At 46.9% G+C, this 487,587-nt stretch overlaps 1 protein-coding gene across 2 annotated transcripts; it reads left to right on the forward strand.

Annotated features, from left to right (window-relative positions):
• The first annotated feature begins 191,435 nt into the window (after positions 1 to 191,435).
• RABAC1 (Rab acceptor 1) lies at positions 191,436 to 465,124 on the forward strand. 2 transcript variants are annotated; one of them, XM_069640925.1, is made up of 6 exons: positions 191,436 to 191,612; positions 304,536 to 304,713; positions 307,343 to 307,555; positions 342,812 to 342,909; positions 424,749 to 424,850; positions 461,671 to 465,124. In XM_069640925.1, exons 2-6 carry the CDS (start codon positions 304,646 to 304,648, stop codon positions 461,757 to 461,759), a joined length of 570 nt encoding a protein of 189 aa, XP_069497026.1. In that variant the 5' UTR covers positions 191,436 to 191,612; positions 304,536 to 304,645; the 3' UTR covers positions 461,760 to 465,124. The 2 variants fall into 2 exon arrangements, with proteins under 2 accessions (XP_069497026.1, XP_069497027.1); XM_069640926.1 differs by lacking the exon at positions 191,436 to 191,612 and adding an exon at positions 192,094 to 192,272.
• Positions 465,125 to 487,587: the final 22,463 nt, after the last annotated feature.

Genomic DNA, 487,587 nt, shown 5'->3' on the forward strand with positions numbered 1-487,587 from the left:
GCCTGCAGATTCCGAATTTGGGGATCCTTCCCCCTCACAGAATCCGACTCCTGCCACGCCACCCCCTACTTCAGCTGTCCCTGTGGTTATTCCAACACCATTTTCTCTTGCAGCCCCCGAAAGATATCGGGGAGACCCCAGAAAGTATCGCACTTTTCTAAACCAATGTAAACTCCACTTTTTGTGCCGACCTCAGGCATTCCCTGACTCAGTAACTAAGGCTACATTTTTGCTTTCCCACTTATCAGGTGTGGCAGCCACTTGGGCTAACCCTCTGTTAGAGAGTCGTCACCCTGCCCTTTATGATTTCGATCTATTAGTCAGTGAAATGGCCAAGGTTTTCGATACTAAGTACAAGGCGCAGTCTCGAGATATGGAATTGTTGGACCTCACCCAGGGCCGACAGTCGCTCATAGAATACATTACTTGGTTTAACCAGCTCTCCGCTGAAACCTCCTGGCCCGAAAACAAAAAGGCAGTTGTGTTTTATCGGGGTCTGTGTAACTCCATGAAAGATGCATTGTCGGTTGTACCGTCTCTCCCATCAGTCTATGCTGACCTGGTTGAGTTGGTCTTATGGTTGGACGCGAGACGGACCGAAAGCAGGGCGGAAGCAGGTCTGTCACACCTTCCACCTACACCCACATCTGATCCTACTTGTGAACCCATGCAGATAGGTGGGATACACAGTCCCATTACCCAGGCTGAACGAGAACGTAAGAGAACAGACAATGCCTGTCTCTACTGCGGTCTCAACGGTCATTTCGTTAAGGAGTGTCCCCGCCGCCCAAAAAATAAGACTCCGGGTTTTCAGAAGACTCACCCTTGAGATCAGGGGTTGGGGCGAGTCCTTCACAAAACCCCTCGGACCTTGCCTTTGGTCCTGTCCGACCCATGATGGTCCAGGCCTCATTGAATCCTACCACAGGCAACACGCATCCAGTGCACATAGTGATCGATTCAGGGGCTACAGGATGCTTCATAGACATTGCACTAGCCAACTCGCTAAATCTACCATTAATAGCCAAAAGACATCCAGAGCCAGTTCAGGCAGTTGATGGGACATCTCTCGCTTCAGGTCCTGCCGTGACCACTCCTACCAAATGCATTTGGTAGGAGTGGTCATGGCAGGAACCCCCTCCATGTATCATGACTTTCAAGCTGTGTTCGACAAGGGTTCCGCGGAAGGCCTTCCTCCACATAGACCATACGACTGCTCCATTGATCTGATCCCAGAGGCTCCGGTTCCAAAAGGCAGGATTTACTCTTTAACACAGGCAGAAGAACAAGCCCTACAGGAATATATTCAACAGGCTTTACGCTTGGGCCACATCCACCCTTCGACTTCGCCAGCAGCGAGTCCGATCTTCTTCGTCCCGAAGAAGGAGGGGGATCTCCGTCCATGTGTGGACTACAGGCGGTTGAACTCCATCACTGTAAAAAAACATTATCCCATCCCTCTCATTTCTACGTTGTTAGATAAACTCACTCATGCTTCTGTTTACACTAAACTGGACCTTCGGGGGGCTTACAACCTGATTCGCATGCGTAGTGGGGATGAGTGAAAAACGGCCTTTTGCTCTCGACAGGGATTCTTTGAATATACAGTGATGCCATTTGGCCTCTGCAACGCCCCAGCCACATTTCAACATTTCATGTACGACATTTTCAGTGACATCTTGAACGTCTACGTAGTGGTCTACTTAGACGACATATTAATCTTTTCTTCTTCCCTGGAGGAACATATTATACATGTCAGGGAAGTGCTGTCCCGACTTCAAAAAAATGCGTTGTTTGCCAAACCTGAAAAATGTCTTTTCCACACCAGTCAGGTCGAGTTCTTGGGGTTTCATATATCACCTCGGGGTCTGTCCATGAATAAATCCAAAGTCCGAGCGATCAGTGATTGGCCGGTTCCAGCGAACTTGAAACAATTGCAAACATTTTTGGGTTCGCCAATTTTTACTGGCGATTCATTGCTGGTTTCTCTTCTATTGTTGCCCCTCTCACTGCTCTGACTAGTCCTCTAGTCCCTTATTCCTGGTCCGCAGAACAACAAACTGCTTTCGATTCCCTTAAGGCAATGTTCACTACAGCACCAGTACTTCAACATCCTGATCCAGAGCTCCCTTTTGTCTTGAAAGCAGATGCTTCTTCATACGCATTGGGTGCTGTACTCTCACAACCTTCTCCTACTACAGACTGACTACACCCCGTGGCATACCATTCACGGAAGTTCACTTCAACCGAACTGCACTATACAGTCACAGAGAAGGAGCTTTTAGCCATCAAAGATGCTTTACAGATCTGGAGACACCACCTTCTGGTCACGAAACATCAAACTGTGGTGTTCTCGGATCACAAAAACCTACAAGATCTTGCCTCCCCCAAATGCACGAACAGTCGTCAAGTGCGTTGGCATCTCTTCTTTGCTGCATTTGATTTTGTGATTAAACATAGACCTGGAGTGGTTCACGGCAAGGCAGATGCCCTGTCTCGCTCCCCGGGGTGGAGGCCCTCCCGTCTTTTCCTGATACCCTACTCGGAAAGGGGCATGTTGTTTGTCCTGTACACCATCGCGTTCCATGTTGTCCGACATACGTCAATGGGCCTCTCAATATCCGCACTCGGTAACAGACTGGGATCCGGTTATGCAAGACGGGCTACCTTTCGTACAAGGGAAGCTCTACTTACCCACGACTGAGACACGAAATCAGGCACTAGACTGGTCCCATGATGCTGCCATTAATGGTCATCCTGGACAACAACGTACCCTAGATCTCCTCAAACGTTGGTGCTGGTGGCCAACCATGAAACGCGATGTTGAGAACTATGTCAACACCTGTTCTGTTTGTACCCAGGGTAAATCACGTAGGGGTCGGCCTCTAGGTCTTCTTCAACCTCTTCCTATTCCCCCAAGACCATGGCATACTGTCTCAATGGATCTGATCACCGACCTACCCCGTACTCAGGGTTATGACACCATCTGGGTGGTGGTTGACTCTTATACGAAGATGGCACGATTTATACCATGTAAAGGGATACCCTCGGCTCCAATGTTGGCCAAGCTATTCTTTACGTCCGTGTTCTGCCTTTTTGGGTTGCCCTATGTCTTAGTATCCGATCGTGGTACACAATTCACGTCCCGATTCTGGCGGTCCCTCACCAAACTGCTCGGCATCAATGCTCGATTTTCCTCCGCCTATCACCCAGAGAGTGATGGACAGACAGAAAGGGTTAACCAGGCATTAGAACAGTATCTATGCTGTCTGTCCCTCCAATTCCAGAACACCTGGCTCAATCTGTTGTATCTTGCTGAATTTGCATACAATCACCTCCACTGGTTTTTCTCCCTTCTTCGTCCTCTATGGTCAACATCCCCGTACCCTTCCTTTTCCGGACTTTTCTTCCTCCAACACACCTGAGGCCACGGCTTGTGCCCGTGATTTGGTTTCGATCCATGCCCAGATGTTAGTCCATCTGGGCGAGGCACAGTCGTCCATGAAAGCAGCGGCTGACAGGAAAAGGGTGGATGCCCCTAGCTATCGGGTGGGGGATCGGGTTTGGCTTTCCTCTCGCCATTTGCATATCCCTGGTTGTCGCAAGTTGCTCCCTCGTTTTGTGGGTCCTTATCGGGTTTCCAAGTTCCAGAACCCGGTGGCCCTACGCCTGGCAGTTCCCTCCTCCTGGCGGATCCACCCTGTCTTCCATACTTCATTGGTCAAGCCTTGTTTAGGTCCTACCCGACTGGTTGCTCCTCCCGCTTCTGTGTCTGTCTCCTCTCCTGATGTGTTTGAGGTACGCGCTATACTGGGTTCCCGTGTTTTCAGGGGTGGCCTGCAATACCTGGTGGACTGGGTGGGTTACAGTCCTGAGGACCGCTCTTGGGTTCCCTCCTGGGATGTCCACGCCCCTTGATTACTGGCCTGTTTTCACCGTGACCATCCTTCATGCCCACGGGGTCGTGGGCCTTTGGGGAGGGGCTCTGTCATGTCCTCTGTCATGTCCAATCGCTCACCTGCTACTGTTCCCAGTTCCCACATGCACTCCCGACGGCAGCGACAGCAGCAGCGGCACAGCCGCAGAGGTCTCCTGGCTGGTGGACCAATGTCCTTACGCCCCTTTCCACGCTGGCGGTTGCCATGCCGACTCCTTCACGCTCCGTGGCGAAACAAGGGCGTAGGGAAACCCACGCATCACATGCCCGGAAGCCGCCCGAAAACATCAACACCAATCCCTGTCTGCGTTGCGTTCCACGTGACACGTAGCTGCGGTCGCGTGACCGCGTCACATGACCATGCTCGTATTGAAAAAGGGTGAGCAAACGTGGAAACATTGCTTCACACCTTCTTCACGGAGAACTGCTTGGCGTTTGGATTACTCTTGTTATTTACCTATTACCTTGATCTTGGAACGTTTGCTTGGACTGTCTTTTGGATTTACCTACCTGGATTTTGGCATGCTCTCTGATCATCTGTACTTTTGACCACTGGTTTGGATATTGGACTTGGTACTTGGATTTCCTTGTCTACACTTCTGTCTTTTGGCTCCTGACCTTGGATTGTGTTTTTTGGATTGATCACGGATTACGTTCTTGTTCCATACCTAACTCAGGTGTCTCCCAGAGTGCCATAAGAACACCTCAGCCTGCTGCTGCTGTCGGCATACTACCTGCCTACGCCTACAACCTCCCAACTGCCCACTTTAGGTAAGCCATTGTTACATTGTCACTACTGTCCTTCCTATTGTTGTCAATTATCATTGCTTAAACATTGCCTTACAGTGGTCAGGGGGTTCTTCCGGCGTTCCCGGTTCCAGGCTAACGACACTCTACACCTGTGGCCTCAAAGATTACTCGAGTAGTGTTTTTACTCTTACTCGTGCGGTACTTGGGGACGGAGGTATTATTTATCTACACGACCATCAAGTCAGAACACATTCCCCGGTTCCTGTCTGTGAGCGGCGAGAACCCAGGGGCCTGGAGTGACGGACCGAAGCTCAAGCAGGAAAAACAGGTATGTTTAAAAAAAAAAAAATGTGTATGTGTATTTTGCATGTGTGAGGTCCGTGTCAGTTGTATCTATGTGGTCTGGGTCAGTGAGTGGTGTGTGAATGAGTATAAATGTGAGTGTGTGTGTTTGAATGTACTGGTTGGGTGCATGTGTGGAGAATGCAGTGAGGGTGGATATGGGAGAAGGTTTATGGGTGAGTGAATGGTGGGTGAATGAGCAGGGATGTGATAGTGTGTGTTTGAATGTTCTGGGTGGGCGGGTGCATCCCTGTGTGGAGAATGCAGCGTGAATGGATGTGAGAGAAGGTGTATGGGTCAGTTAGTGGTGGGTGAATGAGTAGGAATGAGATAGTGTGAGTTTGAATGTTCTCGCTGGTCAAGTTGTTTAGGAGGTGCCTGGCTCACAGTGGGGCCCCCAAATGTTGTGCTATTTCGCTGGGCCATACTGGACTGTATCACCATTCCCACTCAATAATTGCTCTTACCCTCCCAAAACATCCCCCTGGGATCTCTGAGTCTAGCTCTGAACTTTCTGAGTAGACTTCTGAAATGATCAGATTAATTGAAGCTGAAACAAAGCTAAACAAGCTCCTTTTGTAACAAAACAGTCTTAACCAAATATGCCTTCAGCTACTTGATTGATAAGGACGTGTGCCTTTGCATTGGTGCCTTTCGGAAATCCTGACTTGGCCAATACTTGTTTTATTTACAAGTCATTGACTCTGGACACTTTTTTTCAGAATTCAGCTTTCAGGTAGTTTTTGAAGGAACACCCAACTAGTTAAAATGTACTTCTTTGTTTTATGTTGCTTCGTGTCTTCACATATCTCCACATAGAATTGCCATTCACACAGAACCAAGAGCTACTCGCTGGCAATAAATGGCAGACATGTCCATAGTCATTATTTTTTCTCCATTTCTCTTCTGTTCCGTGGCACACTGCACTACTCCTGCTAGACTGGCACATAATTCCACATTACAACACTGCAGTTTCTTATCAATTTAAAGGTGTTCGTTTTCCACAGAGCACATTTTTCTCTCCATCATTCATGCATATTTAAGGGGTAGCGTCTAAGGCGCTGGATTAAGGGTGCAGTCTCTTTGGAGGCGTTGGTTCGAATTCCGCTAATGCCAACTGTTTTTCATTTGATATTGCTCTACATTTTTTTTTCTTTTATAAAGTTTTACTATTACACTGTGTCTCGTGTGATGGGTAATGTAGGAGTTTGCCTTGTGGAAAGCCCTGATTACGTATGGTAATCTTCATTACTCCCAGTCCTACCTTCCTCTTTACGTATTGAAAGATGTCCAATCTTTATGACAGCCATTTTACCTGCATCCATGTATTCCCTTTAAGTCAAACGCAAAGCCTCCTCAGGCATGGCCCATTAACACCAGGGCCTTAAAAGACCATCACACTACGCACACTTCCGCTAAATAACCAAGCTATCTGTCTGAAGCGGCTCCAATGCCTTTCATTGGGGTGGGTGGGCGGACATCTTAAATGTGATGAGGAAGAGTAGGACTCGGAGAAAGGAAGATTAGCATACATAACCAGAGCGTTTCCAGCTCGTCCAGCTTCCTCGTCATATTCATCACTTATATAAAGAAATCACCAAATCCCAGTGATATTGAGAGGAATTGCAAGGTGGGGCTTACGGGTCTATAGCCCCTGGTCTTTTGTTTGTAGCCCTGGATAGAATCTCTGGGGCTACAACCAAAAGGCTAGCTAACCCCGACTCGAGTCCTGACATTACAGTAGCGCCGGATCTTTTCCAGACCTAGCAAGACCCCTGGCCCCAACAACATTGAAGCATATTTCAGTGAAACATATGTGTGGCAGGCACATGCAGGGCATAGCTGCAGAAAAAAATAACACCTCACATTCATCACAAAACAGAAACGAAAGTCTAAGGGAGCCGAGTCGTTGATCTGAAAACATTTGCCAATGGATCCTCATGATCAAGTTCCTGGGCTGCCAAACCCCTGGTGAACCCAACGATCCCTGAAGGACAGGGGGACCCGAGTAAGCCTCCCCAAAGGCCAACCTTGCCCAGAACACGTCAAGGGGGCTCACAAAACAAACTTTGGTAAATCACATATGGTGTCAGGTAGACAGCCCGCATCCCAGTACTGCATTACTACCCGTTTGTGGTACTCAGTCCATTAACCTTGGAAGAATAAAGTAACAAATGAGTTCTATCTGTGGCCACGCAGCTTGACTAAATGTCATCATTCGATTCCTAAAAAGGGTAGATTGGGATTCAGCTATCCATTCTGCCATACAACTATACCCACAGATACCAGCAAAGAATCAGGGAAACAGAACTTTGCCACTCTATCAATGCCCTGATCATCTCACCCATGTGATCCCAAGTACATAGTAATCCAAGGAGGGTAAAAAGGAAAAAAGGGGGGCTGACAAACACAAGATATGAAGGCATGACCCGCACAGGGACTTCTGAAAAATATGAGGCGGGGAGGAAAGGGGAGAAAATCATGCTCATGCCACAAAGATGAGACGAAGATGCAACCCCCAGGAGAAACATCACTATGCTGGGAAACCCATACCGAGGACTTCCTCCGACATGACCAATGGTGCGAACTGGTGAGCTCTGAGCAACAACACTATATCCCAAGGATGCAGAAATGGCCGAAAGGCGGGGATTCACCGACTACATATTGTGCAAGCTGTTACTTGCATGAGTAGCCCACTTGGAAAACTTCCCCCCAGGCTCATTGGAAGCTACTCAATACGCTGCCTCGAAGCAAAAACTGCAGAGTCACATTGTACTGCCAAGGATGGGATCAGCACTGAACCAAGATTGGAAGATCGGTCAGTGCATCGTGTAACACTTGAAACAAGCTGGGAGTTAACACTATTTCTGATCCTGCCACCAAAAACCCCATACTTGAACCACCAAGAGGAGGCATGGAATGAACTCAGATTCAAGGGGAGAGAGATTCCGTATGCAGGGAGGAAAAGGGAGGAGCAACCTTCTATGAAACCTCAGGAAACTGGTCCTCCCGAGCTCAACTCAGATGATCATGATGAAGATGGCTCCTTCCAAACCATGCCCACCTGATCGGGAAAAGGAAATCGAATAACTTCAAGTTAACTGGCGATACGGCACCTAATCATCCCAGTGAGCTAATCAAGAATCCTGATGCAGCAAACCTGTGCAGCAAGGATAAAACCTTCAAGTTGTATGCCACTGGCCAGGCACAAAGGTTATTTGTACTCTGAACTCTCCACATGCACACAGCACACCAGTCTACACCTACCAAGTGGAAATGCCCACCTGCCAATGGCTAGTGGCCAGTACCACTTTTGTAGACTGTTGTAGAGACCCACCGTTCGAAATCCCTAAAACAGGAACCCTGGTGGGAAACAACCAATTTGCTTAAAGGAAGGCTCCTGCATTGGCAATGCCATCGACTCCTCCACCTGGATGCCGTGTAGCGAGAGAAAGTGAACCAGTACTACATCAGGCAGTCCAATAATAGAGACCTGGAGTCCCCCTGCCATCCCCTTGGTCACAAATGTGAAGAATAGACAACTGACTAGTATTTACCATAAGATGGGAAGGAGGTATGAGATGGGATGGTGCAAGTTCCAACCCGCTTGATGTCCCCAAGCACCCCAACCTCGGGCATCTCTAGGGGCCAGAAGATAGCCATTTCCAAACAAGAAAATGGCCAGCCTTCTTCACAAAACCATCAAGATGGAGGGCTAGTTGTTTGGATAGTGACCAAGGTCTGGAGAAACAGGAGCATGCAGAGAAGATGGGCAGGGCAGTTAAACAGTGGGAGGAGCCTTGGCCAGAGGAACAACTCCTCCTACAGATGGCACTAAAGCAGGAATCTCATCAGAGAGGTACCACAACACCATCAACTAGGATGAAGGTTCAATGATGGATGAATGACATTTCCATCCATTCAATAGAAGCCCGAACAGTTGTAGGAAGTATTCCATAATGATGGCATAGTGATCGTACTGTGGAGGAAAAGGGAACATACCAGCCAGTTGTCCACCCAGGAATAAGCCAACTTGCCACTGACATGGGCACAGGCCATTATCCGTGTCATGGTCTCCCCTTGGAAATGACTGCAGAGACAAAGGAAGGAATCTGGAAGAGAAACCTGCTCCCCTGAAGGCGCATGATAGGCTCAGTTTTTCCACTTAGAGAATGTTGAACCATTCTGTAAATCTCGAGACAAGTGAAGACTCTTTTGCTCATGAGCACACATCTCTGCTGCAAGGTGACTATGTTGCAGAGTTCAAAAGATCACAACTAGTCATAGTCTACTCTATTCAAGAGTCATTTAATAAGACTCTCAGAGAAGAGAATCCAAAAAAGATTGTTATCAGCCCTGCACTGAAGGGAATCCCAATGATAGGACACCTCCCTGACACTGATGAAAACCACGAGGTGAGAACTAGGGGGAGTGGAAGGTAAAGGCCCCTTTTTGTAGATACCACATGGAGGGGCATGGAGCCTGAAGACCATCAACCCTTGAGCTAAGTGTCAATGACGTGGCTGTCAACGTACAAAACAAGTCCAGTCATCCACTACAGTCTTATCTGTGATAATTCCTTAGAATTGGGCATGTGGCATCTCTTACAGCACAACTATCACTGGACAAGACATCCAAAAGACTGCACCTCAGCCTGTGTACCTTGTTCATGAGGCCCAGCCCAGCCGCGTGCCTCAAACAGCACATTCCAGGAATACAGCCTGGCTCTCAAAGTCAGGCCCACACATGCAGCCTTACAGGCCATTCCCGTGACCTCATGAAAATGTGGCAGCACACACATCATCTCCAAGGGTGTGCATCAGCTGGGTCCTCAGTGGTGCTGCCCCTGTTGATCACACTACCTTCCGAGAGGAGCAGAGGCATCTTCTGGCGGATGGCAATGGAGGATAAGTGCGCTGGTCTCAGGCAGCGAGACCTGAGCATCAGCATCTGCCCCATGTGTGAGGTGTGGCTGGGTAAGGGTGGTCAGTGCATGCACCCTTTATTGGTTTTGCCAAACAGGAACTGTTGCTGTCGTCAAACTGACTCTCGATGGTCTGCGTGACCCGAGCATGGGAGCATGACCTGATGCATGCAGGGAGGGTGGCCAATGGCGGCCCCACCACAGTGCATGACCCCTGTATTGGGCCTGCCAGACAGGAACCGCTGCACAACATGGTGGTAATGCTGGCATCACAGACACTTCTGAAAGGAAGCTGTAGCCAGGTACAGCACCATTTCAAGGAAAAATTGAGGGAAATAAAGACAAAACCGGTCCCAGCTAGCAGTCCTGTTATCTAAAGGACAGACAAAAAAACACAGGACGTGGGAAGGCTTCTTAAGGGCCCGGGAGCAGCCTGTGTTTTGAATTAAAGGGAAAGTACCGCAGTGATACAGGGTAAATGCCTGTTGTAAGGACTGAACATCCTACACTAAGTAATGAATGTGTCAGAGAGGGAGGAAGGAGGGTAATTGTATGATAATGTGCTCTTGTAATTCCATTATGCTGCCATAAGGGGCAGACACAGTTTCCTATAGGTATAACTTGAACTACACCTCAGTGTCACAGTTCCTTTTCTTTTCTGTATTTATTTCTATGTGCTGCTGTCTTAGTGTATATTTTTAAAACAGTCCTGACTATACGTCTATGAACACAGGGATGAGATTGTACACGGTAGACAAAAGAGACTATTCAATTTGCAAACGCCACATGGCTGTAAGCAGCAGCGAGCACTCACTCTCATCCATTCTCCCTTCAATGTGTCATCAAGGGTGTTTAACATGCATTAACAAAGACATGATGTTGACTCTTGTATAGTAAACTGTTTCTCTGGATTCATTACACAGGGTTAGGGAGTGCAGATGGAAGGAACGCAGTGAGAAGAGGCAGATGGCAAGGGTAGTGCAATCAAAAATGTGGAGCCAAGAGCAAAGAAAGGGTTAAGGCCTAAACATTGAGGGTACATAGTGTGATTTATCAAATAGAGTCATCACGAATCCCCCGGCGGTAACCTCCTCCCATGTGGTTAGGGGATGGCAGCCGCTACCTGATCCTGACCCTGGGGGCGGCTATATGAGGGAGCATCACATGGGAGGAGACAACCACTGAGGAGATGTCATGTCTTCATTGGATGAGAATTGGTATCCCCGTTTGCCCATGGAAAAGACCCCTTGATACCCAATACCTAATGGTCTTTTGCCATGCATCTGTTCCCCCATTTAGGAAAAATAGAGAAACCTTTTCCCAACAGCCTTTTGGTCGAACTCCCATCCCTGGTTTAAAAACTAAAAGCTCCAAGAACACCTTTTTCAGTTCTAATTCCCCTTCATATAGAACAGATCTTTCATATGGAACCATTGAGAGGATTCTCCAAGTACTATGCATCAATTGACATTGATGGAGTCCAATTCCCACAACCACTTAGGTACTGGGATGAGGGGGATGAAGGGAATGATGCAGAGCATAAGAGGCCTCATGCTCAATGAGCATACTAATTGCTTTGAGAAAGCGCCTGTGTTCGTGACCTTTAAAGATGGAAACCCAACTATGAGAGGCTGCTCAGGGAAAGATGTTGCATCTCCTTCGAAGGTGGGTGGAAGCTGGAGACACAAGCATGTGTGCTGGAGCCAAGGGGTCCAAGTAAAGAGGGAAAGTATTGTTGCGCATCCAGGCAGTGCCTCAGAGACCAGGAACTACAAGACAATTCCTGGACATTCGTCAGCTGTAGAAATCAATGTTACCCTCACCGGGACCTGAAGGCAAGCAGACGTGCAGGAGCCGAGCCGTGTAAGAAGCCGGAGAGACGTCAAAGCAGTCAGAAGTGGAAGGCAGGCGGCAAAGCGCAAACGGGACCAAAGACACCACACAGAGCCAGTGAGTCACCCCAAATGAAGGGAGGATCCCGGAGAATTTCGGCAACCGTGCCAAACAAAGTCTGAACATTGTAAAGCCGCCGAGACAGAAACGATAATAAGATTGTTTGTGAGTCAAAAAGGCAGGGTACAAATACGACCCCTACCAGTATATGACTACATGGAATGGCGATATGGGGAAAACTGAAAGTGCACATTGAAACAACTAGATATATCGAACCGAAGAAGAGATAACAAATTTGGATGTAAAGAAAAACTGTTACGCATATATGGAAGTAAGAAGTCCTGGCAGGTGGGTATACCAGGCAGTTGGAAGTGCAAAAGAAGTCCTGACAGGGGAGTATGCCAGGCAACTGTAAACCAACAAGAAGTGCCAAGAAAGGCCATGTTACATTAAACAAAGAAGGAACTTTTTAGAAGAAAATTACAAGCTTAAGCAGCTTTGTACCGAATAGGGTTGTTGTGGGCCAAGAAAGACACAAAGGACTGTTAGATCAAGAAACATTGCCGTATCATTGAAGAATCCAGGGGAAGGGAGCCACCCTCTGGAACCAAGGTTCTGAGACACCCTTTACATGAATTAATTTCAGCGCGAGAAGACGCTCTATGAACAAGAGGAAATGTGCACCGCATGATACCACCATAGGTAGAGTGACTAGATGTATGACTTGGTGATTGGTTCCAGGTCTATTTGAAGCTATTCATTACCGCTACAGCATTGAAAATGGCTTCAGACACTCATCAATGCTCGGCAGGGAAGTTATCCATACGCCTGAGCATTTAGGATTGGGGCCACTATTTTTGGACTTCCTCTAAGATATAAGTTGGAGAAGATGTCTCCTACTCCTTGTCCCCCGAAGTGAGACATAACCTGTACTCAGCTTCTGGCCTGAAGAAGGTTGGGATAAGAAAGGGCCAAAGTTTGGAGCCCACAAAGCCAACTGAAACACGTGTTGACCAAACATCATCTATTGTTTTACGGATTGACACACCATTATAAGAAAGGGGTGTACAAACATGCTGTGAATAATATTTGTTACTAGGCTTCACATGTGGAAACCTTTTTGAATCTGGAGAAATATGAATGGAGTTTGAATGATTGATTGTGTGTGTGCGAAGGAGAGAATTCAACAGGAGGTGTATTTTATTATAACAATGAATATATCGGAAATGGAGGTTGTTTTGATATCATAAATATATAGTTTTGTATTTGAACTAAATTGAAACTGTTTCATGTAAACATTTACGAGTGTTTTGCCATTCCTAACATGTTTGATGTCATCTTTCATGTCCTGGGTGTTAGTGTTAGCAGTGCAGGCTGGTGGTGCTAGTTAAGGTTGCTTAGCTTACCATAACTGGTGAATTTCTGGGGTTTTCTGTTTTACTTGTAACCATAACGTCCCTTTAACAATGTTTTTTCAGTGAATTTCATGGGTTTTTACCAGTGCACGCTAATTTTCTACAACTTACTAATATCATACTTACCCCATTAAAGCAACATTCTTGTCCAATTTACAAAGTTTCACCTTAAAACTGCAATTTCCCACCTTCTAGCCTCATTTTGAACACTTCTATACACTGTTTGAAATTTTTTTCACTGTTTTTGTGTTTGGTGACATTCACGAACGTCTGACGTCATCGCAGACTTTCTGGACAGTGTCATGTGACCGTGCGCGCGGTATGATGACATGTTTGTGAACGCGTCCGCACTTCCGAGTACAGGTTCACGAACAGTTCGGAACTGCATTTTCTGCTCAGAACAGTTCGGAACTGCATTTTCTGCTCATCTAGGAAGCTCAAATGTACCCTTTCACATCTCCTACACATATTTTTACTCATTATCCATTAACAATCTAGCACACAGCACACATTTGGAAGAATATTAGCAAAACTGCGGTTTATCTTTAAAATGGCATCATCTATTGCCATCCCTCCTCCCCAAGAGCCACCACCACCACCAGCTAGAGGACCTACACAACAAAAGAAGCGCAGTACTTCAAAAGTACTTCAAAAGACAGTGAAGAGGACCAAGAAGATTAGAGGGAGTGCCTACCTCTAGCACCCAGAGAGAATCATGGGTGTGGCAGTTCTATACTACTGTTGGGAATGTACCAAAGGCTAAAGCTACCAAAGTGAAATGCACTGAGTGCAACGTTGTACTCAGTCGCGGACTACCTGGACAGTACTCCTAAGGGACCACCTCCATGCACCGCCACATCAAATGCAACCACCGCAATGCTCACAGAAAGGTTGTTCCTTTCTTAGGAAGCTGTGTGCTGTCTTGCTCCACCTCATTTTCCTCAACCAATACTGTAACCACACAGCCTACTTCTGTGGGATACAAAATCCCACCAGCTAACTTACAGGCGATAAAAGAGGCTGTTGATCCATATCTTTCGCAGGCAATAGTACTCTGTATATACTGCAACACACCACTCTGCAGGGTGGAGCAGAGTGGAGCAATTTTGAAGTGATTTTGAAGCTGTAATCAAGGAGCATGAGAAACACTGCCCTCTTCCTTAGATGCAACACACGCGCAACATCTTCCCCTGACCACCTGGCCCTCCATATTTGTGGTTGGTGCCATTTCCATCATTTCCCTCCCCACCTTACTTGCTGACCTCTCCTGCAAAAAAAAAATAAAAAAAAAAACAATCAGAAAACACCAAAAAAGGTCGCTTTAGGAACCACCTTTCACGGTTAAAAAATAGAACTAAAAAATAATCTTATAGACTACATCTACTTTACATTTCTCAGTAAAGTAGTTGGACTCAAGATTCTCCAACATTTCCATTAGCATTTTGTGTTGTGCTAATGGCAATAATGGACAATTGTATAAAAATATAAATGAACAGAAACAATATTCTGTCCCAAATACTTTTCTCTAGCATACAATAAAGACCATAATCCATGGCCCTTTATGACTATCCGCGGTCTCCACAGTCCACTTTCCAGGTCGCGGATCAATAGTGCACACCATCGCACAGGGCAGACCTTCTACCCTTTTTAATGTTATATTTGTAACACTCCCTCAATGCCTGCTTTCAAACAGTCAAACATCCATCCACCAATCAAAAACTGTACATATAACCCTATGACCATATTAAGTTTCCACACACAAACTGCCACTAACAATCTCCTACAAATCTTTTGCATCTGCATTTCCCATACTTATACAAAGAAATTGTACACAGTGCTCCTAGAAATGCACATATGCATTGTGCAGTGAGAGAAGTGCACAAATAGAAGGGGCAGTATGGATGGGCAAGTTCTCATGAGAACCAAGGAGGGATATGCAAAGGGATGCCAAGGTGGGACGCCACTCGCCAACTACTGGAGCAGAGGAGTCCCAAGGGTGGTATGCATCTTAACCGTAACATCCCTTTAACAATGTTTTTTTCTGTCAATTGAATAGGTTTTTATAAGTGAAAATTGGTCACAGTGTTATATCACTGTATATAAGTTATTAATAATTCCTCTTTTCATATATATTAAATAACTATAAACCTCCTTTAAGAAACATTTTTTGCAACGTTCTCAGCAGCCCATGCTGGGGATGTAAATCATTGTTCAATTGCCTATGGCATAAGGCTCAACCATGACCCCAGCCCAACCAATCCACCCCTATTATTCATTGCACCTACCCTGCATCACAGCTCAGTGTCCACTATACCCATATAATGTAACCAATTGCCAGTGTTCATGGCCAGTCTCCAAATCCATGGAGATTAAATCGAGTGTGCCTTCTGATGTGGTGCCACTAAGAGTCCTGAAGGAGATTTCCCCTTAACTCTTGGGGGTGATTACTGAGGCTATTAACACCTCTTGCCAAACAGACTTTATTCCTCTGGAGTTAAAGGCTGCCACAGTAATTCCACTCTTGAAAAAGAGACCTCTACCTGCAGCGCCTACAGCACTTCACAGCCCTGGTGGTGACTGGATTACCTTATGGTGCCCATGTCTGCCTGGTTCTGCATCATTTGCACTGATTGCCGGTGGCCCAGCGCATTCATTTTAAAGCACTCTGTATTGTGCACCGTGCTCTGCATGGACAGGGGACGGAATATATGCGTACAAAATCTTCCTGTTACCTTCCTAGGCATTGCTTAAGATCTGAGTCGGCTGGCTTGCTGTGTGGTCCATCTTTCCGCCGTGTTCGGCTTGGTGGTCGTAACTTTTCTATTGCAGCAGCACATCTGTGGAACAAGCTGCCCGCTGAACTGAAAACTATCCATAATCATTTGGCGTTTAGGAAGGCTCTAAAAACACACCTCTTTTAATTATGATGGCTGCCGGGCTGAAGGGGTGTGCTTGGGGTCTCTTTCTCCTCTCCAGTGCCATGATGCCTTTCAGCGAATGTGCACTATATAAGTAACCTTAACATAACATAAGATGGGTCATGGACTTTGACCATGCCGCATTCCCCAATAAGCACAGAGTACACATTGCGTTTGCCTAGGGCCAGGCCCACTACCCAGACACCCTATGTATATCACTTGTTTTTCTACTTACATTCTTACACTTTGGAAAAATAAAATAAGACATATTTCCAAAAACATGCTTTCAGGTCATTGCTAATTCTTGTTGCGCAAGCTTGTTGTAATCTAGTCTACCACTGCAGGCTGTAACCGCAAGCAGAATTTTTTTCCCATTCAAACCTACCGCTTCGGCCATGCTGCATGCCCCAATAGGCAAATTACAGTACACATTTCTCCTTGCTGACAGCCAGGCCCATTGCCCAGACACCAATGTTATATCACTGTGTTGTGTACTTACATTTTCACACTTTAAAAAAAAAAACAGGACATATTTGCAAAAACATGCTTTCAAGGTCTTGCTGACCCTCCTCATGCATATTTGCTGCAATTCCATCCAGCACTACAACCTGTACCCTCAAGCAGATTTTTTTTCCCCATTCAAACCTATCCCAATTTTGAAAAACTATACCACATAGCTGGTCCCTGGCAGCCATGCCCACGTTAGCACCATTGCTGGACCCTCTTGGTCATGGACAATAGCCAGATTTTCCGGGTCATGGCATTAGGCTATGACCCGGACAATCTGGCCACTGCCCATGGCCACAGGCTATACCTCAGTCACCAAAGGTATATCACTATTTTTTGCACCTACGTTAAGACACTTTTCAAATATTAAAACACAAACACATTTGCAAAACCATGCTTTCAGGTCCTTGCCAATGCTCCTTACACAGGTTTGCTGCAAATCTGCCCATGTTTTATTTTTTCAAAAGCATCAAAATGTACATATATAAAATAGTCATATAACTTAGCCCCCACTTGACAAAATCAATTCAGACGTTGCACAAACATTCATGGTTGGGTCTATAATCTTTATGAAAACTTTTGTCCACATTTGTCAAACGGCAACAAAGTTGAAGCCTTTAAAATATTTTGGGACTCCCCCCTCTAATTTTGTTCCCTCTTGACAAAACAGCACCACTCTTTGCAGAACCTTTCAGAGTCATGTCTAGAATGAAATTCTGAAATTTTGTGCAGTTTCATTGAAGGCACCAAAGTTTAAGCCATCCAAAATCGCTTTTCACCAACCCAGTAATGAAAAAATAGGCATAGATGTCCCTGAACATCTCAGATGTTTGCGAACATTGCAGGACTGCCCTGGGCATCTCGACTGTTCGCATACATTAGAGTTGAAAAATAACCTGTTTTGTGGGCTTTTAAAGTCCCTATCCATCCAAACCTAATCACCCCTTACCTCTCCAGAGATTGTTTCATTAGTTTGACAAGTGCAATGTTGTGGTTTTTAATATGTTTTTACCGCAATGTTCGCAGGCAACAGATGCTGTCCGTGAATCCAACATGGCTGGCATTTCCAAAAATCTGACGCACCTCATGCTTTTCACCATCCAATCAGTGTGCAGGTCTGATATTCGCAGACATGAAGTCGTCATTTGGGCCAATCGGAAGCCTGTCCGCGGACAAAACAGTGAAGTAGGTCCGCAGACCTAACTCAGATATCACATACCTACTAACTAATGGATGGATTTACCCCAAATTTAAAAAAGCATGCTTTTGGGGCCAAGCCACCTCTCCTGCCACAACTTTGGTGAAAATCCATCCAGCGGTTTGGGCTGTAGGAGTGAGCAAGTTTTTTTTTTTTTCATTGCGTCTATGGGAAAAAATCACAAATTTTGGGACCCCCCATAACACTGCCCCCTGCACGAAACCTCACTGAACTTTGCAGAATCAATATGACAGGGCCGTATACTTCTTTTGCAAAGTTTTGTGAGGATTCGTCCGGGGGTGGATAGGGGTAGTTATAAGCTGCCCTAAAATTGCTCTTCCTATGGGTCGAGCAACTTAACCAAAACTACTTAACCAAAACTACAGGGCCGCTACTGCAGGCCCCAGGACAGCACAGACATTTTTTGCATCCTTAATGCTAACCAGTGTGCAAGCACGAGCCAATGCCAAATGGCTCCAAATTGTACACTGGGAATTGATCCAGTTGGCAAACATCACCAAACAAGGGTTCAATGTCATAAGGGTGGAGCTGCGTGCCCTGAGACTGAGGACGATGCAGAACAGGTATGTCCTGGACATGCTGATGGCGATGGAGGGTGTTGTGTGCGAAAAGATCTGGAGTTCATGTTGCACATTCGCACTCTCTGAAGATGCTGAAAATGGGACGAAGTAACATGTCATAGCTGCAGTGCATGATCTAGTGGCAAAAATGAAGAAAGAAGCTTGCGTACAAGAGGAAGATTGGTTTTTGCTTGTTTTTATCTGGGCTAACCCCTTATAACACTTATGTTTATCCAGCTGTGCAAATGCGGACATCTCTTATGTTTCAGTGTGAATATTTTTGTTTCAGTCAGTTGTTTAGCTCCATTCTGAAATAAAGATCTAGATCAATGAAAAAAGGCCATTTTTAAATGGTTGATGGCAACGTATAATAGCGTGGTGCAATATTCAGTGCACTTACCAGACACTTACCAGGCCATCTTAGAAGGAAATCTGTCCACCCTGTCCCCACCAACTGGTCGACCTCAAATAGCAGGCCAAAGTCTTCCTCAACAGACAGAAACCAAACCCACCAACACCCCACCCACCTCGTCCAAGCCCGCCATACCTGACTTCTCCTTCAGAGACGTCACTGTATCAGAAGTCATCAACCTACTGAAAAATCTCAAACCTTCCCCATGTAAAGGTGATATTTGCCCACCAAAACTCGTCAAAGACTGTGCAGACAGTTTTGCGCCGCTCTTTACGGCATTCATCAATGTGTCCTTTAAAACCGGCATCATCCCAGCTGACCTCAAAGAGGCCTGGGTCCGGCCTCTCCTAAAAAAAACTACTCTCGACCCCTTACAACCAAACAACTACAGACCAATAACCACAGTGCCATTCCTCCTGAAATTACTGGACAAAGCAGCACATTGCCAAATCCAACAATTCCTGGAAACCCACTCCATCCTCGGGACTAGGCAATCATGCTTCCGAAAAGGACATGGCACAGAAACAGCCCTGGTGGATCTGAAGAGTCAGATCACCCAAATTATGGACACAGGCAAGCCTGCTCTTCTGCTCCTTCTAGATCTCTCAGCTGCTTTCGATCTGGTTGATCACAAGACTCTCATTTCACACCTCACACACTCAGCCAACTTCTCTAAAGAGTCAGCTATCTGGATCACCTCCTTCCTAGAGGGAAGAGCCATGAAAGTCTTCTCAGATATCGCCAACTCCACCCCTACGACAATCCACTGTGGGGTCTCTCAAGGATCATGCACTGCACCCACACTCTATGACTTATTCACCAAGCCCCTCTTTGACAAACTCGACTCTTATGGCATCACATGCACGCACTATGCAGATGACACACAAGTACTTCTACCTCTATCAGGATCATACAACGAAGACGCTACGGCTCTCCACACAATCTACTCCACTATCAAGGCATGGATGGCAGTTAATGGCCTCTGCCTCAATGGAGACAAGACTGAAATCATGATATTAGGTCAACAGAACACCCTAGACAAACTTGACAAACTGTACGCTAACTTCTCCATTGACAACTCCATCATCCCCGTATCCACTACCGTAAAGACTCTGGGAGTATACCTTGACTCCTCACTATCTATGACTAGACAAGTCAGCGCAATCACTTCCTCATCTGCGCACACCAACAAACTCATAAACGCCATCAAGCCCTACCTCTCCAAACCCAACTGCCTCTCTATAGCGAGAGCAACCATTGGAGCCAAATTGGACTACTGTAATGCACTCCTAGCAGGCACATCAGCCAAAAACCAGACTAACATGGGATATCATCACCAGAAACAAGGCACAGAAATCAAGCCAGCGGATATAAACAAGTCCCATGTTAGACTTTTTAGATTTATGAATATCATTTGGGTTTATGGGTTATGGGTTTATGCTGCCACTATCAGGATCTAATCCATCTTCGAATTCATTTCGAAACCATCCTGACTATATTCGGTTGACTAGGATTTTTTCCACCGAGGGATTCCCTTCTCTCGAGTGGATTTTATCCTTCGACATTGACTTGGACTTATTTTGGACGATGGTGATTATTACCCAGCTTGTAATTGGGCAGCAAGTTCCCAGCAGCTCTATTGTGATATTAGCATTTTTCTTCACATTTTACACTTTATTTATGTTGTATAACTGTATGTCATATATTTATACTTACTCTTATATGAGCTCTGATCTATTTAATAATCATTTTAATGTTTCTAATTAAATAAAGAAAAATAAATACATTTTTCAAAAAAAACTTGTCTATGTATTACGTGTAGTGATCTGAGGGGTTGATTGAGGGACCGCCCCGAATACTGGTGGGATTGTGTTGCTTATAGGGGACTTGTTTATATCCGCTGGCTTGATTTCTGTGCCTTGTTTCTGGTTGTTTCCCCTCTTGCCAGCGATGTAGGGGGTACCCATCTATTGTATTGCTGACTTTCACTGGATTCACGTTAGGCGCTATTGGCAGCACCTGGAAAGAACGGAAAGTGACTTAAGCAGACATCCTATCATTAAAAAAAAAATATCAGGAGCTAATTAATACCCAGCACTCGGCAAATTCGACCCCTGCATGTCCCCCATAATGCCATTGTCTATGTCAATCTGAACACCTTCTCTTAGCTATATATATAACAAAGTTGTGTTTGTTTGTGGGTTTATATGTGGTGTTCTTAGGGACGCAACTCCTCATGAATGGTGAGGTCTGTTGTCATGAATTTTGAATTAAATATTCTTTATTCCATTGCTGAATTAATGCAACTATTACTGGCTCAAAAGGTCATCTCTTTTCCAAGATAATTAATCTTTCTGGTTTTTCGGCATTACGTTTTGTGGTGTTACACCGCCATCTACAGGTCATTTGTAGAAAGTAGTCATCATCACGCATCAAAGCTGAAACATGATTAACCTGATTAATTCTGATCACAAACTTTTGTAAAGGACAGGTACTTCACCCTTATGACATCAAATGGAATTTTGCTGCAATTTGAAGATCACATCATGCCACCCGAATCAGAACAAACATCGAAAGCTGAAACCTGATCAACATTCTGAAGAAGGAAGATCTCAAGACCATGAAGCTTATGGAATTCAACATGCTTTGAGACAGAAAATGAAAGTGCTGAAGAACCTGAAGCAAGACTTACTAGTCAGAGAATTTGTGCTGCTAAAAAACAAAGTAACAAAACTGCTGAAGAAGCTGAAACACGACTTGCTGTTAAGAGAATTAGTGATGCTGAACAACAAAAAAATGAAACTGCTGAAGAAACTCAAGTGAGACATACTGATCTGAGAATTTGTGCTGCAAAAAACTAAGCAATGATACTGCTGACTTACCGATCAGAGATTTAAAAATCTGAGAATTGGAATCCCGATCGAAGACAGCAGTTCACCGAGTAATATCTAAGTACTCATGGTCTTTGCAATGGGAACCTGTAGAGTCAAGCAGGTCATGACTTCCAACTTTCGCTCAATTTCAAGGGTTTTGTTGCGTTAAATCTGTGCATTAACTAAGGCTAATTCAGTGAATTTGAAGGGTTATGTGTTTGGGAGAATTTAAATTTCTTGCAACAATTCCCCTCAACCTGAGAGACACCCCAGTACTTTTGCTGGACTTCTGGTTTTTTTTTACTTACTCTCCTGAGTGAGTGGAGCATTCTTTAGCTCTGAGATGGGACCCTATGTTTTCTGCTTCTACATTCTTTTTACTTTTAATGGAGTCATGCTTTCCTCCATGTATTTCACTACAGGCATATTTAATGAATTATTGCAGCATCCAGCACTCTATGTGAGGTGTTGCTGGGGAGTCGTTTGGGCCCCCTTCTTATCCTTTATAACATTTTCCGTAGAACTACGGTTCAAGTATAGTAAGGTATTTGCATCTTACTTACCTTTCTTTTTATGGGTTCAGCATCCCCCCCACCTTAAGTGGAGTGCTGAGGGGCTACCTAATACCCATGTTCCCACTGCTCCTGTAACTTGTATAGTTACAGTGACAGACAAACCCAAATGGCTGGTGGCAGTGGATACCTTTTTACCATTTTTGCGTTAGTTACTTGCAGACTGTTTCCACAGCTGCCGTACAGCACACATGGGTGATCATTTTCCCAAAATGGCCCCAGTCTTCTTTTATCGCCATTTTCATTTTGCATATCCTTTGTTGGCCCCTCTTCAACCATTATAGGTTGGGGTGGGTTCTCTTTGAGTTTAGCCTTTGGCAGGCTCCCTTTGTGATCTGCCTAGGCTCCAGTGTGTCTGATGAGGGAGGAAGTGAGGGAAGAGACGAAACTTCTCTGGCCTTTGTTTTAGGGCATGCCTGGCTGGAACCAGTTTGAAATGGGCGTCTGGCTGTCCTGTAAGGACAGCCACCCCAGGTGATTGACAGGTCCATAGGACTGAATGAATGGGTTCCTGCATAAAAGGTGAGGCTTGTGGGAACGAAGGCTTAGTGACCACTAGGACTGAAGCTCCAAAGAAGACGACCAAAGACACCTGCAGCACCGCTATTAAGCACAGAAGCACCACTGAAGCACCGATGTTGCTCTGACCCTGTTTTTTAATCTATAGGGAAGCTCTGCCAAGGACAATTTCCTCCTCTGGGCTGGTAAGCATAACCAGACTCAAGACACTGTTCACTTCTCTGTGTGGACCTCCAGAGGCACAAATCCTCTCCTAGGAGTCTCCTCACCAGAGTGCAGGACCAGGAAACCAAGACAATTCTAACCGGTAGTGATCATTAGCTACTGGTGCTGAGAAAAAGGTGGCAAAACAACAAACCGACGTGGGAGTACAAATATTTCTGTGCTGCGAGTCCCTCTCTCGACTAGTGCTGCAAGAGCCCATTCAGGGTCCCCCCTTTCGTCACCACAACCAAGGTCTAGGAGACTGGGTTTGCAGCCGTGCATCTAGTAGGTGTCCAGCTTCATCAGTGTCTTCACCCTCAAGATACTGTGGCACCTGAAGCTGTATGTGTCACTCCTTTGCTTTGGAGCACTTTTTTGATGTTGCTAGTTGGCATATTTCTTTGAGTTTATAACTGCCTAAAATAAATCACCTTTTTTTGATATAACCTCAACTTTATAAGTGTTTCCTTGGACTCATGAATGTTCTGATTTCATTGTACTGATTTTGCAGCTCACATTCCTCCCCAAAGCCAAGCCTGGCTGCTCTGCCATTCTACCAACTCTGGGCAGTACAGGCCTATATTAGAAGTTGGGGCCTTGACACCATGGGATAAGTCTGGTAGAGTTCAATACCAATTGGAATGGAAAGAAATGTACCTAACATTTTGCTATACCATAGTTTTTGCTATAGCATATTTTTTTTACATGCCTCCACCCCCAATCATTTGTGATGTCATCTTTGATGTCCTGGGTGTTAGTCTTAGCAGTGTACGGTGGTGGCGCGAGTTATGGTTGCTTAGCTTACCATAACTGGCAAATTTCAAGGGTTTTTCGGTTTTACTTGGAACCATAACGTCCCTTTAACAAAGTTTTTTCACTGAATTTCATAGGTTTTTAGTAGCACAACTTAACCATAACATCCCTTTAACAAAGTTTTTTCACTGAATTTCATAGGTTTTTAGTAGCAAAGCTTAAAAATAGTAACTTTGACTTTATGTACATGTAATATGGAACATACTGAACCACTTCTACTGAATGTAATGTCCGCGAACATTTTTGATGTCCGCGGACATATTCGGACAACAGTACCACTACCTAAAAAGTATGGAGGGGGGTATGTTTAATTGTTATATTACAACATGATAACATTTAAAAAATTCACAAAGTAGTACACATACATATTATATGTAGTAATACATAAGAAATGTAACCCATATATGTACCGCACTAACCATTCATTTAAATACAATATATTCTAAACTGGAATATACCAAGAGAAGATAAATAGGCTTCCAACATAATTACCTCACAGACACTCCACAACTAAGACCAAGACCAGACCTACAGAGTACTCAGAACATATCTTACCTGAAATAGTAAGTGTACATCATTTTACTCATATCTCTATAAACTTTCTGTATTAGATTAAAAAAAAAATATTATATATATTTTTTTTTCTAACAGAAATGTATAGTACTCTGGAATCGCTACAGGAGCACTTCCCACATGACGAAATGTCAGAAAATAGTGAAGCTAATGGTTCACAATTTACAATATAAACCATTTAATTGTTATTATTTTATATATATTTAACATATATATTTCTTTTTGTACAGAGCATCCCAAAATAGAAAATATGTCTGAAGAAACTGTTATGGAAAACACGCTTGACAGCTTAAAAGTAAAAATTGATTTATTATTGAGCAATTTTAATAATTTGAAAACTTTTGTTGAGGATCATTTTAAAACAAAAACCTCATACCATTGTCCCACATGTACTTGTCCCCCCTCACCATATCCCAGTCAATTATCCCCAAACCCTCTCCATAATCTAAAACGTTTTGATGAGACTTCCATCCCTTCTTCACCTTATACCAATCATGTTGAAACCCCTAATTCTCCTGTTTTTGTTTCTGTTTCTGCCTCACCTTCTCTGTCATAAATTATTAATATATGTGAAATAAAGTTACATGTTTATATTGTGTTGTAATTACTTCCCATTTTTTTTTTAAAAAACAATGTAGATGTCCGCGGACAGCGCGGGTGTTCTGAAATGTTCGTAAATAAATGAAAATGGAGGTGTCCTGAAGAACACTATACCTGTCCGTATTGTTCGCTAGCAAGTTGAAACTGTTCTAAGAACCCAATTGGTGTCCTGAAATGTTCGTAAAGAGGTGTCCTAAAGAACACTATACCTGTCCGTACTGTTCGCTAGCAAGTTGAAACTGTTCTAAGAACACAAGCGGTGTCCTGAAATGTTCGTAATTAAATGAAAATGGAGGTGTCCTAAAGAACACTATACCTGTCCATACTGTTTGCCAGCAAGTTCAAACTGTTCTAAGAACCCAATTGGTGTCCTGAAATGTTCGTAACTAAAGGAAAATGGAGGTGTCCCAAAGAACACTATACCTGTATGTAATGTTCGCTAGCAAGTTAAACTGTTCTAAGAACACAATTGATGTCCTGAAAAGTTCGTAATCAAATGAAAATGGAAGTGTCCTAAAGAACACTATATCTGTTCGTAGTGTTCGCTAGCAAATTTAAACTGTTCTAGAACACATGCGATGTCCAGAAATGCCCGTTTGATGTGTGACACACTTTTAATCAATTCAGGACCCGAACACTGTCCGTAGAACATCAACGTGCATGCGCAAACCAATGTCTGTGCATTTGGTGTCCTGCGGACAGGAGCTTCCTTCGCGGACATGTTCGCGAAGGGATCATGTGACCGCGCCCATGCTGATCGCGTGTTTTGAATGCGGACACTGTTTGTGTCCCCGAACAATTTAAAAGTACATTTTCGAGTAATCCACAATATTTTTCCATAAAAACTCATCATGGCACAAGTCCCACATAGTAATCCTGAGTTTCTACATATCATTTGAAACTTTTTGAACCCTTTTTTGTGTTTGATATGTCCGCGGAGAGCGCGCATGTCCGCGAACCGCGCACAAGCACCCCTATAAAAGACTACGCCCTCGAGCTTATTCTCATTGTGTTTCTGGCTATTCTTCAGAGCACAGCTATTTCTCCAGCAACTTGCTGATTACACCATCGAGATGGCATCCCTGGCTGCAGAACTGCCACATGATGCTGCACCTGCTTCAGCACCACCCCCACCCCCTCCACCACCACCACCTTCCCAAGGGCCTGAAGAGGGGAACAGGAGTGAGGATGCAGAGGAGGAAGATGAGGATGACGAGAATGAGGTAGAGGAAATCCCTACTACCCGCACTAGACGTGAGTCTTGGGTGTGGCGGTTATTTTCCATTTATGGGAATGGTCCTAAGGCTTGTGCGAACCGTGTTATCTGCAATGAGTGCAAAATGATACTCAGTCGCGGGAAGCACAGTTCGTACAGCTTTGGGTCCACGACCATGAAGCGACACCTGAGGTCATTTCACTCTGGGGCTATTCGCAAGGTTGTACCTTGCGAAGAACGTAGTAGGTTGATTTCCTCTACGTCATCCTCCGTTTCTGATCCTGTCACCACAAGGACCACCTCTGTGGGACAGCGTCTTCCTCAAGCTGCCTCACAGGCCATACAGAATACTGATGACCCTTACCTTTCAAGGGTCACAGTTGTATGTATGTACTGTGACACAGTACTCTGCAGGGGGGAGCGACTTCGGAGTGCTTTTGAGACTATCATCTCAGAGCACGAGAAGACCTGCTCACTACCCAAATAAAACCCACTCTACATCTTCCTCTCTCAGCTCGCCCTTTCTTATCCCTGTGGTTGGTGCCCCCCCCTTTACCCTCCTTTCCCCTCCTCTCCTAGTGTGTCGTGTCTAAAAAAAACAAAAAAAAATACAAAATTACAAAAATGAAAAAAAAATAAGGCTCTTTTCAGAGCCGCCTTTCACAGTTAAAAAATAGAGTGAAGATAAATAAAGCAGGGCCCTTTGTATTTCTTAAAAGTCCACGGACAGTTCGCGAACATTAAAAAAATTGGGGTGCTACCCTATTGTAACCATTGCATTTTTCTCTGGGAGGAAGTGGTGGCTCTGAAAAGAGCCTTTGGGAGGTGTTTGTATGTCAAAAATTATAAATACTTAACACCAACTTCAAAATGGATACTGTATTTCTAAAAAAGGTCGCAATGCATTTTGTACATTTCTCAGAAAAATCTGATTGCCAGCATAAGTAAGATGGACTCCATCTCTGCGAAAAATGTATGTACTACGAAACATAATATTTTCATTGTGAAAAGAGGACATGCCAAAATCTCTTAGAAATGCACAAACAGCCTTATTAATATTGTGCCTTGCTTTTTCTATTTGTGGACCAAATGAAGAAGAACGAAGCCACATTTGTCTCTGCGCAATCCGTGAAAATATTACTTGAGAATTAGGAAACATGTCCATGACTTTCCCAAGTCCTTCTTTCATAGCAAATTGCAAAGAAATTCCCGACACATGCCCTAAACTGTTCCCTCCACAATGAATTACAATTATGTCTGGATGTTGCTTTGTTTCCAAAGTAGCACAGAGAGGTACCAAGATCTACAGCTACTCCAGAGCTTTCTGCATGCACCTTCAACCAATGTATCCACGAATCTCCCAAAATCCAAACAATCTGTTTTCTGAAACACACAGCCATAGCTATCTGTTGTTCTCTCAGCAAAAAGAGTATCTGAGAAACTCTCTCCTGGCACAACACACCCACTAAACTTTCCTGACCAATCCCTTTCAGTGCTCATTCTCATTTGCATGACTTCTGAACCCAAAAATCCCCAGATGTAACTCCCGATGTCCGCGAACTACCGCCATGTCCGCGGACATATCGTAACATGAACCGCCCTTCTACCATTTCCACTTCACTATTTGTGCCATTCCCTCATTGGATGTAGCTAAGAAATCACATGACCATGCACCAATCACATTCAAGACCTCTACATCTCACTGCATCATCATAGATCAGCACTGCAAATGTACTGTGAATCTCTCTGAGTACAAGTGTCATATCATTGGCAAGCACTATCTACAAGAAATACTGTACAAGTCTCCAAGATTTCTACTTGCAGCTCCATGCATATCCATATGCATGAACACAAACTACAGGTATGCAACAAGTTACTTACCTGTAACTGTTGTTCTCCAGCATGGGTCTGGCATGGATTCACATGCTCATGAATATTCCCCGTCGTCAGGCCGGGAATCCTCGGTATAGAAAAAAAATCAGTATCAGTTTCGTTTCTGATCTGTCTATCTTAGTAGTAACCAATCACTGGTCTCTGGGTCATACTGCCCCCAGCCAATGACTGCCCTCTCCCTAAGCCCCGCCCCTGGCAGCCATCCTCAGATTTGGTAGCACGTAAAGTGGCAGTATGACCAAGTGAAGAGCCGCAGAGGGGTAGGCGGGAGGGTTCACATGTGAATCCATGCCAGACCCATGCTGGAGAACAACAGTTACAGGTAAGTAACTTGTTCCTTCTCCAGCATGGGGTCTGGCATGGATTCACCTGCTCATGAATAAGAGAATACATAGCAGTACACACATGCACAACCACGGGAGGTGGCAACAGGCTCAACATTAAGCAATACAACAACTCAACATTAAGCAATTCTTACCTCCTCACCAGGATCACCTTAGGCGAACAGGTTGCGCAGCACTGCTTGGCCGACCCTGGACTTCGACGCAGTAGAATCTTGTGAAGGTGTGTGTCGACCTCCACAACTGTTGTGACGTCTTTCGAAAACTCTTTGTGCTGTCCACGTAGAACTTCAGCGCTCTAGCTACATCCAGCAAGTCCTCTCAGCCGGCGACGAAGGCGACGGAAGAAAACTGGCAACCCCAAGGGCTCGTTGAGGTGGAAGTCCGACGGTACCTTGGCATAAAGGATGGGTGTGTCCTCAGCACCACCCTCGTGTCATGAAAAGTCAAGTATGGAGGCTTGCAAGATAGGGCCTGGATCTCTCCCACTCGTCGTGCGGAGGTGATCGCCACGAGGAAAGCTGTCTTCCACGACAGGCACTTCAAAGGTGCCGAATGCATAGGCTCGAATGGGGCCCCCATGAGCTTGGTCAGCACCACATTAAGCTCCCACGCCGGGGCAGGAGCCTTCACCGGCGGGAATGATCAGAATAGTCCCTTCATGAATTCTTTCACCAGGTGATGAGACCACAAGGACGCCCGTCCCGTCGTCCTGGTATATCGGGAGATTGCAGCCAGATGTATTTTGATGGAGGCGTGAGCCAGTCCAGCTTTGGCCAGCGACAGTAGGTACGGCAGTACTTGAGGGGACGTAATCCGCAGAGGGTTGATCTTCCGTGCACAGCACCAGACAGTGAACCTCTTCCATTTATGTCCGTAGCACTTGAGAGTTGAGGACGCCCTGGCCTTTGCAAGAACCTCTCTGCAGTCGGCCGGGATGTCGTACCCTCCAAACTCTAGTGCTGCAGGAGCCAGGCCTGCAAGTTCAGCGACTCCGGGTTGTGGTGAAGAATGGTGCCTCCTTCTCTGGAGAGAAGGTCTGCGTCCGTCGGCAGCTTGACTGGTGGGGACGTTGACAAGTCCAGAAGGTCCGGGAACCAGATCTGCCTCGGCCACGCCGGTGCGACTAAGATCATCCTGCACCGGGACCTCTTGAGCTGGTTGATGAGCCGGAGCAGCAACGGCAGCGGAGGGAACGCATAAAGAAATAGGCCGTCCCAGGGGAACGAGAAAGCATCGCCCATGCTCCTCGGCTGCTGGTGAACCTACGGCACTTGGAATTCATCGCCGTCGCAAAGAGATCGATTTTGGATTCGCCCCATCGTCGGAAGAGTCGATCCACTTGATCCTGGCATAGTTCCCACTCGTGGCACGAGCGCAGCTCCCTGCTGAGTGAGTCGGCGATCGTGTTTTTTATTCCTGCCAGATGAAGAGGCACCAGAAACATCCGTTGGGCGACGGCCCAATGCCACAGATCCTGGGCTTCCTTGGATAGGGCCGGGGACCTGGTTCCGCCCTGCCTCCGGATGTAGAACATCGTGGTGGTGTTGTCGGTGAAGATCCTCACCACCTTGCCCTTGAGGGACGGAAGAAAGGACCTGAGGGCCCAGAACACCGCGCGAAGCTCCAAGATGTTGATGTGGAGAGACTTCTCGCGTGAAGATCTCCGGAGTGTGCTCCCCAACCTTCCAGGGAGGCGTCCGTCGTCACCGTCACCTGGTGAGCTGGGGTCTGAAAGTCCGTGCCCGCCGACAGATGGGAGCGGGTACTCCACCACCGGATCGCCTGACAGAACGTCTCGTTGAGAGGGATCCTGTCCTCGAAGCTGCCCGTCGACTGGATCCAGCGGGCGTCGAGGAACTCCTGTAAGGGTCTCATCCGAAGCCTGCAAAGGCGCACCAGATAAATGCAGGAGGACATCATCACGAGGAGGGACTTGATAGATCTTACCCTGGCCATGTCCGTGGCCAGCAGATGCTGCACCTTGCCCAGAATGGTCCTGGTCCTTTCCTCCAACGGTGAGGCCAGCCGCGCCACTGTGTCGAGCTTGGTTCCCAGAAACAGGGCGACTTGCGAGGGAACCAGGTGGGATTTTGGAAAGTTGATGGAGAATCCCAGGTCTGTGAGCAGCTGGACGGTCTTCGCAGTGTGCTCCACGGCAAGCTCCCTTGTCCTTGCCCGGATGAGCCAGTCGTCCAGGTAGGGGTAGACATGGATCCGCTGTAGGCGCAGCCGTGCCGCCACCGGTGCTAGGCACTTAGTGAACACCCTGGGTGCCGACTTCAATCCGAACGGGAGGGCTTTGAACTTGTAGTGCCGCCCTTGGACCATGAACCTGAGGAACTTTCGGTGTCTTTTTAGAATGGGGATGTGGAAGTACGCATCCTCCAAGTCCAACGACGACAGGAAATCGCCCTCCTCCAGCTCTCCCAGCACATGCTGGAGGGTGACCATACGGAACTTCTGTGCCTTGATGTACTTGTTCAGTCGTCGTAGGTCCAGGATGGGGCGCCATCCTCCTGTCTTCTTTTTTACGAGGAAGTACCTTGAGTAAACTCCGGAGCCCCGAAGCCTCTTTGGGACGAGCTCAATGGCACCCTTCTTGAGCATCGCCCTTACTTCCAACAGTAGTTGAGGGACATGATTTTCCTTCCTGGCCACGGGTGGAACGCGAGGGCACTTCTTCTGAAACTCGAGGGCGTGCCCTTGGGCAAGGGTGTCCAGCACCCAACGGTCGGTGGAGATGGACTCCCACACGCTGACGAACCTCGCCAGCCGGCCTCCCACTGGGGTGCTTCGGCGGGGGCCCAACCCCACGGTTGGTTCAATCTTGTTTGGAGGCGGCCTTGCCTCCTTGACCTCCTTGTCGACGATGACGGGAACCACCTGACTTGCCGCGTCCCCTGTAGGCTTCCTGGGACAAAGATCTTGCCGCTTGGTGGTAAGTGGAGGAGCCACTGCCGGATCCCTTGGAGGCACCTTGTCTGCCTCCGGAGCTGCGAAAGTTGTTGTTGGAGCACTCCCAGTGCCCAGGCAGTCTCTGTGTCTGTCTTGATGGCCTGAAGGGACTCATCAACCGCCTTCCCAAGCAAGTTGTTCCCGTCGAAGGGCATGTCCAAAACCTTGGTTTGTACGTCCTGGCGGAAATCCGTGGCCTTGAGCTATCCTCATCGTCTCAAGTAAACGCCACTGCCCAACTGACGGAAACCGGTGGCGGCGATGCCCGTTGCCACCGTGATGGCGTGGTCCGAAGCAATCTCCCTCTCCTGTAGGATTTCAAGGGCCTCAGCCCTTTTGGCGTCCGGAAGGAAGTCTAACAGAGGGGCGATTTTGAACCACAACTCCCTGTCGTAGCGGGCTACGATAGCCAGGGCGTTGGCAGCCTTGATAGTCGTCGCTGCGGATGAGATGATCCGTCGTCCCATCGTGTCCAACTTCCTGCCCTCGCCGTCAGGCGGGGAAGTTGATGTCGAGGCCGATGCCCACCAGCTTTCTTCTTTGCCGCCGCCGAGACGACCGAATCCGGGGTAGGTTGTGCCCGAAGGCACAAGGGGGCAGCATCGGGGACCCGGTACTTCTTCTCGTACCGGTCCCTCTTTGCCGGCGCCGTGGCAGGGTTCTTGAGGAGGGCGAGCCCCTCATCCCAGATGTCATCAAGAAGCGGTACGGCGAGGACCGTCTTCCTTTAAGCCTCACGCCGTTGGTAAAGGAACCCTTCTTTCTTCTTTTCTTCTGGGCAGAGCTGGAAAAGCTTGATTGCCCTGGAAACATGGCATGAAAGGATCCAATCTTGTCGGGCGGGGACGCCCGAGCAGGGGGCGACAGGGGACATGTCCCGTTGTTGCCTCTGTCGTCATCTGTACCTGTCGTAGCCGTGTCCGTGCCTGTATCATCCCCGTGGTTAGTAGACCGGGGGGGAAGGCAGAGCAGGCCGCAGAGGTGGGAGAGGTGGCATAGGATGCGTCCTCCTCCTCTTATGCGGTGGACTCTCCGAAGGTCCTGGCTCCGGTTCCCCCGTCGGGACTGGCTCAGGTACCTCCGTCGGGGGAAGGGGCAACCTTGTCCTTATCTCCGAGCATAAGGACTGAATCGCTGACAAAATGGCCACCGAGGTGTCCTGCGGTGCTGGGAAACGACGGGCGCGAGGGCTCTTGAGGAGCCTTGTCGGCGACACCGTCGCTCTCGTCGTCGCCCTCGTCGGGATCCCTCCCGATGGGCTGGGCCTCTTCCACGCCTTCGATGAGCTCTTCTTCAGAGGTCGTGTCCGTATCCACGATGGCCACCAGCCTCTCCCCCACCTTTTCCAACAAGGACTTCGTGGGGTCTTCTCAATGGGCCTGAAAGACGACTCCCTCCGCGGGGGAAGGGAGACTCTGGGTCCTGAGGGCGCCTCCACTGGTGTAGCCTCTACAGGCTGAGCCAGGGCCTCTGCGACATCCTCAATCGAGGTCTTAGCAGGGTGAATTAAGGCCATCGTCACCTTCTGGACGCCTGGGGCCTTCACCTTGGGGGGAGGGTCCGAGCCTCACTCCCCCTCTGCCGGAATCTTCGAGATCGACCGGGGCCTCTCCAGAAGCTTCGCCGGGTTCTCGGACTTCCTCTTACCCGAGCCAGAGCGTTGGCTCGTGGTTGATGGCGCCGGGGAGGATGCACCCTGCCTGGCAGCCAAGGAGCCCGACCGTTTGGCGCTCCCGGTGCCCGCGGACTCGCGGTGCTTAACCTTTTGTTGGGCCCCCGTCACCGGGGCACCCTCACAGGATTTAGAAGACCGCTCGGACTTCTTTTTCTTCTTCTCGCCTGACGGGCTCTTCCCTTCCAGCCAGTTGGCGAGACGGAAGTGGCGATTCTTCATGGTCCGCTCCGACATGTTCCCACAAAACGCACAGTCCTTCTTCTTGTGCGTCTTGTCCTCATGGAGACAGTAGAGGCATAACGAATGCTCGTCCTCCATGAAAACATTCTGAAGCTGGCATCCAGGTCAGGTCCTCAACAGCTTCGCGGGCTTCGAGCTTCCTTTCTCCTGGGCTATGTCTGGGGTAGGCCTCGGAACTTCTGGAATCCTCCAAAAGCGTAACTCGACGAAATCTTCACCCTTGAGGGGCGTAGAAAACTCTGAAACGGATTCCCGTTGATCGGATGTAGAAACGGTGGAGCGTGAGGCTCTATTTAACCGAAAAATGAGAAAAATCTCCTGAAAAAGCGCGAAAACACAGCAAAAGCTCGAGAGCTACAGCACGAGGACTCCCAACACTTGAACGTGCGGTAAAAATCTGAGGATGGCTGCCGGGGGCGGGGCTTAGGGAGAGGGCAGTCATTGGCTGGGGGCAGTATGACCCAGAGACCAGTGATTGGTTACTACTAAGAAAGACAGATCAGAAACGAAACTGATACTGATTTTTTTTCTATTCCGAGGATTCCCAGCCTGACGACGGGGAATATTCATGAGCATGTGAATCCATGCCAGACCCCATGCTGGAGAAGCTTATTTTCTGTACAGTACATGAACACATTTTCAAACTGACTTTTAGCTTGGGTAATCTGTAAAATGAATCTACTGTCTTTTTTCCAATTTCCTAAAATCAACTATCACTTATAAACCTTTATACTATTTACTTTCTTTATACACACACTATCAAATCATGTTAAACTAACATTTTTTAAATGAAATTTATAGACTACATATATTCAAACTAAATTGCATGCATGCACACTCTATGTTCAAATCTCAAGAAATAATACTATACAATTACATTTATTTATTTATTTATTTATTTGATTACTTTAATTGAAGCATGCCATTAAGGCACTATTACCTAGAACAGCTTAGTTACAGAAGTAGTGGTATTCAGTGGTACATTATGAATTTCACAAGACATACTAAAGATATTTTGTTTGTTACAGTTACTAATTGCAATACAATTTGTTCATTAAGAACATATCATATGTATTAAACTGGTGCGACGTATCTTATGTGAATAAGATAGTTTTAATGGTTTTAAGGAAGGCGCTGAGGATTTCAATTAAAAAAATCAATATCTAAATTAAAAACAATGCTATATACAAACAAAATTACTAATTTGTTTCTTTTACAATTGCAGTGAAGACCATTCTCCTTAAAAGAAGAAGCCGAATTTGAAGAACAAAGAAGAACTAAGAATTAAACTGTTCATTTTAGAAAAAAAGTAAGTAGGATATCACCATAATATTTGTATTATTACTCAAACATACTGTAAAGTTAATTCATGCTATTTCTGTGCCTAAAAATAGAGATTGTGCACCATTCTGTCCAAAAATCCCCATGTCTTAAACAGCGATTTACAGCCAGAATGGCGCACAAATTCCTACTTTTGGACACACAAATTACCCAACTCAACCGCTAGAATTTTCATATTATAGAACAAACAACTGTTTTAATTGTATACATTAGATTTACTATTTGTACTTCTCCACACCACTAGCTTATTTTTTTCTGTCATCTGAACCTGAGTTTAGTAACATATTAATTGAGAATACACATCCCTAGTAGTTGTAGTTCCCAATGCACAATCAGACACCATTACATACATCATCTTACTCATACACTCATGCACACAGCACACATACATTGCAGAACACCCCCCAACCCATACCTTCTTTATTTTTTCAACAGACCCTAAAGAATGCCTACCAAAAGTCAAGTCCGTAGAAAGCAACACAGAAGTAGAGCAAATGAAAATAAAAGTGTCCAACATAAGCACCCATCTCTAGCAGAATGTGTAAAATAAAGTTGAAACAAAACAGCCAATACAGTCATTTAGTGAAACACAAGAAGTTTCAAGTACAAAAACTTTGCCTCCTCTATCAAAATGTAGAATAAACCAAAAAACAATTAACAGAAAATCAGCTATCACTACAGATACAACTGGTTTTTTAAATTTTAATATAGTGCAAAGTAAGCATACCAAGAAAAGTATTTTAGCCAAAATGTTCCGTCACAAAGTCCTTCAAAATCTTATAAAAACAGGAGAGAAATCAGGTTCAATGCTTAAAACCTATTGTAGGAAATTTTAGAAGCGTTGATAGATAGTGCAATTTTTCTCAAAAGAAAGTTATTTATTTTAGTGTTAAACAAAATGAAACCACTAACAAAACTAATAACTAAATTACAAAAAAGCCTTGTCAATAAACAAAATGTCAACAGAAAGAACTTCTTAAGTATCTTCAGAGGTGAATGGAGTCACACTAGGGTTATGTCACACTCTTCAGGCACTGCCTGAGCCAGCTGAGCTAGCCACTGTGGTACTGTGATGTCATGCAAGTACCAAGTGGAATGTTGATGTATGAGTGAGAGAAGGCTGTGCTGAGTTTTCTGTTTATGGGTCAGTTGGTCCCTCCCTCCCTGGGTGATGGGTGCCGGTGATTTATCTTAGTATCTATCTTATGTCTTATGTCCTGTAACATGTAACTGAAGAACTGGAAGTAAACTTACTTATAAGCAACCTAATCCAAGTATGGACATTGCTTTACTACAATGGCGACGGGGATCTCTGGAAGAGGAACCCTGGATAAAGGAAAGCTGGAAAGGTGACTGCAGAGACCTGCTGCGGGGGGTGCAGGAACCAACAAGACCAAGGAAAGAAGAAGACATCACCGCCCCCAAGTAAGCATACCCATCACCCAGGGCGGACAAGGGAGGAGAGGGAGGAGGAGGAGGACCATAGCGAGGACCATAGCAGATTGGATCAGCAGCCCGTTGCATTGGGAGTGCTGGTCCCTCAGCCCATTGCATTGGGAGTGAAGGGTCCCAGGGCATGAGAAGTCTAAGGGGTCCTTGCAACAAAGGTGGCCCTATAATGGTCGATTGTGGGACAAAAGAAGAGGTGGTCCATTTAAGAAAAGTGCCTCTGGACTTAGATGAACAGACCAGCAGCCTGTTTTCTACAGGAGTGAAGTGTCTGTAGCCATAAGGAACTTAAAGGGACTGCCGAAGTGATGAAAGGCCCATCAATAAGATGGAAGGGTCCCTTTTAATTTGAAGTGAAGCCTTTCCTTTGTGTGCACGCAGTGAAGGGTCCCATAAACAGAAATGAAGTAAAGGAAGGATAATTGTGTTGAGTCTACTTATTTATGTGTTACTTAGGTAAGCATACATTGAGCAATGAATAATAATGTAACATAGTTCTGAATGTGGATCCAGACCAATCACAATGTTCCTTTCATGTGTTTATTACAGTGTTCCACTGTGAGGCATATGTATTCTCAGAGTGTTATTATTTGTGGAGTTCTTTATGGAGTTCTGTTATCTTCAGTTGGGTTCTGCCTTCATGGGTGGTGCCTGCTGTCGCTTGAACTGGACTTAATTAAACAAGTCTGAACTACCTATACTGCCCCAAGTCACTTTTTAACATTGGCAACGAGTATTCGCTTCATGGACCCCTGGATGCCGGTCTGGAGCTGCTGGCTTCATTTTGCTTTGTGCCGAGTCGCCGGCGTTGTGCCCCTTCCGCCCGCACCAGCGACAGCAGGCGAGGCAGATTGACGGAAGGCGGAGAAGAAATAGCGAACGAGGAGGCGGTCCACCCAGGCAGGTCGGTGTTGTTTGGGAGGAAGGAGAGCCGCGGGGGAGCTGCGCGAGCCGCAGAGGAGCTGCACGAGCACTGCTTTTGCAGAGCAGGCCCCCGCGAGCCGTGGGGGAGCCGCGCATCGCTGTCAGAGCGCAGGCCCCGCCCCTCACTGCCTGCGTGCTAGCGCACGCGGCTCTCAGCTGGCTCTGGCCGCGCGCAGGCACACGCGCGCAGGCATACACTGTGGTGGGCTAGTCAGCTCGAGCCCCGGTCTCCATTGTGACACCAGTTGCCTGGCAACGAGTCGGCTTTATCTTTATGAGCCCCGGTCTCCATTGTGACGTCAGCTGACTGCCAGCAGGACTCCCACGGCTGGGAGAAACAAAAGAATGCTGGAATTGGCAACAACGAAGACATTTTGTGCCAGTAAGGCACATCAACAAAAAAAAAAGGAAAGTAAATAGAGCTCCATTCTTTGGAACTGAGGGGCCTGTACATCAAAGGCAATTGTTCCCACAGTGAACAAATCTGTCAATTGTCTTTACGCATCACAGCATTAGTATTTAAAGTCCTGCCGCTTCACAGCCACCACAGCCATCTGCACACACATAGTTGGTGCTATTCTTTCTTCATCATGGCAGCATCAATTCCTCTACCCATTTCGTTCCTCAACGAACCCAGCCGCCCCCCCCCCTCAGGTGGGACAAGTGGAAGGACACATTTGAAAATTACCTGGTGGCAATGGGCGGAGACAGATTTTCCTCAGCTTGCAAAAAGGCTCTCTTGGTCCACAATTTGGGCCTGGAAGGACGCAGGATCTTCCATGGGCTGGCTGGAGACCAGATTTTGGAGGCTGGTGATTCTGATGAGTATGCATTGGCCCTCAAAAAACTACAGGACCATTTTGAGCCCAGAAAAAATGTCAGCTTTGAAAGGTATACATTTTTCCAGCGAGTACAAGAACAATCAGAGTCAGTTGAATCATATGTCGCATGCTTGAGGTCACTAAGTTACTCCTGTGAATTTGAGCATCTGACTGATTCTCTAATCAGGGATCAGTTACTCAGGTGCACCAATAACGCCAGGATCCAAGAGAAGTTACTGGCCAAAGATATGAAGCTGGATGAGGCACTCGAATTAGCCAGGAGCATCGAACAGACGTCTTTATATGTCAAGGAGCTCAAGGGTGACAAACAAAGTCCGACCACCATGTCGGTCTGTGCAATAGACCAGAAGAAGAGGACAAACACTCCCGTTGGAAAGAAAGGAAATTGGGCTGCGAAGAATGCATGTACCAGATGTGGCAACCCCAGACATGGTGCCAACTTTCCGTCGTGCTCTGCCAGATTTGCCGAATGCTTTAAGTGCAAGAATAGAGGGCACTTTGCAAATGTATGTAAAACTACTTCCATCAATTTTCTCGAACCCAGAGTTGAGAACAGGCCCAGCATTGAAGAATCGGTCAGGAGAAACTACAACATTCAAGAAGTATCGGCCACCCAGGAACCAAGCCCCAAGTTTGTTTTTAAAATTTCAGCTACTTCAAGTGAGGCCAAGGGTCCGGCAGACACCTTTCTGATTGATGGGCACAGTCTAGTCATGAAAGTTGACACTTGCTCTCCTTGGACCATAGTCTCACGGGATACCTTAGTGAACATATTGAAGAAGAGTGAAGCCGTAATCAAACCCACTGATGTTAGAGCCTGTGGATATGGAGAATCCACGATAGAAGTTGTGGGGGAATTCTCCGCATCTGTCCGTTACAAAGGAAAGGAATGCCAGGCTAACATTCTGGTAGCAAACAAGGGAGCCTCTTTATTAGGTTGGGAAGAACAAAAGAACTTGGGTATAAGAATACAGGCAAATGCCCCTCAGCCAGTATCTATTGCTGAAGTGGAAGATGACGTCTGGACTAAAGAGTTTCCGGAGGTGTTTTCTGAGAAATTAGGGAAACTCAGAAATTTCAAACACCATATTAAACTTAAAAATGGTGCGCAACCGGTGATACACAAGGTAAGGCAAGTGCCATTGAAGATGAGAAGTAAGCTTCGTGTTGAATTAAATGACTTGGTGGACAAAGGAGTAATTGAGCCAGTAACAGCAACTGAATGGTTATCGCCTGTTGTACTAGTAGCCAAAGCAAATGGAAATCTGAGACTATGTGTAGACTTGCGCAGCCTCAATCGGAACATTGTTGTGGAGAGACATCCCCTTCCCAACATATCTGAGACTCTTTCCACCCTGGGGGAACCGAAGATGTTTTCCATCATTGACTTGTCAGCAGCATATCATCAAGTTCCGTTGTCCAAGGGTTGTCAGCATTTTACGGCTTTCATCACTCCCGAGGGAGTGTTCAAATACAATCGCATGCCATTTGGATTAGCTTCCGCTGCTTCTGTTTTTCAAAGCGTGATGGAGGAAGTGCTTAGAGGGTTAAGGAAAGTAACGGTATTCCAAGACGACATACTAGTGTTCGCTGAAAATGAAGCAGAACATAATGAGATTTTGAGGGCTGTCTTAGTCAGACTTAAAGAAGCTGGTTTGACTGTACAAAGAAAAAAATGCAAGATTGCTGTTAGAGAAGTAGACTATTTAGGTCATAGAATTTCTGGTGATGGTATTGCTCCGAAAAAGTCTCTTATTGATAGCATCAGCAGTGCTCCCCAGCCACAAGACAAAGATCAGTTACGTTCTTTCATGGGGCTGGCGGAGTACTACCATAAATTTGTAAATGGTTTTGCCACCATCTCCACTCCGTTGAGAGAGTTGTTGAAAAAGAATGTGAAGTTTGTGTGGTTGGGTGACTGCCATGAGGCTTTTAAGAAAATAAAAGAGTGCATAGTGCAAGCACCCTCTTTGGGAGGGTTTGTGTCAGGAAGAAAAACTGTTTTATCGGTTGATGCAAGCAATATGGGTCTAGGTGCAGCTTTGTCTCGGGTGGACTCTGGTAAGACCGAACATATAATTGCTTTTGCCTCTAGGCCATTGAAGGGAGCGGAAGAAAACTACTCTGTGATTGAGAGGGAGGCACTGGCAGTCTCTTGGGCTGTGGCACATTTCAAGTTCTATCTATTGGGTCAAACTTTTACGGTAAAAACTGACCACAAACCTTTAGTCCAACTACTAGGTAGTGTAGAGTGGGCCAAAGGATCACCCAGAATATCTAGATGGACGATTGAACTCCTAGCCTATGATTTCAAGATAGTGTACATAGCTGGTAGGGACAACGTAGTAGCAGACTGTCTGTCTAGGCTATCGGTGGAGGGTAAAGATACAGAGGAAGCATCCTTAGAGCAAGGTTTGAGTATTTCTGAGGTTGAATACAATGCCATAAGTAGAGATGAATGGGAGATTGCTGATGGTGAGGATCTTATATTGAAACAAGTCAAGGTGTGGACCAGGACAGGGTGGCCTCATAAAGATATTGTAGAAAACAATTTGACTGCTTCTATTGCATAAAGGATGAGCTGAGTTTATCAGAAGATGGTCTAAAACTCAGGAAGGGCACTAAAGTGATCCCACCCAGTAATGTTAGATCCAAACTGGTGAGTATAGCTCATCAAGGCCACCTAGGGATGGGAGGAACCAAGAGATACATCAGGGAGTTCTATTGGTGGCCGGCAGTTGACAGTGAAGTAGAGAGGTGTGTGAAGAACTGCAGAGAGTGCGAAAGGAGTGATAAAAGTAAGGTGGTTAGGGAAGCACCCATGAGACCTGTGTGTGTTCCGGGTGAACCCTGGAAAAAGGTGGCTGTGGATCTGATGGGCCCACTACAGAATTTGCGGGAGAATCTCAGGTACTTAATTGTGTTAGTAGATTACCACTCAACGTGGATAGAGTGGAAGGCAATTGGTGAGGCTACCACGGCCCAAATGATATCATTTTTTGAAGAAACATTTTACAGGGAAGGTTTCCCTAAGGAATTAATTTCAGATAATGGTGTTCAATTTTGTTCTGACAAGATGGTGGAGTTTTTCAGAAGATTTGGCATAAGGCATTACAGAACGGCACTCTATCAACCCAGGGCTAATGGGCTGGTAGAGAGGGCAAATAGATGTGTAAAGGGAGGCTTGCAGTTAGCAATGGCGGCAGGTTTGGAGTGGCAGAAAGTGTTGAGAGAGATGGTTTGGAACTACTGTACGACGCCCCACACTGTTACCAAAGTGTCACCTTTTATGTCTCTCAAGGGCAGGCAGCCGGGCACTAAACTCTGTCCAGGGTGGCTTGACTTGGACAAGAGTGTGAATGTTGATAGGAATAAGATTGTGACACTCATTAAAGAGGCCCAAAATGCATACAAGGAAAGGTTTGACATGGAAAAGAAATCCAAGAGTTTGGTATGGAGAGAAGGTGAACTTGTGTATGTAAAAAACCCCAGGTTGTCCCCTAAATGCATCGAGAGCAAATTCATTGGGCCCAAGAAAATAGCGGTAGTAAGAGGAAATGTGGTCATAATGGAAGGTGGGGAATGCTGGTCCATGTCCAAATTGGTAAAATGTAATAACAATGGTCAAGCGGTAGAGGATGAAGAAAATGGTAATGGTAATGACAATGGCAATGACAATGAGTTGGTGTATGAATCCGGAGGAGTTGATAAGAGTGTTCAACAAGAACCAGACGTTAATATCAGTGCAGAAAGGAGGAGAGGTAAACCTCTTTGGTTGCGAGATTATGTATTAGAGTAACTCTGTGTCATTGAAAGGGGGAAGATGTGTTGAGTCTACTTATTTATGTGTTACTTAGGTAAGCATACATTGAGCAATGAATAATAATGTAACATAGTTCTGAATGTGGATCCAGACCAATCACAATGTTCCATTCATGTGTTTATTACAGTGTTCCACTGTGAGGTATATGTATTCTCAGAGTGTTATTATTTGTGGAGTACTTTATGGAGTTCTGTTATCTTCAATTGGGTTCTGCCTTCATGGGTGGTGCCTGCTGTCGCTTGAACTGGACTTAATTAAACAAGTCTGAACTACCTATACTGCCCCGAGTCACTTTTTAACAAATTGCTTCTTTATGTGCTTCATAACGGAAGGACAATGGACGTAATATATATGTGCCAAGTATGTTTCCTGAGACTGTTCAGTGCACGGATGATCAGTGCTTGGGGAGTTTGAGCGGATCTCTTTTCAGTGGTGCGTGAAGAAACAGCGCGTAGAGAAGAAAGCACAGGAGCTCAATGGACCGTTGGTCTACTAGAGAGCACAGGAGGAGCACAGGAGTTTAAATTGGATTTGGATGGAACAGAGACTAGGAAGGGAGAAGCGATTTCGGGAACGCGCTCTAATTTTACTGTGTTGAGGAATGCTGTACTGCTCGGTATGCAGCAAACATCCTCCGCCCGTGAGAGGTACGATGTAGCAGGCGACGTGGCGAAGTACTGTGGGAGTCATCCTTCGCTCATGAGGTTGGGTGAAGGTAACGCCGCTCCGCCTCACTACTGAGGCGCTATGCAGCGGCCAACATGTTGGTAAAATTGTTGTACAATGCTACTTGTATGAGACTGTATAATGCTTAAATGCATGTTGAGATGGAGTTCATTTCGTTTTGCATTTAGGACAAGAACTTAACTAATGCATTGCTGGTTAATGTTTCATTGGTGTTACAACTGTGAGCAATATCGTGAGCTTTAGTGGAAACCGCTGTATGTGAAACACTGGTTTTTGGGTGAGTTAAGTTAAGAACTTAATTAATGCAATGTAGGTTGTTGTTGTACTGAGTATTAGTGTGAGCTTTGGTGAAAACTGTTGTATGAGAAATGCTGGTCTGGTGAGACTGTGTATGGAATGGGTTAAGTCACTGCAGTTAGAATTTAACCATTTCTTTAATATTTGCAGGTTTATGGACTTTTTACACAGTTTACTGAAAGGTGCATAATTAAATGCAATGTGATACCGTGTGGAGCTCTTTGTGTGTGAATGAGCTAGTGTAACTTATTGAGGATTTTTAGGTTCAAAGAGTTTTATAGACTTTTGGACTTTTAGACATTTAGAATGAATGCAGGACATGGACGAGCAAAAGAACTATGTAGGAAATATTTTGCATTTAGGATTAATGCAAAACATGGATAAGCAAAAGAACTATGTCGGAAATGTTTATGTTAAATCACCAAGCCAAAAGAAATGTCATATGTGGTTCATACATTGTACATAAGGTTGGCTGTGAATAAGTAAACCTAATGGATATGTATCTGGTTATGAATGATGTGAGCTTAGTTCATGTTCAAATGACTTTGGGTCATTAATCTGTTTGGTAGGTTAGGAGTTAGGACAGTTAGGATTACCGTCCATCTGTGTTGAGATGGGGTAGCGCTTTTGCTTAAATATGTGTATTAGGTAGCGCCCCATGAGATGGAGGAAGCGCTTTTATTTAAATTGACGGTATTGAGGTAGCTCCTCAATTAGGTGTGAATTGGTTGGCAAGGGACACTTGTTTTAAGATGACTAAGTGTTGCTGGGAGGTAGGATCCATAGTAGTTGTGGATTTTGGTACATTGTATACGGAGGTAGCGCCTTTGTTTACTTAAGCATGGTGAGTAAAGTACTCTTTTGGTTATGGGGACGTGTGAGGTAAATCCTTGGGGTAGCGCCCTTCCAGGTGCAGGAGTGCGTAAGTGGAGAAGTGTACTAAGGTGAGTGGGAGTTGTGGTCGGGTGATTTTAAGAAGATCTTAGGAACAGTAGTAGTGCACTGTTAGGAGAAGTCAACTCTCATCTGAAATGGACCGGTGGTTTTGTTGGATGAAGATGTGGTGGTGGTGGTTATCTTAGAATTAGCTGTTGGACTGGTTGGGGACGCCCTCTGGTGGAAACATTGGCTAAACGGAAATATGTTGTCCAAGATGAAGAGTTGTCTTGTAGTTGTTTTCTTTTTGTGTTATATGTAAATCCAGGCCAAGGTACCCCAAGGTCAGGATTATGGGACTCGTCAGTGCTGCCATTGAGTTGAGCGTTTAGTCCAACCCATTGTTTTGTTGGTGGTCTTGGAGATGCCTGGCCAGTATCTTCGAGTTGCTGTAGGATCTGTTTATCTTGGTGTGGTTGAGTTGGGCTCTTCTGGCCTAGTCCTTTTGATGTATTTGTTTGTATATTCGTGATGTAGGCATAGTGGTGATATTTCAGCAGTGGTTAGCGGTTTTATGAATTCTCTCAAGAGGTATGGTGATTTGGTTGTTTTCCTGGATGTCTAGTATTGCGCCAGGATCACAAGCCATGCTTCAGGGTGGCAGCCTGGAGGCTCGTCTGTGGCAGGGGCGGGCGGAAGGATATATGTTATGTTAGCGAGTGTTTGGTTTGTAGGGTAGCTTTAGCCTGGTGCATAGGCTGGCATGTGTCTAGGGTGAGAGTCTAGAGTTTGTCCGTGGCAGGGATAGACAGAAGGTGATTTGTGTTTGTATTTAGGGTGACCTGTATATGTAGGTGAAGTTTGGAATTGCATAGCTGTGGGATTTCTTGTGAAGCTGTATGGTGGATGGTGATGTGACTTGCCAATATGTAAAGTGCTTATTGTTTGTGTAGATGTTTCGGTAAGGAGGGAGATGTGTTATGTCACACTCTTCAGGCACTGCCTGAGCCAGCTGAGCTAGCCACTGTGGTACTGTGATGTCATGCAAGTACCAAGTGGAATGTTGATGTATGAGTGAGAGAAGGCTGTGCTGAGTGTTCTATTTATGGGTCAGTTGGTCCCTCCCTCCCTGGGTGATGGGTGCCGGTGATCTATCTTAGTATCTATCTTATGTCTTATGTCCTGTAACAGGTAACTGAAGAACTGGAAGTAAACTTACTTATAAACAACCTAATCCAAGTATAGACATTGCTTTACTACAACTACGAGCACAGAACCATACTTTGATGAAGAAGCGTACAAACAAAAGCAAACAAATACAATTGCCATACATAGCAGTGGTCGAGGTTATGAAAAAGTTAATACCATAATGGAACAAGAAGTACTCCTTACAAAAATATGCCCTGAATTACCCCTCCATTCAACTGAATCAGAACGTCTAGTGTACAAATGGCCATGCACGTCATTATGTAATATTCCCAAACAATTTTTCAAGTCTTTACGCCAATTCCTCCATCGATATGTAAAAAAGCAAAGACAAAATCAAACTACTGCAAAATATGGACACCTGTCCAGTGCGCAAATACACAGGACTACAAGGACATTCATTGGCCTGCATTATTGGACCTACTTGTAAAACCACCTTCCATGATATCAAAAGAATATCAACACATCATTCAACTATAAGAAATCTAGTCTATAAACTGTACTATGCTAAAGGTCCTGCTTTAGCACTAGCAAATTTAAATAACATTCTTCTACATGGTACAGCGAAAGACCTACTTCAAGAAATTGACTATATCCAGAAAAAATATTTTGGAAGTGAAAGCCATTTACAGAAAAGCTTTAAACCAAATCAGCAACAATTCTACACATGGCAACCTTTTGCTAAACACATACAAAAAAGAAATACTAAAATTTAAAAGTACATCAGCTGAAGTACCAAACCATGTATGTGTATGTTGCCGCAGAACTTTTTATAAAAGTAACACAAAAACTGTAGACCTATCATATAAAATAGAAGACAATGAAGATTCTAAATGGTTTGAATTAGCTCTCTACCTTGTAGCACAAAACAAATACGAAATAAGTGACCCCTTAATACTTTGCAGTTACTGCACTACAAAAATTGACAACAACCAAACTCCTCCTTCACATGCTATCACAAATAATTTGGAATTATACCTACTACCAAAACCCCTACAACAACTTAATTTATATGAGAGCATCATAATTCAAACAGTACACCCATTTCAAGGAATAATACGCCTTCAACCAAAAACAGCAAAATTACCTCCCTCTGAATTGGTAAAAGGGGCATTTGTGGAAAAGTAGTTTATTTACCATTAGATCTAAAAGAAAATGTGCATACTCTAGGAGTGCAGCGTCCAATGCAGCAATCTTTAATTATCTTAGTAAATGGAGTACCTACAAAAGACAAAAACATATGGCAACAGCTGGTAGATTTACATAAAGTTAGACAAGCCTTACAATATCTTAAAGAGAATAATGAATATTACAAAGAAATTAATATTGAAGAAAACTTGAAAGATACAACTGAAATAATTCAAGAAACACAAGAAGCTGGTCAATTTGAGCTCCTAGATCCTGCTACAATATTAAATACTTTAGACCATTATACACTTCATCCTTTGCACTCTAATGACACCATAGAAGATGCACTGGAAACATACCAAATGCGTCAAACAAAAGGATCACCATTCAGCATATGGGAAAAAAGTATAGAAGCACATGCTTTTCCTCTACTCTTTCCTACTGGCAAATGAGGAAGGTATGATGATAGACCTATTCAAATATCAGCTTCAGAATACCGCTCATTATGGATGTATTCTGAAGATCCCAGATTTAGACAAAATGTGGAATACATATTCCACCTACTCTTTGAAAGTGAACTAGCAACTTTATGTTACGGGGTTGCACACATATTAAAATCAGGATCACACTTTCCAAATATGACAGCTACACAATTATTACAAAAAGTGCAACAAAAGGATGAGGTTTTACAATCAAATATTACAAATCTATTAGCAAATATGCGTGGTACTAAAGAGTACTGGTTTCGACGTCATGGAGATGTACGTTGTATGATCAGAAACCTTGGCCCACCCACTTGGTTTGTTACATTAAGTTGTGCAGAATATGCATGGCAAGATTTACATGATTTCCTACGCATATCAAATAAAAACAAAACAAACATAGATATACTAACACCAGGAGAACTTTGTTCTTTGGATCCTGTTAATGTTTCAAGATATTTTCACCATTGCTTCATTGCTATGCTACATTTTATTTGTAATAGAACTGTTCCTCCCTTTGGAGAAGTGCAATACTTCTTTTGGAGAAAATAATACCAAGCCAGAGGAGCACCACATATTACACAGTACTCTGGTTTGTAATCTACTAAGTATGAGGGTCCAAAAAAAAAATGTTGATTATACAATGTAAAAAGTCATTACAAAATACTAATACTAACATGCTATTTTCATTTATCACAGAAATTAACAAGAAATACATGTACTCCAGTTACTAAACCAAACAGTAAGTATATTATACACTCTATGCCCTGGCCACAACCATCGCAGCATATCACACCCATAGTATCTTATAACTTTGTTCCTTATAAATTTGTTTTTGACCCAAAGTTATAAGCAACTATAAATGTGATATGCTGCGGTGGTTGTGGCCAGGGCATAGAGTGTTGGGTGCATGGCCAAATGGCCATGCACCCAACACTCTATGCCCTGGCCACAACCACCGCAGCATATCACACCCATGGAGTAAAACATTTCAACTATGGCCTATGGAAACTTTTAATGTCCGCGGACATTACCAGTGTTCTTAGAACACTTTCAATTTGCCAGCGAACAATATGGACAGCGTCTTCAGAACACCCCCTACGAACATTTCAGGACAAGGCGAGAGTTCTTAGAACACTTTCAACTTGCCATCGAACAATACGGACAGCGTCTCCAGGACACCCCCTACGAACATTTCAGGACACCGCGAGAGTTCTTAGAACACTTTCAACTCGACAACGAACAATACGGACAGCGTCCTCAGGACACCCCCTATGAACATTTCAGGACAACGCATGTGTTCTTAGAACACACCCCCATTTTGTTTATGTGCGAACATTTCAGGACAACGCAAGAGTTCTTAGAACACTTTCAATTTGACAATGAACAATACGGACAGCATCCTCAGATTACCCCCATTTTGTTTATTTGCAAACATTTCAGGACACCCCAAGTGTTCTTAGAAGACTTTCAAATTGCCATTGAACAATACGGAGAGCGTCTTCAGGACACCCACTGCGAACATTTCAGGACACCACGAGAGTTCTTGGAATACTTTCAACTCGACAACGAACAACACGGACAGCGTCCTCAGGACACCCACTACGAACATTCCAGGACAACGCGTGTGTTCTTAGACCACACCCCCATTTTGTTTATTTGCGAACATTTCAGGACACCGAGACAGTTCTTAGAACACTTTCAACTTGCCATCGAACAATACGAACAGCGTCTTCAGGACACCCCCTACGAACATTTCAGGACAACGCGTGAGTTCTTAGAACAAACCCCCATTTTGTTTATGTGCGAACATTTCAGGACAACGCGAGAGTTCTTAGAACACTTTCAACTTGACAACGAAGAATACGGACAGCGTCTTCAGAACACCCCCTACGAACATTTCAGGACACCGCGAGAGTTCTTAGAACACTTTCAACTTGCCATCGAACAATACGAACAGCATCCTCAAGACACCCCCTATGAACATTTCAGGACAACGCGTGTGTTCTTAGAACACCCCCCGTTTTGTTTATGTGTGAACATTTCAGGACAACGCGAGAGTTCTTAGAACACTTTCAACTTGACAACGAACAATACGGACAGCATCCTCAGAACACCCCCATTTTGTTTATTTGCGAACATTTCAGGACACCCCGAGTGTTCTTAGAACACTTTCAACTTGCCATCGAACAATACGGACAGCGTCTTCAGGACACCCCCTGCGAACATTTCAGGACACCACGAGAGTTCTTAGAACACTTTCAACTCGACAACGAACAATACGGACAGCGTCCTCAGGACACCCCCTACGAACATTTCAACAATGTGTGTGTTCTTATAACACACCCCCATTTTGTTTATTTACGAACATTTCAGGACACCGAGACAGTTCTTAGAACACTTTCAACTTGCCATCGAACAATGCAGACAGTGTCTTCAGGACACCCCCTACAAACATTTCAGGACACCGTGAGAGTTCTTAGAACACTTCAGGACAACGCGTGTGTTCTTAGAACACACCCCCATTTTGTTTATGTGCGAACATTTCAGGACAACGCGAGAGTTCTTAGAACACTTTCAACTTGACAACAAACAATACGGACAGCGTCCTCAGAACACCCCCATTTTGTTTATTTGTGAACATTTCAGGACACCCTGAGTGTTCTTAGAACACTTTCAACTTGGCATCGAACAATACGGACAGCGTCTTGAGGACATCCCCTACGAACATTTCAGGACACCCCGAGTGTTCTTAGAACACATTCAACTTGCCACAGAACAATACGGACAGGGTCCCCAGAACACCCCCATTTTGTTTATTTGCGAACATTTCAGGACACCCCGAGTGTTCTTAGAACACATTCAACTTGCCACAGAACAATACGGACAGCGTCCCCAGAACACCCCCATTTTGTTTATTTGCGAACATTTCAGGACACCGCGAGTGTTCTTAGAACAGTTTCAGCTTGCTTGCGAACAAAACGGACACATATTGAGTCCTCAGAACACCCCCCATTCAGTTTATTTAGAACATTTCAGAACACCTGTGATGTCCGCAGACAAATCAAACACAAAAAGAACGTCTACCACATAAAAAAGCACAACATTTAACCTATCTCATACCCTCCCATCCTCCCCAAACACTTCTACACACCAACACACTCTACTAAATACACATTTTGAACAAACTTTCACCGCAATGTCCGCGCTGTCCGCGGACGTCCGTGAATCCAAGATGGCGGGCGCTACCGAAAATCTGACGCACTTTACGCCTAACACCGCTTAACACCACCGTCCAATCAGCGAACACGCCATATATCCGCGGACATGACGTAAGCCACTCCGCCAATCAGGACACTGTCTGCGGAGCGAACAGGGAAGTGTGTCCGCAGACCGAACACAAATATCACTAATTTATTTTTACCTACTTTTTGGTCATTTTTTAAAAAACTACTCAACGGATTTTCACTAAATTTGCTCCTGGTCCAAATTTGGTGAAAATCCGTCCAGCGGTTTGGGCTGTAGGCGCGAGAAAAAACATTTTCCCATTCAGTCTATGGGAAAAAAATAAATTTTGGGACCCCCCCTATAACTTTTACCCCCCTGGACGAATCCTCACCAAACTTTGTACATAAATTCAGAGTGGGCCATATACTTTTTTTTGCAAAGTTTGGCGTGGATTCGTCCAGGGGGAGCGAAGTTATAAGCTGCCCAAAAAGTGCTCTTCCTATGGAAACACCAACTTAACAATAACTACATGGCCAATACTGTGGCCATGTAATATATATAAATATATATATGTGAATATTAGCAGTAGGATTCCTCCTCTTCCAGAAAACAGCGACACTCGCGCCAGTAATTTTGAAGAAAAGCTGACCCCTTCAGCAACTACATGCTTCCTTTATTGGCTCCATTGTGGACAGCACGAACATACAGAAAAAACATATATATGTTACGAACCAGGCCGCTATTCTTTGCATGATAGATCACAACATCACAAAGAAGACTGCTAAGAATTCTGGGCACACGTCTGTTTAAAGTGCAAAAAAAGGTGCAAAAGCAGCTTTGTTAAGCGGTACTCCCCATCGTGATAAGAGAAATCCACATAGGCAGAGGATAGTTAGAGCACATGCAACAATACAGAGCCACACGTTCTGTCCCAACACGGAAATTCTTCAGGCAATATTTAATTTGAAAAAACTGCTTGTGCTTATTTAAAAGAAAGAACACTCCGTTTCCTGCTACACTGTCACACGAAGTGCACAATGAACAGCAAAAAAGTCAAGCTAAACAAACATGAGCGCCATTTTGGAAATTCAAAATATTATATTCATTTGCACTAGCAATTTAGCTTGTTACTTCCTTTTATATTTTTTTTGGAACACTCCTTTGCATTGCTCCAACGGATGTCATTTGCGAACTGCTTTTGTATTGGATTATTAGGTATGGACCTTTTGCTTCTCTGCCAGTAATAAATCTGTTCCTGATTTCTGAACAAAGACTTTGGTGTCGTCAATTGGTATTTGCATTCTTCGCTGTAGCCTGCCTGTTATTGCTGGGGGAGGGGATGGGGGTTGGGGACCCAGTCCACCTGCATACACAATGCACTCTCACCGGGTCCGTTAATCCCTGGCCCAAAACTGTAGCTCTGCCGGGGGTCTCTCACAATGCCTTCTCCATTTTGGCCTGCCTCCCATGCCAACAAGTCCACTTTGGTTTGTCTTATCAAGTCACATACTGGCAACATTAATGTTGTCCTAGCAATGAAGAGGAGGTCCCTGGAATGTCCCTCATGTCCCCTGTGCAAATATCAGCCCGAATGAGAAATGAAATATGCAACGCACTGTTCGGCCAATCACCAGGTGTGCCAGTGTATCCCGCATATGTCAAGAGCTTTTCCTTTCTTTAGCAAAATGCAGAAGCGTAAGAAAGTCAAACATACGGGGTCCGAGCTTGCAACCACTTTAACGCAACTAACCATAAGGAGCTACGGGTACGTATAAGGAACCTATAGGGCTCTATCACAACTAACCTCTAAGAAGATATAGGGAAACCATAGAATGACTGTAGTAAACACACGTGAAACCACAGGCCTCAAATGCATGGAGATAGAAGTGTCGTCCCTGCAACACGAAGCACAGAGGCGGCATTCGCAGACAAGGACAAGGACGGGTGGAAAATTCCTGATTCCCGAGGCAGTGAGCCACCTGCAAAATACAGAATATAATCCTCATATTTGTAGACAGAAAGGCTCAGTTTTGTGGTCCTCACACACGTGACCCAGCGGAGTCGAACAATGACTATATACTCATGGTGAGAAGAAGAGCTGTTCTCAGCAAAGCAGACAAGATGATGCATGCGTTGTCCACCAAAAACAGCAATCTGCAAGCACTCTCTCAGGCTAGATGATCAGACCAGTGGCAGCAAAGGGGATACATAGTCTCTCATTACCTTGAAAAGGTACGCCGAGCGCTATGAACGAAACAGGGTCCCAGGCCTGGGGGGACACGCTCCAGCCAAGCGAGATGCTCAGATCATGGGGTGGTGTAGAATGTTGCGTGGTCCAATGGTATTTGTGCGACCCTGCAACAAAGTAATAGATAGTTTTGTGGGGAAGTCTCAGGCGAAACCACCTGACATGGGAAGACCAGTGAGGGGTGTATATGGGTTCCATTGGTAGTGAGCCCAAGCTAACCAATAGGGGGTTCTCGTAGGTTTTTGGGGAGGGCGTTAATGTTTGCAACGTCTCCATGATACAAAACTGGTTGACAGGCTCAGAAGCTGAGATTGCTGGAGGTTTGTGGTTTCCTGTATGATCCCCGTCTATTGGAGGAAAAAAGTATAAGTTGCCTCATGGCTGAGTCCTCTGTTATTGCTGGGGGGCGAGAAGGTTTCGGATGGGCACTAGATACTTTGCTAACTTGTGATATTGTTGATGCAAACGCCCTCCGTCCGCTGGCATACCATTACAGTAAATCCCAGGATCTTGTTCCAAAGAAAAAAACTCACTTAGTTCACCCTAATTTGAATTTGGTGTGTTTACCACATCTCCCATAATAGACGCTGCTCCAAGTTACTTGTGGTATGCATGGTAGCAGTAGTATTTAAGATCACAGAAGGTGCGATAGAGGTTGTTTAACTATGCCATTATCTATTAAGGCCGGGCGGATGGCTTTGTTCTTGTTGGCCAGGTGGTGGTTTTTGTGCCTATAACTGTAAAAACTATATGTATAGCAGTAGTTACTATCTTGTGCTGTTTGTCTATAGTAAGCTTGCAAGCAGTCTGCTTTGTAGTTTCGACCCGAGAATAGATTTTTGTGTATGTGTCTCTGCGCAATCTTAGATGAACTTTTTCCTGTGCAGTCATTATCTGTTTTCAGTCATGTAATGCAACCATCCTGCAAATGTACAGCCGTAACAAGGCATTCTTTAGATAAGTCATGTGAGGTGACTTTGCTAGGAAGCTCCACGCCCTTTCAATGATGTCGAATACATCATTAAAAAAAAAATGCATTTATATAGTGCTACGAACCCTCAGGGATCTGAGCGCTGCTTATTGCCCACAGTATGTGGTGCACATTGATAGGCACATTTGATTTATTGTCCCGTCTCAGCATGTTAAGTATACTAGGTATATTATTGAGTGTCACTTCCCACTTGTTCAGAAGTATATTCAATACTGCACCAATGGCAACAATATGACTAGTATTTTACATTTATTAGTCTGCATTCTGTGTTTTCCTTTAAAGGGGTGGGTCTTAATGTTTTAAATGAGTTGTGTGCAATGATCATTTTTATTAAAGTTCCCATTTTTCAGGAACATTGGTTGGGCATTCTTTTATTTTGGTACCACAGCACTACTGTTTTAGCTTTGCACTATGGGCTTTGTAGATCTTGGTTTATAATTGTGAAATCCTAGACTACAAATCCCAGAATGCAAAGTTAAAACCAAAAGTGGACAGCGTATCCTGAATGCAAGCTGCTGATTTTGTAGTAGTGTGGGGCTGGGTATGTGATTTAGCCACTACTCATCTCTGTACTCCTGCAGAGGAGTAGATATTTCATCACACCTCAGAAGATACTGATACAACTATGCAAACTGTTAATGTGGCTGACCCAGGAACATACAGATGAATAGTAAATCCTGGGATGTAGCACCCTGTAGCAATCACTGATTCACCTATAATAGTCTTACTTTCATGAATAAATGTGGTGGTGCACGCCTATTATTTAAAGGAAGATTAAAAGTTGTCTTTTTGCTGGGAAGAAACCTCTGAAAAATCATATATTTTGTTTTAAAGAATATTTTGTCTTACTCACAGTATGCATATTAAACAGATTAGAGTGTTAAAACTATTATTTACAGCACATGATGCGGTTTGCTAGTAAATCATTGAAATACGTATTTATGGTATATTTCTTTTCCCTTCAAAGTCGTTTGGTTTTCATTTCTTTGAAACAATATCCTCTTCTTCCGGTTTGCTAATATCAGAGTCTGCTTTTCAAGATGGCCGATTTATTCGCTTGGGATCCTTCAGTAACAGCCGGGGAACATATGATGTTCTCATTGATGAATCGACCATTGACGTGGAAGGGTTAAGTAAGGTTTTGTTGATGTTTAAGGAACTTTAACTGAGAGGCAGGTTCATGTCTGGAGTCTGGTACAGGTGGTCCTTAGGAAAGAGGAAGACAAAGGGTTGAAGTGATGCAGGGATGACATCGCACGGTTTTGAGGTTTGGATGGGGCCGGTAGGGAAAAAGGGTTAGCATGGGCAAACACAGACGTCTGGGGGTAAAAAGGTATGAGTTGAATGGTGAAAGTATGCAAGAGATATATACAGAAAGGCAAGAAACGTTGAGAGCAGAGTACCAAATGGATTATGTGTTGAACTTGAAAGGTATAAATGGTCCACGGGGAGAAATGGGTTGTCGGAGCGACTTGGTTTTGAGGAGATGGTATATACAAAGGCATTTAGTGGGGAATGGGTGGCAGGACAAATGGTGATGATACAATGTATCCAATACATGCATGTGAACATTTGAAATCACTCACAAGAAATATATTAGAAGGAAAGCAAGAAAATGAAATGTGCCCATGACTTGCATTGGGGAGAGGGGTGCAACATCTGCTGTCAATATGGAGAGTAGTCACTGTTATGTACGCCTTACGTCCCGCAAGCGCACATTCTAATAAAGGGCCAGCCCTGCCGGAAGGCAGGCAGTTCCGGGCACGAGCCACACGAGCGTGTCGTGTCTTGTGTGCAGCTCCTTATGGTGGCCCTGATTCTCTATCTCCCTCCGCCGGCTGCACCGGCAGGGAGGGACTCAACACTGGCGTTGAGAGACGGATCAATTACACGCCATAAGCAATGACTGAGCCCACAAGCCCACGGCAAGGGCTCATTTTTTGAAGACACCAAAAAAAAAAAACTCAACAACAGAGCAGGGCTCTCTGGTTCCTCATTGCCCCATCAACGGAAGGTGACAAAGGTGAGGAGAGACCCATCATTCCTTCACATCGACCGTGGTAACTCCAGCACCAGTGCATCATTGCGACTGGCCTTTCCACGGCCTAGCACACCATCAAGAATCGCAGTGTCGCTGACGCACACAGCACCGTCTCTCCGACCTCATGGTGGGACCACAGCTGTGTTGGGGCCTTTCGACCCCTACACCAACCCATAATCAGTGGGTCCCCGCTGGATGCTGTCGAGCCAGAAGTTTGAGATGTCGATGGACTGCAAGGACATCGCAATGCCCAGGAAGATGAAGTCACACTTTCTACTCAACGTGGGTGAGGCCGTCCTACGCATCTTCAACACGCCGGTCATCGGCGATGGTACAGACATCTACCAACTGACCAAAAGCGCCCTCACAGCACACTTCATGCCACAGTTGAACCTGGACTACGAAAACCTTCAACTTCTATTCCACAGTTCAGATGGAGGAGGAAACACTGGACGCCGACCACACAAGACTCGCACTCTCGAGTGAATTCGACAATGTCAAGAAGGAGATAAGGCACCAGATCATCAACGGGATGCACTCCGAGAAACTGCGCAGGATGGTGTTGGGCGAGAAAGGCATTCCCCTAGCCAGAATCCTCGAATATGGGCATCAAAGAGAGCTGTTGCACACGAGGGCAGCGCACATGGGCACCACATTACAGAAGCTTCAACTGGTGCTAACGGCAGCAGTAATAGCTCAAGTCACCAACCGCCAACCACTGAGGGAGGAATACAATGAAACGAACAATTCACCACAGTGGCAACCGAGGATCCCGAGGCCCACTGAGTGTGGATGGTGCAGATGTACATGTCACGGAAGAAGAAACTGCCCAGGGCAAGGAACCACGTGTGGGGAATGTGGCCGGAAGGATCACTATGCGCCTGTCTGCAGATCGTCGGGGCAGCCGCAATGCCCGCAACCCCAACTGCAACAAGACAAAGGCCTCCCCAAGAAGAAGAAGCAAGCAAACACTCGCCACGTAGAGACTTCTAAGTCGTCGACTGACTAATCTGGTGATGATGATGGCGACCCGGCGACGGATGCCGGAAGTGGAGTGTTAGGCAGAATTCTCATTCTATGGCTAATTTCCCTTAACTAGTGAGTCCCTCAGCAGCATTGCTGGATTTCTGGAGTTTATTTTTTCCACCTGGTAAGAGTGTGATTTTCCCCCATTCTTACCTGTGTTTTGCCATGTGTATTTCAACTGTTTTTGTGATTGTGGACTTTGGAGTACACCACTTCAGTAGCCCCACTCTTTGTGTGTTACACAGCACCTTCACTGCAGTGACACAGGGTTGTCTCTTAGACTTCCCACCAACTCCATTTTCTGGGGCTGACTACTGTCCCCCAGAAAAGGATAAAGTTGCCATTAACTTTACATAGTCACTTTTACCACGGATCCAGTACACCCCATCTTATATGGAGTATTGGAGAGGGTTAATTCTTAGCCCTTTTTATCGATACCTCTTGGAGCATTGTTTCGCTCCCTTAACATTAAGACTTGGCTGGTGGCAGTGGTATCTACCCTAATTTTCCTACCGTGATTATATTACATAACGTGGTACCGTTTTAGGCTATTTTAGCAGCCTTGAACTTTATACCCGCTTGCCCAAATACTTTTTATTTCGGCTCCGGTTGGGTTTAATCACTATTTCTTTTTGTTAATATCCTTCTTGGGTCTTTCTTTGCGCGGCAAACCAGGTTTGCCTCCTTTGTTCGTCGACCTTTGGCGGGCTTCTGACCAGAAGCCCTTCTTTGGCGTCTGGGTGTCTAGGTGGGCTGAATGTGAGGGAGGGGTGTAGCCACCCCCTGCACAGGGTCTCCTTGGAGACCCACGTCACACTTAGTGTTGATTGTCTGAGGTGGTTTTCCAGGCTGGACAACCAGCCCCCGCTGAGTGATTGACAGCCCCGCTGAGTGATTGACAGCCACGCTGTGTGAATGGGGGATTTTGGCATGAAAGGCAGGACTCTTGGGCTAGAAGGCAGAGTCGCCACTGGAACTGCAAGGAACCGAAGAGAAGCAGAGAAGAAGACGGCTGCTGCAACCCCGAGTCCCGGTGAAGCCCTGCTGCAGTCCTGAGCTATCTACCCTTCAACGACAAAAGAAGATCCAGTCCGGAGTCTTCTTCCCTGGAGCCTGGTGGGATCAACCAGCTCACCCTTTCTTCAGACAGAGAATCCTCTCCTGGGTCGAAATCACTGCTGTGCTGTAGTGGTCCGGATAGCCATCAGAAGAGCCCTCTCTTGATTTAAAGGAGCGCACCTTTTATTCATTGTTGTCTTTTTCGCTGATGCTGGCCTCATCCCTGGGTAGTGCCGATCGCTCCAGGCGTCCTCCTTTTTGTCCCCACGACTGAAGCTGCAGGAAACGTGAGTCTGCAGGAACTACCAGGAACAACTGCCGTGGCACCAGCTTTTCTCCAACGGAATAAGGTACTGTGCACATTTGGTCGTTCTCTCCGACTGACCATCCGGAATCGGGGTGAACCTTTTTCCTCCACAAAGATTTGTTCTTTCTTCCTTCCCTCTTATAACTTTTCCTTCCATCTGACAATATCTAAGTACTCTTGGCATCTTGAATCTCGAACTGTTCAACGTGTGATCCTCGGCAACTGAGCATCTGCTCCATTGACACTGGCGCAGGCCTATTGACTTTAATCTGTATCTTTGGATGAGTCCTCCGATTCCCTTGCCTTGACAAAAATATTGCCTGTGATTTTATCCATTTTTCCCTTGTTTGAAATTCTAAAGTACAAAGTATGTTTTAACTTCGTGAGCATTTCTATCCGCGGGTACGCGTTAGTCTCGCAACACCAGTCTGTCAAATCCTAACGTACTTACCTTGAATTTGCTGGAACAAGTGGAATTGGTTGTGTGTAGTGTATTTTACGGGTGGTTTTGAATTTATAGAAGTGAAGTGGTTTGTGAACAGATGGTTTGAAATAAATGTACTTATATTTTTTACCTGAGTCAGTGTGGTCCTTTGTGTAATCCCTACTACTGCTCATTTACTCTTGAGATAAGTCTGGCTGCTCCGCTACTGATACCACTTTAACAGTGTAGTACAGGTTTGTACCAAAGGTGAACTTGTATTACCACTTGTAGTCTTAATTATGTGTAGTGGTCCCTAAGGGCACTGCACAGGATTCTGCCTAACATGGACGAACAAGGAGAAGAAGGAAAGTCTACTTGATCTCATCACTTGAACAGAGGCGCAGAGCTGACGAAAAGACAGAGAAGACACAAATGTCTTGTGTTTATACAGGGCCAGGAGATGCAAATGATGATTGATACTGGAGTATCAGTAAACGTAATGCCGGCAACAATGCTCCAAACGCTGCATCCCCGACCTGGTCTCAGGCCTATGGACACACTATTATTTGCCTACGGATACAAGACCCTACTACCAGTGGAAGGACGTTTCAGAATGACACTAAGCAGGGGTGACAGAGTCCTCCAGTCACAAATATACGTTGTTAATGCAGGTATTGAATGCCTCCTCAGTGGGGATGCAACAGACGACCTATGCTTAATCCACTTCATCTGCAACGTCACAGATTCAACGGACATCTCCAGTCTCCTGGGCAAGTACCCAGGCATCCTCAATGGCATCAGATGCTTAAAAGGAAAGCTCATAAAGCTTCAGCTTGATCAGACAGTACAGTCCCGGGCAGTGCACCACAGAAGGACCCCATTCCACATGAGGGACCTGGTCGAAAAGGAACTATGAGAACTCGAAAAGGCTGGAATCATTGAATAAGTCACATGACCGACGCCTTGGGTGTCGCCCATGGTCGTCACAAAGAAGCAGGGGAAAGTAAGGATTTGTATTAACATGCGCCTACCAAACGCGGCGATCAAAAGTGAACGGCACATCACCCCCACGCAGGATGAAATCATCACAGACCTTATTGAAAATTGACTTAAACGCTGGGTACCACCAGTTAAAACTACATTGCGACTCAAGATACATTACTACTTTCTCCACGCACCTGGGCCTATGCCGGTACAAGCGACAGAGCTTCCGAATCTCAGCAGCAGCAGAGTTCTTCCAGCAGGCCATTCAGGAGGTGAGGTAATACAGGGCATCCCAGGAGTACTGAATGTCAGTGATGACATCCTCATCCACGCCAGCGACAGGGAGGAACACATGCACCACCACAAGATGGTGCTCAGCAGGTTGGAGACCACAGGTTTGACCATCCACTGGGAAAAGTGCAAGTTCCTGAGGAAATAAACATTTTCGGGTACGTGTTCAACAGCCATGGAGCGTCGGCTGACCCACAAAAAGTTGCAGACATAAAGGAGGCCTCGCCCCCGACAACACCCACCAAAACACGCAGATTTTTGGCAATGGTGACATACTGTGGGAGGTTCATCCCCAACCTGGCAACGATGTCTGAGCCGCTACCAGAACTCACCAGGTTGAACACCAAATGGGACTGGAGCCCCGACTGCCAAGAGGCATTTGAGTGGATCAAGACATACCTCTCAGACAAGACAACAATGGCATACTATGACCCGACACTAACGACAGAACTGTATGTCGATGCCAACCCCGTCTCGAACAGGGGAGACGAAGCCTGTCGCTTACGCATCCCGTGCCCTCACGCCGAGTGAACAGCGGTACTTGTACATTGAGAAGGGGGCTATAGCAGTGTTGTGGGGAGGCTGCTATTTCCACATCTACCTATATGGACAAAAATGCAGGGCCTACACAGATCACAAGCCTCTCATCCCGATCTTCACGGGGTCGCCATCAAACCCCCCTGGCCAGAATTGGGAATTGGGAAGTGGCTGCTTCATCTGCAGCAATACGAGTTCGAGTTGGCCTACCAAGCGGGCACAGACAATCCAGCGGACTCCGAGGGTTGCCACCCTAGGAGAAGTAAGTGAGGCGGAGGAGACAGAAGAGCACATATGCCAGATCATCCACACCATGAAATTCAAGGCATTCAGCATCAATGACATTGTGGAAGCCACACACACTGACCAAGAACACTATCATATCGGGCGAGTGGAAATCTTTCCTCCGCAATGTGCACAACCACACACCGGCGGCCAGAGACATCCTCACTGGTATGTTCCCAATACGACAGCATCTGTTGGTCACCAGCAAAGGGTTGATCCTGAGGGGAGCCCGCATCGTGATCCCCAGCAGTACCGATCTCTGAAACCATACAGTCGGCAGAGCGTGGGTCATCCAGATGGGACGCGATCACCATCAACCTTTGCACAGTTCAGGAGGGGACATCTACTGGTGGCCATTGACGACCACTCAAGATACCCGGAGTAGGAGATTGTATCCTCAACAGCAGCAGAAACAGTCATACCCGCACTCGAAAAGATGTTCCCACTCATGGCCTGCCAAGACGAAACAAGAGTGACAACGGACTGCCATTCCAGGGTTCGGAGCTCAAGAAATACTTGGATGACCTGCACATCAAACACCACCACATCACGCCCAGGTGGCCTCAGGCAAATGGGATGTGGAGAGGTTCATGCGGACCATCAACAAGGTGCTATGAATATCCAGGCCCCAGTCCAGCCCCTGGAGAGTAGATCTGTACAGATTCCTATGAAACTATCGAGTGACGCCCCACAGGGCTACCACCGGCAGACCTCATGTACGGGACACTGGAAAACTCGTCAATACCACATCACCCAAGCAGGGGCATAGACACCTACAACAGATATCGTACCCAACGAAGGAGAGCGGCAGCGAATTAACACATGAGTGTCAAGAGGCACGCAAGGAAGTCGAGACACCAGCTCGGAGACCATGTCTTGGTGGTGCAAAACCCCACGAAGACCATGCTTGTACTCGATACGACAACGTACCCTGGACTGTGACCCGGATGGAAGGGACAATGGTGACAGCGGCATGAGGGCACCAGTCGGTCTCCATGAACGCGTTGTGGTTCAAGAGGGTACTGGAGATAGGCAGTCCCGGGCAGAGGCAGAGCTTGCACTGGACAGTTCAAGGCATCATGATGAGTGAGAGGTCACCCCGAGTTATGAGTCCGAAGAACAACCGGAAGAACCTGATGAGGCGTCTCCAGATGATGAAAGTGAGCCAGAAGGGGGAACTGGCCCGGAACAGCCTCTCGGTCGAGGCCTGGCTGTTAATCCCTAAGAACAGCACTGAGGGCTCTGGAGAGGTTAAGAGGCTATGGGGGTCATAACGAGGTTGGAGGTAATGGAAAAACAATGCCGTAAGGGATTACCGGCACTGCATACCGCTCCGGGCTAATCCGACTCAACAACCCGGTATTAGCGCCACCACTGATAGCGTGCTCCCCCGTACTGGCATGCGCGCGGGTACGCGGCACTTGGGCCCGGCAATAGCAGGAAGGCCCTGACAGGAGGACATCACAAGTCAGGCGGACATGCAAATACCGGCATCATGAAGGCAGTAATGAGGGATACCGGGATGCCGGCAATACCGGCATCGCGAACCACCCACAAACAGCAATGTGCTGTGTTCCCAACTGCCACAGGTGCACACAATCAGAACAGGTGGTGGCAATGGAGTCTGGACCAGCACAAAAGGAGCACACCCACACACCAAAACCCTTACCACACCAAAATGATTCCACTTGTAGGAGCAATACTGGGGCTGGAGGGCATGCTTGCATTGCTACACCAGCAACAACAACATGCACCACAGAGGAGATGCAGGAGGAGAAGGAGGATGAGACAAGGCCAGCACGCCCCACCAGTGGAGCCAGTGGTACCACGCAGGCAGCACCCAATCCCTCGCATCAGAGCCAGTCCATTCAACCTAACCCCTGAGCAGATCCACACCCTGTACCGTCTGGACCGGGACACCATCACCACCATTGTGGACCTGATACACGACGACATAGTCAGCCAGATTGAAATATGCACCGCCATCCCACCACTACTGAAGGTAGTGTCTGTGTTCCACTTCCTGGCCACAGGCACTTACCAGCACACAGTGGGACACATGCACGGCATTTCACAACCCTAATTTTCCCACATGTTGATCCAAGTGCTGGCTGCCCTCCTGAAGCATGCAAGGAACTACATATCCCTACCACGGACTGCCCATGACTTATTTGACATGAAAGTTGGCTTCCATGCACTGGCAGGCATGCCAAATTGTATTGGTGCACTTGACTGCACCCATGTGGAGTTGGTAGTTCTACATGCAAGGGAGGTGGTGTACCGCAATCGTAAGCTATATCACTCAATCAATGTACAGATGGTATGTGACTCCAGCAAGATCATCACACATTGTTGTGCCCGATTTCCCGGATCAACTCATGACTCAATGGTCCTGCGGAACTCCACGCTACCACTTTACATTGAGTGACATGCAGGACGACGTGCCTGGCTGCTTGGTAAGTTGCATGACAGGCACATGGCAGTGAAATGTGGGGAGAGATACACACACCATCATGGTGCCATTGTTGTGGTGACTGCACTATGTCCACATCCCACGACACTGTGCTCCAAAGCATTTAAAACTGAACATGACAACCAATCCCCATAGCAACGAAGGGAGCTGCACACCAATCACAGCATGGCAAACTTTCAACCACCCCACATCCCACAACACATGCACCACCCATCATCAGACCTCACCCTCTGTAACACAATCCAGCAACATGCTGTGAGTATACACAATGTAAATGTCTGCATCAAATCACCACACAGGACAAGCCTCCATGAGAGTGCACAAAACAAAACCACCAAAGGAAAAATACAAATACAAATACAAATCCACTGCTTGTCACGGGGTACCACCACAGTAGTGCAGCATGTCACCGTGGGAATAATCAGTGCAGAATGCTAAATAATGCAGAGACTACAGCCAACCCTGCCAGTAAGAAAATCATACAGACCACTACACATCACATTTACAACACAAACACATTGGTATGCATCCACAATGCATGAGCAACATCAAGGCAGTGTACACCGTGTATCATCTTGAAGACGCAATCCACACCATAAGACCATGGCACAGCACACATTGAGGCAAGGTAAATGTGTACATACAACCAGGGACATGTGCATGTGACCAACAAATATCTGCAGGCATGTGTGATAACTACAGCTGTCCATCATGAATTGACTAACACATACCTCGTTTTGCACCCATGCAGGTGATAGTGGTTATCCCTTGAAGATGTGGCTCCTAACCCCTGTCCGGAACCCGCAGAACAGGCACGAATATGACTACAATCGTTCCCATACCTGTACCCGTGTGGTCATCGAGCAGGCCTTTGGCCTGTTGAAGGCACGTTTTCGCTGCCTCAGCCGGTCGGGTGGGGCACTCCTCTACAGGCATGAGAAGGTGGCCAAGATCATCATGGCATGTGTCATGCTGCACAACATGTGTATCCAACAGAACATGCCCCTGCCCCCTAACATTGCACAGCAGCCACCAGGTGATGATGAAGAGGAACAGTAAAATAGAAAAAAGTGCTCATACCCTCCACCTCAAACACACCCTCTCACCCATCCCTCTCCCCCACAACTCCGCCACACACCCTCTCCCCCTCCACCTCCCCCCACAACTCCCCCACACACCCTGTCCCCTTCCACTCCCCCCACAACTCCCCCACACACCCTCCCCCCTGCCCTCCCCCCACAACTCCCCCACACATGGTGTCCAAGCAAATGCTGCAGGTTTCTGCGGAGGAATGTTATGTACGCCTTACGTCCCGCAGGCGCAGTGACGTAAGGCACATTCTAATAAAAGACCCACCCTGCCAGAAGGCCGGCAGTTCCGGGCACGAGCCACACGAGCGTGTCATGTTTAGTGTGCAGTTCCTCATGCAGGCCCTGATTCTCTTTCTCCCTCCGCCAGCTGCAACGGCAGGGCGGTACTCAACAGTCACTTGACTTACTTTAGTAGGATAAACTGAAAAATGATAAATTTTAGAGGGTGTTATGGGAGCAAAGTAAATGACATGGTAAAGAGAGGTAACGTTGGTATGAGGGGTAAATAAAGATGTAGAAATGGGCCAATTACAAAGAAAATTATTGTAACGCGCAAAGGGAATGAGAATTGCCAATCTTTCAGTTTGTGAATGTGGCATTTCCATGTGCTTTGCATTACACTTTTCATTGGGCCTCATTCCGAGGCTGGCGCTATCCATGGAGTAAATAGCACCATGGTAAGCAACCATGGAGCTATTTACTCCATGGAAATCCGGCATGGTGAATGGAGTAATTACCGGTCCATTCCAAGGTTGGAGGGACCGGTAATTCCCCATTCACCATACCGGTTCCCCATCCCCATTCCTGCCCCCATAGGGCTCAATGGGAATGGGGAAGGAGTAAATTACGGCACCGTAAATTACGGTGCCGTAATTTACTCCAAGGTCCCTTTGCGGGTTGGATTTTTAACGCCTGCTAAAAGCAGGCGTTAAATGCCAACCCGCAAAAGGGAACTCGGAATATGGTGGTAAGTGTTAACGGTCACCGTTGCCATTAACGGTCACCGTTAACCCTTACCGCCAGCCTCGGAATGAGGCCCATTGACACTTAAAAGTTGTTAGGGGTGAAGTCCTCTGATGCCAACAGCTTGTCACGGCGTGGTGGATCGCAGTGAGCAGCTGGTTTTCTGGGTGTTTGGGCAGAAGTAGCGGGCAGAGAGACCAGGTTTATTGATCAGGACTGTGAAAGGACTTTGCAGAACAGTAACCATTGTTGATGCGCAGCTGGTGATTTAAGGAGGAGCACTACACAAGGTTCTCTGTTGTCCTTCATCCAACTGTTCTCTGTGTGTGACATTTTCCCTTGGCATTCTGGGATGGGTCAGAGTATATTAAAATGTGTGTCACTCTAGATATGTGACACTTGTCAGGCCTAGTTCCGTAAAGTATTAGAAGGCAAAGGGTGTCTGCTGTACAAAGGGTTAAGGAAGATATGGGGTGAATGGGTCAGGATGTGTAAAGGTTTAAGGCTGAATGTTCTAATATGCTGCACCAAATCGCAATCTTCAAGAGGTGGCTCCTCTCTAGCACCGATGTCCACACAGCCTCCACTCCCCAACTTACCCGACACTGGGTGCTCCGATCCTCAATGTTTCCTCCCCTGGTTGCTTTGTACATCACTTGCTGACAAATTGCCCATCTTCCCTCTCCCCTGTTAACTCATGTCCTTGTTTCTCTGCTCCCGTCAGCATGTTATCCCCCCCTATGATTGTAAAGTGCTCCATTGCTTCTTTAAGCTAGGTCCATGCTGAATAAATAATAGGTTCAGATCGCTTAGGCTTGTCATTGGTTTGATGTACTGTGCCCCAACAGGGGTATCGAGACCTTCATCTGACAGATGAAAGAAAATGAGCATGGGCTAGATAAGGGGACAAGGAAAGTTGTATATGGATGCAACAAACAAAAGGGAGGGATTTAGCGGGTCCTAAGTCAAAAAGGAAGATCTTCCTGGAGTCATCCGGTGACTCTAGGATTAGAGTCGTCCATTGCTGGTTTAGGGAGATCATCCGAAACCATCCTGAAGTAGGTGTATAGGCCGAAATATTTAAATGAGATGACTCCAGAGTTATCACAGAAACTACTCCAGGATGAGTTCTAATTACTTCCAGTGATGATCTTGTATTACTCCAGGATGACCCCATGACAACTTCAGGATGGGTAGGGATTACTCCAGGATAGCCCCCCCATGACAGGATGGGTGGGGATTACTCCAGGGGGACACCATGACAACTTCAGGATGGATGGGGATTACTCCAGGGAGACACCATGACAACTTCAGGATGGGTGGGGGATTACTCCAGGGGGACACTGAGACACCTTCAGGATGGGTGGGGGATTACTCCAGGGGGACACCATGACACCTTTAGGATGGGTGGGGGATTACTCCAGGGGGACACCATGACAACTTCAGGATGGATGGGGGCCCACATGACAACTTCAGGGTGTGTGGGGGACTGCTACAGGATGGTTCCATGACCACTTTAGGATGGGTTTGGAATTGTGAATGATAATTGCAGACAACTTAAGGGGGATCTATTTCATGCTTCCAGAAGATTCAGGTAAAGGGTTTTGATTACCCCCAGGATGTATCCCTTGTGTGTAAGACGGGTGGTATTACTATAGGGTGAATCTAGTTACACTTATGGATAGTGCACTGGAAAACCTCAAGGGATTTGCAGCCGTCACTTGCCATCTTTGCCTTCTATGCTGGAGCACTCAAATGTCATTAACTTGGTTCGTCGATTTAGTATACAAACTACAAATCCACCCGACAACGTCACAAACCAACCTGTAAACTCCCTCATTTCAGTTCTCACCTCTAGCTAACATGGCATCACACCCTATAAACTCCCACAATTACTAATCACTGCACTAAAATACACACTTTCAGTGAACTAAACAGAATCCGTTAAAGGTCTACCTGCATGACAGACTTCCAACAGTCACTTCACTCAATAACACTATAAGCAGCTAACAATTATTTCGACCATTCATCACACCCAAGAAAACATTTGCTGACCCCACCAGAAATCATAGCAAATAGCACAAAACAAGTACCATTTACAAGCTGGCACCAACCTACAAATTCAGCAGATCAACTATATAGTTCTACACACAAGAGCACTTGCATCTTCAGTTTCACACAGCAGTATGTGAGCTACAATTATATTGTCGATTAGTAGCAGGGGCTGATGTAGCAACCAAACTTGGTTGTGGGGATGTTCAATTCCATTGTTTTTAAAGACCATAATCTGAATGAGTGAGCAGGTGTGTGGGAACATGTAGGTGTCACTTCACTGTCTAAACAGGCTGTAACAAGGACACACTGTTGAGAAGACATGGTGATAGAGTCAACCTTGTCAAATTAGATCTTTCCGACAACATTTTTGTAGCCGACAATTGACTGTTACTTGATAGTTCAATATTTTGTAGTTGTTGAGCAGCTACACATTTGGGAAATGCAACATTACACAGAGTCATCTCCAGATTTACTGCTGGGTCTTTCAATTGTTCAGGTGAAGTTACAGAGGCGGGTTCTGAGGGAGGAAGGTAGGAGGAGGAATCAAGAACACTGGCCATCCCTGCAAAAGACTTTGGTTTTCCAGCTTTTGTGACGATAACTGTGAACAGTCATTACTAAGTTTGGGAATAGTCAGTTTCCACCCATCAGCTTTTACAATACAATTCTCCTTGTTTTCTTTTGTTTTTTGAACTGCATCATCTTCTTCTTGTAGTTCACACAACACTCTTAGTTTTCCAGTGCTTACCAGAGTCGACCAGTAGCTGCTTTTTCTCCTCTGCCTTTCTTTTTAATGCCTGAATTAGTCCCTCTGCATCACAATAGGTTTTAATTATTTTGTCAAATGTTTGTGTCTTAATACACGGTTTCTTGGCTGCGGGTATGAAAGAGGCAAGTTAAAACTTCAAAAAGTGACTATCAATACAAAGGACTTTTTTGCTTGAGCTGTGCACTAGGGTAAGTGACTCCCCTTAAAGGGGAAGTTCACTCAAACATTTTATTGGGGTCATTCGAGTTTGGAGGTAAGTAACAGTCCCTACCGGCATGGAGCAAATACTGTGTCCGTGTAGTCAAGAGCCCGCTAATAGGGGAGTATTACGACGTCACGGGCACGAGCTTTGCGCCATGCCGGTAAGGTCATCACCGCCATGCTGTAAAAGGGCCGAAAAAGGCCCTTAGCGGCATCATGCAAAGCGCAGATTGCACTACCGTCATGAACCAATGCGGCATTAGCAGTCACCAAATAAGTAGAACCGGAAGAAGCGTCATCGCACAGGAACGGGAAGGAGCAAGGTGGCCATCTTTAAAAAGACAATCCATTGCCATCCTCAGCAGCCAAGACCTATATGATACTGCTGTTGGTGAAATATCATACTCTACCATACCACAATGCCTAAGGCTGTTAAGAAGGCCGCCTCCCACCAGCGCAAGGAGCGCTTCTATGAAGATGAGCTGGCCATGCTAGCTGAGACCCTGCTAGAACATGCTGACATCGTGTTTGCCCAGAGCATGAAGAGGGAGGACATTATACGCAAGAAGGAGATCTGGGCACTTGTGGCACAGAAAGTAAGCGAGGTCAGTAACACCCCCCGCACTATCAAGAACTGCAGGAAACGGCGGGACGACTTGCGGCTGCGAGTCCGCAACATACTCTCTGCCAACAGGAGCCAAGCAATGTCAACTGGCGGAGGAGCAAGCTCCCCCATAAAGCTGTCCCGGTGGGAGGACATATGTGCTAGCCTGATTGGCATGGAGTCAATCGAAGGTGTTGGAAACATGGAGTGTGGCGCCACGTCATCGGCGGACAGAGGTGAGTGTCCTAAGAAAGCACCGTAATGCAGAGTCTGATGATAGTTCACCAATATGTCTGTCTAAAGAGGCAAGCCATGCCCAATACGCACACATTCCCAGAAATGTTGTGGTACGCAGCACAGACACATGCAGATGCCTTCAGCAAGGCAATGCCATACTGTACACAAACCACACTAAGATGTCAATGTTATGAGTCACTCTGCATGCAGGCCCCAAGAATAATGCATGTCACATACCATACGTCTGCCCCAACATGAGTGACCACTGACCGATGCCTGCATTACCCACCCATGTAGCAAGCACCCTGGTCGTCAAAAGTCAACTGCCTATTACCCTCTAATGTGTAGATGAGCAATTATACAAATGTATGCATGATGCTTCTCAAACCATCACTCATGCCGTCCCTCTCTTCGACCCCCACAGGCTCCGACCATGACAGCGAGGTGCGGGACTCACCCCACAGTCAACCACACCCCGGAAGAGGGCCCAGGATGAGGCCAACAGGCCTTCCACCTTAAAGGGCCAACCCAAGGCCCGCCATGCACCACCACTGATGCCGCCAAGGGCAGTCGAGATGGAAGCTGCAACCCCTGTCCCACTGCCACAGGACACAGCTGATGCTCCACGATCAGCTGAGTCCAGCTCATTCGGGGAGGTGGCAGTCACAGCACCCCTGGCTCAGGAGGAGGGGCAGGAAGTGGTGTGGGTGCCTGTGGAGGATGAATCCTCAGAACAGCCCTCCACACCAAGTCCTGCACCATCCCCCCAGATCACATCTTTGGAGTCAGACCACCTCACCACCCCGGATTAGTCTGGGGGGGAGTATCACCAAAGGGCCATGAGCCCCATAGTGGCGCCCATCCAAGTCCACCATGACACCCAAGCACCCTCCACCTCCACAGGTGTACCGGCAGGGCCGCAGCATCAGGAGGAGCTGACTGCCCTTGTGTGTAAGTTCAAGGATGACAATGCCCAGGCAAGGCAGGAGTGGCGGAAAAACATAGCCTCTCTGGGCAAGACAATTACTGACAACACCACCTCCCTGAGCAAGATTTTTGCAGACAATACTAGCCGACTGTGTGAGGAGGAATCCACCCTGCTGCAGGTCCGCAGCCGCATCCCCGAACGTCCGGCACCCCAGTTTGAGCAGGCGGTCACACCATCGTCATCAAGCTCAACCCAGACCAGCCCAATCTGCAGGTTGTCGCGCACCCTGCGCCAGCCGGACATGCCGCCACCAGGTCCAGGGAGTGGAAAAAAGTAGACTGGCCAGCCTGAAGAAGGCATTTTACACTTGTTGGGACATGTGTAGGGGAGTTGTGGGGGGAGGGGGAGGGTGTGTGGGGGAGTTGTGGGGGGAGGGGGGAGTGTTGTGGAGGATTAGTGCATTTTCGTTTATATTGTATATTTCAATACACCCGTTGTGTTCAAAGCAAAACTTGAGTGGACATTCATCATTGCAAATGTGTCATTTATTCATATACAGTACATAGTGTACATGTACCCCCACACCCAGGTCCCTCTGTCCAACTATCATGTCAACCTCTGCAGCCATATGTGTCAGGAATAATGTGCAATCACTGACTGACGCACAGAACATCCCTCCTGTGCATCGGCACCATGATGATGTGCAGCCACTTTTTCTTCATCCCCTTCTTCATCACCAGGTGGTTGCAGTTCAATGTCAGGGGGCAGGGGGACGTTGCGTCGGATACACATGTTGTGCAGCATGACACATGCCATGATGATCTTGGCCACCTTCTCATGCCTGTAGAGGAGTGCCCCACCCGACGGGCTAAGGCAGCGAAACCATGCCTTCAACTGGCTAAAGGTCTGCTCAATGACCACACAGGTACGGGTGTGGGATCGATAGTAGTCCTTCTCATGCCTGTTCTGTGGGTTCTTGGACAGGGGTGAGGAGCCACAGCATCAAGGGATAGCCACTGTCACCTGCATGGGAGGCAAAAAAAAGGTATATGTCACTCGATTGATGATGGACAGCTGTACTAGTCACATATGCCGGCTGATTATCGTTGGTCACATGCCCATGTCCCTGGTTGTATGCACGCCATTTTTAGACCCTCAATGAGTCCTGTGCCATGGAATAATGGTGTGGGTTGCATCTTCAAGATGATGCACGGTGTGCTCTGCCGTCTTGTGGCTCATGCATTGTGTACGCATACAGCTGTGTCCGTGTGAATTTAGAGATATGTTATGTTCTGTAGGATTTTCTGATTGGGAGCGTTGGCAGTAGGCTCTGCGATGTTAGGCTTTCAGCGCTGATTTTTCACATGATGACATGCAGCATTCCTCTGGTTGTGGCGGCCCTGTGACAGACAGTGGATTCCCTTATTGGTTCAGTCCAATGCTCTCCCATGGATGCTTGTTCTGTGTGGTGATTCGCAGGAGACAGCAACATAGTGCATATACCCTGCATGTTGCTGGATCGTGTTATGGAGGGTGAGGTCCGCTGATGAGTGATGCATGTGTTGTGGGATGTGGGGTGGTTTACTGTTAGTCATGTTGTGATAGGTGTTGACCTTACTTCATTCCTATGGGATTTGGGTGTCATGTTCGGTTTGGGATGCTTTGGGGCACAGTGTTTAGCGATGTGCACATCGTGCTGTCACATGAACATTGAAACCATGGTGGTGTGTGCATCTCTCCACCCATTTCACTGCCATGTGCCTGTCATGCAACTTACCAAGCAGCCAGGCACGTTGTACAGCATGTCGCTCCGAGAAGCGTGGTAGCGTGGAGTTGTGCAGGACCATTAAATCATGAGTTGATCCGGGATATCGGGAACAACAATGTGTGATGATCTTGCTGGCGTCGCATGCCATCTGCACTTTGATGGAATGGTATAGCTTGTGGTTGCGGTACACCACCTCCATGGCATGGGGGACGACCAACTCCACGTGGGAGATTCAAAAATCTCCTGGGGAGTCCGTGGTAGGGATATTTAGTCCCTTGTGTGCTTGAGGAGGGCATCCAGCACTTGCTTCAGGATGCAAGAAAATAAGGGTAGTGATATGACATACATGTGCCCCACTGTGTGCTGGTAGGTGCCTGTGGAAAGGAATTGGAGCACATACACTACCTTCAGTAGAGGGGGGATGGCAGTGCGTATTTCAGTGAGGCTGACAAGGTCGTCGTCTATCATGTCCACGATGGTGGTGATGCTGTCCCGGTCCAGACAGTACAGGGTGTGGTTCCGCTCCAAGGTTAGGTTGAAAGGACTGGCTCTGATGCAGGGGATTGGAGGCTGCCTGCGTGCTTACGCTGGCTGCACTGGTGGGGCATGCTGGGCCTGTTTCAACCTCCTTCTCCTGCTGTGTCTCCTCTGTGGTACCTGCTGTTGGTGTTGCTAGTGTTGCATTGCAAGCATGTCCTCCAGCTCCAGTATCCAGTATTGCTACTACTATTGGAATCATCTTGGTGTGGCAAGGGGTGTGGTGGGTGTGCTCCTTTTGTACAGGCCCAGACTCTATTGCCTCCACCTGTGTTTATTGTGTGCACCTGTGGCAGTTGTAAACACTACACATAGCATTTTGCGGTTGGTTCGCAATGCCGTTATTTACGGCATGCCGGTATCCACTATTTGCGCCTACATGATGCCGGTACTTGCTTGTCCGCCTGACTTGTGATTTACTCCTTTTAGCGGCATGCCGCTATTGGCGGTTTGATGGGCCGCGTGCCCGCGCCCATGCCGCTATTAGAGGCATTGTTATTTATGGTGCCTCTAATAGCGGGTTGGGAGGTTGGAATGGCCCGGAGCGGTAAATGATGCCGGTAATCCTTTACCGGCATCATTCTTCCCTTACCTACAAACTCGGAATAACCCCCATTGTCTCAAAAGATGGGCCCTAATAAAAACTATTTTTAAATAAAGTTCCTTTGTAAACTTTTGCGCAAAGAGGCTCAAAGTCAAAAATGTCAAGCACTAGGAGGTATCCATTCTGTGAAATGAATGAGCCTTCTGTGCTTGTGTTAAACTCTGCTCTCGCAGCAATAATGAAGCAAAAGCCCCATACTGGGAGCTTTTGCTTATTGCAGCCGGAGAGCAGAGATTGCTGTCAGGCTCCTTCCTGCCATGTGCTGCTGGTGAGTGCTCCCTTGTACTGCTTTCCCAGGCTCCCCTGAGCTGGGGGGGCGGCAGGAAACATTAAAAGAATGTACCAGCAATTATAAACACAATGTTGTTATATTTGATTGGCGTGGCTTTCTTTTCAAGTCTTCCGAGCTCCCATGAGCAGGGGGAACGTGGGAGACTTAAAAAGAAAGCTGTGGTTGTATTTATAATTTCAGTGCCTTTTTTGTTTTAAGAAAGTCCAGGCAATTATGAATACTTCGCCAGCAGTGTATTCATAATTGCTGAGACGTTAGTTTTTAGTTTCCCGTGTCCGGCAAATAAGAAAAGAAAGTTGCAGCAATTATGGAAACTCTGGCGGAGACCGGCAAAGTATTTATAATTGCTGTGCCTTTCATTTTACCCCTGTGTTTGGGGAGCACAGAAAACGTAAAATGAAAGTCAAGGCAATTACTGTGGCAGCCTCCGCTCTTCATGTTAAGCTCTGCTCTCTGGCAGAAGTAAGCAAACGCTCTCAGTAGGGGCTTTTGCTTGATTATTACCGCCAGAGCAGAGCTTAACATGAACAGTGGAGGATGCTTCATTTCAGAAATGTCAAAACTTTGAGCCTCATTTGCTCAAAATTTTACATAGGAACTTTCTTTAAAAATATTTTTTATATATTTTTGATTATGGCCCATCTTTTGAGACAATAAAATGTTTGAGTGTATTTCCCCTTTAAGCGCGATCCTATCCACTCCCTTGGTTTCATTTTTGCTTATTCTTTCCTCCCTCCCATGCAGCTACCCACAACTCAGTCTAGCTGCACACATACTCTGACCTGGACAACGGTCCCCAAGGGTGTTCAACCCATCGCACTTTGAGATCATACCAATGGTAAAAGACACTCTACAAATGCCCAATAACATAAGAGAAATCATGTAAACCATCTATACTTTAGAGAATTACTCTAGAGGAAAGAGATGCTGTAAAAGAGTGGTGGGCATTGTGCAGCACTCATCTTTATGTGTGAAAAAAGGGAATGCCTCTGCATAGCAACGTCAGATTGTACCCTCCTCCCCCAAACATTAAATAGATGGACAAAAATAAATTGATTACCTGCTGACTGGAAAAGCATTACTGCTTTGAAATCCTTTTCTTCACCTATTTCTCTTCTACTTTCATCAAGACCCTCTAGCAGCCATTTACAATTAACTTGACCAGGAATTGCCAAAGTCTTAAATTTCCCACCCTTTCAAATAAGCAGAGAACTGCCAGAATCAAAGAAAAGCACATTAAAGAGTGCAGTGACTGAAAATATTGCCTAAAAGAAGAAGGAAAAAAAATGTAGCATGCTCCAAGTATTTGTGAAACGTGTCTGTACCAAAAACCATTAATTTATAGTGAGGCTTGCTATGGATGTTCATGCCTAAAGTGTCCCTATTTGCGAGTGAAGCGTCTCTTGTTAACTTCCTCCAAGACTGTCACCCATTGTGGCTTCAACTAGTTGCATCTGCTTGCTAATAAAATTAGAGGTGGGTGTTCCTGTGAGGCAATACGTTCGTAACAGCAGAGCTCTTGTACCTAAAATGCTGCAGAGTCCTATTGTGTGTGTGTGTGTCCTTTAAATGACAAGCACCAGTTTCAGTTTCTTAAATGTAAATATCAACCTTAGAGAGTCCCAGCTTGCAGAAAACAACATGTACAGGAAATTATAGGGACCGGAGATAGGAGGGTATGGAGGGACAGAACCCATGACCAAAGTGATCTTTACTGGGGGGAACAAAAAGTAAATATTACACCTTAACAGGCAGGTAGGCAGACAGGGCACTATCCTCCAGAAGGGTCACAAACCCCACCCCTCCCCGACCCCCCCATAAGCATCACTACTGTGCCATAAATTACGCACTACAGCTGAACTAGTGCAGCGCTCATGAGCAGTGGAAAAATCCTGCAAAAAAGTAAAAGCTATGGGTACATTTTGCAGAGGCATGGCTCCTCGCACATGCGCCATGGCCTGATAGTAGGGTCTGTTGCACATATCTGAGGAAGGCATGGATCTATTCATGTGGAATATTGTGGGGGCATTAAAGCAGCAACAGCATTAAAGTCAGAGGGGCAGCCAGTAAGAGCATTTATCCCCTACTTGGCAACGGTTTGAAAGAGATCAGACTGATCAGTAGAACGGTCATTGTGTGGAACTAGAAAGAGGAAGGGAAGGAATCGCCTCACCCACAAAAATGGGGCCTCTGATGCTGAACTGCTAGGGTGCCTTAAGGCAGTGGGGGGTGTGAAGCTCTTTAAAACAGGATTATGGTGACTGTTTTTAATAGAAAATATAAACATTTGTGGCGTGGGGGGGCGGAACCTATATTTTTACTCAGGTGGAGTTGGGTGGGCTCAGCATAAAAATTATTGAAGACCACTGTCTTAAGGGAATAAAGTGACCTCCTACTTTCAAATAGCAAAGCAATTACAACACTCCTTTCACACCCAGGTCAGAAAACCCCTGTTACCGTGCCAGTCTTCTGTTGCACAAGGCTGCTGAAAAATCCAGAGCAGCAAGAAATGTTCTCCAACCTCCACAACACCTAACGAGAATGAACTGGACCCCATCATTAGAAACACACAAAAAACAACCATCTTCATAAAAAGCATTCATGTAACGCTCACCTGATTCTAGCAGAGGCGCCGGTCTTGACTGGGCGACTACCGTATCTTCAAAGGTGATGTGTAGCACCCGGTTGGCTCTTTGGGCTGGACCTCTGTGCACTGTATGCCTGACGTGTAGAGTAAGATGTCTGCAGATAGAAAATATGGGGTTAATGAACTGGGGTTATTGGGGTGTCCCTATCTCTTTCCTCTTCTCTTCTCCTGTAGACCCCCAAAGGTTAACGCTCTCACCTTAGGTAAGTGAATGCCGAGCTCTCCATCTGCCTCGGGGCAGGGTGCTGTAACCAGTTTCTTCACTGGATAGGTAGCGCAGGCCTCTTGACTTCAGAGGACTGCTGTCCGTCGTTTACTGCACGAACGGTAAGTTTCGAGTCATTCAAATGTCTTTAAAGTCTTTAGTAATGATGTCTCTTGTTTTGCAGGGTTCCGGCGATGGCGGATGACGGGCTGAAGTGAGTTGAAGATGGAGCCCGTGTGATGAATAGAAGCGCCTGGAAGCACGTAAGTAAGCGCTTGTTGCCTGCTTCACTATGCGCTCTAACTGTCTTTTTATTTTGCAGGTACGAGTTCGGAGCGGCTGCAGGGTGCCGGAATACCCACTGGATTAGATGTGGAAAGGAGTAATGGCACGTGAGTATTAAAGTTCCCCAATGTCTTTAAACGCACCTTGTTTTGTCTTTCAGATGCGGGATGCAGCGCCGAAGGCCTCCGGAGCGTGCGAAGAGTTGGTAAACTTTTGTCTTTCAGATGCCGGAATGCAGTGTGAAGACCTCCGGAGCGCACGAAGAGTAGGTAAGCCTTTGCCTTTCAGATGCCGGAATGCTAACCTGTTCTTTCTTGTCTTTATAGGTGTTGCTGAAGACTGGATTCAGGATGGTAAGCCTTTGCCTTTCAGATGCCGGAATGCTAACCTGTTCTTTCTTGTCTTTATAGGTGTTGCTGAAGACTGGATTCAGGATGGTAAGCCTTTTTCCTTAGGCCCAGGACCGGATGCAGAAGACACGATGAGCGTTCTGCTGCAGAGGTTGCAGAATAACGCAAAGCAAGATTCATCCACCGGGTGTGGTTTAAATAGCCTCCTGTAGTGCTTAGGTGTCTCCTTCCACAGCCACGCCTAAGTAAGAAAAGAGTTCCTGGTAAGAAAAGAGTTCCTGCCTTCCAGAAGAGTTCCAGTGTTCTGAATCTAGGGAGTGGCTCCAGCCCCACCCAACAGGAAAAGTAGTTCCAAACAGAAGAGGATCAGAGGCTCAACTGGCAGGCAAGTAAGCAGCATGGTCTGCTGACGGTAAGTCCACCCAAGCATTATGAGCCCGGCGCTTCCAGCGCTGGGACTGGGCATATTTATGAGCCTGGTGCCACTGGCGCCAGGACTGGGTCCAAAAGGTCCCAATTGGGACTGGTTGGCACTCGGAACCTGGGTTATGGATCTGCTTCCAAGGGAGTTGGGAAAACCCTGACCTTTTGGAAGCAGAGATCATGACAATTCACCCCAGATCATCATAAACAATGATCAAAAAAGATATTTTCAAATTAATGGCAGTGATCACTAGCCCTGGCAAGCATTCAATAAATACGTTCATGAAGTTTACAGGCAAACTATCTTGAATTAACTGCGGAAGTGTAATGGTTGGAAACAACACGCTTTGAAGGGGCAATAAAAACCCTCCGGGAACATCATCAATCTATATAGAGAATGGGACATAAGTATAACTAGAAAATGCAGTAATCTGTGTGAGTCCCTGAAACTTACATTTGTATTTAAATAATGGAGCGATTTACCCAAAGTGTTGAACATAAACTAAACGTTGATGGAGGAGAGCATGAGTCATGGAGGGAATCAGAACATTGTCCCCTGTGCCCAAAGGCTGGCACAACTTAGCACTACTGTGAACTGAAAAGGCAATGGAAAGATCCTGGGGTAAACATGCTCTCTCTGTGTTCTTTATAATTAATAATGTAAAAGCAATACAACAGCTCTGCCTTATGGGTATAGCATCCATAACTTCCAGCAGCGAAAACATAATATTCAAAAGCATTACAATACAAAATGACAGTCTTTGAATGTCAGACAGTTCACTTTTTATGGGGGGCAGCTTTACAGAAACTCTTTAGGGGTGATTTGACCTTGAACTTAACTTGAGAACAGAGTACCTGTCCTTTTCGCATTACACACATCTCAAACAGATGCATATATTGTAAACAATCTTCCCCAGCTTGAAAGAGGTGGAAAATGGAGTGAGGTGCGAGGGAGTCGAGACTCTCCTTTAATGCAAATTTCTTTCAGTTGCTGGACAATTAATGGATGCCACTTAGAGAGTGGCAGTCTGTGTTTGTACTTTATTTAGTTGGCTGGTGTTGAATGAATTGCGAAAGCAATGATCAGGCCGCGAGCAATGTTAAGAGAAAAACAAAGATGGGGGCATCTGTCCACAGTTGGGTATAGAAGCCTTTTTTCTGCCTTCTTAATGAGAGCTTGGGTGGCCAATATCTGCAACCATTCTCTGCGCGCAGAAACACAACAGTAAATCTAATTTGGAGCTTTTGTAAAGTAAAGCCCAAAGCACCCTGTGCCACCAGAAGCAGGAAGGCAGGCATCAAAGAGCGCATTCAACAGGGCATTTCAACCATCCCCTTGGCACCCTGCTTCAGAATTAAGCAATATTGAAGTTGCACACGCTTCCCACGTGCCACACATCAACAATCCTTGCACAAGGGAACTCTATGCCAGCGGGTGTCTGTGCACCGGCATGCAGCTGTCTGGGCAATTTATTGAAAATTACAAGCATAGTGCCACTGTGCCCTTTATATACAATAGACATTCTCACAGGGATTACCCAACACTGCAATGTTCTTAAGGAGAAGACAGTCACACGGGCCCAGCAATATTTGACTCTTTCCTTCACAGTAAAGCACTGGAATGCTTGCTCGTACCCACTGAAAGTGCGCTCATGTATATGAGTTGTATATGCACCGTACCGTACACATAGCAAAGTCGCACACAAGGGCACCGCAAGCACATGGATAATGGACCTCTTTAAAAAGTAAAAAAAACAACTAGGGGTTTTGCAAAGGTTTGCCCAGTACATTAAGCTTCTGCCATTCAAACCCGCATGTGCACTGTCCCCTAGGGACCGGGGAGGGTCCAAGTGCTCTTCCAAACTAGCAATCAACATATATGTTACGGTGCCAGCAAGATTTTTTCACCTTTTTTTATTATAAAAAAACATTTTCTTGATAACAAGATAATCACTCTACAGCAGTGGTCTTCAAACTTATTTGGCCCCGACCCCCCCCCTTAGAAAAATATACCTGGCTTGAGCCCCCCTATACACATGGACTCCAAAAAGTGTATCAGTTGCGAGCGGTTTTCGCACGCTGGTGTAGATTGGTGGCCCAAATGGAGGTGTGGGTACCAAACACAAAATTCTTTCAAAATCATTACTTGCAATAATTCAAATTAGATTAGAAGACAAATATTTGTAAACGCAGCATTCAGATTTTTCTGCTACAATACAGAGGATTTATCTAAAAGTAATGTTGGATATTTATTTCCCACAAAAGAAAATAGCCAATATTGCTGTCTGTTTTGACATGCATCTGATGAAACAATTTGTTTCTTAAGTACAACTTTGAGATTACTATCAATGCAGTCACTTACAAGCTGGACAGTGGCATATTGGAGAACTAGTGTGAAGGGTGGGCCCGTCTTTCAGTGTCCATCCCGTCACTATCGGGTTACATTTTTGCAATAGCCAACCACAGGTTTTCTTCCACCTCCAACTTTGACAGATATTTAGGGCCCAATTCATAGAATTCAGTGCAGAAGCAGCGCAAGCACCGTGCGCAGAGAAGAAGTGTGCGTCACGCGTGCGCCAGCCGTGGTGCAAACCAGCGTATTCATGGATTTCCCACGGCATCAGTAGCCGTGGTGCAATGAAAAGCAAGCAGCGCCAGTAACGCCCCCAACACTGCACCGTGCGCAGGAAAAAGCCAGTGAAATGTCCAATACGACGCAAGGCCCTGCACCATCCGTGGACAAGCACACAGCTCCCCTCCATTGCAATCGCGTGAAAAATCAGAGCGTACCCCGCTCGCACCACCCAAAAACGCGACCATACCCGCAAGCAGCCCACCCGTGACCATACCCCGCAGGCATGCCCCGACTTATGTCCCCCCACCAGTGACGGCAACCTGCAGGCAGGCCCCAACTCATGTCCCCCCACCATTGACGGCAACCTGCAGGCAGGCCCCAACTGATGGAACCCCACCAGTGATGGCAACCTGCAGGCAGGCCCCAACTCATGGAACCCCACCAGTGACGACAACCTGCAGGCAGGCCCTGACTCATGTTCCCACACCCCCCACCAGTGACGGCAACCTGCAGGCAGGCTCCGACTCATGACCCCCCCAACCCCCACATTTGCACACCATGCAATCATGTAGCATATGTCCATCAAAATCCCAACACATGCTGCCCCCACACGGTGCATCTCAACACTCATCCATTGTTCCTGCTCCCCATTACATGGGAATCACAAACTCACACATGCATGCATGTTTGCACACACATGAACAACATTGCTCAACAGCAGGGACAATACAGACAAAGAAGATTGAAACATGTACCAAAACATTGAGAGCAGACACCACTTGTACTCCGACGTATGCAAATGTATTAATGACCCAGAATCAAAATAAACACAAAAATCAAACCAGTGAAAATATGGCCATACAAAATGAAAATGAAATGCAAATCCAGAAAAAAAACTGGTGATGGAAAAATGAAAGAATCCAAATAGTGGTCCATGTCCATTGACGCATATGAAAATGCAAAGAAAAATCTGAATAAAACCATTGCTCCATGGAAAATGATAAATGTGATGTAAAACGACAAGTTCCAAACTATATACAAAGGTCACGGGTCCATGATCCCCAAAAATGCAAGAACATCCTAAAAGTACTATAAAAACTAACTATATACTAGATGCGGAGCAAAGTCCATGAACTCCAAATTAAAACAAAAAAAAAGGAACCCTAACCCTAATGAACTATTTACAAAGGCAGCAGGCTAGTCCTATGACTTACCATTTCCCCCCCCAAGAGTTTCGGCCAGGGCATCATCCAACTCTGCGTCTATTTCCCTGAGGCGGGCCTGTGCTCTCCCCTCGAGGGCCCGCAGGGACTTCCTCGTGCTCCTCTCAAATTCCCTGCGAGTCTCCTCAAGGAAGTCTGCCCGCCTCTCCGCCCGACGCAGGGTGTTCTCTGCCCTGGCCATGGTGAGTCGTGCCCCATATGCTCACTGCCGCTCTGCTCCAATTTGCTGGTCTATTCACTGCAACACGGAAGACATACGGCCCACGTTTCCCTGCCCCTGTGATGTTGAGGGCCCAGAGTCGTGTCGCCTCCTATGTCGAGGCTGCTGCTGCCGCTGATAAGCCCTGTGCCTGTGCCTCCGGGACTGCCTCCGGGATAATGACAACCTCCGGGGCAGTCGTGCACGTGCCCTGCTGCAAGGTGCCTGCACTACCTTCATTGCCACTGGTCCTGTTGCTGGTGTGACCACCTCTGCTGATCCTCCTTCGACTCCCAACTGTGGCAGGGATGTGGCCTCCACCAGACTGGCCGCCGTGGTTGGGACAGGTCCACAGGGGACCCTGGTGGTATCTGGGCTGGAAGACAGCAGGCAGGATGACTGGCGCACAGTGGAGGAAGAGAAGGAGGGGGTCGCATCAGTGGACAGCACACAGAGTAAACTCGCGACAATGAGCTGAGCTAGTCAGTTCATGAGGCGACAGACATCTTCGTGATGATGTGCAAGCCACTGACAGGAAGTCTGCACATCATCCGGAAGGGCGCCCGTAGGCCTCGCAAAACCGGCTAGCATGGGTTCCACCCTGCATTGAATTTCCTCATCCGCAGGTAGTGGAAGATCTGTTTCCGTGGATGCAACCGCTATCTGTGGACGGGTCTGGCCTGAGGCATGCCCGCAGGTGCATGCCCGCAGGTGCATACTGATGCAGGCGCAGTGTCAGGGAGAGGATTAGGCACAGGCCCCTCCACGGTGATCTGAACTGCCTCCTGCCCCTGACCCTGCACTGCACAAGTTGCACCTACCTCATCACCCCCACCAGGCCCCATGTGCTGGTCTGATGTGGCCTCCTCCTCAACCACCACCAACCTGGATGACTCCCCACTGTCTTCCACATCGGATTGCCCCTATGTGGTCTCACATTTCCCTCCTGTTGCCGAGGAGCCCACGACCGACTTCACCCTCTTGGGCCTCCCCCCTAAGCTGCTGCGGTCGTTGTTGGAGACGCGGTACCAATCTCCTCGCTCCCGGAAGATGTTGGTACCTGGGAGGGTTACTGGGCCCTGCATCTGTGCCTGGTGGAGGCACCCCTGCTGCGGTGCTCCACAGCACAATCTCCGCTCTCTTCCTCCATTGCCACTGTGGATAGGGAGACATTGAACACAAGCATCAGTGTACCGAACAAATGTTTGCTTGACACAAAGCAAATGTACATGAGTGGCACTGTAAAACGTCACAACCATCATCACCCTCCCCAACACACAGGTCAGTGCAAGCAATACACATGCACAAACATGCATGCCATGAGCAACAAACATTCACATCCATGTACAAGGCACTGCGGGCACATCAGAAGAGGGGCTGCACCTCACATGCATCATGGTACCTGCACATCACATATACGCACATCACCTGACAGTCATGCATCAGGCCATGTAGACCTCCCGTCACAGTGCACTTGGGGACAACTGGACGGCATGAGTCAATCACGCATTGAGATGCTCATGTGTCATGCATCCATGGGGTTGGCCAGTCACACACTCACTACTCACTACTCACGACACACGCACATGTACACCATGCATGTCCATGATGGTGACATAAGCACCCATGTATCACACTTCTCGCATGCCCCAGCCAGACACAGGGATGCAAACATGTGCACCTCATCACATGCAGGTGTGCATCAAGCCTCGCAACACAGACACCATTGATGTGGGTCACGCTTGAATGGACTCACATGCAGCACCGTCAGGGACATGCACACATACATCTGTACAGGAGGCATGCCAGATATGATGCCAAGGTGCACACTCCAGCCACACGTCAACATACACATGCACTATGGTGGACAAGAACACATGAACACTTACCAGTCGACACCAGATGGAGCACCAAATGTAAGACCTGGGCGTATAGCACTGGCTCGATGCGCTCGAGGACCTGCATCTTATCGTTGGACAACCGGCCCCGGCACCTCGCTCGTTCATCACCAGCCTTGAGGAGGCGCCAGGCCTTGTTGAGGGTCCTGGACCTGAAGTCTTCCCAGCGCTTAGGGACCTGTTGGTAGTCGCAGGGTGCCACCCCCTCAGCGTTTATGGCACCCACGATGTCCGCCCAGATCTTACTCTGTCCTTCCTTGTCGAGTCACGATGGTCCAGGGAAGAGGGCATCATAATGCCCCAGGACTTGCTCCACCAGGATGCCAACTTCTGTGGAAGAGAAGCTGACAGCCCTCTGCCTCTCTGCCCGAGGCAGGTGTGGGTGGGCAGGTGGTTCTGGGTCTGGGCTGTGGAGCAGTGGTATGGCAGTCGGGGGTCTTCTGGATCAGCAGAGGTGGTCACAACAACAGGATCTCTGGCAATGGCTTCAGTGCAGGCACCAAAATGTAGGGTACGTGTGCAGCAGGCACACAGAGTGGGCTGGCAGCAGCAGATGGCTCGTAGGAGGCAGCTCGGGGCGTTTGAGGCAGGTAAATGGCCTTGTGGGCAGGAGCCTGGGTCTTCAGAGTTAGTTCGCGTGGCCAGCCGGAAACAGATTGAGTCCGCACATGCGGAAACAGCGAGTTAGCGTGTAATCAGAGGAAAGGCCCTAAGCGTTTAAGTTATGTGACATGCGTGGGACGTTGGCCGTTGCCGTTCAGTACGGGTTAAAGGTCCGCGTAGGACAACAGTGCACTGTACCTGCTATTTGTGGGGACCAACACATGAGATTCATATTTGTGGGCTCACACACAAATTGTTCACTACTGTGGCAGTGCGTACATCTTGCTTTGGCGGGGGAGTTGCCTATGCGCGTGTGTGTGTGTGTTTTTCTTCATTTTTCCAGGCAGACGGTGAGTCGCACACACATTTTTCCCACTGTGGTTGCCCCTGTGTGTTGCATACCCCATTTTCAAGGTCATAGTAGCCTACGTGTTCCATGCGTATGCATTTTTTGTGTTTCTAAGTGTCACAGCGTACTGCGGGATGTTAATTCCTCGCACGTGGGCTACCGAGGGGTCGCATACATGTTGTTTTGTTTGTTTTTGGGGTGGCCGAGTATTGCATGACCTGTTATTTTTCCCAAGGGGTCACATACAGCCTTTCAGGAGCGTAGCACAGGGGTACGTTTTCCATCACGTACCCTGCCCTCTTCACCCCAATTGCCCAGGACAATTGTTGTGTGCACCTCCTATTGCACTAGTATATCAGTGCCATGACTGGGAGGGCAACAAGTGGTAAGGGAGGCAAAGCTGGGCGACCTCCAAGAGGTGGCCGCGGTGGGAGACGTGGCCAGGGTGGCCAAGGTGGGCGACATGGCCAGGGTGGCCAAGGTGGACAAGGTGGGTGACGTGGACTGCGTGGTCCACGAGGGAAAGGTGCCCAGGCACATGGAGGGACAGCTATGCCCCCCCGTGCAAGCGGGTCAGGGAAATGCAGCTGCTGCTGCCATCCCCAGTGCCCGTGAGTTCTGACAAGCAGTGCCATCTGCTGTCCCAGGCAGCCAGGGTGTGGAAGCTGCAGGGGCAGCTGAGGCTACCACCACCCAGGCTCAGCGTCAGCCAGCCCGGACTGGATTGGTCCCGGACCTGGCACAGGTTGACTCACAGGCCGATTTTTGTGTCGGGAAGGCCAAGGCACGTGTGGTGAAAGTTGCTGTCACCAGGTCACGTGGATCTGGGGCAGCAGTGTCATCTGTTGCCCGAGAAGCCAGGGTGTGGAAGCTGCAGGGGCAGCTGCATTTGACACCACCCCAGCTCTGGGTCACCCAGCCAGGACTGTGTTGGTCCCGGCCCTTGGCACAGAGGCAGGTGCACAGCAGGGTCCTGGCAACAGCACACAGCTGCCAATACCTGCAGTCCGACCTTCGGTCGTCATGTCATTGCCTGCTTCCATTGGCCAGTCCACCTGCGCTTCAGTCCCTACTGACAAGAGCGGCACAAGCCAATCAGGGTCCACACCACCTCCCAAGAGGAAGAAGTGTGCTACAGCGGTACAGGCTGGTACCCCAGATACGGATCAGGACTCCCACACGTCAAGGAAGAGGAGTTTCTGTGACGAGGAACTGGACACACTTGTGGACTACGTGAGGGAGCACGGCCGCAAACATGCTGGTGCGGGCAGGGAGCACACATACACCTGCTCAGCGTAGGGCCCACTGGCAGTGCCTTGTGGATCGTATCAGTGCCTTGGGACATGAGAGGCGCACAGCAGATGATGTCATTAAGCGTTGGAATGACCTCCGACACGGAGCGAAAGACATGCTGGCTTCAATTTTTGCCTCTACTCTGGTGACTGGCAGTGGATCACCACCAGAGGACGATGAACTCACTGCACATGAGGAGATCGCTGGTGATTTCATCGCAGTGGAGCAAGTCCAAGGCGTGGGAGACCTGCCAAATTATGAGGTAATTTCCAGTGAGTGTTGATGCGTGTGTGTCCAGGCCATGTGTATGTTGCTTGGGTGATGTGTTGTGATTGACTGCCAGTTTAGGCTATGTAGTCATGACTGCCATGTGTGACCCATGTGATGTTTGACTGATACGTGCTTGTTGTCATGCAGACTGCATACGAACCATGTGCTGCACACGGAGGCAATCCTCATTACCACACCTGTCCCTCCTTCCATGACAATCTCTGTGCAGCCTCTCTTGGCCCTATTCTTGCTCCATCCTATGGTTGCAGATTGCCTGTGATGATCTTCCACTCAACACTTGCCTTCTCTCGTCACATGACTGACGTCTCTGTCAGGTCACCCTGCTACCTGATCCTCCTCAGAGGCATTCTTCCTCACCTCTCCATCCCCCAGCAGCTCCCTGTCTCCATGGGACTGCTGATTTCTGTAGCGGACTGCTACAACGGGCTGTACCCAAAGTTCTGTGAAAACACACTCTTCCCTCTGCAACTCTGCCAGACTTGCAGAGGGAAGGACTGCGTGGAACGTCCTTTGGCCTTGGTGCAGGGTATCTCACTCTGACTATGGTGATGGCACAGGCTCATAGTGCCTATGAGTGTTCATTCCTGGGCCCTGGCCATTTCAAGCAAGTCCCTATGGGTTCTTGGCAAGCAATTCATTCAACTCCATCTCCTGTATTTGCTTCCTTCTCATGGTATTTGATCGTCCCTGTCCTGCTCACTCAGGGTCAGTTGCTCCTCATAGCCATTAGTTTGGGGTTCTCGTCTCTGTCGAGTGGAAGCCTCCCTCTGGTACGGCCTCCCTGCCTCTATGCAACTGCTGTTGTAGTTTATCCGGGTCTGGGGGCACTTCTGATGCTTCCTCATGTGCTGTGTTTTCTGTCCTACTCTCCCCTGCTATATTCCCAGTTGACTGAGAGAATGCAATTGACACCTGACCACACTGTCTGCTACAACACAGTACTCGGTGCAAGCATTTTGACCCATAAACTGCCTCCAAACCATCCCCCACCGTTGGGAGTGTGGTTTAATGTATCCCTACAACCCACTGCCAACACTTTATACAGGGTGAGTGCACTTGCCATTGCACTGCCATTAGTCCACTACGTTCCCATTACTGCATCTGTGTTCTCAATGATAGTTGAGGCCAGACACATGTAATGCACTGCACCCACACAATTCTGAGCCCTGTTTCTCCCTTCGACATGCCTACTCACTTGTGTGATGTCAAAGCGACCTAGCATTGATGAATCCATGTGCCTTCCTTCACTGTATTTCAACACACTAGCGTTGTTGCAGCCTGTGACACGTGTGTTTTATCGTAGTGATTTCCATGTACTGTCTAATGACATGCATTTTACATGTCTCATGGACAGTAGTATTGAACTTCCATCTGGGGCTGGTTGACATTTCTGGCAAGGCTATGCTATGGGCCATCTTTGTGTTGGCATCTGTCATGTTTGTGGAAGGTCTATGCCAGTCACAAGCTTGTGTGTGATGCAGGTGCTATGCACCATGAAGTACATGTGTTTTGCCATTTGACACGCATCCATGTCTGCTTTCAGGGTCCCCTTCCATTTCATTGGCACTGCATGCATGCCTGAGTTTGTGTCATGTGTGACATGGCTGCTTGATGTGTTGGCTGTCAAAATTGTAATACCTATGTGTGTGGTTTATGCTGTTGACATGTGCGCTCATGTCTTCTTTTCATTTTGTGCAGGTGATGAGGCACTAGAAGCAGTGGAGGAGGAGATGGCGGAGGGGGTGGATGATTCAGAGCCCCAACCAGGCACCAGTGTAGGCCATGGTGTGGTAGCCCATGTAAATTAATTGGTGCTAAAGACCATCCTGGCCAGGGCTGTCTCTGAGTACACCTCTGAGGAACCATATTCCTCTGGTGCGGAACCGGACATTGAAACCTCATTGCTGTCGCAGGTGAGTGATTCTGCTGTGGATGCTGTTCTGTCCGACACACCTGCAGTGGGGGTAGACCCCTCAAGGGGCCAGGCAGTGTTGCAAAGTATGTCTGTGGTGGTTACAGATGCAGGGTCACGCTCCACAGTATTGACTCCTGTTCCTTGGGCAGCTGATCGAGGGAGGAATGCAGTCAGTTTTCCTTTACCCTGGGGATTTCATCATAGAATTCTTCATAGTTTGCACAGTCATGTATCATTAGATTCTTTGTGCTTCCTCGCCTCTTCTCTGACCTTGCCTTCTTCCCTTATCCTTTCATTTCTACGTTCATTTGCCCTTCGAACTTCCTCATCTTCTCGTCTCTTTATTCTTTTTTCATGTGTTCTCTGCTCTTCTTGCAGTTTTTCCAGGTTCTGCCTGTACTGGTTATAGGCTACACTCTGTTTGCGACTGAGCGGCTTTCCTTGCTCTTCGCGATATAGCTGCTCTCGCCTTAGACTATCTTTCCTTCTTATTCTTTCATCCCTTATTTCCCTTTCCTTCTCCTTTCTCTGTGTCTCATCTGACCTCTCTCTCAGTCTCACATCATCACTTCCTTTTACATCGAGTTTCAACAATATCTGTCCTCCCATCCATTCGTCTTTCGCGAATGCTATCTCATCAGTTCTGTCTTCACATCTTTTTCATTTCTTTCCCTCTCTCTCCTTATCGAGAGGTGCACTTGCTTGTGCCTGATCCTTCCTCTCCTCATCGCATCTCTCCTTGTCCCTTGGGACTGCGGAGGTAATATGTTTATCCTGATCCTTCCCCCTATTTTCATCACTACTATACGTAGGTGACTCATATGCGGGGTTGCTGTACCCAGTAGCTGCCTTGAGCTCTCTTAATGGGTAGAGACCTCTATGTTACTTCCCTCGGTTTCTGTTTCAGGCGGGGCAGGTGGCGTGGTAGGCGTCTCACCCCCCTCCGTTCATATATTTAATATAAAGTCTGCGGGTGGCTCTTCATCCTTCGACTGTTCGAACATTTTCCAAAGTTCGAGAACAGCGAGGTATTTCTCTAGTTTCTTGCCTGTTTACGTGGCATGCAAATAAGTCGTCATATGTTGTAAAACGGCTTTAGATAAGGACCTGTTCTGTGGCCACGGCATAAACATTTTGTGGGCGGTTCCCTTAACCCTCTCTGTACTGTATTTCTTAAGCTTGGGTGTATTTTTAGGCAATTGTTTACACAAGTGTGCTAGCGGAGTGATATCTTCCATGCTCAAATCTGTTCTAGCAATACTTTCATGCAATTTCACCACACCCAACAATATGAGCAAGCACCAAATATCGCAAGCTCCAATCCAATCTTTTCCCGCCAAAATTTTATATCACCAATTCATTCAAGAACATCAATTAATGTGCGATTCCCTCTTAACTATAGAATCGCGAAAAACCCCTAATCAATTTCAACCATCAAGGAGACAAATTTCCTTACATGTGACACATCAACAGAACATGTATGATGAACATTAAACAGACTAGACAGACTAGACAGACACCAGCTGGAGACAGATATCTCTGCCTTCTAATCAATACCCCGACAGGGAGTTTAAACGAACTCCTATTATGACGTCTTTATTCGTCATAGTAGCCTAGTCTTTCCCTATTATGTGGGACTATGAGTTCACGTTTATTCTGACTGCTATATTTAAGTGCAGGAACAAGGCGTATCCTCTCTCTCGGGTGTCTTCCCCGGTATCCTCTCTCTTTATCTCGGGTGTCCTCCCCGGTATACTCTCTCTTTATCTCAGGTGTCCTCCCCGGTATACTCTCTTTTTATCTCGGGTGTCCTTCCCATTATACTCTCTTTTTGACTCGGGTGTCCTCCCGGTATACTCTCTTTTTATTCAGTTATTCTCGAGTCATTATTCCCCAATATATATACAGTCTTCTCTACTTCTGACTATTTTGTTTTCTCCACCTCCCTCCATTACCTTTCCCCTTACTTGTTCTATTGCCTAAGGACGTTTGCCAAAGCATCAATTTTCATTTCACTCACCGCTCGCATCGTTCCTCTCTGGATCCTCGGGATCACTGCCTCCTTTACCTCCTTTTTTGGTCTTTCGTCTGATTCACTGCCCGTAGGAATGGAAGGGTTTGTGTTTGTAAAACGGGTGCCTTCAACCCACTGCAGTTTTTTTGGACAGTATTACGCTCTCTATGTCCACGGGAAGCTTCACAGTCTACTCGGCCAAAATGGCGAAGGACTCGCGATATTGCTGAAGACCCAGAGTTACTTCGTGTCGACGGTTAATGGGTGTCTTATCAATAATCAAAATTCAATAGTTTATGGTCAAAACCATCCTTGTCGCTACCAAGTGTACTGGGGGGCGGAGTGACCTCTGAGCAGGCCCATGAGATTCAGAGCTCGCCCTACGGCACCTTAAGTCGAGATAGCTGCACCTTGAGGAGGCTGGGGTGCAGGATTCTCTCACTCCAACACCAATCAATAAGGACAAGTCAATGGTTTGGCAAAGGGAAGACCAGTTAATGACAAGTACAAAAAACAGGGAAACAAATGGAAATCAGAGCTGCGATCGCCTGTCTCGCTTCAACTTCCCAATTCTTCATTCAGACAGTATGCAAATTCTCGTCATCATTGACATATACAACTCATATGCAATCCTATTGGTTGGAAAAGGTAACTTAAGTATAGGTGCTATATCTGTATATGGTAACAGAGTGTGGGGATTGGATAACTATTATCGGGTGGGCATCTAAGCCCATTCCTCTACATCACTCGTGATAGACGTCACTAAAAGTACAACGTCTTATTGGTTCTACTCGCTATAGGACCCTAGATTATTTGGTCCATTGTGATTGAGTCGGTTACACCCCTAGACATAAATCTCCACTTTAATTAGCAGCATAAAGAATGGTCGCCAAGGTGCGGGATGGCCAAGATTCACCCTGCCTCCCTTCCATCAATCACTACCTTCAGGCCTATGTGTCAATTAGTTAGCTGAGAGAGGCCTCGGACTGTAACTTCTTATCTGGAAAAGTTATGGCATACTCTAGGTTTGGATGACATCAGATGTGGGCACCTCTCCACGCCAGGCTGGTCACGTGTCAGTTCACCGTGAATTGGCTTCAATTTCCCTCTATTTGTGTGTTAAAACCTTTGTTCAGCCTCGCCACCTGCCTCATCTCGACCTTCACGGGGCAGGCTCTTAAGTTTTGATTCTTGAGAGCTGCTGCTCTCCTCCCTTCCTTGGGTTGACCTCGAATTCCTAGACATGAGCTGCTTCTTGCTGAGTTTCGATTCCGAAACTTCTGTCTGACTTTGAGCTAACTTATGAATCCTGACCTTTCCTTCCTCTATCATCCTAGGTTTAATTCTGCTTTTTTTTCGCACTTGTATAATGTGCTGCTTGAGGTAGATATATAGTTGGCGCTTGCCGCTCTATCCTCCTACTAAGCATTGCAAGCAGTATCGTTGCCTTAGCTTCTTGCGTTCCAAGCCTATTTATAGGCATTTCGCCACGAACATACTTCCATTCTGCTTAAATGGTTACGTTTCTTCATAGTTCAGCTTCGTTTCTTCTTTTATGTTCATTACATCCTTATTCGCAACATTTTGTCTTTGTTTATCACCTTTTTGGTTGTTGTTTCTTTCATCTGTGAGTCTGTCCGGACCATTGTGACGTCAGTATTCGCCTCCAATAAGAGACCTTTGGGTCTCTTCCGGGACAGTTTTTAAGTAGTCTTCATTTTGTGTCAGCTGCTGGTATGTTTGTCTTAATGGGTACCTTGCCGCCCATGGTTGTCTGGTTATTGGCGCTTCAATAGGTATACAAGTCCTTCTGATGGGCACTGGACAGAGCCCATCTGTGGCTCTCTATTGGTTTATTTGCTCCTTATACATCACATATTTTGGCGAGTATGCTTCTGGCATCTCAAAATGGGTGGCTGGAGTGCAGGCCAAATTTGGGACCTCCACTACACCACAAACCACACACTGCGGCTTAACTTCTCTAGCAACTGCAATCCATGTGAACCCAAAGTCCAAATAAGAGACGACATATTTCCATGTTTTTGCATTTCTTTTGTCTGTTTCCAACTCTCCTTCTGCTTTTCGTTTGAGATTCCTACCATCTTTGGGCATTAGGAAACTATCCGGTCCTATGCGATATTCCTGCGCTTTAAAGCCTGAAAATAATTTTTTCAGCTGTTTTTGTGTTGGCTTTAAAGATGCGGAAATATCACATATCTCCTACCCCACCCTCTCCCGCTAATTCACTTGTTAATCGGGGGATGGGTTTAACCCGCGAACCTCAATTACCCCACCCATCACCCCCTTCCCGCATCAACACACGCATCCTCCCCACACATGCCCACAAAGACACATACACTCACACATACAATCCAAAACTCACCTCTGCCTCCTGTGACAACTCTGCTGGGTCTCACAGAGCCTGTCAGCCCTTGCACCTGCTTGGTTGCGGCAGGGGTTTCACAAGTATGACAGTTCGATTTAGAAAGGCCGCTCCCCGTGAGCTGTCTTTCTAAAATCGACCCCCGCCCCTCCATCGGAACAATGAAGAAGATCTTTTCACTTAGTACCAATGATCCATCTCAAATAGGAGCCTGAATCTGTGAAAACAATGCAAACCCCCACTTTAGTGTATGTGAAACTATTTCATGTGAATAGCTGGGGGGAAGCTCCTCACAAAAATGGGTGAGAAATACTGGTTGGATAACAAAAATAAAAAAATAAAACAAATACATTGATACAATTCTTAGAAGACTCCCTGTTCAGACCATGAAGTCCTAGCTCAAATTTCTAAGCGTGGTCCTGGATTGGGCCACAGATAGTCAGTGAAACCCACACCTGGATGCACATTGCACTGCGCCGATATAAACCTTCAGCAATTCTACTCAACCAATGGTACATAGGGAAAAGAAAATCCTTACCCGCCTGCGTAACTGGGTCAAGTGCTTCACTGGATTTTTCTTGCTGGGACACAGGTGGTTAGGTTGATACACTGACGCTTGGAGCGATGCTGCGGCAATAAAAACGAACAGTTCGTCAAGGATACATGGGTCTACCCGAGACTTCAAAATTAAGATTAGATGAGCAGGGGCTAAAACCAGCTCTTGGGCGTTAGGTGGCATACATCTTCTTCCTGGTTTATTTGTTTTTTCTTAAACTTTGTATATAGGCTTTATACTGATTTAAAATCTTATGGTTGTAGTAATGTTTATCATCTCACATCCACAGAGCTCCAACTTCCCTTGGGGTCGTGAAGAAGGCAGTGCAAATCAACGTCTGCCGAAACGGCCGACCTACATAAGTGGGGCACCAAATACAGATTTTTGCTTTGGGCATGTATTTGGGACGTAGACCTGGGAAATGTCTAATTTTATTTATCTAAACCATGGGCTACTGGTACATGTGGAGTCTGTTTAGCTCAGCTAGATAGGGCCAGTTATACAGGATAGGGACCGTTCTCTTTTTGAAGTCGATCAGTTTATACCTGTAATTGAACCCGTGTGTGTAACTTTTCACTCCTATTCCTAGTCGTATGTATTAAGAACAAGAACGGGTCTTGTCTTTCTAAAAACATGGTATTTAGACTACATGTTTCATAATTTATGATTTGTACAAATTTGAAACAGATTGAGAACTAAAGGATTTTTGTTCCTGTTTTTGTATGTTTGATTGTAGGACTGGTTAGCCTACCTAATACATAAAATAAGTTTGTTATTTTACATTCAGTTGTATGCCTTCACAGCGATTTGTTCAGTACTACAAATGACTGCTGGACTCAATTATAGGTACAGCTCCTGGGAATCAAAGAATTGAAGTGGTTCATTCAGGGGACCCTCCCCTCTGTGTGTTTACTTGGGTGTTAGGCATCAGCTAGTAAGTAACACTGGGAAACCAGGAGGGAGTACAGAGTGCACTGTAAATGCAACTCCCACATAAAACGTGAACTTTCAGTACTGCCCCAACCTGGATATGTAAGGCATCAGATAAGCAGTATCGCAATCCACAATGCAATAATGATTAATTGCTTTTCATTTTGTAAATCGATTTCAGAGAAGATAAGCAGGCTTTGTTATTTTAGTCACACATCTCGTGGACAACACAAGGATCCTATGCAAAGAGAAAAGCAGAATCTGGGGCTGCAGGCGATCCCAAACGCTGACAGGTGGAAGCTGGGGATAAGACTCTGGGAGTATGGCTGTGTCCTCTGCTCTTTTCTTGCAAGTAAAGCCAGCCCTAACTAAATATTGGGTGGGCTGCTTACAGGAGAGGACTAAATTAATTGTTCCTTCTCTTAACTGTCTTTACTCTCTGCTCCTTGCATTTTTCTCTTTCATTACACTTTGTCATCCTTTCTTGCTTTTCTACCCACTCTGTGCTCGCTTTTTTCTCTCCTATATCCCTACCTCCTACCCCTTTAACTTCCCCTTCTTTCATCTGTTCCTAACTCACACTTTGTTTCCTAAATCAATTGTCTGCTAGTTTGCCCCTCTACATCTCTTCCCTGCCCACCTTTCCTGAGCTCAGAGGGTAGTCTTGGAAGTGATAGGCTCTTATGTGTGCATGTAAAAGGCTACTCCAAATTGCATAGGTATCATCATCACTAGAAGGGATAAGGAAAACAACATGATGGGTAGTATTTGACACTTAAAGAGGATCATGGTAAGTTCCATTACAAAACACTGCTATAATTCAGCCAAGAGACAAATCACTCTGATGTGCAATATAGCAAATTTCACTGTCATTACTACAAATGAAGCCATAACTTGAGTTAGGCCTTTTTGTAAAGTGTACAAATGTCAACTGAAGGTATTGGGTTGTGGGGACTTCGAATTTTGACAGATAGCACAAAGTGAAATAAAACAATTTGCCCAGAATCATACAGTTTAGTAATTTGTGAAGCAGGGATTAGATACATATCTGCAACATAACAATAACCACATATCATTCCACCTCTTGATAGAAATAGGTGTTTGGTTTTCTGGACTAATCTGTGTTGGAGCAATGACTTGAAAATTACAAATAAATCCCAAACAAACCTGACAAATACACAAATGCACATAGAAAAAGTTAAAGACAAAGGGGGTCATTCCGAGTTGTGCGATAGCCATGGTGCTATTAGCACCATGGCTGCCTCCCGTACCGAGTCCGGGTCCGGTCTGGTTGAATGGGGATTTACCGGGTCATTCCAACCCTGGAGGACCCGGTAAATCCCCATTCAACAAACCATTCCCCATTCCCATTTGATCCTCCATAGGGCTCAATGGGAATGGGGAAGGCGTTAATAACGGGCCCGCGAATAGCAGGCCAGTTATTGGCGCCCTGGTCCCATAGCGGGACCAGTAAAGGACGTGTGGTCAGACCACACGTCCTTTACGGTTCCCGCTAAGGGACCTTGGAATTGGGCGGTAAGGGATTTCCGGCACCGGTCTCCTTACCAGTGCCCGTTATCCCTTACCGCCCAACTCAGAATGACCCCCAAAGTGTTGTATCTTTCCTTTCCCATTTTCTGAATGGAAAACTACAGGTTCCAGAATGCAAATAAATATCTGAGTTGTGTAAATGAACATTATGATATGGCATTTATAACGCACCTATACACAAGTGTTTCAAGGCGCGACGAGGCAAGGGAGGGGAAACAGAGGGGGGACAAAGACAACGCTCTTACTAGGCCTAGTGACATTGAGATTGCGCAAGTGCGGGGGAGAGAGGAGGGCAAATTGCCAGGGGAGAATGGACAAGTGCCAAACATGGAATAAAAACAAGAAGTAGTGCGACCAGCAAGTGGCAAGTGCGAGAGTGTCTAATAAGTGCAGGTAAGGGGACTGTAGGATTGCAGATACAGACCAAAGTGCAAGGGTTGCCAGGAGGCAGTGCAGGAGTGCAACTGGGAGGGCATGGACCTGGGCCCGAATTCAGAGGTTAACCAGTGGATCAGTGCAGTATTAAAGACTTAGAACACAACAAAATGTGCTGCATGATAAGGTCACCCTCTTCTAGTCAATGTTTGACACAATCATGCTGCTTATTATTACATATTATGTGAAGGAAATGTAAAGAGAACAATTCAGAAAAAAGGGTTACCCTCAATGGGCTATCCCTAGCAAGGAGTATTCAATTTAAATGCATGACCGATATCTTAGAGGGTGTTTTTGCAAGGCCCGAGTGGGAAGCCCTATTGAATTTGCCACGATAGCAGTGTTCAGTTGCATGCCACATTAAGGTATCCTCTCATCATAGCTCCAGCTCTAGTTTCGAGGCAAGGCTACAGGTGTCCTAGACCATGTACTGTCACAAAGGGGACACACCTATTGTATGGATATAGACATTTGCTACTCATATTTGTTGGATTGCTAACCAAAGCAAAATTCTTTAGAAATTTTGACTAATCAATTTTGAAACACTAATTTATGCCTTGGACATGAGAAAGGAATAGCCTCAAAAATAGGTTTGAAATCCCTGATTGTGACTCCTAACTATACTTTTAAAACTGTCCCACCTCAACCACAGCAAAATACAGTTGTTTTAAAAAAAGGCATCCTTACCTTCTGCAAGTCCTATTATAGATGTCAGGATTTTTAATGGTACCACTGCTGCTGGAGACTTTGCTGTCCTAGACGTGATGATAGAGCCAATTTGAGTTCCTGCAATTGAAAAAGTACAATAAAAAAAAATTATAGGCGTACCAGATTGACCTTACCAATATTTAAGCACTACACTCTGCCAGTCATCGCACATCCTCCCACGCACACAAAAAGGACCTATGGAGCAGAGTCATACCGGGAAATATCCAAAGTTCCCTATAGGCAGTCCACCCCAGCTGGCAGAGAGAACAGGACCTGAAAACATGACTCATACTCGGTCACAGAGACAAAGAAAATATAGAGCGAGCGAGAGAAAGAGCATCAGCTTCTTATATTTTGCCCTTTCTATTCCCTGCTTAGAATAGTTGAGAAATCCAACCTGCTGGCATTCCAATAATTCATCTACATATCTTACATAGAATCTGACACAGTCTTAACCCACAGAGCTAACTTATAGAATTATCGAGTAATAACCATTTAGCTTAGACTGCAGTTCGGTGAAGTAGCAGCAGACAATGCTGCGGCTGCCGTGCCAGACACAAGGGCCTCTGGCTTCTCAGCAACATATGGTTGCCCCATGCAGGTGAAGGCCTTGCACCCACAGCATGAAGATATACATGAATTCCACTTAAATCACTTCTATGGCAGTGGTGCGCCCAAAGTACTGTTGGTAACGCACTGATTTTTAGTACATCAAGGGATGCATAGACTCGCTCTATAGTAGATGGCTACTGGGGTAGCTCAGCAGGTTGACAGACCGAGATGTTATATATGCAAAAGTTGTTAATCAAATACATTTTTGCAATTACTTATAAAAAGGGAGTGCTATAAAATGTGTTTTGCAGGGGGATGGGTTGGGCTGGGCAATGGGTTCGGGTATTTCTGCCTCTGTAGTGAAAATCAAAAGTTGACACCCATGAACTCAGTTTAATTTCCTAATAGCTGCTGTCAGCACAACGGAAGCATTTATTTGGGATTAACCAGTTTGACAAACATAACATCTTTATAAATATAACCTGTGATAAAACACAAAGCAAGGGGCACACAAATTACAGAGTATTGGGGTGGCGCTCCGGAAAAAAAAACATTTCAATGAAAACTAGTGAACGCAAGTTTCAGCAGCGTTTGAGTTTGGAAATTATTTTTTCTCCTATGAACGTGTAAAATGCACATTGGAATAACCATAATGTGTCCAGCATGTAGCATGCCTGCTTTCAACAGTGATTTATCCCTCCCCACCATGCCCCTTTCCACAGTGATGTTCATGGCCCATTGATTCCTGTGGTGTCCCTATCAGGACAGAAGAAAACAAATGGGGATGAGCAAACAGAGCCAGGAAATGTGCGAGTGACGGCTGGGGAAAGGGGCACAGCGAAGATTAGGTCACCAAGCCCCCAGCTTCCATCTGCAAAGCTGGGGGCTTGGTAAAGACTGATCAGGGCTGAGGCAGGCAGTGTCCCGAGATCTAGCCAGACATATGATGCCGGATCTCAGACCCGGCCAGAGCCAGCCCATGGACCAGAGGGGTGACGAGACAGAGTTGGGGGCACAGAGGGAGAGGGGCGCAGGGGGACCGGCTTTGCAGTGATCCGGCCCCTTGCTCGCCTCCTCGCCCCACGCGTCCACCTTCGTGGGTCTACAGGGGGAGGGGAGCAGAGGGACCAGGAAAAGCCTGAAACGCTTGCTTCTCAGCACCCCTCCTCCCCCAGCTCAGCATCCCTTACCGGACAAGAAAATGCTGGCGGCACCAGCGGGAAGCAACAACGCAGCCTGGATGCACAATTCAAATGCAGGAAAGTGCAGCACGCCCAGGCTGCGTTTATTTCCTGTTTCGTGGCCCCATCCTATCACAACGCACTGACTGAGCATGTGCATGGGGCGGGGGGGCAGTGGCTCACCATGCACAGTTAAGTGAGGCAAAACAATATATTGTTTCTCTTTTCTAGCTATCCTGGATCATGCCCTCCCACCCCCCCCCAGGCATGTGGCTGGGGTGCCCCCCAGATTGAAGACCTCTGCCTGCAGTGTGGCTAGTTTTAAGGCGAAATACTCAATTGTTGTGATCTTGCTGGAGTCTGCATTTTCACTGTATACTAGCCTATACATAAACATACGAACATCTAGTTGACATGGGGCTTAATTTCTAACTTGGTGAGTTCATTGCTGTTCAAACAATGAAAGCTGTGTTGCACAGATAAGGGTGGAGAAAGATGGCGTATACACTGTACAGTTTTGTAGAAAGCCCATGTTGCAAGCCTGTGAATACAGTGAAAATCAAATGCCATTTGGATGTAGAAAACATGCAGGTACGCTTTTGCAAACAATAAATTCGTCTTGCTGGCAACCGAATTTGGAAAAAAAACACTTGCCCTGAAATTCCCTCGGTGTGCGCAGCACGGCCATAAATAACTTCTGTTTGGGGGCGGAGGATAAGTAAGCCGGGATGGGGATAATACAAGAAAAGAAGACATACAAAGATCTGCAACCAAAATCAAAATAGGAATAACAAACCCACAGGCACCTAAATATACCTGGCGCTTCGAAACACTTCTGAGATGTATACGCACCTTATAAATACACAGTACAAAATAAAAAGTCCTCCTTTCTCCATGCTTCTCTTCCTAAGCACGTGGATTTCCTATTTAAAAATGTCACGCCGGCATTTCAGAAAGACGTGAAATACGTCTTGACGACTTAAAGGCATTCCAGAAAGTGTCTGCAAACGTTTAAACAAACATACAATGCTATTGGGTTTCATAGGGACTTTAAATATGTGTTTCAATTGATAATGAAAGCAACACAACTCCTCCCTTTACAAAACGGTTGATACTAATTCCCATCTGAGAAACGGACCTTTGGTTGCTAGGGCCATTTCTTAGATGGTAAATAGCCGCTTCATTGTGAGTAGGGTAGTTCCCATGAAAGAATTGGCACTTTTTGCCCCTTGTGGTCAAGTCCTGCATAATAATGGGTTTTAGATTTCTCTCACTGAGAACGCTAGTTCCCATTAGAGAAATGGCCCTTTTTGCTCCTCTAGTGGTCAGGTCCTGCATAATAATGGGTATTAGATTATTCTCACTGAGAAGGCTCGTTCCCATTAGACGAGAAAAACCTTTCTGCTTCTCCAGGTTGGAGGGATGTTTCTCTAATGGGAAATAGATGCTTTAATGTGAGTAGGCTATTTCTTATTAGACAAGAGGACCTTTCTGCCTTTCCAGGTTGGAGGGCCGTTTCTCTAATGGGAAATAGATGCTTCATTGTGAATAGGCTAGTTCCCATTAGACAAGTCTAACCCTTATCTTCCAATCCCTCTCTGATCAGTACCTTTCAGACTGTTCTCCACCTCTTGGTCCTTTCCTCCTTCCTCCTTCTTCAAATTGTGCCTGTTCTTCCAAGTGTCTCTCCCCCCCCTCCTTCCTCTAGTGTTTCCCCTTTTCATGCTGCTCTCCCCTTTTCCTTCGTTACCTTTCTATGGCCATTCCTCTCCCTTCTACCATCCTCCTCCAAGTGTTACCCTCTGTGCACTCCATACATCTTCCTTCTTCCTCTCATACTTTCCTTTGCTCCCAACCAAAATGCTTATTGTTTCGAAACTACCACACTCTGCCTTTGCCCCATCTCTCCTTTATAGTTCTGCCCCTTTGCAACGGACATAATAAGGGTGGCAGTGACTACACCTGTGTCCTTTTGTGGATGGGGCTAAAGGATTTGCCCTGTTGAGTAACAACCACCTTCTTGTTGTATCTAGCCTTTATCCAAGTTATGAGCGGTCACCTTGAAGTTAAGCAGCACTTCGTGGTAGCTTCCTGACTTAGCCATCATGCCTGCTGTAGGCTGCTGCACGTAACTCCTTCGACCATGAACCCAATCCTCTACCAACTGTATTGTATGACACCAAAATAAGTATACAAACAACAAGTACAATACAATGTCCTGGATTACAAACTGGTATGTGGCTAAGGAGAAAGTGTATAGTAGAGAAGCATTCGGCAGGCCCCATATACCACATCCTGGCCAACATCTTTATGCGTCTGGGCCCACAAGGGTCTCCGTAGTCCCAGTCTCCAGTGTTTGGCTAGATAGGTTGTCACAGTTGTCCTTTTTTATGCTTTCACTCTGTTCATTGTTGTAATAATAATTTTGGCATTTATTACCCACGGTGTGTGGTGCTCATTTATCGACCTCGGAAGGATGAAACGCTGAGTTTGGCGCTGCCGGGATTCGAACCTGCGTTCGCAGGCTCTGCACTGATGTCAAAGCGAGTGCTCTACTCGCTGTGCCACTTGACCGGTACTCCGTATTAACATTTTTTCCATGGACTTTCATATTTTTATGTATTCATATTTCATGAAAACATTTATATTGTTGAAGTAGAACCCCATTCTCTTTTTAGCATTCTATTACTTGCATTCTCATTTCATGGTTCTACTTTCATCATATTCAAGAATAATGATATTGAAGCTTTCATGTGGACTGAAGCGTAACATGATACATTATCCATTGGCATAATTATGGATCTAGGTGTTCTAATTGATTGAATCTTAATTGGTCGCATTTCCTCACCCAAATGTTGGTACCTCATTTTTTACCACAGAATGCCAGGGCAGCCAGAGTATTCCCAGCCACAACCCAACCTCCTCCCCACAATCAATATTGCCCGACCACAACCTCTCCATCTACCTACAACAAATGTGAACAGTTGGGGTCGACCAAAGCACATAAACCCATAATTAGTCTTCACTGGTGCTGGTTACATTTTAAAAAAGAATCGACAAACGGTAATGTAACTTTGAAAGAAATAGACAATTAGGTAACGTAACTGTGAAAGAAATAGACAATTAGGTAACGTAACTGTTTTTAATATGACAAGTGCTTACAATAGCTGTAAAGTAACAAACAGGACATATACATGTGTAGACTCAATACATTATAAAATACATTTGGCAATGTCATTTTCAAACACAGGGATCAAATTGGTAGATACAAATATATTGCACCTGCTTTGCCAGGGGGAATTTGAAGAGACAGGAAAATGAAGTCTAGGACTGAAATATTAGCAGAAAAACTGTTTTCAAAACTGCAGATGAAAAGCTGTAGGACTTCATAACGGAAAAAGTTAACTATGTTTTGACAATTGTTGACAATCTTTTGTTGAATTTCCTTTAAGGGATCAACACATATCATGTCTAAATCACACCTTGAGCAAGGTCACGTTGGTGAAGATAAACACCCATTGAAGTACAGTGGTTCAAACACCTTTTGCATGAGCTCGGATACAACTATCTTGAGATTCCACAGGTTGTGCAGGCCTTTCCTTGGCGGGTAGCATCTGTAGACCATTAAAATTTCTAATTATTCGGATTGCTGATGGCAGTTCAAATATTCCCCTTTTGCTGCCACATAGGCTATACACACGACCACTGACAACACTTCCAACTTATTGCATACTTACGGAGATATCATTCAGACTTGCATGCAGTGTTTTTTTTGCACTAAACATCAATGGTACAAATACCTTTATGGAACCTTGTAGAATCCATCCTAGCGGCTTTAATGATCTGAGACACCAAGGTGAATGTAAACTAGGTCCTGGACAGAAATTGTAGGCTTAGGTGCAAGACCATCCCCCTTTCTGTGTGAGAAGACCCACCCTCAGTGGTAAGTGCCACAGGAATTCCGAACTCAGCACCTCCTGGTCAGAGTACCACACCCTCTGGAGCGAGTTCGGTCCAATCAGAATTAGATGGCAGCTCCCGGTGCACTTCAATTTGTGCATGGCCCTCGACACTAGAGGGACAGCTGGAAAGGCATAAAGCAGCCTGGCCATCCAAAGGGAGGAGAAAGGCATCCCTATGAGGTGCCCTTGAGAATAAACGTTTACTATTCCGAGACCTTTCATTGGCTTTTCACGCAACAGACGCATGTGCAAAGCCTCTGAATGAGAGTGTGCCCACGCATCAGGGGCATGCCCGCCCTTAAGAGGTTAAACACCAACTGTGCTGGTTGGTGGACAAAAAACTCCATTGACAATCTGCAAAGTTCTGAACCCATTGGACATGGGGAAGAAAAAGAGAATTAATAGGCAACTTGGTGCAGCTACCAGTTGTAGTTGTTGGGTCTGCCCCAGGTGATGCAGAGAAGGGGGCTGGCAGTTGGGCGGGGCACACAGAGGAGGTGCTGCACAGGCACAGTCAGGGCACGTCCAAGCAGGTTGTACCAGAAGATTCTATGGGTCTGATGTGTTGCAGCAGAATCTGACCCAGTCCCCATTCCGTGAGACATCCCAAGAAATCCCATAAATCAAGACCTAGTGAAAAAAATGAGAATTACATGGGAAGTATAGTATTTCAATGAGTGGGCCACATCTGCCTCTGGAGTCAAAAACTTTGTAAAAAATACCAGTAAATGCACAGAAACACTAATTTGTAGACTTCCGCACCCAAACTTTAAAAATATATCACCGGTTATACCCCTATAAAACCTTGAATCATCCTTTACACATGGTCCTGAATTCAAAGAGCAAGGGACAGCTGATCTTGCATCATCTTGAATTTATCAAGAGCAAGCATTTTTTGAACTTTGAAGATCTACAAACATTCCCTGTAGATGTACCATTCCTTATAGACAGTTATTTTTTTATTTACCGACACATCCAAAAAAGATACCAATTTGTGCACTTGTCGCATTGTATCATGGTCTGTCTAGGTTTGTATGTATGGCAATGGCAGAATGCTGTGATTTGTGTTTTTTTGCTCTTTACTTTTTGTGGGTGTATGCGTTCCTCATGTGGGAACATTGTTATTGCCTATGTTTGAATGCAGTCAATTAGGTGTTTTCGCATTTCTTGCTTGAAATGAATCTTCAATAAATCCACGCCATTTGCAATTGCGACTGCATTGAAAATGGCAAAGAGGCCACAATCATCAACGACATCTTATTTTTGGTTACACAATATACTGGTTTCAAGGATACCATTGTCCCTTTTAATTAATGGACTGGTAAAAAAAAACAGGGTCCAAGCTATGTTGGTTGCTAATTACTAATGGTTTCTCAAAAGATCCTGTAGCGTATTTTGAAGCCATCACCAGTAATGAATTTCCAATTAACCTATGTATCTCACTGTAAATACATGCATTAATAGCTAGGTCCATTGGCAATATAATGGAATCATGCTGAATACCTCAATGTTGGATACATGTACTCATTCCGGCTAATGTTACCAAGTAGTGCTAACCCTTTGAAAATATGATGCAGCTATTGATGTTTTCTTTTTATTATTGTGTACAGCACACATTACAGGCTCATAGGCGCTTTGCAAATTTATCAAGCAACTTATGTTAATTTGTGCATGCAACAGCTATGTGCTAAAATATGAATGTATACATGATATTTCCTTGTGCCACCAATATAAGCAGATCTTTATGTAAACACAGCTCACAATAAGGGTATTACGGACTTCATGGAGCTACAAATCTGTTGATCGGTGCCACATTGCCTTGCCATGGTGTCAACGATTAATGGTCGTATTAAGACAAGTTGGCTCAGACCATGCAAATTTAAGCAAGAGACTACCAGTGTTTGGAGAGCAGAACGCACACATTCACTTATAATACAGGAGCTGCTTTCAAAGAACAGGCATCGACACATGCTCTACATAACATAGGCTCCATTGAACAGAAACTAAAGCGTAGTCAGCAAAGAACAAATGCATAATCTGTTTCTTGGCTCTAAGTAAATGCGATGAAAACAATATGATCATCTCCTCTTTCTAACCACAGAATAGCAGCATCTTGTCTTAAACGGCTAAGTTTCGCACCTAGAAGATCAGATAAGAGGCCAAAGGCAGGAAACACCATACCAAAATGCAAAGTACACGGTTGCATATAAGGCATGAGTTAGTGGCAAAAGACACATGTAGGCACTTGCGGTAGGAAAATATAATGCCTTGAAAATACACGTGGGTTTGGCACCATCATAGTAATAAGCTATGTATGTTCATTAGGCAGAAGCACACAGAAGCATTGTGTGTGAAGCACGCATTCACACACAATGCAAGCGTGGCTTTCAAAAGACCGGAACAGACACTAGCTGTAAACTCACAGACACTTGCTGTTTAGGGTCAGCTAAAGGCGAACAATTTCCCCTTTCCAACAGAAGAAAGCCAATCACAAGTGGCAGCTTCCTGGTTTAGATGAGCTTGTAGCAGAGTCAAGAAATGCTTCTGCACTGCTAAGCAGCCATGGACAGGAAGCATGATACCAGAATACACATATGCAGTCAAAGTGTCCAAAAGCAAATGTCACGCTTAACCTCTTCAGAAATGCCTTCAATATAATGGCATTTTAAAGTAGGCTAGGAGAGAACACCACCCTTTGCTTGTTCGTTAAGCGGAAGCCCATTCATTCTAATGGAAAAAAGCAAGGGTAAATAGCAGCACATGTCGTTTAATTGTATATATAGATTCACCATGTAAGTAACACGAACCAAAGCACAAAAGCAGATTCAGAATCTAGATGTTCTTTCCAGGCCAAGGAAATGACACACATAGTTTATGCAGATTAAGTCATGCTTTCAATATAAAAGCACAACAGACTAACACAGCAGACAGCAGACAACCAGATCCTGGGGGTGGGAATAGCCTTCCATCGCAGGTCCCAGTGGTAACTTCGCATGCTGCCCGGCAAGGCATGACAAACATGAGTTTGGATGTGAAGGTTGAACTGTTTGCATATATATGAGATTGAAGGCGTGTTTTATTATGTCACTCCAATCCTGATTATACCATAGCGTAGCTTAGACAAACACAACATGAACTCCATGGTTGCTCAAGCTGGTATTTTAAAATTATGAATTGTACTTGATCTTTGCTAGCCGTAAATCATGCTTTTAGCTTATGCAATAATGCTCTCTATATATATATGACAGTATGTTTCATTTTTATTGCTGCTATCATAGCGGGTTGAATGATGATCAAAGCTGCTAGGGAACAGAAGTGATATTAAATATATTAGCTTGCTACCTTCAAGTGTCAGCTTCATATTTTTGAGTAATGCTTCATAATAAGGTCTCTGAGACAAAACGAACTACACAACATTTTCTGGCTGTATTTTTGTCAATTATGACAAGGGGTGCAATCACTCAGGGAACTGTCAAAGCGCTAGACCGAACTCCTGAGGCGCCCCTCATCATACACTAAGACTGTTGATTCTGTGCCCACTCCACACAGCCCTACCTAGGGTCGAGGGGAGCATGCAGGGAATCATGCCCTAAGGGGCAGTCAAGTCAGAATGTCACCATCAAGAACAACCAACTTCTCGTTTAGTTCTAGTAGGTATTTTTCTTATCTAAAATATGATTAGTTGTTTTTGCACATGCATTAATTCAGTTCTTCGTGTGCTTCTACATAGTGGAAGGTGCATGCACTGTTCCACATGTAATACTGATTATAAGTATGAGATTGGCATATCCTCCACTTCATCGTTATCATCTGCAAGTATGGAGAAACATTCACTGTCCAAAACAAATAATGGATTCTGGGAAAAAGTTAAAGGAAGTTTTTCCCAACCCCAGCCAAGTATAAGTTTTAAAATGCAGCACATATGCTTACAAGGTAGAAGTCATTTTTGCATGAAGGTGAACTGCCAATTCCAAAATTCACCACATACTGTTTTCCGTTTTCTGATTTGTGGTTTACACAAAGTTCCTTTGTGATTATCCACGTCATTAACATCATCTTTGTCAAGGTTGCTGCTTAATCTCTAGAAGGAACATTCATACTCATCAGGGAGAGTGATTGGGTGCCTAACATCATGTAGACTACTAAGCCCTCCTCTAGTGCAGGTCACTACCAAAGTCATCAAATACACAACGTCTCATTGGTTATACAAACTGTAGGTCTCTTTGGTACGTGGCCCTCTATGATTGGTTGGCACCCTCGTACCCGTCTGTAATATTCCACACACGCTAGCAGCACGCAGGCTGGCACCCAGATGCAGGTGGGCTTGTCTTGATCATAGCTTCCCACCCAATTAGCCTGCCATCTATCGTCACTCTTGCCGTTTGCCAGTCAGTTAGTCTTTGAACATTGGCCTTGGAAATGTCCTTCGTGCTTGAGAATAAAGGGAGTATAGGCATATAGGCATATAGTGTCTATTTTCATCCAACCATGTGACTGAAGGCCATGTCTCAGAGCATTTTGCTGTACTAAATACTATTAAATGATGAACCTCTGACGTCTTCAGTGTTCTTCCATCTCACCTCAAACAGGAGTTTGTTCTTTTCACACGTTTATTTTAACTTCTGTATGAACATCCAGGCTCACGGTGACCTTGACTTCTTCGTGCTGGCCCAGCCAAGCCTTTCAGGCCTCAAGAATACTTTGTCTGCTTGCGTTACTACACGTGTAAAAAGACTTGATATCTTCTTCATTATTTCTACAGCATGAGCATCTTCATCTCGATCCTGAAATGCTGCTCATCCTTAACACCTCCTTCTTTGGTTCTATAGAATGTTTATATTCGGCAGCCTCTTCTCTGTGTGTTTCAGCTCTGCTTTGTATGACATCACCAGTCTTTTTTCTAGCTCGTTTTTCCCACTTGCTCCGGGATTTAATTCAGATGACCATCATACTGTCGCGTGTGTATGTACGGTTTCCTCAATGGGAACCTAGCTTCCAAAATTCTCTTCGGTATAGATATTTTCACTGGAACTGCACACGTCTCGCATTTTAGCTCCCAACATATAGACAGCATGGGGGCGGAGCTTTGGGTGGGGGTACTTGTCTCCACCTCTATACTGCCCCTCTGGGCGATTCATCGACCACTCTCTCATCAATCTTCATATCTAGACATCCTCATCTGAAGAATTGCTTCTTTGGGACCCATATCTTTAGGACTCCTTTCAGATATCCTGCTGATTTCACATGCTCATCAGTACTCCAGGACATAAGGATGCATTGTCCATTAGGACTGCAGTAGATCCATTTCCCCACATACCTCTTGTGGTGTTTCGGGTACAGGAACTTGGTTCCTTCAGGTGCATGGATGCTGGCTTTCACGCAGTCTCTTATCTCTTCATTTGTCAGTTCTTTAGTTCTCCATACTGATTCGACATCAATCAATCTTCATTCCTACAGCTTTATTTGCAGTTTTCTTACATTGTGAGATTATTATCCTGGTCACACAAAATCCAAGCAGTGCCATTACTATCAGGGCTCCAAGGAATTTGAACATGTCCGCCATCTATTGTGGGACCCATGAAACGATTTATTCAAACCAACTCATCAACAATGTCTTCCACTTCGTCTATCATCTGAACATGTAATTTTGTCAGCAACGTTATGGCCTCTGTCAAGGTGCCATTCTTGTCATCATGAAAAAGTATGAATGTGCAACATGATTCTCCAATTTTGGCACAAACACCTCCATCCATAGCTGCGATCATGTCCAGGATGTATCTATTCTGGAGAGTCTTCAGTCGTATAGCTCTTAGCTCCTCCTTGATAGCACTGAATCCCTTATGGTAGTGCTGATCGTCTGCAGAAGTTCCCATCTGGTTATTTGTAAACATTTAGTATTTGCTGCTGTCTGGATCCTATGCATAAAGATTGTTGTGAATATTGATGAAGTCTGACTGAACAATCTAAGTTCATATGGTATAGCATCAAAAGCTTCCATTGACTTGGCTGAGAAATAGTTCTCTCTCTTCATTCGATTCAGTAACTCAGCAGATCTCTTCTTCCTCAGATGTGCAGTCATGTATGTGAAAACAAAAAGAATTTGTCAGAATAATTGGGAATTCCCGAAAACTGGAGCTGTGCAAATTGCCTTTTTTAACTCATCAAACCCTTACTCCATTTCCTCAGTCCATACAGGTTTTTCCTGATTCACCTGTGCTTTTTTCAAAGCCTGTAATAATATGTGTATGAACTATATTACATAATTGAATAATCCTAAAAATTATTGCATTTGCTTTATCGTGTGCGGTTTTGAGGTTTTCAGAATTGCCTCAGCCATTTCAGGTGCGTCTTTCTTTCCTTCATGCGAAATTAACTGTCCTATATATAACACCTCTTTCTGACAATACTGTAATTTCTCTTGGTCCACCTTGTATCCTTTCTCTGCTAAAATGATCTTTAGCTGCACTGAGTCACATATGCATCCTTCCTTTGATTTGCTGAAGACCAAAATATCATCTACATATTGCACTACAATACTCAGCAAATCAAAATTGCTTAAGTCCATCTGTAGGACTCTATTGAAAATCGATGGTGACTCACAATACCCCTGGGGTAGTCTTGTGCTTTTCAACTTTTGACAAAATGTAAATGACTTCAGATCCTGAGAATCCTTATGCAGCGAGATTGAGAAAAACGCATTTTTCAAATCGATCACCGTGAAATAGCACGCCTCGACTGGGATACTACATAGGATCATCGCTGGGTTAGGAACTAGAGGAAACTCTGCCTCTACAATCTGGTTAATAGGTCTCATTTCTTGGATTAAATGCCACGACCCCCCCCTTTAGATTTCTTGATAGGGTACACTGCAGTATTGCATGGTGACTGCGACGTCACTAAAATGCCCTGATGCCATCATGGCGGATATGGTCTTAAAAATACCCTTGTCTGCCTCTCGAGACATGGGGTACTGTCTTGCTCGAGGTAAAATTGCTCCTGGCTTCAATTTAATCTTAACTTCTCCAACCCCGTTCAATAGGCCTACGACATAGGGGCCTGTAGTCCATAAAGAAATTGCCACTTTCACCATATCTTCATCAAAAAATGCGGGACATTGACGCACTATCATCATTTTCTGTGGAACTTCATATCTTTCTGCCCTTATCCAATACGTGATGTTCATTTCGAACACTACCTCATCATCCGATGGGTCATTTCTAATTATGTCTTCATCAGTTACATTAGCCAATCTATTACCCTCTCCAATGGCAATCACTGTACTCCATGATCTGCCATCATCATCAAATCCCATGAGCATGGCCAATTCCCCTTGCACTACAGCTGCTTGTAACGCTAAGGGGAAAAACCTGTCCCCCTCTTCGTCCATGGGAATCTGCACCCTAAAAAGGAATTCATCAGGTATTCTCATAGTCTTACACGCTAAACCAGGCAACCATGTTAATAAAATGCGTACCCCATAATGGAAACCTTCTGGTTCCAACGGCACTCCTCATATGGCTATTTGCCCTGTAAATGTCATGATGAATTTGCCTATGTTTAGATAATGTATTGCTGGCGTTTAACACACTATGCCTTCAACAGTAAAAGAAATTGTCATGTTCAACTTCATCATTAAATATCGTCCCCGTATATTAACTGGTGTCTGACTTGAATACAAAAATGGGACAGACATATCACATTCTCCTATAGAGACTCAATTCCTCTGTAAAAGGAACTCGACTTGTGGCTCCTAAGAAGCCTTGAGCATTCATGGCATTACCTGACATTAAACATTTTCCCTCTCATATACATGAGCGAGTCGCTCCAGTGTCTACTAAAAAAGAAAAGGATTTGACTACTATTGTGAAGTCAACTCTTGGTTCCTCTTGAGGATTAGGTGTCACAGACAGTACTGAACACATCAAGTCACCCAGTGAGCTGTCCTATTGTGGGTACATACTTATCCCTGTACCTGTGAAAGGATTCCCACCCTCATAGTGAGACCCCCTATTCTAGGAGTCAATAGCTGTCCTATGTTTGCGCTCTGCTGTATCTGCATGGGTACATGTTGTGACTGCCCTTGTGGAGGATTCAATGGTGCTTGCTGTGATTGCAAAGCATGTTGCATTCTCTGCGCTTGGGCTTGATACATGGTCTGATCTTGGGCAAACCCGTCCCTACTTTGTGAGCTATATGCAAGTGGATAAGCAGTCCCCCCTCTTGAGAACTTTACATTCTGTACATATCCTTGACTCCCACATGTTCGTGCAATATGCCCGGTCATTCCACATACAGTGTGGGTAGGATGGTGGGGAGTAGGGTAGGGGAGTTCCTCTAATTTGCCCTCCCTGGATGCCCCGATTATCATTCTGCATAGTCTGAAACCCACCTTGGTTATTCTGGGAGTTTCACTGATTATTCTGGAACCTTCCTCTTCCACAGAAATGTCCCCTACCTCATGGTATAAAACCATTGCCTCCTTGATCGAACTGCCATTGGTTATTCACCTGTTACATACTTGCTGTTTGTTGTGATCCTGGCCCTACACTACTAGTTAACATTGCCCCTTCTACAGCATAATTTGATAACTTCTTCTGCACTAACTTAGCCTCTTCAATTTTCCTAGCATCGTCTCTCTTTTGATTTTTCTCCTGCAACAATCGGCAATGATGCGCAATGGTCAGCTGTATTTCTGGCCATGGTTTTGCCTCCATACCCACCAATTTCTTGAGCTGTCTCTGTACCTTGTCTGGTAGTCCCTGACATAATATATGATAGAATACAGGTATAGATTTTCCCCACGGTTCCCGCGTATCCAAGCTCCACTGCTCTTGAAAATTATGAATATAAATAAGAGGTTCTTCCCCTTCATGCATCTTTCATGTCATTATAGCTCCCATATCTGATGTATCGGGATACCGTACTCTAAGTGCTTTCCAGACTGGCGCTCTACAATTATTAAACAGCGCTCCATCATGCGCTGTGTTGTGCAGTGACACCTGCGTATCCTGCTCTCGACCAAATTTCATCAGCCCTCTCCACATGTATAGCTGCTTCCTCCCGTCATTTTCTCGAACTCATAGATCCATTTTCCGGCACCCGATGTCAAACTCAGGAGTTTGCACCTGAAATTGTCTTTATCCATCTGGGGCCACGGGATATATGGTGGTCTGGCCACTCCTTTTAATAACAAAGGAAACTGCGAGATCCCAAAATCGCACTCATCTCCCATCATCTGCCTGTCCATAGCAGAGACAATGGTTCTGCACTGTCTTCTTCATGGTAATGACCTAAATCTGCTCACATAGGGTGGCAAGTCCCGCCTCACACTATGGGACCGCCTGTTAGGTCGGTCTAGCTGCGCCAGGGGCTCTGGCGTCCTCAGTTTAGGTAGGCCTTGATCCGACCATCTCACTTCTTTATCTGCCTGAAAACACCCCACATGCACTAATGCCCTTTTCCCCACAGAAGGTTTCTCTTTCTTTGTCGGACATATCTTGTCCCCAGCTAGTGTGGCTTCCCTCTTTCTCATCTCTGTTTAGGGTCAGCCTGTCCAAAGACAAGGCTTTGTGCTCGAGGATGAACAGACCTCACTGTTTGCCTCGTGACTGAGCACCTTCAAATCGATAGTCTTTCTCTTTATTACTTGATTCACTTTTTGTCCTCATCTCCTGATAAGATTTCTCGATTAAGTCTCCAATAGCTCCTATATCAACATTTTCTTCTAGATCTACTCTAGAGGGTCCGGGCATGGGTTCTCGTTCTGGGAAGAACTCCTCTATGTCCAACCATGCCACTACTGGATTAGGTTCCATTAACTCCTTCTCATGCCATCAATGTCGCATTCTCTTTGCCTTCTCTTTCATTCTATTTCTTCATCAAATTCTCTTAGTTTGTTTGCTTCTTCCCTGATACTTTCCTCTTCCTACCTACTTACTTCTCTTCTCCCATTTGGCCTACTTCTTCATCCCTTCTTTGCATTCTTTTATCTCTTAATTTCTGTTCTTCCTCTTCTCTCCTCTTACTTGTCTCGCTCTTGGATTGCTCTCTGCCTATTGTCATATTTTCTTTGCTCTTCTGCTCTCTCTTGCTTTTTCAACTGCTCATCTAGATGCAGTTGTTCCCGCCTTGGTCTACTCTTTCTCTTGGCTTTGTCTTCCTTCAATCGTTTCTCTCGTTCCGTCTTTTTTATCTTGCTCACCCTGATCTTCCTTTTGCCTTACTTCCTCAATGCTCCTTCCATCAAGTTTGAGCAATATCTGACTGCCCGTCCAATCGTTCTGTATGAGCTCTACCTCTTCAGCTTTGTCTTTTTCTCCTTTCAATCATTTTATTTATCTTTCTGTCTCTAAAGACATACCTAGTTGGTCACTTCTCTCCTTGTCCCGTGGGACTTTGGGGATCAAATCCCTTGTTCTGTACTCTCGTCGCTGTTATGCGCAGGCGACTTATGTATCAGATTGCTATACCCTGTCACTGCCTTAAGTTCTCTTAATAGATATATTCCATCATCCTTTGGACTATCGCCATATACTTCAGGCGCGGTGGGTGGAGCAGAAGGCTCAACACCCCCCAATTTACACTTGTTAAGCATCCAGTCCTCAGGAGGCGGGTCTTCCCTTTCCTCCTGGTACATCTTCCAAAGCTCTTAGCTGGCTAACATCTTTTCTAACTTATTTCCAGTGTATGCAGCGTGCAAATATGTCGTCATATGTTGCAAAACTGCCTTTGACAATGATCCTCCTTGTGGCCATGGCATGAACATTTTATTTACTGTACCCTTAACCCATTCTGCACTATATTGCTTAAACTGGGATGCATGTTTTGGCAACAGTCTGCACAAATGTACAAGCGGAGTAATATCCTCCATCAGGACTTAGTCACACTTGATTTGTCAATACTTACCGTGCTTTACACAGAATGATGCTTTTCAGAAAATAATACAATGAGCCTGTACCAATCGTCACAGCTCCAAACTTCTATGTTTCACTTCACTTTAATCTACCTATTGTATCAACACCATCAGTCGGCTAAATAAATAAATCAAATTTCAGCCTTTTACCACAATCTATAGCTTTTTTCGTTCTTCAATAATTCATCATTTCATTACAACATATACAATATATAAATCAACAGATTGACAGACCCAAAATAAATCTCCGCCAACGCTCCTCGTGGCTACTCTGCCCCTAAATGACTCTGATCAGAGTGTGAATTGTTCTCTTTAACGATCCTTGATCGTTCATATCCCAAGTATGTCTGCTTGGATTGTAGAACAACTTCCAAATGTCCTTTACATAGGATTCCAGGCTTAACATATGGATCGCTCTTCGTCCGTATACCTTAAACTATGACGTCTTCATCTTTAACCAAAATATCCCAACCAACCCTCCTTTTCTCTCTCCCCATTATCACTCTCCCCACTTAGTGCTCATTCATTTGTTTGCCATCTCTCTCAATCTACTCACCATTCGCGTTTTCAACTTTCGACCCTCTGGATCGTCTCCTCCTCAACCAGCCGCTTCAGTCTTCGGTTCACTTAGCTTCCTGTAGAAGTCGGGAGGGGATTCCGTTGAAACGAGGGACCTGTCCCACCTGTCTTTAGTGACTTGCAAGTTCTTTTAAATGGCCGCTATCTACAGGGAGCTTTACGTTCTTCCAGCTAAATGGCAGAGGACACCCGATATTTCTGGGACCCTAAAGCTTACTAGGTTGATGGGTCTTGAACCATCATCTCTGCTACCACATTATCTCATGTACCGAAACAGTAGGCCCTTTAAGACGGGGTAGCAATACTTTGAGATAGATGGGGATGAGAATATACTCAAACATCAATAATCAAACTGACTCAGGAAGTTGGCAAAGTGCGTCTGTTTTATTTTCAATTGTCTAAAACAGGGAGTACAACAAACTTCAACGGACGTGCGCTTGATTTTCTCACTCAGCGAATATTATAAAAAATACAACTTTTATAGTGGAAACTCGTCACCATTGACTTCATCCTATGTGGCAAACTACAAAAAACCTATTGGGGAAGGTGAAAGGTTTAGAGGGAACATCTAGGTATACGTTCCATACTCATCAGGGAGAGTGATTGGGTTTCTAACATCATGTGGACAACTAAGCCCTCCTCTAGTGCAGGTCACTACAAAAGTCATCAAATACACAATGTCCCATTGGTTAAACAAACTATAGGGCTCTTTGGTACGTGACCCACTATCATTAGTTGGCCCCCTCGCACCCCTCTGTAATATTCCACACACGCTAGCAGCATGCAGGCTGGCACCCAGGTGCAGGTGGGCTGGTCTTGACCATAGCTTCCCACCCATTAGCCTGCCATCTATCATCACTGTTGCTGTCTACCAGTCAATTAGCCTTTGAACATTGGCCTTGGAAATGTCATTCGTGCATGAGAATAAAGGGAGTATAGGCATACTCTGCCTCTTTGGTTTTGATGTAGCTTGACTCAGTGTCTATGTTCATCCGACCATGTGACTGGAGACCATGTCTCAGAGCATTTTGCTGTATTAAAAAAGATTCACAGGCCGATTCATGGAATATTTAGCGCGGCGCAAGTGGCCAAAAACGTGCGATTCGCAGTGGAATAGAGAAAATCGCAGTGCAAGTGCGAAAATCGCACGAAAAGCAGCGCACATCGATTCATGGAAGGCCGTGCGCTAAAAAAGTGCGCGGCGCACGTTGGCGCACAGGCCATCTAACGGCGTGCGCCAGGTCACAGCGAAAATCGCACAGGCCACAGCGAAAATCGCACATAGCGCGGCGCACACAACAAAAGTAGGCGGAACACGGGGCGTAACACTCGGAATGGGGAACAACTTGCCAAAATATGGGCGTCACGGGGGAAGTACAGGGTGCAAGTGCATGGAACGCCCATACGTTCGCCTACAACACGTATTCATGGAATCGAATAGGGCAAAAAAGCGCACGGTCAAACCAGCGCACAGGCACAAACACTACCGCCACAAGAAAGCAGGCGGTAGCGTCTCTGCGCCTGTAATAAATGTGCACCAAAAGGTGCGCCAACAAATAGCACCTATATACAGCTATGATGAATGTCCTATACTGTGGCCCTCCAGGACAAATGACGTGCAAAGGGGTACCCACAAACACGGACACCCGCTGACTGAAAAATAACGTGTGCGTGTATTCCGGGGTGCGCGTGAAGTTTCACACGCGATTTGGCAGGGTACGTGGATTTCAGGGGTGCGCAGGAAGTTCCACATGCGATTTGGCCGGGTACGTGCACGGGAATTTCCTCACGCGATTTGGCTGGGTATGTGGATCTCAGGGGTGCGCGGGAAGTTTCACACACGATTTGGCAGGGTACGTGGATTTCAGGGGTGCGCGGGAAGTTCCACACGCGATTTGGCCAGGTACGTGCGCGGGAATTTCCACACGCGATTTGGCTGGGTACGTGGATCTCAGGGTTGCGCGGGAAGTTTCACACGCGATCTGGCAGGGTACGTGGATTTCAGGGGTGCGCGGGAAGTTCCACACGCGATTTGACAGGGTACGTGCGCGGGAATTTCCACACGCGATTTGGCTGGGTACGTGTATTTCAGGGGTACGCGGGAAATTCTACACGCGATTTGGCTGGGTGCTCCCAGGTATTCCCTGTACACCCTCCACAGCCCCTGCAGGCAGCCGACACCACAGGGGACTACCCTGCACACCTGCTCATATCACCCAGCACCCCCACCCCCCAGCACTGTGGGGCACCCTCCACCAGGCCCCCACTCATGTCCCCTATAATCCCCACCCCCCAGCAGTGCAGGGGCAGCCTCCACCAGGCCCCCACTCATGTCTGCCACCCACCCCACCCCCCAGCCACCATGGGCAGCCCCCACCAGGCTCCCACCCATGTCTACCACCACCCCCACCCCCAGCAGTGCAGGGGCACCCTCCACCAGGCCCCCACTCATGTCTACCACCCACCCCACCCCCCAGCCACCATGGGCAGCCCCCACCAGGCTCCCACCCATGTCTACCACCACCCCCACCCCCCAGCAGTGCAGGGGCACCCTCCACCAGGCCGCCACTCATGTCCCCTATCACCCCCACCCCCAGCAGTGCAGGGGCAGCCTCCACCAGGCCCCCACTCATGTCCCCTATTACCCCCACCCCCAGCAGTGCAGGGGCAGCCTCCACCAGGCCCACACTCATGTCTCCCACCACCCCCACCCCCAGCCACCATGGGCAGCCCCCACCAGGCTCCCACCCATGGCTACCACCACCCCCACCCCCCAGCACTGTGGGGCAGCCTCCACCAGGCCTCCACTCATGTCTCCCACCACCCCCACCCCCCAGCCACTGGGGGCACCCTCCACCAGGCCCCCACTCATGTCCCCTATCACCCCCACCCCCAGCAGTGCAGGGACAGCCTCCACCAGGCCCCCACTCATGTCCCCTATCACCCCCACCCCCAGCAGTGCAGGGGCAGCCTCCACCAGGCCCCCACTCATGTCCCCTATCACCCCCACCCCCCAGCAGTGCAGGGGCAGCCCCCACCAGGCCCCCACTCATGTCTCCCACCCACCCCACCCCCCAGCCACCATGGGCAGCACCCACCAGGCTCCCACCCATGTCTACCACCACCCCCACCCCCGAGCAGTGCAGGGGTACCCTCCACCAGGCCCACACTCATGTCTCCCACCACCCCCACCCACCAGCAGTGCAGGGGCAGCAACACCTGGCCCCCACTCATGTCTCCCACCACCCCCACCCCCTCGCAGTGCAGGGGCAGCACCACCAGGCCCCCACTCATGTCCCCTATCACCTCCACCCCCCAGCAGTGCAGGGGCAGCCTCCACCAGGCCCCCACTCATGTCCCCTATCACCCCTACCCCCAGCAGTGCAGGGGCAGCTTCCATCAGGCCCCCACTCATGTCTCCCACCACCCCCACCCCCCAGCCACCATGGGCAGCCCCCACCAGGCTCCCACCCATGTCTACCACCACCCCCACCCCCCAGCACTGTGGGGCAGCCTCCACCAGGCCCCCACTCATGTCTCCCACCACCCCCACCCCCCAGCCACCAGGGGCAGCCTCCACCAGGCCCCCACTCATGTCTCCCACCACCCCCACCCCCCAGCCACCGGGGGCACCCTCCACCAGGCCCACACTCATGTCCCCTATCGCCCCCACCCCCAGCAGTGCAGGGGCAGCCTCCACCAGGCCCCCACTCATGTCCCCTATCACCCCCACCCCCAGGAGTGCAGGGCCAGCCTCCACCAGGCCCCCACTCATGTCCCCTATCACCCCCACCCCCAGCAGTGCAGGGGCAGCCTCCACCAGGCCCCCACTCATGTCTCCCACCCACCCCACCCCCCAGCCACCATGGGCAGCACCCACCAGGCTCCCACCCATGTCTTCCACCATCCCCACCCCCCCGCAGTGCAGGGGCAGCCTCCAGCAGGCCCCCACTCATGTCTCCCACCACCCTGACCCCCCAGCAGTGCAGGGGCAGAACCACCAGGCCCCCATTCATGTCTCCCACCACCCCACCCCCCGCAGTGCAGGGGCAGCACCACCAGGCCCCCACTCATGTCCCCTATCACCCCCACCCCCCAGCAGTGCAGGGGCAGCCTCCACCAGGCCCCCACTCATGTCCCCTATCACCCCCACACCCAGCAGTGCAGGGGCAGCCCCCACCAGGCTCCCACCCATGTCTACCACCACCACCACCCCCCAGCTACCATGGGCAGCCCCCACCAGGCTTCCACCCATGTCTACCACCACCCCCACCCCCCAGCCACTATGGGCAGCCCCCACCAGGCTCCCACCCATGTCTATCACCACCCCCACCCCCCAGCAGTGCAGGGGCAGCCGCCACCAGGCCCCCTCTCATGTCTCCCACCCACCCCACCCCCCAGCCACCATGGGCAGCCCCCACCAGGCTCCCACTCATGTCTACCACCACCCCCACCCCCCAGCAGTGCAGGGGCACCCTCCACCAGGCCCCCACTCATGTCCCCTATTACCCCCACCCCCAGCAGTGCAGGGGCAGCCTCCACCAGGCCCCCACTCATGTCCCCCTGCACCCAGGTCCTCACAATCCCCAATCATGTGCGTTATGGTCAGCCTCCACAGCCAAAAGGCCCTACCAAGTAACCCATTCACCCACATGGAAATGGAAATTACATGTTACACCCCCAATGTTCATAAAGCAAATGAACCCATGTCCGTCACACACAATGGTTGCAATTGAATGGGAAAACACCCAACATGACATGCATGAAACCAATGAGATGATACCACACAGTGAAGTATGAAAACAAAATTGTATTAAAAAAAATAGAATGCAAATGAAATGAAACAAACTACAATGGCAATAAAAAAAAGATAAGCTGCATGTCCGTCAAAAAAATTCAAAACTACAAATCCAAATTCTAAAAAATGTTGTCCAAAGTCACATTAAAAATAAAATCAATCCGAGAGAGAAAAATAAATGCAAAGACCATTGCTCCATGGTGAATAAATAAAAACAAAAAAAATAAAACAATCCAATGAAGAACTATGAACAAAACATCCAACGGTCCATGAGCCCAACTGAACAAAGGAAACCTACAAAAAACCCTAACTAAAATGCAACTATATACAAAAAGTGGAGCAGTGTCTGTCGACTCCAAATCATAAGAAGAAACAAAGGAAACCTAAAACTAAAGAACTATATACAAAGGCGGCGGGCAAGTCCAGCGGCTCACTCCGTGGTGTTCCGGGCCAGGGCATCACCAAACTCCTCTTCGATGTCCCAGAGGCGGTCCTGTTCCATGGCCCCGAGGGTCTGCAGGGACAACGCCATCTGCTCCTCCAACCCCCTGCGGATTGCCTCGAGGCACTCGGCCCGCCTCAGGGCCCTCCGCATGGAGTTCTCCGCCCTGACCATCGTGAGCTGCGCCTCTTCCGCCCGCCGCCGCTCCGCACCTATCTGCTGGCCCAACCGCAGCCACACGGAAGACACTTCCCATCCTGGGTCCTCCTGCCCTCCGGCCGATGCCTGCCCCTCCGATGTTGATGGCACCGAGCCATGATGCCTCCCACGTTGACTCTGCTGCTGCCTCCGACGCAACCGCCTCTGCCAGCACGACGGCATCCAGGCTGATGGAATCCACCGACGCCGTCGTGCACGTGCCCTGCCTGATGATGCCGGCACATCCTCCATCTGCTGGGGTACAGTTGCTGTGGTGTCCACCCCTGCTGGACCTCTGACTCCCAACTGTGGCAGGGATGGGATCCCCACCGAGCTGGCTGCATTGGTCAGGGCAGGTCCACAGGGGGCCCTGGTGGTATCTGGGCCGGAAGACGGCAAGGAGAACGACCGGCGTATAGCCTCCACAGAGGAGGAGAGGGCCGCCAGATTGGCTGACACATGCAGGAAAACCCCGAACATGGAAGATCCCAATTGGGCCACGTCGGCACGGTGCTCTTCGTGATGAAGCGCGTGCTCCTCCCGGGAAGCACGCACGTCATCACGAATTGCACCCGCGCGCATCGCGACCCCAATCAGGACCTTCTCCATACGGCCACGGGTCCCCTCGTCCACAGGTGGAGGGGAATCAGGTGACATGGACATCCCCTCTACCTGCGGACGGGCCTGGGATGGGGCATCCCTGCTGGTGCATGGTGGTGCACTCACAGGGTCAGGGACAGCGACATGCACAGGCCCCTCCACGGTGACCTGTGCTGCCTCCTGCCCCTGCCCCTGGACTGCACCACTTGCATCAGCAGGGATGCCCCCGCCAGGCCCCATGTGTGCCTCAGTGGCGGCCTCCTCCTCCTCTGTGGAAACCACCAACCTGGATGGCTCCTCACCGTCTTCCGCCGTAGCAGGCCCCTGTGGGGGCTCACCCACCCCTTCCGCTGCAGCCGTGCGGGCATCCCCGCCGCCTTGCTCCACAGCGCCGTCTCCGCCCTCTTCTTCACTAGCCGCTGCGTAGAGGGAGACATAGAACACAAGCATCAGGGTACTATACAATGGTCCCCTAGACAGGAAGCAATAGCAGATGAGTACCACTGTCAAAGTACACTTCCATCATGCCCCTCCACAACACATGGGTCAGTCCAGGCAAAACACACACAGTAACAGGCATGGTGCATGCCATGGACATTTCCATACATGTCCAATGGACTCTTGAAACATACAATGATATGGAACTCACATGCATCATGGGTCATGCCTATCACATGCACACACTTCACCTCAGGCACATCCATCTGGCCTCATACACCCCAAACACAGCGGATACAGGGATAACTAGGCTGCATCAGTGAATCTGTGCATTGTCACAGACATGTGTCATGCATCCATGGCATTCACAAGTCACAGACACGCAGGTCAGGCACACAGACATGGCTACCATATGTATACCTGGCATCAGCACCCATCCCTCAACCCACCCATGTCCAGGAACAGAGACTGGCATGCTCTCATGTGTAAAATCTGCATAGGGCTCCCCATGTCGCATTTAAACACATGCAACGACCATGTGGTTCACACATCACTGGTCGCACATGCATTACCATGATGTCCCTGCACACATACATGCGTACATGGCCTATGTCACACATACAGGCAAGTATCAGACAACCAGCACACCGCAACATGCCCTGTCTCACACAGCAATGCTTGGCCACTTACCGCTCAACTCCAGATGGGTCTCCCCCTCAAGGATCTGGGCGTGGAGCGCTTGGCGTACGCGTTCCAGGACCCTCATCTGGATGGAACTCCACGAGGCGCCGGGCCTTCACGAGGGTCCTGGACCTCAAGTCCTCCCAGCGCTTCTTGATCTTCTGGACGTCGTGGGTTGCCACCCCCTCCGCGTTGATGGCAACCACACAGTCGGGCCAGATCCTCTCCCATCCTTCCTTGCTGGCGCGGGACGATCCAAAGAGGGCATCATACTGCCCCAGGACATGCTCCACCAGGACACCAACTTCGGTGGCAGTGAAGCTGGTGCCCCCCTGCCCCTCTGGCCTGGGGTTGCCACTGGTGCCAGATGTCGAAGTGCCCGACATGGCAACCCCAGAGGCAGGAGTGGGTGGGCAACTGGGTCCTGGGGCTGGGCTGTGGAGCGATGTTATCCCAGTCGGGAGTCTTCTGTTCCAGCAGGGGTGGACACAGCAACTGGACCCCTGCAGATGGCTGATGTGCAGGCACCAAATGGCAGGGCACGGTGGCAGCAGGCAGGCAGGCAGCAGCAGTTGGCACGTGGGAGGCTGCTCGGGGCACTGGGGGGCAGTAATTCGGCCTTCTGGGCAGGAGCGTGGTCTTCCATGTGTTTTTGCGTGGCCAGCTTGATACGGAGTGATTTGGCACGTGAAAATCCTGCACGTCAGCGTGAAATTCGAGGAAAGGCCCTTAGCGCGTAAGCGCGTCAGCACGCATACACGATTCTATTGGACCAAAGGCCCTCAGCGCGTAAGCGCGTCTGTGACGTGACCCGCACGGGTGTTTCCCTCATAGCACGTGATGACGGAGCACACGTGGAAAGACTGCACGTCAGAGTGTCATCGCGTGTAATTGGACCAAAGTGTGCGTACACGCGATTGGCCTATGTACGTGTATTTCAGGGGTGCGCGGGCACTTACACACGCAAGTACATCAGCGCACGTGTATTCCGGGGTGCGCGGGAATTTCCACATGCTATTGGCCTGGGTACGTGGATTTCAGGGGTGCGCGGGAAGTTTCACACGCTCGCCTACAACACGCGCAAAGAAACACGTACGCCAGTAGGAAGCAGGCATAGGTCGACCCGCGATGCATAAATTTGCGTGCAAAAAACTAACAAGCTCAGACGCCAGGATGAATATACCGTTCCTAGCAGCAGTGGCCGTGGGCTACCAAAGGAGGAGGAGGAGGATAGTCAGGCCCAGAATTTTCACACCCAGAACCAGCCTTTTTGGGATGCCTGATGACCAGGTGTATGGGAGGTACAGGTTTCCACCACACATAATACTGGACCTGGTGAGTGAGTTGGAGGATGACCTCACATCACCCACCCTGTGCTCCCAAGCACTCAGCCCCCTGGAGAAGGTCCTCAATGTACTGCACTTCTTAGCCACTGGATCATTTCAGCGGACAAGTGCCATAGTGGGTGGGGTGTCACAGGCCACGCAGTCACGCTGCCTACACCAGGTCTTCAACATCATCACTGCACGCCCATCAGTCCGCAGGCACATATACCTGCCCAGAACACCTGCAGAAAGGCATGCTGCCGCCCTGGATTTTTACGGTGTGGCACGATTCCCCAAAGTGCTAGGTGCCATCGAATGCACCCATGTGGCTCTACGTCCCCCCAGGGCATCTGAGCACATCTATAGGAACCGCAAGCACTGGCATTCCATCAACGTGCAGGTAGTATGTAATGCCAAGGGAATCATCACCTCAGTATATGCCAACTATCCCGGATCCACCCATGACAGCTTCATTTACCGAATGTCCACCCTAAACCGGGACCTAGAAGCTGGGCGGCATGGCGATACATGGCTGCTTGGTGAGTATGAATGCCACTGCACATGCATGCATGTCAGATACTGAGCAAGGTCACAACCCCACCAATGTTACCCATCACCACCTCCACAGGGGACAGTGCCTACCCTCTGAGCCCCCACATGATGACGCCAATTCGGAACCCCACCACGCCACCCGAGGTAAGATATAACACAGCCAACATTGCAACCCGGGGCATAGTGGAGCGCACATTCGGAGTGCTTAAGTCACGCTTACGCTCCCTTGACCGTTCTGGCGGGCAGCTGTTATACGCTCCCCCAGTAGTGTGCAGGATCATAGTGGCAGCATGTGTCCTGCACAACGTTGCAACAAGCCGGGGCCTGGGCGTGGACATGGTGGTGCCCCCACATCCCCAACCACATGCCCGCCCGCTGCGCATGGGAGGGGAAAGGGCACGGGGGGAGGCAGCCCGTACACAGCTAGTGGCTAATTACTTCACATAGAAATCACACCCCTGTGGAGTGCACACTGCCCTGGCACATACCATCTGACAATCAATGATGACTCAACCTGACAATGATCCTGAATGTCTGGAGAATCAACCATCAAAACCATATCAGCCTGAGATTATTCACCTGGAAGTGTTACAATGTGTGCATCCCTACCTACACAGACAGCACCAATGCAGTTTCGTGAAAAAACACATTCATGCAGCTAAAATGAATACCCGCTTGCAAAATGCAACATGAGGACAGTGCCATGTCACCCAACCCATCCCCAGCACCGCCACATGACACACCATGCCATGTCATGCTATGTGTGGGTAAACAAAGTAATCCCCACAACATGACACAAGTGTCACAAAGTACAGTGTCCCTTATTGAAACTTGCGACACCTGAAATGCTCACAGTAATGCAGGACCAACAACACACTTGAGCAGGTATTTAACAATAACACTTATCAGCTACTGACCCTCAAAACTACCATTAACATGACATTACGAATGTAAGAAATTGGTAGTATCACCACCTGGAAATGCCTGCACTCCCACCACTTCCAACAGTACAGTGTTGCCGCCATGTAGAGTTGTAGGTGCACTGCTGCCAACATGGACTCCATCTCCAAAGTAGAGGGCCTTGTGTAGACATGAGGAAAGGACCTGCAAATTAGGAGGTAGACATGGATGATGAGTTACACATCAATGCAACATGCAGTGTACAACACAACAGCAATATGCACTAGGAATGTATACACAGTATTGACTAGACTACCCACACATGTAGTGGGAGTCCAATGTCACCATGTACGTCAATGTCACTTGGGCACACCCTTTGCAAGCCCATGGAAACGGGAAGCAGGAGGGGTGTGTGTGACAAAAACCCAAGCATCTGAACCAAATACATGACAAGCCTGCATGTGCCCAGCCACAATGCAGTGTATGCCCACGGGAGCCACACAAGGCAACACACTGTCCCAAAAAAAATTAAAAAAAATTTAAATAAATTAAAAAAAAAATCAAAAATGGCCATTAATGGGCCCGGGGGGGTTGCGGAGGCCACCCAGGAGGTCCGAGGACAGGGTGCACACCAAAACCCACCTGTGTGGATCTTGCGAAAAAAAAACACCTCCATGGGCTCATGGCCCACACGGCTACCCTATTGTGGGAGTATCACTGCTGTCGCTATTCTCACCCTGTGCAGCTGCATCCGGAGGTGGTGGCACTATGGGAGGCAGCCCACGCAAGGCCCTAGTCTGTTCCTCCATGGCTGCAAGCATGCAGGTGTGGTAGGTCTCGTTCTGGAGGATGAGTGTGCGGAGGTCCCCATGCAACAACTCACGGGATGCCCGGACCTCCGCCCTAGTTGCCTGCATCTCAGCTGAGAACGTACGGGTGAGACGCTCCAGCTGCTGTTCTGTCCTTCGGTTTGTTGAAGCCTCAAGCTTAACAAGAGTCGTCCTGAGGTGAAGGAGTTCCAGCCTCAGGGCTTCCCTGTGGCCCTGGGACTCTATGGAGATGGCTTCCTGCAGAGTCGCCAGTGCCGCCCGCCTGTCCCTGTTGGACGCCAACATGTCCTCCCTGTGTGACTGGCAGATGGAGTCGGTTGCCTGCTGTAGTCGCTCCATCAGCCTTTCGGGGGGACAATGGAAGTGGCCACCCTATTCATGGCCTGAGCCATCATCTCTGATGATGCTGCCTGTAGGGTTGCCATACCGTAAATGGATTGCTCCCATGCGGTATTGCCAGGTGGCGTACGGCCACCACGTCGGCGGGCACCACACCTGTCTGGGGCAAGGCGAACTGCGCCTTGCTGTGCCGGCACTGCCTGAGGCTGCAGGACTGCATTCCCCCTCTGATCTGCTGGCCCAGGAACAGGATCAGATGTCGCGGAGTGTGACCCTGCATCCGTAACCACCAAAGGCGTAGCTGCCAACACTGACATCCCCATTGAGGGTTCTAACCCTGGTGCAGGTGGGTCGGACAGAACAGAATCCCTCCCAGGAACACTCACCTGCGATGGCACGTAGGTCTCATCATCCGAATCAACACCTGAGTACAGCTCGGGGGAGGTGCAGCCAGAGACACCCCTTGAGAGCACGACCTGCAGCAGTTGTGGGTTCTCACCCACCACCACACCACGTCCCTCACTGGTGGTCGGTCGGCCCTCAGACCCCTCCTGGGTCTGCACCATCTCCACAACCCCAGCAGTATCAGGTGCGTCTTCCCCTGCAAAGACATAAAAGAAAACAAATGAAAACAGGCATTAGCACCATGGCACACAATGAGGGCTGAGAAGCAACCGAACCAGTACTTGATTGACACATGTCCCACATGACTAAAACCCTCCCATGCATGCACCCTCACTGCGTATGAAGGGGAGGCAAATGGCACACATTGATGACACCAAGATGGAAGATGAACACATTTGCTGCATGCTGCCTAGCAGTGGTATTACACATTGGCCTGTGATTGCCAGGTGAAATACACATGCCATCACACAGATGGCATGTACCATTGCTATTGAGTGAAGATGGAGAGGAGGGCAGCACTTATTCATTCAGTCCAGTTCCCTCATGTAATAGCTTTTCTAATTCAAACAGGTCTGATTTTTCACCTGGAGCTGCCAGTCCAAAATGGTCCGATTGCACAGGGACATGTCTAAACAAATGATATCCAGGTAACAAAGTCACTCCACTTTACCATAGCCATTTCAGACATGTGACTAGAAGACTGAGAAATGCCTAGTAAAAGTGGTGGAATGCAAACAATCTGCCTGAATGAACAGAGAAAAATAAGCAACAATGTTGTGGTAAGGTGACACTTCAAGGGCAACTGGCGTGCTGTTGGGCTAGATGTCTACTGTTGGCAAAAGGGATACTGCTATGGCCAAATGCTGCTGCGCAGAATGTATTGCATGAAGCACATGGGTGACCCAAACAACTCAGGCGCACACACCCTCACCTGGCACACAAACAGAAGCCCTCACACACACACCATGCACATGGATGACACACACATGCATGTGCACTCACCGGACAATGCCTCATAATTAGGCAGATCTCCCACGCCTTGGATCTGTTCCTCTGTGACGTAGGTCCCAGCGACTGATTCATGTGGAGTGAGTTCCATGTCTTCTACTGGAGACCCACCTCCAGTCACTAGAGTTGCGGCATGACTTGAGGCCAGCTTATTCTTTGCCCTGCGCTTTAGGTCATTCCAGTGCTTATAGCAATCATTGGCTGTGCGCCTCAAGATTCCAAGGGCACTTACAATGTCCGCAACGGTCTGCCAGTGTGCCTGGCGTTGTGCAGGTGTGGTCTTGGATCCTGCAACAATGACCATTTCGTTATCATGTGCGGACACATACTCGACAAGTGCATTCAGTTCGGCATCCGTGAAGCTGGGTTTCCTCGACGGGCCGGACTCTGTAGCCGTGTCTGGGGCATCAGCCTGTGCCGGACGAGCACTCTTCCTCTTCCGCTTAGAAGGTGGTGGTGATCCTGAGTGTCCTACGCCGCTCTGGACAGTAGGGGCAGGAGCCCTGGTGGACTCTGTATCAGGAGTGTGGGATTGCACACTCAGCATGGGAGTTGGTGCAGGCATTGGCTCAAGTGTAATGGTGTCAGGGGGAATGTCAGCAGGATGGACTAGGACCGACACTGTCCTGGCTGGGTGTGTGAGAGCTGGGGTGGATGGAGCCGCAGCTGCCCCTGCAGCCTCTCCACCCTGCCTACTTGGGGCAGCAGATGACCTTGCTGCCCCTGATCCACGTGGCCTGATGACATCAACGTGCACCAGCGCACGTGTCATAGGCCTTCTGACCTGGAAGTCAGTCATGGAGTCAGCCAGGTCTGGTGCCACAATGGGCTGGTCCAACAAGGGCTGAGCATGGATGGTGTCAGCCACATCACCCTCAACCAGGGAGGGCGGGGGGCATTATGGGTGCCCTTGACTGGTCCTCCACACATGGGGGGACAGGGTCACCCTGCAAGTAACAACCACGTCCCCTACCGGATCCACCACGGCCACCACTTGTGGCTCGTCCACCTTTGCCACCCTTACGGATTCCTCGCCTCCCAACCATGGCACTGATGTTAATGTGCGTATGGGAGTGGCTGTAAACTATTGTCCTGGGCAATTGGGGGTTAAAGGGGTTGGGCACCAGATGGTAATCGTACCCTAGTGCTCTAGCAAGGCTGAATGTGACCCCTGGGGAAAGATGACGGGTCACGCAACGCACAGGAAGCCCAAATAAGGGAGATAAAGTGCACGCAACCCCTCCTAGACCACGTGTGCGGAAAAAAAAACCTGCACTACGCTGTGGCACCCAGTAACACAAGAATGAACGTATGCGTGTCACACGCAGCCTAGAATGACCTCTGAAGGGGTAGGCTACACACGGGGCAAGCAGAGATGTTAGATACGTGCGTGACTCACCGTCTGCCAGGAAAAAGAGCGTGAAAAAGAAGCGCGTGTGCGCTTTGGCAACACCCCCGCCAAAAGAAGAATTGTACGCTGTCTGAGGAGACAGGACAACAGTAGAAGGGAACGCTGTTTGAGGGAACAGGCCCACGAAAACCATAAAAAGAGAAAAAAGAGAAAAAGCTGTCAGAGGTAACAGGGAGTACGAACTTGAAACGCCGTGAAGTAAATGCGTGTGAAACGACAAGAAGTACAGATTTCACCCACTCGCTCTCCACGAAAAGCACGTACAAGGAAATGGTGTTCTACATGTACCTTTTATGCAGGCCCACACGTCCAGCATCACTTCTGCGTGTACGCGCTAGGGCCATTTCCACCAATTACACGCTTTGTCACTTCCGCATGTACGCGCTAGGGCCATTTCCACCAATTAAACGCTTTGTCACTTCCGTGTGTACGCGCTAGGGCCATTTCCACCAATTGCACGCTTTGTCACTTCCGCGTGTACGTGCTAAGGCCATTTCCACCAATTACACGCTTTGACACTCGGACGTGTCTTTCATTTTTTTAACACGCAACATTTCAAACTTGTGCCATATTCAACGTGCACGTGACTTCATAGACGCGCATACGCTCGTGGCCTTTGGGCCAATGAATGTACAGACGTGTGCTGACGCGCTTACGCGCTAAGGGCCTTTCCTCGATTTACACGCAGACGTGCTGGATTTTCACGTGCAAAATCACTCCGTATCAAGCTGGCCACGCGTTCACACACGGAAGACCACGCTCCTGCCCAGAAGGCCGAATTACTGCCCCCCAGAGCCCTGAGCACGCTCCCACCTGCCATCTGCTGCTGCCTGACTGCCTGCTGCCCACGTGCCCTGCCATTTGCTGCCTGCACATTAGCCAGGGGTGCTGTTGCTGTGACCACCCCTGCTGGAACCGAAGACTCCCGACTGCTTTTCCATCGCCCCACAGCCCAGCCCCAGGACCCAGTTGCCCACCCACTCCTGCCTCTGGGGTTGCCATGTCGGGCACTGCAACATCTGGCACCAGTGGCAACCCACGGCCAAGGAGGCAGAGGGGCACCAGCTTCACTGCCACCGAAGTTGGTGTCCTGGTGGAGCATGTCCTGGGGCAGTATGATGCCCTCTTCGGAAGGTTGCGCGCCGACAAGGAAGGACAGACTCGGATCTGGATGGACATCGTGACTGCCATCAACGCGGAGGAGGTGGCAGTCCGCGACTATGAACGTGTCAGGAAGCGCTGGGAGGACTTCAGGTCCAGAACCCTCAACAAGGCCCGGCGCCTCCTGAAGGCAGCGGATACTAAGGGGCGCCGGGGCCACTTGTCGGAAGATCAGATGAGGGTCCTGGAACGCATATCCCCAGCGCTCCACGTCCAGGTCCTTGAGAGGCAGACCCGTCTGGAGTCGAGCGGTAAGTGTACATGCATACTGATTGTAAACTGTGCGTGTGGTGTGCCAGGAGTGTGCAGGTTGAACATGTATTTTTATGTGGGCAAGTAGGGGGGGGTGTACAGGGCCGTGAGGGTGACACATGCGAGGGGTCTCATGTGTGACACATGGATGGTGCTTGTATGTGTGGGCTTGCAAGGCACAGGATGTGGAGGAATGATTGTCAGGTGTGACATGGATGTAGATCGGAACACTGCGACAGTTGGCGGAGGTGTACACATGCATGCAAGTTTGGTGGTGTGTGTGCATGTGTAGTGTACTCCCTATGTTGCATGTGATGTGTGGATGACCTTTGGCTGCTCATGCTGTTGTATGTGAATGGATGGTGCTGGCTGTTGCAATATGGCTGTGGTATGGCTCATGTGTACAAGTTGAAATGGCATGTGTGTTGGGGATTGTGATGCCATGTCTGAGGTTTACCAATGCCACTCATGTATAACTGTCATGTGTGTATGAGTCCATTGTACAGTGCCCTGATGCCTGTGTTTTCTTTCTCCCTGTCTGCAGCGTCATCTGATGAAGAGGGCGGAGAAGGTGCTGTGGAGTACAGCGGCAGGGGTCGCACCACCAGCCGGAGACGCAAGGCCCGGATCCCCTCCCAGGTTCTGATCTTGTCGGGGAGTGAGGAGTCCGGTGCCGTGTCCCAGGCCGCAGCTGCCGAGGGGAGCTCCAAGAGGCGGAGGTTGGAGTTGGACTCCTCGGCAGCAGAAGGGGCAGCTGGGACCCCACAGGCCCAACGGAGGAAGATGGCACGGAGTCATCCAGGTTGGTGGGGGGTTTGGAGGAGGAGGAGGCCATGCAAGCGACAGAGGCGGGGTCTGGAGGTGGGGATTCCACTGGTGCTAGTGGTGCAGTGCAGGATCAGAGACAGGAGGCAGCACAGGCCGCCGCAGAGGTGCCTGTGTGCAATCCTGTCCCTGCTCCTGTCACTGCATCATCTTGCACCAGCGGGGATGCCTACCTCCAGACCCGTTCTCAGGGAGGGGATTGGCTTACAACACCTGGCCTTCCTCTCCCTGCGGATGTGGCTATCCTGCACCAGGTAGAGCCTGTCCAGGGTGGGGTGGCGTTGTGTCAACGGGCCATGCGAGCTGACCTGCAGTCTTTTCATGATAAGTCTGCACGTCTTCTCGCATGGCTCGTTGACCGCGTTGACCCACTGGGACAGCTCACCAGGGCTGGATTCCTCTGTTTCCTGGACCTTGTTCCGACCCCCTCCTCCACGGAACCCCCTATGCCCCAGTCGTCCTCCATGCCATCTTCCCACCCATGTGTCACCTGGGTGCCCTGTGGAGCTGCCTCCGATTGTGCGGCCAGGCTGGTGGACAACAGAACCCTGCCACAGTCGGGAGTCGGACGTCCAGCAGGGGTGGCCACATCAACGACTGCACCCCAGCTGGAGGAGGATGTGCAGGCACCATCGGACAGGGCACATGGACAGCAGCAGCTGCAGCAGCAGGAGGCTGTAGGTGGGAGCCACGATAGCTCGGGGCTTTCAACATCGGAGGGGCAGGCATCGGCCGGAGGGCAGGAGGACCCTGGACGGGAAGTGTCTTCCGTGTGGCAGCGGTTGGGCCACGCCATAGATGCGGAGCGGCGGCTGGCGGAAGAGGCGCGGCTCACGATGGTCAGGGCGGAGAACTCCATGCGGAGGGCCCTGAGGCGGGCCGAGTGCCTCGAGGCAATCCGCAGGGAGTTGGAGGTGAACATGTCGGCGTCCCTGCGGACCCTCGGGGCAATGGAACAGGACCGCCTCCGGGACATAGACGAGAAGTTCGATGATGCCCTGGCCCGGGACACCAATGAGTGAGCCGCTGGACTGGCCCGCCGCCATTTTATATAGTTATTTAGTGATAGGTTTCCTTTATAGTTTATTTTTATTTGGAGTCGACGGACACTGCTCCACCTTTTGTATATAGTTCCATTTTAGATAGGTTTTTTGGTAGGTTTCATTTCTTCTGTTGGGATGATGGACCCTGAACACTTTGTACATAGTTGGACTTTGCATTTGGATAGTTTTTTTACTATGAATATTTTTTTCCATGGAGCAATGGTTTTCTATTTCTTTTTTCCCTTCATTTCCTTTTTATGGACTTGAACTTTGGATGAAATTTTTTTGGATTATCATTTATTGATTTTAATTTGAAAAGGGACAGCCAGCTTAATTTTGTTATTTTTTTACTTGTGTATTTTGTTTAATTTTGATTGCCATTACTGTTGTTTTTAATACATTATTTTGATTTTTTCATTCTTCAATGTGTGGTTTCATCTCATTGTTTTCATGCATGTCATGATATGGGTTTTCAGGTTCACTTGCAACCATTGTGTGTGTGAGAGACACATGTGTTGATTTACATTGTTTCCATTGGAGTAGTATCATGGGCGCATGTAATACTTGGTTGTGTCTTTGGGCTGTGGTGGCTGGCCATGAGGCCCATGCTTGAGGATTGTCAGGGCCTGTGGGCAGGGGGACATGAGTGGGGGCCTGGTGGAGGCTGCCCCTGCACTGCTGGGGGGTGGGGTGGGTGGTAGACATGAGTGGGGGCCTGGTGGAGGCTGCCCCTGCACTGCTGGGGGTGGGGGTGATAGGGTACATGAGTGGGAGCCTGGTGGGGGCTGCCCATGGTGGCTGGGGGGTGGGGTGGGTGGGAGACATGAGTGGGGGCCTGGTGGAGGCTGCCCGTGGTGGCTGGGGGGTGGGGTGGGTGGGAGACATGGTTGGGAGCCTGGTGGAGGGTGCCCCACAGTGCTGGGGGGTGGGGTGGGTGGGAGACATGAGTGGGGGCCTGGTGGAGGCTGCCCATGGTGGCTGGGGGGTGGGGTGGGTGGTAGACATGAGTGGGGGCCCGGTGGAGGGTGCCCCACACTGCTGGGGGGGCGTGGGGGGTGGTAGACATGAGTGGGAGCCTGGTGGGGGCTGCCCATGGTGGCTGGGGGGTGGAGTGGGTGGGAGACATGAGTGGGGGCCTGGTGGAGGCTGCCCATGGTGGCTGGGGGGTGGGGGTGGTGGGAGACATGGGTGGGGGCCTGGTGGAGGGTGCCCCACACTGCTGGGGGGGGTGGGGGTGGTAGACATGAGTGGGGGCCTGGTGGAGGCTGCCCCTGCACTGCTGGGGGTGGGGGTGATAGGGGACATGAGTGGGAGCATGCTGGGGGCTGCCCATGGTGGCTGGGGGCGGGGTGGGTGGGAGACATGAGTGGGAGCCTGGTGGAGGCTGCCCCTGCACTGCTGGGGGTGGAGGTGATAGGGGACATGAGTGGGAGCCTGGTGGGGGCTGCCCATGGTGGCTGGGGGGTGGGGTGGGTGGGAGACATGAGTGGGAGCCTGGTGGAGGCTGCCCCTGCACTGCTGGGGGGTGGGCGTGGGTGGGAGACATGAGTGGGGGCCTGGTGGGGGCTGCCCATGGTGGCTGGGGGTGGGGGTGGTGGGAGACATGGGTGGGAGCCTGGTGGAGGGTGCCCCACAGTGCTGGGGGGTGGGGTGGGTGGGAGACATGAGTGGGGGCCTGGTGGAGGCTGCCCATGGTGGCTGGGGGGTGGGGGTGGTGGGAGACATGAGTGGGAGCCTGGTGGGGGCTGCCCATGGTGGCTGGGAGGTGGGGGTGGGTGGTAGACATGAGTGGGGGCCTGGTGGAGGCTGCCTCTGCACTGCTGGGGGTGGGGGTGATAGGGGACATGAGTGGGAGCCTGGTGGGGGCTGCCCATGGTGGCTGGGGGTGGGGTGGGTGGGAGACATGAGTGGGGGCCTGGTGGAGGCTGCCCCACAGTGCTGTGGGGTGGGGTGGTGGTAGACATGGGTGGGAGCCTGGTGGGGGCTGCCCATGGTGGCTGGGGGTGATAGGGGACATGAGTGGGGGCCTGGTGGAGGGTGCCCCACACTGCTGGGGGGGTGGGGGGTGGGAGACATGAGCAGGTGTGCAGGGAAGTCCCCTATTTTGTGGGCTGCCTGCAGGGGCCGTGGAGGGTGTACAGGGAACACCTGTGAGGACCCACCCAGCCTAATCGCGTGTGATTATTCCCGCGCACCCCTGTAATACACGTACCCAGCCAAATCGCGTGTGATGATTCCCGCGCACCCTTGTAATACATGTACCCAGCCAAATCGCGTGTGATTATTCCCGCGCACCCCTGTAATACACGTACCCAGCCAAATTGCGTGTGATAATTCCCGCGCACCCCTGTAATACACATACCCAGCCAAATCGCGTGTGATTATTCCCGCGCACCCCTGTAATACAAGTACCCAGCCAAATCGCGTGTGATAATTCCCGCGCACCCCTGTAATACACGTACCCAGCCAAATCGCGTGTGATAATTCCCGCATAGTCCTGTAATACACGTACCCTGGCTAATCGCGTGTGAAACTTCACGCGTACCCCTGTCATACACGTACCCCGCCAAATCGCGTGTGATAATTCCCACGTACCCCTGTAATACACGTACCCTGGCTAATCGTGTGTAAAACGTCACGCGTACCCCTGTCATACACGTACCCTGGCTAATCGCGTGTAAAACTTCCCGCGTACCCCTGTAATACACTTACCCTGGCTAATCGCATGTAAAACTTCCCGCGTACCCCTGATATGAACGTTACCCGCTTTGCGTTCCTTGTTTGGCAGCCCTGTAAACTGGTCCAGGGTTAGCGCAGACCTTTGCGATGATTTAGCGATTTTGATGGCTTTTCCTTGCGCGATGGCGTTCTTGGGGGCGTTACTGGCGCTGCTGCAGGGTCGCTGTGATACTCTGCCCCACGGCTGGTTTGGGAGCCTAAAATCCATGAATACGCTGTGCGTGGAAATTGGTTTTGGCGCACGCACTTGGCGCAGACAATCGCACGCGGACACTCTGCGCCAGCCGCTTGCGACACTTTTCTGTGAAATTCTATGAATTACCCTGTAAATGATGAACCCCTGACGTCTTCAGTGTTCTTCCATCTCACCACAGACAGGAGTTTGTTCTTTTCACACGTTCATTGTAACTTATGTATGAACATCCAGGCTTACTGTGACCTTGACTTCTTAGTGCTGGCCCAGTCAAGCCTTTCCCGGATTCACCTCCATCATTAGCTTATTGTTCCAACTGCGCCACGCTGGAAGAACCAAAAGCCTTTCTGTTCATGGGGTCCAGACTCTGCTAAAGTCTGTTGTGGAATATCATAGTCCATATATATATGTATGCATATATATATCAAGCATATATATATATATATATATACACACACACACACACAAACACACACACCCACATTGGCGCTTAGCCACAATCGATTCACTACGTAGCCAGCCTCAAGAATACTTTGTCTGCTTGCGTTACTGCGTCTGTATACATGTAAAAAGAGTGGACATCTTATTATTTCTACAGCATGAGCATATTCATCTCGATCCCGAAATGCTGCTCATCCTGAACACCTCCTTCTTTGGTTCTATATAATGTTTATATTCGTCAGGCTCTTCTCTGTGTGCATCAGCTCTGCCGTGTATGACGTCACCAGTCTTCTTTTGCGCTCGTTTTTCCCACTTCCTCCGGGATTTCATTCAGAGGACCATCATATTGTCGTGTGTGTATGTATGGTTTCCTCAATGGGAACATAGCATCCGAAATTCTCTTTGGTATAGGTATTTTCACTGGAACTGCACGTGCCTCGCATTCTGGCTCTGAACATATAGGCATCATGGGGGTGGAGCTTTGGGTGGGGGTACTTGGCTCCACCTCTACACAGTGATCGCATTAAGGACCAAGTTACTTACCTGTAACTGTTGCTCTCCAGCATGGGTCTGGCATGGATTCACATGCTCATGAATATTCCCTGTCGTCAGGCTTGGAATCCACGGTAACAGAATTGTCGTAAAGCCCCAGCATGCCAGACCCAAAAAGGGGACAAACTGTGGCCAGTATTGTTATGGGGGCATTTTTATCCAGCAGATGCCCCCTCTGTCCCTCCTGTAGGATCATCATGTGGGGAAGGTGGCATCTGCTTGAAGGAAACCTGCATACAAACAAGCAGAGACTAGAGACTACATTGCCGAGCATCCTGAGCGTCTCCAGCAGTCTCTGCGCTCCCAGAACAAGAGGATCAGGCACACGGGACCTGTAAACTTGCTTGGGAACGCCCTTGCCGACGCCCCAGCATCTGCGCATGCGTGCACATAGTACGTTTGTTCGCGCTCAGATGTTCCTCCGGGCCGACGCATTTCCCAAGGCTCCGGTCGGGGAGAAAACTCTTGCGGGGCTGCTCCTCGCCTAAAGACACCATCCCAGGCCCTGCGATCAAAAAGATAAGTGAAAGTCTGTGTGAAAGCTGATCCGATGCGAGAGAAGCATGCTTATGTTGACAGAGTAAATGCAGCCGGGCCGTGAGATAGCACGGGGGCATTGTTTTGAAAGTGCTCGGGAGCTTAAACTCTCGCACAGAAGCGAATCTACTTAACCCCGTGTGGAAACTAATACCGTGTGGCAGTGGTGATGCACTGCATGCAGGATAGACTAATCCCAGTGTATTAACCCTTCAGAACACGTTACGCTTTGAACGTGTACTAATTATATTTTCTCCTGACAGACACTGTGTGCTTCCCTTTTCCCCCGGTCACTGCTGAAAGCGGATTTGGGCACCCGACTCCGAAGCAACAACCAGAGCTAAGTGTTGCTTGTTTATTTAGCACGCAAGTGCATTTCATGGTGTGGGAACTAGGGGAACTGTTAAAGGGCAAAAGTGTGTGCACAATATCTGGAGATCCAGCTCTACTCTCTTGGGTGTACTTGTTAATATGAGTGTCATTCTGTTGTTTTTGTTTTTGTGAAGGCAGATAGTTGGCAGTCCTGCTCTCATTCACTGCCTTTGTGTGACACCTTGGTAAGGTGTCTACTTGACAAGCGCTCTAGCTCCTGAATCAGTGTCAGTGGGCCAGAGTAATTCAAATAGACTGGAAACAATTCAGTGAATGCTAACTGAGTGGAGTGACTTCCAGGTGGTGCATTCATAGTGCATAAGGGTAATTAATAAATACAGTCGTTCAGTGAAAGCGTAACTGAACAAAGGTTCTGGGGGGTCACTCTCAAAGCAAAGCAAAGGTGTGTTAAGAGGCTCCAAGAACAAAGCAGCAAGAGCCAAGGAGCATGTTTTCCCTGATTTCCCCTTCCCTACCCATAACCGCTTCCTAACCCTCTTTCCGGTCTTCCTTCAACCCTCTACCCATCCAATCCGTGGACCCTAACCCTCTTTCCCCGTGGTGGTTGCAGAGGTCTATGCACTTTTGGTTCCAGACACCAAAACCATTAAGGGCAGGTAGGAGTTTGTGCTGCTTCTGCGCTGGACCAGAGATCTTCATGCCAGTAGCGCGAACCCAGGTATAGCCAAGCGCCCAGGCAGCACTAATTTCAGCCCTCATGGAGGAGATAGCGCAGGCCCTGCATGAGCTAAAAGCGGAGTTAGCTGTGACCCTGCACAATTATGTAACCCTTGCTACCCGAGTGCAGGTGCTTACAGCACAGCGGGCCCCACTGCCTGAGCGGGGTACAGCCGCTCCAACCCTAGTCCAGGTACAAGTTACTACACAACCAACAGTGCACCTAGCCGCGCCTGAGAGGCATGGAGGGGACCCACAAACGTACACCACTTTTATCACACAGTGCCAGCTGCATTTTTTAACCAAGGAAAGTGTCTTTCGATCTGACCAGGCACGGACTGCCTTTGTCATCTCATATCTTACTGGAGAAGTGGCAGCCTGGGCCACCCCGTTAGTTCAAAAGGATGATGTAGTATTATATGATTGGCGTGAGTTCCAAAATGAATTCGGTAATATTTTGTGAAAGATCGTGAGCTACTAATGCTGCGGCAGGGCAGTAAGGATTTAATAACTTACGTAACCTCTTTTAATCATTTGGTGGTAGAAGCAGAATGGCCCATGAGAAAAGTTTGGCCCTGTTCTATCAGTGTCTTAGGGACGAACTCAAGGACCTTATAGTGCAGGTGGACCCACAACCAGAATCCTGCACAGACAGGATTAACTTGGCCCTATGCCTAGACCATCGGCAAGGAGAAAGACGCCAGGATAAGAAAAGGTGGGATGGGAAGCAAATTCCAGCCAGGCTAGACTACCAAAAACCCATTGTGGTGAGATCTGAGAAGACTTCAGAAGTAGAGCCCATGCAAATAGGCACAGTTCGTGGTCCCATCTCCAAAGAAGAACGGGAGAAAAGAAGGCAGGATAAGCTCTGTGTGTATTGTGGTAAATCAGGACATTTCGTAAAGAACATGTGGAACATGTGAAGACGGTGTTACAGCGCTTGAGAGAACATCATTTGTATGCGAAACTTTAAAAAGTGTAGTTTCCACTGCACTACAGTGGAATTCCTGGGTTTTATATTATCTCCAAAAGAAGTGAAAATGGATGAACGGAAGGTCCAGGCTATCTTAGACTGGCCGACTCCTAAGAACATCAAGGAAGTACAATCAGTTTTGGGCTTCGCAAATTTCTACTGGCGTTTCATCTGAGATTTTGCCAGAAAAGTCCTGGCTATTACCAGTTTGTTGTAAAAAGGAGCACCGTTCGTCTGGGATATTGATGCAGAATGAAGTTTCAACCAATTGAAAAAAGCCTTCCCTTCCGCTCCAGTTTTATTGCATCCTGACCCAACACAACCATTTATGGTAGAGAAGGATGCTTCCAGTTATGCGGTAGGCGCTATTCTTTCACAACGAGACCAATCTGGCTGGTTACATCCCGTAGCCTATTATTCGAGAAAATTGAACCCAGTGGAACAGAACTACACAATAGCTGATCGGGAACTCCTAGCTATTAGGGTGGCGTTCACTGAATGGAGACACTATTTAATGGGTGCAAGGCTTACTATTACAGTGCTCACAGACCATCGTAATCTTCAATTTCTGAAATCTGCACGCGCACTCACTCCACGTCAACTAAGATGGGCTATGTACTTTGCGGACTATGATTTCGTAGTCACGTATAGACCTGGATTGGAGAACAAAAAGGCTGACATCCTATCCCGATACCCAGAGCTTCCTTCACCTATGATGTTAGAAGAAACAGCTAAACCCATCATCGCTTCAAAGAAGTTCATTGGGGGAACCACTAATGATCTCTACGAGCAAATAGGTAAGGGGATGTCTGCACAGGAATTACTCCAGTGGGAAGATCCTAAAAAGGAGCGCTATCTGTTGGATGGAATACCCTATCAAGGTAAAGTTGTGTACCTGCCCACTCCTGCTCTCAGAATGCAAGCGCTGAAATGGTGCCATGATTCTCCACTAGCTGGTCATCCGGGGATTAACAAAACACAGGAATTGATTCAGTGTCATTACTGGTGGCCACATCTCCATAAAGAAGTCCAAGCGTATGTACAGCAATGTGAAGTGTGCGCACGAAACAAGACCGACCATTATAAACCCATGGGCTTGCACCAACCTCTACCTATACCAACAGCACCATGGAATACTATGTCCTTGGATTTCATCGTGAAGTTACCCTCTGATCAGGGCTATACTGCAATACTAGTGGTAGTGAATTTGTTTTCCAAACTTGGACATGTCATCCCTTGCAAGGGAGTGCCAACTGCTCATGAACTGGCGGATCTCTTTCTACAACACATAATCCGCTTACATGGAATACCCCGACATATAATTCCCGATCGAGGTGAGCAGTTTACCTCCAGATTTTGGCGTTCATTTTGTGAGAAGTTGGGGATCAAGCTACAGATGTCCAGCAGCTATTACCCAGAATCCGATGGGCAAACGGAATGCCTAAACCAAACGTTGGAACAGTATCTAAGGTGCTACAACCACAGTGCAGAAGGAATTTGGGTAAACACCCTGTGGCTCGCAGAACTAGCCTACAACAATTCTCGACACACCGCCACCGGGTACTCACCGTTTTGCACCACCTATGGTTATAATCCTCAGGTTCAACCTTCACTTACTCAAGTACAGGATCCCTTACCATCAGTGCAGACACGAATGACTGTCTTATTGCAAACATGGGCCAAGACACAACAAAAATTTGTTGCAGCTAAAGACTCAACCAAGCGTTATGCAGATACCAAGCGTCGAGAAAGCCTGCAATATAAGGTGGGGGACAAAGTGTGGCTATCGACTCGGCATCTGAAACTACCGGGGTCACCTGAATTCAAACCCTGCTTCCTTGGCCGTTTCATGTAGCTTGCATAATTAATCCAGTGGCAATGCGCTTACAACTACCAGTGCATATGTAGGTGCACCCAGAGTTTCATGTTGCCTTATAGAAGCCAGCGGCCCCACACACACGTATGGAAAGACCCCCTCTTGTTCTAATAGAAGGGTATCCTGAATTTGAGGTTCAGGCTATTCTCAATTCTCGAAAGAGGGCTGGAGTGTTGTATTATCTAGTTGATTGGGTAGGTTATGGCCCTGAAGAATGCCCCTGGGAACCTGCCAGAAATATACATGCTCCTCGGCTCTTACGTTTATTCCATCGTAATTATCCAGGGAAACCAGGCCCTTCTGTGGGGAGGGGCTGTACTGTATTAAAGCCCCAGCATGCCAGACCAAAAAGGGGACAAACTGTGGCCAGTAGTGTTATGGGGGCATATTTATCCAGCAGATGCCACCTCTGTCCCTCCTGTAGGATCATCAGGTGGGGGAAGTTGGCATCTGATGGAAGGAAACCTGCATACAAGCAAGCAGAGACTCGAGACTACATTGCCCAGAATCCTGAGCATCTCCAGCAGTCTCCACACTCCCAGAACAAGAGGATCAGGCACACAGGGCCTGTAAACTTGCTTGGGAACGCCCTCGCTGACTCCCCAGGATCTGTGCATGCGCGCAAACGGGACGTTTGTTCGCGCTCAGATGTTCCTCCAGGCGGACGCATTTCCCAAGGCTCCGGTCGGGCAGAAAACTCTTGCGAGGCCGCTCCTCGCCTAAAGACACCATCCCAGGCCCCGCGATCAAAAACATAAGTGAAAGTCTGTGTGAAAGCTGATCTGATGCAAGAGAAGCATGCTTATGTTGACAGAGTAAATGCAGCCGGGCCGTGAGATAGCACGGGGGCATTGTTTTGAAAGTGCTCGGGAGCTTAAACTCTTGCACAGAAGCGAATCGAATTAACCGTGTGTGGAAACTAATACCGTGTGCCAGCGGTGATGCACTGCATGCAGGATAGACTAATCCAAGTGTATTAACCCTTCAGAGCATGTTACGCTTTGAAGACGTACTAATTATATTTTCTCCTGACAGACGCGGTGTGCTTCCCTTTTCCCCCGGTCACTACTGAAAGCGGTTTTGGGTACCGGACTCCGAAGCAACAACCAGAGCTAAGAGTTGCTTGTTTATTTAGCACGCAAGTTCATTTCATGGTGTGGGAACTAAGGGACCGGTTAAAGGGCAAAAATGTGTGCACAATAGCTGGGGATCCAGCTCTACTCTCTTGGGTGTACTTGTTAATCTGAGTGTCATTCTGTTGGTTTTTTTTGTGAAGGCAGATAGTTGGCAGTCCTGCTCTCATTCACTGCCTTTGTGTGACACCTTGGTAAGGTGTCTACTTGACAAGCACTGTAGCTCCTGAATCAGTGTCAGTGGGCCAGAGTAATTCAAATAGACTGGAAGCAACTCAGTGAATGCTGAGTGGAGTGACTTCCAGGTGGTGCATTCATAGTGCATAAGTGTAATTAATAAATACAGTCGTTCAGTGAAAGTGTAACTGAACAAAGGTTCTGGGGGGTCACTCTCAAAGCAAAGCAAAGCAAAGGTGTGTTAAGAGGCTCCAAGAACAAAGCAGCAAGAGCCAAGGAGCATGTTTTCCCTGATTTCCCCTTCCCTACCCATAACCGCTTCCTAACCCTCTTTCCGGTCTTCCTTCAAACCTCTACCCATCCAATCCATGGACCCTAACCCTCTTTCCCCGTGGTGGCTGCGGAGGACTGTGCACTTTTGGTTCCAGACACCAAAACCATTAAGGGGAGGTAGGAATTTGTACTGCTTCTGCGCTGGACCAGAGATCTTCACGACAAGAATAAACAGTTTCAATTTCGTTTCCAAACTGTCTTTCTCATATAAACCATCACTGGGTTCTGGGTCATACTGCCCCCAGCCAATGACTGTCCTCTCCCTAAGCCCCTCCTCTGGCAGCCATTTTCAGATTTGGTAGCACGTAAAGTGGCAGTAGGACCAAGAGAAGAGCCGCAGAGGGGAAGGAGGGAGGGTTCGCGTGTGAATCCATGCCAGACCCATGCTGGAGAACAACAGTTACAGGTAAGTAACTTGTTCCTTCTCCAGTATGGGGTCTGACATGGATGCTCATGAATAAGGAATACATAGCAGTACACACATGCACAACCTCGGGAGGTGGCAAGTCTCAACAGGAGCAATTACTCTTACCTCCTCACCAGGATCACCTTCAAGCGAACAGGTCGCGCAGCACTGCTTGGCCGACTCTGGACCCTGTTGACGCAGTAGAATTTCATGAAGGTGTGCGTTGACCTCCACGTAGCAGCCCTGCAAATGTCCAGCAGGGGCACACCAGACAAGAAAGCCGTCGTAGCAGCAATTGCTCTGGTAGAATGGGCTCTCAGACAGCCAGTCAGCGGTCAGTTTGCCAACTGGTGACAATGAGTGATGCAGCCGGAGAGCCACCTGGAAAAGGAAGCCTTTGACAGGGTCTTCCCATGGCTCACAGGACCAAAGTTCACAAAAAGCTGAGAAGTCTTCCGGAAACTATTCTACGTAAAACTTCAGCACTCGCCCCACATCCAGCAAGTGCAAAGTCCTTTCAGCCGGCGACGAAGGCATCGGAAAAAACACGGGTAACACCAAGGGTTTGTTGAGATGAAATTCCGACGGAACCTTGGGCATGAAGGAGGGGTGAGTCCAGAGCACCACCCTCGTCTCATGGAAAGTCAAGTAAGGTTGCTTGCAGGATAAGGGCTGGATCTCACCTACCCTTCTAGCAGAGGTGATGGGCAGGGGGAAAGCTGTCTACCACAACGACAGAAATTTGAGCGGTGCTTCGAATTGGGGCTCCCATGAGCCTAGTCAGCCCACGTTAATCTCCCATGCCAGGGCCGGAGCCTTCACCGGCAGGAACGAGTGGAACATTCCCTTGATGAATTCCTTGACGAGACGGTGTGACCACAGTGAAGACTGTCCCGTAGACCTGGTGTAGCAGGAGATAGCCGCTAGATTCACCTTGATGGAGGCATGGGCCAGCCCCGATTTAGCCAAAGACAGTAAATATGGAAGTACTTGCGGGGCCGTGATCCTCAGATGGTTGATCTTCTGCGACCGGCAACAAGTCGCAAAACCCTTCCATTTGTCTCCGTAGCACTTCAAAGTAGACGATGCCCTGGCCTTGGTGAGAACCTCCCTGCAGTCCACCGGATACTCGCAGCCACCGAACTCTAATGCTGCAGGAGCAAGGCCTTCAGGTTGAGCAACCCTAGGTCGTGGTGCAGAATTGCCCCTCCTTCCTTGGCGAGGAGATGCGCGACCACTGGCAGCTTGACCGGAGGAAATGTGGACATGCTGAGAAGGTCCGGGTACCGGATCTGCCTCGGTCATGCTGGTGCGATGAGCATCACCCTGCTCCAGTACCGTCTGAGTTGACTGATGACTCAAAGTAATAGCGACAACAAGTACACAAAGAGGCCATCCCATGGGAAGGAGAATGTGTCCCCCATGCTCCCCGGCTGGGGAAACCTGCTGGCGAACCTCTGGCACTTGGTGTTCGTCGCCGTCACAAACAGATCGATATGGGGACTGCCCCACTTGAGGAAAAGGCTGTCCACTTGATACTGCCAAAGCTCCCACTCGTGGCAAGAGCGCAGCTCCCTGCTGAGAGAGTCAGTGATTGTGTTGTTTACTCCTGCCAGGTGAAACGGAATGAGGAACATCCCCTGAGCGACGACCCAGTGCCACAAATCCTGCACCTCTTTGGAGAGCGCTGGGGACCTGGTGCCCCCCTGCTTGCAGATCTAAACCATTGTGGTGGTATTGTCCATTAAGTCCATTAAGACCCTCACCACCTTGCTCTGGCGTGAAGATGCCCGGTGTGGGCTCAACAACCTTCCAGGGAAGCCTGACCGTCTTAGTACGGGGGGCTCTGGAAATCCATGCCTCTATTGATGTTAGAGCGCACGCCCCACCACATTATCGCCCGACGGAACTCCTCGTCGAGAGCGATCTTATACTGGAAGTCTTCGGATACCTCAACCCAACAGGCATCGAGGAATTCCTGGAGCGGACGCATCCGCAAACTGCAGAGCCGAATCAGGTATATGCATGATGACATCATGGCGAGTACCGACTTGAGTGTTCTCACTGTGGTGATCTTCAGTGTTAACAGCCACTGCACCTTGCCCAAGATGGCCGCTATCCTCTCCTCCGACAAAGCCGCCAGGCAGTACATTGTATTGAGCCCTGCTCCCAGGAAGAGTGTGTGCTGTGATGGAGTCAAGCAGGACTTTGCATAATTCACTGAGAACCCTAGATCCATCAGAAGACGAACGGTCCTCGCTGTGTGATCGACGGCGATGTCGTTTGACTTGGCCCGGATGAGCCAGTCATCCAGGTAAGGTACACGTGTATCCCCTGTAGTCGCAGATGGGCCGCCAGCAGCACCAGGCACTTGGTGAAGACCCTGGGTGCAGCTTTAGTCCGAAGGGAAGAGCCTTGCACTGGTAATCTCTCCCTTGAACGACGAAGCGCAGGAACTTGCAATGCCTTCTGTGTATGGGGACGTGGAAGTACGCGTAATCCAGATCCAACAATAGAAAATCTCCCTGCTCCAGTTGGTCGAGCATGTGTTGCAGCGTGACCATCCTGAACTTCTGGGACTTTATGTACTTGTTGAGTGGTCATAGGTTGAGAATGGGCCTCCAGCCCATGGTCTTTTTCCTTACGAGAAAGTATCTTGAGTAGACTCTGGAGCCCCGGAGTCGCTGAGGGACCAACTCTATCGCCCCCTTCCGTAACATGGCCCAGACCTCTAGCAGAAGCTCAGTGACGTGTTGTTAATGCCATCCACTGGTGGTATAAGAGGACACTTTGTTGAAATTCCAAGGTGTGTCTGTGGGCGAGAGCGTCCAGCACCCAACGATCGGTGGAAATGGTCTCCCACACGCCGATGAAGTCCGCCAGCCGGCCTCCCACCGGGGTGCATGGGTGGAGGCCGATGCCCTGGCCGGTTCAATCTTGCTTGGAGGTTGACACGCTGCCTGGCATTCTCCGATGACAACGGCGGCCACTTCTGAAGGCTTTGGAGCGACCCCTGTTCGCTTCTTGGGTCGAGGAGTGAGAGGGTTGGCGGTAAGAGGATGAGCCCCCACTGGAACCCTTTGAGGACCTGTTTGACCTCCCTCCTGGGGAACAAAAGGAATGCTGCTGTTGCTGTAGAGTGCCCAGGGCACAGGCCGTCTCTGTGTCTGCCTTGATGGCCTGGAGGGATTCATCGACGACCTTCCCAAACAGGTTGTCTCTGTTGAACGGCATGTCCAGGACCCTCGTCTGAACCTCCTGTCTAAAGTTGGTGGCCTTGAGCCAGCCACGCGGGCGAAGGCAAACTCTGTTACCCATCTAGTGGAAACCCATGTCCGCAATGTCTAGGGCCACTGTGATGGCATGGTCCGACGCCACCTCGCCTTCGTGGAGGATCTCCAACACTTCGACCTGCTTGTCATCAGGGAGGAAGTCCAGGAGGGGAGCCATCTTGAACCAAAGCTCCCGGTTGTATCTGGCCATGATCGCTAAGGTGTTGGCAACCTTGACCGTCGTCACCGCTGAGTAGATGACCTTTCTATCCATGGAATCCAATTTCTTCCCCTCGTTGTCTAGAGGTGAGGATGAAGACGATGCCAAGCTGGACGATTTCTTCCTGGCGGCCGCTGAAACCGAGTCCGGAGACGGTTGAGACCGCAGGCAATTGGGTGCAAAGTCTGGCACCATGCACTTCTTTTCCAGCCGGTCTTGTTTCGCCAGGGCTGAAGAGGGGTTCTTCATAAGTGTCAGCCCCTCATCCCAAATGTCATCCAGGAGCGGGACCAAAAGAATGGTCTTTCTCTTCGCCTCCTGGTGCTGTTGCAAGAGGTCTTCCTTCTTCTTTTCCTCCGGGGTAAATTGGAAAAGCTCTGATGCACAGACAATCATGGAATTGAAAGAACCCACTTCGTCCGGTGTAGAAACTCTCAGTTGTGGGGATGGTTGGGCCTCCCATTCCCGCCATCGTCATCTGTGTCCGTTGTTGCCATGTCCGACTCCCTCCCCCTGCAGGGAGAGGTTAATAACGGCTTAATTGGAAGTGTGGGATGTGTCCTCTTCTTCGCCTGTGGTTCCCCCGGTGTCAACAGGGTGACCGACGGTGGTGCCGCGGGCGGTGCCGCTGGTGGCGCCGGCGGCATCCTCCTCTGTATCTGACACCAACGTGTGGAGGGTCGAAAGGATGTCCACCGACAGGTCTCCAGCAGGCACTTGGGGAGAGGATCGCTGGGCCCAACGCCTCTGTCGTCATCCCGTCGTAGTCCTCATCACCCTCGGCGGGCGTCGCTCTGACATTTCCTGCGTCGCCCCAACATTTACCTCGTCACCGTCACCCTGAATAGTGTGGACGGAGAGGATCTCCTTATCAGAAGAAGAAATGTCCGTTCCTTGGAGTTTTTCACCGCCCCCCCTTCTTTGGGTCTTTAGGGGTTGGTCTCGGGCTGAGGTCCGGCATCCTCTTCTCTGGTCTCTTCTCAACCAGCTTGGTCGACGCCTCCCTTCTGGGAGGAAGGGACACTCTGGCCGTCATTGGGGTACCCTGGCCCGAGTCAGCCCCCATGGCCTTCGAGAGTGAAGCCACCCCCAACTCGATGGAGGACGACTTGGCCTGGTGCACCTGAGCCTTCACAGGAAGGCCGGCCACTTTCTCTTGCTTGGCTTTCTCCTTCAAGGACAGGTCAGACAATTTGTCCTCCTTGGCCTTCGCCTTCGTGGCCGGGCCGGACGCCTTGTCCAGCTTCGCTTTCTCCTTCACAGGCAGATCAGACAACTTGTCCTGATTGGCCATCTCCGGTGTCTACCGCAGCTTCCCCAGGGTTGCTGACTTCCTCTTGTACGAAGAGCTGAAGATCGATGCCAAAGGAGATGATTAATGCGCCCTGACCTTCGCGGGACCTGCAGCAGCGGCAACCCCGATGGAAGCGGACTTGCAGTACTTGGCCTTGTGTTGTGCACCCACCGGTGGAGCACCCTCAAAGTACTTAGAAGCCCGCTCAGGTTGGCTGGATCCAGAAGAGGCATGCCTCTGGGTGCCACCCGGGGTAGAGGCCCTAGTCTTCAGCCAGGCCTCCAGTCGTTGGTGAAGATCCTTCATTGGGCGCTTAGTAAAGCCACAGCAAATCACACAATCTTCTTCTTTATGCATCGGGTGGAGACAATACTGGCACTGAGAATGCTTGGCTCTGTGTACACTTTCCGCAAACCCCAACCGGAGCAAAGCTTGAAGAGGGGAAACACTGTCCTTCTCATCCGACATGATCCACGCGGTGTAGGCCTGAGAACTTCTGGAAGCATCCAAGAAGAGCAATCGAATTCAGCCCTTGAGGGGCACGAAAAGCTCAGAAAAATGGGTCCCCGTTAATCGGTAGGATAATCGATGGAGCACACTGGCTCGATTGACCGAAAATAGAGTTTTCCAATCAAAAAAGCCAAAAAATGCAGAAAAGCTCGACACGGAGACTCTTGAACGTGCGGTAAAAATCTGAAGATGGCTGCCAGAGGGGCTTAGGGAGAGGGCAGTCATTGGCTGGGGGCAGTATGACCCAGAGCCCAGGGATTGGTTTATAGGAGAAAGACAGTTTGGAAACGAAACTGAAACTGTTTTTAAATTTTATAGAGGATTCCCAGCCTGACGACAGGAAATATTCATGAGCATGTGAATCCATGCCAGACCCCATGCTGGAGAAGTTGTGTGAGTATTAGAATAGGTGACCCTTGGGAAGCCCCAGAGGGAGTAAATTATATACAGTCTTGGATTTTAGGCCCTCCCAACGTTTAGAGGTTAGCTTAGACAGGGGTTACCACACTAAAGAATTCCTGCTAACTGTGTGTGTTAGGGACGTCTGTTTTAGGGTGAATGGAGCCCAAGGGAGGTTGAGGGACCAGTCAGAAACGCCCATTGGCCAAGTTCACCAGCAGTCTTGAGAAGTGTGAAAAACCCATTTCAAAGTACTGTCAATAAAACACTGACTATCTATCAGACACTTGAGATTCTTAAGGCTACAGTTGACAATAACAACATCATTACATCAGAACAACTGTTGATTAAATATACTATAGATCTCAAGAATCGCTGTCGGGGAACACATTGGCATTAATGTTACACTTCATTAAAATGAGGATGCTGTATTATTTGTATGTGGAAGAATTGCAATTCTTACTTTTTGTAGGTGTCTGGAAAAAAACTGGAATGAAGAACAGAAATTAATTTAGCTGAGTGTGCAGTTTTTGTAACCATCCAGGTATGTATACTTGAGTCTCATTTTGATGTTCCAAGCCATTGTTTGTGTTAATGCCAATCAGCAAGACACCTGATCTATAGGCATGAGCCCATCGCTTTTGACAAACCACAAGGGAGTGACATGATATTATCGGATGAGACATGGTATTCACCTTTTTCGTTTGAGGATACCCCATCCATTCCCCATGCCTTAATGGCATAAGGTCATACCTTCCCTCACCCGCCTTGGAAGGTTACGGAAAACACTTCCCCATACGCTGTACACAAATCACCAAAACCCGACTTGCCTTTCAAAACTACTTTTCCAGACTTTTCATACAAGTCATTGAGAACGGACTTCCTTTTCCCTAAATGCGAAAGTACTGGGATGAGGAAGATGTGCAGAGTAATAAAGATCAATGAATGCCAAGAGCACAAGCTGCACTCTAGTTGTTGCAGGGAAAGGCAAGTTGCCTGGAGATTTAAACCAGCAGACCAGCTGACATGGAAAGCTGGCTGGAGAACTCTAGTCCTCTCGGTGTCGACCAAGGGACTGTGGGGCTGGTCCGAGGTCCGCGGAGTCAAACGGCTCACTGAAGGAACTGAGTAGGAGCGGACTCTATGGGACGGAACGCTGCAAGTACGCCAGAAGCAGACAAGAAGCTTCAGAGCGTTTGCAGGTGCTGAAAGGCAGCCTTCTCAGCGCCTGAGCACAGAGAAACGCTCAACGGAAGAGCGGGAGTCATGAAGCACTTGGATTAATATCAGGACCACAATAGCAAATTCGTAGTCTGTGCCTTGTCATTTTACCACGGATGGTTGCTGCCTGCAACTTGTGATAAGTCTTGGCTAACATGATCGATTGGTGTCCCCTTACTTTGTGCCAGGTTGCCCGACCTTAAAAAACAAAGAAGGCAACAAGTTACTTACCTGTAACTCCTGTTCTCCAGCATTGGTATCTTACATGCTCATGAATATTCCGTGTCAGGCTAGGAATCCTCGGTAATATTAAAGCAGTTTCGCTTTAAAGTTTAAAGCGGCTTGTCCATTCTACGGCCGATTGCTGTCACTTTGGGCAATAGCCAAAGACATTCGTCCTCCTTAGCTCTTCCCATTGGCCATCTTCATATTTGGAAGTGCACGTAAAGTGGCCGTTGGAACCAAGAAGAGCCATAAAAAGGGGTGGAGGCAGGGTCGCATGTGAATCCATGAAAGATACCAACGCTGGATAGCAAGAGTTACGGGTAAGTAACTAATTCCTACTCCAGCATTGGCTCTTACATGGATTCACTTTTCAGACAAGGGCTCTGCTTGAGCCGTAGACGCTGCCGTCGTAGAATGAGCCTTTGAAGAAGTGGGCGGAACGATCGGTGCACTAGCCACCGGCGAAACCGTCAATTGGGGGTAAGTCGCAGTGTGAGACTTGTGGCCTCTTTTAAGTTTCTTCCACAGGGAAGTGTCCTCATGATATCTCGACCTATTGTAAGAGGGAGTACGTTCAACAGATCTGCAGAGGCATGACTTCGTACTGAGGCTGTATAAGAGGCCCTGGCACCCTCCTAAAGCCAGGTCACCAAAATTCTATGACTATCCCGTCAGGTTTAGGAAGAGTCTGTATAAGTGACAAGCAGTTGTAAGCTTCAAAGTGAAACTGCTTAAATAAAACTGAGGATCCCAGCCTTTTGGAGAATATTCATGAGCATGTGAATCAATGTAAGATCCAATGCTGGAGAAGGTAGTAAACCAAATGAGTTATTAAAAATGATGCTCTACTTGCGGTAAATAAACTTCAAATTCTTTCCTTCCTTCATTGACTTGCTGAGTCACGTGACTGTACCTAAAGGATATCGACCGGTATTAGGATCTCATGATCAATAGATTGTGTGAGAGAAGACAAAGCTTTTATTGGGTTCACCTTCCCTTTGAACGATACTTACCAGCTGGACTGTCAAGCAACAGAGTTCACAGAAAGACCCTCTTCTAAAAGCCATATCTATCGCTTTACAGGGATGGTCGTGATTGTAATGTACTGGGCATTTATTTGTAGAGGTATGGAGTCAGTCTTGCCCTTTCAGGAGGCACTATGAAATTATTTTATCATATTACATCTTATAGAAATATTGTTCAACAACATTTAGAAATGTGTAAAAAAGTCTTTATTAAATATTACCTTAACTTCAGGCATCCACTTGTCTGTGAACCATTGTCTAAACTGATTGAATATCTTCCAGATGGATTCGGGCGAAATTACCGAATCCAAAGTAACAACCCCACCAAAAGACCTAAAAAACATACCATGTCCCCGCAACACCCCACTCACTATACTATATACAGTATAGTATAGGGGACACGAGCATAGTATAAGACACCCCTGCAGCGGACTTGAAAGAAATAAAAAAGGCTTTGGGGTGTGTGCCCCGCAACACCCAGCTAACCATACTATACAGTATAGTGAGCGGGGATCACACCCACATCGGCCCGACAAAAAAAAAAAGAAAGAAAAAAGGACCCTGTGGCGCCGGTTCCCGAACACAGAATTGAAAGGGAATAGGCGTTGCAGGGTCCAGAGAGACAGAAGGCAAGGTAAGTAAGGGTTTGGGGATGGGGGTTTGGGCACATCGGGAATGTTCAGGGGAGAAATGACCGAAGATTATTTTGAGTATATAATCTTCGGTCATTTCTCCCTCGAACCTTTCCGTCGCTGTAAAAATGAAACAGATCCTTCCAGATGTGACTACTTGTAAAATGCTTTATAGCCGTTTTATGATCCTCCATGGTTGCGGCATGTGCTCCATTGTGAAGCATTTTTAAAAGCATGCTTTGGCGGGCAAATATACCATGGTCTTTTTAGTTCACCCACTCCACCCAAGCTTTTTCACGGAAGTCACAAAGTAATATATTTGTTTCTACAATGAAAAAACAAGTACTAGTTGCTCTATTTAACATATGCAAACTAAGCATACTTTTATGCTTATACAGATCATAACGTAGATTCATGGTTTCTTAAACAGAGCAATATAACAGGTGTTTGGCCATCACTGGCTCCTGTGAACTTATCTTAAGTAGAGAATATACCATATTTTATAATTTTAGAAAGACACACGGGGCTGGGAAGTCTTTAGTATTAAATATATGTGGCAATTAAAAGACTGAAATATGAATATGTTAATATTGAATTACTGAAAATGTTGACTAATGTAGCTCAACTTATAACTCCAAGTTTGTTACTTTTATATTGCCTGTCTGTTACAAGTTTATTACTATTACTATTGACTAACTTGGCAATGAATGACTGAAGGTGTGGCCTGGTGAGAGAAAGGGATGCTCACGCCGACCGGCCCTACTCTACATTTCTTAAAGTGACAACTTTCTTTTGGCGCACATGGTTTCTGGTCTATCTGCTGTGCAGACTTAACCAACCAGTTAGGTAGGAGGGCGAGCAGAGCAAAGTAAGGGCTCAATTCATGGAATCCAGCGCAGAAGTATCGCATGCGCCTCGCGCAGAAAGGGACCGTGTGCCACGAATGCGCCAGCCGCAAAACAGCATTTCGCGCACCGTGTATTCATGGATTTCCCGAGCCATAACCAGCCGTGGCGCAGTTAACATCCAGCAGCGACCGTTACGCCCCCAACACTGCCACTTGCACCGGAAAAAGCCATAGAAATCCCCAATACGGAGCAAAGGCCGTGCTATCCCTGGGCCAGAATACAGCCCCCCTACATTGTAATCACATGAAAAACAGCGCATAGCACACTCGCGGCAGCCAAACACATGAAAATCTCCTCACGCTCCCCCTTGAATACGCATACCCCGCTCATGCCAGCCAAAACACAAGAAAATCTCCTCACGCACCCCATTGAATACGCATACCCCGTTCGCGCCAACCAAAACGTGTGAAAATCTCTTTGCGCTCCCCCTTGAATACACGTACCCTGCTCGCACCAGCCAAAACGTGTGAAAATCTCCTCGTGCTCCCCCTTGAATACACGTACTCCGCTCGCACCAGCCAAAACGCGTGAAAAGGGGGTACCGTAACCCCACAAATACATGTACTCCGCTCGCGCAATCCAAATCGCATGAAAAGCGCATTGCGTACCCCTGTGAACTTGCGTACCCCGCTCTCGCCTGCCGAATCGCGTGAAAAAGGCTGCGCATGCTGGCAGCACCTGCAAACACACCCTGCAGGCAGCCCACACCATCACCCATGACCATGCCCGAAGGCAGCCCACACCACAAGGGACCACACCATTACCCGTGACCATGCCTACAGGCAGCCCACACCACAAGGGACCACAACATCACCCGTGACCATGCCCGCAGGCCAGTGCCTTAAGTGTCACTACAAATCGAGCCGGGGCTCATCCAGGGGGCGTGGCCTAATGACGGGGTCCTGCTGGGCCATTAGGCCACGCCCCCTTGACAAGCCCCAGCTCAATGGGCTACTGGCACCCCTGCCAGGCAGCCTTTTGCAGAGATTAGCATCCTCTCACCCTATGGGGGAGAGGATGCTAATCTCTGCATTTATTTTGTATAGGCTTGCCTGGCAGGGGACTGCGCCTCGCCTATTCAGCCTTAATGGTGGTGCTGCCCCTCGCCAGCTGGGGAGGGGCAGCATCACCATTAAGGCTAAAAGGGTGAGGCCACTGGAAGCAGAGGCCTTCTTCCTAAAGACTGAAACTCCCGCGAATCCGCGGGAGATTCAGTATTTAGAAAGCAAGGCCTCTGCTTCCAGCGGCCTCACGTTTTCTCCATAATGGTGGCGCCGGCCCACGAGCATCCCTTGATTAAAGGGATGCCTCGCAGGTGCGGCGCCACCATTACGGCTGAAAGGCCTTTTTTTCTGAAGCCTGAAGCTCTCGCACACGATCGAGAGCTTCAGGCTGTAGAAAAAAATGCCTTTTCGTGTAGTGAACGGGGCTGCCAGGGGAGATTAGTGGGCCCCGGCAGGGCCCCGCCTCAAAACGAAATTTCGGAGCCTGCCGGGGCCCAGCCCCGGCAGGCCCCGGCCCACTTAAAGCCCTGCCGCAGGCAGCCCACACCACAAGGAACCCACCCACCCCCATGACCATGCCTGCAGGCAGCCCACGCCACAAGGGACCACACTATCACCCGTGACCATGCCTGCAGGCAGCCCACACTACAAGGGACCCCCCATCAACTGAGACCATGCCCGCAGGCAGCCCACACCACAAGGGACCCCCAATCACTCATGACCATGCCCGCAGGCAGCCCACACCACAGGGGACCCCATTACCCCGTGACCATGCCTGCATGCAGCCCACCTCACAAGGGACCACACCATTACCCGTGACCATGCCCGCAGGCAGCCCACATGGCACCATACCCCGCAGGCAGGCCCTGACTCATGTCCACCACCAGTGACGGCAACCTGCAGGCAGGCCCTGACTCATGTCCCCCAACCCACCAGTGACGGCAACCTGCAAGCTGGCCCAGACTCATGTCCCCCCCACCCCACCCGTGACGGCAACCTGCATGCAGGCCCCGACTCATGTCCCCCCCGCCCCACCAGTGACAGCAACCTGCATGCAGGCCCCGACTCATGTCCCCCCACCAAACACATTGTCACAACATACAATCATGTAGCAAATGTCCACCCAAATGCCACCACCGCTGCCCCCCCCCCACAGTGCAACTCCACACCCATCCATTAGCACCACTTCCCAGTACAGGCCCCACGGGAGGGTATTCACAAAAGCACACATGCATGCACCCAAAGACATGCCCAACATAGCCACACAGCAGTGACACATGACTGATCCAATGACGATTGACACATGCACCAAACAAATGAGTGCAGACAACACTTACATAGGACTGTATGAAAATGTATTAAAAAAAAGCAAAATACATCAAATGCAAATGAAAATCAAACATGATAATGAAAAAGAAATGAATGGAAATCGAAAAGAAATCCCAAAGGTAGATGAATATTCAAAAAATAGGAAATCCAGAAACTGGTCCTTGTCTAAAGTCATGTTTGCAGTTCCAAACGTAAACCAAAAAAACATCATTACTCCATGGAAAAAAAAAAAATGAAAACAATCCACAGTCCAACTATATACAAGGAAAGGTTGAAGGGTCCATGATCCCAAAAGTCAGATGCATCCTCCATAAAACCCTATAAAAAAACCAACTATATACAAAAAGTGGAGCAATTCCCGTGTCCTCCAAATAATAAAAAAAAAAAAAAACGAAACCTAATCCTAAAGAACTATATACAAGGGCAGGGGGGGGTCTAGCCCTACGACTCACCGTTGTTACCAAGAGTTTTGGCCAGGGCATCCTCGAACTCTGTGTCAATAGCCTGGAGGCGGGACTGTGCTCTCTCCGCAAGGGCTCGCAGGGACGCCGCCATGCTATCCTCCAACTCCCGGCAAGTCTCCTCGAGGAACTCTGCCCACCTCTCTGCCCGCTGCATGGAGTTCTCCGCCATGACCATGGTGAGTCGTGCCCTCTCTGCCCGCCGCCGCTCTGCACCCATTTGCCGGCCCATTCGCTGCCACACGGAAGACACACTTTGTCCTGGGTCCTCCTGCCCGTTGGCCGATGCCTGCCCCCGTGATGTAGTTGGCCCCGAGTCCTGACGCCTCCTACGCCGAGCCTGTTGCTGCCTTGTTGCCAGTTGCCTGTGCCACCATGACTGCCTCCGGGACGATGGAAACCCCCGAGGTCGTCGTGCCTGTGCCCTGTTCGAAGGTGCCTGCACAACATCCATTGCCAGTGGTCCTGTTGCTGTGGTGGCCACCTCTGCTGAAACTCCGACTCCCGACTGTGGCAGGGATGGGATCTCCACCAGACTGGCTGCGGTGGAGGAGACAGGTCCACAGGGGGCCCTGGTGGCATGTGCGCTGGTAGACGGCATGGAGTACGACTGGCGCATAGTGGATGAAGAGGAGGAGGGGGTCACACCAAGGCCCTGCACATGTAGCAAAACCGCGACAATGAGCCATCCTAGCCAATCCACGATGGCACAGACCTGTTCGTAATGACGTGCGTGGTGCTGCCAGGAAGCCCGCACGTCATCACGAATGACACCTGTTTGCGTCGTGACACCAACTAGGATGGGCTCAACCCTGTCACAGATTGCCTCGTCCGCAGGTAGAGGAAGGTCAGTTGACGTGGACTCATCCTCTACCTGCGGACGGGCCTAGACTGAGGCATGTGTGCCGGTGCACAGTGATGCAGTCTCAGTATCAGGGACAGGATTAGGCACAGGCCCCTCCGTGGTGACCTGTGCTGCCTCCTGCCCCTGGACTGCACCAATTGCACTGGTGGCATCCCCTCCTCCAGGCCCCATGTGTGGGTCTGATGCGGCTGCCTCCTCCACCTCAACTACCACCGACCTGGATGCCGCTGCACCGTCTTCCGCACTGGATTGCCCGTGTGGGGGCTCACCTGCCCCTTCCGCTGCAGAGGAGCCCACGTCCAACCTCGCCCTTTTGGGCGTCCCCTCGCCAGCTGCGGCCATAGTCACGGACGCGGCACCAGTCCTCTTGCTCCCGGAAGATGTTGTAGTCTGGGAAGGTGACTGGGCCTTGCGTCTCTGTCGGGTGGAGGCATCCCCGCCGCTTTGCTCCACGGCACCTTCTCCGCCCTCTTCCTCAATCGCCGCTGTAGAAAGGGAGACATTGAACACAAGCATCAGGGTACTGAACAAATGTCTGCTAGACACAAAGCAAATGCACATGAGTTGCACTGTCAAACGTCATAACCATTCTCACCCTCCACAACACACAGGTCAGTGTAAGCAACACACATGCGGAAACAATCATGGCACGTGCAACAGACATTTGCATCCATGTCCAAGGCACTGTGGGAACATCTGAAAGGGGGGGGGCTGAACCTCACATGGATCATGGGGCATGCAGATCACATGCGCACACACCACCGGACAGTCATGCATCTGGCCATGTCTACCTCCTGTCACTGAGCACATGTTGACAACTGTGCCGCATCAGTCAATCAGGCATCGTGATGCTCATGTGTCATGCATCCATGGCGTTTTCCAGTCACACATTCACCACTCAGACACACACACATGTACACCATGCATGTCCTTGAAGGTCACATCAGCATCCATGTCTCACACACCAAACATGGCCAAGTCCAGACACAGGCATGCAAACATGTGTGTGTCGCCACATGCTGGTGCACATCATGCATTGCAACACAGATACCATTGATGTGGAACACGCCTGACTGTACTCAAATGCAGCACTGTCATGTCCCTGCACACAGACATCCATACATGGGGCATGCCAGACATACGTCCAAGGTGCACACTCCAGCCAAACCTCAACATGCACTACACTGGAGAAGAACACATGGACACTTACCACTCGACTCCAGACGGGTCTGCAACTCGAGGGCCTGGTGGTGAAGCGCTGGGTGTATGCGCTCCAGGACCCTCATCTGGTTGTTGCTCAAATGGCCTCGGCCCCCCACTTCATCCTCAGCCTCGACGAGGCGCCTGGCCTTGTTGAGGGTCCTGGACCTTAAATCCCCCCAGCGCTTCAGGACGTGCTTGAAGTCGCGGGGTGCCACCCCTCCACGTTGATGGTACCACAATGTCCTCCCAAATCCTCCTCTGTCCTTCCTTGTCATTGCGCGATGGCGCAATGTTGAGAAGAGGGCATCAATATGCCCGAGGACTTGCTCCACCAGGATGCCAACTTCATTGGCAGTGAAGCTGTTAGCCCTCTGCCTCTCTGGCTAGGGGTTGCCACTGGTCCCAGATGGTGTTTGGTCCGACATGGCAACCCCCCAGGCAGGTGTGGGTGGGCAACTGGGTCCTGGGCTGTGGAGCGATTGTATGGCAGTCACAAGTCTTCTGTTTCAGCCGAGGTGGTCACAGCAACAGGACCTCTGGCAACGGCTTCTGTGCAGACACCAAATTGCAGGGCACATTGGCAAAAGGCACACTGAGCTGGATGGCAGCAGCAGATGGCTCGTAGGAGGCTGCTCGGGGCGTTGGGGGGGCAGGTAAATGGCCTTGTGGGCAGGTGCGTGGTCTTCCGTGTGTTGTCGCGTGGCCAGCTTGATGCAGAGTGACTACGCATGTGAAAAACAGCGCATTAGCGTCTAATTCGAGGAAAGGCAGGTAAGTGACATGACACGAGCGGGCATTGCCTTTGGTACGGGTTAAAGTTCTGCGTCGGACAACAGTTCGCTGTACATGCTTTTCGTGGGGACGGACGAGCGTGTTACTTCTTCTTGTGTGTTCACACGTGATATCTTCACAACAGTTACAGTCCGTACTTCTTGTTTTGGTGGGGAGTTGCACACGCACGTGTGTTTTTCTTTTCCACGCAAGGCAGACAGTGAGTCGTGCACTCTTTTTTCCCACTGTGGTTGCCCCTGTGTGTCACGTACCCCATTTCTGAGGTCATAGTAGCCTGCGTGTTCCATGCGTACGCATCTTTTGTGTTCCTGGGTGCCACGGCATACTGCGGGACGTTTATTCCATGCACGTGGGCTACCGAGAGGTCGCATGCACTTTTTTTCATGTATTTGGGGTGCCTGAGCGTTGTGTGACCCGTCATTTTTCCCCAAGGGTCACAGACAGCCTCACAGGAGCACAGGGGTAATTTGCAATCACATACCCTGCCCCCTACAACCCAATTGCCCAGGACAATTGTTGTGTGCACCTCCCATCCGCACTAGTCCATCTGTGCCTTGGTTGGGAGGCCACCAAGTGGGAAGGGGGGCAAAGCTGGGCGACCTCCCAGAGCTGGCCGTGGTGGGCAAGGTGGCCAGTCTGGCCAGGGAGGTTAAGGTGACCGTGGTGGGGGGACATGGCCAGGCTGCCCAGGGTGGCAGCAGTGGGCAACGTGGCCAGGCCCGTTCAGGAGGGCAGGATGTCCAGGACCATGCTGGGACAGCCATGCCCCCCCCACAAGGTCAGGGAGTTGCAGCTGATGCAGACATCCCCAGCGCCCATCTGACCCGACAGGCAGTGTCATCTACCGTCACTGGGCCCCAGGTTGTGGTGTCAGCCAGCACGGGCTGCATTGACACAGGATGACTCACAGGCAGATTTCAGGGTCGGGAAGGTCAAGGCACATGTGGGCAAGGTTGCTGTGGCCAAGTCCTGTGTCTCTGGGGCAGTAGTGACATCTGCTGCCCCGAGCAGCCAGGTCGTGGAAGCTGCAGGGGCAGTTGCAGCTGACACCACCCCGGCTGTGAGTCAGCCAGCCAGGACTGTGTCGGTCACAGCCCTTGGCACTGAGGCAGTGGTGGTGCTGGGTCCTAGCAACAACACCCAGCAGCAAATGCCTCCAGGCAGGCCTTCTGTCCTCCTGCAATTGCCTGCTCCCATTGGCCCATCCACCTGTGCCACTGCCCCTCCTGACGAGATTGGCAGTAGCCACTCAGGGTCGGCACCACCTGCCAAGAGGAGGAAGCGTGCTACTGTGCAAGAGGCTGGGACCCCAGACACAGCCCAGGCCTCTGGCACGTCAAGGAAGAAGAGTTTCAACCAAGGGGAACTGGATGAACTTGTGGGCTATGTGTCGACACACGACTGCGATATGCTGGTTGGGCCAGGGTGCCAAACTATGCCTGCCCAGCGTAAGGCCCACTGACAGTGCGTCGCGGAAAGTGTCAGTGCATTGGGATTTGAGAGGCGCACAGCTGATGATTGCTAAAACACTGTATGCCAACAACCCAGTGCCAACATTTTGCACATAACTGCACTTGCCCTTACACTGCCATCATGACACGAGATTGACATCACTACGTTTTTTTGTTTGTATTGATAATTGAGGCCGTACACATGTACTGCACTGCACCCATGCACCTCTGAGCCCTTTTTCACCCTTCAACATGCCGATTTACTTGTGTGATGTCAAGATGACCTACCATTGATGTATCCATGTGCCTCCCTTCACCGTATTGCAACACACTGACGTAGTTGCATCCTGTGACGTGTACTTCTTGTCATAGTGATTTTTATGTAGTGTATTTTGACATGCACTTTACATGTGTCATGGACAGTACTATTTGACTTACATCTGGGGGTAGTTGAGATTTCTGCCATGGCTATGCTACGTGCCATCTGTTTGTTGGCATCTGTCATTTTTGTGTAAGGTCCATAACAGGCAGGGGCTTGTGTGTGATACAGGTGCTACGCAACCTGCAGTACATGTGTTGGCTTCACATTTGACACGCGGCCATGTGTGCTTTCATGGTCCCCTTCCATTCTATGGCCACTGCGTGAATGCCGGAATTTGTGTTGTGCGACATGGCTGGTTCATGTGTTGGCTGTCCACATTGTGATGCCTATGTGTGTGATATGTGATGTTGGCATGTGTGTTCATGTGTTATTTTGGTGTTTTGCAGGAGATGTCGCACTGGGAGCAGAGGAGGAGGAGCAGAGGTGGTGGAGGGTTCTGGGCACCATCCGGGCACCAGTGGGGGCCGTGGGGTGGTAGCCCATGAGAATCCATTGGTGCTCCAGGCCATCCTGTCCAGGACTGGCCCTGGGTACACCTCTGAGGACCTCTTTTATTCTGATGCTGATTCGGACATTGATCAGTCTATGCCGTCGCTGGTGACTGATTCTGCAGTGGATGCCGTTCTGTCCAGCACACCTGGAGTGGTGGTAGACCCCTCAAGGGGCCATTCAGTGTTGGTTTGACCGCCTGTGGTGGTTACGGATGCAGGGTCACACGCCACACTAGTTGATCCTGTTCCTGGGGCACCAGATCGACGGAGGAATGCAGTCCTGCAGCCACAGGCAGTGCCAGCACAGCAAGAGCCAGGTATCCTTGGGCCCAACAGGTGTGGTGTCGGGCAACAGGGTGGCAGTGCACCACCCGGCAATACTGTGTGGGAGTATTGCATGTATGCCATTGCACAGCAGCAGGGGGCATCAATTGAGATGATGGCTCAGGGCATGGAACGTGTGGCTGATTCCATTCTCCCCCCTGGAAGGCAGGTGGAGCTCCAGCAACAGGCAACGCGGTCCATGTGCTGCTCACACAGGCAGGACACGGTGGCCTCCAACAGGGCCCTACGGGCTGAACTGGAGGCTCTGCGCACAGCTATTGCTGCCGAGGCAGAGGCCCACAGGGAAGCCCTGAGGATAGATTACACCTCCCTTAGAACTACTCTGGCCACACTTTCGATGGGCCAGGGTACATGGAGGGAACAATGCATGGAGGAGCTTGAACGCACCATCTCGGCTGAACTCCATGCAAGCCATGAGGAGGTCTGTTTGTCACGTGAGGCCTTGCAGGCAGAACTCTGTGCTACACGTGAGACCTTGCAGGAGGAACTCCATGTTTCATGTGAGGTGCTGCATGGGGATCTCTGTGCCCTCACCATGCAGAAACAATCTTACCACACCTGCATGCTTGCTGCCGTGAAGGGGCATGCTGGGGCTATGCGTGGTCAGGCACCCGCACCACGCACACCCCCTGATGTGCAATCAGAGGGTGACAACAACAACAACGTATCTCTCAGGTCTAGCCGTGCAGACCATGAGCCCATGGAGGGTTTTTATTTTCTCAACTTTCACACATGTGGGGGTTGAGGTGCACCCTGCACCTCGCCCCTCCTGGGTGACTTTTTTTTGGTCTATTGTGTATTCATGTGACAGTGTGTTGTTTTGTGGCATCTGAAAGCATTCACTGTGCGTTCCGGCTTGGCCCATGCAGGCTTGTCTCGTGTTGGTGTTTGTGGCTTGGGGTCCGGACACATATGCTACTCCTGCTTCCCCTTTCTATGGGCTTGCAAGGATGGCACCGTGTGACAGTGACTTACACAGAGACATTGGGCTTCCGTCATATCAGTGGCCAGTCTATAGTCCAACCTGTGTTTACACCCCTTGTGGGTATTCATGATGGTTTCTCCAGTGCATGGTTGGCCTGCATTTTGGTGAGTACATTGTTAACTGTGCATATTTCCATGTTGCTTATTCATGTATTGCCTTGCCTGTCTACATTGTTGATGCACTTCATGCAGTATGCGGTAGCCTGCCCCCTTTTGCTGTCAGAGCCACCCTCAAGATGGAAGGGGCCTGTGTGGTGGCACTGAAACGTTGAGACTCTTGTGCTATGGTGATTGGTCACTGTCTGACATTGTCACTGTTAGGTCCTGTGTTCATGATATGTTGTGCTGGTAAATTGATGTTCCTGTGTTGTGTTTGCTTTTGATGGGTCCAGGTATCAGCGAGATTTTTCAGTTCCAGATGAGTCCACAACAGAGTAGTTCACATGGGAAATGTACGCAAAGCTGAAGGTTGTAACATTTCACATGCACTGAATACCCCTGAGAACCCACGGCACAAACGCACACCCACACACCCCCCCATGCCCCTCAACATGCCCCCACACACACACCCTACTTACCTTCTGAGACACGCTGTGTCCCTACAGCGCCAGTTCCCTTTCACTTCTGTGATCATGGACAGGCGCCGCAGGGTCCTTTTGGATTTTTTGGGGCAGCTGCAGGGGTTTCCATCCAGCAAACTCCACTCACTGTGCTGTGTGGTGAGCGGGTTGTTGTGGGGGACATACCTGCTGTCTTCATTTATTGCTTACCTCATGTGCATGCTAACAAAGGTATGTACTTTTGGTGTGCGTACATTTGGTGGCAGGCATTTACGTAATTTTAGTATGTTTTGTGCATTTCTTGACAGTCATTTCATCTTTTTCCATGTCAGGGGGAATTGTCTCTGGCCTGCTTCCATTTGTCAAAGTGCACTTCATGGCAGTTGTGTCATGCTTTGTGAATTTATTTTGGAGTTTTCACATGGCATGGCATGGTGTGTCAGGCTTCTTACATGGGGTTTGGGAGGGTTTAGGTGACATACCAGGATTTTGATATGCTTTTTTGCATCGGGATGGGGTATCTATACCTTGCATGTGTGCCTTCTGGTCACACAGGATTGTGTTATATTAATTGGCTAGGGATGCACACAATGTAGCACTTCTGTGGACACATTCTCAGGGTGGTAAGTTTGAGACAGTTGACTGTCCCTTTGTCATCATCGATTGTCACCTGGAATGTGCCAGGCCTGTGTGCACTCCACAGGGGTGGGAGTTTAGGTGAAACTTTGTGCCACAAGCTGGGTACGGGCTGCCTCGCCACGTGCCCTTTCCCCTCCCATGCGCAGCGACCGTGCGTGTGGTTGGGGATATTGGGGCACCACCATGTCCACTGGTACGCCTCGCCGTGTTGCAACATTGTGCAGGACACTGCTGCCACAATGATCCTGCACATTACTGGGGGTGCATATAGTAGCTGCCCACCAGAGCAGTCAAGTGAGCAGAAACGTGACAAGCACTCCGAAATTGCGCCGCACTATGGCCCTGGTTGCAATATGGGCTGCGTTGTATCTTACCAAGGATGGTGTGGTGGGGTTCCGTATTGGCGTCATCATGTAGGTGCTCAGAGGGTAGGCACTGTCCCCTGCGGAGGTGATAATGGTTGTCATTAGTTGGGTTTGTGTATTTGTTGGTGTGTGACATGCATGCACGTGCACAGGCATTTGTACTCACCAATGAGCCATGTGTTGCCATGCCTCCCAGCTTCCAGGTCCCGGTTTGGGGCGGACATTCTGAATATGATACTGTCATGGGTGGAACCGGGATAGTTTGCATAGACAGAGGTGATGATTCCCTTGGCATCGCATACAACCTGCACATTGATGGAATGTCAGTGCTTGCGGTTCCGATAGATGTGCTCCGTGGCCCTAGGTGACGTAGGGCCACATGGGTGCAATCAATGGCACCAAGCACTTTGGGGAAGTGTGCCACCCTGTAAAAGTCCTGGACCACGGCCTGCCTTTCTGCGGGTGTTCTGGGCATGTATATGTTCCTGCGGACTGAGGGGCGTGCAGTCATGATTGCCAACACCTGGTGGAGGCAGTGTGACTGCGTGGGCTGTGAGACCCCCCACCGCCCTCCTACTATGGCAGTTGTCTTCTGAAAGGACCCAGTGGCCAAAAAAAAAAAACATTGAGCACCTTTTACAAGGGGCTCCGTGCTTGGGAGGACAGGGTGGGTGATGTGAGGTCATCCTCCTAATCAGTGACCAGGTCTAGGATGATATGAGGTGGAAACCTATACCTGCCATAGACCTGGTCATAAGACATCCCAAAAAGGCTAGTCCTGGGAAAAGAAACGCGGGGCCTGGCTATCATCGTCCTCTTGTGGTGTCCCACGATCACTGCTGCGAGAAATGGGACATTCATCGTAGCTGTATACGCTTGTTGTTGTTTGTGCGCACTTTTATGCTGCGCGAGGCTGTTTATGCCTGCTTTCGTCTGGCGTACGCATTTCCAGCTTTGCACGTCTTTTGGCGCGCGCGGGTTGGCCCAGTTTGATTCCATGAATACGTGTTAGCGCGCGTGTGGGCGTTGCTAGGATTTCGCAGCGGTACTGCCCCTGTAACACCCACATTTTTGCCTGTTGTTCCCCATTCCGCGTGTTCCACCCCCTTTTTAGGTGTGTGCCCTGGACGGTGTGCGCCTTTTCTGGGTGTCTCGCGCACAGGTTTAGGGATGTCGCAATGACATGGAAATCAGGCACGTATTCAGCGCAGGTCCCAGGTAAGCCACACGCAATGTGTTCCATGAATAGGGAAACGGGCGCTTGCGTGCGTTTTTCACGCTTGCGCTAGGGATTTCGGCACACATTAATTCCATGAATTACCCCGTAAATATTTACAGTTTGCAAATATGTGTATATATTATTGATGTGTCTGATTAATGGAATTATGTCACTTCTCCCCATAGTCCAACAACATACATAGCCCACTTGCAGTTCCGAATTATTGCTTCTGAAACATGCAATTTCTCAGAATATCAAGGGAGGTAAAGTCATTAGCTAATTTGAAAGTATAAATGTTATGAATATTACAAAAGTAAACAAAAAGGAATAGTTAAATTGATATAACTAAACAAGTTCTTCACACGTAAATACTTATCCACATGTTGAGCACATACTGGAGATTAAAATGTTTCAAAACTCACCTTCAAGTGTATTAGAGATAGCACTTAACTCCTTTCGACAAACGTCAACTAGGAAACATGAGGGTTTCCATTCTTCATTCCACTTACAGAATATTTGTAAGGCTTCGTGATAACAGTTGCCAGTCTCTTGCTGAGTTAAATGCTCCAACAACAGCATAACAAACATGTGAACGCACAAAGATAAAAAAAATAACGGCAGTGCATATCTAGTTGTCCTATACGTGGCATCCAACAAAGTGATCTGGTTACCATACAATGAGTGATCTTTTTTGCCAGTCACTTTGGTAACAAAAAAGAAAATGTACTTTGATCTTCACAATGCTCTGAAGTTGCATTTGGCCGACAATAAATATTGTCTTGTGGACTTTCATGCTGCAATTTATTAACTATGTTTTAGGGAGAATTCCCATTTCTGTGCTAATTCCCTTCAACCTTAGAGACCCCCAGGTCTTTTTCTGGAATTTAGGACTTTTTAATTTTAACCCTGGAGTGAGTGAGCCCTTTTTCTCACTCACTCATGTGTTTTTGATCTGATTTGGATTCATATTTCCTTTGTTTTTGGAGTCTGACAAATGCCATAGGCATCTACGTTTTGTATGGTGACACAGAGAAATCCTTTCTCTCAAGTTTTAAATACCTTTTCTTAACTACAGTTCCCAATAGTAAAGTGAAATTGACTTTACTTACCTTTTCTCTGTGTAGGTCCAACACATACCATCTTTTGTGGAGTGCTGGGTGTTTGTTTAGTAGCCCCTTTTCCTACTTCCTCATGTAACATTTCTTTTGTTACCCTCACAACATCAAATGGCTTGTGGCAGTGGTTTAATGTTCCCACCATTGTGCTTTTCTACCGCAGGCTGAATCCTCAGTGGCAGCATAGCACCCATGAGTGACCATTGTGTCAAAATGTCCCCGGTCTTCTTTTTTCCGCCATTTCTTGTGTGTGAGGTCCTTCTTGGCTGTTACTCTGTGCGCCAAACCAGGTTTAACCCTTTTGTTCGCTCTGCCTTTGGCAGGCTTCAGTACTGAAAACTGCCTCGGGCTCCAGTGTGTCTGGCAGGGCAGGAAGCCAGGGAGGTGCCCGAAACTCCCTGTCCTTAGTCTCCTTGGTAACCTAAATGCACCCAGTCATGATTGGCTGGCTGGCTGGCTGTCCTTGCAGGACAGCCACCCTGCTATGTGAGTGACAGCTAGGCTGGGCAGGAAAGGGAGAAACCTGCATACCACTGAAAGAAGCATCCGACGAAGGAATCGTGAAGAGAAGCTTGCTGCATCCTCCTGGACCGTTGAACTGCCCGTTGAAGTCCTGCTGCTGTGCTGAAACTAGAGAAGCTGAGGAGAGGACAACTTCTTCCCTTGGGTTGGTGGGACCAACTAACCCCAAGATGAACCATGCTCCCAACTGACTGTACTTTTTTGCTGCTGCTGGAACCGAGTGCCAGGGGTCGTGACATCCGCAGTCGAGTGCAACGTCTTTAAGCTGCACTGAAGCTCCAGGAAGATCCAGAGGACCCTCCCGAAGCAGGACGACCCAAGCTCGAGTCCCCTCACCAGAGTGCTGGACTCAAGGAGTGAAGGAAGCCCATCCAGTGTCCAGGATCTGTAGTGGTGCTATTTGCCAGTAGCTGAAACCGCAAAGTGGCACTGAACTGAAAAGAGCCCATAGCTGGCGCCGACCTCCAAACTACTGTGCAGGAGTCCTCCAGACATCCTCTCTCTTGTCCCCACGACTGAGGCCCAGAAACACAGGATATGCAAGTCTGCAACCAGGCTAGAAGCCAGCTGGATCCTCTTCTTCTAATCTAAGGTACTGTTCTAAGGGGTACTTACCTCTTTGTCCATAGCTTTTTTGTCTCAGTTGAGATTTGCAGCAGCTGCCTTTCTAAAGTTATTCTAGCTCTAACTTTTCACAAGTGTAAAAGCTTGTCGCCCAACAGTGATTTTCTACAACAGACTGTCTAACTTTGTGCAAGACTTTTTGCTATCTAAGAAGTACCTCAGCTCCATAGACTTTGTTCCAAATTGGCTTTGGCTGTCCTGGCTCCCTGCAGACTCTTCTGACCCATTGACTGATTCCAACTGTCCCTCATAGGTGATACATTGGTTTTTAACTAATATTGCTGGGAAAGGTTTTATCTAGACTTCTTTGGGAGATTTAAAAATGCTCACATGCTCTGAGAACCTGTTAACCTTTTTCCTTCCCTTAACCTTTCCTTTCCACAACCTCAGAATTCTACCATGTACAAAAGTGATATATAAATACCACTACTGTCCTAGTAATTGAAGTCACCCCAGGGCATAGGAAGTGTGTGTGAAGCATCTCTAAGGAGTATCTACTTGCTTATCTCGATTCTGAGAACGTGTTATGAAGTATATTTTTTATTGTTGCACATTGCCCTTTTTAAAGACTGCTTATTTAAAAAAGGACCATTAAATAAATATATAATTATTTTACTATAAAACCTTCAGTGTAAGTGTTATTTGGATACTTGTATGTGTGGATTTCGATGCTACAGCTCTACAGCTCACATTTACCCCTCTTGGGAAAAGTCTGGCTGCTCAGTCAAACTACCAACTGTAGTACAGACCAATACCAATAGGTGAGTTACCTAATACCAAGAGGACAAGACTGGTGTAGTCTGCCACAGGGTTACTGCATACAATCTTGCCTAACACTATGTCGATCACATTTTCTTGGTCCAACATTGAGCATCGTCCTCGGATCTTGCTTTATACATGGGATTGTGAATATCCTTTCTTGCTGGATAACATCTACGTCTTGATTGTTCTGGGCAGTCCCCACCAGGAAAGATTTCTTGGGTTACATATGCATTCAAGTTTCTCATCATTTCTGCCATTTTTCTAACACCACTCTGTGTTAAAACAATCACTTTCTGTTACTCAAATCAATCACGCATGTTGGCTAACTATTCAACAAAAACGAAACAAATAAAAATATTCAATATTATTTTTTACAAAAGAGCATTCAAATTATATTTACATCACTGAAGTCTAAAAGTTTAATTGCTGGCTTACACTTATCTTTATACTATATTACGTAAAATAGTAGAAACTAAGACCCTTGCTAGAAAAAAATAACATTTCCATGAGTAATTTAATATATTGTCATCAAAGGTGTTCTAAATGTACTGTTTATAGCTGGGCAGGATCGCATTTAAGTACCATCTCCTAATCATAATCACATACTGTCAATACCCAATAGACCCAATAAGAGGAGCCTTCTGCCAAAGGAAGTAAGCAGGCAAAAGAAAATGCAAATTCAAAAAAACGAAGGTGGGGGTGAGGCTTCGTCATGGACAAAGATGGTAGTACCTTCTTGATGCTCCGCTTATCGCCTTTGTTGTCTGGCTGCTTTGCGACATTAGCACTCACCGAGGCAGTACCAGAGCCAGAAGAAAGGTGGGCAAGGCATAACAATAATAACATTTTCAAATTAAAGGCCAGAAATAGAGACAACGTATATATGAAAAATAAAATGTACCTGGTTGTTATTATCCTGCACTATTTGAACCTTACAAACGCTTCTTTAGATTATTCACACCTCGCCACTAATTGCATGGAATTTGTGATCTGATTGCTTAGGAAATGTTGTCATTATGTATGCCTTTCACTTTTCCAGGATCCTCCCGATGTGCCTTGCTCAATTTCATAGATGTATTTTTGTGAATCTAGAAATATACTACTATGGAGACAAAAGAAGATCACACCGGACAAGGAAACATCGTAATAAACAAAGCACAGTTTATTATCATAAACAGTGAAAGTTGGCTTTCACACTAGCAAAAGCATTAGCACTCGCAATGAGAGAGCTCCAGCACACACTACCCCACTCCCTCTGTAAGAGCTCACTCGCTCCCTCCCTCCTCTCTAGCTCACACACACACACACACACTAACACTGGAAAGAATTCCACTGTTATACATAAGTGGCTGTGGCGCACATCACATATTTCATGCGCAGAAAGCAGTCCATGGCAACAGCATTTTGCCTACGTACGTGCATACATTTCAACATAGCCGTGTACTGGAACACATTCTAAGAACAGCACAGCATATTGTGCTAACATTCCTGTCTTTTCACACAAGACATTCTAACTGAAGAACGAAAATATTTGTCAAGGCTATTGTCACGGCGAAGGCAAAGCTGACAGTCTGCCAAGAAACAAATTGTTATGAAAACATTGCTTACACTGTGTTCAGCTGCATGAAAACATTTCCCTTTCCGCATTCAGCAAAAGCCAAATTCATAATAGACAAAATCCAAACACAATAGCGCTTAAAAACACTACAATATGCGCTTTACAAAATAACAAGCTAAATAGTCCTTTCTACATGGCTCTCAGTAAATATCGATCTATGATAGCTCAAACAAACTACAGTGCTAAACATATCCAATATCAATGGCACTCCAGATGATAGCAATTCTTGAAATGACATTCTTTAGAGGTGTGATAGCCTCAAGGTAGCAGGTTATACACAAAGGTAGAACCACCCAGAAATGTACAAATCACCACCCATGCTTGAGGTTGAATCTACACTTAAAAAAGAAGATAAAGTCAAAACACCTGTGTTTGACAAGTTTGATGAAGGGTATTGCTTTGTTTATGACAAAACCAACAACAATACAAATGCAGTAAAAAAGAAATTCATGCCAACCAGGTAATTCTGTATATGAATATAGTTTAAGTAAAATAATTCAATGTTTGACCAACTTTTGTTTTTTTATGACGCCAAACGTAGTACGTCAATATACACATTAAAAGTACCAACCAAGAAGCACTTACCTTGAATTCTTCATATCCAATTATGAGTATTTTAAATCTCAGCGGGACATTCCATTTTTTTAGTGTGCTGTACAAAATGCCTTGTTCTTAAAAAGCTGTGATCATCGTCCTTTAAATAAAAAATTCAGGAAGAAGTTTGTTATTCCTATAAAAAGGTAACATTTACTTTTCAATATTACAATTTCCAATAAATATACAATAAGAGAGCTTTTTGCTTAATCAAAGTGTAGCACTGTAATGAAAATATTAGTAACTGCATAACTGCAAACCAAAAAGAAAAAAACACGAAATTTCACTACAGCAGTGTTACATTGTGGGACCAACAGAAAATTCAGAAGGAGTTACATAAAGGCCTGCGGGGCATGGTTTAAAATTGATGGAAGCTAGTTGGCTGCTGTTTGAAATCTAGAAGAGCCTACGTGGCTTGATACCATTAGGTATCAGAGAAAAGAGAGCAAAGGAACACAAAGGAAGCGTGAAAGAGGGGAGAGAGGGGAGAGAGGAGGACACAATTTAAAAAGGAGTAAACAGAAAGAGACTAGAAAACACACAGAGTTGACAAGAAAGAAGGTAAGTAGAGGAGGCAAGGAACTGCATGGAAGTGGCCATAGAGGAGAGAGAAGAAGGGGGAGCAAGACAGATGGGTAGAACACCTGTAGTGGAAAAAGTGAGAACAGATGGGAAACCAACCTAGGCAGGAAAGTACAGGAGGAAAGGTAGGGGGTGGACCCAGGGTGTTGAGACCATTTCAAAGAAGCATTAAGAAAATGTTGGTGACCGCTTCCACTAAGGCTTGTCAGGGGCAATGCAGCCCGGCAAGGATATGAACAGGTACCATGGGATCTACCCACATTTCCTAGTCAAGACAACCTAATGCATGACAGCGGTCATGCCAAGTAGCAGTAATTTCAGGGGGATCAACATGACACTGTGACAAAGAAAGATCTTAGAGACCAAGAAGTATCCTAGCAACATCCTAACTAAGAAGAAAATATTTAGAAGCACTTTAAAATCAAACCAACTGTTACTGTTTATTCTACACAGAGTGACAAAGCCCTGATCCGGACTAAGGGGCCGAATCAGGATCACGGCCAATGAGAGACAAAAAAGATACCACATGGTCCCTCACTAGTCATTTTACTTGAAAGCTCCTACCACAGATTCTTTACGAGTCCACCTTTTATTTTACTCCCCACAGAGAAATCCCATAGACCATACTGCTTTCCTTGTTCCTGCAGTGATAGAAACCCTTTTTGTGGGTTCTGTTAATCCCTTTGCCATTATGTCATTCATCCTTCCTACAAAAGGGTGCACACAGGTTTAATGGTATTCAATAGCAGGGCATTGGAGCACACATAATTGCTGGATTAGCTTCTATACTTTGGCCATGCTATAATGCCTACTCAAGGCAGGTAGTACAATACACAGGCCAAAAAGACCAGCATTCTAAGAATAGAAATGTATCACCTATAGTAGTTGAAATATTGTAAATCGACTTACTTTTATCAAAGTAATTTCAATGTAGAAAGCAAAGTGTGCAACAACCGAATGTTAGTATAAATTAAAACTAATAATGATGAGGTCTTTGATGAGCACAACACATTGTACATTGTCTGCTAAAGCAGGGATTAAGCTTTCTAGTTGCAAACTATTAGATAGCCATAAAATGTCACTTGCCCCCTCAGTTCCCCACATACAAGCAACACACCATTACTTACTGTTAAATGCAAATTGTAAGGCTTGCCCTAAACACAGGCACTATTCTCCAAAAATGTGGATCATTAGTAAATAGTCATATTACTCAGACGTTTCATTTCTCTGTTGTCTGCATATTTCTTTTTCTTCATCAATACTTTGTCCTCTCCTAAATGGCAATGTAGCCATTTCAGTCCAACAAATGCATATGGAACACCACTGAATAGAATGGTTGCGCCATGCTGAACATTTGTTTTTTCCCAATACATTCTTGTTTTAGGATCCACCTACAAATCTGGATAGAATGTTAAATATTATTATCATGAAAGGCATATGTAACTTTTCTTTCCGTAGCATTCAATAAGTTAACTACGTAAAGTCACAGATGCTGATTCACAAATAACTTATGTAGTAAATGATTTACTCATGGAAAGACTATTCGATTCACAAATAAGTTACCAGAACTAGGTGTTGAGCCAAATGGTCTCCACATGCCATGGGCTCTGGCGCTCTATATGCGATTCTCATCAGCTATGGCGGGAACAGCTGCTGGGCATTGCTGCTATTGGATAGGAGCTTTGGGTATGGGTAAGAGAAGTGCCTTCATTCCTTGGATGTTCGTTGGGCAATATGGGAATGTTGCTGGTAGAGAGGCACGGGGTCCTCGTGGGTTATGCAGCAGTTGAATGCTTCTTTCTCCTCTAATGGAGTTGCTGTGAGCTTCATCTTCCTCCCCATTAGTATTTGGTATTGATCTAGGGCCATCATCCGGTTCACAGCCCACTACAGGGTGCAACGTTTCAAGTTCTAGGCCACTAGACACATGCAAAAGTCCCTCTCCCCCATTTGTGAAAGAAGCGCGGTGAATGATGCGTTGCGAGCTCTTGTGTGACAAAACCTCAGCCATAAAATACACATTCATTTTCATAAAGGCACATGCAATGGTCTTTAGTCCACTAAAGTACCCCACAACCTTTGGATCCTTTCCTGGGCAGTGGAAACCAGGGTAAGGTTGTGGGGAGCTCATTCCCAATGAATGAGAGCAGACGCCCAGCCTTTTCTAGGATGTCACTCGGCCCTGAACGCAGGCAAGAGGGTACAGTGTTCAGACAGAGGTAGACCGTCGTCTCCACAGCGCCTGGCCTGAACAGATTTATAAGAGGCTGCGTATTGGTTTACTCCCGAGCATAGCCCGCGCTCTGCAGTGAGCGTGAGAGAAAGGTGACCGTTAAACATTGACATCCGGGCATAAATGATGCAGTGGACCTGAACAGTAGACTGAGGTATCAGAGGAATACACAGATGTCAGTGACTCTGCTAGGTGATGCAGAGGCCAGGACAATATACCCAGACTGCCATTGTACGTACAAGTGTAATCGATGTATGTTTGTGTACTCCAGCTGTCATTGAGATTTCTTCACGCGCCTAGAGTGTTCCTTCGTGACATAAAGTTCTACACAACCCGGAGAAGTGGGGACCTCACATTGACTTACATATATGCGTCAATCTGTGAAATGTAACTTACTCTGGATTTTTCAAATGTGTAACCTCAAATAGGGGGTGCATTTTCCATCTGAGCATGTTTGTCTCAATGCTCTGCTTTCTAAAACCTTGTATTTAAAAGGGCAATTCTGTAAATAAACATATCCATGTTGCCCCCAAAATATGTTAATGGTAGTGAAACAAGGCAGAGCAGAGACGGCTTTATGGGAGGGCAAAATAGGCACTTGCCCACGGCCCCCACCTTAGAGGGGGGCCCCAAAAAGGCTGCCTGATCTACATTGTTAACCCGTCTTAAAAAGCACACATCAGGATATTTTATGGGGTGCTGCTGAGTCCGTAAACCCATTGCCTTTCTGTTTTGACAAGTACATTCTGCCTTGATCAATTCATCATGTATTGCTTTCTGTGTTCACTGTGGTATACATAGTTTGTGTGTTCCTTACGGCACAACTCTGTAGCATTCTTTCCTTCCTGTGGGAATTATGTTGATCATGTGCAATAGGCAACAGTGAAATGCATATTGATAAATTGAGTGTGACAATGGTTCAGAAGTTAGCTCAGTGTGTGAAGCACCCATTACAGAGATATGTGTTCATATGCAAAATTAGAATATCATATTCGAGCAAGGCTGGCTGAGCCTTTCCTATGTCTGAAGTGTATAAAACTGCATGCATATGTACTTGGTTTTGCAGAACAACATCTGCTGGTATCAGCAATGTAGCTGTACCAGATAGGGAATGCTATAAAATCTAACATGTCATCCGCATGGTGAAGGTCTAGAAATTGGTTTGTTCAGATGAGGTGTTGTAAAACCTAAGCAATCGCCTTCAACAATGGCATCAACTGTTAGTCCAAGAGGTGAATAAATATCCAAATTCAAGACTATGGAACAAAAGCATTCATGCTTGTATCCTGGCTTTTCCAGCAGACGATACAGTGATCCTGGTCAAATCATTTCATACATCTTACATTACTTTGCTGTCTTCTGTGAGGTTTGCCTTCTTACATGATTCTGGCATCGTTTAGCCCATTATTTGATCTTTCTTCTTATGTAGATCATTTGAGTGGAAGGGGTGGTAGACAGAAGAGAGCGGACCAGATGTGGTAGGCCTTAGGCAAGCATATTTCAAGGTCTGCTTTTTTGACACAAAAAAAGGTTTGCTTTTTGGTAAAAGTCAAAGGTTTTTATGCACATTTATAAATGAAAATGTCACAAGCCATTGTTTTGGAAGTATTTAAAGCTTTAAAATACAAAAGACAAACCCAGATTACATTTGTTAAATCACATTGATTGGTATGCTGGAACTTATATACTTCCCTTGATGATGGAGAGAATGAAGCTAGAACCATTCCCATTTTGCATAGAACCCTTCTATAATATTTTGTTAACAATGGTCATGTTTGGTAATGTGATTTGTGTACATTCCAAGTCCATTTTTATAAAATGAGATTGTTTTAGTTAATGGTAAGAACTGGAAAAGAAAGTGCTCAAATGCAGAAATTGCAGTGTTGGCACAAATCCCAGCTTCACCCCTTCAGCCCTTAACCAATGTGTGATCCTGGGCATCTCACTTAATCTTATATTGCCAGTCCCTAAACCTTTCAAAATTTTCAGCCCTTCAGAGTGATTTCCTTCTCATGGTATGATCTTCATAAAAGACTTATTCATTGATTCACTGGCTATAGGGTTGCTTCCACTTTAATAGTGAGCATATTTATATCGCACACCACAGGCATGTGTTCCTTTGATATCTAATGGCAACACTATTTGAAAACCATATCCCACTTCTAATCTCAATCTGTGTGGATAAAGACACCTTTCTGGTAGCTTTTAATCTGCATCCACTATCCATGCTAGGGTATGTGTAGCGTTCTCCTTCCTTCCGATTCGTCTCCTCTGTCCATGCATGAGCACTTTTGCATTCTGTGAGGCAGCTAATGTGAGTTCTCTGTCTATTATGGGTGACATGTACCTTTTACCTATGGTCCTGCTACAGGCTGCACACCTTTCTGGATGTTATTGATAACATCCTGTATGCACTAGAGCAGTAACCTATTCGTAGACTGCTAATGTTGGTCTTCAAATGCTACTTGTTTATCATTCTGATTAGAGCCAGAAAGAAGAAGGCAAGGGGACTTAAAAGGGAGTAAACATGCTTATTATACAACAGACAGCATATCAACCTATAGGTTGTGAGCGCAACGGGTGGGGGTGGGAGTGCGACCATTGTTCTTGATCCCTTAATTCGTTTGGTTTGGTGGAGGTGGGCCCCAAAGATGTCCGTGGCCAGGGCCCCAAAAGTGCTTAAAATGGTCCTGAGGCAGAGAGGTGCGAAAATCACCATGGCATAGGGCAGTGTGTGTATTTATTTTCTTTTCATTGTCCCTCACTCCTGCTACCAGGCCTGTTACCATACAGCCAGCAGAGTAATGTGAGATGCAGGAAATGTTTCCTGGTTCAGTGATTGGCAAGCAGGCTACATTCCCTGCCTCCGATATCAAGCTCTGTTGACAGTCTCAGGAGGCATTATAAAACATGAGTCAGCTAGTTACATTGAAAAATAATTGTGCAGGTCTTACACATAGAGAAATTAAGTATACCTGTGGGGAAGCCTGCCTGTCCTACACTTCACCACTGACCTTCTCTTTGATTACGGCACCTACACATCTCTAGAAAAAATACAAATAAAGAGTTTCTGGGAAACGATTTTATTGTGTCCTTTTGCAGCATGGCTCGTACTTCTTGCAGGAGCTGTCGAATGTGCTGCCCCTGATGAGGAACCGGTGGAGGACGAGGGCACCTCTGTTGGAACTCCAAGGTGTGCCCCCAGCCAGTATGTCCAGCACTCATCTGTCGGTTGTGATCTTTTCCCATGCACTGATGAACCTCGTCAGTGAGCCTCCCACTGGGGTGCATGAGTGGGGGACCGACTTCCTGCCCGGATCAGGTTTGGGCGTCAGCGCTCTTCCTTGCAGACAATGGTGATGCTGACCTACCCTCGCGTAGGCCTGGGAGTGACCCCCCTAGACTTCCTGCGAGGAGGTTGTCTGTAGGGCATGGAGTAACCTTTAGACGATCTGTTCGATCTCCCCCTGGAGGAGCGAAAAGAAGAGGAGCTATATTGCTGTAGTGCACCCAAGGAACTCTGTGTCCATCTTGATGGTCTTCAAGGACTTGTCAACAGCCTTCTCAAACAGGTTCTCTGTCGAAAGGCATGTCCAAAACATTTGCATGCACATCCTGGCGGATGTTTGTGGCCTTAAGCCACCTCAGGTGACGAAGGCATACCCCATTGCTCATTTGCCGGAACCCGGTGTCAGCGATTTCCACCGCCACTGTGATTGCGTGGTCCGACGCCACCCCCCCCCCCTTCCTGGGAAAGAGCTTCTGTCCTCTTGTCGTCGGGGAGGAATTCCAATAAAGATGCCAGCTTGTATCAAAGCTCCAGGTCATAGCGGGACAGGATAGCCAGGGAATTGGTCACCTTGATCGTGGACGTGTATATGAACTTACCCATGGCATCCAGCTTCAACCCCTCGTGGTCCGGATGGACCGCCGACACTAAGGCTGAGCTGGATGTACGCTTTCTTGCCGAGGCCGAGACCACAGAGTTCGGTGATGGCTGCAACCTTAGGCAAACTTAGGCACTTGGGCACGGAGTCCAGGACCCTGTACTTCTTCTCCAACCTGTCACGCTTGGTAGGAGTAGTGCTTGGGTTCTTAATCAGGTCTAAACCGTCCCAATATCGTCCAGAAAAGGTATCAATATAATGGTCTTCCTGCTGGATTCCCTCTGCTGGTAAAGGAAACCCTCCTTGGGGACCAGCTGGAAAACTTCAGAAGCTGTAGCCACTATGGAGTGGAACTAACCAATTTTCATCTGTGTTGGGGGCATTCTCTGCTGAATTTCAATCACCAAGACATGCAGGGTTGACTGAATGTCCAGGGACACGTCCCTTGGCCGAGAGGTGAACGGAGCCTGTGGAGTAGGGCAGAGTAGAAGGTTCTCCCTCCCTACTAGTCGTCGTGGATCATGTGGACGTACGCTTGATCCTCCTCGTCCAAAATGGAATACATTTCCAATGGCTGATCCATCCAGACTTCTATGGGTCCTTTAAGGGCTGCCTCACCCCTCCCTCCTTCCCATTTGACACCCGAGGATCCTGAGCCGGGATTATCACCTGCGCTTGAGCCTATATTGTAGAATTTGCTGCCTTAGCAGCAGCCTCGACGGACGTGTCTCGTCTCGGAGGCAACTTGATCTTCTGAACATTTGGGACCACCCCGGTAGGGTCGGACGCCCCCACCATAGCGGATGTGACAGTGGGTGTCTCTGGAGCGACCGACAGTTTTGGACTGCGCCGTCTTCGTCGATGGGGTAGCCATTGAGGGTTCTTGGCCCTTCTTGCCCACCTCCAGTTTGATATGATATGGCATTTCTAACACGCCTATACACAATGTATCTGCTTCGTTGCTTTTTCTTATGGCGATTGAAGCTTTGTTGGGGTGGATGATTTCCTCTTGGAGGAGGAGCCCGACTCCCGGCGGATCGTGGATTTTGCCAGTGAAGGTGATCAGTGCCTGTCTGACCTGGGACCCGCAACAGCGGCGAACCCGGCGGAAACGGCCCTGCGGTCCTTGGCCTTGTCTTGGACCTCAATGGATAGGGCGTCCTCAAAGGACTTTGTGCTCCTCTTGGAGGGAGACCACTCTCCGGACCGGCCGGTGCCAGATGAGGCATGGCCCCCGGCTGGGGCAGAGGCCTTGCTAGACTCCAGCCATGCTGTTAGTATGCAGTGAATGTCTTTCAATGTCTTCTTGGAGAAACTGCAACAAATCTCACATCTCTCCTCATCGTGGTCTGGGTGCAGACAATAAAAGCATTTCTCGTGTCTGTCCTCCACAAATACGTTTCGTGGGCCGCATGAGATGCCCCACATATAAAACCAATCAGGCATAGTTCAATCCTGAGGTTCCTCTACAAAGCCACATACAAAACAATCTATGAAAGGGGCCAATTCCAGTGTCTTCTACAAAGCCCATTCTAGAACACCTATAGAAATGTCCAATCCTGACCCCACTCTACAAAGCCCCATCCAAAGGCACTATGGCTCAGTCCAATAGTGGTGCCCGCTATACAAAGCAGCAAATTAAACAGTTCAGCAAAGGTCCAAAGGTGATGCCTTCTCTATACGCTCCATCCAAATTCCCTCAAACAAAGTCAAATCCTAATGTCTTATCTGCAAAACACCACTGAAGAGCAAGAACAAGATCCAATTCTGCACCCCCTTACATTGCACCTTCCATAACATTTCTAACACAGTGTTATGTAGACCCCTGCACTACAAGCTCTATGCAGCTCCCCTGGGAGCTATTTAGTTCCTAATTGTAGCCTAGAAGAGCCTGCTTTTTCTTGACACGAACAGTTACCAGAAGCTACGTTTGTCTCTGCAGGCCAGCTGATGCTTAACAAAACACTCTGTGGCGCTCATGTTCAATGAGCATGTAATGTAAATGATTTTTCGCCAATCATTCACGTTACAGCTCATTCTAAACATGTGTATGGCGGAGAGGAGGGGCGGCAGAGACTTGCATTTTTTTTTCTGCCTTCCTTCCCCGCCGCCATACAAATGCTCCAGCATGTGTGCCACGATGCATTTTCATGCTGGTGCAAATGTTGGAAATCGCTATGGGGTTTGTATGCTTTATGCACCAGAATAAAACAGGCAGACACCATAGGGATATATTGTACACGCTGCCTGTCATGCTTGGCAGCCAGCACGTATAATTACACTTAAACCCTGACTGATATGCCTGCATGTCAGGCAGAGTTTAAGTGTAATTGTGAATGCTGCTTGACAAGCGAGCATGGCAAGTGGGGCTCACATTTAAAAGTAAAGTTGCCTCGCATGTGAGCATGCCAGGAAGCGTTTAGTCACTTTGCACAGTGGAGTGCAAATGGAGTCGCCTGCGTGAATGTCGACACTTAACGACTACCTGCCACCAAATTACACTTTCAATGAAATGAGCTGTATGCTTCGGACCATCTATAAGTAAACACATCAACACATCCTTAAAAGCATAAGGGGTCATAAATACTGGACAAAATAATACGTTTACATTTTATGTGGAAGTTACATTTGCGTGATAGCTCCTGGTCAATGCTGCACAGCCAGGAGCCGATTTTAGCTCCTGCTTATATTATCTTAATTTTGATCCCTACAAACACCATGTGACTCCTTTTTAAAAATGTTATTTATCGTGCCATAGCCAACATTTGACTTTAAACACTTACAAACACAATACATACAATGAGAATAAAACACAGACTTTACAAATAACATACATACTCCATTTCCTACATTATTAACCTAACAAATCAACAACAGCAAATCTATAATTAAAAAAAACTGAAACAGGAGAGAAGAAAGAAGAAGCTTCAAAAGGCAACTTATTTCTGGAACACTAAAACTCTTTAGTCTCATCGAGACTACAGTCGGCAGGAATTACTTCATTAGACACACCACTCGAAAAGCAAAAGTAGAAAACACAGGTTCCTCCTACCATAGCTTCAATTAGTCTAAGCTTCCTTCTCTCCATTTTTGTACTCATTCACTGATCAAATTAAGTTCCTGGAGAGCTCTAACAAGTTCCATGGAGAGAGCCGACTCTTGACATGAGGATAATCTGCCCCAGAATTCGTTGGTATTCATGAGGCATGATGGACAAACCTACCAAATCTTCTTGTCCTCATGCTCAAAGTACCTGGGCAATTTGATAGTGGGTGTTTGGAGGTCTGATTATCACTATTATCACACTTGTCACACCTCTGAGGTATTTTCCCTTCACTATCTCCAGTTGCCAGAATCTCTAGAGTCGGGAGTAGATTTAGACGGAATCTTAAAATAGCAAATCCCAGACGCCAATCCGGTGACTTTTTTAGGTATGTAGGGAGCATTGATAGTCGCTTATCAACTCTTGTCAAAGAGGCAGATCTCTTTGGCCTCCTCATACTATCTATGGTATCTATCCAATCACTCTGCTTCATCTTTTCTTTCACCCTATCCGGATTCTCAAGGAGGAGATCAACTTCACAGTCCGCTTTCGTTAATATTTCTAAGCATCTTTGCTGGAATTTGGACAAAAAAATGTTCTACCCACTTGTAGCTCTAATGCTATTTCCTCAAATAGAGAATTCTTGGGAGGATCTAAAACCGCACTATACAAAGACATCCATTTCCATTGCAACCAATGCCTAAGAGAGGCAAGACCTAATTCATAACGAAGAGAGACTATAGGGACAGAGTCTGGTAACCCCAGTGTGTGTTTCCACAACTTGGCTTCATTTGTGTCCCATTCAATCTCCATGGCTAGACCATTATAGTCAAAACCAAAAAGAACTATTGGCACCACCTTCCCTCTATAGAATCTTACTAAAGGGAGTAAGGAACATTTGCAAAATTGAGTTTTAATTTTTTTCATCTGCGCTCCCAACTTTACTATTTTTAAATCAATTGTTTGCAGCAGGTTGAATTTTGTTGGAAAATAGCTGATCGATTCTCCCAAATAGATCAATTCCGAGACTAACTCAATAGGTAATTGGTCCAAGTTCCAGGCATAGTGCTTCACTAACCTCCTGGGTTGTTTAAACCTTATTATCTTGGACTTTGATGGATTAATAGTGAGATTATTTGTTCGGGCATCATTTTCTACTGCAGACAAGAGATGTTGCAGCCTTACTTGAGAGTGATCCAGGACTACAACGTCATCTGCATAAGCTAACCAATTAATTTTTGAGTTTCCAATTACAGGAGATATTGCACCTGTGTCTTTCAACCACCTGACAAGGTCTGCCATAAACAGGATAAACAGAAACGGGGCTAACAGACACCCCTGACAGACCCCTCTCTCTATCCTGATCGGATTTGTCAGTAGGACTGCTCTACTCAGCCTTACCCGCATAGAATTGTTTGAATGCATCTCACTCAGAATTGATAATAAATTGGGGGAATACTCCAACCATCCAGTTTTTTCCATAGGAGGTTCCTATCAACAGTATCAAAAACTTGGGAAAGGTCTAGCCATGCCCCAAAATGGGGAGTTGCCCCTTTTCTGAGAGACAACGCTGTCAAACAACTCAAAACCAGACCATTAAGTGAAGTGGAAATAGACCCGATTGCTGCCTTGGTATGATGCCCACCTCATGTGGGTCCTTTACAAATCCCCACACAGATGCTACACTTTCACGTTTCAACTTGTTAATAACATGGTTAAGTCTGACTCACCTCTCTGCACAAAAACATAAGAAACCCACCCCTTTGTACAGGGGGAATCCACCCCTCTGCACAGGACCAGAACAAATGTATGCAGAATCTTGTCCCTCTGCCCTGGACGAATAACATCCCACCCTTCTGCTGTACAGGACAACTCTCCAAATAAAGTACACTTGACCCCCCAAGCCAAATACACCCCTGTTCAAGACAACACATCCCACACTTTCACAACACTCTGCACGTCACAAATATCTAAATCTGCCACTGCAAAAATAAAATAGCCTTCTCTGCCCCACATTACAAGGGGCAAATGTGCAAGCCCCTTCCCGGGGGAATGCCAAATCGGTATACAGTTCTTTTGCCGCGGGATTTTTCATCGCCATTTTTTTATGGGAAAAAAAATCATCGAGTTTTTTTTTTTTTGCGGTGGGTTTAAAAATGAAATAAATATTTGTGGGTGAAAGGGAATAATAAAAAAATTAAAATAAAGGGGGGTTTAGGGAGGTATCCCCCCAAAAAAACGATGAGTTTTTTTCGATAAAAAAACGGCGATGAAAAGTCCCGCGACGAAAAATCCCGCTGCAAAATAACATAGAACCACCAAATCGTCCCCATGCAGGAGGAAAAAAAATCCCCAAAATAACTGAACTGTTATGCTGGAAATTCGAACCCAAATGTGACTGCATAAAACACATATCCCATCTGCTGCACATAACAAATCCTCCAAACACCCCGGACCCTCCCCCCGTCTCCCTGTCTCCAGCGGGGAGGATAACTAACTATTCGCTGTACTGTTCACTGGAAGTCCCATTGGGGAGGGAGGTATGCGCTGTGCCCAGCCCCACTTCATAAAACATCTCCCCCGGGCAAAATCGCCCATCTGCATGAGAAAACCCCAAAAAAAGAACTGAATCTGCCTCTACTTTAAGTAAATATCACCCCTGAGGCACATTACAAACCTGCAAAATACACCAAAATACCCACTCCCCAATATTGCCTCACCCCTGTGATGCACATTACATATCCCCAAAATTGACTAAATAAAGGGGGTGGGGGAGTGTATCCGCCTATTCTGTACACAGTGCCCATCAGCATCGACATTGTTGAACGTCTGCAGTGCATTGGGTAAGCACGACCCTCCGTGGGCATACTCTCTCTAAGGCACTATTCTTGCCCACTTTCGATTCCGAAGCCTTTGCTGGCCCATTCCACGCCTGACCTGCACCATTCCGATGCGTAGATCACCCTAAAATGGCCGACCTCTGATGTTGTTTACTTTGTTGCTAAGCAACATGCGCGTCTTCTACAGAGCGCATCCGCCGGCAGGCGGAAGCCGGCCCTCTCATGGGAAGGCCTGTGAGAGGTAAGGCCCTGTTTGCCCCTGTTTGCCACAGGGCGCAGAGGGCTCATGGGCTCTACATCTCACCCACCAGTTGTCCCCGGGACGCCGCTACTGCCTCAGCTCCCCCTGTCCTCACAACTCCTACAATCAATTCTGTCGTCTGCGAGCACCTCTCACCACGAACTACCAACCCTGCTTCTCGCTTTCCCAGATAATCCTGACTCATTTGCGTGCGCAGCACACGTCAAGTCCATGGAACTAACGCTAGTCCACCTTCGCTCCAAACTTAGCCTATACTTCACTTCACCACCCTACCTCGCCGCTCCTTCTGCCCCACAAACTGCAAATGACAGCACAAACCTATAATATCTCCATTCAAGGTAGTATTGATGCATATGCTGCCGTTTCTCAAACTGTTTTTGCATAGTTGCGAATATTGCTACCCATACTGCCTTTCATCATCTGAAGTAGTATAAAGTGCTGTAAGTGTCTTATGCACTGCCAATCACTACTTGAACCATTAACATTTTAGCAAATGCTATACATACTGCCAGGCATTAACTGAATTAGCCTAATTGTGACATTTGGGACATTTGTCATACATGCTGCTAGGCCTTAATTCAACCAGTCTAGATGCAACCTTGATTGATCTAATTACCACCCGTCCAGCCTAAATACGAAGTAGATGGCCTTACCCTATGACCTCTGTGATGCATAACTCATAAGGCCACAGGTTCGCACAGCTCAGATTTATCGTTAGTTGATCAACCCTTTCTCTGTGTCACTCACTTTATGTATCTACCTACTTATCTCACCAGTATAATGTTGACATTCCTAACCACCATAATATTTCCCTTCTGCACAATGCCCCACTCTGTGCCTTGCGCAGGAGGACACTTCATCAAAATCAACGAAGGCCTAGCTAGAATGGGATGCCAGCACCACCACCCAGTCCCTTGCCCCACCCCATTCCTTTCTTCCTTTCCCCCATTCCCCACCTACCTGCACACAAAAATGTCATTCTGACCAACGTTTCGAATTCAGTAGTACCAACCACGCCTAGCCTGAGTGATATCTCAGTGGAACACCCCTCTACCATTGAGACCAACAATAAGGCAAAACCCATACGGGGCCTCGCCAGACTTCACAGACTTAGAGCCAGAACCGTACACCAAGCCTCCAAATCTAACACAACCATAGATATTCTCACTAAACAAGACACCACAACTAAAACCACCAATACAAAGACTCCTCCAAGATACCCAAACCTATAATAAAGACTAAAAATACTAGTCACCCACCCAACTCAGATAATACGCCACCTCAAGACCCTACCCTTATGATCAAAGGCGCTCTCATTAATGCACGCTCCCTCGGAGCACACGCCATAGAAATCCACGGTCTCATTGTGGACCAACAACTTGACATGTTGGTAGTCACCGAAACCTGGCTTCACCATGCTGCTGGACCAGTCCTAGCCATTGCCATCCCCCAAGGATACAGCATCTTTAGGACAGATAGGAACTATTCCAAAGGAGGTGGTGTCACCCTTGTAGCCAGAACCACTCTGCAACTCAGAACTTGCCTATTGGAACAAATACAGGGCTACAAACTCCTCTTAGTTAAATTTACCTCAAACCCCAAAACTACCACTAATTTCCTAGTAGTTTACAGATCTCCAAACAAAAACACTCACCCTAATCTGGATATCCCTCTACTGCTTACGCCCATCATTAAGCCAAACACCAAATGCGTTGTCCTAGGAGACATCAACCTAGGTTACAACAATCCCCTTGACCCTGAAGCATCAGCCTTCCACTCAGCCATGCAAGACATGAACTTCATGCAACTGATAAATAAAGCTACCCACTCCAAAGGTAGAACCTTAGATTGGATCCTCACCCTTAATTCTCAAATCACCATAGATTCAATCCCCCCTGTAGACTGGTCAGACCATTGCGTCATCAGTTTAACACTGGAATATAACACCGCTGACTAGACCATCCTTAAACCACCCGTCACCTTTGAAACCAGAAATGTCAAAAAACTCACAGCAGAAAACCTCTCCCCCATCCTGAGCACAGCACTAGCCAACATTATTCCAAACACTAACAATCCTGCTTACCTAGCAGAGTGCTACCAACAAAGCCTCACCCATACTATTGACTCACTCGCCCCCATCACCACTAAATCACGGAAACCAGATAAACGCTCCAGTTTTTGGTTCAATGAAGAACCAGTCTCCCTTAGATGCACAAAAAGATCACTCAAGCACCTCCACAGGAAAAACAACACATCGGAATCGGCAAAGGATTTCAAAGTTGCCAATAAAAGATACAAATCAGCCATAATATCCCACAAAGCTAATGCGTTTAACCTTTGAATCAACAATGCCAACTCTGACAGTAAACAGTTATTCCCCCATCCTCAGAGAGCTAGAGAACACCTGTCAAGCCACAGCACCTAGCAATTGCAGAAAAACATGGTGCACTACAATACAAGATGCCCTAGCCTCTAAAATCTTGTTGCTATAGAAGAAAATTGATAGCAAAAAATACTCCTTACTGAAAAAACACTCCCTACCATGACAGCCAACCTTCCCACTACCCCTCTGTGCATTCCTTTCCACTTCACTCCAGTCTCTAACAAATAAGTCCTAGATACTATAGCCAAACTTAAAGCCTCTAACTGCAAAGAAGACAAATTCCCATCCCACCTTGTCAAACTCTGCGCCCCCACTTTTGCACCCATCATTACCGACTTTGTTAACGCCTCCTTCAACTCTAATACAGTCCCCACCAGCATCAAAAAAGCCTGGCTAACACCCCTATTAAAAAAACAAACCTGTATCCTTCAATCCCCACTAACTACCCACCAATCACCACAGTCCCATTCCTCCTGAAAATAATTGACAAAATAGCATACTCTCAAGTACAAAACCACCTAGAACACTACCAACTACTGGGGGACCGACAGTCAGGATTTCGCCCTAGTCACAGTACGGAAACAGCCCTACTCGACCTGAAGATCCAAATAGATTCCACCAGAGAAGCAGGCAAACTCTGACTACTTATGTTACTAGATCTCTCGGCAGCCTTCGATCTGGTCGATCACGACAAACTCTGTGCCACTGTAGCCAATAAGTTTAACCTGTCCAACAATGCCACTGACTGGATCAAATCCTTCCTGGCAGATAGGACCTCTAGAGTTTCCATCGGCAAAGAATCACCAGACCCCATACCAGTTCCTGTAGGTGTTCTGCAAGGATCCTGTCTATCCCCCACCCTATACAATGCCTACACAAAGCTGCTCTTTGCAGTCCTAGATGCTATGGGTGTCATCTACACTAACTTTGCAGATGACCCCCAGATACTCGTCCCTCTTACAGGTAACCATGAGCAAGATTCATTGCTCATCAACAAAATGTACTCACTAATCCAAAGCTGGACGGCTAACAATAGCCCATGTCTAAATGATGACAAAACAGAGCTTCTCATACTAGGAGCATCATCTAAAATGGACTCCCTACAGCCTGCTTTTACATCCTTCACCATCGACGGCACCACAATCCCAGTGCTCAAACAAGTTAAGACACTTGTTGTTTATTTAGACACCACACTAACAATGTCCAAACAAGTTAACACCCTAGCCTCATCCACATCCTACACTTCCAAACTCATCTCCCTCAGTCGCAAATTTCTCACAGCTGACAGTTGCATTACACTAGCAAGAGCACTTATATTATCCAAGCTCAACTACTGTAACATCCTCTTCCTTGGTACTTCCAAAACTAACATAGCCAAACTCCAACTTATGCAGAACAAAGCCCTTCGGGCTGCATTAGGCATAAACAAATCTGAACACATCTCTAATATTAGGAGAGACAACCATTGGCTCCCCATCAAAGCCATGATACTTTTCAAAACGTTAAGTATCACTCATAAATGCCTTACCAACAAAACCCCCAAATACCTCATCAATACAGTCACAAAAAAAACACACTAGAGTCCTCAGATCCAAAAACAACCTTGAAGTCCCTCGATACCAAAGAGAAAAAACAGGAGGTAGTAGCTTTAAAGTTCTTGCTCCTAGACATTGGAATGCCCTACCCACCAATATTAAGAACAAAATGCCCTACCCGCAATTTAAAAAAATCACTCAAAACATGGTTATTAAACTAATACTAACGTTTAACCAAGACCCACACTACCTAGACTAGATCCACTGAATACTATTGTATATATAATGTATATATTATCATGTCTTTGTTTTTTTACTGTTTCTCTTATATTACTAAGATTGCATTTACCATTGTCTGTAACTACGTCATAATACGTTCGGGTCTGGGCGTATAACAAATGCAATAAATAAATAAGTAAATCTCACCCGGTGCACATTACAAACTCGCAAAACACACATAAATAACTCCTTCCCAATCAGGGGTGTTGCTAGATCTGGAAAAGACCCGGGGCTACGCTAATGTCGGAACTGTCGGGACTGGGAGCTAGATAGCCTTTTTGTTGTAGCTCCTGAGATTCTATCCAGGGCTACAACCAAAAGACCCGGGGCTATAGCCCCCTTAGCCCCCCACCCCTAGCGATGCCTCTGTTCCCAATATTGATCACCCTTTGATGCACATTACATATCCCCAAAATACACTGAAATAACAGGAAAAAACCAAAACAAATAAATCAGCCTGTACCGTAAGTAAATCTCACTGTTAGGAAGAGACCTCTCACTGTTAGGAAGAGACCGACACCGAGGATAAACTAATATGAGAATGTATTAGTTTGATACAGCACAGGCAGCAGACGCACTTCCAGCTTTGAGTGCTGAACGAAAACTGCTGAACAATTCAAAACACGCAATGCATACACATTCTGAGAGAATCCTACGACACAGGAATTCTCAGAATGTGTATGCCTAAATAGAACCTAGCATTGCAGAAAGCTAAAGATAACACAGTTAACCATAATAATAAAACATTCAACCTACCACATCTCCCTCCCTAAATGTTTACTGAGCTATTCAAGATAATAGTCTTTAAGCCGACCAGGCAGTCTCTTTGTTCTTTTAGACATTTCACCACCATTGGATTCATCCTCCACTTGATTACTGCTGCTTGTAAGTGAATTAGATGCAACTCCTTCACCCTCTTGTTCTCTTTGATCCTCGTTATCAGCGTTGTCTCTCAATAAGTTCTCACTATTCACATTTGGTGTGCACTTGACTAACTTAGATTTCGACCAACAATCTCCCCCTTCAAGAATGACCACACTACCTCTAATAGTTACTACTCTCTTGGGACCTATACATTTGCTTTCAGTGCACTTTGCACCAAAGCGTGGATTTTTAATTAACACAGAGTCTCCCACAGTGAACATCACATCTTTGACATTGAAGTCCGAATCAAATCTTTGTTCGTATACATTCTGGGCATCGTGGATCAGATTCATCACTGTCTGTCTATCTACATTCACACACCCCGATGCCTCTAGCCATCCTGGGCATAATCGGGTAGCTGGCTGCCTACCCTTTAAAGAGAGAAAAGGTGATACCTTAGTAACCGAATGTGGAGTGATTTGATAATTCCACACCATTTCTTTCAACACTTCTGACCATTCAAGACCTGAGTTGAGTGCCAGCTGAATGCCCCCTTTAATACATCTATTAGCCCTCTCGACCTACCCATTCGCCCTGGGGTGGTATAGTGCAGTTCTCAAATGTGTGATACCATACCTGACCAAAAATTCTTTCATTTTTTGGGAACAGAACTGCACCCCATTGTCTGTTATAATCTCTGTGGGGAAGCCTTCTCTATGGAACACCTCTTCAAAAAATTAGACCATTTCATTTGTGGTGGCCTCTCTTAGAGCTTTCCACTCAACCCACTTGGTGTGATAGTCCACAAGTACCACCATGAACCTGAAGCCATCGCCCAAGCATTGTATAGGACCAATTATGTCAATGGCTAATTTTTTCCATGGCTCACACGGAACTTGAACGGGGTTAAGAGGCACCTCTCTGACTACTTTTCCTTTGTCCGCTCTTTCACATTCATAACAACCACACACTTTATTTTCCACCATACTGTCCATGCCTGGCCACCAATACGATTTTCTTAGCAATCTTTTGGTACTGTTCATTCCTAGATGACCTTGATGAGATAAGTCTACTAAGCGGGCCCTAATGTTTGAAGGCGGAATAATCTTAGACCCTCTTCTGAGTTTGATACAATCTTCAGACAGATTTAACTCTTGTCTCACCTCATACATGCAATCGAAATTCCTATCTAGGGCATCCCTACTGGGCCATTCATTAATTGTCCACTCTTTCACCCTGGTGATAGATGTGTTGCATGCATCCGCTTCAAGCCATTCTTCCTTTCCCACTGCAACTGTTGACATATCTGAAATAGTCATGTCTTCTTCCATGACCACTTCTGATGTGCCTCCAGTGTTTTCAATTGGCATTCTAGCCAGGCAATCAGCCACCACATTTTCTTTACCTGGAATGTGAACAATTTTAAAATTATAGCCTTGCAATCCCACAATCCATCTAGCAATCCTGGTAGAGCCAATGACCCAGTCACAGCTGCTTCAAGGTTGAACTGGCGGTTTATGATCTGACTTTACCAAAAATTCTTGCCCCCACAGAAAGAACTTAAAATGTGCAATAGGTACACTGCTAATGCTTCTCTTTCTATGACTGAATAATTACGTTCAGCTCCCCTCAGTGGCCTGGAAGCAAAAGCAATCACATGACATTCTTTTCCGGAGTCCACCTGATACAATGAAGCTCCTAACCCAATCAAACTAGCATCCACCATGAGCACAGTTTTCCTACTGCTTACAAAACCACCAAGTGACGGTGCCCCTGAGATTCCTTCCTTAATTGCAGAGAACGCTTCCTGACACTCATGAGACCATTTGAAACCTACTCCCTTTTTCAATAAGAGCCTTAGGGGTGCTGAGATGGTGGCAAATCTTTCTACAAACTTATGGTAGAACTCCGCCATACCCATAAATGATTTGAGTTGATCTTTATCGGTAGGTGGAGGTACCTCACATATATTCTTCACTAGATTGGTTTTAGGTGAAATGCCATGATCTGACACTCTGTGTCCTAGGTATTCGACTTCTCTAAGACCAACGTGACATTTTTCTCTTTGTACTGTAAGCCCTGAAGATTTCAACCTCTGAAGAACATTTCTTAACGCTACATCATGTTCACACTCTGAATTCGCAAAAATCAAAATGTCATCTTGAAACACAGTGACATTCTTAAGATCTTTGAGCACTTCCTCCATGACATGTTGAAACACTGAAGCAGCTGATGCCAGTCCGAAAGGCATGCGCAAATACTTAAAGGTGCCCTCTGGTGTAACAAAAGCAGTAACATGTTGACATTTGTCCGATAGTGGCACTTGGTGATAAGCCGCAGAGAGGAATATTACTGAGAACCAACTAGGTTCCCCAAGCGTAGCCAGTGTCTCAGAGATTATGGGTAGAGGATGCCTTTCGATGAAAATGTTCTTGTTGAGATCCCTGAGGTCAACACATAATCTCAGGCTGCCATTGCTCTTCTTGACCAGGACCACAGGAGAGAGCCATTCAGTTCCCTCGATGCGCTCAATCACTCCCCTTTAAATTAAACTCTGAAGTTCCTCACGGAGCTGTTGGCGAAGGTTAAGTGGAACAGGCCTAACTTTGTGCACAACCGGCTGTGCATTTGGTCTGAGTTTTATGTTGTGCTCAAAGTCATTTAACCTTCCTAGGCTGGAAGTGAAAACCTCAGGAAATTCCTTAGACCACCTGTCCTCAATATCTGCAATAGTTACAGGTTCTGATGCACTTGCTTGTATACGGACAACTAATACTCTCTGCTCCTCCCAACCCAGTAGCGATGCTCCTTTCTTCGCAACCAGAATTTTTGCGTGACATTCTCTTCCTCTGCTCCGTACATCACTGTGCCGCAGAACTCTCCAGTGGGAGCAATGTCGGAGTCCCCATAACTACACCGTTGTACTTCAGCAGGAGACAGGAGGTCAAGAGTCTTACCTAGAATGTTCTTGATGGTGTCCTCTGATATTATGGTCCAAGGGGAACACGAATCCACCTTCATCTCAATGTGACACCCGTCAATCATGAAATTATCAACGGGCCCTTTGGCATCACCGGATACAGCACTAATCTGGAATACATGCCCCACATTCTTCTCCTGGACAGGCGGCTCATCTGGCATCCTTTGCAAGGGCTGTGTGGAAGGCTGGTATTCAGTGTCTTTTTGCTCAACACAGTTCATCGATGAATCTTTACACATATTTGCAAAATTTCCTTTGCGCTTACACCTGTAGCACTCCGCAACTCTTGCGGGACAGGATGGAAAATTTGACGAATGCCTGGAACTTCCACATCTAGAGCACCTCTGACTCCACCACTCCTTCTTGGTATTTGCCCTCCTCTTTGGCATGACCACACACACTCCCTGTGGAACACAGTGTGATGACTGCTTGTCGATCTACATTGACTTCATGTATTGAGAGGTCTGTTCAATACTGCGTGTCAACTCCACTGCTTGTTCCAATGACACATCCTTGGTGAGTAATTTCTCCTGCACCCTGGAACTGTTGGTGCAGCGTACAAGCTGGTCCCTAATGAGAGAGCCAGTGAGGTCTACAAAGTCACAGGTGTGACTTAATGTCCCCAGGGACGCCACATATGATTCCACCGATTCAGCACTGTCCTGTGCCCGTTGAAAGAACGTGTGCCTTTCAAATGTCACGTTCTTCTCGGGTTCAAAATGATCTTCAATCATTTTCAGAGCTATCATATACTCATCAACATCACCTGATCCTTCCTGCACCCCATGTGTGAGGCCGTCGAACACAATGCGCCCCTGCGGTCCCAAGTAGGGATGTAACGGTATAACGGTATACCGTTAAAGATACCGTGAAACACTCAATTGAACAATAATAACCGTCACATTGTTTATACCGGTATACCGTTTATACCGTGAAGTGTGCTTTTCAATCTGATTTGGAAAGGCTGCAGTAAGCAAGTGCTGCACAGTTTTGGTCTTGCACTGTTGGATGTGCCATCTGCCAAGTAGTTTTAGTTGGAGCAGTTTTTAATGCCATTCCATAAACCACACCTGGCTGACACAAAGTCAATATGTTAGCAATAAGAAGAATAAATACAGTGCCAAGAAGGGAAAGGGTTTACTTTGGGTTGGCGGTTTATATATTTATAATGGATAATGTTTGATAAACATATGACAATGGGGGATTTCCCTGGATCTATCATTGAATTTACTTATAATAAGTCACACTGCGAAATTCACTCATCTCTGTGGGTATTCCCTGCTGCCATACCAAAGGGTAACAAGTCCGTGATTACATGAACACCTTTTGGCCCGCACGTAAACTAAAGGCTGTAAAGTTAAGAGAGCGTGCGTGTGCGTGTGTGTATGCGCACAAGCTTATACTACCATCAGCCTCCATTGATCTGTAGCATGCAGGTTATAAAGATGGCAACATGTTCATCTTCACCAGTAGCCAGTGGGGGAGCTAAAAGCCAAAATTACCACTTAAGAAAAGCTATTCAGTTTGCTTTGCCAGTCGCAGCAGAGCCTCCCCCCTCCTCCTCTCCACACGTGTATTTGTGTATGGTGGAAGCAAGGGGTGGCATTTCAGTCGAAAGTATCTTCAAAAGCCCAATTCTGGCCCTGGGTGCCTGGTTTTGTTTGTGATGATAAATCTAACAATTTGTGATCTTTTAGAAAATATTTATTAAGATTGGTTAACTCCACCCGCTATACCGCGATAACCATGATATACCGTCATTTGGCAAGAAGGTTATTGTACCGTCATAAAATTAATACCGTGACACCCATAGTCCCAAGTTGTGTAAAAGAAGCGCCTTTTTCCAGGCAGAACTGTACCTGTCGCCCCCAATGGCAACAATGTAATTTTCGAACATTTTTACCCACCTGTGCCATCTGACTGGGGGCCTACCTTGCTCAGATAGGAACGGTGAAGGCGGAGGAATTGCTGCTGCCATTATGTCAATATTAGAACCGCCCCGTTGGTCCTGCAGTGTTTCACAGAACAATGACAGAATAGGATGAGCAGGAGGTTGTAGTGATGTTCAATCAATGCGAGGCCCTGGAACTCACATGACACCACAGTAAGAGAAAAGGAATTGTGACCTCGCAATAAGCCAAAGCGCAAGGTGACCCCTCCTGGAAAGTCTTGGGTGGAATGTTTAATGTGGGTTCTCAAATTGCATCACAATAGTCATTGAGAGGGTCAAAGCTCCTTCCTGGCTGAGTATGCTGTGTGTGTTGCCAGGCAACTGATGGCAGCTTTTAAAATAGTTACAAAGTTCCTATCAGAGAGGCGGAGCTCGTTTTTGGCAACTTTGAGAAGAGAGAAAGTCCCATAAAAACACGTACGTTTTGCTCGGAAACAAAACGTGTTATTTTAATGAAATACCCACTGACGTGACCTCCCCCCTCCTTTGTGGCGCCGGTAAAGCTGGCTGGCTGGGCCGTGGAGGAGCGGCGCTCTTCACACGCTGCGAAGCGCTGCAGGCTCAGCTTCTCTCACGTCTCTGCAGCGGGCGGTGAAGGAAGCAGGCGCCGCCGCACAGCTGGACACACTCACGGATCGACGTCGTCGCCAGTGTTAGGAAGAGACCGACACCGATAAACTAATATGAGAATTTATTAGTTTGATACAGCACAGGCAGCAGACGCACTTCCAGCTTTGAGTGCTGAACGAAAACTGCCGAACAATTCAAAACATGCAATGCATACACATTCTGAGAGAATCCTACAACACAGGAATTCTCAGAATGCATACATGCCAACCCTCCCGATTTAGGCGGGAGACTCCCAATTTTGAGGTGAAAAATATTGCTATTTTTCACAGTCTCCCACCTAAAATTACTGTAGCCCCAATGCATTCCTATGGGGAAACATGTATCTCCCGATTTCCCTGTGGAAATCTCCCTCCCAGGTGCATCTGAATGTTGGCATGTATGAGAATGTGTATGCCTAAATAGAACGTAGCATTTCAGAAAGCTAAAGATAACACAGTTAACCATAATAATAAAACATTCAAACCTAACACTCACCCCTGATGCACATTACAAACCCCCAAAATACACAGACATATCCCTTTCCCAATATTGCCCATTGCTCTCAACTCACCCGCTTTTGGCGAGTGTCACCCGCCTTGAAAGCAGATGAATCACCCGTCAAGTCCTTCATACGCCCATTCACTTCTATGGGCCTCTCACCTGCCAAAAAGCAAATCGGATGTTTACACCCGCTTTGGTGATGGAAAAGGTTGGGAGCTATGATTGCCGCTCTGCATCAAAGTAACAATCAGCATAAGATAACTTTAATATTCGTCATAAACCAAATTCAAGCACTAAATAACACGTTTTCAAGCACCAAAGAACAATCAACTATACTAAATGTGCTTTGTAATAAAGAATCTCTCCCGCTCTGTCCAGCTCATGCTTGCCTTCCCGCTCAAGCAAAAAAGATGAGGAAGTGAACGTTTGAAGCCCACGTGATGAAGTGGAGGCGGAGCGTTGCTATGGTCCGTTTCTCGGATGGGAAGTAGACACTATTGACGAAGTGAACGTATGAAGCCCACGTGATGCGGAGCAACCCACGTGATGACATGGAGGCGGAGTGTTGCTATGGTCAGTTTCTCGGGTTGGAACTAGACACTACGTTTACAAAACGCTCCTTTTCATTTTTAGGCAGCATCAGGTGAGTGCATGCGAATTTGTTATACATTTCTTCTAGCATCCATTAACTTAGATGGTTCTCACGATGACGTGGCAGTGCTGGCCAATGTGTCGGCTTTCGCCGGATCCGAGATCCGGTATCAGATCTCTGAATCCGGCTTGCCTCTGCCCTGGCCAACAACCCATACAGATTTTTCGGTTCGCCTCTGTCCCTGGGGTGGGGCGAGGGCGCACCGGCACTTTTTTCCACGTCCCTCGGTTCACTGTTGACTGTCTTAGTAAACAGAGGGACGGGGAGAAAAGTTTCCCATCTCCTAACAAAGAATTCCGCAGCGCCCGGCCACACAATACAAGAACAGCAGGGGACACCATTCACAGGAACAAACGCAAACGCCAACTGAGTCCCCTGCCGTTCTTGTATTGTGTGTTGCCGGGCGTCTTGCTCTTCAGCAACAGCAAATAATGGGCGCTTTGTCTCCAGCCCAGGTCACTAGCATGCAAACTTTGCATGCCAGTGAGCAGTAGGAAAAGGGCCCTTTGATGCTTACCTGCGGGGGTGGGGGAGGCGGCGCAATGCTCCCACTGGTACTGTTTGTTGAGGGCCAGAAGGACCGGGAGTTCACATGCCAGTCTTGCTCCTCTGAAAGCCCAGCAGGGCTGGGAAATTAGGTCACCTGTGTTGGTGAGTTAAGTGTTAGTCTGGTGTTTATGAAAGGGAGCACTGCGGAAGGAGGGCATAAAATGTGCTTGTCAAACTTAATCACAAATAAATGCTTCTGTTCTGTTGACCGCAGGTGTTAGGAAATTAAACTGGGTGCCAACTTTTGATTTTCACAGCAGGGGCAGAAATACTCCAGCCCAGCCCTGAATATACGAAAGCGACCATCCCAACCCATGTCCTGGCCAAACACGTTTATAGCAGCAACCCGTTTGTAATATATAACCTCAGCAACGGTCACTCAACCTGCTGAGGTACCCTTCTATTCTACTATAGAGCTGTTTATGGATCCTTTAATGTAATAAAAATCGCTGCATTACCAACAGTAAGTATTTTGGGTGCAGCACTGCCATGGAAGTGCTTTAAATCGGAACTGATGCAGTGTAAAGTATGGCAGATATTGCACCATTTTAAAACTATTATTTGGAACATTTCCTTTTGAGCAGAGTTCAACTGCAGGCTCCACCCCCTCGGAACTGCGCCCCCTCCCCAGCGGGATCCCCCTTCACAATTTTTCCATTTCAATCTCACCCCTTTGTTGTTATATTGGTAAGAGCAGCCCTTTTGCAACCTCTAGAAATGCACGTTTAAGTAAGAGGCTGAAGCTGTAATTCGTTGTATTGCACTCATCACATGTTGAAATTAAAAAGTGTAAGTACTTGACTTTCTAAACATCTGATTTTGAAATTACACGGGGCAGCCTGTTCTAGGTATCGTAGACACAGTAGCTGCTCCGAAAGCTCATTTAGGGTGCAGTTCAGGCTCTCGAATGCTCGCAGAGGCAGTAACTGCTGTGCAGTTGCTACACAGACCGTGGTTTGGTGTAAGTGAATATATATATAATAATACCTGAACCGGCTACGTGTACTGTCTCCAGTTCCAGTGCCTACTCTGAAAGTAATGATTCCCCAGGTGGCTGCAGATCGAGTACTTTCTCTGGGTCCGATGAACCTTCTGTGGATAATAACTGCAGGCACAGTGTCTGTTCTAGGTCTGTGCAGACACAGAAACAACACCCGATGAATATCAGCAGGCGCTACCTTCTCTATCGCTAATGGCAAAGGCCCATCACATCCTCTGGCTGGAGCGAATGAGTGTAGACACAAAACTTGCTCTGGAGCTAATGACTTATGATACAGTTTGTACCTGTTCATCAGCTACATCTGACAATACCTGCCCTGGGGCAAATAATTACAGACACAGTACCGGATCTGGGATACCGATTCCAGACACAGTGCCTGCCCTGGAACTAATGACGTTTGATACATTACCTGCTAATCCATTACATATGACAGAATACCTGAATGATGGCATGCACAGTACGTACTCTAGGGCTAACGATTCCAGTCACAGTGACTGCTATGAAGCTAATGGTATTTAACACAATAACTGCTCATGAGCAAATCTGAGGTTAATGACTGCAGAAACGGTAAAAAAAAAACATGCACCCTTTCCTTCTTGTTGTCCTTTTCCATTCCTAATTTCCCTCTGACACCTCGAACCAGACTCTCTGAAATGAGCGTAAAGAAGTGATCAGTAGGGATAAACCACCGTGCCACGATTTTCAAAACGTGTTTGGTGCAACTGATGGGATGCTCATTCACTTCACTTCACTTGCATCAAAAGGGTGGTGACCTGTGCACAAAGGACATTTAAATGTGTGCATCATAGTTGTGCACATTGAGGTGGTTTTCTCCCACCAAATGCACAACTGCACAAGACAAATTGTGGAAAGGGGGTTCTGGGCATTTTCAAGTAAATCCAGATTTTCAAAAGGGGTGCACTTTTCTAAGCACAGGGGGGGGGTTCATTTCCCTGAGCCTATGTGGAACAGGTGCAGGGGGATGCAAAATGTAAGGGAAGGTCACTTTGAATGCGTTGTGTGAATAAGCGAGTGAATGTTGAGTCAAAGAATGTGGATGTGTTTGTGCTGGGCCGGGGGAGCTGATTTTGGCTGGTGAGGGCATCACAGTGTCAATGGTCGTCTTCTTTTTTTTTTTTTTAAAGGTTTTATTGGTGTTTTCAACAGTAAGAACCCAATGTAACCCCCTCCCCATCTCTTCACAGTCCCAACACATGTAAACAACAACGCACCCAGTCCTGTTCCCCTCCCCCCAGCCCCTCCTTCTGTAGATGGCTCCCAGTCCCACGTTTCTGTGAGTGACCAGCTCTCTTGCTAACCCTTGTATGGGCCCTTGCACTGTTTGAGAACACCCAACCCCCATAGTCGGCACCCTCCCCAAGTGAAGCGAGTATTCACACCAGCCCCAGCAAACTCATTTCCTTAGGCACCATGCGGCACGTGAGTACCGCTGCATGTGATGCAGGACAATGTCCCAGTCTGAGAGAAATCTTTGGTGATCCCCTTGAATCAAATAGGTCACCCACTCAAGTGCCACAAAGTTCCAGATTTTACTAACCCATTCGTGTTCTTTGGGGGCAGCTTTTTGTTTACATTTGTGTGCCACCACAAGCGTTGCCGCCGATATCGGGATGACGTATGTCTTTCTTTGAGCTTTCGAGGGTATGTTTTCAAGAACCTCGCCCATTCCAGGATGACCATCCTATGTTTTCTGGCATCTGACCCCCAATAATACTATTCGTTGCTGCACGGATCAGGTCCCAATAAGGCTGTATGACTAGGCATTCCCACCAGATATTCTTCCACAGTCCCAGTTCCCCACATGCCCTCCAGCAGAGCGCTGATGCAGTTGGGTAGAATTTATGTAGTTTTCCTGGGGTGAGATGCCATTGGACCATTATCTTAACTCACATCTCGTGAATCTGGATGTCCTCCCTGAGCTTGGGGATATATGCCCATAACTGAGTCCAAAGTTCCCTCGCCAGCGGCTGCCCCACTGCAGCTTCCCACTGCTCCATATAGTGCCATGCCTGGCTCCTTGCCCCTTCTGCTATAATCTCATATAACGCTCCTAACAAATGCACTCACCTGATGCTGCCTAAAAATGAAAAGGAGCGTTTTGTAAACGTAGTGTCTAGTTCCAACCCGAGAAACTGACCATAGCAACACTCCGCCTCCATGTCATCACGTGGGTTGCTCCGCATCACGTGGGCTTCATATGTTCACTTCGTCGGTAGTGTCTACTTCCCATCCGAGAAACGGACCATAGCAACGCTCCGCCTCCACTTCATCACTTCATATGTTCATCGTTACGAACCATTCAAAGGGCGTGAGATCCCCGGTGGCCGCTGACCTGATATTGGGTTCGTAAGACAGTGCCTCGGTTGAGAGTAGCGATGGCTCTCGCCCTCCTTTAGCCCAAAGTCCTGCTTGCACTGTGCAAAGGATTTAATGTCCTGACCTGAGAACATGCCACGTAGCTTGCGGCACCCTGCTGTCTCCCACCCGTTGAAGGCACCCCTTTCCATACCCGGTGTGAACTGGGGATTCCTAAACGGCAACTTCGGCTGGGAGGGGAAGGTGGTCCAGTTCACCCTCTGCACCAACTCATCCCATGAGTCCCCCACTATGGCCACTTTCCTGCTACAGTACATGTTTGCAGGTCTATCCCCCTTGGGTTGCCACAACACCTCGTCCAGCGGCGAGCTTACCACTGCTTTGTCCATTCGACACCAGACCTTCCCGCGATCGCCCCTGAACCAATTCCGGATCACTCTGATTTGAGCCGCAAGGAAATGGAGGCAGAAGTTTGGCGCTCACAGTCCTCTCTTGCTTCTGGGAGACATTGTCATCTGCATAGCTACCCTGGCTCTCTTGCGGTTCCAAATAAATAACCCCACATGTTTTTGAAGGGTACTGAAGAAACCATGGGGAACCCCCACTGGCAGGGCTGCGAAATAGTACAGGATTTTTTGCAAAATTACAATTTTAAGGGCATTTATCCTCTATTGATAAAAGCACCCATTCCGCCAGCAGCCGGTGCAGCTTTTTCGCTTAAGGCGGGTAGTTGGTGTTAGGGAGAATTCTCAAAAATGTGCTAATTGTGCTAATTCCCTTCACCTTAGAGTCCCTCAGCAACTTTGTTGGATTTTTTACTTGGAGAGAGTGTGACCCTTTTTTTTCCCCACTCTCTCCATGTATTTTGATGTGTGTTTTACTCGCGTGTTCTTTGATTATGGAGTTTTAGACGGCTCCATAGGCCTAATCTTTTCATGTGTGTCACACCGCACCATCAGTGCAGTGGCACAGGAAAGCCTCCTGTGCCTTATAGGCTCTCCCAAGATTTAAATACCTTCTCTGGGATGAACTACTGTTTCCCAGAGAAAGTAAAGTTAAATTGACTTTACTAGTCTTTTTAAATTCCTAGACCCAGCACACCCTGTCTTACAACAGAGTGCTGGAAGGGATACCTAGTGTCCCCTGAGTCTAGAAACTCATGTAGCAGTCAAATGCCACCCTTTCCCCTTAGAATGGCTGGTGGCAGTTGTATTACCATGATTTTTCCCGACCGCAAACTATTCGTAGCTCCGGCAGCTAAAAACCGCGGGAGCCATGTTTTTCCAGATGGCGTCTGAGCCCCCTTTGTTTAAATAGGTCCCGGTCTTCTTTTTTGCCATTTCTTTTTGGAAAAGTCCTTCTAGAGTTTCTCTGTGCGCCAAACCAGGTTTGCTCCCTTTGTTCCATCACCTTTGGCGGGCTTCAGTCCTGAAGCCCGCCTCTGGCGCCTGAGTGTCTGGGGTGGGCAGGAAGTGAGGGAGATGCCCGATGTGCTTAGTCTCCTAGGTGACCAAAATGCACTCCGGCATGATTGGCTGGCTGACTGTACGGCAAGGCCAGCCACTCTGCTGGGTGAGTGGCAACTAGGCTGGAATAAATGGGAGGAAACTAGATAAAAGGCAAGTCTCAAGGCTTGGAAGAAGGAGTCAACCACTGGAACGAAAGAACCAAAGACGAGCTGAAGGAAGACGACTGCTGCAACTTCTGGACTGTTGGTTTGCCAGGTGAAGCCCTGCTGCAGGTCCAAATTGCTGAAACTCATCTTGACTGAGAAGCCTCTTCAAGCACGACTTATTCCTTTTGAGTTGGTGGGACAAATCAACACGTAAGCCACCTGGATACCATTCTCGGAGCTGGATAGGATTAACCAGGGGGAAGGACACCAGCTTGTGTGCTTGAACAGCTACCAGGAATCAGTTTTGCCAGCTTTTTCGACCAATCCCCGTGCAGTGCAGGAGTCCCCCCGACATCCTCTCTCTTGTCCCCATGATTGAGGCTCAAGCACAGCGAGATCTGCAGGAACAGAAGTCTTCAGCTGCATCTTTTCTTCACTGTAAGGTACTGTGAAAACCAGATCGAGAGAACTTGCCTCTCGCGACAAAAGTGCGCACAACTTTTGCAACTTTCAGGCCTGATCAGCTTTTGCCTCCCCCTCCTATGATTCTTTTGTCCTCAAACTACTTTTGAGAACTTTTACTGAGACTTTAACGTTTGAAAATCTGAACCGTTGTATCCTATCAAAGACTTTTTAGCCCATTGACTTTGGCCTATCCTATTGAATTTCATTGACTCTTCTGGTGAACACAAAGAATCTGCAATGTTTAAGAATACTTGTGATCCTTTCTGTATATATTCGAAATAACCTTTGCCTTTTTGCTCCTCTATCTAAGTAACCTGAATGTCGTTTTGCTCCTACTTCAAAGTAGTGTAAATGCCTCAGAACCTTATTGAGTGCAGTATTGTAGTATATTTAAGTATATTAATTGCCTCCTTCTAGTGAATGTTTGTTTTTTTACCAAGAAACCTTGAGTAAGAGTCTATCTGAATAATTGTGATTGTAGACTTCTGTATAACATCATTTCTGTTTCTTGTGTAATCTGCTTGGATCACATGCTATGCATAGACCGACATCTAGTGGGAGCTGCAGAGTATTAGTTGTTTTTCGAAAATGGATATCGAAATAGGGCATGCCAGTAATACTATCCCTATTGTGACGTCACTTGTACCCATGATCCCTCACGTGTGTAGGTCGTTCGCATTCTTTTTTTTCCTCCATCGTGAGCGGTCGTAAAATATATAAGCGGAGACTTCGGCGTACGCCGTTGAACTATACAAGTGTTAAGATAGTATTTCTTCCTATCCTTATCGACGCAGTGAAGACCTCAAGAAAAACTACGAAGCTGACCGTCGGACAAAGACTTCGACGTCACCACCGGGTCTCTGAAGGCCCTTTCGGCCTTGGCCTTACAGTAGGGAGAGTTGGGGGTGGACAGAACACCATGTATATTCCGACCCTTCCCCCATAGTCGCCCAGCTGCCTGCCAACAATATGGAGAGTACTCTCTTTAGTTCTGCACCTCTTGTAATAAAAAATAATACACATGGGTCGACAAGCATAGGGTCTGTAACCTCTGCTTGCATAGAGATCACGATGAGGCTCATTGTCGGGCCTGTAAATTACTCAAACCCAAGACCCTCAAGGACAGGCGGACTAAGCGTTGGGCCCATCACGCTATGCAGGCCAAGGCCACCATTGACGTTGAAGGGGCGACCAGTGGTGGCAGCGATGCCGTCCTTTCGGAGGGTGATGGGGAACCTCCACGTGCCCCCGACCCTGATAGACAGGTTGGCGGTCCTGTTATGGGGAAGACACCCGACGGCAACGGCACCATACTCCCCCACACTGAACATACACCCGCGGTGATGCGAGTGAAGTCGCATGCCGAGAGTTGGCGGTAAAGGGCAGGTCCGTTGACCCGAAGTCCTCTGAGCACCCCGAACGGCTGCCTCACGACAAGCCCGCTAAATCAAAGGACGCCCGACTCAAATCTACCACACACAGCCTTGCAACGTCCCCGTAGTCGAGACTCGACCTGGTCCTATCCCCGGGTGTAGGGAGTCAGGTTTGCTCCGTTCTGCTGAAAAATAGACCCCCAATTCCCCTCCTCAACCCCTAGCTTGAAAAAATCAACTTCCAAGAGCAGGGATCACAAGGAAAAACATAGGTCCAGTTCCTCTAAGGATAGGGACTCTGATAGGAGGGATAAGGCTAGGGAACAACCCACTATCCCACAGTAACCTGATATCGGGCCTGTGTATACTACTGATGAACCTGACCATACACAGAACCCTGACACTATCAGTTTAGAGGAGGAGGAACATGCCTCCTCTACCCCTACACCTGCCTCTACCTACCCAGGGTTTATCCCCAGTTCAGCCACATGGACTGCACAGGATATTGATAGTCATGAGTCGTATGTCTTGTTTAGCTAGCTTATTTGAAGAACACCCATACACTACCCACTACACAGCCGTCTGGCTCCAATACAACTAATGTAGCCTCTCAGTCCCAGTTAGCGGCTCAACCAGCTAGAAAGATATCTCACCCCCAGTAGAACCATCTGTTGAGCCAGTTCACAAAACTCCTCGCCTCTACGCCTTTACGACCTGGATGCGGGAGTTGATACATGGACAAGGATGAACCTTATTATGACAACGTCGAGGGTTACGAAGCCGGTGTGGGGGATGATCAAGATCAGGAGGACACTGAGTCGGTTGTCTTTGCGATGGACTCTCCAGTCCCTCAAGACCCTCCTTTGACAGACTCCCCTGTGGACAACCAGCCCCTATTCAATGACACACTCAGGGCTGCAGAACATTTTGGGATTGAAACGCAAGAAGTCCAACAGGATAAAGACTTTGCAGAGAACATCTTGGGGGACAAGAGACCTGCGACCTAATTCATCCCCCTACTCAAGTCAGTCCAAAGAAGGATTCAGCCTTCCTTACAGATGCCGAATGAAACCAGGGCAGTAAACACCAGAATTGAGAAACTTTTCTGCCCAGTGCCCTCCGACCCATGATACATAAGGGGCCAGCTTCGGCCAGACTCCCTCGTAGTCACCACTACCTGTAAAAGAGCTGGTACCCCCTTGGCCTCCTCCAAAGGTCCTTCGGACAAGGAGAGCAAAAGACCTTTAGCTATGGGGAGGAAGATGGCTTCATCAGCGGCATACCAAGCGCGGATAGCTAAAATTCCATCCTACTATCCAGCTATGACTGCCCCAAATGGGATAAGGTGACGGCCCTGGCAGAGTCGGCACCAGAACCACTGAAATCCAAACTCTCCCTTCTGGCTGCCGAAGACAGAGCTACAGCTGGTGTTCTTCTAAAGCACAACTTTGACGCGGCGGATAACGCCGGCCACGCTATCGCGGGGGCCACCATCTTGAAACGCCAAGCCTGGCTCAGTCGGGGTTTAAACTGGAGACTCCGTCACCTTACTCAACATGCTCATTGAGCCGGATGTTTTTTGGTAAAGTTGTTGAGGAGGCTCTCAAGTCTGCTAAGGACGAATACAAGATGCTTAAATCCCTTGGCCAGCTGACAAACAAGCAATGTGGCCAGAGAGGTGGCAATCATTTTCGCTGCTCTTGTGGACAAAACACACAAGGAGACACTGGATACAATCGGAAACCAAGGGTCCTCGTGGAATACCAACCAGTAGGCATCCCAGGGCTTTCCCAGAGGTCAATGCAGGGGCCGCATAGGAAGAGGGAGAGGTTCCCCCACCAGAGGTGGAGGGACGCCCTCCAAGCAATGACGTCCTGATACAGGTCCCCTCGCGTGCCTCCCTAGTCAAGGGACAAATATCTTTTTTTTCACCCACGCATGGGAGGATATAACATCGGACAAGTGGGTGCTGTCAACGGTGACAGGAGTTTAATGTATAGAGCTCCAGGGAAGACCACAAACCTCCCACCACGCCAGAAAAAGCCTTCACAGGAAGAACAACTCATCCTGCTGGAGGAAGTAAAGGCTCTTCTCCTCAAGGACGCTGTTGAGCTCGTGCCATACAACAAGTTAAACAAGGGTATTTATTCAATGTACTTCCTTGTTCCAAAGAAAGATCTGACCATGCGCCCGGTGCTAGACCTGAGCCCTGCAAACAAATTTGTAAAGCCACAATAATTTCGCATGACAACGCTACAAGAAGTAATCCCTCTCTTAAAACGGGGGGTGGGGGGTTGCATAGCAACATTGGACATGAAAGATGCTTGTTTTCATATTTCAATGTTCCCAGTGCACAGAAGGTTCTTGCGGTTCAAAGTAGCAGACCAGCACTACCAGTTCAAGGTTCTGCCCTTCGGGATAGCCTTGGCTCCAAGGGTGTTCACCAAGGTACTGGCGGTGGTGGCAGCGCACCTACGCAGGGAGTCAATCCCAGTGTACCCTTACCTGGACGACTGGCTTATCACGAAGAAACCTACCACCTTTGCAAGCTAAACACACAAGGAACAATAGACCTTCTCTTCCAATTGGGCTTCTATATAAACGAGAATAAGTCGAGTCTGGTACCAAACACATCAACAGTTCATAGGAGCTGTATTAGATACAAAGACCGGTTTAGCCTTCCCATCCATAGAAAGAGTACAAAACATGCTTCGGCAAATACCCCAGTATCGAGCCGGTCTATGGATCAGCGTACGCAAAGCAATGCGTCTGCTAAGTATGACAGCATCATGCATTTACCTGGTCCCCCACGCGTGCCTCGGCATGCGACCCATGCAGGAATGGTTGGCGAAACAATGGTCTCAGGCAAGTGGTCAGTGGGACGATCTAGTGGTTGTTTCACCAACTCTGGTTCAGAACTTACGCTGGTGGGCTGGTGGTCAAGGGAAAATCTGTTCAAGGGGCAACCTTTCCACGAGCCGGAAACGCAAGCGGTCGTCACGACAGACGCGTCACTTTCTGGGTGGGGGGGACCTACTACCTTCACCACACAGCACACGGCCTGTGGTCACAAGTGACTGCACAGAAGCACATAAACATACTGGAGTTATTGGCAATCCTCAAGACACTTCAAGCCTTCGAGGAACACCTAACGAACCAGTCGGTGCAAGTTCTAACAGACAGCACCACCATAATGTTCTGTGTCAACAAGCAGGGAGGTACACACTCTCCAAATCTGTCCAAGCTGGCACAGAAAATATGGAAGTGGGCACTCAGACAAGGGATGTCCCTGTCCTCCCAACATGTTCCAGGGGTACTCAACACTCTAGCAGACTCTCTCAGCAGAGATCCGCTGCCAGAAGAACACGAGTGGCAACTGCACGCAGACGTAGTAGACCACATCTTCTCTCTCTGGGGCTACCCATCTCTAGACTTGTTTGCTACAAGAGAAAACAAGCAATACCCAGACTTCGCGTCCAGGTTCCCCCAACCAGAGTCCAAGGGGAACGCCCTATGGATGAACTGGTCAGGGAAATTTGCTTACGCTTTTCCCCAAACTCCATTCATCAGCAGGGTAGTGAACAAGATACACAGGGAACAGATGACACTCATGCTAGTTGCTCCTATGTGAACAAGACAACTGTGGTATCCACATCTGTGCAAACTGGCGATGTATGATCCCATCAAGCTCCCGTACTAAGTCAACCTATTAACTCAGCACAAGGGTTCAACGATACACCCACAACTTCGCTCTTTGAACTTGGCAGCATGGCTCCTGAAGTCCTAGAGTTCGGACACCTTAACCTTCCACAATGGTGTATGGCTATCCTAAAAGAAGCACGGAAGCCAAACCCCAGACGCTGCTATTTTACAAGTGGAAGAGAGTCGTCATTTGGTCATTTGGTGCCAATCTAAGCAGATCAACTCCATAGAGTGTACTCCATCACGCATTCCTACTTACCTGCTCCATCTGTTGGATTCAGGGTTGGTCTTTACTTCTCTTAAAGTCCACCTAGCAGCTTTATCAGCCTACACCACCTCTCAAAGTAAAGTCTCATGGTAGAAAGTGCCAGTCATTAAGGCTTTTATGGAGGGAGTGAAGAGACTACACCCTCCAGTCTCTAATCCCCCGCCTGTTTGGGATCTCATCATACTACTAGCAAAACTCATGGGACCCCTTTGAGCCTTTGCATCAAGCTACTCTTAGACACATTACCTGTAAAACTGTCTTCTTAGTGGTGATTACTTCCATAAGAAGAGTCCGCGAAATCCAAGCCTTGTCAGTGCAGGATCCTTTTCTTTATCATACATAAGGACAGATAGGTTTTACAGACTCACCCTAGGTTTTGACCTAAATTCATTTCTAAGTCTCATGTAAACCAATCAATCGAGCTCCCGTCCTTCTTCCAGAAGCCAACAAGCTCAGCCGAGGTCAAACTCCATAAACTAGATGTGAGGAGGGCGGTTCTCTACTACATAGATAAAACCAAACCGCTTAGGAAGACTAATCAACTGTTCTTCTCCATGGCTACAGGCAAACGGGGAGAGTGTGTTTCCAAAAAAGCCATCTCCAGATGGATAGTCAAATGTATACAATTAATTGTCAGACAAAACACTGCCTGTTACACCAAGAGCCTACTCCACACAAGGTACTGGGGCCTCTTTAGCCTTTATTACAAATATCCCCCTAGACCTCATTTGCAAGGCAACTACATGGAGCTCAGTTCATAACTTCACTCGGCACTACTACATTGACACCCATTCCAAGACAGATGCACAGGTGGGACAAGCGGTTCTAAAACATCTTTTTGCCGCTGCTCCTCCTCACATCCCACCACCTTCTCATAACACTGCTCGCTAATCTGTGCATAGCATGTGATCTAAGCAGATTACACAAGCAACAGAAGGAATACATTACTCACTGCAATCGTATTTCTGGTGCTTGTATCTGCTTAGATTCACATGCACCCACCCTTGCTCCCCTGAGAGAGGGTCCATAGATGTTTCACATGAGTTTTTTTATACATATAATAATCTGCTTGGGATATCTGTACTCGCGCTATTCCTCATGTGACCTCATGTCAGAAAAAATACAATCTGAGGGACCTACACGCATGAGGGATCGGGTACAGGGGACGTCACAATAGGGATGGTATTACTGGCACGCCCTATTTCAACGTCAATTTTTGAAAAAACAACTGTTCTACTCTGCAGCTTCCACTAGATGTTGGCCTGTGCATAGCATGTGAATCTAAGCAGATACAAGCACCAGAAATAGGATTATGGTGAGTAATGTATTCCTTACTGCTCACATTCCCTCTTGAGATAAGCGTGGCTGCTCAGCTCGCTACCAAAACTGTGTGGTACAGACTTATACTAAGGGTTGCTTTTTGCTTGCTTACACCTGTAGACAAAATTGTGTGTAGTGGTCCCAAAGGGCACTGCATACAAATCTTGCCTAACACTGGTAGCAGGCAGTAAGGATAAAGTGTAGTTGTTACATTGAGAGTTCCGCTTTTCTTTTGTTCAGATAGTAACATTCACAAGGATAAACACCACTAGAGAAGTACATTTATCATGCCTGATATGGATAACTACAGACAGGAAGCCCTGGTCATTCTTACAGTAGAGCAACTGAAAGATGTGTAGTGTCTGGTACCTCCCTGTTAAAGGAAAGAAAAATGAATTGATTGAAAGGTTGTTGAATAATCAAAGTCTGGAGAATAGGTCTGTTAACCTACTCCTCCAGCAAATGTGGAAAAATGATGATGATGTAGAGTCTATCTCTAATATTATTGAAGGATCAGATGAGTTAGTGGAAGTTCAGGAAGGGAGCCCCTTGCCTCCTCAACAGGCCCTTATGCCTCAAACCTTAGCCACAGGGACCCTACCAGATCCAGTACTGAGTCCAGAATCTGTCTCTCTTGAACAAATGAGACTTGAGTTAGAATTGAAAAGGCTCCAAATGCAAACTGAAAGTAAACATCAGGAATTCAGACTCCGAGAAATGGAATTGCAGCATGCTCTTGAAATGAAGAAATTGTCTCTTGAAAATGTTTCTATTCTAGAGTCTTCTAAGTCTTCAGTCCTAAGAGACCTTGCATTCCTAAGGAAGCTTGATAATTTGGACTAGTTGGGTGCTTTTGAATATAACTATGGGATTCAGGGTTTCACAGGGAATCAGCTGATTCTTGGCTTTTGTCTAGGCTCCCCCAGGTTGCAACAGATGCTGTAATGGGGATGGTGGAACTTGAAATATTGGAGTATGAGAATGTGAAGCTAGCTTTGATAGTTAGATTTGGGAAAACCTCTTCCCAGTACCTTAAGAGGTTTAGGACCCTCAAAAAACATGATGGTACCCCTTGGGCTACGTGGGAGTGTGTGAATGTTTGAAAAACTTAGATGGTTGGGTAAAAGCTTACAGAGTTAACACTTTTGAAGGAATGAGAAATCTGTTTTTGTTAGAATCAATTTTTGATGCCTGCTCTCCTGAGCTGAGACAGCACTTGGCTGACTCTAAGGAACTTGATCCAAAGAAGTTTGCAAAGGCTGCTGACTTGTGGTTGCCAACAGGGCTACTCACAAGGATTCTGGGGCAACTCAGAAAAAGGATGAGGGGAAGAGGCACAAGAAATCTGACAAAGGAAATTCTAATACCTCCATCCAAAAGAGGGCCACAAACATAAGCATGGTAAGCCACATGGGAAACTGAATCAGGCTAGTCAAACCTCTGGTGCCAAACCAGAGGGAGGTCAGCACAAACCCCATTTGTTAAAACATTTGGAAAATGTTATGCTTGTGGGTCAACTGACCATGTGAAAGGGGATCCCGGATGCAAGGGTAAATCTTTAGGGGTCCACACTGTCTCATTAGCCTTCTCCCCAGAGGAAGAAGTACAAATGGCAAGTGGAAACCTTCAATTATTGGCTGAAGACCCAATTGGAGTGTCTGCCAGCATTTCCTTAGTGTCCCTGGGTCTGTTGGAACAGCAGAATTGAGATGTCTATAATTCAATTCCAGATAAAAATATTACAAGGACAGTGTACTTGTAACTGGTCAGGAGACCCTGCCATTAGACACTGGGGGAGCATTACAGTTGTGGATGAATGTTTTTTTCAAACCTGAGGATGTTGCTAAGGCACCCAAATACCTCACTAAGCTTGCTTGAGGCCCTATCCAAATACTTCCTAGACTACCAGACTACCTAGTATGCTTACTAGACTACCAGTGCAACATGACGACCGTCAGAATACCTGTAAGTGTACAAAGTGAGGTGCCTGGGAGAGTCCTGCTGAGGAATGACTTAAAAACGTGTTGTATCAAGCACTCCCTGTAAAAGGAAAGAGGAGCAGACAAGGAAGGCCATAGAGAGTACCTTAGACTCTCCAGAGGTTGTTATAGAAGAATCTATAACACCCAGTCCACAGGAGTTACTGACTGCCGTTTCCAGGAGGAAAGAGCCAAAGGCGCGCGCATTTGGAGGAAGTGCATTTGTGAAGTGCTGTCGGCTGTGGAGGAGCCCGAATGCCTGTTTTTTCTGTGGACAAGAAACTACAAACTTTGACTTGTAATGAGCCTAAGCCCCGCCCCTTTTTTGCAAAATCATCTTAAACAGCGGGCCGCGCGCATTTGGCACACGCGCATTTGAAGGAAGTGCATTTGTGAAGTGCTGTCGGCCTTGGAGGAGCCAGAATGCCCGTTTTTTCTGTGGACAAGAAACTACAAACTTTGACTACAAGAAACTACAAACTTTGACTACAAACTTTGACTGACACTATTTCTAGTGCCAACTGTTATTTACACCCTCTTATTTTACTTATTTTCACAGTAATGAGCCTGAGCCTAAGCCCCGCCCTTTTTTCCCAAAATCCTCTTAAACAGTGGGCCGCGCACATTTGGATGAAGTGCATTTGTGAAGTGCTGTCGGCTGTCTGCTGGCTGAGGGTCTGAGGGCTGGGGGCCATAGGCAATTATAATTTGTCATTTTCAAGGTAAAAACGTGCATTGAATGGTATATTTGAATATCTGTGGAATTGAATTGTACACTTGTGGAAAAGAAAGAGACATAAATAAACAATTGGTATAAGCTAATACTAAGCTAATATTGTCACAAGATAATACATTGATCACAAAATGGTGATGACGCTGCGCACTGGGATGCCGCCAAAAGAAGTCATTACCATGTGTGTGCTTGATGCCATTTCTACTCCTAAAACGTCCTCCAGAACGATAAATCTTGCACGGGTTAGCAAATCAACATCTAGTATGAGAGCCTGTTCGGCAGTAGCCGATATTAGAAAATACTGTGCTATAGGGAGTAAAAGTGGAAGTAATACAGAGTGTGTTCAATCAGTTGGGCTTGCTGAACTGCCAACGAAACTGGATTCAGCAGACAAAGATACCCAGGAGAGTTGTAAGGAAATCCAATTGCCCCCACCTGACTCGTTAATTGCGGCAGGTTTACTGGATGTAATTGACCAACAAGGAGAGGGGAGGGTGGAAGCCCAAATCAAGGCGACAGAAAGCATGCAGGACTTACAAATCACTGCAGACTTAAGTAAGGATGAAAAAGAACAGGATGTTTCTATTGGTAATATTAATGATGGAAATGAAGTGGTGAGAATGGATGACACACTTAATAGAAATAAAGTTAGCTCACCAGATATAAACCAGTCCTCTGACTTCAAACGGGACTTAAATGACAGTATAGGCAGGCAGGAGCTATACCAGTCATCTATGATGTTTTCTCCAACAAATAATGCCTCCTCTGTCTCCGCCTGTTCCTTTGTTCAGCCAACCCCGCGGCAAAATCACTCTGCCCAAAATGAAAAGATTCAGGCAATACCGGGAAGCTTTGTTATAGGACTTGAAACCTCTTTGCAAACCATGAATACAGCTCTTTTTTCACTTACACGCCTCTATGATACACTTATGAAAAGTAACAACCAACACTCCCTCCTAATTAAATTACTGCAAAAAACTTCAGTAAAAGAGTCTGGTTGTGGCTGCTGCGAGAAGGAAAAGAACATACACAACCATCGAATTATAAGTGTATAATCAAGAACTGAAGATACAAAATTACAGGCTAATGATATACTTTTAATCGATTGTACTCAAGATCAATTGTCTGCATTACAATTGGGGGTAAAAAATAAAAATACAAAGGTAAGAAATTTAACCGAACTAGTGCAGGAAAACAAAATTGATAAACTAATCAATGTGGGCGAGCAGGAAAGCTCTCTGAGAAGTAGTATGGAAGAAAAAACAGAAGAGTGTATAGTTGGGCAATCCTGCTCCAAAAAGAAGAAAGACAAGGCAAAAAACCTGGAAATTCCGGATAAGCAACCCCTAATACAGAAAGAAAATAGCGATGTTCAACCTATTACAGGGGTAGCAGAAAATGAAAATATGCCGATTTACAACATTTTTGACACAAGAAAGAAAGAACCAAATGTGAGTGTCAAAACTACTACAAAAAAAATCTAAGAATGTTCCCACCGTTGCTAACTCTAAAATCACTGGAACAAAGCAATTTATCCGTACCCTAACTTTGCCTAAATCAGCGGCAGCTGTAGCTCGCACGGCTATCGCAAATAAATATCGGAAAGCGATATCCCACAAAGCTAGCCAAGGACGACTGACCCAAAATACGCCCTCAGAATATGAACCTCTAAATAATTTAATTCAAATGGCTGATCAGCAAAAGGAAGCGGAAATTTGCAATGCCACTAAGGAGTTATCATGTAGGGCGAGTAGTAGTGAAGTAAGTGATGTACCAAATAGACCATCGAATCAGGTAAATGATGGCCTGACTAACACTGAGAACCAGCCTATAAGAGAGAAACAGGAAAAGGCTAGCAATGGAGTCGAATGTAATGACTGCAAAACAGCAGCAGGATAAGCTGATACTTATGTCAGAATGGAAATCAGAAATAGAGCAATCCTTAAAAAAAATTATTGCTCAAGTAAATATGAATGAGAATCCAATGGGAACTGACTTGGGTGGGGGAGTTCATACACCTGTGAATAACACAATAAGACACAACCTCAGCCTAAAACACACTATACAACCAAAGCTGGGTATCGAACGCCGGGCAGAGATGTTAATACAAATTGTCTCATGATGCAGTGTCGACCTCCGCCTTGTCAAAGTTTTGGCCTGAATAGGCAATCTGTGTTGAATATATTTGCTGTGGTTCAGGTTCTTGAAGGGATATGTTCATGTGATATAGACCAGATAGAATTCCCTCACCGAAACGATCTGTCCATGATAAAGCTATGGATGAAATCCAGCTTTGTCAAAAATGCAGTATGGGAAGCGCAAGATGATCTCTATGAATTGGGTTTTATTCTGATAAACCCTGCCTTGTGGGAACAACAACCCCCTATCTCCAGAAACCAGTTTGTGCCCAAAGTAAATGTATACCAGAAAGGCCAAAGTTCAAATGGACAAATGATAGAGGAGAGAGAGCTGAGAATGAATAGCAACTAACTAGTCCAAAATCTAAAAACTCTAGCGTTAGCCTCTTGGAATACAAGAGGCTTCAAGCAGCTTACCAAATCTAAAGATAGCCTATTGTTGAATTATGACATTTTGGCTTTCCAGGAAATTTGGCTTGCAAAGGCACCAGTGTGGGATAATCATGTGTTAATCTTGAATCCTGCTATCATGCCAGTCAGAGGTAGACCTAGGGCAGGTTTAATGGTAGCTATAAAAACATCCCCCAATATGCAAATTGAACATTGGTTCTCTCCTAACAGCTTTATACAACTGGTAAGGATCAAATATAAGACTGAAGATATTGGGTTGTTAAACATCTACTGGAATCATTCTGCAATATCCGAATCGGATTTCTTTGAAGCTATGGATGAAACATTAAATCTAACAATCCTAGATACGATTTGTAATCATGTAATAATAACTGGTGATTTGAATTTAACATGCCTAACCCAAATGGGATCAACTCTGACGCTGATAGCTAAAAGATGGAGCTCTTATATGGCGGAACGACTGTTTGTAATGCTAAATGGAGCTAAAAAAGGTGATATGCCATCTAGCAGTACATGGCATAGAGGTTCACAAACGGCAACAATTGATTACACCTTTGTAAACCGAGACCTGTTTAATTATATAACTGAATTTCGAATCATATCCCAGAAAATAAGTGATCACGACATTCAATCCATAAAATGGAACTGGGTAATTGATGACCAATTATATGATTCATCTCTAGCTTGTAACCTAATGACTAATTCAGCTCAAAATAGATTTCATTGGACTCCAGCATCTTTACAACTTTTATGTGAAACATTAGATCGGTCTCCGTATAATAACACAGTTCATGGTCCTAATACTTGTCCGTTTTATGTCGAAGAAATGCAGATCTTCAGGACCAAGACACGATCACTATAGTAGCAAGCCTAGAAATCTGCATTCTTATGACCTTGAGGTAGCTACTCATGAATCTCGATATAGGGCTGATAGAAGAAAAATTATAAAAGAAAATTCTCTTGACTGCTCACGACAACTGAATACACTAAAATGTAAACATAAGAATGGATAAGAGCAAGGAAAGCTCTTATGTATTAACACGATGCAGAGGTTATGTTAAAATATCTACAAGAGAAAAATTCAGCTAAAATATGGTCACTTCTAAAACAAACACAGACAAAAGTTCAAATAGTGAACCAAATGAACCCCATTCCCCAAGAAGTATGGTCTACCTTTTTATAAAACTTTATATGCTGACACTATCACTACTAGGCATCAAGATAATTGTGAACCAAGTAAGACGGAGAATCTTGTCTTTGATATTGAAGACATCTTATTGTTCATTGCAAAATTGTCCACATCTCGTGCTCCGGGCCCAGATGGTCTGTCAAACTTCATGCTAAAAAAAAATCCAACTGCATGGGCATAAATTCTAATAACCATCTTTAGTCAAACTTTTTCAACCCACTCCATTCCTGATTCATGGAGGAAATCCATAACTATTCCTATCCATAAAAAAGGGGATAATCAACAACCCAAGAATTATAGACCTATATCTCTCATGGATATACCGGGTAAAATTTTTGCCCGCTTATTATTGAGAGATATCAATAAATGGTTGAATGGTGCGGGAATTAGAGACCCAAACCCAACTGGCTTTATGCCAGGAATGGGGACAGCCATTGATCTGCACATTTTGGAAGTACTAAAGAAACAAGAGTATCAGAGAGGGCAGGCAACATATATGGCTTTTATTGACTTTCAGGCTACCTTTGACTCAGTATGTAGAAAAAGGCTAATCAACAAGCTCCAGGAAGCAAAGTGTCCGAACTATATTACATACTGGATCAATGAACTACACTCTAAAACTACAGTCCAGATCAGATTAGCCTTAGATGGCACCCTATCAGATGCAATTGAAACATTTCGGGGACTAAAGCAAGGTTGCATCTTGGCAAGCACCTTGTTTAATTTCTTTGTCGGCAGTGCAATATGATTTTTTGAAAATAACATCTGATGCTCCCCGTTTGGGAGGGCATACAGTTCCCCGGCTATTCTATGCTGACGATTTAGTGTTGCTAGCGAAGACGCCAGGGGGCTTGCAAGCACTCTTAGATACCCTGAGCTATTATGTTGATGCAAACGTGCTTACAATTAACCAAGACAAGTGCAAAATCATGATACTTGAGCCAAAAAAAAAAATAATCTCCAAAACCAGAAAGTGGCAAATTCAGAATGTGAATATAGGTGTCATCTCTGAATATAAGTTCTTGGGAGTGACAATTAGCAATAACAGGACAAACCATATTTCTGTGAAGTCGAAACCAAGGTTAACACTGGTATAGCACAGTCTAAGATAATACAAGGCAAATTTGGCAAATTTTCATTACTTCCAGCCATTACATTCTACAAGCAAAAGGTCACACCGATAATAACCTATGGTGCCGAAACAAGAGAGATCGTTCCAGAGAATGTGTGGCTAGAATTTGAGGGTCGTTATTGGAAAAAAAATGTATGGCCTTCCAATGTCTACATCAATGTGCTTAATACGACATGAACTCGGTCTAGTATCATTGTATGCAATTTATACATGGAAGATCTTGATGCTGTATCGTAAATATAACATGGCTACTAGAGAAAATGGAATAATGTATACAATGAGAGGACATATGCTAGAATCAGTTAACCCCAAAATTGAGAAATGGAGAAAGTGGGTAAAAGAATTAATGAATATATCTGGTATTGATCTTGAGTTACTCATTAATAATCCAAAGAGGGCAAAAATGAAACCTGAATTGTTTGATTGGATAAGAACTCGAGAGGCATGCATAAAACTAAGAGTGTTTAAACAACAAGCTGTCGCAGCTAAAAAACTTCATGTAATGGAAAACTACTTAACAAAGTTTCCAGATGCCAAATCCAGGTATACATATGATTACGATTGAATATTTGTCATACGAATCAAGTGCGATTCATGAGAAAGAAAACATCCAATGCCAATTGTAGATTTTGTCTTGCACCAACAGTAATGGAGACACTAAAACACTTATTATCGGAATGTCCCGCCTTATTACAACAAAGATGTAAAATATTCAAACATTTGTTTGAGAGTGGGTTCAGCTTGAGTGAAGATATGTTTTGGAATATCTTGTTTAATAGTCAATCTGCCAAATTGAACATTGCAAGTGTTGTGTTCATTGAATCACTAGCCTTGTCGGATCAAAGTGACACTATTAATCTCAATTCCAAAGCGATACAATTTTAACTTGAACTTTTAAATGATGCAAGTGGTCTAACATTCTGTTCCAATCTGTGGTATTACACAATGAAATGGATTGATGTGGACATGCTTTGTTGTTTTGCTGCTAAATTGCACTTTTTACTATTATCTAATGTTATATGTAGTTTTCTTAATTACGATTGAGTACATCAGATATTTTTGTATATTGTAATCTAATGGTTTAATGTATAATTTTATTATTTTTTTTTATTTTTGAAAGGCTGTATTTTACAGCTAAATCAAAATAAAGAAAAAAAAAAAAGAAACCCAAGATCTCTAGATAAAAACAAGAGAGCACTCCTTTGGAACCAACCAGGATATCCCCGAGAGGACTGTCCAAAGTCACACCAGTGATTATCACACTCGGCCTCAGCTGGTGGAGCAAACAACCAGGTGAGGTTGAATCAGCTGTTGAAGATTCAGAGTTGGAAGAAGACCTCCCCCCACCCCCTGTTGGAGATCTGGATCCTAAAGACCATCCTGAGCTGCAATCTTTACTGGCAGAAGGTGGCCCCTGTAGGGCAGACTTCAGCGGAGGTCAAAAAGTGACCTCCTCTTGAAGGCCTTCACCAACATGCCTCTTCTACAGTGAACCAACTGAGTCTATCCCAGGGGACTACAGAAGACATATGCCTCTAGAGACAACACCAGTTCCTACAGTTAGTCCATGTGAATCCTTTGGGTGGTCACTTGAGCTTCAAGAAGACCAAGGGAAGGCTTTCTCTCTATTTCTACTGGCCTAAGTTGGGCTCTGATGTAGATAAATTCTGTAGGAGCTGTCATACTTGTCAGATATCTGTCAAGAGTGGAGCCAAGAATGTGGCACCTTTTGGTGCCTATCCCAGTGGTCGGAGTCCCTTTTGAGAGGGTAGGAATCTACATTGTTGGTCCATTAGACCCTCCAACCTCTTCAGGCAATCGATTTATATTGGTGGTTGTAGACCATGCTACTAAGTATCCTAAAGCTATACCTATGAGGACTGTTACAGCTCAGGCTGTTGCTAAGGCCCCACTTGGTATTTTTACCAGGGTAGGTTTTCCTAAGGAAGTAGTCTGACAGGGGCTCAAACCTTGTCCCACTACATGCAGGCCTTGTAGAAATACTGTAGAGTGACTTACAAGTTCTCAACTGCCTACCATCTTCAAACAAATGGATTGGTAGAGAGGTTTAACATAACTATGAAGAGCATGCTAGATGCTTTAGAAGAAACCCTTAGAAGAAAGTGGGACCTTCTACTGCCATGCCTTCGATTTGCTTATAGAGAAGTTCCTTAAGAGGGAGTTGGATTTAGTCCCTTTGAGCCTCTCTATGCTCATCCAGTTGGAGGTCCATTGGCCCCAATTAAGGAGGGGTTGGAGAGTGCGCCTTCCCCCAAGCCAGTGAGAGTCACTGACTATGTGTTGCGTCTCCGGAGGAGAATGACACATATGATGACAGAAGCATCTGATAACTTAAAAGCAGGTCAGGCCCTGGTGAAGCGTTGGCATGACCAGAAGGCCAACATGGTTGAATTTATTCAAGACCAGCAAGTTTTGGTTATGGTACCTACAAGGCAGAGGGCCTTACAGGACAAATGGATTGGACCATGCAAGGTTGTGGGAAAACTTGGAGAGGTCAATTATGTGATGGCCTTAGGCAATCCTAAGGAGACTCCCAGTCTTTCACAACAACTGTCTAAAAGCCTATGTCTCAAGACCAGAAGTGGGAGCTTTGCTTCTAGCTTAAGTTCAAGAGGAGGAGAGTGAACCTCTACCCGACCTCCTCAGATGACACACTTTTGATGGGAAAATAGAAGTTAATCTCTCTTCTAATCTGACACTGGACAGCAGGAGGAGTGCAAGTTTCTGTCAAATCAGTTTGCCTCCCTGTTTTCACTCTCACCAGTCTTGACCCCTTGGGGCCAACATGATAATCTCACTGGTGAATATTTACCTGTCAAAAGCAGAGGTTACAGGATGTCAGAACATGTAAGAACCCACATAAAGGAGGTCAACAAGAAGCTTGATCCTGGGGGTAATAGAGCCATCTACCAGTCCATGGTCTAGTCCAGTTGTACTAGTACCAGAAGGCAGGATCCAAGGAGTTGAGATTATGTGGACTATAGAGCTCTTAATGCAGTCACAAAGACTGATGGCCATCCTTAACCCAGGACAGATGAACTGGTTGACAAACTTTGTTCAGCCAAGTACCTCAGTACATTTGATCTCACTTCAGGCTATTGGCAAATAGCACTGACATACCATGCCAAGGAGAAAACTGCATTTTCGACCCTAACAGGCCTCTTCCAGTTTAAGGTAATGGCCTTTGGACTAAAAAAAAATTCACCTGCTACATTCAAAGGATGGTTAATCAAGTTCTGAATGGGATGGAGGACTTCTGCATGTCATACTTGGATGATATTGCAGTGTTCAGCCCTACTTGGAAAGAACATGTTGACTACTTAGATATGTTTTGCAGTCTCTTGAGCAGGCCCATCTGACCATAAAGGCAAGCAAATGTCAAATTGGTCAGAGCAAAGTGGTCTACCATGGACATGAGTTAGGAGGAGGAGAAATAAGGCCATTGCCTAGCAAAGTACAAGCTGTACAAGAATGGGTCACCCCTGCTACTCAAACCCAAGTGAGAGGCTTCCTAGGCCTCACTAGGTATTACAGAAACTTCATAGAAAACCATGGTTCCATAGCCTCTCCCTTGAATGTGGTCTCCTCACCCAAATATCCAAGAAGGTCAGGTGGAATGAGGAGTGCACTCAAGCATTTGAAGGATTAAAGAAAATCCTTTGTCAAACTCCAGTCTTAAGAGCCCCTGACAACAGCCAAACCTTAATTGTACAAACAGATGCTTCCAATACAGCTATAGGTGCAGTTCTGAGTCAGCTGGATGGGAAAGGTAGGGAACACCCAATCTGCTTCATCAGTAGGAAACTGAAGGAACCTGAAACAAGGTGGGCAACAATAGAACATGAATGTTTTGCTATTGTGTAGTCTCTGAAGAAGTTTAGACCATACTTGTATGGATCTACTTTTATGATTCAGACACACCACCAACCCTTGAGATGGTTAATGCAGATGAAGGGGGCGGGGGGAAACCTAAACTGTTAAGATGGTCAATCAGCCTACAGGGGTTTGAAATGAACACAGGGTGTAATCACTAACATGCTGATGCTCTCTCCAGAATGTATGACCGACTGGAGTAAGGCGATTCATCCAGGAGTGGATTAAATCCTCCTGTCCCTTAGTCTGGGGGGGGGGGCGAGTGTTAGGGAGAATTCTTGAAAATGTGCCAATTCCCTTCACCTTAGAGTCCCTCAGCAATTTCGTTGGATTTTTGGGGTTTTCATTTTTTACCTGGAGAGAGTGCGACCCTTTTTTCCCCACTCTTATATTTTGATGTGTGTTTTACTCATGTGTTCTTTGATTATGGAGTTTTAGACGGCTCCATAGGCATCATCTTTTCATGTGTGTCACACAGCACCCTCAGTGCAGTGGCACAGGAAAGCCTTGCAGGCTCTCCCAAGGTTTAAATACCTTCTCTGGGATGAACTACTGTTTCCCAGAGAAAGTAAAGTTAAATTGACTTTACTAGTCTTTTTAATTTCCTAGACCCTGCACACCATGTCTTACAACAGAGTGCTGGAGGGGATACCTACTCTCCCCTGATTCTAGAAACTCAAGTAGCAGTCAAATGCTACCCTTTCCTCTTAGAGTGGCTGGTGGCAGTGGTATTACCATGATTTTTCCCGACCGCAAACTGTTCGTAGCTCTGGTAGCTAAAAACTGCGGGAGCCATGTTTTTCAAGATGGCATCTGAGCCCCCTTTGTTTAAACAGGTCCCGGGCTTCTTTTGTCCCCCATTTCATTTTAGGAAGGTCCTTCTAGACTTTGTCTCTGTGTGCCAAACCAGGTTTGGGCCCTTTGTTCCATCGTCTTTGGCGGGCTTCAGGACTGAAGACCGCCTCTGGCGCCTTCTGGGGTGGGCAGGAAGTGAGGGAGGTGCCCGAAACCCCCTTTCCTTAGTCTCCTAGGAGACGCAAATGCAGTCTGGCGTGATTGGCTGACTGTCCAGCAAGGACAGCCACCCTGCTGGGTGAGTGGCAGCTAGGCTGGAATGAATGGGAGGACACTGGATAAAAGGCAAGTCTCAAGGCTTGGAAGGTAGAGTTGACCACTGGAACGAAAGAACCGAAGACAAGCTGAAGGAAGACGTCTGCTGCAACTCCGGGAACGCTGGTTTGCCCGGTGAAGCCCTGTTGCAGGTCTGAAGCTCTAAAGCTCATCACGACAGAGAAGCTTCTTCAAGGACGACTTCTTCCATTGAGTTGGTAGGACCAATCAACTCGTAAGCCACCTGGATACCATTCTCCGAGCTGGCTAGGATTAACCAGGGGGGGGAAGGACACCAGCTTGTGTTCTTGAACAGCTACCAGGAATCAAAGTTTTGCCAGCTTTTTCGACCTGTCCCCGTGCATTGCAGGAGTCTCCCTACGTCCTCCCTCTTGCCACGACTGAGGCTCACGAACCGCGAGATCTGCAGTAACTGCCAGGAACAGAAGTCTTCAGCTGTGTCTTTTCTTCGCTGTAAGGTACTGTGAAAACCCGATTGAGAGAAGTTACCTCTCACGACAAAAGTGCATACAACTTTCAGGCCTGATCATCTTGTGACCCCTCATATGATTCTTTTGTACTTCTGAGAACTTTTACAGAGACTTTAATGTTTGAAAACCAGAACCGTTGTATCTTATCCAAGACTTTTAGCCCATTGACTCTTGCCTGTCCTATTACATTTCATTGACTCTTCTGGTGAACTCAAAGTATCTGTGCTGTCTAAGAATACTTGTGATTCTTTCTGTATATATTCGAAATAACCTTTGCCTTTTTGCTCCTATATCTAAGTAACCTGAATGCCATTTTGCTCCTACTTCAAAGTAGTGTAAATGCCTCAGAACCTTGAGTACAGTACTGTAGTATATTCATGTATGATATTAATTGCCTCCTTCTAGTGAATGTTTTGGAACTGACTGTAAAATAAATTAAGTGTTAAAACCTTAAGTAAAAGTCTATCTGAATAATTGTGATTTCAGACCTCTGTGTAACATCATTTACTGCTCACATTCCCTCTTGAGATATGCCTGGCTGTTCAGCTCGCTACCAAAACTGTGTGGTACAGACTTGTACTAAGGGTTGGTTTTTGCTTACACCTGTAAACCGAATTGTGTGTAGTGGTCCCAAAGGGTACTGCATACAAATCTTGCCTAACATTTAGCAAGATTTGTATGCAGTACGGTAAAGAGCATCCAGAGAACCAGTAATCTGGACCCCCAAATATCTAATGCCGGTTTCCGCCCATCTATAGGGTATTATACCTTTCCTGAACCTTCTCTGTGGGGGGCGGTCGCGTTTAATAGCTCAGACCTGTGGCATTCATTTTTAACCCTGCCACCTCCCCAAAGAGAAGTTGTTCCTGATCCCTGGAAATTAGATTTCTGGCTCTGTGATCAAGAGGAGCATGTCTTTAGCAAACGCTGCGCCTCTCCATGCTCCTGACCCCTAAAGGGAATCCTCCTAATATCCTGGCAGGCCCTAATGCTGGGCAAGAGCGGCTCCAGGTGGATGGCGTATAAGAGCGGTGAGAGTGAGCAACCCTGCTTAGTGCCTCGTGCGACAGTTATCCCCTGGAAAAATTGCCCGTTGATTGCCAGGCGCAAGGAGGGAGTTGGGTAGTTTGCTCTTACCATTGAAAGGAATTTAGAACCAAATTCCATAACCTCCATGGTATGGAAGAGGAATGGTCATTCGATCCGGTTGAATGCCATCTTGGCATCCAGCGCTAGTCTAAGTTCAGGGGTTCTAGGTTTATTTACTTTTTGAATCACATGACAGACCCGCCAAATGTTATCCGAGGTCTGCCTATGCCTAATAAATCCCGACTGGTCGGGATCAATCAGTTTGGGGAGCAGCTTATCCAGGCATGATATCAGAACCTTGTTGTAGATCTTTGTGTCTAGATTAATAAGGGCAATCGGCCAGTATGAACCACATAGTACCTCTTTACCTGGCTTTGGGAGACGCACAACCTTGGCTTCTTCCATTGTCGGGGTGATGCACCCTGTCCCCCCTCCCCCAAAAGCGTTGAAGAGCTGGGCTAAGTGCAGTATCGGTGCCTCTCTAAAGGTTTTGTAGAAACCCGCTGGAAAGCCGTCCGGGCTCCGGGGCTTTTCCTAATGGCAAGGCAGCTAAAGCCGCCCTTACCTCTTCGGGAGTAATGTCTCCCCTCAAGTTCTTCCCATTCTTGAGGAGTGATCTTACGGAGAGGGCCCCGGGACAGGTATTCTGTTTGGTCTCCCTCCTCAGGGGAATCTGATGTGTACAGGAATTAATAATATTCAGTGAAGACTGAAATGTCAGGTAGAGCAGTGCTTTCTTGCCCCCTGCCTTTTATTTTAAGGATTTTCCTCAATTCTTCTTTTTTTCCTAATCAACCTCGCTAACAAGCGATCCACCGTTATTGGCTTTGACATAATATATTTGTTAGAGGTAGAGCAATGAACGCTCTGCAGCTCTAGTTTGCTAAACATCTAATGGCCCCACGTACTCCCCGCGTTATTTGCCATATTTGTTTGTTTAGCTTCCAATTCCTCCTGTAAGAGACCTAGTTGTTTGTCCCACTGGCACTTAATCACGATGAGCTCCCCCTCCTTAATGTAGCCTTAAACGCGTGCTACACCACCTGGTCGCGTACACCCTCTGTTGCATTACGTGCAAATTAATCCAAGATTGTATTCTTTATGTCCTCACATTGGACTCCATCCTTAAGGATGTGGCTAGGGGACTTCCACCACCTTTGGCATGGTTTGTCCCCCCCCCATATTTAAGGTAATCACTATGGGAGCATGGTCTGAGAGGGTGATCACTTCTAGCTCTATACCTGCGACCCTACCCAATAGTGACCTCGAAATCCAGGAGTAATCTATCCTTGAGGGATCTATGAACGTGGGAATAAAATGTGTAAACCCTGCCCCCCCTCAGTTCCATCCAACCATCTACCAACGCCAATTGGGCCATGTGTTCGTTCAAGCAGGCAGATGGCGCCACCTGATTGTGGAACACACATGCACTCCTGTCTTCTCTTGTGTCCCACGCCAGATTAAAGTCGCCTACCAATATTATCTGCCCATAGGCAAAAGTCTCCAATTTGGTCAGTGTTGCCCGCAAGAACAATCTTGCCTCGTATGAGATACTACCCTCTGTAGCTATGAACCGGAAGCCTGGAATCTCTCGAATAATGATTTTAACAACCATACCCCCCCCCCGTCTACCCCTTGATTTTCACCTTATGCCTGTCGCCCCTGAACCTGTGTCTCTTGGAGGACTACAATTCCCGACTACCCAAGAACTGTTCCACCTTTCTTCTCTTACCCGGGGAATTAAGCTCTCTGACGTTTAGGGAGGTCACCCAAAGCGCTTCCCTCTTTCCCATGTTCGTCTTACCGCGCGGCTCGCACTAATGGTAAGTGGCTGCGTTTGGGATCTCCTCCCCTTCATCCTCCCACCCCTTTTCTCGGTGGGCTCAACCAGCCTCTTGCTCCCCCGACCCATCATCTCTGGAATTGAGCCCTTGTAACAACCCAGAGTAAACCTGTGCGGGTCCCCCTAGAACCATGTAGATATACCAAGACTTCCTGTACCACCCACCTTCCCCGGTACCTTACCCCTAACTACCTCCCCCAGGTGGGCTACAACATTCCTTCCTGTAACCACCCTTTTCCATCAGCGTTTCGTTCCTGTATCGATGGTCGTGTGGGCACCTTCCACTCCTGCACCCTCGTCGAAGGGGGTAAAACCGGACCCCTTAAGCTATTTTCTTTTTTTTTTTTTTTTAGCCCCTTGTTGAAAACTACATCCACTCTCGCATTTACGTCTTCAGCAGTTCGCTCGCGGGTCTTTGTTCTTGGCTTGGCGACCCTTCGTCCTCAATCTTCAGTACCCTTGTACCTTCCTCACAGGTGGTGACCCGATTCTGTTTCCCTTCCCATTCGAACAGTAGTCCAAAGGGAGAGGTCAATTTATAGTGTATGGCCGCTCGCATTATGGCACGCACCACCGGGCCCATCATCTTGCGCTTCACCAGGGTGGTCTCGGCTAGGTCCTGGAATAGCTGAATTTCCAAGCCATTGTAGCTGATTGATCTGGCCCTCCTGACAGCCGCCAGCACCTTCTCCTTCTGCCTATACTTGTGTAAGACCACCACTACATCTCTGGGTCTGGCCCCTGGCTCTCCCCTCTTTGGCTCCACTCTGTGTATGCCATACAGCTCTATCCTCGACCAGTGTTCCACTGCGCCATTGTGCATAGATCCTTGTCTGCCACCGCCTCAGTAAGGCCCTTTTATTCTGAAGTTAGATCTTCTCGAGCGGTTTTCAAGGTCTTTGCTCTGGGTCTGGAGGTTCTGCGTGGCCCTTGATAATTGCTCTACCAGCTGGTTGATCCTCCTTATGTCCTCTGCAACCTCTTGTATGGCTCTCTCTGCTGCATCGCTCCGCTCCTCTAGTTTAGTTATGTCCTCCTTCACCTCTTGCAACAATTGACAGTTCTGCTCGCATCATGCTCAACTGTGATTGGTGTTCGCTATCTTCAGGGACATCATTTAGGGGTCAAGGGGTTGCAACTGCGACCCCTGTGGTCTCCCTTGCTACCCCCAAAAAGTGTTTTTTATTAGTATTTTTGATTTCCTTTTTTTTTTTTTTTACATGCAGCGCCAAGTGCCTCTTTGCTTCTGGAATGGCTGGCTTTCTTGTTCAGACCTCTTAAAACAAACAAAAAAAACCCCAAAAAAACAGGGTATCGACAAGTCTAACACTCATTGGTGACCCTAAATGAGAAAGAATAGGATAACCAAATCTGTCTTTCTGGAATTCCATACAATAATTGCTAGACTCATTAAAGGTTTATTTCAGGCACACTTCAGGGGGAGAATCACTGATTTAGTCTCTTCTTAAACAGCTCAACTCAGCCTTTCATTCTTCTTGGGTCGATAAATGAGTACCAACACAGGTTGGGTGATATTGTATGTGTATTTGTTCTATAAAAAGTGCTTAAGCGTATGTATTATATAATAACACATCATTATCATTTGGTCATGGACGTCTGCTTGCATTCACAGTAATTGGGTAATATGGGCCTATATACACTGATCTTAACGAAACAATACATATGGTGATTCATTCGTGTATGAAATGTATACACACATTACAGTGATATTGTAACTATTTTTCATACCGTACTTAGGAACTACGCGCTATGTGATACCGCTTCCTGTTTTGTCAAGTGGTGAAAGGTCATGTTCCATCACTTCCAGTGATATCACTTTGTCGTGGGGTCAAATGACACTTCCTGTGATGTCATCAGATATCAAGGGTCATATGATGTCACTTCCACCACCCCTGGCATTTTGGTGAAACGAAGCCCCTGGCTATCGTGTCCCCAAAATCCTGAAAGCATTGGCGGAGGATCTCCTGGGTGACCACTTATATCTTTTGCAGTGCTTGCCAGCGTCTCCAAAGTCCCTGATCTGCCCCAGCCGGTACCTCACTGTCTCTGCTCCAGTCTCTGCAGATTGCCCTCCTGTGTTTTCTTCACTGAGTTGGGGGCAGCTTTTTTGTTCTTCCCCTTGTTTTCGGACATGGTGTGTAGGCAGGTCTGATGGGGAGACACCTGTCCCTTCCTCTTCTCCCTTATATCGTGTCTCACCCTTCGTACCTCTTCTGGCCACTTTTACAGGGTGTAGGAACCTCTTTCCTCTGCCGATTTGTGTGTCTGCCCTTGATTGTGCAGGGGGCTGAGGGTTTGAACTTCCCTCTAACTGTGTGCAGGTGAGCCACTGTTTGTCTTCTTCCTCTGGTTTCAAATGACCCTCCTCCTGGCCTTGGTGCCAGGATCACTCTGCCCTGAGCACGACCAAATGGCCTCTCCCTATTCTTACTTGCCCCCTTTGGATGTAGATGTACTCTTTAGCCCTCTATTCGCCCACCGGATTGGCCCGGGAGGCTAGGCCCCCACCTGTCACTGTCTCCTATGCGTGGTGCGCCTCTTGCTCCCTTATCGCCTTTGATGTTCTTCTGGATGGGGATGTGCTGGCTGAGGCACTATACACAGCTCCAAAATTTACTTCAAATGGACCTCCAGCCGCCCCAGCTATACCACCACAGGAGCTCACCTGGTCTTCTCGGCAAAGTACTGGCTTTAAAGTGCTTCCTGGAGCAGAACCATCTCCGGTTCCGGAAGCACCTCAAGACCTTCCTCTTTGCTTCTGCCTTTTCTCTTCATCTCCCCTGCTGATCTCCTGTCTGATACTGCAATGGTCTCCTGGCTACCCTCTGAATTCGGGCCCAGATCCTGCATGCCCAGTTCCACACCCACACTGCTTCCTGGCAACCCCCGCTCTTGGGTCTGTATCTGCAACCCTACAGTCCCTTTACCTGTACTTATTGGATACCTGCTCTCTGCACTTAACCCTTGCACTTGTCACCGGCTGGCCGCACTACTTACGTTTTTTGATCCCTTGTATGGCATTCCTCCTCTGCCCATGGAACTTTTCCCCTCCCCTCTCACCTGCACTTGCGCAATCTCATTGTCACTAGGCCTAGTAAGATCATTATCTTTGTCCTCCCTCTGTTCCCCTCCCATGCCTCGTCGCTCCTTGACACACTTGTGTATAGGTGCGTTATAAATGCCATATTATATCAGTTTGGTCATTGGCCCTCCCACCGCGCTCCCCCCCCCCACTCCTCACCGTCAAACTGCTCAAAGCTTGTGATCGTCCCGTGCTGATCACTGCCTGCTCTGGCCAGCATCTACCTGCCTTCACCCTTTCCTTGGGCCAGGGCGCACGCTGGCTTGTGATGGTTATCCCCAAAAGGGGATTTTGGGGGGTGGGTGGAGAGAGTCAAGCCCCTCAGTGTCTCTGCCTTCCTACCTCTTGACTTTCGCTGTACGGCCCCTCCCGGGCCTCTGTGCCGCTGCGGGTCCACTTCTCCGCTGCACAGCTCTCAGCAGTGGGTTACGGGTATGGCCCCTCAGGATCCTTCTGATCTCACTGAAATGATGCTTCTCCGGCACGGGTGCGGCGCAGGCAATGTCGCAGGCAGCTCCTTTCGGACGGGCTTGCCGATACTATGCCACAAGAATGGATGAGTGTTTTTATTTGAGGACTGTTGCTTTGTACAGTTTGAGTTGTCTTTGGTATTTTATTTTGCCTTCTCTGGTGTATTGCTCTCTCCATTTTGTTCCCATTTTGTGGTTGTTTTTTTCAGTTCTTCTATGAACCGTTTTGCTGTCAGTTTGTCTGGTGCTGCTTTGAATTTTTTAGCTGCTGCTAATTGGTCAAGGGCCTTGGTGATCCAATTGTTCAGTGCGTCTTCTGTTGTATCTTATATTTGTATCGGAGGGATCTCTTTCGATTGGGACGGTTGCATCTAGAAGGTTTGTTAGGGCCTCTAGGTCCAAGTTCTTCCTTATTTCTTTTGTTGCTGGTGTTGAGTATTTCCTTCCCGGCTGGTAGACAGGTTTGGGGTGTGTTGTATAATGGTATCAAGTAGTGGTCATTCCACACCATTGGTGTAGGTGTTGTAAGGAACTCATGGTGGCAACAGTAAAGACAGGCACAAGTGATCACAGTTCAAGGGTGTTTATTAAACTGTATATGCAAGTTGGAAAAAAACATAATCTAAACCTAAATCTAAGATGGAAGCAGGCTATGACCGTCAAATGAAAATAAAGCAGTCCTAGTGGCGCGTCTTGTCGAAAAAAAGGGCCTATACTAAAAACTATTGCCAAACCTTAGAACTAGTTACAAAATGGGTGCAGGATAATGTTCACAAGAAAGAAAGAAAGAAGTATTTACAAATGATAAGTCAGAATGTGGTAACCGGGGTCTCCTTTCCCCACGTTGTGAGCACGGGACAAGGCAGGACTCCTGAGCACAGCACACTCTCGAGCTTTCCCAGCACGAGATGACCGTTCTGTTTTCAGCTATTGGGACCTTGGATGGTTAAATCTTTTTTTCTCTTGAAAAAAGTCTCTTGCCTTTGAGGACCTGATGTATTCAAATAACAAATAAAAAAGTTCCTTTCCGTAGCTATTCGGGTGATGACTTCTCACCCATGGTCCCCCCTCTTGCAGGCTCAGACCCTTCTCGTATGTTTGCTTCCCTCCATCGGGTTTCCTATGGCCTTCACGTGCCGTTGGGTGTTTGCTTTTCACTCCTGGATCCCCCACCTCTGGGCTCAGATCCACAAAAGCTCCTATCGATGACGGGCCCTCCCTGGCTTGGATCTCTTGCTTCTGAGGCCCTGATATGTTCAAAACCTTATACAAAAGTTTTTTCTGATGACACTTGGGTGATGATTCTTCACCCCTGGGTTCCCTTCTTCCGGGCTCAGACCTCTTTCGAAAGTCAGCCTCCCTACGTCGGGTTCACTCTGGCTTATATTCAAAAGATTCTCTGTTGTATTCACGTGTCTGTGGGTGATGGATTTTCACCCTAGGGTCCTCCTCTTCCAAGCTCAGACCCTTCTTGATTGTTTGCCTGCCTCTGGGTCACTATGGCTTTTTCCAAAACAATTTCACCTGTGGCATTCACAAGTTTTAACGTCCCCTTTTAAAATAGTTCACTGTGGACATCCCTCTGTCGGGTTCACTCTTGGCAACCTTTGCTAATCACAGTTCTTTCTCCTCCTTTCACTATTGGGGATTCCTCTCCCTTAGCTTTCGTGTAGGTCAAAGACTTTCGACTGTACAGGGGGTTTTGCTAGAAGCCTGGATTACCACTTTGACCGTATCCTTGCGGCTCACCTAGGGTTTTCTAGTATTGGTAGTTTCAACAAACGTGGGATCAACCAAGTCTCTCGAATGAGCACCCACGTGGTGTCGGACCCTCTGCAGCTGGTTTTCCCTTAATGTTAACAATTCTATGAACTTTCCTTAATTTGCCTTTTTCACTTTCGTTCAACACAGTTCAGTTTCATATCTGCTATCCCCTCGACTCACCGGCTGTGATGAACTGCATAGCTTTTCTTGTCTATGGAGTCAAGGCCGGTACCACGGTGGCAAGCTTCTCTCCCTGTTCTGATTATCAGTGTAGGCGTGCTCTGTATACCGTTGACATCTGCCACAAGCATTGGCTATTTGCAGCCTTTCGATTCCTTTCATGGGAGCTATGCGGATCTTGGTCAGAAAGGGCAAGGTCGCTTTTCTCCTTGTCAACCCTGCAGTTCCCGCTGCCTTTCTCCTCCTCTTAAACTGCCATGCTTGGATATCTGTCTCGGTGTGTGGTCTGCCTTGCTCGCAGTGTGCTCTCGTGCTCCACCCTTTATCCCTGTGGGGAAGGGAAAGGGCTGACAGGTGTGTGTGATTCTGGTGAATTGCCTGACCCTTGTGTTGGGACATGTCAGGTAAACGGCTCTTGTGTTAGTCCGTTGTATGTAAATATTTTTGTGTCGGAAAATGGAGGGTGTAGTGTTTTGGAGTATCCTACGTGGTAGGATGGGGAAAAGGTGTTGGAAGAAGGGCAATACCAGTTGGTGTCCCACTTCACTCCCCGAGGACCACCCCCATCCAGGTGATCCTCCCTCACTGGTCCACCCCCAGACACTGTATCCAATAGCGATGGCAGTGTACTGGCCACCTGGATGACAGACCCCCGGGGACTAGTCAGGGAAGCACCAGGTTTCTCACAGTGGCGTGGAGGCACATAGTTCTTCCCTGCAGAAAATTGCATCCAGGGTGTCTCTGCCGTCAGGGGTGGATCCATTTACTATTTGCTTGAACTGCAAGGTTTTGCGGAGTGTGCAGTGTGACTTTGCTCTGTGCTCATTTTCATTTTTGAATCATAGGTTGAAATCTCCCAGTGTGACTTGGTTTTCGTGGTGGGTTGATATCATGGCAGTCTCATCTGCTAGTGAGGTTGTAAGAAGGTGGTCTGTTGATCAGGAGGAATACTATGTTGGATTGGTTGGTTAGTTCTATCTTGATGAGGAGGGATTCATAGTCTTGCGCGTTGGTTGCGATGATTCGAGATGCTTGGGCGTGTTCTTTGTGTATAATTGCAATTCCGCCTCCCCTTCAGTTTTCTCTGTTGGTGTGTATTTTATAGTTGTCGGGTATTGCTTCGTTCGCAATGGCTTTATAGTTGTCTGATAGCCAGGTTTTTGTAAGGCAGAGCATGTCTTTGCCTCCTTCGTTTAGGTCTTGGATTTCTGTTGAGTGTTTTTGCCATGGATCTAACGTTGATGAGGCTGAAGTGTAGTGTGCTTGATTTCCCTTTCGGGGGGTTGTTAGTATTGGTTGTTCTGACCGCTGTGGTGTTGGTTGGGTTTCCGTTCCAGGTGGGTTTTCCCCGGTGAGTCTGTTGGGTGGGGTGGTCCTTGGTTGGTCCGTCTTTGTCGAGTACACCGATAAGGATTATGGCGGGGTTGGTTTGTTGCGGGTGGTAAATAGGGTAGCTACCCCACTGTTGTTCCAGTCTTGGTGATGTATGGGATGTAGAGTGTGATGGATTCCAGTGTGTTCCTTGTTATATTTATTTATTTGTATCACGCTCATATACAAGTTTTCTGGTTGGGTTATTATTCATGGTGGAGACCGGGTTGGGATGGTTTATTAGTTGTCGTGTTCCGTTTGGTGTCCTGGTTGAGTCTATATTTGTGACGCTTGTTGGCTGTTGGTTTGTTGTTGCTGTGCCGTTTTTGTTTACCCCGTTGTCCAATGTGGACAGGTAGTGAGCAATGTAGTCCGTCTTTGCTCTTTTATTTGTATGTCTCTTTGGGCATCTGTGATGTTTATTTGGTGAGTTTTTGGGTATTGTGGGATCATGCTGGTCCGTGCCTTCCCGAGTGGTTTGAGTTTGCTAATTATTTCTGTTGTCTGATTTGGCTTCTTTTGTCTTTCTTGTGGCGAGGCATGATGTGTGGGTTGTGTTCCTTTTGAGTTTGCACCCTCTTTCAGTTAGTGTTTTTCCTGGTCTTTTGAGTTTAGTCTTTGCTGTTTTTGGTTTGTTGTTTGTATTTGGTAGGCTCTGGGTAATGGAGACCTCAGTTGATGGGCCTTTGTGATTCCGTTTGTTTATTACTTTTCTTTATTGGAACCTAAGTGTTTTTATTTTTTTTGTTTAATCGTGGAGGTCCTTTTCGGTTATGGTTATTGATTGTTGGATTATGCGCAAAGCAAACATGAATACTGTGAGAATGAATACATGTGAATACTGGCATATATTGGTACAGTCAGCATGGAAAGGTATTGATTGTGAGGGTGCTGGGTTCCTGCTGCTGACTGGGATGGCAAAGGATTCTCATCCAGGGGGTGCATGCTATGTTTAGGCCTCTGCCTTCCACTTTAGCCCAAAATACTCTCAAGCTTTTACCCTTGCCACATTGGGAGTCATTCAGCACAAGTGCAACTAAGAAAAAGCGGAATGACAATCTGTATTGGTCCGCATATCACCCTACAAACTCTGATCTGAAATAGTTAGTAAGTCATCCCCAAATCATCAAGAACAAACATGTTTCATGGCCATGCTCTTGAAGTAATCGGCAGGTCATCCCAGAATCATTCCCAAATCATCAGGGACAAACGTGCAATCTCTTGAAGTGATCAGCAAGTCAGCCTAAAAGCGTAAGGACCAAAGAGTTTTCTAAAATGGGGATGATGTTAGTTAGCATAATCCTACTAAACTCATCCCCAACCATTCAGAGACATTTGCTGATGACTAGTTATGTTATTTATACTGCGCACAAGGCAAAGCACGAAGGCATAGGGGCGGCAGTGTGATGACGTCTGATGATGTGGGAATGACTCCTAGTGTAGTTAGATGATCTTCAGATGACCACAGGATGGTCTCTAAAGTCATCCTTTTAGAACAGGGGTATGAATGCTTTGTGATAGCGTTGGTGTTTGCCGGTCCTGTCGGGTCCGCCATAGTTATGCAAAAGAGAGTAAGATGTGATCTGAAGTGTTGTGATAATTGGGTTCTGTTTGCAAGGCAAACTTGGTGAATTGTAATTTAGTACACTATGTAATGTTGGATGTAAAGTGGAGGGGCAGGGGGGTCGGCAGCATGCTCTTGCAATCCTGAATGTTTGATGGCATATTTACCAAATCACTACAAACACTCAGAAAATGTTTTATTTTGGTAGAGTAGCCTAAAATCAGCATTCTATAAATACTTTAAAAAACAGATACACACCTGATAAAATGAATCCCCAATAGTTACAGATCACCAACAGTTCATTATTCCGTGACTTTTCATAAAAACATGACTTGATCTATTCTTAGTATCACTGCACCATTCATGAAGTGCAAAAGGTGCCAGATTGACTATGCTCCGATACTGGTGCTCTTTAGCTTTTGATATTACTCTTCCTCCAAGCCTTTACAAAGGACCTCACGCTGTACTTCACTAAACAGTTTTAATTGTGTCCACGGATCATAGTGTACGTGGGCCAGATAAGAAAATAAAAAAATAAATAAAAACTTTGTAGGGTTTCAATTAAACTATTACAAAACGGATAATAGTCGGTACCTAATTTATACCAACGGTTAGCTGTTGGCGCCAGTGCAAGTATATTTAACCTAATTTTCATGTACAGCGAGCGTGTATATGATGACTTAATGCCAACCAAGGATCCTCCGCTCCAAACACTCTATCAAAGCTTAAACTCCAAAATGAGTGGCTTAGTCAAGAATAGAGACTGCATAAAAGGTCAATGGTGTTGGTAACTAAATGTAAGGGAATGGAGTGGTCAAACTAAAATGGAAAAACCCTGGTTCCTTGAAGTTGAAAAGGTTTTTAAGAAGTTTGTTTCGTACCATTCTAGTTTTCTTTTTTTGTTCACAACGAAACAGTGGGGTGCCTTACTTGGGAGTAAGCTATCAAAGTATAATAGCACGTACCAATCTATTGTGATAAAATGTACCCTTTACACTCTATGGAGGCTGTGTTCATTAGACCGTTTGAAAGGTGGCTGATGATAAACCGGGTTGGTAGGTTAGGTAAAGAAGGTCCAGTTGTCGGTCCCCTGGTGTACAGTGGCAATCTGGCACCCCTTTTTAGTTTTGACTATTAGGTGGCCCTAAATCACCACTTATACGCCAAACTATTGCATTGGAGTACAGCTAGGGAGAAATGGTATATAAGGAGGGACGCAAAGCTTGTAGGTGTTTACCCACCCATTGACTGCCCATGGCCATGATAATCCCTATGGTGGTTTCCACGCTCTTCCCTGCCCAAAACCTATCCTCCTGGGATATCTTTGACCTAACTTCAAACCTTGCGCTGAAGTGCCTCCCAGCCAGTGTTTTTATTAAAAGCAGTCTACTGAGAGTTAATGACTGGAGCTTTAAACGCACTACTGGTGTAATAAAAATGTCTTCACAAGGTCTGCCTTTATTTAGCCTCTCGATTTTGTGAAAACAAGCATTGCCAACACCAATAGTTTTGACTTGTGTATAAGTATTAGGCATTTGACAAGCACTGCTATTATATGCCCAGGTATTGTTCCCATTTTGCGGCTTCTACCATCCATGATCAGTTATTGGCACTGCCTGGAAAATGTCTTTCTTGCACATACACAAAGCCAAAACGGTTGGCATTGTGATTCACTGCTTGTTAAAATAATTTGAGTATGTCTTTGGCTCAACGGACTTGCTTTCAAGTCTCCCAAAATGCAACTCGGTCATTGCCAGCCTGGATGTGTTGAAATAATGCACAATGAAACTGGAGAAAACATGCCTTTCTAGTTGCTAAACAACCAGGAAATGCAGGCACTTTTAAATGAGGGTTGGTTTTGAACGGTTGCTTCTCAATGAAGTCTTTACTACCAGGAGTTTTTGAGGCCTTCTAGGTGATGGTTATAGTGTGTAAGGCAGCATTCCTCTTGGGCGGAGACTGGAATCTACTGGCAGTTAATCTGCACACGTTTTATCTACCTGTTTCAACTTCAGCTGCAGTTACCTTGTCCTGTTGATGGGGCAGCCTGGAGCCCTCGGGGTTCAACAGAGGTGTCTTTGGTTTTCCAGCTTACATTTGTAGGCCTGGGCCTACTTTGGGCGTTATGTCCCTTTTCCTAAACGGAGTGCCTCTCACAAGTTATATTTATTTGGATGTTTTGTGGAGTGGGACCTGCCACACAGCGGTCTTCATACATTTTTTGCCCGGGGCCCCCTGAACGAAATGTGGGCAGGCCGTTCCCCCCAGCCCCAAAATATCAAATGGGCATTAAGTCCAAATGGCTACAAACATTTGCACGCTATCGCAGCACCACGCTCCCAGTATAGTCCTTGGGCTCCCCCACCTGCTCCCATCACAATCTGTGGGCTCCCTCATCCCACTCGTCCTACGTCATTCCCTGAATAATCAGTGGGCTCCCCCTTCCCCACACCCTGCATAGTCCCAGGACCCGCACTTTATCCAAAAACAACCCCAGGGCTCACACACCTGCTCCAAGGCCTCCCCCAGCCGCTCCAAAAACAATCCTAGAGCCCCCCCGCTACAAAAACCACCACAGGATCTCCCCCCTCTTCCTTACTTCGCAAAATTTCGTTTCGTTCCTGTGACTGGATTCAAACCCCCTGGAGCGCACACTCTGGAAAGGAGAGGGCGCGCTTAAAGGGTGTGTATTTCCTGGGTCAGCCACTCCCACTGACCCTAAGCCTGGTCCCGTCACACTGAGCATGTGCGGCTGGGACCATGGTAGGGTGGGATATGCACAAACGTGCATGTACCATCCAAAACTGGCTTTTTCTTTCCTCCATTTTTTTCTGTGATCGTTTCAGGCTGGGGTTCTGTGCCCACCCTGGGAATCGGGGGCACTCCTTCCCAGGGGGCACGTCCCACGGTTTGAAGACCTCTACTTTAATGTTAGACATAGTTGTGAAACAAGATAATGAAACATGACTGACAGAATGAACATGGCATAACATGACCTAATCACCTTGTATAACCAAACCGGCATTGTCTAAAATATTTATATCATTTGAACAATCAACGTGCCAGTCGCAAAACGCGTTAGGAAGCTGCCGAACTTTCGGTTTTAATTGTTTTTGGGAATGCAATATTTGGATGGTTTTTAAATTCGCCGTTGTGATGCACTGATAAAGATTACTTTGCAACTCAAAACCCGACAAGCTGTCTTCACTATGGATACTTTGAAGAGTGCAACTTATTGAACTGTTGCTATGCAGCAGTATTGAACATATATATATATTATACTATACAATTTTAGGGAGAAGACATTAAAACAGTAGCAAAACTCCAAAAATATCAAATTAGGTCACAACGGTGCAATCAGGAAGGAAACATTTAAAAAAAAATAAAGGGGGGGGACACAAGGGTGGAATAGGGTTAGGTCTAGATGCATTTGGGGGGAGAAGGGGCAGGGCGGCATTGAAAAACTGAAGATGTACATCAAAAGCACACATTCAAGTTAACCTTTGTGTTTGGTAACAAAATGCATAGGTCCTAACAGACCAAACGTGCTCAACCTGCTCCTGCAGATTAAATGTGACATGATGCAGCATACCAAACCAATGAGAGCATAGCATTTCAAAGCTGGGCAGGGCATAGTGAAAATAGCCTAGGGTACTTTGCCAAATAGCAAAAACATGGCGTAGCATAGTACACCAAACAAATAACAATGTAACCTGGCAGCATAACCGAACCACAAAGGTAGCATGTTCCAAATATAATATGAGCTTGGAGGACACAAACACACACGTGGTCAGCTTTGGAAGTTGACTAGCAAAAAAGGAATGCCGGTTTGAAGTGGATGTTATGGTCATGAAATCCACGGCAAGATAACCCATTAATTCCACTGTGAGGCAAATTGATCTTTCTTTTCACTAAGAGGTGCTATCTCCAGACTACAGGAAGAAGCATTTGGGCCCTTTTTGGCAACAGAGCCATATTTAATCCTGGGTAGAAAATGTGCAAGCCCCTCTAGCCATCGGATACTGGTAATAGACTCTTGACGATTAAGAAATTGTGTGCTCTGTGTATGTGTACAATTTGAGGTGGAAGTGACTTTCTGTCGCAGGCTAGTAGCTTGCAAGTTAAGTGTTATCCCTGTTTAATTATTTGATAGAAATGGTGACTTCCAGAATAGGGAATTATTTGTTTGGATTGTGTATTCTAAAGTGCTGCCTTAAATTTCTTCCTAGTGTTTGGAGACCCTGCAGTGTTTGCAAAGACTAAGGAAGAAAATAAAACTTTGCCAATGCTTGCTTTTAACAGGACCTCAGTGAAGGCCACACATACTGATTATAAATCAAGTGGTTTAGGCAGACCTGTTCAAGACCTTTTTTTTATTACACCAGTAGCGTGTTTACAGCACTAATTAAATCATTCGATTTCAGAAGACTACTTTGATAAAACCCTATCAGGCACTTGAGTGCAAGGTTTGATTTTAAGGATTGATGAAGGTAGCTGAAAGAGAACCAAGAACAGTGTTTTGCACGGAGAGGGGGCAGGAAATGGGTGGGAATGGCCATAGAAATCGGCATGGCCATCGGCAGTCAATGGGTAGGCAAAACAGCACCTAGAAGAACAGTGTCCCTCCTCAGATGCCATCTCTCCATAGCTGTAGTCTAATGCATTTGTTTTGGCTTATAGCTGGCGCTAATGTGCCACCTTATAGCAAAACTAAAAATGGCAAAACAATGAGAATTAACCAACCTCCTTGGTGACTAAGAAAAATACCATCACTCAACACTCCTACCTCATTCGTTCCAAGCACTCCTACATTCTCAAACAATGTATATACATAGAAATGAGGTAAAAACAATAGCGTTCTCACCCAAGAAAATAGAAATAAGGTAATTTACCAAGTGGACTTCTTTCTTGTGAAACCACGTGTGTCTATGGTTTTATAATTTTCCATACATCACTTGTGTAACATTTTTGTATTTTGAAACCCTCTGATATTCCAAAAGGCACATGTTTCAACATACCAGACTATTTCTTTATTGTCCTGTCTTCCTCCAGGTCAAACAATTGAGCATGCTATTCAGAACGGTACCCTAAAATGGCCACAGGGAATAAGGCGCCTGTACACAAGTGTTTCTAGGCGCGACAAGTCAAGGAGGGAGAAACCAGGAGGACAAAATAACAATCTTACTAGGCCTTGTGTAATTCCGATCATGCAAGTGTGGGGAAGGGTCGGAAGTGCCGGGGGGGAGCGGGAAGGGGAAGTGCAGTTAACTCACAAGTGCAGCCAGCGGGTGGTTCATAAGTGGAGAGAGAAGGGACTGTAGGGTTGCAGATACGGACCCTTAAGTGCTGGGGAGCCCAGAGGCAGTGCAAGGGCAACTGGATATGCAGGAGCCTAGGCCCGAGTTCAGAGGGTGACCAGTGCTTGGACTAGTGCTGGGAGCAGTTGGGATATCAGCAGAGAAGAGATAAAGTGGAAGCGAAAAGGAAGGTCTTTAGTTGCTTCTGCAACCGGAGGTAGTTCTGCTCAAGTTTGAGAGAGACAGGGAGGCTGTTCCAGAAGCCCCAGGAGAGGAGAGGGATCTGACCCTTAGAGAGTTGGAGGTGGATGAGCGGACAGCTCGAGAAGGAAGATGTTTTGGATGAGAAAGTTGGAGGCAGAGGGTCTTGAAGTTGATCCTTGCAGCCACGGGAAGCCAGTGAAGAGATATCTGAGCTGGAGAGATACGATCCCTAGGTTTGATGCCAAGGACAAGTCTCACAGTCCTGTTCTGGATAAGTTCTAAAGGTTGAAGAGTAGAGGCAGGAAGATTTAGAAGGAGGCTGTTGCAATAGTCCAGCTTAGACAGGACCAGAGCTCTGGAGACAGTGAACTTCTGGGGGAAAGTGAGAAAAGGAAGAATAACTCTGAGGAGGTGCAACTGATAGTTTGACTTCTTGGAGACATCCGAGATGTGAGGAGAGAAGGAGAGGGTGGAGTTGAAAATGACACAAAGGTTCTTCGCCTCACAGGAAGGAGCAGGAATAGAGCCCAGAGTGGGCGACAAGGGTGAGAGGGAAGGACAGAGTGGGTGTCCCAATGAGGAGGAGCTCGGTTTTACTGGCATTAGGCAGAGATCATTGGCGGCACACCATTTCCGAATTGCGGCCAGACAGCCTGGCATGAGAGAAGAAGCAGAGGTGGCTTAGGGGAGCTTAAAAGATAGCTGAGTGTCATTCGCATAACATTGGAAATTGGAGCAGAAAGTAGTGATGCAGTGGGCAAGAGGTGCCAGGTAGTGGCTGAAGAGCCAGGGAGAGAGGTTAGACCCCTGGGGAGCACCACAGAGAGAGAGAGAGGTAGAAGAGACAAGGGGAAAGATCCAAGTTGGACCTGAGCTCGGTCGGTCGATGAGAAAGGAAGTCAACCAGGCCAGGACCTGATCAGTTAATACCAAGGTTGTCGCAGAGGCGATTGGGCAGGATGGCATGGTTGACTGTGTCAAAAGCAGAGGATAGATCGATGAGAATGAAGACAGAAGGGAGATTAGAGTCACAATTGGAGAGCACGTTTTCGCGGGTGTTGAGAGCAGTTTCCATGCTTCTGACAGCTCCAAAGCCATACTGGTGGTCATGGAGGCAACCAACAGATTCAGTATGTAGATTAAGCTGGGAGATGTCCAGCATTTCCAATGGTTTGCCCAGGAAAGGAGGGATGGAGATCCAGCAATTGTTAGCCGGAGAGGAAGGATTGGCTGAGGGCTTCTTTGGAAGTGGGTGTACAAGTACGTGCGTAAAGGGAAAGTTCCAGTGGCAAAGGAGTGATTGCAGAAATCGGCCAAGGCTGGAGCAAGGGTGTCGATGTGGTCCTTTCTGCTTCTGGATGAGCAGGGGAAAACCTGCTTTGACGAGAATTTCATTGATCGGACTTCTCTAGAAACATCGATGGGTGAAGAGGGGAAAGGAGGAGAGACTACCTCAGATGGGCCAGAAGTGGTAGAGCAGGAGTAAGAGGAGGTAGAGGAAGAGAGGGTGATCGGATGTCCTGAGCTTTAGTAGTGAAATGAGAGGCCAAGGCCGTGCAGAGGACCTGGGAGGAAACGGGAGATGTAGAAACATCAGCAGGATTGGTCAGCTCCTTGCAGATTTTGAAAAGTTCGGCTGAGTTAGATGCTGCAGAGGTGTGGGCTTGGATGTAGGCTCTCTTAGAGAGGACAGAGCATCTTTACTGCCTTTGGAGCAGGCGGCAGGCCAGTTTGTCAGGGAGTGCGCCCGATGCCCTCCACTTCCTCTCTGCCGCCCTACACTTGCGTTTAAGGGCGACGAGGTCCGAATCGTACCATGAGTTGCACTTGGATTTGGGATTCAAGCGGATCGTCGTGACAGGGGAAAGGACATACAGTGTGGCAGATAGAAATGAAGGTTAGAGAGGTGTGTCAGGGTGTGAGTCAGCCAAAGGTGCAGGAGGAGGAGAGAAAGTAGCTGCGAAAGCCTCAACTGACACAGCCGTAATGGGTCGGATGACCGAGAAGGTTGGTGGCAGTGGTGGAGTCAGCTTGACCTGCGGGAAGAGAGAGGTGGGAAGAAAGGAGAAAGTGATCACTCAAAGAGAGAGGAGTGGTGAGAGGCTTAGAGAGGGGGAGGTCTGAGGAGATCAGAACATCCAGGGTGTGCCCCGCAGAGTGAGTCAGGCCAGAGGGAAAGAGAAGGAGAAGTCGGCCCACTCGGAGAGGAAATAGGTGGCCTGTAGATAGTGGCCACAGTGAGAGAGAGGCCAGGAGAGAGAGAGAGACTTGCAGACCAGGCATTCAAAGGAGGAGTAGTGCTGAATTGGAATGATAGAAGCAGGGATCCACTCTGGGGGAAAATCAAGGCTACACCCCCACTGGGACAGTTGGTTCTGGGTTCTCAGAGGATCTTGTAGCCATCTGGAAGGAGAATGTCGAAACCTGTGACAGCGCTGGCCATGAACCAAGTCTCGGTGAGACGGAGTATATCCAAATCAAGCTCTTCCCGGAGATGGCAGATGTCAAGATCGTTTGACAGCCGAACGAGAGTTGCGATAGCGATGTGGAGCAGGTTGCTAGAGTTGAAGGAATTCCAGGGAGGGGTACAGGCCAGAGGTACTCCCTGCGGAAGTGTTGGAGGTGCCCGAGGATGGGCAAAGGAGGAAGGAAGAGAAGAAACAGTAGTAAGAGAGGGAGAATGCCAGAGGGGTGGCAGAGGAGGGAGTCAATGGGGTGGCCAGAGAAGCAGCTGGATGTGCCGAAGAGGTGGCAGAGGAGCCTGAGAGGGTTAAGAAGGGATAGCAGGAGAGGAATGGCAGTTGATAAGCCACAGGAAGTGTCTATCAAAGAGGAGTAGATTGGCCTGAGGGCCCTGGACCAAGACAGTGCCATTTAAGTAGACGATGGTCTTAGAGGACTGGAAGGGGGACAGGAGGCATGAGCATCTGTATCACAGAACACAGGTCAAAACGTCAAAATAAAGCACTACATGCACCATTTGTGATGCACTTCGTAAAACTTAATCACTCAGAAATTGATTTAAGGTGGACAATTCTGGAAGTCCTAAAATCCCCCCAACACCTGTGGAAAGACTACTCCACAAAAATGAAAAATTATGGATTCTGCACTTTGTATATCACCTCACTTTCCAGAGTTATTCAGGCTACCCTTGTTTATATGAAATATCCTGGAAAAACCGTGACATCTACCGAATTGGTGGACTCTCCGAAGCAAACGGCGTTTAGCAGAACATAGAGTTGAAAGTAAACCAATGTTTTGGCCTTCTCACTGAGATTAAGCAAGAGTTAAGAACATGATTTACACACTGAGCCCAGTCAAATAGGAGAAATATGATCACCTCTGTTTTTAGAAGTGAAGGTAAGACCTTGTGAGGTGGGAGGATGGCTCAGGGGCAGCAAATCTGTCTTAAAAGCAAGAAAATGCAGAGCAACACATGTACGAATCCTGCTCCCGCACTTAGACTGGTCCGGTACTAAGCTCTTCATTTAAAAATAAATAAATGAATGAATGAACGAACTAGGGACCTGTTTTTCATTGTGGAAAAAGCAGCATATTGCATTTGTGAGTGTCCTCACAAACCAAGTAAAGCTCTAGAGAAACGGCAAGTCCAGAGGTGCACACATTTCAAATTTCAAGCTACCATCCAGGCTTAGTTACTTGCTCCCTCAATTGTCTACATATACATTCTTACTCGCCAAGAGTCAATTAGGACTAGGCAATGGCAAGTGGAAATTTGAAGGCCTGGTAAGGCTAGACCCGACTAGGAATACATTTTTAATTTGTTTGCTGTGGTTGGTTCTCAAATCCCTTCCTCTCATCATTTTGATAACATGACACCTATGTCAGTAACTAAGCTGCTTAACTCTGGTGTTGGTGGAAATTTCACATTTGAACTCTAGATACTCTTGCCCAAGTTCCAGAAACGGAAACAAACCATTCAAGCAGTTGGTGAGTCAAATCTAACACACAGACGAGTCATCCTAAGCCTGCTACCTGGAAATAGCATGTTTATAACCGCCATTCACAGGTCAGTTTTTGATTTAATGAATTCTCTTCACTCTTGTATAAACTGGAAAAAGCACACAGTACTCTTAGCATCTTCCTTTTATAAAAAGGTATATTAGACGCCTGCTTTGATTGTTAAATTGGCAGTATTGTTTTTCAGGCATTTGTGCCATACTGTCTTCTTGTGAATATCAAGACAAGGAGGTTTGTTCCCAGCTGGACCATTCATAAATCTAATAATGGTTTAAGTAATTTAACCTTACAATGAACGAAGCTGCAAGCAGTTGTGGGCTAGGTCAGGGTAAATGATGTAGCATACAACGAGTAATTAATAAACAAAATATGGTATTTTATTTTGGACAAATGAATCGTCCACTAAATGAGAATATTCAAGAACTCATACAAAACACTGATGAAACCAATACAGAAGTAGTATACATGTTTCTTATTCTCTTGTGAGCAACATAACATAGAATAATATAGAAATACAAAAAAAGGTAATGTTCTTCCTCAAATTAGTTATGAACATGAGTAAATTGCACTTTTACTGTTGCTATCTAGGTGATCCCCCCCACCATATAAAAGGCCCGAAAGAAAGAAAACTCCCCCTATTCTAATCCTATTCTAAAGAATAGGAGTTATACAGGGATCCAGATATTCAAGGCCAGAACTCAATTTATACACATACCGGGTCTACGTCCTAGTATCTATTACCGGGCACCACGAATGTCCAGATGGTGCCTGATGCTAGATATGGACGTTTCGGCGGGTAGAAAGGTATGTCGCCTTCTTCAGGAACCCAGGGATATGGAGCAAGTGTGTTGTCCCGGAGGCTCCGGTAGGGCCATAGAGGGGCCAAACGGAATGAGAGTAATATAATATGGCATTTATAATGCGCCTATACACAAGTGTTCAAGGCGCGACACTTTGTTCACAGGTGCCAAATGAAGCCTGTATCGGGGTAGATGTCTTGTAGTGCTGCCAGTCTAAAGAGGCATAGGTCGGTCAATGGTAGCCATATAGTAGAACTTCAAAAACTCAGAGCGAGTGGAGACAATCTATGCCAGCAAAGAGGCAAAATCCTGCATGGCGTCCCTGCGTCTAGTAATGGCGCCCAGTCACTCCAGTGGATGGAACGCAGTAGTAGAGGCTGAATGCACTCGGGTGGAAAGGGGGCTAATGAGTTGTTCTCTCGAGAGCCGAGTTGAGTCTGCTGTGGCTCTCCAGCATGAAATAATTAATTAATGAACTAGACACCGGTTTTGTATTGTGGAAAAAGCCGCATATTACATGAGTGTCCTCACAAATAAAGTAAAGCTCTGGATAAATGGCAAGTCCAGAGGTAAACATTTCAAATTGCAATCTACCATTCAGGCATAAAGTTACTTGTTCCCTCAATTGTCTACATATACATTCTTATTCACCAAGAGTCAATTATGACTAGCCAATGGCAAGTGGAAAATTGATGGCCTGGCAAGACTAGACCCTGACTGGGAATACATTTTTAATTTGTTAGCTGTGGTTGGTTCTTAAATCCCTTCCTCTCATTTGGTCTTCATGTAGAAATACATTTTGTTAACATGACGCCTACGTCGGTAACTAAGCTGCTTAACTCTGGTGTTTGCGGAAAGTTCACATTTGAACTCCAGATACTCTTGCCCAAGATCCAGAAACGGAAACAAACCATTCAAGCAGTTGGTGAGTCAAATCGAACACATGGATGGATCATCCTAAGCCTTCTACCTGAAGATAGATTGTTTATAACTGCCATTCACAGGTCCGTGTTTGATTTAATGAATGCTCTTCACTCTTGTATAAACTGGAAAAAGCACACAGTACTCCTAGCATCTTCCTTTTATAAAAATGTATGCTATCAGATGCCTGCTTTGAATGTTAAATTGGCAGTATTGTTTTTCAGGCATTTGTGCCATACTATCGTCTGGTGAATATGACACATAAGTATCTGCTTATAATGCCAAGAATACCATTATGTATTCTGTGAAAGAAGCTGAGGCTGCTCTCACCCCACCCATTCTTGCTCAGACCAATTGCGGTAAGCCAAGTTTGCCATATCGCACTGTCATTTTAATTGTACATTTCATTTATATAGCACCTATTTATAGTCTCAAAACGCTTGTGGTGGAAACAATATGCTAAATTCTCATAGAGGTTTAGAATGCGCGTATGCACCCCAATATTGGGGATTGAATGCGCTGGCCAGGCTCTAGTAATCAACTCAAGAGATCAGTCATGTGGGTTCCTGCTGGGGGGCGGGGAGGTCAGGAGGGGGATCGAGAGGGTGATCTTGTGTGCAGGAGACTCAATTATATGTCCAGCTAAAATGTTGTAGGTTGTCACTGTAGTCTAATGGCAGAGGTATTGAGGAAAGTCTGGAGTGAGTAGGCCTGTGTCCAGCTAGACCGAATTTTGTCGTAGCTGCATTGTAATGTGCGTGGATGGAGAGCCGTGCCTAGGGCAGATGTCCACCGAAGTGGTGCGTTTACACGTTCCTGGAGCTCCGATGGAGCTCATCTTTGATGTCACTGCGTCATCAGATTTCCTGTGGGGACAGAATCCAGCTACCATTGTAGACTATTCTAGGCACTATGGAGAGGATACCCTCAAGTCTTCAAGTAGATGTGACAGACTATCCTAGTACCTCTTTTAGGCATGACAGGTAGGCTACCATGTGATCAAGGATGTAGGCGAGTCTTAGATGGGCTACCTTGAAAGTCTTACTGAACTGTCTTTCCAGTTCTATAAACACTACTAGCAGCCATCAACTAACTGCGTTATCAGGACACCAATGCTGATTTAGGATCTTGCAATGAAGGCTACCAGCATAGATCTTGAGCATATAGGCAGGTTAACATTACCTGCTGTCTTATCAATCTCAGTGCCAAGCACGTGCTAGTCTTAACTATTCAAGTGCAGTGCATGTTGTAATTTAGACCATTTGCTCCAGGTGCAACACACGTGTTGACCTAGTTGTGCAGTCTTCTAAGTGCAATGTCCTTCCCTATCCCCAAACCATCCAAGTGCGACAGCGTTTCCCACCGCAAGATCCATCCAAGGGCAATAAAATTCCCACCCCCCCCCAAACGATCCATCTATGTGCGACACCACCTATCCCTCACAAAATCTTCTAAGTGTAGCATAGTTACTGCCCCAAAATACAGCTGTGATGCATTTCCTATGCCCAGCAATCCATCTAAGTGTGTCACGTTTCCTACACTATACAGTCCATCTAAGTGTTTTAATCCTCAGAAACCATCTAAGTGTAATACATTTCCTAACCTCCCACCCCCAAATCAATCAGGGGCGACCCCTTTAATACCCCCCCAAAATCCATCTAAGTGTAACACATTTCTTACCCCCAAATATAGCTGAGGCTGAGGCATTTCCTACTCACTAACAATCCCTCTCTAACGGAATTCCTATCCCTCCCAAAACCATCTAGGGTGTAGTATAATTTCCTACCCCCAACAATCCATTGAAGTGTAGCAAATCTCCTACCGCCAAAGGTTGATCTAATTTGAACACATTTCCTATCCATACAAAACCATTGAAGTGTAGTAATACATTTCCTGCCGCCAACAATCCATCTCAGTGTGACACACCTCCCACCCTCAACAGCCCATCCAAGTCCAATACACCTTCCATCCCTCGCACAACATTCAGGTGTAACACGTTTCTTATCCTTTACAGACCATCTAAGTGCAATACAATTTCCGCCCCCAACAATTCAGTTGAGTATGATGCATTTCACACTCATAGCAGTTAAGCATTAGCAACAGAAGATTGAGTTGTGTGGATGGTGGTTTAGTGCACATTAAGTAGAAATTGAGGGGTGCATACAATCTTATTTTGGGAGGGTACAATTGCCTGTATGAATATTTAGTGGGGACTTTCAGGTTCATGTCCATTAACTATTTGACAAAATAATAGATCATTGCAAACAGATAGATGTCCTCTTGATCTATACAAACTGAATTGTACGTTTTTAGAGTCTTAAAGATGCGGCATGAGAACAGTGTGTATGCCAAACTGGAGAAACAGCATTTTATTTACTTATGTTTTGGTTTTATTTAAAGGTAACATTACATTATACACTAGCAGTTGTGCCTGTGCTTTCCACAGTAATTAGTACAAAAAAAAGTTTATATTTATATTTGATACTTTTTACATTGTCTGTACCATGGAACCTACTCGCATGCAACATTTCAGGTTTGCAGCATGTTGGGAAGTATGCTGCACATTTCGACCAGACACGAACACGCACACGTATCTAAGCGTTTCAGACCGAAACAATTAGAAAAAAGTATATTTCATACTTTTTACATTTGTCTACACCATGGAACCTATCCACCTGCCAAATTTCTGGTTTGTATCATGTTGAGAAGTATGCTCAACACTTCGAATAGACACACATAGCCACAAAGTTCAAGTGAACACTATAATTTTTAAAGATCTTAAAAATGTATTTTCAAAACTTGATGGTGAGATCTAATAACCTTATATTAGTCCCTGCCAAACAAATTCAGAGGCTAAAGTCTCATAATTATGTACATACTGTGAAAAAAGGCAATCCATTTCTGTGTGGGGCAGCACTTATCATATGCTTTAATGATTGGGATGCATCAACTGCTCCACACCCCCTACAAATGCTCTTCTCTTTGGGAATATCCCCAAATCGACCCGCTATTGCTAATGTAGGCAAAAAATTTAATCTTAAAAATGGACGTCTACAAATGGGACATGGAGATTGGGGTAAATATTTAGGTAAAGCTCCCAGTTTTTGAGCTACTTATGGATAGTCAACTTGTGCGACATAATGTAAGATTGTTATTACTTCTTTATCACCTTTAAAAAAAAAAAAAACATTTTATTAGCCTTTTGTTTAAGATCTGTGGGATAAGGTTATCAGTTCCTCAAATTGTAATTTACCTTCTCACTCCTCAACAGTGGCTTTGTAGGTGTTCATGAACATCTCTAGTGAAGTAATTCTATACTCCTCCTAGGCTTTTGCCTAATCCTTCACTGGGGAATCCTGGGGAGCCTGTTTTCATGTACAGCTGTACTCTTTTTCCACATAATGGTGGTTTCTCATGCTATTCAGGCTAGATCATGACGAATTGTGGCAAGGGGAAGGGCCTTGGGGAGTCTGAGAACTTATTTCCATAGCTTCCCATATAACCATTTAAATTGCTCATCAATTCTATTTTAAGGCCATATGTGATAAAGAGAACGTCCCTACCGTTTACAATAATCTACCCATCTGTGAAATAAATTACACCAATTTCTTTTCTACCATAATATAGATTACTGTGTCCCATTTACGATTGCGAAAATGGAATCCTAGGTAACATAACTCCTGAACCACCCCCAGGTGGAAGCGATCTAGTGGACAAAGTTGTTCTATTTCTTCTTACTGGGGAAGATAATCGGTTATTGATTTGTGCGTTAATCCTAACTGTGTGTGCACTAAGATCATTTTCTACTTTTGTTAGAGACCTTTGGTGCGCAATCAGTGTTTTTGTCTAAAAGAATGTCGGCATATACCAACCAACAGATTCTAGTAGCTCCAAGCCTCCACATAATCATTGTATCAGGCTTTTGTTCCCCATTAAAAGATTGTAAATCTTTTATCTCACTGTGCATATCATTTATGCATCATTTGAGAGCAGCAGGCTGGTGACTTGTTAGAAACGAAAACATTTTGATTTTAATCTGCCTGGATGAAATTGCATTCTGTTGAAAACCAGGCTGAAAAAAAGACATTTGCTCTCTGACCTATGTGCACTGAGCTTTTCAGAAAGTCAAAGCACACAGCAAAATAAATCTTTTGTTTTGTTTAACTTCTACTGTTCTGTAGATGGTCATGGAGATACATATGCAGGCATATTTATTTTCCTAGCATGTTCAGGTCCTGTCAGTAATAAGATGGAAAACCTGGTAACAATTGGGAAGTATCCTTTGTAACAGAAATCGCGTGGTTTTTTTTTTTATTCATTCTTTATTTAGTGAATGCATGTTTGCATTGCCTGTGCATATGTGTGGTCTGTTTATTCATATTAATGTGTAGGAGAAGGTTTTCTACAAATGTAATACATTGTTTGAAGCCCAACATCTTTGCTACACAACTGTCTTGTTTCTAATCTGCATCTGTAAGTTTGGTCATGTTTTGATTGCCTGTCATACACTCTTTTGCAGGCAACCCACTTTTACTCTTATAATTGAATGTATTCCTAGTTATAAAAAGTGTAAAATGCTCACGCCTCAAAACTCTGAGGCACAGGTGTGGATCGATTGTCTAGTTTAAACCACCAACCTTAACTTGGAGACAATGTTGTTAATTGGTACTAGAAATGGGGAGCGGCAACATGGCTCTTTCTCAAGTTTGAGTGATTGCCACTACACCAGTCGCAGGGGTTCACAGCCTCTTTCAGATTTCCAAGACTACAATTCAAACCCGCATTGTCTAACCTGTGTAAGCGTTTCGACAAAACAAACGAAAAATGTTACATTTGTAACTGGAATAGAAACTAAGCAAGACATGTCCCTGTAGATTTATCTATGCAGACTTTACCGACCTCTGATGCAAGGCTAACTGCCCAGCCACCATATGACCATGAGATTCTTTACATGCAAGGGAAGATAATCATGTTGGCTCTCATTGGAGAGAGGGTGCATGTGCTATTGCACTCTGTGCTTTATCTTTTAATTGTGAGTGAAATCTGTTTTTCTGTTGCTGACGCTTGAGCACGATTTCCATACAATTAACCTTTTGCACACGTCGATTGGATGACATCCTTTTTTACTCTCATGCGGGAGAAAACAAATTTTGACTCCCTTGAATTTGCATTTACTCTCAAAATTAAAATAGGGAGTAAAATACTCCCACTTCAAAATCTTATCTGGAGCACTGAGTAGCTCCCAACTTGGGCAGGGGAGTGTATAGTATAGGGATGGGAGAAATGGCATCTGGGAGGATGGGGTTAGGGACGGGAGAAACGGCATTGAAGGGCTTGTCTAAATGAGAAAATAGGTCCTTGCCTGAGACCTACAAAGGTAGGGATTCTTTTTGATGAATGAGCTTAGTTTGTATCTTTCTAGAGCAGCTTTATGATATTCAAAATACCCTGTGGGATACCCCAGTGCGTCAGTTTCGCCCACAGCAGTTGGCTGTTTACTCTTTTGAATGCTGCAGTTAAATCCAAGTTGGCTGTATATAATGAGAAAATGTAGTTTTTATTCATTTGTTCCTTCTCCTGATAAAATTTCCATGGATACAAGTATGTAATTTTTTGTAAATTATTTTTGGAATAGTGAATTTCAAACTACCTAGCAAAGGAGCATTTTACAATGAGTAGAGATGATAAACCAAACATGCCTAGGGTGGAACGTGCCAATGGATCATATGGCTCACTACGTTTATTTTTTTGGCCCTGCTTACAGACGCATAAGAACAGTGACCTTATTACCAGTATTGAGAAACTGTTTTTGCTCTCTATCGGCCAGCCCTAATTTATTTCTATGGGCGAACACCCCAAAGGTTGGATGGAAATTATTAACGTATGTGAAGCGCGCTTTCCATAAAAGGAAACCTTTGAATTAACTTTTTTATTCAACTAGATGCATAGTTGTCTGAAATTGCTGAATGTTTTATTAATTGTATTCTTGGAGAATATCATCTTCTAGATGCATTTCTTGAAAGGATTTTACAAGTATAATTATCTCATAAAAGACTTGCTTTTGGATGTACTTGCATTGTTAATGAATTGTGTGTTATGATTGCATGTTTAATGATATGTAGATGCATGTGTGGGGGAGGCATAGTGGACTGGAGAGGAGGCCTTCATGGGTATGGAGGTCACTATCCAAGATGTATTTAAGAGTAGTCTCTTCAGTTCCTTCCTGACGAGAAGGATAGAGGGCAGCTTGATTTATTGCGGTAGTGTGTTCCAAAATGCATTGAAGGCGTGTTAGCTTTCAATTGTTGATGCTTCTGGTGGTGTGCTGGCTTGCTGAAATGTTAGTTTTCAGCCAGGTATGCAGGTGCTTGCTTTGCAGGGGATGCACACTGACTTATGATTCGGGCTTATAGAGGTAGCCCATACATTTCCTTGAGTGTGTGGTAGATATGGTCAAAAATCTTTCACCAGTGATGAGTCTTGCTGCGCCTAGCCTTGCGGGGTATCCAGCTGGAATTTGGGAAGCCAGCAAGGATTGCTTTGCCACTGTCCAGATCACAGGTCTAAGGCTGGGACAGTTTTTCTGAATTTGATGTGTGATCAATGGCTTGTTTTTATGAATGGGGAGAGTTGATACCGGCTGTCTGTGCTTTTCTTAGTGACATGTGCTTTGAAGGAGAGAGTGGTATTGATGGTAAATCTGAAGGAATTTGTTGGGGGAGAAGTTGCACAGGGAGTCCGTTAGGTGAGGGTGGAGGGTGGGGGGTGGCGGGCAAGGCCTCCAAGTTCTATTTGGGTTAGCCAGTCCTGCACCATGGCACCCTTGGAGGAGTTAACTTTATAAGGCATCTGCAAAATATCACGTCTTGTTCTTAGAGCTCAGTTACGGTGTCCTGGTGAGCATTAAGGGTCTATGATGGAGACGCAGCCTGATCTCCTCTCCACACACCTACCACTGGCCTCAGGAGACAGCTGCCATTTCACTCTCTCCCTTTGTTTATGGTAATGAGTTGACACATTGACAGAGACCCAGTGCCAAGGGTTATGGGAGGCTTGGTTTTATGGTACAGGTTGACTGAGATATTGAATACCCAGGCCCTCCCTTCACCTCTGCCGATGTAGTTTAGTTGGCTGGCTGAGAGGCGTGTCAAACCTGATTCTAACTCGGGTGTTGCGCTTAGTGGGCCTTGCTGGGACTTTTCAACACCGGTTAGGCTCAAGTACACCTGCATGCCCAGGAAAGCAGTATTTGTTGCTATTGGCTCTCCAAACCACCATCTGGGTTGCTGATACTTTTGCTTGCTTTTAAGGGAAGCAGGATTTGCACATTTCATGCATTCCTGAAAAAAAAATTACACACATGTCTACTATAGAATATATTTCCAAGACCTGGTTTTGGGCCAGGAGGTGTGCAGGTACATAGGCAGGGGGATTAGCTGGGCACCTCTGGTGAGGCACCCCAGTGGAGACTCAGCCTAGAGCATCACCTCCAAGGACCAGTTGAATCCTGTACAAAGGCCCAGTGGGCTGCCATGAAATGGTGGTGGCTACTTGTGGATTCTGCTTGCATTCCCAGCCTCCTAATTGGGCAGCCTCTCCCACCCCACCATCACGAACCCGACCTGTGCTGATATATAATGCAATCAAAATTGTAGAGGAAAGCAAGCTCTGGAGACTAGCTATATACATAATTAGTTTCCAGAGGTAATTATTTTTCTGAGGCTTGCTGAATCTGCTTAGATCACATGCTGTGCATAGGCCGACATCTAGTGGAAGCTGCGGAGCATTAGTTTTTCTAACTCGAAAATGGGCGTCGACATAGGGCGTGCCTGTAATACTATCCCTAGTGTGACATCCACTGTACCCATGATACCCCACGCGTGTAGGACCCTCAGATTGTTTTTTTCCGCCATACTGGTCGGAAGCATTGTGCGGAGTTCCCTGGCTTTCAGCCATTTTGCAAAAATGTATATATATTTCCCCGTTCTTTCACTCCCACGTCGAGACCCGAAGATCAACGCCGGTCAGAAGAACAAACAACTGTTGAGACTGCACAACGGACTTTGGGCCTTGGAAGGCCTCCGGCATCGGCCCAGGCCTCGGAAGTCCTCTGGCCTCGGCCCTGCAAGTAGGGAGAGTGGGGTGCGGGGTGGAAACATACTCACACTCGTTATTATTTCCTACATACACTAGCCCGCTGCCTTAAGGTGACATATGGAGAGTACTCCATTTAAATTTTGCCCCAAGTGCAACCGCAAGTACCTTTGGGTTGACAAACACGCCTCCTGTAATCTCTGCTTGCCCAGGGATCATCCCGAAGCTAACTGCAGAGCGTGTAACCTTTTTAAGGCGCAAATACTAAAGGACCGCTCCACTAAACATTGGGCCCACCACGCCAGGCAGCTCGAGGCCATGGAAGCAGTGGGTGCCTTCAGTGATGGCAGCGACGCTGCCCTTTCGGACGGCGAGGGCACAGGGGTGTCACACCCAAGCGCTAGTCCCCGACCTCGGAGGATTGTCCGGCAGGGCAGTTATGGGGACCACACCCGGTGACACGAGCGATACACTAACTACTACACTTAAACACACTAATCCCAACCGGGACTCGACACGCGTGTCGAGTTCTCGCAAAAAGGAGGCACGTAGAGAGCGGTCCACGGAATCAGTGTCCTCTGGGCATTCCAGGTCGAGATCGCCTCACGACACAAGACAACCGTCCACGGTTGCGAAAAGTGCCTCGCTCCCCAAAGTCACAGAGGTAGGTTCATCAGATGACGAAACCGACCTCCACCCCCAGGCTGCACGCTTACAGTCGACTCCGGCAGCCCGACGTGCAGAGTCCAAAGATTCTGAGAGTACCTTACAAACCCCCGAATCTCGACGCAAGGCGTCGAAAGGTGCAGAGAAGGTGAAAACATTAGGAAAACACTCTTCTACTCAACGGGAAGGGGACAAACGGCAGAAAAAAGTCATCACGCTCTACTTCTGCACCCCAGGTACACAAGGACAATCACAGGTCTTCAGATAAAGATACATCCAAGACGCCTGTCACTAAAACTAAGGTTACCCCACCCCCCCCCCACTCTAAAGGATATGGGAATAGGAGAGAAGCCTCAACAGGAGGTGGTCATCCCCAGCTCCAGGGAATGGAGCTCTGAAGACGTAGACAGGGTGATGAGAAGGATGTCTTTTATGGCTGATTTCTATGAAAAAAAAACCTGATTATTTTCTTGGTTATCAGAGTGCCCCTGACAACTCTGCTCCTTCAGGATCCAGGGACCCCAAGCCTCCTAATAAGAGACCTCTATTAGAAACTCCAACTCGGGGCCTGATTTCAGACCCTTACTACATCCAACCTTACCAGCAGTATGGTGAGGATCCAGACATAGAAATATTGGACGACCAAACATGAGCCAATTTATTATGGAGATGACGAGGGCCAAGGTGAGGAGGAGGAAGACGAGGCAGAAATCTACAATATAGACTTGCCTGTTCGCAAAGAACCACAGGTTACTGACTCTCCAGTAGATAACCAGCCACTTCTTAATGAGGTCTTAGCTAGAGCTGCAGAGCACTTCTACATAGATACTCAAGGGGCACAAGAGGGGAGGGACTTTGCAGAGGAGATCATGGGGGACAAGAAACCAATTGCCCAAGCCATTCCAATTCTGAAATCCATACAACGCAGAATTGATCCTTCCCTCCTCACCCCTAATCTCACCAGGGCTGTAAACCCCAGAATTGAGAAGATGTTCAGAGCCACCCAGTCAGACCCACTCTACATAAGGGGTCAACTTAAGCCCGACTCCCTAGTAGTCACTAACACCTGGAAAAGGGCGGGGACACCTCTATCAGCATCTGAAGCTCCCCCAGACAAGGAGAGCAAACGCATTTATGGGTTATCCCCCAGGCAAGAATCGCCAATGCCATCACTTTGCTGGCAAGCTATAATTGCCACCAGTGGGAGCAGGTAGCTGCTCTCATTGACTCTGCACCGGAAACACTAAAGGGCCAGTTAGCCCAGATCGCGTCGGAGGGTAGAGCCGTTTCCGGATGCATTCTAAAGACGACATTTGACGCTGCAGATAATACAGGCCGGCTCATAGCAGAGGGCACCGTCATTAAGAGGCACGCTTGGCTTAGACAATCGGGGTTTAAACCCGAGACCCAAGCTACCCTTATCGACATGCTGGTGGAACCGAATGTCTTGTTTGGCAAAGCAGTTGAGGAAGCATTCAAAACTCCCAAGGACGAGTACAATACCCTTAAATCCCTGGGACAGTTGACTAATAAGCCCACGAAACATAGAGGGAATAGTAATTTTCATCGCTCACGCGGCCAAAATTCCCAGAGGGGCTCCAATTACGCACAGGGGCAGGGTACCTCGTGGGGTGGCATCCAACAGACTACCCAAAGTTACGGCAGAGGTAATAAAAGGGGTCATGGTAGAGGAAGAGGCAGCCCAGCCAGAGGCGGTACGCCTGCTGGCAAACAATGACGTTCCGCTCAGGGTCCCTTCCCATGCATCCCCAGTAGGGGGGCGCATTTCCAGCTTCACCCAGGCATGGGAAGGGATCACATCGGACAGATGGGTGCTGTCCACAGTGTCCGCAGGATACTGCATTGAGCTACTGGAGCGCCTCCGCAACCACCCTCCACGACAAATAATACACTCCCTGGACCACCAGAAGATCCTCCTTGATCGTCAATCTTCTCGCAAAGGACGCGATAGAACTCGTCCCGGGCAACCAGTTAAACAAGGGTATTTATTCAACTTACTTCCTTGTACCAAAAAAAGATTTAACAATGCGCCCAGTATTAGACTTACGCCCTGAAAAGTATGTCAAGCCCCAAAAATGTTGCATGACTACGCTCCAAGAGGTAATCCCCCCTCCTAAAAAAGGGAGATTACATGGCAACATTGGACATGAAAGATGCCTATTTTCATATTTCCATGTTCCTAGCGCACAGAAGATTCTTGTGCTTCAAGGTGGACAGTCAGCACTACAAGTTCAAGGTGCTGCCCTTCGGTATAGCCTTGGCTCCAAGGGTATTCACCAAGGTACTGGCGGTGGTGGCTACACACCTACGCAGGGAGGCAATCCCAGTGTACCTTTACCTGGACGACTGGATCATCACGGGGGAGACCCCAGTAATTTGCAGATCCAACATCCAAAGAACGATCAACCTCCTCTTCGAATTGGGTTTCTCAGTCAACGAGAAATAATCAAGCCTGGTGCCAAGCACCTCCAAACAGTTCCTAGGAGCCATCTTAAACACCCAAGAGGGGTTGGCCTTTCCATCAGAGGAAAGAATTTGGAACTTACTACTGCAAATCCCTCAATATCAGTCCGTCGTCAGATAAGGGTGCGCAAAGCACTGTGTTTGTTGGGTATGATGGCGTCCTGTATTTACCTGGTTCCCCACGTGCGCCTGCGACCAATGCAGGAATGGTTGGCGAAACAGTGGTCTCGGGCAAGTGGTCAGTGGGACGATCTAGTGGTCGTTTCGCGAACACTAGTACAAAGTCTTCACTGGTGGACAAGAGAGAACCTGTCAAGGGGAAAACCCTTTTACGACCCGGAGATACAGGCCGTAGTCACTACAGATGCGTCCCTGTCGGGGTGGGGAGCACACCTCCTTCACCACACAGCTCAGGGCCTCTGGTCTCACACAGTGGCAAAGAATCACATAAGTCGTCTAGAGCTTCTGGCAGTCTTCAGAGCACTTCAAACGTTCGAACCCCACCTGTTCTACCGGCCAGATCTTAACAGACAGCACGACAGCTATGTTTTACTTAAACAAACAGGGAGGGACTTGTTCGCCAAATCTGTCCAAGCTTGCCCAGAAAATGTGGAAATGGGCACTCAGACGGAACATTTACCTGTCATCTCAACATGTTCCAGGGGATCTCAATTCACTAGCGGACGCCTTGAGCAGAGCTCCCCCTCCAGAAGAACACGAATGGTGTCTACACGGAAGAGTCATAGGAGACCTCTTCTCACAGTGGGGTTTCCCCACTATAGACCGATTTGCCACAAGCAAAAACAGACCATGCCCAGGATTCGCATCCAGGTTTCCCCCAGCCAGGCTCCAAGAGGAACGCCCTGTGGATGAACTGGTCGGGGATGTTTGCCTACGCTTTTCCACCCACTCCTCTGATGAGGAAGTTGGTCAACAAGATGCACAGGTAATCGATGACGCTCATCCTAGTTGCTCCCATGTGGACGAGACAGCCGTGGTTCCCACACCTGCGCAGACTGGGTGTGTGCAAACCCATCAAACTCCCGTGCTGGCCCAACCTACTATCCCAGCACAAAGAATTTAAAACCTACAAATACTGTACCCCCTTCACAGCGTTAGCTGACACAAAATTAATTTGCCTTGCAAATAGCACAAACAGTTCATAACCATAGGTTAAAAAGACAGTCTCTTCAGATCACAACCGATCATGAACCACCATAGATGAATATTGATCAATTCATGATTAAAGGGCAATTCATTGATCAATGAATTGCCCTTTCTTTTGATGTTAATATACACCAGGGTTCGAAATTGAGGGGCGTTGGGAGCGAATGTGACCTAGAAGAGCTTGTTTAACTTGACATGCCAAACAAACACACCTATGTAAATTTAACTTGTGCCTTTGAGACAATCTATAAATGAACATTGGGACATGTGTACGATTATTGAAAGCATAAGGTGTCCTCATTAATGGTTAAAAGTATAGGTGTGCATATTATGTGGAAGTTCGAATTGCAGAACCTTATCAAAGTACGATCCCTGTGCACTCTACGGAACCAATTTTGGAATTTATAGTAGTGTAACTCTTCTCTGATGTTCTAAAGATGTACCTGCGGGAAAGTGCAGTTGCAAGCAGGACTTTGGATTTTCATCTACTGTTTTACCGTGTCCCGGACGATTTGGAACTGTGCTGCCTGGAAACAAGGAGTCGTGCCTGTGCTTTAAATAGCACCTGGGCTTTTTGGTGGAAAAGCAGTTGTGAGATATGAGTGAGTACTGAGTCTCTGAATTACTTATTTGCTGAAAAGCGGTGACATTTTCTTGTTAATGTGATGTACATTTTAAGGAGCAAGAGCTTGACCGATAAAGCAGGGGATGTTTTGCAAAGGACGGAAGATGGTGTCATTCCCCAGACCACGAGATTTGCTAAATGGTAACATTAACTTGCCCTTTACTGCAATGGGGGGTTTCGCCAAATTATGCCTCACATGATTATACACTGTCTTAACATTAAACTGAAAATGACAGACTTTGGTCAGGAGCACTAGTTTAGGCGATTTGCCGCATGAATCCCTCACTGGTTCTCCAACCGCCTTACAAATGGGCCAAAAAAGAATGATTTGAAGTCAGGAATTGGTACAAGAAGTGGATAGGTCAGAGACGGCCAGATGGGAGTATGGGGGGGGGAGGTGCAAAGAGCCACTGATCAGATGTTTAGGGCTCTCTGGGTTCCTTGTCATACGCTCTTATTTTAGATACCGAACACCCAGAAGAACTGAATGTTTCACTTTGATTCCTCTGTCATCGTGTTCTACTTAACATTCAGAAAAGCCAGTTATGGCTCAAGATCAAAATGCCCCTACCCTGGCTGCCTTGAATTTCGTTCTACACTCACTAGTCAAAGTTTATGACAACATAAAAGAGGAGGCCCAAAATCACAACATCGACAAGAACTTCATAATAGATATTTGTGTGCAGCAAATGAGTGGCATTCCCAGTCAGTGTCTGGCTTCCAAAGAAAAATGCTGATATAATTGAGATTAAAAAGAACCGACGCTCCCCCATCAAAGGAAGTGCTGCAGGAATTTGAACGACTAGGCCCTCTTCCTTGTGCAAATGATGTTGTATCCCTCATAGATTTTCCTAACTGTTCCCTTAAAAGTTGCAAAGGTGTCACAAGAAAAAAGGTGGCCAAGAAAAAAGGTGGCCAAGAATAGAGGGATACAAAAAAGCTAAAGCACCAGAAATTAAAAAGTCGAAAGTTTGTCCCTAAAGTTAATCGGTCACTGCATACCCAGGAAGTGGAGCTGGCTGAAGAATCCATTGCCCAGAGGTAATTTGGAGAGAACGTGTGGCCATAATTTTGGTTAAATCTGCCAATAGGAAGAGAGCCTGTGGAAAGAAAGGTGCCAGAGTAGGCAATAGGGCTGCCAGAACAGCAGGAAGGAGCAGCAGAAGCAGACCCCACGCAGGCCAAGGGTGTGGTGGTGTGTGAGGCAGGTGTTTAGCGATAAAGGTGTTGGAACGCAGAGTGCAAGCATGCAGCGCAGCCGTCGACCAGTAGCGACCCCAGTGTAGGAAAGGTGCGAGCAGAGGCTGCAGCCATTACTGCGTCCCACTGAACTGTTCTACCTCAAGCCTGGTTCCATTTCAAAGCATGTCTCCTTCTGCACCGCCTCCACGCACCCATTAGGCTACCTCTCTCCTGGGTAGCCGTACTTTGTTTCTTTGTATCTCTGCAACTGTTTCTCAGCATTTCTCTTACTCTTATTCTTCTAGGTGAATGTTTTGGCCTCTGTCACTATTTCTGTGCATGTCTTTTTCCATCTAGGTGAGGGTTCGTGCATGTGCTTGCACGATGCATACTGATGTGTCCACTAGGCCTTTCTCTTCTTCTCTATGTTCCCTCTCACTCTGTCTGTTACCACTGGTGTCCACTAGGCCTTTTCCTCTCTAGGCTGAGCCTTTTTGGCTCCCTCTGCTGTTTCCAGTCACTGCTTTGTTTGCTGCCCTTGTTACTCGTCTCTGTCTGCGCTCTGCTGTTGCCTGTTCGTTTCCCTCTGCCCCCTGCCCCTATTTCCCTAAACCCATCGTGTGCATCTTGTGTGGTGTAGCTCTGTGCAATGTTTCCTTCTCTTCTCCTCTCCTCTGTCCTTTTTCCCCCCATCTGTTTTGCTTTTGTATTTGTATTAAGTTTATATAGCGCTTTACACCAAAGCGCTGCACATTTTAATAGGATATATTTAACAATAACAAAATGACAGTAACAGTAGAAGCAAATTACAAATTTTGACTCAGACCAACAAAACAGTATGTACAACAATTAGACAGAAGGGAAGGGGAGAGTAGCGGAGTAGAGCTGGGAGGATGGGTAGGAGGAAGAGGAGGAGGTAAACAGAAGGGGTGAGGAAGGGGGTGGAGGGGGAAGAGGAGGGAGAGGATTAAGGGGAAGAGGGAAAGGGGGGGGTAGAGGGGGAGCGAGATGGGGGAGGGGTATCATGGCGGGGAATCGAGAAGGAGAGATTTAAGGGACGTGTGGAATGAGGAAAAGGTAGGAATAGAGCGGATTGAGAGGAGTAAGGAGTTCCTGTGGAGGGGGACTAGGAGTTGGAAGGAGCGGAAACGGGAGGAGGCACAAGGGGAGGGAGGAATAGTGAGGAGGAAGTGGTCAGCGGAATGAAGGAGCGGGAGGGAGTGTAGAGAGAGAGAGAGAGAGAGAGAAGGGAAGAGAGATGAGGGGGAGCAAGATCATGGAGAGACTTCAAGGAGTGCACGGACAAAACTTATTTATCTAACCAATACACTGAATAAAAAACCTTCAACGCAGGGAAGCAATGACTCGCATATACACACTCTTAGCTCAATGATAAACTGGCTCTTATATGGCCTTATATTCATCAAAAATCGTACATAGACAAATAAAGGCAACACAGAATAAATAAAAAGGAATGCCCTCATCTCACCAGAATCTGCTGAAAAGCCCTGAAAACAGCCATGCAAGCGACCACAGGAGCCAACAGACCCATAGCCAGCTCCCCCTCCCCCACTCCAGGATGAAGCTTTCTGCCTGACCCCTTCAGTGCTCTGCATTTTAAGCCCCCTACAAAGGTGGCGTAGCATCTTCTAGAATCTTCTGGCCTGAGTCTCTGCTCATAGCAGTCTCTGTATACCCGCGACCGGAGTGACTCATAGTAACCTCAAGGAGCAGAACTCTTCCCTTTCTCAAGAAAGCAGCAAAAACAACTCTGTAACTCATCCTCAGCTTTGACAGTGTCCATGGCATCCTGCTGGCAACTGCATATCCCAGCCTTTTCGCGCACTGTGTCCTTGAATGAGCAATGCAAACCAACATAAACAACGAATAAAGTTGAAAACATGTTTTCAAGTGAAATTGTGCGAAATATGGTGAAAATGTTTATGGTTCACAGCAAGTGCATCTTTTACTGAGGCATGTGCTCATTGGACATTTGACTTCCATAGCCCAGTGGCATTCGAGTCGGTTTCTGAAACCAATGAAGAATCATGACTAAGTTTGGAATGCATTGAATACAACAGCAACAAGAAATTATAGTAACTAGTATCGCACACATGCAACCAAAAGTGTGTAACAGCGTACTTCCACCATCTGGAACCCAAGAAAATAGCCAGTTCCACCAATTCCCAGTATTGTATTGGGTTACCTGTGTTAAGTCCTTTACATTTTGAACATGATTTTCAATCGAATGAGAAGGATTGCTCGCACCTTTTCCTACACTGGGGTCGCTACTGGTCGACGGCTGCGCTGCAGATGTCTTCCATAACTACAAATGGCGCCTCTTTACATGTGCACACTACATCTATAGATCTATAATGGCACTGATATCGCGTCTGGGCTGGATTTCTTTAACACAGCCCTCCCCCCACCCAGCACATTGTTGGCCTCCTCTACCACCCCAAGTTCATCCCCTCCCCCTCCTCTCCATCTCTCCCTTCCTTTGAATTCCTTTACAAATCTTTCTCCTCTCCCAACCCTATCTCTCTCCTGATTATCGTTCCCCTGGCCCTCTTTCTTCCTTCTACGAAGACCTGGATCACCTCCTCTCGCTTATCTCTCCCTCCCCATCTCCTCTGTCAGTCCTTGGCGATTTTAATCTTCATTTCCCTTCCCCCTTCAATCTTCTCCCCTCTTCTCTATCCTTGATTCCTACCTCCTTTCCCCTCTCCCTTCCTCCCCTACCCACTCCTCTGGCTCCACCCTCGACCTCATCTTCAACTCTTCCTACTCCCCTCCCCCTGTCTCCACCCTTCCTGTCTATCTCTCTGATCATGCATTACTCTTTTTCCCTTTCTCTTCTCCCTCACTCCTCCTCTCCTAACCCCTCCCCTATAATCTACTCATGGTGTGACTTCCGCAACTTTGACCCCTCCATCTTTATTGACACTTGGCTCTTCTTTTCTCCCATCTCTCCATGACTTCTCATTATCTGCGAACGATTTTCTATCCTCCCTTTCCTCTGCTATTTCATCCCCCCCCTTGATCAACTCTATCCCCTTTCTCTCTTCCGACCAACCCGGAAACCCTCTCAACCATGGCTCACTCCTCTACTCCTCTCTATGAGGCGCTTTCTCAGACGTCTCGAGAGACTATGGCTCAAATCTCCCTCGCTTTCTAACCAAACCTCTTACTTCTCTTACCATACCATGACTCTTGTCTGGCCTCAGCCAAATCCTCTTACTACTCTAACCTACTCCAATCCCAAGCGACTCACCCTCGCTGTATCTTCCAAACTCTCACTCGACTCCTCTCTCCCCCTACTCCTGATCCCTCCTCCAATTCTTCACTCTCTCCTTCTGACTTCGCTAACTTCTTCTCCTCTAAGATTGTTACTCTTAGGCAAAAAATACACCCCCCCCCTCTGATTTCCCTTCTTCTCGTCCTCCCCCTCCATCTTCCTGCATGTCCATCTTCTCTTCTGTTTCCCATTCTGAAGTCTCCACCCTCCTATCTAAAGCCCACCCCACGTCCGCTCCAACTGACCCTCTCCCTTCCCTTCTCATCCCTAAGTTTTACCCTCTTCTTGTCCCCTATCTCACCTCCTTCTTCAACATCTGTCTCGCCTCAGCTACCTTTCCCTCTGCTTTCAAGCATGCTACAATCATCCCTATTCTAAAGAAACCTTCCGCTGATCCCCTTCTCTCCTCGAACTTCAGACCTATCTCTCTTCTCCTATTCCTTTCCAAGCTTCTCGAGCACCTTGCCTACTCTCAACTCTCATCCTTTGTCACTAATTCCTCTCTCTTACCACCCTACCAATCTGGCTTCCGTCCTAAACACTCCACTGAAACTGCTCTCACCTCTATTCTTAACTCCCTTCTTACTGCCCGCCATGCCAAACAATCCTCTATCATTATTCTCCTTGATCTCTCTGCAGCCTTTGACACTGTTGATCACCCCCTCGTTCATACTCTCTCCTCCTTTGGCTTCAATGGCTCCGTTCTCAACTGGTTATCCTCTTACCTCTCTTCCCGCTCCTTTACTGTCTCCTGGGGTGGTCGGTCCTCTCCGAACTATCCTCTTGATTATGGCGTACCCCAAGGCTCGGTACTTGGCCCTTTCCTCATCTCTCTTTACACCTCCCTCATTGCTCTTGTCATCTCCTCGTTTGGCATCTCCCATCACTTCTATGCCGGCGACACTCAACTCTTCCTCTCTTTCTCCTCCTTCTCATCTGACCTCCACCTACAACTCTCTTCCTGCCTCACTGCCATTAAGAACTGGATGTCTTCCCGCTTTCTCTCTCTCAACACCGACCAGACAGAAGTCGTATTCTTTCCCTCTAACTCTCTTCCCCCTCCCTCCCCTCCCCTTGCATTCACTTTCCTCCTTCCAACCAACTTATTCCTCTTCAAGCTCGTAATTTAGGCGTTCTCTTTGACTCCTCTCTCTCCTTCTCCCAACACATCTCCCTCACTTCTCGCACCTATCGCTTCCACCTCTTCAATAGTCGCAAAATTCGTCCCTCTCACTTTCCACGCTACCAAACTCTTAATCTCCTCCCTCATCTTCTCCCACCTCTTCTACTGCTCTTCCTTGCTCTTTGGACTTCCTGCTTCTCACCTTGCCCCTCTTAAATCTATCTTCCACTCTGCTATTCGCATCCTCTGTCTCCTTACCTCCCGTGACTCTTATCGCTACCTCTCTCTCCTACCTTGGCTGGCTTCCTTTTCACTCTCAACTTAAATTTCAATTTCTCTGCCTTGTCTTCAAATCTCTCCATGGTCTTGCACCCCCGTATCTCTCCTCCCTTCTCTCCTTCTACTCCCCCTCTCGTTCCCTTCGGTCCGCTGACCACTTCCTTCTCACCGCATCCCCACACCCCTGTGCCGCCTCCTGTTTCGCTCCTTCCAACTCCTAGCACCTCCACACTGGAACTCCCTTCCTCTTACTATCCGTTCTTCCCTCGCCTTCACTTCATTCCACACTTCCCTTAAATCTCTCCTTCTCCATTATCCTCCCTGAAACCCCTTCCCCCTTCTGCTTTCCCCCTCCTCACTCTTTTCCCCTGACTTTCTCACCCCTCCCTCTCCTGCCTCCCCTCTTCCACCCGTCCCCTTTCCCCCTCCTTCTCCTTTCCTCCATTCCCCCCCTATCCAGTCCCATCTCCCTTTCCTCCCTATCCCCTTCAGTTAATTGCTCTTCTCACTGTTTTATTGTTCGATTGATTCATATTGTAAATGCTTCAACTGTTATTTCGTTTGTTTTATGTATTATGTTGTTCCACTGTACAGCGCTTTGGCGTAAGGCGTTTTATAAATCAATAAATACAAATACATTGCACTATTCATGGATTTGCCTCACTCTAAAGCGCCTTTGGGCGTGCGATAGACTCCTTTCCATCCCAACAATAGGCCTACAGATTCAAAAGTTGACCTTTTGATTCAATATACTGCTGGGTGCAAAGGAAACATTATTAATCCTAATTGTGTTAAGGCACATGGACCTCCAGAAATGTTATTTGGAATGTACGTGTATGTGGTGTTGCCACATGAACAAGTCATCCCGTTGGAAGTTTTACATGATTCAGATGATTGGCCGCTACCGCTGTGTAGTTACAAGTCATGGAATTATTCACATTGGAACATGTGCTCGGAAGGCGTTCAAATAATCGCTTCTCAAAGACTGTTTGATTAATTTTGCTCATTAAATTCAGTTGTTTGCATTTGCCCATTTCTTTGGGCTCACAGGTCATTCGATAGCAAACATCACCTGAGTAACGTTGTAATTATTTGTGCCTGGTTTCTCCATTTGCGATTTGTTTCTTGGCAAAACTTGCAATACGTGTAGACGGAAAAGGAATGCCGTACATGGGGAATCCTGTACTGAAGAATCATTCTGCATGACCCCAAAAATGTGCCTCCGGGTCAGAGCAGGCGTTGGCACTGCTACTAGACATGCGGTCAACAAGGCTTCTGCATGGTGCACGTCAGTCAGGAAAAAATTTGACGTATTCAAAATTTGCTGCGCTAGATACACCCATATGCTGTTCGTTTGGGCAATCATCGGTGAATCTTTGGTTTGTTTGTTTGTTTTTGTTTTATTCATTTGTATTGCGTGCCAGACCCGAGGGTATCAGGACGCAGGAGCAACAAGGTTATTCTCAGCTTGCTTACAGTGCTGTACAGTAATTTACAGGTGTGTGCAAGGGTAAGTACAGGTATAGAATAAGCCATTGACAACCAATTTACAAATGTACATAGGGCGGGCAAGCCTGGTGAGGTTAGCGGTCATTTTCCTTTATCCACTGGATGTAGTTGCGCCTAAAGTGAGGGTAAGTTTGAGGTGTCCTTAAGGTGGGTGGAAGGGCAGTTCCAATGTTGGGCTGCTTTCACCTGGAGGCTATTACCGCCAATTTCTGTTAGTTTAAATCTGGGGACTGTGAGTAGATTGGCGTTGGCAGTTCTGGTAGCTCGGTTGGTGGAGTATCTTTTAACTGTCAACAAGGTAGCGAGGGGCTGCATTATTGAGGCATTTGTGCGTCAGAGAGGCAACCTTGAGCAAGATTTTGTCGGTGGTGGTGAGCCAGTTGTGGACTCTCCTAAAGTTAGATGTGTTCTTTTTTGGGGATACTCCAAAGCTGCTCTGAGAGCATCATTTTGTAAAATCAGGATTTTGTTTGTAACATATTTATTGGCATCTACATATAAGGCGTTACAATAATCCAGTTTTGATAGTATTAGGGCTCTGTCTAGGGTGGTTCAGCTCTGGGTCGAAAGGAAGGGTTTAGCTGATCTTAATTTACAGGTGTAAGCTGTAGAGGAGGTATATAATGATAGGGTAAGTTCCATTCTCAAATGGGAGAGTATAAGGAGAAAATTGGTGCAAATGCACAGCGAATTGATTACTCCTCTCTACAGAGATCTGGGAATTAATAGATTGGAATATTTGTCACACAAAATTTAACATGTACATAACATCATACAGTGTTTTCCCAATAACCAGAATCCGGTAGAACAACAGAAAGACATGTGAAATGGTTTGTGGCAAAAAATATACTTTTTTAATAATGCAAAAGTTTTTTAAAAAATTCATAAATGAATACATATTGGTGGCTAAAAGGGGAGGGGGAAGAGTACGTCACTCAGTGAACACTACTTTTAACAGAAAATTAATTGATCAGACAGCTATCTTTAGAGGTCTTTTGAGAGATAGTGTCGACTTGTTTCGGCCGTACAACGTATTGGACATTCTCTCGAGTATCCATTCGGAAGTAGATGTCACAGCCATCTTCAGGACAAAAGATTTCTTCAAATAAGTCTTCACATACATAATTTACCCCAATGTTTGATGTAAATATAATATCAGTGATCTAGAATAATATATAAACAATTGATTAGCTAAAAAAAGTCTTTTCTGTGTAATGAGTTCTGGTACAGTGGTCTTTAAGTAAAACATTTTGGCAGTCGGACACATTTTTTGGCCATGACAATATTACTGGGACACATCTACCACAGAACTTCTAAATTTCTATAGAACAAAATTGCTATACATTTAGAAAGATGGGCCGGTGCTAAGACCAAATGCAGATTTATTTTAGACCCACATCTAATGAAATATCTTCATTTCAACAAGCAACAACATGTAACACAATGTTTTGTGACAAAAACTCTGATACAATCTCTTAATTGCTTCTCCAGATATGGTGAGAACTAGTCGGCGAAAAATACATCGGACTAGAGGATATTTCTTTTAGAAGAGCCACAGGCTGCCAATGTTTATCAGTTCCTATGGCAAACACCACCTTGTCCTACATGGTAATTGTAGATGGATATGATTAAATCGAAAACTGGCTAAAATATAGTTATTATATTTACACTTTAGCATTGTTGATTAATACTTCATAGGTGTGAAGGCTATTTATAACTATATTCTATCTGCACACTGCGTGTATACGTATCTATATTTCACTGGAAACCGCTTGAGTCTGTGTTTTTACCTTGTTAGGTTCTTTAGGAGGATCTGTGAGAAGTTTGGCTGTAATTGCCAACACAGCATAACTATATTTTTGCCAGGTTCTATTTTTCGATTTAATCATATCCATCTACAGTTACCATGTAGGACAATTTGGTGTTTGCCATAGGAACTGTGATCAACATTGGCAGCCTGTGGAACCTCTAAAAGAAATACCCTCTAGTCTGATGTACTTTTCGCCGACTAGTTCTCACCTTATCTGGAGAAGCAAGTAAGAGATTGTATCAGAGTTTTGTCATAAAACATTGTGTTACATGTGTTACATGTTGTTGTTTGTTGAAATGAAGATATTTCATTAGATGTGGGTCTAACATAAATCTGCATTTGGTCCAAGCAACGGCCTGACTTTCTAAATTTATAGCAATTTAGAAGTACCGTGGCAGATTTGTCCCAGTAATATTGTCATGTCCAAAAAATATGTCTGACTGCCAATGGTTTACTTAAATACCACTGTGCCAGATATCGTTTCTAGATAACACATTACACAGAATATACTTTTTTAGCTAATCAATTGTCTATATATTTTTCTAGATCAATGATATATTTACATCAAACATTGGGGTAAATCATGTATGTGAAGACTTATTTAAAGCAATCTTTTGTCCTGAAGTTGGCCGGTGCATCTACTTCAGAATGGATACTCGAGAGAATGTCCAATTCGTCATATGGCCGAAACATGTCGACACACTATCTCTCAAAAGACCTCTAAAGATAGCTGTCTGATGAATACATTTTCTGTTAAAAGTAGTGTTCACTGAGTGACATACTCGCCCCCCTTTTAGCCACTAATATGTATTCATTTATGAAAATAATTTTTTGTAACTTTTGCATTATTAAAGAATATTTTTTGCCACAAACCATTTCACATGTCTTTCTATTATTCTAGCTGATTCTGGTCATTGGGAAAACACTGTCACACAGACTCTAACATTTACATAACATCATACATACTCCAATTTCTTAATTCCCAGATCTCTGTAGAGGGGGGTAATCAATTCTCTGTGCATTTGCACCAATTTTCTCCTTCCAGCTGTAGAGGAGGCCATGGAGCTAACCTGTTTACGGAAGGATAAGGTGGCGTCTAGATGGAACCCTAGCGTTTTAACTTCTTTGGCTACAGTAATAGGGTTGCCATCTATATTGAAGCTGGCATATTTGTGAGCCAGTTTGTTCAAGTTAAGGGTGGAACCAAGAATGATGAGCTCGGTTTTGTCATCATTCAGGCATTGTCTATGAGAGGCCATCTATGCTTGGATGAGGAGGTACGCCTTGTTCACCAAGGCCAAATCCTTGTCGTAATCTCCCGTCAGCGTATTGAGGATCTGGGTATCATCGGCATAGTTGGTGTAGGTGATACACAGACCATCAAGATCATCGAACAGGGGCTTCGTGAACACGTTGTACAGAGTGGGGGAGACGCATGATCCTTGGGGAACCCTGCAGGTGATGGTGATGGGGATCGGGTTGGCGGAGGCTAAAGTAGAGCAGACACGCATGGACCTGTTAAGGAAAGATTCAATCCAGCCGATAGACACAGCAGCTCACTTCTGGCAAGAGGCTAAGTGGTTGCAGAGAATATTGTGGTCTACTAAATTAAATGCTGAGAGGTCAAGTGGAAGTAGTATAGCAGTTTTCCCATTATCTAGAAGGGTAGATGCTTGGGCTTTAAGGTCGATGAGTGCAGTCTCTGTCCCGTGTTGGGGTCTAAAGCCTGACTGACGGATTCCGAGGAGATTATTCTTTTCTAGGTATTGTTGGATTTTTAGCTAGGCTGTCTTATCTAATATTTTAAGCAGGAAAGGGACAGTGGTGATAGGTCTGTAGTTTGTGGGTATTGATGGGTCTAGAGAGGGTTTTTTGAGTAGTGCGAGGACCCATGACTCTTTGAGATAGCTGGGGATGGTCCCTGAGGAGAAGGAGGCGTTAATGAGCTTAACGATGAAGATTGATAGGTCCCTGGCAGCATCTTTGATGATTTGTGAGGGGCAGGGGTCGCCTTGGCAATTCAAAGGTTTGAGGCTGAGAATGATTTTTTCCACCTCTAGCGTGGAAACTTTGGAGAAGCTGAAGTGGAGGGGGGGGGGGTTTGGTGTGATGTTTTGGGGGGAGGGGTAGAGTTAGGTACATGGGCTGTGCAGACGAGAGATTCTTTCTTGTTTTTGATTTGTAGGCCTGCAACTTTATTCGAGAGGGCATTTTGGACACTGGCGCACCATTGTTTGTGTTTCACACATGTGTCAAGGACTGGAGTCGGTGTTTCCAGCTCTTTAATGATAGTAAACAGCTTTTATGCTAGAGTTAGCTTGTGATATTCTCGAGTTGTAGGACTCTTGTTTGGCGATTAGAATTTCTTTTTTTTTAAAGTGCAGTTATTTTATTGAGGTTCAACTTATTGTTGTCTGAAGGTGATTGTCTCCAAGCTTGTTCACTTTTACGTTTCTCGAGTCTGAGAGATTTCAGATGGGGTGAGAACCATGTGTTCAGGTGTTTTTTGGGTTTGCTTTTCCTAAGTTTTAGCGGTGGAATAGAGTCTAGAGCTGAACTCGTGATTTTGTTATAGCCACCTACAAGGGAATGAGGGTTGGAGATAGTTGAAAGTGAGTTCAAAGTCGGGAGAATGAGGGGTATGAGTTTTTCTGCTTTGATGTTTTTCTTATTTCTCATTGGGATGGCTAAGGCTAGTGGCTTGTTAGTAGTAGGGGTTGAGGCCTCGAGGGAGAAGTTGAGGAGATGGTGGTCGGACCACAGCTGAGGTGAGATGGCGGTGATAGAGGCCAAGCAGTTATAGTTCTCCCCTTGTTGTGGGTGGGGAGGGTCACTCTTTGGGGAAATCCTAACCCAGTTAGGGTGTTGTCGATAAGGGTGGATTGAGGGTCTTTAGGGTCTTTAAAGCCCAAGTTAAAGTCACCTAGGAGTAGGCTCCGGGATGTGTTCTTTAAGTTGTTAGTGAGAGTGGTTGTAGGGTCCTCCTCAAAGGAGCTTAGAGGGCCAGGGGGTCTGTAGAGTAGGTGAATGGTGAGGGTTTGGGAATTGCCGATGGGCAGTTTAGCTATTAGCGATTCACATGATGTGGAGTTGACTGAGGTGGCAAGTCTCATGTTAAGGTGAGTTTTGGCAATTATGGTGAGGCCTCTGCCTCTGTTCTGTCTGCTCTGAAGATAGTGTAGTCATCTGGGATGGCTAGCATAAGGGCTGGGCCGGGACTCGGTGATAGCTAAAAAGTCAAACTTTTCTTCTAGTATGATGTCTGCTATGTCAGTAGCATGGGCTACTAAGGAGCGTGCATTTATTAAGCGCCTCTAATGGGAGGGGTGATCGTTTTTGTGGGTGTTGGTGGGGTGGCTGAATTGAGAGGCTTGGGCTTGGCAACGGCGTTAGTTGGGTTGTGCCTAGGTCTGTACATAGGCTGGATGGTAGGTGTGACTATGTTCTCTGGTGGAGTCCAGTTAGTCTGTTTAGGATGAGGGGTGTCCCTGGCACAAGGTTCGTATAGTTTAGGTAGCCTGGCACACGAAGTCTGGAGTTTCTGGCTGGGGGAATACAGGGGATAGATATGGGGTGGGGGAGTAGTGTAAGTGGAGAAGTGAGTGGTGTCAGTGGATGGGTGTAAGTCATGGTATTGGATGGTAGGGTGACTGTGGAGGCAGAGCTGAAAGTGGGGCTTGGGTGGCTAGATGATTAAATAAGGTGAATTACTCTCAGCAAGGCTGAGTAGATACCAGGTAAGTACATTCTGCTAGTGAATAGTAGAGCCGGCAAATCTAGTCGTACTGGCTTGGCACTAGGGTGCATCAGACAGAGCTGTTCAGTTGTAGCACTTCTAAGCAATTATAGTCAAGGCAGTCTAATATAGGCACAGTAATCAGAGGTATCATTCGGCAGGTAGTTCAGTAGTGACGCTTTAGTGCAGTAGTAATCTAAAGCAATTCAGTTAAAAACCATTCATAACATTGGCAGCAGAGGCATTTCAGTACTATTGCTATGGGTTTTGGCAGTCAGCGTAAGAACAATACACTATCGGTCTAATTTGATGTGATGGCAGTGCAATGTCTACTTGTAAAGACGACATACGTTTGTGCAAGCACAGTAGATGGAATGCATGCGAGACGGTGGAACACAATATAGTTCAGAGTGTAAGTGGTGAGAAGTATGAGCAATGTCCGCAATACGATTTTCTAAGAATTTTGCATGTTTGAATGTTGCTCATAGAATATGATAAGAATTCTGGATATACACAAGTATGTGTCGCTGCAATGGAGGAGTGAGTCAATACCTTAATAGTCGGGCGAGATGCATTTGTCCTTGGAATTGGAGCAGGCGGCGCACAATGGCAGGAAAGGCCTTCCTCTCCTAGACGGCGTTTCCGCTTGTCAGCGGCTGTTTTTACTGTAGTGGTATTTTGGTTGCTAAGCAATCTTACCACGAGGCTAGAGCCTCACTTTCATCCCGCGCTGCGCCCGCCATTGCACGGCCAGGGAGATATTGGGACAAGGTCAAGCAGGCAGGAAGGCTTCTGATCCGGGTATGGAATAGCAGTAGGGTTGTTGCAAAGGGGTAAACCCACCACGGAATACGGTTCTGGGCAGTGGGATGTCGCTCAAATAGTTAGTGGGGGATCTCGCGGTTGAACGGCGATTGTGATGGCACGAAGGCACGTCCTGTCACGGACAGGCACAGACAGGCTACGTGCCTTAAATAAAGGTGCTTTGATGAAAAAGGTGCCGGCTTGCGCCTTCCGGGGCCTTGCAGTAGATAGACAAACGCTGGCCAGTGGGAGGAGGGAATGTTGCTAGGCGACCGCCAGCACCAGCATCAGAACGGCGCCCATTTTCTGGGTGCCTCATGGTTTTTTGCAATGGTGAGGCTCAGAAAAGGGAGAAGCTGGCAATTTCAGCCGTGGTTCTGTGGTTAGAGCGGCAGCATGGTGGCAGGATTCCGATCCTGATGTGGAGGTAAAAGGTGCCGCCATAAGGACATCTCCTGCACAGCCGATATCAATGTTGTTGGCGCTCAACTGACGTGTCCTTCGCATTCCACGAATCCCGTTCTTAGTTCTGGCTGGGTTTTTGCCATCTGCATTGGGCTGCTTTTTGGACATCATTTCTCCTCATCATTAGACTCCCATGGATCATTGTCACAGATGTGATATTTTGCATTTGTTTCAGCGTGCCATTTGACTCTCCCGAATGGAGTCCATTTAGTCCCAAAATTACACCATCCAGTCACAGGATCTACAAGGCAAACCCAGAAAAACCCAGAGGCAAACCTCTGAATTTGCAAAGGTACACCGTAATACAGTGTAATCTGATCTAACAACTTAATGGTGTTCAGTTGTGTAGCATTTTTACATGGCAGTACCATCAAATATCTGGAGTATTTATCCACAATTATGAATGCATATTGACTGCCTTTGCTGATTGGCATATGACCGATATAATCGATCTGCCAGATTTGACCCAGTAACTTTCTTCTTTGCAACATGCGCTGGACAATCTGAGGGATGGGTCTGTACTGTTTTCACTACCTCTAAGGGGTTACTGATCCCTGAAGCTTGTGCCGACCCGAGAGTACCTTTTTAATCCAAGGTGCCCACATTTCTGGTGAGCCCCCTTGGCCAGACCATCCAAATAGTCCTGAGCCCCTGCGTCCATGCATGAAATCTTGATGTGTTCATCTGCAACAGAATGAAACCAACATTCTAATGAATATGTAGCACAATGTGCATTCACATGAAACACTGTGACTTCACTCTGTGATAACATTTCCCCAATATCTTACCACAGTTCCTTTCCCCACAACACTCTTGAATTAATTTTCCATCCATTCTTTTGCCATGTTGACTGCCACACTGCTAGCCCATTCACCACGACCATAAATCTGTGTACAAATGACATTGACCCGGTGTCTCTTGTTTCAAAGATTGATAGACTGCATTGAGTCCTGCAAACTGACTGCTCTTTCCTTTCCCGGACATTATCAGAATCTTTTTTGTCTGAGATTGAAAGACAACCCTTTCCAATATGGCTCGGTACCCACATTGCGAGCAAAGCCATCAGTAAACCATGCATGCTCTGTCTGTTATACTGTCGGATCTCCGTAAGGTAGTCCACATTTCATGGGAGACTCCAGTATTTCAGCCACTTCCTGTGGTATGTAATCTGCAGATGGTATTTTAGCCACTTGCTCGTGTAATTTCACAACTCCACCCATTCCTGATTTGACTCTGTCTTGAATCTACCATTTCCACTTGATTATACTGGCTTATTGAGTGTGTTCTGTTCTGTGTGTCTTAGGAGAGCTAAACACCCATTGCATAATCGGGATTTCGGGCCTAATCAGTACATCTTGCCCCACTGTCATTTTCTCGGTATCCACAGGAGCCCAATAGCATGCCTGCAACTGCTTCTCAAACGGAGTGTACTGTTACCAGCCTCGGGCAACTTGTGACTCCAAAATCCCAAGGGAACATGTTTTCTGTCCTGTTTCTGCCACATACTCCAATTAGCATAATTGTCTTGTACAGACACATTTAACTCCACTTCGCCTGCCTTCAATGGCCACAAATCAAGCACCTGTCTCTTTTGCCAAATCAAATGCTCTTTGCTGCTCCCCCCCCACTGAAATTCCTATTTCTTTCGTGTCACTTCATGGAGGGGGACAATATCTGCCCTATATGGGGTATGTGTTGTCTCCAGAACCCAAACAGCCATATGAACTGCTGAGCTTTTTTGTTCATCAGAGTGATGAACTCAAGTATTGTTTTTGTCTGGCTTTCTGTACCATCTCTTGATACCCATTATGCCACTGAATTCCTAGGAATACCACGGTCTCAGCTGGCCCTTGAATCTTGTTGGGGTTAATCTCCCTCCCGTCCTCCTTCAACCCATCAATTACTTCTGAGTTGGCACACTTTGCTCATCTTTACCCTGAATCAAAATATCGTCAATATAGTGGGAGATTTGTAGGTCAGGTTTACAAGGTTTTTTGTCTAAGTGTTAGGCCACCAGTCGGTGATAGAAGATGGTTGGACTATGCATGTACCCCATAGGTAATCTTGTGAAGGTGTACTGACGCCTGTTCCAAGAAAATGCGAACTGCTCTTGACACTCTTCAGCAATTGGCACAGAGAAAAATACATTGGCTAAGTCTGCCACTGCATATCAGGTTCCCTCAAACATTTGTACATTCTCGATCAAAGTAATGGCATCTGGGACTGCAGGCACTGACGGAGTAGTGTGTTTGTTCAACTCTTCATAGTCCACAGTCATCCTCCAGCTCCCATCCCCTTTTTTTAAGAGGCCAAATGGGATTGTTCCAAACGGTAGTAACAAAGCTTAACACTCCTGCTTCTACATACCCCCCCCCCCCCGGGAATGCATTATTGCTTCATAGATACACGCGTGGTTGCCAAAGGCATGTGCACTGGGGGCATTTTCAATTTGCCTTCAGTAACTGGTGTACAAGTCAATGGACTTGCTCCAAACTGATAGGTTTTACTGCTAAGTCCCAGAGTCAACTCTTCCAGAATGTCAAACCAATTATATACTCTGGTATCTGGACAATCAACACTTGGTATTTTTGCCTTGTCAATTTGCCTATTTTCATCTCCATTCCTGTTTGTACTGCTGGGGTTTCCTTCCTCCATAGCCCCGTAATGGTAAAGTGTCTACCTTTTTTAAATAGTGTCCGATTTCCATGAATCAGAGGCCTCCGCCCACATATCTATCAATGATGGCACCTCTTGTGTGTTTACATTTCCCGCCCCCCCCCCCCCAAATCTTAAACATTAACATGAGGTCCCCTCTCAACTTTTATACGAGCAGATGCTGCTGGAGCTTGTTAATAATCCTAGTCATATTTCGAATGAGTGTATCCTGACTCTAACATTGCACTCACCACTGTCCTCAAATTGGCATATGTTGACTGGGAAGGGATCCCCATAGACCTTCCTATCCTCAGGGGAGTTGAAGGTGAGGTATCCCTTTTGTGGCTTAGTCACCACCTGTCTTTTAACCTATTTATAGCGCTCTTTTGCTGTAAGCCCTCTTTGTATAGCTCATACATCTCCCTTGTTTCAATACCTTCAATCTCCTCTTTTGGCACACCATCTTTCATCAAACATATCCTTTCTTGACACTTGGGAGTCTCCCTCTCCCTCTCCCTCTCCCCCCCACTCTGCCAGTTGCTGGATAGCATCCACTACTACATCAGGGGGTTTGCCCATGAAACCACATAGCAAAGTAATGATGACATTTATGTAGGCAGGCGGGGCAGTTCTTATAACTATATTGCTGGTTAACACTGAAAGCGGCACTACTCCCATGTGTCCTGACTTATCTACATTAATTGCCTGCCTCATGGCATGCTCTCTTGAATTGCTTCCTTCAAAGTATACCACCTCCTTTTCCTCACTAGGCCAGTCAGTGGTAATAGGATACTTGCGATTACATCCTTGGGCCGCTAAGTGCAACAGAGACTCCTGCAAAGCTTGACCATTAGCGTCAAGGGGTGGCCCTGCCCTCTGTACCTCTTGTCTATTGGTGTCACTAGACAATGTCAGAACGCGCAGGGATTCCGTCGCATCTACCAATAACCCAGCTTCCCGTCCTTCAAACATTCGCACCATCCATGCCAAAAGTGGCTCTCCCGACTTCTGCCTCAGACGAGTAATAATTAATGTTGAGTACAATCTTCCAGTATAGTTAAATCTACAACCCCTCCTCCCCGATTATGCATCTCGTAACTTGCTTGGCTGCTTCCGTCTTTTGATTAGGTTCTGACTTCTGCATCCCCCTCCGAGCTGCTCTCGGAGCCGGCACAGTCAAACATTTCTCCATTCGAGGTTTTGGGGTCCCAGTCTATGCCTGCTGTGGCTATTACAGCTGCCACTTTCCGCTTGTTCACACCCCCTCATCTCTTTCTATATTTATATAGGGTGATGCTTGCTGCGTCCAGCTCGGCTACTGTCTGGTGTCTATCAGCCTAGACTTTAAAAAGCTTCATTTGCAACTGCTGCATTAGCACAATCTGTCTCTCTGAAACTCTTTTTCCAGGCATAAATGTCCTCTTTCAACTCAATATTCTTCTGATGCATCTTCCTATAAGCTTGTAGGAGACCCCACCCCCTTCTGCCTAAAGCTGCACATTCCTTTCCCTTATCGACTGAAACCTGCTGTAAACAAAACACAACCTGTGCAGGACTGGTATCCCCTAAACCTTCATCCCATGGCTCACTCAAGCCTGCACCACACGCCCAGCAATGTGCCAATTTATCATATGTTCTCTTGGCCCACTCTGGGATCATTAACTCCGGACATTCTCTGCCAGCGGAAGCCCCTTCTTTCTTAAACGAACTATTCATAATTACAATAATTTACAAGACTTTTTTTTACAGTTGAAAGAACCAAAATGGAATTACTACCACACAATAGAGATACGCCAATCACGAGGTTCAAAGTCAAACATGCATTTGTTAGCAGTAACACTTGGCCAAATGAATCTCAGCACCCCACGACGTGTGCATGCAGACACCGTGAGGGGAGAGAGGGCACGCATCAGAGAAGTACCAACATATATAACTCGATTCACAGTATTAAAAGCATTGCCCAGCCCCCTGCACGTAACGCTTGAGCTAGGGTTCATGACCTATCTATGTAATTCATTTTACCTAAACATCAAACATCCTTTGCGGCCTTCCCCGAGACAATTTATTGTCTGGGAACAAGGAGAATCTGCATGCGGTGGTATATTGGGTTCTCTTCTACCAGGTAACATTCTTTGCTTTACCAGCTAATTTTATCTGCTACTGCTCTCCGCTCTACAGTTCTAAAGGAGAGAAAATAAAGGTTTCTGCAGAGGAGCACATACAGCTGCACATTATTTTATTTTACTACCTACTGAGGAAGTTGCTGGCGGCACAGAATGGCAACTAAATTGCTGATTAGTCATGCTCGTGTATAGCTTCAAGGTTCTACAGTGTAAGACGAACAATAAGTTTTAGCAGCTTCAACATATGTAAGCATCTCAGTTCCAGCAGCGGTTTGTTACCACGTTCAGACCAAAGACACAGAATATATGCATGGGGCAGAGAACAGAGAGAAATCAAAATGGTGGATAAAACAAAATGGCTTCTCAGTCAGCTTATTCAGGTTCAATCATTGCGGTATTATCGTGCGGTGCGAGTGTGCTAAGGCCAACATATTATCAGGTGGTATTATAGCAAATACGTTTTCACAAACCCTCCTTTTTGGCCTAAAGCCAAGAGCTTTATCCATATACAGCATCATCAGAAGACCATGTGTCGTCATCAGAACACCCCGAATCGCTATCATCACAAATATTGATTGACATGAACTCTTTTATGGTGGTGTCTTGCATGATCAAAGCATTATTGACATTTTTAGGCAGGCATGTTTTAGGTTTCAGTTTCACTTTAACAACAGCTTGTGCACAGCTACCTCCTATCATGGAGCAAATGACGGGTAGACATTGGATGCAGCAACAACAGAATACTACTATGGTAAGCACTATGGCTAAGAACTAAAATATCTCCCATCCCCAATCCCCAAGACCGTAACAAGTCCCAGAACCATGCACTAAGGTTGCATTTACCCTTAGGAGTATGTATTTCTGTGCTCGGGACGTGTAACCTTTTTATTGCCTTAAATATTGTGGGGGAGGAATCTGGTACAAAAGCGCAACACGCAGATTCCACCATTTTGCAAACGCCAACACGTTCAGCCAGGATGATGTCAAGCACCATCCTATTCTGGAGGGCTACCAACCTGATGGCGTTTAGTTCCAATGTCATGTTATACAGGATATCGGTAGTTTTGTTCATGGTTTTCTCTAAACCCTAGCCAATTTCCGAATGCCTTGCGAGTATTATCTGCCCCCAGAATGGTACAAAGGATTTGGCAACGTCAACCAGAATCTGCGAGGGCGTGTCACCGTCCTCATCCCGTCGGGGACGATTCTTGGACACTTTAGAGGTAGTAGCAATATATACCCCTGGCAGGAGTATCCCCAAGTAGCATGTACCTTTCCAGTCTCTTGGCAACCATGGGTATGCTTTGTCACCACAAACAAAATGGACAGAACCCCCTATGTATAGTGGCCTATTTTAATTTCCCAATACAGCTGTGTTCATGCACCTATCAAATGAACCCATAGGTCGGGAGCCCTCCTTTCACATGCAGAATGGGACCGAGTGTGGACTATGATGGTGTAGGGAGGCGGCATAGCATCCTTATTGCCCACTCGAGACATCTTGAAAGTAATCGTAGAAAGGTCTGGAAAGTCTATCAACTGGTCTAGTAGAAGTAAGTAGAGGCTTGCTTCTGTTCGCAAACACGGAACACCCCAGAGGTGCTAGTACCAACCTTTTCGAATTAGTTGATATTTGTAGCATCGAAATTCCCAGTGATATCATTCCACCTACCAAAGAAAAGTGCCCTGAGCGAAGCGTAATGGGCAGTGGATAAAGGGAGAGGATGTATGTACCAACCCAACCCTCTTTTCCCATATTGCGGCAGATGTGAGCAGACCCAACAGTTTGTTTTGTTCAGAATGTAGCATTCATAATTCTCAAGAGTATTGTTGTCATAACCCCCTCTATGTTTAACGTCCCGGGGACGAAAAGTATGCGAATGCACATATGGTGGGGTCTCAGTAGAAGCAGTGACAGCAATAGTGTGTCAAGTGGGTGTGTGTTCCAAGTACCACAACACAGGTATCGGTACGATTGCAATACAGGCAGTTACAGTGATCATTATCCATTTGGTCCTAAGGGACCATGGCCCTCGATAGACGGGCCCAGTTCCAGCAAAATGGTCAATGTTATTATTGGTATGAGTGGCCCCAAACACGGGCATAGTTTCTCAGCGTCCATTAAGAAGCTTCACTGACCATGTCGCCAATCTTGCTTGAAGGTTGCCTTTTCCAGTCCCTGCCTCTTTCGCATACAGCAGGGGAATGACGAGGGACCAGCTCAACGTTGGTGTCTTTTAGGTGGCGAGCAAAAACTGATTCCAAGGCACTATGGTGTCGGAGCAGTGACCACATGCTTGTCCCTGCATGAGTGAAAGTCCTTCACCTCAGAAACAATGGTAGCACTGGGAAAATCCGTATCAGAACTTTGTTTCCTGCTCATTCAGATTTACTCTGTTCACTAGCCCACTTCGCCCAGCCCTTCACGTCAGGGCAGAAGGTAAAGGCTACTGCAAAATCATAGCTATTTACTGTTTCATGGAAGCAGGTTGTATCTCGAAACACCAGCTGCAGAGCGGTCTGCAAACAACGTGCTGTCGCTTTCTGAAGAAAATGGAGAAACGTCGTCGGTCGGTGATGAAGAAGACCATGAGGAAGTCAGCAATGATGAAGCTGCAGTCTCCCCAGGCCCCGCGGGCACAGGAAGCAAATTCGTATCACACTTGGAGGAATCATTCCTGTCGATCAAAGCTGGTGCATTCAGAGCTTTGGAATTATCAATGTCGTTTCCGTCCCACTTGTCATAGGGCAGAGGAAGAGGAATTCGCTTTACATGCGTTTTGTGGATCCAGTGGCACTTGCCACTTACTCGTACAGCTGTCTTTGTTGCCAGGAGAATCTGATGGGGCCCCTTCCAGCGCGTGCAAGACAAGTTCCCCTCTCGAAGTTCTTGATCAGGACCCAATTCCCTGGCCGCAGACGATGACCTGGCCTTTCATATTTAACAGGTAGAGCAAGTACCTGCTGGTGAATCAAACGCAAGTTTTGAGTCAACTGATCACAATAATCAGACAGTAACGTGTACTTTTCGATCTGGGTGCATTCCACACATTGGCTGGTCTCCCTATAACAATCTCATAGGGGCAGAGCCCTGTGGTCGTTCGTATTGACAATAAGGCTAGTGGTAAGGCGTCATTTTAATTTGCTGTTGGCACATATTTTAGCCAGTTTATTCTTCAAAATACCGTTGTGGCTTTCCACAAGCTTGGCACTCTGCGGGTGCCTGGCCGAGTTAAAACATTTATCAATCTGTAATCCCACGCATATCTGCAGTATTACAGCAGAGATAAAATGTGGGCCATTGTCGGCCAAATTACTCTGGGCAAGCCAAACCTCGGGAAATACTCTTTAAGCATGGACTTAGCCATTGATATTGCTGTACAATCTTTGAGTGGGTAAGCCTCAACCCATTTGCTAAAGGTGCAAACTACCACCGGGACGTATTTGTAGTTCTGACAACGTTCCATCTCAATAAAGTCACTGAATCACTTCGAATGGCATAGAGGGAGGACCAAAACTACCCTTCGGTGTCGGTGTTCCCTTCCCAATGTTATGTTGTAAATATATCCTGCAACTTTGGACCAATCGTTCGGCAACCTTCTTGATATTCTCATTATACCAGACGGGATCTAACTGTTGACAAATCTTTCTAGCACAAATGTGTCTGGCCATGAGCCATGGTGACTATAGTGGTGACATAGGCGTTGGGCAGCATCCATCTTTATTTCTCGTATCCACCCAACAACTCTCATTATCTAATCCCGTTGGAGCCTCAGACCATTGTTTAATATCTTCGGGAGTAGCCTCTGCCTGAATCTCCTTCACACTGCTTATCCCTTCCTCCATCATGCAAGTGTCAGTGACCCATCTTGCTGAGTCAAGGATAAACATTTTTGCGTGTAAATAATTAGCAGCCTGTTTGGCAATTCTGTCGGCAAAAGCGTTTCCTTTTCCTCCGTAGTCCATCACTTTCTGATGTGCGGCACATTTCATTATAGCTAAATCATGTTGGAAGCACAAGTGCTGACAACAATTGTACTATGTACCATGTTGAATTTTTGTCTCATTTGATGTCAAGAATTCCCTTTCAGCCCATAGTCGTCCAAAGTTATGAACCACCCCGAAGGCATGCTGGCTGGCTGTATAAATGTTTACACTAAACCCTTCCGCAATATCGTAAGCTCTAGTCAAGGCAATGATCTCTGCAGCTTGCACCAAGTTGTGTGGGATTGGTTTACTTTCTAGAATGGTGTTCAATGTGGTGATTGCATAGGCAGCAGTGGATGTACTATCTGGTAACTTAAAGCAGGAGCCATTACAAAATAGCTCTCCTGCTGGGTCTTTTAGAGGTGTCAGTCAGATCAATCCTACCCTTAGTTTCTTGTTCTGTTACATAAAGGCAATCAGTTGACATTCTATCACTGCAATCCGTCTCTTGTGGAGAAGGCAATAATTCAGCCGGATTCAAAGAACAACATCTCTTAATTTGGATATGCGGTGCAAACGGAATCAGCTTGTACCTTGTTAGTCGGGCCAATGTTGAGTCTGCGTTCTATTAAATAGAACGTCCACGGAGTGGGGTACCTTTTAAGGTTAAAGAATTACCTAAAACCATACCCTCACTTTGCTTTAATGACGCAGCAGCCTCTGTGGTCCTGTGTCAAAACAGCCAGAGCACGACCATCTCTCTCGTGCACATACAAAACAAAGCACTTTTCGTAATCTGGTGTGCCCAAAACTGGAGCTGAACACAATGCAGCTATAAGCAAATCAAATGCAGTCTGGCAATCCATGTCCCATGGTAAGGGCTAAGGAATGTCCTTCTTTGTCAGTGCCAACACAGGTTTGATCAACAGTGAAAAATTTGGTATCCATTGTCTACAATATGAAGCCATGTCAATTAAAGCCCAGACTTCCTTTTGCGTATTTGGAACAGACATATCAGAGATCCTTTGTATTTGTTCAGGTGTCAACCGTCTGCCCTCCTTCGATAGGAGATAGCCTAAATAGGCAACATCCTGTCGACAATACTGAAACCTTTTCAACAATGCCTTGTGACCATGTTCTGCCAAATGATTGGCCAGCAACACAGTACCCTCCTTGCAAGCGTCCTCAGAATCTGCGGCAATCATTAAATAGGCAATATACTGCATAATGTACACCTGGAAGGTAGCTCGAGCATATTGAGCTGTTCTTTCAAAGCTCTATTGTAAATACTTGGACTCTCAGTGTATCCTTGCGGAACACGAGTGAATGTGAACGAGCTCCCACCTACGGTGAACGTGACCACATATCTGCTGTCAGCGTGCACAGGAATACTAAAAAATGGCATTCTTCAAATTTACCACACTAAAATGTGTAGCCGTAGCTGGAATCCTAGTCAGAATAGTAGTGACATCGGGAACAATCGGAAACTGGGGAGCAACTACTTTGTTAATAGCCCACAAATCAATAATAAAATGGAAGGGAATCGCATTATCCCCTTCCTTATAAACTGGTAGAACCGGGCTCTTACACGCACTACCTGCAATCTCCTCAATCACACCTCTGTGAATCAAATCTGAACCAATATTTTTCAAAGCATGCTCCCCCTCGACCAAAATCTTGTTCTGGGGGATACGTGGCAATGTAACAACTTGTTTTAAAACCATCTTAACTGGCTCTACTTGCAACATTCCAACATCATTGTCAGTCGCAGCCCATAGATATGTGGGACCCTACTCAATTCAGTTGACGAAAGGCATAGACAGAAATTGTGACACTGGAGTTTGTTGCGGCAAAATCATCAAATATCTCCATCTGGAGAACAATAAATCACAGCATTCAATTTCTTCAACAGGTTCAATACCCAACAAATTCTCGCCACAATTCGTAGTCAATAGAAATGGGCAAGAATCAGTATATGGTCCCAGTGCAATCGGTACCGCCCGCAAGACCGGACTAACCACTGGTCTACCAGAGAACCCTATGGAAACATTGCTCTGTCCTGACAGTGGTATATCCGGAACCCGCTGATAGTCAATAGATCACTTCTGTGCTTCTGTATCCACTAAAAAGATATGCTCCCTATTCCCCACCTTCAATTCAACGTAGGGCCCTTTCTGATCAACAGGAACAGGTACTGGTTCCAGACCCTGCTTCGGGCTGTCCTAGTGAAATAGTAAATCGTCAAACGGAAAATCGTCAGAAAAATAAGCATTGAAAGGATTATCAAAAACGTTGCAGCTACCCGCGTTCTGCTGTTGGCCCCCTCGACTATCTTGCAAAGGTGTTTGTGGGTTCTGAGTAGGCTGGCTCCTTCCAGGGCCCATGAGAAAAAGAATAGAGACCGGGCTACCCCTCCCTTACACGCACAGGGGGGTGTTTTGAAAAGACCTACTCGATGCTAGTACTTGTTTGAGCTAGCTATAGAAGATCACACTAATAGTCTCGAGACATACAGATAAAACAAAGTTTAATTATGAAAAAACAGCATGTTAAAAAAGGCAAAAGGACATGGGTGCACTTTTGTCAAGCAAGAACATATATACACTTATGTCATAGATACTAAGTACATGATGAGTTAATGTGTTGTAACAAATTCCAAACACATTTTTGCTGAATGTTTCGAGACTATTAGTGTGATCTTCTATAGCTAGGTCTTTTCAAAACACCCCTTTGTGCGTGTAAGGGAGGGGCAGCCTGGTCTCTATTATTCTTTTTCTCATATATACATTGCCCTCAAGCGCCAGGCCCCCCACCCCCTGTCAACAAAAAAGGCGACTATCGCCCCATCATTTTATTTTCCTTCTAGGGCCCCCCATCCTGGGACGGCCCCTTGACCTGGTCATGGTGCCATTCGATCTCTGCTGCAGAATCGGACATTGTGCTCGCCAATGGCCTTCCGGTCTACAATACGCACATTGGTTAATGTTTATCAGACCCATTTATGCATTCCCTTGCGGTATGTATTGACCCCTAGATTGTGTATTCCCACCTCTAGCTCCTCTTGCTATTTGCTGTAACAATACTCTAGTCTTTAAATCGCCCTTCTTCTTTTCCACCTTCTCTTTCTTAGCATTAACCCTATTCTCATAATACTGAGCCATGCGTAACACTTCAGACTGCAATTTCACTTGCCATGCACACTCAGAGGTCATAATCAGTGCTTGTATTTCAGGCAACATCCCGCGCACAAATATATCAACAAACTGTCTCTTTCCTGGTTCCGTGCTTAAATCTTGACCGCGAAAATCCCAAATCACCTGCTCAAATCTATTAAAATCTTCTGTCGCACCTTCTGACTTTCCTTGCATGCAGGCTGTACGCTTGTCCCATATAATCCTTTTCTCGGGTACCAAAGTCTTTAATTTTGTCACTGTTAGCTGGCAACATCAAAATAACCTGCAGTGGTTTTTCACCAGCTTTCCCTGTGTGCTCGTATCAAAGCATCCCATGTGTCATCCAACCCTGCCTGATCGTCTGCGGACCTAACCTACTGCCATAAATCAGCAGGAAGAATCACAGGAAATAACAAATCGATATCACCAAGGGTAAAAAACAGACAAATTTAAAACAGATTATATCTCCTTGTAGAACCCTGCTGGATTCTTTCTAATGTCGGGAACTGAATGTTTAATAGTATTCACTTCCTGTCTGGGAAAACGGGACGTGAACAAACTGTGAAATATAGTGTGCTGGAATGGTAGAGGCGGGTATCGCCCCATCGGCAGGAACCTCTACTTTCGGAACAAGTGTCAGAGGAAGCTCTCTCATAGGCAATTGTAAGGTGGGAAGATCCGAATGCCTATTAAGTAATAAGGCGAAATCAAGTGACTGAGAAGTCAATGCGGTGTCAGGTGAAAATTCTCTCTTATAAATAACCATAAAATCAGTGGGATAACATAAGTTTCTCTTCATGCATTCATCCTGTAAATACTCAACCATCACCTGCAACACTTTCCTTTGCATTGCTGGAGTATACTGGCTAAACGTGTCCTGCACTTCAATGGGACAAATAGCAATATCATAAATCCATCTAAGAGCATCCCTTGTGCAAAAACGTATTTCGAAGGGATTGTGTCCTCCGACGTATTCCTTATCTTGATAGATTACATTCCAGCTTGCTGGCCTCGGAAATTTTTTCAGTAGAGAGCGCTGCGCGTCCCTCGAGCTGGTGTCCCTCGACAGCCACCGCAACGGTGCTGACGTCATCATGCGTATAAATTCACTCGCGCAGCGACCGTTGCTTAGTTCTGTTTTTCCGCGCTTCGTGGGCCCCGGAATCGTGTTGCTCAGTACTTTCTTCAAGTAGATTGTACTTATTCCTCGAAGATATCATCTTTATTCAATGGCTTCCTCATCCGAACCGTCGACCCCACGGTCCGGCTTCAAAAAGTGTCGTGATTGTGGGACGAAAATGTTGTTGACGGATCCTCACAGGATCCGTTTGTGGTGCCTGGGATCGGAGCATCACTGTTTAGAATGCGAGGACTGCATGTCCATGACGGCGAAAGCCTTGAAGGAGCGTAAGGCGAGAGCAGAAAGAGGTAAGACTCTTAAAACTTCTACTCCTTCGAAAGTTTCCTCGGCAGAGTCGAGACATTCGTCTCCTCCCCGTCACAGGAAACCTTCCCGTTCAAGGTCTCGAAGCGGTTCCCATCAGTCTTTGAGATCTAAGCACTCGAAAAAGAGGCGTTGTAGATCTCCCTCTTCTTTGTCTTCTTCCACTTCCCCGGAAAGGGTCACCTGCCCCGAAACACAGCTCTCCAGCTAAGTGGGAGGAATTCCGTAAAAAAATGGTTAGCGTCTTTGAGAAAGCGGCCTCAACCCCCTCGGAGACGGCTAAAGGTGATACCCTGGGTGAAAGACCTGAAAAATCGAAACGCTCCGAGTCGTTGCACCCGGAGAAAGAAACTGCCCGAGAGCGTCATGAACCCTCAAGCAAAGGCAGTAAGACGGCGTCATCGACGCTGTCGTCGAAGGTTCCTTCGACTCATAAATCTGCGCCATCGACACCTCTATCGAAGGGCCGTCGACACACAAATCAGTCGAATCGACGCCGTCTTCGACGCCGATAAAGGACAGACCTACTGCTGTTACTACATCCCAGTCAGTAGAAGTACCGAGGGCTTCGACCATGACCTCGAGAATGTCGATAACCTCGACGACTCAGAGTAGGATCCCGATCCTCTCGAGTTCTTCGAGGCCCCTTCATACTTTTTCGACGCCTTTTTCAGTTTCATCGAAGCCTTTGACTTCCGCGTCGACAACTTCAACGTTTTCTCAAGCCTGTGACTACAAGCTTGGCCCCTTCTGCTCTAGAAATGAGTTTTAAACTATACCCTAGATCTGATTATTTTAGAGCTTTGTCCTCTATACATGAGGAAGGGGAGGATTCTGATCATGAGACCTTTTGGGTGGCAAAGGACCACAACACCTATACCTGAGGAATTTATCTCAGAAGAGAAGAGGTTAAAGGATCTTCAAGACTCCTTACATGAGGCAAGTGGTTTAGATACTTCTCCTGAAGTAGAATTTGCTAAACCAGACCCTGGGGAGCATGCTGAGACCCCTTATAGGGTTCTGATGGCCAGAATAATAGCGTTCATGGGGTGGTCTACATCTTCACCTTCTTTTCAGCAGGATGACCTTACTGATATCCTAGATAAAGGTCCACAGGAAGATCCTGTTCCCTTTCATTCTGCACTGCAAAGAAACATTTCTGCTAATTGGGAAACTCCTGAAGTTATCCCGGCAGTTAACAAGAAACTATCTGCCAAATACAGAGTATCTGTCTCGGACCCTGAATATTTGAGCAAGCATCCAACTCCAGAGAGTTTGGTTGTACAAGCAGCAACTTCATCGAACAGTAGATCTGCATACCCTACTATTCCACAGGACAGGGATGATAAAAGGTTTGACGCTATGTCAAAAAAAGTATTTTCGGCATGTAGCATGGCGCTTAAATCTATTAACGCCACTTGCACGCTTGCAAGATTCAGCCAGACACTTTGGGAGTGTGCTTCATCTGCGGCTGACTGTCTCCCGGAAGGAGAGGAAAGGGAAGCATTTTTAAATGTGTGTGGCCCTTCAAACTGGCATTGATTCTGCTGACCGTATCAGCGGGGCCATGGCGGCTAGTACTACAATCCGCAGATGCGTGGTTGTGAAAGTCTGGATTTGCTCCAGATGTAGAGGCCAGACTTTTGAATATGCCGTTTGACGGCACATCTTTATTTGGTAAAAAGGCTGATGACAGCCTGGAGAAGTTAGACATCTAAGGCAGCAGCGAAATCTCTTGGAGCTGCAATCCGTCAGACCCCGAATCGCCCCTCGGGAACCTCCTGGAGGGGTAGGTCTTTTTGCGTTTACTCCACATTCGGAAAAGGCAGAGGACAGCCAGCTCAAAGGGGCCAAAAACGATTCACCCGAGGCGGACGGGTTAAAGGTACAAAAGCTGTAGCAGCAGGTGCCTCTTTACCCTCGGCATCTGCGTCAGCTGCCTCTAAACACCTCTGAGATCTCACCCCACAAGACACCAGTAGGGGGCAGGTTAACTCAACATCTGGCAGAATGGCAGGGTATTACGTCAGATGCTTGGGCATTGGAGACAGTTGCCCAAGGTTACTGCCTGCCTTTCCTACACACCCCTCAGTCATCCACCGGGGAGCAACTCTTTGAAGTTTCTAGATCCGCTCCTTCTGCAGGAGATTCTAGACCTGCTAGAGAAAGGTGCCATAGAACCGGTACCTGTATCGGAGAGGAACAAAGGTTGGTATTCCCCCTACTTCCTAGTACCTAAGAAGGACGGAGGACTGAGACGCATCTTGGACTTGCGAGAATTGAACAAATTCCTCAGTAAAGACAAGTTCAAGATGGTAACCCTTTCTCAAATCCTTCAGGCCCTCCAGCTTCAGGACTGGTTGGTATCTCTAGATCTTCAGGATGCTTATTTCCATGTGCCAATCCATCTCAAACACAGGAAATACCTGAGGTTCGCAATTGGCAACTCTCACTATCAATTTCGAGTTCTGCCATTTGGGCTGACCTCCGCCCGGAGGGTCTTCACCAAGCTAATGTCGGTAGTGGCTGCAAGTCTAAAGAGGGAAGGGATCCACGTCTACCCTTACCTGGACGATTGGTTGATCAGAGCAGTATCTTTGGAACAAGCTCGGATCCAACTAGATTATGTCTGCCACTTCTTTTACAAACTGGGCTTATACCATCACAGAGACTCCAGTTCATTGGAGCAGTCCTGGACACTTCCTGGGAAAAGCCTCACCACCAGAGGTAAGGGCTCAAGATATTCTACAGATGGTCACCAAGTTTCAAAATGCCCAACGTCTACCAGCCTTCGACTTTTTGAGGTTGCTTGGCCTCATGGCATCCTGCATCTTGCTAGTGCCAGAGGCTCGCCTGAGAATGAGATCCCTCCAGTGGGCTCTAAGAACCCAATGGTCGCAATTCTCAGGGAGAATGTCAGATCTCCTTCAAATCCCAAACTGAATAGCTAGAGACCTTCAGTGGTGGGCCTGTCGGGAGAACATCTTGAAAGGGGAACAATTTTGGCAACCATGGCCAGAGATAACAGTAGTCACGGATGCCTTACTCACGGGGTGGGGAGCCCATACCAACGACTTGACCATCAGCGGTCGTTGGTCTCCATCGGAGTCCAGTCTACACATCAATCTATTGGAGTTGAGAGCAATCAGACTAGCGCTGAAAACTTTTCTGCCATCAATACAGGGAAAGAATGTTCTGATAATGACGGACAATATAGTGGCCATGCACTACCTCAACAAAAGAGGAGGCGTAGGGTCACTGCCACTGTGCAGAGAGGCAATGCAGCTCTGGTTTTGGGCAATTCAGGAAGAAATCTCTCTATCGGCAGTTCACCTAGCCGGAGAGAAGAACTTGACAGCAGACGCTCTGAGCAGGCAGAGCACAGTCTCCCACGAGTGGGAGCTAGCTCAGGAAGTCCTTCAGGGGATCTTCACCCTTTGGGGAACCCCTCAAGTGGATCTGTTCGCCACCAGCATCAACAGGAAGTGCGATCAGTTTTGTTCAAGGGAATTTCCCCCGAGACGAGCTCTAGGGGACGCGTTCGTAGTGGACTGGGAGTTTCCACTTCTGTATGCGTTTCCTCCACTCCCTGTCATTCCTCAAATGATCAGGAGGTTGAGAAGATTCTGGAAATCCATGATCCCAATTGCCCCGGATTGGGCCAGGAGAACGTGGTACCCGGACCTTCTGGACATGTCCATCTGTCCTCCGATTCGTCTTCCGCAAAGAGAGGACCTTCTCTCGCAGAAGGGAAGTCCGGTTCCCCATCCAGACATCAGAACCCTCAACCTTCACGCTTGGTTTCTGAAAGGTTGAGATACAAGGATTGGGACTTTCCGGATGACGTCATGGAGGTGTTGCTTTCGGCTAGGAGGCCAGCAACAAAGACTTTATACCGCTGCAGTTGGAACAGATTTTGCAGCTGGTGTAGAGAAGAGAATATCGATCCCTTTTCATGCGGTAAACCAATGGTGGTATCTTTTTTGCTCTATTTGGCAAATTCAGGTCTCCAAGTTGGTACGATCAAGGGCTACCTCGCAGCGCTGTCAATCTTCAAGCGCACTGCGGAGGAGCCATCATATTTCAAACTATCCCTAGTAATCCAATTTCTGAAGGGATTAACTAATGTCTATCCCCCAAAGCCTTTCTAAGTTCCCTTATGGGATTTAAATCTAGTCTTAAACTTCCTAATGGATACTCCTTTTGAACCACTCCATTCTTGTCCATTAAGATTTCTCACCCTTAAAACTGTCCTACTAGTGGCTTTAACATCTGCCTGAAGAGTGAGCGAATTACAAGCTCTGTCAAACCTCCTCATACTATTTTTCACAAAGACAAGGTTGTCTTACAAGTGAAGCCTAATTTCCTCCCAAAGGTGGTCTCTGAATTCCACATCACTCAGAAGATAACATTACTTTCATTCTGTCCTCCTCCCCATCGAGGGAAAGAGGAAGAGAGAGGAAGAGAGGCTACATAGGCTGGATCCAAGGCGTGCCTTGAGCTTTTATATCAGCAGACTTGCTAGGCTAATGCAAGCAGACCAGCTGTTTATAGGTTATGCAGGACACAAATTAGGACTGCCAATCATAAAACAGACCATTTCAGAATGGATTATATTCGCTATTCTAGAATGCTACAAATTGGCAGGGAAAGAGCCCCTTCAACATCTTGGGGCTCATTCAACCAGGGGTATCGCAGCGTCTTCTGCTCTCCAACGAGGGGTACCGATTGTCCACACATACCTTTGCAAAATTCTACCATCTGGATTCCTCCTCTAGCCAGGAGACAAGATTTGGCAAAGCTGTGTTACATTCTGTACATTTTTTAAGGGAAATATTCCAATTTTACTCCCACCTTCGTTTGCACACCACTGCTATGGGAGTCTATCAAGATAAGGAATACGTCGGGAGGACACAATCCCTTCGAAGAACAAGTTACTTCTTACCTTGTGACGTTCTTTCAATGGGATGTTCCTCCGACGTATTCCTTATCGCCCCTCCCATCCATCCCTGCAGTAAAACTTCCCTTGTAATTGCAGCTTACGCTCCTTCAAGGTCAATAACCAATTCATGCACAGCTACATTTTCAAGCTTCAAAACGGAACTGAGCAACGGTCGTGGTGCGAGTCCATTTATACGCATGATGACGTCGGCGCCGAGACGGTGGCTGTCGAGGGACACCAGCTCGAAGGACGTCGGCACGCAGCGCCCTCTACTGAAAAAATTTCCGAGGCCAGCAAGCTGGAATGTAATCTATCAAGATAAGGAATATGTTGGAGGAACATCCCATCGAAAGAACGTTACAAGGTAAGAAGTAACTTGTTCTTCTTCACTAATGGGTTCCAATGGTGGGAGGAATTGCTTCTGTACATACGAAGCCTGGTGTTCACCTTCATACATTGCATCCTTGTGCAAACGATCAGGTTCTCTCTTAAACACAAATAATCGTGCTACATGCTCTTGCACTTTCACTGCAGCATCTCTTGAACGGGCCAAGAAAATCAGATCTCGCAAATCTTGTGGCACCATTGTATCCGGCAAATCCCCTCATATTTCAGCAAGATATGTTCCCATCCCTTCTATCAATATTTTCTGTTCAGGAATACACCCATGATTTGACATTGCACTCAAAGCAGCAGTTTAATCACCCCCTTCTATATACGTCCCAGCCCACATGGCTCTTTCTCTCTTTGTTGTTCGCACTACGGGTCACTATTCTTGAATCGGTATCTCCCTCATTAACCACTACCGGTGGAGCAGAACCACCCAGCAAAGAGGGTACATACAAATCATCATGCTCAGTGGGTTGGGTCAGTACCTGAATCGGTGGCGCCGGCTGGCCATGTTCCAAAGATTGTCTTCCGCTCCAAAAAAATCTCGCAAAGCAGGATGACAATTTCCCAGGCATAGTTAAATCACTCTCCTACCTGGTTACATTTGTGTTTGCAAGCCCAACCCTTTCGATCAAACAAATATCAGGATATTTATGAATCGGGGCACGACTCACCTGATTTCAACCAAATCGGTCCTACGGACACAATCGTCGTGGCTGGCGTATTCGGCAAACGGACCTCAATTCTGGGACCCCCATCGTGATGCCCACTACACGCTGCCCATTGTCCAGGGATCGACTGTGCAGATCTGCGGAGGAATCATGTTTCACTTTGCAGGAGCGCCCCGCCACTTTCCGATCCCGGTCCGACGGCCTCGTCCTCGTCTCTGCAATGGGGCATCAATTGTGATGGTCCCTATTCGGACGCTATCTGAAAGAACCAAAACGGAATAAGGCTTACTACCACACAATAGAGATACGGCAGTCATGAGGTTCAAAGACAAAAATGCATTTATTAGCAGTAAAACTAGGCCAAATGGATCACAGCATCCCACGACGTGTGCACGCAGACCCCGTGAGGGGAGAGAGCGAGCATCAGAGAAGTACTAACATATATAGGTCGATTCACAGTAGTGAAAGCATTGACCACCCCCCTGCACGTAACTCTTGAGCTAGGGTTCATGACCTAGCTATGTAATTAATTTTACCTAGCATCGAACATCCTTTTGCCGCCTTCACCGAGACAATTTACTGTCTGGGAACAAGGCTAATCTGCATGCGGGGGCATATCGCGTTCTCTTCTACATGGTAACATTCTTTGCTCTACCAGCTAATGTTATCTGCTACTGCTCTCCCGGCCTAAGGTCATACAGTTCTAAAGGAGAGAAAATAAAGGTTTCTGCAGAGGAGCACATTATTCTATTTTACTGCCTACTGAGGAAAGCGCTGCCGGGACAGGATGTCACCTAAATTGCTGATACTTGTGCTCATGTATTGCTTCAAGGTTCTACAGTGTAAGACAAACTATACGTTTTAGCAGCTTCAACATTCCTGCCTATGTAAGCATCTCAAAGTCCAAGCAGCGTTTTCTTAACGTGTTCAGGCCAAAGACAGAATATATGCATGGGGCAGAGAACATGGAGAAATCAATATGGCGAATAAAACAAAATGGCTTCTCAGTCAGATTATTATCGTGCACTGCGAGTGTGCTTAGGCCAACATATTATCAGCCGGTATCATAGCAAATAAGTTTTCACACCGTAACTGTAATTCACTCGCACAATGCACACACAGAGAACACTGATTAACGCAGCCAGACTCCCACGGCCAAAAGCAAATAAATTTCACTTGCACTATAAATCTTGCCTACCAGCGTTCAACACAGATTCTTTGATGCCTGGAATTCGCCACAAGGCACCCTGCTCGCAGCGCCAATTATGTTTTGCTTTTCAATGAATGAAAAACTTTGAACACGGGGAGGCAATGACTCACAAATACACACTCTTAGCTAAATGATAAACTGGATCTTATACAGCCTTTCATTCATCAAAAAGCATACATAAACGAATAAAGGCAACACAGAATAAATGAAGCAAAGAAGTTTAAAGAAAAAACATCACTGTTGGTGCAGCTTAAAGAGAGGTCCTCCTCTCGGCAGAATCTGCTGAAAAGCCCCAAAAACAGACATGCAAGAGACCATGGCAGCCAACCGGCCCAGAGCGAGGCGTCCCCCTACCCTCCAGGATGAAGCTTTCTACTTGACCCCTTCAGTTCCCCACATTCTAAGCCCTCCGCAAAGTCTTGGTGGCATCTTCTAGAATCTTCTGGCCAGAGTCTCTGCTCGTTGCAGTCTCTGTACGCCCCCCGACCGGAGTGACCCACGGTAACCTCAAGGAGCAGAACTCTTCTCTTTCTCAAGAAAGTAGCAAAAACAAATCTATAACTCATCCCCAGCTTTGACAGTGTCCATGGCAACTATCGGGTTCCAGCTGGCACCTGCGTATCCCAGCCTTTTCGCGCACAGTGTCCTTGGATGAACAATGCAAACTAGCATAAACCACGAATAATGTTGAAAACGTGTTGTCGAGTGAAATAGTGTGAAATATGCTGAAAATATGTTTATAGTTCACAGCAAGTGCAGCTTTCACTGAGGCATGGAGCGAATGTCCAATATGGCTCTGAGCGCATCAGAATGCTCAAAGTATTACACCATCTCACCCTCTATGGTGCTCTCAATTTCCCCCATCTTCTCCAACTGCTTCACTAAGACTGGCAGGAAGAAGCTAAAGAAGGATACCCTAGTCTCGAATACAAGACCTTCCCATCGCTGATCCCCATGCCAGTGCCTCCTCCAGACAGACTCACTGACATCCTCTTTGTCATTCCTTCTCCCGACATATGGACCCTTCATATGGTCTCACTTCTCTCTCCTTCTTCCTCTTCTCCCATTAATGGTGGTACCAGGTGGGAGGGCCTCTTGGCCTCCTCCTGTACTCCAGAGTCATCATTAATGTCTACCTAAATTGCACTCTCATGGTCCATGGGCCCCAGCCCAATCTTCTACTATTTGATAGGTGCCTCATCAACTTCCTTCCTTCTCTTGCTACACCTTCTACTACTCCTCTGGCTCCTGTGCCACCTCTCTTCAACCTTTCTCGCTCCTTTGCCAGCTACTACCTCTCTGGTCCCTCAGCCACCTCTGTCATCCACCTTTCTGGCTTCCCTCCCTCCCTCTCCGGTTCCCTTGCCAGCCCCCCACCTCTTGCTCCCTTGCCACCTCCAGCCTCCAACCCGCTGACTTCCTTGCCATCTACCACCTCTCTGGCTCCTCTGCCATCTCCTTCCACCTCTCTGGCTCCTCTGCCACGCCTGATGGGTACTCCTCTCGTACCCCTCCCCGGAAGACTTTCAAAAGTGGAAAGCTGCTCCAAATGGCCACTCTCAACTCTCGTTCTGCTGTCAAACACTCCTCCGACATCTTCCACCTTCTTGAACTCCTGGATCTGGATGTTCTCGCTCTTACCGAAACATGGTTCAAGGCCAGCTCGGTCATGAGTTTTGACATGCTCCTCCCTGAGGGCTACATGATTCTCTGTGCCCAGGCGCAACAAGACCAGAGGGGGAGTGGCCCTGATCTTTCCTGAATGGATCCTTGCTTCCATCATCCCCACTCAGACCTGTTCCTCCTTTGAATGCCTGGTCTGCAGGTTCTCTATCTCTCACGGCCTCTCTGACCTTGCCAGCATCTACAGGCCACCTGGCCAGGTCACCCGCTTACTCTCTGAATGGGCTGACCTCACCTACTCTCTCCTTTCCTCGTATTTGTCAGCTTCTCCTCTGTGGGTTTCTCAACATCCACCTGTACTCCCCCCAACTCCTCCTGTGGGCTTTTCCGCAACCCATGCAACTCACTCGCCATTCTACCCTCTGGCCGGACACACCTTGGATGTTCTCATCTCTTCAGACATCCCTCTCTAATCCTGTTAGTACTGCTCTCTCCTTGACTGACCACTTCTTCTTTTTTCTCACTTGAAGCTTCCTGTCCCCCTGGCAAAGCCCCACCAGCACTGCCACCGTCCTTCACGGTCTTTGGACCTATGAAGTGAGTGCTAGTGGCTACCTTTGCCTCCACTTTCTCTCCCCCACCTATTCCTGTGGCTGACTCCCACTCTGATACAGCCCTTTCCAACCTATACTTTTCGATCTCCAGCACTCTGGATATCCTGTCCCCTGTCATGAGGATCTGCCTGAAGCCTCCCACCAAGTGCAACTCTTGGTATGACTCCCATCTGGCCACTCTGAAACGCAAGTGCAGAGTAGCTGAGCGCAAGTGGGGGGCCTCATTCACACCCTAACAAACTGGCCTGCTCCAAAAGCAATACAGACTCCATCTTCTCAGACAAGAAGGTCTATATTCATGCCTGCATCTCTGCGGCCTCTAACAACATGGCCAGACGTTTCCAAATCTGCAAGGAGCTGGCCAATCCTACTGCAGTATCTACCTCTTCTGCACCCACCCAAGCCCTCTGCACGGCTCTGGCTTTTCATTTCACCACTAAAAACCAGGACATCCTGTCTGCACTCCCCTCTTCTCCTCTCTCGCCTTCTACCTCTCTCAGACCCTCCTTGGCCCCTCCTTTTCTCCTGTAACACCTGATGATATTGCTAGACCAGTCCGATATATGAAAGTCTCATTCAAACAGGTGACCCCCCCACCCCCCTGCTCCTCCAGAACCGTTAAGGACAACTTTGTCTCTCTTGCTCCAGCCTTGGCTGATTTCTGTAATCACTCCTTCGCCACTGGTTCCTTCCCCTCTCTTCTCAAGCACTCCCTTGTGCACCCTCTACTAAAAAAGCCTTGTACCGACCCTTCCATTCTGGCAAACTATCGCCTGATCTCTAGCACCCCTTTCCTGGGCAAACCTCTGGAGAATCTCCCAGCTAACCCTCCACGTTGAATCGGTTGGTTGTCTCCATGACCATGAGTCTGGCTTCAGAGCAGCAGGAGGCACAGAACACCTGCTCTCTAACCTTGACTCCAGTTTGCCCTCTGTCCTCGTTCTCCTTGACCTTTTCTCTGCATTTGACATGGTCAACCATGCCATCCTGATTAATCGTCTGCGCGAGACCTTGGGCATCACGGATCAGGCCCCGGTGTCACTGATCTCCTTCCTCTTGGACTGACCCTCCCAGGTTCAGCTTGGGTCCTTTCCTCTCTCTCCATATGTGGTGTTCCCCAGGGCTCTATCCTCCGACCCTGGCTCTTCAATGTCTATCTGTCTCCTTTGGCCCTCCTGATCTCTACTTTTTCCTCTAACTTTCAGTGTTATGCGAATGACCCACAGCTCTCTTTCAAGCTACCCTCTGTCTCCTCCTCCTCGCTCCTCTCTGACTGTATATCTGCTATTCAGGCATGGTGCACCTCTAACGATCTCTGCCTTAATGCCCGTAAGACTGAGATCCTTCTCATTGGGACCCCTGCTCCTGCTTTTCCTCCCTCACTCTGGCCACCCTCCTTGGACCCTCTCTCCCCACCCTCTTGCGAGGCCAAAAGCCTTGGTGTCCTCTTCGACTCCACCCTCTCCTTCTCTCCCCACATCACAGACCTTGCCAAGAAGGCCCGTTTCCAGCAGCACTGCCTCAGAGCTATTCTCCCTTTTCTCACCTTCCCGCAGAAACTCACCGTCTCCCGAGCTCTGGTTCTCTTTAGGCTGGACTACTGCAACAGCCTCTTTCTTAAATCTGCCTAACTCTACTCTTTGTCTTCTTCAACTCATCCAGAACAGGACCGCAAGACTTATTCTTTGTCTCAAGCCAAGGGATTGCATCATCTCTGCGGCCATGAAATCTCCCCACTGGCTACCTGTGGCTGCAAGGACCAAGTTCAAGACCCTCTGCATCGTCCACAAGGCTTTCTGGGGCTGTGGCCCTCATGATCTTCAACCATCTCTTCCTAAATACCTTCTCCTAGAGCCCTCCACTCCACCACCTCTACCTCTAATTCTCTGTGGGTCAGTCGTTTCTCCAAGCATAGAATGGGTGGTAGATCTCTCTCCCCTCTGTAGGTGCCTCCCTCTGAAATGGCCTTCCTGCCTCTCTCCCCCTTGAACCGGACCTCCTGAAGTTCCTGAAGACCTTCCTTTACTCCTCCTCCTTTCTCGCTCCCTCTCCCCTGCTAACCTACCCTTGCTCCTCTTCCATCTGCTGACTGGCTGCTTGGTGTCCTCTTGAGTCTTATAGGGCATCTCTCCCCCACCCCCTTCCCCCCACGACCAGTCCCCATGCACTTGCCACCTGGCCCACCCTGCACTGCCGCCTGGCTTCCTTGCACTACCTGGCTGGGTTGTTCCCTGTAGCCCCAGCCTTCCTTGCCCTTAACTCATATCCCCACTTCTCTAGTTGCACTTCCCCTTACCATCTCCCCTGTACTTCGTGTTGCACACTTGTACGATCTAAATGACACTAGGCCTAGCAAGATTGTTCCCCTTCTTCCCCCTCCCTTGCATGGTTGCGCCTTGAAACGCTTGTGTATAGGGGCATAGTAAATAACCAATCAAACTAGTGGAAACCAACCTTGTAGAAACTAGCTTTGTAATGAGTGACACCAGGGTCTCTGGGGAGGAATCCCTGCTATGTAAAAGTATATAGATTCAAACGGAATCCCTATGAACAAATTCTACTATATTTGGGGTCCATCTTCCGCTTGCGGGAGTGGGTCTGGAGCGAGAAGCAGAGTCCTCCGAATGGCCATCTCCGTCTTTACGTCGACTCTCGTCTGCCCTCCTGATTTGGAGACCAGCTGCCTCTGGCTAGGCTACAACTTTCCAATCTGGGTAGTTTTGCAGCTTGTGGAACCCCCGTTCAAGTGGGTCCCATAGAAAATCAACAGAACATACTCCGTTAACCTAAAATTCAATCCTAGGATCATTTTGGAATCCATGTTTCCGCAGGAGCATAATGTAATTTTAAATCGTAGGAACATTTGAGCAATTATGCATGACATTCCAATTTTGCGCATAATTAAATCTAGAGACATTGACTTAGTAGATTTTATGGATGATCTAAGGACCGATATAGTGGCGTTGGACGTTCTGTCAAAACTGGTTCGAAATCTTAATTCTTTTGGAAACGGATGACCTCATGCAGCATGATGATTATAAATGGTTGGAACTTCGCAACTAGGTGGTCCAAGCCAAAAAGGACTTTCAAAACCTGGAAAATATTTCCTTTTTTTCAAGACTTTATGCATTTAATACCTTACATAAACAATAAAACATACACATACTACATAAACAATAAAACATACACATACAACATAGTAACCCTATCTGTAAAAGAATAACAGAGAAGGACAGAAGTCAAGGTGAACAAAACAGAGAAAAAGCAATAGAAAGCGAAAGAAACAAATATATAAAGAGTAAAATTATAAAATAAGAGAAAGTAAGATCCCTAGGATGCAAACAAATAACTAAGAATAAAGATCATTAAATGCACCCTAAATCCTCTCATATTTGTCAAGTTGGAAATTATTTTCTGCAATCTTTGACTGTTTCATGCACTTTAGGCCAGAATTCGATGAGCAGTCTTCATGCCAACGGCTGCGTTGAAGAAGATTTTTGGGTATTATTATTAGTCATGGGCAATTGGTTCATTAATGGCAAGGAATTCCCTGGGAGTGGGGAAGCAATGCAGTTTTTAGCATTTCTTGGAACTCTAGGGTTTTCCATCATCTACTTCAGAATATTCCCATTTGTGCTAAACTTTGTGACGTGGATATAATGTTGCTGCAAGAACGTTTTTTGATGGAAAATGTGTGTCTAGATGGGTACCAAACGTGTTGCAAAGGGGCAGCAAGGGCAGACCTAAGGGAGGGGTCTCATGGCAGTGGTTGACACTTGTTGGGTTTGGGAAGTGTTAGTTGTGGATGATTCTCTCCCAGGCTTGTTCGTAGTAAATGTGAAAAGCTGAGGGGGCAGAGTTGTTGGCAATTAATGTGTACTGTAACTATCTGGAGACACCAAAGTAAATATTTTGAAAAGATCAAAAGTGTTTTATTGGAGTGGTATTGCCAGTAGAAAATGGAATACATTTTGGTGGCGGGTGTGTGTTTTTCTTCTTTTTTATTTTTTTTTTTTATTTTTTTTTTTTAGTGCTGCTTGTTCGGGAAAAGTAGGGGAAGTTAACATAGGAAATTGTCTATTAAAGGAGAAACGATCTAATTTACGCAAAGTAGGGAAATGCTGGCCACAGTTTATTTAAGAAATGGAACCTAAGGGTTCTCAATGGTAACATGGAAGGAGTTTGGAAGGGGGGAGCCATGTGTGGCATTGGGGAGGCGGTGGTCCCAGAAGTCGAAAGTTGATTGTGTTTTTGTTCTGGAAAAGCTGTTTCAGACTTGCTGTCTTTTTACTGTTTGAAGGGGCGCAGAGTGTTCACCAAATCCTGCGTGAAAACTTTCAGGAGCTAGCCATCAAGCACAGAGAAATTCAGCACCTGTCTATCAAGTTTCCAAAAGTAGCAATAGGTTAATTTGGATCCCCAAATTGAATTCAAAGATGTAATGAATAAATAAGATATGAACTTGGAAGTAAAACTGTAGATAACGGGGGTAATCTATGTTCTCCACAAACGTTTCCGGTCTTTAATATAAAGTCCTTATCCCTGCACCATTTGGCTAGGCCTTGGTCCTTTAATCAGAAAATTCAGGATCTAAAGCGAGAGCTCAGGATAAATGTGAGGAAGCTTACTAAGCGCTACTTTGAAATGATTGATGAAAGTGAACCAATATGTAAATTGAAACAGAGGTATAAAGTTAAATCCTTGTGTACCACATGTACCAAACAGAAGGGAAACATATGCTGTGGTTTATTCTGAACAGGTCGGGTGCAAATTATTGGAAACTAGCAAATTCTAATGGAATTTCCCACTTGTATTGTTTGGAGAATATGGATTGCGCATTACGAATGTGTATGCTCCTGTGAAGGGTACGCAAGAAATTGGAGGGCCCATGGTCCCTTACCGGAAGACATAGAATTTCTGATTAAGGAAAGTTGTAAGTCGCGCGCACAAGGTCCGAATGGTTTATCTATTTAAGGCTGTTAAAATGCAATGTGGGCTTCGGTATGAAGTCTTCTGTTCAGGATGGTAATTCGAGAAGAAATACCCCTTATCCCCTGCCAAAAACCTGGAAATCCGCATTCATGGTACCAATATTTAAAAAAGGAAATAAAGTAGATCCCTCAAATTATAGGCCAATTGCTTTGTTAGATGCTGACTCTGAAGTCTTTGTATCTTTGATTTTAAAAGCATTAAAACAATGGGCGAACATGAGTGCAATCTTAAAACCTCACCAGACTGGGTTTCGTATGTGTGAGGACTTCCTTGCCAGGACTGGTTGTTGATCATGTGCAGACATTAGCCTGGCAAAAAGTGATATTGAAACTTTGTGGCAAGTATCGATCTGTTGCTTGCATTTGGCAAAGTTAATAGAAATACCCTATGGTCGAAGTTAAGAATGTGGTGAACATTCTTATCTATTTGCAAACACATACAGTGCTTAGAGGGAGACTAAATCTGTCTGGCGACACTACACGAGAAATGCACACAGAATGGTTTGAGTCAAGGATGTATTCTTGCGCCTTTTCTATTTAATGTATAGCTCTCGGACATGGATGAGATCTTGTTGAATGTTGTTTTCGTCTCGCCAGTGGTTTATGCCGTAAAGTTGTCTTGAATAACCTCTGCTGACAACATTATGTTGTTCGATTGCACAAAGGTTGGTTTGCAATGTTTGTTAAATGTTTTTGAGCAATATATAATGACACATTACCTTTAATATAAATGTACCTAAAAGGAAGGCAAGGAGTTAAAACTGGCTGTTGTCTGCGAATAACCTGGAAGTAGTGAATGAGATTACATTTTTAGGCTTCAAAATTGATGCACAGCAAAATATATTAGCTTTAATTGCCTTTTTGGAGAAGAAAGCCCAGCATTTATCACAAACGAAACATTTCCACAAGTGATTTGGGAAATTTTCGCTTCTTCCCGTTTTAAAGTTTTAGGAGGGTAAAATAATGCCTGCCATTATGGATGGGTTTAAAATTGATCATTAACTGCCTGAGCTTGATTTACATGGATTGTTCTGGAGAAGAACCTTGGTCCTTCCGCAATCTTCTTCTATAATTGCAATACGTTGTCATTAAACGTGAGCGTTTTGTGGAAACATGTATTTCTGTGTAAAGGCCCCCCCTATGGTTGATTTAAATTGAATGAGGCCCAGATTGATAACTCTTGTGAATGATTTTTCTGATCCGATAAGCAAAGGAGGTTTTGATCTGAAAGAGTTCTTAATAAATCCAACCCCAATAAAAAAAAATGGCAGCAAGACTGGTGTAATACTGGTACAGAACTAAGAAAATATAAGAGATATAAAGACTTGGCAAGTTCACATAGGTGTTTGGGTACTTTGGCACCCTACCTCAAGAGATTCCCCTCTTGGCGTTTTGCAGGTTCCATCCTGATGTCCTCTTACAATATTTTGCTCACAAAAGAGAATTGCAATGCATGGAAACAGCAGGGGGCTGAAAGCCCATACAGTTGGTATTGTTTGACTGAAACTGAAACCATCAAACTTTAGTGTATGGAATGTGAGGTTTTAGGAAATCTGTGATACAGCTGCTTTGAGAAATTTGTGGTGGACATGAGATTAGATCCGTGGAAATTGTTATGGAAAAACATTTTGATGCCACATCATTTGCACTATGTCATGCATCGATTCAATTTTGATCTCAAATCAATGTAGCTACTCTGTTTTGGAGTGATTTTATTAACTTCTTAATTGATTTCTGATGTATGTATTTTAAATGACTTCTTTACATTTGTCTTTTGGTTTTACGGAATGTTTTAACTGTTGTGTAAAGGTTTTTAGGATTTAAACCAATTGACACAAACGGAACATTTTTTAAAAAATGATGTACCAGAGACAGAGAGTTAAGTAAATAATTGAGCGCAGTAATTCCCCGGATCAGACGGAGGGGGGACTGAATGAAGTAAATGTGGTGAAGATAAATGCCCATCTTGACGGTTTTTCGATGGATTTGCATTAGAAGCTAAAAAAATATAGACAGGGTTGTTAGGGCAACTTTGTTGGGGGTGGGGTGAGGAGCATGGGGTGTGGTGAGGATAAAAGAGGGGGCAAAGGGGCAGAGAAGTTGACGTTTAACAGGTTTGTGTGTGTTGGAACAGTTCGGTTGTGCAATGCTGATAGGGTATGGGGGCCAATAATGGCTACAGCAGACACAGCCCCACTGATGAGGGGTGTATCGACCACTTTTACTCCCTCAAAATAGGCAAATACTCCCAAAAAATAGAAATGGGGAGTAAACATACCCCAAACAAATAAATGGGAAACGGACACGTAGGACTGTGTGCCCCTACTTTTACTCATATAGCTATATGGATATGTTTGGACCAGAAGTGCACATAGTACCACAGTAAGAAACTACTGTTATTACTGCCTGATCGGAATTGGTACACCTGTATCTTATGTGTATGAATAACTAGGTGCAAAGAATCGATGATTACAAAAACATATCCGTTTTCCAGTTAAAACATATTTTTATTTGCTTAGAAAATACTCCCATTGGGATTTGGACGTGTTACTCCTTAAAAAAATAATTTTACTTGCAACTTTAAAAAAACAGGCAGTAAAATACTCACACTTAAAAATCTTATCTGGGGCACTTACTCGACAGATTAGACGTTTATTCATGTAACCCGTACATTTATGGAGGAGGGTGATTGAGTATTGAAATGCATATCATGGAATGTTAACGGTCCAAATGATCAGATAAAGCGGAGAGTATTTTCGTACATAAAGTGACATAAATGAACCGCATGCGATTATGCTGCAAGAGGTGCACTTATTGGGAGACTCCTGTAACCTCCTTTGGGAGGGCACTGTATAACTGTGTGGCACTCACAGGTTTCTCAAGAGGATCAAGAGGGGTGACAATATTAGTCAGACGATCGCTGATCCTACATGTCACCAAAGGAATACGGCATCCCAGGGGAAGAATAGCTGGGATTTACAGATCAATAGGAAGGGAAGTATTTACATTAAGTAGTAGTGGTGTAATATGCACCACCTTTGTTACGAACAGACACTTTAAATAACTTAAAACTATCCTATTGGACGCCCCCGCAGGGTCCATTATTTGTGGTAGGCGACTTTAATGCAGTGGTGAGTCCAACACTCCATAGATGGAATCCCGGGGGGCGAGAGGGGTTCGCAGGACGTGGAATTTGCACTTAGGGAACTTTATGGATGCAATGGGCCTACTAGATGTATAGAGTGAAACGTATCCAGATCAGAGGGATTTTGCATTTTCAGTGCCGCACAATTCCCTGTTGAGGATAGATGGTCTGTTATGCTTACAGATTGAGACATAAAGGGTGGGGTCTGTGGGACATCTCTCTAATTGGCGGGGCCTTTCAGATCATGCACGAATGGTCATGACGGTATCATTCAATATGAATACTAGAGGGTGGGCCTGAAGACTAAACACATGCCATCTGTTAGACGATAGGGTGTGTAAGGATCTCATGTTGGCAACAGTAAAGACAGACACAAATAATCACAGTTCAAGGGTGTTTATTAAACTGTATGCATGTTGGAATAATGCCTAATCTAAACCTAAATCTAAGATGGGAGCAAGCTTCGACCATCAAATGAAAAATAAGGCAGTCCTTGTGTTGCCTTGTAATAATAAAAGGGCCTATAACTATTGCCAATCCTTACAACAAAATATAGAAGAGTGTGGGATAGGTTTCACAAGAAAGAAGTGTTCACAAATAATTAATCAGGATGTGGTGGCCGGTGTCTCTCTGCCCCACGTTTTGAGCACGGGACAAGGTGGGACTCCTAAGCACAGCACTCTCTCAAGCTTTCCCAGCACGAGACCACAGTTCAGCTTTCACGTATCGGGACCTTCAATGGTTAAGTCTCTTTTCTGGAGAAAAGTCTCTTGCATCTGGGGGTCTGATGCCTTAACAAATATAAGCAAAATTATTTCTGTTCCGATTACATCTGGGTGATGTTTCTTCACCTCTGGGTCCACCTCTGCTGGGCTCAGACCCCTATCGAAGATCAGCCTCCCTCTGTCAGGCTCACTCTGGCTTTTCACAAAAACAGTTCACCTGTTGACTTTCACAAATGTTAATGTCTTTTTAAGCAACACTCGATGGACATCCCTCCGTCGGGTTTACTCTTGTCCTTCACGTGTCGGTGGCTGTTAGCTTTTCACTCCTGGTTCCCCCTCTTCCAGGCTCAGTCCCTACTTAACGGTTTGCCTCCCTCTGTCAGGTTCACTATGGCTTTTCAGAGGGTTGTATACTAATTGACCTTTTCACAATTGACCTCGGGAGAATTGACCTCGGGAGAATTGACCTAATTTAGTAGGTCAGTTAGGACATACATGGGGGGGGGAACCCCCCGCCCCCCGCAACCTCTACCCTATCCAAAACCCACTGCAACGCCCCACCCAATCCCCTTATATTATTTACAATCCAAAACCAACCCAATACATGTATAAAATAACTAAAATAATATAAAGGTCAATTAGGACCACTATAATTTGGTTAATTGTGCAAAAGTTGGGTAATACCTTTCAGAGAACACTTTTTCTCCTGTTGCATTCCCGATATTCTTTAGGGCATCGTGCTTTGCCCCTTCTTGTCAGCATCCCTCCGTCGGGTTCACGCTTGGAACCACATATAGTTCTTTGAACTTTCCATTAAGCAGGATTCACTCCCATTTTCTATTCAATGGTTTGTCGGTCAAAGACTTTCAACTGTACAGAGGATTTTGTTAGACCCCTCTATGACCACTTTGACCTTGTTTTCGGCTCTCCTAAGGCCTTCTGGTATCGGTAGTTTCAACAAACGCAGGATCAACCAGAGTCCTTCGAGTGAGCACCAACGTGGTGTCGGATCCTTCTGCTGCTGGTTTTTCCTTAATATTAACAGTTATTTGAACTTCCCCTAAGTTGCTAGTTTGCGGCTTTCGTTCAACACAGTTCGGTTTATTATCGGCTCTCCCCTCGACTCGGCAGCTTTGATGAACTGCTTGGCCTTTCTTGTATCTGGAGTCGAGAATGGTACCACGGTAGCGGGTGTCTCTCTCTGGGCATGCTCTGTGTACTGTTGACATCTGCTGCAACACATGCTGTTCTACGCGGTCTCATGATTCCTTGCAGGGAGGTTTCGGAGGTCTGACTTGGAAAGGGCAAGGTCGCTTCTGTCCTTGTCTCGCCTTCAGTTCTTGCTGCTTTTCTCCTCTTAAATTGCTGTGCTTGGATAGCTTTGTCGTTGTGCCGTCTGCCTTGCTCATATTGTGCTCGCGTGCTGTACCTTTTTATCCCTGTGGTGAAGGGAAAGTGTCGTCGGATGTGTGTGATTCTGGTCAATTGCCTGACTTTACCTGCCCCTTGTATTTTGGGTCATGTCACGTAAACAGCTCTGGTGTTAGTCCGTTGTCTTTCGTGGTGTCGAAAGTAGTCCTATCGGAAAGGGAGTGCATTGTTGTTATCCTACGTGGTAGGATGGGGTGGAGGGGTTGAAAGAAGGGGGATACTGCATCTCACCCATCTGTCTGGTTTAGAACAATTTTACCTAACCCCAAAAGTTCGACTCCCAAAGGTTCGACCCCCAATTTTGTGTGTGTGTGTGTGTATATATATATATATATATATATATATATGTGTGTGTGTGTGGCGGTAAATTATATAAAAAATGTATAGGGGTAAGGTGGGGGGACTGTGGGGAGGGTCTCCCCCCACATACATATTTGCGGGAATTTTTTTTTTTAAAGTCAAACTTTTGGGAAGTCGAACCTTTGGGTTCGGTAAAATCACTTAAATTCGTCTGTCCCACTTCCATTCCCCAACGATGCCCCCATCCAGGTGATCCTCCCTCACTGGTCCACCCCCAGGAACTGGATCCAATAGCGATGGCCGTGTCCTGGCCACCTGGATGACAGATCCCCAGGGACTAGTTAGGGAGACACCTTCAGGTGGTGACTGAGTTGAAAGAGGAAGTGTCATTACTTTAGGATCAACCGGTATTCGGTAGAATCAAAACTGAAGTTATGGGAAGCATAGAAGGTGGTAATGAGAGGCAAGGCAATGGTTGCGGCGAAGGAAAGGGATGGAGAGACCATGTAGGTAAATGGAGGACAAGGTCAGGCGGTTGAAGGTCAACAGAAGCAAAAGTACAACATGTTCAGGGACTTCAAGAAAGCTAAAGAGGAAGTTAAAATTAAAACATTGCAAAGGACTAAAATAAGCTGGTGCCATAAGGGGTCTCGCATATATGAATGGGGAGAAAACAGGTAAATTAATAGCCCACAGAGACAAGCCGAACATGAGGATAAGTGAGATTCGGGGACGAGACGCGGGAGAAAGAGTGAGGGAACTCAACCAAATGGGCTCCCGCTGTAGTGGTAGATCCGTTTAAAGGAGAAATCATTGGATGACATGCTCCATGAAAGTAGGGAAAAGGGATCCATTACGCAAGATTTAAGAGGGGGGCACTAAAACACTGATATCAAAACCGGGGGAAAAATGTGCGTCTTACAGACCATATCACTCATCAACATATAGGCGGTGATACTGACCAACTACAAAGTATTATTTAAGATATCATTAACAAGGACCAATGTGGGTTCATCCCAATAGATCTACTAGGATGAGTATTAGGAGGTTGCACCTAGTGATGGCAGCAGCCAAAAGGTCTCATGTGCGGATACTCATAAGGCATTTGATTGCATCAAGCGGGAACTACTTATTCAGCTTGTCTAAAATGGGTTTGTGGAAGAATTTGCTAAATGGGTGAAACTGCTTTACATGGAACCGAAGGCGAGGATCAAGATAAATGGTACACTATCAGATCGTTATCTTCTGGAAAGCGGAACATGTCCGGGATGTCCACTGGCACCCATTCCTCCCTATACCCCTCGTCCCCTGATGTTCGTGATTGCAATGGAACCACTGGTAGAACTATTTGGTAAAGATAAGGAGCTGGTGGGATTTGGGGGGCATAGGATAAACAGAAGATATCATCTATTTATGCAGACAATGTCCTATATTATCTGACAAACCAAGAGGTATCAATTCCGAGAGCAATGGGCATATTGGGAGAGTTTTGTCAATTACGCAGGCCTCAAAAGTAATTAGGATAAATCTGTCCACTACCCAATTACCTTGGGGGTGAAGGGAGGAGGGCCCCCCCTCCCAATCGGAAATATTTGTCCAGAAAGAGGACTCTCGTCGAGGAGTTCAATTTATCCTGGGGAGTGTGGTGATGTATAAGAGGTTGACGATTCAACGAATGGTATATATTATCGAACACGCACAGAGACCGGTGTCTGCGAGCCTCATACGATTAACCAACTTTTGCATGGATTCCGTTGGCAAAATAAGACACCCAGGGCTAGCCTGGAAACCTTGTTTAACTTGCACGGGAAAGGGGGAATAGGATTGCCACATTTAAAATGGTACTATTGGGCATCGCAATTTACGATAGCGAATAGGTGGAATTATCGGAAAGGATAGCACAGGGAGCTGCATCTTACTGGGAGACGCAAATGGGTGATATTGCTTTACCAGAAACCAGAACAGTTGGGACTCCTGGTCACAGTCGCACAAACACCTGGGGTGGTCGAACCAGTTAACACAGGCATCACCGATTTGGGAGAATAGATTAATAAAAGGGATACAACACGTAACATGTGCGGGGGAAATGGCAGGGCAGAGGGATAGCAGGCGATGTCCCGGGTATGAAATGGTTTCAGCAGTTTAAAGAAAAATGAATATTAAGTGATGGGGACCACTATAAATACCTTTTAACTTCGGCATGATCTGCGCCCACAAATGGGAGGGTGGGTATGGGGGGGAATAGCCTGACATTCCAAGCCTCTCAGTTGAGAGAAATGTCCTAGAAGGGGAGATTGAAGTGAAGCAAATCTCATTGTCCTTCCATTCCATCAGGCAGCTGGAGGAGCTGAGACAAAGATGGGGGGGTCATTTGGGTGAGATTGACAAGGAGGCGGCTTTACAATACCATTAGGAAGTGACCATTTCTGTGAAATTGAAGCTCATACAGTTAACATATTTTTACGTAAAATGCAAAAGGGGGCGGGGATAGATGTTGCAAATGTGCCAAATACAAAGATTTTCTTTCATATTGTCTGGGTTTGCACTAAAGTACAGAGATTGTGCCATAAGGTTAAAAGGGAATTGGGGGATGGGGGGGGTGGGAGAGCGGGGGTGTTTTAGAAGGCGAAATCGACCTGGAATCCAGGGGTGGGGGGGGGGGGGGAGTTTTTCATGATGTAATCGAACTTGAAATTCTCGAGACATCCGAATATTTTTGAATATAGCATTTGTTTCAGCTGGAAAAATGGATGAGTCGGGAACCGCCTAGTTTGGAGAGATGTGTAGGGATGGACTTTATTATGAAAAGGGACCAACTGGTGCACAGGAATAGGGTATGTAATTGGATGTATGAGAATCTGGGGGCGTGGGGATAAGGAGGGGATGTACAATGGAACGGTAAAGTGTTACCAGAAACTGGTTGCAAAATATATGTTTTGGTTATATGTCGAAAAATGCCAATAAAAAGGTATGTAAAATAAAATGTGACTGAAATTATTTGAGGGTTTAGGCCACAGAAACCGCATCAGAAGACATTGTGCCTACAAAGGGCATAGCGTTTACACCATGTTCTTGTGCTACTCTGTTGAAACGAACTTTATGACCACAGTTTGTGACTCCAGAACAAATCGTTTCCCTGTGAAGCTATCATTTCCTCTTCCTGGTCCGCCTCAGTCATTATGGCAGGACTGTACACTTCGAAAGTAAACTCTGGTTTTACTAGGCGAAGATTCCCTCCGCGGGAGGTGTCTTAGCGTCAGACTGACCTTTCACCTGAGTATTTTCTGTGGCCCGGCCTTTGGACTGGCCGTTGTTGGCGACTGCTTAGCTGATGTTTCATTATGTTTTTAAGTATATTCATTTTTATAAGCCCCAAAGTGCTACAAGCCACGAAAAGGAATTGGAGAAACAAGATCACTCGGCAAAGATTCTGGGACCTTCACAGACCTTGCAGCCACCAAACTGCACTTTGTTTGCAGCACTTTGCGCACCGTGGGACTAATATAGCCCCTCGGGTGTAAGCAGTTCATTAGGTTTTACAACAGCACAAAGGTCCTTCCAAACCAGCCCCGTCTTCCAGCAACCTCTGCTGAACTGCACTTTGGTTGCAGCACTTTTCGCTTGTGCTTTAGCTAGAAGGCTGTGTAATTAAAGCAAAGGCTGAAGGAGGAGGTTGTGGGCTGAGCAGGTAGAGGATCAACAAGAGGAAAGTAAAAGGTTGGAGCAAGTGTTTGGGTAGGGAAAAGGTGTCGGAGGTGTAAGGTGTGCAGGAGAGAGGAAGCGGTTGTGCCCTCCTACAGCAGAGGGAAGCTTTCCGTCAGGTCTTTGGGTAATTCTCCTTGGCTGAATTTCACTTTGCTTGACTGCAGTGCAGTTGACGCTTTACCAAGGAAACCAAAACAGGACATTGTGTGTCTTAGCATGGGCACCATTATTACATTTTGCTTCTGATGCTTGTTGGGACATTGTGAGTTCAACTTGGGCATGCTCTCATCTTTTTGTTCTTTCTTCACAGGACTGTCAAGAACGTTGCCAGATTCCAGCACACACTGCACACTATCAGCAGACTGGATTAGGCACACAGTCCACCCTCGTGGCGGATTGTGATTTGATACATAGTTGGGCATGGCTGGCAAAACAGCAGATCCATTCGCTGCGGATACTGAAGAGGACGCCAGTGGCATGATGAACAAGTAATATGCTCTATCTCATCCCTATTACATTAACAGTTTATATCACTGTGGTCCACCACATCCAGGCCCACTAGTGTTGTTCCCTACTGTGATGGAAGAGTAGTGGTGTATGTATTTGTCATGTCTATCTCTTGTAGGCGAAACCTGTCCTCTTCAAGGTAGATTTTGTCGAAATTGCAGCTGTGAGTAGCATAATGAGATGCCATGCCACTTCACACTATCTCAATTGGGCAGTTAAGTGAGGCTGTAAGTAACACTTGAAGCCACCTCCGTGGCCCTTGTTTGGGCGGATAGCTTCGGGGCAACACGTCATAAGTACACTATGCGACGTGTGTTCAAGACCTTTTGCTTTGGTTGTGAGGAGTCTAGCTTTGGAGGAACTCTGGGGGTCTGGAAGGAAGGCATTTACATTTGGTGGTAAGTGAGGGATGATTTATGGAAAGATTTGACTCCTACATTGCCGCCTTATAGAAACTGGGGCAGTGGGGGTGTGGTGTATTGATCCAATTCGTGAGTGTTGTGGGATCAAGATAGCAAGTACTCTCCTTTATAACGACTGTGAAATGTGGCTTATCAAGACCCTTCTAGAAGAGGGCCGACTGCCACACTGCTTGCTTGGGGCTCAATTTCTCTGCTTTTCTTCATCGCCCTGGTGCAGGCCCGACTCCACTTGCTACTCTCCCTTGTGTTGGGCACCTGTGTACCCCACTTAGTTAATGCTAGTCATGTGCCTCTGGTTCATTGCTTTATACCGTAATAGCTTGTTCTCCAATTGGGAAGGAAGGGCACTTGCTGAATGTGTGTGTTTGGTTCCTTTATTGCTTTCAAATTCTCTTTTCTATGCTCTGTAAGAAGACCCTTTCTTGATGTTGGGGTGATTAATCCCACTTAACCAGCTACTGGGAGACAAACTAGGCATTCTACTTCCTTACCTTTGAGTTTAGATGGTTACAAGTCCTCTCCTGACCACAACTTCAGCCGCGTTGCACTTTTCTGCAAAAACTGTCTCACGTGTTCCCTTTTTTCTTTTTTTGTCAGACTGACTTAGTTTGTTTTATATACGCCCTCACTGTAAAAGTCCCATGCAGTATTTATTTCTGCCAGGTCCAAGCACACACCAGGCCTCTTCCTATTGTCAATGGTGTTCGCGGGGCAATTGTTATATTGCAAAGGAGTCCTCTGAAAATATAGCGGCAACTTTCCCCTTAAATGTGAGACTTGCCGGCGGCGTTGCACGGACTGCTTAATTGTGTGATTCTCGGATTATGCAAATATCAGCAAAATTGCCCCATAGTTGTAATACGGTATTATAGTCAAAAAGCAGCGCTGCAATACTGATAATGTTTGAGATATGCTGGTTCTGATGGCTTGAAAGAAGAAATGAGAGACTGCCGATTCATGCTTTTTTCACATACAAACGCATCAAGTATTACATTGTTTCCATGTCCTTCCATTTTTGCCCAAAGGTACGTTCCTTCTACACTACCCTGTGCAGAATCCCTATGTATCTCTCTTCCTGGTCTGCAGTTCCCATGGCCAGGTGCTCCACTTGCACGCCCCTGCCTAGCAGTCGTAGGTGCTGGCAGTATTGAGGGCGCGCACGTGTGTGCAGGGCCCACCTATCCCCAGGCAAAACACAGTTGCCACAACGTGGGTAAGAGTCGGGGTTGGGTGGAGGGGGGATTGCGGGAGCAGAGGGGTATCAGTCATGGCGGGTGGCGGTTCTGGAAGGTGGTCCGGTTAAGAGACATTGATGAGGGGTTAAGGTGTGAGGGAGAGCAGTGCAGTATGGGTGGTTCAGGGTCTTCGCCAATAACACAAATGACCGTATGGTCTGATAACAATACAAATTAAGGTGTTTTGTAGACTTTGCCTAATGACAACCATTTTCAAACTGACAAGAAGTAGGCAACTAAGCATTTCACATGTTAGATGTGTGTTGACCGTATCCCCTGGGAGAATAGTCTGTCTGAGTTAGTGATGGGATGTAAGTTTGCGGATGAAAAGATGTACATGCACTTGAGTGTCCCATGTTAAGATGCAGTTAGGTAGGATAGGAGGAGTTTGCTTAGAGCAAGCCCAATGGGTGATTCCCTACACCGGCATTGCCAGTTGCTCTATTGTGTGCCCAAGGGAAATCTACTTCATACCTCTGTGCCAAGCAGTGTCTCTGCTAACTGCCTTTGTGAGGTACATCTCTCGATTACAAACAGTATGTTTTTGCGCCGGAAAGTTCTGCGTTTACGTGTCAAATGACAGATTTCTTTGGTTTAGTATGTGTCTGTATTATCAATACAATACCCTCCTCGTTTTTCAAATGTATATTCTCTGATTAGTGAACGCCACCATGTCTCTGGTCATTACAAATCGCCTCTTGTTTTCATAGTCGCTGTGCTTAGGAAGAAGGCTCTATTGTTGTCCAAGTGGTGCAGGCTTGAGAAATGGAACAATTTAGCATTGTGTCACTTGGCCTCCTAGATCCTCTTGTAGTACCCAATGACGCTTGTTCCTTTTTACCACACGCATCGCTGTGACATGCTCCACAACAGAGAAAGTTACTATGAATTTGCAGCAGAATGCCAGCGTTCTCGCTCCGTGACCCCTTTTCCATCTTCTGCCTTGTCCCCAGGCTCTACATCCCACAAATCATCTCCCAGGGCCCAGCTAAAGAGTGGATTGAACGACGACGCACCACCATCCGTCCATGGAGCAACTTTGTAGATCAGAAACGCTTCACCAAGCCCAAGAATTTCGGAGTGTTCTGCAAGCGCCTGGTGAAGAATGTGGAGCACTTCCAGAGCAATTATGTCTTTGTCTTCCTTGGACTCATCGTCTACTGCATGTGAGTCTACCAATCTGAGACCGACAGACCTACTGCTGCCTGATACTACTAAAGATTTATTTTGCTGGGCCACTTCTGCCCTTTCCTGGGCGTGTCCTCAGCTGTCTTGTCTAATTTTCTCTCTGCACTTCCGTTATTCTACCAGAAGTGTCTCTTCTTGATCTGTGCTTGTTTCTCTGTGCTCCAGCTGCGTTTTCGTCTACCCTTTTTCTATCTCTACATTCCTCCCTCACCTTTGCCACATATGTCGCTATGTGCCATCCTGCTTCTGGCTTACCTCTACTGCCCATCATTTGCTATGCTCCTTCCTGTTCACTCTAACAAACAACTTTGCTGTCACCGGTGTCTCTCTCCAATGTGCACTCTTTGCCCCTTTTGCACTTTTGTGGACTCCTCTGTTTCTCATCTGCCAGATTTGTTTCGTGTGTCGTGTGTTGTGTGTGTGTGTGTGTGTGTGTGTAATCTGATGCTGCTTTGGGCCTTGCACAGCATGCAGTGGTAACCTTTTAGCTAGAAAAGCACAATTAGAGCTATAGAAATGTGATAAAGTGGCTTTGCAGAGTACTGCCAGGTTTGAATGGTAAACTGCCATGCTGCAGCTACTAGCTTGAGATTGCCCCTGTACCAGGGAAGAAGTATTAAAATGACCAATGTCCTAAGGTGGCCACAATCCTTGGCTGTAGCTTGGTATGAACATTACTGGATGACCTTGCATTCGGTGTTAAAGTGGCTCCCTATCACTGTTTTAGTGACCACTCTGGGTCTGTTATGCTCACAATACTGTACCCTGCTGGCCACAGGAGGCGGTTATTGGTTCAAGACCGACTCCCCGTGTGAACAGCTTAAGTTTATAATGCATGACCCTGACCCTGCGACGCCTTCTCTCTACCCTCTTCGTTCTGTGAGAGGACTAGTGCAGGTAAAGCACTCCGTAATGGGATTGCTAAAGTTATACGTTGTCCAATTTGCATTTTAGTTTTTGTGCAACACTTTCTGTCACTTCTAAATGCAAACATTCTTCAGATCATTCCTTGTTCTGTATTCTCTTCTCACAGAGAGCCCTGCTCTGCATACATGCACATGTCCTACTGAGTGTAGGAACAGCTTTATTAAGATTTCATATTGACTGGATAACCTGAAATTGATCTTCATTTTCCAGGCGCTATACCACATTGGGGACATTAACTTTCCATATGAAGTGTGCCCTTTTCTACTTTTTTTAAAAAATGTTTTAAAGAAATGGCTTCTGCATGCATGCTATGCCAAGCGATAGAGCACATCTCTATAGGCCAGGGGTGGTTGTGACTCAGTCTGTTCTTTCAGAGAAAATTCTGACCCCAATAATTGAAGAGCAAAGGAAAGATCACAGACCAGGTCAGATCGCTAGACCTCTCCTAAAAGAGAAATGATTCTGAACCCATTCATTGACAGCGCTTTTGTTTGGAAGCAAACCATGCAGAAACTCTGACCGTAGAAACCACAATGAGCCTTGTAAAGAACTGTAGAATGTACTTTCTGACCTATGGCAACCAATGATGTCTCCTTGGAGGAGGAGAGTTGAGGCATGAACCAAGCAGCTCATCCTTAAATCTAGTGTGGCAGCTGCATACAGGACCATCTTAAATAAATGCAGAGCATATTCTGGCAAGGTCCACTTGGGCACAGAGAATATGCAAAAAGACTGGAGACCTTGTTTTTAGAAATGGTGAAAGTGGCACTTCAGGTTTTTTTTGTTTATTTTTCTTTTTTAGATGGATTGAGCCGAAGGTGGCTACTGCTTTGTGCAGACAAGCGAGGGACCATTATCAAATTTGTATTTCTTGGTTCTTACCCACTTCCACTGGCTTGGGCAGATGCACATGTTGGGAGGTTTGCCAGCCAGGTTACAGAGCCCTTTTCTGGCCTTGTACCATTGTATCTTGCATATGCCATTGAGAGCTTGTCCATTTCCCAATGCCCACATGGCGTCTCAAAAAGCAGAGATGATCCTAGACTGATTTGCATCTTTTCATGGGATGTGTGGCGAGTTATTGCCCCTCCAGTGTCGTATCTATGAATTAGAATACTTTATTTAGGAGTAACATTTCTTTCCATGTTGGAATATATTTCTGTGTGGATCGTTGGAAAACGCTTCCATGAATAGAGCATTGTTTCTCTACAAGAGAGAGACTTGCACTTCAAAGCGTAAACGTGATTTACTGTGAGGGGTAACAGTTTCATCCATCACACCAGGGCAAAGGTGTTTCCTTGAACAGATTGTGACATGAAATTATTTCAAAGGGACAGCTTTTTGATCCAATAATTGTTGAGCCCCCTTTGACACATCATTGTGAAACTTGACTTCTACGTTTGGTATTAACCACAAGAAGCACCACATGGGAGACACCCCATAAAATCAACATCCTATCCATTTATCATGAAATCCGATCTGATGATGGGTCTGTTCCATAATTTGTTTCTAGTGGCATTAAGGGACTATTCTAATTTATACTCCACTTGACCAAAACCAGATTGTGTGGTTTGAATATTACTCTTAAACCTGATATTGTGAAATACAGTGGAATCTCCATAAAGTAGAACTTTATCTGCATTTTATGAGGAAAGTGCTACTGATGGGGTTTTCTTATTCACCAGTACATTTCTATGGGACACCTGTTAACAATGGGAGAAACACTTTAATAAAACAGGCCTTCTCAGCCACCATGTAAACCACACTGTACCACAACCTTCGAATAGCAAGCAGGGTTCAAACTGAGGGCAGCTGGGAGTTATTTAGCGCCTGCTTGGGGCCTAGGAGAGCCAAATTAGCTTGACACCAACAGCTAGGAGGAGCTACACTTAGCTCCCCAGGCCAGCTGGTGCCAAAGAAACCTACCTATGTGACATTAACCATGTGTTCTTGGGACAGTAGGAGACATCTATACAACATATAAAGCATTAGGGGTCATAAAGAAGTAACACAATGTTACGTTTGCATTTTATGCCACAGTGAAATTGGCAGAATGCTCTGTACTAGCTCCTCTGTCCCTAGAGATAGCTCCTGCTCATTGGTAATTGTCAAATAGCCAGGTGCTGCTTTTACCTCCTGCTTATCCAATCTGAATGTTGATCCTTGGCATGTACAGGGAATATATTATGAATGGAATCTTCTAACCAAGTGAAGACCAGTACAGAAAGAGGATTAAATGAAAATAAACACAATGTGCATACCAAATACTCCACAGGAGACGGATTCCTTTTTCTTTCATGGTGTGAGAAGAGCTTTACCCACCCAAGTGAAAACGGAGAGCATTTATGAACATAATACACTCTTATACCATTTTCATCTTTCAGAGTTTCAGAATAGGTTTAAGACTGGCGGGGCACCCTATTATTTGTAATGTAGCAACCCCAGATGCAGCTACTTTGTATATCCTCTGGATCATGGAGAAGGTGAATAAGGGGGAATAAGGGAAGATGATCAATCACAGGCTTTAGAGACATTCATATCCATTAGGAGAACGAGTTGTAACCTTGCACTTATCACCTTCACCAGGGGGAAGATGATTGAAGAACCAGTGCACGAAACAATAAGTGCAGATGACCTAGGCTATGCTAGTATGGAGAACACATGTTAACACATCCTCCCTCGGATCAGTTCACTGTGGGCATTCGGAATGTGGCATATTCATATTGAACTGAAGGGATCATGGAAAAAGAAGGTGAGCTTTCTTTAGAGTGAGGTTTTATATTTTTTTCTGGATTCTGGTAATAGTTGTGAATGGATTTGATGGCTGTGAGAAGCCAGCTTGAGAGGTAGGTAACGGCAACCACAAGAGTACTGCTACACTTTTATTTTGTAGGCAGCTGGAAGGCATCAGAGTGACTGATCCCGAAGCTTTCAGTGTGAATATTTCTTAATTTATGTTGCAGTTATGCTGATCCTTTTTATTTCTTTATGTCCTATGAAAGAGACAAAGAACTTTGAAGTTGATGCAAGCGGGGACTGGCATCCAGTGTAGTGACATAAGTGCCATTGTAATATGTTGATAGAGTTTCGTCCGAGGGTCAGCCTAGCAGCCTTAGTAAGGAAGCTTTGATGGATAAAGTTTTTGTTAAAGCAAGCGAGAGGCTATTCCAATAATCCATATGGGGCAGGATCATTGCAAATGCTGCTGGGAGTTTCTAGGTAGTTTTTAAGTGAGTCAGAATATGTCTAAGAAGCTGAAGCTGAAAATGGGACTTCTTTGAAGCTCTCGGCTACAGGAAAGGAGACTGTCTTGAGAATGAGCCTTATGACAGAGGCGGTCTTAGGGATGGAGGCCATACAAAGGAAGAGCAGAACAACTAGAATTCATATAGATTGCCATGATGGACACACACACATTATCTCTGTATGTGGTACTGAGACAAAGGTGATTGTCTATCCTGAGCAAAACATATATATATATATATATATACTGGTTGAGGTGCACAACATATACAATTGAATTTCAACGTTTTAAACAAATAATTCTTTGCATACCATGATCTATTTCAGGTGCACTGGATATGTCCCTGGCTACAGAGACACTATACTAAATATACATGGCTCATCAAACATCTGACAAGTTATCCAGTCACTCGTTTGAGGAATAGTCCTCTACACTTTAATCATGTGTTCAATAAAGAAAATGTAATGCTTGAAATACAAAGTAAAATAACATTTAAATATGTTTTGTTTCACAAAATAACAATTAAAACTTTCTCAAATATGTTTATACATAAAGTATTTTGATAATCAAAAAGAGAATGTAATATTCATTTCAAAGGAAATCAACAATGTCATCTTTGTTAACAGTGCATTAATATGCTCTGCTCAGACAACAATTCTGCAACACATGTGAGAACAATTCAACATCAATAAAAATGTTTCCATTGGAATGCTCCCATATCCACTACATGTTTAGGGACAACCCATCCCTTCATCAGATGGAAGTGTTTTTTTTTTTTCAAGTAATCTTATAAATAGAAAGGGATACAATGTAGACTCATTTCCTTACAGACATCTACCCAAAGTGTACCAGAGAGTTCCATCCACTAACCTGCACTCTCCTGTTTTATCAAAACTCCAATTTGAGAGCTGTAAGCAAGGAAATGCATATCTATATGGTCAAGACATATACACCGACATGGTATCCAATTTCCAAACCATTAGTTCAATCAGACTGACCTGCCTCCTTTCCTGTCTGTTTCAAACATCAAGTGCTGTGGGTAAAATATCATACTGTTAAAATGTCAAAATCAAGGGTTCTCTACAGTCTTAAACAGATTCAATTGTCACTAGAGTGTGCCACAGTCAAAATCCTACTTGTAAATTAAAGTTTTGACAACAAAGTAGTAGGCACTCCCAATTCAATTTGTTCTGTTGGTGTAAAGAAATGTACCTCATTGTTAAACTTCTGTTTAGCCAATAACATCTCGTAATGCACACATTCCCTTAGATTATGCCAAGAAACGTTATATAACTTCCCTGCCTTAAAGAAATTGCGGGATACAGGACTTGGGAACCGGCTGTTGAAACTGCCTCTCGTCCTGTACCCACATGAAATACTGTTGGGCGTACAGCACGTGTCTCTCGCGCCGCATTTGCCGTCCTGCGTCAACAATTCAATGTAAATAAGCCTCTCAATGATAGCGACGGGCATCTTTAAGTGAAACACAATCTCGTTCATACGATATGAAACACTTCTTTTTCTTGAACCTGGTGTCTTCAATTATTGTTACACTGATGGAAACTTAGTTATCTTCATATAATATTGCAAATGCTCACTAAATCCATATTCTACAGTCAATATTAAATGATATGTCAGTCGCTGATGAAATGGACGTTTGAAATATTGGAATGTTACTAGATGTCCTGCTGACGGCCATCTATTATATATATTAGTTCTTCTGACCTACTACACCATTATGCATAGATGTTGTATTTTTATTTTTTATGTTTCAATGTCATCAATGCTGAGATTAATGTAATGGAATTCAAAAATCAAATACCAACTGGTCCAAACTACCATCAAAAATATTTTTGTCTCATAAATAATGTTGCAATGTGGGGATACCCATATCAATCTTTTATTTACATACTATAGGAATCACCATTTGTAACAGACATCTTTACATAATCAACTGCCAACTTTTCAATATTATTACATCACCTATTATTGGCAACAATTGCACATTAGAAAATACACATTATTATTCAATGTGCACCATTCCATTGTATATTTTCATAATACATTATGCCACTTCACATATTGTATTTGCCATCATGACAGATAAAGACCATTTACTTTTTCTACATTTCATTAAAAAACGAGTCAAATCAAATTCTAGATTCAACCCTCCTGGATTTAAGGCTTCTAAATGCTCAATCCAGAAGATCTCCTTCTGGTGGAGTAAAGTGTTCAAACCCCCTCCTTGCCTGGTGGACCTAACCTGTTCCAAGATTATGAACTTCATCTGGGCTATAGTGTGATGTGCTGCTTCAAAATGGTGTGCTGCCAGTGAATGGGTCCGACGGGTTCGCACATTCGACTTGTTGTTTGCTGGATATGTTTTTTGGTAAAGCAAGCGAGAGGCTACTACAATAATCCAGATGGGGCAGGATCATTGCCGATGCTGCTGGGAATTTCTAGGTAGTTTTCAAGAGAGGCAGAATATGTTGCTGATGCTGAAAATTTGACTTTTTTAAAGCTCTCGGCTAAAGGAAAGGAGACTGTCTTGAGACCAGACTCCAATCTTTCAATGAGCCTTGTGTCAGAGGGGACCTTAGGGATGGAGGACATAAAAAGGAAGAGCAGAAGGACTAGAATTCACATAGATTATCATGATGGACACATACGTTATCTCCGTATGTCGTATTGAGACGTATGCAATTGTCTATCCTGAGCAGGCATTTAGAGATCTGAAGGGAATTTGGCAGGCATTGGCGCTCAAAGACCATTTGGGTGTCAAACACATGGGTCTCAAAAATTGAGGAATGGGCACAGATGACCCTGTCAAGAAGCCATAGTGATCATGGATATGAATAGAGCCAATGAGAGAGGATGGAGTGCAGAGAGACTCTGCAGTGTAGAAGTCTGGTGGGGGGGGGGTTACAGAAGTAAAGAACCACACAATTCTGATTGGATCAATAAGATTAAGGACACACCGGAAATTCTTAAAGGGGAAGTTCTCTCAAAAATTGTATGCTTTAAAAATGTTGCCCATCATAAAAATATGTATTAAGATATTTTTTAAAAATATTTCCAATGGAAAATATTCTGGAATGCGCAATGGGCCTCAAAGTCCAGATTTTCAAGGACATGGGAGTCATCCATTTTTCAGACAACCAGTTTCTGGTTGTTTTAATTCTCTGCTCTAAGCAGTAAAGAAGCAGGAGCCCCTTATTGGGTGCTTAAAGCTGATTGCTGCCAGAGAGCAAAGAATTAAAGCCTGTCTTTATGCCACACGGGCAGATCAGGAATCCAGCAGGCCTTACTGCAGGTACTGTTTAGATTCCATTTATTGGCACTATGCGGCTTGGTGCACAGTGTTGGAAGTGAATTGGCGGCCTGCCAGGGGCAATACTAGCAACCCGTTAGGATGAGTAGCCTTAATCTCGAGATGGATGGGGATGCAGATTCATACTCCTGCATCAAATAACAGACCACTCAATGATTTGGCAAAGTTGGTCCATTTTATTGCAAGTCCATAAAACGGGGAGCTAGGACATCAGCAACAGCTCGATATCCCACTCTCTCAAGCACACTCCAATACTTTTAGAAAAAATACATAATTTATAGTCAAAACTCATCATTGCTGACTTATAACCTGTGCATGTCTTCTGACAACCTGCGTAGCAAAATGAAAATCTGTCAGGCATTCTGATAGGCAAAGAAAAGGTAACTTAATATAGATTCTATATCTGTATATGGTAACGGGGAGAGGGGATTGGATAATACACGTCAGGTGGGGCAACTAAGCCTTCCCTTCAAAATGGCCACCATGGATGTCACTAAAAGTACGACGTCCCATTGCTCCTGCAACTATAGGACCCTAGATTACATAGTCCTCTATGATTGGATTAAAAGCAACACCAGACATTCCTCCCTACCTACGTCTTAGCAGCATGCAGAAGTTAATACCAGGTGCGAGAGGCCTTCTCTGCTCTCGCTTCCCACCAATTAAAGCACAATCATCCATCACCTCAGTGGCCAGGTGTCAATTAATTTCTTTGAAGTTGGCCTTGAATCTGTGCCTTGGTCTGAGAATGTACAAGGGAGTATGGGCATGTGAGTTTCATGCGTAGGTGTGAAACTCTCCCCTCTAACTGACTTCTACCACGTGATTGAATTTAGCCTTTTCTTAAAACGATTTCTGTATTAACCTCAATTAAACTCAGACGTCAATTGTTTTCACTTGACATTTCACGAGCAGGAGAGTCTGTACTTTCCCTTAATTGTAGCAACTTAAGTTTCTATTTCAGCTGATAAGGTCTCTACTCTCCTCGCATAGTTGAACAAGCTAAGATTTGTTTCTCTTGGTTTCAAATCAACTGCTATGACTCTTTTTCATGCAACCTGAAATCTATCATGTACTTCTACTTTTATAGACGTAGTGGAACTATACATTCTAATATAAAGTGCTTCTTTGAGGTACATATGTATATGGCGCTTGCCGCAATCTATCTTCTATTAAGCATAAGCTAGCTTCATGAATTCTTTTGCTTCTTGCGTTACTGAGCTTATTTACACAATATCAACTTGCTGACTTGTTCGTCTCTGTAAAATATATCTTCTGATCATCTTGTTCATCTTATAGTTTTGTCTCTTGTCAGCATTCTCCGGTCCTTATAGCTCTTTATGACTTCATAGTGACTGCATCATCATCATCATCATCACCATCTTTTAGCATCATTCTGGCTTCTTGTGGTATTTCATTGAAATTACCATCATATCATTTTGAATACATATAAGGCTTCCTTAATGGATATCTTTCTGTCCAGGTTCTCTTTGGAATCGGTATATCCATAGGTGGTGTTTCTCTGATTGGCCCTGTGCAGAGCCCATGTGCAGCTCTTTGTTGATTTAGTTGCTCTGAATAAGTCACATATGTAGGCACAAAATCAGTAACTGTTATGGAAAGGATAGCTGAAGTATTTGGGATAGGGAAAGAGCTTGACGACTCCTCTTCATTCCGCCTTCTGGGCAATTCATCGACCACTTTTACTTCATCTTTAACTTCAGGCTTCCCTTCATCCTCAAGGTCCAACCATCTTGGTCTGAAGAAAAGCTTCTTGGGGATCCATATCTTTGACTCCCTTCAGACTTCTGCATTCTTCACATGCTCATCTTTGTTCCATTTCATTAGCTGGCATTGACCACTTGGACTGCAATAAATGCATCTTCCTTTGCATCTTCTGTGATCTTTCAAGTACAGAAACTTTGTACCTTCAGGTGCATAAATGCTGGACTTCACAAAGTCTCTTATCTCTTCATTAGTCAACTCTTTGTGCTTCCATCCCGGTTCTACATCAATCATGATCTTCATTCCTATTGCTTTTCCTACAGTCGTCTTACATTGGAAGAACTTGATGATACAAAATCCAACAAGAATCCTCACCAACAGGGCTCCAAGGAACTTGAATGCATCTGCCATCCATTGTGGAACCCAGGAAAACAGATTTCCAATCCAACTGTCATCATCAACTACATCTGTTTCGTCTATCATCTCATTCTGGAGTTTTGTCAGCATACCTATGGGCTCTGTCAAGGTGCCATTGTCGTCATCATGAGAAGGTATAAATGTGCAACATGATTCTCCAATGTATGCACAAACACCTCCATCCATAGCTGTGATCATGTCTAAGACAAATCTGTTCTGAATTGTCATCAGTCTGATTGCTCTTAATTCTTCTCTGATTGCATTGAATCATTTGATAGTTATGTTGATGGTCTGCAGTAACTGCCATCTGGTTATCTGCAACCATTTAGTATTTGCTCCAACCTGGACTCTTGGAAAGAGAATCAATGTAAATACTGAAGAGGTCTGGCTGAATAGTCTGTGCTCATATGGAATGGCATCAAATGCTTCTATCGATTTTGCAGAGAAATAGTTCTCGCGTCACTCTTTTCATGAGCTCAGCAGATCTCTTCTTCCTCAGGTGAGCATCTGTTTTCGGGAAATCAAGATTCAAATCACTTTTCGGAATCACCAACGCTGGAACATGGACATTCACCAGTGTGCATATTCCTCCCGTCTTTGGGCAATCTCATGTATGCTTTCGATCCACAAGCTCAATAGTGATCCATGATCACTGCAGTTCCATGCACCATTCCTGGAACATCAAAAACTCGACCATACTTTTGGTTTTCTCCCATTTTTCTCATGCCATTGTTCCTGAAACGGAAATTGGGACTCTCCAATGGTATTATCTGCAAGGGTCCTCCTCTGTCTTCGACCCATGTGAGCAATTTAGCAATCTTCTGCCAAAATGGTTTGCATACAACTTGAGCATTCCAGACAGTTGGTTTGGGGCAATCGTACACCATTCAAGCTCTACAGATGACTACTCCTTCTTCCCAGCCATTCCGGTGAGGACACTAATCCCCAAATCTGCATTTGTCCTCTGTTCTTCCATCTTCTGACATCATCTGCAGATTCTCCTGTGATGTTGAGCCTTTTATTAACTTCCCATTTGATTTCTGCTCCTTTTTGCACCAGGTGTTTCATACCTGATCGAATGATTCATGGTGTGTTCTCTGTTTCTTATCTTTGTATCTTGTACATAATTATCTTCATCTGGATCTGTCCATTCTGTAGCTCATTTCAAGTATGCATCTCTTCCCATGAATTGGCCTCTCGTTCTGCACATTGGCACGTGTGACAAACAGTGTGCTGCCGGGTCATCTATCTCTTTTGCTATGAACATTTTTTACTTCCTCATACTGTATGGCTCTTGCCATACAGTATGAGGAAGTAAAAAAATCTTCACTCTTGTGCACATACAAAGCATCCTTTATTCGAAGTTCGTCTTCCAATTTCTTCCCTATGCTGGTACCATATGTTTCCCAAGTGAGCTGTGCTGCCTAGATAGTCATTCAGCTCATCATTATCTTCTTTGATGCTTCTTTTTCCTCTGGCTCTTTTCACATGTGCTTCCACCAGAATGTCTCTGCACACTTCTGGATAGCTTTTTCTCACTTGAACAGGAACAATTTCAAGCTTTATTCCTGTAGTGCTCCAATTAGGTATGAACTTGTCTCTCAAAATGTCCATCCTTGTCTTTCTTTCATGTACTATCTTATGAGCATATAATTCAGGATCGGGTGTACTTACAGGCATCATCTGTGTAAGTCTGTTCATTAAAGTTTCTTGACTCCCCAGAATCCCTACTTTCTCAAGTTGCTTCAATAATTCTATAGGCAAGACACTTCTTATCATCAATTGTTCGTACAGTCCCCATTTCTTGGAACCTGTCTTTGGGACCTGTGACACTGGATCAGGTGCGTTCTCCTGGATTGCTTGACTTGGAACACTTCCAGGTGTCTCTGCTCCTTCTGTATACTTTTCAGGCATCGAAAGGTCTCTCTTGCTTCTTTCTTTGGGCATTGTCTGGCATCATATTATTCAATAGATGTGTAAGTCTCATTTGTGCATGCTCTTTGAATAAAGTCTCTACACTCTTCAGAGTGTTAGCTTTCTCCATTTGTTCTACCATCCCTTTGGGCAATATACTTCTCAACAATAACTGATGACTCACTCCCCATCCTTTGGAAGTGGTCTCTGGGATCATTGACATTAACTCAGGTGTACCTGTACTGTGTGTTTTCTAGGAAGTCCTGCAAACCTGTAACTGTTTAATCCCCAGAACCATTTACCTTTGAATAACTCTGGAAAAGTAATCTTTTCGATCCTGATTCAGCTATATCTGTCGTAGATTTGGTATTCCCTGTTTTTACATTAGTGCTTCAATATACAGAGCGAATATACAGATTCTAAGCAGCTTGGCTCTTCAATCTCCAGAAGATGAGCAGGGCCCAGGATAGAATTGGGAGTGCCACAGGCTTTACTAAAGTGCTTGAATGCAGGAGTGACATAAATACATTGCAGTTGCTGCACCAGTTGTGCAAGAGACTAACTTCACTGCCCGAGCTATTGTGACAATCTGCTTGCCTTCGCCTCCTACACGTCCGGAGAAACTTGCACCGCCGACACCCGTGACCTGCCCCTTGGACGTTGGAAAACATGCACCGACTCTGGTCGTGCCGCCGTGTCGCCCCTGTTGTAAAAGATGCTACGGGCGGAATAGTGGGGTGTTACCTTGAACAGGGCACTGTATACACATCGACTCTGGCTCGCTTGGCGTTAAGGGACACCTTTCTTTCAGCACCTTGATGTGGTCATTGAATAATGGTACCAGACAGGTGCGCAGTGCCATTGAGCTGCCCGGACTTCAGCTCTGTCTCACCCCCTGAAATTTGAGCTATGGGGGTGGGTCTGCGTTCACAGTTCCAGTGATAGTTTCATGAAAGGCTTCCATCTCTGCTTTGCCTTAAAAACATCAAATACACACATCGGCCCCTCCCCACGGATGGCAGCGAACATATAACGTTATGTATTCTTTTACATCCGAGGGGAGTGGCTGATGTGTGCAACTGCTTTTTGTTAGACAGAGAGGCGAGGGAAGCCTTTTCTGAAACTAGCAGTGTTAAAGGGCGTTGCATGTTAGCTTATTGTGTATGAATGAATGTGTGCAAGGAGTGTGTATGTAATGTATATGTGAATGTGTGTGAATTAGTGTATGATGTATGGAGGCTGGATGCGCATGTAAATTGCAAGTGTATGGTCAATGGGGTGTTTGAGTGAATGTGTAAGTGTGTGTGTGTGCGTGCATGTGTGTGTGCTTGTGTGTAATGCTGGCCCGACGAGCTGATTCTGGTGGGAGGTTTTTTGGGGGGGGTGCAGTGGTTGGTGGGATAGGGATGGGGGAATATTTGGATACTTGGGCTACATGCCAAACAACCGTTGGGGGTAGAACAGAGGGGGTCCAGCCTCTACGTTTGCCCTGCCCAGTTTCTGAAGTAGCCCCGCCCCTGCAATGTGGGTTTAGTTGCACCCCTGGTACCAAAAGAGCTTGCAAGATAGCTTGCCATGATAAGCACTCACTTTACAATTCATTGAGCAGTCACAGCTTTGAATCCGAACTGGGCAAGTCAGCCTTTCATCCATCTAAGCCAGGCAGATAGCACAGCGGGCTTAGCGCTCGGGCCCTGATATCTGTGTGCAGCCTGCTTTGACAGGTTCGACTCGGCTTTTCATACATCGAGTACCACTCTGTGTGATAGACCTATGGGTGTTTAGCGCTATATAAGAAATACATTATTATCATCCAAGGTTGACAGAATGTGCGCTGTGAAATTGGATAACATTTGTTGCTAGAGAACCTACACAGGAGCAAAACGAGACGTAACACTAAACACAATACTCATAAAATGCACACGTTTGCTGCTCCAAACTGACTGCTGGTGTTTGGCATCACGTGGGAACCTGTGTACAATGCCACATTCTAAAGTCATCACTCCCAGAGTGCTATCCTGCACTTCCAACCTCTTTAAGCAAGGTTTTGTGTCTGTGTTCTCTACTCAAAATGTCAGGAGATGAGACAAATGTACATTTGCTTCCTTGGAGGCACACAATTTTGCCCTTCACAGCCATGTGGCCACATGCAAACCAAACTGTTCTGTTAGTCAAACAAATCAGAGTTATTATAAAGTGTGGTGCTGTGAAAAGACAGATCTCGGCTCTACAACGTTTCTTTTTGCATGCAAGAGGCGCCTCCCTCATGGGTTGGTGAAGCCTGAAATTGCAAGCACTATAACCAACAGTATATTTCAAATGTTACAAAGCACATTGCTAATCTAAGCTTGGCTTAGTCATGTGTTCTCTGCTCTCTGGCAGCAATACTGCCGCAAGAGTAGCAAATTAAAACAACCAGATGAGTGTTTCTGTCTGAAAAATGGATGCCTCCCAGGTCCTTGAAAATTAGGACTTCGGGGCACATTTTCAGAGTTTTTTCCATAGTAAGTTTTTGTAAAAAATATATTATGGCCAACATTTTTAAAGCATAACCTTTTGGAGAGAACTTCCCTTTTAAGGTTGTCTTATGGTGATTGATACTGTACATTATGTCACACCTTTTCAAAGAGCTCCTCCCCAAGATCCAGTAAGATGACAATAGATGGGTTTTTGGGGTGTAATGGCCATAAGATTTCATCCCTGATCGAGAGCAAAGCTGATTCAATTCCTCATGCAGGTCTGAAGCGTGATTGTTGGTCATGGTTAAGGTTGAAAGATTCACTGCACTCCAACACCTGCTGAGTGTCTTCTTTTCCAATGATCTTGCCTAGTAAAATTGTTTTAGCCATAGAGCGGTAGTTGGCTGGAATTCTGGTGTCTTCATTCACTTTTGAGAAATGTGCCTTTTCTTCAGCAAATGAGGTGATGTAATGATTAAAGGAAGCTATTGACTAGCCCCAGAAATGAGGCCCAAAGTGTGGAGTTATTGTCTGATGGTTTTGGCTGGGTGTGTCCCAAGTTGTTCCGAGAAAGCTCTAATTTGTTTAGCTAGTAGCACAACCTCTGTCTCGGAAATGGCAACACAAGAAAAGGTTGCAAGCGAAAAGCTTAAGGGCTAGGGCACTAAACAACCTAAACTGGGTCAATAACACACATAAGTACAATGCCCTCTAGCCATGCATAACACTTTCAAAAAAAGCAATCTTCCAATGGATATAAAACATAAAATTCTTTATTCTTATATATATTGTTATTCCAAGGAATTCACAAGTAACATGACATAGTTCACCCAAAACAAAACTATTGCAGTACTGATTAGCAATGCAAGTTTGACACTACTAGCCTACCATTTATCAGACACACATACTGCTTTCACACCACTCTTGCATACCACACACAAACATAACCATTCATAATCAAAAAAGAAAACACAATAAAATCATACAGAATTGTACATGAACTAAATAAACTGGATACATAGGAAACACAAAGTAGTCTGCAAATGTCCAAAGTTTTTCATGGTTTTGGTTACTATCTACAAATTTGGATTAAGGCGCTATATAAATAACACATCATTATCATATATTGTTGCAAACTCTACTTAAAGATATATATGTATCCAGGGTCTTCGTCAACTCGAGTTTTGGCTTTACCAAGGGTACTCAAGATGATTCTCTGCCATTTATGCTTGTGTGTGAAACGTCAATTTGTTTCACAAATTCTCCTGTGAGTGTTCAAGGATACTTTCAGCCGCCTCGTAATCGCAGTTGGTGGAATGTTGACGCTGTGCGTGGAAGATGTATAATGTTTGCACTATGGACCGAGAAAGAGGACTGATTCATGAATGAAGTTGGATACATGAATCATGGGTATAGAAAGAGGACTGGAACCAGTTGGATTCAGTGTCACACCATGCCTGACAGAGTTAAGATAGTGGATTCTAGATCCCGATGTTTGTAGACTTCGCAAACAAGGCAAATAAAAGCCCTAGCAGTGGAGATTTTCTGTGTGTGCCACTTAACGTTTAGTTCAGAAGTAGAGGCCACTGCAATTCTTCATTCAGACCATTGGTGTGAGTCTGTAACCGATATATCCATTTCTGCTCTAATTTTACTAGTCTATTGGCAGTAGAAAAATTGCATTTATCTTGTTTGATCTGATCTATCATAATGCAGCTCATATCGTCAGCTGTGTGTTGAGCTGTCACGAAATGTGCCACTAAAGAATATGAATTCGGTATCGGTGTTCATTCATTCTGGTAACAATTTTCCTGGTTGTCCTACCTATATAAAGTAAATTGCATGGGCATTTGATGCCATACACCACATTGTGGCTCTAGCAGTTGGTAAATTTGCGTAACTCCCATATAAAATTACCATGTGTAAAAGTCCTAGTTTGTGAGGTAAATTGACACACACTGCAATGCCCACAGGGGTAATGCCCCACTACTGGACTTGATGTATGGTGCCAAGATGCCTCCAAGGTGTTTTGCTGAAGGTGTGAAGTAGGAGACATAAATATAGAATGAACTAGATTGTCACAGACATTTCGGTTGCGCTTTAAGGCAAACAATGGTACACCTGTTGTGCATTCAGTGCTGGTCACCAATCTCCAAAACTTTTAGATGAGACTTCGTCTCATTAGTCTGTCTGGAAAAAGTTGCGACACAAACAATGCGTTGCTGTTCTGCATCTTTGCTCTTTGGGGTCAGTAGAGAGTCTCTGTTAGCAAAACATGCTCTCTTGGCAGCTTGCTTAATAGTGTTCAGTGGATATCCTCGTTCTAGTAGCCTACCCGATAGGATTTGTGCCTGTTGTGTGTAATCATCGGTGAAGGTGCAGTTCCGCCAAATTCTCAAACTGCCCATAGGGTAAATTATCACTCAAAGACAAAGGATGTTGACTGGAATACATCAGCAGTGTATTTTTTTTCTGTTGCCTTCCGATAAAGGCTGGTGTATATTTTGTCTTGAGATTGACTGATGTTAAGGACTAGAAATGAGAGAGGTTGTATCAAAATGACTGGAAAAGACTAAATTTGAATCTTGTGTATTTAGCCATTCAATAAACTTATTCAGACTGTTGGTTTCCCCTCGCCAGATGACGAAAACGTAATCAATGTAGCAACACCATGTCCTGATTTGTTGTGAAAGGGATTATTTTGCCAAATAAATTGTTTCTCAAAGTCCGCCATATAGATGTTAGCCACTGAGGGGGAGCAAAAGAAGCACCCATGGGGACTCCATGTTTTTGCACATATAGTTCCTTGTTGAATTCGAAAAAATTGTTGCAAGTGTCATATGTAACAATTCAAGGATGAAGCCAGTTGGTACCAAATGTGGTGCTGGACTGGTCTCTAACCAGGTTTGAATTATGCTCATGGATTTTTCCTGAGGGATATTCGTGTACAAGGCTGCAATGTCTAGTGAAACCAAAAGATAATTGGTACCATCAAAGTCTTGGCCCTCAAAAACATTGATTGCAGACATAGTATCCTTGAGAAACTACTGGGCATTTTCTGCTAAATAATATAGAAAGAATTCTATATATTGCCCCATGGGTTCAAGAATCAATCCACATAAGGAAACTATGGGTCTTTGCTGGGTGATGTTCCACATTTTTGTGGATTTTTGGTAGTGCATATATGGCCGGAATACGGCAGTCGTCTGGTGTCAAAAAAGCAACCTCATCTGTGGTGAGGAAACCACATTCTAAACCCCTGTTACACAAACTCTGAATTTCCAATTGCAGTTCTATCGTAGGGTCATATCTGATTTTCTCATAATGATTGGTGTTCTCAATCAGCCTTCGAACCATGTTGGTATAAAGTTCTTTGGCCATAATCACGATGCCTCCACCCTTGTCGGCAGGTTTGAATGCGTTTATTAGTTGACAAACTTGTCAGGGCCTTTCTTTCCTCTTGAGTCAAATTTTGATGCAATTTGAAATGTGGTCTTTCTTTCATTATTGTGGGGAGATCCCGAAGTACCATCCTTTTGAATGTCAAAATTTCAGGTGGGACTTGATTATCCCTGGGTGTAAAGAGGGATCTGGGTTTGAAGTTAGTAATTGGGGTGTTAGGTCAGTCTACTTTGTCCATGTAGTAGGCCTTTAGGCGTTCGGACGAAAGAACTTTGTTAGCTCAATTTCTAGATTGCCCAATGAGTTAGTTTGTGTAGGTACAAAACCTAAGCCTTTGGTTAGAATGTGTTTTTCAGCGGAAGTCAAAACATAGTCTGATAAGTTAAACCCAGGAGATGTTATCGTAGATAACCCCGTTGCCAGGTATTGAAAGTCTGTAGGCGGCCTACATAGCGGTGGTTCATATTCCGACCTGGCCTGCGGCCGCAACCTTATCGCCGGCCTAAAAAAAACACTCTATCCAGTAGATAAGGAAGACGACCCCGAAGACGACCCCGATGATGTGGAGGGTTGATTTGACTGAATATTGTTTGTTGAGTTGATAAGTTGGGAACCCTTGTGAATAGAGATTGGGTGCCCTATAGTCAGCCGCTAAATAGGGGTAGACCTGTTCTTTGTTGAAGTTGGAAATATCAGTCTTGAGTGTTTTTTTTTGTTTTCGTCAAGTTGAAGGTTCTAAAATCTTCAAACTCCTTGTTCACTAAACTCCTTGTTCACAAAGTTCAACTTTTCACGAGATTCGGTAATCAATGTGCTGGTTAAAAAAAGCTGCTTCTTGTAATTCCATTTCTTGTCTAGCTTTGTAAGTCTTTCAGATGTAGTAATTGTCAGAAGCATCAAATTGCGACTACATTTAGTGGCGATTTGGCTAAAGGAGATTTTATAGTCGTCGCCTTCTAGAAAAACTACTGGAACTGTCTGAATCTGTAAACCAAAGGGATGATGTTGGCCTTGAGCTATTGGATCAACAAATGTCCATAGAGTTCTGGGCAAAAACCTTTCTTTTTTGAACGGAGCAATTTGTCCGCTGTCACAGTCGTTTCACCTGCAACTGTAACAGGTAGGCTGTTGAAGATTGAAGGGACACTTATAGCTGCTTGTATTTGTGCTTCTGTATAACGCAGTGTTTCCAATTCCGACATCTCCCTCCGGAGGCGGAACTGAATGCGAGATGGGGGTCTCCAAGAGGGCAGTGGAACAAAATTATTTATGGTGACAAAGTTATTTGAAGCACCTAACAGCCGTGAGCTGTACAAAGGCAACACAAAAGGGTGCAAGCAAAAAGCTTAACAAGGGCTAGGGCACTAAACAACCTAGACTAGGTCAATAACACACACATAAGTAGTACAATGCCCTCTAGCCATGTATAACAAAATGTTCAAAAAAAGCAATCTTCCAATGTATATAAAACATACAATTCTTTATTCTTATCTACATTGTTATTCCAAGGAATTCAAAGGTAACATGACGCAGTTCACCCAAAACAAAACTATTGGAGTACTAATTAGCAATGCAAGTTTGACACTTCTTGCCTACCATTTATCAGACACACCTACTGCTTTCACACCACTCTTGCATACCACACACAGACATAACCAATCATTTTAAAAAAAAACACATTAAAATCATACAGAATTGTACATGAACTAAATAAACTGGATACATAGGACCACAAAGTTGTCTGCAAATGTCCGTTTTTCACGGTTTTGGTGTAGAGGTTATATATTGCTGCAAACTCTACTTCTTAAAGATAAATATGTATCCAGGGTCTTCGTCGACTCGAGTTCCGGCTTTAACAAGGGTCCTCAAGATGATTTACAGACCAGCCCCATCGGATGAAGTCCCGATGAAAAGTGGTGAAATTGTCTAATTTAAGCTGTGACGGGAAATTCACAAAATTAAAATTGGTCGTCCATAGGCAAATGCACGATGGGCTATTGTACACCCATAACAGGTCTACAGTTCTTAGTCCAGCAAGGTTATATGTAAGCTGCTGGACATCGTTCAATCATTTAGTTCGAATATTTAAACGGGAGTAATGTGATACATTGGCTCTGAAGAAGACCTGTTTTCTGTAAGGTCGAAACATGTGTTGGCAGGAGCATATCAATCACCAATTGAAATAAAATTTGAACGTGAAGAATCTGTTAAACTCTCATTTGCGAAAAAGTGGAAAGCAAACTGATACCTATTTATAACATTGTATAATAAGGAGAGGATTGATCAATGGTCTATGCGCAGTGGTTGAACCAATACCTTGTCTGTTGATTTACCACTTGTTAGGCTCATCAGGGACTATGGGTCTACATTGGCAAAACCCTGCAGCAATGATGTTCTTGGGTTGAATATTTGGTTGCGCATAGGAGTAGCAGTCCCCCAGCCCTCATTTTTGAGGGGGAACATTTTTTCTTTTACCTAATTAAATGAGGTGATGTTTAGTGGAAAGGTAGTCGGGGAAACACACACACACACACACACACACACACACACACACACACACACACACACACACACACACACACACACACACACACACACACACACACACACACACACACACACACACACACACACACACACACACACACACACACACACACACACACACACACACACACACACACACACACACACACACACACACACACACACACACACACACACACACACACACACACACACACACACACACACACACACACACACACACACACACACACACACACACACACACACACACACACACACACACACACACACACACACACACACACACACACACACACACACACACACACACACACACACACACACACACACACACACACACACACACACACACACACACACACACACACACACACACACACACACACACACACACACACACACACACACACACACACACACACACACACACACACACACACACACACACACACACACACACACACACACACACACACACACACACACACACACACACACACACACACACACACACACACACACACACACACACACACACACACACACACACACACACACACACACACACACACACACACACACACACACACACACACACACACACACACACACACACACCTGCCCTTTACTGAGACACCCCTAGAGAGTTCATATAAGACAATTGTATGCTCTCATCAGCTGATCGCCCCAGATAGTTAATCCTCCGTGGAAGCCATGCCTTCCATTTACATAGTATGTTCAGAGCTCTACTTGAATACATTTCCACTTCCTTCACAAATTAAACCTTCCCCTATACGCGGTATATGTAGATTTCCTTTACTTTGAAATGAATTATCGAATTCACACCAGAAAGTTGTCCTGCCCTGCACAATGTGTGAAAATAAATGTGCTCTGAAATCAAATCTCATTTGCCAGAAAATATGCATCCGACTAGAATCTTTTCCCTCCAGTGTGTGCAACACAGCAGTCTGAACCTCTGGCTACCCTTTCCCAGCTTAATATGCAAGAAGGTCTTGGGTAAAACAATGTCTGATCTTCCAGCAAATAGTATGTCTTTTTCCTAAATAGGTAGTTTTCGGTGCTTAATAGTTCAGATATGTCTCTTGTGCTACCACACAATCTCTAGTGTGGTTCCTCTACCTGCAAAAAGTGTGAAGAGATTTACTCTGAAACCGCATGCTCGAGAAAATGTAAGTCATAGACACTGGGGCATCCTGGTTAAAATGGGATCATTGCCTATGTTGGTTTAGAAGATTAGTGTAGAGTACCCCACCTTCTTCAGAAATGCAGTGTTGCTAGTCCATTGCATCATCAGAGGATTACAAGGAATCTCAGTTCTCCTTACAGTGTAGATCGTAGCTGTGCCCCATTTTATGAATAAGGTGTGTTCTCTCTGCTACAATTATTTAGAAATGTAAACCAAATTGCAAGCACTAACTTTGACAGCGATTGTACACTGGACTGACAGTGCAGGCAAAGTCCATGCTAGCAACATTTTGTTGATCGAAAAATAAATGGGTGAAATCAATTTATACTGAATCGCATCCAAACAAAAGCCAAATAAATCTGTCATTGGGAACTACAATAATTACAACCATTGTGGCATAGTGTAGTTTGATTAAGTGTGGTTTATGTCATAGTTTAGGATTGTCAGTCCTCGAGATTGTACAAAAGTCCCTCAACTTTATTGTGCTGCTGGTTGAGGAAAGTAACCACAAATAAACTATTCCACCCCACCTGTTAGGAAAGCTTTTTCTTATTCCATCTTTTCCATCAACTTCAATGGGCCTCTCATTGTATCTGCTGACGGTTTTGGGAGTGAGGTCTTTTTAAACCCCACTCCTTGTCTTAACTCATTTCATTTTGTGGGTGACTGGTCAGTTTTCAAGGCCAGCAGTAGAGGGGAGGGAGGGGATGGAGGAGCGATGGGGGGAGGAGGGGCACTTTCCATTTAAGTCCATTGTTGTACTAGTACCTCGCTTAAGGAGAGTAGGTCGGGTAAAACCTTTTTTTCTGACGTATAGATGTTTTCCCAGACTGTTCGACATCTGGTTAAGTCTTGTCTTCGTCCTTCAGTCCTTTTTGGCATCCTTCCTAATGGGCCGGGTAGGATGTTGACATAGCGCATCCGCTTCATGGGCCCGGGATGTAGCCTCTTTCGCAGCAAGGAACTGGTGTGGCCTGGGTTTGGACTGCAGATGGTCCCAATACACTTTGGTAATCCCTGCGTGAGTTCATGGTTGTACCTCAGATGGCTATCCATGATTGGGCAGAAGTTGGGCTGTCTTCCCTCCTCATTGCAAGTTGCCACAGATTCCTTATGAGTGGCCCTGTTGGATACCCATATGTCAGCAGCTTGTGCTAGTTTCTTAGGATCAAGTTTCTTAGTCAGCCAAGTGATGTCTCTGCTCAGGAGAGCAGGAATCAAAAATAGTTTCAAGCAAAAAACAATGTCTCATTTCTTCAAAGGAGTTCACTCTGTAACCCCTAACCCAACAATCTAAGTTCTTCAAACATTCACGTACCCAGCTAGCCCAAGGGGTACCATCAGTCTTTTTGAGGGTTCTAAACCTCTTAAGGTACTGGGAAGGAGTCTTCCCAAATCTGGCTATTAATGCCAGCTTAACTGACTCAGTCTTTTCTGTCACGGGCACTCAACTCCATAACAGCATCACAACCCTTCTGGGGGAGCCTAGACCTGAGACCTGCAATCAAATCATTCCCTCTTATGTTTTTGTAAATTATAGGTATATTCAAACATACTCGGCACATCCAACACCAAGTTTAGGATCATACATAAATACTGCTTCTTTAGGCAGGCAAGGCCTCTTGGGACTAGTGGACCTAGAAGACCCTTAAAGGGAAGCAGAATCAAGGGACATCTTTTTCATTTCCATTTCATGCTGCATTTCTCTTTCTCTGAGTGTCACCTCCTGATGTTTGCATTCAGAATGTTCTTCAAGTTTTTTGAATTTTAACTCTAATCCTAGCCTTACAAGTGCAAGATGTTCTGGGCTTAGATTTGGACCTTGTGGGGTCAGGATAGGAAGTGGCTGAGGTACAAGGCCAGGCTATGGAAGAGATTGGTTCCCTTCTGGAGATTCCTCTCCCTCCTCTGACTCTTCTTGCAGATTTGCGCTTGACTCTACTAGCATCCTCATCATTCACTTCCATATCATCTTTGCTAGTAGGTGTTGCAGGCCTACTTCCCACACTTTGGTAATTTAACAACCTTGTAATAAGTACACATTTTCTTCCTTTCAGAGGCAGACCCCTAGCTTTACACAGATCTTTGTTGATCTACAGTCAGGCTAGTGAGGGTTGACTCATTAAAGTTATCCATACTAGACATGTAACAAGTTGCTTATCTTTTTGGTGGAGCTTAGCCTTGTAGCTGGTTTAGTTGGGCACAACTATAGCAAATAGTCATTGTAACCACTCTACGCCAATCCCACCGCCTGCCACAAGTGTTGTGTAAGAATTGGCGCAGTCGCACTGTGTGAGACTACACAAGACAACTGCTTGGTATTGGGTAACCCACCTTTTGGTATAGGTCTGTATTACAAAAGTTGGTAGTGTGACTGAGCAGCCAAGCTTATCTCAAGAGGGGTAAATGTGAGCTGTAAAACTGTACAGATGAAATGAGTCAATACAAGTAGCCATGAAACACTTACACTCAAGGTTTCAGTTATAAATAAATATTTATTTAACATCAGTTGTAAATGAGCATTCTTTAAAAAGGCAATACGTTGTAACAATTCAGGTAAGCTTTTGGAAATACTTTACAGAATCAATAAAGCTGGTGAATATTCTTTGGATATGCACAATACACTTCGAGGGGATTGGGTCCTCCGATGTATTCCATATCTATGACCGTAATCACCACAGCTGTGCTGCTTCAGAAAATCTTTCTGCGTCTTGCGTTGATGACGTTCGATACGCCGCCCTCGAGGACCTCCTCCTCCGACGGCCGGCGTCACTGGATGTTATAAGTACGACGCACGACGCCCATAGCCTCAATTCTGTTTTTTCTGCGAACGTATTCACTTCGGAGATCTCGGCGCGCCTCGACTCTTTGGAGTTTCTGTTCTTTCGGTTCTTCGAACCTGTTTGGTTGTGTAGTTAAAGTCCTTTGTGATGTCTTCCTCTTCTTCACCCCGCGTCCGGGCTTCAAGAAGTGCGGGGACTGCGGTTCCAAGATTTCGGTGACGGACTCGCACAACGCCTGCCTCTGGTGCCTCGGGGAGGCCCATGACACAGATGATTGTGTCGACTGCCAGTCGCTTACGTCCAAAGCCTTGCGGGAGCGCAAGAAGAAACTTTCGGTCGGTGTCCAAGCCCCGGAAGTCAAGGTCCGCGGGGCTTTCGACGGACAATTCGAGGGACGACTCTCCACATCGTCGTCAGAAGTCCAGTGGGTCTCGGTCCCGGAGTGGGTCCTGACACTCCTCTGCCTCTAAGAGGCATTCCCGGAAGCGCCGTCATCGGTCGCCTTCCCCGTCCTCATCTGAGGACTCCGCCCGTCGGCGGGTCGCTTATTCCACCAAGCATGCGACGCCGGAGGAATGGGCTTCCTTCGGTAAGAAAATGCTAGCGATTCTCTAATCACAGGGCACTGGCCCTTCCGCGCCTCCGAGTGGGGTCGGTCGTGATCTGACGAGAAACGCCGCCCGTATGCCTTCGGGCTCGGGTGGTCGGCACGATTCGCGGGAATGGTCCCGCTCGGACAAGGGGAATCGTTCTCGTCATGCCCGTTCCAGGTCCCGGTCCTCGACGCGCTCGAGCCTGTGTGCACCTCTGAAGTCTTCGAAGAAGACGTCGACGCCAGTGGCGCCGAGGTCATTGACGGACTCTCTCTCGAGGCTCTGCCTCCGAGGAAGTCGTTGACGCCATCGGCGCCCAGTCTGTCGGAGGACACACTCAGGGCTCCGCCCTCGAGGCCTGTGTTGAAGCAGTCGATGCTGTCGGCGCCGTGCTCGACGTCGATGCCGTTTCACTCGACGCCTTTCGAGGCTGTGGTGTCGGAGGTAGCCCGTGGCACGGGGGAACCCCCCCTAGAAAGGCTCTGGCCAAGGTCAAGCATGGCTTTGTTCCCCATTCTGTGCCCTCTTGAGTACATTTCGGAGGTGGATGAGGGCTCTGATGATGGCATGGTTCCTGATACGCTGCCAGATTCTCTCAGGCCATAGCCAGTTTGAGGACCTGCGTCAGTCCCTGCACGACGCCAGTGGTCTGGACACTTCTCCGGAGGTGGTGTTTTGTAGGCCTGAGCCTGGCAACCATGCCGACTCCTCGTACCAGCGCCTTATGTCTAGGGTCACAGAGTACTTACGGTGGTCTGCTCCCCCAGGGGATTTTCTTCAGGATGACCTCACGGATATCCTCGACCAAGGTCCACCAACTGACCCGGTACTGCCGTTCCATATGACTCTACAGAGGTGGGCGTTGGCGGCTTGGACTGCTCCGGAGAGTCTCCCGGCAGTGGGCAAGTCTTTGCCGCGAAAATACCGCCCAGCCAGTAGCGACCCCTGCTACTTGACCAAGCACCCCACTCCCGAGAGTTTGGTGGTGCAGGCGGCTACGGCCCCAGCAAAGCAGGCGTCGTATCCTACCATCCCTCCTGATGGGGACGACAAACGTTTTGATGGTTGGGCGAAGAAAGTGTTTTCTTCAGGGGGTATGGCTCTTCAGGCAGCCAACTCCGTATGTGCCTTGTCACGTTTCACGCACTCTGTGGAACTGTTTCCTTAGCGGCTGATCATATTCCTGAAGGGGACGAATGGGATGGTTTTCTTGCTATGGTCCAGGATGGCAAGGACGCCATGTGTGAGGCCGTTCAGTCGGGTTTGGACATGGCAGATTGCGTCAGCCGGTCCATGGCGGCGAGCACCGTAATACGCAGGTTTGCATGGTTGCGGAAGTCGGGGTTTGCTCCTGATGTGCAGGCCCGGCTCCTCAACATGCCCTTTGACGGTGAACATCTTTTTAGCAGCAAGGCTGACGAGAGCCTTGAGAGGTTGCAGACCTCCAAAGCTGCAGCAAAGTCGTTGGGCGCTGCAGTTCGGCAACTTCCGCCTTTTCGTCCTAGGGGACAGCAATGGAGGGGAGGTTCCTTTCGTTATTACTCATCCTTTAGTAAAGCGAGAGGAGCTGCCAGTCAAAGGGGCCACCGTAGGAGTGCCAGAGGTGGAAAGCAGGGTACTCGAGGTGCCAAGGCCGCTCTGGCAGTTGCCTCTTTGCCCTCAGGCAAAGCCGCAGCCGCTTCAGCTCAGTCATGAGGCCATGTCCCATGGTTCGCCGGTTGGGGGAAGGCTGGCGCAGCCTCTTGTCGAATGGCGTGCCATTACTTCAGATGTGTGGGTTCTGGAGATCATAGCCCACGGCTAGGGTCTTCCTTTCCGGCAGAGGCGTCGGGACAATCCACCAGGGAATCTCTCTTTGAAGAGTCCGGATCCGCTCCTTGCGCAGGAAATTCAATCCCTGCTGGAGAAAGGCGCCATAGAGCTGGTGCCTGTAGCGGAGAGGAACAAGGGATGGTATTCCCCTTATTTTTTTATTTCGAAGATGGACTGAGGTTTGAGACCCATCATTGACTTGCGCGGTTTGAACAAACTCCTCAGGAAGGACGAGTTCAAGATGGTTACTCTCTCTCAAGTCCTCCAGGCCCTTCAACTTCAGGACTGGTTGGTGCCTCTCGACCTCAAGGATGCTTATTTTCATGTGCCGATCCATCCCAAGCACAAGAAGTACCTAAGGTTCGCGGTTGGTGACTCGCACTTTGTTTCGGGTCCTGCCGCTCGGATTGACCTCCGCCCCGAGGGTCTTCACCAAGCTCATGGTAGTGGGTGGCAGTGCATCTCGGGAAAGTGGGGATTCACATCTACCCCTACCTGGACGATTCGTTGATCAGGGCGCGCTCTCCCGAGCAAGTCTTGGATCATCTGTCCGTCACCTGCCTCTCCCTCCACAAGCTGGGCTTCTCCCTCAACTTAAAGAAGTCCCACTTGACGCCAACTCAGAGGCTTCAGTACATCGGAGCAGTGCTCGACACGTCCCTGGGGCAGTGTTTTCCTCCCCAGGTGAGGGCTCATCACATTCAGCAGATGGTGCACAAGTTTCAGCATGCCCAGAGTCTCCCAGCGTTTGAGTTCTTGAGATTGCTCGGCCTCATGGCATCCTGCATTCTTCTGGTGCCAGAGGCCAGGTTGCGGATGAGATCTTTGCAATGGGCACTCAAGCTCCAGTGGTCTCAGTCCTCTGGCAGGATGTCGGACCCTGTTCAGGTGCCGTCCTCGGTCGCCCAGGACCTTCTGTGGTGGGCCGTCGAAGGCAATCTGATGAAGGGGGCTCCGTTTTGGCTACCTTGGCCAGAGATGACGATCGTGACGGCCGCATCCCTCACGGGATGGGGAGCTCATGCCAACGAGTTGAGTCAGCGGTCGTTGGTCTCCGTCGGAGTCCAGACTCCATATCAATCTGTTGGAGCTGAGGGCCGTCAGCGTTGCCCTGAAGGCTTTTCTGCCGACTGTGCGAGGAAAGAATGTCCTGATCCTGACAAACAACACAGTGGCCATGCACTACCTCAACAAAAAGGGGGGCAGGGTCACTTCCTCTGTGTAGGGAGGCGATACAGCTCTGGTTCTGGGCAATCCAGCAGGGAGTTTCAATCTCGGCAGTTCATCTGGCCAGAGACGAAAACGAGACGGCGGACGCTCTGAGCAAGCAGAGCGCGATCTCTCACGAGTGGGAGTTGGCTCAGGAGATTCTCCTGGAGATCTTTGCCCTTTGGGGGACCCCTCAAGTGGATCTTTTCGCCTCCAGTGTCAACCGGAAGTGCGAAAGGTTCTGCTCGCGGGAATTTCCTCCAAGAGGAGCTTTAGGAGACGCGTTCGTGGTGGAGTGGTCATTCCCACTGCTGTACGCGTTTCCTCCAGTCCCCGTCATCCCGCAAGTGCTGCGGAGGTTACGAAGGTTCGGTTCCCGGATACATGGGCCCGGAGGACGTGGTACCCGGACCTTCTCGACTTGTCCATCTGCCCTCCACGTCGTCTTCCCTACCGAGACGATCTGCTCTCACGGGAAGGGTGTCAGGTTCTCCATCCAGAGGTCAGATCCCTCAACCTTCACGCTTGGTTTCTGAAAGGTTGAGGTATAAGGATTGGGACCTCCCTGAATTCGTGATGGAGGTGTTGCTTTCGGCCAGAAGGCCTGTAACAAAGTCCCTGTACCGTTGCCGTTGGAGAAAGTTCTGCGACTGGTGCAGGGTTAAGAATGTGGATCCTTTTTCATGTGACATTCCTATGGTTCTGTCTTTTTTGCTTTCTTTGGCCCACAGGGGCCAGCAAGTCGGTACCATCAAAGGTTACCTGGCGGTGCTGTCTATATTTAAGCGCTCGTCTGAGGAGTGTTCTTATGTTAAAATCCCTTTAATTTCTCAGTTTTTGAAAGGGCTCACTAATGTGTTCCCTCCGTCACCTTTCCAGGTGCCCGGTTGGGATCTGAACCTTGTTCTCATGTTTCTAATGGGTGCTCCCTTTGAGCCTTTGCATTCTTGTCCTTTGAGACTGTTAAAACTGTGTTTTTAGTTGCGGTCACTTCCGCTCGCAGAGTGAGTGAGTTACAGGCACTTTCAGTTAAGCCACCCTTCACTGTGTTTCATAAGGACAGGGTTGTCCTTAGAGTTCGTCCTTCTTTTCTTCCGAAGGTGGCGTCAGAATTTCATTTAGGCCAGAAGGTTATTCTTCCGGCATCTTATCCTCCTCCGCATCCTGGTAAGGAAGAGGAGAGGCTCCATAGGCTCGATCCTAGGAGAGCTTTAAGCTTTTATATTTCCCGCATGTCCCGGGTCAGAGTGGACGATCAACTCTTCATTGGTTACGCTGGGAAGTGTTTGGGACAAGCTGTGACTAAGCAGACTTTGTCTCGCTGGATTATTCTGGCAATTTCTGAATAATTTGGCATTTATATAGCGCTACGAATGTTACCACTTGGCGGGTAAGGACCCACCGGTCGGCTTACGGGCCCATTCTACCAGGGGTATGGCTGCCTCTACTGCCCTACAGAGGGGTGTTCCTATTCGTAACCTCTGTGATGCAGCCACCTGGGCTTCGGTCCATACTTTTGTACGTCACTACTCCCTCGATTTCATCCGTGGGCAGGATCTGGCCTTTGGCAAGGCTGTCCTTTGCTCCGCAATTTGATTGGGCATTCTAAATTTCTGTATTCTAAATTCCTTTCCCACCTCCTTGCATTGGTACTGCTTTGGGAGTCTGTCATAGATATGAAATACGTCGGAGGACCCAATCCCCTCGAAGAACAAGTTACACTCTTACCTGGTAACATTCTTTCGATGGGATGGTCCGACGACGTATTCCATATCGCTCCCTCCCTGCCTTCCCGGCTACAGAATTTCTTATGCGATTGCAGCTTACGTTTCCGCAAGGCTTTGTGTGGTCAGACTGGAAGAAGACTGGTGCCACACGTTCTGGGAAAAAACTACAACTGAGGCTGCGGGCATCGTGCGTCCTACTTATAACATCCAGTGACGTCGGCCGTTGTAGGAGGTCCTCGAGGGCGGCTCATCGACGCAGGACGCAGACGCTGAAAGAATTTCCGAAGCAGCACAGCTGTGGTGATTACTATCATAGATATGGAATACGTCGTCGGACCATCCCATCGAAAGAACGTTACCAGGTAAGAGAGTAACTTGTTCTTCTATTAACCCTGGAGTGACTTCAATTACAAGGATAGTATTTGCATTTATATAGCACACCGATATTGCATTTATATAGCACACCGATATACTTTATAGACTCTGGGTTGCAGAAAGAAAGGGTTGAGGAAAATAAAAAGGTTAGAACCAATTTCTTAAAGGTGAGGACAACTGAATCCTCCAATGAAGTCTAGGTAAGCCTTTCCCATCAGTAAAAATATTCAACAAGCTACAACCTGTGGAGGGGACAAACAATGCCAAAGTCAATGGATTTGGAAGAGTGCCTTTAGGGAGCCAAGACAGCCAAAGTTATTCGGACAAAGTCAATAGTTCTCATGTACTTCTTAGTCTTTCACAAAGTCAGATTTTTCAAAAGGAAATCACTGAACACACACCAGCTGTTAGGTCTGTGCAAACGTGAGTTGTAAACCACTCATAAAGTTAAGCAAGTGCAAATCTCAAGTGAGACGGCACGACTTAAGGCGGCAAGAAGCTAAGTACCCCCAAACAGTACCTCTGGTTAGAAGTGTGGTCCAGCTGGATTCTGTCTTGCTACAGCTATGCAGACCCTGGCTCCTGAGCCTCAGTCGTGGGCATAAGAGGGAGGATGTTTGGAGGGCTCCTGCGGCAATACTCTGCAGCTATGGGCTCTTTTCGATTCAGCAGCACTTTGTGGTTTCAGCTTTCTGGTGAGGGACTCTGGATCAGGATTTCCTGCTTTTGGAGCGTGCTTAGGAGGCTCCTGGAGCTTTTTTCCGGATTCGTTCTGCGGCAGACGTTGCACCAAACTATGCACACTCGACCCCTGGCATTAGGCTTCTGCAGCAACGGAGAGGCACAGCAAGTCGGGGATTGCGCAAAGTGGAGTTCGTCTCGAGGTTTGTTGGTCCCACTAACCCAAGGGGAGAAGTTGTTGCGTCAGTTTCTCTCTCGAGGTGAAAAAGGAGGTCAGCACAGCAGCAGGGCTTCACTGGGCAATAGAATGTCCACAAGGTTGAAGCAGGCTTCTCTTCACGGTTTCTTCGAATGTTTCTTCCAGTGTTCGACTCTGCCTTTAGTCCCACAACCCTTGCCTTTTAAGCAAGTTTTCCTATGCACAGCCAGCCGGCCAATCATGACTGGTTTCATTCAGGAATGCCTAGAGACAAAGGACAGGGGAGATTTGGGAACCTTCCTCGCTTCCTGCCCTTCCAGACACCCAGCTTCCGGGCTGAGACCCGCCAAAGGCAAAACACACAAGGGGCTCAAATCTGGTCTCAACGCACAGAGTAAAAGCCAAGAAAGACCACACAAGCAGAAAATGATGGAAAAAAAGACACAGGGGCCATTTTGACAAAATGGATACCCATGGGTGCTGTACTGCAGCTGAGGGTTCAACCTGCGGTAGAAAAGCACAATGGTAGTAAAAAGTAAACCACTGCCACCGGCCATTTAAAGTAGTGAGGGTAACAAAAATGTTTACATGAGAAAGTAGGATAAGGGGCTACTAAGTAACCCCCCAGCACTCCAAATAAGATGGTGTGTGCTGGACCTACAAAGAGAAGGTAAGTAAGATTAATTTAACCTTAATATTTCTTGGGAACGGTAGTTCACCCAAGAAAAGGTATTTAAACCTTAAGAGAAATCCAAAGGACTTGACACTGTATTGAAGATTCTGTGTCTGTCACCATGCAAAAAGCAGATGCCTATCGAGTTTGTCAAACTCCAAAAACAGTGAAAACGCAAAATCCAAATCATGGAAAAACACACGAGCGAGTGAAAAAAAGGTCCCACTCATTTAGGAGTTAAAATTAAAGTCCTAAGCCCAGCAAAAGAGCTGGGGATCTGTAAGGTGGAAGGAATTGAGAACTAAAATTCTCTCTAACAGTAATGACACTGGGCAGGCCTACTATTTTAATTCCATAATCCGTAATGTCATCACGATTATGTGACTCAATTTTGAGAACTGTTTTTACAGTTCCAATTGTATTTCGTTAAGTGTTCTTATCGTAAGATATCAACGTTCCTGCATTAGGAGCTTGGTGAACCAAGGAAAATTCCCTGCATGGTTAATTCATGTTACTAGACATTACATGGGAACATTTAATGGTACAGGCAAACCTTCCATTTGAATCTACGAATCGGATGATGTGATTAAATCACTGTTGCATGGTGCCTATATAGAGTATGTTTAGGGTTTGAGTTCTCATGATACTGCATTGTGTCATGCTTTGTAAAAAAAAAATGTTTATAGTTATATTTGTTTAGTTCTTCCTAAACAAAAAACCCTTCTTCTCAATTATAAACATACATGGTAAATACATACTCCTGAGTATTTTGTTTCATGTAATGTAAGAGTATATGATAAGCAAGCAAACAACACATTGGAATCCAAGAGTTGGGAACCGTGATGACCTCTGGGAACGACAATGCCGTTATGAACTCTGTTTTAGCTTTGCAATTTTTTTAATGCCGTATGTAGATCTTGTTTTTGCTGCTTAATACTGATTTTATCGTTTAATGCTTGGCACTTAAAAAAACATTTTACCAACTGAGATAAATGGAGGTCCCTAGACTACTATTTTCTATTAAAACATTTTACCAACTGAGATAAATGGAGGTCCCTAGACTACTATTTTCTTTTACATTCTATTGCACCTAATAGCAGCATGGGAAAGCATTCCAGTGTTATTCATATTACTGTCCTGTCGTATGCATATCATACTTATACATTTGTACATGCACAGGCTGTTACAGCGGCAACACAAATGGCTCTCTACCGACAATAAAATCCATCTAAAAATGATCTCCTTGACTCATAAGGCTCTCAACAATGCTGCCCCCAGTTACTTGACGGACAAAATAAAAAGAAAAACGTCCAATAGACCTACAAGAATTGCTAATTCCAACTGCCTGGTAGTACCCAGATTCAGACTTGCCAAAATTGGTGGTACTAGCTTCCCTGTGAGAGCTGCCAACCTGTGGAACACTTTGCCACCTAACCTAAGAGCAGACCAACCTTTCTCACACCTCAGAAGGAACCTCATTAAACACATTAATGCTAACAATGCCTAGACACTGTATATGATGCCACTCCACTGTACGCCTAACCTCTCTCAATTGCACATAGACTATCAGCTACCTTCATTATACCTATAACTGTTTTAACATTGTATGTATACCCCTGCACATTTCTGAGTGTACATGGTAACTACTTAACACACTGTAAGTTTGTAAGTATACATTTATGTAATATTGTACATTTTATTCAATACTGTAAATTTTATTAATTGTAAATTTTATTCATGTAACATTGTAAGCTTTGCATATACTTTTTTGCTGCGCCCGGTAACCTTTGGGTCTGGAATGCATTATAAATAAATAAACAAACAGCAAAACCTGCATCTCATTATCGGTGTTGGGACTATTCATCATACTTCTGAGAGTGCAGATTACTTTTGCTTCCTCTTGTCTTTGGATTCTTTCCTGATCTCCCAATTGGTCATCATTGGTAGTCATTCGGGGTGTAATTGATACCGATGAACTTGATTTGTTCTTTATTGTCCATTTGATAATCCTCAAGCCAGTGGTCCTGTAGGGGTAATCTATCAGATGATGACCGCATTCACATGTTCCCTTATTCCGAATCTCAGTTCTCGAATAGTTGAGCCCACATATAGTTTGTTGCACGCTCATATGATTTATAGACATCACAAATTTCGTGCGACAATTGATTAGATCTTGTATGCATAGCTTTTGATTATCTTTGGTAACAATTCATTATTCAAAGCTTGTTTGCACATTGTGAAATTCAAACATTTATAAGTCTCTCACTGGAAGTCCAGTGAGTATGCTTGCATGTACCTTCCACTTCTTATTTTACGTGAAACTAGGATTCAATTTCGTTTTGTTCAGAGATCTCATTTCTGAGATCCTCATCCAAGAGTTTAATATGCCAATGTTTTCTAAAAAAATCTTTTGTATGATGAAATTGTCTCTTGATAATCTAGTGATCATCCTAGTCTCATCATTTGCTAACTGAGATTTAGGAATGAGCAGTTGTATTTTATCAGTATTGTCTGCTTTCCTTTTCCTTTCCCTAATGTTTTTCAGGGAGTAACCTCTTTCTAAAAATCTTGTTTTAATTATTGAACATTCCTCTCGATAGCTAGTGTCCTTAATGCAATTTTTCCCTTGCGGATATGTTCAGTCACATTCCCCTTATGACAAATTTCAGAATTGATTCCATGTGATGTCACTGCAAAAATGTCGCCTGGCAAAAAAGTACCCAATAAATGGCATTTTTTTTGCAGGGACATTATCAAATGGAACATGCGGTCCACACCCCCGTTCCCCTTGACCCCATATATACGGTGACCATATATAATGTCGCCAATACTAATTCCCGGCAATATTATGTATGGCAACCATATATATGGGGATAATATTACTGGATACCTATTTTTTTCCCTAAACGTTCTGGTATATATTTTAAATTTACAATTGATATTAATATCCAAGAAAGTAATGTGTTCCGTACTTTTCTATAATGTTGGCTCTATACTGAAATTGTTGTGGTTCAGATATCGATTACATTCAATTACCTCACCCTCCGTGCCATTCCATATTAACAAAACATCAATGTATCTCATCCATTTGTGTAGCTTTGGCATATGTAAACAAATGTGTATATTCATGTTTACCTATGAATAGGTTTGCCAGTGATGGCGTGTAACATGCCCCCGTGGCTACCCCCTTCGTTTATCTATAGATAGTCTAATTGAATAGGAATATGTTGTGTTCTAATGCGAAGCCGAGAAATTCTTTCAACATTTCAATTTGAAGAAATTAGGCTGATTTGCTGTTAAAACAAATTACTCATTGTTTTCAGTGCCAAATTATGGTCTATTGATGTATACAGGGCATTTACATCCATTGTTGCCAGTTTGTTGTCTAAAACCTGGATGGTGTGTCTCCCATATGAATCTAATTTCTTTCATGTCTCAAAATCAGGTCAATATAGACCTGTTATCCGTCAGCCACCCCCATCCACTCACAATTGGTCTTACCTCTGGCTGTATGTCATATGCCTTATGTATTTTGAGTAGGAAGAAATGGTGGAGATTGTAGGTTGTTCCCGAGTAGAGCAAGCTTTCTCATAGTCTGTCAATAGTGTTGTTTGATGCCATTTGTTGGTTTCATTGTAATGGTGATGAACTCGTTAGTGGCCTGAAATAGCTCTGCTGTGTTTAATGAGTAAATGGTTTATCCATCCGACCTCAGTGGGTATTTCTCCTCCCGCAATGTCTTCCTTTAAGTGTCACTGTTCTTCATGCACTCATTTTCTCCCGGTAGTCTACCCATACTGCTTTCTCTTTAAAACATCTCACCCTGTGTGTACTGCTCCCCTTCAGTGCTCTCATCTCCACCTCTTACCGTTTTTCTATTTACTGTATCACATCCTCCTCACACACTGACCCCGACCCTGCACTATTGCACTCGCTTCAGCATTATCATTGTACCTTCTCTTTACAGTATGCCATGTTGTTAAGTGTTCTCCTCTTTTCTTTGCAGTATCACATCCCCCATGCTGCTCATCGCTCTGGCCATCTTTTTTGGTGCCTGCTATATCATCTACCTTAGAACTCAGCAATCCAAGATGATCTTGTTCGGTAAGTATTGTCATGAATCAGTCTCCCAGGAGTGCAAGGGCGGCAGGCTGTGCATCAGAGGTAGGCCTATAAAAAGGAATCTATATCATAGAGCTCATTATGGAGCTCATTATTGATCTCCTTTCAGCCAATCAGAATTACATCAAAGTAAGAAAAAGATGAAAAAATGATATATATGAAACCCAATGCGTGATTATGTGAAAACTGCTATTGTTTAATCAAGTTTACCTTACAAAGACAATCATGTTTTTTCAATACTAGAAAACAAAGTATTTAATTTACTAACTTTACTCGCTATTAAACTGTTTTTTTACTACACCCCCACAACTCCAAAATCTATATTGTTATTACTCTGATTTGTTAAAAGCCTTACAAACTGAGGGAGAGATCATTCTCTGTTGGGATAACTACCTTTCCTCAACATATGGCCCTCTGCTTTGCCTTGGGCCATACCTTAGCAGGCAAGGAATTATCTCTTCATAATGACCCTCCCTGGGTCTAAGTCTATATCAACTAATAATTAGTTGGCAGACACTACCAAATGAACTATCCTTAGGCTTCACTTATAAATGTTATCACCCAATTCCTATGTATTCAGTTTAGTGATCTATTCAAGATGAATGCTTATAAATCCATGCAGATCAGTGAATGGGAATCCTGTTGGACTGTTTGGTGTCTCCTGGATGGGCTGTGGTCTGGCTGTTGAGCCTGGAGGTGATCTTGTGTTCTGTTCCTGATGGACTAACAGGATTCTCAACCACCCATGACCGGACATATTATACCACACTAGCCTTGATAAAGACCCTTCGAGGTCGAAACATGTCGGCTGACCACCAATCATTTTAATAAAGAACAATATACACAAACCACCACCAACAAGGATATACAGAGTATTAAATTATTGCCAAGCGCAGAGTAGTCAAGTACAAACGAACTCTATTTCCAATGGGTGTGCGCAACACCTTCTCAACCCGTGACCTTGCATCAGACTAGCTAAAAATCACACCTCCAATAACTATGACGTGGAGCGCAAGTGGATTCTAAAACCTAGTGCCCAAACGCTACTACTACCAGATCTGTGAATAGTCCACTGAGTTATCTTGCTGGCAAATGTATTTAACAATTCATGTGACGCAAGATCCTCTATTCCTTCCACACACTTGTCCCACAATTCCTCTTGAAAAAATGTGTGCTTATTCTGAAAGAGCCGATTACTTGGAAGTTCAGCTTTCTACTGACCTTTTTATCTGCACAGAGCTCTCCATCGCACCACTCGCAGTTTCCATCTGAAGCTCTGAATTCACCAGCAGTAGCGTCTGGCTAGCCTTCTGTGTAGTGCCAGTATGAGACTATGCAAGTTTTCATGGCTATTTACAACTAGTAGGTCACTTGATCACAGATGCTGGGCAGAGTACAAATATAGTTGTCTGACCTTCTTGGCCACATGAACATTGGCTTGGGGGCAGGGAAATGGGGTAGGACAGAGGGCCTGGCTACTGTGAAAGAGGTAAATGCTGGGGTTTAGGGATGAAGAATAGTTAATTGTGTAGCGAACAGTCCCTTTACAAAATTGAAGAATCCTGAGCATTGGAGCACATTCTTTCCTTGTTGGCAACTATGTAGGAGCAATTGAGTCTAAAATACACCATCATAGAAGATCTGGTGGTACATGCTGGTAACTTCTTTTCCTCTCTCCACGCCGGAGTACTCCCAGTTTGCTTGCCTTAGTTTGTGGAAGTATTTAAAGCATGTTGAATCTATGAAGGACTCTAAAGCGGGTGGTGTGAGTGGCTAAAGTTTGAGACGTTGCCTGACATTCTTCACTGCAAAGCAAGAGGGAATCTGTAAAGTGAGATCTGCTTCTTTAGTCGAGGAAGCAACCTGTTGGGTGGGCACAATGGAATGTACGCATTACTTTCAGTTTACCTTGTAGGCAAGATTCAAAGTAAGAAAAGACTTACTTTACCTATTACTTGATTAAAAGTTCTGCAAACCATAGAATAGTGAAATCAAATGAGGTAGGACCATCTACGTGGTTTTAAAAAGACTAGCAGAAAATTAGGAACATTTAAACCATTCACTTGAGAAAGGCAAAGGGGAGGGATAGAAAGCATTATAATCACAATGAAGTAGTAATGGCATATTATAGATTTAAGGACTTTGGTCGTAATTTGTGACAGGGTCGTTATCCCAAGTGGTAATGACTTCTCCCGAGGCCTGTAAGGCTACTAGCACTAGAAAGAATGGATAGAGGATGAAGAGGTGTGATGGTTTGGGGGCCAGTTGTCTGTGAGGGCGTTTGGGTAGATTTTCATTTTTATCCGTAATCTCCTCCACATGCGAGCCCCTCAGCACTTTTTGCTGGATTTATGATTTTTGGTCTCTTCCGCTGAGTGAGTGGCAAGTTTTTTCACACTTGCTAGCTCATTCTTTTACCCTATGTTTTGGGATACTTTGTTTCTGATGTTTGTTAATCTGCTTAGAATCACATGCTGTGCATAGTCCGACATCCAGTGGTCACTGCAGAGTATTGCATCTTGTTTTTCGAAAGTCAAAAAGGGGACGTCGACATAGGCGTGTCTGTAATACTATCCCTATAGTGACATGTAGTGTACCCAAAATCCCTCACGTGTCGAGGTCCCTCTGTTTAGATTGCTTTTTTCCGCCCAGAATACTGGTCGCCTTATGCGGAGCTCGTAAGAGACATTGGGCCTCATTACAAATTGCCCGGTATGGAAACAACGGTGGCGGTAAACCCGCCGCCACCGTTGTTTCCATGCCGGTCGATCACAACTCCTGCAGGCGGGAGGTGATGTTTCCGCCAGGTCTGACCTGGCGGGTTTAACACCGCCCGCCTGCAGGCGGACGAGGAAACACCGGCAGCATTACGAGATGCTGCCGGTGTTTCCATGATCCCCATTCCCATTGAGTCCCACAGGACTCAATGGGAATGGGGATTAACACCATTCCGCCTCCGTGATTCCCGGAAAACCGGGGTTGTAATCCCCCGGTAATTCCGGGAATCACGGAGGCGGAATGGTAATACGAGTCCGGCGGTAACCAGGCGGTTTTACCGCCTCGGTTATCGCCGGACTCGTAATGAGGCCCATTGCCATTTACCATTTATTTGACCCTTGGTCGATTTGTCAGTTATTGTTTAATTCAACCACTTCCAGCCCTCTTTCGACGGCCATTCAACTTCTCTGCCGAATCAAGATCTTCGGCGGTGGTTTTCGACAGAGGCGATCTTATTGGCGCTGCCGAACACGTGGCCCGGCCTCGCCGGCCTACACAGTAGGGAGAGTGGGGGTTGTTGTGGACATTTCTGTTTCTCATAGAATGCCTTTCCCTTTCTCCCCCCTTTCCTTCCTAGTCGTTATCACTGATTTCATTCTCAGCTATGGAGAGGACGCCTTTTAGATTTTGCCCTTGTAACAGCAAATTTCCGTGGAAGGACAAGCATAAGCGGTGTAACCGCTGCTTACCCCTCGACCACAACGAGGCCCGTCCTGCGGCCTGTAAACTCCTTTGTCCAAAGACTTTGAAGGAACACAGGGTCAAAAGGTGGGCAGGCTACGGCATGTTGAAGGCTGATTTCTCACCCGCGGCCGCCGCCGAGTGACGAGGGGGATAGTGATAACGCTACCTCCGTAACGGAGGTTGTTGACCTCTCAATGGAGCACTCCCCCTCCATCGGGTCTGTCCCCGGCCCCGAAAAGCTCGGCTCCGGCCCTACTTATGGGGATGTACACCCCGGCGACGCTGACGCACACGAATAAGGCACTAAACACACAACCCACAGCCATGTGTTGAGTAAATCGAAGAAGGCTCCAGCGCCAATGGAGATGCCGAATCAACTGGCAGCCTCCGCCGACTGTAAGGGTCGCCAGCCCTCCCCGCAGCCGCATTTGCGCCTAGCGACTGGGCCGTATTCAACTAAGGGCGCTACCATCAAAACGCCAGTCGAAATGCCTCGTAAGAAGGCATCTGTCGATGGTAAGGTTCCGGCTCTGCCGAAAACTAGTCACTACCAGCCCTCGACGGAGAAACTAGCTGTGGAAAGCATAGCTAGAATAGTCTCCAAAGACTTGCAGAAACGGCTGGTGAAGGAGTCACCAAGGCCCGTTCAGAAGGTCAGAGAGACGCCGAAATCTACAGAGGGTGCACCGGAACCTCCCCCCACGTCGAAGGGAAAACCCAGAGATATGTCCCCAGTGCCGGGCCCGCGAGAAGGGTTCTCAGAGGGCGTCGGGGGTAGATCCTCCACGCTATGGGAGAGATCTCGACACCTAGAGGCGGAGGAGCAAGCCTTTCCGCCACTAGACCGTTCAGCGTTATCCCAGTGGACCAGGGAAATATTTGAATCATGTATGGACAGGCTAGATAGGTTTGTGTCCACCTCTGAACACATTGCACCCAAAAGGCCAAGGGAGGTGCTCCCTGAAGTCCCTAGGACCAAATTCCCAAGACTTTTTGACCCACTTGAGGAAGAAATTGATACATATGACCTCACTGAAGAGGATCCACATTTTCAGGAAGAGGAAGAATTCCTAAATACTGAGGATCTACAAGACTCTGTAGGGGACTTTGAGGAAGACCCAGACATATGTGAACCACAGCCTTGGCAGTCACCAGGGGTGTCTACAGACCCTGATGTTTTAGATCTGCCTTCTCCTCAGACCACACTGGTCAGAGATCCTTCGCCTGTGGATGATCAACCCACTTTTAATGCAGTTCTACGCAAGGCAGCAGCACATTTTGAAATTTACACAGGGGAGGGAGACTACCCCAGAAGTAGATTTTGTTGAGAGAATTAAGGAAAAACCGCCTGCTAGCCAAGCCATACCCCTTCTTGCCTCAGTTAAGAGACGCCTCGTTCCCTCTCTATCTACACCTGCATTGGTTAGAGATGTCAATCCAAGAATCGAGAAGCTCTTTCGCCCCTCACCTTCTGGTCCCTTGTATATTCGGGGTCATTCCATACCTGATTCCCTGGTAGTAACCACCACGAGGAAAAGGGTGGGGGTTCCGCCATCTACTGGCGAAGCACCCCCGGACAAAGAGGGGAAGAAGCTTTATGCCTTAGGAAAGAGGATTACATCCTCAGCAGCTTTTGCCACGCGTATTGCCAACAATACAACTTTGTTGGCTAGCTATACCGATTCCCAATGGGGACTGTTGCGCGAAGGCCTACAAGAAGCCCCTGAGCCCTTGCGAACACGCTTATTAGCCACTGTGACAGAAGGTACTCGGGTAAACCAAAGCATCATCAAGAACAACTTCGATGCTGCAGAGACAGCTGGTCGTTCACTAGTCCAGGGTGCACTTCTTAAGCAGCATGCTTGGCTCAGAAACTTAGGTTTCAAGCCAGAAACACAAGCGTCCCTCATCAACAAACCCCTCGAAGACTCAAACTTGTTTGGCAAGGCGGTTGATGACGCACTGGAAGCGGCTAAGAAGGACCACGAAACTCTAAAGACCGTGGACCAAATCACAAGACCTCCTAAGAAGCGAGGTTATGGCAACAGGCGCTTTTTTCGTGGCCAACGACAGAATCAACAACAATACACCTCAGCCGGCAACTGGTCCTCCCCTCAGGGAACCAGTGGACAGTATGCTCAAAGAGGACAACGTCGTGGCAAGGGAAGAGGTCGGGGCTCCACTCCCAGAGGCTCCCCGGCTACCAACACCAAATAGCCCGAAAGTTCGGGTCCCCTCCCATGCATCTCCGGTCGGGGGCCGGTTGACATCATTCCTGCAAGCATGGGAGGGAATTACCACAGACCGCTGGCTACTGTCAACAATAGCCCATGGTTACTGCATCGAATTCAGTCGATCCCCCAACTTTCAGACCCCCAACGGGAAGACGCCTATTACCGGAACACCTCTCCATCCTTCTTCAGGAAGTCGAACTGCTGCTGGAAAAAGGAGCAATAGAGGTTGTGCCTCTATCGCAGGTAATGGAGTGTATTTATTCAGTGTTCTTCCTTGTACCCAAAAAGGATTTAATGATGCGCCCTTTATTAGATCTGCGCCCAGCGAACAAATTCATGAAACCTCTGAAATTTCGTATGGTGACTTTGCAGGAGGTAATCCCCCTGCTCACACAGGGGGATTACATGGAAACACTGGACATGAAAGATGCATACTTTCATATTTCAATGTTGCCAGCGCACAGAAAATACCTCAGGTTCATGACAGAGGATAAACACTATCAGTTCAAAGTGCTACCCTTCGGCATAGCCTCAGCGCCAAGGGTATTCACGAAGGTACTGGCAGTGGCAGCGGCACACCTTCGCAGGTGGTCCATTCCGGTCTACCCTTACCTCGACGACTGGCTCATAACAGGGGATTCTTACGAAACTTGCTTCTCAAATACCCAAAATACTGTAGACCTTTTGTTCCACCTGGGCTTCTCCATCAACGAGAAGAAGTCAAGTCTAAACCCCAGCCAAGTCCAGCAATTCCTAAGGGCTCTAATTCGAACAAAGGACGGCCTCTTCTTCCCCTCCAAAGAGAGGGTTCAAAACATGCTGTTTCAGATCCCTCAATATGTAGCCGGTTGAGAGGTGACGGTACTCAAGGCCATCTGATTGCTAGGTATGATGGCGTCATGTATTTATTTGGTACCTCACGCGCGCCTGCGCATGCGCCCAATGCAAGAGTGGCTCAACAGCCAGTGGTGTCAGGCCAGCGGACAATAGGACGATCTAGTGGTGGTCTTGCAGGCCTTGGTTCTCTCGCTGCGATGGTGGTCGAAGGAAAACCTTGTGTTGGGGAAACCTTTCGCCACCCCGCAGTGGAAGCGACTCTAACCACAGACGCATCACTCACAGGATGGGGGGGCTCACCTATCCCATCAGACTGCACATGCAGTTTGAGCTTCGAGTGTGGTGTCCAAACACATAAACTTGCTGTAACTGCTGGCGATCTTCAAAGCACTGAAGGCTTCCCAGACAGACCTAAAAGGGAAAACAGTGCTGATCCTCACAGACAGCACCTTGAACAAGCAAGGGGGCACTCACTCTCCAGGACTGTCCAGAGACTTTCCTCTGCCCGCAGAGTACGAATGGTGACTACACAAAGACATCGTCTCCAACGTTTCCGTAGAATGGGGCTTCCCAGAGATCGACCTGTTCGCAAGTCTGGAGAACACCCAATGCCAAGATTACACCTCCAGGTACCCCCAGTACCGCTCCAAGGGGAACGGTCTCTGGATAACATGGTCAGGGAAATTTGTCTACACTTTCCCCCCTCCTACTCCCCTTCTCAACAAGATAGTGCACCAGGAACCAGTTACCATGATACTGGTGGCCCCCATGTGGGCCCGCCAACCCTGGTTCGGTCATCTGATGGACATGTCACTGTCTCCTCCAGTGAAACTACCCTGCCCACAGACCCTGAACTTGGCAGCCTGGCTCCTGAGGTCATAGAATTTGGACATTTGCAGCTCCCACAGAGATGCATGGACGTTCTCAGAGAAGCAAGGAAACCGAACACTCGTTACTGCTACTCTAGCAAGTGGAAACGGTTCATCATCTGGTGTAAGTCAAAGAGCATCAACCCCGTTGACTGCTCTCCCACACAGATTGTTCTATACCTAACCCACTTATTGGACTCCGGTTTAGTCTTTAATTCTATTAAAGTTCACTTAGCTGCACTCTCCACCTACACTATGTCTCAACATAAGGTGTCATGGTGGAACGTTCCAGTTATTAAAGCCTTCATGGAGGGAGTGAAAAGAATTCACCCTCCTATAGCTCACCCAGCTTCCGGATGGGACCTAAATGTTGTTCTAACCAGGCTAATGGGCTCCCCCTTCGAGCCCATGCATAAAGTAACCCTTAAAGATCTCACTCTTAAGACTGCTTCTTGATAGCTATCACCTCCATTAGGAGAGTGAGTGAACTACAAACACTCTCTATACTAGATCCCTTTGTAACAGTTCACAAAGGTAAGGTGGTACGCACACACCCTAGGTTTGAGCCGAAGTTCATTTCAAAATTCCATGTCAACCAGTCTACAGAACTACCGACGTTCAAACTTGGGAGAAAAGAGCCTGCACACACTTGATGTGCGCAGAGCGGTCATGTTTTATATGGAAAGAACTAGACCACTGAGAAAGACTAATCAGTTCTTTCTCAGTGGCGGCAGGAAGAGAAGGAGATGCAGTCTCCAAATCCACTATATCTAGATGGATTGTCCAGTGCATCACTCTGTTTCTCTCTTGCCAAGAGAGAACTGCCCTTCAAGCCTAGAGCACACTCTACTCGAGGCACTGGTTCGTCCATAGCGTTCATTGCAAATGTTCCTCCAGAGTCCATTTGCAAAGCGGCAACCTGGAGTTCTGTACACCCCTTTACAAAACACTATTGCCTAGACACTCATTCTAGGTCTGATTCTCAGGTGGGACAAGCAGTACTAAGACATTTTTTCACTACTGTTCCTTCTCACAACCCACCTCCAACTCCGGGTAGTGCTTGCTAGTCTATGCACAGCATGTGATTCTAAGCAGATTAACAAATATCAGAAGACATGCATTACTTACCGTAAAAGCATTTCTGATGGTTGTATCTGCTTAGATTCACATGCGCCCACCCTTCCTCCCCGCTCGGATCGATGGAACATAGACGTCTTATTTCTATCTCTTTTCTGTGCTCACTCACGTTAGTCATAAGGCTCCCTCATGGCTGGAACAAAAAAATACAAACAGAGCGACCTCGACGCGTGAGGGATTTTGGGTACACTACACGTCACTATAGGGATAGTATTACAGACACGCCTATGTCGACTTCCCCTTTTCGACTTTCGAAAAACAAGATGCAATACTCTGCAGTGACCACTGGATGTCGGACTATGCACAGCATGTGAATCTAAGCAGATACAACCATCAGAAATGCTTTTACGGTAAGTAATGCATGTCTTCTTTTGGTAACTCTCTTTCTTGGGGAAATACTTTTTTTTATTGCATCTGTCTTTTGCCTTTTGCTGCACACTGCACCCTCTGTGCAGTGTAGCTAGGAACCCTTTTGGCTTCCCTTTTTTTATTTAATGCTGTTTTCCCTGTTAGAACTTGTGTTCCCAAGGGCAGGGGGGGATATTTAGTATCCTTCAAAACTTTTATATTGTGAGATCAGCACAACCAACCTTATGTGGAGTGCTGAGGGGTTACACAGTATCCCCTTTCTCACTGCTTTGAAACATTTTAGTTACAGTGACAAGCAAAGCTGAATGGCTGGTGGCAGTGGTTTCATCCTACCTACTTTTGTGATTATTCTTTTTGTTTTGGTTTTTTTTGTTTACACCTCGGCTGCACTTCCGCCATGCACAGAATGGTCACCATTGACCAAAATCGTTGCTGTATTTCTTTTTTGCCAATTTCTCTTTTGCTTTTCCTTGCTTGTTCCTTCTTCCGTGCTAGGTGCGGGAGGTCCTGGTTTGACTTTTGTCTTCAGCAGGAATCCTTTGTGAAGCCAGCTAAGGCTTCAACTTGTCTGTGAAAACAGGAAATGGGGAAGGAGTCTGAAACTCTGCTGTTCTTTGTCGTCTGGTGTGCCTGCCTGGAACCAATTCCAACTGGGAGGGAGATTGGGGGGGGGATGGGGCTGCGGGGGCTGGCTGCGCTGAAAGGACAGCCACCACCCAGAGTTTGAATGGTGCTTGGGTGCTGATTGGCTGGGTTCCTGGATAAAAGGCTGGGAAGAAGAGGAGAGACAATCGCAGCCAACTCCAGACGACCGCATATAATTGGAGTAAAAGCTGCTATGCAACCCCTCCCCCCTTCCATGCATCAGGAGAAATCTGAAGAGGACTCTCTCCATTGGACTGGTGGGACCAATCGGTATTGAGGCATCCTGCATTTTGAACCACCCCACGAGGAGCATGCAACCTTGCTGGGCTGCAAACCGCCCCTGGGACCTGTAACCATGGTGCAGCATATCATGATCTGAAGATCGAATCCCCGCAACACTTTGGTGGACTCCTTCTGGACCTCCCAGAGGTAAGATTCCACTCCGTGAAGCCCCCTCACTAGAGTGTTGGACCGACAAAGCGAGGCAAATCAATCCAATGCCAACCATTCCTCATCTGGTATCCTGAAAAGGCTGCCAGAACCACAGAGCCACGAGAAGAAATGATGAATCCTTTGGTGGAATCATCTTTCCTCGACTGCTGCTCCGCAGTCCATTCCAGTGTCCCTTATTTCGTCTGCCTGGTCAAGAATTCCGGTGACAGTGTCTCCTGCTGCTGGATTGTAGAGGCGTTGTGCTGCAACTTCTTCATAAGGTACTGTGGGACTCGAGGTAAAACTAGCCTAGAGTTGTTTAGCTGCTCCTGTGTTGCTGGAGTGCTGTTTCGTGTGTTTGTGAATTCGCCCAAGCCCAACGCATGTGTGCTCCAGGGAGTCTTCCACAAAGGCCCTGACCCTTTTTTCTTAATAAATTACTTACTTGCAACTGAAGACGTCATCTGGAACATTTGAACTTTCTACAGCTGTGCTGTGCCTTACCTGTTTTACACTACTGAAAGGGATGGACTTTTAAAGTGTTAGGCCTCTGAGAAAATATTGCAAAGCATTTACTTATATTGTTGAAAGGGTATGAGGAACTTTGTGGAAACCAACTCAAATGCCTCGGCGCCCTATGTCCATTTGTAGCTTAAACACGCACGTATGTTGCATGAATATGGAAATAAAGAGGAGAAAACATTCCTCTACTCCGTTAAACAAAAGTTCAAGTTTTCCATATGTCACATGCACCACAAAAGGTAAGTTAGTACCAAACAAAATTTATATTGGTAAATGACTGCTTAAGTCTTTTGCTTTTAATCTTGCGATTTTTTTTTTTTTATTTATTTATTTTTTTTTTGATTTTTTATAATTAACTTAATTGAGTACTTACTTGGGGCCTCCCTTCTTTTCTTTTTTTGCCATTACTAGCGTGGGTGTTCTTTGTCAGCCCTGCTTATACCATTCTGGGAGGGGAGGCCTGTGTGTATTTTGTCTTTGGTGGAACACTTGGGTGTCCCTGCCTAGGCTCCAAAATGTGTCTGGGCAGGCAAGAAGTGGGGGAGAAATGTTCCAACCTCATATCCTCTGTCTGCTAGCGTGCCTGAAAGGGACCAGCTCTCACCGGGGGGTGGGGGGGTTTTGTCAGGCTGTCCTGATTGGACAGCCTAACGCCTCTTTCTGTAAACTGCTGAGGAAGATTGCAGAGGAGTGTGTGCTGGAACTGTATAAAAGGTCAGGCTCCTGGATTGAAAAGCAAGTCAACCACTGGAAGCTGAAGTAACCAAAGAAGACGACCAGAGACATGTGCCGACCCTTTGCAACACTGTGAAGCAATCACTGCTGTCCTGATCTCATTTTCAGTGGAACAACCAACCCCAAAACAAACTTAGTTTTGAGCCATCTCCCGAGGTCCTGTGAGTTCCAGAGCTGCGGAACCCCAATACCAGGGGACCTGCTGCCCATTCCGAGTGCATCATCGTGGAAAGGCCGAATCCATCCAAGTCTTTGCTGAAAGATCCCGTCCATCGTCCTGCCTTCAGTCATTGGACCAAGCAATCCGGAGGTGGGGTCCTGAGCTGCAACACTGTGGAGCATCCACCACAAACATTTTCTTCAAACCTAACTTACTGTTGTTGGGAGCTATGGGGATTTATTGCTTACCTTATTCCAGAAAGTCGCTCCAGAGCTGTGGAGGGCACCCCCCTGTGACAAATCAACTTCCGGGGCACCAGTAGTCCAGGGATGAATGAATATCTGTTTCTAAACCATCAATCAGACCCACACCTCTAGTACACGAGAAGGGATCTGAACAGATTGGAAATACAAGTCAATTACTCCTGGACCTGTATGCGGTGCAGATCCTAAACGCTGCATTTATTCTTTAAAATTGTGCTTGTGCTTCCCGTGTGCAGACCCTGCCGCCTGGCCACCCCCACCCGCAAGTGCGGCTCTTCAAAAACACTCGGCGGCACCCTTGCGGTGTTAAGCCCGCTGCGAGGACAAGGGCGCTGCTGTTTGGAGCTGTTTGGCTGGGTGGATGGTCGGACGGCGATCTCCAATAAGACAAAAAATCGCAGGTGCTACAACCGCTAAAAGCTTGCAACTGGTATCAACCGTGAGTACCTTTAAGAGATCTATGCGGGACAAAATTTGAGTACTTGACCCCTGCAGGCGTAGCCTAAATAATTAACGTGTTTTTGCTCAAGTGCGCTACGGAGAGACCTCTTATCTATTGGTCACTACTGGCGTAGTCCTTTTGGGGAGGGAGACTGTTGGGGCGTGACCCCTTTGATCCTTCTCCCGGAAGAGAACATACTACACTAAGGACATAAACATACAAAAGTAGTTAGACCAAAATAAATCAATCGTAAATAAGACATAACAGTCATCAACTTGGAGAGCCTCCAAACTATTCTAGGAAAAGAGCAACATTTTACCTGAGTAATGATAATCCGACCGGATTGTCTGACTCCAACGGGCCATATCAACATCACTGCTACTCCACAACAGCTAACTCGTGATCTTTTACAGGCTGATACACAAGAGGCCCAATCATTAATAAAGGAGAATATGGAAAACATTCGATCATCCAATGACAATGAGGCTTTTCAGGTATCTCACCCAGGACCTTCCACATCAGACATTGAAGATCTGAACAAGGGGGAAATGCCCGTACCGTTCCTGATAGAGGTGAAGATCGGTAAGAGAACAGGGCTGAGCCTCTACCCGGACAATAATTTAAAAAAACCCAGGCCTGAGAGTAGTAACCCTAATTGGCAAGCATACGATCAATGCGCTAGAAGACAGGAGCGAGCCAGAACTGCTCCAAAAGCTCCAGGGAAGTACGGCTGACACTGGGGAAGGAAGAGGACTCTGCCTAGCCAATTTAAACGAAGCCCTTGACACAAATATTCACTATCCAGAACTAAAGAAAGGATGAATACTTAAAGGACGATGCCCTTGTAAACCCATTAGGCGCAATCGAAGTAAGCCTAAATGAACCAGTAGGAATTGCATTTAAGGAAAATGAAGTAAATCAATTATTGGAAGGAAACCCACCAACAGAACCTAATGCCACTGATAAACCACTGGACAAAAAGACCAATGGCGACCAGAGTGCAACAAAAGATAAAACAAATACTTCGAAGTCAATTAGAATGGACTTCATTAGATACACAGATCTGGAAACCTCGAACGTTATCCTCGGGGGACGCCCAAGATAGAAACAAACACTTCTTTGGGAAACAATCGCTATTAAACTGGGACAAAAGTACTCCAAGTTATGCCCTCAAAAAAAATCTACGAAAAATTGTACGTCAAATGAAATTCCCGATGCCCTATTGTTGGAAAACTCAGGTGTAACTGAGAATGAACATCAGACAGCAGAGATGGCAACACAAATAACGGATGGGGGAACGAAAAACCAGGCAAATCAAACAGATAAGGGTCAGGAGCCTGATTTGATAGCCCCACCACCGATAGACGAACCCTGTAATAAGAGGGCCGACCTGGACCCAAAAACTGGGCAATCGTAAGAAAAACGAGAAAAAGACCACTTCATGATAACAACAATGGCAGCAATATTGGCCCCCTACATGAAGTTACATGAAGATGCAATGGATACGTTAAAAGATCATACGACTTTGTTAGCAATGGTACATACAAAAACAATATTTATGGAAGGATTCATTACGGCATTACCAAAAAACATGCAAAACGTGGAGCAAAGAATCTCGGATATGCTGCATACTATACTAGAGCCGATAATGAAAGAGAAAGAAAATCGGTGGAAAAATCCAACAAGAGAATCACTTGGAGGCTTCGATTGTTCCACAATACACTTGAAGGAATTACCAAAAACACAACCACAAATTGAAAAAAATCTAAACGAAGAAAAATCTGAAGATTATTCCCAAAAAGTAATCGAAGAGCAGAACTTAAAGGACCTGAGAAATTCGACTGTGCACATTACATCATGAATGGAAGGTAGGACGAACAAAACTTCTTCTCCAGTGCAGAACGGATGAGAACGAAAGAATGGAACAAAAATACGTGATGCAGAACATCTCCAAAACTACCTCACTTACTGGTACAGTGACACCTGAAAGGGAGGAATTGAAAAACATCCAACAAGAAAAAGTAACACAGAACATCAAGATTGGTCAACAAATACAAACTTCAATCTTAGATGTTTTACAACCAGGAAGTGAAATAGATTCATTTCCGGTTGATATTCAGAATCCAAAAGTGTGCGAAATTTTCAAAAAAAAGAACTTGAATCAGACGGTGGAGAACGCCTTAGCACAATCAAAGGTGAAATCCTCCACTAAGGAACAGAAAACTAGGCTCATGCAAACAGCACAAGTAGCTAAAAAAACAAAAAAAACAAAAAAATCAAGAGCTTCCGAGGGAACGAAAATCAAACTAAAGTAAAACTTTTTTCAAATGTTTGACGGTTCCGAAGGAAATAGTGACAGTGGTAGGTAATCAAATTACCTATAATCAAAAAAAAGATAACACCCGGCACTTAACGAAAAAAGATGAGGAGGAAGCAGTAACAACCGATGACTCGGAGACGGAGTTAATGAACATGTCCACATATTCCATCTCGGATGAAAATGACTCTACTTCTAGCGACTCAAAAGAAGAAGAATGTAAACAACCAAACGAAGAATTACTAGAGATTCAACAGTTTGAACAATCAAAATTAAAAAAACAACTTGTGGAAAATGAAACCCAAAGCTGAATTTAAAAAATCCTGAAGTTTCAAACATGTTGAACACCACAAATGAGTTGGGACCCGCAAATAAACTATTAGGTTTTAACGGGGAGGTCGGCCAAAAGAAAAGGTCTAAAGCAATGGCGCTAGGAGGACCAAGTATTACGCCAAAAAATCCAATATTACAGCTCTGAAACCAGTCCAAGAACATCGCCCCAGTATTGATGATCAAGGACTGCACCCTAGAGGAAAGCGACAACAACTTGGGGAAAGAAGAATTCTTGATTAGTCCTTTGAGACTACCAAAACGAAAGCTAATCCCTGAAAAAAAGGGTAGCGGCTTACTCTTGGAAAGATTAGAACATTTAAATGATGGTCTTAAATTAAATCGGGCAAACGTACTGAGACTACTTCATCACATACCGACTTTGAGAATAATTAGCTCCAGTGATATATCCCTGATTGAATTTCCCGATGAAATGTATACGGATAGAACACGAGTTTTAACCTGCTCACAAGTTATTGACCAACTAATATCAGAAAAGAGGACATTATGGAATATGGGATTTAAGCTAACAGAAAATAACAACAAGGAAGGGGACTTGGATCGTGCCGAACAAGAAATAAACGCTAAGAAAGTTCGATTTCAAGAGGCATATGAAACGCATAAAAAAACTATGAAACAATCTCAAGTAATTAAACAACATGATGAAGAACGGGAGAGATGGGTTTGGTTGGCTAACTTGGCAGCAGGAAAAATGAAGACCCTATAGGGCCTGAAAAAAAAAGGGGCAAAAGGAAACTTGGACTCTCGGCACATGGAATACAAGGGGTTTCAACCACCTAACAAAAAATGAATTTGGAAAAAACATGCCAGACATATTATGTTTGCAAGAAACGTGGCTGAGAGAAACTCCCCTAATAGAAGGCTACACAGTAAACATAAATCCAGCAAAGAAAGGGGAAAGAGGCAGACCCATGGCTGGACTGCTGATAGCAATATAAAAGGATCTAAATTGGAACGTGATTTATTCAATGAACTTGACACCATACATTCAAGCCCTAGTCATGGAAACACCTGTGAGCCTAGATGATTACCATCTGCAGCACATACTGCTGATAAACATTTACTGGTTGCCAGGATCAAAGGAAAGTAATTTCGTACCGAAACAAGTGGCGAAAGTAATTGACAATCTGTCGGTAAAATGGCAGGATCTTTGGATAATACTGGTGGGCGATTTGAATTGTACCTGTCTGGATGAAAACAACAATCCATTAGAAAACCTACCCAAAGGGGCGACAATGAAACAAAAAAGAGGAGCAAACTGGAGGGCTACCATGCATTCAAGAGATTGTATAATCTTAAATGGAATCACGGTAGGTGACATCCCGGGGAAATCAATGTGGAGAGGCCTGAAAACCGAAGCGATCCTAGATTACGTCACTACCACAACCAATTTATCAACAGTTATTCAAAAACTTGAGGTAAAAACCACACAGTCAAGTGACCATAACCCGGTCAAGCTCACATGTTTAAGGCCTATGGTCAAGCTCACATGTTTAAGGCCTTCACCGAAAAGGGAACAGGAAAAATACCCATTCCAACTAGAAACTAATTCAGGGAGAAACCGAATGAGAGTGAATCCAGCGAAACTGCCAAAATTGAATGAGAATCTATCAACAATGATCAGTGATCTCCAGTCAAAGCCAGTGATGCAAACTATCGATTATACGCCGCTACTAAAAAAAATTCACATCAATAGTAAGTCCGGCAGCGCAAAACCTACAATGACACATAGGCATGTATACGACCTAGCGGTGTTAGCAAAAAAAAGAACCTTGAGGAAAGAATTAAAACAGCTAAAAGACTCACCCAAGATGAACATAACGGAGGAAAAAAGGAAATTAAAACAAACGTTTCATAACTGGATAAAAATGCATAAGAAGTCAATGTTAAACTATGATTTGCAGGCCACGATTAAAACAATCTGTAAGAGAAACTCTGCAGAAACGTGGGCTTTGATAAACAGGAAGGAGACCTCACAAGATGCCCTAACATCTAATCCAGTCTCAGGGAAGCAATGGCAAGCACACTTTGAACAAAGACAAATGATACAAGGACCTACAACAAACAAATGGAACCCAGGAAGAACAGATGAAAGCTCACTGAACATTGACAGAGAGACGCTAGAAGAACTTATAAAAAAATTAAAGAACTCTAGAGCTCCAGGCCCAGATGGTCTGACAAACGAAGGATTGAAAAAGGACCCAGTGGAATGGGCAAAAATACTAAATCAACTTTTTAAATATATTCTGCAATCAGGAAAAATACCGAACTCCTGGAAAACGAGTGTTGTGGTGCTAATCTTCAAAAAGGGGTTAAGAACTGACCCAGAAAACTACAGGCCCATCGCCCTATTAGACGTGGCAGGAAAAATGTTTGCCACTATATTACTAAAATCCCTGTCTAAGTGGGCAACGCAAGCTGGCCACAAAGATGAGTGTCAATCAGGCTTTGTAAAAGGGCTAGGTACTCCGCTAAACATCTTTATTCTAAATCTACTGAAAGCACGAACCCTTACAAATAAAGAGGTGAAAATCTATATGGCCTTTATAGATCTATCTAAGGCTTTCGACACAGTAGATAGAGAGGGGATGTGGAGAAAACTGAAAATGCCCGGAAGAAATATTATACAATATAAAAGAATTACATACAAATACATCAATTAAAGTGAAGCTAATCAAAGCGGGGCTCCTATCTGAAACAATCCCCACGACAATCGGGCTCAAGCAAGGTTGCCCCTTGGCACCTGAATTATATAACTTGAATTCCTCAGACATGGAGGACGCCTTTGTAGGCTCAAGAATCTTTCCGGCTAAACTTGCTAACATTCCGATTGGAAGACTGATATATGCGGACGACATAGTCTTAATTGATCAGACCCCAATAGGCCTTCAACATCAATTATCTGCTTTGGAGGCATATGTAGCAAAAAATAAAATGACTATAAACCCGGAAAAATCAATGATTTTGACATTCACTAACAATAAGAAAGGGAAAAACACAAAAACTGCGCAATGGTACTTAAACAGCATAAAGATAAAAGAAGTGTCTAAAATTACGTACCTGGGCGTTTGTGTTAATTCAGATGGAAACGAAGAACCAAGACGTCACGAGTTGAAAAACAAACTCAAAAACCTGACGGGACAAGCAAAGATCCTCTTGGCACGATTCTGTTGATTCTCCATGAAACCCCTGATACACTTTTATTGAGCAAAAGTGGTGGCAATTCTCACCTATGGTTCCCAAACATCGCTACTTTTGGATGCCAATATATGGCCTGGTTTAGAAGGCAAATTCTGGAGAACAACCTTGGGTTTGCCAAAATCCTTTCCAATTGAAATCATTCGAAGAGAACTGGCACTATCTTCTCTAAAAGTCATCGTTGAATGGAAGATAATATCATTCTTCAGAAAATGCTTTGAACCAAATACTAAGGGGGGCTTTGAGCTATCAAAAAAGCAATGGACAAGAAATCAGAACCGATCTTAACTGAATGGTCCAAGGCATGCCAGGCAATCCTGTATAACTTGAATGAAACAAGAGTCCTTACGGATCAAGTGAAAAAAAAAATGTACACCAGAGATTGGATTGAAATATTGGAAGATCTCTACAAATACCAACGATATGAAGACTTTTGGGCTGTCCCGCGCAAATTGAATAAGCTACCGAAATATTTAACACTATTTCCTAATTGGTTCCTGAGAAAGGGCATCTTAAAATTACGCCTTAACCTTTGGCCAAGTCGAACAAATAACTACAGGAAAAGAACGAAAAAGGATTCAAAGGAATGTAGACTATGCAAGAATGCCACGAAGGCAGAAACCTTGAAACATCTGTTGGAATGCCCTCATTTGAGACGAGAACGACAGACTTACCTAGGCCACATATGGCAGAACTCCAAATTTAAGGAAATTGATTTCTGGTGGTCACGTTTGTCGGAAGGAGAAAAGATATCGAATAACATTGCAGTAACAAAACTTCTGTTGGTCATCTTCAGAAAACTGGAGGGAGTTGAGACAAATCCAGAACAATGACAAAGACTCGAAGAACTCTCCAGTCCAACACTATGTACAATATTAAAACAAACAAAATAAAACAAGAAGAGAAACGAAACTATATGGACCCTGGTTTAAATTGTGGAACAAACATTTTAATGAACTTTAAGATTGGTAGCCAATAAGGGCCACTAGTTGAGATTTACATGTTAAATTATGTTTTTTCTATATTTTTTTGTTGTTGTGGTTTTTGTTAAAAAGAACTCTTGTGTCTTTCTTTTCTCCTCTTGAAATGATAGCCAAAGGTGTTCCTTTCTGTGTAAACCAAAGTGCTAAATAAATTTAAAAAAAATAAATAAAAATAAACCTCCTTGTCCAAATTTGGTGACATGGATAGAACACGGCAGGCTTATCTTTGCAAGGTCGTGGATCGTTGGTTGATTGCAACACAGCAAAAATACAATTATTACTCAATGTTAAAAGGAACTGTCCAGTCAAGGTTGTATACAAATATTTAGATAGTTCTAGCACACTACGAAATACAACCCTCCCTGTAAAGGAATGCAGAGGACAGACCGTTTCAAGAAGGAAAGGGGATGCACTCTGCATACTGACAGGAGGTTGGTAAAGTAATTAATCTCAATAGTTCAAGGATACTTTATTTCAGCACAAAGGCAGTAATGGATTGTAAAATGTCACTAGGGGCCTTCGCAGAAGGACCAGGGGGACCAAACCGCAATGTACCTTGCAGAAGTTCTTGGTGCTCGACAGTGTCGTGTCGGTTTCAGGGTGCTTTGCAGCTCCTGCGACAGAGTTCAAAATGGGAGAAAGTTGCGGGTATCAGGTGGCCGGATGTTCGGCGAGTGATGCTGGACGGAGGTTGCGGGCTTGCCTACACAGCGGCTTGGGGTCAGGAATCATTTTCTCAGTGCTGGTTGGCGGGTCTGAAACACAGCTCGAGGCATCTCAGATGTTAGCGACTGTGGCGTGACAAGTTTTGGTGCAGTTGGTTGCAGCTCGAGGGGCTTGACTGGCTCGAAAATGTCTTTTAAGGCGGACTCTGGTTGATGCTCTTCAATCCACTGCTCCTAGCTTCTTCACTGGGCTTGTCGTCCTTGAAGGCGGATGGCCCAAAGCTGTGGAGTGCTGCAGGCAACAGCCTTGTCCTTGGTTTGGTTCAGAGACTCTCTAGCACTTGCCACCTAGGAAGCTTGCTTGCAGAGCCTAGCAGGGCACTCTGTGGGCTGGCTGGCTATCGGTTCTGGAGCTGCTGTAAGGGTCCTATGCTTTCAACATCTCCCTCTTTTCCCTATGAGATGTTTAGAGGAGGGATCTTGCTTCCCTCTCTGGAAATCCTGGCCTTCCTTCACTGGTGCAAGCTGTAAGGCATACTGTACCTTCCGCCACGGTCCAAATGAGTATTCTTGTTACTCCTTGCAAAATATTCAGATAATCTGCCAACAGATGGTTTCAACCCTCTTTTAAAGCCAGACGAGCTCCATTGATTGGTGTAGGCTTAGCCTACCTTAATGAATCAATCATTGGTCCCCACCAACAACCTCCTGTATGCGTGAGGTCATAACCAGAGTGATTTGCAACAGGAATAGTAAAGGGGTGAAAACATGTACTTCTAAGTCCCACCCATCTTCATGTCTGTTGCAGATCAAAGGGTTTCCCTGGTTAATTTACCTCTCTGTAGTTCCTATTAAAGCAGCAGGTCTCCCTTGAAGCTGCGGCCAGACCAGACTTTCGGTCGCCGCCAAACCACATACTCCTACCTTCTGAATGGGGTCGCCCTGCAGGGATGACTACTGTAAACAGCTGTCACAGACATGACATTTCACTGCCCTTGATAACTAAGAGGCGGGAGCTGGCTTCAGGCTGACACCGATGCATAGCAAAGGTGTTGGGGTTTTCTGTCTTTTTTGTTAGCCCTGCGACCAAGCTTCTCGTGGGCCTGCTTGAATTAACTCTTATCAGTACATGTAGCCGCCACCAGCAGGGCCAGAAAAGCATTCCAACTAAATGGTACTGGTGTGGGGCGGGGGGGGGGGGGGCCTGTAGGCCGGGTCTACCCAGAGTACACAGGTCTATGTGTTTGTTGTGCAGTGAGCGTAGGAACATGTGTGCAGATTAGCCCCACACGTTTTCCTGAGGTTGATCTACCATCATTCAATTTCATATAAAATTTAAAAACAACCCAGGTAAGTGCACACCTACTGTGCAGATGGTGGAATTCCTCACACCCCCTCGTACCCCTGACTCAAGCCGCTGCTTGTGTCCTTTTAGAGTGTGTTAGGCAGAAACCTGTGCAGTTCCCTCTGGGACCACTGCAAAAGATTTAGGACTACAGGTGTTTGGCAGTAAACCCACTTGGTAGCAGTCTGTACCACACAGATTCACTTGGTAGCTGTGGCTGAGCAGTCAGACTTCCCTCAAGAAGAGTTAGGCAGTATACAGAGTATTCACAATAGGTCAAAAGAACACAATAGAACAAGTAAACACTGACCAGGGCTTGGTGTAAAAGAGATAAAATTATTTATTTAAAACCACATCTAGAAAAACACACAGGCACTAATAGTAAGCAATTCAAATACACGGTCACTAAAAGATATACACTCCCTTAGCAGAATATTAGACAAGTCTTAAGTAAAGCCCCACTTATTTTCAGACAGCGGTGAGCGCTTAACGTAGATGGCACTCTAATAATTCGTTTTAAAAGGGAGAGAAAAGCAGAGAATAAATTGAGACAGATCCCAACACTTTTTCACGAACACAACAAGAGGGGAAGGCAAAGTAACACTGTGAGTTTAGAGTCAGTAGGCCGGATCCACTTTAAGAGGATCAAAACGAAATGTGTCCAAGGTCACACGGTGGCAGTGCACAAAAGTCTTGTAACGGTTCAAAAAGAGTTGGACCACAGAAAGGGACCAGTTAGAGGGTCAAGGCGGCCAGCCCAGTCCAGAAGGTTAAGGGGTTATTATTACGTTGTAGCAATCTTTAGACAGGGAGGCCTGGCGGACACGGTACCTTAAAGTGGTGAGAATACTCCAGCGGGGGCAGTTGTTCCTGGCAGCGGATGCAAGTCGGTGCTTCGTCCGGGGGAAGAGAGGATCTCGTCGGGGAGGAAGACAGGAGTCCGTTGCACTGCCAGGGAAGAAACCAGCCGCGGAGTTCTCAGGTAAAAGGAGCGGTCCTTTTATTCGCGGTTCAGTGGTAAGTGGCTATCCGGTTGCCGGGGTGCTTGGCACGGGCAATTCGACAACAAGCCAGGCTGGGGTGCGAAGAGAAGAAGGTAAACTGGTTGTGCCCACCAGTAAAGGAAGAAGCCTCTCCAGCCGGGAGATCTTCTCTGTCGTTGGGAAGTGGTGAGTCGGTTCCGCAGGGCTCCACTGGTGGTGTCGTCGTGGTAGGTCGGCTCAGCTTCTCCCTCGTCGGATTCTCAGGTCCTGTGGCGACTTCTGAAGTTCCAGTCCCCAAAGCCCTGCTTTTATGCAGCACACCCCCATTCACTCAGCCTAGCTGTCAATCAAACATGCTAAGTGGTGAGCCGGCCGGCTCACCACTTGGGCCAATCATACAAGAGTGCGACTTGAGTTACCAAGGTAACTCAGTCCAGGGTGCCTAAACCCCCCTCCCACTGTGGTACCCAGACAGAGTGGCACCACTTTTGGAGGCTTCTGTGGAGAAGCCCGCCAAAAAGTGGAACAAAGGGCTCAACTTGGGTTGGAGTCACAGAAGAGAACACAAACGCCATTTTAGAATCGAGTCCTGGCAAAAAATACCAACCGGTGAATTAATATTAAATAAATAAACCGTGGTATGTTCGAGGCTATGCGAATTAAATAATTAAAGTTGGTAGCCTCGAACAATGGGAAAATCCCATAGGGATATATTCGCGGTCGAATATAAAAAGTAGTATCCACTGCCACAACTCGATCAGGGGGGACGGAGACGTGCCCCCTCGACTAACAGACCCCGGGGCAATCGAATTGCCCCGACCAGTACGTCCACAATATGATGGTTTGTACTGGTTTCTGTTCCTAATTTGGGACTAGTAAAGCCAATGGTGACTTTACATGCCCTGGGAGACAGTAGTCAGTCCCAGGGTATGGAGTCTATGGTGGGGCGTCACTGACACCCCTGTGTTACTGCATGGAGGGTGCTGTTTAACACACATAGTAAAAACACACCCTATGGAGTAAAGGACCCCATAGCCCATAAAACACATTAACAGTCAAAGGAACACCATAAATCATGTCCAAGAGTGGGAGAAAAAGAGTCTCACTCTTGGCAGGAGAAAAAAACAAACTCCAGAAATCCAGCAAAGCTGCTGGGGGACTCACTAGGTTAGGAAATTCAGCCTAAAGGGAGAATTCTCCCTAACAGAGTGTCCTTTAACAGGGTTTCAAACGTTGGTTAAACCTTCTTGCATCTTCTTTACTAGAGAATAGAAAATATCCACAGGAACTTTTGACTTCTGCTTTTCAAGACTTTAAGCCTCTCTGAACTGCCTTTTAGCTAGAGTTGCGTTTTGGACTTTAATATAATTGCTGCGCAGGGAAACTGCCTCTAGAACCTGAAGCTCTGCTCGGATAACGCTAGCCAACTGTTCGTCATCCCAAAAATCACTATCTTATGTGTAGGCTGACTAAATCCAATTACTCTATTACTTTGTGGGTGCGTGTTATTACAGATCGTACGGTGGACCTGTCAAACTCCTGTAACAATTGTACATTTTTATCAACTACCAACTAAGAAGTGGCCTTTTGAAAGTATTACAAAGTATACCTATGTGTCTGTGTTGGTTTTTTGTGCTAGGTATTTAACAGTGACTCTCGTGTAAATTATACTCTATTTTAATATAAAAGTATGTGTACATTTCTTTGTGCATTACTAGCTAGGTTCAGTGTACTTACCTACAGCTCACATCCTCAAGATGATCCAGACTGCTCCGCCACACTACCAAGGTCTCTGAGTAGTAAAGACTGATACTAAGAGTTGGGGGGGGGGGGTCTACAAATCACTGGCATAGCTTACTAAAGTCTTAACTCCTAACTCCCCAAACAGTACCCAAGTGCCTATATTATTTAAATATTTTTCTTTAATGATTTGAGGTGTTTTCTGCAAGGCATACATTCTAATATTCCTAGTTTGGTGAACATTTGCATTGCTGTTTTGGAATTGCTGACAACCTGATACCTGGAAAGAAAATATTCTCTGACTCGAAGAATAAAAATGTTATTAAAACATTTGAATGATGAAAGTACCAGTCTGTGCAGCAGTAATTAAAGTTTACTCTCATGTACAGGGCGGATAGCATCCTTACTAACCTACCACATACGGCGTACAGATATTCTCACCAGAATCTTTAATAATACCTTTGACTTTGTGTGTCAGAATTTGGCTTGGTGTAAACTGTGGAAAATAAAATGACAAACTGACCAAGACTCTAAAATGCTAGTATTTAGAAAAGCATAGTCAACTTTTATGTTGATGATTGTTTGGTCATGATGATGTATTGATCTCCTTGACCATTTTATAGCTTGAACAAGAGACAAGCAAATAAATCGGGTGGTGGCTTTGATGTAATTCAATGATTGAAATACCCTGGTTCTAGCCTTGATGCCTTTTTAATATCCAAATTCTAAAGCCAGATTCTGTTTGAGTACTCCTTTCTGTGTAATGCATATTCAACAGTTGTTGATTTCTGCAAGACCAAATATGCCAGATCCTTTTGGAACTGGCCCCATCTGCTGCCCTGTATGCTATCAGTTCCAGGGTCTATATTCTTAACCAGCCCTTGGTGACTGTGAAAAAGAAATCTTGGGTGGTGTGGCGTGGAGGCGTGAAATAAACACTGCAATCTGGTAGTACTTGGCTCACTTACAGTATACCTATTCATGACGGTGTAGCTGAACTAGTTGGTACATTTAGGTCTGCGTAGTGCATTGCTGAGTCTGGAGACATGTGCCAGCTGCAGGCCTGTTACTATTCTGCACTCCAAGTGGATGATTTTGGTGATGTAGGACTTGGAGCAGGTTAGGCCCACCAGAGCAAGGGAGGGAGGCACTGTGGAAGGTCTTCCATATCTCTGACGGGTCAGGGCTTTGCCATTGCGGCAGATGGTTTGGGCAATGAGTGTACCAGCAAAGGTCTTCCAGGATCCCTTTGCAGCCTCTCATGCAAGGATTCTTGGCTCCAGTGGTCGATTACGTGTGACTCCAAATCCTTTCCTGATCTACAAAATTCTGGCTTGGGGAGGACCCAGACCTCACATGTCGGAGGACAGGCAACATTGTTCAGTCATGACCTCATGCAATTTTTGAAATACATATTGGGGCTGTCTGCAGCTTCTTGCCCATCCCAAACCAGTTCCACACGCGCACACAAAGGCTGCTTCGTGGGCTCTGGTTAAAAAATGTATCGTACACCCAAAAAGTGTAAAATTAAGGTACCACTGGCATAATTTCTGTCTACGCTTTACTGGATATGGAAATATGCCCGTAGAAACTTGGATCCCCTGAAGTGCTATCCGTAAGGATGATGGTGCAACACCACTTGCTGGAATGGGGGACACTTTCACCCTGCTGTAATAGCCTTAAAGACTTGTTGCCCCCAAAACTATTTCAGCAAGGGAATGAAGTCTGGATGCTGCAAACCTTGTAAACATTTTTTTCATAGGCAGAACTTTCAACTGATGACATTTTGAATCCCAATTTAATGTATGATAAAAACAAGCAGAATATTAAATGGAATGGGAAGAATGGCCTTCTAAAAGTATCTGATGTTTCTCACACTTCACATTTTTTAACAAACCATTAACTACACAAATCACCACCCTAGCCTCACATGAGCGCCACAAGACGTTAGGTAAGTATTATCCTAAGCCACACAGTACTGCAGCAATGCAGATGGACACCTTCATGATTTAGCAGCACAGGACCCGAACTCTGGATTCCTGGTCGTGGTGGCGAAAGACAGGACACTGGATGGGTACTTGCAGCAGCAGTCAACTGAAAAGACTCCCAAAAAGGATTCATCTGTGCTTCTTCTGGCTGTCATTTTTGGCGCACTTTTCAAGGTACCAGATAAAGGACTGTTGTCACTGATCGGATTCGCCTTGCTATCTCATTTCAGTGCTCCGGTGAGGGGACTTCAAGGACTGGAATTGTGTCTCTGGAGTTCCAGCAGGAGCGGCAACAGCTGTGGTGACTACTGCTGGGTACTGGTTCTGGAGCTGCTAGAGGGTCCTCTGGATTTGGTATCTCTCTGTTCCCTGGTAGATGTTAAGGAGAGGGACCTTGCTTCCCTCTTTGAAGGTCCTGGCTTTCCTTCACTGGTGGAAGTTGTAAGGCAGACTGATGCCTTCAGATCTGCCAAAAGAGGGGCTTGGCTCTTTTAAAGCCAACTGGACCACAGGGATTGGTGTAGGATAAGCCTACCTTAATGAACAAATCCTGGGTCCCCACCAACAATCTTCTTTTATGCGTGAGGTCATAACCACAATTCTTTGCAACAGAAATGATAAAGGGGTGAAAACATGTAGTACGAAGTCCCACTTATCTTCCTGTTTGTTGTGGATCAAAGGGTCCCTCTGGTTAATGGAGCTCTCTGTGGTTCATGATTAAAGCAGGAATGACTACTGTAAACCTGCAGTCCCAGACATGACATTTCACTGTCAATCGATACTGAGTGCAAAAGCTGGCATCAGGTTGACACAGTTGCATATGAAAAGGTGCTGGGGGTTTCCTGTCTCCTTTGTTAGCCTCTGCAGCCAGGTCCCATGTGACCCTGTTTGAATTACCCTGTGAAATAGTATGCAAATTGCTGCCACCAGCTACATGACTCAAAAAAGGACACGGTGGATCCATGGGGCCGTTGTTAATTAATCTGGCCATGGCAGGGGGAAGGTTTCCCAACTAAATATGATCAGAGGGACTGCGTCTGTAGGCTGTGTCCACCCAGAGTACACCAGTCTATGCGCATGACATGCGTTGAGCATCGGAGAATGTGTGCAGATTAGCCCCACACATTTCCGGAGGTTGATATACCATAATTAAATTTCATTAAAAATTTCAAAAACATCCCAGGCGAGTGCACGCCCATCGTGCGGATGGTTGAATTCCTCACAGGTGGGTGTGCTGATCTCACAATGGGGATTGCAGATAAAAAGTATCCTACCCATGGGAACAGTAGTACACACAAGGAACCCAAGAGAAAATAAAAAAGGAAGCCCAAGAGGCACCCCAGCAACTCTGTACAGAAAGTGCTGTGTGCTGCAATATTAAAATGTAGATGCCCTTAAAGTTATAGGAAAGTATAGATTCAAAAATAAAGTATGGAGAGTCAGAAAAATGACACCCGTAAAGAGTAAAAGAAAGGGTGAGTGAGGGTAGGGGGATTCTCACTTACTCAGGAATATAGAAAAATAATCCACAAGTCCAGCAAAAAGTACAGTGAAGCCTTTCTGGGCATCTCAAAAGATTTAACACATTTCCAAGAACTGACATTTATTAGGACATAATATATGTGGCTTGCATGACCTGCGTCTCTATAGGTAGGATTAACCAGGGTATCCGTAAGAGCGACCATTAAGTTCTCTAAGGCCAACTCGTCGCCATAGTTGACCTACCCCCAGGGCGTATTGATGTTCCCTTTTAGATGTATGGGAATTTATATCCGGGATATCAAAGGCTAAATCCTCCTTTTCTATGGATATCATTCATGGAGTTAAATTGCTCAAATTGTTGATTTCCGATCACTGAACACCATGCGCATAACTTCCCCTATGATTTGTATGAATTGGTCACTGTTTATCCATGTGTTTTTTGTAAAGCATGGCAAAACATGAGCTCTACAAACCCCACCCCGGCCTTCTCGTCCATCTTGACTGTTCCCCTACTCCTGTTATCGGACACACTGTCTGTATGCTACGAGCCTTCCATTTTGAGTGCACGCTCCAGACACTGGTTAGTGAGATCCTTAACCAAGAAGGCTGTTAAAAACAAATAGTTGTCATTTGTCAACACCTGCACATACTTGATGATTTGATAATATTGAATATTGCCATGATGTGCTTATTCCCACCTCATGCCCCATCACCCATGCTCCCAAGAGTTTAATTTCCTGCAGAGGACAGGAGGCCCACGTCCTAGGGTACTTGCTTTAATTGTGTACCTGCAAAGCTGTACTTTGTGTGTGGTGTAAGCTGCTCTGACACATTTAGTGCCTACTCTATAAAACCATAAAACTAAATAAATTCCAATGCTGGCAGTCTTTTTCTATGGCACAATACAGTGCATGCTTCCTCCTTTCTTATTATTGTTTTTTTACAGATCATTGAGCGTGGATAATATGCTACACCTTGAGCCGAATAGCTCAAAACAAGCCACACTGTGTTTCTGCTTGTGTAACTCCTATTGAGATCTCTGTTGCATCTAAAGTGGCCCTGCCTTTTATATGGGATTGCTCTGTGGTGACCTCCAAAGTTCTGGTTGACACTCCGTGGCAATAAATCAAACCAGAACTTGGACTCCTTTGCTTAACAGGTGTATAGCAAACATTGTGCCAAGTAGTTGGAGAAAGGATATAATTGTTTCAACTTTCAAGAAAGGGGTTTGGTCGTCACAAACTAATTATAGGCCAATTTCATTAACTGACTGCCTATCTGAAGTCTATGCGAAGATGCTCCTGGCAAAACTGGAAGATTGGGTTAAGAGTGAAAGCATTTTAATGGATCTGCAAGCAGGTTTTAGAAAATCCAAGAGTACTATTGACTATTAAAAAGTCTATGCTAAGATTCTACTGGCAAAATTGGAAGATTGGGTTGAGGTTGAAAGGATTTTAATGGATCTGCAAGCAGTTTTTAGAAAATCAGAGTACTATTGACCAGGCCTTCCTCTTATGTTGTCTCAAGTAAGCTTGTTATTCTCAAATAAGTTGTTACTTTCCAGCATGGGGTCTGGCATGGATTCACATGCTCATGAATATTCCCCGTCGTCAGGCTGGGAATCCTTGGTAAAAGAAAAAAGTTTCACTTTCACTTAAAAACTGTATTTCTCCTCTAGCCAATCACTGTCCTCTGGGTCATACTGCCCCATCCAATGACAGTCCTCTCCCTAAGCACCTCCTCTGGCAGCCATCTTCAGATTTGTACTGCGTGCTTCAGTGTTGGGAGTCCTCGAATTTGCTCTCCGAGCTATTTGTATGTTTTTTCATGTTTTTCAACGGAAAAAGTTACATTTTTGTTTCAAAGAAGCCTGTGTGCTCTTCTCCATCTGCCGACAGCGGGGACCCATTGTCGGTGAAGTTCTGCGCCCCTGAAGGGCGAAGATCCATTGAAAATTCTACAAGGCCAACTTGGGCCTACTTTGCCCCCTCCGGCCATGACGGAGGAGGAGGAGGGAAGGTCCCTCTTCAGGCCATGCACCAAATGCGGGCTTCGGAATGTGTTTGTGGAGGACACACACCTGCAATGCCTCTTCTGCCTGCATCTGACCACAAGGAAGTAGAGTGCAAGATGTGCCTCCGATTTCTCAAAGAAACTATTATATACTGATTCTACAGCCATCTCTCCCTCCTAAAATAAGCCTGGCTCCTCTGTCGACGCTACCCTGAACTCAGGTGGTACAACCTTATCCTAAGAGTGGAGTCTTGTACTGTCTCAGTCGCATGGTTTTACTAAGCCCTTAGTTGGACGTCAGAAAAACTGTCCTAACACAGTTGGCGTTCACTGGGATAAATGTAGATTGCATTGATTGATCTACTTTGTGTCCAAAGAAAACCATACAGTAAGTTTGGTTTAGCCAAAGTAAAGTGTACTTATTGTATTTATCACAAGAAACAGCATGGCCTGCTTTAGAAATAGAATGCTTGTTAACAATGTGTAAAGAGGAAGGCCTCCATTGTAAAGGAAGTAAGATTGATTTAATACAAAGGTTGTGGGACCAGAAAAAGGGTTCCAGAGGACCTATGCCCACTTCTAACAAAATTGCTGAGAACTCTGAACAGCCATTGAGTGTAGCACCCATAACTTTAAAATGGGCACCAAGCCCCTAAACCCACAAAGCTACAGGCCACCTTTAGTTAACAGTGAGGTGAAAGAACCTCTTGAAAACCCACTTGGAGTTGAAGTGGTTCCCCCCTGTTAATAAGAACTTAAGTGTTCCTATTCCATATATAACATGGTGTAAAAAAGTTGTTCCAGTCACTGATGTGACTCTGCCTACAGCTCCGCCTGAGGTAGAAAGTCCCTCCTGAAACCTCACAGTGGAGCGGGTCCTTGAATCTCAAAACCTGGACTCTCGACCAACTGCTGTGGAGGCAATTCCTAGGGCTGACAAGAACCTTTGTGTTCCTGTTACACACGTTGTGTGGTTTATGTCCTTTAGACAAAAGGCCTCTTCAGTTAAATCTGTAGTGGCTGAACAACTTGAAAAGCCACTTACAGTGGAAGTGGTTTCTAAAACTGCATACAACTGAAAATCCACTTACAGTGGAGGTGATAGATGGATGTAAAGAACTTTGGTGTTAGTAATAAACCTAAGAGGACAAGGAGTTTCCTTGACCCCATGGTAGGAATAAAGTTTTCTCCTTTAGTTCAGAGTGCCCAGAAGGAAACGTCCAGGCCTGAAAAACTGAAATACCAAAAGAGTAACAAGAAATCTAAGAATAGCTTTCTTGCTATGCCTTCCAATAAAAAGCCTGCAACACCAACTACTCCTAGAGGAGATACGGATAAGTGTTCTGACAAGGCTAAGGTCTCTGCATCAAGAGACCACTCTAAATCTGTGGGATCCTGTAGAGCGGACCCACTGTAAGTCCTTAATGTTAGTAGGACAATCTCAAACAAAGGCAAATCAAAAACTAGAATGTTAGGGAAATGGGAGCCTAAACCATGCTCCACCATTACACTTTGAAATATAAAGTCTCTGACTCGTACTGCTTCTGAGGAAGAGGTGGATAGACCAGTTGGAAACCTATCTAGGCCTTTGTAAACCTCAAAGCTGCCGGTCTCAGGCTAAACATCTTGACACTTGGGGATCTTCTGCTGAAGACCCCATTATAACTCCTAGTTCTAGAAGGGAAACCCCTAACCAAGGTAAAACCAGATCTAAGAAGAAGTGGAAGCACGTACAATTCTTTGCCACAACCCCTCCAACTAAGATACTTGAGATCCAACCTGATCCCGTGAGAGAGGTAGTGAGGAATCATGGAGACCCCTCTAGGGCTAAGGGATTTCTTTATAAGAAACACTTGTGTACGAGCGTGATATAAATAAAATATCATTTAATTTCATTTCAACCCCTTTAATAAACCTATTGTAGATTTAGAAATTGTCATAACTTCTGAGGGACTGGTAAATCAGATCCCCTATACATTAGAAAAGAGGAAAGTGTGCAAGAATAATTGTAGGTCATATAGATTGCCACTGATAACTAATATTAAAAAGTATCACGGCAAGGGTAAGACAAAGATTTCGGGTGGACTCAGCAAACAGTTTAACCGACTGAAACATGAGATCCATCCTGGTGAGGATTAGATCCTGCTGTTGCTTAGTCTGGGACGGACAAGTGTTGGGTAAGATTTTCATAGTAATGCTAAATCTTCCTGACCTGTCAACCCCAGAACCTGTTGCTTTTACTGGTGGATTATTTTTCCTTATACCTCTGTGAGTGGGAAACTTTTTCCACACTCACAGAATCTTTTACTTTTTTTATGGGTGTCATTTTTAAGACTCTCCATAGTGTCTTTAAAAATGTATCCTCTATGTTAACTTTTTGGCCATAAGTGCCTATTGTTGCTGGGTTGCCCTAGGGACTCCCCTTTTCATTTTCTCTGGCTAACCTTGTGAGAACTACAGTTCAAGGGGATTGGGTCCTCCGACGTATTCCATATCTATGACAGTAATCACCACAGCTGTGCTGCTTCGGAAAATCTTTCTGCGTCCTGCGTCGATGACGTCGATTCGCTGTCCTCGAGGGCCTCCGTCGAGCTGATGTCACCGGATGTTATAAGTAGGACGCACGATGCCCGTAGCCTCAGTTCCGTTTTTTCCGCAACGGTGTTCGCTTCGGAGATCTCGGCGCATCTCGATTCTACTGAATCCTGTTCTTTCGGTTCTTCGAACCTGTTTCTTCGTACCTGTTTCTTCGTTGCTACTTGTAAGACATGTCGTCTTCGGCTTCTTCCACCCAGCAGGCCGGGTTTAAGAAGTGTCGGGTGTGCGGGTCCAAGATGTCGCTAACGGATACGCACAACGCTTGCCTCTGGTGCCTCGGGGAGGACCATGATACGGGAGACTGTGTCGACTGCCAATCGCTCGCATTAAAGGCCTTGCGGGAGCGTAAGAAGAAGCTGTTGGTAAGGTGGCCAAGCCCCGCAAGTCACGTTCCACTGGTCTTTCGACGGACGATTCGAGGGGCGACTCTCTGCATCGTCGTCGTGAGTCCGGGGGTTCTCAGTCTGGGAGTCGGTCCCGCCATTCCTCTGCCTCGTCGAGGCACTCCAGGAAGCGCCGTCACAGGTCGCCTTCCCCGTCCTCTTCTGAGGACTCGCCTGTCGGCGGGTTGCTTGTCGCAACAAGCATTCCACTCCTTCGGGCTCGAGCAGTCGTCGGGACCACCGGGTGCCTTTTGAGGTCCTGGTCGGACAAGGATGGTCGCTCTAGGCATGCCCGTTCCAGGTCCCGGTCCTCGACACCCTCGAGACCGCGAGAACCTGTGCAGTCTTCGAGGAAGACTTCGGCGCCAAGGTCGTCGACGGACTCTCTCCAGGCCCCGCCTCCGAGGAAGTCGTCGACGCCATCAGCGCCCAGGCTGTCGAGAGACACGCTCGGGGCTCCGCCCTCGAGGCCTGTGTCGACGCTGTTGGCGCCGTGCTCGACGCCGATTCCATCGACGCCTTTCGAGGTGGCTTTGTCGGAGGTGCCCGTGGCACGGTGGCACCCCCCAGGAAGGCGCTGGCCAAGGCTAAACATGTCTGTGCCTTTTTCTATACCCTCCTTCCAGCCTCTGGATTATATTTCTGAGGTGGATGAGGGGTCTGAGGAAGGTGAGGTTCCTGCAGAGGTTCCTGATGACATTGTTTCTGGTCATAGTCAACTTGAGGACCTGCGTCAGTCGCTACGCGACGCCAGTGGTCTAGACACCTCTCCGAAGGTGGAGTTTGGTAGGCCGGCCGGAGCCTGGCACGCATGCCGAATCCTCATACTGGCGCCTCATGTCGAGGGTCACGGATTACCTGGGGTGGTCTGCCCCTCCGCCCCCCATCCTCCCCCCCCCCCCCCCCACCCCCCCCAGGGATTTTCAGCAGTATGACCCAGCAAAGCAGGCATCGTACCCTACCATCCCTCCTGATGGAGACGACAAACGTTTTGACGGCTGGGCGAAGAAGGTATTTTCTTCTGGGGGTATGGCGCTTCAGGCTGCCAACTCCGTTTGTGCCTTGTCTCGTTTCACGCACACTCTGTGGAACTGTATTTCTTTAGCGGCTGATCATATTCCCGAAGGGGAGGAACGGGATGGTTTCCTTGCTATTGTGCAGGATGGCAAGGATGCCTTGTGTGAATCCGTTCAGTCGGGTCTGGACATGATTGATTGCGTCAGCCGGTCCATGGCGGCGAGCACCGTAATACGCAGGTTTGCGTGGTTGCGGAAGTCGGGTTTTTGCTCCTGATGTGCAAGCTCGGCTCCTCAACATGCCCTTTGATGGTGAACATCTTTTTGGCAGCAAGTCTGACGAGAGTCTTGAGAGATTGCAGACCTCCAAAGCTGCAGCGAAGTCGTTGGGCGCTGCAGTTCGCCAACCTCCGCCTTTTCGTACTAGGGGACAGCAATGGCGGGGAGGTTCCTTTCGATATTACTCGTCCTTTAGTAAATCGAGAGGGGCTGCAAGTCAAATTGGCAATCGTAGTGCCAGAGGTGGAAAACAAGGTACTCGAGGTGCCAAGGCCGCGCGAGCAGTTGCCCCTTTACCCTCAGGCACTGCCACAGCCGCTTCAGCTCAGTCATGAGGCCCATGCTTCTCCGGTTGGGGGAAGGCTGGCGCAGCATCTTGTAGAATGGCGTGCCATTACTTCAGATGTGTGGGTCCTGGAGATCATAGCCCATGGCTACGGTCTTCCTTTCCGGCAGAGGCCTCGCGACAATCCACCAGGGAATCTCTCTTTTGAAGAGTCCGGATCCACTCCTTGCGCAGGAAATTCAATCCCTGCTGGAGAAAGGCGCCATAGAACTGGTGCCTGTAGCGGAGAGGAACAAGGGATGGTATTAGCCTTATTTTTTTATTTCGAAGAAAGACAGGGGATTGAGACCCATCATGGACTTGCGCGGTTTGAACAAGCTCCTCAGGAAGGACAAGTTCAATATGGTTACTCTTTCTCAAGTACTCCTGGCCCTTCAACTTCAGGACTGGTTGGTGTGTCTCGACCTCAAGGACGCTTATTTTCATGTGCCGATCCATCCCAAGCCAAAGAAGTACCTGAGGTTCGCGGTTGGCGACTCACACTTTCAGTTTCGGGTCCTGCCGTGTGGATTGACCTCCGCCCCAAGGGTTTTCACCAAGCTCATGGTGGTGGTGGCAGCGTATCTCAGGAAAGGGGGGATTCACGTCTACCCCTACCTGGACGATTGGTTGATCAAGCAAGTCCTGGATCATCTGTCCGTCACCTGCCACTCCCTTCACAAGCTGGGCTTCTCCAAAAACTTAAAGAAGTCCCACTTGACGCCAACACAGAAGCTCCAGTACATCGGAGCAGTGCTGGGGCAGTGTTTTAGCGTTAGCAAGCTCTGCATGGATGTCAAAGCGAGCGCTCTACTCGCTCCCAAGGTGAGCGCTCACCACATTCAGCAGATGGTGCACAAGTTTCTGCATGCCCAGAGTCTCCCAGCGTTCGAGTTCTTGAGGTTGCTCGGCCTCGGCCTGATCTTTGCAATGGGCTCTCAAGCTCCGGTGGTCACAGTCCTCCGGCAGGATGTCGGACCCCGTTCAGGTGCCGCCCTCGGTCGCCCAGGACCTTCTGTGGTGGGCCGTCGAAGGCAATCTGATGAGGGGGGGGGGCTCCGTTTTGGCTACCCTGGCCGGAGGTGACGATCGTGACGGATGCGTCCCTCACAGGATGGAGAGCTCATGGCAACAAGCTGACAGTCAGTGGTCGTTGGTCTCCGTTGGAGTCCAGACTCCATATCAATCTGTTGGAGCTGAGGGCCGTCAGGCTTGCCCTGAAGGCTTTTCTGCCGACTGTGTGAGGAAAGAATGTCCTTATTCTGACGGACAACACAGTGGCCATACACTACCTCAACAAAAAGGGGGGGGGGGTCACTTCCTCTGTGCAGGGAGGCGATGCAGCTCTGGTTCTGGGCCATCCAGCAGGAAATTTCTATCTCGGCAGTTCATCTGGCCGAAGACGAAAATGAGACGGCGGACGCTCTGAGCAGGCAGAGCGTGATCTCTCACGCCTGGGAGTTGGCTCAGGAGATTCTCCTGGAGATCTTTGCCATTTGGGGGACCCCTCAAGTAGATCTCTTCACCTCCAGTGTCAATCGGATGTCCGAAAGGTTCTGCTCGCGTGAATTTCCTCCAAGTGGAGCCTTAGGAAACGTGTTCGTAGTGGCGTGGTCCTTCCCACTGCTGTACGCGTTTCCTCCAGTCCCCGTCATCCCACAAGTCTTGTGGAGGTTACGGAGGTTCGGTTCCCGGATGATCCTCATTGCTCCGGCATGGGCCTGGAGGACGTGATACCCGGACCTTCTCGACTTGTCCATCTGCCCTCCACGTCGTCTTCCCTACCGAGACGATCTGCTCTCACGGGAGAGGGGTCAGGTTCTCCATCCAGAGGTCAGATCCCTCAACCTTCATGCTTGGCTTCTGAAAGGTTGAGGTATAAGGATTGGGACCTCCCTGAATACGTGATGCAGGTGTTGCTTTCGGCCAGACGGCCGGCAACAAAGTCCCTGTACCGTTGTCGTTGGAGAAAGTTATGCGACTGGTGCAGGGTCAAGAATGTGGATCCTTTTTCATGTGACATTCCTGTGACTGTCTTTTTTGCTTTCTTTAGCCCACAGGGGCTTGCAAGTGGGTACCGTTAAAGGTTACCTGGCGGCGCTGTCCATATTTAAGCGCTCGTCTGAGGAGTGTTCTTATTTTAAAATTCCTTTAATTTCTTAGTTTCTGAAAGGGCTCACTAATGTGTTCCCTTCGTCACCTTTCCAGGTGCCTGGTTGGGATTTGAACCTTGTTCTCAAGTTTCTAATGGGTGCTCCATTTGAGCCTTTACATTCTTGTCCTTTGAGACTGTTAACCCTTAAAACTGTGTTTTTAGTTGCGGTCACTTCTGCTCGCAGAGTGAGTGAGTTACAGGCACTTTAAGTTAAGCCACCCTTCACTGTGTTTCATAAGGACAGGGTTGTCCTTCGAGTTCGTCCTTCCTTCCGAAGGTGGTGTCGGAATTTCATTTAAGCCAGAAGTTTATTCCTCCGGCATTTTATCCTCCTCCAAATCCTGGTAAGGAAGAGGAGAAGCTCCAGAGGCTTGATCCTAGGAGAGCTTTAAGTTTCTACATTTCACGCATGTCCCGGGTCAGAGTGGACGATCAGCTCTTTATTGGTTACGCTGGAAGGCGTTTGGGACAACCTGTGACTAAGCAGACTTTGTCTAGATGGATTATCTTGGCAATTTCTGAATGTTACCGCTTGGCGGGTAAGGACCCTCCGGTAGGCTTATGGGCCCATTCAACTAGGGGTATGGCTGCCTCTTCTGCCCTGCAGAGGGGTGTCCCTATTCGTAACATCTGTGATGCAGCCACTTGGGCTTCGGTCCATACTTTTGTACGTCACGACTCCCTAGATTCTATCCATGGGCAAGATCTGGCCTTTGGCAAGGCGGTCCTTTACTCTGCAATTTGATTGGGCATTCTAAATTGGTATTTTCTAAATTTTTCCCACCTCCTTACGTTGGTACTGCTTTGGGAGTCTGTCATAGATATGGAATACGTCGGAGGACCCAATCCCCTCGAAGAACAAGTTACTCTCTTACCTGGTAACGTTCTTTCGATGGGATGGTCCGACGACTTATACCATATCGCTCCCTCCCTGCCTACCCCGCTACAGAATTTCTTGTGTGTTCTGCAGCTTACGTTTCCGCAAGGCTTTCTGTGGTCATGATGGCAGTTGATTGGTGCCACACGTTCTGGGGAAAAAACTACAACTGAAGCTACGGGCGTTGTGCGTCCTACTTATAACATCCGGTGACGTCGGCTCGACGGAGGCCCTCGAGGGCAGAATATCGACATCATCGACGCAGGATGCAGACACAAAGATTTTCCGAAGCAGCACAGCTGTGATGATTACTGTCATAGATATGGAATACGTCGTCGGACCATCCCATCGAAAGAACGTTACCAGGTAAGAGTAACTTGTTCTTCCCAAGGGTAGAGAGGATCTTTGGACCCCTTTTACATTTTCTTAGGTGAGTCCAGCACTCCCCACCTTATGTGGAGTGCTGGGGAGATGCTGATACTTAGTATCCCCTTTCTCATTTTAAATGTAACATTTATGTTACAAGAACAAACATACCTTTAACGGCTGGTGGCAGTGAACCTTTTTATTTATTCAGTGCACCTTTACCGCAGGCTATTTCCAAAGCCCTGGTAAAGGCACGAATTAGTGCTCATTTTACCAAAATGACCCTTGTTGTCTTTTTATTTGCCATTTTAGTGTTCCTTGTCCTTTCTTGTTCATTCACCCGACATCCAGGGTGTGAAATACCTTTGTGTTGTGTGATTTTTTTTTTTTTATCTTTGCCGGGAGTCCTGTGTACTCCCCGCCCAGGCTACAGAGTGTCTGTGAAGGCAGGACACGAGGGAGGAGTCCAAAACTCTGCAGTCCTTTTTTTCCAGCCTGAGTGTGAGAATCCAGTTCAAACTGGGAGGCTGGTTGTCCTGAAATGATTGGCAACTCCTCAAGTTTGAATGTTGCAAGGCCGTTTGATTGGCTGGGTTCCTGCATAAAAGTCAGACCCTGGAAGCGGAAGAGGTAGTCAACCACTGGAACCAAAACCAAAGAAGAATATGAAGAATTTGCAACTGAAACGATTTCCAGCTGTCCGAGAGCCTGCTATGTAACCAGAGCCTGCCGTTACCCTTCCTTCCAATCGACCTAGGGACTCCTAAAACGACTACCTTCACCCAGACCCTGGAGAGACCCACTGCAATCAGCAGACCTGCATTTTGAGCCATCCCATGTCGTGCGATGACCTTGCGGGGCTGCAAAACCCCAATACCCTGGAACCTCAAGCCATTGTGCAGTGCACGGTCTTCCGAATCTTGCTGAAACTTTGTGGGCATCCTCCTGGACCTCCAGTGACATGAATAGAGTCCGTAAAGTCCCCTCACCAGAGTGGTGGACCATGCAAACAACGAGAAACCGACAAGTGATATTCTGTCTTCTCTGCTCCTGCGTCACATCCACAGAGCTGCATCCAGCCGCGAGGAAAACCTTGCCTAGAGCCTTCCCTGTGATCCTTGCTGCAAAAGTCAGTTTATAGTGATAATGTAGAAAGACAAAATGTAGAAAGTCAAAATGTCGAAAAAAAATGTAGAAAAAAAAATGTCAAATTTTATTTTGACGTTTTTTATTCGAAATGGGGGGTTCTCCCCCCACCCCCCAACTCCCCTTTTTTTTTTACCTATTTTTTTTATTCCCAGACCCCAAAATAAATATATAATTTAAAAAAAGGGAATTCGACATTTTTTTTTTCGACATTTTTTTTTCGACATTGTCATTCTACATTTTATTTTCGACATTTTGACTAACCACCGCAAAAGTCCTTCCAGTGTCCTGTCTTCTGTCTTTTTGATGAAGGAATTCAACAACCAGATTTTTGGCTGCGGGTCCTGAAGTCGTCCTGCTGCAAAATCTTCTGTTCTGAGGTACTGTGCTGGCTTGGGTATTTACTTACCTTAAGTCTCTTGTGATTGATTCCTGTGTAGTTTTTGGGTGTTTTCTGTGATTGGGAGGCCTCTCGTCCAGTTTACCCAGGCCGACTGCTGGCATCCTCCTAGGGTGTCTTCTCTGAAATCCCTGGTCCCTCAACTAACGTAGAATACTTACTTGTTTGAACAGTCTTACCCTGGAATTCTGAACTTTGCCTGCAACAGAGCCCTATCTCGCCCTGTCTACAGCTGGCTCCTAGACCCCTAGGGTCCCACTTCTGCCTCTGAGCGAACTCTTACTAAAATTGGGAAGGGCTAGATACTTTAAGGGCTCTGCCTTGAAAAGTAAAACAAGTTTTGAAAGGTTTACTTGTAAATTAGTCAGTTGGTAACTTTAAACTCTCGGAGTGAATAGTTACAAAACATTATACTTACCTTAGATATGTTTTGCCATTCTGAAAAGTATATATAGGATTTACTTACCTTGAATCAGCTGTATGCCTTCTTGAATAAGTAGTCTCAAAGTCTTACTTTTCTTAGAAACTGTTTTGCCGTTCTAACAGAAAGTAGGTAAAGGGTTAACTTATCTGTGAATTGGGGTCCCCTCCTCCCAAAAGTAATGTTGTTGGTTTCAATTTATTATTCTTGTAAGGATAATTGTACGCGTGTCACCAATTGGGTCTTGCTTCCCCTGACTTGCTGTTAGCCTGTCCAGCATAAGTCTTCCTAGTTCATACTTACCTGTTAGGTTGGTGGTAGCTCCTTACGAAGGTATATAGGTTTCACTTACCTTGAGTATAACTTATCCTAAAATAAGTTGGTTATTGCATCCCTTAGTCGGTCAACTGAAAAGCAAGTGTAATTGAACACTACATAGCAAGGTCTAACTCCCCTAGAATAACTGTGTTATCCTGAATCAGAGTTATAGGTGTTTTACTGCTCCTAGAATAAGTGTCCCACTATTCTGAAAAGTATATTTTCAAGTTTATTTACTATGTGATTTCAAGCTGAGCGTCTCATTGCAACTGATAGGGCCTACTACCCTGGTATTACTGTAAGTAATCCAAATGTAACTATTGGTTTTGACTTCCCTAGAACTACTGTTGGGAGTTCCAAATAAGGTCCTATCCTGTGGTCTGTGCACCGTCAAGCATAGTTTTATTCTTTTTTATAATTGTGGTTATATATAATGTGATAGTACCTATTTACCCCAAGATATATCTGGGCCTACTTGTATTTAAATAATTTATTTTTTACAAAACATAGTGTTCCAGTGTTTCTTTGGACCATTTGTATTACAATGTATTTGTACTGATTCTACAGCCCTCTGTCCCTCCTAAGATATAAGGAACACCTGGCTTCTCCGTCTACGCTACCCTGAACCTAGGTGGTACAGCCTTATACTAAGAGTTGAGTCTTGTACTGTCACAGTTGAATGGTTTTAATAAGCCCTTAATTGGACTTCAGAAAAACTGTCCAAACAACCAAGATTAAAATGCACACTTGCTGCAACAATATGCAATGTTCACTTTGCTGTTGCAATGGAACATCTGGAACAGGAATCTGCATTTTTAAAAGCAATGCTGGTGATATTAAGCATGTGCTGTACTAAGTCCACACAAGTAATGTTCTGTCACTTGAGCCCATTGCTCACTGCATCTGCACCTCCAAAATAAATTAAATGCCTGATGCCTGATTGACCCTGTATACCTGGTGCCCATTGAAGGGTGCTGTACAATGTTCACCGCCCTGCAGTGCAGCATCCCGTGAACAAGGAGGGGGAATGCACTCTGCCACCATCCGGCCACTCATGGATGCAGCTATCCATGCCACAAAGGGGTAATGGTACACAAAGCCAAAATTCGGGGGCCACTTCCTCATCTAACAGGGCTGCTCAGGGCATGCGGCCTGAATAAAATACCTTGTCAGCTGCCCACTGCCTGCCTCATCTTCCAGGCCCCCACGTGACATGTGACCTGGTTCAAAAGACTTACATGGGCATCTTGTGCTGCTGGTACGCTGGGTACCGATTGTACCGATGGCGGAGGGGCCAGGGGAACCCTACGCCATCGGTACAATCCCATGGCTGCTCCTGACATACTTGGCACTGGTCAGGAGTCTGCTGCTGGCGGCCTACTTCTGCTGCTTTCTTGGGCCTCCCAGCACATGAGGCCCAGGCGTTCAATGCCACATAGGAGCAATGCAGCCAAGTGGGACTTTACGCAGACAGCCTTGTTAGGGCTGCCTGCCACAAGTAAACACCCTGGTGTACATATTTTGTATGTAAAGTGAACGTTCGAGACTTTGTATATTTCTAAAGACTATTTTTTCAATGCAGATGCTTAGTTGGGGGTGGTTTTGAAAGTGGGGATAGTTAAGTGTTGTTAACCTCCCCACCCCCCTTTTTTCCTTTTTCTTTTGTGTTTTTGTTTTCACAAACTCAAACAGCTGTTGTACTGGATAGTCTTTGCTCTTCCATACTGGGGGCGTAGCCAGAGACTGTATAAGTAACATCATGATACTAATTGGCGTCCTTATTGTCTGTTTCCTTGTCTCCTCATAAATTGTTCACAGTATAAAAGTGTCATAACCCAATGTGTTGCCTCGTTTCGGGCTTTGGGGCTCTTCTCTTTCGACCTGTCTTTCCTATTCCTGACCTTCCCACCCTTTTTCAATGTGGCACAATGCACAACACATGGTGATATACGAGCTACAGGTAGATCAGGCGCCACTAGAAATAGGTAAGGGGCGGTTTAAGGGTGCTTCCATTGTGCTTGTGCATGGCATAGTTAAGGTTAAGACGATTTGTCTATGGGGTTTCAGAAGTAACTTTTCTTAACTCCTTAAAGCCTTCCATGAAAACATCTGAAAAACATTCCACAAAGTTTCGAGGCACCTGTCTCTGCATAGAAAATGTGTGCATTTTTCATGGAGGCCCTCATATTTTAAAAGAATGTTGTATAGGTCGCATTTTGACCTTTAATTGGTCAGCAAAGATTCAATGTGCAGCATCACCCGACATAAAGCAAGCTGAATGGTAATGGAGTCGGAATTAAGACAATAGTCCCAAAAGGAGTCGGAGGTAATTTACTCATAACAATGTACATGCCTACCCAAATTGCACATAAATAGTGGCCTCAAGTTAACACACTGAGTTAATACAGGTCTGGCCTTTTCTGGTTTTCCAGACAAGCCACAGATACAACAATACCTGTCTTCAGTGGCTAACTTCAAACAAGGTCCAAAGACCGGTAATTGGTTTGTGCGGAGTTTCAACAGAAAGTCTAACTTCCGGGGTAGGACACAAAAGTATCGTTGCGTTTTTCTGTATCGATGTACCACATGCAATGCTGCTTCATACCCCTTTAGTTTTGAGAGATGTACGTAGTTCCCGCACCAATCCCATTTGAGTTTCTTCTGTAAGGATTTTTCTGAGTGGACGTAAGGCCTATTTCTTATTTGAGACGAAGACCAGCCGATATCCATAAAGAACGTTTCATTCAAGGACTAAATTTAAACCTTGAGGTACCCTCTCATTGTCGAGGTTCCACCCTGTCACTGCCAACAACTTGCAAGCCGGGTCGGCACAATATTTTAAGTAGAGACATCCCCTGGCCCGAAGTGCCATACCCCTGAGCGATGTTAAATCCAGCTCTAATCTGAGACATTCCATTGAGCCTGACGGGCTCAGGCCCAATACTGAACGCCAATAATGACCTTCAAGCCTACTCAGCCAAGTCAGATCTTGCATAGCTAATGCATCAAGACCATATAGGATAGCTGGGACAAAGCATAGCTGATATAGCTTGACAATCCCCAGTATAGTATATTCTGCATGGCCTCTAGCAAACCTGCAAGCCTGTAGTGTAAGCAGCTTTGCTCGCCTCATTTTATAGGTTATCCGCCCGGGTATCAAACTCAAGGCCTAAATAGGAGTAGGATAGTGTATAATCTATGCTACCAATTAGGGTATCCATCCTAGTCCTGTTGACCTTGTTTCCTGGAGACCAAGATTACACTGGTTTTCTCCAGATTGATGGTTGGGCCCAGTTCTCAGGCATATTTCGCCAACTCGTTCAGCATGTTCCTCATGCAGGAAATGGTTCAATCGAATAACACCAGGTCATCGGCGTGCAACATGCCCACTAGTGATATGTCTCCTATCTTCGGAGGGCAGGTAGATTTTGCAAACTAACGAGGGAGAAGTTTGGCGATCTATAAGTTAAACAAAAGAGGGGCAGCTACACCCACATATTTATGAGGATAGGATCTGAAGCCACTCCCTCGTTGTCGAGTCTTACTCTGGCAAAATTGTTAATATGTAGTAGAATCGGAATGTGTAATAGCCAAGGGGGACACTTCATGTCGCTGAGCTTTGACCATCAGGTTTCCCTATTAACCTGGTCAAAGGCACTTCGGAAGTCAACAAATGCAATATATAGCGTAGCGTCCCTTCTACTATGGGTGGACTGTATAAGTTGATGAAGGACTCTGATGTTATGGGTAGTACTTGAATCAGGACGAAAACCGTGCAAAACTAAGGATCTTATTCGAAGATGCACAGAATTGCAATTCCTTTAATACAAGTGACGCAAAAATCTTTCCAGTCACGTCCAATATGGATAAAAGACGATAGTAACATTAGTCCGGTCCCCCCTTTTTGTGCACCGGGATACGGACCGATCGTTGCCATTAGGACGGTATGGTGTGTAATCTACACACTCGAGAAAAGAGAATTAGTAAAACCTGTGACCAATTGACAGGTCTTTTTTTTAGTACTGCATTTGCCAGACCTTTCGGGCCAGGGGCATTGGCTGACTTTAACCTTCAGTATCCTATGACTCGAGGTAAAAGCCATGGGTCATGGAAGTGCTCTACAGTAGGGGGTAACTTATCAATCTAGAATTTAGCAGATATATGCGTGGCCCATTGGTCGCCCGATACGGGGTTCGGTTTTTTGTTCGATTTGTCTCCCCTGGCTTTTGCTAATCAGGGCCAGATTTTTTGGCTATCTTTACTAAACGCCGTTTTGACAAAATTCTGCCAAACTGTCCTTTGCTCATGTAGTCGATATTGTTTCACCCAGGAGCGATATTTCCCCCTTATTGCATTAATCACTCTGTGGACCTGGGAGACTATACCAGTATATGAAACTTGCGCCCTAGCAGCTCTAATTGCTCTGCGCATCTTGCACTTTTGATCACAAATATTTATATCAAAGATGTTACTTCCCCCGGCTTTCCACACTATATCGGATTTGAATTTACTCTTAAAAACCGTATGGGTTAACTGCTGAATCCATGTTTCAATAGCCTCTGGGTCTTTACCCCGCAAGCTATTGCCCACCTCAAATCCTACATGGAAAGCAATGGTGCACAAAGTTTTTATGCTTTTTTGCACCCATCGGATTCTATTACCAGAATAGTTGGGCATCACATCTCTGCATACCCCAACCCCCTCACTGACTGGAGATAACATAAGTGCCAACGTTAGGCTAGAATGGTCACTATTGTCATTAAGATCAGCCTTGAGGTGGGCCACCTGTTCCAATAAACAATCATTAACGGCCGTATATTTCAAGGTCGCTTCTTAAGTACCAACGGACCAAGTCACCCGATCAGGTTTATCCCCTGTAGTGCGGCAATTCAGTAGGGTCAGACTCCATTCTTTCAAAAAGTCCACCCAAAGACTTCCTTTGTCATTGGATTTGCCTGTTGACATTACACACTTGCCATGTGACCCACACCCATCATTATCCATGCATTTGGCGTTCCAGTCACCACAGAAAATTACCCCAGCACCATTAGATTTCCAATACCATGCAGACAATACAAGGGCCAGATCATCAAATATAGACTGTTAGGTTGGTACCGGGTGGGCCATAAATGTTAACTTCCAGTATATTCCTGCTTACCCCTCTTTCCCCTCCACATGAGATACTTCAACAACCAATATATTGCCTCCCGGTTGTCCCTGTTGGATAATTCTTGGGTTAAGGCAGTTTTGAGCTCTGATCAATATGCCCTCGTTTGCCCTTGTGAGCCTGGGTTTGATGTATTATATACCCGTCAAACTCCATCTTGAAAGTAACTCGGGTCCCCTGGAGGACAAAGATTTCACAGGCCGTAAGCAGTTCATCGAACCCACCCTGGCCAAGCCAATGGTTGAACCCTCTGTTGTTCCAGCTTCAGATAAAATTGTTTCACTCTGTTGATCTCTTTTTTGGGGATCGCGCTCCTCAACCATTCCCACCCTTGGTCATCATTGAGCTTGGTTGGTGCCTGGGAAATCTTTTGTTGGGGGATTGAATTTACGAGGGCTCGAGAGCAGTTACACTCAGAGCAACCTGAGGGCCTCCCTTCCATAAGCAGCGGGACATCCAGTAGATAACCCAAATGGCCCTGGGAAGACTGATTTTGACGTATCAATGCCGCAGTCTCAGGGAGGCAACAGTGGATCTTGTTTTTGGTCAAAGATTCTGCAGTGGTTCGATGAAATCAGTCACCAGAATTCAGAATTCTTAAAGATGGTATTTTACTAAATAGTGCCAAAAGTGATGAGCGATGTAATTGGCGTCAGGCTTTAGAAGTGTCTGATGGTGTAATTGTAAGTTTCTTTTCGTCTAAAGTAACAATAGGAACTTATTTCTCGGCCATGATCTAGGGGACCGGGCTGTGCAGCTTTAACTTCTTCATGCCTGTTCCTGGTATTTAAGGGCCGGTCAATGTTTGCTTTAGTAGTTTCTGGTGCCTTCGCTACAAGCCAGCTTGTCAAAGTTTCTACAGACTGAGCAGACCTCCTTTCATCTGGCTGCTCTCTTTCGCTGTTTCTTTGATGCAATATTATTACTAGGGCACCGGGTATGTGTCTATGTTTTGACTGTGAAGCAGCTTTTGCTTGCAGTTTTTTTTAAATGTCTTAGTTGTTGCCTGGAAGGATAGAGTGTCGGGGAAGTCCCCTCTATGGCACTACTGTTTAGTGGTGCACAGTCAGGAGCTAGATCGAAATCAGAGATGCAAGGTGTTTTGCAGGGGGACTCGAGGGGGGCCTTTAGAATTCTGCAATTTGGGGTTTATTTTATCAGGATCGATAAGTGGCCCGTCAGCAGGGGTAGAATTAGTCACCATCCCATACTTTGCAGCCAAACTCCTCCATGTGCTTTAAGATCTTCATGCATGGTACCACAGAGTTTTAGTAGAATCTTTATGGCAAAATTAAGGACTCCATTACTCTGCAAAGATCCGGTGGTTTCGTGGGGTGGGTACTAAAGTCCTCATGTGCTCAGCCTGAAAATGCTGATGCGGATTAATATAATAGGTTAGGACTTGCAGAATGTCTTTGCATAATAGTTATCTGTAGTTATCTGTAATGGGTGCCTGTAACAAGGGAGCTGATAAATGCAACACTGAGCGAGGACATCCATTCACTATGCATCCCGGCTCTACAGATCGATTAACTGCAATTTCATCTGACAAGCCATTAAGGGATTGGTCAGATACAACAGCCAGAGTCACTTGCCCCACCATGGAAGCAGGGCGACCAGGTTCACCCATGCCCTGCGCTACAGAAGCATTTCCTTGAAGTGCATAGCAAAGTTGTAGTAAGCAATCATTGTCCAAGTCAAGGGGATGGGAACTGTTGTCAGCCTCTAATGAGGGGTTAGGGGGACACTTCTGTATTTGCTAAAACAGCCGAAGAGACAGCCACCGAGACAGGAGACTTGATAGGGAAGTAGGCATCCAAGGGGCCATTTAAAACGGGCGGGGCCCCTTTTGCCATCCCCTCACTAAACTCCCCTGGTGTTCTGAAGTGGCTATAGTTGATCCAACATGCTTTCCTGAGCGCAAGCCATAAGGTTTCTTCATGCGAATGCCGCAGCCTTGGTGCGGTGGTGGACTTTGCCAGGCATGGCGTCTCCCTCCAAAGAGCCGTATAGCGTACACGCCGGCGCAAGGTATCAGTGTATAAAATAGAACATTTTCAAACAAAAGTCACCAGCACTCCCACAGTAAGTAGTGTAGGACGGACTAAGGAACTGTCGCTGGTAGCATCACAAAAAAGAAGACCGTTAATTAAGGAGCACACGGTTCAAAGGAACGAGTCCCACAATGACCTTAGCTCCAGGCGAAGAGACGGGGCTTCTATGAAAGTTACGGCTGCTTCACTAGTTACAACGCTGCTCCACTGGGAATTGTACTGGCCTAAAATGCTGACAGATTTAACCCAGAGTATGAGTAATTGCTTTGCAGTACAACACGTGTACACAGAAGTCTGGGGCTCAATGGAACACCGCCCAGAACACAAGTATTTAGCAGAAGCGTTAGCGTAGGAGTTAATAGAATGATCATTATGCAACCGAACAAGCCTAGCAATGTCAGCTTACCACTTTAAAGGACAGCGGCCAGCCTTTGATGCGGTCAGTCTTGTACGTGCAGGTAGGAGAAGAGTCACCGAAGTCCCGGAAGCCAAGGGAACAATCTGCAATGTGTCATTGCAATGACACTCTGTGATGGAGCCAGTTTTTAACGTTGCACGTCGCGTGGTTGAAATTAATAAAAGACTTCCTCAGAACCGATGAACAGCAGCAGCTAAAACGTAACACAGGAAAACTCTGCAATGACAGTACAACTTAGTACTTCATTGGTGGTCTGTAAGTACGGCTTCCTTATACAATTAGACTAACTTTAGACTAACTCCAAAATATGGCTACCTTACACATCAGGAGGACTATTCCTGTCAACCTATTGGAAACAATGCTGTGCCATGTGTCTTCGATACTTCATTTATTCTGTTTTGCAGGATTTATGCATGTGGAGGTGACTAATAAGAGATCAGGGGGTGGGACATGGTTTAGAGTAATTGTAGTCAAGTTCTACGCCTGTGATCCCATTAGGAGGTGATGTTATATCGGTATATTTTAGCATTGACAATGCAAAGCCTTTCCGACAGTGATGAGGGCGGGGGCTAGGTAGTCTGGATTCAAACTAACAGTACAATATGCCTTCAATTGTGTTGAGGCCTCCCAGATATACCGCCCTACTAATTTAGGATTGACAACCGTGTAAACGATACAGATGTTAAAAAAAAAAAAAGGATACAGTACCCTGATGACGTTTCCTTCCTAGTTTCAGTGATGACTCCCCAAGGAAAAACCCTTTCCGTTGATCACACCCACTGTCTGTTTATAATATACAGCCAGCGAGAGGAATTAATTGAAAGGGGGAGTAAATGAACACACTCTCCAATCTGTGTAATAGAAACGAAATGTAAGCAATGACTAATTACATTAAACTAATATAAACTTGCTAGTTATTTCCACTAACCTAGATATGATTTAAATTGGAGGAAATCTCTAGTAGCCACAAAATCCAGGAATGAATCCAATAGAAACAACAAAAAGGGAAGTTAGTAGGGAAACTAACCCGTACGGCATGAGGGACGATCTAGTGTCGGGTAGGTGCACTCTGGAAAGCGTCCTTTAGTTCTGTTCATTAGTACAGCATGTCCTGGACATCAATGTTCATAAGCAAAGTTCATATCCGGAGATGGTTTAAATTCACCCTTTGAGTAAAAGTAAATAATTTCCAACAGGAACGTGTGTTCAATGGCCCAATCGGAATGTAGGTTACAATTCACCTTGGTAATATAAATGGAAAATAAAAGAATACCCTTCTGGGCCGAGTAGTTCTTTCTCTGGGTAGCAACAACCTGAGTTGGAGAAGCAGGTTGTGCTTGAGAGATGTCACCGGCTTCCAGGTAATTCCTCAGTTTGGTACTGGACACGGTGAGTAGCAAGGCGAGAACGCGTTAATACGCCTTTCTCGGGAGTGCTGCACTGGACGCGGCTAGGAGAGAAGTGCCTACGCATTTGAACGCTGAAGAACGCCGCAGTGTAGGCACTGTGCATGGCGGGGAGAAAGGGACAGCCTTTCTCGGAACGCCGCAGTCTGAACACGGGACACAGGGAACACTGCAGGAGCCTGACTTGAACACGGAGTCACAGAGAAAAGGGAAACGCAGGAAACAGGACCATAATGGTTTCCACAATCGGAAGCACTGAATGCTTAGAGAAGGGCACCTAAATACTAAACAGATCACGTGATAGAGGTAGTACCAAAATATACCACATGATCCTATGCTGGGAATCAACACCTCTTTGTGGGAAGTTTGGTAAAGAACCTCCATCTCGTATAAAACGGTTTTGCTGCCGACCTAACAGCATATGGGTTCTTTCTACCGGGGAAAGATGAGTGGGTCATGACACTCCCCTTGTGGATGTGGGCATGCACACATCCGTTTCAGGTGCCCAGGTGATATCAGAGACTTCAAATGGTAGTTAATGCTATTGGCAGACCGGTCCTTCTTCCAGGCTGTTTGATAGTGTTTGTAAAGAAGGTTTTAATTGGGATCCAGTTTTGTGTTACTTGAACACACTAAACAAAGTAGTGAGCAAAATGGTTTCAGGAGAACTAATAATGGGACCTTGTCACTCTACAACGTTTAGGACCTGTAAGCAGATAACGCATAGCTTGGGTGTTTGGTGTGAACTAAGAGGTCCGGGGCACTGGATGAAAGGAAACATTGGTGGACCAGAGGTGGCGGTTCAAATGGGTGGCTGAGAGCATGCAGGAGTTTACTGGCAGATTCAGTCCTCATTACTGACTAGCTGATTGGCTGGCTTCTCTCCCTTAGGTGCTAATGTGACATATGTGGCTGTAGAGATAAATGTTGGGGGTTCTTTGCACCATGTATTTTTTTGTTTTTTTGCGACAATTTTGGATCTAGTAGACTTCATAGCAGAAACTGTTTCATGCATGGAGCTTCCTCTATTAATGGAAATAGCAGCAACACGTAAGGAACAACCGACCAACTTCATGAAAAAGACGGGTAGTGTAACCTGGAGATGTGAAACTGGCGTTATGTTTTTTGCAGTGGCAAATGGCTCGATCGGGATATCCTAGTCTTTTTTACCCCTTCTCCAGCTGACTAACATTATCCACAAGACTCTGCGGTGGGCATGGGTAGAAACAGAAGGACTTGCTATTGTGGGTCTTTACTTCCTGGGTCTGGCTCCAAGCCTGGAGGATTGCTGGATATTGCCACATCTTCAAACTTCTTTCCAGGCAGAAAGTCATAATATTGTATGGCATTCCTGCTCCTCCAAAATGGCATTGTGGGTTGTCATGTCTTGGTGCCTCATTAGGAGTATGATGGTATTTGAAATTCTACTTTTGTTGTTTTTCTTTTCTTCTTTTAAATGCCCCTTTAATTGTAAGTAGAGTTTCACAAAATATTCAACTTATTGGGGTACATAGAAAAGTAGTGCATCCATTTATTGGTTCAGTTCCCAAACCTGCCTCCTAATTAGGTGGTATGTTTAAATGCACGTTTTATTTAAAATACTACAAAACTCTTACCGAGGTCATAGTCTTGAGTTTGGAATATATGAACATTCAAGTGGTGTCCATGTGGTCTTCCCTTGTAACCGAATGGCAGAGGCTCTGTTGAGCTGGATTTTGATGTTTTTGTTTAGGTCTTATACAGATTATATTGGTATGTTGCTGCCACTTATTGTCAACATTATGAAGTTTGGTCGTATCTACTAATGATGGCTAAATCGAGTCCAAAAAACGAATGCGTTCATCTTTCAGTGATTTACTAGTTGGAGTGTGTCCAGGTCCTTCATCCTTGTTCATATCCTAATGGTGAAGGATCTAGCACGGAAACTGAATGTGGAGTGCAGACTGAGAATCCACTTTTAGGTATTTTTTTGGTTCTATCATGGAAAGTAGCTTGTATTATAGCTGCAATATAACTGGGAAGAATTTGAGATCCAGGCTTTATTATCCTAAGAACTTCTGAAGTTTTACAGGGACAGATGGTGGTGGAAAAGAAATCCTTGTTTGGATCTTTTGAGTTTTCATTTAAACCTGAGTATCCCACTGCCACTTTTTTTTTCAAAGAAGAGTCCTCACAGCTTGGGCATAAAAAGATACATTATGTTGCACCTGAATAGGTCAAAAACATTCAGTTGGTATCCAGTTAATTTTGCATGGGTTCCAGACTAAAAATCATGCTATATCTAGTGAGGTGATAACCCAGTGGATAACAGATTTTATGATATTTTACCAGCGTGCTGAGGTGTTCAAGTGAAGGCAGCAACTTGCTCCTTGTTTGCAAACCTGCGCTGGCTGATCTGAAAGGCACAACAAGGAGGAATGTGCTGCTCTTAAGCAAACCTTCTTTTCTGGACGGGGCAGCTGTCCCGAGATGCTCCAGTCTACCAGGCAGCATTGAAGATGGTCTTCCCCCGAGCCCTCTCCCCAGGTATCGAAGAATGTCTTGTAGAATATCTGCTGAACTGTTTTAATTTTATGGTGTTCAGTTGCTTCTTAGATTGCCATGTGATCTTTATTCAATGATTCTGACCCTTAAGAGGCCCAATACTAAGTTCTTTAACTGAAAGCATAGTTGTCCAATATAATTGTCACATAAATTCATACATAGAAACTCGCTCCTCACGTATGGGTCTTTGCTCTGTATATTTAATCATGCGTAACTATTGAGGGACTTTTTTGGATGACACCTTACAAAAGGTACCTTGCAACCTGATAAGAAGTTGGAGTGAAAAATATTAGAGTTCTTGATTTTAGGTTGGGTACATATTTAGATCCTGCATCGCATTTTAGTAAGCTGCTACGGAGACTACGAGAACCTCCACTCAGTTTGTTACAACTGATTCTGGTTTGGGTGAGCTTACAACTGACAATGCGCCTTAAAATAAAGTGATGAACAAGTAGTTTCAATAGAAGCTGTGTGTTCCTTTTATTTTGAGTTAAAGGCTTTGAACTCAAAATAAAAGGAACACACAGCTTCTATTGAAACTACTTGTTCATCTCTTTATTTTACGGCGCATTGTCAGTTGTAAGCTCACCCAAACCAGAATCAGTATATTTTATCATGTAGCATGTTTTTGAAGTTAAGCTTTTGGCAGCCAACTGCGTATTGGTCGACTGGCTGGCAGAACATGGGCTTAATTGGGGATACACCTACTTATAAACAAAGTGTTTCACATTGTGTAAGCTGTTACTTCTAAATATTGCACCGTGCTCACATATGAATGAAGGTGCATGTTGGGCAGATGCTTAAAAGCATAGATGCCAAGTTTCTCAGTTTCATGCATCCTTCCTCAGCCAGTCCTGGTTTTGACCCATTGCATACTAAGAATTGTAGGCTCATACATATGATGGGGAAAATAAGTCCCAGCATGCAGTGGGGGGAACACAGGACTGGCTCGCGCTTCCATACATGAAACTGGGATACTTGGCAGCTGTGCTCAAATTGTGTGAATCCACAAAAGTCTCAAGTACTGGAGAAAGACTGTTTGAAGTAAGAAACGTCTTCATCCTTGCAGGCCGTCTTTAATTTACTTTACATGGGTGAAATCTTCTCCTAACCTACCCAACACACTTTAGGGTGTCCGTTCGCCCGGGCGCCTAGAGCAAATGGGCAGACGGAGCTAATGGCGCCTGCAGCTATCTTTTCCCTGTTTCATTCTTTGACCACTATTAGCCTCTGTTTGCCATGGGATACCACCAAACAAGCCTCAAATAAAACTCACAAGCAATATTCAAATTGTACTCCAACACATCACTCCGCTGAAACAACTAATATATATACCTGCTTTCTGCTCAACTGCCTCTGCGCCTGTGCATGCACGCTCATGAAATCGATTGAACTCAGCACTCACTCCCCAGACCTACTTTCTAATAGAGACATGACTCAAATCGCACCACACACACCTAATATCACTGATATGCTTCCACCCCACTATCTCATCCTCCAGATTCCACCGACACAAACGAGGTGGTGGCATTGCGATCATATATAAAGATTCACTCACTGGTAGCACCCCACACAACCAGAGCACACGTCCTTTGAATCTCTCACTTGCTCCCCCTCGTCACACCCACATCCTTTTATCCACCTAATGTACCGTCATCCCACCCCAACACACAATCCCAACTTTTTTACTGTATGGACTCACTTCACAACTAACCACAGCTACCCCTGCATCAATATCTACCTTGACAACTTCAAACCTGGTAGTTCCCATCCAGGCCACAATCCCATATTAAAGTACCCCAACTCCACTTACCTATCTCCTCACACAACTCATCACCTACCCCTCACACATAGCTGGCAATACCTGAACATTTTGCAAAAATCACATCACATCACAGTGGAAAATCAAATCTGGGTGTCATGGTCTGACCACTTTACGATTTTCCCTTCATGCTCACTCTACCACACATGCCTCCTGCCCCCCACCACCTGTCACGCATCCCGCTCTCCTCCCTCCCCCAGCCAGACAAACCACATTACAGTCAGATCCTTAGCACCACTCGTAGAAGCCTCTGATCCCCACGTGCACATCCCTCTTCTCAACAATTTCAACACCACCATCATACAGGCACACAACAGAATTTCCCTCCTCAAAGCACAAAAACCCTGCAAATGCCACAATAAATAATGGCTTAACAGTTCCCTCTTCCCTATCAAGCAAGAAGCCAGATACCTAGAAAGAGCCTGGCTAAAGAACCCATGCCCTGCCACCAGGTCACCCATCAAACATTGCTGCAACAAATACAAAACAGCCATGCACAATGCCACAGCCACCCACTACAGCCAAGAACTCCAATTCAGCACCAATTGTTCACAGACTATTCAACTTCGTCATTCTCCAAACCACCATCCACACTTTCCATACCCCCATCCACTTCAGTATCCAACTCATTCATGGGCATATTTAAAAACAAATTGCACCAGGCAAGCCCTCCCCGCCCCTCTCTGACTACTAGTCCCACTCCAAAATATCCCAAATATTCCAACACATGGGACACCTTTCACCCCATCCACACACCCAAATCGGCCTTTACTGTCAAAAGAAAATCTGTACACTTCCTGGATTACGCGTGCCCACCTGGCTCATCATCCTCTACTACTGTCCCACTGGATACTTTTCCGTCAGCACTCAAAAATTGACAAATCTCACACCTCATCAAATTAATCTCTCAACCACTGCGTCCTCACTGTCTGCCACCCCTCCACCAGCACCCAGAAAACTACTGCCCCTTACTTTCCTGCCATACTTCACCAGAATGTTGGGAAGCTTTGTCAGTACCCAACTGCGACAACATATCTCCACACTCTACTTCAACTGCTTCCTATCTGGCTTTCGACTTTAATACAACACCAAAACCGCTAAACTTCGTATCCTTGATGACCTCTATAACATCAGACACACAGTACTACTCATACTCCTTGACCACTCTGCAGCCTTCAAGCCCATAGACCACACCATTCTTCTCAACCTCTGATTACACAGGATGAAGCTATCGGGCACTGACCTCAACTAGTTCACCTCCTTCCTCACTGATGAAACACACTTTGTGTCCATTCCCACTTATCAATCAGACCCCATCATGGTCGAGTATGACTCCTCCCTATCTCCACTTCTCGTCAACCTATATGTTGAATCCCTTGGACAAACGCTGTGTCCATTTCCACAGATGCACAGACGGTGCAAATATACTTCTAAATCTCATCCCCTTCACAACTCCATTCCCTCAAAAGCTGTCGCTATGCCATCACCAGTTGGATGGCCACTCACTTCCTCAAACTGAAACCTTCCAAAACTGAATACCTCATCTACCTCCCCTATCGCCTTGCCTGATACAAACCTGACCTAACTGGAATCATGAACTCGCCATAGAAACCCACACATCTCTTTTCACACCTGCCCAATTCCTTGGCTTTACATCGCCTACCCCCCACCTTTCCTTCACATACCACAGCTGTCATCACCAAAACATGTAATCTATAATCTACACCTATACCTCTTCCAAAAGATCAGACACATCCTTCCCCCCTGATGATTCGTCGAAGCGCTGGTTTGGTTCTGTCTTAACTGTACTATGGTAATGCTCTCCTCGCTGGACTCCCCAACAGAAACCCCCCCTGTCCACCCCCACCCACCAATTCCCTAGGAAGCCTTACAAAAGGCAGCTGGCAGACTTCTCCAGCATGGGGTCTGGCATGGATTAACATGCTCATGAATATTCCCCGTCGTCGGGCTGGGAATCCTCGGTAAAGAAAAAAATCAGTATCAGTTTCCTTTCTGATCTGTCTTTCTTAGTAGTAACCAATCACTGGTCTCTGGGTCATACTGCCCCCAGCCAATGACTGCCCTCTCTATAAGCCCCTCCCCTGGCAGCCATCCTCAGATTTTTACCGCACGTTCAAGTGTTGGGAGTCCTTGTGCTATAGCTCTCAAGCTTTTACTGTTTTGCGAATTTTCAAAGACATTTCATCTCATTTTTCGGTCAATCGAGCCTCAAGCTCCACCGTTTCTACTTCCGATTAACGGGGATCCATTTCGGATTTTTCTACGCCTCTCAAGGGTGAACATTTTGTCAAGTTTCACTTCTTGGAGGCTTCCGGAAGATCTTTGAGGCCTACCCGCGTGGACATGGCCCAGGAAAAAGGAAACACGACGCCCGGACCGAAGCTCTTCAGGAGCTGCCCTGGATGTGGACTGCAGAATGTCTTCAAGGAGGATGAAAATTCTCAATGTCTCTACTGCCTTCATGAAGACAAAATGCACATGGAGAAGGACTGTGCGTTTTCCATGAACAAGTCCGAGCGAACGATGAAGGATCGTCGTGCCCGCCTCACCAGCTGACTGCAAGGGAAGAGCCCAGCAGCGGGTGAGAAAAAGAAGTCCGATTGGTCTTCTAAGTCCTTTTAGGGCGCTCCGGCGACGGGGGCCCAACAAAAGACTAAGCACTGCGAGTCCGCGGGAGCGCCGAACGGTCGAGCTCCTCAGCTGCCAGGCAGGGTGCAATTTCACCGATGCCATCAACCACAAGCCAACGCTCTGGCTCGGGGAAGAGGAAAGCGGAGAACCCGGGTAAGCTTCGGGAGAAGTCCCGGTCGATCCCGACGACAGCAGAGGGGGGAGCGAGGCAGTGACCCTCCCATCAAGGTGAAGGCCTCCAAGGTGGTGAAGGCCTTGATTCAGCCGGCTAAGGCCTCTATCGAGGGAGTTGTGGCGGCCCTGGCGAAGCGGAGCTGACCTCGGGGCCTAGAGTTTCCCCGCAGAGGGAATCCTCTTTTCAGCCCATCGATAAGACCCCCGTGAAAACCCCGGTGGGACAAGAGGGGGGGGCCCGATGGCCTGCAAGGACACGGATACAGCCTCTGAAGAGGAGCTGGCTGAAGTCGTGAAGATCCTGGACAAGAGATCCGGGGAGGTCGGGTCACACGGGAGGAATCCCGACGAGGCGGACAAAGAAAGTGATGGTGGCGCCGAAGAGGTTCCCGTGGAGGGGGAGGATTCCACTCCCCAACCGTTGCGCCCGTCGCAACCGGTCCCTGGGCCACGAGATGACTCGGGTGATCTTGATGGCGATCCAGGCCTTGTGTACGGAGATAAGGACAAGGTTGCCCTTACCGCCTATGGATGACCCAGCGGAGCCTAGACCGTCGGAGAGCCCTCCAAACAAGCGGAGGAGAATTCATCCATCCCCTCCTTTCCAGCCTTCTCGGCCTACACAACCTTCTTCCCCGTCTCATGAGCCGAGGGATGATACGGGAACAGAGACGGCCACGACGGGGACGGATGACGACGGTGGTGACGACTGGATGGACCTTCCGTCACCAACTCCTTGGGCCTCCCCACCTGACGAAATTGGCTCCTTCCAAGCCATGATCGCCAGGGCATCCGAGCTCTTCCAGCTCTGCCCCGTGGAAGAGAAGAAGGAAGGGTTCCTCTACCAACGACGGGAGGCCAAAAGGAAGACTGTCCTCGGTCCCGTTGCTCAACGACATCTGGGACGAGGGGCTGTTGCTCCTGAAGAACCCATCCACGGCCCCTGCCAAGAGACCGGTACGAGAAGAGTACCGGGTTCCAGATTCCACCCCCATGTGCCTTAGGGCACAGCCTATCCCGGATTCGGTTGTCTCTGCGGCAGTCAAGAAGAAAGCGATGGGGGCGGCGGCGGCGTCCACTTCGACATCTCCGCCGGACGGCGAAGGGAAGAAACTGGACGCCATGGGACGACGGGTCATCTCGTCGGCGGTGACTACCATTCAAGCGGCCAACGCCCTTGCGATTGTGGCCCGCGACGACAGGGAGCTATGGTTTCAAATCGCTCCCCTGCTGGATTTCCTCCTGGACGACAAGAGGGCGGAGGCCCTAGAGATCCTACAGGAGGGAGAGGTGGCGTCGGACCACGCCATAACAGTGGCCACGGACATTGCCGACACCGGCTTCCGCCCAGATGGGCAACAGTGTTTGCCTTCGCCGGCGCGATTGGCTCAAGGCAACTGATTTCCGTCAGAACGTACAGACCAGGGTCCTGGACATGCCCTTCAACGGGAACAACCTGTTGGCAGTGGACGAGTCGCTGCAAGCCATCAAGGCCGACACGGAGACGGCCCGTGCCTTAGGAGTTCTCCAGCAACGATGGCCGCCCCTTCGAGGTTCTGGAGGCAAGCAAGGTGCCTCCAAGGGATTTGGCGGCAGCTCCTCGACATACCGCCAGGCGGCTAGCTCCTCGTCGCAGGAGGCCTACAGGGGACGAGGCAAGCAAGGAGGATCTTGTCGTTGTCGCCAAGGAGGCCAGGGCGGCAAGGCCGCCGCCAAGCAGGATTGAACCGGCCGTAGTGTCGGGCCCCCACCTGAGCACCCCGGTGGGAGGGCCGGCTGGCGAACTTCGTCAGCGTGTGGGTGTCCATCTCCACTGACCGATGGGTGTTGGATGCTCTGGCCCGCGGGCACACACTGGAATTTCTAAGAAAGTGTCCCTGTATTCCACCTGTGGCCAGAAAGAAAAACCACGTCCCACAACTGCTACGGGAGGTACGAGCGATGCTAAAGAAGGGAGCCATCAAACTCGTCCCAAAGAAGCTCCGGGGCTCCAGAGTGTAGGTACTTTGTAGTAAGGAAAAAGACTGGCGACCCATCCTGGACCTTCGTCGTCTAAACAAGTACATCAGGTCCCAGAAGTTCCGGATGGTTACCCTCCAGCACGTGCTGGGACAGCTGGAGGAAGGCGACTTCATATCGTCGCTGGACTTGGAGGATGCCTACTTTCACATCCCCATCTTGGAAAAACATCAGAAGTTTCTGCGATTCGTGGTCCAAGGACGGCACTACCAATTCAAGGCCCTTCCCTTCGGACTGAAGTCCGCGCCCAGAGTGTTCACCAAGTGCCTAGCACCAGTGGCAGCACGGATGCGCCTAAAGGGATCCACGTCTACCCTTACCTGGACGACTGGCTCATCTGGGCAGAGTCAAGGGAACTCTCCATCGAACACACAAGGAAGACCGTCCAACTGCTCATGGATCTGGGATTTTCGACCAACTTCACGAAATCACACCTGGTACTGTCGCAAGTCACCCTGTTCCTGGGAACCAAGCAAGACACAGTGGCGCGACTGGCTTCTCCGTCGGAGAGGACGAAGGCCATCCTAGGCAAGGTGCAGCGGCTGTCGACCATGGACATGGCCAAGGTGAGGTCCATCAAGTCCCTGCTCGGCATGATGTCCTCCTGCATTTACCTCGTGCGCCTTTGCAGACTACGGATGCGACCGCTACAGGAATTCCTCGACGCCCGTTGGTTTCAGGCAACGGGCAGCTTCGAAGACAGGCTCTCGCTCAATGAGACCTTTCGACAGGCGATCCGGTGGTGGGGCACCCACGCGAATCTGACGGCGGGCATTGACTTCCAGACCCCGGCCCATCAGGAGACGGTGACAACGGACGCCTCCCTGGAGGGATGGGGGGGCTCCCTCCGGAGATCTCCACACAAGAGGCCTTTGGCTGCAGGAGGATAAGTCACTACACATCAATGGCCTGGAGCTCTGAGCCGTGTTCTGGGCCCTGAGATTGTTCCTTCCGTCCCTCAAGGGCAAGGTGGTGAGGATCTTCACCAACAACACCACGACAATGTTTTACATCCGGAAGCAGGGAGGCACCAGATCCCCAGCCCTATCCAAGGAGGACCAGGATCTGTGGCATTGGGATGTTTCTGTTTCCCTTCCACCTGGCAGGAATAAAAAACACCATCACCGATGCACTCAGCAGGGAGCTGCGCTCGTGCCACGAGTGGGAACTGCGGCAGGATTAAGTGGACCTCCTCTTTCGGCGATGGGGCTATCCCCAGATTGCCTTGTTCGCGATGGCGGCGAACACCAAGTGCCGGTTCGCCAACAGGTTTCCCCAGCCGGGGAGTATGGGCGATGCCTTCTCGTTCCCCTGGGACAGCCTGTTCCTGTATGCGTCCCCCACCCCCTGTTGCCTTTGCTACTGCGACTCATCAACCAATTCAAGCGGGTCAGGTGCAGGATGATCCTAGTCGCACCGGCGTGGCCGAGGCAGATCTGGTTCCCGGACCTTCTGGCCATGTCGGCGCCCCCCCCCCCCTGTCAAACTGCCGACGGATGCGGATCTCCTCATCAGAGAAGGAGGTGCCATCCTCCACCACGATCTGGCGTCGCTCAACTTGCAGGCCTGGCTCCTGCAGCGCTAGAGTTTGGAGGGTACGATATCCCGGCAGACTGCAAGGAGATACTTGCAAAGGCCAGGGAGCCCTCGACTCAAGTGTTATGGACACAAATGGAAAAGGTTCTCTGTCTGGTGCCGTGCACAAAGGATTAACCTTCTGCGGATTACGGCCCCTCAGGTGCTGCCGTACCTACTGTCGCTGGCCAAGGCGGGGCTGGCGAACGCCTCCATGATCCATCTAGCGGTGATCTCCTGCTACTCCAGGACCCCGGGGCGATCATCTCTCTGGTCACATCACCTGGTGAGGGAGTTCATGAAGGGACTGTTCCGGTCATTCCCACCAGTGAAGGCTCCGGCGTGGGAGCTCAACGTGGTGCTGTCCAGGCTCATGGGGCCGCCATTCGAGCCGCTGCATTCGGCACCGTTGAAGTTCCTGTCGTGGAAAACGTTTCTTGTGGCCATCACCTCCGCACCACGAGTGGGAGACATCCACGCCCTCTCCTGTAAACCTCCATACTTGACTTTTCACGATACAAGGGGGGTGCTGAGGACGCACCCCTCCTTCATGCCCAAGGTGCCGTCGGACTTCCATCTCAACAAGCCCTTGGTGTTGCCAGTTTTCTCCTTGTCGCCTTCATCGCCGGCCGAGAGGACTTTGCCAACAGCGAGTGTTGGATGTAGCTAGAGCACTGAAGTTCTACGTGGACCGCACGAAGAGTTTTCGGAAGACATCGCAGCTATTTGTGAACTTCGGGACTGTGAACCAAGGGAATGCCCGCTCGAAGGCTTCCATTTCCAGGTGGCTTTCCGGCTGCATCATGCACTGTCACCGGTTGGCAAACCGACCGTTGCCCGGCCGTCCGAGTGCCCATTCGACCAGAGCGACCACTGCGTTCCTATCTGGTGTGCCCCTGCTGGACATCTCCAGGGCTGCTACGTGGTGGTCGACGCACACCTTCACGAGATTCTACTGCGTCGACCGGGATTCTAGGGAGGAGTCCAGGGTCGGCCAAGCAGTGCTGCGCAACCTGTTCGCCTGAAGGTGGGCCTGGTGAGGAGGTAAGAGTTGCTTAATGTTGAGTTTATGTAATGCTTAATGTTGAGCCTTGCCACCTCCCGTGGTTGTGCATGTGTGTACTGCTATGTATTCTTATATTCATGAGCATGTGAATCCATGCCAGACCCCATGCTGGAGAAGAAACAAGTTACTTACCTGTAACTGTTGTTCTCCAGCATGGATCTGGCATGGATTCACATGCAAACCCTCCCTCCTACCCCTCTGCGGCTCTTCACTTGGTCATACTGCCACTTTACATGCTACCAAATCTGAGGATGGCTGCCAGAGGCGGGGCTTAGGGAGAGGGCAGTCATTGGCTTGGGGGCAGTATGACCCAGAGACCAGTGATTGAAAGACAGATCAGAAACGAAACTGATACTGATTTTTTTCTTTACTGAGGATTCTCAGCCTGACGGGGAATATTCATGAGCATGTGAATCCATGCCAGACCCATGCTGGAGAACAGTTACAGGTAAGTAACTTTTTCCTCCTCCTCCCAAACATTCGCACATCACTCCAGCTCTTGCCCAGCTCCACTGGTCACTCTGTACCCCAGAGAATTGCCTTCAAAGGACTCTGCATCGTATTGAAAGCTATCCACCACAAAACCTCATCTTTCTTCATGACAAATTAAAATCCATCATCCAAGCAAACGAAAGCCAGCATCTTCTACAAGTTCTGCAAACTAACGTGCTCACAAAAACAAGCATTTACCCAATGGGCAGCAGAATATGGAACACCCTACATCTTCACTGCACTCCATCACCACTTTGAGAAAGAACCTCAAAGTATACCTGTCTTACTCCTCGGCAGCCACTTGTCTATCCTAATCCTATCCTGAACATTTTGTAACTTCTGTTTTACCTCCCACCTTTACAACCTTTGAAACTTGTAAGGTGCTCCAAAACTCTTTGGGTAGGACCAGCGCTGAACATCTAAAATAAATAAAATGCCCTGAAGGTTGTCGCATCCTGGACTGCTCTGCTGATCTAGATACACTGCGCCTACACTATAGTTTCAGTGCACTCTGGTTTTTGCAAGTTTATGGGGTTGTGCAGCCACACAGATCTCTGTATTTTGAGCCAATACAGATGTTTCCCAGAAGAAGGCCTCGTTTCTGAAGACTACATGACTGAATGCAGTGTTCCTGGTCTGGGTACAGGATCGAGCTTCTTATGAAGGTAGAGTACACAGATCATCCTAAATGGTACTTTAGTCTCAGAAAGTGCTTGTCTTAGCACCCTGGTCTACAATTCCGACCAAGGGGAAAGGGATTTGCCAGATTTGGTAAGCAGGGTAATTGCTGTCTTTTCCCAATGTGGCACCGTCTTAAAGACTACTACACTCTGCAGGAAAAAAAGCTCGATTAGCCTTTTAAAATTCTGTCCGGCAAAGAAAAACATGTTCTTAAAAAAATAAATTTAAAAAAAGGCGCATGAACATGGATATTGGGTGATACTGGGATTGAATGAATACCCCTTGGAGGGGTTACCTGCTTGGGGGTTAAGTAAGCTATGGAGACTTGGAGAGATCACACAAATCGGGAATGCACAAAGTAACTCGGTTTACTTTTCATGCCCTTGCATGCACCCACACTTTCTTTACAAGGGTGGCTAAATGTTCACACCAGAAGCTCTGCGGTCCATATGCTTGCCATATGCGGGCCCCATCGTCAAACAAAAGCTTGCTTGCAGCTATGAGTTTGAAGCTACCGTTTTATTTACTTTATTTATTTTGACACTTTTATACAGCGCACCAAACCTGAATGCATCTGGACACTTTAAAGTTGGTTGGTTACATGTGTTGCTTAAATAGTAGTTACATAATATTGTTACAGTAGTTACAGATAGCAAGTGCTTAGGTTAGGTAAAGTGACATAGGATCAGGCGGTGGGCAGGGCAAAGGCTGCAATGTCGAATCTGGTAGGTTACATAGACAAGGTAGGAATGTAAGCAGCACAAGGCTGCAAGGACAGATCCAGTAGGTTACATAATCTAGGCATAAGGCAGCGCAGAGCTGCAAGGACAAATCAGGTAGGTTACTTAGGCAGGCATGTAAGCAGCGCAAGGCTGCAAAGTCAAATCCAGTAAGTTGAATAAACAAGGCATAAAGGCAGCGCAAAGCTGCAATGTCAAATCCAGTATCTAGCATAGGCAAGGCAGGCATGTATGCAGCGCAAGGCTGTGGAATCAAATCCAGTAGGTTACATAATGCAGCATGTGGGCAATGAAGGCTGTAAGGATGAATCGGGTGGGTAGCATTATGGACAAGGTGTATTGGGCACCGCAGGTTGCCCCGGTAGAGGCGCAGGATAAGGGTTCACCTATAGGATAGCCTCACCTCATGTTAGAGGGTTGCATCCAAAGTAGTTAGAGGGCAGTGGGTTTGATAGTCCAGGGTATGCAGAATTTGAGGGCATGGCTAAGTTATGCATGCAATTACATCAAGGTGGGATCATCATGTAAACGGGTACATAGTCGCTGGAGGGTGAGGGTAAGGAGATTTTGCCAGTTAATGAGAGCAGGCTCTAAGAGAAGGTTAGGGCAAGTCAGGGTAGAGGCATGCTAAGCTACTAGTGGTCATGCAGTGGGATAACTGTATCCCGTTGGGCCGCAGCCAAGAGCTGGACTTGCGGATCGCTAGGGGGGTGAGGTTGGGTGAGGATTGGGCCAGTGCACGGTGCAAGGGACCCAATGGGGAACAGTGTCAGGCAAATGAGGGTAGCTAGATTGCGAACCAGCTTACCTTACTGGTAGTGGTGCTCGCAGCCCAATGTAAGTGGCACTTGAGTGTATAAGTAGGCTACAGGTAGAAGCAGCAACAGTTGTCTTTTTATAAGAATAAGGAAAAAAAGGGTGCAGGCCGCCCGGCATGCACCTGACAGGCAAAGAGCCTTTTATGTGGGCCTTTGCTGTGGACAGCGGCACAGCCTCTCGGCTGTTCCACTGGGAATGAAGAAGCGTGATCCCATCAATCAGGGGAACGCTAGTGCAGCCATAGAGGCGGTCTCACCAGAGGGAGAGCTTCGGAATGCAACAACTGCAGACTCTATGATAAGGTGGTGGCCATCTTCAAGGAGCAACTGCTTCAGTTGCTCCTTTCACTGTCACATCTCTGCATCGGCCTCCTGTTGCAGGAGGAGGCCGATGCCTCACTCCTGATGTAGCCAACTGCCTCATGTTGGGATTGAAATCCACGCAAGTCAGGTATCCCGATGGCCTTTAAAATGTCATTCCAGAGAAGGGTCTTCCAGTAAGAAGGCCATGCTGGGGCGGCCTGGGTCCTCGATCTGTCAGTTGATATCCAAGTGGCAGTAGCTTTGTAAGTGAGGGCTTTGCAGTGTTTGCAATCAGAAACACTGCACGGTTACCCACTGCCAGACTCCCGCGTGTAGGCACAGAAACAGGAATTGGAAGATGCAGACCTTGAACAGGCAAACTCGGTCAGCTTCTTGTGGCCTCAATTCTGTGGTCATGACCAGATAGCTTATGTATCAACTTTCTGTTAAACTTTCTGTTAAACCAGCGGCTTGTCCTTTCTGGCAATCTTGCACAGGCTCCAGGTAGCCTGCATCATTTCATACAAAATAGCAATAATGTTCTTCAGAAGGCACAGACTACTGCATTAGAAGAATGTCCAGCTTTTACTGGATCTACCAAAAGAGAGCTACGGGTAGTTTCATAGATGGCACTATTAAAGCTATCTGCTGATGCAATAGTCACAACACTCTAATAAAGCAAAGTGTGGACTCTCCAAACCTACTTGATCTAACTTGTTATAGAGACTTAAGTGACCAGTTGGGTGCTCTGCACGAAGCAGTAGAGGGCAGTCACAAGTGTAGCACACTATCAAATAAACTGGTCTAGTCAGTGGTGAATTTTTAATGATAGAACTAGGATGTTTAACAAAAGGTATTTCGAAGGGATTGTGTCCTCCGACGTATTCCTCATCTTAGATATCTCCTTCCAGCTCTGCTGGCCTGGGAAATTTTTTTCTCTAGAGGGCGCTGTGCGTCGACGTCCTCCGAGTCGATGTCCCTCGACAGCCGCCGTATCGACGTCATCCTGGCTGTAAAGGCCGCGCGCAGCGCCCGTTGCTCAGTTCCGTTTTTCCGCGCTTACTCAATGCCTCGGAATACCGTTGCTCAGTTTTGTCAGGTTAAACCTATTTACCTCGATTCGATCCGTACTCGATGGCTTCTTCGTCGGAACCGACAACTCCTCGATCCGGCTTCAAAAAATGCCGAGATTGTGGGAAAAAGATGTCGCTGACTGACCCTCACAGAGTTTCTCTGTGGTGTTTGGGAGCTGAACACCATTGTTCGGAGTGCGAGGACTGTATGTCCATGACAGCTAAGGCCCTGAAGGAGCGTAGGGGGAAACTGGAGAAAGGTAAGACTTTTAAAGCTTCCTCCTCGTCACCATTCGCTCTCCAGATCTCGGAGTGGGTCTCATCACTCCTCGAGATCGAAGCACTCGAAGAGGAGACGTCGAAGATCCCCTTCTCCGTCTTCCTCTTCCTCTGTGAGAATCCCGTGCCCCACGAAACATAGTTCCCGGGCTGAATGGGAGGAATTCTGCAAAAATATGAGCGTCTTCGAGAAAGCGGCCTCAACCCCCTCGAAGACTGCCGAGAGCGATGCGCTGTTCGAAAGACCCAAAGGTCAAAAACGCCGCTAGTTGCAGTACCCGGCAAAGGAAACCTCTCGAGCGCGTCACGAACCCTCGAGTAGGACTATGACCTCCAAATCTTCCTCGAAGGTTCCGTCGAGGTCGATGTCTTCGACGCCGTTGTCGAAGGGACCTTCGACACACAAGTCTGTCGACTCGACGCCAGCTTCGACATCGGTGTCAACGCCAAGAAAAGTCACGGTTACGACACACCCAGTGACTATCCCCAGGTCCTCGATGTCGATGGCTTCGAGATTGTCGAGCAGAATCCCAATTCTGTCAAGGCCTCTGCCTCTGCCTTTGTTTTCGACGCCACGCTCGAAGCCTTCGACGTCGGCGTCAACGACATCGACGTTTTCGAGGCCGATTATGACAAGTTCGGCACCCTCTGCCTTGGAAATGGGGTTTACACCCTTTATGAGTTCAGAACAATTGAGAACTATGTCCTCAATTATGGAAGAGGGTGAATTGTCTGAACAGGAAGACACATTTGAGTTGCAGGGACCTGTAACCCCAATTAGAGAGGAATTTTCCTCTGAAGAACGCAGGTTAAAGGATCTTCATGATTCCTTACATGAGGCAAGTGGGTTAGACACCTCCCCTGAGGTGGAGTTTGCTAGGCCAGACCCGGGGGAACACGCTGAAACCCCCTACAGAGCCTTAATGGCCAGGATCACAGAGTTTATGGGGTGGTCTACACCGTCACAATCTTTCCAACAAGATGACCTCACGGATATTCTTGACAAAGGCCCACAGGAGGATCCTGTGGTGCCTTCTCATAAAGCTCTTCAGAGGAAGATTATGATGAACTGGGAAACCCCAGATGTCGTACCGGCAGTAAATAAAAAACTGTCTACAAAGTACAGGGTATCCTCTACAGACCCGGAGTTTTTGTCGAAACACCCATCCCCAGAAAGTCTGGTGGTACAGGCAGCATCCTCTACCGATGTCAAGACGGCTTATCCTACCGTCCCACAGGACAGGGACGATAAAAAATATGATGCTATGGCAAAGAAAGTTTTTTCGGCACGTAGCATGGCGTTAAAATCTGTTAATGCTACTTGCACCCTTGCTAGATTCAGCCATACACTTTGGGAGTGTGCTTCTACAGCGGCTGACTGCATCCCGGAGGGTAAAGAAAGGGATGCGTTCCTGAATATTATACAGGACGGTAAAGACGCTATGTGCGAATCCCTCCAGACGGGCATTGATTCGGCTGACAGTATCAGCAGAGAAATGGCGGCAAGTACAACAACCAGGAGATTCGCTTGGTTGAGAAAGTCTGGTTTTGCCCCAGATGTGCAAGCCAGGCTCTTGAACATGCCATTCGATGGCTCTTCTTTGTTCGGGAAAAAGGCGGATGACAGTTTAGAGAAACTGCAAACTTCAAAAGCAGCAGCAAAATCCCTAGGCGCTGCAATCCGTCAGACACCTTTTCGTCCCACAGGAACCTCTGCGAGGGGCAAGTCCTTTCGCTTCTACTCCGCATTCGGAAGAGGTAGAGGACGACCGGCTCAAAGGGGACAAAGAAGAACTACCCGAGGTGGACGGGGTAGATATTCAAAAGCCGCAGCAACAGCAGGTGCCTCTTTACCATCTGCATCAGCCGCCCCAAAACCACTCTGAGGACTTCCCTCACAGGACACCTGTAGGAGGCAGGTTGACTCAACATCTGGCGGTATGGCAGGCTATCACGTCAGATGCTTGGGCATTGGAAACAGTTGCCCAAGGTTACTGCCTGCCTTTCCTACGTATACCTCAGAGTCATCCACCGGGGATAGCTCTCAGAAAGCTCCAGATCCGCTCCTCTTGCAGGAAATTTTGGACCTGCTAGAGAAAGGTGCCTTAGAACCGGTACCTGTAGCGGAGAGGAACAAGGGCTGGTACTCCCCTTACTTTCCCATTCCAAAGAAAGACTGAGGACTGAGACCCATCTTGGACATGCGAGAATTGAACAAATTCCTCAGGAAAGACAAATTCAAGATGGTCACTCTTTCTCAGATCCTCCAGGCCCTTCAGTTCCAGGACTGGTTGGTATCTCTGGACCTTCAGGACGCTTATTTGCATGTGCCTATCCATCTCAAACACAGGAAATACCTGAGGTTCGCAATTGGCAACTCTCACTATCAATTTTGAGTGCTGCCATTTGGGCTGACCTCCGCCCGAGGGTCTTCACCAAGTTAATGTCGGTAGTGGTGGCAAGTCTAAGGAGGGAAGGGATTCACGTCTACCCCTACCTGGACGATTGATTGATCAGGGCTGTTTCTTCGGAACAAGCTCAGATCCAGCTAAATCACGTGTGCCACACCCTTCACAGACTGGGCTTCTCCCTCAATTTAAAGAAGTCACAAATGATACCATCGCAGAGACTCCAGTTCATAGGAGCGATCCTGGACACTTCCCTGGGAAAAGCCTCGCCACCAGAGGTGAGGGCTCAAGATATTCTACAGATGGTTACCAAGTTCCAACATGCCCAACGTCTCCCAGGCTTCGACTTTTTGAGGTTGCTAGGCCTCATGGCATCCTGCATTTTCCTAGTGCCAGAGGCTCGCCTGAGAATGAGATCCCTCCAGTGGGCACTGAGGACTCAGTGGTCACAATTCTCAGGGAGAATGACGGATCTTCTTCAGGTTCCCGACAGGGTGGCTCGAGACCTTCAGTGGTGGGCCTGTCAGGAGAACATTCTGAAAGTAGAACAGTTTTGGCAACCCTGGCCGGAGATAACAGAAGTCACGGATGCCTCACTCACGGGGTGGGGAGCCCACGCCAACGACTTGACCATCAGCGGTCGTTGGTCTCCATCGGAGTCCAGACTACATATCAACCTGTTAGAGCTGAGAGCCATCAGACTTGCGCTGAAGGCGTTCCTGCCAGCTGTACAAGGGAAAAACGTCCTGATAATGACGGACAACACGGTGGCCATGCATTACCTCAACAAAATAGGAGGCGTAGGATCACTACCCCTGTGCAGAGAGGCGATGCAGCTCTGGTTTTGGGCAATCCAAGAAGGAATCTCTCTATCGGCAGTTCACCTAGCCAGAGAGAAGAACTTGACAGCGGACGCTCTGAGCAGGCAGAGCACAGTCTCCCACGAGTGGGAGCTAGCTCAGGAAGTCCTTCAAGAGATCTTCGCCCTTTGGGGAACCCCTCAGGTAGATCTGTTCGCCACCAGCCTCAACAGGAAGTGCGATCTGTTCTGCTCAAGGGAATTTCCCCCGAGAGGAGCTGTGGAAGACGCGTTCATAGTGGACTGGGAGTTTCCGCTTCTGTACGCGTTCCCACCGGTCCCTGTCATTCCTCAAATGATCAGGAGGTTGAGAAGATTCCGGAGAACCATGATCCTAATTGCCCCGGATTGGGCCAGGAGAAGGTGGTACCCGGACCTTCTAGACTTGTCCATCTGCCTTCCAATTCGACTTCCACTCAGAGAGAACCTACTCTCACAGAAGGGAGGTCAGGTTCTCCATCCAGACATCAAAACCCTCAACCTTCACGCTTGGCTTCTGAAAGGCTGAGGTACAAGGATTGGGACCTCCCCGATGATGTTATGGAGGTGTTGCTTTCGGCAAGGAGGCCAGCAACAAAGTCTTTATACCGCTGCCTTTGGAACAGATTTTGCAGCTGGTGTAGAGAACAGAATATCGACCCTTTTTCATGTGGTACACCAATGGTTTTGTCCTTCCTACTATATTTGACAAATTCAGGCCTTCAAGTTGGCACCATTAAGGGCTATCTCGCAGCGCTATCCATCTTTAAGCGCACTGCGGAAGAACCATCCTATTTCAAGTTACCCTTGGTAATACAATTTCTAAAGGGGTTAACCAATGTTTATCCCCTTAGACCATTCCAGTTTCCCCTATGGGATTTAAACTTAGTCCTAACTTTCCTGATGGGCACACCTTTCGAACCACTCCATTCTTGTTCGTTAAGATTCCTTACCCTTAAAACTGTTTTATTAATAGCAATTACATCTGCTAGAAGGGTGAGCGAATTACAAGCTCTTTCTTGTAAACCCCCTCACACTATCTTTCACAAAGAGTTCCTGCAAGTGAAGCCTAATTTCCTCCCAAAGGTGGTTTCTGAATTCCATATCACTCAGAAGATTACCCTACCATCTTTCTATCCTCCTCCTCACCCGGGGAAAGAGGAAGAGAGGTTACACAGGCTAGACCCTAGAAGGGCTGTAAGTTTTTACATCAGTAGACTAGCCAGGATAAGACAGGCAGACCAGCTGTTTGTAGGTTACGCAGGTCACAAGCTGGGGTTACCAATAACTAAGCAGACCATTTCCAGATGGATCATTCTAGCCATTCTGGAATGTTATAAACTGGCAGGAAAAGAGCCCCCTCAAAACCTTAGGGCTCATTCGACCAGAGGTATTGCAGCTTCATCGGCCCTCAAAAGAGGTGTGCCGGTTAAGGACATCTGTGCGGCCGCTACATGGTCGTCTGTCCATACCTTTACACGATTTTACAACTTGGATTCCTCCTCCAGTCAAGAGACTAGGTTTGGAAGGGCTGTACTGCATTCTATTCATCAATAGAAGACAGCATGAAGTCAGTACTCCCTCCTCCAATAATAGAATACTGCTATGGGAGCCTATCTAAGATGAGGAATACGTCGGAGGACACAATCCCTTCGAAGAACAAGTTACTTCTTACCTTGTAACGTTCTTTCGACGGGATGTTCCTCCGACGTATTCCTCATCGACCCTCCCATCCATCCCCGCATTTCTACTTCCCTTGTTGTTGCAGCTTACGCTCCTTCAGGGTGATTAGTTTAGTCCAGAAAGCATTATTGTGGGCTACAAAACGGAACTGAGCAACGGGCGCTGCGTGCGGCCTTTATAGCCAGGATGACGTCGACGTCGATACGGCGGCTGTTGAGGGACATGGACTCGGAGGACGTCGACGCGCAGCGCCCTCTAGAGAAAAAAATTTCCGAGGCCAGCAGAGCTGGAAGGAGATATCTAAGATGAGGAATACGTCGGAGGAACATCCCGTCGAAAGAACGTTACAAGGTAAGAAGTAACTTGTTCTTCTCTGGGACGGGGCAAAAACTGGTTGTGTATTGCTCGAACCATTTTTTAAAGCACAATTCCATTTTGGTGGTGTTCTTTCTCCCTAGATGTGTGGGTCTCCTAACCCTTTTGCTTGCTATGATAGTTTTTCACTTTTCTTTGTGTGACCAATTGGACTTCTTCTCAAGTCTCCCTTCCACTGCAGTTCTTTTTCTAGTGTGTGACTTGCCCTTAGTATTTCAGATAGCTACCAAGACTGTGGTGCTTTCTAAAGACCCCATTTCTGTCCCAGGATGATCACCCTGAAAGTGTTGTGTAGAAGGATGCTGCCAGATGTAATTTTAGTTTTGTCTACACCAGAGTCATAGCCACGTTTAACACACTAGTATACCAATACACCTACATAACCATTGAAGTACTAATTTTTTTAAAAATCTTTTATATCTGCTCCTGGCAAATTAGTTGTATGGCTTTTGTCTGTATGGGCGCCCCACCAGACATGGCCAACATGGACATGTTGATGTTGGGGCATCATGAGCTCTGAGTAAATAATCGATCAGTAGGTGACCCCTTGCATGCCTCAGATTGTTCCTGGTTTTACCTGAAGATTGCTGCGAAGGTGGTCTGCTTCTAAGCACCATGGTTGGACCATACTGACTGAAATGGACTCCTTTGTCCTATGCTGTGCATCCTGGTTATCCTTGCTGGTGTAATCCCATCCAGGCCTCTTCCTATACTTCTTGCCATTCTCCTAGCTGTCTGGCAGCCTAACTGAACTCTTACTCACCTGCAGTTGGTGGAACACTAATCACTCCCTTTTGGTCCAAGAGCCCAATTTAGGTGTCCCTCCTGTTTTAATAGGTTGCTGTTGTTCCATTTCCGCTCCATCGTGGGATCTTTTGGGTCGCCTCCAGCCATTGCCTCTGTTTTGGGACCCTTTTCTTGATGGCGGGCTGGACCCATCTGCTCCCCGGAGCTGACCTGTTACCCTTGCATGGCCCTGCAGTGCTCCTTTCTGCGTGATCTTTGTATATGAGGTGCCCTCCTTGTGGGTTCTCTAGTTGTCTTCTTATTTGGGCCTTCCTGGTCTTGGTGCTTGCAGTGTTGTAAACCCCTTAAAAGTGACTATAAATGGTACTTCCCTTAACTGAGACATTTTCCCTGAAGGCAAAATTGATTTTGTTTGTTTTTTGTTAGTATACTTTATATTAAAAAAAGAAACCCTGCAGTACACTCCTGCTCATAGAATATAATGATATTACTGTAGCAGGATTTGGTTATGTTCCTAATTATTGTGCAGGGTTTACTGGGACCTATTTAGGCACACTACTCTGCATCTCTAATTTGACCCTTTGGGCTGGTTTCCTGATTTTTAACCCCTATCCCCCTTTCTAGGAATCATATAGGCCATTCTTGGCTTGAGGTGGGATCTTTCATAACTCTTTAAAATAAACAAAGTATATAGGAAAAACACAGTACAGTACTTATTTGACCATTTGTTTTCATTCTAATGCAATACTAAATACATGGTATGTGTATTTTGTGTGGTGTGTTTTTATTGTGCATGTGTATTCTTCAAAGCATACTTCACTGGCCACCCCCTCCTAGGAGTGAAACTGGGTGACTCTGTGAAGTTAGCCTTTTAGAGTGTTTTCGGTGTAACGTGGTGGACACCCTGTTTTCCTAGTAGGGATATGCCTCCTCAAACCACTTGCCAAAGGACTCCATATTCTTTTTTTTTTTATTAAAGGGGAGGTACAATTTTACTTTTTCCCCTAATTGTTCCTTCTCTGATGAGTGATCAAATACGATATGTGCCACCTGTTGGACCCCAAGAGCCTCCATGTTTGGAGACACCTTGTACCTGACATTCCCTGAACAGGTGTCCTTTCGTTGCCGGATGTGGGGGCTGTACTAGTTGGTGGCAGCCTTTATCTTTTCAAGGTGTATAGTCTCACTGGTCCCACATGGGGCAGTGACCTTGCCTCCCTTGCCCTCTCTCCCTAGACACCCTGTTAAAAATCCAGTCTCGGGTGTCCTGTAGCAAACAGTGTACCTCTGAGAGTAGTTGGGATAAGAGTTTGATCACCTATAGTCTCCACCGGCCTTGGGGTTGCAATCAATGAAAATACATTTTATTTAGCACACCGGGTTACTGCTTTAGTAACCCGTAGTGCCCATTAGCTGCCCTCGCTTTGCTCAGGCCGCTAACTCAGGCTGCCGGGCCATTAACATGCGTTCCAGCCCTTGGAACTGGGTGCTAACTCCACACTGGTGGGTATGTCGCGTGTAGTGAGCAAACCGTAGAAGTAAACTAAGAAAGGAGCTGCAAGAGTAGTCCTAGAAATGGAGGTCACAAAAGTGGGAGCAGGCGGTTCCTTGGGAGCAGCATAAGCCAAAATGATTTCTCCCACATTGTTGTATGTCTGCATTCTCGATACCCGAACTCGCAAACCATATACCTGAGCGTTGCAAATGTAAACTTAAAGCAGAGGTACAAGGACAAGCTTGCATGCTCTTATCCCTGACCACCTACTATGAAAATTGGTTTCTCTTATTCAGCCTGCACACAATGGTACTAAAATGTTCAGCAAAGCTGCACGGCAGAAATTACTTGTACGACTTTCAGCCAGGAAATGTTTGTATTCCTTCCTTCCACTTGGTCACCTTAGTCTATCATGTTTTAGTATATGTTCCTCCCATGCCACCTTTGACGTGCAAACTCAGGCTTGCACACTCAGTCAATGCTTTTAATATGTTTGTTCAGATCACCCATGGCCTGATTGTGTGAATGGTATTCTAAAAGTGATGGGGGTGTCCTCACGATATGAATCTTGGTGAAAAAGGCATAATCTTGAACCCCAAGACCTTACTTTTTGATGGTAAGTAACTCTTTGCTGATACGTTACGTAAGTGCAAGAAGGGGAGGATAGCTCAGGAGCAACATGCTTGCCTTTGAAGCAAGACGTTGCAGAGCAATACAGGTTTGATCCCCGGGTCTGCACTTAGAAACCTTGGGGTATTAGGCGTGTTATAAATAACCTATCATATCATAAATAACCTATCATAAGACATGATAATGGCCACATTGCTTAAGTCAACACCCAGGATTCATGCATATGCCCAACCCTTAATACTTTCACTAAACCTCCCTTTGACTGCATTGATGAAAATGGAATATCGTATACCAACTCCGCAGAGCACATGCAGATCCTTCTGATTGACTGGGGACTACGACAGCGACCATGAAAACCTACACTCTACCATACTGTTAGGTTTCCATTTATGGGTCATTTTCGCTCCAGTTTTGAACCCCCCCCGACCTTTTGCTGTTGTCTGGCCATCTTAGCCTGACTTTTGTTCTGAGGAAACTGACATGCCTTGGGACAGTCAGTACTGGGAGACTTTGTTTCTCTTAGTCTTTAACTTTGTTGCTAGTTTCTAGCAACATTTTATCAGTGCACAATGTACCTTCCAGTAAAGTGCGTTGGGGTCTCTTTTACATTTTTGAGGCACCCTCAAAGGATTTTTCGTGAATGTACAGGTGTGCCTTGGACAGAGCTGCTGGCAGCTGTTACTTTTTGTGTATTTTCAACTCTATTCAATGGTCCATACCGGGTTTTCCCCGCTTTTCTCGGGACAGTGGCCAGTGCCTAAAATGGCCATGCCACGATGTCCTTTGTTCTATCCTTTGGCCATCTTGTCCCTTTGCCTTCCCCAGGGCAAGCAGACTGGGGAATTCCTTATTTGGTTATGCAGACCCCCCACAAACCAAAGCTTTCGCGGGCTTCTGCATGCCTTGTGTGTGTGCCGCCAGGATGTGGGCTGGAACAGTCTAGTTCCAATACACATCCTGGGTGCCACCACCATGGTCCGTGATTGGTCCAAGTCTTGGATGGCCTTATGTGAGCAGATCTCTCATTTGGTTTCTCTTTGTTTTGGCGCACAGGAGATTTTGGATAAGAGAAGGCATCTTAGTAAAGGGGCCAAGTATCCTGAAGACCCACTGGAAGCTTTGGCACCCTAAGCCCCCTGTCGTCCCGTTGGACCCCCAGTTTCTGATCGAACCTAGAAGGTCTGCAAAGGCGCTTTGACCCATTGGAAAAGTGGGACCAACTATTCTCAGCACCTCCAACTTACCCTACAATCGAGCCTGCTTGGAAGTGTCCCTGGACCGCCGAGTGAACTGACCAGCTCGTACTGGACCTTTGCCCTGGAACCGTCGCCGTCTTGAGTTGACACTTGAGCATTTGGAGACTGTAAGCTCTGGGTTTAAGGCACTCTCCTGCCGGGATTCGTACACCTTGCATTCCTAGGCCTGGAATTAGGAGGGTACACCTGAACCAGAGCCTACGTAGTCACTGTCGCACAGCTGTAGTGACTAACTTTGTAGGTGCCTTGCTGCTGTGCCCTCAGACTCGCTGCAGCAGAATTGGCCTGTTCCCTTCATCCGGAGCGGAGAAATCCCCACTGTCACGCCATGGAATCATCCCTGGAACGCAGCCCCTGAAAGCTGCAGAGCTGCGCAACTGAAGGAATTGAACATGCGACGGAAGTGGACTCGACGGCCGAAGTTTGGTCTGGAATGTGCCGAGGGTCAGTGAGTACTTGCAACCCTTACCGGTGGCCCATGGCGCATCCATCCATTTCTACGCACAAGTGTCCCCTGTGGGCCACTCTTCTTTATCGAGGTAGCCTTTGCTACCGAGCTGTTCCAAACTCTTGGATCTTGTTCTGCCCTCTTGGAGACCCTCCTCGAATAGTGGGAACTTATTCTTCACTGCCTTACCCCCCTTCCTGAGTCGCTATAGCCCCTGCAAGAGACCCTGTTTTGAGTCAACCGCATGATTGCGTGCACCAGCAACAAAAGTACTTTAGCGCTCAAGGCTCCACTCATTTTAGGGACTGGACACAAATGCCTTGCCAACAAAGTACCCATGTATCTCACTCACAAGAAAGCATTCAACCAGACGCACTCGCTCCCTATACCAACTGCCCATTCCTAGTTTCAGGCGCATGAGAGCGGGAGAATCCAGTTTTCCGGTAATGGCATCTAAGATTTGGAACTCTACCTCCATCACTCGGAGCCAAACAATCTTACTGGGTGTTCAGGAAGCAACTCAAAACTTTGCTCTTCAGTGCAAACAATTTGCAGAGGTAACCATGGGCTCAAAGAACTTTGTGCACCTGCCACAAGAAATCGCACAGACCTGCATGAATTCTCATTCTGATATATATGGTCTACATTAATCAATTTGCTTGCCTTAAATATATGCATTAGCGGGGGGGCTTGGCCAGCGAGCGCGCGATGAAGACGTGAATCTTCGGCGCTCCCGTGGCCGCCTGAAACATCCTGCACAATCCTGCCATATGGATCGTGTAAAAGCAAAATAAAGATAACTCTGGGCGGCGGAACCTCGGAGCAATACCCGGCGGAGAACAGAGCTAAGTTCGCAAAGGGAAATACGAGATATCGGCGTTGGAAGTTTCGCCCGGGAACTTCCCGAACAAGATGGCCGCCGGCAAGACCCGCTGAAGCGTAACGGGGATTAGCAAATGCAGCCCACAAGCCCCAACAGCTGAACGCAGCAGCCGCGCCTAGCATCCCAGGGCGTTCCGAGGGTGCGCCGCCACCAAATCCTGTCATCTGTCCCCGGTACAGCTGGGGCGGGGAAGACCAGAGTGGGCGAGCCCCCGGCCTGCGACATCGGTTGGGTCTGCTGCCAGAGCCGCGTGGGGGACGGGGTGCGGAGAACTCGACACCCCCCTTCCCCCCCGGAGACGGAGCGGATCCCCCCAGAGGGGGAACCCGAGACAGGCGTTGACAGCTCAGAATCCAACCTTCCGCCCCCCGGAACTAAAGCGAACGGTCACGGGCAAGCCGCCATGCGGGACCTGCCAACTCGAATCCGGTGTGCCCATAGGGAGTGCCCCTGGAGGAAACAATAACGTACACACAATGCGGGCAGAAGCATACTGACATCTCCAGTGCGCAAAAGAAGCCAATCCTGTTGAACGGGGCCTCTTCCACTGGCACTGACAGATATACGGGGCCCTACACAAAGCAACACCATGGGCAAAGAAAAGAGCAGAAAGACCTCGACACAAAGCACCATGGACCAATACGCCACAAGCACATCCACTATACAGGGCACTGAGGACCATGGAGTGACCCCTCCCCCTGCCAGACGAGACCCTCTCGCTCAAGGATGTGATGGCTGCCATCGCCAGCTCCCGCTCCTCGGTGGAGCAAAAAATGGACGCCATCTCTACCGAGGTCTCATTCCTCCGCCATGATCTCCAAAAGCTGTCATCCCGAACTGGGGAGGCGGAACAACTTATCTCCGGTGTGGAGGATGGCCTCGGTGGGGTACACCAACAACTGGCGCAAGCATTAACTAGATTGAAAACCCTGGAGGCCCGAGTGGATGAGGGCGAAGGCAGGTCCCGCCGCAACAATATCCGCATCCTGGGACTGCCGGAACGCGAAGAGGGACCCAGCATGGAACTTTTTCTGGAGGAATGATTGGCAGACCTGTATGCGCCAAAGACTCTCTCGAACTTTTTCTCGGGGGAACGTGCACACCTCATACCCGCAGGCCGCCCGACCCCGGGTGCACCCCCAAGGACAATCATAGCAAGGCTGCTCAATTATCGAGACCGGGACGCCATCTTACAAATGGCCCGAACCAAAGGGACAATGACATATAACGGAGCCAGAATTGCCTTCTATCCAGGTTACACCCGCGAGGTCCAGAAAGCCAGACAACCCTTCGAGCACCTTTAAAAGGAAGCTCCATTCCACGAGCACCTTTAAAAGGAAGCTCCACTCCATGAACGTGAGATGGGCTGCTGTTCCCGGCCCAGTTAAAAATCCGGCATGAAGGTAAAAGCGTCCACTTCACCGATCCTCAGGAAGCCTGGAAATGGGCCGAGACCCACATCGTAGGGGACTGGACCGCACCCGTTCAAAACCGCAGAGGTAGACCAAGACCCCAACCACGGGGAGAGGGACCCGCCCAACGACCCATACCGGGGATCCCAGCGGACCCGGACGAAGACCGCGATCCCTTACAAGGTCCCTGTAACAGCCATGTTGGCCAGAGAGGGGAACTCGCAGTACCATCAGTACCCTCGACCATCGATCTATTTCTTGGCAACCATTTGCAATGCAACGTCCCTCCCGGGTCGACACCAGTGATGGGAAGCCGTCGCTCCCACACAATTGATCAGAGAGCCACACACTGCCATCGCTAACACACCATTCCATCGGCGGACACCACGCCCCTGATCCGAGTTACCAGACCCGCAAGCGAGTAGTAAGTTGGTGGGAAGGTGACCACAGTTCACATTAAGTTAATCTGGCGACACTGTTTTGAGCGCCAGTAGAGTTTGGGCGACAGATACTTCATGTTTGGGAGGAGTATGGGGAGGGGGGAAGGGATACAGTTCTACGTTAGTTACTTTCCGGGTAATCACACTATATCCACACTGATCAAGATGCCACCGAACACACCATATCCGATGCCAAAGCCTCCACCTCACACACACGCTACATCTCCACGGCCAAACGCACCATGCACCCATCTGGCACAACACTCCAGATCACTAGACAGCAATGACCACACAGCGCCAAGATGACCCCACTTATGGAAATGCACTAGCCCCAACGACACCCCACGAACGCCACAGGTCACTCAAAATAATTACTTGGAACGTAAACGGCATGGGCTCAAGTATCAAACGCCGATTAGTCACGCAATTTCTTAACAGACGCTCTCCCGACATAGCCCTCCTTACCGAGACCCATTTAGCAGGTTCAACCTGCCAGTTCTTTCGCAGAACTAATTACTGACTAGCATACCATGCAGGGTATACGATGGGCTCCCGGGGCGCCCTGATCCTTTTACATAAGCGACTCCCGTTTGATCTATCTGCTGTGGTACAGGACCCCTCGGGCTGTTTTGTGATGATCCGGGGCGTGCTGAGGGGAAAGACAGTGGCCATTCTAGCGATATATTCTCCGCCGGGGTTGGGGGAGGGTCTCCTGAGGGAGGTGATGGCCCTGATGGCACAACAGCAAGCAGAGGTGTGGATTGTGGGTGGGGGGGATTTTAACGATGTTATGTGCAACACACTTGACCGGACCCACATCCGCAGCCGGAACCCAGACCGTCCCACATGGCTGGCGACCTTCACATCAGCGCTTGGTCTGAGTGACGTGTGGAGAGAACTCCACCCTACAGACCAAGTATTCTCCTTCCACTCGGGGGTCCATGCATCCTTATCCAGATTGGATTACCTCTTCCTCCCGGCCCCAGAAGGGTTATATCAGCAGATTTCCATCCCCGGGGCATATCAGACACCTCTCCCCTGGAGGTGACGCTCCGTACGGATCGTCCCTTGCCGCCCAAAACATGGCGGCTAAATGGCTACTACCTGGGCCTCCCCGAGTTCGTGGAGCACATCACTGACAAATCCAATTAATTCTTTGAGATAAATACAGGCTCGGTAGAGGACCCTGTGAAATTATGGGAGGCGCATAAAACAGTGCTTAGGGGGGAAATGACAGCCTGGATCTGTAACCAAAAGAGAGAACATCACAGGAGGGTGACGGAGGCAGAGGAGGAAGTAAAGAAATGGGAAACCAGAAATATATCGAACGCTTCCCCGCAAATGCACCACTCCCTCCTGAAGGCTAGAGCATCACTCCATAACACGGCGCTTGATAAGGCACGGCAGGCACACTGGGAATCAAAGACGAGAATTTATGAGCAAGGGGACAAAGCCGGCAAACTATTGGCATTGCTGGAAAGACGGGATGAGGGGCACAGACATGTCAGACAGATCACCGATGGCCCGAACGGGCCGGCCCAAACAGACCCAGAAATAGCGGAGGCCTTTGCCAATTTCTACAGTACGCTTTACGCCGCCCCAACGGTCCCCACAGACGCTTCCCCCCTGGATGAGATCGTGCTTCCGCAATTATCGGAATTGCAGAAAACTCACTTAGACAGGGAATTAGATGAAACCGAAATAGCGGAAGCCTTGAACCAGCTACAATCCGGGAAGACACCCGGCCCAAACGGCGTCCCGGCCGAGACCTGGAAGAAATTGGGCAGCAATAAGATGGCCGCCCCCCTCCGGGATCTATTCCTCGCCGCTAAAGAACAGGGCACCCTCCCACCGGATCTACGGACGGCCACCATAGTGGTCATTCCCAAAAAAGGCAAACCCCCCCCCGCCCCCCTAATCAGTGCACATCGTATAGACCGATATCGCTTCTCAACAGCGAAACAAAAATCCTTGCCAAAGTACTGGCCAACAGGCTCCAAGGGGTAATATTCTCACTGGTCCATCAAAATTAATGCGGCTTCATGCCGCAAAGATCGACCAGAATGAACCTACGCTGATAACAGCTGCTTTTGGAAGAGGCCCCGACCCTAAACACTCCACTCGCACTCCTCGCAATAGATTTCGAGAAAGCGTTTGATTCAGTGGTGTGGGCTAGCCTCTGGGCAACTGTGAGGCGCATGGGCATCAGCGAAACGTTCCTTAGCTGGATTCAACTCCTATACGAAACCCCACTAGCTACAGTTAGGGTGAACGGCTGGACCTCCGGGACCTTCCCGCTGGGCAGAGGCACCCGGCAGGGCTGTCCTCTGTCTCCTCTCCTCTTCGCCCTAGCCATCGAACCACTGGCCCGATGGCTCAGACAGGTCGCCACGTGGTCCGGATTCCTTTGGCCAAATGGACGGGAGGATAAGCTTTCCCTTTATGCAGACGACCTATTACTCTACCTGAGTAACCCAGGCCAAGCATGCCCAATCATAACCCAAATGTTAAAGACCTATGGAGACTTCAGTGGCCTTAGAGTAAACTGGGGGAAATCCAGTTCTCTTCCCAGTAAAAGGGGATGATCTGGCAATCCCCCGGGACTCCCCATACCGAATAGAAAGAGACGGCTTCCGCTATCTGGGCATATGGGTCTTCGGGGTTCTCTCAGACTATGTGCATCACAACCTGCACCCACTGATGGCCCGCTTCGCGGGGGATGTACAACACTGGATGCACCTCCCCCTCACACTCATGGGAAGGGCGGCCCTCTTCAAAATGATGGCACTTCCACGGTTTCTCTACGTACTGCAGAACGCCCTACTGGCCATACCAAACTCGGAATTTGTCCGGGTGCAACGCCTCCTCAGGGAATTGATATCGAAGGGGGGGGGCAACCTCGAATTGCGCTGACCACGCTGCAGCGATCGATCTGGGAGCGTGGGTATTGGTGTCCCACACCTGAAGTCCTACTACTGGGCCAGCCAACTAAACATTGTCAATTACCTCCTCCATGGGGACCGTGACCTACCGCACATCAGAGCAGAACTACCCTTCAGGCAAGATACCCCACCACTCGCAACAATGTATCAACGCCTATCCAGACCCCCCCGCACAGACAATGTCCTCTCACATCGCGATCGTCTGGCGGCAGGCACACAAGCACATAGGCTGGGGGAACAAGATTACCATGGCACAACCACTATACAATAACCACATGCTGACGGAAGTGTGGAAGCTGCCCGCCTGGACCCGGTGGGTGAGGGCCGGAATAACCACGATAGGAAATATCTTAACAGAGGGCTCTATTCTTTCGTTTGAAATGCTTCAGCAGGGATATGGTATTTCGGCAGCAGAACACTACCATTACACACAATTATCACACGCACTTAGTGGCCACAGGCAAGCACTTGCTGACGCCCCCGACTACACACCCCTGGAACGCAACTTACTTCCACAACACATCCCCACCAAGGTGACCACCACCCTATATAAAGCTATTAATGCATTTGCTACCCCGGAGCTGACCAGCCTCAAAGCCAGATGGGAGCGGGATGTCGGGGACATTGAGCCTGAGGACTGGATCCAGGTTCTCATGCATCCACGTGAAATCTCTATAGACTCCAGAATAAGACTGGTACAGCTAAAGATACTACATAGGGTACACTACCCCCGAGTGGCCCTTTTTGGTTGGGGAAGGGCAACGGATCCAAACTATTTGAAATGCTGGGGGGAAGAGGGCACCTTCATCCATCTCCTTTGGGACTGCCCTAAAATGAAGACATTCTGGACACAATGCTTACAAATTTTGGAAAAAGAGCACTGGGTTTACACGATAGAACTGCGACCCGCAATAATGTTACTGGGGGCCCCAGATGAGAACATCTCAAACAAATGGGAGGGCATTCTTCTCTCCACAGCAATGGGCCTGATAAAACGTGACATTGCACAGAAATGGGGAGCCCCGGAGTGCCCGACGGCGGCTCAGTGGTCCAATGAAATGGACATCTGCGCGGCGAAAGAACTCAGAATTTATACAGCACGGGGATGCCCGGCAAAGGCCACTAAAATCTGGGGAAAGTGGGAAGAACATGTGACCTGAGATCGGTCTGAGGGGTGGGAGAGCGGGAAGCGCAGGAGCACAACATGGACGTGGCAAAGAACTTATTACTGGACTGGTGATGTACAGAGTGGCAAGAGATGAACAGATCGACGATCGACCCGGCAAAGGGAGACGAAGGGTGGGGGGAAACAGTTGGTATGTTGTAGGAATGTTCAAAAACTTTCAATAAAATGTTATTTAAAAAAAAAAATGTGCATTAGCGCCTTGATGCCTAAAGGTTTAGTGTGCTCGATGAATGTGAAAATAAATATATAAAAATACATTTTTATTTGTTTCTAGAAGAGCTTACATGGATTTAATTGCAGTGTGTGTTTATCATACGTTTCTCTTGTTTGGTCCTGCAGGCCGAGAGATGACCACAGCCCATCAGTATGGTATTGCTGGTGGAGTGTCCTTACCTTTCTTCTGGGTGGCCGGTGCTGGCTCTGCTGTCTTTTGGGTTATAGGTGAGTGTTCTGTATGCAAACATTTTCTTCATTTTTAATTCTAGGAAAGGTTGTCAGACTGGCTAAAGTGTCTTGTCTATTCTTCCTGTGGCATATTAGGCATGATACCCCTACCTCATAGGGCAGGATAATTTCAACATTATTCCTGGAAGCCAGCTCCACAGTTTGAAGACAACTGCACTAACCACTGCATACATGCTTATACCTACACCAGCACGTGCTCACACGCATACCTCAGCACATGCAGGCTAGCACTGAGTCCACTGCATGTGCCCTGAGCGCACATACCCAACTCTCTGTTGGGACGTGCTCCCCTTTCGCACCTGTCCCGGGAGGATAGCTCAGCGGCAACGTGTTCGCCTTGGAAGCAAGATCACACGAAGCAACACAGGTTCGATCCCCAGGTCCGCGCTTAGAAACCTCTGGGTATTAAAGGCGTTATAAATAACCTATCTTATCGTATCATGCCAATGTCTGACCCTTCTTGCACGCATCGCCCACACCTTCTGCCCGTACATGTGCCAGAGCCACACAGACCTCTGTCACAACTGCTTGACTGTCCACTGATGTACCTGCTTGTGCCAGTGCCTTCACAAATGCCCACACCAATATGCTTGTGTGCCCACGTATCAACACCACTCTTCCAGCACCCATCCACGTATCTGTGCCATCGCCAGTTTGCCCAGGCGTGTGCTTCCTGCCTGAGCACACATCACTCTTGACATCTGTCTGCATGCATACCCACACCACTGGCTGCCACTACTTGTTTGCACGCATGCCACTGCACCAGTCCCTGACACGCTTTGCTTGTGTGCCCTGCCACACCACCTTGCTTGTCTGCTTGCAAAACAGGAATTTTGGACAGGTTTATTTACATTTCAATGGATATTTCTGAAACCGGTTGTGGGGCAGCCTTCGGGGAGGGGAGTGGCCTTGCGCGACCTAAAGATTTAGATTTTATTGGGATTTCAGGACAGGCTCTTTTATAAATATACTGGAGTTACAGGCCATTTATGTAGCTATCAAAGCTTTTCTTCCCTATACTTAATTCTGCAGGTTTTTGATACTCATGGAAAACACTACTTTTATTTCCCGAACAAACTGGCCAACAAGGTCACCTATGTCACCTGGTCTTTAGCAATGGTGTAAAGCCAACAATGTCTCTTTTATTAATTGCCACCGTTTAGAGAAGAGCTCAGTGTTTAACTGGATAAGCTCAGCAGTAGGAGCCAAGCTCCACAGGAATGGGAATGATTTCAGTCTAGACTGAGCCACAGCTTCTCTGTGGGGGTCTGCACTCCTAGATCTACGCGCCACACCAGTTAGAAAAACATGTCCTCTTTATGCATCTTGGCGGGGGCTAGAGGAAAATCCTATTATAGATGCATTCCCACCGCCCGTGGTTATTCTATCCTCTCTGCATTCCTCTTCTACCCCTTAAGTTGCAGTTGCTGAGCAAGCTAGTTGCGTGTGCCACCTGCTTTTGTAAGCCACTCTTGGACCAGCAGGCTTTGGTTCATGGGTCTTCTGGGACTGTCCGCTCCTCGTTTCTTTTTGTCTTCCAATGAAGAGGGTTCTCCTCTAACAAAGAGAGGGATGAAGTCTCCTTTCATCTCCCGTTCCCCGCTCCCTTCTCTGCTTAGCTGCTCGGGTCATGAGGAAATTAATTTAGGGTACTCTGGCCTTGAACATCCAGGCAACCAGGAACAAATCTACAAGGGCTCAATAGAAGAGCAAGTAGACAGGATTGTTAAAGCACTTTGGATTAAGGCGCTATATAAATAACACCTCATTATCATTATTGGTGTGTGCAAGTGTTCCCCCGCAGAAAGCCTCTCCGGATCATGTGCTTTCCTTCAGATCTTACTTGCCAGGTTCGGATATCAAACTTGATTCATGCAAGGCTTCTCTTTCAGCTGTTGTAGTAATTCCTCAATGTTGGATCCGACTCCTCACTTGCCAACTTGGTGCTCAAGAGATCCTTTATGCCTCTAGTCCAACCTTGCGTTTCCTGGGAGCTGGATGTAGTCTGGCCATTGGGCCACACTGCTTGAACCCATAGATTTAGGTGACCTGTCGGTATCTTTGAACATTGTTTTCCTCATGGCAGTTCCGCTTGCCTCAGGCCAGCAAACTATAAGCTCCTTAGTAAAGGACTTTAGTCCTGTAATAAGGCAGTCTTGATCACACACCTGGTGTTTCTCACTAAAATTATCAATTTCAGATCCACCAGGAGCTTCTCCCTGTATTTTTGCTTGACCCGCAGAAAGAAGCTGAACACAATCTACTTGTTGGTTGTGGCCCTCATGTTTTAAATGGAACATGGTAAAGTTATGCATTCCTTGGAGCATCTTGTTGCTCCTTGCAGTCCTACAAGCGGTGTACCAGCCCCTTTTACTCCCTAAAAACAGGCAAATACTCTTAGCAATAAAAGGGATTAAAAATAATTCCAACACAAAATAGGAGACATTGTACACATAGGAGCATGCCCCTTACGTCCTCCCACCCAGCTCCAAGGAAACATTGAGAGGAGAGCTACAGGAAGGTGCACTAGGACTGCCTGATTTTAAGGCAAAAATTCACCTGAATTGCTGTGTGCAAAGAAATGCAGAAACCTCGATCTTAGAATTCAGCCCTAAAGGCTTGTACTCTCACTTGGTCCGGGCAAAGGCAGCATCCATGGCCTTTCAGCGGCATATGCCATTATAACAAATGTGAAGGGTGATTCCATGTGCCACGCCATATGCTTTCTCCAAGCAGGAGTTGATGGCTGTTGGTTAAAAGCGGATGCCCAATTTAGACTCTAGTTCTTGGAAAGGAGTTTTGTCAGACTGTACAATCCTTCTATTGTTTGTGTGGTCATTTTGATGTCCATCCATCCTTTTACTTGGAGTGCTTTGAAATCTCCCGCAAGTATGGAGGAAAGAGGAAGAGGCATTGGATTAAAAAGTTACTCACAGAGTCTAAGATGGCCGCAGAGGAGTGAAGGTGCACTCCTGTAAGCTCCCAGTCAGGCTTTAGAATGGAGATTGAGCAGGATCAGAGCGGTGAAAAGAATACGAATCTCAGGCTGGATTAGTGAACGGCACCTAGAGGGAGCCCGGTGTACGCAAAAGGTGCAGAAGAACGCAAGGTCTGCTGTAGGAAACCTTCGGAGAGGAACGGACACGCGCCACAGGACTCAGAAAGAACAACATGGAGCAGAGTTTGGTGAGTCGCAGCCTCGGAGGCAAGCAGAGGAACGGTAGAAGCTAGCCGTGAAAGTGGAATCCTCTGGCGAGGCTGACGTGCGAAGCAGCCAACCCCCGTGAGCAGGACGCAGGAACTAGCAGAAGCTTTCAGACCAGGTACGCGCCATGGAGGAAGTGGGAGAAGAGGAGCCCTTCCAACGCCAAGCTCTGGCAAGAAGCAGAGAAGGGGTTGAGCACCCCCGACGATGAGAAGGACCCCCTCGGGGGACAAGCATATGCCGCAGGAGTGTGGCCGGCGGGGGTGATGACACCGCTCTAGCTCCACGCGGAGCCCTGAGATAGAAACGCTCAATGGGGAATGGAGCCAGAGGGACAAGCCGCACCAGCATTACACGGCACAGCAGTGGGGCCAGGAGACGGTTACACCCGTGTGAAGTGGGAAATAAATTGAGCAAGCCACACTGGCATTTTGTGGTAAAGCAGTGCTCGCACCCGGTGAGGGATGAATGAAACATTAAAACACCAACGCTCAGGGAGGACAAGAGAAGCTCCGGGAACAGCGCTTACAGCAAAGGAATTACGACATTCTTTCCCTACGTTCTGAATCTCACAGCGTTCAACACAACATGGGAGTTTAAGGTGACAAAGAGCACGGCAGTGTGCAACGTATGGGCTGCAAGAGCAGGACAAAGTGCACAACGCCAGTAAGTGGAGCTGGGAGTGGATTCTACACTTGTAAAGTGGTGCCTGTAAAATAAGGGAAACGGAAGTATAGACCAGGAATGGTGGCAGGATAAAAACATTGACCCCAAAGAGGGAGAATCTAAGAGGCTGGGGCAGCTGGTCCCAGAGGACATAGCCCACTGGGCAGCAACAGAAGCTCAGGAGGGCAAGTTGAGAGAAGCAGCAACACTGGGGCGGTGAGGTGGTGGTAAACATTGGGGAGAGTGAGGAAGGAGGGCAGAATTTAAAGCACAAGTTTACTTGCAGATGCCAGGACCAAAAGGGAAACGGACCCCGGGGCCTCAGCCATCAAAGAAAAACCAAAAGAAGAGGCAATTAGAATGATACTGGCATAAAGACTTGGTAGGGCCAGGACAGAAGGAGCCGCTTTGGCTGGCGGAGCAGGAGGAGGACACACGGGGGACAGGGGAATTGGCACTAAACAAAGACGACCTACAAAAGTGCTTGATGGGCATGGAGAAGAGAATCCCAGCTTCCTTTCAACAGCAGATCGGAGGCTTGAAAGAAGATCTGAAGGATGCAGTAAAAGAGCTTTGGGACGACATCAGTTCCTTGGGGAGTAGCGTGACTTAAAGGAACAGGGGCTGTCCGAAATGGAAAAAGAAGTACGTCAGAACTCGTAACTATTGGAACAGATTGCCTCCGCCACACAAAGCATTGAAATACAAACCGAGGAATTGGAAAATCATTAGAGACTTTCAAATATCAGGCTCAAAAGCCTGACGGAGGCAACCCCAGATGGGGACTTGAAATCCACAATCCAAAAATGCTTCGCCACCTTGCTGACGGATAGCACACCGGAGGAGATGCGCACAGACCGAGGAGTGGAGAAGGGAACCGGCCCAGAGACATCCTAGCAGTACTGGCATCGTACGAGGAGAAGGAGAAAATACTTAAGGCTGCAAGACGACAAGAGACGATACCAATAAATGGCTCAGATGTCAGCCTATTCCAAGACTTGGCGACGTCCACCCTGCAGAAAAGGAGAGCGATGGGCCCAGTGACCAGGAAACTGCAGGGAAAAAAGTCCCATATAAGTGGACATTTCCCTTCGGCTTACTATTCCTTTGGGAAGGGGCAAAGAGAGTCTTGGGGCTGGAAGCATAGGAGGCAGCCTCGGAGAAGAGAGTGAGCGATGCACGCCGGTGAGAACCTAAGCCTTGGGAATGGTCCTCCGGAAATGGGAAAAGGGGAGAGAAATTGAAAGGCCCAAGACCCATGATATGAAGAAGAGACGCAACAAGCAGGGGCCTATGAGTGGCAAACGCTCAAACGAAACGGAAACTGTTGGAGGAGGTGAGGGGTGCTTAATCGGGCATGTTGATGAACAGTAAAGTCGATCCAGAAGTATGGTGGCCCGGCGGGGAGGAAGTGAGGCACCACTTGGAATTGAAAAGGTTAGAGTAACCTAGGGGTCCGGGTGAAACATGCTTCAGTGCCCATGAGGTGGGAAGTATCCAAGGATACAGAGTCAGACCTGAAAAGTGGGGGTTGGGGGAGACGGTTCGGAGGAGGAGAAGGGAGGGTGGCAAGAGGGACCACATTCAACCAGGCATACAGCAGACAAAAAGGGCAAGATACACCAGGCACGCCGGGACCAGCGGAGGAGTATGACAAACTAATGACTACGCCGATACTGATTTTTTTCACATAATGTAAGGGGCATGAATAAGCTGGTGAAACGGAAGAAGGTCCAAACGCAGTTAGAGATACAACGCTGACATATTCCTAATACAAGAGACACACATACGGAAAGAAGACAATGTCATGATGCCTACCCCTGGGGACCCAGACCAAGTCCAGCAACCCCGGAAGCAGGCATCAAGTTACCCCCGCTAGGGGCTATTTGGGTGCAGTCCTGGCGCCTATGGCGCCAGGCTCATATGGAGAGTAGGTCCTGGCGCCATAGGCGCCAGGCTCATAGATTAAAACTTACCTGATGCAGACCATGCTACAAGAGCTCCAAGCCAAACGAGGCTTGGAAGGGACTATTTTACCTAGGGACTATTTTTTTTTTACTCGGGTGGGGCTGGGGAGGAATACTTACCTGGGACTACTGTGGAGGCCATTTAAACCACGCCCGAAGAGCAGCACATGCTTCGCGTTATTCTGCATCCAGCAGCGTAACGCTCACCGTGCCTGCAAGTCTGCATCCAATCTTCTGCCACGCCCGCCTCGAGTTTGGAGCTCCTAGAAGAAGGGAGAAAGAAGGAGAAAAGGTTAGAACAAGAGCAATACCTTTGATCCTTACCTGAATTCCCGATCCATCGTGCCTTCGAGCTGGAAGAAAGAAGTTATTTTATGCGCGTCGCCTCGCCTGCTGCAGCGCCGCGCTGAACTCACCGGCCTTCGCAGCATCTTCACATTTCACCGGATCCTCCTGCATGTTACCGCCGCACTCCGGCACCTAAGGAGAAGACAAGAACAGCAAGGTGAGCCAAGGGAATACACAGAGGAATACCCCCCATAGACTTACCTGATTTTACCACCGGGGGTACTATTCTTCACGGGTCGGCGCAGCTTCCACTGCATCCTAGCCGAACCCCGGCCCCTAAGGGGAAACAAAAGGACAGCAAGGTGAAACGAGGGACTAACCAGGGGAACCCTCCTCACCACAAAAGACTTAACTAATTTTACCCCCTGAGGCATTATTCCCCGAGACTTCATATTTTCTCTCAGCGCCTGAATAAGGGAGAAAGCAACAGGTTACATATGGACATCATTTTATCGAATTGTGTTGGATAATACAAATCCTTACCAGAACATTACCGGTTGCCACGAGGAACTCTTCAGTAGGGTCAAGCTGCAACATGCAAGGAATCGGACAAGAGTGAAAGTCAGGCATTTGAACTCTTACGAACTACATACTTACGGCGTCTTGCCGGTAATATCGCAGTCAATATTGTCCTGGAACTCACCAATTCCTTCGAGCCAGTGAAGCAACTGGTTATCTACGCGCCCCTGCGCTCAATGCAGGATGGAGAGCTCATCTTTTCAAATCATCAGGTGAGACTATAAGAGGGAACATCCAAGGTGATCAGTGGGGAGAACAGCGGGGTGGGGGGGATTTACGCTCAACTCCACGGGTGGTTAATTCCCTTTCTCCACTTGCAGAAGAATATTCCTACGGGCCAAGCGAAGGAAGCTAGGTGGGCCAGTCCAGTCCGTCATCTCGGCCCTACGCGTCACATTAGTGGAGACTGCAGCAGTCCAGTCCAGATCGACGCCTCTGTGGGAGCCAGGTGAGCGTAACAGAACGCGAAGCCTACCCACAAATTCCCACCCGGGCATTATGGATACCTCAGAGACTGACCAATTGGCCCAACTACTAGGGGAACTGAGGGCTGAAGTGCATTCCGTCCCCGTCAAGAAACCAATGCTCTTAGGAGAGAACTGATTTTGTCAAAGGAGCAAACCGATGATCTTGCTAAGCAACTATTGCAAAGCCAGGCTGGACAAGCAGCCCTACCTGGTCCCGGGGGAAATCCGGCTCCTGTGTTATCGAGTAACCCTGTGCAAATAAACCTACCAGGACATATTCCATTAGCCCCACCCGAACGCTTTGCCGGAGATCCCAAAAGGTTTGCCGTGTTTATGAACCAATGCCGCTTGCACTTTTTATGCAGACCTGGAGCCTTCCCAAACGATCAAGCCAAGGTAGCCTTTGTGTTGTCATATCTCAGCGGCAGTGCAGCTGATTGGTCAATTCCACTAGTTACTCAGAATGACCCAATTCTTCGGGATTTTCGGGGCTTTCAAACTAGCATGGAAAGACTATTTGCCCGGCACTCCCAAGGACATGCCCTGGATAACAAACTTTTGTCCCTACGACAGATTAACCAGGACCTTCTATCCTACATCGCGACCTTTAATAGGTTAATAGTGGAAACTGGATGGCCTGAGGCAAAATGAATCACGTTATTTCATCGAGGGCTTCGAGGAGAACTCAAGGATGTCTTGGCTCAAGTCGTGAACCCACCTCAGGACTGTGCTGAATATATAGACTTAGCGGTCCAGTTAGATCACAGACTTCAGAACAGAAAGGCTGATCGAGCCAAGTTTGAGAATCGGGTGTTGGTCAAAACCCACGCTAACCCCAAAGGAGCAGATGCATCAGAACCCATGCAAATCGGAGGGGTTAAAGGACCCTTAACCCAGAAGGAAAGAGAAAGGAGACGGCAAATGCAATTGTGTCTATATTGTGGAACTTCTGGACATTTTCTACGGGATTGCCCTGTAAAACCAACCAATAAGGTGGTAGGAGCTGCTGATAAGAGCCATATGGAGTCAGACTCGGGAAACGACCACGCCCGACAAGCGTAGAGGTCCGCTTGCCGAGCTTGAAGGAGGATACTCAGACCTCCCATTTCATCATACCAATGGTCCTCATAGATCCAGGGCAGCCATCGCGTATGCCCGCACTAAGGGCATACATTGATAGCGGGGCCATAGGAAACTATGTGGACTATGAATTGGCTTCCAGGATGAATCTACCTCTCTGCCGAAAAACCACCTCAGATGTCATCACCACAGTCGATGGAACTGAAATTGCCTGTGGGCCTGTAACTCATTCCACCGCAGAGATGACAATATTGGGTCAGGATGGGCATCGAGAGACTATTGTGTTTGATCTAATCAAAGCCCCAGAGTTCCAAATAATACTGGGGATACCTTGGTTGGAAACACATAATCCTTGTATTGATTGGCGAGAGAAGAGAATAACCTTCCCGGATTGTGCACAAACCTGTTACCCAAAGAAAAATCAGAACGCAGGCCTGGCCACAGTAACCACAGCAGTCATGCAACTACCTCCAGAATTCCAGGATGTCTTCCAAAAGGAGCAGGCAAACACCTTACCTCCTCACAGATCGTACGATTGTCAAATCAATCTCATACCCGTTGCACAACCCCCTTGTAGCAGGATCTATGCCCTTACGGAACCTGAGAACCTTCACCTACGACAATACTTAGACCAGTACCTTGCCAATGGCTTTATTCGCCCATCCAAGTCCCCTGCATCTTCAACTTTGTTCTTTGTACCCAAAAAGGAAGGTGACCTCAGAACGTGCATGGACTACTGCGCATTGAACCAGATAACTGTTAAGAACCGATACCTGTTGCCTCTGCTCCCTGAACTACTAGACCAAGTGAAGGACGCTTGTATATACACTAAATTAGATCTCCGGGGGGCATACCATTTGGTACGTGTAAAAGAGGGCGATGAATGGAAGACTGCTTTCCGCACTAAGTATGGGTTATTCGTATACCAGGTGATGCCTTTCGGGTTGTGCAATGCACCAGCAGCCTTCCAATACTTCATGAACGATGTCCTTCGTGAACTCATTGACGTTTGTGTTGTTGTGTATATCGATGATATTATAGTATACTCCTCTTCAGTATCTGACCATGTGAAGCACGTCCGAGCAGTCCTTGAGAAATTGCGCCAGCACAAACTATGCAAAACTAGAAAAATGCGTTTCATGCCACAGAAGTTGAATTCCTTGGGTTTATCCTGACACCAAAGGGAGTCCGAATGGACTCACGAAAGGTGGACGCAATCCTTAAGTGGCCATCACCAAGTTCAGTTAAAGGAGTACAAAGCATGCTCGGCTTTGCCAATTTCTACCGCAGATTCATCCCAGATTTTTCACATGTCATACATCCCATCACAGTACTCTTGCGAAAAAATAAACGCTATATGTGGACTGAAGAAGCTGAAAATGCCTTCCAAGAGCTGAAAGCGAAATTCACGTCTGCACCTGTGTTAAAGCACCCACGCCCTGAACTTCCATACATAGTGGAAACTGATGCATCCAGTCTAGCCATGGGAGCTGTCCTTTCTCAAAAGGACCCTGAAACTGGCCAGCTTCACCCAGTAGCATTTTGGTCCAGAAAGTTCTCGGCACCCGAGTTAAACTATGCGGTTACTGACAAGTAGTTATTAGCCATTAAATCCGCCTTTAAGGCTTGGCGGCACTATCTTCTCGGTGCTAGGCATACCATTACTGTGATCACCAGAACATACAGTATTTAAAAACAGCCAAGGCCCAATTGTCACGTCAACTCAGATGGGCATTGTTCTTTGCCGAGTTCAATTTCGTGATAACCTATCGACCAGGGTGTAAGAATGGTAAAGCAGACGCCTTATCCCGAATAGGGATGGGAGAGGCAGAAGTGAACCCAGAACCAGTACCTATAATTTCCGAACAAAGGATTCTTGGCATGACTACTCTACAGACACTAGAGGACATTAAAGTAAAGATCCAGCAACTCTTTGATCCTACAGCCCTGCAGGACTGGGTAAAGAAAGGCCCGGACTACTCTGTCACCAATGACCTGCCTTATTACCAAGGGCGGCTATTTCTGCCACACAAGGAACTACAAGAGCTAGTCATTTCCTGTTATCATGATACCCTAATGGAGGGGCACCCAGGTATTGCAAAAACTGAAGCTAAAATCAATTCTGGTGGCCCACCTGGCAAAAGGATATTAAATCATGTGTGATGTCTTGTGGCATTTGCGCCCAAAACAAAAGTCAAAAGAAAAAACCAGCTGGACTCTTACAACCTTTAGACATTCCGCCTACACCATGGCACACCTTATCGTTACACTTTATTACTGATCTACCTCCTTGTAATGGGTTTAACACCATTCTAGTTATTGTGGATCTTTTTTCCAAGATGGCCCACTTTATTCCTTTAAAAGGACTACCTTCAGCCTCAATCCTGGCCAAAGAATTCCTCAAACATTGTTCGCATACATGGATTTCCGTCCGTGTTGGTCTCTAACCGGGGCAGTCAATTCATTTCACATTTTTGGAGAAAATGTTGTCAATTGGCGCAAATCGATGTGAGGTTATTGACCAGTCACCACCCCCAGACCGATGGTCAAACGGAGATGACCAACCAGACTCTCGAACAATACCTGCGTTGTATGTTACATCAGACGGAGAGTAATTGGAAAGACATTCTTTGGATCGCCGAATATGCATACAATAATTCAGTACACTCTGGACCTGGATAAAGCCCCTTGTATACCTTATATGAGCACCATCCTCGAACCTCAGACCTTGACTCACCCCAAGACTTAGAAATGCCCGCAGTGGACCATCTGCACGCTACGATTACACAAGCCTTTAAGGAAGCAAGCAACTACACATTTAAAACGGGCGAAAGAAAAATACAAGAAAGATGCTGATCGGCATAGAAGTGAATCTCCACAATACCAAATAGGGGACCAAGTATGGTTAGCCACAAAACATATACCTCTAAAGGGAATATGGACCTTTAACCCCAGATATTTGGGACCTTACTCTATTAAGGCCATTATCAACCCGGTGGCTGTCAAGTTGGACTTACCTGCTAATATGCCAATTCATCCCGTCTTTCATGTGTCACTTTTGAAGCCAGTACAACCAGGGACAAGACTAACCAAGCCACCAGACCCCATCCTTGTAGACGGAGAACCCGAATTTGAAGTTAAGAACATCCTGGACTCCAAGCTGATAAAGTCAAAGCTTTTTATTTAATCGACTGGAAAGGTTACGGACCACAGGAAAGGTCATGGGAACCTAGTGACCACGTTCATGCACCCCGATTGGTGAAAAAATTCCACCGAAATTTCCCCGACAAACAGAAACCACAGGGAAGAATGACTTTAGGAGGGGCCTTGGGGGGTGTGGGGGGGAGTGCTGTCATGATGCCTACCCTCAGGGACCCAGACCAAGTCCAGCAACCCCGGAAGCAGGCATCAAGTTACCCTAAGCAAACCCAACAACCCCCTCTAGGGGCTATTTGGGTACAGTCCTGGCGCCTATGGCGCCAGGCTCATATGGAGAGTCAGTCCTGGCGCCATAGGCGCCAGGCTCATAGATTAAAATTTACCTGATGCAGACCATGCTGCAAACTTACCTGATGCAGACCATGCTGCAAGAGCTCCAAGCCAAACGAGGCTTGGAAGGGACTATTTTACCTAGGGACTATTTTTTTTACTCGGATGGGGCTGGGGAGGAATACTTACTTGGGACTACTTTGGAGGCTATTTAAACCACGCCCGAAGAGCAGCACATGCTTAGCGTTACTCTGCATCCAGCAGCGTAATGCTCACCGTGCCTGCAAGTCTGCATCCAGTCTTCTGCCACGCCCGCCTCGCGTTTGGAGCTCCTAGAAAAAGGGAGAAAGAAGGAGAAAAGGTAAAAACAAGAGCATGACCTTTGATCCTTACCTGAATTCCCAATCCATCGCGCCTTCGAGCTGGAAGAAAGAAGTTATTTTATGCGCGTCGCCTCGCCTGCTGCAGCGCCGCGCTGAACTCACCGGCCTTCGCAGCATCTTCACATTTCACTGCATCCTCCTGCATGTTACCACTGCACTCCGGCACCTAAGGAGAAGACCAGAACAGCAAGGTGAGCCAAGGGAATACACAGAGGAATACCCCCCATAGACTTACCGACTTACCTGATTTTACCACCGGGGGTACTATTCTTCTTCACGGGTCGGCGCAGCTTCCACTGCATCCTAGCCGAACCCCTGCCCCTAAGGGGAAACAAAAGGACAGCAAGGTGAAACAAGGGACGAACAAGGGGAACCCTCCTCACCACAAAAGGCTTACCTAATTTTACCGCCTGAGGCATTATTCCCCGAGACTTCATACTTTCTCTCAGCGCCTGAATAAGGGAGAAAGCAACAGGTTACATATGGACATTATTTTATCGAACTGTGTTGGATAATACAAATCCTTACCAGAACATTATCGGTTGCCACGAAGAACTCTTCAGTAGGGTCAAGCTGCAACCTGCAAGCAATCGGACAAGAGTGAAAGTCAGGCATTTGAACTCTTACGACTACATACTTACGGCGTCTTGCTGGGAATATCGGAGTCAATATTGTCCTGGAACTCACCAATTCCTTTGAGCCAGTGAAGCAACTGGTTATCTACGCGCCCCTGTGCTCAATGCAGGATGGAGAGTTCATCTTTTCAAATCATCAGGTGAGACTGTAAGAGGGAACATCCAAGGTGATCAGTGGGGAGAATAGCGGGGGTGGGGGGATTTACGCTCAACTCCACGGGTGGTTAATTTCCTTTCTCCACTTGCAGAATAATCTTCCTACAGGCCAAGCGAAGGAAGCTAGGTGGGCCAGTCCAGTCCGTCATCTCGGCCCTACGCGTCACATTGGTGGAGACCGCAGCCGTCCAGTCCAGATCGATGCCTCTGTGGGAGCCAGGTGAGCGTAACAGACAAACCTAAGATACAGCAATCCTCACAACTGTACATGCCTAGTGCCAATAATAAGACAGCAGGAGTCAGTGCTCCAGATAAGATTTTGAGGTGGGAGTATTTTACGCATGATTTTTAAAATAAGAGAGTAAATGCAATTTCAAGAGAGTAAAAATTAGTTTTCTCCTCTGCAAGAGAGTAAAACTTATCCAACACATACGTTATGGGTATGAACCCATTTTAAAAGGGTGTGTGCTTTATTGTGTTGCTCGCTTAGCTGTCACAGATTTGGTCTTTCAGTTGGAAATTCACCAACATGCATAAAGGCTATGCTGCTGACAAAAGAAATGCTGCATTGCCATCTAGTGGTGGAAAGTATGTTTTTTTAATGAATAAATCAAAGCGTCTACACGGTACGCAGTACAAAATTAAGTGGTCCGTATTTGCCATATTTACATGCGTAAAAGGGCAAGATACGCACGTTAACTGGTAGGCTGGCAGGAGTAATGGTAGGCTTAAAGAATACACTGGGGGCACAAATAATGAACACTGATAAGACTGGAAAGGGAGATATATATTTGTTCAGGTGCAAATAGGAAAGAGAATAATTACCATCGGGACAGTATACGCCCCAACACAGGACAGGACCCTTTTTTAAATTGGCAGTTCGTAGCCGGGGAATTAATAATCACAGGAGACTTTAAAATGACATGGGACCCAGAGCTGTATAGGAGTGGGCAGAACACCCATAAGGGCGCACAACCCTCGGAGGCGGTACAAAACAAAATGAAAGGGGTGGAGTTAAAGGATCTGTGGAGGGTGAAAAAATGACAAGTGACAGGGTATACTTGTTTCTCGCATGTGCATTGCACATACTCCAGAATATATTATGCATGGGGCACCCCCAAAATATTAAGCACATTAATAGACCTAGAACTAGGTCTGATAGACCTCTCTGACCATGCACCAATGAGGATGCATCTAGGGGGGGGGGGGGGTTAATGCCTTATGGTCATGAAGGTTCCCCGGAGATCTACTGAGGGGGATCAGGTAATACGGGAAAAGGTGAAGAGTAAAATTATAGAATACTTTTCACTGAACAATACAACGGGTGTCTCGTCGAGGAGTTTATGGGACGCCTTTAATGCATTGCTGAGGGGGGAGCTGATCTCATTATAAGCCCAAAGGCAAAAATAAACGGATTGGAGGAAGAACTAGAGGAGGCACTGGCGCAGGCACAGGCACAAAATCTCTTGGAAACCCAAAAGACTAAGGAGAAATATAATAAAGTTAAGGAGGAACTGAGGCAGCTGGGGCTATTAAGCACTTCAAAAGCTTAAACAAAGATATTACGTGAGCGCAAATAAGGCTGACAAAATGCTAGCCATGCTCCTGAATCAACGGAAAGGTCAGCGGCATGTAGAGGGAATAAAACTAGCAGACGGCTAGTTAACGACGGAATCAAGTGGGATAATACAGGTCTTCACGGCTTATTACAAGGAGCTGTATTCCATAAGAAAACCAGACGTACAAAAGATACGGGCATACCTGGAAGAGCTAGAATTGACAAAAATAACATCAGATGAGACGGATGGCCTTGAGGGGAAATTACGGAGGAACAGGTGGAAAGAGCGATTAAAAACTTGCCAAATAAAAAAGCTCTAGGGCCAGATGGATATACCGGGTTGTTTTACAAGGTCTACTGTGAAGAGGTTAAAGGGTTCCTAGAAAAATTATTAAACACATTTAGGGTGGGAGAGGTGGTGACGAACTGCATGACGGAAGCAAAGTGGTCCTATTTGGAAAACCAAATAAAGACCCCACTAACTGTTGGTCGTATAGGCCCATCGCATTATTGTATATAGACGCTAAAACGTATACCGGGATATTGGCCACCAGAGTAAAGTAGGTTCTTCTGGGGATCATTGGGCAAGATCAGTCGGCTTTTATAAAAGGGAGGCAAACTTGGGACAAAAGCAGACAGGTGATCCATCTGTTGGAAAAACTAGAAATGCGACAGATACCGGCCACTCTTATCTCGTTGGATGCAGAGAAGGCTTTTGATAGGGTGGAGTGGCTGTACCTGTTTCAGACGATGGTCCAAATGGGCTTCGAGTCTAAATATATGCAAATGGTCAGAGCAATCTACAGAACTCCTCTGATCCTCCTGGCAGTGAACAATCAAATATCTGAAGCAATAGGGATAGAACGAGGGACGAGACAGGGATGCCCTTTATCCCCACATCTGTATGCTATTTACTTACTGCCCCTGCTAGCGGCAATGAGACAGAACCGGTCCATTAATCCCTTTGGGGGGGGGGGCACACATAGAACGGCTGCATACGCAGACAACATGCTACTAACATTGGTAGAGCTGGAGAGATCGATCGCAGTCCTAGTAACTACACTTAAAGAACAGGAAGGGTTGTCTGACTTAAAAAGAAAAGTCTGAGATGTTAGAAGTGGGACTTTCAAAGGAAATGGCCAGTCAAATACGAAACAGCTCCCCATTCCGCCAAGCAGATGGTAGCTTAGCATACTTAGGGCTTAAACTACAAGTAGGGTGGCCGCGTGATATAAGGCAAACATGCCCGACCTAACCAAACAAGCGCAGACTGATTTCGCAAAGTGATCTCAAATGCGGATCTCCTGGGACAAATGAACACAGTAAATATGGTGACCCTCCCAAGGGTTCTATACAGGTTACACACACTCCGAATAGCTCATCTTCTTTAAAACATTGGATACACTAATCTCTAGATTCATTTGGCAGAACAAACTCCCGAGAGTAGCTTTGGAAGTATTGAGGTCTCCCAGACACGGGTGGAATAGGGCTCCCTAATCTGTTTCAGTATTATGAAATAGCACAACTCGGAGTGGTCTGGGAGTGGTTCTCGGGAAGCACTGATAGAATATAGGCTCGGATGGACAGGGCAGTAGCCGGAATGTCCCTGGCAGGCTTGCTCTGGCTGCGGGGGAGTGAGAGACCACTGAATGCTCAGCGTAGTAAGGTCCTTCGCACAACATATATCTGGGAAAGGTATTCAAGAAAGGGCATTTGTCATCCATACACTCTCCCTTTACACCAATGTTTGACATCCCCAATTTTACTCCGGCATGGTAATCCGAGCATTTAAGAGGTTTAAAGTAGAGGGGTCTGAAAAGATTGGCGACATGGTATGGGAAAGGGAAGTAATGGTGTTTGAAGAGTGCAGAACACAGGTGGCGGTGAAGGAAAGGGATAGATTTGAATATACCCAACTCGAACATTGGCGGAGGCAGAAGGAGACTCAGCAAGCTGCATTGAGGCCATTAACAAAATTCGAGACTTATATCACGTCTCATTCTGGGGGCAAGCACTTAGTGGCGGACATATACAGACTGCTACAGGAATGTCCAGCTCTAAGATCTTGGCCGTACCAAGCGGCATGGGAAAGATCGCTGGGGGAAGCAATATCCCTGAGGCACTGGGAAGAAGTGTGGAGGAACATTACAAAATTGTCTACGTCACTCCAACTACGAGAGGAGTGGTATAAAATGATGCTACAGTGGCATTACACCCCCAGCAAATTGCATAAGATGTTTTGATCATCACCCGAGGAATGTTGGAGGGGATGGAAGGGAGTAGGGGACTGGATGCATTTCTGGTGGGGCTTTCCCAAGATAAAAGGTTTCTGGGAGGAGATTATGAAAAGCCTACAGGAAATTGCCACAGATGTTTTACACCTGACATTAGGCCCTACCAAGGCCCAGGGAAACAAGGCCAATACCTGTCATAGCCTGTCCTCAGCCTTCCTCGCTGTTCGCCCAAAACCTCTGTCCTTTTTCTGGTCCACTACCCCTGTAACCATCAGCACCGGGTACTGAGCCCTCGCAAAGACTAACTGCCTCTGACTCTTTGATGCAAACATGTCGCCGTAAGTCTAGCAATTCTATTATTGATTACTTGCGCTACACTGCCTTGTTTTACCTATGCTCCAGTATGTACCTGTGCTATCTATTAGTATATTAGTAGTACCTATGCTGCAGTAGAGTTTAGGTTCACTCTGCACCTTATGCTTGTCCTCATATCCGTTCATTGCAAAGAACTGTAAAGGTGTAACTTGTTGTCTGCAAGCCACAATATTGCCCACCATGATTGTAGCTCGAGCAAAGCGCAATGCCTCTCTAGTATAATCTGCATCTAGCCTAGCACTGCCTCCCATCTAGCCTATCCGATTTTCTCATCCTAATATTCACCTTAACCTAATTGCATATTATGCCTAGCTTGTATACACGTGATGAAACTGTATTTTGTAGCTCCCAGTATTCTGCTAGCCAAACTGTAGGACTTGCCTACTGTGCTGAAACTGCTGCATCCTGTAGTCTTTTGGCAAACCGTATCTAGCCCCCCTGCCAGAACTGTTTTTCTGCACTCACACAGCTGAACTATATGATATGCCTTTGTTGCTCTGTCCTAGGCCACATCTGCCATTTTGAGTGTACCTATGGTCGCTTATAGGCCACATTTGTGACACTGCCTCTTGCTGTTCGTAGGCCACATTTTACCAGGCTTACTTACCACTGTGAACATATGCGTGTTAGCACATTGTATTGCCCACTACGATCTGTGACTACAGCACTTGACCCTGACTATTGCCTAGACTATTGACTAGCCCAGTAGCGAAGTTAAAACCTCTGAATAGTTGCTTTACCCTTATCCTAGTCCACTGTGCCCTAATCGAGTGACCGCCTACTGTGCCAGCCTTAGGATCTTGTGCGCTCAACCCACTTATCTATACGACATATTATATAGTAATACATCCTCAACTCTAGCAGAATGCATTTTAGCACAACCCTATTAACATACGCCCCACTGATGTTATTACAGCTTATACTGGCAACTATGGACCAATTTAAACATGCACCCTGCCCTACTCTCCACAGAAACCCTAGGCTTCGCGCTAGACTCTCCACCCTCTACGAACCGCAGTTACCTAGCAACCCCTATTTGAATTGCTATACCATACCCAGTAACCAGACTAGGAGCTCAACGCAACCTAAACCACAATTACCTGCCAGCACCTTAATGAAAGAACCCATCCCGGTTACTTCTAACCCCAACTGTCTACCTAAAACAATCTCCATAACGGGAGCACTGATCAATGCTAGATCAGTCGTGGCCCACGCCACTGAAATAGCTGACCTCCTTACCTTAGATACCCTTGACCTCCTAGCAGTCACAGAAACCTGGCTACATGACGCAGCCAGCCCTCTCCCTAGCAATACCCAAGGAGTACCAACTACTAAGACTAGACTGCCCTAACGCCAGAGGTGGTGGCTTAGCCATCATTGCCAAATCCAACCTGAATGTAAGGTTAACAACACTGCCCACCTTAAAGTCCTGTGAACTCCTGGCCGCTAAATTACCAATATCCCCATGCCAAACCCTAACTATTTTTCTGATGTTTGTTAATCTGCTTAGAATCACATGCTGTGCATAGGTCCGACATCCAGTGGTCACTGCGGAGTATTGCATTTTGTTTTTCGTAGTCGAAAAGGGGACGTCGACAAGGCGTGTCTGAAACACTATCCCTATAGTGACGTGCGTTGTACCCACAATCCCTCACGCGTCGAGGTCCCTCTGATTGTTTTTTTCCGCCCAGCTTCTGGTCGCCTTCACGCGGAGCTCCTCGAGAGACATTGCAACTCCTCGACCTTTGGTCGTTTTTTCTCATAATATTAATAATCCCTCCCTCGACGCAGTTGTAAGCTGTTCTCTGCCGAAAAGAATCTTCGACGGAGGGTCGAGCGGAGGAAATCCTTCGGCGCTGCCGAACACGTGGCCTGGCCTCGCAGACCATATACAGTAGGGAGAGTGGGGTCGTGGGACATCTCTGGGTCTTTTCTGAGAATGCCTTTCCCTTTCCCCTTCCTTTCCCTTGGGGTGCTTATCGCGATTTATTGCCTCGGCTATGGAGAGGACACCATTTAGGTTTTGCCCGCTTTGCAAAGGCAAATTTACTTGGAAGGACAAGCATTCACGGTGTAACCGCTGCTTGCCCCTCGATCACAAGGAGGAAGGTTGCGCGGCTTGTCGGCTTCTTAAGCCTAAAACTCTAAAAGACCGTAGGGTTAAAAGGTGGGCGGCCTACGCGATGTCGAAGGCCGAAGGTTCACCCGCCGCTGCTACCACCGACAGTGACGAGGAACGCGATAACACGACCTCCGCTACGGAAGTCGAAACCCCCTCTAAGGAGCGCTTGCGCGCTTCGTCGTCTGTCCCCGGCCCCGACGGGCTCGGCTCACGCCCTGCTTATGGGGATGAACACCCCGGCGACACTGACGCACACAAAGACTCACATAAGCACACAACCCACGGCTCTTCTTCGTCTAAGACGAAAAGAGCTTCGGCGCCCAAGGAGACGCAGGTTCCACCGGCGGCCTCCTCGGACCGTTCAGGTTCGAAGCCCCTCTCGCAACCGCAGCCGCGACCAGCGACTGGGCTTTCGGCAAATAAGGGCGCCGCCCCCAAACCATCGGCCGGCGCGCATCAACAGAAGGCGCATACCGCCGTAGAGCGTTCGACACCCATAGCGTCGAAAACGCAAGCTTCCGCCGACAAACGAGTCGCCGACAAACGAGTCGCCGAAAGCTTGGCGAGGATCGCTGTAGCCGACGCCCAGAAGCGTATGCCGAAGAACACATCGAGTGCTACGCATAAGTCGAAAGACACGCCGAAAGAGCCCGAAGAAAGGCAGGGACTACCCCCTTCAGTCGGGGGGTCACCCAGCACACCTGAAGGTTTTTCGGAGGGCGACGGGACACTTTCCTCGACGCTTTGGGAGAGGTCGAGCCGTTTCCAGTTAGATGACTCTAATTTTCCCCCGCCAGACCGCTCTGGGGTACCCCATGAAACCATGGAAAGACTCCACCTCTGTATGGAGAGGATGGAAAGATTTATGAATACCCAGACCTCTCAAACTCCCAAGAGGACTAGAGAAGGGCCTCAGGCGGACCCCAAGGCCAAAAATCCGAGGCTAGTCGATCCCCAGGTGGACACAGCCTCAGACTTCCATAATGTATACGACCTCACTGGGGAGGAAGAATACTTGGAGGAGGAGGATGATTTCATAGACGATCAAGTAGGACAGAACCGGGAGGAATGTCTGGAAGACACGCCAGACATTATAGAAGAAGGCTTCCGAGAAGACACTGAAGAAGGACCTTCGCACCCCTGGCTATCCCCATCAGTGTATTCCGACACTGATGTCCTAAACCTAAATCCTCCTGACAATTCACCGGTTAGGAACACGTCTCCGATTGACGATCAGCCCACTTTCAATGCACTGTTGCGCAGAGCAGCAGCACATTTCGAACTGGACACTGGGGAGCTCTCTCCAGAATTAGACTTTGTGGAAAAAGTAATTAAAGAGAAACCCCCGGTCAGCCAGACCATTCCCCTCCTAGCTTCAGTGAAGAGAAGAATCATCCCTTCGCTGGCCACTCCCGCATTGATCAGAGGGGTCAATCCAAGAATTGAAAAACTTTTCACTCCTTCTCCCTCAGACCTGCTCTACATTAGGGGACATTCCATTCCAGATTCCCTAGTAGTATCTAATACTAGAAAGAGGGCAGGGGTACCACTTTCCACCAGTGAGGCACCCCCTGACAAGGAGGGCAAAAGGCTATATGCCCTTGCAAAAAGAGTAACTTCCTCGGCTGCCTTCTCAGCAAGAATTGCGAACAACAATTCTTTGCTTGCTAGCTATGCAGACGCGCAGTGGGCCAAACTGCGCAAGGACGCTGAGGAAGCACCGGAGCCTTTACGTACACGCCTACTTTCAACTATTGGCGAAGGAACCCAGGTCAACCAGAGCATTGTAAAAAACTCTCTGGACGCGGCAGAAACAGCGGGACGTTCCCTGGTGCAGGGAATACTCCTAAAACGCCATGTATGGCTGCGCAACTCAGGGTTTAAACCAGAGACACAGGCGTCTTTAATAAATAAACCTGTGGAAGACTCTAACCTATTCAGAAAAGCGGTGGATGAAGCTCTAGAGATGGCGAAAAAAGAGTTCGATACTATCAAGACTCTTGACCAAATCTCTAAGCCCACTACCAGACGCGGCTATGGCAACAAACGCTTTTTTCGTGGCCAACGCCAACAACAACAACAAAGTCAGCATCAACAATACCCTGCCACCAATTACCAGACCAATAGTGGGCAGTACAGCCAAAGAGGCCAAGGGGTAAGGGGAGAGGTCGGGGATCCACCCCCAGAGGCTCCCAAGCCCCCAACAACTCCAAGTGACGCGAAGATTCGCGTCCCCTCCCATGCAACACCGGTCGGGGGCCGGATAACATCCTTTCTTCCTGCATGGGAGGAGATAACGTCAGACCGTTGGGTACTTTCCACCGTAGCCCACGGATACTGTATCGAATTCAACAGTTCCCCATCCTACAGACCCCCGAGGGGACGTCGCATGACACCGGAACATCTTGCCATCCTTCTCCAAGAAGTACAACAACTGCTGGAAAAAGGAGCCATAGAGGTCGTGCCTCTATCTCAGGTAACGGAAGGTATTTATTCAGTGTACTTCCTTGTACCCAAAAAGGATCTAACCATGCGCCCTGTATTAGATCTGCGCCCAGCGAACAAGTTTATCAAACCCCAAAAGTTTCGTATGGTAACCTTACAGGAAGTGATCCCACTGCTTTCTCAGGGAGATTACATGACAACATTGGACATGAAAGATGCATACTTTCATATTTTAATGTTGCCAGCGCACAGAAAATACCTCAGGTTCATGATAGAGGGCAAACACTACCAGTTCAAAGTGCTACCCTTCGGAATAGCATCAGCACCAAGGGTATTCACGAAGGTGCTGGCAGTGGCAGCGGCCCACCTGCGCAGGTTGTCCATCCCAGTTTACCCTTACCTCGACGACTGGCTCATAACAGGGGATTCTTACGAAACATGCTTCTCCAATACCCAAAAGACGGTAGACCTTTTGTTCCAGTTGGGCTTCTCCATCAACGAAAAGAAGTCCAGTTTAGACCCCAGTCAAATCAAGCAATTCCTAGGGGCTCTAATTCAAACAAAGGACGGCCTCGTCTTCCCCTCCAAAGAGAGGGTCCAAAACATGCTGTTTCAAATCCCTCAATATGTGACCGGTCGAGAGGTGACGGTACGCAAAGCAATGCGCTTGCTAGGAATGATGGCGTCGTGTATTTATTTGGTACCTCACGCGTGCCTGCGCATGCGCCCAATGCAAGAGTGGCTCAACAGCCAGTGGTGTCAGGCCAGCGGACTATGGGAGGATCTAGTTGTGGTCTCGCAAGCCTTGGTTCTCTCGCTACGGTGGTGGACAAAGGAAAACATGGAAAAAGGGAAACCCTTTGCCACACCCGCGGCGGAAGCCACTCTAACCACAGACGCATCCCTCACAGGATGGGGGGCGCACCTATCCCATCAGACTGCTCACGGAGTGTGGACTCCGAACGTAGCATCCAAACACATAAATCTACTGGAGCTACTAGCTGTGTTCAAGGCGCTAAGAGCCTTCCAGGAACACCTACAAGACAAAACGGTAATGGTCCTTACAGACAGCACTACAGCCATGTACTACATCAACAAGCAAGGGGGCACCCACTCTCCAGGCCTGTCCAAACTGGCCCAGAATATATGGAAGTGGGCTCTCAAACAGGACATGTTCCTACTATCACTACATGTACCCGGGGAACTCAATCTGCTGGCAGACAGTCTCAGCAGAGATTTCCCCCTGCCAGAAGAGTACGAATGGCACCTGCACGAAGACATCGTCTTCGACGTCTTCACACAATGGGGATTCCCAGAAATAGACCTGTTCACAACCCTGGAAAACTCACAATGCCTAAGTTACGCCTCCAGGTACCCCCAGAACCAATCCAAGGGGAACGGTCTGTCGATGCAATGGTCAGGGAAATTTGTTTACGCTTTTCCCCCCGACTCCCCTTCTCAACAAAGTGGTGCACAAGATGCACCAGGAACAAGTGACCATGATACTAGTGGCCCCAATGTGGGCACGACAACCATGGTTCGCTCACTTGATGGAGATGTCTCTATCCCCCCAGTAAAACTCCCCTGCCCGTACAACATGCTGTCTCAGAACAAGGGCAGGACTCTGCATCCATGTCCCCAGAACATGAACTTAGCAGCTTGGCTCCTGAGATCATAGAGTTCGGACATCTACAACTCCCGCAAAGATGCATGGACATCCTCAGGGAAGCCAGAAAACCGAACACTCGCCACTGCTATTCTAGCAAGTGGAAAAGATGTGTCATCTGGTGCAGGAGTAAAAGCATCAACCCTATTGACTGCTCTCCCACACATGTGGTCCTATACCTGACCCACCTATTAGATTCAGGTCTAGTGTTTAACTCCATTAAAGTCCACCTAGCTGCACTTTCTGCATACACCACTTCCCAACTCAAAGTGTCGTGGTGGAGGATCCCTGTTATAAAAGCCTTCATGGAGGGAGTAAAGAGAATACACCCCCCCGATAGCTGACCCAGCTCCCGGATGGGACCTTAATGTGGTACTTACCAGACTCATGGGCTCTCCATTCGAACCCATGCACAAAGCATCTCTTAAACACCTCACGCTTAAGACTGCTTTTTTAATAGCTATCACCTCCATCAGGAGAGTAAGTGAACTTCAGGCTCTTTCTATTCTAGACCCCTTCGTTACAGTTCACAAAGATAAAGTGGTTCTACGCACTCACCCTAGGTTTGCTCCGAAATTTATTTCTAAATTCCACGTAAACCAATCTATAGAACTACCAACGTTCTTTCAAAATCCTTCCAATTTGGGAGAAAGGACTCTGCACACACTAGATGTACGCAGAGCGGTCATGTTCTACATGGAAAGAACCAGACCACTGAGGAAGACTAATCAGTTCTTCGTCTCGGTGGCAGCAGGAAGAGAAGGAGATGCGGTTTCAAAATCCACTATTTCTAGATGGATTGTTCAATGCATCACTCTCTGCTATACTCTTGCTAAGAGAGATCTGCCCTTTAGGCCAAGAGCACACTCTACTCGAGGCACGGGGGCATCCATAGCATTCATTGCAAATGTTCCCCTTGAGTCCATCTGCAAAGCGGCTACCTGGAGTTCGGTGCACACCTTTACAAAACACTACTGTCTAGATACACACTCTAGATCTGACTCCCAGGTGGGACAGGCAGTATTACGACACCTTTTCTCTACTGTTCCTTCTCATAACCCACCGCCAACTCCGGGTACTGCTCGCTAGTCTATGCACAGCATGTGATTCTAAGCAGATTAACAAACATCAAAAGAGAATGCATTATTTACCGTAAAAGCATTTCGAAGGGATTGTGTCCTCCGACGTATTCCTTATCTTAGATAGAAATCCTTCAGCTTTGCTGGCCTGCCTCGGAAAATTTTTTCGCCAGAGGGCGCTGCGCGTCGATGATCGCCGAGTCGATGACCCTCGACGGCCTCCGTGCCGACGTCGACGTCATCCTGCCTATAAAGGCCGCGCGCAGCGTCCGTTGCTCAGTTCCGTTTTTCCGCGCTTCGTTGTGCCTCGGAACACCGTTGCTCAGTTCTCGATATAATATCTAACCTCGATATCGATGGCATCCTCCTCCGACCCGACGACCCCTCGGTCCGGTTTCAAAAAGTGCCGAGACTGCGGGAAGAAAATGTCGTTGACGGACCCTCACAGGGTCTGTTTGTGGTGTCTGGGAATCACGCACCAGAGTTCGGAGTGTGAGGAATGCCTTTCCATGACGGCGAAAGCCTTGAAGGAGCGTAGGGGGAAGCTCGAGAGAGGTAGGTCAACTTTAACTTCCTCGAAAGCTTCTTCGGTAGAGTCGAGACGTTCGTCTCCTCACCATAAAAAACACTCTCGTTCTAGATCACGAAGTGGCTCCCACCACTCGTCGACATCGAGACACTCGAAGAAGAGACGTAGGAGATCCCCTTCGTCATCTTCGTCGAGTTCTCCTGAGAGAGTTCATTGCCCCACAAAACGCAGCTCGCAAGCTGAGTGGGAGGAATTCAGGAAAAAGATGCTAAGCGTCTTCGAGAAAGCGGCCTCGTCCCCCTCGAAGACAGCTGAGGGTGATACCCCGGGTAAAAAACCCAAAAAATCTAAACGCCGCGAGTCGCAGTACCCGGCGGAAAAGTCAACCCGAAAGCGCCTCGAGCCATCGGGAGATAAAGCATCATCGACGCCATCGTCGAAAACTCCTTCGAAACAGAGGTCGGCGCCATCGACGCCGTTGTCGAAGGATTCATCGGCGCATCAGTCGATCGAGTCGACGCCGACGTCGACGCCGATATCGACGCCGGTGAAGGAAAGAACCACGGCTACTCCACAGCCAACGGTTAGACAAAAGACCTCCGACTCGACGCCGAGAACGTCGACGTCGTTCTCGAGCAGGACTCCGATCCTTTCGAGTTCCTCGAGGCCTAGTACACATTTCTCGACGCTTTTCACGGCGCCTTCGAGTACTTTCACGTCGGTGTCGACGACATCGACGTTTTCAAGGCCTGTGATGATGGCTCCTTCTGCATTGGAAATGGGGTTTATACCATTCCAAAAACCAAAGTATCCCCCTTTAACCTCGATTTTTGAGGAAAGGGAGGATTCAGACCAAGATATTGATTTACAGAGGACCACATCACCAGAGCCAGAGACTTTCGCCTCTGAGGAAAGAGGATTAAAAAATCTTCAGGATGCACTTCAGGAAGCTAGTGGCTTGGACACTTCTCCTGAAGCAGAATTTATCAAACCAGACCCAGGAGAACATGCGGAGACTCCATATAGAGCTCTGATGTCTAGAATCATAGAATTTATGGGTTGGTCTGCACCTTCTCCTGCCTTTCAGCAGGATGACCTCACTGACATACTGGACAAGGGCCCACAGGAGGATCCTGTGGTTCCATTTCACTCTGCTCTACAGAGAAGGATTTTGACAAACTGGGAAACGCCGGAAATTATCCCGGCAGTAAATAAAAAACTGTCAACAAAATACAGGGTGGCTAGTTCTGACCCTGAATATTTGTCAAAACACCCTACTCCTGAGAGCTTAGTTGTACAGGCTGCAACCTCATCAGGCAGCACATCTGCATACCCCACTGCTCCGCAGGATAGGGATGACAAAAAGTATGATGCCATGGCTAAGAAGGTTTTTTCTGCCTGTAGCATGGCGTTAAAGTCTATTAACGCGACCTGTACGCTCGCTAGGTTCAGCCACACCCTTTGGGAGTGCGCTTCATCAGCGGCTGACTGCCTCCAAGAAGGAGAGGAAAGGGACGCATTTTTAAACATCATCAGGGATGGTAAAGATGCGATGTGCGAGACCCTACAAACTGGCCTAGATTCTGCTGACAGTATCAGCAGGGCCATGGCGGCAAGTACCACAATCCGCAGGCATGCGTGGTTGAGGAAGTCTGGTTTTGCCTCTGACGTGCAGACCAGGCTTTTGAATATGCCCTTTGACGGTTCTACCCTCTTTGGAAAGAAGGCGGATGACAGTTTGGAGAAACTGCAAACGTCCAAGGCAGCAGCCAAGTCATTGGGAGCTGCTATCCGTCAGAATACCTTTCGTCCTTCGGGATCATCGTGGAGAGGACGGTCCTTTCGTTACTATTCCTCATATGGAAAGGGCAGAGGACGACCGGCTCAAAGAGGCCAAGGAAGATTTACCCGTGGTGGACGGGGTAGGGGAAAGAAAGCCGCACCCGCAGGAGCAGGAGCCACTTTACCTTCGGCAACTGCATCAGCCGCTTCAAAACCACTCTGAGGTCTCCCCTCACAGAACACCAGTAGGGGGCAGGTTAACTCACCATCTGACGGAATGGCAGGCTATTACGTCAGATGCTTGGGCTCTGGAGACAGTGGCCCAAGGTTACTGCCTGCCCTTCCTACATATCCCTCAGAGTCATCCACCGGGGAACAACCCTTTGAAGCTTCCAGATCCGCTCCTCTTGCAGGAGGTTTTAGACCTGCTAGAGAAAGGTGCCATAGAACTGGTACCTGTAGCGGAAAGGAACAAGGGTTGGTACTCCCCCTACTTCATAATACCGAAGAAGGACGGAGGACTGAGACCCATCTTAGACTTACGGGAATTGAACAAATTCCTCCGAAAGGACAAGTTCAAGATGGTGACTCTCTCTCAGATCCTTCAGGCCCTCCAGCTTCAGGACTGGTTGGTATCTCTAGACCTCCAGGACGCTTATTTCCATGTGCCGATCCATCCCAGGCACAGGAGATACCTGAGGTTCGCAATTGGCAGCTCTCATTATCAATTTCGAGTTCTGCCATTTGGGCTAACCTCCGCCCCGAGGGTCTTTACCAAGCTAATGTCGGTTGTGGCTGCAAGTCTAAGGAGGGAAGGGATTCATGTCTACCCTTACCTAGACGATTGGTTGATCAGAGCTGTATCTTCGGAACAGGTTCAGAGACAACTAGATTATGTTTGCCACTTCCTTCACAAGCTGGGCTTCTCCCTCAATTTAAAGAAGTCACAGATGATACCATCACAGAGACTCCAATTCATTGGAGCAGTCCTGGACACTTCCCTGGGAAGAGCCTTGCCACCAGAGGTGAGGGCTCGAGATATTCTGCAGATGGTCATCAGATTTCAGAATGCCCAATATCTCCCAGCCTACGACTTTCTGAGGTTGCTAGGCCTCATGGCATCCTGCATATTCCTCGTGCCGGAGGCTCGCCTGAGAATGAGATCCCTCCAGTGGGCACTGAGAACTCAGTGGTCACAGTTCTCAGGAAGGATGACAGATCTCCTTCGGATCCCGGTCAAAGTAGCCCGAGACCTTCAGTGGTGGGCCTGTCGGGAGAACATCCTGAAAGGAGAAATGTTTTGGCAACCATGGCCGGAGATAACAGTAGTCACGGATGCCTCACTCACGGGGTGGGGAGCTCACGCCAACGACTTGACCATCAGCGGTCGTTGGTCTCCATCGGAGTCCAGACTACATATCAACCTGTTGGAGCTGAGAGCCATCAGACTAGCGCTGAAGGCTTTTCTGCCGTCTGTACGGGGAAGAAACGTCCTAATAATGACGGACAATACAGTGGCCATGCACTACCTCAACAAAAGAGGAGGCGTAGGCTCACTACCACTGTGCAGAGAGGCGATGCAGCTCTGGTTTTGGGCAATTCAGGAAGGAATCTCTCTATCGGCAATTCACCTAGCCGGAGAGAAGAACTTGACAGCGGACGCTCTGAGCAGGCAGAGCACAGTCTCTCACGAGTGGGAGATAGCTCAGGAAGTCCTTCAAGAGATCTTCGCCCTTTGGGGAACCCCTCAAGTGGATCTGTTCGCCACCAGTATCAACAGGAAGTGCGACAGATTTTGCTCAAGGGAATTTCCCCCGAGAGGAGCTCTAGGAGATGCGTTCGTAGTGGACTGGGAGTTCCCACTTCTGTACGCGTTCCCTCCGGTCCCTGTCATTCCTCAAATGATCAGGAGGTTGAGAAGGTTTCGGAAGACCATGATCCTAATTGCCCCGGATTGGGCCAGGAGAACGTGGTACCCGGACCTTCTAGACATGTCCATCTGCCCTCCAATTCGACTGCCATACAGAGAGGATCTTCTCTCGCAGAAGGAAGGTCAGGTTCTCCATCCAGCCATCAAGACCCTCAACCTTCACGCTTGGTGTCTGAAAGGTTGAGGTACAAGGATTGGGACCTTCCGGATGATGTTATGGAGGTGTTGCTTTCGGCCAGAAGGCCGGCAACTAAAACTCTATACCGCTGCCGTTGGAACAAATTTTGCAGCTGGTGCAGAGAAAAGAATATTGAACCCTTTTCTTGTGGTACACCTATGGTGTTGTCATTCTTACTTTACCTGGCTAATTCAGGCCTACAGGTTGGCACAATTAAGGGCTATCTCGCAGCGCTATCAATCTTTAAGCGCACTGCAGAGGAGCCTTCATACTTCAAAATTCCATTGGTAATACAATACCTAAAAGGATTAACTAATGTTTATCCCCCGAAACCTTTTCAAGTTCCCTTATGGGATTTAAACCTAATTTTAAACTTCCTAAAGGGTGCCCCTTTTGAACCACTACACTCTTGTTCATTGAAGCTTCTCACCCTCAAAACTGTTTTGCTAATAGCATTGACATCTGCTAGAAGGGTTAGCGAGTTGCAAGCCTTATCGTGTAAACCTCCACATACAATCTTTTACAAGGACAAAGTTGTTCTTCAGGTGAAGCCTAACTTCCTCCCGAAGGTAGTCTCGGAGTTTCACATCACTCAGAAGATTATATTACCTTCTTTCTACCCTCCTCCTCATCCGGGGAAGGAGGAAGAGAGACTGCACAGGCTGGACCCTAAGCGAGCCTTGAGCTTTTATATCAGCAGATTGGCTAAGATCAGACAAGCAGACCAACTCTTTGTAGGTTATGCAGGACATAAGTTGGGCCTTCCAATAACAAAACAAACCATCTCCAGATGGATTATTTTAGCCATTCTGGAGTGCTACAAATTGGCAGGAAAGGAGCCTCCTCAAAATCTAAGGGCTCATTCTACCAGGGGTATCGCAACATCCTCAGCCCTTCAAAGAGGGGTGCCAATTCGAGATATATGTGCGGCTGCCACATGGTCGTCCGCACATACATTTACCAAATTCTATAGCCTGGATTCCTCCTCTAGTCAAGAAACTAGATTCGGCAAGGCTGTGTTACACTCTGTCCATTCTGGAAGGGTAACATAACTTTTATTACTCCCGCCTCCAGTCACAATACCACTGCTATGGGAGTCTATCTAAGATAAGGAATACGTCGGAGGACACAATCCCTTCGAAGAACTAGTTACTCTTACCTTGTAACGTTCTTTCGATGGGATGTTCCTCCGACGTATTCCTTATCGACCCTCCCATCCATCCCCGCAGTATGACTTCCTGTGGGTTTGCAGCCTATGCTCCTTCAAGGTGATTAGTCTAATCCAAAAACATTACTGGGGACTACAAAACGGAACTGAGCAACGGACGCTGCGCGCGGCCTTTATAGGCAGGATGACGTCGACGTCGGCACGGAGGCCGTCGAGGGTCATCGACTCGGCGATCATCGACGCGCAGCGCCCTCTGGCGAAAAAATTTTCCGAGGCAGGCCAGCAAAGCTGAAGGATTTCTATCTAAGATAAGGAATACGTCGGAGGAACATCCCATCGAAAGAACGTTACAAGGTAAGAGTAACTAGTTCTTCTGATGGTTGTATCTGCTTAGATTCACATGCGCCCACCCTTCCTCCCCGCTCGGATGGAAGGAACATAGACTTCCTTTATATATCTCTCTCTTTTCTGTACTCACTCACGTCTAGAAGGCTCCCTCAGGGCAGAAAAAATACAAACAGAGGGACCTCGACGCGTGAGGGATTGTGGGTACAACGCACGTCACTTATAGGGATAGTGTTTCAGACACGCCTTGTCGACGTCCCCTTTTCGACTACGAAAATCAAAATGCAATACTCCGCAGTGACCACTGGATGTCGGACCTATGCACAGCATGTGAATCTAAGCAGATACAGCCATCAGAAATGCTTTTACGGTAAGTAATGCATTCTCATCTCATTTACAGGCCACCAGGGCCCTTAGGCCCTTTCAAAGAGGAATTATCCAGCCTCTTAGCAGGCAACACAAATAAGTCATCCCAGACAATGATCCTTGGCGACCTTAACCTAGGTCTTAACGACCCAAATGACAAACAAGCGCAAACAATTGCCACCATGCTTGAAGGGCATGGCCTCACCCAAAAAGTCCTCACACCCACCCACGACAAAGGGAGAATACTAGAATGGGTAGCCACCTCCAACTGCCCTACTACTATCAACAAAATTACACCGCAGCCTTGGACTGACCACTTACTCATCAATTTCTACTTAACACGATGTCCAGAATTGAGAAAACAATGGCACCATCTGTTCCCACTAGATCCAGAAAAAACATCACACCAGACAATATCCTACCCCTGCTCCTCCCAACCATCAATGCCTTGCCATTTGATTCTGACCCAGACACCTTGTTAAAATATACACCACCACCATGGCCATAGCCATGGACACCATCGCCCCACTGAAAAACTGTAAAAGTAAACAACACTCCCACCTTAATACTTGGTTCACCCCCATCTAAAAGAACTGAGACTGGGAAAAAGGAAGCTTGAAACTGTATGGAAAAACTCCCCTACAGCTGAAAATAAACTTGAACTGAAATTGTGCGCTACACATTATAAGAAAGCAATCATCCAAGCTAAAAAAAGTCTATAACGACCGAATTTCCAAAGCATGCCCCAATACAAAGGAACTATTCGCAATCTTGCGAGAACTCGAATCCCCCATATCACCACCTGATAACGTACCCAAAGACAAGCAATGGTGTACAAATATCCAAAATGCCCTCGCTAATAAAGTAAAAACACTACAAACTAAAATTGCTATAAAAAAAAGCCTCGCTCCCTCTTAGGGAAATCCCCAGCACGCCCACGCTCAAACCTAGCCTAACACCCTTCAAATTCTCGAATGTTTCCACACATGAAACTGAAAAAATCATTGCCTCAATAAAACCATCCAATTGCAAAGGCGATTACTGCCCAGCCCAGATAATCAAGGATGCCGCTAGAGACCTTTACCCCTTCGTCACTAAACTCATCAATGCCTCCTTCTCATCTAGCACCGTCCCAAGTAGCTTAAGAGTCCTGGGTTCTCCCCCTGCTTAAAAAACAAACCTTAGACCCCTCCATCCCCACCAACTATAGGCCCATCACTACTGTCCCTTTCCTCCTGAAGATAATTGACAGAGTGGCCTATCTCCAAATCCAAAAATACCTAGAGACCAACTCCTCGGCACTCGTCAATCGGGCTTCAGACCGCAACACGGCACTGATACCGCCCTTATAGATCTCAAAGCCCAAATTGACAAGCTCACCGATAAAGGAAACACAGCTATGCTACTCCTCCTTGATCTGTCGGCGGCTTTTGACCTAGTGGACCATGCAGTACTCTGCAAACACCTAGCGTCGGCCACCCACTTCTCAAGTGAAGCTATAGCCTGGATCCAATCCTTTCTCGACAACAGAAGCATGCAAGTCTTCTCCACCTTAGACTCTGCAGACCCTATCCAGACAACATGTGGAGTCCCACAGGGCTCTTGTGTCTCGCCAACGATGTATAATATCTTTACTAAACCTCTATTCAACAAATTGGACAGACTGGGTGTCACCTACACAAATTATGCAGATGACACCCAGATCCTCATCCCCCTTTCAGGCAATTTCACTACGGATACAGCTTTAGTAAACAAAATGTACACCCTCATTCAGGCATGGATGGCAACCAATGGCCTCTGCCTGAATGATGAAAAAACAGAGATCCTCATTCTAGGCTCACCCAAGAACCTAAAACAACTTGATTCCAACTACAGCTCCTTCAATATCGATGGCAATATAATCCCTGTCGCCAAAGAGGTGAAAACCCTCGGTTTCTATTTGGACAACACTTTGTCCCTAAGAAAACAAGTGAACTCCCTGGCCTCATCCACAGCCTATACCGGTAAACTTTTTAAAGCATGCAGACCCTTCCTCTCACCAGCTAGCTGCATTATCCTAGCCAATGCACTAATCCTCTCAAAACTGGATTACTGCAATGCACTTTATGCAGGCACAAATAAATACATCATCAATCAACTTCAAACCCTACAAAACAACGCGCTCAGAACCGCCCTGAACCTCCCAGCTAGAGAGCACAGCTCGAATGTGCGGAGAAAATACAACTGGCTAAAAATGTGCGATAGGATCACCTTCAAAATTGTCACACTAACATTCAAATGGCTGAACGATGCAGCCCCCCCCATACCTTAGGGATAGAATAATAAGAAAAACCACTGCACGGCCAACCAGAACAGCCAACTCTTTCTGCCTCCAAACCCCTAGATTCCGACTAAAAAAAAAACAGGAGGTAATAGCTTCCCTGTGCAAGCAGCCCAGTACTGGCACGCCCTACCAGTTGAACTAAGAAGGGACCAGCCCTACAACAGCTTCAGGCACCATACCCGCACCTGGTTTCGACGCAATGACCTCTGAAACCGGTGACCCTGAGCATTGTGACCTGACGACACACATACCCCTCCACTCTTACATTTAAAATGTACATAATGTATTTACTGTATATAATTTGTTACCTTTCCACCCTTACATGTAAAGAATGTACATAATGTAATTACTGTATACAATTTATGTTACCAACAACCTGTAATATGCAACCTGTAACCAAGTTCTAAGCATTCTTGTTATTCTGTGCGCCCAGCTACCCAAGGGTTTTCGGGCGCCCTATAAATAAATAAATAAACAAACAAACTAACTAGCGGAGACCTTGGGTGGAGTGCTGAGACCGCAGATGGAAGTAATCTTGAAGTCTCGGAAAAGAGTCTTGACTACTGCACTAATGGCCGCATCGATGGTAATCGCTAAAGACTGGAAACAAAGCTCCCCTCCATCGATGATTAGCTGGTATCGCAAGCTGTGGAACATAGTAGCAATGGAATGGATGACATACGGGACCAAGGGGACGCGGACCGGTTCCAGAAGGAGTGAGAAATGTTACTTTTCCTGAAAAGCGACTTTGTGCAACAATGTGGCCCGCAAAACATTTGGGTATTGGACATGGGCTGACATACTGGTATATATGGGAAAAGAACAGTGAAAGGACTGTATACTTCAAAAGATACGGAAACTGGGGAATGGTTCCTCAAAGGGGGTTGGTGGAGTTCTGTTTAAAAAAAAAAAAAAAAAAATGTATAAATGCCAATAAAAATATTTTTTTTTTAAAAAAAGACTCACCAGAGTGAATGCTGCATTCTTAATCCATAGTCCCCTTTTGTTCATATACCCCCAACCCGCCACATTCCCTGTAACAATAGCCTCTGCTCTTTCTTAAATGGACTGATGGTTGGGGCATGGAGACTGGCCGTAGGAGTTTTCATCACGCACAATTCATCCCATTTATTTTTACATTAAAACTGCTGCTCTGCAGCAGGCTCCTTTTTTGTCCCGTAAAATAGACACTGCAGTGAGGCACTTCTGCAATACAGGTTACTTTGTCATATTTGCTGTAAACTAGAAAAGTCCCATACAAAAAGTCTCCCTGCAGCGGTCAATTTGTGCTTATTTTGGGCAAATTGTTTATTGCTATTCTGAAAGGTGCATTGTTCAGTCCATCAATGTCTAACGATCAAAGAAAATGCGTGCAAAGACTCCTTGAAATGCCAGAGCCACGGTGGGACATCCTGGCAGCAGTTACACACTTACATGGACTCATAATGAAACATTTCAACTCAGATTTACCCTCATGAAGCCAGGCCACGTTTGCCTGGTTCCATCTGTTAAAATCGCCGCAAAAATGGCTGTGGACACAAAATATCGTGGCATAAAGGCCATGGTTTTGCCGCCGCAATCCATGTATAGAATGCGGGGGACACCCCTGCAACCTCCGCTCTCCTTAAATGGTGAAATGGGCTACACCTTTAACGGGTCAAACCACAGCATCTTTGCCGCAATTTTTTTGGACAGGCGACATTTTTGCCGCAGTTTTAATTGATCCATGAGAGTCTTCTCCCCAACTGCCGCAGAACCATCACCTGTCCTATGTGTTCACCAAGCCATTATTTGACATACTTGACTATCTGGGTGTGTCCTATACCAATTACGCTGACGACACCCAGATACTCATTCCAATCACGGGTGACCATACTATATACACTAAGGCCTTGAACAAGGTCTATCAAGTCATACAGGCTTGGATGGCCCAACATGGTCTTAACGACGACAAGACAGAGCTCCTCATCCTTGGCTCACAGAATAGGATCAACAAATTCGACCCGGCCTTCAAAGACTTTAACATTGATGGCAACACCATTCAGGTCTCCAACAATACCAAAACTCTTGGAATTTACCTTGATTCCACACTTTCACTTAACAGACAAACCAATGCCGTCATTGCAGCCTCGGCATACACCTGCAAACTTATCTCTGATGGGACAACATTGTAACTGTTTGTACTAATTCAACTATGGTACAGCTTGCATTGTGATCTGTAAAACCACCCCACCCTCCCTGTCCTTGCTTAGGTTGTTCAGTTTTTATGTTTATGTTCAATGGAGTAACTTGTATACCCATGCAGAGGGAATGAGCTGCGCCTAACCTCTTGTTGAATCTATATAGGTCTACTATTGACCACAGATGGACTTTATTGCCTTTAAGAAAATCTACAAAAATATTAAAAATAGTGTCAGCAATATGCAAAATTTAAATTCATTAACTATACTGAGTGTCTAGTCCTATTTCACACAGCAGCGCATTACATGGCAGAAAAATAGCTTGTTGCTTATATGCCGTATATTTGACTAAACTTGCATTTGAATGAGTTGCAACTGAAAAGAATTTTGACAGGCAGGACCTCTCCCTGTTTTCAGCCTGGGACACTACGTGTCAGACTAGTGGGAGGACCAACATTGCTTTACAACTGGCTTGTCCGTACATCAGTTCGTTGATCATTTGCTGCAGTGGTCTGTGTGAAAGTTGTGAGCCACAGGTGTTTCCTTGCTATGCTGCCACATCATTAAATGCTTCTTCGACTGATCCAGTGAGGAACATTGAGTTGGCCCAGACCCCCCCTATCTGGGAAGGGACGATCTAGATCTCCCTTTGCCTTTTCTTTCCTCCTTTTCTTCCTTTCTGCCCCCTTCTCGCTCCATGTTAACCTGGATTCCTCTTCCTTTTGCCCACACTCAGTCCAGCCCGCTCTTCTGCTTTCTTGACCATTTCAGTTGTCATATGTTGGTCTCCTCAGTTCGTCTTCATTATGCTTCCAGCCCTCGTAAGTTTGCTCTGTTTTTGTCCCTTCTCTAGTATCTTCCTTAGTAGTGAAATCTTTCAGATTTCTTCCCTGCCCCAATGTCCCTCTTTTCCATTCTTGCCTCCCTTGCCAGTAGGGTGATAGCTCAATCAGTTATGCACTTGCTGCTTGAGCTCTGTATATAACCTGAAGGTCACTTGTTGAAATATTGGCATGTTTCACACAGCTTTTCATATTTTGGATGTTATAAAAATAGTACCATTATGGTGGTAATGGTAAAACCCATGTTTCCTCCTTGCCTGTCACCCTCGTTACAGAGTTTACTTTGAGCTAAGTCCTCACCCAGGAAACTGGTGCTTCATTCCCTTTCCCTCCTTCATCCCTCTCAAAAATGTTTTGTGCTTCAATTGTTTCTTTAAACCCTCCCCAAGGTGGGTATAAAAGCACCTCTGACTCACCAAGACTTTCTGCTTGACTACAAACTATAGTAAAGCCACAATGCGTCTCGAAGGGATTGGGGTACATCGAGTAATGTGACGAAGAACACAGAGTAATGAAGATTACTGGTAAGTAATCGGGCCATTTATAGTGCTGTGCTACAAAATGGGAACAACTTTGCCAGCGTGCGCTGTATGAAAGCAATTGTATTTATTTTGAGCATTACTGATTTCATACCTCCTTGCCCCATCTCCCTCACTTTACCTCCAACCCCCTATTCCCCATCATTGTTCCACTTTTGTCCCCCCATGCTCCTTTTGAACAGATATCGCTAATTCTCCCCACCTTCTGCTCCTTCCACAGGCGCCACCCTGGTCATCATTGGCTCCCACGCTGCATTCCACGAACTGGAGGGCTGTGACACAGAGGACTTGCAGATGGAGCCGGTTTAACCCCTGCTGCACTTTGCTCTGGACCACGGATCTACCACCCCTGCCAAAGCTGTGCGATGCAGGAGGCTCTGCTGCCCCCTTGCCTAAAACAAATATTAGGTCAAAGCATATTTCTCTGCTGCGTGGGTTTCTTGCATTCCGTGATGGATTGATTCTAAGCACCTCTTCAACCATGTCTGTCGGTTCCACGTGCATTGCAACCATCCGCTTATTTTGATCCTTGTGCCTGTGGTGTCAGCACGTGCAGCGCTTCGCTGGTTTATATTTATCCTCTCGCGGGCACTGCAGCCCCTTGCTTGTATTAATCCCCTCTCGTGCCCTACATACCTCTGCTTGTATCCACCCTGGTTCCTCCACGGACACTGGATATATCCCCTTCCCTGTGTTTGGCTGCACGTGCACTGTATCCACTGCGTGCACTACTTGTATTTGTTCTTTAATACACTGCTTGTATGAATCCCCTCTTTGCACTGCTCCCGTCCGCTTATTTGGCCAGTAATGTTTCCAAATTCGATTTTACAGCCTTGTATCCCCTACAAAAATCCCCACCTGTGCCTGCTGCATGTCCCTGTTTTCTAAATGCGCTACTTTGACCACCTGCCCCTCTTTCCGTCCTCTCGCTAAACTGTTGAACAGTTTCCTTCTATCAAAACCAAATTTTAGCAGGAGGGGTGATCTGTGGACTCTGAACCCCATTCTAAAACTGTAACCCTCGCCCTTCCTTCCACCACAATCACCTCTGGAGGAATTACTCCACATGCAATGTAGAAGTACCGTCTGTGACACGGGTCCTTGCTTCCTCGGGTGACTTTATGTTAAGGATGTCTCTGCGGGATGGAAATGAACCCCCTCTTAATGAGTTTGTCCGATGCACCCATCTTGTTCAGTCATATGGTACTCGCCTTGCGTCGTTTTATAATTCAAAATGAAGGAGTGGAGTTTGACTCGTAAAAAGACGATCTTGGTAGAATCCAGAGGAGACTGCACCCTGGATTATTCAGTCTGAGTGCGGGTCATGTACAGCAGGTGATGGTTCCCGACCATGGAGAGTAAAGAGAAACATTGGGGCACTGGTTTTTAAAATGTCAATTTACACCCTAATGCCTCAAAACTGACATTCTTCAATTGTGCATTTCTTTGCTCTCTAACTCTTACAGCCCAACTGTTTTTCTGCCAGATAATGCACTTTGACAAATTTGGCAGCGGGGCAGGTAATAGAGGGGGCATATTATTTCGAAGTCCTGGTCTCTGGGTGGTAATTGTTTGTTCATAGTTTGAATGGATCACAGTTTAGGGGTGTGCTGCTTAGAATGACTGATGGAACTTTTGAAACCTCGAAATACCTTTTTTAATTTTGCCTGAAGGCGGTAGTAGTGGAATCCAGTGGATTTCCAGCGCTGGTATCTTCTCTAGATTCATAGGCTATGCTGGTGTCTGGTTTGTGTCAGCACAAACCTTACCACGGCATGAGAAGTTATGGAACATTACAATGTGCAAGTCAAACTTGTGTGTCTACCTCTTGCACCCCCTTACTTCTGCAGGCATTCCCTTTATACCAGTCCTATCTAGAACGGTCCATTCTGACAAGTGCTACCATGAGCGGCCTTCAGCTTCTCATGGGCATTGGGGGTTACTTCATGAAGCCTGATACCAACCTGAAAATGATCTCTCAACCTGCTTCCTGAACCAAAAAGGCAGTGTGAAATGGAAGAGCTCCCTTCTGGGGGACGGTGCAAGAGATTGAGCTGACCCAATGCTGAAGGATTGGCTTGGCGTTCCAGAAATGTGGGGGGGGAGGCAAGTGACACCTAGTGTTCACTGCGCCACATTTTTCAGCCACCGCTGCTGACTCTCCATCACCAGTGTCATGTAATTCCCTTCTCTTCCCCTTTGCTTCTGCTTCCCTGTCCCTTTTCTTGTTTCTGTTTACCATATCTTCTCTACCATACCTAGTTGTGCTGCATGCGCCCTCCTCTCCGTCGAGGGGTGGTCTGGTGTTTTGATGAGTTGTCAACTAAGCATCCAGGAGGCATGTGGTTTAATCTTGGCTCCCCAACTTGGACAACAATGTGTGATCTTGGACAAATTACCTACATCTCTCTGTGCCCCAGTACTTAGCAATTTGCTCTTGTCTCGTTTTCCTTTCCTCTCCTGTTATGCCCCCGCTTTCCTCCCATCCACTCATGTCTAACCCATGTTCCCCTCTTTGTTTTAACATTGCTCTCAGTGCTGTACCCACCCCTTCCTCCTTTTGCCACTTCCCACCTGCACTCTTTTTAGGTTCCTCCCTTTTGCATAGGGCATGTTCCTGCTCTCCCCTCATTCCTCCTGCTTCAGCTCCTCCGTTCCTCCACTTCTCACTCTCAGCTATTGTTTTTTACATAGTGTGTTCTCTTCTGCACGCCTCACATCCCACTTCTACCTCCACTGCTCTACTTTCTCTATACTCTTTTTGCACAGCCTCTTCTCATTGCCCACCTTTTCTTGGCCATTGCTCATGCTCACCATTGGCCCTGATTCTTCTGGGCTTGCTCTCTGTGGACCGCTGTCTTCCTTTGCCCTCGGCCTGTCTCATCCCCTGGCTTTGCAATGCTGACATGGGACTTCTGCAGAGTTACATCCCCTGTTAGCTTTGTCTGTGTGTGATGCTTCTCCTCACACTTTAATTCCTTCTTGTTCGAATTAAGCTGCCTTTCCCAGGTGGTTCAGATGGGCTTTGCTGCAGATCATGAGGCATAATTTAATCACCCTGGCTCGAGAGCAGATTAGAAGTGGATATGTAATGAGGCGTCTGTTTGGGGAAGGACTAGGTTCTGTTGGTGCTGGAGCGTGCAGCACTTCTGTTATTGGAAGCCCGCTTGGAATGATTCGTCCCCATGTAAGCCTGTATAAGTGGTGCATGCTGCACGGCCTTGAATCTTAAAATGCGTAAGGGACCATGACTGCAAGCTATGCGAAGGGGAGGGAATTCAGTGTATGGGATTTAGACTTGCAGTAAAGGGCCTGCAAAATGGTTTGCGGCTGCCCTAGAGGAGGAAAGGTGGGGGGGGATGTTGCAGTACCTGTGATGTAAGAGCGGGAAAGCAAGGGGGCTGGTCTACAGAGAGGAGGCAATCCATCTGTGTGGGATATAAAATCCTAGAATATGGATGGGGAAGGTTGGGAATGGGTTGATTCTGGTGCTTGTGGTGCAGAGAGGGTGCTATGGGGCATGGTATAATTGGGTATGTGGCATTTAAAGGGGCATATAGGGCCTGTGTTATGTAATTTAAAGGTATGATCACATTGTATTACTTTTTCAAATAACATTACACATGTATTTAATCGTTTTACTCTAATAAATATATCTTGATAGATCTATTTTACATTGTTGTCTGGTAGATTTTCTGAGGGTTTTTTGTTTTGGTTTTGTTCCAAACCCTGGCTATGGGAGATTAAAACGTCTAGAGATGCACACGCTTTAGAATGTTCCCCGATGTCGCCAGCAGAAACCCTCATTGTTGGGACACCATTCCTCTGCAGACTTATTTGTTTACAGCATGTCATATATCCCAAACCTTTCCAAAAGGTAACTTGAGGGCTGTACAGCCCAGAATAAAATGCATTTGGATGATACAGAATATCATTGTTACAATAACCCTTTAAAAGCAAAACTACCTCAAGCCCAAAACTGAAAACGCATCGAAAGGATACATTGGTTTGTCCCAGCCACCTAGTGCTGAACCATTGGCACCCTTGGACTGGGCACTCGGCGATCTGGAAGCTCGTAACGTGGGTTGTGTATGGTGCATGCCATGCGTTCCGAGCAGCCTGGGTATCCTGCGCCCCCTTTGCTTCCCTTCCTCGCTCCCCCTGCCCATTCACTCACCTCGTAGCACCCGCATAGTTTCCTACGGGCTTCGCATACCGTAGCATCGTGCAGCAAAATGGTGAAAGGTCCTTGTTTTTAAAAAAAATAAAATGTTTAAAAACACCATTCTCACTTGTGTAGGTAACTACATGGGTGGTAATGGCATTATTACCCTTGGTGGCGAGCTGACCCTGTTGGTAATGGCACCAACCCCCGTGTTAAGGGACCCTTGCTTCGTTCTTACCCTTAGCTTGGGCGCCGGACCATTACCAACAGGGTTAGCCTGCTGCCTCCGGAAAATAACACCTCAGTAAGCGCTATGGTTCATATGTTGGGAAATGGAATGTTGCAAACCCATGATGAAACCCGAAAAGGGAAAACCAAATGCATGGATAACTGGTGAATTAGTCGAAAACACCATAGAACAAATAGAAAAAGCTGGCTTCTAACGGCAAACTTTTCTAGCCATGGGGACTGCCAATAACAGCAAATGGTGGATAGCCAATGCTGTGGCCCCATCTAAAATGTGCAGCTTTATCAAATAGCTGGGCTGATGAAGTACCAATGCTATAAAAAACAGGGCGGCTAGTTTGAGTAGGAGCCTACTCTCAAAAGGTTCCAGTGGATTGAGACCAAAATAGGAGTAACATTGTATTTTGAGTCACCTGCCTCTGGACTGGCAGCAGAATTCTAGTAGCGTGTCCGGGACTGAAGGGCATTCCTACTATCTCATGGGGTAACTCCTTTCCACTGTCAAAATCTGTGCTTGCACAGTTGCTGCAAATGGTTTGCTCTGAAGGTGGTAAGCACTAATAAGCGGCAAGTAGAGGCATAATTGATCTTTCCTGGCAACTTGCCTTAAGACCAGACAGGGATGGGTGCTGCAAAGAATACCCAATGCCCAAGCAGAGCAGGACCAATTTAGTGTAATGCCATTTGTTTGTAACGTTTTAAAGCGTACCACAACCCTAGGGCGTTACATGGTCACTGGACATGTATTCAAACATGAAAATCAGAACTGCACATTTACCATCCTAGGCCAGGGTAGGCAGACATAGCTTCGCCTGCAATCTTAACTTGTCAGGGCCAAATAATATACATTCAGTTTTTGAACTGTAAAATGTCAGGCTGACCTGGGTTATCAAGGCTGGCAATCGGAATGGACGCACCCCAGGCGGGGGTCAACTTTCTTTGACAATTGAGGATTTAATTTGGTATTGCCCCCGAATCTGGATGGAGATGCTGTAGCTGCCTCAGGCTCTCCATATAGATGTTGTGCAAAGACGGTGGCAAGAATATTGCGGCTCCCCATACCGAATAGTGTGGGGTGATCAAGTGGGACCCATATGGACATCGATTCTACCAAATGATTGCAGCCAGTTCAAACACATTTAAGGGGGAACTCCGAGATACACCAGTACAATTCTTGGTGCGAGACCGGACCCTAACCTGGAATTTTATTTGTTTGCTTGTTAGGTGCTTATACAGTAGGTCAATTCTGATTCAAAGCACCCACAGGGCAACAGGGAGGGAACATGGGATTGAAAAACAAGGAGTAAAGTGGAAGATAAAGACGAGCCTACTATGCCTTGTGAGTATTCAGAACGTGAAAGTGCAGCGAAAAGAGGAGAGGTGGGGGTGTTAATCTGATGCTCACCCAGGAGCACGGACATTCCATCACTTAAGTGCCTAGTAAGGTAAGTGCTTTACAGCCTGAGCCTGCATTGGGTAGAAAGTGCAAGCCTACAGGATTGAGGCCGGTGGGTGCCGAGGCAAGTGCTGAGATGTTGACAGAGGCTGGGCTGATTGGGTATGGGAGGCTAGGTCCCACGAGGGATACATAAGGGCCCTAGACACCTAACACAGTGACTATGAGATTATCAGGGGAGGGACGAAGGGGAGGAGGAGGTGAAGAGGAAAGTCTTGAGGAGCTTCCAGGATTTGAGGAAGTCTTGCTCAAGACGGAGGGGGAGGCTGTTCCATAAGAGGGAGCCAGCTGAAAAAAGTGATTGGCCTCCAGCCATCTGTTTAGCAAAACGCTTTACACTCAGAGTTGGTGCCAGAGGACTGCAGAGGTCTAGAAGGAGAGTATTTAGTAAAAGAAAGTTGTAGATGGCATGGCCACAGGTCCCAGACAGCCTTGTGGATGATGCAGAGGGATTTTAATTGAATCCGTGCCGCAACCGGGAGCCAGTGAATACCTTTTAGGGCAGGAGAGATGCAGTCCCTGCTTAAGGCCAAGGATAAGTCTTGCTGCCCTATTCTGGATTAGCTGGAGGGGTGGTAAAGTGGAAGAAGGTAGATTCAGGAGAAGGCTATTGCAGTAGTCCAGTCTAGAGAGAACAAGGGCTGGGGTAACATTGTGCTTCTTGGGGGCGGGGGAGTGAGAAAAGGGAGAATTCCTTTGAGAAGGAAAAGCTGAAAGTGGGACGTCTTGGCAATGGCCTGAGTGTGAGGGAGGAAGGAGAGAGAGGAGTCGAAGATGACTCTCAAGGTTTCTGGATTAAGAAGGAGCATGGTGAGAGCCCATAGAGGATGGGCAGAGTGAGGGGGGGAGCGAGGGTCCCAATGGGAATGATCTCAGTCTTGCTGGCATTGAGGCAGAGATCGTTGGAAGTACACCAGGACTTGATGGCTGATAGGCAGTCAGGGATGATGGAAGACGCAATAGGGTCAGCATGGAGTTTGAAAAAGAGCACTGGAAGTTAGTGGAGAAGGAGGAAATAAGGAATGCTTACAAGGTAAGTGTTGAAGAGCAGGGGGAGAGGTTTGAGCCTTGGGGACACCACAGGTGGAGAAGGAAGTAGGTGAGGAGAAGGTGCCCAAAATGACTTCGGGCGACCGGTCAGTTAGGAAGGAGGTAAACCAGTCCAGTTCCCGCTCCGAGATACCAAGGGTATCAATGAGCTGTTTTATGAGGATGGGCAGGGTTAACCGTATCGAAGGCAGAGGAGAGATCGAGTAGGATGAGGACAGCTGCAGAGTTAAGAGTCCAGAGTTGCGAGCAGTTCACAGGTGTTCAGAAGAGCAGTTTCCGTGCCTCTGGATGATCAGAAGGCAGGTTGATGGTCGTGGAGACCACCAAGTTCGGTGTGTGAGGTAAGTTGTGGAAAGGCCAGCTTCTCCATCATTTTTCCAAGGAACGGGGTGATAGAAATAGGGTGCTAGTTAGCTAGACGGGTAGGGACTGCTGAAGTTTTTTTTAGGGGGAGGCTCACAAGGGAGTGCTTGAGGGAGAATGAGAAAGATCCAGTGGCAAAAGAGTGGTTGCAGAGATCAGTTAGTGCAGGGGCAAGAGAGCCAATTTTGTCCTTAAGGGTTCAGGAGGAGCAAGGGGAAACCTGTTTCGAAGAGACCTTCATGAAGCGGACAACTGGTGACTTCTTCAGGTGTGACAGGGCGAAGGAGGAGAGAGGAAGGAGGAGGGTGAGAAGCCCTAGGAGGCAAGTGAGTCAGTGAGGGAGGGGGTTGGGCGGGAGGGTAGCAAGGGTGCTCAGGATGTCCAGAGCTTTAGTGGTAAAGTGTGTGGCCAGTGCGCTGCAGAGGGTCTGGAGCGGAAGCGGGCCGGAGGAGACTGCAGAAAGGTTGGCTAGTTCCCTGCAGGTTTTAACTAGTTCAGCCGTGTTGTCGCATGTACCCGATACACATGCCTGGGTGTGGGCCCTTTTCTTGGCACGGATGGAGAGCATGTATTGCCTTTGGAGCAGACGTCAGGCCAGTTTGTCAGAGGGTGAGCCTGATGTTTGCCAGTTCCGTTCCGCAGCTCTGCACTTGTGTTTCAGAGCTGCAAGTTCAGAGTCATACCAGTTATTTGGTTTGGAAGCCAATTTTCAGGCGGATACTCATGACTGGGGCAATAATGTCAAGGGTGTTGGTAATTGCAAAATGGAGGTTGCTGAGAGCAAAGTCAGTGGTAGAGTCCGGAGGCGTGGGGAGGCAGAGCGGGGGATGAAGGTGGATGCGAAGGAAGTGGGACTGATCTAAATAATCTAAGAATCTAATTGATACTGTCAATAAAGTGGCATCAGGTGGTATATGGAGCAGTTGCACTCGTGGGGCCAAAAACATTGTAAGTGCCAGTTTATAAAGTGACAAAATAACAATAAACATCTATCAAGAGAAAACACATTAAATAATTAAAAACATTTAATTAAAAAATAAGTAAAAAACCAACACATTACTCACAATCGTGCAGATGCATATAATTGAACTGTCTTTACTAGTTAACAACTAAAAACCTCCCAAAATCTAGGTCTACTCCATGACCTATCGCATACACTTTTAGCCAGTTCAAGCTGTATTGCCAAGAATAAACCCCTTTTGAGCCATACGGAACAGGATTGGGTTCCTAATATTGATGGACATTGCATAGGACCCTCATTACTAGAATAACGAGTTGAATGCTTTGAAGTGTCACTAGTTAGGGCACGATAGATTAATGATGCTGGTGAAGGTGTTCACTTATACACGGGTGTGATTAGTGTATGAAATTTTCAATGTAATCTTTTTTTTATTGCGGGTAAATCTTGTTTTTAAGAATTAAACAAGGTTTTGTACATTTATATATACTTGGTGGTGTACTCTCATGTTGGAACAAACTACAAATTCGCACAGACCCCTTTATAGTTCTGTAAACATAAGCCTGGTTTGAATCTGAGCTATAGCTCCTCTACAGGTTGAAGCTATGCCTGGAGGCATTTTCTAGTGGATAACACCACATCCCTTAAACCCATTTGTTGTAAATAAAATACAGTAGAACCCAGATTCTTTATTTCAAATTGCTCAGCACTAAGGCAGGGACCTGTGATGCCACGACCCGAAGCCTGGATAAGAGAGAAGGAAGGGCCTTGGGGAATGTGGATTGTGGACCGCAGTATATGGGGCAATCTGTAAAGGGTTACTTCCTTGCTTATGGCTTTCACAAGTGGACAGGAGTTAGCTCGTTAGAAATCTGCAAGATGTCTGGCAATCTCCTTACATGCGTGGTCTCATGCTAGGAAAGGGGTGAGCACTGATCCATTGGGACAGGTAGGTAACCAAGACTGGTTTGTGTTCTCGTACAGAGCGGGAGCCAGATGCCATTCATGACCTGACTGACTCTTAAAACTGCTATCCAGAACTTTGAAATCTTGGTTTGCAGATTCAGTGACTAAGTAGGGACAAACTGTTGCAATTGCCAAGGGAGAGGAACAGGTACTACCCAACCTCTCACAGGATCTGGGCGATGGGCTGGAAAATGCTTGCATGGTAGGTTGAAGAAGGGAAAGTCTATAAATGAATGTAGAGACGTCAAGCTGAGAAGTTAATAAAAAGCTGAGAGGGAGTTCAAGGGATAGATGCGTGCAAGGAAAGGAGAAGGCTCGGAGTGTGTGAAAGATTCCTGAATATGGCGTATGTTAGATGACAGCCAGCTGCAGAGCAGAAAGTCCATCATATGCCGGTCCGATAGCACAGCGAGTAGAGCGCTTGCTTTGACATCTGTGCAGAGCCTGCTGATGCAGGTTCGAATCCCGGCAGGGCCAAACTCAGCCTTTCATCCTTGCGAGGTTGATAAATGAGCACCACTCACCGTGGGTAATAATAAGCAGCGCTCAGATACCTGAGCGTTCGTAGCGCTATATAAAAGCTACATTATTTATTATTATAAAGCCCATCAGAATGACTGAGCATCTCTTCACTGCAAGGAGAGAAAGGGGGGGTGGCAAAGTGCTATAGGCAGTGCTGGTCATTGGGCTGAATCTTGTCAGATCCATGATCCGGCACCAGATGTGTAGCCGGATCTTGGGATCTGGCCCGAGTCAGCCGCCCCAAACCCCTGCTCTGTGCTAGGGAGAAAAAAAACGCTGGCGACCAAACTAACTTCCTGTGGTGACCCATGCAAGAGGTCACAAGAGGAAGTTATTCTTCAGCCGTGACCCGGTTGATTTAATTATGCAATGTTTGTCGGATACCTGGACCCGGATGATTTATTTATGCAATGTTTGTTGGATACCTGTGTAAAGACCAGAGGGGGGGGGTCTGTACTTCTGCTCTCTATATGGCAGAGAAGAGGCACAGAGGACACCAGCCAAGATTCTCTATTATTGGTATTGTGGTCGAGCAATCAAGGCCAACCTTCTCAGGAGGTGATGCGGGCTGGTTCTTAAGTACAGTGTAGTCCCCAAGCACCCACAAAGGAATGTCGGCACACTGTATTAGTTAAAACACAGTCTTTATATAATTAATATTCAAGGTTATGTACAATATCATAACTTACTTTGTACTCGGTTATCTATAATGGAAAATCTATACAGTTCTACGTGGTACCACAATTACTATTCAATCTCTTTAAAGTGCATCAACTGTAGGGTTAAATGTCACACATGTTCGTAAAGGAAACAACAATAGATATAAGAGGAAAGCAGTTGGTTAGAAAAATTGGCAGAATACTGGCCCCATTTACCTAGACACAGTTCTGTCTGAACAGGAAAATATACTATTCAATAACCTAATGTGGAACGAAACTTTATAAAAGAAGAATCTTACAATTGTTAGTAGCAATGCCATCCTGACCAAAGATGTATTGTGCCTACAGAGGAGAAGGGATTTCATTACTGGCATATGATTAGAACCCCAACCTTGGTTGTGGGCACCTTTTTTGCTTATCCGCCATCCCTTGTTGCAGTTAAACCCAAATAGTTGTCTCTCTCTGGTGGTGTTTCCTAATGTGTTTGTGACATGTGGTTTTAGAAGTGGTATCACCGACCTATACTTGGGGTGTTGCCCCACATTGGTTCCCAGAGCAATCACACTTATGTGGCCACCTCACCCCCTTCCTAGCAATAGTGACTTCTACACACTCTCAACAGGAGTCTGTTTCTAGTGAGTCTGGTACGTCCACCTCTGAAGATGCCTGGAAGAGTGATGTGTCTGATCACGAACCAGGGCACCTTATGCCTATGGCAAGGGATTCCTCACACCTGGGAAGAAGCAGAGAGTAAAATCTAATTCCATTTGATCTGCCTTGATTACAGTGTGTGACAAATTGGATTCTGCTTTGCATGAGTGCAAGGAGGGTAAAATGGCTCTCAGCCCTCACGCTAAAACAGCACGCAATCATAAAAGTAAACCAGGGACAGTCAAGAAATATACGTCCTTCACCTTTTGAGGCAACATGGACAGAGGGAAGGCTATGCTGAAGGGGAACCAGTAGTGACCCAAACACAGTATCATCCTTCTAAGCATCTAACTCATCCTCCTGGCTAACTCCAGACTGAGGCCATTTGCTTTGGATTGCTGTGACCCGGCTTTGTGTTGCTGTCCATGTCCAATCCCTGTTAGGATATGGCCCAACCCAGTAAGCTTGAGTTCTCTCCCTGCATGACCATAATCCACCTGAGAGATCTGTAGTCGGTTTGGACAGTGAAGTGCGACCCAGTTCCGGCAGAAACACGTGCCTCTGGATCAGGGCTGGGTCGTACCGGCAGAGCCATCTTTCGCCATCGTCCGCTGCAAGAGCCCCAGGACCCATGGCTGCCAAGGCTGCTTCCTTTGCCTGAGATTGAGTGACTGTAGCAATGATTTTGGTGTCTATTTCATCGTTTCCTAATGAACAATCTACCATAATGGCATCTTTACCAGCCACCCGCAGCTGTGCGCCCCCCCCTCCTGTCAACTGATCTCCACAACAGCCAGTGGGCATTGGGTGAGACTATTGAATCCCCTGACTAATCTGGGAGGACCAGGGATGATCTAGTCCTTGCTCACCCACTGTTGTCGAACAGTGGTGATGCTTGCAGCAGTATCGAAGCGCTGGGGCTCTCCTAACAACCAATCACTGAGCTCTGGGCCATACTGCCCCTAGCCAATGACTGCCCTCTACCTAAGCCCCTCCTCTGGCAGCCATCTTCAGATGTTTACCGCACGTTCAAGTGTTGGGAGTCCTCGTGCTTAGCTCTCGAGGTTTTACTGTTTTTCGCTTTTTGGAAGAGTTTTACTCTATTTTTCAGTCAATCGAACCTTATGCTTCATCGATCACCCTTCTGATTAACGGGGACCCGTCTTTCGGATTCTTCAGCACCCCTCAAGGGCAGATTTCGTCAAGTTTCTTCGTGGAGGCTTCCATAAGATTCTTCAGGCCTATGCCGCGTGCACCATGTCGGAGGAGAAGGATTCCACCCCCTTTTTCAAGCTTTGCTCTGACTGTGGCTTACGGAATGTTTTCTTTCTTTACTGCCTGTACCCAACGCACAAGGAGGATGATTGTGCATTTTGCTGTGAATTCTCGACATGAACGCTGAAGGATCGGCGTAAACGGCTGAATGAGTGGCTGCAGACCAAGGCCTCTGCACTGGGTGGGTCCCAGGAGCATGTCTCCCCCGGACCCGGGAAAGCTGTACTGACTCATTAGACCTTTGAGGGTGCCTCTCCTCCTTTCCCCCGTGGGGGTCCTACACAAGGCCAAGCACCGCAAGTCCACTGCCACTGGGAGTGCCGCTGCGGCGAGCTCCTCAGCGGCCAGGGCACGTCTGATGTCTCCAGCAACTTCAGTCACTAGCCAATGCTCAGGATCTTCTTCCAAGAGGAAATCTGACCATCCATGCAAACTCAAGGTGGCCCTGGAGACGGCAAAGGAGAAGTCCAAAGCCAGCCTGCCCTTGGCGGAGAAGACTAAGGGGGACCGAGGCTCTGACCCGCCCCTTAAGGAGAATGCCAAGCAGGACAAGGCACCAGGGACGACTGCCAAGGCCAAGCAGGACAAGGGACCGGTCCTGACCGTGAGGGCCCAGGTACACCCGATAAAGGCTCTGCCTTCCATCGATGTGGTGGTGGCATCATATTCGAAGGCCGGAGAGGGATGAGACGGATCCTGACACAGTGTTGACTGGCATAGACTCAGTGGGATGGGGACGTCACATCGCCGCTGCCCAGATCCTCCCTGCCCTACGAGATAGGCTTGATTCATGCAATGATCTCCAGGGCTTCGGAGTGCTTCCAGCTTGCGCCAGAGTACAAGAAGGAGGAGGGCCTCTTATACTAGTGCCGCGAGGCAAAGAGAGAGACCATCCTTTCAGTCCCACTCTTGAATGACATTTAGGACGAAGGCCTGTCTCTCATGCACCCTTCTACAGCCCCAGCAAAGAGGGACCACCTACAGAAGAAATACAGGGTGTCAGATTCTGCGCCCAAGTGCTTGCGGGCCCAACCGTCACTGGACTCAGTCTCTGCAGCGGCCAAGCAGTCACCGGGCGCTTCATCCTCGGCAGTGTCCACCCCTCCGGACAGCGAGGGGAAGAAGTTGGATGCTATGGGAAAACGTGTTATCTACTCTGCAGCGACGGCCATCAAGGCTGCCAACACCCTCGCTATTGTAGCGTGCTATGACTGAGGGCTGTGGTTCAAGCTCGCTCCCCTTCTGGACTTCCTCCCCGACGACGAGAGGTTTTAGGCGTTTGATTCTGCAGGAAGGTGAGGTGGTGTCGGACCACGCCATCACGGTGACCACAGACATTGCTGATGCGGGGTTCCACCAGATGGGCAACAGCATTTGCCTTTGGCGTGGCTGGCTCAAGGCCACCAACTTTCGACAGTACGTCCAGACGTGGGTTATGGACATGCACTTTGACGAAGACAATCTTTTCGGTAAGGCTGTAGATTAGTCTCTACAGGCCATCAAGGCGGACATGGAGACGGCACATGCCTTGGGCATGCTACAGCAGCGACGGCTGTCCTTTCGATTGTCAGGAGGTAAGGCTCCCCGTTCTTCCAAGGGGTTTGGGGAGTTTGGGGAGGTTTCGGGAGCTCCTCTTCATACCGCCAACCCTCCCGCACCTCAGCCCAAGAGACCAACAGGGTTTCGGAGGAGGACGTCATCGCCACGGACTCCAAGGCGGCCCTTCGACATCCAAGCAAGAATGAACCGGCTGTGACATTGGGCCCCCACCCGTGCACCCCGGTGGGAGCCTGGCTGGCGAACTTCATCAGTGTGTGGATGACCATCTCCACCGACCATTGGGTGCTGAATGCTGTAGCCCACAGACACACCATGGAGCTTCAACGGAAGTGTCCCCAAATACCACTGCTGGCCCGTCAAGAAAACCATGTCCCTCAGCTGCTGCTGGAGATTTTGGCCATGCTAAAGAAAGGGGAGATAGAACTGGTTCCAAAGCGGCTCTGGAGTGTACTCAACGTACATCCTTGTGAGAAGGACTGGGGGCTGGAGGCCCATTCTCGACCTCCAACGATTAATCAAATACATAAATTCCCAGAGGTTCCAAATGGTCGCTCTTCAACATGTGCTCGGACCGCTAGAAGAGGGAGACTGTCGTCGTTGGACCTGGAATGCATACTTCCACATCCCGATTCACAAGTGACACTGCAAGTTTCTGCGCTTCATCGTTCAGGAGAAGCATTACCAATTCAAGGCCCTTCCCTTCGGACTGAAGTCTGCACCCAGCGTCTTCACCAAGTGCCTGGCGCTGCTGACAGCACATCTGCGACTGCAATGGATCCACGTCTACCCTTACTTGGATGACTGGCTCAGCCGGGCCAGCTCAAGGAGCATTGCTGTTACCACATGGCGAGGACCCTCTGCCTACTGATGGATCTAGGATTTTCTGTGGGTTATGTAAAGTCCTGCTTGACTCCATCGCACGACGCACTGTTCCTGGGATCCTGGCTCAACACAATGTCATTCCTGGCGTCCCCATCGGAGTAGAGAGTGGCGGCCTTCCTGGGCAAGGTGCAATGGCTACTTGCTCTGAAGATTGCCACGGTGAGTGCCATCAAGTCTCTGCTCGGCATGATGTCGTCGTGCACTTACCTCATCCTACTCTGCAGGCTACGGATACGGCCACTGCAGGAGTTCCTTGACGCCCGTTGGATTCAGGTATCGGGGAAGTTTCTAGAACAAGAGCGCTCTCGACAAGGGGTTCCATCGGCCGAAAAGGAGGTGGGGGGTGCGCCCTCATCTGACCGGAGGTGTGGATTTCCAGGTCCCACCACATCAGGAGACGGTAATGACAGCCACCTCTCTGGAAGTGTGTGGAGCCCACACCGGAATTCTTCACGCCAGAGGCCTGTAGCTGCCGGAGGAAAAGATGTTGCACATCAACATTTTGCAGCTACGGGGTGTGTTTTGGGCCCTCAAATCATTCCTGTTGTCCCTCAAGAGCAAGGTGGTGCGGGTCTTCTGACAATACCACCACAATGTTTTACATTAGAAAGCAGGAGGACACCAGGTCCCAGCGTTCTCCAAAGAAGCGCAGGACTTATGGCATTGGGCCGTCACTTAGGAGATGTTCCTCATCCAGTTTCATCTGGGAGGAGTCAAGAACATGTTCGCCGACTCTCTGAGCACGGAACTTCGCTCTTGCCATGAGTGGAAACTTCGGCAGGACCTACTTGAGAATCTGTTCCGCAGATGGGGCAATACCCAGATCGACTTGATTGCGACAGTGACAAACACCAGGTGCCGGAGGTTTGCCAGCAGGTTTCCCCAGCAAGGGAGCATGGGGGACGCATTCTCATTCCCTTGGGGAGACCTCTTTCTGTATGCGTTCCCTCCGTTGCCGTTGTATCTTCAAATCCTCAATCTACTCAAACTGTGCCGGTGCCGGATGATCCTTGTCGCACCGGTGTGGCCGAGGCAGATCTGATACCCGGACCTACTCACCATGTCAGCGGCACCACCAGTCAAGCTGCCAGTGGTCGTGGATCTTCTCTCCAGGGAAGGAGGTGCCATTCTTCACCACAATCCAGGGCCTCTGAACCTGAAGGCATGGCTCCTGCAGCGTTAATACTCGTATATGATCTCCCGGCAGACTGCAAGGAAGTTCTCGCCAAGGCTAGAGCATCGTCTACTTTGAAATGCTACGGACTCAAGTAGAAGAGATTTGCTATTTGGTGTCGTTCGCAGAAGATTGACCCACTGAGGATCAAGGCCCCTCAGGTGCTTCCATATTTGCTGCTGTTGGCCAAATCGGGGCTTGCCCATGCCTCCAAGGTTCATCTGGCGGCTATCTCCCGCTACACCAGATACCCAGGCTGACCATCCTTGTGGTCGCACCGATTGGTCAAGGAATTTGTCAAGGGACTATTAGGCTTGTTCCCGCTGGTGAAGGCTCTGGCCCTGGCGTGGGAGCTCAATGCAGCACTTACTAGGCTCATGGGATCTCCGTTCGAGCCTTTGCATTCTGCATCACTCAAGTTTTTGTCATGGAAAACAGCTTTTCTCGTGGCCATCACCTCTGCACGACGAGTGGGGGAGATCCAGGCTCTCTCCTGTAAACCACCTTACTTGACTTTCCACAAGACAAGGGTGGTGCTGCGGATGCACCCCTCCTTCACTGCCAAGGTGCTGTCGGACTTTCATCTAAACGAGCCCTTGGTGTTACCTGTGTTTTTTTCCGATGCCTTCGTCACCGGCTGAAAGGACTTTGCACTTGCTGAATGTGGCTAGAGTGCTGAAGTTTTATGTGGACCGCACGAAGAGTTTCCGGAAAACCTCTCAGCTCTTTGGGAACTTTGGTCTTGTGAACCATGGGAAGGCCCTGTCAAGGCTTCCATTTCCAGGTGGCTTGCCGGCTGTATCACCCACTGTCACAAGTTGGCAAACCAACCACTGCCTGGCCGTCCGAGAGACCACTCTACCAGAGCGATCGCTGCTACAATGGTGTTCCTGTCTGGTGTGCCCCTGCTGGACATCTGCGGGGCTGCTATGTGGAGTTTGACGCTCACGTTTTTTGCAGTTCTACTGCGTCGACAGGGATTCCAGGGAGGAGTCCAGAGTCGGCCAAGCAGTGCTCCGCAACCTGTTCGCTTGAAGGTGAGCCTGGTGAAGAGGTAAGAGATGCTTATGTTGAGCCTTGCCACCTCCTGTGGTTGTGCATGTGTGTACTGCTATGTATTCTTTCTTCACAAGCATGTGAATCCATGCCAGACCCCATGCTGGAGTAGGAACAAGTTACTTACCTGTAACTGTTGTTCTCCAGAATGGGTCTGGCATGGATTCACATGCAAACCCTCCGGTCTACCCCTCTTCTCTTCGTCCTACTGCCATTTTATGTGCTACAAAATCTTAAGATGCTGCCATAGGAGGGGCTTAGGTATAGGGCAGTGCTCAGTGATTGGTTGTTAGGGGAAAGACCGTTTAGAAAAACAGATTTTTTTCTTTACCGAGGATGATGGGGAATATTCATGAGCATTTGAATCCATGCCAGACCCATGCTGGAGAACAACAGTTACAGCTAAATAACTTGTTCCTTCTCCTTTCTGATAGAGCAGACGAGGCAGGTGACTGGAACTTCCTTTTTAGTTTGTGGTCCTTTATTAGCAATAGGGTGTGGACCGTTGCCTTTACACTTCTTGGATATACTTTTCTCAACCCTTGTCTTCTGTTTTGGATGCACTAAACGCAAACCTTTTCTGGATGCGAGTAGCCATGAATTGGTCGGCAGTCTTTGCAAACCCACTGGGGAGTGTGATATTCCAGTCCACTAAAGGCTGGGGTAACTTCAGCTCACATATATGCGATCAGATTAAAAATGCCCTCAAATGTGTCTACTTTTTTACCTGTCCCCCACCGACTCTGATATTGCAGGGAGTGATGTGGAAACGCCTCAAATGTTTGACTCCCCTTTTTGGTGAGCTCTCTAAAGGTCTTGTGGTATTGTTCTGGTGGGTGTCTAGTCAAATGGTCGACAGACAAATGGTCGACACAATTTGGTCGACAGGACAAAGGATCTAATTTTATTTTTTAGTTATATATTTTTTTAGGTTTTCGTTTAGGGAAAAAAAGGGGTGCAGGGAGGACCCCCCCCAAATTTTTTTTGAAAAAACAAAAAAATAATTCGATCATTTGACCTGTCGACCTTTTGGTGTCGACCATTTAGATTCGACCAGTTGACCTACAACCGTTCTGGTGTTTTGCAGAACTTCCTGAGGTCTGCAATCTTCATCTTGGAATTGGCCTCTTATGGAGTCGATGAATAATTGCATCAGTTCCAACAGTCGGTAGACTGCTCATAAGGGCGGTATTCCACAACTACTGTTCCAGCTCCTGGAGGCCGAAAGCTTACTCTAGCTTTTTGAACATTCAAAAATGTCCTTCTCCCTCCTTATACGGCCAGACTAAGTCCTTGGGGAGGTGGTACCAGGCTTTCCTTGTGAGCCACCGCTGGAGACACTCCTTCCCCACTAGATGTTTTACTGGCTTCTTTCAGGGTCTTGTGATCCAGCTGGTGCAACATCACATGGTTTTGTTCTTCCAGAGCCATTCTCCTTTCCTCTAGGAGGTTCAGCCGACAGTGTCAGGTGCCACGATGTTCTCCTGTGGCTTGGCTGAATTGAAGTATTTTCCTGATTGTGATTTGTGGGGAGACTTGTGACCCTTGGGATACCGGTTTGCTTGGCTGGTGGGAGGAATGCTGAGAATCAATATCTCTTTCTCTCTTTCCCATGCTGCCCAGGTATTAGCATAATTGACCTAAAAAATTTCATCACTTTTTAAACTTTTTTTTCAGTCAAATGTAGTGTGTGTCTATATATGTATATATAAATATATATAGAGGTAAGGGCATAGATTAGGTTAAGGGGAAGTGGGGGGTTGATCCGGGGGTGTCTTCCCCCCACATTTTAGACTGAAAAAAGGTCAAATAAATTCTAATCAAATGGACCCAAACCGGTGCATGGGCAACAGGGCTTCCTCAAATGCTGGTGGGCTTTTTAACAGTTTGTCTTTCTTCACCTTACTGACATGGAGACCCATGTCTCGACAGAGGGATGTGCAAGGCTCTTGCTGTCACTTTCATGGTCCTGTCAAGTTGCATGGTTGGAAAAATACCTTGGCAGTAAAAACTAACATTAACTGCACACATTTATTTTGGCTGCTTCAAATCCCACTGCTGCCACAAGTGTGCCATGAATGCCACTCTGTGGCCCACTCAGCCCACTGGTGGCCCACTCAGCCCTCAGATATCTACAAACCAAAAACACAACTAATCATAAAGGTGATACAGGGACAGTTAAGAGAAATGCTGCCTTCGCCTTTTGTGGCAATGTGGGCCAAAGGAAGCCTATGCTCTTAGGGGCGTGAAGGGGAACCAGTTGTGACCCAAACACAGTATTAATTCATATGTTATTACACACTTTACACCACAGACAAATCTCTAACCGCGTGACTGGAATTCAAACCTGTGTTGCCTTGCATGGTCTTGCTTCCTAAACAAACGCGTGGCCTCTTTACTCCTGACCCCGGATAACAGTTAAAAATAAAGGGAATGTCCAATCAAGGTTCTATAGTCAACAGTACCTTGTTTCAGTTCTTGGTGGGTTGGCGAAGTCTGACCTGGTGTCAAACATCGAAATGAGGAAACAAACTCTGCTCAGGCATGTTAGATCATGTGGGCCAAAGCAGCCTGCAGGCATACAGTATGGGTGAAGGCAGTTGCTCTGTGCAGTGGAAGAGCGGCTCTCAAGGATGCAGGTCTCGGCAGTCCCAGGATTGCTTCGCAGTTGGCCAGGCCAAGTCGGGCTTTAGCCACCAGGAGGGGTTGATGAGTGATGCTGCAGCAGTTTGATCTAGCTGGGTTGACCCTTGGGTGGTAGCCCTTGGTTTGTCGGCGTGTTACTTGCCAGTGATTTGTTTTGGGAACTGGCCTTGAGCTGTCTCTTCTGGTTTAACCGGTCACAAGCATTAGCTAGGACACAATGTTGTGTTGAGCTGGTTCAAAGTGCAAGGAGGTTCAGTGGCTAATCAACTTCCAGGGCACCAGGGGTGAATATCAGTTTCTCCAGCATGGGGTCTGGCATGGATTCACATGCTCATGAATATTCCCCGTCGTCAGGCTGGGAATCCTCGGTAAAGAAAATATCAGTATCAGTTTCGTTTCTGATCTGTCTTTCTACTAGTAACCAATCACTGGTCTCTGGGTCATACTGCCCCCAGCCAATGACTTCCCTCTACCAAAGTCCCTCCTCTGGCAGCCATCTTCAGATTTTTACCGCACGTTCAAGTGCTGCGAGTCCTCGTGCTATATCTCTCGAGCTTTTACTGCGTTTTGCGAATTTTCACAGAGATTTAATCTAATTTTTTGATCAACAGAGCCTCAAGCTCCACCGTTTCTACTTCCGATCAACGGGGACCCATTTTGGATTTTTCTACACCCCTCAAAGGCGAATTTTTTCATCAAGTTTCACTTCTTGGAGGCTTCCGGAAGATCTTTGAGGCCTACCCCGCATGGACATGGCCCAGGAAAAAGGAAACACAATGCCCAGATCCAAGCTCTTCAGGAGCTGCCCTGGATGTGGACTGCAGAATGTCTTCAAGGAGGATGAACATTCTCGATGTCTCTACTGCCTTCATGAAGACAAAACGCACGTTGGGGAGGCCTGTGCGTTTTGCAAGAATATTTCCGAGCGGACGATGAGGGATCGTCGTACCCGCCTCACCAACTGGCTGGAGGGGAAGAGCCCAGTAGCGGGTGAGAAAAAGAAGCCCAAGCTGTCTTCTAAGTCCTTTTGAGGGCACTCCGGCGACGGGGGCCCAACAAAAGGCTAAGCACTGCGAGTCTGTGGGCACCGGGAATGCCGAACGGTCGGGATCCTTGGCTGCCAGGCAGGGCGCAATTTCACCAACGCCATCAACCACGAGCCAACGCTCTGGCTCGGGAAAGAGGAAAGCAAAGAACCCGGGTAAGCTTCGGGAGAAGTCCTGGTCGATCCCGACGGCAGCCGAGGGGGAGCGAGGCGTTGACCCTCCCCCCCCAGGTGAAGGCCTCAAGCGCATCCAAGGGCGTGAAGGCCTTGATTCACCCGGATAATGCCTCTATTGAAGGAGTCGTGACGGCCCTGGCAAAGCCTGTGGAGGCTACCCCAGTGGAGGCGACCTTGGGGCCTAGAGTTTCCCTGCCACCTCAGAGGGAATACTCTTTTCAGCCCATCGATAAGACCCTCGTGAGAACCCCGGTGGCAAAGGGGGGGGGGCGGTGGCCATTACGGACACGGATACAGCCTCTGAGGAGGAGCTGGTTGAAGTCGTGAAGGGCCTCAACAAGAGGTTTGAGGAGGTCCGGTCCCACGGGAGGGATCCCGAGGAGGCGGACGAGGAGAGTGATGGTGACGCTGATGAGTCTCCCGTGGAGGAGGAGCAACCATCGTGCCGTCGCAACCAGTGCCTGAGCCTCAGGACAGCTCGGAGGCCATTTTGATGGCAATCCAAACCTTATGCATGGAGATAAGGACAAGGTTGCCTCTAACCCCAACGGACGACCCAGCAGAACCGGGCCCGTCAGGAAGCCCTCCAAACAAATGGAGGAGAGTTCATCCCCTCTCGCCCTTCCAGCCTTTGCGGCCCGCTCAGCCTTCATCTCCTTCCCGTGTCCTCTCTAGGATCAGGGGAACAGATACGCCCATGACGGGGATGGAGGAGGAGGAGGAGATGGGCCTTCCATCACCACCCCCTCGGGCCTCTCCGCCCGACGAAATTGGCTCCTTCCACACCACGATTGCCAGGGCATCCGAGCTTTTCCAGCTCTGCCCCGAGGAACAAAAGGAGGAAGGCTTCCTCTATCAACGGCGCAAGGCCAAGAGCAAGACGGTCCTCGCGGTGCCGTTGCTTGACGACATCTGGGACGAGGGACTTGCTCTCCTGAAGAACCCGTCAACACCGCCTGCCAAGAGGGAAGAAGAAGTACCGGGTCCCCGATTCCGCCCCTTTGTGCCTTAGGGCGCAGCCAACCCCGGATTCGGTCATCTCAGCGGCGGCCAAGAAAGCGACGGGGGCGACGGCTTGAACTTCAACCTCCACACCTGACGGTGAGGAAAGAAACTGGATGCCATGGTACGACGAGTCATCTCGTCTGTGGCGACGACAATTAAGGCGGCCAACGCCCTAGCGATTTGTGGCCCGCTACGACAAGGAGTTGTGGTACAAGATCGCTCCCCTGCTGGACTTTCTACCGGACGACAAGAGGGCAGAGGCCCTGGTGATCCTGCAGGAAGGTGAGGTGGCATCAGACCACGCCATAACGGTGGCCACGGACATCGCTGACACCGGGTTCCGCCAGTTGAGCAATGGTGTTTGCCTGCAACGGCGGGGGATGGCTCAAGGCAACCGATTTCCGCCAGGACGTGCAAACCAGAGTTTTGGACATGCCCTTCGATAGGAACAACCTGTTTGGGAAGACAGTGGATGAGTCACTTCAGGCCATCAAGACCGACACAGAGATGGCTCGGACCTTGGGAGTTTTGCAATAACGACAGCCGCCCTTTCGGAACTCCGGAGACAAGCAAGGTGCCTCCAAAGGTTTCGGTGGTGGCTCCTCTACGTACCGCCAGGCAGCCCGTTCCTCATCGCAAGAGGCCTACAGAGGGCACGGCAAATCAGGAGGATCCCTTCACCGTCGCCAGGGCGGCAAGGCTGCTGCCAAGCAGGACTGAACCGGCCGTGGCATCGGGCCCCCACCTGAGCACCACGGTGGGAGGTCGGCTGGAGAAATTAGTCAGCGTGTGAGAGTCCATCTCCACCGACCGTTGGGTGCTGGATGCCCTGGCCCACGGGCGCACTCTCGAATTTCTAAAGAAGTGCCCCCGCATTCCTCCCGTGGCCAGGAAGGAAAATCACGTCCCTCAACTGCAGTTAGAGGTAAGGGCGATGCTCAAGAAAGGTGCCATTGAGCTTGTCCCGAAGAGGCTCTGGGGCTCCGGAGTATACTCAAGATACTTCCTTGTCAGAAAGAAGACAGGCGGTTGGCACCCCATCCTGGACCTGTGTCGGTTAAACAAATACATCAAGGCCCAGAATTTCCGGATGGTCAGCCTCCAGCACGTGCTGGAACAGCTGGAGGAAGGCGTCTTCCTATCGTCGCTGGACTTGGAGGATGCGTACTTCCACATCCCCGTTCTAAAAGGACACCAAATGTTTCTCAGATTCATAGTTCAAGGACGGCACTACCAATTCAAGGCCCTGCCATTCAGATGGAAGTCGGTGTCCAACGTGTTTACCAAGTGCCTGGCACCAGTGGCGGCGCAGCTGCGCCTGCAGGCGATCCACGTTTACCCCTACCTGGACGATTGGCTCATCCGAGCAAGGACAAGGGAGCTCGCCGTTGAGCACACAGAGAAGACCATCAAACTGCTCACGGATCTGGGATTCTCCATCAACTTTCCCAAATCCCACCTGGTTCCGTCACAGGTCACACTGTTTCTGGGAGCCAAGCTTGATACAGTGGCGCGATTGGCTTCTCTGTCAGAGGAAAGAACGAAGGCCATTCTAGGCAAGGTGCAGCGCCTGCTGGCCACGGACGTGGCCAGGGTGAGATCCATCGAGTCCCTTCTCGGCATGATGTCCTCTTGCATCTACCTGGTGCTCCTATGCAGGCTGCGGATGCGCCCCCTACAAGAGTTCCTCGAAGCCCGTTAGATGCAAGCGGCGGGCAGCTTCGAAGACAAGATCCTGCTCAACGAGGTATTTCCCCAAGCAATTTGGTGGTGGGGCACCTGCGCGCATCTCGCGGTGGGCACGGACTTTCAGACCCCAGCACACGAGGATACTGTGACGACGGATGCCTCCCTGGAAGGATGGGGGGCGCACACCGGAGATCTTCATGCGAGAGGCCTGTGGCTCCTGCAGGAGAGGTCACTCCACATCAACATCCTGGAGCTCCAAGCAGTGTTCTGGGCTCTCAGGTTTTTTCTCCCGTCCCTCAAGGGCAAGGTGGTGAGGATCTTCACCGACAACACCACCACAATGTTCCACATCCAGAAGCAGGGAGGAACCAGGTCCCCCGGCCCTATCCGAGGAGGCCCAGGATCTGTGGCATTGGGCTGTTGCCCAGGGGATGTTCTGGTGCCTTTGCACCTAGCAGGGATAAAGAACACCATTGCTGACTCGCTCAGCAGGGAGCTGCGCTCGTGCCACGAGTGGGAACTGCGCCAGGACCAAGTGGATCAGCTTTTTCGTCAATAGGGCAAACCCCAGATTGACCTGTTTGTGACAGCGGCAAACTCCCAAGAGCCAGAGGTTCACCAGAAGGTTTCCCCAGCCGAATAGCATGGGCAATGCTTTCTCGTTTCCCTGGGACAGCCTGTTCCTGTATGCGTTCCCTCCATTGCCGGTACTACTGCGACTCGTCAACCAACTCAAGAGGTCCCGGTGCAGGATGATCCTCATCGCACCGGTGTGGCCGAGAAAGATCTGGTTCCCGGACCTTCTGGACTTGTCAGCGTCCCCCCAGTCAAGCTACCGATGGATGCATATCTTCTCTCCAGAGAAGGTGCCATCCTCCATCACGACCCAGGGTCGCTGAACTTGCAGGCCTGGCTCCTGCGGCACTAGAGTTTGGAGGGTACGATATCCCGGCGGACTGCAAGGAGGTACTTGCAAAGGCCAGGGCGTCCTCAACCCTCAAGTGCTATGGACACAAATGGAAGATGTTCTCTGTCTGGTGTCGTGCACAGAAGATCAACCCTCTGCCAATTACAGCCCCTCAAGTGCTGCCGTACCTGCTGTAGCTGGCCAAGGCGTGGCTGACTCATGCCTCCATCAAAATACATCTAGTGGCGATCTCCCGCTACACCAGAACTACGGGATGATCATCTATGTGGTCTCAGCGCCTGGTGAAGGAGTTTATGAAGGGACTGTTCCGTTCATTCCCGCCGGTGAAGGCTTCAGCCCCGGCGTGGGAGCTCAACGTGGTGCTGACCAGGCTTATGGGGGCGCCCTTCGAGCCTATGCATTCGGCACTGTTGAAGTTCCTGTTGTGGAAAACAGCATTTCTTGTCGCCATCACCTCTGCACGACGAGTGGGAGAGATCCAGGCCCTATACTGCAAGCCTCCATACCTGACTTTTCACAAGACGAGGGTGGTGCTGAGGACGCACCCCTCCTTCATGCCCAAGGTGCCGTCGGACTTCCATCTCAACGAGCCCTTGGTGTTACCAGTTTTCTTCCCGTCGCCTTCGTCGCAGGCCGAGAGGACTTTAGCTACATCCAGCGAGTGCAGAGTGCTGAAGTTCTACGTGGACTGCACAAAGTGTTCTCGGAAGACATCACAACTGTTTCAACTTTGGACCTGTGAATCAAGGGAAGGCCCTCTCGAAGGCTTCCATTTCCAGATGGCTCTGCAGCTGCATCATGCACTGTCACCGGTTGGCAAACCGACCGCTGCCCAGCCATCCGAGAGCCCATTCGACCAGAACGATCGCTGCTACCACTGCGTTCTTGTCTGGTGTACCCCTGCTGGACATCTGCAGGGCTGCTACGTGGAGGTCGACGCACACCTTCACGAGATTCTACTGCGTCGACTGGGATTCCAGGGAGGAGTCCAGAGTCGGCCAAACAGTGCTGCGCAACCTGTTCGCCTAAAGGAGGGCCTGGTGAGGAGGTAAGAGATGCTCAATGTTGAGTGTATGTAATGCTTAATGTTGAGCCTTGCCACCTCCCGTGGTTGTGCATGTGTGTACTGCTATGTATTCTTATATTCATGAGCATGTGAATCCATGCCGGACCCCATGCTGGAGAAGGAACAAGTTACTTACCTGTAACTGTTGTTCGAATGGATTGTGTCCTCCCACGTATTCCTCATCTTGTGATAATTTGTTTCGCCAGCTTCGCTGCATCGGAAAAAAAAAATCGGCAGAGGGCGCTGTGCTCGAGGCTGTGGCGTCGAATGTCCCTCGACGGGCTCCGTACTGTGTCGACGTCACTGATGGTATAAATGGCTTGAGCCGCACCCGTTGGCTTCAGTTCCGTTTTTCCGATTGCTTCGCAAATCGTGAACGGCGCGCTTCAGGATTTTCTATCGAAAATGTCTTCTTCGACCGCTTCGACACTCAAGACGTGGTTTACGAAGTGTAATGATTGAGGATCGAAGATGTCCATTACCAATCCCCATCAAATCTGTTTATGGTGTCTGGACTCAGACCACCGAACAGGCGACTGTGGCTCTTGTCAATCTATGACAGAGAAGGCCCTCCGTGAGAGGAAAAGTAAGTTGGCGG

The sequence above is a fragment of the Ambystoma mexicanum genome, chromosome 1q (assembly GCF_040938575.1).
Source record: "Ambystoma mexicanum isolate Mex_15411 chromosome 1q, UKY_AmexF1_1, whole genome shotgun sequence".
Taxonomy (NCBI): Eukaryota; Metazoa; Chordata; class Amphibia; order Caudata; family Ambystomatidae; genus Ambystoma; species Ambystoma mexicanum.

Excerpts from the sequence above, each read along its gene's own strand:
- RABAC1 (XM_069640925.1), top strand. The coding sequence starts at position 304,646 with ATGGCTGGCAAAACAGCAGATCCATTCGCTGCGGATACTGAAGAGGAC. Across the intron at positions 307,556-342,811 it reads GGACTCATCGTCTACTGCAT|TATCACATCCCCCATGCTGC; the intron begins GTGAGTCTACCA and ends TTTTCTTTGCAG. Across the intron at positions 424,851-461,670 it reads TGCTGTCTTTTGGGTTATAG|GCGCCACCCTGGTCATCATT; the intron begins GTGAGTGTTCTG and ends CTCCTTCCACAG.